The sequence below is a fragment of the Onychomys torridus genome, chromosome 3, assembly GCF_903995425.1.
Source record: "Onychomys torridus chromosome 3, mOncTor1.1, whole genome shotgun sequence".
Classification (NCBI taxonomy): Eukaryota; Metazoa; Chordata; class Mammalia; order Rodentia; family Cricetidae; genus Onychomys; species Onychomys torridus.
In genome coordinates this window covers 87,309,573-87,719,042 of record NC_050445.1, presented here as the reverse complement: position 1 = coordinate 87,719,042, position 409,470 = coordinate 87,309,573, and the positions used below count along the sequence as shown (strand labels likewise).

Here is a 409,470-nt window from a genome sequence, read left to right as displayed (position 1 = left end):
TTAGGTCACCTTTTATTTGGAATGCCACGTTGCCACCAAAGGTGCAATAACAATGTCAATCGTGACGTAAAGCCATCCAATGGAGCATTAAGTAATAATTTAAAATAACATTTGTGAAAAATTTCCAGGGTCTGAAAGAATGCTGTAGACAGATGTTAAATAGTAGGGAAAAAAAATCGAGAAATTAAGTTGCATGAACGAAGTCATAACAACAAGGAAATTTATAGGAAAAAAATGATCATTTATCCATGTGTTTTTTAATCAGTGGCTGCTTTGAATGGTTGACATTATGGGCAAACTGTTTTCTCAACTTCCCTGTGTTTATTTTTCTATACTATTACATAGGTTAAATTTTCCTTTACATATGCTATATGCTTGCTATGGCGCGTGTCCTCTATCTCCCCATTACAGGCTTATTTGTTGAACACTTTCCTCTAGCCATGGGTGATAGATTTCTGTGTCTGGCATCTACAGATTCTTGTGACAAATGAAAGAGATCTGAGAAAAAGCTAACTGGGATGGGGACACAGTCTGCCACTCAACAGCAGTTTAATGGCTAGCAAATCCTCAGCCTTGGTATTATTAGAGTTAGGTACCGCCTGAAGGAAGTGGCTATCTATATTTAAAAAAAAAAAACAAAAAAAAAACCTCTCAGACTATTAAAATAGAAAGATCTCACTCAGCTAGAAATAGGCCATTGACTCTGCCTGGCTAGGAGTGATACTGGTATCTCAGAAAGTTTGTTTATGACACAATACTCTTCAGATATTAAGGAAGGTGAGTAGTATGGTAATTATATACCAGTCAAAATTTATTAAATGTGAGCTTTGGGCTAAACCCTGTACTAATTATTGAGGACATAGGAAAAGTATGATCTAGGTTTGCTCATCAAGGAATTCACATGTACAGGCTACAGACCAAAACCAAATAGTCATGCTACCACATGAGACAGAGGATGAAGGGGGCAGATATAAGAATTGTGAGAGGTTAGAAAGGACCTGTATATTACCGAGAAATGCGGGAAAGTGTGTGGAATCTTCCCAGACAAAGAACCCTTGAGCTGAGTAGCAAATGGGTGTGGCCTTGGAGAAGGGGGAGCTATGCCAGGAAGAAGAGGGAGAAAAACAGCAATGTTGAGAGGCAGGAAACAGTGTGCAGCATGACCCAAAAAGCTGGGCAGAAAGCAGGAGGCAGAGGGAGGCAAGAAATGAGAACAGAGAGGGAGTGGGTCATGCAGATGCATATGAGCCTTAGGCAACCAACGAAAGAGAGAGACAGACAGACAGACAGAGACAGACAGAGAGACAGACAGAGAGACGGAGATTTTACTGGTTTAAATAGCTCTTTCATACATTTACATAAGTTTCTGCACAGTGTCTTTAATTTTGCTGCTTGTCTCACAAAGCCTAAAATACTAGTTGGTCTTTTAAGAAAGAAGTTTGCCCACCTTGAACTATATGTATCCTGAAGGTGATAGAGGACCACAGAGGAACATGTGTTTGGAATGAGCCTGGGAAATATGGCTGCAGTCATAGATGGCTGGGAAGGCTGTTCAGGAGAGAAATAAGAAGTATCTGCATTGAGGTAATGGTAGGAAGTTGGGGAGGATTCCTGTGGAAAGTCCTGAGATCAGATTTGGATGCTATCTTGGAAACGAGTAGGAATATGTGCATACAGAAGTCAGCCAGCTACTGTGTCTGGAAATCTAGAATGATCTGAAGAGGTATCTGCTTTATTGTCATCAAATACAGGAAATATGCAAGTGGGTGTGTTACTGTGGAGAGGGGCTGAGCTGGGTGTGTGTAGACAGTTTTCCTGTCCCAACCACCTTCTCTCAGCACGGCATGTCCACCTTGTTTCTCCCTGCTTCTGCTCATGACTCCTCACACTCTGCCCTTCTTTCTCCCAGAATTCTCAGTTTGGCTTTCCTACCTAACCTTATCCTGTTCAGCTATTGGCCAGTCAGCGTCTTTACTAACCAATGAGATTAATACATATTTACAGTGTACAGAAGGATTATTCCAATTAGACAAAAGGAGAAAATGCTGTGGAAAAATCCTATACATTGTGAAAATGTGCTGCTGTCATTGTTAATAAAAAGCTGATTGGCCAATAGCCAGGCAGGAATTATAGGTGGGACAACCAAACTAGGAGAATGATGGGGAGAAGCAGAGTCAGAGGAGACTCCAGACAGCTGCTGAGGAAGCAGGATGTGTAGAAAATGGGGTAACAAGCCATGAGCCATGTGGCAAAGCATAGATAAGAAATATGGATTAATTTAAATGTAAGAGTTAGGTAGTAACAAGCCTGAGCTATGGGCTGAGCATTAGTAATTAGTATTAAGTCTCTAATTATTTGAGAGCAGCTACCAGTTATTTGGGAGCAGGTGGTCTGGACAGGAAAACTCCACCTACAGGTATATCCTGGTTCTTGGTCTCTTATTCAAGGAATTGAAACAAAGGCTTATAGAGAGCAAAGAAAGTTTATTTTAAGCAAAGCAATAGGACAGATCAGAATACATTGGAGAAGAGCAGCAGTCCACATGAGTGAAGATACTTAAGGGCCACATTATTATTTAGGGTTTCCTTTTATGGCATTGAAGAGGAGGAGTTTAGCTGTTAAGGAGTGTAGAATAGCCAATAGTCTGTATTTTGATTGGTACATTAAGTCATATAATAATTTTTTTGCTGTACATGTCCCTTACCATGATGCATCTGATTTTCATCATATCCATGCCCAATTATGCATAAGGGCAAGATGGAAAAATAGGGAATTTTCCCTAAAACTTCACTTAAGGTCACAGTTTTGCCTCATTACATCTGTACTCCAAACTAGTTTGGGACAGATTAGCTTTTCCATTTGTCATACCTGGAAACATTGGGGATATATTTCAACAGACACTGTCCAAGTTTGGTTGCTGTCTGGAGGAGAAATTTATCCCTTTGTTCATAGAGAGGGGCTGTGACCATAGAACAATGCAGATGGAGGGTCCCAGGTTGCTAGATATGTTGTTGAGAGAGTGCGTAGCTCATGCAGGTGAAGGGGCAAGGCCATCCAGTGCATTATTAGAAGAGGATAGGCATAACCCAAGCTCAGAAGAGTCTCAGGTTGCTAAGTCACACCCTGTACTTGCCCACCTCAAAAGAGGTCATGTAGATTGAGTTTGTGTGGGAGAGATAAGAAAAGCAGAAGGAGAAGAGCAGAATCTTGAGGACCACAATATTTAAAGTTTTAAAACAGGGAGAAGAAATCACAAAGGAAACAGGAAATGGGTGGGCAGAGAGCTAGAAGAACCATGAATTTTCCAGAGAATCAAGAAGGAAAGGATGGTTAATATTGTTTGCTGTGGTGGCTGGCCTTGGTTGTCAACTTGACAGCATCTGGAATCAACTAAAACCTAAGCAGCTAGGCATGATGTGGTGGTTTGAAAGAAAATGTCCCCCATCGGGAGTGGCCATTAGGAGGTGTGGCCTTGGTGTAGGTGTGGCCTCATTGGATGAAGTGTGTCACCAGGGGGATTGGCTTTGAGGTCTCCTACATTCAAGTTACACCAAGTATAGACACAACCTCCTTCTGCTACCCGAGAATCAAGATGTAGAACTCTCAGCTCCTTCTCCAGCACCATGTCTGCCTGTACATTGCTATGCTTTCTGCCATGATGATAATGGACTCAACCTCTGAAACTGTAAGCTAGTCCCAATGAAATGTTTTCCTTTATAAGAGTTGCCATGATCATGGTGTCTTTCCACAATAATAGAAACCCTAACATGCCTTTGAGGGATGTTCTTGATTGGATTATTTGAGATCAAAAGACCCACCCTAAATCTGGACCACACTTTCTGGTGGCAGCCCATATAAAAGGACGTGGAAAAGGGAGAATTTGTCTTTTGTCTGCTTGCCCTAATTCTTGATGGCAAGTTCATCTATCCTGTTTCTAAAGCATTTCTTTGCTTTTATTAGGACCTGCTTCTTTGGGATTCCAATGTAGACTGAGAGAACCAGCAGCTTCCCTGGGACTCCAGTACTAGACTGAGACTGTTGAAACATCCAGTCAAGTGGACTCAACAATTACCAGAACTTTGCCTTTTCCATCAGGAGATAGTCATTGTTGCAATACTTGAGCCACAGCCTATAAGCTACTCTAAATAAACACGCGCACACACACACACACACACACACACACACACCACCACACACACAAATATTTACTAGATCCACGGGATCTGTCCATTTCTATTTGTAAGAAATATTCAAAGAATACCACAAAGAACATTCCAGTAATCTGGATTAGTGAGTGACTCGGTGGCCTGAATCATTATATTGGGATTAATGCTAAAATTATTTATCTTAGTAAATGTAATAAGTGCCTCAGACAAAGTAACATGTTTTATGTAAAGCACGATTTTTGAGATAATGCTACCTTAAAACTAAGAACTGAGTGTCATAAATAAGAAAGCTATACATAAGAAACTGTGTATTACCAGCAGTGAATTCTCTGAAGAAAACAAAGAGATAACAAAAATTAAGAATATAACAATGAAAACCAGGCATGCGGTGCATACTTATAATTCCCAGGCTGAGGAGGTAATAGATCCCCAGAGTTCATTGGCCAGGTGAGCCCAGCCTACATGGCAAGCTTCAAGTCTCTGAGAGACCTTGTCTCAAAAAAAGAAGGTGGATGGTGCCTGTCTTAGGGTTCCTATTGCTGTAATGAAACACCATGACCAAAAAATAATCTGGGGAGGAAAGGGTTTATTTGGCTTACACTTATAGATCATACATAGTCAATGATTGGAGGAAGTCAAAACAGGACCTCAAGCAGGGCTGGAACCTGGAGGCAAGAACTGAGGATATGGAGGGGAGTTGCTTATTGTTTTGCTTCCCTGGCTTGATCAACCTGCTTTCTTATAGAACCCAGGACGACCAGCCCAGGGATGGCATTACTCATCCAGAGTGAATCCTCCCTCATTGATCACTGAGAAAATCCCTTACAGCTGGATCTCATGGAGGCATTTCCTTAAATGAGGCTTCTTCCTCTGTGATATCTCTAGCTTGTGTCAAGTCGACACACAGAATGAGCTAGTACAGTGCCTGAGGAATGACACCTAGCATTGACCTCTGGTCTCCACAGGTCAAACACACACATGCACATGCATTCACACTCACATGAAGGCATATGTATGTGCACACACAGCACACACACACACACACACAGTATAATGGTAATCATATAATATTCAGAAATTAAGAAGTAGGTGGATTTTTTTTAACAGACTTTGTACAAAAATCTAATCTAGAAATAACCCAACCATCCCCTTGAGGACTTTTCTCCAGCCTCACAGTTCAAGAGAAATTGCTGCTTTTGTAGCACCAGGCAGAGGTAGGTGTACAGTTTCCATCCCAGGAGGTCCCTTGTCTCCTGAACCACAGAAATTCAGGGATGGGTATAGATGTAACTGTCTTGTTAAATAAGAAACACAGAGCCAGTTGCAGAGTTAAAAACCAAGAGGTCAGAGCAATAGCTGAGAGCCTTACCCTTCACTGCTTCTGCTGTCTTTCCTCTCCACAAGAGAGCTACTTCTGTGTGTCCTGTCTTTTTCATAGACTTTCTGATCTGATTTCTCATTGGTTGTAAACCCAGCCACATGACCTCCTCGTCACTGCCTGTCTGTACAGACCTCCAGGTCTTCTATGGTTGGTATTGAGATTAAAGGCGTGTGTCTGCCATGCTGGCTGTGTCCTTGAACACACAGAGATCTACCTAGCTCTGCCTCCCAAGTGCTGGGATTAAAGGCATGCACCATCACCACCCAGCTTCTGCTCTGGCTTGCTCTGACCCCAATATACAAATATACACATACAAATATACAAATAAAATCACATTTCAATACAAATAAAATATCACTATAGATGGGCCTGTGCTGTAGTTAGTCTTTGTCAACTTGACACAAGCCTAAATTAAGCATACCTTGGAAGAGGGAATCTCAATTGAGGAATAATCTCTACCAGAAAGGCCTATGGTCATACCTATTATGCATTTTCTTGATTAATAATTGATATGGGAGGGCCCAGCTCACTATGGACAGTGCCATCCATAGTCAGGTGGACCTGGGCTATGTAAGGAAGTTAACTGAGCAGGCCAGGAGAAGGAAGCCAGTAAGCAGTATTCCTTCATGGTTTCTGCTTCCATTTCTGCTTCCTGGTTCCTGCCTTGAGTTCTTGCCCTGACTTCTCTAAATGATGGACTGTGTTGTGTCAGTCTTTCTTTCTCAAGGGGATTTTGGTGAGTGTTTTATCATAGCAACAGAAAGCCAACCAGGACATTTTAGGACCCCAGTGCAAGCCAGAAAGAGCTAGATCTGGACCTTTCCTTGGCACTTGTAGTATAGAGAGAGGTTCTTTCTTTCCATCAGGAGTCTAAACTGGTAGGAAACGTTCAAGGAAGCCACTGGTGGCAGGCCTAGCTGCATCAGATGAAAGGTCCTAGAGAGAAAAGACAAATGGAGTTGAGAGAAAAACCAAAACAACAACAACACTGGCACTCTCCCCATGGGATCATCAGGTCATGCCAAAAGCAAGTCCAGGATGCTTTCACGGTAACAGCCCAAGAAAGTTCCCTTCTCCCTAAAGCTGCTCCTATTCCAAGTTTCTGTCCTTTGCAATTATCATCATCCACTGGCAGAGTAAGCTGGTGATCTTTGGGCATATAATGTAACCCGTGCTCAGGGAATCCAAAATTACAGAATTGTTATGTGTTCCAAAATGTGGTTATTAGTTTAGTCATGGCTTGTTCGGGTTAAAGCAGGAGAAATTTATTGCATGAAAATAAAAAGGAATTTGTTGAGTTGCTTGCAAAACTCAAGAACAGTAATGAAAGTCAGACCTGCAGCCTCTGGGACAGCAGTGGGTGCACCAGCTACTTTCCTGTTGCTGTGATAGAATACCACAACCAAGGCAGCTTATAGAAAGAAGGATGGGAGCTTACAGTTCCAGAGGTTTGAGAGTCCATCATCATGATGGGGGGGGGGGGTGGGGAGCAGTAGTCTTGGTGGTAGACAAAGTGGCTGGAGCAGCAAGCTGATGGCTCACACCTTAAACTGCGAGCAAGAAGCAGTCAAAGCCCACCTCTAGGACATCCTCCAACAAAACCATACCTCCTCAACCTCCCAAACAGTGCCATCAATTGGTGAACCAAAGGTTTAAATGCTCTAGACTACAGAGGACGCTGATATTCAAACTACAACAGTAAGTGTCCAAGTGTCTGTCTGTCTGTCTGTCTGTGTTCCTTGCAGGGTTCATAAGGCATCACTATTGTGCTGGTGTGTAGCTATTTCCTTCCTGGAGGGTAAAGGAAACCTCATAATACTAATGAAGTAAACAAAACATACCTGGCCTGTGGTGATATACTGTGTACCGCAATAAAGCTTGCCTGGGGATCAGAAGACAGAGCCGGCCACTGTATTATACACAGATGTCAGGCAGTGGTAGCACACACCTTTAATCCTAGCATTTGGGAGGCAGAGATTCATCCAGATCTCTGTGAGTTCAAGGCCACACTGGGAACAGAGTCAGGCATAGTGGCATACACCTTTAATCCCAGCACTAGGAAGGAAGTGACATGGTAAGGCGCAGGAAGGTATATAAGGTGTGAATAAACAGGAAGTTTACTTGAGGCTGAGAATTTCATAGAGGTAAGAATGTGGCTGGCTTGTTCCGTTTCTCTAATCTTTCAGCTTTCACCCCAATATCTGGCTCTGTGGTTTTTTTTTTTTTTTTAAATTAAGACTGTTTAGCAATTCATGTTATACAGGCCCATGAAGTGAATGCAGCTCCTGAGGAGCTCCAAGATTAATGATGCCTCTCCCTAAGCTATAAGCAACAACTATTCCTGGGTAGAAGAGATTCTGTGACCCTAGTTGCCCAGAGTTATTCAGGGAGCCCCAGGGATTATGAGTTGTCATCTGTACTGAGGCAGGTCTGTTGGTTATACAGCTGCTTTTGAGTCAGTCTTGTGTGTTCCCGTCAGTGACCCCACATCCATCTTCCTGTGAATAATCCCAGTAAACTCATTTTCCCCACACTGGGCTAGAATCATTCCCATGGTCTGTCATCAGTGCCCCATCTTGGCTGAACAGTCATTTCTTCACATCTCTTCAGGAAAAGTCACAGAGTGTGATCCATGAGCATCGAATCTTTCAGCAGTTCACTTAGTCTTAGAAAGAACCAAGCTCATGAGATTCCATCAATCACTGGCTAGCATTGCTGAGTTCATTGTCCGTGTCAGTAAGATTTCTGTTACTGTGAGAAAAGATCTGGGAAAATCAGCTTCAAAGTGGAAAGGTTCATTTTAGTTCAAGGTTTCGGAGGTTTCTCTCAGGCCTGTGGTAAGGCAGCAGTATCATGGTGAAATGGGATGGCAAAGGAAAGTGGCTGGCTCACTACAGCCAGGAAGATGTGGAGGGGAAGGAGGAAGAAGAACAGAAAGAGGGAGTGGCAGAGAAGGGGAGAGGAAGAAGAGAGGGGAGAGGAAAAGGGAGGAAGAGGAAAAAAAGGTGGAGGCAGGAGGGAGGAAGAGAGAGAGAGACAGAGGGAAAGACACAGAGAGGCAGACATACATACACACACACAGAGAGAGAGAGAGAGAGAGAGAGAGAGAGAGAGAGAGAGAGAGAGAGAGAGAGAGAGAGAATATGAGAATTGATATGATTGGTTCACCCTTGGGATGGTATTCATCTTAACAATCAGCTGTGGCCACGCGCTACCAGCACCTTTGTGTACTGTGCTGCATTAATAGGATCCATAATCACCCAGGAGACAAATCTCTGATCATGTCTGTGAGGAAATGTTGATATTGGGTTAACGGAGGTGGGAAGGACCCAACCTAACTATGAGTGGCACCAACCCATGGGCTGGAGTCCTGGACTGCAGAAGAGGAAAAGGGGAGCTGGGCAGTAGCATCTCTCTGTATTTACTGATTGTGAGTGCAATGGGCAAACACCTCCAGCTTCAGCACCACGATGGAATGTGCTCTTGAACTGTGCACCAAAATAAATGCTGCCTTCTTTCAGTTGCTTGAGCCAAGTGTTTTTGTAGTTTTGTTGCAGCAGTGAAGAACATGATTGGTCCCCAAACTTCTAAATCAGAACATGACCGTGAAAGCATGAAGTAGGACAAAATAGAAAACACTGGGGTTTCTACTTCAAGTTCTAGGCAAAGCAAACTGAGTAGTTTTTGGTGGTCCTGTCTCCAAGGAGCTCCAGACTCCATTTCACCATGCTGAAACTCTCCTTGAGAACATCAAGATGGAATGCCACCATGTCTCTGAGTTGTTCTCTGGAAAGGCTTGTTCTTAAAAATACAGGTGTATTAAAAGTGGTGGGTGAATATGCAGTTGTAAAATGTGACTTTGAAGTCAGATGCAGAGACTTTGAATCCCAACATCTCAATCATTTCTATCTTGTGGTGTTAGGTACACTCTCCAGATAGCCTTCCCTTGACATAAAACAGAAAACAGTGGACTGGTGGGAGGGCTCGGTGAGGAAGAAGGTTTACTGCATGAACATGAGGACCTGAATCTGGATCCCCAACAGCCACATAAAAAGCCAGCTGTGGCTTGTAATCCCAGTGCTATGTTGGGGTGAGGAGGAGACAGGCAAGCTGAGAAACAGCAAGCTGCAGGGACAGTGGAAGACCAGGTCTCCAGGGGATGAGGCAGAGAGTGATAGAGAGGGACACTTACATCTTCCTCTAGCTCCTAGAACTGCGCATACACACACACACACACACACACACACACACACACACACACACACACATACACACTTATCCATTACACACACATACACCAAAGCACACATACCCCCCACACATGGAAAGTACCTGGGTTACTGGATTGATGTAGAAATTAAATAAGGAGTTATATAAGAAGTACATTAGTACCCACGGTCCTCAGTAAGGGTTAGCTAGTAATATTAGTATTAGATTGTGACACACTATTATTATCTATGCCAAGGCAAGTTCACCCTTAATCTTAAAAAAGAAACTACCATAATGCTTCAAATAATCATATATATTGGGAAAAAATCTGTAGACATTGTTCTTGTTTTAAATCACATTGTGTGTGTGTGTGTGTGTGTGTGTGTGTGTGTGTGTGTGCGCGCGCGCGCGCGCGCGCGCGCGTGTGTGTACATGACGTTTGTGTTGAAGTCAATGGACAACTTGCAGGAGTCGGTCCTCTGCTTCTATGATGTGGATCTCAGGGACCAAACACAGGTCATCAGACTTGGAGGAAAGCAGCTTTACCTATTGACCCATCTTTCCATGCCCAACACCAAGTTTTAACCGGTAGAAACACTTGGGAGTCTTTTTACATTACCAATGCTTGAGGGGCCCTGCAGATCAAAAACATCAGAACCCCTCGGCCTATAGCCCTGCCATTTTCAAACCACAGTGGAAGATATAACAAAAGCTCATTAAGCATTTGTGGAACAAATGAGTGTGTGACCAACAAACAGAGAAAACAATAAGTGAGTGAAGACTACAATGAATTGAATGCCTCAATCTCAAATTGGAACAAAAAAATATTTGTTTGTCCTCTGAAATTTATATTTTAAAGGTAGATTTAAGGGCTGGAGAGATGACTCAGCAGTTAAAAACACCCACTGTTCTTGATGAAGACCTGAGTTTGGTTCCCAGCAACCACGTTGAGAGACTCACAGTTGCCTGTGTCTACAGCTCCAAGGTATCTGGTGTTCTCTTTTGGTTCCATGGAACTTGTACTCATATGTGTATACCTGCCCCCACACACAAAATTTAAAATTTAAATTTTACATTGCATATAAGAGCGGCATGTAGTGGTGCATACTTGTGATCTTAGCCTTCAGGAGGCTGCAGTCATGCCAGTCTGAGCTACCCTAATAAGACTGCATCGAGCAACAACAGTAAGTTTTAAACACAGACACAATACTTGAAGCAATAGCATGATATGCAGGGTTAGGATGGAGGCACTACAATAAAGCCCTGTGTTTCCTCATAACGTGTGTTTCCAGCATTGAGTCATTGCAGGAGAGCCAGTTGGTTGGAGAGAGCACATTGCCTCGTTGGTGTTAGTGGGATAAAACTGCCTTCTGAGGGAGGGCACAGGCATTTGCTTCCGTGATTGACGTGCTGCCCCCCTGGCTGGTGCTGTCTCTGCTCTGTGTTTGTTTCTTGGATTCTGGTGCTAGCAATCACACTGCAGACAGACGGCAACATCCAGACAACATTACTGCTTGAGCATTTCCTTCTCCTTCCTGACCAAGTGCTTAGTGCTTGTTGCCTTGCATGCAGGCCACTTCTTCTTTCAAGCATTGTGCCTACTAAATGCCACAAACTAAATAAAGATACCAGTAAGGGAAGAATTCAAGAGGAAAGAGCTTTATATAGATCCCTGGGCTCAGTTTAACCCATAAAAGGTGAGGCAGGAACATGTCCTCCCGTGGCTAATCAAAAGTCTGAATTGCAAAGTAATATTGATATGCACTTGCCAGGAGGCTAGAAGAGAATTAATATTTGAAGGGGTTAGCAGCACCTGAATTTCAGATCCTTAGGAAATATATAATGAATTAAAAGGATTCATAGATCAAATATGACACACCTACTGTAAGAAGGAAAAGGAAATGGATTTCATTTTTATTGAAGATAGCAGAGTAAGTTGGAAAGGTCTAGGAAGAGTAAGTAAGAAAGTAAGTTGGACCGATAAATAACCTTTTCAAATTATTCTATAGGTGAATAAGAAGGAAAGAGGAACATAAGGGTGTCAGAAAATAATGGGACCAAAAGAACCAGACATGCACATCAGATGTAACAGAGTCATGTCCATGGGGCCTTTCAGTAAAGAGTTTTAATATAAAACAATAAAGAAGATGGGATACAGTTGTTGGAAAACTCGCATGCATTTTTGTGTTGTGAGTGTATAAGTGTACATGTGTCTCTGTGTAGGGTACCTGTACATATGTGTGTAAAGGTCAGAGGTCAACCTTGGGTGTTGTTTCCCACCTTACTTTTTGAGACAGTCTCTTCCTGAGACTCGGTTCTCACCAATTAGTCTAGGCTGGCTGGCCAGTGAGTGCCAAGGACCTGCCTGTCTCCACCGCCCCATTGCTGGGTGAGCTCCACCATGCCCAGCTTTTTATGTGAGTGCTTACATAGTACTGGAGGAGGAAAGTAACCATCCATCAGGCCCAGCTATGAGCCCTGGGAGCTGAAAACCTGAATTCCAGTATGTTTGCCTTTCTTTTGGGATGAGATGATGGGCATAAATCTCTTTCTACGGTTTCTGGGGAAAAGGAGATAGTCGGGAACCCAGCCAATGTAATGTGTGCTAATATGACATCTGATGACCTAGTGGGATCATTTTATGGCAGCTGGGTGTCACTGGAGCCCCAAACATGGCTACCTTCTATGCCTTATTGTGCCGATGGCAGCTCCTTATGAAAAGAGTTTTTTAGCGCACCAGGAGCCTGCCAGTCTCCCTGGAGATGGCACTTCCCAGGAAACCGTCTTCTGAGAGCATGTTAGCAACACCTGCTGCTCCTCCTCGTAGACCCAGAGGCCTGTAAAATGTATGGGAAAAGCCACCATGGCAAACATGTCAGACGGAAGAACTGCTTTTGCTTATCTTTGCTCACCCTTGGCCAATATCCTGTCTGTTCAGGCTGTTGTAACAAAGTGACCAGATTGAGTGGCTTAAAGTGACAGAAGTTGACATCTTACAGTTCTGAAGGCTAGGACGTCCAAGATCAAGGCACAGTGTCTAATGAAAGTTGCTAATCACATCTTTTTAAACATATAACAGTCTTATTAATTTTTGAAAAATTCATGCACTATAAAATACAATTTATTTTGTTTGTTTGTTTGTTTTGGTTTTTTGAGACAGGGTTTCTCTGTGTAGCTTTGCACCTTTCCTAGAACTCACTTGGGTAGCCCAGGCTGGCCTCGAACTCATAGAGATCCACCTAGCTCTTCTTCCCGAGTGCTGGGATTAAAGGCATGCGCCGCCACCACCGCCCGGCATTTATTTTGAACATGTAAGATCTATCCCTGTCACCTGATCATTGGTCTCTTCAAATTTCATGTTCTCTCTCCCTCTTTTTATTTATTTATTTTTGTCTTTTTCCTTTTTATAGTTCAGCGATTCTGGTTTGTGCTGCCTGTATATTCAGGACTATAGGGCCATTCACTAGAGTCTAATTGATCTATTAGGCACTACACCCTTAAAAAACCCTGACTCTTCCCAACGCCTCAGAAGCCACCACAAAGACTTTTTAGCTATGCTCTTGCTTGAGGGAAAAAAAAATCTAGCTAACTCTCTGGAATATATGTCTGTCTTTATGTCTGTCTGCCTGTGTGTTCCTCCCTTCCTCCACCCCACCTCCCCACCTCTCTCTGTGCATGTTTCTGCATGTAATGCACATACGCCAGAATGAGTGATGCCATAGCACTCTGTGAAGCCCAGAGGACCACCTTCGGATGTTGCTCATCCTCCTTCTGCTCATGTGGGACAGAGGTCAGCCGTTGCATTTGCCAGGCTGTCTGGTCCATGTGCTTCTGGAGTGCCTCCTGTTTCTGCCTCCCTTCTCCCCGCAAGGATGCTCTAGGATGACAGATGCCTGCCCTACAGCACTTAGGTTTTACATGGGTCCTGATGATGTGAACTCAGGTTGTCAGGCTTGCATGGCAAATGCTCTTACTCACTGAGCCCTCTTCCTAGCCCTGGGGTGCCTTTTTTAAAGGATATGGATCACCCCCCAAGTCTTGCCTCCAATACCGTCACTAGGGTTGGGGGATAGGATTTTAACATAGGAATTTTAGAAAGGAAATAAATATGAGGAGTCTGAATTTTAGGCCATAACAACCTTGTAGTTCTCTGTAAAGGCCAGCCCTTGTCTTGCTAGCCTATGGTAATGTAAGCTCTGTTGATTGCAGACCCATGAGAAGGTATCAGAGGCAGCTTCAGTGGCAGCTTCTACCAGGCTTCCTCCATCTGGCTAGCCCCCAAGCCAGACCCCAGAGAGAAAGCAGGACCATGGGCCTGGAGCCTTGTGGTACTTTCATGATTGCCTCATGCTTGGCAACCTGCTCAGCAACAAAAGCTGTAGCTGAACTGTGGAGGCTGTTAAGAAATCCTGCCCCAAGAGGAAGTCTACAGATGATATCCGAATAATTAGATATTAAAAGTTTCAGACTTCACAATTATTAAACAGCTCAGGAAACCAATTAAGAGGGGTGAATAGATGCTGTCGGGCCAGCTAGAAGCTTAACTAGTCAATGAAGACTCTTGAAGAGCTATCTCCAGCACTGCAACTGGTCTAAGGACTGAGGTCCAGTATTGACCACTGACCCTCCTCAAGCCGGATGCGTGACTAAATACTTAGCTCTCGTCCATATGAAAACTCAGTGTAGCCAGGTTCATTTCCACACTTCATTCACAGTTAGGAACACTGCTCTTGGAAGGGCTTGTTACAATGACTTTTGTTATTAAGAAAACAGTAGGAGCCGAGTGTGGTGGCGCATGCCTTTAATTCCAGAACTCAGGAGGCAGAGGCAGGAGGATCTCTGTGAGTTCAAGACTATCCTGGTTTACAAAGTGAGTTCCAGGACAGACACAGTAGTTACACAGAGAAACACTATTTCAAAAAAAAAAAAAAAATCAATCAATCAATCAATCAATCAATCAGTCAAACAAACAAACAAAAAACCCAAAAGAAAAAAATAAATAGCACTTACCACAGTCAATAAGGGATAAATATTATTTTCTTCAAATAATGCATGCTTTTAGACCCGCTGGACTGAGTATGAATCTTGTTCCTGTTGCTGATGAGCTTAGATTGGTTTACTTTGTATGGGCATCTGTTTCCCTGTCTGTCAAATGGGGACAATCCCTATGTCAGACACTGGAGGGTTGCCAGGAAGAATAAGTGGATGTATACAAATTTTAATCATGTTGCGGTTAGCTCAGTGTTTGGCACACAGTCAATGGTAGCTATTTGTGATTACAATTATTTTTAATAATTAACATTAAGTTTTGTTTTTGGAGGGATCATCTTTGAAAGTCAGGGAATAAGAGAAAGACACATTCCCATTCAGCATGTCTCTTGAAAACCTTTTGGTCACCTGTATGTTGTTAGACTTCTGGAAGACAAGAACCAAGGACTAACTCTGTTGCTTTGTGCAATCTGCCTATGGTTTCTCGAGCCAAGCATGGAAGCTGGAGTCTAGGTTGAAGGAGAAAAGAGGTCAAGGAATAAACTGAAGGATTTTTTTCCTTGCTGTGCTGCAGATGGAACCCAGGCCTATGTGCATGCTAGGCAAGCCCTTCATCACTGAGACAGATCGCCAGCTCTGGATGGATTGATTATCCCTACTGCTCAAGCTCACATATTTGAGTGTTCAGCACCTGTGGTGTGTGATTTCACCATATCAAAGTTCTATCTTTATCCTTTCCAAAATTAAAATATAATACATCGTCTCTCTTCTTCCTCTAATATCTCTCATGTCTTCCCCTCCTTGCTCCCTCTCAAATCCATGGCCTCTTTTTTTTTTAAAAAAAAAAGTATGTAATTTATATATTTATGCATATGTGTATGGATAAATAGGTACAACTAAGTGCTTAGTGTTGTTTACGTGTATGTGATTTCAGGGCTAACCACTTGGGTATTACATAACCTATTAGAGGGATCTTCCTAGAAAAGACTAATTCTCCTGCTCTCAGCATTGCTTAGTTGTCTATAATTCTTTCTTTAGGGGCAGTGCCCCATGAGAATTTCACCTTCCATGTTAGCATGTCTATTGGTAGTGTTCTTTTATTGTGTATTTTTTTTGTTTGTTTTGGGGTGTGTGTGTGTGTGTGTGTGTGTGTGTGTGTGTGTGTGTGTTGTTGTTGTTGTTGTTGTTGTTGTTCTTATTGAGGTCTTCTTTAGGAAGTCATAATGTTGAGGTAGCATGGATGAAGCTTCCCTCTCATTTCTAAGAGATGGTCTCAGCAGATTTCTTGGTTCTCTCTTTTCATCTTCTCTACCGACCCTTTTCCAAGATGTTCCCTAAGCCTTAGGTGTAGGAGTTGTGCTGTAAATGAACCAATTCGGGCTGAGTATTTCATGGTCAGTTGGTTTCTGCATTTTGGCCAGTTGTGATTCTTTTGTAATAGTTTCCATCTGTTGCAGGAAGTTCCTTTGATGAGGAGTGAGAGTCACATTATTTGTGGGTATAAGAATAAGTATTTAGGAACTAATGACACTAGTACATTCTCTTCTGAGGTACATGATTTCACTGACCCCAGGTAGGCGGGTAAGTTTCCAATACCAGGTATGATTTCCCTGCTATTGATCAGGTGTTAACTCTAGTTTGACAGCTGTTAGTCACTGTCAGGATGTAAATGTGCTGGCTAGTTTCATGTCAACTTGATACAAGCTAGAGTTATCTGAAAAGAGGGAAACTCAATTGAGAAAATGCCTCTATGGAAATCCAGCTGTAAGGCATTTTCTTAATGAGTAATTGATGGGGGTGGACCCAACCTATTGTGAGCAGTGCTATCCTTGGACTGGGGTCCTGGGTTATATAAGAAAGCGGATTGAACAAGCTATAGGAAACAAGTCATAAACAGAACCCCTCCATGGCTCCTGCCTTCAGGTTCCTGCCCTGTTTGAATTCCTGTCCTGACTTCCTTCAGTGATGGACTACAATATGGAAGTGTGAGCCAAATAAGCCCTTTCATCCCCAACTTGCTTTTGGTCATGGTGTTTCATCATAGCAATAGTAACCCTAACTAGGACAGGGAGTGTCACTATTCCATTGTATCTAGTTCAGACTTAGAACATAGTCAATGATGATCTTGAACACTGATCACCTTTGGGTGCTAGGATTACAGGTACGTACCACTATATGCAGTTTACATGGCACTGGGAATCAAATTCAGGCCTTCCTGTATGCTGGGAAAGCACTATATCAACTGAGCTGTACTTCCAACACCTTGTTTCTTTGAATGTGGCCTCTGAACATTCAGTTGAGATGCTCACAGTCCCCTCAGGGAGTAGACTGCTTGGTATAGAAGGTTTACAAGTCAAGGAATATTGCCATTAATGGTTGTCTAAGGTGATTTTTTTTTTTTTTTTATGTATCCAAGTATTTTGGCTCCTTATATGTGCATGACAGATGCCCACAGAGGTCAGAAGAAGGTGTCAGATCCCTTGGAACTAGAATTATGAGTGGTTATGAGCCATAATGTGGGTACTGGGAACAGAACCCAGGTCCCAGGCAAAAGCAACAAGTGGGCGGAGCCATCTTGTTATAATTAATTGCTTTGCATCATTCCCAGTAACACCAAGTGATGAGTTTCCCAGTTTTGTAAAGCATCAGCCTACTTAACTATGTTGGTTCAGAGCTCAGCTTTGACAGCTCTACCAGCCCTGGCTGACATGAACTCCACCTCCATCACTTAATGTGCTTGGGAAATGCCTCTATCATTACCACTACAAGACACACTGGATCATTGCATCAGGCCACTGGCTACTTTGGTCCGTCAGCCCTAGAAACAGAAGGACAAGGCTTTGGGAAAGAAGGAAAGGCAGCAAGACAGATAAGATCCTCCCTCTGCACAGAAACAGCTTTGCAAACTGGAGGCCCAAGGACAATCTCTTTGGTTCATACAGGGTTAACATGGTTTTTTTTAATTGGCTGCCACCATTTAAATTCGAAGCTATAATTTTAAAGTTGGAGTTTAAAAAATTAAAAAATTCTGGCAAGCCTCAGACTGTGTTCCTGCAGTCTCATGGCCGTAGCTGAGATGAACTCCTAGTAGGCTAGTCTCCACTTTACTTCATTTCCCCATTCCCTAGAGCTTTGCTTTGCTATATTTATGTTATATGTTGGTACTTCAGGTACATCTGCATGTTACTGTGTATGCAACATGACTGTGTTATTTCATTGTTATAAACTTGTTATTCCTTCTATAGTAGAGAGAAAAATAAAATGTTCTCCATATCCAGATCTTGATACAAAGCAGGGAATCAAAATGACTACATGATTTGGCCCTTTAAAAACATCTTATACCCATTTCCCTTTCATTCATGTGATATTTGGCTGACAGACACTCAGGGGACAGTTCCAATTTTTAAAATAATGAAGCATTCCTGTACAGCTTGGTCCAAAGCCAATGTCCTCAGCTCCTTTATGTCTTCAAGTGCCCAACTAGCTCCAAATCTTCTCCTGCGACCCCAAAACTGAGGGTCAAAGTCTGGCCCTAGCAAAGGGCTCTTTAAGACCTCACCTTTGTGCTGGGTGGCCATAGATACATTCAACTGGTAAGTCGAGAGTAATCGTGAAGGAGGAATGTACTTGTCTCATTTCTACCTAAGATATGTCCTCTCTGGCAATATTCCATAGTGATGGTGAAATCCACAATATTTGGCTGATTTCAGTCCTCCAATCCCACAGGCAAGAGCTGCTGATCTTTATAGATAAAGAGGGGGGGATAAATTTGGGGGGGGGAGTGTCCCAGGAAGCAGTGTGGCAATATTTGAAGAGGGACGAGCCCTGTGAATGCTTGTTTATAGACCCTCAATTTAAATGCATGTTACTAGTTAGCCTCCAACCCTTCCAGTGATTTCAGTTCCCATCTCCTCCAGGTTATCATTCGTCTTGGTCTTCATGTGTAGGGGAATCATTAGGGCGCTGCTGTCCAGCTCTTAACTCTAGACTTGGCACCAGGGTAATTCTTAGTAATTCTTACTTAGCTTAACCCTCCCAAAGTCAGTGTTACTTACTCAGGGAACATTCTTGAAAGCTGATGAGGAGTCCCCCCAGTGCCATGTGCAAGGTCTTGCTTGCTGAACACACGTATTGTGTACCTCATTCCCTTCCAGTTCATAGTACAGTTCAGGGCACATGGTGGAAAGTCAATCATTATTTGCTGAGTGAACAAATACTTGAATGAATGGCTTTGAGTCCTTAAACTACATTGCCGCACTTCTGGACTATAAAGTAGCAGGAGTCATATGGGTCCCCAGATTCCTGTTTTTACCAGTGTCTGCTGCTCTCCTGCCAACCTTCTTGCAGAAAACCTCTTCAAAAGACAGGGCACATTCAAAAACCACAGTCCTTTTTCTGAATGGAAATCCAAGAGTTCCTGGAAGTTTCCATATATTATGCAGGAAGCTCAGGAAGAAGTCTGGGGTGTAGCTTCACTCTGAAGATTCTTGCAGAGTTCAGGCTAGAGCTAGTACTACACCTGAAGCAGCTTCAGTATCTAATTCCATCCCTTTCCCTGTCCCATTGCCCTTGTCTCTCAACAGCTTCTCTGTAGAGAACCTAAGTCTTGGATCTGGATCTCTGTCTGGAAGAATTCAACTTAAGAAAATCAACAGGTGAGCATTTGTAGCTGAGGCTAGAGCATGATTATCACATCTGTCTGCCCAGCAAGCTGCCTCGTGTTACAGCCTTATGGGGTCATACCTCGGGGGACATCACAGCCCTAAGAATACTGTGAACCCCAGTGATGCCACCTGACACCACTTACTTATTTTGTCACTTTTAGAATAAAAACACTGCACAAATATAGACCATTAAGAAATAAGAAAAGGCTATAGGAAATCAATTGCCTTTTCCTCTGAAGTCTCAGAGAAGGTTCCAACTCAGGAATTCCTTAATGATGAGGCTTCTGGTGGAACTTTGAAGAGCTATAATTGCACATTTTCTCCTAGGATCAAAATAAAGGACTTATTTTGAGAGGTCAATGATGGAGTCTTAATGCCTGGAGGCTTAATTGAAGAAACAATTGATTTACCCATTAATATTTTAACCTCCTTGAAAGATAAAGTAAAATCTAAGTTTGTTTTTAAAATACTCTGCTTTAATACTATGAGGTAAGTACACATTTGATTCAGTTGAGGTTGGTGATAAAAAGAATAGGCCTAGGTCTGGATTTAGGGTGGAGGGCTAAGTTAATAAAGTATTTGCTATTACAAGCCTGGAGACCTGAATTTAATCCCCAGGATCTATGTAAAAAATCCAGACTTGTTGATGTGCAAACATAATCCCAGCACTGAGGAGGCAGAGATAAGTGGATGCTTTTCGATCACATCTCAGGCCAGCCAGCTTAGCCTAAAGCTCTAGGCCAGTGAGAAACAGATCATGTCCCAAAAGAACGTGGATGTGGACAGCATTTCTGAGGAATGACAGCTGAGGTTGCCCTACTGCTTTCACAAGCATACATACACACATACACACACACACACACACACACACACACACACACACACACACACTCACTCCATGAATTAGGATTTCTCAATAGTGGCAATTTGGGCATTTTGGGCTGAGTTGTAGGAGATCTGTCACATGCATTGGAGAATGGTTAGAAGACTCTCTATCTCCCATTGTCCAAATTTCAGCAACACATCCCTGCTTGGACACTTGGGCAACTTAAAGTATATCCAGACATTGCCAAACACTTCACAGGGAAACAATTGCTCCTGAATGGAAGTCGATGATAACCCACAGAGCATGTAGGAGGACTGTGGCCAGGGGTCTGAAGTACAAGAGTCGGAGAGTGAAGATTCTTATCTCTGTCCTAAGAGCGTAATTATAAAAGTTCAGACATGTCTCCTGGATCCTGGAATTATTAATGGGACCTTCTAGAAATTGGCTTCTAAGTGATTAGTTAAAGTCTATTTCAAGACCACTTTGTGTGGTTTTACAGCATTCCCCCTTCATGTAAGAGGGCTTAACCAGGAAGCTCACGTACTTAAGAAGAATGTTTTAAAATGTGTGCCAGGATTTATCCTGAAAAATTAAAAAACTACTTGGAACTAGAAAAATAATCTAACTGCTGAGCTAATTAAACAGATTTTTCTCACACACACTGGGGCTTGTTTTGACAGATAAAACAAAGCAGAACAACCCCACCAGGTCAGAAGTGACTGTTTTAGTCCTTGGGAACTTGAAGAGATTAAAATAAAAATAAGAAGAGAATACACAGTCTTTACCATCCATGTCCTAATGGTTTCTCACTTGGAATTACATGTACTGAGGAAGAAAAACAGAGAGTGTAAACCTTTGGAATTCCTGGAGGAAGCCAGTTACGAAAACTTTGTGGGTAACTTCAAAGGCTAAAACCAAATCTGTGGTGATATATTGTGTACCCCAATAAAGCTTGCCAGAGGATCAGAGAATAGAGCCAGCCACTAGATTAGACATAGAGGCCAGACAGTGGTGGCACACACCCTTAATCATATCTCTCCAGAGGCAGAGGTCCTTCTGAATTTCTGTGAGTTCAAGGTCACACTGGAAACAGAGCCAGGCAGTGGTAGCACATGCTTTTAATTGAGTACTGGGAAGCACACACGCCTTTTATCCCAGGAAGTGAGGGCAGGGTGGAGAAAGGTATATAAGGCATGAGGAGACAGGAACTAAAGCAGTCCAGCTGAGACCCTTTTGGGTAAGGACTCAGAGGCTTTCAGTTTAAGGAAACAGGATCAGCTGAGGAGTTGGCAAGGTGAGGTTGGCTGTAGCTTGCTCCGCTTCTCTGATCTTTCAGCTTTTCTCCCTGATCTGGCTCTGGGTTTTTTATTAAAAGACCATCTAAGATTTGAACAACACAAATCTTTTTTTTTTTTTTTTTTTTTTTTTTGATTTTCAAGACAGGGTTTCTCTGTGTAGCCTTGGCTATCCTGACTGGGTGATGTCAACACACACTTTTAATTCCAGTACTTGAGAGGCAGAGGCAGAGGCAGGTGGATCTCTGTAAATTTGGGGCCAGCCTGGTCTACAGAGTGAGATCCAGGAAGCCAAATCATTTTAAAACTTGAATGTGGAGCATTATCACAGTCTCCAGCAGACAAGTATGAAGGACATGCACCACCTGTAAAGCAGTCTGTGGTGTCCCATGCACATAGCTCTTCAGTCTTTGGGTAAAATGCTCTATTTCACTAAATACATACAAACATGAGTCAGCAGGAACCCTGACTTCTTATTAAAAACTTCAGAAGACAAGTGAGGGACACATGTTCTTGCCTTATATAATTTTGATCCATTAAGTAGTATAATGAATAAATTAGGTCATCTTCTTTGCCACCAAAAATTAAAAAGGGGACAGATTTGTCCTTTGTCATAATTGCCACATAGTTGCCAAGGCCTAACAAGGGGTTCCTCTGACCTGTGCATAAAGGTTTCCTCTACCTTTGCTTCACACTAAGTGGACGTGAACATCTGCTTTCTTGTTGAAATCTGGTCTTCTCTCAAATAGATGGGAAATACACACTGTTACTATGCTTTTGACACCAAAAGCCACAGATGTGGCATCCCTTGCTTTCAACCAGGCTGCTGTGAAATTCTTTCTGTGCTCCTGTGATGGACAGTTGTGTTTCTGAATACTTGCATGATCTGTCATGCTTGGCCCTTTGCATTTGTGAATGACCCTTCTTGAATTCTGTTATGCATGGTTACCCGGTTAAATACCCATTTGTTTTGTTCCTAGTGAGGATGGGTCTATAGAACTCATCTGCTTGATTTTGGAACTGGCAAAGCCAGTAGCTAAGTGGGCTGCCTGGTGGTTGTAATTGTTCATGACCTTCAAATGTCAGGTTCTCATCATTACATTATTTTAAAGCTGAATGATGGGAAACAAACATTAAGCAAAGAATTTCGCAGATGGATGTGAAATTCTCTTCTCTTTGGAATAGGACTCCTGGACTATAGCAGCACTGTTGTTATTTTGAAATGGATAAATCTTTTTGTTGAGTGGCTCCCCTCTGCATCATTGCATGTGCTGCATCATTGTTTGTGCCAGGGAATCTCTGAGCTCTATTAGGTGATAACAGGAACGTCTGCACCCCTTCTCCTCAAGAGTGACCCCCCAAAGTGTCTGTAGAAATTGCCAAGTGCAGAAATTTAATGAAAATTAGACTCAGGAGTGTGCCAAGTGGACAGAGATCATAGCATCACCTGAGCATATGATCAGATGATTGGAAGAGGCCTGAATACTTAAGAAAGATTTCTCCAGAGCTATGATCTATGCCAAAGCCCTAATAATTCATGAGTAAACTAAGCAAAGACAGACTTTCATTATCTGAAGAAGTATCTAGTAAATCCCTACAAGGTGCTGATTTGGATGTTACAGCAGTAAATAAATGAACCAAACCAAACCACACCAGAAAACATATACTTTGAAGCTGCCCCTTTACTAAGGAAACACAATTAAAACCAGATAAACAAACAAGGTAGAGAATGTAGGGTTTTGTTCTCCTGGGGCAAGCATAGAAATTTATTCTCTGAAGAGCTGATTGTTTGGTTAGTCCTGGAATAAAGACAAAGAGGTAGCCTATGCCAAGAGCCTGGAAGAACTGAATGCCAGGTAGGGAAAGCCATGGTGCTGTGTACAAAAGTTACCTTAGGAAATAATGTAATAATTCTCAGACCCAAATCTTTGCATTCATGTGGAATCCTGGCCATAGCATTAACAACTAAAATGCAGAATTACTTAATGGCTCAGCAGCTGCTTGAATGACACTCGTTTCTGGAATTCATTTAGATCGAAGAGGACCTGCACCCACATCACCACCAATACAGCAGAAATCAGAGACACATTGTTAGTAGAGTGAATGTTGTCATCGTTTCCAGGATAGTTCACTTGCAATCATGTAGATGGAGCACTCTAGAAAAGCAGTCATTGGGTATGTCTTATGGCTGAAAGGAAAGACTCTTAAAATGTCATGGGCTATAAATCTACACCCTTTTGCTTGAAGATCAAATTTACCCATGAGATAAACAGCCTGCAATTCCTGTTAACAGCATCCACAAGATTGTTTTATAATGAGATAGGCAATTGACAAGATCATTTAAAAAGAAGTACTGTACAAACGTATCTAGGGGCTGTGCTTTCTAATAAAAAGGTTACTTTCCATGACAGACAATATTTAGCAAAGCACTCTCTCTGTATTTATTTTTATTCAAACAAAAGCAGTTTCCAAATTCTGTCTTCTCACACCCATGCTGAGAATTCAGAGGACTCAGAGGTCATGGCTACTAGAAAATTTTAGGCTGGAAATGTGAACTATCCTTGTACATTAACAAAGAAACTGCAGCTCAGAAATGTTGACTGCCTCATGGGTTTTCAAGATTGTGGAAGGGAGTGCTTCATGCTTTTCTTAATTGTCCCTGTTTCTGGCAACTTGTCACAGCAACAGACATTTAATACATTCTTCATTGTTTTATGGTTGGATTCACTTTCATTTAAAACTACAACACAAGATGCCATTTCCTTCAAGAAGTGTTGTGAAGAGGTGCAATTGAAGAAAGCCAATGGCAACTTTCAATATCACATGAAAACCCCTTTAGTTGGTATATACTCTCTGCACGGTACTAGGTTTTATGGGGACATTTTCACACAAGCATATGATGGACTGAGAGCCTATTCCCTGTGCCCCACCCCCAACTCACCTCTCCTTATTCCCTCCAGTCCCTAGGTTTGCTTCTAGTTTGATGCCACAGATACATACAATTTTATTTATCTACATAAAACCTAGGAGTCACACTTTCTTTCTGAGACTGACTTAATTCACAAAATAATCTCCAGTTTCATCCATTTTTCCACAAATGACATAATTTTGTTCTTCTTTATGACTGAATGACGCTCTATTGCGTACATATACCACTTTTTTCCAATCTTCATCCTTTTGAGGGATCTCAAAGCAAGAACTTTTAACCTTCCTATCATAAATATGTCATTTAAAACAATTTTCCATCCCAAAGTTTTTCAGTATACTCCACACAATGCCAGAAAGATCAAGGATCCTAGACCGAGGAGAAAGGAGAAAATGTTCTCTACATTGGTCCTAGATAATAAGAAAAATGGCCAGCTTAAAACTTATGGTCAATGTCTTCAGTAAAATTAGCTCCTTGTTTAAATGTTTTGAAATAAAATAATTAAGACCTTGAAAATGACCAACTGAAATGGACAAATAGAGTGTAGAATATCACCCAGTGAATAAAAATTAAACTAGATTCAGATCCATCACCTTGGAGAAACCTTTATAAGGCTGTTATTAAATGAAACACACAGGCTAAGGCACCTTAGGGATGGACTGACAGAAGCATGCATTTTCAAACTACAGATTGCTATACTAGGAACTATTCATAGATACATACATACACACACAATCCTGGGTAGATTCGAACAAACTCACGTTACTGGTTACTTGTGGAAAGTTGGAAAGAATAATATCGGGAATAGGAGACAAAGGGAACTTCAGCTTTCCTCTCATGTTTTACTTTGATTAAAAACAAAGAATAGCAGTCAGTCCTGAGTGGTAGCTGTGTGTGTTTGCTATAGAAAAACAAAACAACAACAACAAAAAAAAAAACTGTTTCTGAAGAAGAGAAAAGGACATTATCTCAGACGTATCATGGAGGTTTCCGGTTTCTAAAATCTCCTAGAGAAATCATCTCCAGGCTTTCTCAGAAGAATACAGGGTCCTGACAAATTCGCTGTGTGTTTTGTTTGCTTTGGCAGCACAAGCAAAGGACCTGCGAGGTTCTGCGTGGCTGAGCTCTTTACCACTGCTGACTCGAGGCATGTTCCTCTTGCCAGCATCCTCTTCTTACACCCTGCAGGGCAGTCAACACGCTACCTCTTCAATATTTTACTTTTCTCTAAAATTGGCCAGATGCAGCAAGCAAGAGGAAATGGAGGGAAACGGAGGTGCAGAAAGTTCTTGAAAGTACATGAACAGTAGTAGAACTGAACTAACCTCAACATTAGGAATGATTTAAAAGATCCCATGACGGAGATGCCATCCATTGTCAATCGCATGCTTCAGAGGCAATGAATATTGTCATTATTTTTTTTTAACAGTGCACAATGTTTGAAATCATGTAATTGGGAGTATCACTTAAATCTTAGCAAAAGAATAGAAGCTGATGTCTGTATTGGAAAAGCCCTAGGCTAGAAGTCAAGCAGCCATGCTTCAATTTCCTGTGATATGATTTTGTATTCTTCAGCAAATTATCTCCATGTTCTGAGCCTCATTTTCCCAGTTTTCCAAGGAAGAGTTTACCAGAGGTGAGCAGTCCAACTGAGGCCCTTGAGTCCTATCAGGAATGCTGATAGCTTTTGTTTGACTAATTATTTTTAAATGGCTTTAAATTAATTCCTAGCATGTAATAATCAGAGATTTTAAAAATAAAATCCCGAGTATGGCCTGCTACTGTTTTAATGAGGGTGGGGGTGCTGGTACTGGGTAGCAGGGGACCCTGTGGTCAGATTATGTGTTTCCCACTTTGTGGTTGTCTCCATTTGGTCATCCTGACCCTCTTGGTTTAGTTGTTTTGCTCGTTAGTGTGACAAAAATGACAGGCAGAGAACACCTTGACAGAGAATGGGTTTACCATGATGTGTGCACTTTGAGGAGCAACAGTCCACAGTGAAGGTGTGCTGGTGGGAACAGGAGGCTGCTGGCCACATTGCATCTGCAGTCAGGAAGCACAGAGTGAACAGGAAATAAGGCTAGGCTATGAAATCTCCCCAGGCCTCCTGGTGGCTCACTTCCTTTCTTGATGCTCCACTTTCTGAAGGTTCCACAACTTTCCAACACAGGGCCATTGCCTGGGGACCAAGCAAATTTTCAAACACACAGATCTCTAGGGGAATATTTCTAATTCAATCACAATACCTGGGCCCCATTTTTATTTAATGTACTTTGGGGTATGCCAACATGTACATCTGTATGAGGGTGTCAGATCCCCTGGGACTGGAGTTACAGACAGTTGTGAACTATTATGTGGGTGCTGGGCATTGAATCTGGGGTCCTTTGGAAGAGCAGCCAGTGCTCTGAACCCCTGAGCCATCTCTCCAGCCCATTCCCATTGATTTTTTTTTTTTTTTTGTCAAGTCCTAAGCATCTGGTTTAATCACCCTTGGACACAAAGGTCTCCCAAATCCTCCAGGTTTTATGGGACAAAGGGTGTTGGCATTAGTCAACAAGGCATCCCAAATGAAACAAGCCTAAAGGAAGATGTATCAAAGCCACCCACAGACTAGAAGGTCCCTTCCGGCCATGTTAGAAGTTGCAAGAAAACTATATCAAACTGATGAAACTTTTAAAGAACATACCCTCCTTTTCTTTTTCCATTATTGTCATTATTGTGCTACACTAATTATTGTGTTTACACTAATCATCTTACACAATGTAAAATAATGCAAGTGAAGTAAGTAATCATAAGAAACAGTGACAGCCAAGTTGGTAGAACTTCTGCTTTGCTTCATTTTTAAAGAAAACTGTAATTTTTTTTTCGATGAAATAACCCCAGAAGGAGATGCTGTGGATATCGCTCTGTGTAAATAAAGTTCTGATTGGCCAGTGGCCAGGCAGGAAGTATAGGCGCAACAAGAGAGAAGAGAATTCTGGGAAGTAGAAGGCTGGAGAGAGACACCGCCAGCCGCTACCATGAAAAGCAACATGTAAAGACACTGGTAAGCCACAAGCCATGTGGCAAAGTATAGACTAACAGAAATGGGTTAATTTAAGATAGAAGAAGTAGATAACAAGAAGCCTGCCACGGCCATACAGTTTCTAAACAATGTAAGTTTCTGTGTGCTTTCTTGGTTGGGTCTGAGCAACCGTGGGACTGGCGGGTAAGAGAGAATTGTCCTGACTGGGCCAGTTATAACATGAGATTCTTTCCTATACACCCCTAATCTTTGTTAGACTTTCCTTTCATGGCTTCTGTTGTTTACAATAATAAGGATTTCACAATTAATGACATAAGCCAGGACCCAAAGGAAAACCAACCTGTGATCTCGCTCCTATGTGGAATCTATACACATTGAGGGCTGAAGGCTAGCTCAGTGGTTGGGCATTTGAAAGCACTTGTAGAGTCCCAACTTTCAAGTCCAACACTAAAAGAGATGTTGAAAATAGAAAAGCTCATGTTGAGTCAGGTAGATGCTTCATGGGTAAAGGAGCTTGTTACCAAGCCTGATAGATCACCAGCGTTCAGTCCCAGGGACCCGGATGGTGAAAAGAGAGAACTGACTCCGACCAACTGTCCTCTGACCTCCACACACATAATGTGGCAACACACACACACACACACACACACACACACACACACATGTCCTGCCAAAGTAAATAAATGAATGTAATAACACTTTATGTCCTAGTGAGAGAGAGCGTAATGATGGTCACCAGCCACTAAGTTCCAACTAAATAGAATTTCAGGTAGTTGGGTATGGGTAGCAACCATGTATTATGTGTATTAACGTGCTGTAAATAAGAGAAGATTTTTAATGTTTCACAATATTAGAAACTATAACTGAATACACTCATTTTCCTGACTTGATCCTTACACATAATATTCATGTATTGAAACATCATTGTATGTCCCTAAGTATCACAATGATCATTTTTCAATTAAAAATAAAATTTAAAACATCCCCTTTTAGAACTAATAGGATGGTGTCAAACGGTGGCCTGGGTCTGGAATCTTCTCCCTAAATATGCTCAGGCATGCCTACCAATCCACATGCTTAGGTTAACATCTCCAAGTTCTAGCCATTAGTGAAAAACAAAACCTAATGACACCAACAAAATCCTGCCACACAGGCTAGAGCTGACACTAGCTGTAGCCCCTCCAGGGCAATGGGTCCTGCCAATGCTGTCCCTGAGTCACTTCCCCTAAACAGTCGGGTCGGGATATTTGGGATCAGGTATCATGGTGGCAGAATGGTAGAATAGTTGTCTATGGCTCGTGGAGTGTCCTTACCCTTTTGAGGGAAAGATGCTGCTGCCTGAGTACTCCGATGTAATATTTCATTAGATCTCTGCTCTGCTCTCAGGCTAGCCCATAAGGGGCTGGATTGCTGCACTGGCTGCTCTCCAAGGCATTTCAACCAGTTAAGTAGCAAAGGAGCATCATTAAAAAGCATTTTCGCATGTGAAGGGCATAGTGATAGGCCCTTAAAAGGCAGTTATATGTGCATTTCTGTGAGGTTCAAATTCAGTTGTACTACTTGCATAACGTGGAAGCAAGGGAGAGGAGCAGTCCCACGGCTCATGCCCACATTCACAGCTAAGCTGCAGCAATGGAGTCACACGAGACTGAACATTATGAAATTCCCAGTATTTGACTCTGGAAGGCAATTTCCCGGGATTGAACCTAATATCCACCCTGGTTTAAACAGCATTATTTAAGCTTTCATATTCTGTTTTAGTTTCAGGGCACCGTAGTTCATGAACTTAAACACCTATTGTGTGTTCATTCACATCACATCACAGACTCAAAAATTTGAAATAATATATTTATGCTATATTTGAGTGTAAAACCCAACAGCCTTGGAGACCTTATTGGAAAGAGAGGATTTGGTTTCATCTTGTTTTCATAATGTGAAAAGGCCCTGGGGTTGATGGAAAGATGACGTCATTATGACAGTAAACACCTTCCATAGAAGTAGCAAAGAAAGGGTTACCCTTTGTCAGTTACAATGCACATTTTGTGTCTTTGGGATGGAGAGTCTTCGTAGAACTCATATAGAAATGTATGATGTCATGATGCTTTTAAAGAAGGGACAAAGTGGCCTGGAATATATCTTTGGAAGGCCATGAGCCTCCTTAGCATTTGCTGCTATCTAAGGATTGTTTTAGAAAGAAAACACAGCCACTGGCTCTGAACCAGAGTAGCTCCAAGAACAGTTTCTGATGTGTCCAATGTCACTATGGTTCTATCTTAATTTTGAGACAGAATTTTACATTGTAGCTCAGGCTGGTCTTGAACGATATTTCTTCAGGGGCAGGATTATAGCTTTACTACCAAGACCGACCCAATATTTTATTTTTTAAGTTCTCTTGAGAACCCCCAAGCCAGTGGAGAGTTGCTTAGGCCATTACACTAATAACAGAAGTACCCCAAATGGTGGGGTTCGCAGGCGTGGTGCCTAAGTGGGGACACCATGCTGAGTCACAGAGACCTAGGAGCCAACCAAAGCTGAATTAATAGCTGACTAATCTGAGCACATCACATCTCCCTCCTGGTTCTGCCTCTTCCTCTGTCTCCTTGTCTAGAATGGGGACCATAGGAATGAATGCTTCCTAGGTTACATGATTCAGTGACCTCCCATCTATTCAAGGAACCCAAGTGTGGTTATCCTCGTTACACATAAATGGACACTTGCTCACTTGCAAACCTTTAGCTAGAAAACGTGAGAGCGTTATTATATGTTCTTTTATCCCAAATTTGAGTGATCAGCAGGAAATCTTTGGAAACTGCAAACTTGCTAAAATTAAAATCTTGCTGCAGGGATGGTATGACTTTCTTGTAACCTTGCCTTTCAATTTTTACATAAAGCAAACAAAAAAGAAAATCAAAGAAGCTTAATTGGTGTGGGTGAATAAGACACAGCCCATCAATAAAATATTTGGTTTATATATGTGTTTGTGCATATATTTTTAAAGTCTGAAGTGTATAGGTTAAAGGTTCTTATCTGGAGCAATGGACTTGTGCATACTTTTCCATTTCTATTATACATACTCTGTTGTATTCAAGTCAATACTATCTCTAAATGAGTGGCTGGAGAGATGCTCAGAGGCTGAGCACTGGCTGCTCTTCCAGAGGACTTCTGTTCAATTCCCAGCACCCACATGGCAGCTCACAACTGTCTGTAACTCCACTTCCAGGGGAGTTAATACCCTCTTGTGGCCTCTGTGAGCACTATGCACAAAAATGGTAAATAGATACACATACAAACAAAATGCCAATACATATAAATTAAAAAAAAAAAACTACCAATGAGCATGTATCTATCATTAATCCAAATAAATGAATACTTTTAAAATGTTCTAATTGGGTATTTATAGTATATGACCTTATTAACCCAGTAGCTAAATTTCATGTTACACATACCAAAACACTCCTTTATGCTGTGAAAACTAATGTAGGGCTGGAAATGAAGACAAGAAATTTCTGAAGAAAAAAATTCTTTTAATTGACTTATTGCAATGTTTTTCAATACTGCCCAACATGGAGTTATGTATTTACTGATTATATGAAAACTACAAGAGGTGTTAATTATTTTGTTTTGAAACACAAATATTATTTTTATTATCTACAGGTTGTCCCATTTCGATTATCTGACAATCCCTATTTAAAGTAGACACTTGCATATTTTATTGTTTGTATATTTGAAAACAAATACCATACATCCTTTAAGGATTTTGTTCCTCTTGAGTTTCCTCCCACGTTTTTATGACAGCATCTCCTAGAGAACAGACTAGTCAAAATGAAAGAGATGCTTCTTTATATCAAGACCCCTTAACAGAACCCCTTGATTTCCTTTACTCTGGGTATGCATACTGTTACTTTTCCTCACTCTGACCAAACCCGTGGCAGAAACAACGTAAGAGAGCAAAGATGAGCTCAGCTCACCATTTCAGACAGCCCGTTCTGTCATGGTGGGGAAGCCTTGGGTCAAGGCATAGCCACATTCATGGATTGCATCACCCCACCATAGGCCAGAAAGCAGAGAACTGGGGAACTAATCCAGGCTGCTACCTTCAAAGGCCCACCACCTCTAGCAACCTGTTTTCACCATCTAGGTCCCAACATCTAAAAGGTTCCTGATTTGCAAAATATCCACCTAGGAGAAAGCAAAGGCTCAAAACATTCGCTTGGGGGGGGGGGTGTATTTTCACACGGGTGTACCCATTGGACAGGCATTTGTGGACTGGTTTGCCAGATTTACAGATGGGTACCACCTCCTCCCAGGGGCTTGTTCTCAGGCTGGTCAGCTGACCTCTAGACCTTTCGTCCTTCCTCAGTAGAAGTCCAAAAATAGAGGTCCATAAACTCACTTGACACTGAATGTGCTCCCACTATGTGTTAGAAGCTGAAAACATCAGGTGTGGACCTGGTTGCAGGGGGCTTCCTTCTCTTCCCAGGGGTGGGTGGTAGGGAATGGGGGTGGGGGATGGTAGGGAGTGAGATGGTGCCAAGTGATCTGCTTACACAGCTCAGGTCTGAGAGGATGGATAAGTAATTACCACTCAACAAATGTTAGCTGCACATTCAGTATTTTCTATTTAATCGAAAGCAAACAGTCCATTCAGCACTAGAAGAAAATTTAATTAGAACTTACACCAGGCACGCATGATATCTATCACATGTCATGTCACCTCAACTGTCTGTCATTTCAGATCTTACTTTCTCTCTGCTTGCACCCCTTCCCATCAGCAACTGTACTACTTCAGGGCCAGGAAAACCAAGGTCCTCTCGCCCTTAAACTCTGTGGAGGACTGTGATCTGTTGAGAAGAAAGAGAGGAGAGGAAAAGCAGGAACAGAAGAAAGAAGCCAAGAAAGAGAGAGGAGGGTCAAACCCCAGAATTGCAGAAACATTAAATTAAATATTCACAAGTGGACTGTTCAACAAAACGCTATATAATTGTGTAGTTGAAGATAATTAGTTTTGTAATGGATTTACTTTGAAAAATGAATTAACAGCAATGAAGTGCGCGTGGGAGGGTTGCATTTAAGGAGCTTTGAGACACGCTTTCATCCAGCCCAGCCTTTCCAACTTTGGCGTTCTACCTGCCGATTCAATTGTATAAAACAGAGAAAATACCTTAGTAATGGGTGTTTCATGAATGGTCTTCTCCCTTTCTTCTCCCAACGACTGCATTAAGCTCAGCATCAGATGGGATTGCGACCTCTGCTCTGTCACTATTAGCTGTTTGGAGGGAATCTCTCTGAGCCTCCAAATAAAGCGCAACGCGGTACCCCTGACTTAGAGTGAATAAATGTCATGTCACAAATGTCTAGTGTGGGACAGTATCAGACACCCTTCCCCCTTTCTTCTTTCATGTAGAGCCATCAGATTGCAGGAGTCTTAGTCTAGTGATTTTTCCAGCCCCACGGAAGTCCTTAGGGACACCTTGCATTTCCTACCGTCTCCCTTTATTCTAAGGTCCTGGGGGTGCCTAAATCCGGGAAGTGCAATCGAGAGTCACACAGCTTTTCCAAGTCAGGGCTGTGCAGAGAGGCGAGCTCTCCCTCCTCTTCACTGCACCTCAAGACGGGCTTGCTCTGGGTGCCCGCTGCCTGTGCGCGCGCAGGCGGCCGGGCAAGCTGCAACCGCGGGGCCGAGCGCCCCCTCCCTGCTCCGCTCCCCCTCCTCCTCCCGATACAATGACTGGGCCGGAACAGCGCATCCGCCGAGCCTCATTGGCAGGGCCGCCCCGGCCCCCGGAGAGGCGACGGGCGACGGGCGGGGGCAGCGCAGACAGAGCGGTGGAGAGCCCCGGCTGACAGCGGCCAGAGGCTGGACCGAGGGACGCGGGGACACTCGGAAGGCGGCTCGGGGCTCCTCCGCGGAGTGTGGGGATCCTGGTGAGGACTCCGGGCCGGGGGATGCTGCAGGCTCTGGCTGCCAGGCTAGCTGCCGCAGAGTTGCACTGCGTGTCTCCGACGCTGAGCCCAAGCCTGGGCGGAGAGGAGGAGGACCGAGAGGAAGACAACCGCCGCGGGGGAAGGCGCCGCGCGCCGAGGAGTTGCGGGACTGGCGTGGAGCGGGTTCCCCGGGTCCCGCGCGGTGCGCAGCGCAGACAATAAAGTAGCCAGGCGACAGCCCCGCGCGTCAGAGGGAGGAGGCGGCTGAGCAGGTAGGTGGGTAACTGTCCCGGGGATGTCGGACCGCACTGTCACTGGAGGAGGGGGCCGAGGTTCACCTCGGGGCGGCAGAGTGCGCCCCCCGGCGCGACGCGCAGATTGGGGACCCTCAGAGAAGGTCCCCTACTCCTGCCACAGGAAGCCCCGCCCCAAGGCTCCGGGGCTGGTGCAGCCTGGACTGGAGTTTCTAGGCACTTGGCGCCGCGCTTTGGTGGCTCTAGTGGTGTGGTGACAGGAAGTTTGGCGGGTTCAAGGCTTTGATGCTAGTGAGGTTTGCGAAAGCGCCGCCTGGGACCATGAGCTTTTTGCTTTGGTGGGAGGTATGGAGAAGAACCGTTGAATCCCAGATCCCGTTGCCCGGAGATGCCCTCCAAAGGCAGTGGAAGAAGCAGAGGGGTCCCTGGCGTTAGCCGAGGGCATCTAGGGTTTGGCTTGGCTGCCCTTTGTAAATAGGCGTGTCACATCCTAGGCGTGCCTGTATTGGTGGTGCTGTGTGCCTGTGAACCGCTCCCTGTCAATTTTCTGGAGTATCTCACTTTTCATTTTTATCCTGAGAAAACATATTTCGCCCTAATTTGAGAAGTGCTATTTAGTTTGGACTAGAGGCCAAAGTCTCCCTATGCGTGGTGCTCTTAAAGATGCTCCTGATTAGAGCTGGGTGCCATTTACAAAGGGGTAGAGCTGGACTCCAGTCTTCCCCGGGTCTGAGAATTCAGTGGCAGGAGGAGGTCTCTAGCTCTCCTTTGTGTGGCCGCTTCCTTCCTTCCAGATGTGAGAGGGTTGGGCTGGGCGCTTCTGGGTGCGGTAATAATTATCCCGAACATTCCTGAGATCTGCTAGGACTTGTAAACATACCAGGGCCAACTCCTCTGAACTTTGCGGGCTGACTTGATGTGTTTGCTGGTACCCAGAGGGCCGCGACTGCAGGGTGGCCCCTTGGGGAAGGAAGACGCCAGGGTGCTGACAGCCACAGTCTCAGGAAAGCTGCATGATTCTTCAGGGTTAGCCCGAGCTTGCCCCAGAAATGCACCAGCCAACTTAGGGGATGTGTTAAAGATTACAGGGCAATCCCTGACATGCTGATTCTTGTCCCAAAGGAGGTGGATCTGAGGAACTTCCAAAGCCAGTGTCTGGAAGGGAAGAAAAACCTCTTCGCCTTACTTAACCCTCTCTAGCCGCCCTTTGATCTGTCACACGCAGCTCAGCGTGCTGAAAAGAACTGGGGAGAGCTGTGTCAGGCAGCCTGGCAGGCAGTTTGTAGGCTTCATGAATAGTCCAATAGTAAGGCAAACCCTAGAGGAATGTTAAGGACCATGCCATTAATGCTTACTAGCAACTCATCTAATTTCATGTTAGGCTTCCTTAGCAGAGCAGGGTCACTAGAAGGGACCCCAGTCATGTTCGGTTAATGATCATGAAGAACAAACAAACAAATCAACAATAGTCACCTTGCCTTTTCTTTCTCATAAATTTAAGTTGATATTTAAGAGTTGGTGGAGAATCAAGAGTTCCGTGTATTTTTGTTCCCAAGTTCAATATTGCAAAATAGCTAGCAGGTTATTCTGTAAACAACAGCAGGAATATGTGGGCACATGTCTTGGAGTGGTACATATATTTCTCAGAGGAGGTCAAGAAAAACTCGGGGCTTCTTGGAATAGAGAAGATTTGCCATTTCTTTGGGACATTGTGCATGCGTTAAACAAATGCTTTATTTGCTTATATTTGGTAGTGTGGGTGGAAAGTATTTGGATAAGTCAATGGTGGAAAATGAAGAAGTCTACCTATAACATACTCACAATGAGGTTTAATTTTCATCATTCACCAAGTTCTCAAAAGGTCAGGCTTCAAGGCATGCAAGTGTCTGCAAGTTCACAAGTTTCCATGTTAGCTACAGAAAAATTAAGGGTCCTCTTGTAGCACATATAGAATTACACTTGAGCCTAAGGAGTCTAGGAAAGTGTGGGGCGGAGCTAACTTCACAGCCAGTCCAGAGTGTGGGGCAGGGTGTAGGGAAGAGCTGCCTGGTCTCAGAAGAATTTATCAGTTCTAGTCTCTGTTTCTAGCAAAACTTGGGACTCCCCAGTGACCATTTGGTGGCACAGATTTAATTAAGGCTTTGCAATGCTTTTGCGGAAAGAGAAAGGAAAATTTGGTTGACAATACAAACAGGGTGCAGGGAAGGCAGTTAAAAATATCTGATTGTCATATCGAGTCTGCAATGATTTTCAGAATTGCACATCTTTGCACACATAAGTAAAGGCTTGGAGCTTACACTAGGAATGATGGCTTTCTCTTCCTCCACCTCCCCTTTCCTCTCTTCTTCTCTTGCTCCCACTAACAGTTTTATTTTGTCTTAGGTGATCTTTTGCTTGGTAGTGAATTCATTTCTAAATCCTTAGGCTTTCCTTCACCTTCTCTTCTATTTAACATGGGTCCTAGGCTATCAGAAAAATGTCTTAAGATGGTATTTTCATGTTACTAGATGCTTGATAAAAAAACATCTTGATAATTTGAGGGCCAAACTTATTTTCTTTTGTAAACTGCCTTCCTGAAATTATAATGTCATTAAAAAAAAGACAAAACCAAGTTCTTCCTTATGAACTCAATTTCTGAACCTTATCTCACAGGACAGTGTTTTTCAAAATGAAGGTCATAAACTCTATTTACTGGTCACAATATTAAAAGACTATATGATGAGACAAGAGACTGGCTCCATGAGAAGTTGGTAAGAGTTCTGTGGCTTTATGGAACTTTGAGTTGGATTTAGGGGGTGGGGTGATGTCTATATTTGAAGCTGCAGCATACCATGCCATTTCACTGTGAATTATTGTCAAAGTCTGAAATGCATTGCTGCAGAGAGTGTGTATCTACTAGTATTGTTTTTGCTAAGTGGGAAATACAGCTGTAAGTGGATTTGGGATACTTTATAGACATCACAAAGGCACTCTGTCTTTTCCTGTGTAGCGGTTTGTGTCATTAACAGGTCGGGGAGCACTTTGCTTAGAGATGAAAAAACAACTTGAAGATCTGGTTTCTTCTCAGTTTTTACAAGCCCTGCTTTTCTGTGTGTGTACTGGGTTCCTTTTTGTATGATAAGAAGACTGGATAGTATAGCTATTGCTGGTTTAGATGGATATGGTTTGATTATGTCCTTCAAAGCTTCATGGGCTGGAAGCCTGGTTCCAAGTGTGGCCATATGGAGAAGCAAAGGGCTTTGGTCATAGGGGAGTCAGCTTAGGAAGGGATTGGTGTAGTGTTTCTAGGACCTGGGTCAGTACCAGAGAGAGGTGGCTACTGAATCTCTCAGTCTTCCCACCTTACTGTGTTGTCTCTTTCCACCATAAACCCTCTAGCTGTAGGCTCAACAGAAGGGGTCACTTGGCACTGAACTTTTAGTCTAACAAACTGCAAGCTTTCTTTGTAAGGTTTCCAGAAAAAAAAAAAAATCAGTCTGGTTGACTTCTCTGGAGGAAGATCCTGTGAAAAATGACTTCTGGAGTAGAGAACTATGCAGACCATGTGACCTGTCACATGAATACAGTTGCTGGGGAAGAGAATTGTACACAGTCTGGGGCGGGTGTTTCAGCAAAGCACAAAGGGCCTAATGAAGACAACTGATTCCTGTTTCCTTTGATGTCCTGCATAATGGAAGTCGAGCTAAGCTGTATTCCCACAAATAGGTTATCAATATGGTTTTTCATGTGTATAAAGGAAACCCCACTCTGCCTCTGGACATGGTCAATATAGGGGCTTATGAGATCAAAATGTAGAGCAACTGAAATTGATAAGAAGCATGCTGCTTTCAATGGGACTCGAGGGAAGAAAGTAAATACATCAATTAAATATCCACAACACACCCAAGCCCCTCTTATCAGGGATGACCATGCTTGTTTCTACATGCATGGGCAGATCTTGGGAGGCATTTATTTTAAATCAGTTTTTTATTCTAATGTGATGTAAGTTACTTAAGTTGGTCTTGGAGGAGATTATTTTAGAGCGCACCCCTTTAACGACCAGGGACAACCGAATGCTCCATTGTGCAGCTCTTTAGCCCTGAGCTATGTGTTTGGGTCTGTGTTACTTTGTCCTTGGGGAATGCACTGCTTTTAATTGTCTCCTGTCACTTCCTATACAATTAGCCAGTGGGAAGAGAGCCCTAATTGTGCCTGGCTGTAAGGATAATGCTCACTCACAGCAGAGGGTCCTTAGAAGTAGGTTGATCATGCTGATTTGCCTTGGGTCAGTCCTGATTAATATCTGTGCCTCCAGTATGGATAGTAAATTGCATGGTCACCCCACCTAGGAGGCTATTTTGGAGGGCTATGATTAGAGTTTGTGTAATAGTTTAAATTATTTGATAAAGTATTCCTTCGACCAGGAAGAGCTAAATTATTATGCTAAAGGATGTATGGTCACATGACCAAGGAGAAAGGAAACCAAAGACATCATTATCAAAATGCTGTAGGAGTTCTGTACCAGGGATATAGTTTTCCTCCACCACCCCCACAAGGGACATTTGTCAATGCCCAAGAAATTTGTTGGTTATCACCATTGGGAACAATGCCAGTGGAATCTAGTGGGTATAGGACAGGGTTCTCAGAAAAGTCTACAATACACTGGACACCCTACACCAAAGAACTGCCCAGGCCCGATGCTGTGGCATGTGGATGTGGTTGGGTAACCCTCTGATGAGCGACATTGGAAGGACAGGAAAAATGTGGTGGTTGTTTTCAGTTGTCAGCTTGGAAGGATCTGGAATCACCTGGAGAGGAGTTCTCGGTAGGTAAGGGATTAGGTTGGCTAATGGCCTTTCTCTGAGGGATTTCCTTAATTAGATTAATTGAGGTGGGAAGACCCACCCTGGATGTAGGTAGCACCATTTCATTGAAAGGGCCCTGGGCTGAAGAAAAGGAGAGCCTGGGCTGTGCACTAGCCTTGTTCTCTGTTTCTTTGTTGTGATGAACTCTGTGTGACCCATGAGCCAGGAAGAAGGCCCTTTCTCCCTTAAGCTGTTGTTTGTCAGGAGTATTTGATAAGCAACAGAAAAGCAACTGAGATGGAAGGAAGGTGTTTGAGGCGAGAGGGTGATGCTATTTGGGTGTTCATTTCAAGATAATGATTAGGCTACATATTTGCACTCTTTTTTCTTTTTTTGTATGTGAAACATTTTTTTAGTTTTAAACACGATGTGTTCACCAGAACGGAAGGACCAAACTCCTGATGATATAACTGTAACGACTCCATAAATAACAGAACAAATGGTGGCAGTATCAACTCATGTTCAGCTACACTGAGAATCACTCAGCTACGGCCTTGAATTGTTCATTCCTTGTAGTTCTTACCCTCATTTTAGCCTGTTTTCTGTTACTATAGCAAAATACCTGAGGCTGCATATTATATAAGGAAAAGTTGACTCAGCTCAGAATTCTAGTGGTAAGAGCATTGTGTGGGCTTATGCTTATGATGACGGCCTCAGTGCGGACAGCAAATGCTTGTGCGTGTGTGAAGAGAGTATATGTAAAAAAGAAGTCACAAGGCCAGATAAGAAACTATGAAGGGAAAAATCCATCTTTTTTTTTTTTTTTTTTTTTTTTTTAATAGAAACTCATTCTTGCAAGAACATACTCCTTGAGGCCTTCCAAGCACCTTGACTCCAGGACCTAATTTCCTTTAGGCCCCATGTCTTAATAGTTTTTCCATTTCTCAGAACTGCCAGACTTCAAGCAATACTGCCAGCACATGAACCATTATGAGACACACCTAAGCCATATTCAAACCATGGACTCCTTGCTCTCCACTCCGTCTATGGCCAAGAAAGCCCATTCTGAGATTAGGACTGGACTTGAGTCACCCAGTGTTTATTGAGGAACCAGAGCCAAGGCTGCACTAGTGTTGTCTAGAGAAGTGGAGCCACTGTCAGCAAAGGTGGTTCTTGTGTCACGTGACCTTCTGGCGTACTACAACCAGCTCCCAAATCTAACTCTGTTGTTTACTAAACATGTGTTTTGAACAAGTGGCTCACCCTTCACGCCTCAGTTTCCTCCTCTGTAAGATGGAGGTGATCAGAGCTCCTGCTGTATCCAACTACTGTCAGGTTCAAATGATAAAATACTGCCTGATCTTGCTGGTGTTTGGAACCTATAGCACATTGACAATGGGGTGTAGCTCTGAGCTGGAAGGCTTGCCTAGTGTGTTTAAGGCCCTGATCCCAGTCTGGGCGGGGGTCAACAATGGTCAGAGGAGGGGTTTCAGCATCATCTGTCTGGAACACTGGCTTACAGTAACGTTCCTCTCTACAGAGTGAGCCTCCCACCTGGTGATGTCAGCAGCAGCCATGCAACCTCTACAGGTGCCCTGAGTCTGTTAAATGCTCCCACACAATGTTTCCTTCATCCCCACCAGTCCCAAAGTTACCTACACTTTACAGAGGTGGACATCAGGCCTGCAAAGCTCCAGGACTTGTTCATGATCACATAGCTAGTGAGTAACAGGTTTAAGGGTGGGTAAATGCTGCCACTTTGCTCCAAAAGACTCCCCCTTTTTGTTGTTCCAGCATTCATGGTGCAGGAGCCTGGCTATCTCTCCAGAGAAAGCTCACAACAGACCTACAATGTGTCGAGTACTTTCTCCTCCACTGTGTGGTCTGGCAGTAGGGGTGTGTAAAGGGCCACAAGTACTACTGCTAATACAACATCTGTAAGGAACAAGGACAAATATCCCTTTCTGTCTTGCTGAATAACCCTTTAGCAGAGTAGAGTTTTCAGCCATGCAATTTGACATGGGCAGTAAATATACAACCCTCCCAGATCAGCCCTAAATATTTGGCTGCAGTAAGGAGGCCCCTGGCTTTGAAACTCACCAAGCAGCCTAGACAGTTATTGGAAATAATTATGCCTCTGCCACAGCATGCGGCCCCATCACAGCCCTCCTGAATCAAAAGGCCTTTCTGGAAATACCAGCATCCATCTTCCAGCTGGTGCTTCCAACAGCCAACAGCGTCTGTGGGGGAGCAAACAATAGATGGGGCCAGGAACTGTTTTCAGCTTTTCCTGGTTGCACCTGACTGAGCCCAGCCCATCAATTCAGTCATTGCAAGGGAGCAGAAGGGGCCATATGTGACCAGAATGCCAGGCACCCACCGGCACAGAGTTGAAACAGCTAGCTCTGGTCCTGCTTTATCCAAGTTCAGTGCTGGAGCAGAATCCTGCTAGATGGGGGAGAGCTGGGGAGAAAAGAGGTGAGCTGTGGTCTAGGATTGGCAGCAGTTAGAGAATCAAGGCAGAGGATACAGTCTGATAGGAACGCACTTGCTTAGTGTGCTCAAAGCCCTGGGTTCTAGTCTCAGCAACACAAGAAATAGGAAAAAGCTGTTGGGAAAATCAGTAAGGCAAAGTTCCTATCCCACCATGGCAGCAAGGTGAGAGGAGGTGTCATAACTAGCTTTCTGAGTTTGTCCAACGGGTGGTGACTCCCACAGCCTGTAAGTCTGAATCAGGAATATGCACACCATTTTTTATAGCACCAAACTTTTGCAACTTTAACATTTTTTTTTAAAGTTCCCAGATAAATATTCCTTTAAAGGGCAAGTTTCTATAGTGTGACTATTTCAGTAAAATCACTTGCTGTCCAGGTCAAAACGGCATTTGCTGTAACTGGTTGTATCAAATAGCCTCTCTGTATTTAGATACATTTCAAAACAGGGGAGTGTAGCTTCTGAATACATCAGAAGACATAGGGGGCATCTGAGGCCATCACACATGCTCCAATTGGCTCCATTTAAATGTGTGAAGTAAAAACCAGGGTCCTGATAAACTAATGAAAGCCATGTGTCCCCGACTGGGAACACAGAACTTTGTCCCAGTGAGGCTGTAAGACTTAAATTGAGCACATACCACAGTTATTTGCTCTAACTGTGTTAAAGTAATTTAATTTGTATTTCGAAGAGCAAGGGAAAAAAAAACGCATGTTGTTTTAAATCTACCTCCATGGCCACAGTCTTGCCATCCCTTCCCCATCTGAAAGGGTTGGGCTCCAGTTTTCTGGAGGCCAAGGGTGACTCAGAAAAAGAGTAAGGCACTGTTTTTGTTTTGAATGATTTGGCTGCTGGAGACAGTTCTAATCATGAGTGCATCTCACTGTACTCTTCAGCTTCGTCTTCCTTGCAAACTCACACAGAAAAATACTCTGTGTAAATCTCAGAGAAAAGCTGCAAATATAGTCATGATAAGTGATAGTTTAAAAGTGACAGTTTGTCAGAAAGCACACATGAGCCTTGATTGATGCTTTTGCTATACAGTCTAAGAGAAGTACAAGTTTAACTTCCTTCAGACTGCACAGCGCATTTTTTTTCTGCCCTGTGTGCAGTTTCATTTCTATTACTGATGTCCAGGAATCAACAATACATTTCACCTAGGATGTTCTTTCCCAGGTGATTAAGACTCACCTCTTTGTAGTCACATTATCTTTTGCTTGAGCTGTCTCTAATAGCACATGCTTGTTTGGTTGGATTGTTTTCCCAACTGGACAATGTTAATGTGACTACATTTTCCCTGTACTTAGCTTTATCATGATAAAGATCACCCATGGTTCTTTGCTGTCATCCCGCTGGATGGTATGGGGCTGAATGCCTCTTCAAAACTAGCCAACGACTTGGAGCCACATGTGGCAGTGCACACACCTATTGTTCATTCAGGAGGCAGAGGCAAGTGGGTCAATGGGAGTTCCAGGCCAGCCTCTACTACATCTGGTACCTTGCCTCAAAGATAAGTAAATTAGAGGCAGGTGACGTATGTAGCTCAGTGTGTAGAGTGCTCAGCATGCACAAGGTGCTGGGTTGGATTTTCCAGCAACACATAAAATTAAGAGTGGTGGTGTGGGCCTGTAATCTCATCACCTGCAAGACAAATAGGAAGATCAGGCATTCAAAGCCATTCGCTGCTACCCAGTGTTATGTGACAAAACTTTTCCTGGGGAGATGCAACACACACATTTGTTCACTCCAGATAGGGATCCCATGACAGACCAAAGTATGAGTACCACCGAAGTCCAATGTTGTGCACCAGTGAGTTTTATTGGGATGACTTACAGGAATATGGATGAGGGATAACTTACAGGAGCAGAAGTGACTCAGAGACAGCTGTACCCCCAAAGTCCACCCCAGATGGGTGACAGCTCATGAAACTGGGGGCCTGGAGCACAGCGCACAGGCTGCAGGCAGCTCAATAGTTTGGACAGTGTCCTTTCCAAGTGACTCTGCTCTTAACCTCTTCCAGGCAGCTTGGCTGGTTTCTGCTTCTTCCAGGCAGCTGGTTTGGTCTTGCTCTTCTTTGCAAGTTTGCCTATCTAAGTGTTGTGTGACTATTTCCTCCAAGATTGGAATATTATATCCTGCAGGGAAGTTCCTAAGTTAAACAATTCAAGATAGCTTCGGAAGTTCCTGAAACTGACCAGTTTCTCTAGACTCCTTCCAGAGTAAGCAATAAAATCTCAGAGTTCTGATCAGGGGAAGGGGAGTCCAACTGCAAAGAAGACTCAGGCAATCCAAGCTTTGAAGAAGACATCTGTCTGGAAGAAGCAGAAACCAGCCAAGCTGCCTCAAAGAGATTTAGACCAACTGAAGCACCTGAAGAGGACGCTCTCCAACCTTTTGAGCTGCCCACAGTCTTTCAGTGTGCTCTGAATTCTCAGCTTTTGTGAGCTGTCACCCATGCTGAGGCAGACTTTCATGACACAGCTGTCTTTAAATCATTTCTGTTCCTATAAGGAAGCCCTGACCCATATTCCTGTAAGTAACTATAGAAATACTTTCTTCTTTTTCCTTTTTTTTTTAAATTAAGAGATTTTCTATTCATTTTACAATCTAACCACAGATTCCACTGTCCTCCATCCTCCCACCCCCAGCCTTCCCCACAACCCAATCCCCATTCCTATCTCCTTCAAGGCAAGGTCTCCCATGGGGAGTCAGCAGAGCCTGGTATATTCAGTTTAGGTAGGTCCCCTCCTCCCTGCATCAAGGCTGTGCAAAGTATCTTACCATAGGCACTAGGCTCCAAACAGCCGGCTCATGCACTAGGGACAGGCCTCAATCCCACTTCCTGGGGGCCCCCTAAACAGTTCAAGCTAAACAACTGTCTTGCTTATCTAGAGGGCCTAGTCCAGTACCATGGGGACCTCAGCTATTGGTCCACAGTTCATGTGTTTCCACTAGTTTGGCTAGTTGTCTCTTTTTCCAAACATGGTCTCAATATCTCTTGCTCATAGAATCCCTCCTCTCTCTCATTCATTGGACTCCTAGAGCTCCGCCTGGGACCCAGCCATGGATCTCTGCATCCGCTTCCATTAGTCACTGGATGAGGGTTCTATGATGACAGTTAGGGTATTCAGCCATCTGATCACCAGAGTAGGTTAGCTCAGGCACCCTCTTGACCATTGCCAGTAGTCTATGGTGGAGTCATCTTTGTGGATGCCTGGGAACCTCTAGCATTCTGCTTCTTCCTATTCCCATGGTGCCTTCATTTATCATGGTATCTCTTTCCTTGTTCTCCCACTCTGTTCCTGTTCCAGCTTGAACTTTCTGCTCCCCTAAGCTCTCATTCCCCCGACTCTTGCCCTCCATTACCGTCCCCTCCCCAGCCCCAGTTTGCTCATGTAGATCTCATCCATTTCTTGTCAGAACTGCCAGTCCACAAATAATAACACAGAGACTTATTATTTATTATGAAACCTTGACCTTAGCTTAGGCTTTTCCTCAACTAGCTCTTATAACTCAAATTAATCTGTCTCTATTAATCTACATTCTGCCACTTGGCTGGGTTACCTCTGCTCTGTACTATGTGCCTGACTTCTTCAGAGTCTCGCTTGCATCTCACAGCTCCCTGCTCTTTTCTTCTTGTGTGCCTTCTCTATGCAAATTTATGGCTTCTCTATGGCTAATTCTGGTCAGCTAGTCACTGGCTCTGACTCCTGATTCAAGATAAACTTTATTGACAGTCTGGAGTGTCATAATGTGATCAAAACATCCCACAACATTCCCCCCTTTTTTGTCTAAAAAAATAAAAAGGAAATGTTTCAGCTCTAACATAGTAAAACTATATAGAATAAGAAAAATTATCAGATAAAAATTACATTCACAATGGCCAGTCCATTTGTATTTGGCAAATTCAGAGAAATTACTTCATTATCTATTCTATCTTGGTGAGTCCAAAGTTTTATACCAAGTCATTTTGTATCATAACTTGTATTATCATCCTAAAATACCTTTTTAGACTGAAAAATGTCTTCCTAGATAAACAACTTAAACTTTTATGTTTCTCAACCTTATAAACTTTACATCTCTTATATAAGTTTCTTTTTTGAATTTGGTAACAAAGAAAACTGTAACTACTGAATCTTCAACCCCATCAAAGATCCAAGAAGAATATAATTACCTTAGTAAACAGGAAGTGCACAGCCAGCAACTTCCAAAACTAAGGAAATGACAGAAACAGCTGTCTGCCTGGACAGTCACCCAAAGTTCCTCTGCAAGTTTGGGGTATCCATCTTTGACCTACAGATCTGGAATATCTGACAGACTTTTCTGTGAAACAGGAATATTAAAGGATTGTCCTATTTTGTCTTGGTAAAGTTTAGCAGTCACCTTCTTTTGTGTCCTGCTTATTCAATTTGGATAACATACAGTCAGCAGTTGAGGCAAGGAAAGTTTCTTTTCCAATGACTATCTTTGCCACAATGAAAGCAAACTCCATATGAAGGTTTTTCAATGCCCATTATCCTTTTTTTTTTTTTTAAAAAAGTAAATTGATGCTACCAGGAACAGAAGTGACTCGCTGCCATGAAAAATCTTATGTTATTAGAACATCTTAAATGCCATATTCTGTAGGTCTCTGAAGTGTTTGAAGACCACCTATTTAAAATATTCTGTTTACCCTTGAAAACATACCTAACACTACTATAAATTTGATTATTATAGATGATTAATTACTAACCTACATTTCTAAATTATTCCAAATAGTTTATAATAATAACTTTTAAGGACTAAAAATTTACATTATGTTGTTAAATGAGCTGCATAGGTACAATAACTTAAACAAGAATAGAAATATACAGCCAGTATAACAAAAATAACCTTAAATTTGCATCATACAAAAATCCTTACTAATGTAAAATATTTGAGACTAGTAGCTTCTTTTTAGTTTAAAGTAGATTCAATAATATATCCTTTTATTCTATCATTCTTATAGCCCCTTTTTTTCTTTTTAGAAAGAGATCCTTGAATCTAACCTCCATTGCTTAGTTTCCTCCCTTACCATGACCAGTGACAATTTGCAACCAAGCCCCCCCCCCCCAAATGAAGATGACAAACATCCATAACCTATCAAACCACTGAAAAGTACCCACCTCCACCTGTTGCGAATGTGGGTATAATGTTCTTAAAATTATTTATTGTTGTATGGGGGCAATGGCATCTTTAGGGGACCTTCAGAAAATTGAGATAATGGTCAAGTCCTGGGGGACGTAGCTGTATTGTTTTTGTTTAGTCTCTATGTGATAGGAAAGTGTAAAGCTTATCTGAAGTCCTGGCTGGAGTAGTCTATGAGGCTGGATTATCTCAACTAGCAGCTTTGAAGTTGTTCTAGATGCAGAATTTTGGGGGAAACTGAAACAGAGGCATTCTGAGAGGCTTAATCATCTGGGCTACTTGTCTTCATTGGTGTCTGGTCTTTTTTTAAAATGAAAACATACAGACTTTTAAAGATATATATATATATATGCATTAATACGATTATAGAATGTGCAATGTGCACAAGTCAGCTAAAGATGATTTTTGTTCTATGTTTGAGCAGGTAAAAGGCGTCTGTTAACTTTATAAGTCTTGGTGGACTGTCAACCCTCTATCCATGCCATAATAATAAGTCACAAGGACTCTTAGCCAACAAGATTTATGTCTCATCGAGTCTCAGAACTGTTCCCATAGTAGAGGGATCAGCATATATATTACCTGTCTTGTAGTTTTTCTTGGTTTCTTCCTTCATGTCTATAGATATGATTTTCAGGAGGTCTCCTCTGGTCAAATCTAATCTTCATTAATTTTGAAGGAATACATAGCTTTCTGTTTCCTGTGGAAACAAAACCATAATCTCTTCCCCAACACAACGTATTTTCTGATTTCCACCCTAAAGTTTAGACATCCTTAAACTATATAGGCTGGTTTAATTCACTAGTTTTTTCCACAATCCAATATCTCTCAGCAGCTGCCATGTTTTGTTTATTAGCATTTAAAAAAATTCATAGTTAAAAAAGCACCATGCAGGACCCAGATGCCCTCTGTATTTCCTATCTTAAGTTCCTCTTTTAATTTACTTTAATCTTTATTTAAATACTTTATTATTTTTAAACCATTTTTTCTATGACTGCCTATACCCATTTTCTTTTCTTTCTTTGGCACCTAAGCACCTTTTAAAGCATATTGCACCTTTTTAGAGATAGTTCTCTGTCTGGACCTTGCTTTCCTGCTCATCTGCAGTGTTCTCTCACCACATGAGCCAAACCTGAGCTGAGCTGTTGCTGCCAAGTGACAGGGGCTGCAGGGTGACATGGGCGGCTGACTCTGCCCCACTCCGATCTGCAGGAGCCCAGTTTTATGCCCGCAGGCAACAGCTGGAAGCCACGCCTCCATATGCTGCCAGCCCTGGCCTACCTGAGAGACTGTGGGACCAAGAAGCCACGTCCAGCTTCTTTTTCAGAACTTTGCTTAGCTTTCTCAGGCCCTATGTCTGGATATTTGAGCCTCCACACTGGATGCCATCTGCAGTAGTACTTTCTCATTGGGACTGCCATCCCACAAATAATGACACCAAGACTATTATTAATTATGAAAGCTTGGCTTTAGCTTGGGCTTTTCCCTCAACTAGCTCTTATAACTCAAATTGACCTGTCCCTATTTATCTGCATTCTGCCATGGTGGCTCAGCTACCCCAGCTCTGTACTGTATGTCCAACTTCCTCAGAATGCCTCCTGGCTCTTTGTTCCTATGTGTCTTCTCTACCCAAATTGCTGGCTTTGCTATGTCTAATTCCAGTCAGCTAGTTATTGACTCTGCTCCCTGATTCCAGGTAAAATTTATTGACATTCTGGAGTGTCACAGTGTGATCAAAATACCCACAAAGAGATAAGTCCCCCAAAACTCACTGGTTTACCAAGTTGGACTTCGGTGGTATCTGTACTTTGATTTGTCATGGGTTCCCTGTCTAGGGTTAGTAGATGTGTATGTTGAATCTCCCTAGGAAACATTTTGTCACACAACACACAGTGAGTCTGAGGCCAGACTGAAATTCTTGAGACTCTGTCAACAAATATATAAACAGATTAAGAGATTTTGCTTCCCAGCACTAGTTACATAGACTAGTTAGCAAATGGCTGGCAGCTCATTTAGAAATTCATGCTTAGGATCTCAGCTAAGTGGTCCAACACCCTGGGAAATGAGCAGTGCTGCTCCTCCCCTTTCACCAGGGATAAGATGGAGGTGGAGCAGACAGAGCTAGGATTTGAGCCTGAAGCTGGGTCCCTAACTGCACAGCACCTCTTGCCGGGTTTTAACTTGAACCGGAGTCTCTCTTCTCTGCCCTTTGAGTACTCCTGATTGTCCTTTTGCTTTGAAAGCATTCGGTTCAGGTGAGGGGCTGGGATTAGATCTGTGCATCTTTGATGCGGCATTTTTGGCGTCTTTCTGCACAGATGGAGTTCTGCTGATTTCTGGGTTCCTAGACATCTTCTGCACAGTTGCAGTTTCTGAAAGTCTTAACTTGTGCATTTAGCTTTGGATCCTAGGGCTTTGGGAAGGATTTTAGAATTTCCTATGTTATGATTAAGTGACATATTTGAGAACCCTGCAATCAGAAGACTGCTTGGTGACTCTTTAATGCAGGAATTGAGAAACACTTTTTTTTTTTCCAAAGGGTGAGATCCATATGGCCAAAGTTGTAGTTACTTCTCAACTCTGTCTTTGCAGAGCTAGAGAGCCAGAGAATCAAATATGGGTGCAGAGGCAGGAGAGATGGCTTAGTCAGCAGGTACCTGCCTAGTAAGCATGAGAATCTGAGTTTCCCTCAGAACCTGTGAGTCCTAGTTAGGGTGTCTGCTGTGATAAAACACTATGGACCAAAATCAACTTGGGGAGGGAAAGGTTTATTTCAGCTTTATCACAGTTCTATAGCATATTCCATCACTGAGGAAAGTTAGAGCAGAAATCTGGAGGTAGGAGCTGACACAGAGGCCATGGAAAAATGGCTTACTGGTTTGCTCCTCATGATTTTTCTCAGCCTGCTTTCTTACACCTCCCCCAGAACTACCTACCCATGGGTAGATGGGTAGGCTGGCTCCTCCCTCATCAATAACTAATTCTTGCCAAAGGCCTATTTGCTGGGGCCATTTTCTCAACTGAGGTTTGTTCTTCCAAGTGACTCTAACTTGTGTCAAGTTGACAGGTCTTACCTCACTCCGTGGCCTTGGGAGTTGACAGATTTATTCTCACACTTCAATTCATGGTGGAGAAGAGATCTGAGAGAGGAGGCATGGGCTGGATTTTGTCCTGCATATACCTCAGAGTGTGATTACATACACCTCAACTATACAGGCCAGTTAGAGCAGCCTCTTAATCAGTGGGTTCATTAAACATGAGATGAACGAGACTATTGCACAGTAAACCTTTGTGTAAGTGTGCGTATATGGAGGTGCATGTGCACAATTGTTTGTGTGCATGTGTGTAGGTGTGTGTGTACATGTGTTTGTGTGCATGTGTGTAGGTGTGTGTATACATGTGTTTGTGTGCACATGGAGACCAGAGCATAATTTCTGGTGACATTCACCTTTCCTTTTCTTTCTTTCTTTCTTTCTTTCTTTCTTTCTTTCTTTCTTTCTTTCTTTCTTTCTTCCTTTCTTTTTTATAGACAGGGCCTCCCACTGGCATGGGGCTAGATTAGCCAGGCAGTGAGGCTCAGGGACCTCCTATCTCTGCCTTTTCCCAGCCCCAGGAAAGTTGAGGCCACCACATTGGCTTTATATGCAGGTTCTGGAGATGGAGTTCAGGGCCCTGAGCTTGAACAGCAAGCATTTTAGCAACTGGCCTCTCTCCCTGCCCCTCACAGTAAACTTTGCTTCTCTGTTTATTTATTTTTATTTTCTATGTGTGTGACATGTATGTGTTGTATATACTCAATGCAAGAGCAAGTGTGTGTGTGTGTGTGTGTGTGTGTGTGTGTGTGTGTGTGTGTGTTAGAGGCCCAGTGTCAGTGTTGGCTTGTGGCTCCAGATGGTAGAGGCCGGAAATTTAGGTGAGGTGTATTACTCTGCCATTGAGTGCCAGCATGTGAAATTCTCAGCTTGCAGCAGCACTTAGTGTCACAGCTCCAATTATGACACTCCTAGGCCTAAGGTGCCACATCCTTGCTTCTTACCAAGTAGCTGGGGTCGCAGTTCTTAGGGCTGGACCACTCCCTGGAACTCCACTAGTAACCAGAATTTGCAGTGTCCTATCTTTGGGTCTTCATAGCCTTCTCTGCGTGTCCACATCCTTTGTCCCCTCTGCTGCCTCTGCCCCCGTGTCTCTGTCCCCTCTTGCTAGAACTGCCTCTGTGCTGTTACTGGACTTGCTGCTGCTTCTTCTTCTCAGTGTTTACCACCTCAGCCTTCTCTGTTTGCAACAGAAATCAGAAGCAGGCAAAGAAAGGGCCATTCGGAAAAGCCTTTTATTGGTTCTAACTGTGTGACTGAGCTCAACCCCAGAGGTTAAGTCCTGGTGGACTCCACACAGAGGTGAGATGAACAGCCTGCTTATGCAGTTGGCAGAGGGCTGTGGAAAAGATGCTCCCACAAGTCATGGGGCTTCCCCGAGCCTTCAGGGAAGTCCATTCTCATTGGCATGGATGAAAATGGCTAATAGCATCCATTGAGTCTTGTAGTGATTTAAAAAAGAAAAGACTGGTGTAGCTGTTGGAGACATTCAGGCTGGGACAAAACCTTCTGAAGCCAGAATTGTGTTTTGGCAGCAAGTAGCTGTAGTTAAAATGTAGCTTCCCTTCCTTGCGGGGCTGGAGAGATGGCTCAGTGGATAAGAACACCCACTGCTCTTACAGAGGTCCTGAGTTCAATTCCCAGCACCCACATGGTGGCTCACAACCATCTGTAATGAGATCTGGTGCCCTCTTCTGGCCTGCACTCATACATGCTGTGTATATAATAAATAAATAAATCTTAAAAAAAAAAATGTAGCTTCCTCAAGGTATCCATGCAGTCAGTATTCAAAGCAGCCAGACTGCTTGATTCAAGATAGTCTGCCCTAACAACTGTCAGAAAAATCAAATTCCCCAACATCTCCAATCTCTTAACTCATTAAATGAAAAATAAATTTAAGTGGGATTCAGGATACTTAAAGAAAAGGCCTACCATTAGCATTAACAACTCTTTAACTGTGTTTAACAGTTCCTGATAGTGCTTACCTCCTCTCCTACTGCCCCAGGGAGACTTGGGTCTCTTTGATATGTCCTATAAAAAATAGTGCACACCTGTGATCATTGCACTTGGGGGGTGGAGGCAGGAGGATCCAAAGGAGTCCAAAGTTATTCTCAAGCACATAGTGAGTTGTAGGCCAGCTTGGGCTACATCTGTCTCAAAGTAACAGACAATTTTTTAAAAAAGGAATCAAAACCAAGCAACAACAAAAAATAATAGTAAACATACAATATAGTAAACACCTGAGACAGTAACAGGTGTTGTCATGATCCAATCTTAGGCATTGCACATAGGTATAAGGACTACCTTGGAATTACTGTGATTGGTTATCTCAGAATCACCACACACACAAGGATGCAGGATCATATCCCAGTATTTCACAGCATCACAACCCTTTCTGTGGTGAGAGTATTACATGAGGGCATTACATCATGGTATTCTGTCATTACATCATGGCATTCTGTCTTAGCGTTGATTAAGTGATGCTGTGTCACAAAATGTGACACCATGGAGCTTTGTTCCTTTATGTCCATGACTCCAGACAAAAGAAAATTTTCAGTTCTGTTAAAACCTCCAGGCTCATCTTCAGGCATGCTGTCCATCATTACCTGATTTGTTATTTTGTGTTTCTTGACTGACCGACACAGACAGGCATGCTCAGTTTTACAGCACTTTGCTTTATTGTACATTGGTGATGGTATTTTCATCATCAATGTTGAAGGCTTGGGCAACCCAGCACAGGGCATATTCCAAAATGCATGCTCACAGACTGTGGCTTGTTTGAGTAGTTGCTCAGGGTGTGTCAGTCTGTTTCAGCGATCTGTGGCCAGCAATCTTTGATGCCACTATTGTCATTATCTCATGGCGCTATAAATCATGTGGCTAGGGGACTGCAAACTTGACAGCCAAAAGGTCACCTCCTGGGTGCCTTGTGCTCTCTCTCGCCGGGTCTCCTTGCTCTCTGAGATGCAACAGTCTTTAGAGAATCCCAGTTAACAACCCAGCAGTGGCATCTTCAGGTATCCTCTTGGAATCAAAAGCTGAAGACATTGAGCTTAGTGAGAAAGCCATGTCAAAAGCTGAAAAAGAAGTTGGGTATGGTGGCTGGAGCTTATAACCCCACACTTTTGAGACTTAGGCAGGAGCACTGTCATGGCTTTGAGGCCAGCCTGGGCTACACAGTTCCAGGCCAGCCTAGGCTACATAGTTCCAAGCCAGCCTGGGCTCCTGGATGAGACCTTATTTCAAATAACAAACACAAGCAGAAAAGCCTAAAAGCTACATCTTTTGTACCAAAACAAACAAACAAACCAAAAAAACAAAAACAAAAAACAAAACAAAACAAAACAAAAAAACCAAAAACCAAACAAACAACAAAATCAGGTAGCCAAGCTGGAAAAACAAAGGAGAAGTTCTTGAGGGAAAAGGGTGTCTCCCATAAACACAAAAATGTAAGAGAGTAGATGTAAAGAGTACTGAGGAGATGGACCGGTGGTTTAGAGTGTACTGTTCTTGCAACCAGCCCCAGGGGATCCAACACAGCTTTTTGGCCTCCCCAGACACTGCCCAGGCACATCTGCAGCCAAAACATCCATACTGTTCATACATATTAAATAAATAAATCAACCCTGGGGTCACAAGAATGGAGGAGCTAGCCCTGACCCTCACCTGCTGCAGCACAGGAGAGAGCCCCCACCTGGACAGCATACTGGAGCTGCCACCATGGTCGGGGATGCAGGTGAGCCAGCCCTGGGGCTGTGAGAGCAACAGAGCTACCCCACCTCACTCCCCCTCCTCTGCCATGCTGGAGAATGGGTGAAGTAAAGATGCCCCCCCCACACCGCTCCGCCCCTTGCTACCTGTGGCAGGCATGAGAGCTGGCCCGGAAGTCACAGGAGAACGGGGCCTATACCCAGCCTGGGCAGCACACTAGCAGCTCTGACCCTATTGTTGATGTCACAGGTGAACCAGCCCTGAGGGCATGCAGGAGAGCAGGAGAGCTCTCTTCAAGCTCTGAAGAGCAAACCAGTAAGAGTCACTCCTCTCTGGCTTTTATTCCAGGCCCTGCCTCTAGGTTCTAGCCCCATCTTCCCTCAAAGACAGAATTGCAAACTGCAAAGTGAAATGGACCCTTTCCTCCCCAAGTTGCTTCTTGTCATGACATTTTATCACAGTGATATCCTGGATTAAGGCAATCCCTGAGAGGGTCTCAGCATCCCCTCCAACATGAAGAAGCGGATTCGTCATCTGTGTTCCTGGGTAAAACACATCATAGACATTTGTTCTGCCCAGGCCACCTGTCACCCTTCTGCTGGAGGTTCCTCTATTTTAAGTGACATTGTGTCTTCATTGGAGATGAATGTGTGGACATCTCTGGCCCCAAATTAGAAATGTGTGTCCTAGTTGAGTGAGGGAGAGTAAGATCCATGCCCTCACGGGGGGGGGGGGGGGGGGGATGGGGGGGGGGGTTGGAAATAGCATAGGTGTGAATGGTACCTAAATGTGGCACTTTCTGAGCACTGGAAACCAGACGTGTGGAGTACAGAGCACAGTGTGAAGGGGACATGGGAGTGAGGTCTATGCTGACTCTGTGCATCAGCCTAGGAGACGTGGACCCCGAGGGAAATATGTGAGGCCAACCAGAAGTTAGTGAGTAGACTACCTGTGCTGGAATCCAAGCTACCTTACTTAGACACATACAGGCGGGGAAAGCTTCTTGAGCCTCAGTTTTCCTTATCTGGAAAATGGAGATGAGACAGGAAGCAGGCCAAGTCTGTTTGATGGCTATGTTGTAGGAACAGTGCTAAAGACGTGAGAGATCATTTCACTTACAACTTTCCAGCCCCACAGGATGTGTAGAAATGGCTCCATTCTGTGGGCTAAAAAATTAGGCGCCAAATGTCTAGTGGTGTTTTCAGTTCTACTCATCTGGTAGTGAAATCTGGATTAATCTAACTCCATAGCCAGCATGTGCGTGTGTGTGTGTGTGTGTGCATGTGCGTGCATGTGTGCGTGCGTCCACCAGTAAGTTCTTCTCTTGACTGTGATGTCTTATTTGGGTTCAGAAGCACTGAAAGTGATCTCAAGCCATTTATTTGGGAGACCAGAAACACCACTAGTGAAGTTAGATGAGACGGAATGAAGGTAGCCCCCCAACCGCTGCATTCACACTTCGGGTTACCTACAAGTAAATTCCACCAAGGAAGCTGGGCAGGAGCAGAGAGCATGCACGTCAGCTTGCCCAACTGACCGCCGGGGCAGCTGAGTCAGCCACAGCAGGGTCTGCTACTGAGGATGACTTCTGGGAGGTGGAGCTTCCATTCTTGGTCCTGAACCTGTGTCCCGAGTTTGGCTAAGTATGACTCTAGCAACAAGAGAAAGTTCTTGGCGGGGAAATGCTAGGAAACAGAGGCGAAGAGTATGGGGACAGCACCAGCAGTTCTTACTGTGGTGGATCTAAGAATTACAGACCATGTGACAGTGGCAGGCTGGGAGCCACTACTCACAGGAGCTCTACTGCAGTAGATCTCGACCTGTGGGTTGCAACTCAACCCCCTGAGGTATCGAGTGACCCATTCACAGGGGTCGCCTAAGACCTAAGATGTTTACATTACGATTTGTAACAGTAGCAATATTACAGTTATGAGGTAGCAACGAAAATAATTTTATGATTGGGGTCACCACAGCACAAGGAATTAGATTAAAGGATCACAGCATCAGGAAGGTTGAGAACAGTTGCTGTACTGTGATTTTGCAGATATTTGAAAGACTTTTGAGAGCTTAATTTGGTCCCTTGCTGGACTCAGAATCGCTCACAGGTGAATGCCTGTCCAGGCCCTGCTGTGAGTTGCTGTCTGGGATGCTTTTCATACAGATCTACCCATCTCTTGGACCATCAAGACACATCATTATGGGATCTGGGTCTAGAGCAAGGAACTAGAGTGGATATGTTGGCACACCCTCAAGCTCCCTCTTCTCTATCTCAAAGCCCAAGGCCTAGCCATCCACTGTGCTGCAAGAAGGGAAATTCAGACAAGGTGTGAGCCTAGTCTGAACCAGAACAGGAAGGGTAAACACTGCATGTGTGGCATGATCAGCAGGAAGTTTTGTTTGCTTGTTTGGTTTTGAGAGATAGGATCTCAGGTAGCCCAGGTTAGACTCAGACTCACAATATAGCTTAAGATGGCCTTGGGTTCCTCCTCGTCCTCTTCCTCCACCTCATAAACGCCGGGGTTCTGGGCATGGTCTCTTGTGTTTTTGTTTTTCTCCCTAGTCCTGTTCCTCCATTTTGTTGTGAGCGAGAATGCACACTGTACCAGGCGGGCGGCCCCTCCCCCCTTCTGTGTGGTCCTAGCGCAGTTGTACTCACATCTTCTTAACCAAGAATCCCAGATTGCTCCTTCCCGTGGGATTCGATGTGAAAATGCATCACAAAATGTTTTGTCTGTGAATACCCATTCCCACTCCTTGAGGAGTGGCCCCACCCTTCACCTTTTATCTTGGCCTATGGCTCTGACATAGGGACCACATTTCCCAGACTTCCTTGTGTCATGCTATGTCACGAGGCTCCATTTAACATGAGGGAAAGTAACCTGTGCAGCCTCTGAGTGATTCCCTTTGAAAGGAAACCCCTTCCACCTGCTCCCACACCCCTCCTGACTCCTCTCTTCTCCTAAGCTGAACAAGGAAGTAGTCATGAGCCATCTTCTGGCAGAGGGATGTAGATGATAATCTAGCAGTTACAGAGCACCAAGGTGCAGGGACCTTGGTACTCCTGCCTTTGTGTGGAGCTGAGCTGGACCATGTAGCCCCTGGCTCCAACTATACTGACCTCCACACAGACTTGAAATGGATCTAATATAAACCATTCTATTCTCTCTTGCTCCTTGACAAAGCTAAGAGCCCTTGTTCTCATGAGCATGATGTCTGATTCGGCAACTGAGCCTTGGTTACTTCAGACTGATTAATACTCATTGTAGGTTGGAGAGGTGGCTCAGCAGTTAAGAGCACTCGCTATTCTTGCAAAGGACCCAGCATTAGTTCCCAGCACACACATAAAGCAGCTTACAACTACATGTATCTCCAGCTTCAGTCTGGCCTCCACTGGAACCTGCACTAATGTGCATAAATACAGTCAGACACACAGGCAGACACATAATTAAAATTCTTCTTAATTCTTAAAAAAGATGAGTGATCATTGGAATTAGGCTCAGAAGACAACTTTAAATCTATCTGCTGTGTGTTGCAAATGTGTACATGCTATGGTAGCCAGGTAGACATCAAAAGACAATTTTGTTAAGCTGATTCTCTCCCTCCACCTTTACCCGGCTTCTAGGGAGTGAACTCAGGTTATCAGGCTTGCATCACTGCGCAGTAAATGCCTTTATTCTTGAGCCATTCCCCTGGCTGAGAAGACCTGACTTTCAGCCTAGCTCTGCCACTTGCTAACTGACTATATAACTTCACCACATGCAGTAAGTCCCATACGATCCTTGTAAACTGGCTGCTGGTGGAAGATGCCCAATACAGTGCTTGACACCTGGTCTAAGGTCAGGGGAAGAAACAGTTGGTATTTCTATCACCATGAATTATTCCTCATGCTGAGTTGTTGCTGACCAAGTCAGCAGTATCAGCTACCTTAGTAATCAGCAGTATTAGACTAGAATCTGCTTCTCTGACATTTAGAATTAGCTTCGCTAGATCCTAGGAAGATTGGGTTGCCGTGGCAGGTGAGCAGGTGGACAGAATCCCTGTGGTCTTTCAGCGACTCTCTCACGCTTGGGGAAGTCTTTCCCTGCCTCAGCTAGTAGACACAGCACTATTAGGTGGAGTAAAGGTGATGCCTAGTGGGGCAGTAGACAGTCTCCCATGCCTGGTACCTCCTGATCCCCAACAGAGCCCTGCCCTGGGGAGGATTGTTGGCATGACTTGTGAGATGGATGGTGGTTGGTGAGAGCAGAACCTACGGTGTTCACTGTCATTACGTCTCCTGGCTTACCTGAAGCTACATCCTTACTGTGTGTGGCTAACACCCTGTCTGTCTGCAATCCAGTTCCAGCACTCTTAAGAATACAACTTCAGGCCTGGAGAGAAGGCTCAGCAGTTAAGAGCATTGGCTGCTCTTACAGAGGTCCTGAGTCCCATTCCCAGAAACCACGTGGTAGATCACAGCCACCTACAACAGGATTTGATGCCATCTTCTGGCATGCAGGTATACATGTAGAGCACTCATACATAAAATATAAATAAATAAAATAAACAACACAACTTCAGTTTTCTTCAAGGCTATATAAAGTGTCCTTGTCTTAAAAAATATTTCCCATCTTCTCATACTTCATAAATTTGGCTGTGACCAATTTGTGGCCATCAAGGTAAGACTTGAGAGAACATTTTTTTTTTTTTTTCTGGGAAATGACTTAGGTGGGAGTCATAGGATTGTGCCTTCCCAGGTTTCTCTTGCTACCTAGAACACAGGCAGGATGCTGACTTATAAGCGAATATCTGTGGTTTTTGAAGTCAGAGCCATAGGATCAGACCAGGACAGCAGAATAGATAATTGGTGGGTCCCGCTTCCTGCCAGGAGTCATTACCTTAAAATAACACCTTGGTAATGTTTAGACTTTGTGTGTGTGTGTGTGTGTGTGTGTGTGTGTGTGTGTGTGTGTGTGTGTACACCATGACATACATGTGGAGATCAGAGGATAACCTGCTGGGATTCAGACTTGGCAACAGACACCTTTACCTTCTGAGCCATCTCATCAGCAGAAGACCTTTCTGAAAATAATTTTGGCACTTATTTGCTTATTTATTTGTTTGTTTAGTGTGTGTGTGTGTGTGTGTGTGTGTGTGTGTGTGTGTGTGTGTGTTTTCTACAGCATATGTGTGGAGGTCAGAGGACAGCTTTGGGAAGTTGGTTCTGTCTTTCCGATGTGTGAGTTCCTAGGATTAAACTCAGGTCATCGGGCTGGTGGCATCCATATCCATAGAGTCATCTTGAAGGCCTTCACACTTGAGTGCTGCCTGGCTCCTCCCCCATCTTTCCCTCTTCCCATCCTTTTAACTTCTCATAGGTGAAATGAGTCTTAGTGTCGTTTCCTAGTGAACCTTGTAATAGCTCTCAAGGGTTAAAGCCCGGGGCTAAAGGATACTTGGCTACTTCTTCACCCCTTTGTGGGGCTGAGTTAATTTCTACAGCCTTCTTGTAACAGCCTGGAATCTGGCTTCACAGTCAAAGCATCATGATCCCACCATCTGTCATCTGGGCTTGTGGTCAGAAGTGCACAGTGCTGCACATTCTGGCATTTGACCATTCTTTGAGATTTTTTTTTTGCTATTATATGGTGTCTTTGAGTGATCAGAATGTTTTTCTAACATAGTCACATGTCTTGTTCTTTGCCTTCCTAAATATGCAGCTGAATTCCCAAGGCTTGCTCTGTCAGAGGAGAAATCCTTAGGAAAGGCCTTGGGAAAATCATCTTGGTACAAGCTGAGGTCTGCAGCCTCTTGGCCTTCACCACAAAGTGGATAATTTTAATTCTGTACTGGTTACCTAGCTGGCAATTCGCCCTAGGTCCATACTTCTTACTCTGAGCTGTGACCCAGGCTAGAAGTCTGCAATGTATCTGCCAAATCTCCTTCTAACTGACTTCTCACAGGGTCCACCTTGGGATGTGCTTTGAGGCAAGAGTGTTGAGAAGGGAAGAGGGACCCCTGCACCCCCACAAGCTTGAACCCCTCAACAGCAGCATGCTTCTGGAAGATACAGCTTAGAAACACAGCCTGAGTGGAAAGACTGACCCAGGCCCAGAGGACAGAGACATCTGGAGCTGAAGGAAGAGGGTCAGATCATGTAGACCAGTGTTTATCACACCCACTTCTTTTACTTCCTGGGTCCCACACAGCTGGATTACGTTGAGTAGCACCTCTTACTGAAGTTTGGAAGGTTGGAGGCAGAATGCTGTGTTCCAGGCAATGGAATGTGGTAAAAGGGTTATATGAGGTTTCTTGCTTGGTCCATCAAAGCTGCCTCACAGGGCTAGGAGACAGCTTATAGGACAAAGTGCTTTTCTAGAACGCTCGGGATCCTGAGTTCAATCCCAGAACCCACATAAAATAAATTGAGTGTGGGAGTGCACATTTCTTACCCTAGCACTAAGAATGAAGAGACAGGTGGATCCCTGGGCTCTGTCTCAAAAAAGAAAGTGGTCAGCATTTGAAGAATGACAGCCAAGTTGCCCACATGCATGTACACCTGCTCTCCCATGTGGACACACAGAAAGCTCTATCTAAAGCTGGGTGGCAGTGGCGCACGCCTTTAATCCCAGCACTCGGGAGGCAGAGCCAGGCAGATCTCTGTGAGTTCAAGGCCAACCCGGTCTACAGAGCAAGAGCCAGGACAGACACCAAAACTACACAGAGAAACCCTGTCTCAAAAACAAAAAACAAAAAAAAAGAAAAAGAAGAAAGAAAAGAAAGCTCTATCTATTTCCCCTTTCTCTACCCTCAACTTTCTCCTGAGTATAGAGCCCTGAGGACCAAGTATGTTCCTACCTGATGTGATCATCAACACCTTTGCTGGCCCTCTTTGAGCTCCTTAATCCCAGATATGTAAATGTAGAGCAACTATTGAAGGCACATTTGAGGTGCTGGCAGTATTTCCAGGGAAGAGTCATGGAAACCCAGCCGATGAAAATAAAAGCTAAAAAAGTCTTAGTAGTACTTACACTTTATCTAAAGTTCTTTTTCTCTGAATGAGGATGGCTTTATTGTTCTCTCTGCTAATAAAAAATTATAGAAGAAAATACCACATGAAGAAAGATGAAACATCTGTGAATTATCAAGATGAGATAGATTGCTTACTATTTTATATATGGTCTTCCTAAATTTTTTATTACATTTTATTTATTTGTGTGTGCTCGTGTGTGTGTGTGTGTGTGTGTGTGTGTGTGTGTGTGTGTGTGTGTGTGTGCATGTGAAGAACAACTTAGAAGAATCATGTCTCTTTTTCTGCCATGTTGGACATGGGGGTCAAATTCAAGTTGTCAGGCTTGGTAGCATTTGCTTTTTCCAGCTGAGCCGTCTTGCTGGCTTTTATGTGTAGACTTCTGAGCTGACTTCATTTCTAATTTTCGTTAAGCCATGGCTTTTGACACTATCATTTTGAGGTTATGAATTGGCTTGTAGCTAATGCTTTAAGGATTTTGATCTAATTACAAAGGTAGTTATTAGCATTACTATCATCAGTGTACTAAGTGTTTTATGGAAATGTAATTTAATCCTATAATGACTCTTGGAGTAAGCAAAAATCTTCTGCAAGAATATCCCAGAGAAAATGGAAATCTTTCAAAGGATAGCTATTTGCCAAACACTTTGGCAGGGCTCTGATTTGAAAGGAAGGAATAACCTTATTTTGAACCATCATATTCTCTTATACAGAGCATGATAGGCTACTTGCAGATGGTTCTGGAATGTGTCTGGTGTATGCAATGCAAACACCAATGCTTGAGGATATTGCTTTCTGCATCAACACAGGGCCTGCCCTTCTGTGACCCTGGAAGAAACCATTTTGTTATGGATCTGCTCCTCCATAATTTACCTGATTTGTAATTTCAGGGTTTCAGGCGTGAGGGTTCCACTAGAATTATGCTGGGTGCTCTGTGCAGTCAGATCATGATGCCCGCTGCCTCCTCTTCCAGCATGACTATAGGGCTTCTAGAGCCACTTAGCTCCTTTTAAGTAGCTTTTTACCCATTGGCTGGCAAATGGTCCAAGCTACATTTGAGTGCTCTTGAGCTTCTAACTATGGCATCCATTTTATGTTTTATGTCTGTTTCTAAGAGGAAGGATATTTCTGAGCAAGCACTTCCGTATCCCCAGGTTCAAGTGCTCCATTAGGATTCTTGAATGATGACCTGAGTGATCGCTAAGGCTGGAATCCTGCAAACTTAAATTCTGTCTTGCAAATCAACCGTGCGGTGTGTCTTCTTCAGCATGCACGGAAAAGCACAAACTGTGCTCTCACAGGTATGGTTTTTAGCTTAATTTCCAGTTTAACATTTAGACAAGGGGAACATTTGGACAAACCAACTTGAAAAGCTCTCTAACTGTAAGGATAGTGCAGTAGAGGCAGATCAAACCTTATTGCTGTAAGTATTTGAAAGGCTGAATCTATGTTTGCAAACTTTAATCACTGGTAAGAACCACAAGGCAGGTATCACAAATGCGTGGTCAAGGCCAAAAGGAAGCACGCAGAGGTGGAAGGGGCTAAGACAAACTGGAGAATGATGCCCCATCCAAATTACTACTCTTCAAAAAAAATTTTCTGATCAGACAAAACACACTGATTGTTACTTGTAGTTCAAGTAGTTCAAGACTATTACCAGTTAAACATTACCGTTTATTGGAATCAAAGATAGATGCAAGGCAGGAAAACATTAAGGTCTCACACCTTTGATTCTGAAACCAGTGTACCCTCAGTTCTCCTTCCTGGCATTTCAAGTTTGCCTCTCTATTTGTTCACTTTTTTTTTGGGGGGGGGGGCTCTGTCTCTCTCCATAAGCTCCATGAAGTCAAGAGCTGTGTCTGCCTTTCATGTGGCTGTAATCATCAGGGCTAGCTCACATGGAGCACAAAACCAGCCCTCAAAAAATCACTGAATGTATGAAGCAAGGACAGTGCTGTGTCTCGTCATCTGTTGACATGTGTTTCTCATCTCTGTGCCATCAGCTCGACATACAATAGTAATTAAGAGGCGTATATCTTGGATGAAATTGGTGATTATGGTCCACCACTATGGTTAGCCACAGGGAGGTGATTTCCATCGGGTGGGGCAACAGTCTAGAAATAGAAGTGATTGCTAGGCTGGGGAGATGCTTGGACATGATACAAATGAGCAAGGAGGCCCAGAAAGACAGAAAATACCAAGCTGTATGGACACTAATAAGATATGGTTAGTAATCTAGGTAAGGTGCTGGGATCTGGGGTGTCCTCCAAGGGCTAAAAATAGGGAATTCAGGAAGGGCTTATGTGTCTGCCTGTGGTAAGCCACCGATACTAGAACTAAAGCTGTTGGAGCTGAAAGCTGAGTTCATAGACATGGTGAAAAGGGATGTGGGGGAGAGAGTCATCAACAGCAAAACTGCTAAGAAAGCATCTATCTAGGCAGCCAGGGTTGTCTTATGATTTTAAAATTCCAGAGCAAGTGACAAGGTATAGACCTAGCCTTAACTTGTGGTTCAAAAGAATGTCCATGCTGGAGCCCAGGTCAAGCCCACACTGGTGCTGCTATCAGTTGTAACTGGGTTGGGAAGTCTTTCTCATGGAAACCAGGGGCTGAGGTTATCCTCCTCATTTATAAGGAGAAAACATACAAGTCTTGTGTTTGGTCCTGAGAATAGCCCTAGAAGGTTTCGTTTCCAGAGTGGGAGAACCTGGGTGGGTTAACGCTGTCACATGTCTCAGTGATCACTAGAGTCACAGAAAGGTCGTTCATCTACCTTAAGCAGGAAAGGGAATCTATTGGCCACAGTAACACAGCGTGCTCAGGCAGGAGCATGGCCTCCAGGCTAGGCTTGTTATGTGCCTCCCTGCCATGCTGCCCTCTGTGGTCAGCACCACTCTACTCTGTTAGAGGTGGGCTTTCTCTGAGAGAGTAGACACAGACTTATGGGTGTGTCCAACCCAACCCTAGGATACTATGAATGCAATCCAAAATAGTAAACTCACTTTAAAATTATTATGAGATAGAAAAAAATGGTTACTCAATTACATGGCTCTCAAGCATGAACTTTATAGATGAAGTCATGTCTCAATATGAAAAGGTTAGACATGCTGAAATGGGATTGGTAGTTTCATAGGTGTCTTTGCAGCCCAACTCTGCTCCTTTACCTAACAAATTGTTTATTTCCAAGATGAGCATTATCAGTAGCACTGACCTCCTAGATGGTTGCACGAATTAAATGAGAAAATGTATGTTAAGTACTTAGAATGGGGCTTGATGCCTGCAGAGTGTTCAGCTGTTATTGGCAGCCATATTAGGAGTGAGTGGTCCCACCAATTCTGCCATAGGCAGCATCTAGAGGAGAGCTCCCCCTAGTTCAGTCTGTGACAGAGATAGTATCCAAATGAGGGCCGGGACCTTGGATTCAACATAGAAAACAGAGAGACAAAACAGAGGTGCCTAGATGGCTTTGCCACTGAAACGTGCACCCCCCCTTCTGCTTGGAGAGTTACTCCTCCAGGGCCAATTCCCTGCAGTTCCCCTGGTTTCCTTTCTGTCTCTCCCAAAAAGAAATTTAGGGGGAAAAGGAGATTTTTTTTCAGCTCATAGTTCCAGGTGGGAGCCCATTGTAGAGAAAAGCCACAGTGGCGATACCTTGGAGAAGACTGTCACGTGACATCTAGAGTCAAGAGCAGAGAGAAATGAATGCATAGGCCAGGCTTACTTGCTTGTGCCCAACTTGATTTCTCCCTTCTTTTGAAGTTCAGGAGCCACCCCCGCTCCCCGGCCTGGTAATGGTAAGGGTCTCCAGAGGCTGGGCCTTCACAGGTCAATTAAATGTATTGACAGTCTCCCACTAGCATGCCCACAGGCCAGCTCAGAAGCCACTCAGTAGAAGGAGAGAATTGACTACTAACAGTTGTGCACACACATAACACACACAAACACACTCCACACACAAAATAAATTAGTAACTGTCTGCAGAGAATGAAATATACTTAAACTGAGGACTATTGTTTAATTTCTTGAAATTTACCAGTAACTCCCAGCACAGATTTCCCCAATTAAAGGCACACCCGAATCAGTATGCAGAGAATCTGTGGCATGGAAATCAACTCTGAAGGCTTAGTTTTCATTCTAGGTAGAAAATATTGTTGGCCTGACCTAAATAACTAAAACATTATTTGTAGTATTTTTCTGGGTTAGTCAGTAAATATTCATTTTCCACATTATCTTATTAGCTATTATTTGTAATAAAGACAAATTGGACTTAAAAGATTGGAGTTTAAAAAAACTGTTACAGATGGTGGCTTTGGTAAATGTTGTAAAAATGCCAGGAGCCCAAATCTGTTTCACTATGTATGCAAGTTACTATGAATGTTTTAAACCCAGTCCCTATTGAAACCATTCAGGCATTTTGAGGTTCTCCAGTACTTTTAAAGAAAAAGAGTTGATATTCTCGGTGTATGGATTTCCAGAGGGCCCATTTCTGGTCTAGGTATGACCGGAAGGGCACTGAACTATCCAGCTGTGTTGATGGGTTTAGGGATGGGCTGTTTACCTAAGCTTATCCAGTGGAGTTTTCAAAAATGCAGACTAAGATACAACCTGGGTCAGATAGGAGAATGCTCCTGAACGCAGCTGAAATGTGTACCACTCTAGAGGAAAGTGCCCTGATGAACTCCCTGTTACTTCCAGAGTCAACTGCCCTGAATAGGGTCCAAGGACACCTAACTGATATTGAACATTGCTTGCTGGCAAATGGCATGCTGGGGCAGCTCCCAAGGTGTTACTTTTAATATTGTATCTGTACCATTCCAGGAAACAGTGGCTGGGGAGAACATTGCCAAGAAAGTTCCCTGAGAAGTCTTTCAGCCTTGATATTTTCTCATATTATAAACCAAGTGAAAACAGAAAGATTCTGGGGAATTTAGGCCTTAAGTCAGGACTGAAGACGCCAGACTCTAAATGCTGTTGCCAAGTATACCTTGGGGACAAGAAGTGTTTGGCAACTTTGGCTACTGGGCAAAGGCTTCACTGTCTGAACTTGTTGTTTGGTCTTGAAAAGATGGTAAGGGCTATAACAAAAGGATATTTCTTAGACAGATAGATTTAAATGACCAATTTGAATAAACTGAGTTCTTTGTGTGTCTGACTGTGTGATGTGTGTGTGTGTGTGTGTGTGTGTGTGTGTGTGTAAGGGGTCAGAATACAAGAGTGCTAAGGAGACACTGGCTTTAGATATCTGTTCTAAGTACTGTAGCTGTCCCAGTATTTCTCTCTATTTCATTTCACAGCAAAGTGTTGCTCTTTTTGACTATCTAGTATGCAAGACAAAGCTATGTTATTACAAATAAACAGTTCAGTCCTCAGTTACTGTTTTAATGAGAAAATTTCAGATTGCAGAGCTTATTTTTACAGGTGAGGCTGGGAGGTCCAAGGATCTAGAAAACAGGGTCTGGCTCAGATCTTTTTGTGGTGTTGTTTCATGGTACAAGGTGGAAAATCAAAACACTATGAGAGAAGAGAAGAAGAGGAGGAGGAGGATGAATAGGAGAGGAGACAGGAGGAGAGAGGAAGAGGTGGAAGGAGAAGAAAAGATAGGGACACCTTTTTCTCTATTGGAACTGAGACTATAAAGCAGTGGTTCTCAGCCTATGGGTAGTGACCCCTTTGGGGTCCCAATGACCCTTTCACAGGAATCACCAAAGACCATTGGAAAGCACATATATTTACATTACAATTCATAACGGTAGTGAAATTACAGTTACAAAGTAGCAACTAAAATAATGTTATGGCTGGGGGTCACCACACCATGAGGAGCTGTATTAAAGGGTCACAGCATTAGGAAGGTTGAAAAACCACTGCTATAGAGGCTCATTGGCTTAACAAGACTATATAGCAGTTCCTGTGCTAAGGTAATTGGGATAAACTTGTATGATGCAGACCTGGCTGGGACATTCTCAGTGTTTGTAGTCTAAGCAGAGTAGAGGTGGTTGAATTTCATATTCAATTACAATTGCAAATGAATATATAATTACAGTAAGTAGAGCTAAGGAAAGTTCGAAAGAACCGTAACAACTGTTTAACAAAGACATTGAACCTTTGGGGGTGTTGGGGAGGTGTGTATGGTCACATGGTATTTTGAAAGGGTTACTTTGGACAAGGTTGGCATGAGCATTAGTAATGTGTATAGAGGAACAGAAATCTACTGATCAGGTCCCAGCAGGGAATTGATAATGGACTGATTTGAGAAATCCTTGGTAGGTAAGCTTAACTGAACTTGGTAAGGAACTGGATGAGCGGGTGAGGAGCCAGAGGACTGGAACTCTATATCAAAAATGAAATCTTGAAGCTTAAAAATCTTTAGCTAACTTCTAGGTTTATCCAAATTCAGCAACAACAAAAAAGCAACATGTATATGCCCAAGAATAAGTGAAATGAAGGCAGAGAAAACTAGAACTCAAGAAAATGTCCCATCACCAACCCTTGAGCACAATCCCCTGTCCACAAGAGTGTGAAGATCAGAGTGTAATATATTTGGTGCACAATTCATGGCCAACATTCTCACTAGCATGTAAAGTACAATATATACAACTTAAGGACACACTGTAAACATCTAGCCTTGAAGTAAGTCTAGCTGTGATATCAAAATGTTATGGAGTTTATGGTCGTCCCAGTGATCACCTCAAGTGCCCCTACTCATGAGAACTGTTGAAGAAGCCTGAGACATGCCAAGTAACAATGTGTGCTTCAGGGAATGGGCCTTATAGCTTAAGCAAGAAACACATGCATGACTTCTGCTGTATTTAGTTTTTGCTAAGTTTCAAATCAGAGAAATGCTTTAGGTAGGGATATAGTCATATAAGCGCTGCAGTATATAAATTTATAGTAGATTTTTATTGTGACCAAGAAGTAGATACTTCTTAGTATCTCTTGTGGAACAGAACACTATGGTGATAAATATTAAATAAGTCAGTATTAGACTTACATTATTAAAAGCTTGTACTGATACCCAGACATCTTTCAAGAAGTATCTATTGAGACTTCAAGGTGTGCTGAGAGGTGATGGCATGATCTGATGAACTTCCTGCCTTTAGGATGCTTGTACTCTATTTGGAAATGGAACTAAGGCAAGCGATGGGATGATGTCATTTAATATAGCCATGATGGTTGACTGTGATGGTCAAAGTCAACTTGGCCACTTTGAGAGATGCCTGAGGGCTGTGTGTGGTGTGTGTGTGTGTGTGTGTGTGTGTGTGTGTGTGTGTGTGTGTGTGTTGATCAGAGGATGACCTCAGGTGTTGGTTTTCATCTTCTACTTTGTTTGAGACAGTCTCTTTGTTGTTTTCTACTGCGTACGCCAGGCTATCTGGCCTTTGAGTGTCCAATGATTTTTCTAATTTCACCTCCCATGTCCTCAGAGAGACATAGGTGCTACTGTACCTGGCTTTTACATGGTATCTTATTACTTTTCTGTTGCTGAAAAGAGATACCATGACCAAGGCAACTTATAAAAGAAAGCATTTAGTTGAGAGCTTTCTTACAGTTTCAGAGGGTGAGTTCATGACTATCATGGCATGGAGCATGGCTACAGGCAGGCAGGCATGGAGCTGGAGCAGTAGCTGAGAGTTTACATCTTAATCTGAAAAGAGGCAGAAAGAGCAAGACTGGAACTGACATGGGCTTTTGAAACCTCAAATCCCACCCCCTAGTGACACACCTCCTTCAACAAGGCCACACCCCCTAATCCTTCCCAAAACACTTTCAGCAACTAGGGACCTAGTCTATAGGGGCCATTCCCATTCAGAACAGAACTCAGGTCATCCTTGCTGCTTATGCAGCAAGGGCTTTACTCACTAAGCCATTTGCCACCACACCCTGGGTTATTCTCAAAGCATACTTCAAGATATGTCTGAGGAGATGTTTCCAGAGAAGCTTGACATATGAAAACTGGGAAGCAGATCCATCCTGAATATGGGCAGCACCAGCTGATAAGCAGGGAGCCTGGAAGGATTAAAAAGGAAAAGAGACAGGCAGACAGACAGACAGTACAGGAGAACTCTCTTATTGCTCTTTGTTATCCTGACGGCTCTACTCTGCCATGCCCTCCTTACCCTGATGGACTGACATCCCTAACACCATTTAAACAAACCCTTCCTCTTGAGTTGCTCATGTGAAGTATTTCTTCATAACAACTTAAAAGGAACAAACACAACCACGAAGAAAGACCAGTTGATCAAAGAACTCCTTTATAAGGAGAAGATAGTTGAGCTGGAACAAGATTGATGAGAAGGGATTGTGAATGGGAAAAACATCCAGGAAAGGGAACAGAGGTGCAAATGTCCTGAGCCAGTTTGCTGGCTTCTCCAACAGAAGAAAGCTAGTATAAAAAAGGAAGGAAGGGAGGAAGGGAGGGAGGAGGGAGGGAGGGAGAAAGAGAGAGAGAGAGAGAGAGAGAGAGAGAGAGAGAGAGAGAGAGAGAAAGAAAGAAAGAAAGAAAGAAAGAAAGAAAGAAAGAAAGAAAAGAAAGCTAGTATATTTGAACTGCCTCAAGGCCAGAAAAGAAGGGGTACAGTTGAAGACCTACAGCTTTGACTCTTGAGGTATAGTGGAGTTTAGGGTTATTGTAAGGGTAGAAGGAAACCATTAAGCAGGACATTTTCTTGATGCCAACAATATTTCAGATCACTCTAGCTCCTTGGTGGAGCTGACAAGCTAGGCACACTGAGTTAAGGAAGACATCAGCAGAGAAAGCTGGGCGGGGGCGGGGGTTGGCAAGACAGATGAGTTGCAGCTGAGAAGCTTTGCTGGTAGACTAAATGTAGAGTGCTTAGATAAAACAGAATCGAGGCAACCTCTAGGTCTTCTACCAAAATATTGAAATACTGAAGCTGTGTAGGAAGGAGTCAACCCCAGTTCCTACAGTCTGTCTCTCATGAGAGGCAGACATCCTCCTGTCCTGCTGAACAGTTTTCCTTACTAAAGTGTTAGTTTATTGTTCTTTCTTGGGGAAACAGGGGATGGAGGGAAGGAGAGATGGAAAGACAGAGCTAGAGAGTGAGAAAGAGAGATAGAGACAGAGAGATACAAAGACAGACAGAGATAGACAAAGAAATCTAACATGAGTGATTGCCATGGTAGCATACATCTTAGCGTCGAGTCAATTAACGTAAGATTTTTTAAAAATGTATGTGCATGTGTGCCCAAGTATATATATGCATGTATGTCATGTGCAGATGTCCTTAGAGGTCAGAACAGGGTTTCAGATCCCCAGGATCTGGAGTTCCAGATGTTTGTGAGCCACCTCATGTGAGTGCTGGGAACTGAACCCAAGTCCTCTGCAAGAGCAGCAAATGCTGTAAACCATTGAGCTATTTCTCCAGCTCCCAAGTCCCTTGATTTAAGGAGGATGGGGAGACTAACAGGATTAGCTGTCTGGCCTTTTTGCCCACTGATAGCTTTAGTCTGCCACCTACTTCCTGGATCTGGCTTCCTGACTTGGCCAAGATTATGAGTCTATGCCCCAAAAGCACGTGGTAGAGATTGAGCTCCAAGAGAAGGGTCTTCTCTGAGGTCAAGGGTGCTAGAAGGTCCACAGAGACCACAAAATGGTAGGCTGACCCCTTTGGCTCCCTGCCTTCTGCAACCAGAGCAAGCCAAGCCCCAGAAGCCAGGGTTGGAGTTGGGTCACCACTGTGATCTGGATAGAGAGCACAGCAGGGTGTAGCTGGCGTACAGGCTGCTCCAAAGTTGGCTTCAGACAGGAGACGAATGTCAGGCATGTGGTTGATATTCCAAACGTGCATCTGGCAGAAGTCATATCAAGACTTAGGAAAATTGATCTTAGAACCTCAGCTGTTCTTGGCAGTGCAGACTCCTGGTTGAAGATCCATGGAGGATGGCTAAAGGTGTTTTTTCCATGTTGGGCGTGTCATCCACACTCCCAGAAATGTTACTGTCTTGTTTGGAGTTCAAGCAGAGTATCGTTCAGTATAAAAGCAGGCTCAGCACGGCTAGTTCAAAGAAGTGAATCAAAGAGGTGTGGGTGGGGTTCGGGGAGCTAACAGAAAGGGAAGAATCAACCAAGGCCAGCAATGATGGCAAGCTTTTAGCATCCGGAGGGCAAAGGGGACAAAGGAAGGAACAGAGCTTGCCTGTACCAGGTCACAGCTGAAACCACAGATTAGGCATCTCTGTCATGCTGAATCACACAGGAAAGAGTTTCTGCCAGGGACGTGGCCCACCAGTGGGAGAGAGCATGGAAAGTACGTTTATCCCTGTCCCAGGGATGTTGGCCCAGCGGTGGGAGAAAGCACGGAAGGGACATTCATCCCTTCTCCGGTCACCTCCCACGGGAAGGAGGGTGAGTCAGGAGCAGCAGGAAGAATCAGCAGCACAGGGGAGGTGATGGTCTCTAGTCAGAGGATTGGCATTGTTTCTAAAAGCACACACACACACCACACACTCAAGCATGAGTTAGTCCCCGCTAACTCCGTTCTCTGTCATATTATTCTGGAGGTGATGTTGTATATGCTGAAGGCATAGTGATGGTTTTGATTCTGTGTCCTCAGTGTGAAAAGGAGGCAGACAGCACAGAATTTGCCTATTTATGTATTGCCATGAGCTGCTTAATGTTGTTCCCATCAGTAACAGGCCGTAAATGATAGCAGTGGTCAGGTGACAGCGCCTGGGAATCCCACTGCCCTCTTAGTTTGCGTAAATATTCTCTGAGGTTTGCCTTGTCCTGGATCCTTGTCCTAAAACAACAAGTGACCAGATTTGTAAGGTAAGTGTGCTGTGAAGCACATGCCTGCTCTGATATACTGTATATGGAGAAGGTTTCGGGAGAATTTGTAAATCCATAGGCTCTTCCTTAGCCTTTTTAGAGGGTTATTGTGAGAATTAAATCTTTGTTTATAGAGCCCATAGAACAGTGCCTAACAAGATGCCCAACAAGGAAGAAGTGTGTGTGTGTGTATGTGTGTATGTGTGTGTGTGTGTGTGTGTGTGTGTGTGTGTGTGTACACCAACTCTATGTGTTTCCTGGAGTAAAGTGTCTTGTTACAACCAATTCACAGCACCCTGCCCAACTCTATTATTGGTCATTTATGACCCCCTCACCACCCGCTGCCTCATTTAAACCAACAATGAGATGAATGATTTTTATAGCAGCTTTATTGAGATACAATTCATACATCATAAGATTCATCTATATAAAATGTTACAGTTCACTGATCTTTAGTGTATTCTAAGCAGTGTAATTATCATCACCTGGTACTAGAACATTTTGTTATTCCAAAAAGAAGCCTGTAGCCATCATAGTTTGTCTGATACCCCCTCCCCAGCAAATCCAGACAACTTCCAGTGTGCATTCTGGGTCCATGTTTGTTCATCTTTCCTTTCTGGGTGTACCAGGTAAGCAGAATTCTGCAACATGTGGGCTTGTGTATCTGTCCTATTTCATTTACCACAAAAATAAAGGTCCACCCATTCTAGGGCACTCAGAATTTACTGTTGAGGATTCCGTAATACAGATTTTGGGATGGGGGTGGGGGAGGGGCAGGGTCTCTAGCCCAGGCTGGCCTCAAGCTCCCTATGTAGCTGAATATGCCCTTGAACTTCTAATCCTTCTGCTTCTACCTCCCAAGGGGGCTGGGATTGCAGGACACAGCCATCCATCCAGTTTATGTGGTGCTGAGGATTGAACCCAGGGCTTCCTGTATTGCTAAGGAAGCTCTCCAACAGCTGAACTACATCACCATCCCTGACTGCATTTTGCTTTTTCATCAGTGATGGATGTTTAGCTTGTCTCCAATATGTATGATCCTTATAATTTAGTCTTTGCTCACATCTAATTTACTTTCTTCAGATGCATTCCTAGACTTGAAATCCTAGGTCAAAGATTTCAGGCCTCAGAGTATATCACACGCCTCATCTAGTCTTTATCACCTGAAGAGTCCTTTGTCATGGCAGAGTCACTGCTGGACAGCCAATGAACCACCAAATCTTGTGTCCCTCCTCACAGCTGGAGATATTTGCAACAGAAACCTTCTGAATCACCACCCCTCAGGACTCATCCATTCTAATGGACAGTGACATGTGGAACAGAAACAAATGTGTATGCAGAAACTGTTTTCTAGTAACTGCCTAGAGTCTGGTGCTAGAGAAAATGCTCAGAGACTTCTAAGTGGCCAAGAGTCCCTGAATGGTCTCACTTTTTTTCTTTTAAAGACAGTCTCACTGTGTAGCTCTGGCTGGCCTATGTAGACCAAACTGACCTGGAACTCATTGAGAGTGCTGGGGTCAATGGTATGTACCAACAGGCCCTGTGTCCCTTTTTTGTTTGGTTGGTTGTTTGGATTTTAATGCATGTTTTCACTACCAACCTCTCCAAAATGGGTACTAACCATTCCACAAGAATCATTTCTCTTGATAGTGGAATTTTGACCCAAGTTTTCATGCACAGAGGATGCTAAGTATCATTAGGCTCTCAATCTGTGTATTTGCAAATGTGTTACGGATGAACTGACTTTTCCGACCTTAGAAATTTGAAGTTGAGGGTAAATACATTTTCCTCATGCTGTGGTTTTTAATCTGACAAAGCTATTAAACTCTTGTGGGGGACTCCTGGGTGCAGTCTCCTCACACTTTTTCTTTATTACATGAGAGGATCCTGTGGGGAAGGCAGCTGGTGGATGAACACAGTATCTGCGAGGCCTGGAGAGTGTTTACAAATAGCATGGTCTCTGCAGCAACCAATGAGCCATAGATAAGAGAGCTGTCTCCCTGACAGCTGCCTCGAATCTTTCCCAAGCCTGAAAAACATTCCTGGACCATGGTGATGAGGATGGCTGATTGTGCCTCCTTGCCCCTGACCTCTACTGGCCTTTCTGGTCACAGACAAGAGGTCTAACTGACATGCTCAGGAAGACCACCCACTGCTCCACCTGGCTCCCAGTGTCCTCAGTGCTGATGGAGCTTGCCTTGATCATTGCTACATCTTGAGAACATCAACATGTCAGGAACAAAATTTGGGGGTGTTTAATAAGTGTTCTTCCTTTCCTGCTCAACTTTCAGGAGGCACCGTGTAGACTGCATTCAGTTTTTTTTGTTTGTTTGGGCTGGGTTTTGTGCATGGGTGTGCATGCAGGTGCATTTAGTGGGGTGTGGGTGCACCTGTGTGGGAATGCGTGTGGAGGCTACAAGACAACCTTGTGTGTGGTTCCTTAGATGCTATCCACTTTGGTCTTTTATTCTTATTTACTTTGTTGGAGGTAGGGTCTCTTACTTGCCTAGAACCTATTGTGTAGGCTAGACAGACTGGGCAGTGAGTACCAGGAATCTGCCTGTTTGTATTGCCCCAGCCTGGGAATTACAAGCATGGACTCCCACATCTGTATATATATATATATTTTTTTTTAAATGTGGGTTCTAGGGCTCAAACTTGTGCTTACAAAACTTTACCAACAGCTGTCCCCTTAATCCTAGGGCATCTGGTTTTAAGCTTTGAACTTCACCATAGATGCTATCATGTCCATTTTAATGATGAGAAAGTTGAGACCCAGTTATGCTAAAAATGCAAAAATAATCTCTCATGAAATACAAACCCCTAAGGCTGGGACTATAGATCAATGGTAGATTGTTTGCCTACCACGACTGAGGCTATGGGTTCAATCCCCAGTGCTCCAGAAACTAAAAACAAAACAAACAAAGGACAAAAACACCAGACAGACTCATATGGATGCATTTAGAGAATGTGTCCATTTCTAAGAGCAAACGAAGGTGACTTTACTGCTGGGGACTCACATCTGAGCTAGGAACTGCATGCATGGTGATGGTCACGCCCTGTACAACAAAAGCTGCATGGCCCCACTTTGCAAGTTGGGCTCAAAGAAGCAAACAGCCTGCACCAGAAGAAAGGTAATTGATTTGGAAACTGGGGAAATGCTGGCTACACTTAGCTCCAAAGGATTCCTGCCTGTCCTTCTTAGAGACTCCAATATAGACATTGGCATTGTAAAACACATGTGGGATGCTATTTAGCATGTGAAAGGTCGATTTTTTAGTATCCACAACCAAAATGAATTGTGTAATAGTCATGCTTTTTTGGCTTAATTTAAAAAAATAGATGAGGTACAGATATGGTGAATTATTTGTTTATTTAGTAGAAAATATATCTCCCTCTAGCCTCTGCCACTGAGATTCTTTCTTAGGAAGTGAATGTAGATTTTAAGTTCTGAAATAATGTATGTCATTGCAGTCCTTGCATGTGATTATGTGTAAGTATACATGTACTTTCAGTTCTGAGGCTTTTATAAAGTGTTCTTGTTTTGTCGATATATAGTAAAAATCACACCATCACTGCCAAAAAAGCTGTACCACTTGTTTTAATATCTATGCACCATTGTGTGATATGGACATGTCAGGTCCATTTACTCAGTACTGTGCTGATGGTCTTTCAGAATATTCCTAGCCTTTTGCTACTATAAACAGAGCTGCAGTGGGGCCCATATGCATTTGTCTTTGTTACCATGGTGTGTCTTGTATGGGCACTTAGTGTAGAGCCTGGTGGGAGCTAGGGCTTAGTGGAAGAGTGCCTACTTCAAATGCACAAGGTGGGGGTACCCACCCCGTACTGTCACACAAGCAAAGCACAAACAAAGCCAGAGCAAAACAAAGGTCTAAGGATATAGTACGGCTCTATAAAGCCAGGGACAGCCCATGTGTATAGCCTGCTAACAACTATTTTTAAAAGTATTTATTTATTTCTAATGTGCATTGGTGTTTTGTTTTGCCTGAGGGAGGGTGTTGGGCCTCCTGGAACTGTAGTTATGGACAGTTGTTGGCTGCCATGTGGGTACTGGGAATTGAACCCTGGCTCTCTGGAAGAACAACTGGTGCTCTTAACTGCTCAGCCATCTCTCCAGTCCCTGCTAATGACTGTTTGAATCTAGAGAGAGAGGAAATCTGGGGAGCCCTAGACTGAAGTCCTGGCAAAACGTTATTAAACATTACCTAGAACAGTGAGGAAAAAAAGGTGTCTGTAATGTAAGATTTTTTTTTGAAGTCCCGTTTCTTGAAGGACATACGGACGTTCAGATGAATGATTACGTACACTCTCCTCCCTTTAATCAACTGGAACCGAAGGTGTGGAGCCTCTAGGAAGCATAGTCATCCAAGGCCTGTGGGTTCTTTAAGTCTTTCTACTCCCTCTCTCCTGTGCGTGATCTCTGGGCCTTGGGAAGGAGGTGCAGTAGAGTTTGTTTGCTTTTTATTCAATAAAACATGAAACCCTTCATTCCTCCCTAAGAAATAGATGTCTAGGTAAAACAAATGGTCAAGTGATAGGAATTAATCTTTCCATATTTTGGTAAAAAGCCTGGAAATTTTCCCTGAGAAGAGTGTCCAGCTGGGTCAATAATGTAGGCACAGGTATGTTTTTGCCTTTTCTGATGCTCCTTTGGTGTAATGGAGAGCAATATCTTACAGCCACCACAGAAGCTACCAATCTAACTCGGGTACTTTATATACAGCAGCTTTATGTATTAATAACCATCTCTAACGTGGGTACTGCTGTTATTCCCACCCCCACCCCTACCCTCTCCATTGGACACGGACCGAACAACGAAGTAAGTTCTTCCAGTGAAGAGTTAGAGAGCTAGAATTTGGAGCCATGGTTTAAAAACTGTGCCTAGATCTAGGTTGACTTCCTTCTCTAGACTCAGTTTGAAATCCTTTTTAAGCCATAAAACACACTCAGCCACTGAAGACAGGTTTTGTCCCATGTGGCTGCTCTGGACTGTCCATAACCTGTGTGTGCACGTGGTGGGGCTGGCGGGGGAAGACAGCCCCACCTCAAAGCTGTCTTCTCTCTCCGGGCCAGAAGCATAGTGATGAAGGAATGGGCAAAGGAAGGAAATCGGACTGTCTACTCACCTTTCCCGGGATAGTGTGGTGTCACCCGAAGTGACATCTAATCACAGCTCTGTGTCCTCCTTTGAGGCCAGTTTGGGATACGTGGCTCTGTCACCATGTGTCACTGCAAACATGAAACGGAATTTACATTTAGCTCTTTATATAGATATAAACCACCCCAAGACTTGTCTGTAATGTGTAGAAATGGCGTGCTTAGGGATGTCCATGGTGACATCCTATACTGACAAGTTCCTTAGTCTTTCTTGTGTCAAGAGGCTGGAGGTGAGCTTAGGTAAAGCCTAAATGGTAGGGCACCTAGACGCCTGTAAACAGGATCTGGACCAGCAACCCAGGCCTAATTTGAGTCTAGCCCGGTGGACATCTGATTACGTACACTTGCCCCAAGGCTCTGTAAGCTCCTTTTCCACTAGGACATCTCAGAAACCATAAATAAAGAGGGCTGTCACTGAGCAGAGACTGGTGCCAAGAAGAGTTAGATGCTCATATTCCTTCAGAGTAGAATCAGGATTGCCCGCCCCAGTTCACCTGCCAAGCTCATAGGAGGCAAGTGCCAAAACTGGGGTCCCATGCAGGACTTGCAGTCTCTCACTTCTGCATGCGGTCTCACCACGTGCTTTGCATCCTCAACATGCCAGATGCAGGAGACACAGATGAAAGGGAGCCTTGATTGCCAGGTTCCTCTCCTGCCAGGGGAGGATGTAATTGTAAGGATAAGAAGAGAGCCTGTGATCAGCTGATATCACACTTGCTCTTGGCAGAACTTTTGGGGACATGTGGGGGCAGAGCGGGGGAAGGGGAGGTAGTGGCTTAGCTGCAAGAGGCCTTCTGTAATCCCACATGTCCTCCTGTTGGAACAGGAGGACATTCCCGGTCCTAAATATTTAGTGGCCTCTGAGATACAAGGCTGGTCTTTGCTGTGCACGCTGCAGACAGACCAGTCACATTCCCTGCTGCCCCTGACCTTAATATTCAGTCCTCCAGGGAAGCTGGCTGGAGACTTTCGTGTCATCCAGGGCTTGGATCCGATGTCTCTCGTGGTGTAACAGGTAAATTATCATAGCCTCTGGACGCTTCTCTTATTGCCTGTTGTTTATCAATGCTATCAACCTCTCAGGTTTAAAAGAAACCAAACCTTAACTGAATGGCTTTCTGTTCATAGTGGTGCTCCTCTGGGGTCTTGTCTGTCTCTATTTCTGCCTCTATCTTTGTTCTTCTAGGGAAGAAACTCAAGAATGGATATGTAGCTTTGCATAAATACTTCTTTAATTCCACATAGGTGTCAAAGATGTCAAATGGGAATCAACCATTAGCACGCCTCAGCTTCTTTCATTAGCTTTTTCTACTGGGACAAGGTCTCATACAGTGCAGGCTGGCCTCACACTCACTGGCTAGCAGAGGATCTTTTACCTCCCAAGTGCTGGGATTATCGGTGTACATCCTAGCCTGTTTTATTCAGTGCTGGAGACTAAACCCATGGACTTTTAAAGGTTTCATTGAGATAAAACTTTGTACCCTAAAGCAAGCATCCTTTCACTGGCTCTTACATGCAGGGAAACAGTATTAGGTGAAGAAAAATATCTGTTTTCCTTATTTTTAGAAAACATATATTCTTCCTTTCTTTATTTCTTCCCCTCCTTCTCCCTCTCAAACTAATTGAATATTGAAGCTACCCAGGGCTCTGCAGCCCCTTTCAAAGAGCCTGCTATAAATCTTAGGGCAAGCTCCACACACAGTGAATTCTGCTGCTCTCCCCTTTGTCCAAGGGTTCCTCCTTTTGTCTGGGGGGGATGGGCTAACACTGGAGCTGTCTCATTGAGAAATAGACCAGCCCCGGGAGGCTCCTAGACACCCATTGTCTCAGCTCCTCTGTGACAGGCTCGGCTTAGATTCTCACTATTAGGATCGCCAGCTAGCCTTTGCACTTGCTCTTCTCCTTGAGACTGTCGCTTTTACGAAACAGTTTTCGTTGAGCTGGACTGGACTGTGGATGACTAGGAATGCTCTCCTGTAATCAAGTTCTTAAGAGGTTTCCAATGCCGATGGTAGAGCGGTTGAGGAAATTCTTACTTGTTCTTGGCATTGGTGTGTGTGTTGGGGGGGTGGGCGGGTAACGGGAGCAGAATTTTGAAGAAGAATTAGTACTATTTTGTCTGTGTATGATCCTGAGGATAGAACCCCGGGGTCTCACATGTGCTAGGCAAATGCTTTACCATGAAGCCACATCCTCAGCCCCAAGGTTCCCTATGTCCCCCACACTATCCCCAGGGAAGAAGCAATCCATTTGTTTGCGCTTTATTAACCTAAAAGAAATTTAGCCAACAACATCCCATTCCAGGCCTGGTGCTGTCAGAGCTATGACAGAGCTCCCATTCTCAGAAACTGTTCGCTGTGGTAAGGGAGACCAACAGGAGACCCATGTTGAAGCAAGAAAGCAGACACATTGCACAGATGTGAATCAGGGAATCAGTACCGAGGCTACCGGTAGACACTTACACACCACACGCAAACATGATGGGTGGTAGGTAGTGACTGAGGGCGGTGTGGGTGAAGGAATCCCAGATCCCCCTTCTGGGGTTGTACTTCAGTGGTGAAGAGCAGGCAGTGATGCCATGGAGGGGAGCTTTGCAGGGGCAGGAGCACCAAGGCAAATGCTTGGGAGGTCATCAGACTTGGCTGTGGGAAGCGGGAGTGTATGCTGCTCTGACAGGCAGGAGCCGCTCCGTGACACACAGAATCCAGGTGTGTCTGACAAAGGGGAGACCCACTGCAAAGGTCCACACAGGCTGTAACCAGTGCTGCAAACTGTAGGCAACACATGGTGCATGGATTTTTAAAGGTTTCATTGAGATAAAACTTGAGTATCACTTGTATCAGTTAATTTTCCTCGTGGCTGTGAGCAGAATAACTGACAAGAAGCAACTGAAGTAGGGGAGGGTTGTCTGGGCTCACAGTGTGAGGGGATACAGGCCGCCATGGCGGTGAAGGTGTGCCTGAGGAAGGGGGAAGGAAGTAGCTGGTTCCATTGCATCAGCAGTAAGAGAAGAGACGTAGGTGGAGCTCTAAACCTTATGATATGCACCCAGTGACCCATTTCCCTCAGAAAAGATCCACCTAAAGATTCCAGAACCTTCACAAACAGTGCTATACTCTGGGGACCAAGTGTTCAAACATACTCACCTCTTTGGGACATTTTATATTTAAACATCAATACTGTTCCATTTAAAGTGTCCCCCACTTGAAACACAGTTCAATGGCTTTCAGTATATGTATATGGTGACAGCTATCCCAATAAACCCGTTTTGAAATATAAGATTAATTTAACTGTCTGCTTCTTTAAAACATTGTCCTCAGATATTTGGACCAAACTCAAAAACTCATATCACTAGAGCCAGGTGTGGTGGCACATGCCTGTAATCCCAGCCTTCAAGAGAGTCCGAGGCATGAGGATCTTGAGTTCTAACAAATGAAAATTAGAGCAATTACCAACCACATGGGCTGGACACACACACTCGGCTAAATATAAGTCCTATGAGTTGCTACAAACTCCTCTCCTGATCTTGCACTTGGCTTTACATTTGCTTCACTGGGACTTGGTATTTTGAGCATGGGTACCAAGAGGTACTATGAAGCCTAAGATGGGTAAGCTGAGCATGTTAAATACTAGAGGAAGCTGTAATTTTTAAACACAGCACGTGAATCAGGGGAATTGGGAGAACCAGCCTCAAGTAAGTGTTGCAAAATTGGCCAGTCATGTTCAGGCAGAGTGTTGCCCATGATGTCTAGATAATTTCAATGTAAATGGTTGATGGGTCAGCATGTTTGGTGTCAGAGGCCTGTATTTCTGTCTCCAGTGAGGCATACTCAAGTTTGTGGTTAAAACAGGTCTTCTCATTTGTACATAATCATCTGAACCACCAAGTAGTGCCAGGTAATGCTTGCATACTTCCATTCAGAAACCATTGCTATTAAAAGAGTACAGGCTGAAATTCTGGTAATAGTCACTACCTTCCCTGTGATTTCTGCAGACCACAAGAGCAGGAAGTAAAGGCATGGTTTTCATGGAAGGGTTGGATTTTGCAAAAAGAGATAGCTTTATATCTTACCAATAAATAGCTTCGATGTTTGAACTATTGACAATAAATGGCTGCACCATATCCAGAAGCAAATGTCTACCCACTGAAAGATGTGAAATAAAAATGATTTCAAAATAAAATCACTTTAAAAAATGAAATATGAATTTGACCTACAAGGGTTTACCACATGGGCGGAGTTTGAATCATGGAAACAAATGGCTGAATGATCCAGAATATTTTCAGCACCTCCCAAATATCCTGTATTCTGAATAATTATGATATATGGATATTTCTTATCTTATTTATCTACTTGTCAGTTGATGGCCATTTGGGCTGCTTGCATGTTTTTCTTTCTTTTTCATGAGGAATGCTTCTGTGGTTTTTGTTCAGGTCTTCCTGTGGACCATATACTTTTTTCCTTCACTTGGTGGATGCATAGAAGTGGGGTTTCTGGGTCATGGGAAGCTGGAGGTTTAACATTTCAAATCCCTACTGAAGTGGTTTCCAGAGTCCTTCTAGCATCTTGCATTCACACCAGCAATGTGTGAAGGGTCTTGTTCTAGCCACATCCTTTCTAACTGCCTTTTTAGTGTTTCCATTCCAGTGCATTAAAATTGTCATCTTGGCCTGGTGTAATGATTTAGGCCTTTAATCCCAGCACTTGGGAGGCAGAGGCAGATTGATCTCTGTGAGTTCAAGGCTAACCTGGTCTACATAGTTCGGGGCCAACCAGGGCTAACTTGGTGAGACCTTCTCAAACAAAACAAAACAGGCTGTCATCTCACTGTGATTTGGGCTTATGTTTCCCTAAAAATGCTGAACCTCTTTTCATAATGCTTAGTAAATTTTATGTTTTATTTGAAAAAATACGTATTCCAATCACTTGATATATTTTATCCTTAAGGCTTAAGAGTACCTCAGCAGCCTGATTTGTAAATATTCCTCCAGGTTAGGTTATTTATTTGTTTGTTTGTTTATACATTCTTTATGGTGTCCTCCAAAGCCCAAAAGTTTTAAAGTTTGTGTGGAGTCTTATTTACATTTTTCTCTTTCACTGTTTAACCTTTTGATGTATTCTCCAAGGAACTGTTGCCTAACTCCAAGTCACAAAAATTTGCTATTGTGTTTTCTTCTAGGAGTTCTATATTGTTTCATTCTTAGGGTCAGGTCTGTAATGCACCATTTGTTGTTATTGTTGAACTGTGTAGCACAAGATGGGGAAGGGTCCCACTCTTAATTTTCATGTGCTTGTCCAGATTCTTCTTTCTTGTTGAACATTGCTGCTTTTTCAGGTGAATGTGTTTTTAGTTGACATCTTTCTGACGTGGTATAAAGCCTTGAGGATGCCCAACTCTGGGTGCCAGTAATTTTTAGACAATTAATGACCTTTATCTTAACTGTCCTTGGCAAGTCAGTATCTATTCTAAAGCTCTTTTCTCTTTCACTTTTACTATTTGTAAAACTATTTGTGATAGTTAAGGCTGGCTGTCAACTTGAATGGTCTAAAAAAAAATCACTCAGGAAGGGAATCTCAATGAGGAATTTTCCAGAGGGTCAGTGATCATGTCTGTGGAAGTTTATCTTGGCTACATTAATTGAGGTGGAAAGACCTGCCTACCCACTGTGAGTAGCACATCTGCTAGCAAGGGATCCTGGCCTTTGTACAGTAGAAAGAGAGAGCTGAGCATTAGTGTGTGTGAATTAATTTATCAACTGCTCTCAGCTCTTGACTGTGGACGTTGTGTGACTAGTTGCCATGTTCTTCCTGCTTTGATTTCTCTACAATAATGGACTGTAGTCTAGAACTGGGAGCCAAGTAAAGACTTTCTACCTTAAGTTCTTTGGTGTATTTCCTCACAGCAACCGGAAAAATCTAAGACACAATTAAAACATAAGATAGAGGGCTCGAGAAATGTCACCTGCTGCTCTTGCCAAGGACTAGGGTTTGGATCCCAGCACTCACATGGATCCTTACAGCTGTCTATAACTCTAGTTCCAGGGATCTAATGACCTCATCTGGCTTCTGGCTTCACATTGATTTTTCAGGCCTCCAAATCCTCATACCCCATGAGATGAAACACAGAGTTGTCAGCTTAGTATTTCAGATCTTCATCATGTTGCTCATTTGCTTATCAAGCCTTCTGTCTAACTTCAGGATAGGAAGGGTTGTTCTGGGTTTTGGTTTTTTGAGACAGGGTCTTCTGCAGCCCAGACCTTCCTTAAGCTCCTCATCATGCCTCTGTCTCCCAAGTGCTGGCATTATAGGGTATTCAGTACCATGCATGGGTCAAAACGAGTCTTCTAATGAACCAAGCAGTTCAGTGCTTCCTGAATATTCCTTGAGACGTCTTGCTTTACTTCCTGCCTACCCATGGCACACCACTCCCTCCCTCCCCCTACTCCTTATGCAAATCTTCTTCAGTTCCACATTAAGATTCTGCATAAATCCACTTAGGAGTGCATAGTTCAGGGCAAAGTTCTGAGTTCAAGTCTTGAGCCTTAATGATTGAGTCACCAGGCAAAGATGGGAAGGTAATAAACAAGTGAATCCAGTTTGCAGAAATGCGTTCTTTTGTCCACATAGTATTTTAAATGATTCCATTTTTAATTGCATTTATTTATTTAATGTATGTCTGTGTAGGTGTGTACTGTACACATGCTACTGCCTATGTTCAGAGATCAGAGAACAAATCTGAGGGATGTAGTAATGCTCTCCTTCAACCATATGGGAGTCAGGAATTGAACTCAGGTCATCAGGCTTGGCAGCAAGTGCTTTTACCCACTGCACCATCTCACTAGCCCTTAAATGATTTTAAAAATAGTTGCCGACAGTTAGACACCTAAAGTTTGATATTAATAACCAAACAAAGGAAGACAAAACATAAATTTCCAGCTAAGCTGCACAAGTTGAAGTCGGGTCTGTACCTCCACAGGGCAACTACACGGGCCTGGTCAACTGAGCACTCCCATCTCTCTAATGTGTGTGCAGGCATTACACCACTTCTGCCCAGTGCCTTGCCTCAGTCCTCCTCCTCCATGCACATTCCCCAGCTGGCCTCCTTGGGGTGTGACAGGCGGTCATACCGTAGCATCATGCAGGTACCTCCTGGTTGTCTTGAACCATGAAGTCACTATTGCTCTTCACTTGTTTGTGTCTTCAATCACCATTAAAATCAAAGTTCCCTACTATACCACCCTGGAGACCCCGTGTTTGCAACAAACTCAATGAGTGTGTCAAGACAATGTTCAGTTTCCTATCACTCAAAAAGTTTCAATATAATAATTTGTCAAGACCTGTTCCATGAGGAAGAAGAGATATTCACATGAAAAACAGGGCCAGGGAAATGAGGCATAAGTAACAAATATGGCTGCCATGATCATCTGCATAAAGGGAAAAAGACGGTTAACAGGAATGTTGCTTCCAGCAGATCCAATCTGTAAACAACTGAGCAGAAACCCCAGGGAGCGGTGGTCCTGTCCCATTACCCATGTGTTGGATAGAACTGGCTTTTGTTTTTAATTAGCTTATGTCAGTTGGGCAAAATAATGGGTTACATTGTGGTGTTTTCATAGGGGCTTTTATTTTAAAAATAAATAAATTTTCTCCCAAATAAAAATCATGCAGGGCCTCTGATAAGGTCATCCGATGGAAAGTAAGTCTTCCATATTATTTCTGTCGGTTTTAAAAATAACTGTATGGGTCCACGGTTGGTTAACATTTCTTGCTTTATATTTTTAGCAGTTGGCAAAGTGATCCATCATTCTTGTTCAACCAGCAGTTTCCAGGTTTCCAGTGTCATCTTCTCATGAAGTTTCCCAGCACAAAGTTTGGGGAAATGTCCCTTTGGTGACCCTTTCCCATCTTGGTCCATATTTTCCAGCATTTTTTTCCATGGATAGGAGGGAAGGCAATTCCACTACAATCCATGTTAAGCTTCCCACAATCAAATAAGACAGTTCTAATTCTACTATGTAGCTTTGTAGACCAAAGGTCTAAAGGTTTACTTACCTTAGGAATTATTCTAAAATGTGTGAAGCCAGGTGCGGTAGGTAGCACACACATGTAACCCTACTACTACAGCAGGATCAAGAATTCTAGGCTGGTTTGGGCTACTTAGTGACACACTGTCTCAAATAAGAGGCTTCAATTTGCCTCAGTCCTCAATGGCAGTTTACCTAGCATGTGTAGGGCATGCTCAGGGTGCATTAAGGGCTTTGGTTCTCAACACTCAAACATGAACAATAAACCCCTGAGTCTCTGGCGAAGGTCTCAGAATTTTTCCCACCCCAAAGACCTGACTGTCACTTTTGTACTGACATGGGTTCAGGACATGGGGGGGGGGGGTCTCCTTTTTGACCCAGGGACTTCCTAAGATAGCTTGCCTATGACATAGAGACCATCCTTTATCCTTTTAGTTACTGGTCCTACCACTCTTGCTGTCTTTCTTGAAATTTACTGCCTTGTCTAGAGTAAAACTAGTGTTTCAAGAGGTACCTTTCCATGTCTCCTATCAAAGGCAGCTTGACACATCCAGCTTGAAACTGAACACCCCTGGGCTGCTCACTACAGTGAGGCACACTGGTGTGTGTATTCTACCACTTGCCTGGAACTCTGCTTTCTCTCTGTATACCAGAGGGTAGAGCTGGTGTTAGATGGGTACTATGTTTGTAACAATATGGAGACCCTCTGAAAGCTATTCTTCAGGATTAAGAGAACACAACAGGGGTTGTTTTACACTGGAACACACTGTTATTTAGGGTCCTTGGGGAACTGCTTGAGGTTATCTCAGGCAGTGGCTCCATGTTTTGACAGTTGCTGGGCAAAAAGGATGCCTCTTGCCCTTTATGTCAGGAAATGCTGATGTTAAGCTTTTTTAGCTGGATGGGATAACATGTGCCTATGATCCATCCTATTACTTGGGAGATTGAGTCAAGAAGATCCCAAGTTCATGGCCAGCCTGGGATATACAGTATAAACATATATCAAGACAAACAAACATACAAATGAAAGCTTTGATGCTTATGTTCCTGATGGATGGAGCCATTCTGTAGTAAAGATGCTTCCAGAGGGAAAAAAAATCTCCACTGTGTGATGTTTGAAGAAACTCACATTTTCAAGAAAGACTTTAAAGCCATGTCCCACATCAGAATGCCTTAATTTTCCTGTCTGCCATCTTTACTGTCTCCCCTCCCTCCTCCCTCCTGTCTTTCTTTCTCTCCCTCTTTCTCCCCCGTCATACTCCCTACTAGTCATCTTCCCAGACTGTACCTGTGGGAGTATTTTGATCATTAAGGGCAGAGCAGACACACTCCAGATGTCTCCAGGGCTATGACCCACAATTCCCGGTTTACCCAGTTCTGTGATATTCTTAGTTAGGGCCACAGGGAAGCTCTCAGCAGTGACGCTTTCATGAGTGTTTATTTGTGTGTTTATCAGCTCCCTCACTCAGTCATTCTTTTGCGGTGTTGGGGATTGAACATGGCCCCTCACAAACGTGCCCCACGTGTTTTGTCACTGAGCCACACCTCCAGCCTCTTGAGAATGTGGTCATACTGCCTGCAGGATTTGCCCCCCACTCCCTCCCCACCACCGGACAAAGTGAACTAAAGTCTAAAACAATTGAACTTTGGCATTGCAGGAATGCCTTTGAGAAACCTGCATGCACAAAACAAAGGAGCGGGTGTTCCATGGTTTCAGAGGCCCAGGTGCTTTGGGGTTTGTTTATGGTTTTTATTTCTCCAAGCAAAGCTGGCTTCCAAAAGAATGCATTTATTTAGTTCATTGTGACTTTGTCACGGTTTTATTGAGGTGTGTGTGTGTGTGTGTGTGTGTGTGTGTGTGTGTGTGCATTTTGTTTGGCTGTTTTTGTTGTTGTTGTTGTTTGTTTGTTTGTTCTTTGAGACAGCATTTCATTTTTCCTGGCTGGCCTGGAATTCACTATCTGCTTCAGGCTGACCTTGAACTCATGGAGATCCACCTGCCTCTGCCTACTGAATGATTGGATTAGAAGTGTGCACCAGCAGGCCCATAGTCAGCATTTTAGGGAAGAAATTTGCTGTGAGAAATCTAAATTAATGCAGCTTTAACTTAATATCAAAATGGTCTTTATTATATCCCAACTCTGAATTTCACCCTCCAAATGTTAGACAGACAGTTTTCCCTTACCTCTGTGAAAAGTCCAAGAACAGTGTGAGGGATTTCCATGTCTGTTGTGTGGAAGACAGGAGAAGACACAGCAAAAAAGCAGAGGTCATATCTTAACCACTGCTGTTCTGTCCTGGCAGTTTATTCTTGGAGAAAAAGACTAACAGGGTTCCACCCAGCTTCCAACCCTTTGTGGGAGTATCCTTTGTCTTCTGTCTAGAATCATAGGCCCCGGAATCAGGGAGTGTAGCTCCCAATCTCAATTTGGAAGTTAGATCCCAAACCACCCTTGCTTCTTTAGAAGAATAATTATAGAGGTCATTGCCAAAAAAATGCAAGTTTCCAACACAAAGAAAGACCCTCTCCCACATTCAACAATGCAGCCACCACAATAAGACGTGTGGTCAATGGCACCCTCTACTCCCACTTCTTCATGCTGTGGCCAGTTGATCCACAGTAAGTCACTTTGAGACCTTCTCTTGAAACCGGACTAGTCACTTGAAGTCAGACTTGCAAATGGTGTCTTTACATGAAAAATCTTTTCCCAGTGACTAGCACTACTCAAATGTAAAGACACATTCTGGCGCCTCCCTGCAGACTCGGTCAGGAGTAGGCTGTAGGAAGAAACGTGCATCTTGATCAAACCCCAGACTTGCCTGTGAATGTAAATATGATTTCCATAATGGTCTGCATGATGGTGCCCTCTTGATGAAAGTGCAAGAAGTTGCCTTGGCTGAGCTGAGAAATTGTATTTGCTACTATAAATAATAAACTTGTTTTCTCCGAAAGCAACCTCTGTGGGGAATACTGATCAGAAATATTCCCATCATCTCCAAGTCTTTAATGTGTTTTGCAGCTGGGTATCTTGAGGGCATCTTTCAACAAACCTATGAACTAGATTTTCTGACTCTGTCCCATGGAGAACTGGGCTATATTGCTATTAATTTGAAGCATGTGCCACAATGAAGCAATTTGGAAAAATTGTAATTGAAACATGGTACTTGACCCTGAGGGAACCATGAAAAAAGAGATTGGCTTTGCTGGCTCCTCATGCATCATTTAGTACCTGCTGCCAACACATCCAAGTGTTGCTTAGACCTTGATAATATACATCCTTCATCCACAGCCAGGTCCACTGGCCTGTAGAATAGTGGGCCAGCCAGTTCTGTCCGTTCTTTGAGGCCGCCCTTATTTTTTATTTTTCCATAAGTTGGATTACTCTGATTAATAAGAATCCTGTGACATAGCAGCCCACGGTGGGATCTTGGTGAGTAGCCAGCAGACTATCACTAAAGCATCCTTGGGCTATGATGAAAAGACATTAGAAGTGAAGGGAGACTGGTAAACTTCAGTTGTTAATTTAACACTAACTAGACAATAAACTAGGCTAACAAGGTAGTATCAACTATTGAGACCCTTCCAGAACCTGCCCTGAAAAAAGTAGCTGACGCTATGACATGAGGCACTTACTTCTATGTAAGTTGATTTTGCTGAATCATTTGGAGGATCCTTAGGGACAATGGTTTAAAGTTTTGTTTACATTCTGAGTTGAACCAAATCAAGTTCCCCTCCGTGTTTCTCTTCCAGCTGGGGCTGCTCGTTATGTCCATATTTACTTTCCCTCTTTCCCCAAAGTATCAGAATTGGCAAATAGCTTCCCATTGTAACTACTGTATTCTGCAGCCTCCCTGCAGGCCACGGGACTAACTTCTGGCCAGTGAGGTGAGATATATATAATTCCCAGCTGGGTTTTGACCTTGAAGGGGCTGAGTGACCATGACCACAAATGTCCTTTTTAGTGTGGGAATGTGTGTGTGTACTTGGTGGGAGTGAGAACAGCTGTTTGTGGGCTGTTATGCTAAGGGTGGAGACAAAACTGGTGTGATGGCTGTGAAGCTTCTTTAGCCTATTTGGGCTTAGGCGTGCAACCCACACACCCACCTCTGATTGGTCTAAGCTGTTTCGTCTTAGAGTGATTTGTTACAGCATCCAATCCTGATTCTTCCTTGTGACCCCCCTCATTTTATTATTATTAATGTTTGCACATTTGTATACATGTGTGTGGATGCACATGCCATGGCGTGCAGGTAGAAAAGAGAGGACACCTTTGGGAAGTCAGTTCTCTCCTTTCACCTTCACATAGGTTCCACGGGACCACCCAGGTGGTGAGGCTTGTCCATCAACCTCTTGACCTGATGCGCCATCTCACCAGCCCTGTGATTCCTTAGTTTTTGAAATTCAGACCAAACAGCTGTTACATTCTGTGGCAATAAGAGAAAATACTTTCAGCAGGAGTGACAGATCCCTGGGATAAAACAGGCTGACACAAGGGAGCACATTGAGAGGGAGGGACAGGCAGGCAGGCCTTCTGGCTGCTTGACTCACGAAGGGCTCTGTTTCCCCTCTCTTATGCCATCCTCGGTATTAACTTCATTATGATCCCTATAGCTAATTTGGCCATTCTGGTCCTGAGCATCACATCTAGGGAGACGGGTCTTTTTTTGTGGTTGCCTCTTAGAAAACAGAAAATTGCCCAGAAGTTTCTCCCTTCACCCGTAATGTCCTGTTGCAACAGCCAATATATTATATAGTATTCTTGACTGTGTTAATGGCAAGGGGAATTAAATTACTGGCTTGCCTCTGGGCTTTTGATGGGGATCCATACCTTGGGCTGCAAGGGAGAAGAACTAAGAAGTTAACATCACCAGATACATCAGTTGAGGACATGAATCATAGTCAAGCCACCACAATGTCTTTTACGCAAGAAAACATTACAAAAGGGCCTGAAAAAAATTGTGAATGAAAAGGGCATATATTGTGGAGTTGCTTCAGAACAGTAGGAAATAGGAAGCTACATGCAGGTGTCATAGTGTTATCTGGCAACATGATACCCCTGGGAAGAGGGGAATCTCCTCCATCAAACTGGCCTGTGGGTGTGTCTGTGGGGCATCTTCTTAATTACTAATTGATGAAGGAGGGCCCAACTGACTCTGGGAGACACCATCCCTGAGGAAGTGGACCTGGGCTGCATAGGAAAGACAGCTAAGCAAGCCAGAAAGCAGCACTTAAAAAAAAAAAAAGGTGGGGGGGATCCTTGCTTCAGTTTCTACCTCTAAGTTCCTGCTGAGGCTTTCTTCAGCAATAAACCAAATAAACCCTTTTCGCCTCTAGTTACTTTTGGCCAGTGCTTCCTCACAGCAACCAAAAGCAAACTGTGACAGCAGGGTATGAACAAAACATAATGGTCCATGAACTGAACATTGGTTTTCTCCTCATTTTACATGGATTTGAAATTGTCTGTGTTTTTAAACAACTCTAAAGAGAAAAATAATTCAAATCAACAGAAGGAAAAGTAGGTGGAGGGGCTGGAGAGATGCTCAGTGGTTAAGAGCACTTGCTGTTCCTGCAGAGGACCTGGGTTTGGTTCCCAGCATCCACATGGCAGCTCACAACCATCTGCAACCCCAGTTCCAGAGAATCTTTTTCTGGCCTTTGAGAACACAAGTCACACATGCAGTACCCAGACATGCATGTGGGAAAAAGTATTCCCACACATAAAATAAAAATAAGTAAATGTTAGGTAGAGAACATTGGTCCTATTCATGTAAGTGTTGAGACCAGACAGCATGCCCCAGAGCAGTGGCTCTTTATCGGAAACTGCCCTGTGCTCAGAATGGCTTCGGCCCTTAGGGAATTTGTGGTATGGCTGGAACTTGTAGGCATAGGTTTGGGCCTGGATAACTGGTTTTCTTCACATTGCCTAACTAAGTGTGCAGATGCCTAGCGGGTTCTGGCTGCTTTGTTTCTTCATTGTCAGAGGGGAGCCAATACCTCCCCTGACCCTTTGGAGAATTTGCAACAGAAAATCCTGGGCTGTGATTCCGTACCAGAAGCAGCCCTGGCCAGGATCATGTGGTGCTTTTACAAGTGAATCATATTCCACTCCTGAAGATAGGAGGTGTGGACTGGGACAGAAAGGGATTCAGGCACCTTGGTGGTGATTATCATGTTGATTCCTCTTAAAAACCCAAGGCATATTCTTTCACTAACCTGTTTGATAGGACAAAAACCAAAAAACCCTGAGACTTGATGACGACACCCGATAGTGACTAATGGTGGACCTAGAACTGAAGCAGGGGAAGACCTTAAGACCATGTGCTCTGTCCCCACCCAGTGGCACGGCTCCACTGCGCCCAGGTCTCTGATACCCGAGTGTCCATGACTTACCACAGATAGTGAGACCTGCTATTGAACGACCATGTGACAGAGCAGGGACAAGCATGGCTATTTGGACTCAGAGGGGTTTGGGTCCAAAGCACACCATTTCAGGAACCAGCTCTCCAGAAGTCATTGGTAAGTTCAACTGAACTTCATTTCAGAGAGGCGGGAAGTTGAACTCAGGAACCAAAGTGGCCTGTCACCTTGGCAGGGCCAGAATACAGCTCCACCTCCCGCTGACCCAAGAGTCCATGCTCCCACATCCACCCGTGTCTCAGGGATGTATTAGAGGCCCCAGAGAGTTAGACAGGGATACACAAGCAAGGCCCTGGCCCCAGCTTTCACTTTGCTCAACGAAGCCAAGAATGTGTAATGAATGGCAGTCTCCATGATTTCTAACTGTTTTCTAAGAGTTCTCTGCTTTCTGTTTAAGCTTTGTTATGGAAGTTTAAACACATTTTTTAAAATGGCAAGACAGGTACAGTGATCACACCTGTGCCCAGACCAGCTGCAGCAGTTAACTCATGAACAACCGTGCTGTGTCCTCTTCTTATTGAGAATCACAGCTCAGTCACCATATCCTGTCATTTCAATCCTGAAGTATTTCAGCAAACATCTCTGAAAGATAGACTCTTCTCACAAAAGCAGTCTCAGACATATAAGGATGGAAGAAAAACTCAGTCAGTGTTAAACTTTAACATCTCTAGTACTATATGCATAAATTATTTATTCAAACAATATGTAGAAAGCATTATATATATATATATATATATATATATATATATATATATATAATGTAACAGATTCGTATTTTTCTGCATATTATTTGTGTGGTCAAACTGTTGACATTAGTCAATAGGTCTGTGAAGTCTCTTTCTATTTAGAAGTCTCTGTACCATTTGATTTTTCTCCTTGCAGTTTAGATATTCCTCCAGTATCTAAATTGGGTTGTTTGGCCTGAAGAATTTCTCACTGTCTGGATTTAGCTAATGCCATCCTCATGGTACAATTCCCTCTGTTCTGCCTGTTGAGTTTTGGTAAGTGGATCCAGGGGTTTGCTCAGACTCATATTCAACCTTCCTTTTGGAGACTAATTTGTATGGATGTTTTGTTGTTCTTTCAGGAGGCCCATTGAATGGGGCAGTTAGTCTGTGGTATCAGCAGACAGAGGTGGGACTATCATCTCCTTCATGGTTGCCAAATAGTGACGTTCTAGCTTCAGTTTTATCTTTCCTTCTTCTGTATTAACAGAAATGCTTCCGTGATGCATCTCAATATTTAAAATGTTTGCAAACTTGCTTATCGCTAGTTCCAGTCTCATGGGTTTTGTATGTGAGTGTACATGTATGTTTGCATGAGATATATGCTCATGTGTGCATGCAGGTGTACATGATGGCCAGAGGGCAACTTTGAGTGCCACCCTCAGGTGCCATTCGTCTTGTTTTTAGAGGCAGGGTCTCTCACTGGCTGGAATTCATCAAGTAGGTTAGTCTGGTCAGCCAGGGAGGCCAGGATCTGCAGGTCTCTGCCTCCCCAGTGCTGGGATTACAAGTACACCTGGTTTTGCTTGGGATTCTCTCACACATGGGCTCTGGGATTAGAACTCAGATCCTCATGCTTGCAAGGCAAGCACTTAGTGACAGCCTCCTAGTTCTGCATTTTGTATAAAAGAATGCCCCTTTCCAACTCTTGCCGGTGTAGCAATCAGTTTCTGGCCCCAGACATTCTTTGCGGAGGAGCACTGACCATGATGTGATCCTACCTACACTCACAGGCCAAGCCAGTGGGTTGCCAAGCCTTCCTCTGAATGGTCAGAAAACACATCTGCTCTCTAGCCGGAGAAGGTCTGGCCAGCGTGCTCTTTCCATTCCCATCCTAATGGGGACTGATGGGCAGAGACAATGACAAACAGATCTTAACATTACAACGAGGGGTGCCAGTCGTGGTGGTCTCTGCACGTAATCACTGCTCTTGGGAGGCTGAGGCAGAAGGATCATGAGTTTAAGCCAGGCCTGGGCTACCTATGGAGGCCATGACTCAAAATAAATAAATAAATGAATGAATGAATGAATGAATGAATGAATGAATAAACGAACGAACGAATGAATGAATGAATGAATAAATAAATAAATAAGTCAGTGAGTAAGTAAAATTACTCGGAGCCACAGCTGTAGTCAAATCAGCTAAGCATGTATCCAGTAACCCAGCCTTGGTTAGTGCCATAACCTCAGAATCTAAACAGTAGGGTCTAATTGTAGCAGTTGCCCCATAAATACTTTTGGGTGAGTGAGTAAAATAAATTTTTACATTTCCAAATGAATCAGTGAGGCTTTGCCTGTTTGCCATGTTCTCCCTCTTACTTCAGAGCCTGCCTCCTGTGCAGGCTGCTTGGGGTTTTCTGCAGTACCCCAAGTTTTTTCTCCTACGTGGAGCTCTAGTAGGAAGCGTTCCAAAGCTGCTCTCACAAAGCAGGTCGGTTATTTCTTTATGAGGAGAGCCCCCTCTGGACACATTCCCTTCCAACTCATGCTTCATTCATGAGCCAAAGTCATATTTGCTTCGGGGGCTTCCTCAGGATCGTGGCCACTACGTTTGTAGGAGGATTTCTGTTCGGATAAATGTAAGTAGAACACTTTGTGAAAGAGCCAAGAGTGAGGGGAGATGCTGTCACACTGAAAGCCCAGCCCCACCCCTTTCAGGGTTCTAGCTTCTTAGCTGTGGCCTGAAGGGCATCCTGACCCCAGACTCCTTATGGGAAGAAGTCACAGTTTAAAGGGTACTTACGTCTTGCCTCAGCTGTCATGCAAAGAAAAGCATTTTGGCAACGAACCTTAAAGACTAGTATTTGCCCTGTTGGGGGGGATCAGACCAGAAGTGGGAGAAATCCTTAAACTACATCTGGAGGGGCAAGGCCTACCCTAGGCTGTAAACAGCCCTTGGCCAAGGCGTGTGTGTCAGACTGTGATCTCACTTACGTGTTCTGGGTTAGGGAAAACTTAATGATGAAAGAAATTTGGTCTCCCTGGGTTGACAGGAGAGGGCGGAGTAGGAAGAGGCCCTTTGTGGACTGACGGTCCTATTCTAGATCTGAATACAGGAGTGGATGTCAGCCCCTGCCCAAATTTACTATATGCGACTTACGTTTCGTTTCAAAATAAAAATGGCAGTGCTGTCAGTTTGCTGTGACGTTGAATCCCTGGGAAGCAGGACAAAAGGTGAAGGACAGGGTGGTGATCAGGGAAGGCAAGGTGGTGACTACAGGCTTGTGGGTTATGTGTAAGGAAGCCCGCCATTACTTAGTGACAAGCTGATGGCATGGTGTCAGAGAGATACCTTAGAAGGTGGCTTTGTGAACTCAGTCTGCTTTGAGGAGGGAGGGTGGATCAGTACTCACCTGTCATTTCTTCAGAGGCCAGGAGGAGTCTCCCACCACAGGGACACCTGTTGGAGGCTAATTCTGAGGCCATGATGACCTACTTGGCTGTGCAGCTGTGGGAATTTTGCAAGACATTATTAGAGTTCCTCAGGCCAGAGGCAAAACCTGTGCTCAGATCCAGGGTGGAACACACCTGCCTCAGGTGTGGGCTCTGGCAGGGCTGTGCTGTGGCTAAGGGTAAACCTTGAAAAGCCAGAATGGCTTCGTCATAGTCTAGTCTGCACCACTCACTAGTTAAGCATCTCTGAGACAGTGACCTAACCTGTCTAAACCTCAGTCTGCCTAGATCTGACTGAGGGGACCCCTGGGGCCTTCCCTGGAGGAGGTTCTCTCTAGACAGTTCTCACGTGCACTACCAAACTCACTGGGCCTTCTGTCTAGCCACAGGAACAAGTGCCTTTTGAAGACAGAACAGGCCAGACACTCTTGAAGGAAGGCAAACAGACCCAGGAGGGAGCTTCATGACTGAAGGATCAACTATGGATAAGATTGCAGCTTCCTAGTCCATCTGTGGGAAGTACCAAGGTCTAGTCACACTATGTGTCAAGAGGGCTCCCCGTGCGGTTGGAACCCAGTCACTCTCAATGGCGACCTACATGGGAATGAATGCACCGTGTTGACGCTTCCTTCCCTTGCCTCAGCTCTTTAGTCGCCTACCTATGTTGTGGAGACTATGTTCCCAAACATACTTCCCCTTAACTCTTTGTGTCAGGGGAAAGCTAACCTAAGGGAATCACCTGTCACCCAGATATGGTGAGGGTTAATCGAGGTAATAGAGATAACGCCTAGGAGCAGTACATAGTCCTCAGGAAGTGTGAACTAAGTCAAGCAATCAGCTTGATTTTTCTATGCAGATCACCTGTGAGAAGGAAGATAGATGGCTGTCGCATTTATTATCCAAATGAGACATTTTAAGGATACCTTTGTGTGTGTTTAAGATATGTGTGCTTATGTGTGTATGTGAATGTGCACAAACACGGGCACATGTGAGCCATCTTGCAAACGTGGAGGTCAAAGACAACCTCAGGTGTCACTCACTCCTTGTCTGAAGCAGTCTTTTTATTGTTCACTGCGATGTTTTCCAGGCTGACTGGCCTGCTAGCTCCTGGAGACTCTCCCGTCTCCACCCCCCATCTCTCACTAGGAACACTGGGATTTTGAACACATGCTACCACTCCCAGCTTTGCATGGGTTCTGTGGTACCACATGCCACCATGCATGCCAATCACTCCACACAATGAACCATCTCCCCAGTTCCTAAATGAGAGTGCAGATAGACAATTTGTAAAAATTGTGGCTGTTCTGGAAAATCAGATTGTACTATAACCAACAGTTTGGGTTTTCAGAAGTACAGGCATCCTCTATACAAAGGAAGTCACAGCCCAAATACCATATAAAAACAACACAACAACCCTCAGTCTGCTTTAGAATTTTATATTTTTGCTTTCTCCTTTCTTTTAAGTATGTGTAAATGTGTGTGTTATATACCTCTGTGTGTGTGTGTGTATGTGTGTGTGTGTGTGTGTGTGTGTGTGTGTGTGTGTGTGTGTGTGTGTGTGTGTGTGTACACCAGAGGTCAGCCCTGGGTATCATTTCCTAGGCACTGTCTACCTTGTTTTATGAAACATGGTCTCTCTCTGGCCTGGAGTTTACCAAGGAAGCTGAGATGACTGACTAGCCAGACCCAAGGATCTGCCTTCCTCTTCCTCATCAACGTCGGGATGATAAGCATATGCCATTGTACCTAGCTTCTTGATGTCTGTTCTCAGGGCTGGAACTCAAGGTCTCATACTAGCAAACATTTTTAACCTAACAAACCATCTCCTTAGTTCCTGTATTCTCTCTTCTTAAGACGGAGTCTAGTCTGCATTGTGCTGTTTTATTTCTTGACAGAGATAGTACAAAAATTAAACTTTGTGACAGAGTGATGAAATTGTCACTTACAGGGAACAAACACGGGGCACCACACAGAGAGGTCCTTTAAAGTTAAACATGATGAAATACTACCTTAACTTTCTGTAGAGGGAAGAACCTGGATTTTAAGAGTAAACATTTTAGAAATCAAAAGATCACACCTCAAAGTGATTCTTTTCTAGGACTATTAGAGTAACTGTCTAGACCACACTGAGTTGGAGCAGTCATTTTGCACACTCTTTCCCAGGTAGACACAGAAGAGCCTAATCCATCCTCTAACCTGGTGGTCACTGGCCACAGACTTTTATGTATCCTAGGGAACTGATCCTTAGGCCGGGAGGCAGTCGAGGGTCTGGGGCAGCGGGCAGCTGACTGCGGTCCATCAGCACTCTGGCTGGTCCTGGCCCTCTCTATTTTGCACGACTGTCACAGCACTGGCAGCACAGTGACAGAGCAGAGTGTGAGTGGTTGTGACAGACAACACAGCCTACAAAGCTACAAAGGTCTCTGGGCGGTCATTGACAAAGTTTGCCAACATATGTAGGCCTGGAGGAAGCAGTTTCTAAAAGCTCGCTGGTAGATTCTGGTGTGTGCTCAGAGTTGGCAATGACAGAAGACAGTGTGTGTGTTCTGTTTACGTGAACAATAATCGAAGAGGCACCGAGGGGTAAGTGCTTTGCCCAGGGTTCCAAAGCCAAAGCTGCAATGGGAAATGTCGGGCCCTCTACCTCTCAGCCTCCTAGCACATCCCTCTCTTTCTGTAGTGATGACACTGGCTTCTGTGGAAACAGCCTCTCCACTTGACCAGCCTGGAGCCTGCTGACAGCAGTCAGTTTGCTGGCCAAGGGCATTTTATGATGAATAATACAGCAAGTTGGCTTGTCATCTGGCACCGTAAATCTCGGGTATGCCAGCACGTCTTCCCTTTGCCGTAGCACCATCTGGACATAAAACCGTGCGGAATTTCCAACAAATGGTGTTTGATGGACATGCATGATGGAAATCTCTACAGAGAAAGGCTAGAGGAGAGTGAAAGCATCCATATGTCTTGATAGAGGATCATGGACTCCCTTGTTTATCATTCTACAAATGTTTCCTGGTACATTCCTGTGAGCCAAGTACAAGGACAGGCACCAAGCATGTCCTCATGCACCCTATAATTTGATGAAGAAAGCAACAGTAAATGATGGTATCTATTAGATAACTAAATAGATGAGTTGATAGGAGAAGGATGGTTGTGACTGCCATGAGTTATTACAGATAGGTACAATATACAGTAACACATGCAGGCAACCATTACCAAGTGCCTGCTGTGCCCCAGGTGATCTTTTGCATGTTTTTCTTGTACTGACACATTTTATATCTGCAACAGGCCTGTGGAGGTCAGTGCTATTTTAATCTACACTTTACACAGGGGAAAATGAATTGGTTAATTGGCATGTCTTGTATCCCAGGAGTGAGAAGTAATAAAACCAGAGTTTAAATAGATAGGGAAGCACTCTGTGTGCGTGAGCTCTGAATTCTTGCATGCAACTAAATACACAACAAATATATTGGAAAAAAAATGACATCTGTGCTCTGTATGTGTATGGACTTTTGTTCTGGTCATCCTTCCTTGAACAATACATCACCAAACTGTATCTGTAGCAACAACACTACATGGAGTAATGAATAATCTAGAGAGGATCTGAAGAGGCAGAATCAAGTCAGGTTCAGTGATACATGCTTACACTTGGAGAGACTGGGGCAGAAGAATCACTTGAGCTAAGGCATTTCAGACCAGCTTAGCTAACACCATCAGAATGTGTCTAAATGAATAAGTGAGAAGTGTGTGTGGCCTACATGTAAAGACTATGCTATTTTTTTTTTAAATAATGCATTTAGCATCGGGCTTTGGTCTTACAAGTTCTAAGAACCAGTCCCTGGAGACACTGAAGGCCAACAGTGAAGAGTCTTGTGTTTCATGGTCCAGCAGGGGAAGTTGCTCTCACAACCTGTGTTTAAGCTGCCCTTCTCTCTCTCTCTCTCTCACAGTGACTGGCTCATGCACGCGCTTCACAAACACAGTGCTAAATTATGAATGAGTGAGTTAATTAAAACATGTATCCATCTACACCTATGTCTTCTTATGAATAATATCTGCTATAAAACAAACTGCATTGGGTCCTGCCTTACCTGTCCTCATCATTTTTCCTCTTCGAGTGTTTGAGCTAGCGCCAGCTAGCTCAAACACTGCCGTACCCTAACACAAAGATGAAATGCAATCGTTAAACTGAGCTCATTAAATCAGTTCAACGATTCTCAAGGAGAACCAGGGATCCATAATTTACTAAAATGTTTGAAGAATTAGTATGCAGTGAGAATAATAAAAATATGAAGCAAAACTTATACAGGATTGCTACAAGAAAAAGGGCCATCGATCACAAGCACAGAAGTGCCAAAGAAGGCTTTCTCGGGTGTCTTCTTGGCATGGATACACTGTGCAGACGTGTGCGTGCTAGAGAAGAAGTTAAGATCGGCTGAGCTGATTCGAAGTATGGAGAAGTGTCTGTGTGCCCTAAAGCTTTGAGAGTGTTATTCTTCATCTGTCCCTTCCGCTTTTTGGTTGAGACAGAGTCTCTCGTTGGCCTGAAACTTTGTGAAGCAGGCCACACAGTCTGGCCCACAAGCCTTCGGGGATCTGCCTTTCTCAGATGGGAACCTGGCTATTGCTGCAAGCCTGGGTCGCCAACAAGGGTGAGCTTTTTAGGTGGTTTCTGGGGACTGAACTCATGACCTCACATTTGCAAGGGGAGTGCTTTACTGACTGAGCCTAGCATCCTCAGGTTCTTCTGAAGCTACTCCAGGGAGAACAGGCAGGCAGGTGCTCTTCAAACCCATTTTACGGATATCCTTGTGAACCTGAGTCTTCTCAGTTTGAAAGGAGTTGTATGGCTTTAGTGCCACACTCCTTTCCAGACATCCAGAGTAGAAATCTGTCAAGCAGTGCCTCCGGTCATCACCATGTTTCTCTCGGGCATGTTTAAATGTTAATGGCAACTTTGGGCCTCTCAGTAATTAATACCCTGCAGGTAACCATGCATTTGTTCAGCTCTTGGGATGCTGAATACATGTGAGATGAAAGGGGAGACTATTCGCTGGCTGTACACTTTTTGAAGTTTTCGGAGCTCTTTTTTATCATTAATCAGCCCAGCAAATACCCACCTCCTTGTTCAACCTTCGTATATGGAAGGAACATCATATTCCTTCCTCACTGTTTAGCTGACTCTTAAGTGAGGGCCCGGGTTAAACGCTTTCCTTAATCCCAGTTGAGGTTAACCCTCCCTATGTTTGCCCACCTTCCCCCTGCTTTCCACAGACTAGCCTGCACAGTCACCGCAGGACACTGTGTGTTATCATCTTGTCCTCCTAATTTGCTCTTCGATACTCAGCGTGTGTGTGGCCTAGTGAAGACGTCCATTTAATAGTTGTAGAGTGAATAGTGTATCCTGCAGACCAGTGAGCTCTCTTGGATGTCATCCATGCCAGCGGTCTGGGATTCTGTCGTGTGAGGTGAACTGTCTTGATTTGACTTCTTAAGGGAAAAAAAAAAAAAGCCCGAAACAATGTGTTGGTACTGGAAGCTCATTTGGGAGGAGATTCCCCTAGCAGCGTGGCAGAGAGATGAAGAGAAAAGGAGAAAGGGAAAAGATGGTCTTCCACAGCGCTGGGCATCCTCTGTGCTAGGACTCCAAGGCCTACAGGCTGGACCACTTAGCCACTATTTCCCCACTCTTAAGTGATGCCCTGAGGATGCTACCTGCCCTAACCCATACTGGAGGCGGAGAAACCAAGAGACACTGGAGGTAGCTAAGACCGAAGTCAGGAGATATGAGCAAGTCACCCTCCCATAACAAATACCTCATAGAAATGAACTTATAGAGAGGAAGAAGTTACTTTGGCTCACCATTTAGAGGTTTGAGTTATAATTACTGGCTCCATTGCTTTGGACTAGTGGCAGGAAATCATGTCAAGAATGCATGGCAGAGGAATGTTATGCACCTTATGGCCAGGAAGCAAAAACGGGAAAAAGAAGGGGCCAGGGTCCCACTACCCTCTTCGAGAACACATCCCCAGTGACCAGAAGTCCTCCTGTTCAGCCCCACCTCGGGAAGGTTGTACACACCCTCCCCCACAGCACCACCCTGGGGAACAAACCTTTATCACGTGGGCTTTGGGGAGACACTCTTGACCCAAGCTGGAGCAAGAAAGCACTACACACGGGGGCTGCCAAAGCAGAAAACACCCACAAGGCACTTCCTGCCTCGCTAGACTTAGCAAGCTGTGCTTTGCAAGGAATTAAGTTGTGTGGGGGGAGGTTTATTTCCAACATGTTTTAATATATAAAGAAAAACACCCATCCTATCATTAAGGGATATGAAATAAGGGATGACGTGACTCCAGACTTTAACCCTGCCACCTTGGCCTTAGTGGACAGCGCAAAGAAACCACTCTGGGTTCTTGTGTTTGGTGTCTGGTCAAAGGCTGGCAGAGCCATCGCTGCTACCATTGTAGACTGGCACTTCCTTTGTTCTGCTCTTCTCTTCAATAGTACCTGGTTTCTTTGACGTGTTAGCACAAAAGTAAGGCGAGCTTAGGAACTCAGGAAGTACCTCCAAGATCTATAAAGTAAAATAAAATGAAAGCCATTCATAGATCCCTCACAAGATGCAGCCATGACACTCTTTGCATATTCCTTCTTAGCCCTTTATTTAGGCGGCTGTAAACCAGAGTCACCATATTCATACCCTTGGTAACATTTGTACTGACGGTGTACCTTTCTATTTGGTAAATATGAGAATGTCGCTCGCTTGCTTCCTTTGTTCTTTAATTAATGGTTTTGTAATATTAAGCCTAACTTCCTGTAATTATAAAAGTACTACATGGAGAAACATACATACCATCCTCACATGTATGTATGTGTGTGTGTGTGTGTATATATATATTTATATAATGTGTGCTTGTCTATGGTTATGTGTCCATGTAAATTTGATTACTCAGAAAGAATTTCCATCCTCTACCACTTCAGCCAACAACCTTTTTCTCTCAAGGGCCAGAGAGTGAGTATTTTCAGCTTTGGGCACCACACGGTCTCATGACCACTCAGCTCTGCTCTTGTGGTGAACAAGTTACCACAGACAATATGTAAGAAAATGATTATGCTTGTGTTCCAAAGGCTTTATTTAGCTAGCCCAGGGTCTGCAGTCTTCTGACCCTTGCCCTCAGTATGGACACCAGTAGCCATACTTCCAGAAATGCATGTGTTTTCCCCCAACAAAAATGGAATTATATTCTACATGCTGTGCCTCGCATAGTTAAGTATTTATTGGTGCCTGTGACGTGCCAGCTCATATGCAGTGGTGCAGACAATGGCGAAAGTGACAAATGAGGACCATGCTCTTGGGCGTTCACTGCAGAAGATTGCAATTAGTATAATGTGTGCTTGAAAGTAATGGGGTGGTAGCGAAGGAAAATAAGCATTCCAGTCTAGCTTAGCTTGTGTGACCAATCCTCTATTTATTGGCATTTAATTTCCCTAACTGTTTCTGAAGCAGATTCCATTCTCATAAATGTTCTTAGGCCTAAATCTTTACACACACACACACACACACACACACACACACACACACACACACACACACGAGCACTATCCTTTTCTTCTTAATATGAATTTCTTGCAGTAGCCAAGTCCCAAAACATACATATTATCTCAGTCGTTTGCTAGTCAACTGCTTCTAGAAAACTTAGGCAAACTTATATTTTCACCTAGCCTGCTCACTTTCCTTACCTCTTTTGTGCAAATACATTGACTTTGATAAATGGACAGAGTAAAAGTAAAGTGTCTCTAGTCTAAGTCGTGATACAGAAATGGTGAGGTAGAGACTCTTTGTGGGAGAAGGAACATGGTTTCTGAAGTTTTGTCTCTAGGGGCTTCCTGTGACTTGATCCCTAAATAACAGTTAGAAATAAATCTCACAAGTTCCTTAGAGGAGCCCACACCCGCTATTAACTGCCTTCATTGTGTGCCAGAGACTGGGAAACCCTTCATGTGCACAATCTGAGTGGAGCCTCAGAGGAAAAAGTAACCGATGTGAAGTGGCTCTGACTAAAGCCTGGAAACAAAATGGATCTGAGACGCTCCAAGACCAAGTCTGCAATCGAGTGCAGAAGCCTCAAGTGAGCAACCCTGCCAGCGGCTTGCTTTGGCTTGAGTGGTGTGGGTCAGCACCGTTGTAAGCTTATTGACTCAGAGACATTTAAAAACCTATGGGTGTTGCATGAAATCCATGGAAGGCTTCGGGGAAATTAAAATCCCTAGACACCCTGGAGTTCCGTTCTCACTTGTGGACATCTGGTTAGATCAGAGGGTAGCCCTTTCCTGGGAGGATGCTGGAGACCAGTCAGAAATCCTTCAGTGGTTGTTGTCGACAGCACAGGGAGCTGTGAGAAGGAAGCAGTGTTTGGCTGCACTGCTGATCCACTTCTCTCCTTTATTTGCTTGCCTTGGTTCGTGGCTCTGCTATTAGTCCCTGGGCATTAGGATGAGACTGGACATGGGTCCAGCCCAACACCATCATTCAGCACGGGACATCCTGGGTGTCATGGATTGAGTGCATAGCCCCTGTACCCACAGGAGCAAATTGGGAGGGTCCCTGAGGCATGAAAGCATGTGATGGGAGCATTTAACTAGGTGCTACAATGGAAGATCCTGCCTGAATAGCTTTTCAAAAGACTTAGACCTCTAAATGCCTCTTGCCAAGCCTACCTCCTCCCTGAGACACCTCAGCTGCCTGCATCTGCTGCAAACTCTCCCATCTGCAGGCTTCTGGAACTGTGTTGTCCAGGATACACAGCTACTGAGCATGTGAACTGTGGCTAGACCAAATTAGGAGATAGTACAAGTGTCAGTACATCCTGATTTCAAAGGCACACACACACAAAATAGAATCAAAATAATACCGCAGGAAAGGTAGTATACTGCTCAGATGTTAAAATAGTAATAGTCTGACTATATTGGTGTCTTAGTTAGGGTTTCTGTTGCTGTGATAAAAACACCGTGATCAAAAGGCAAGCTGGGGAAGAAAGGGTTTATTTGGCTTACACTTCAGCATTACTGTTCAGCATAGAAGGAAGTCAGAACAGGAATTCAAACAGAGCAGGATCCTGGAGGCAGGAGCTGACACAGAGGCCATGGAGGTGTGATGCCTACTGGCTTACTTCCCTTGGCTTGCTCGGCCTGCTTTTTTTTTTTTTTTTTTTTTTAATAGAACCCAGGGATGGCACCACCCACATGGATGGGGCCCTCCCTCATTGATCACTAATTGAGAAAATGCCTTACAGCTGGATCTCATGGAGGCATTTCCTCAACTGAGGCTCCTTCCTCTCTGATGACTCTAGCTTGTGTCAAGTTGACACACAGAACCAGCTAGTACACTTGGATTGTCTGTGTTTCATGTTTCTGCCTGTGGAATTGCATATTCACATGCATCTGCTTGTGTGTGGAGGCCAGAGGTCAATGCTGGGTGTCATTCCCTGGATGCTGTTCACTTTGTCTTTTGAGATAGGGTCTTTCTCTGGCTTGAGGCTCATCAAGTAGGCTAAGTTGACTGACCAGTCAGCCCCAGAAATCTGTCTGTCCCCACTCCCCCAGAACCAGGATTGTAAGTGCATGCCCAGTCTTTAAATGTGGGCATCAAACCCAGGTTCTTAGGCTTGCACAAGCACTTTCATGATTACGCTATCACTCCTGTCCAGGTTAAATAGTTTAATAAACTTACACCACATTTTTCTGTTTTCTTTGACTGGTGTGCCTACTACAAAGGTGCATGTTGTACACACTGTCATATATACATGTAGCTCATGTATTCTCAGGGTCTTGGACAGTTTTGCTGTGCCTCCCCATGGCTTTGACATCTCACTGCTGTAAATTCTCTGGGCATAAAGCAGAACTAATGTTTCCTCACTTCTGTCCCAACGTTGTCTGCCTGAGTGACCCCTTCTGTATCAGAGATCCATCATGTGTTTGATAATGATCCTTCCATTCACTTCACAAATACACAGCGAGCCTGACTTTGTGTTGGACTTGCCTGAGAACCTGGACTTCACCTCAAAGCTTGGCACAGCCAACAGAGAAGGCATGATTAGCTCTCCTTCACAGATAAGGAAACTGAGGTAGAAAGTTGAAGTGACTTGTTCAAGGTCACCCCCCAGGTGAGTGGCAGGAAACAGAATTTCAGCAGTCTTGTTTAGTGTCGAGTCATGTGGACTTTCTCCTTAAGTGTGCTAAAGCCATTTGTGAATCCTTCACCTCCACCCAGCTGCTCTCTAAATACTCTCTTTTATTGGTGTGTGAACACTTATTACAATGCTTAATAGTCCATCTTCCCCACTAGACATCAAGTGAGAACCGAGATTATTTCCCTCCTGATTTCTGGCATCCCCAGGCCTCACACATGCCTGGTGCCTGGCAAGCATTTAGTAATGGCTGCTTAGCACATGAAGAAATAAATGATCAGGCCACCGTTGTTATAAAAATTCATGCTGAATTCTATTTTCCTGCAGAGGATTAGAACAAATTACTACCATACTTGAAAGCCATTCCTCAACAACTGTGCTCTTATGAACATTCATTTTAGTTTTTATTTATTTGGAGCTCTGTTATACAAAGATATCCACTTATGCATGAGGCTAGGGAGGAAACCTCTGCCTCCCTCTTTGTCCCAGTTCAGCATACTATAATTTCCCAGACCATCATAACCAAGTAAGGCACCTGTCTTTTATCAAAGCAGGACACGTATCTTTCTAACAGCTGTGTGCTGGCTGTTGGCAGAGCTTTGGTACAAAGATGAGAGTTCTTTTTTCAAAAATTATTATGCCATAATTTATTCATTACAGAAGTGATCTGAATAGGTTGAAACATGCCAGGACCACCTAATGCTTACAAGACAGGAAACCATCCAGCCCACCAAAGAAGAAAAGACAGCCAGGCATGCAGAGAGGAATGCTGAACTACAACCCATAAAGAAAGGAGAATGGTTACTAACTCCAGCCTTGCCATGTCCTGTCTCTCCTGGAGTCCTCGTTACCATGAACTTTAGTAGATCATGGAGGCTAGCACATGGCTTGTGAATCCCTTGAATGTTGCCATCTTCCAGTGCAGACATGACTAATCGTTGTGGCTTCCGTGTGAACTGTCCACATAGGCTAACGTGCTGGTTCTATCTGGGAAGGTTGTGGGACCTTTCAGAGGTGAAGCTTTGATAAAAAGAAGTAGGTTCTGAGGATGAGCCTGAAGACTGTATAGTCTGGCATCACTTTCTTTCCACCTTTGCTTCCCAAGTGCAGATACAGTATGAAGAGCTGGCTCCCTGCTGCTGCTGCCAAGCCTTGTCTGCCATGATGGCATGTGTCTGTTCAAACCATAAGCTGGGATAAAGCCTTTCTCCCTTAAGTTGCTTTCGTCAAGGTATTGTCTCATAGCAACAGGTAAGGTAACGAATACATTAACCAATGATAGTTTCTTTTCCCACTAATCCAGGGTACATTGCCATCAATCATCCTGTGGCATAAAGCAGACTTTGACTTCAGTCACTGCCTGACTATTTGTCGGGCAGTAGTTCTCTCTGGAGTCTCAGGAACAGAGGTAGCAGTGGTTTATGGTGGTTTATTTAGGGTAGAAAAGGAAGAGATTACACTGGTATAGCTCGTCTACGCCAGAGCCTCCCCGCTTCACCTGCAAATCAATACCCTGGCCACAGTGATATCAACACTGAGATGGGCAGAAGCCGGGGAGGGATCCATTTCTGTGGCAGTATGAGGGGCCAGTGTTGGAATGTAGCTATGGCCTGGCCTAATTTTCCAAATTGGAGAGCTGTAGATTCAGCAAGAGAGTCTTTCTCAAATAAATAAATAAATAAATAAATAAATAAATAAATAAATAAATAAAGTAGAGAAATATTAAGACATCCATCATTAAGTTCTGGCCTTCACACGTATACACACACACACACACACACACACACACACACACACACACACACACGTATATACCATACACATGTACAGAAATAAAACTTCATCTGGGTGGTTAGCTCAGTGGTAGAGCACTTCTCTTAGTATGTAAGAAGCAGTGGATTTGATCCCCAGGACCTGAGAGAGAGAGAGAGAGAGAGAGAGAGAGAGAGAGAGAGAGAGAGAGAGGAAGAAAGAGAAAGAGAGAGGCTGAGAGACTAAGAGTAATTCTACAGCCTTTTCATCTGCTAGTAAAGTCCTTTAGTACAAATTTCAATAACAACTGTAACCTGGGCAGCCAACATCTCAGAATTTGAGGTTATGAGCCAAGATTAGCAGGCCAGCAAGCCACGGGACTTCTCCTTTCTCCACCTCCCCAGCACCGAGACTACAGGTATGCTCCACTGAGCTAGACTTTCTTCATGAGTGGTAAGACTCTGAACTCAGGTCTTCATGCTCAGGCAGCGAGAGATTTAGCAACCAAGCCACATCCCGAGCAGGGTGGAGCAGGATCTAGTACGATGCAGCTGTGAAGTGCTGCATTGTTTTTACCCCTTGCTCAAAAGAAAACTGTGACCTTCCGAGCCCCCTGCCTGCTGTGGTACCCAGGCAGTGGGGATGCTGGATCTCATACAGGTCCCCCAATCTGAGCATGCCTTGGCAAGTCAGTCTCCAGAAGGAGGTCATGTTAGCGTTTAGTGGATGTTGGCAGGACAAAGACACCTGGAGGAAATTCAGATAAGGGATTGTTTTAGTTACTTGTGTATCGCTGTGCTAAGGTGCCATGACCAAGGCAACTCCAAGAAGAACCAATTTATTGGGCGTACAGTTTCAGAGGGTGAGTCCACGAGCATCATGATGGGGAGCATGGTCCAGCAGACATGGTGTTGGATCAGTAGCTGAGAGCTCACATCTGATCCACCAGCAGGAGGTTGAGGGAGAGCTTACAGGGAGAGAGGTGGGCTTTTGAAATGTCAAAGTCCATCCCCGAGTGACACACCTTCTCCAACAAGGCCACGCCTCCTAATCCTTCCCAAACAGTTCCACCAAATGGGGACCAAGCATTCAAATGCATGAGTCCGTGGGGGCCAGTCTCATTCATACCACCCTATGATGGTGATGAGCTCTTTTTGTTTTTACTTTTTGTCACTCCCAAGATACTACAGTTCATCATCTAATATATATCAACTGAAAGTTGGTTTGTGGGGAATATTTTTATACAGTTAATAATGATTTTGTGTCACGTAAGAGTGCATAATGTTTTTTTAAGAGACTCTGAATATATACTTCATAAGACAAAATTTCTTGATTTTGACATATAAGTAACATATATTGTCATCAACTCTGGTCTGTCACACTTGTGAAATTATGTTCTTAATGGAGTATCCAACATCTGGTGAAGTAAATTTATGTTTTGATTTTAAGGGAAAATATATTTTTTAATATGCCCAGTAAGAAATTCCTAGAACAACCCAACCCCTATGGCTGCTAATCCAGAGCTGCATGCTGGGCAGTCACTACATGTCACGTGTCACAGTTGGTATGTCCTCACCAAGTTCATTCTCACAGCAGTGTCCAAGAAGTGGCTTGACCCTCCCATTTTACTGACAAGGGAACCGAGGCCAGAGAGGGTTAAGTAATTCCTGGAGCCTCCACATTATTAAGCATTAAAAAGTAGAATATGTTGATACATGTGACCCCAGAAATCACTCTCTCCTCATCCTCCTCCTCCAGCCCCCTGGGAAGTCAGCAAGTGGTTATCTCAGAGTCAGGACTGGACATCATTCAGCAATAGGTGACTTGTACTCATCTGAATGTTTTACAGGTTTCCACACTGTACCTACAACAGTGAAAACAGAAAAGAAAATGGAGGGAGGCTGAGAGTCAGACTTGGGGGCAGGTCTGGATCTTTTGAATTGATTGTAATTTCATATTGCTGGGTCTTCGCTTCTCTTTCTGTGAAACAGGACCATTGGACTGAATGGTCCCTCAGGACCCTTCTAGGTGGGCCACTGTTCACATTCATATCACTGAGGGCTTCTTTCTAAATGAACTCTTTGGCCTTTTCTTCCTCCTGGGAAGTGATGATAGAGATAAGTATCAAAAGCTCATGAGTTAATGTGATCTGAAAATCTGCACTGGGTCCTGTCTGAGTTCTCTGCTGCCTCTAAGGGCCCTGAGCATCTCAAAACAAACTCATTAGAACAGAGTTTTCTGTTAACTTCACAGGAGCCTCCCCTCTGGTGAGCTAACTTTAGTGGTCATGTTAAGTCTAAATTTAGTGATCTTGTTGGGTGGAGATGCTGAAGGGGATATTGGAAGTAAAATACTATCTTAGAACTTGGTTGCATTTATAGATCTTGAGAGGCCTTGGTGTGATAAAAGTCTGAGTTATGCAGTGCATTAGCAGAGTTATATAAAGCCTGTTGAATATTAATTTTGTAATGATTCACCTTACAATTTTATGAGGCTGGATATAAAAAGATTCTGTGACTAAATGAGCCCATGGTCTATAAAATGAAGCATAGGGGAGAGAGAGAGAGTAATTGGAAGTGAAGAGAGCCGAATCGTTTCCTTCTTTGCTGGGTTCAGCTAACTCAGCCCTAGCCCTTTCCTGCTAATCCAGCCTTTGACAGTTTTCTTTCTTTCTTTTTTTTTTCTTTCTTTCTTTCTTTCTTTCTTTCTTTCTTTCTTTCTTTCTTTCTTTCTTTCTTTCTTCCTTCCTTCCTTCCTTCCTTCTTTCCTTCCTTCCTTCCTTCCTTTCTTTTTGGTTTTTGAGACAAGGTTTCTCTGTGTAGTTTTGGTGTCTGTCCTGGATCTCACTCTGTAGACCAGGCTGGCCTCGAGCTCACAGAGATGCACCTGCCTCTGCCTCCTGAGTGCTGGGATTAAAGGCATGCACCACCACTACCAGGTGCCTTGACAGTTTCTTGGACCACTGTATGAGTGCATGCATCCGGACTTTGGTTTTCATGGGGGAGTGGTTCTAGGACTCCTGTGGATATCAAAATGTATAAGTGTTACATTCCTCCTATCAAATGGCAAAATATTTGTACATCTTCATGTTTACTTTAAACCATCTCTGGATTGTTTATAATTCACAATGCCATGTAACAGCTGTAGGATGATGATTATACTATGGTGTACATCTTAAGTTCCCAACATAGAAACAATACCAATGTAGTGCATGGAAATGATAATTACACAGATGTTCCTACTATAAGTTGTATATGTGTCTCAAATGGTCATACTATGCCCACAATGAGAACACATATTGTACTCTTTAAGAAATAAGAAACATGCCAGGTAGTGGTGGCACATGCCTTTAATCCCAGCACTTAGGAGGCAGAGGCAGAGGCAGAGGCAGGTGGATCTCTGTGATTTGGGGGCCAGCCTGATCTACAGAGCAAGATCCAGAGGACAACCAGGGCTGTTACACAGAGAAACCCTGTCTTGAGAAAACAGAGAGAGAGAGAGAGAGAGAGAGAGAGAGAGAGAGAGAGAGAGAGAAAGGAGGAAGGAAGGAAGGAAGGAAGGAAGGAAGGAAGGAAGGAAGGAAGGAAGGAAGGAAGGAAGGAAGAAGAAACAAGCTAGCATCATGGTGCATACCTGTAGACCCAGCACTTGAGAAGCTAGGAAGGAGGCTCACCAAGAGTTCCAGGCCAGCCTCGGCTATTGAGTGAGGCTTTGTCTAAAAATTAACCAACCAATCAATCAAATTATACTTGTAAAAAGGAGTCCAACTCATAAAAGAAATCAGACTCTATGATTCCATTAATGTGATTCTAAGCAAAATCCATTAACATCGTAAGAGAAAGCATATTACCCATTGCATGAGGAAAGAGGAAGGAAGAGGAGGCATGGGTGCAAAGGGACATGAAGGAAATTTCAAGGGTTAGAGATGTCATGTGTCTCCATTACAGTAGTGGGTACAGAAATATGAATCTGTATATTTATCAATGTTTGTTAGAACTTACACTTGGTCTATTTTATAATTTATTATACTAAAATAAATTTTATTTTTTAATTATTTGTTATTATATGTGTATATGATAGGGGCACCGTGACATGCATGTTAAGGGCAAAAGACAGCTTTAGGAATCTGTTCTCTCAACCTACCTTTATGTGGGTTCCTGGTGATGAAATTCAGATGGGCACACTTGTACAACAAGCCCTTTTGTCAACTAAATCATTTCTCTGACTCACATTTGAGGTTTCCCTTTTCTTTACATTTATTTATTTGATTGGTCTGGGAGTGTTTTGCTACAATATGCATGTAGAGGTCAGAGGACAATTTGTAGGAGCCAGTTCTTCCATCATGTAGGTCCCAGAGATTGAATTTGAGTCATCAGTGTTGGTGACAGATGCCTTTACCCACTGAGCCATCTCACCAGCTCACAGATTTGATCTTTTTTTAATGCTCTTTGCAATGTCTTTCTTATTGATTCATTCGCATTTCTGGAAGCTGGCCTTCTAAGATCTTGACTCTCAATCAAGTTTCTTGTATTTATTCATTTGAGGATCTTGGATCCTATAACCACAAATATAATACAAATATAGTCCTAGGTACAGCTCAGTGGAATAGCACTTATCTAGGATCGTGATACCTAGCGTTCAACCTCAAGTGTAATAATTACATAAGTAACTGACGCGATATTTATGTTTGGCCAACATCACAGAAGTGATGGATGTCCAAAAAGAGATTTATAAATCATGATACTATACAGAAAAATTGCTGTTATTGCTACTGTTTCACTCAGAGAGTTAGAGGGAAATTACCTCAACTTGGACTGATTTAATAATTCAATGACTTGATCCCCTTATTTGGGCTGTAAATGGGCTCCTCTCATACTGAATGCTTGACAACAGGATCCAAACGTATTTCCTCAACACCGAGAAGGTAAACCTCCATCTGCCCCACCATACACCGCTCACCCCACTCAGGCTCTCCACCCTCAGCTTCCAGGAGTGACAACCTGCACAGTTGCTCCCTCACATCATGCAGAGAATCATCTGAGTTTGTCACGAAGGTGGGAATTCATTTGACTCTTCTGCTTTTAGAGAAATGAGTTCTGTGTTAGAAAGTCTACCAGGTGGTGGGGTGGTAGGACAGTCATAGAGCTGTGTCTCTCCTGAAAGTGAGGAACTTGCCTTCCTGACTGGACACTGAGCTCTCACTCTGAATGGGAGAAGAATCACCTGTGTTGTTGGCTCCAGAATTAACCTAAAACAACACATGCATTCATTGGACGAGTGGCCATTCAGTATCTACTGCATGCTGTCTCCCGGGAAGGAGATGCCGTCATACATAGGACACGTAGCATCTATTGAGTTGAATTGGAATAGTGACGTGAGTCCACTAGGCAAAGATGGGGAGAAACAGGGGCCCAAGGAAAGGGAACTACAACTGTAAAGGTACTGTGGTACGAGGGCTTGGCCAAAAAGGAGGTCAGTGTTGGAGGGCATCAAGAGCAAAGATCTGCATGAAATGGGGCCGGGAGGCAGGTGGGAACAAAGATGGAGCTGAAAGTCAAGACTGAGTCAAATGAGAAGGCACTGAAAGGTTTTAAGCAGGAGAGAAATCATTAGATGCACCAGTACAGCTATCATGTGAAGAGAGAATTATCTTGAGTTGAGTGAGAAAGCAGGAAAGCTGGGAACGAGGGGGATGGCTGTCCTTGTGAAGGGCTTGCCACACAAGTGTGAGGACCTGAGTTGTGATTCTTAGCACTCATGTAAAAGGGCAGGCATGGCAGCATGTGCCTGTCATCCCAGAACTAGATGGGGAGCAGACATGGGCATAGGTGGGGCTTACTGGACAGCCAGTCTCAATGAATCAACCAGCTCCAGGTTCACTGAGAGATCCAGTCTAGATGAATCAACCAGCTCCAAGTTCACTGAGAGATCCAGTCTAGATGAATCAACCAGCTCCAGGTTCACTGAGAGATCCAGTCTAGATGAATCAACCAGCTCCAAGTTCACTGAGAGATCCAGTCTAGATGAATCAACCAGCTCCAGGGTAGAAAGTAATTGAGGACAACACTTGACAACCTTGGCCTCTGTGTGCATGCATAGACATGTGCGTGCATACACACACACACACACACACACACACACACACACACACAGAGGCTAATGGCACAGTCTAAGAAAAGACACCAGTGCTTGTACCGTGGTGATGGTATCAGAGGTTAAGAGATGTGAATGGGTAGAAGGGTGGATTACAGAGGGAGTGCTACTAGGGATGGATGAATGGCAGGTGAAGAAAAAGGGCAGGTAGGTTATCAGCAGCCAAGCATTTCCCGGGAGGTGACCTAGAGTAATTGGGTAGGGTCTGCACATCCTTTGTCAGCCCTAAGAACAGTGACTGGGCCACTCTGAAGGTCAGAAGAGCAGTGTTTATAAACATTTGAAAGGAACTCTACTTGTAAAGGCCTCTTCATTCCCCTCCCATGATTCTTCAGACCTGATAATAAGCAGGTCCTGGAAATGTCCCAGCCTTCTAACCACGGCCCAGTCTTCTTAGAGCATTTCCGGCTACACCAGCTCAGGGTGGCTCCAAGCCTTCTCTGCCTGCTACTGTTTATTGGCTGGGCTGCTTTTGAGCATCCTGCCGGCTGCACAGTGAGTGCTCTGAGGAGGTTCCTTTAGCCCTGCTAGCCTTTTTGGAAGATTGCCTGTTTTTGTTAATTACGGCTTAGAAATTACTTTGTCAATTATTTTGGAGCCCAGGAGTCTAAAAACTTACAGGGTGTTATTAAATATTTAAGAACTGCTTAATTTCTCCACGTGATAGGAGATTTTAGTTAAAATCTGATCCTTGGGCTGTTTACCGTCATGTGGAGTCATGGACCTGATTTTGCCCACTAAAATAGAAAAGTGTGTGTAGAGATGTTGTTGTTGGAGAGTAGTGATCTAAACCGAGAACAAAAGCAGCCATGGGCTGGGGATGCAGCTCAGTCGGCAGAATTCTTGCCTAGCATGCCTGAAGCCCATGGTTTGATTCCCCAGCACCATGTAAACCAAGTGTGGTGGTGCATGCCTATAATACCAGTCTTTGGGAGATAGAAGCAGGAGGATCAAAAGGTCATTGTTAAGTACCTTATGAACTCACACCCAGCCTCACTTTAGACTCTGCCACATACACACGGGCTCAGATGCATGCACCTGTGGAAAACAGAAGCAATCATCTCAGCCTATGAAAGTCTAGTTAAACTCAAACTCCTAAAACAATGAGGAGGGGAGCTTATTGAGGCATGACGGATGCCAGCCAGAAAGGACCATGTCTTGAAACAAGTCCCCATGGCGACAAGTAGCAAGACTAGAAGCCAGTTGAAAATAAATCTTTGAGACCTGAGTTCTCGGTAATGTTCCACTGAAAACTGGAAGAACGAAAGCATAAATCATCTGGTTGGACCAACATTGGCTATAGATAAGGGGGAGGGAAGATAAAGTGAAACAAGGAGGAGTTGGGAATGGGATGGATCATCAGGAGAAGCGGCTGTTGTTTCTGGAGTAGTGGGGTAATAAGTACGATGCTGTGGTACCCACACATATACAGGAACCTAGAATAGGATTCATTTGGCCAAGACCTGCTGAGCAATTCATGCCCTTATGTTTCCTCTCTCCCATGCTTGGCTCTTATAATTAAATGTAGGACATTAATATCTTGGTTGTCAACTTGATTACTTCTAGAATCCCTAGCAGACAAATCTGTGCATCACTATGAGGGCGGGTTAGAATAGGTTGAGGTGAGGAGACTCAGCCTGACTGTGGGCAGCTCCGTTCTATGGGCTGGAGTCCCAGACTGAATAAAAAGGAGGATGTGAGTTTAGTCCTGGTGTTCATTGCTCTCTGCTTCCTGAATACAGATGCAAAGTGACCAGATGCTTCATGCCTCTGCCTTGATGCCTTCTGAAAGTTACTTCTGAGGGATATTTTGTTACAACAATGAGATAAGGAATATAGATGCCTCCGAAAATTTTCTCTTACCAGAAACAATGAGAAATGTTACCTTTTAAAATATTTTTTCTCATTAAAAAAAAAAAAGCTAATCTTGGAAAAATTGGAAGGTCTAGAAGAAAAATTAGCCATAACCCAATTCCAAAGAAATCATGAAATGTTAAGATTTGCATAAAATCTTAGAGGGATAATGGACTTTTAGAATGATCTGTTTCAGAGGGATTTTTTTTTTAGCACAATTTACTAACAGTTCTAGTACCCAGTGTGTAGGTTTCCAGAGCAGTCAATTCTCCAACTCACTAGACACCACCAGGAGGACTCTGGTGCAGCCTGACTCAGCCCCATCCCACCACTGTCTCTGCTGCTAAACAGAGCTCACAGGCTAAGGACTTGGTCCTATTAGACACCAACCACAAGTCCAGGCACCTTGGACTTCTGAGAAACTTAACACAAAGCTGGACTTCTTTTGTTCCCTCCTCAGATCTAACAATTCGCTGCTGCAGCACTGTACTTACTGATACCTTTCATGCATGACAAAGATGTAAGGCCAGATAAAGGAGGACAATGGTGAAGTCCAGAATCCTAGAACAGTGGTTTCTGTTCCAGGAGTCTGGGACATGCCATTCCCCCTGAAAGTGAGTGTTACATCAACCCAGATGCCCCCCCCCCCAAACATTACTGTCTAAGAGTTTTATGGACATTTTACTGGGTAAGCAGGACTGAGTAAATCTTGGCCACTGGCGATTGAACTCAGATTCTAGCCTGCTTCCTGTCTCTGGAGGTCACAGGGTGTGGCCAGAAGCTCCAACCCTCTAATCACATAGTTGGTTCTCGGGGCATCTCTGCTGAAGCTGGCGGTAGGCATCTAGCCACCAGTGAACTCATTAGAATCAGCTCAGAAATGATGAAAAGGTGCCCATTTTGAGAAAGAAACGATGGTCCTCTTATTGTAGTCACTGCAAGTTCTAAAAAGTTTGGAAGCTCCGTGCCAGAAGCTTAGAAGGAAGACCAAACACAGATTAGAATTATGTCACAGCATCACTTGGCCTAGGTCCTCAGTTTGCATAGGAAGAAACCAAATCACTGAGAAGCACAGTGCAGACCTAGATCTCCCCACTGACCGCTTTGAGCCATTCTTGATTTGTTTGTGAGCCTTCATAGTTTCTTCAGCTTCTGTGGAGGCAGATGAGCCCTCTACACCCTCTTCTTAGCAAAGGGGACGAGACAGACCATGTCATTAAGTACACATGTAGCCTCATCTATTCCTTGGTGACGGGGAGGCTGTGTGGTTACAAATATGGGTGGCATTGACTGACCTTGACTCCAGTGAATCTGGAGTGATATACAGTAGTCTCTGAAAATTAAGGTCCCCAGGACCTCAATTGCACATTGGCAGCATCAGAGCCTGTAGGGATGGGGCTGACACTCCTCCTTCTTAACAGGTTTACATCTGTGGGGAAAAAAAAGCTTTTCCATTAAGATTATGCTTCTTATATTGAATTATTCAAGTTGTCTGATCTACCAATGAATAGAGAGATAGATTTGGGGTGGATATACAGATGTTTATAAAGGGCAAATAATTTCCAGCAATGAAAACTGGATGGAACTGAAAAATATTTTATTGAGTGAGGTGACCCAGGAAAGACAAATGCATCACGTTTTCTCTCATACATGGATTCTAGTTTCTGATTTTTATATATGTATATTTATGTTGAAGCAAGTGTGGGTAGAGATCGTGAAATTTGAAAAGGAGGTCATAAAAAGGGAAGAGACTCTAAGGAAGCAGATGGAGAGGCCAATAGGACATGTGATGTGGAATTGGTAGGAACAGGGCAGGAAAGATGGCTCAGTGGTTAAGAGCACTTGCAGGGGACCCAGGTTCTGCTCCCAGCACCCACAGGATGGCTCTGACTGCCTGCCTCTTCAACTTCAGGACTTCTGGTGCCCCCATCTGGTTTGCTTAGGCATGTAGGAACATGGTTTGTGTACATACATGCATGTGCACAAAATTAAAATAAGCAATTCTAAAAGAAAGAAAAGGGAAAAAAAGAAGGAAGGAAGGGAAGGAAGAAGGAGAGAGGGAGGAAGAGAAGAACAAAGGAAGGGAGGAAAGGAGAGAGAGGAAGGGAAGAAGGGAGGGAGGGAGGGAGGAGGGAAGAAGGGAGGGAGGGAGAGAGAGGGAGGAAAGGAGGGAGGGAGGGAGGAAGGAAGGAAAGGAAAAAGGGAGAAAGAAGGGAGGGAAGGAAGGAGGGAGGGAAGGAAGGGTAATACCAGAAGCAGACTGGTACCAGTGGGGAGGGTTCAGGGGCATGGGAAGGAGGCCCGGGAGTGGGAAGATCAACCAAAACCAAGCACATATGAAAATGCCGTAAGGAACCCCACTGCTTTGTAGACTAATTAAAATCTCTTTTACAATATTTTTTTAAGTTTTCAACAAGGAAACTATTAACAGCCATCTCTCAGGAGTAGAGTACAACTTTCACTATATTAACCACTTACACCCCAGGTGTGCTGAAGAGAAATGTCTTCAAAACCCCTTTTGTGGTGTGTCCACTGCTAAGCTTTTACTTTGAGAGACTATGGGTATCTGTACAACATTTCTTATTGGAGAAGACACCTGTGTGATAGACATAAGAGGACACAGAAGGAACAATCAGTGAAGGAAGATTGCTGTGAAACAGAATATTTGTTTAAATATGTAAAATGTGTTGCATTTGTTTCTGCTGCATTTGTTTCACTATGTAAAGATGTGCTGCTGTTTCACCTCGCCTGCCTAAGACATCTGATTGGTCTAATAAAAAGCTGAATGACTGGACAATAGCTAGGCAGTAGAAGGATAGGTGGGGCTGGTGGGCAGAGAGAGTAGGAGGAGGGATCTAGGCTCAAGGGAGAATGAAGGAGAAAGAGAGGGAGACACCAGGACCAGCCAACCAGGTAGTCACCAGACAGACAGACAAGGAGGAAGCAGGAAAGGAGGACACACAGAGTGAAAGAAAGATAAAAGCCCAAGGCAGAATGTAGATGAAGAGAAACAGGTTAAAATAAGTTATAAGAGCTGGCGGGACAAGCCTAAGTTAAGGCTGAGCATTCATAACTAATATTGAGTCTCCATGTCATGATTTGGGGGCTGGTGGTCTAAAAAAGCCTGCTGCAGAAGGTCATTTACTCACTTGTCTAACAATCATCTACTGCTTGACCATCTACTATGTGATGCTGTAAGTGTTGTGGACAATGGAAAGAATGTGACAATATGGTCCTTAGTCCTATAGAGCTCGGTCTTTACTGTGGGCAAATACCAATGTTCTGAGGAGATATTCAGTTGGTAACATGTTTGCCATGCAAGCCTGAGGACCCACATAAAAAAGCTGGGCATGGTTAGGTGTTCTTATAAGCCCAGCACTTGTAAGAAGTAGGGGACAGAGGCAGAGACAAGTGGATCCCTGTGGCTTACTTGACCAGCCAAACTAGAAGGTTCTAGGTAAAAGTGAGAGACTCTGTTTCCAAAAAAGAAAACAAAATAGATGCCATCCTGAAGCAAGATAACTGAGGTTTCTGCACTCATGTGACTACACACACACACACACACACACACACACACACACACACACACACCACACCACACATATGTTTACATACATAAGTGGTTTTTAAAAGTTAAAGAAGGTGGGGGAGGCTGGAGAGATGGCTCAGTGCTTAAAAGCACTTGCCTGCTCTTCCAAAGGTCCTGAGTTCAATTCCCAGCATCCACATGGTGGTTCACAACCATCAGTAGTGGGATCAGATTCCTTCTTATGGTGTGCATGAAGACAGAGCACTCATACATAAACTACACGAATAAATAAAACTTTTTAAAAAGTTAAAGAAGATAAATTCAAATGGGAAAATAGAGGAGGTGCACTATTGGGGGTGGTTGGACGGCTCTTATATGATGGTTAGGAATGATTTCTCTAAGACCAGATATCTGAGCTGAGGGGCACACACCAAGAACCAACCATACACCTAACTATAGAACTAATTTCTGAAAGAGGAAGCTACAAGGTCAAGAATCCCAAGGTAAAATTAGCTGGAGATGTTTAGTGTCCCTAAAGAAAACTGGTGTGGTTGAAGCTGAATGAATAACAGATGATATGATATAAAGTGTAAGACTAGCCAGGGCTAAGCCAGATCATCTAATGACCTCTACACACATGTGCTATATATGTGCCTGTACTCATAGACACACAGCACAGGTAAGGCGGGGGAGATGAACACACACAAAATTACCCCCTCCAAAAGCACATAGAATATATCGGAAGTGAAAAGGAGGGAAACCCAGGGTTTCAAAAGTAAATAGTGTTACTACAACTGATTTGCCACAAGAAAAACACAATCAGATTCCTAATTCACACTTCATGCAAAACCAAATTATGAGGTGGATCAAAAAGCTACACATAATGAAGAAAAAGGGTGAGAAAATAGAGGTTATCTTTATGATGTTAAGGTAGATTTTATTCATTAGGAATGTATCACTTAAGATTACACAGGTTTTACTATAATCAAAATATGTAACTTCCACATGGTATGATAGCATAAATTAAAAGCAAATGACAAACTGGTGGAAGACATTTGCAACCCCAGATCTCTAGCATAGGTCCCACCATCAGAGGGGAATTCAAACTACCCAGTGGAGTGGATGCTTTACTAGTTGATGCCTTCGTAGGTAGGGACATGAGCCGTAGAAATATGAACAAGTTTCTCACATCACTAATAAAATCAAATCCCCACAAGCTTAGAGCGCAGTGAGACAGCATTTTATACCCATCAGAGCAGCAGACGTCTGAAGCCTGACAGTGGCATTTGGCAAGGAGTGAAGGCAAACAGGCACTTCAGCTGTGGCACTTGGCACTGGAAAGCGAGCTGTCACCCCCTAATTAGACTCACAGATGCACACCCTCTGCAACACAAAGATCCCACTTCAAACTGGATGTCGTTTGAAGAGGAGCCTCTTGGTGCTTTGTGGGGGACAAGGTTGATTATTCCAAATACTTGTGTACTGTACACAGCTCAGCATCCCTGTGTTCCCATCCCAACGCAGGAAAGAACAAACCCAAATTTCCAAATACTCAGGGGAACTGAGGGACCCCGGGGAGAAATTCCTGCTCATATCCTCATAGTGCGGCCTCACGCTCAGACAATGTGAGCCCTACACAACCTCCACAGTCACACAGAGAACAATCCAAGATGCACTGGGTCCTAGCCTGCTTTCTGTTGCTGTGATGATAAACACTACAAACAACTTAGCTTTATAGACAATTGTGTTAGTTATGTTTCTATCACTGTGACAGAACACCATGACCAAGATAACTTATAAAATGCAGCATTGAATCGGGCTTACAGTTTCAGAGGATTATAACCCAGGGTGGCAGAACAAAGGTGTGGGGGTAGGAACAGCTAACAGTTCACATCTTCACCTGAAAACAGGAAGCAGAGAAAGCACACTGGGTATGGTGGGAGTCTTTGAGACCTCAGAGCCCTCCCCCAGTGACACACCTCCTAATCCTTCCCAAACAGTCTCACCAACTGGGGACCAAGCATCAAACATAGGAGTCTATGATGGCATATTTTTTCAAACCACTGCAGTAATATTCTGTCATCTAGGGGAGGCAAGGGAGGAACCTGGAGGCAGGAATTGAAGCAGAGACCACAGAGGGATGCTGCTTACTGGCTTGCTTCCTCTGCCTTCCTCAGCTACATTTCTTTTATAGCTCAGGCCCACTTTCCTAGGGATGGCATTGACCTCCTTGATCAATCAGCAACTAAGAAAACATGCCATTGGGCAGTGGTGGCACACGCCTTTAATCCCAGCACTCAGGAGGCAAAGGCAGGCTGATCTTTGAATTTGAGGCCAGCCTGGCCTACATAGTGAGTTCCAGGACAGCCAGGGCTATGCAGAGAAACCCTGTCTTGAAAAAAGAAAGAAAAGGAGGGAGGGAGACACACACACACACACACACACACACACACACACAGAGAGAGAGAGAGAGAGAGAGAGAGAGAGAGAGAGAGAGAGAGAGAGAGAGGTGCCACAGACATGCTGACAGCCAGTCTGGTGAAGGTATCTCCTCAATCACAGGCTTCCTTTTCCCCAGTATGTTAATCTGGTTTGAATCTCAAATGTAATCCACTGGCTCCGGTTCTAAGTGCTCGGTCTCCAGCTGGGGCACTGTTCGGATGTTGTAGAGCCTTCAGGGAGGAGGTGTGAGTGGTGGAAGTGGGTAACGGGTGCAGGCCTTGGAAGGTTACGCCTAGCCCCGGTTCCACCCCAAGCTTTCTGCTTCCTGTCTGTGCCGTGTGAAGAAGCCTGTGCCTTACACGCCTGCTACCCTGTAGTGCTGCTGTATCATGTCTGCTCTGCTGTGATAGACTGAGACCCTCTGAAACCACAAAGCAGCATAAATCCTCCACCCCTTAAGCTGCTTCTGCCTCATATGTTGTCCTGGGAACAGAAAGGTCACGAATACAATGTGCACTGCGGTGTCCATTATTTTGAGCAAAAATTGCACGTGAATGAGCACTACAGAGCAGTGAGGGATCCAGTGCTCTGTGGAGCAAAATGAAAATATCTAAAACAATAAAACTTTGAGTAAAATTTACAATATAATATGAAGCACTTTTAAAATGCTCAAACCCACAAAACCATAGAAAATACCTGCACACATAAATACATATTTATTTAATTCATGATACTGGTTGCCTGTGATATAGCTAAGGAGAAATTGGACTGGGGAAATCAATACAAGGACATTAAATTGTGTGTGGTTCTGTCTTTTTTAAAAGTAAAGATAGGATGTGAAATCGGTGTGAAAAGGAAACTTTAATTGCTTTGAGTGTGGCTCGTGGATGGGGTTTGTTGCTTTACATTGTGTTACTGTGTGTCACCCCTGGGGACTGCTACCTGCTCAGCAGGTAGGGCTGAGTCAATGGGAGAGGTGGAGGCTGTGCTGGACCTCCAGTGATGCTCCCTCTGTGCTTTAAACTCCCAAGAGCAGAGGCTAACCTTTGTGCTTCGTACTGACTGGTTTTGTGTATCAGAGAGAAAGGAGCTTCGTTGAGGAAATGCCTCCATGAGATCCAGCTGTAAGGCATTTTCTCAATTAGTGATCAATGGGGGAGGGCCCAGTCCATGGTGGGTGGTGCCATCCCTGGGCTGGTGCTCCTGGGTTCTATAAGAAAACAGGTTGAGCAAGCCATGGGAAGCAGGCCAGTAAGCAGCATGCCTCCATGGCCTCTGCATCTGCTCACACCTCCAGATTTCTGCCCTGCTTGAGTTCCTGTTCTGACTTCCTTCAGTGATGAACAGCAATGTGGAAGTGTGAGCCAAATAAACCCTTCCCTCCCCAACTTGCTTTATGGTCATGACATTTTTGTCCCAGCAATAGAAACCCTAACTAAGACATGCTCCATGCCTTCATCACCCCAAAGTCCTTCCTAGAATGACGCTTTTCCTTGAAGCTCTCCCTGCTTTCTGGGCTGTGAAGTTGTCATCTAAACAAGCCAGGCATTCAACTGTTAGGTTCTTCAGTAGAATGGCCCATTTCACTGATTCTGAGGAATGGGTCCTCACCCTCCTGCCCACTTTCAATCCTGTGATTTTTTTTTTTTTTTCTGAGCACTTTTCCTTTTGATGGTAAAATACATAGTGCTCAAGTTCCCATTTCAAAACGTACAGTTTCAATAGGGTAAATACATTTGCACCGTTCAAACTCCAACTGGCAGCCATGTTCAGAACTTTGGCATCATCTCAAACTAAAACTCTGTCCTCCCTTTCACTTCCATCCCTCGGTTCCTCACTTCCTGGTGTCTTCTGTTTTTTCTCTCTGACTCGGCGACGTTTGTCTTCTGTGTTTGGGCTCCTTTCATTTAGTGTAATGTTTATGCGACTCATCCCCATTTTTACCATGGGTCTGAGCTTCATTCTTTTCAGGCTTGAATAACCTTCCTCAGAAGGGTGTACTCATTTTGTTGATCCATCTGTCAATGGAGTTCTGAACTGTCTCCTGCTTTAGCTATGGGGAAAATGCAGCTACGGATATCAGTGTACAAATTTTTTTTTGAGGCGCCTGCCTGAAGGGGTCACTGAAGAACCATGTAGAAGGCTTATGACTCATCTTTTGAGGGTCTGCAAACTTGTTAACAGTGCGGCATCTACGTCCCCGTCAGTGCCATGCAGCAGTTCTGCGTTTTGCACACTGTTGTCAGTTCCTGTTGTTTCCTGTTTTTCATGGCCACTCAGATGGGTGTGAGGTAGTTCTTGACTATAGTTCGCTGTTTCCTTAATAATCAGCGCTAAGCATTGTACATGTGGTTTTGACCAGTTGAACACTCAGACTGAGTTCAGCATTTCCCCAGATGTGGTACACAGAACATAGGTCTTATTCATGGTTTCACTGGGGGTGGGGAACTGGGGAGGGAGACTCCCTGGCTATAGAAGTTAAGAAATGAAGCCAACATCAGTGGTTTCTTATCATATGTGTGTTTAGTGTCTGCACATTCAAGAGGCAGGTGTGAGATGGCAACCTTGATGTCCTGTGCTTTGGTCCCTCTCAGAAGTTTTTCCAAGCATTTTATGTGTAAAGTGATTCTGTTCATTAATGCTGTGCATCCTTTTATGCTGGCTGTTTACATGTGAAGCCAACTGTTTCATGTGGTGCTCAAAGAAAATGTTATCACTTGCAACTTTGAAGGCAAAGCTGGCCATGCTGAGGCTGATGTGGTGTGCTGGCCTCTGCCACCAGACTCTGCTCAAGGGATTTTTTCAGTGTTATATTTTATTGGGTAAAGTTTTATTTTATACTTACATGAAAACTATTGTTGACATGAGACACAATTTAAAATTTTACTTATGGGGCTAACAAGATATTTTAATGGGTAGAGGTACTTGCTCCCAAGACTGAGGACTTGAGTTCAGTCACCAGAATACACACACACACACACACACACACACACACACAAATAAATAAAGAAATAAATAAAATGTAATTTTATTTTAGAGCTGGAAAGATGGCTTAGCAGTTAAGAGTGCTGGCAGTTCTTCCAAATGATCTTGAGTTTAATTCTCAGAGTCCCAGCGGATGTGATGCCCTCTTCTCTCTGGCCTTTGCAAGCATCTTAGTTTTGATGTTCTAGAAAACACTATAACCAAAAGCAGCGTGAGGGAGTGAAGGATGTATTTCATCTTACAACTTTCAAGTCATACTCCATCACTGACAAGTCATGGCAGAAACTCCAAGATGTAACCTGGAGTCAAGCCACGAAGGGCTGCTGCTTACTTGCTTGCTCCTAATGGCTTGCTCAGCCTGCTTTCTTATACCATCCAGGACCATCTCACCAGGGGTGGGGCCCTCCTTCATCAATCATTAATCAAGACAATACTTGCCTATTGCGTGATATATGGAAACATTTCCCCAGTTAATACTCGTAACCAGATGAACCTAGCTTGTGACATAAAAATGAGCCGGCACAATGAATCTGTTAAGACAAGTCCTAATATAATCTGACTAATGTCCTTGTAAAAAGAGGAAGGGTAAACACAGAAAGAAACACCAGGGCTGCATACACAGAGGAAAGATCGTGCAAAGAAAGTGCAGGGCAGCCATCTGCAAGCCAAGAAAGGAGACCACATGCAAGTCACCCTGCCGTTGCCTTGATCTTGAACTTCCAGCCTTCAGAACCCCGAGGAGATAGCTTTTGTTCATTTAAGTGTGCAGGCTGCCTCATTTTGTTATGGCAGCCCTGGAAAAATAATGCTGCTGTTGACCCAAAGCCACTCAGCCTAACTCACTGAGAGCCAGGTCTTCTTGTCCCATTGTCAAGGACCTAATACCACAAGTGTCTTCAGCTGACTTCTAAGGATTAAGTTGTATGTTGTAATTACATTTACATGGTTGGTGTGTTCTCTGATCTTTGGCGTACCCCCCATTGATAGAATCACTATAAAATAGGTTCCTCTAGTGTTTGGATTAGTTACTTTCATGTCACCATGACTGAAATACCGAAAAGAACAATTTAAAGGAAGGACAGACTTACTGTTGGTTCCTGGTCCCAGAGGGTTCAATCTAAGGTTACTTGGCTCCACCCACTTGGGCAGAACACCATAACAGGAGAGCATGTGACAGAGGAGGTTCTCATCCCATAAGGGACAAGGAGCAGAGAAAGGAGGGCACTGGAGGCCTAGAGTTGCCTTCCAAGTCAGACCACAAGTGACGACTCCCTCCAGCTACATCCCATCTCCCAAAATTTACAGTTTCCCACAAGTGTGCCACCAGCTGGGACCAAGTGCTCAAAGCAGGAGCCTGCCGAAACCACAATGATGCGCTAAGTCTGTTTCCCCTCTCTTCTATTTAGATCATTCTAAATGCTTTCCACCCTGCTTCTATTCCTGGGCTCTGGGGTTTCCAAGCAGATGCCTATTTCCGTGGCTTATTGAGCAGCTCATCACAGACAGGAAGTTGGTGTGTACATGGGGAGTCATAGGACCTGTGAACTTATTGGCTGTATGCAACCTCAGACAGGGTATCTCGTTTTTCTGGCTCTGTTTCCTTGTTTTCAGGGTACATTAATGTGTGTGTTATTTTCAGAGTTCCTGGAAGCATTAGTGTCACCGTGAGTGATGGACATGGGGTGCTGCATGGCTCATGGTTGGTCCTCAATCAATGGTAGCTATTCTAGGTAATTGGGAAGGTTCTGTTTATTTCCCCCTTTCTGCCCTTGTGGTCTGAGTTTATTTAAGCAGTGTGATGTCTGCTTACCTATGAGATTTAACTAGTTTCTTATGCTTGGTGTATGCAACATGGCTTGGTATATCAGCACTAAATGGCTTGGCTGCTTACGGAGTTTTTGTTGCCTGGTGGAATACATCAAAGCCATGGCACAAGATGTAACTAAGCAGGAAGTGTGTAAGTGTTTTGAGGGTGATTGTGTTACCTCTTACATGTCTCATCTTGTTGACTCCCACTTATCTTATCTATAAAGGGGGCTTAGTCTAGAATATATCTCTATGTAATTTTTCTGAAACCAATAGTTTGCCCTAAAATTATGAGGGCCAATGAACAGAATCTTTATTCTCATCTTTGTAATGCTCAATGCCTCCTCTCATCACTACCCCCTCTAAACACCAGTTCTCACTATTTAAAGCCAATTGTATTGGCTTTGCTTCTTTGCTGACACAAGGTCTCACACTAGAGTCAAACAAGCCTAGACTTTCAACATAGCCTAGGCTAGCCTTGAGCTCCTGGAAATCCTCCTGTCTCAGCTTCCTGAGTACTGGGATTGCAAGTGGGGGCCACCATGGCTAGCTTTTGGCATTTTAATGTTTAGTTAAAATAACTAACACAAAAGCAGCCTTTATCAGCTTTGGAATAGTAAAGTCAATGAACTCATTCCTGAAACAACTTGGGATTTCCTTCTAGAAGGACGCTGGAAAATGTTGCTTGGTACTTCCCACTTGTACTGTGCTTTATCTGTAACTGATCTAAAATCTGTCATGGTTTAGACATGAGTGTCTTCTGAAAGGCTTGTGTGTTAAAGCTCTCAGTAGATGAGCTCTGGCTTCATCTGTGGATTCGTATATTAGTGAATAATTAAATGTGTTGCTCTATTGGAAGGTGGGGCAAATATTTGAAGATGGGACCAAGTTCGAAAGAAGAAGTCATGAGGGTGGGTCCTTGACGGTCTGAACCTCCCTCCTTCTCTCCCTCTGTCCTTCCTGTGATGGCCTCCTCTCCATCCATCCACATGTTCCTCCCACCATGATGTTCTAGTCTATCTCCTACCAATGGAGGAAGCCAAGCCAGGGCTAAAACTCCGAAACTGTGAACAAAGATCTCTTCCTTTGAAATCATTTAAGATCTTTGTCACACCCATAAGAAATTGACTGGCATGGTGTTGGCACGGGAAGACAGACTTGTTTTGTGACATCTGTGAGCAGAGCAGGGCAAAGGTGCTTGTAGGGAACCATGTTGAGTTCCTTCTGCCTCCTGCACCACCTTGACCCTTGTGCCCGTATCCAGAGGGGCTATTGAGGGGCAAGTGGGCGGGAAGCTGCCAAGGGGATAGGGAGACAAGCGTCTCATTCATCCACATGAGGGAACAATTAAAGCCACATCTGCTGTGTCTGCCCTTCTTGTCCAGTGTTTGTGCACTGCTCTGTGAAGCAGTTTGGCCACACAATTGACAAGGGGGGCGGTATGCTCACTAACTGAAGCCAAGTCTCCCAGGGAAAGCCATGTCATTTATAGGGAGTATGATAAATACATCTAAATGGTCTCAAGGCACAGTGCCCACACTAACGGTTAGTTTGGCAACATCTACAGCCAGCTTCATCCTTTCGAGTCGTCATCTGTTCAAAACTGGAGTCAAAGCTGCCATACTGGTTTCAGTAATCCTGAGACGTGAGTCTAAGGTGCTATTTATCCTGAGTTCTCGCTCCTACCCTGACAGCCCTGATTATATGGTGGGTAACTTGTTGCACTTCAGAATTTTCTCCTGTAAAGACCAGGCAAGCCTGATACCAGATGTCCGCTGACATGGAGGTCAAATTGCTGTCACATCTTCAGCTGTGAAGGAGAACGGCCCAGTTTCATCTGTGCCTTGCGAGATCTCTGTTCTAAATATCTAATTACATGAACTTCTAAAACTGTGATTAAACAGTAGCCAGCCAAGGGGGGGTTAGAAAGAAATGGGACTTGTCACTCACTTGAGATTGACGGTCCTTCCATGTGCTGCAGAAATGACTGAGCCTCTCTGCTCTGTGTTCCAGGCTTTGAGGAAAAACCCAGAAGAAAGAATGTGGGGAAGGAAAAGATGACATTGGCACAGGGCCGACAGAACCCAAGGATCCTTCCAGTGACAACAGACTGAGGACGAGAGAGAAGCTGCTGGTCAAAGGTGCGTGCTCAGTTCTGTGACTACCAAAGCCTTGAGTGTGTCGGTGAACACACTCAGAGGTGTTCAGTGGGGACAGAGTAAAGCTCACGCTACCATAACCATCCAAACGTCTGTGTTGCCATTGATGAGGATGAAGAATACATTTATCTTTCTGTAACCAGAATCTTTCCTATGTTCTGCCTGGCCTGTATGCAAATGACCAGTCAGAGGCTTAATATTAATTACAAAATGTTTAGCCTATGGCTCAGGCTTACTGTTAGCTAGCTATCACATCTTGAATTAATCCATTTCTATTAATCTATGTATAGACATGTGTCTCGTGCTTTACCTGTGTTCTATTACATCTTGCAGCCCTGGCAGCTTACAGCATCTCTTCTGACTCCACCCCTCTCCATCCCCATCTTCAGTTTGAATGTCCCACCTAACTTTTTCTGCCTCACATTCACATATTCACAGCATACAGAAAGACCATCCCACAGCACCCTTCCATGTTGATTAAAAGCAAAATGCCCCAAAGTTGACTGATAAACTCCCATTTTATAGAGGTTCTCTTCCCAGAGAGAAAAATAAACTAAAACTAAAGAATAAAAAAAATTAAATAGCAGCGGTTCTACACTTTAGACAAATTGTCTATAATATGTTGCTAAAATTCTGCACATGCATTCTACTTGTGAAGTTTTTTTCTTTAAAAATTTTGCCTGCATGCATGTCTATGCACCAAGTGCATGCCTGCTGCCCAAAGAGTCCAGAAGAGAGCATCAGAGTCCCTGGGACAAGAGTCCCCTGGGATAGTTGTAAGCTACCATGTGGGTGCTGGCAATCAAACCCAGGGCTCTGGAAGAGCAGTTGGTACTTTGTACCACTGAGCCATCTCTCTGGCCCCAAATTAATTTCTTTGTATTCACAGTTAAACACTTAACTAGCTCAGGACTGATGGACAGATGAACAAAGCTAATAGTTGATATTTAATGATTTTGTCTGTTCTTTGACAAATTCCTTCATGTGTATGTAACATACACAAGTGAATTTGATCATAGCAAATCCAAATCCCAATCCTCCTTTTCTCCTGATCCAACCCTTCCAACACAGCCCCTTCCACACTAATTTCTCCTTCCACACTAATTTCCTCTTGTTCTTTTTAAATAACTCAATGACTCCAACTAGTGCTGACATACACGCAGAGCCATGAAGCTACCACTAGAGCATGGGCAGCTTTCCAGGGACCACCCCTAAAGAAAATGGACTCTTCCTTCCTCAGCAGCCACCAGCTGCCAACAGCACTTCAGGCAGGGCTGGGCCTCAGGATCCTCTCCTCTACTCATGCTGGGAATATTGACTGGATTGTAACTGACTCATATTCTTTCTTCCCTCTTTTCCATGATTCTGTCCTTTTTCCCTATGTCTTAGGGTAGGATAGGGTTAATATAAATGGCCTGTTTAGGGCTAAACATTCAACAGTCACTTATTCTCAGCTCTTTACAGATAAGATATCAGAAAGTCTAAATGGTCACTGAGTCCTAGGTTTGGTATCTGAACTCTTCCCACAGAATTATCTGGAAAGGCATTAGGGACTATGTCCTGCTCAACGTCAGTCACTGGGGAAATAGAAACCATACCGTGGGCTGCTGGGATGGTTCAGGAGTAAGAGCACTTGCTGTACAAAATGAGGCCTGAGTTCAAATGCCCGTGTGTGTGTGTGTGTGTGTGTGTGTGTGTGTGTGTGTGTGTGTGTACCTTTAATCCCAGCACTGTGGAGGCAGAAAAAGGAGGACCCCTGAGATGTGCTGGTTGTTAGCCTAACTCAGTTTCAGTGAAAGGCCTGGTCTCTAGGGAATAAGGGGGGGAAGGCTAGGGCAGAGCGTCTGTGGTGGCTTGCATAAGAATGGCCCCCATCCAGAGGCTCACCAGGAAAGCTTGGTCACCAGGAGTGGCACTATTTGAAAGGATTAGCAGGAGTGGCCTTGTGGAATGAAGTGTGCCACTGGGGTGGGGGGCCGGCTTTGAGGTCTCAGAAGCCTAAGTCAGCCCCAGTCTCTCTCTCTTCCTGCTGCCTGCTGACCCGGATGTACTCTCAGCTACTTCTCCAGCACCAGGCCTACCTACATGTCATGGACTAAACCTCTGCAAGTGTAAGCTAGCCCAATCAGTGCTTTCTTTGAGAAGAGTTTCTCTGGTCCTGGTGTCTCTTTTTAGCAATAGAACAGAGAAGAGACTAAGACGGCGCCTCATGGCTGTCTCTGTTCCAGCTTCAGCATGTGCACATGCACTACACATTTACACACATACATCTGTACACACACCAAGTTTAAATGATAACAGCACCGAGCACCCACTCCATATGCATTAGAATGGCTGGTTGCTGTTTGAAAACTGCAGTAGAGAAGCAGTGTGTAGATGTAACCAGCTTGTTAAATAAGAAACACAGAATCAATTGCAGTTAAAAACCACAAGGTCAGAGCAAGAGCAGAAAACCTTACCCTTCACTGCTTCTGCTGTTCTTCCTCTCCACCAGAGACCTACTTCTGTGCGTCTTGTCTATTTAAAGACTTTCTGTTCTGTTTTCTCATTGGTTGCAAACCCAGCCACATGACCTCCTCGTCACTGCCTGTTTGTACAGACCTCCAGGTCATCTATGGTTGGTATTGAGATTAAAGGCGTGTGTCTGCCATGCTGGCTGTGTCCTTGAACACACAGAGATCCTCCTAGCTCCCAAGTGCTGGGATTAAAGGCATGCCCCACTACTGCTCAGCTTCTGCTCTGGCTTGCTCTGACCTCAAGGCAACTTTATTGACATACAAATAAAATCACATTTCAATACAAATAAAATATCACTATATAAGTACATTGTGCTGGCAAGGGTGTGGGGAAATCAGAATCTTGGCACACTATGGCAGGAATGTGAAATGGTGTGGACACTGGGGAACAGTGGAAGTCACGTGGCCATCTCTCAAAATACTTAACAGAACCAGTGCATCAACCAGAAGCTAACCTCCTGCTGTCTCCTTCACAACTCAGGCCAGAAGGGACCAGTGCTTTCTATCAATGCTTATGCCATCCCTTTCGTTATTGTTTTGACACGGAGTCTAGCTATACAGCACACTCTGGGCTAGAACTGACCACCTTCCTGCCTCAGACTCTGAGTGCTGGGATTACACTTGTGTGCTTCCACACCCGGCTCTTCGGAAATCTAGTTAACAATGACCAAAGGTGGAAACCCCCAAATAGGCTCAGCAGTAACTGAGTGGACAAACCACATCTAGAAACACAGTCAATGGAATATTATTCAGCCTTTGGAAGGCATGAAATTTTGATCCATGTTCCGTGGATGAACTTTTGAAGGCAGCATGCTCGGAGAAAAGCAGTTATGAGACAAGGGGCGCTGTGGGATTCCACTTCCCCGGGTGTCTGACGCAGTCCCAGGCAGAGACAAAGCAGTGGTGGTTTCTGGGAGCTGTGGAGGGACGCAGCTGAGAGCGACTGTTGAGAGCATGTCAGGTGTAAAGTTCCCGACTCCTGAGAGTTGTCCTCCAACTCACATGCACACCGAAAATAAAATAAAATGGATAGATGAGTAAAACGCAATTAAAAAGTAAGTGGCTTCAGTGACCATTTTTATTTGTATTGACTATGACTTTTTTAGATGCTGACAAAAAAATCCTTTTTCCAAGAAAACATGTCAATGGTTTAAAACGTCACCTTAATATTCATTGCCAAGATTGCTTAGTAATTTCGTGACCCTAAATAAAATGTGCAACATTTTGGTGTACTTTAGGTGGCGGGGAGGAGAGGAAGAGGCAGGGTCACACATGTATGTGCTGGTACATGTCAAAGCCAGGCATCATCTATGTTTTTTTTTTTAAGTATGTAAAGTGGACTTGGCCAAGTATTCTGTGCTGGGGAGTCCAAGCATGGATCACCATGCCTGGCTTTTTTGAAAGTGAATTGTGCTAGCTCATTGGTTAAGAGAGCACACTGTTCCAGAGGACTGAAGTGTGGCTTCTAGCACCCACATTGGGCAGCTCACAACTGCCTGTCACTCCAGCTCCAGCCTCTTTGTCCCCCTGCACTCACATGCACACACTGACATACACATACACTCTCACACACGTAACTTAAAAATAGGAGAGATGGCTCAGTGGCTAAGAGCTCTTGTTCTTGCAAAGGAACTGGGTTCGATTCCCAGGACCCCTGTGGTAGCTCACAACTATCTATAACTCTGGTTCTTGGGGATCCAATGCCCCCTTGCAACATCCATGGGCACCAGACACACACATGGTGCACAGAGATACATGTGAGCAAAACATGTGTATGCATAAAATTTAAAAATCTAAAAAAAATTAATAATAAAAACAAAGGCAGGTTCGGGTATCAAACTTAGATCCTTGTGTCTGAGAAGCAAGGCCCCTGGCAGCTGAGCTATTTCCTCAAACCCCGGACCTTGTTTTCCTTTGAAGTGATGCTTCCTACTCCCAAATTAGAAAAAGTAAAGAGAAGTCAGCAAGTTGCTTGCTAACTTCCAGTCCCCCGGTTAAGTACTTTACAAGTATTTGCTCAACAACACCTTTCTAGAACAGAGAGATGTTGTTATTTCCATACCATGGATGACCACACTGAGAACAGAGAGGCTGTGTAACACCCCCAAACTCACACAGCCAGGGAGAAGCAGAGCTGGTCCTGGGTGGAATGGCTCCAGAGCTGCTGACCTCCCAGCCACTGGGTCTTGAGGAGCTCTGAAAGCTCCAGAGGCAGGAAAGCATTGTACGAGGTGTGAGTGTTTCAAGTGTTCCTTCTTGGAGGCTTTATCTGGAGAGCTGGAAGGCCTCGAAGGGATCTGATTTTCTGCAGTACAGTCCTCACCTGAGGTCTATACACACTTGGTTTATAGCTGGAAGCAGACTCTTTAACATTCAGGCTTCTTACTAGCTACAGTCAGGATGCAGAACAAAGGAAGGCTGCTTACCGAAAACTTTTGGAGGCTTTGTCAGGGAGATTCGGTAAATGAAACATCCATGAAGACTCTTTCCATACTGAAGGGAAAACCAGGAGTGTGCATTCCTTCCTTCTTCCATGGCCTGCAGAACCAGAAGTCAAATGAACTGGGGTGTTAAAGGGAATTTAAGTTACTTTATGGCAAGAATGCTCAGACATTTAGAAAACATCGTGAATCACCAAGAAAAGGGTAGAATTTATACGATTACATAATATAAAGTTTTTCTTAGCTATTTTATCCTGAAGTCCTTCTTCCATGGAAAATCATGAGCGGGGCTAGCCACACTTTCTGGCAGGCTTTTTGAAGTAGGAATTTTCCAGATCCACCGCCAGGGGTCAGTCCTGCCCCATCCAGCGCCACCCGCGCCCTCTCCTATGCTTCCTGAACATTTACCAAATGCCACTCCCCACACCTGAGGCAGGCTGGCATTTCAAGAAGACTTTGCTCATGTTCAAGGGATGCATGAGGCAGGTATGAAAACGAGGAGCCACCTAAACAGCCGCATTTTCAGAGCCTCTGCCTCAAATCTGTGCTCCCCGGGGGTTCTCAGCCCCATTTCTCCTGGGGACATGGCCTTCTGTCATCCCAGGAGCGACTGTGGGCCCCCATGGCCCCTGAGGAGGAATCCCTCAGACCCTGTGAGAACCCCTACTCTTCCGGTTTAAGCTTCTGTTCCACTCTGAGGAAGCTGCTGGGAGCCATGGGTGGCGCTGGACCAGTGACCCAGGCCTGACTAGAGCTAATAAGCCTAAATGTGGGAGCATCCCTCCCTTCCCACATCAGGACAGACATCATCAATCTCCCACAGCACCCTTTGGTCACAGAATTCAAAAGGATCTCAGGATCCCTTCCTGACCCAGGCAGGCATTTTGAATCAAAAAGCTATTAGCACGACCAGAAAACTCTCTCCTTGAAGAAGGCTAGGATGTAGGTGATTTTATTGAATTTCTCTAACCTTCTACTGGACACCCCACAACCCCACCCCCCCACCCCTCCACACACACAGAAAAGTTGGCAAATATGGTGGCACATGCATGTAACCCCATCCCTGGGGAGGCTGACGTAGGAGGATCTTGAATTCAAGGTCATGTCTCAAGAAAATGGTGTTTCATTTTGATTTTTCTATTTCTGGCCCATGGTAAAGTGTGCGTCTCTGCAGCCTCAGCTTCTCTTTACTATAGCTTCCCCATGACGGCCCACAGGTACCACACCTCATTGAAACAGAGATGCTACTACATCCCAGCATCAGCCACAGGCCCAAACCTAGGCCACCCTGTGGCTTACCTTCTGATTCCAGATAATGTCATATGACACATGCCCATTTTAGTTAGTAAGTCCATGGGGTTAGCCAGTTCTGTGAACGAAGTGCTGAAAATATAGGGGTGTGTGTGTGTGTGTGTGTGTGTGTAATTTCAGCAAAATCTGTGTCAGCTTTGAGAAGCAGGATCTGCAGTGGTAGACTTTAAACCTAGTTAGTCTTATGTCTGTTGAATGCTGAGTACATATTTAGCATTACAGAAAAAGACACAAAATGGCATAGCCACTAAGCATGGCTTCTGTAGTGAGGTGGGGCTCTCTCTCCTTCACCTAATTGGTATTGGAGTCTCTGGTAACTTATACTTGCCACCTACATCGTATGGCTCATTTGTGTAGCCAATGCTGTACTGAGAATTACACCCCCTGCCACTGTGAGGACTGAATGGAGTTGGGAATTGGATAGTATAATTACAAGACATTTAAAGTACCTGTACATCCCAACAAAGCCACTATGAAAGATGAAGACAAAAGCAATCCACACGTGAGCTTGAATTCTGATTCCATCAGCTCTGAGATCTGACAGCCTAGGCCCTAGGTCAGTATTTAGTTCACAGTGGAGCATCGGGAGTAAACTTTCCCTTCATGGCCAGTGGGCTGCGCTGCAGGGACAGCACACTTCCAGAACTGGCTTTGGGTCAGTGTCACGGTTTACTTAGGAGAGTGAGAAAATAATGAGCAGCCATGTTCAACTTCTCTATTCATTCTCTAGATTTCCTGTGAAATTTCATGTCATCCACATTCTTATGACAGATGAATAGATTGACATTTGTTAAAGAGCTTCCCAGAAGTACTGGGGGAATTTATAGTGTGTGTGTGTGTGTGTGTGTGTGTGTGTGTGTGTGTGTGTGTGTGTGTGTATGCGTGGGGGCGGAGCATATTGGATACTGGGAAGAAAGCATTGTAGGAATCCTATAAAGAGGCACGAAGGACTGATGAGATGTCACTGTGCAAAACTGTGAAAACAGTGGATGCCGTGAAGGAGCAGTAGCGTGCCCCCATCCTCCAGTCTGCCCAAGTCTCCATCTGGCCATGTCGCAGGTGGGGGGTGGGAGATGCTGGACACAAAGGTGGGAATAAAAAGCTGTTACTTTCCAAGTCCTGATTGTTGAAGGATAAAGTCGACATCAAGCTCATCTATTTTCTGTGGCCTCTGTACAGTATGTGGTTCAGCATCTCACACCCATTCTTTTAGCTGTGCCTCGTGTTTGCAGCTTTGGAAAGAAACTCGTCGTTCCTCAGAAAATCTTAAATCTACCTCTTTACTCTGAAAGAAGCTACTGTGGTTTCATTATGAATATCCACACTGGGGTTGAAGGTAATTGACAAATAAGATATCTTATTTGTCTTTTTAAAGTTTATGTGCCTTCCAGAAGTCATTTGGTCTCTGACAAGAAAAAAAAAAAATGCACCTCATTTGTTCAATGCTCATTTTTTATTAGCAGTGAAATCAAGAGGTTTATCCTCCCATATATTTTCTGTTTATATGTCTTATGAAAATCGTCTCCTCCCATCCCTAGCCTAACCAAGGTGAGAAAGAAGAAATTAATTGGACTGAGGGTCAGGAAAAGTGTCTCCATAATGCCACCCAGGTAGTTAAGGCCAGGCTGAGTGTCCCTTCCCTGAATTGCTTGAGGACAGTGTGTTTTGGATTTTAGCTTTATTTTCTGTTTTGGAAAAACTGTACATACATAATGAAGTCTTTCCAATAAAACCCAAGTCTAAACATAGACTTTCTTTGTATCTCACGAAGTTCATATAGTATACATACAGCCTGGGGGTACAGCCTGGGAGTGGTTTTATACAGTGTTTAAATAATTCTGTATTGAGACAGTTTTGTGGTGCGGAATTTCCACTGCTGATGCTTAAACCAGTCTCATATTTTGGAATATTTTGCGTTTTATGTTTCCGGGGATGTTCAACCTGCAATACCAAATAATTGGACAATATGAACTCTCAGCTTCTGCTCTCTGTACTTAATGGGTGTTGTGACTGATAAACCTTTCTCCAAAGTCTCACTTCCTCGTGGAATCAGAGGATGGTTTCTTCTTTCTGCTGTCCTTGTCAGCCAGCCTGGCCATTGCTAAAGCCTGCAAGAGCGTCTTTGCAGTTCATGCAGATTCCCAACTAGGCGGCAGGTGGCGCTGCTGAGCAACACTGGTGCCCTCAGTAGTGTTTCCCGGCCTTGGTGCCCTAGCAGCTCAGCTTCCTCAGGTTTAAGATAAAGATCTATATTTCCTCCACCAGTGTGGGCAGCAAGAAAACCGTTTCAGTCTGTGTCTCACACTCAGCAGAAATGCTATCTTGGCGAGCTGTGGAAGTGTTTTTCCATGATCACGTATTTTCTTTATTGCCTGTCATAATGGAGTAAGTTCCCAATGACTCACTTTACCTATCCATCATTTCTCTCAGGGAATGCTCTGGAAAGCAGACCCCTTTCAGCAAGCTGCAAAGCTTATGTACCCCTTCTTAGGGGGGTTAAATGTAAAATTAAATTGAAATGCAGTCATTAAATGTTAAACACATCTTGACATAAACACTCAGGTTGATTTCTACAATGAATATTTCCATATAACTGATATTTTGTGCTATAAAGAAGGTCTCCAGTGGTGCTTATTCTATTAAGACAAAATATAAGCTCTATAGATGGATGTGGTTACTGTGATGTCAGGGATGTGGGGAGGATAAGCTACATTTATACCTGCAGTATGATATAAACAGATCTGTGCTTTCTGGGAGTGATACAGCCAAGGGAACTGTGGCATTTATGCAATTTGTACCCCCATTAGCAACTGAAGGGGTGCTGGGCTTAAGTTGAAGATAGTGATGATAAATGATGTCATTTCCTCTAACCCGTATTCTATTCTTGAATCCTCTCCAAGGATCCTTTGAGAGTCACGGATGTTCAGTTAAAATCCCATGGTCTCTGAGCTAGAGTGGGTACAGGTTGACTGCAGAGCAACATGGAGGAAGTCTCTGAGAGGATGAGACTGTTCCGTTTTAATTATGGTGATGGTTATTTGAGTGCATACATTTGTCAAAAACTTACAATCTGTACATTTGAAAAGGTGAATTCTGCTATATGTAAATTAAGCAGGAATTCTGATATATGTAAATTAAGCATTAAGTAAAAAGGAAAGAAAAAAAGTTACTACCCTCCTAGATTAAGGCACCTGTGGAGAGTTCATGCAGCAACAGAGGTAAGCAGGGAAACTTTGAAACAAGTACTGCTGTGCTCCAATTCTGCCCCCAATGCCTGTTTGCTGTGGGACCCAGAACAAGTTCACAGATGTCTCTGTGACACACTTTACTAGAAAATGCACATACATGGCCATGACTGCATTTACCTCAAACACTCGTTTGAGGATTAAATGGATTACATGTTTAAAGTGCTTACACTAATGAAAAAAAGGCAGGCATGTAGCAGGTATTATAAAAATATGTAATATTTAGAAGTTCTGGGGAAGGAGTCGGGGCTGTGATAAAGAGCACCAAAACAGATTGTTTCTGTAATCTCAGAAAGATTTCACCTGGCCAAGAGGAGTTAATTATTAACAAAAAAAAAAGGGGGGGTGAGTGTGTGCATTCCAAAACCAAACCAACTCACTGTGAACATTTTGCTAAATGAACTTGACCCCCCCCCCTTGGCTGAGCCCCAGTGCTCTCAGCTGCATCACCTCCCAGCATCCTTTTCCGTTTCCAAATAACTTCCCCTGGCCCACCCCACAGGACACATTTCCAGAAGATATCACTCATACGTTATGCAGTGTTTGCAAATTAAAATCATACTCAATAGCTAAGCAAAGTTCTCCTATCAAACCCAGGGTGGTCCATGCAATGAATACTTATGTTTCATTGACGCTCAATGCCATTGGGATGGTCCTCTATCTGTGTTAGCCATTTGGAGCAAGACGAAGTGCTCATCAGATCAGTTTCCACTGGGTTCCTGCTACTGTTGGGCTCAGTGTACTCTCCTATTTGGATAACAGTATACAGATTCACATAAAGTGAATTAATTCACTTAAGTGAAGTTTTGGTTGTTTGTTTTAATAGTTTTCTGTGCTATATTCTATATTCACAGCCCCTTTATGTGAGAGATCAGAACCATAGAATTACAGAAACATGCCATCATGAAATAATGCAAAATTTAAAGTAAAGTAATTTTAGCCTTGCTCATTAAACCTGAAGTGTAATTTGTAAGATAGAGGGGGTGGGTGGGACACACGGTATGTCTAGTGAGTCTTTTTTTAAGGTCATTCAAGTCTCATTATTTGAGATCATTTATTTTGGTTTGGTTGGGTTGGGTTTGGGGTTTGAGACAATTTCTCACTATGTAGCCTACATTTACCTTTACCAACATAGCCATCCCCCTGCCCTTGAGCATGGCTTTTTTGTTTTGTTTTCTCCTCTTTTCTCCAAGGACATCATGGCCTTCTACTCAGAAACTATTCTAAAACAAAATCATAGCCCAGATGGCTTGTAATCAAAAGAAATTTATGTGTTGTAGTCTGGAGGCTGGAACTTCAAGGTCAAGGCACCAGCTGATTGGGTGTCTGGCAAGGTCCCATATGTATATGGCATCCTCTAGTGCTGCCCTCTATTGGTGTTAAGTGGCAAGGCAGCTCTCCATGGCTGCCTTTAAGGGCACTACTTACTTTCACACAGGTCTGTTTTTAGGACCTAATTGGTGATTAGGTTTCAACATGAATGTTTTAAGGGGTGAGGGGCACAAGCACTTGGAGCATATCTGACTCTGCATATCAGCACTCTGTGGACCCATATAAATACCAGCAAAACCACCAACAAAAGGACAAAAGTGTGCAAATTATTCGTGAACTACAGGCAGTGCCCAGACTTTTGACATCAAGACATGATGTTGTGGTCTACAAATGTGTTGAGTTGCAATCACAGCTACCCCCATGGGACCCTTAAACCACAGGCTGGACATGTCTAAAGACCATGAGAAGGACACAAACACCAGGAAAGCCAAAGCCAGAAGTTCTTGTCATACCTCAGCTGGAAACACATGAGTCAGGAGACTCACATTTTTCTCTAATGTGCAAAAGTCACGAAGTGATTAGACAAGAGCCTCATGTGTTGATTTTAGTGTTAGAAGTGAATTTGAGAAAATAAGTAAAGTTCTGAATTCAGAGTCTATGAATAATGAGGATTGCCTATGTTGAGGAAAATCCTCACAGAAGGGCCTGTGGTGGGCCTTCCCTCCATCTATGATCAGTGTTGGCTAAGTGTAGAACTTAGATGGGAAATGTGGCCAGGGTGTCAAATTTGTGTACCCAAATTCCCCCTCCCCATCCGCAGCCCACCTGTCTCCATCAGAAAGCTCCCAGGGCAAACTCAGTGGCCAACAGGCCATGTCTGTGGGCCCAATCCAGCATACAGCTGTCTGCTTGGGATTATCTTAGAATCAGACAGGCTCTTCCACTTTTAAACATGGGTAGGGAATTAGGTAGCTATTCCTTTGACCTATGAAGATCATACAAAGCTCACATTTTGGTCCATGATAAAATTATACTAAAGCACAGTCATGCCTGCATGTTTTTATATTGTCAGTTGCTGCTTTTGTCAATAAGATGAGTAGTTACCACAAGAAACTTTTGATCCCATGAAGTTGGATATATTCACTATCTAGTGTGCATGTGCTATGTGTCAATCATCAAACAACGGTAGCTACTTTGCTGAATCTAAAGTCTATTTCATTTTGTCTTGATTTTGACTATTATCCTAGACATAATTTAGACCAGGGCTATGGAGAGAATTTTCTATGGCTCTCTGCCTTGTCTAGATCTGCTTTCTCCAATACTCCAATCCCTGATATGGGGGACTTGAGATGTGCCAGCAGCACTGAACATTTAATGTTTGTTCATTTTTAATTACACTGAAGTAGCCATATGTGACTCCTGGCTACCTGTGTAGATTTAAGATTACAAACTGGCCAAAGGTTGGGCTTGTTTCCAACATTTAAAGATAAGGTGATATGATGTAAAGGTCAGAATTCTGGATTCTTGTGGAAAACTAGAACATGTAGAAGTAGCATGTTTTGAGGGGCAAGCCATATTTTCCAGCTGCTCCTGTGCCCATCTATCAAATATGTTTATAGCCTGCTTCATCAGTGCCATCATCATCATCATCATCATCATCATCATCATCATCATCATCGTCATCATCAACATCATCTATTTTAGCCTTATACTAAGTCCAGAGACATTAAGGACCTCAGAAGTCATCCAGTAATCTCTCTCTCTCTCTCTCTCTCTCTCTCTCTCTCTCTCTCTCTCTCTCTGAGACAAGGTCTCAAGCAGTCCCAGCTGGCCTCAAATCTTCATGTAGATAAGGATAACCTTGAACTTCTGATCTGCCTGCCTCCACCTCCTGAGTTCTGAGATCATGGATGTGTCTAGTTTGTACTATGCTGGCCACTGATCCCTGGGTTTTCTGCGTGCTAGGCAAGTGCTCTACCAACCGAACTATACCCGTAGCCTGACATTCTGTAATTAACTGGCACATCGTAGGCTGGCACCAGAATCCAGGTCCTTGAAAGGATGCCTCCTCCCTGGAACCCTGACTGAAATCTCTGCAGTGCGGTGAGTGTGGCAGGGTACCACATAGCAGCTGAGTGTGTAGAGATGGGGACTGTGGCACCCCGGTATGTGGAGGTGAGGGACGGGTACCAGGTACCTGTTTGTGTCTTATCCATGCTCATGTGTCCTATCCTCTTCTCCTTCCCCATGGTGGGGGAGGTGAAAGGTTTGGGGGAGGCTGAAGTGTTTTCTTCCTCTCCAAGCTGACTCAGTGAGAGGCACAATGGGAGTGAGGGCATGGGAGGGGGAGAGTCCTGAACCTGTTTCCTTCTCTGGCTTCCTCTTTCATTGTTTGCCTCAGGAGCTGTCATGGCTGTCAATGCTGGGACTTGGCCCTCTGGTGGCTGCTCATAATCCCCCACATCTCTGCTCCCTGCACCTCCTGTGATGACTGAGATCCACATTCTCCACCCCCCACCACTCCCAGGCCTTTGGCATTTCTTCTAAACGTCCTAGCTAGTGAACTGCTGGGCCCAAATGAAAGCAGGCTACTTATTAAATCCCCAAGGGAAGCTAGCTTTGAAGTGGGCTTTCACAGAAGGGCAGTGACATTTTATTAGGGTAGCAAAGCACTCCCACACTCTGGTCTGGTTAGGGTTAATTCAGAAAGAGATCATCTGACTCAGTACTCTGGAAACTCAAAAACCTAGCTCTAGGTTTGAGTCCTGTTTGCCAGTTGCTGGGTCAGTGACCTGGGCAAAATCTGAGCCTGAATGTCCTCCAGTGTTGGTGTGCCTACTGCAGAAGGCTGTGGACAAAATGAATCTGGTAGTGATGGTGAAGGCAAATGCCACACACAGGAGCCTGCATTTACCACTTACGTCTTGGTTTTCTGACATGCGCAGTCTTGCCCCTCTTCCACCTGCGTATGAACATGGAGCCAGATTCATGCATCTCTAACATCTTTTGTGGAGGGTGACAGGTGAGTGACCTCTGCCTACTGAGTATCCATTTGGTCTCAGGTGAGGCTGCCCCCCCCACATGACGTCAAAGTTAGGCATGCAAGTCAGGTGTGACGGGCCAGAGCTAGTGAAGGTGGCCGAGGGACGTCTACAGGAATGACTAGGAGTCTCATTCCTTAGGAGTTGTTTGACAAGGCAGTTACCAGCCTGGACCCTTGAGTGACTCCTACAAGGGTCTGCCTGACAGTGACGTCAGCAGTGAGGAAGGGAGTCAGAGAAAGAGGGGAGAGGCGTCAGGCTAATGCCCAAACCGCTGAACATTTTAGCCCTTAGGCTTTCCCTGTTCCTCGTTGGATTCATTCATGGCTGCTTGGCCTGTTTGAGTTGGAATTTTATCCTTCAGTTGAAAGGCTTGGCTGAATCTCTCCCTTTTCCATTTCTCAATTCCCTCAACTCTGTCTCCCAGTATGCTTTGCACTAGTCTATTTCCTGACTAAGTCATCTCACTTTCACAGCCGACATTTTCTTCCCAGGATACTTTGCTGCCTGGGCATTTGCTGTACTTGACTTTTCACTTGGGTTGTCTGCCCTTATCTATGCTCTAGCTCAGATCTGAACAATAAACCCCTTGCAAAACAAGAACATCAATTTTCTATTGCCGCATAACCAATTACCGTAAATTTAACGGCTTACTCAGCACACACGGGAGGCTGTGGGTCAGGGCTCTCACATAGTTTAATTGGGCCCTTTGCCCAGGGTTTTGCCAAGCTGAAATTAAGGTGCAGGCTCTGGCTGTGATCTTTCAGAGGCCCAGACTCCTCCTTCATGCTCACTGGCTGATGGGAGAATACGGTTCACGGACAGAACCGTCAGCCCTCAGTCACATACAGCTGGTTCCACAACAGGGCTGTGTGCTTCTTCAAAAACAGCGGGACATCTTTCTCTCCCATCTGTCATGATGCTCTGATGGAGTAACCACTGAGGTGATGCTGTGGTGCCTTAGGTATATGGCATAAGGTGACCAGGGTCATGGTCTGTCCTTGTCATCTCCCTTAGTTTGAAGAACACTGCAAGCCCCAGCTGCACACAAGGGCGTGGATTACCCAGGGAGTGCACAACAGGGCCCCTGATGGAATTCTGCCATCACCTCTCACTGACCTGTCACCAAGATCTAAGCCCACTTCAGTAGTGACTCCCACTGGTTAGTAAAGTTGTCCTATATAAACAGAAGTGAGGGTGAGGGATGTGAATATATTTGGGGGTCCTAAAGATGACTGTAGTAGGCTGAGTAATGAATGGCCCCAAAAGTATAGAGTCCTCATTTCTGCAATCTGTAAATGTCGCCTTATATAATGAAGACTTGGCAGGGAGCATTAAATGAAGGTTCTTGAAATGGGGGGATTAGCCCAAATTATCTGGATGGACACTACATATCATCATATTTATTTCTATGAGAGACAGACTACAGACATATGTACAGATAGATAGTGAAGGTGATATGAAGACAGAGACGGAGAATTGAGTGATGTGTCTGCTGGTCAAGGAGTCCCAACAGTCACCAAAGCATGGACATGCAAGGACCAGAGCCTCAGTCCTTCTGGGCTGTGACTTCAGCCCAGTGACAGTGATGTGGACCCTCTGACTCTCAGAAACATGCAAAATCCACTGCTGCTGCCTCAAACCTCCCGTTCCGGGGTGGTTTGTTGTAGAACCCCTGACAAGAGCTCCAAGAGCCTTAGAACCCAGCTCGTATGTGAGGTGCTTGAGCTCAAGGACAGTTTGACTGGCCAGATACCAGTCTAACTTTTAAAATAATATTTCTCCCAACTAAGTCTCCGGAATGTATGTTCTGCAGCCTTGTGGATGCTGATTTAGAAATGACCCACTCACAAATCCCTGTGGACCACGCCAGTAGCTGACAGCCAACCCAAATGAGGCCCAACATGGTTTCATGTTAGCTGGAGAGATGGGGCACTCTATTCAGCAAAGGGGCCTTGTTTTCCTTGTACACCAGTAGCTGATCTTTCAGGGGAAATAAGGTGAATGTTACCCTGAACTGTTTTTGTCTTCCTCCATGAGCATCTCTACCTTTGAAGCCGGGGATCAAGCCCCAGCAATGTTCCCCACTAGGCAAATGCTCTAACATGGACTACAGCCCCCAGTCCATGTATTGACCATTTTGTTTGCTTGCTTGTTTGTCTTGAGACAGGCTCTCACTGTGTAGCACAGTTTGGTCCCAAACTTTTGATCTTTCTGAATCATTCTCCTGAGCACTAGAATTGCAGATGTAGGTCACCACCCTGGCTCATGTTACTGACTTTGCTTGGCTCTTACTGTGTCACACAGAAACTTTTGAGTATGTTTTCACTTCATAAACATGCAATGATGCCCATCAATGTGTCATGTGAGTGGAAACACATAGCGACTAATAGACAATATTTCCTGCTCTCAAAAATCTCTACAGAGTAAGTCAGGCAATGGTGGCACACATCTTTAATCCCAGCACTCGGGAGGCAGAGGCGGGCAGATCTCTGTGAGTTCGAGGCCAGCCTGGGCTACCAAGTGAGTTCCAGGGAAGGTGCAAAGCTACACAGAGAAACCCCGTCTCGGGGAAACAAAAATCTCTACAAACCCAAAAAAAAGAAGCAAAAATCAAATAGACATGAATAAACATGAGCTTGCAGACTGAGTTAAGTCAGGAGACAAAAAAAACAAACAAACAAAAAAACAAAAAAAAAAAAAAACAGTCATTCTAGAAGTTATTTAACACAAGCTATTGGTTGAGGCTGAATCATGAACAGTTTTCTCCCAGATGTGTCTTTTCAGCTGAGAGCTGATCATTAGGTCATTTCCAACCAAGAGAGGGAGAGGCCAGGGGTCTTTCACAGAGGCAACAGCACACAGGAGAGCCACGGCTTGCTGGTCACTGCATTGTAGAACTGGAAGGATGCCAGGAAGTGGGACCATAGGGACCAAACAGGTAGACTGAGCCTGGCCAGGGACACTGAACCTTGAAGCCAGGAACATCTTGTTGAAATGTTAACATCTTATTGTGTTTTTTTGGTTTTCAACAGAGTCTCTCTCTGAATCTGTAGCTCATTGTTTTGGCCAGATTGACTGGCTGATGAGTCCCCCAGGGTCTGTCTGTCTCTATCATCCAGCACTGTGGTTACAGATGTGTCTAACCACATCCAGCTTTTAATGTAGATCCTGGGAATCCAAACTCAAGTCCTCACGCTTGAGCAGAAAGCACTTTGCCCACTAGACCATCTTTCCATCCATTCAATATTCCCTTCTTCCCATAGGGCAGTGGTCAGCACCTTAGAAGGCTTTTTTGTTGTGCATTGTATTGTAAGTAGAAGCTATGTTAAACAGAAGGCTGCTAAACCCAATTTCTGCATGTGCACTGTCCCTCAGGCAGCACCTGTGATGGCATTAAAATATCACCCCTGAAATGTGCCACTGGCAGATCCAGCTTGCAGCACTGCCTACCCGTAGTGATAAGCAGGCCCTATTGATCCAAACCTGCCAACATGTGCTGTTACTACTGACTTTCCCGTTGGGCTTTCATTGAAGAAATACCTTCTAATTACGAGGAAGCACCATTTTCCCTGCTGATAGGAAGAACTGGCTGTTTTCTAAGACTGACAGTTCTTAGCTGCATGGTACCAATATGCTAAAGCGGGGAGAAAGCCTAGTTTTAGTGCAGCCTGGTTTTATACCTTCACCCACTAAGTATAGTTCAGATGGGCAGTCTTGTTCTTCAGGACATTCTCAGTTATGAGAGGCATGCATTGCTCCCATTTGACATATCCAGAACAGGTATTGTGTGTTTTGCACATATCTAAAGCAAAGCATCTCTTCCTTGTATCACCCTCTCCCCTGTGGAAACAGTGTATAAATGAAATCTAGCTGTAATGTTTGCTCATCTTGCTCTGAACATGGAAACACACTTCTTGAAAAACACAGTTTAAAAACCATTCCATGTGTATACCTCTCCCCCAGGCTAGCACTATCCTTCTGAAAAGAAACCAAACTTAATAATAAAAATTCAGTAATAAATGTCCCAACCCAGCCCAGAATGGAGAAATTCCAGAAGGTTCTAACTCCCCTGGGAGTTTAGCAACATTCACGTAACCAGAAGTTATTAGGCAGCTAGAAAGTTCCCTCCACCTCTTTTCTGAGCAGTTCAAACATTTTTCTTGCTTTTGCTGTTGCTTTCATATGCAGCTCCCGGCATACAAGGCACAGTTTTAATGTCTTCATCCTGCAGCTTCAGGGAAAGCCACACATCATTGGGATGCATGGCGAATCCATCACATTGTCTTGAGATAAATGAGCTAATCAAGTCCAACTCCACAGCAAGCCGGGAGAAGATGGGATGATGGGAGCTCTGGCTATTTCAAGTACTTTTGCATATTTATTCTGCTTTAGAATCTGAAGACATCTGGGGAAGTCTGGTCATGAAGGAGGACTTCAGTGACCTCCAACTGACTACAGCAGTGTAGTTCTGGAGAGGGACGACCAAGGAGAGAGGATCTGAGTACTAGGCACAAAGAATGCATGTTTAATTGCCTTCAAGCAGGAGATTCCATGTGAGGCTGGGAGATCTGACAGGAACGTCAAACTGCCTGAAGTCAAATCTGGCCTAAGTGACCTTGAATTGGTTTAACTTCCCTGTGCCATTGTTTCCTTAACTGTGACTTTGAGATGATCAAGACAATGTCTACACTATAGAGTCACGGGAGGAGGGGGCGGGGAGATGAGATTGTCACACTTAGTCCATTAGTACTCAGTAAATAATAATTACTCTTACCAGTTTTACTGAAGAGCGTATGTATTGCTATAGTCGGGTGTCTTTAATCTATCCTTCCACAAGTGACTATTTATTGCACCTCACATATGTCAATCACTGTGCACGGTATTAAGAGTATAGTAGTCGTCATGGGAACTACTGTAGCAGAGATATGAGTGGCAGTGGGATCGAAGAGGACACCATGTTAACACTGACCCACCATTGATGTTGATAACCTGTGAAACTTCCCATTGAAATTAGGGGATCTGGAAAGGATGTGGAACTTGTCACTGGCACCCTCTCAGTTCTCTTCTGTCACTTTTATCCACCCTTTCCCCCATTCAACCATGTTAACTCTTTCCTCCATTAAACCTTAAGTGATTGGCAAGACCAACTTCTAGTTCTGAATCTTAGATGACCAGAGAAAATTAACACATAGAAAGGTCTGAATCTACAGATACACCATTCATCACACTCCGGTCTTTTGTATTTCAAGAGAAACTCAGCCAAATAGATTCTCTTTAAGCATTAGAAGGAGGGAGGCCATTGAACCAGGGACTGTCCACTCCCGGCAGTCCACATTCCCCACCCTTATCTTATCTCTCTCCTGCTTCTGCTGAGTCTCACTAACTTTGGGGCTAGCAAGAGAGCAGGGATCCTAACAAGACACTACGTCTAGTGGTGAAATGTCAGGGACAACTTCTCCAAAGCCCAGGTGCCCCTTTCTTGTGGTGGCAGGTATCCTCAGCGCGTCTTTCCTTTGTTCTCATTTGAAAAGGTTGCTTAAATTTGCGTTTCCATCCTGTGAGCCAGTTAGCATGGGTTACAAGCCAGAGAGCTTGGACCTAGGGAAACCTTGTCTGATTCATATTATTGTCCTCCTCTCCCTCCTTCTCCTCCTCCTCTTCCTCTCTCCTTTCCTCTCCCTCTCTCTATCTCCTTCTGCTCCTCCCCCACTGTCTACCCATCTAAACAGTGAGGATGATAACAGTATGCACCTCTCAGAGATGATGAGTGCATCCGAGACTTAATGGATGAGAAGTGATGAACATGGTACTTGAGACATGGTCAACCCTGGTAAATGTTCATGGTCCCCATCACCTCTTCTACAGAAAAGTGCCACCTGCCCAACTAGATCATCAAGTGGGTAATATTTCTGATATATTTATGAATACTCCATCAGTTATTTATGAAGCTCTGGTTTAAAACATGAAAAATTTAAAATCCTTGAGTCAAGAGTTTGTTCTGATTTGATTTAGATAATTGCTGGAAAGCCTGGGCTTGGAAAGCTTTCCCTTTAAAACCAGAATGATGAAGCCTGTCCTAAGTTGGAATCCCAGTGTGAATTTTCTTACATCTGTGTTTCCCAATGGTTATCATATGTGCTGCAAATGTCTCACCCCTTTACTCCGGGGCTGTTGAAAGTCACCACAGGAAGGTGCAGGCTCAGTTTTGGAAGTAGAGACTTTCTTGTGCAGTCACAAAGTGTTCCAGAAGTCCCAAATCAGAAGATTTCTGATTCCCCTGACTAAGAAGGATCCAGACTGAAGGATCAGGCCTGAGGTGACTCACATCCTGTGGGATGAGAAGTCAGCTTAGGAAGCCATGCTGTCTCCTCCTCTCTGCCCCAGGTGGGACTGGTGTTGCTTAGACACGTTTATAATTACTCAGGTGCACCTTGCTGCAGGCTGAGGCCATGTGTGCCTTTCATGAGTTGGGTCCTCTTTGTAGAAGTGCTGGGGCAGTGAGAAGTTAAAGGAGTCATGAGTTAAACTTTCTCCAAACAAAAGCAGCTAACAGAGAATTCCCCAGGACAGTCGCACATGACTGGTGAGTATCACAAGTAGCCTAAGAATTAGAAGCTGCCAGAGAGAAAACCAGGAAATCAGAATAACTTGTCTGGTGGCTTTGGGTTTAAACTGGAGTTCTGGCAGTACTGAGCTGTTGCTGCCATGTGGCACCCCTGAGAGATAAATGACAGTGTCCCCTTGTCAATCAGGAGTGCTTTCTCCAGTTGTTACTCCAGGTTAGTCTGCAGGATTTGTGAGTTTAACCTAGATGATTGCTGGGGACCCTGGCTCCTATTCTAGAAGGTAGACTATATATAGGTTTTCAAACATTAGTGTTTTCCATTATAATTCTAAAACAAACAATAGCAACCAGTTGCTCTCTACCTTGCCCCCTTCCAGAACCTTGCAAGCATCACTCATTAAAAGAGGATGCCTCTAGAGTGGACCTGTGCTAGAATACTTACCCAGCATGTGTGATGCCCTGGCTTTCATTCCCAGCACTGCAAAAATAAGACAGTGTGTCTTGTGGTAAAACACCATGCTGTTTTGCTCCCCAGTGGCCATTTCTAGGCCCTAACCACTTTCTTTCTCTCTAGGATGTATGTTCAGCAGCCCACCCACAGGAGGAGCACTTTCCCAGAAGCTGCTGCCCCACAGGGTGTGTATAGTATACACACTTGGGCACTCTCTAACCATCCTATGCGACACACATTCCCATTGTCTAGAGAGCTGCACATTGCACTCACACACATTCATATTCTCCTAGATGCCACACAGTCACACCCTCACCTGCTCACCCACCCACTCCTTGACATAGGAATGACATGGGGGTTGCCTGGTTTTCAGAGCTGCTTTTAGAACTGAAAATTGGTTCACTTTGGTAGACAGTAAGTTGTCATAGACAGAGGGGAATGGTCAAGAGCAAATGTTGGGCTCAGAGAGGAAGGTGGGAAGGTGCCAAAATTGGGCTTTCGCCCTTCTGCTACAGATCCCAAGGGCAGCAAGCCAGGTTCTGTTCTGTGTCCTGGGAAACAGCAATTGTTTTCAGGAAATGTAATCTCTTTGAGGAAAAGGTGGAGTTTTGCTGGCACTGAGAGGAGCTACTGGGGATCTTGAAAGTGGAGGGATCCACAGTTTAAACTGGCTTCAACAGTAAGAGATGTTTACTGGCTCATAGAGCTGAGTTGCCTAAAGGGTCCTACTTCAGTCAAGATTTGTTCAGGAGGCTGACAATGTTCCCCATTCCCTTTGGTCTACATTTCCTGCAGGTGAGCTCAGTCATCAGACTGTCTTCCTTCATAACTGCAAACACACTATAGCAAGTTATTCCTATACCAGGAAGGGAGGGTCGATATATCCTTCTCCCATAATTCCAAGCAATAGGCCTCAGAGTCTCTCTGATGGGTTGGTTTATGTCCCAGGTCCACTCAGATGTTAACTGGTTTGTGTTAAGCATGATTCTTTCTGAGGAGGAAGAGAAGTGGCTGGGGTTGGGGGAGTATTGGGGAAATTATTAAGGCCACTCCACATAGTAAAAAGGGAGGTTTATTTTGTGGGGTAACTTACAAGTGAAGGGATAGGTAGGTTGCAGGCTCTAGGAAAGGTGTGGCACAGTCCGGCAGTGTTCTCTGGAGAACTTTGCTTTGTCTACCCCCAGCGTCCAGGGTCCAGGAACAAAGAGAGCCCACACATCTGGATTCTGGGTCTTTAGCATTCTCTCTCAGCCCTTGCCTTGTGGGCGTGACCGTTACCAAAGCCTCAGTGGGGGTTGGAACTTCCAGGTCAAAGCTGGAATGGCTACCCACTACATCTCCCCCTTTTGTCTAAATAAGAAGGTTCTAACCTAATACAAGACTATATACAAAGGGATGGTTATCAAATATTGTCCAGGAGTAATGAGGGATAATGATCTAGATAAGATGGAACTACAGTCAATGTGAACAATATCAAGCAAGAAACACATACTAAAATCTAGGGAAGTCTAGAGCATGGGTAAATGGCATGCTACAAAGATCATTTTAAAAGGTGTCTTATCCTAAAGAACCTGAATCTAATACTTAATATGTTTTATCTAAGATATTATATATATACTAAGTTGTAAGTATAACTGTTAGTCTTTAATCTCATCAAAGACCTGAGAAGGAATATAATGGTACCTGAGAAATGGAAGATGGATGTAAGCAACTTTCAGGACTCTTGCAAGAGTAGACAGAGACAGCTGGCAGCCTGGACAGTCACCTAATGTTTTCAGCATTGTTGGTGTATTTAAATTGGCTACAGGCCTAGTGTATATGACAGACCATTTTTAGAAGCAAGAATTTTGAAAAGCCATCTTACCCTGTCTTGGTACAGTTTAGAAGTCACTTTTGTGTGTGTGTCCTGCTTGTCCAGAAGGACAGTATTCGTATTGTCAGCAGTTGAGGCAAGGGCAGTTCTTTGTCTAATAGGCCATTTTGTGCCAAGAAAACAAACTTTTAAATGGAAATGTCTTAGAAGCCCAACATTCTCTCAGGATCAAATTGGTGCTGCCAGGAGGAATTGTGTCTCACATCAACAGAATTTTAAGTTATTTAAATGTCATATTTTTTAGGTCTATGAAGTGTTTGAAGATTACCTGTCCATCCGACCTATGTATCTGTAAATCTGGATAACCTAACTAATATAACTATAGAGATGACAAGCATAGGTGACTATAAATCTGTAAGTCTTATCTACTGAAATAACCTAAGGACTAAGGCTTCATGTAAACAAGGTAAAAAGTCTATAAGCAAATGAACAGTAAAGGATGATGAATTTAAAATTGTGACAATACACAAAATATTTATAACAGAGGTAGGAATGTATAGTATAATATGTAATATGACAATATCTTAAATATATATCAGTATATAGACTATCTTAAACAGAAGTAGAACATACATACAGTATGACAGATATAAATTTACATTTGTATCAATATACAAATATTTCCAATAAGAGTAAAAATATGTGTACATTATAACAAATATAGTTTTGTATTTGTATCACTATATAAATTATCTTAAATGGGAATATAAAAATGGTTTATATTTGTATCAACATATAAGAATTTATAACAGTGTAAATTATAGTGCAAATTATCTAAGGCTGTTATTTTACTAAATTTGTTTACTAGCGTATACAATAATCTACCATAATATCTTATATTTATTTATTCTATTTTTTGTGAGGTAATGTTGTTGGCCATATTACAAGAATTATTCAGGGGCTGGAGAGATGGCTCAGAGGTTAAGAGCACTGACTGCTCTTCCAGAGGTTCTGAGTTCAATTCCCAGCAACCACATGGTGGCTCACAACCATCTATAATAAGGTCTGGTGCCCTCTTCTGGTCATACATGCTGTATACATAATAAATAAATAAATCTTTTTTTAAAAAAAAGAATTATTCAAAATTTGTTAGTTGTTGTTGTTGTTGTTGTTGTTGTTGTTGTTGTTGTTTTGTGGAGTTAAGGAGCAAACCCAGGGCCTTGCGCTTGCTAGGCAAGCACTCTACCACTGAGCTAAACCCCCAACCCCTTGTTAGTCAGTTTTAAGATGTAAAATTATCAAGTAGTTTTACTTGAAATAAGACATTTGTTTGTCTAGCTTATCTTTCTGTGGTTTGGGGGGTGTAGTAGCACTTTTTAGCCAGCAGGAGGCGTTGGTATAGTGCCAAAGCAGGTCCTGTAGAATGCCTTGGCTGGCAGCAGAATGAGCACAGGCAATAGGCAGTTTTTTTGGTGACTCTCTGGAGCTTTAGGGCATGGAGAGTTTTAGGCCACTCTAAACCACTCTCTGCCTCTACAGACAATAGGTCTGCCATCAGGCACGACTCCAAGCGCCAGCTGGGGACAGTGTCATGTCTATTTTAACTAGGTGAAACTGTGGAAGCCTTGGGCTAGGGTGGGGAGCCAGCACTCAGGAAGCCTCACTCACAGTGGTTTTGCTGGTCTGGGCGCTAAATTTGCCATAGAGCTGAGACTGGATTAGCTCTTTTTGAAGAATGAAACCGTGTAGGTTTTTTCTGGTTTTATGGAGCTCTGTAGTTTTAAGTGCCCACTTGCCGGGGAGGAAGCTGAGGGCGGAAGCCACCCAGGCCTTTGGAATTTGCCCCACGTTGGGCGCCAGATATTGGGGAAATTATTAAGGCCACTCCACATAGTAAAAAGGGAGGTTTATTTTGTGGGGTAACTTACAAGTAAAGGGATAGGTAGGTTGCAGCCTCTGGGAAAGGTGTGGCACAGTCTGGCAGTGTTCTCTGGAGAACTTTGCTTGGTCTACCCCCAGCATCCAGGGTCCAGGAATCAAGAGAGCCCACACATCTGGTCCCTGGATCTTTAGCATCCTCCCTCAGCCCTGCCTTGTAGGGGTGACTGTTACTGAAGCCTCAATGGGGGTTAGAACTTCCAGGTCAAGGCTGGAATGGCTACCCACTACAGAGAAGGGGGAAAGTTGGGAGGAGGGACTGGGAGGAGAGGAGGGAGAGAGGGTGCTGCAGGCCTCAGAAATTCATCATAGGAATTCAGCTGACTAGGGCAAAGCTATTACCTGGAAGAGTTAAGAACTCTTCTAGAGGATAAAGCCAAGACTCAAGGAGTCTTGGTGATATTAGCTTTTAAATATATTAGCCAGTTCCTGCAATGATTTTCCTGTGTGCTATGGTAGCTTTCCCAATTAACTCTTTTTCTAAGAACTTTTAATAGTGTGGTTGATCATTCTTTGGGCACAATTTCCCCTATATTTGGGGTATTTGGATAACTTCCTCCAACTGTGTTGACAACTCATACAGTCAAGACCTTCTTTTCAGGCTTTTGTTCCTTTATTTTTTAGCATTAGTCTCAGAAGTCTGCCTTTCTGTAATTATTGTTATTAGCAAGTATTCAGCCAGGGCCATCTCCGGACAAAAGTATTTTATCAGAGATACCTCTCAAACATCCAAGGACAGACCACAGATAAGATAAGCATCCAGGCCACCTGCTAGTCTCCTGAATTAAGGTAAATATCCATACAGAGACAACCGCCAAGGCCAGGTGGATATTAGGTAGAAGCCTTGTTTCTTGTGCAAATTAAGCTTAAAACCCTCCTTTCTCCTATAGCCCAAGTGGTACGCTAGACTTCCCCTTTAACAACTCAGAAAAAAGGGGACTTTTACATACCAGGTACATCAAGCTGTGACACAGACTGCCTATCTACCCCTCCCACCCCTATCCCCACTGCCGCCACCAGGAAAATGGCACAACCAAGGTTAGGCTGAGACAGATATGGCTTCAAAGGAAGTAAAAGGCAGTTTTATTTTCACTCATGACTTAGTGACTTAGACTCTTCACATTTTAACTAACCACTTCTAAGAATATAGTTTGAGCACAAAAATCCCTTTTCTCAGATCTATTAACCGAATTTAGCCTTCAGTTGATTCTATTCCCCATTAGTCACTTCCCTTTGGGGTTGCTAATGACAGCTGACAATTACTGCTCTTTGGGTGGATCTTATCACTTCCTTTTGACCCTGTAAGAATTCAAGCCTGGTGACCTTGCCTTGGCCAGAGCGTTGCTGATTGCATGGGTATACAACTGAAAATGTCAGGGACTTCAAGGGGAACTAGAAGAACGAAAGGAAGATGAGGAAGATCAAGATGGGGCAGAACTAAGATGGGAGAATTAAGAAAGAACTTAGAAAGAACAGCAAAAAAGTGCAGAGAGAAATCGGGCAAGAAAGGAGCTAAGTACGACAGCAGAAAAGAAGCTGTGTACGGGAGAGCTGACTCAGAAGGATAAAGTAAACGGACTAAAGAATTTCGTGTATGCAGATTTATTCGAGGATCCCTCGGATTAATTAATTTGCTGCTGGTTGTGTCTCTTCTGGAACTCTGGGAAAAGACTATAGAGGGCCTGGACCCCCAGAATCTTTGCTAAGAGGGGAAACTGTGATCATCAGACTGGAAAAGACTGATCGATTAATTGAGTTTAAAGAATGATTCTTTCTGAAGTGGAGTTCAGGAGAGTGGAGACTGAGAACGAACACTGAGGTTTTCACACCAAGAAGGGAGGTGGATGCCACTGGCGACTAAGCTGCTCAGTGAGACCTGCAGCCATCTAAAAGGAGAACTCATTATTTTTCTCATGTCGTGAAAGGCTGATGGCACAGTGCAAAGCTCCTGCTCCCTGCCCATCACAGCTTCCCATGATGCGCGCGCGCGCGCGCGCGCGCGCGCACACACACACACACACACACACACACACACACACACACACACACCTGGGTCTGGTCTTATTGTCATCTCCATTTTTGTGGATTTTCGTTGGGAATTTCTCTACAGCCCAGTTGATTGCCTCTCCATCATGAGGAGAAGAGTTCAGACATCGGCCCCCAGGGAAAGGATCAAGCCAGAATTCACAGTAACCTACTTCGTCTTCCTGTTGTGGCTTCTGCTCCAAGAAGTGCTGAGAGCTAGCAGGGTGGGGGCAGTGGGAGCGGTGGGGGTGGTCGGGACACACGCTTTTAATCCCAGCACTCTAGAGGCAGAGGCAGGTGGATCTCTGTTAGTTGGGTCCAGCCTGGTCTGTTTCAGAACAACCAGGACTGTTACACAGAGAAACCCTATCTTGAAAAAAGAAAGAAAGAAAAAAGAAAGGAAAAAAAAAAAAAAGCTGAGCCAAAGCCAGGTCCCCGCAGAAGAAGCTAGAGTAGTGGATTAGTGATCATATGGGCCATTTACTGACAGTTCACCATTTCCCCTGGGCCATCTCTTTAGACACTGCATGTGTGTTCTTCATGAACAATCTTAGGTGGGGGAGGAGTTTTCCTCTCTATTTTACAGATAATAAGCCAGGGCCTTGATGGGGTGAAATAACTCCCTCAAGGTAATGAGGCAGAAAAAGACGAGAGTGGGATTTTAGCCTAGGCTTGCCAGAACTTGTATAGGAACCTGAGCTTCCCCAGGATGCGATAGGAGGCAGCCTTCCCATCATCTGCCTTTGCTCTTGGAGTCCTCCTATCCATGGCTCATTTATTGCCAGAACCCCACACAGCTAGCTCCTGGTCTCTCTCAGGACGGTGCCACTATTTTTCTACCTAATCAGACCTGCCTGTGCAGTGCAATAAACCCTGATTCTTTCAGAATTTCATTTCCCCATTTTGCACCATTTTTTTTTTTAATCCAAAACATACATTCTATTCCATCACAAGCCCTGCCCTGTCTTCACTGTTGAAGTCCCCAAGTGCTGTTGATTATATTGAATGTGTTCGTGGAGACAGTTTGCTTTTTAACAAGGGCCTTGTCTTGCTCAGTAGGGGAATGTTTCACACAAACAGGACAATGCCACCTGGAGCACTTGGCTCTTGAACCACTCTGGGAAAGCACAATGTCCTGTTTGCACATGGAGGTGGCCAGCAGGACATGAGCTGAAAGGAACATTCTAAGTCCCGGTACTGCATGGTTCTCTGTTACTTCAAAAGGAATGTTCCAGAGATGCTCTAGAACTACTTCCCAGGCAAAACTTTCTCCTCATTTCACCTTCTTGTTACTTCCTTGTTTTATCTCCTGCCCACGTGTCTCATAATCATGTTCAGCATCAGCCATGGCCTTTATGATACATGAGTGTTATTGGCACACAGCCATGTCCATCATATACGCGTTGTCTCCAGCAGCTTCCCCACCACAGTAGTAGTAGCCTGGCTACAGCTGAGATGATTTTCTTTCTAGAAAGTTCAAAATATTCTGGCCCTTTGAAGAAAAGTGAGGTGACCCCTGATCCAGGTCCATAGCTCCATAGATACTCATCCATGGACTCTGACTTCCTCACATCCTACTGTGGCCTGAAACACATCCTGATATTTGGAAAGAAAAAAAATCACCTCATTTGTGTTCACTTGCAAGGAAAAGAGGTAGATGGTCACCCTGCCTCCACTTGAGACCTAGGATAGACATGGCTGCCCTGCCACATACCCCAGCCCTTCTTCAGAGCAATGCCCTGGCAGCTGCCATTCAGAAATTAGCTGGAGCACTAGGGTAGAAAAATATTCTCTCTCCCCAGCCCAGGAGACATTATCAGATCAGAAAAGTCATGTCAGAGAACAATTACATTTAATGTAACCCATGGATGTCCTCTGGGCTACCCTGCCTCAGACAGCATTCCTTGTGAAGTCAAGTCGATAAAACTTAATTTACTCTCTGTTTCTTTGGTTCAACACCACACACAGTATATGTCATATAATTAAGGAATATGTTTTAAGAAAATTTCCTCCCCTTAAAAAAGGTAGGCTCATTACTGGGCAATACCCACACCATGAGAAACACCCAGAAACTAAGCTCCACTGAGAACATTCTAGAAACTCAGCTAACACTGACTTTATTCAATGGCTTCATTGTTAGAGCCCCTGGCTGTGTTTATGTTCTTTCTCTCATGCCAACTCTTACAGCTGTTTAGAAGCAAGCCCCTGTTGTTGACATGTGTAGGGTAAAGGCAAATGTGTGCTTCTTGCAAGGGCTAATCATCTTTGCGACGCCCATCTGCCACAAGCCAGGCTGTTCTCATCCTCTTTCGCTTCATAGACAGTTCAGAAATACCTCCAAACAACACACTCAATACAGGTGTAGGTGCTTGCTCTGAAACCTGCCATTCTTCCAGTCAGATAGGAGCTAGCTTGCATGGGCATGCACTAGCTGCTGTGAGGACCTGCCCCAGGCTGCATTTGTTGCCAGTAAGCGGCTGAGCAAGCTTCCTCTGAGGAGGAGGTGATAGGAAAGTTGTGAATGAGGAGGCGGCTTCACTTCACAGTTTCTGGTTTCTTTTTTCTTCCAAAGTAAGTATTTTACCAAGGAGATGGGGCAAGGCTATTTAAAGGACTGGGAGATCCTCGTCTCTTCCTAGCATTAGCAGTTCTATGGAGGACTGGGAGGAGCCAACAGCTCTCGGAAGGTTGGAGCTTGTGCAGTTTGGCATCCTGACAACCAAGTTGTAAACTGGACGGATGGGCTACAATCCAGTGTGGGGCTTTCCAAGAACTACTGTTCATCGAACCTGGAGCTGCAGAAGCCAAGCCAGAAAGACTGTGCATGTGCTGTTGGCCATTTAAAAACAGTAAGGCAGACTTGGCAGAAGGCTTCAGCTCTTGGCACCTTTGGCTCTTGGCTCCTTATGCCTTTTTGTGTTAAATTTATGCAAATTATGGTAAAAGTGCCCTCCCAGGTGATAGGGGTTAGGGGTCTTTTAAATAGTGTTTTAAGCTTTTGGATTCATGGGATCCCAATAAGATTAAGAAGATGATATGAGGGGAGAGAGAGAGAGAGAGAGAGAGAGAGAGAGAGAGAGAGAGAATGAATCAGTCCCATTGCAATGCTTCGGATCAGACTGAAGAGCTTAATAAGTATAATACCCAAGGTACCGAACAACCAAGTTATTGAAAATTGAAAAAAAAATATTATTTGAAGTCACATTCATTAAAAGACTGTTCCTATTAATATTCTGCATATGAGGCAGTACAATGTCACTAAAAGAGCAAGGTTTAAATTAAATCACTTTTGTGGGCTGCCAGGGCAGTAGAAGGCCTTTTACCTAGGCCAGAGAGCAAATCACCATGAGTTCACTCAAAGGAAGAAACAGCAGGAAACATGGTACTAGAATGAACAGGAGCTGGGCTATTCCCAGAGCAAGAATGTCATGGATTTGGGTGTTTCCTGACTTACCTGGGATATTCATTTGCTTCCAAAGTAATGGTCCTAAAAAGATGTTGCCTTTTTCGGCCACTAAGCACACCTTTACTTTCTTCTGGAAACAGGAAGTCTTTACTGGGACAAGTATTCCTTCCAGACTACTATCAAGCTGTACTTCAAGAAGCTAGCAATCATGACACCCACACTCCTGGGTTCTATAATGGCTCTTGCATCTGGGTTGGCCAGTCACTATACACATGCCTACTTCCTCACCTGGTCACAATGCTTTTGATGGTCAGTCAACACATCTCCCATGATTTAATTACTAGCTGGCAGAGAGGAGTTCTACTAATGGTAATAATGGTACCTATTTCGTAGTAGGATTCCTAGATTTTGTCCTTAATATTAAAGAAAATAATACTATAAGAACCTTCTAGATTAGAAAAACCTCTACTTTCTTATTTTAATTTTTCACAATTCTATTACTGGGCAGAAATATTAAATAAAAACAGTATTTGGAGCCTGGTAAGGTGGCCAAGGTAGTAAAGTGCCTATGCTATAAGGCTGAGTTCAAATCTCAGCACTAGTCAAAAAAAAAAAAAAAAAAAGCCAGGCATGGTGGCACTCACCTCTCAGTACGCTTGCACTGGATCTCTTATTTAGACCCCACGGTGGCACTCACCTCCCAGTACGCTTGCACTGGATCTCTTACTTAGACCCCACAGTGGCACTCACCTGTCAGTACACTTGCACTGGATCTCTTATTTAGACTCTTCAAGAAAACTCACAGGAGGCTTTTTGGGCTCCTTCCTCAGATAACTAGGAGATTTCCACTCTTGGAAGCCCACTTTCCTGTCTTAACAATCTGTCTGTTTCTAGTCCTTGCTAACTTAAAAGGCATGACTTTCTCTCCGTGTCTCCTCCTAGTGGCTTTGGGACCGTCATTTAACCTGTATTGTGTTTTTCTCTTAAATGCTAACAAAATTGTTCTCATGTTTAGACATACAGGAAGGACGTGAGTTATGAAAGAGGACATAAAGCTAATTGTTTTTGAGTCCTGATTCTGTTGTGGATCCTTTGGTCTTGGTGTTGGAAAAGTGAATAGACTATTCTCAATATTGAAGTGTAAAATTGAATATGAAGCTACAGCTTCCATGCCAAATGCCGATTCTAACTGTAATTCCACTGAGTTGTATAGAGCTTGAGTCTGGTGACTTTTGGTGTGTAATGGTTTTTATTCATTTGAATTTTTATTTAATGAAGTTTATAAAATGAAAAAATTAAATAAAAGAAAAAGGAAAGAAACATATTCCATGTAAAGGACTTGCCTCTGACTCTGGTTGAAATGAAACATGTTTAGACACATCCAGGGTCACGCAAGGAAGAGAGAAAGCAGATGAGCCACCCTCCTTCTCGGGCAGTGCATTTGAGCCTGTAGGTCCTTGTGCCTTTTTTTTTTTTTTTTAAGCAGACTTCCTTGGACACTCGTGGAAGGTTTCTGCACTCGAAACCCCGCCCTGCCTGCTTCTCATCCCTGCCAGGATCCAGGGACTACTTGACAGTACAGCAGGGGCATCAAGGGAGTCTGCGCCTCCACTTATCTCATGGAGAAGGGTTTCCTCCTTGAACCCTTGCACTTTGCTAGCAGCACGCTCTGTTAGAGTCTGTGCTACAATGACTCCCATGTGTTTACTGTTCATTGGCTTCCTTGGTTAATGAAGTAACTGCCCACTTAGACAGGCTTTTAAATGAAGACGATACTTCTTCGTTGTTGAAGACAGTGGGTTGGTTTAATGAACAGAGGATTCCAGGGCCAATACCTTATAACAAACTGACGCTCTTTCCTTCTTTCTTCGAAACAAGTTCTCACTATATAGTCAAAGCTCTGCCTGCTTCAGCCTCTGGAGGGCTGGGATTACAGATGAGGGCCACCATACCAGGATACATATGTTATTTTATAAGGAGTAATCACAAAAAGGGACTAAATCTCCATTTGGGGGCACCCATTTGAGGCTGATGAGTCTGTGCTGAATTCTTAAGTACTTCCATGGTCTAAGGTGTTTGTACAAATGAACCATATGGTGAGGATCTGGCGTTAGCCTCTGTGCTTTCTCCGTGTGAGTGTGCATCGAATCCCCAGGACCCTCTAAGCAATCAACCACTGTGCCCTTTGGGTGTTCCACAAGCAATGGACATATCCCTCTCCTCCATGCATTCTGTGTTTACATGGTCATTGCAATCCAGGACCTCAATGCTGTACATTCTTCACACCTCATAATCATCCTCTCCCGCCCCATGTGTGTGAGTGTGTAGGTGCTTATCTGTACGCAGGTACCTGTGGCCTGGGCACATGTGCATATGCACGTGCATGCATGTGGAAGCCAGAGGGCAATACCGGGTATCTTTTCTTAGGCTCTGCCCACCTTCACTTTTTTCTGACTTTCTTTCTCCCTCCCCCTCCTTTCCCCTCCCCTCTCCTTCCCTTTATTTTTTGAGACAAGATCTCACTGGCCTGGAGCTGACCAATTAGGCTGGCAGGCCCCAGGAATCCCCCTGTTTTCCCTTCTGAAGCATGGTGGAAATGAACATACATTGCTATGTTCAGAATTCTTATGTGAGTTCTGGAGTCTAAACTCAAGTTCTCAATTTACCAACTGAGCTATTTTCCCAGACCCCTTGGTTTTAGTCACTCTTCAATTTATTTTGTTTTTATTATTTATTTATTTATTATTATTATTTATTATTATATTTATATGCTTGGATCTCATTGGTTTCTTCCTGTTTGATTGCTGTTTGTCCTCTACAGCATTAATAATATCTGGAGATTAATTATGGTCCCTATTGTCTAGTTGCTTAGGTATTAGGGATCTGTGAGGCCTAGAGTTGATGGAATTTGGATATGTTTACTCCTTCATATGTGAATTATGCATCTACTATGTGTGGTGGTTTGTGCTAGGTTCTGGAATATAGTGATAAACTCTCACCTTTCACAAAGATTTCAAATCAAATGTAAAATACATAATTCAAGTTCCCCAAAAGTAACAGAGAATCCACACACCAGGTGATTCAGTTAATAAGTAAATATATCATCTTCAGGGTTTTTTATTTGATTTTATTTTTATTTTGTGGTTGAGGGTTTTGTCTGCATGTGTGTATGTGCACAGCTTGCATGCCTGGTGCCCAAAGAGACCAGAAGATGGCTTGGATTCCCTAGAATTGGAGTTAGAGACGGTTGTTAACCACCATGTGGGTGCTGGGAACTGAACCCAGGTCCTCTGGAAGGGAAACAAGTGCTCTTAACCACTGAGTCATCTTTTCAGGCCATCCCCACCTCACTGTTCATAGGAGATATATTATCTCAGGATGTCTAAATTAGCACAACTCATGTGCAGTTCTTAAAGTCTTCAAGTTGCTTTCTTGGTGATTGTCATGTTTAAGCAACCCCTCTGTATCAGCCCCATTCCCAATCTGGCAGTAAGATGTCTCCACCAGGTTCAAGCAAAGCTTCCAGAAGCCTTCTTAGTTTATTTTTTTTTCCCTTGGATTTTAGGGGCCCAAACTGGAGTCAAATTGCCTTCCTAAACAATCTTATCATGGCAAGGAGAGCAGGATTGTTATAACTATCCCAGGCTCCTGGTTGGGGTAGAAGAATAGATGTTGGGTAATCACTGATAGCCACATCAGGTGACAGAGATAAGGAATGGGAAATTCACTGTAGTGTGTTTGTGGTATGAAAAGACAGAAGTCCTTATGAAGTCCCAGAAGGATTTTCTATCTACAGGTGGCCATATTGAATCATTTCTTGTGAAAGACATATTCTTTTGAACTACACATAAAGCTTTCCGAAATCTGTAGAGACTACAGGTATTGGATCCCCTGTTCTCTGTGACTGTGTTTCCCCCACCACATCCATATACTTTCCTCAAAAGGGTCCTGAGAGGTGCCAAAAGAGATTCTGAAGAACTGGACATCAACACAAATCTTCCTAGAGCAATAGGGCTAATTGTGCATTTTAAGAAAGAAAATCAAGGATATATTACAAAGAAGTATTCAAAACTTCATAGGAATCTTTAAGATAAACAACAAGGTCAATTCAAAACATTGATTAAATTGCCTTAAGATATCTACCTGAACCATCACCTTTGCATGTAATTTACTTGATGGAATAGTTGAAAAGGTCCTGCCTCCATATATTTTCACTGCTGTAAAAAGAAATAAAATTAATCTGGATGCTCTCTTGACCAAATGACCATAGTTTAATGACTGTGGGATTTTGAAAACACTTTCTCGGCTAACCGTAATCTAATGTTTGTGTGGTTAAACCTTTTCATGTAATGCAGTGTCTATATACACCTATACTCTGCATCTGAAGTTCTTTATTCTTATTATTTTTCCTCTCTGAAACTATAGAGTAGTGTGCTTGGAAAGTGGCATTCAAAATGGAAGTGCAAACTGTCAGTAACTAACTGTTGATGTTCTCTGTACTTTCGTAGCTAATCAGGATATGGGCTTAGAAGTTCTATTTTAGAAACAAGGAACAAGAGCATCAGGAGCTGCCTCATCCTATCCTGCCCCTAGCATAACCTCTCCTAGGAATAGAAGTAGCATCTGCCTGTACCAGTTCACTGTAGAAAGGTGCTTTGGAGAACTAAGCCACTTAGGAGGGATAAATATACCTCAGATAATCCTTGGTGCTCCTGTCAAGACCACCCGGAATCAGGTCAAATTAAGATTACCATGGTTTAGACCTAGAATCTGGTCCGCCATCTTCTTTCTTACCTCCCAGTATCTCCATCTTACTGGAAATATCTCACGCTCGGCTGTGTCTGATCCCTGGGTCTCGACCACTTGTCCCAGTCATTTTTCTTGTTTTCAGCCAGTGATTGGGTCTACTCAGATACCAGCTTCAGGTTTTCTCATTCATGGAAAATGCTTCCAGACCTAAAGTTTAGTCACAAGCATTATGAGGATGCTGATTGTCTTGTGTGTATATATTGGTGCATGTTTGTGTGGGTATATATGGAGGGATGGTATACATGTATATGGGTATTCATGTATGTGGAGGTCAAGGACAAACACAGATGTCCTTCCTCAGGTTCTGTCCACCTTCCTTTTGAGATAGGGTCTCCTACTGGCTGCAAGTGAGCCTGAGGACCTGCTTAGAGTGCCCCAGACTCTGCTCTTTGAAAGAGTGTGTATGGGTGTTTTGCCTGCAGGTATGTCAGTACACCAAGTGTGTGCCTTGTGCCTGCAGAGGCCAGAAGAGGAGGTTGTCAGATCCCCTGGAACTGGAGTTACAGGAAGTTGTGAGCCGCCATGTGGGTGCTAGGAATTGAGCCTGGGTCCTCTGGAAGAGCATCCAATGCTCTTAACCATTGAGCCATCTCTCTAGTACCCAGTTGCTTTTTTTATTTTATTTTTTTAATGTGATTCCCAAGGATGGAGCTCAGGTCCTTGTGCTCGTAAAGCAAGCATTCCACTGACTGAGCCAGCATTCCAGTCTGTTTTGTTTTCATTTTAGTCAATTCTAGGTGCTCTCTTATAAGATGAATTGCTAAACGGTCTTAATAATAATAATAATAATAATAATAATAATAATAATAATAAATCCGGAACCAGATACTGGGATGAAAACTGAGCTGTAAGTTCTTACCGCTAGGAAATCCTCAGCCCAAGAGAGAGCTACTTCCTGTATACTCACGGCCAATATACTTTTCTGTGCCCTGCCATCTCACTTCCTCTTTCCACCCAGCTCTGTCTTCCTATCTGTCTGTACAGCCCTCCAGACCTCTATAGTTAACTAGTGCTGGGATTAAAGGCATGTGCCACCATGCCTGGCTCTGTTCCTAGTGTGACCCTGAACTCACAGAGATCAGGATGAATCTCTGCCTCCCGAATGCTAGGATTAAAGGTGTGTGCTACCGTTGCCTGACCTCTGTGTTTAATATAGTGGCTGGCTTTTTCCTCTGATCCCCAGATAAGCTTTATTGGGGTGCACAAATAAAATATAACCACATTCTTTTATTACAACCAACTTTTCAAAATGAAGAAAGTCTCTTTTGTTGTAGGGCCACAGACAGTGTTTACATTTCCATCCTCAGTTCACAGGCTTATTGCAGACCTCCAAGGAGCCAGATACTGTGCCGGGCACCAGAGTAGTGACAAACTACTACTGTCCCTGGGCTAATGGAGTTCATGCCAGAATCAAGCAGTGACAAAATGGATGAGTGTTATAACAGGGAAGATCGAGCTGCGGATGGAGTGCCCACCAGCTTAGATGGACCAACATGAAAACTGAGCCTTGAGAATAGATAGTTGTCTGGATGAAATTTTGGGTTGGAGGAGATGGTCCAGGTCTGAAAGAGGAGCAGTCACTGGGGTCCTGGGGGCAAAGCATTAGAAACCCAGGTGAGAACAGTGTCACCCTCTCTAGTGAGGCAGAGCATAGAATGGCAGCACGGAGGTCTGAATGAGAATGGCCCCCATCGGCTCATATGTTTAAATGTTTGGTCCCCAATTGGTGGAACTGTTTGGGGAGGATTAAAGGTGTGGCCTTGTTGGAGGAGGTGTGTCACTTTGAATTTCCAAAAGCCCACACCATTCCCAGTTAGCTCTCTCTGCCTTTTGCTTCTGGGTCATGATATGAATTCTCACATGTTCCTGCCGCCATGCCTTCACTCTGCCGTCATGGACTCTGGCCCTCTGCAACCAGAATCCCAATTGAACACTTTCTTTTATAAGACTCGGTCACGGTGCCTTGTCACAGCAATAGGAAAGTGACTAACCAAGGAACATTGGAGCAGCTTCAGATGTTACTAAGGGGCAGAGCCACTCCAGAGATCCAATTTTATTGCCTGGATTTTCAGACTTAAACCATCATTCCCCCAAAGAAGTGGGAACCTCAGTACAGACTGAATGGATGTAGAGATGTTAGGATCAAGACCACCTGAGTGCTCTGGGGTTGCCTGTTGGAGGAATTCTTGCTCTGAAGGACTCCAGGGTAAAGGAAATGAAAATGTGAGGCTTACCAAGGATGGGGGTACTCATTCACAGGCTTCTTGGAAGGTTGATGTCTTAAAGCTCCCACAGTGAAAGTTGGACCACCCTTAGTTCCTCGTTTGGGCGAATGACAAATTCAGTATGGACTGTTCACCCATTTGGCAATGGAGAGAACCAATTTCATTTTCTGTTCAGACAATTCGTGTGACTTGACATCCTGTCGGGTAGAAACAATTTAACAGTCCTGGCACGTCGGAGTCTTCTCTTGGAACTTACTTCTTCCAATTCTTTTCTTCCTTTAAATCCAATTTTACCAGATTGCCTCAAATGACTTCTTTTAAAAACACGTGAGTTTTGAAAATACTGACTTGCCCTTTTTTGCCATTGCATCATCCTTTACTTACTCCTGTAAAATAACCCTCCATACTCGTGCCATGAGGAGTGTGTCCATGTAGCATTCATTGGCTGTATCTGGAGGAGTATTCAAGAAACTAGGAATCACATACCTTTAGGGGAAAGAGACACTATCTAAATACTTGGGTATATATGTTTTGTGTGATTTAGATGAAGGGGATGTTTTCTCTCTTTGTTTGCATCTGTATGGGTTTTGTTGTTGTTTGCTTTTTAAGACAGGGTTTCACACACCCCAAACTAACCTCAATATGTAGCTGAGGCTGGTCTTGAACTCCTGATTCCACTGTTTCCACCTCCCAAATGCTGAGATTACAAGCAAAAACCACCACACCTGACTGGAATCTTTTGTCAGAGCTGTGAGTTCTGGCTTACCCACTGGAGTTCTGGTTACAGGCCAACCTCCACTTACATCAGCAGTGTGTTGGGCAGCAAACAATGTGAGCCATCTCATCTGGCAGCCCAGGAAATGAGGAGCTGAGGACCAAGGGTGTGATGGAAGCCTGTCCTGCACTCACTGACTAGCATTTTGTTTGATGGCGTGTGCACTTCAAAATTAGAAATTCTAAAGTGACATGTCCTGATACAGACAACCAGGGGAGGAAGCCCCGCCAACAAAATACAGGTTATCCAGTAAGCTCAACTCAGAAAGCACCACTGTTAATCATTCATACCAAGTAGTGTAACGCAGCCTTGGCCCAGGCACTGTGAATATAGAGGACCAGGAATTCAAAGTCATCCTTAGCTACACTATGAGTTTGAAGCCAGCCTGGACAACAAGGCTAACCTGAACAGCAGGAGAGCCTGCCACAGAAAAAGCAATAATAATTCACTGTATGTTCCTCCATCTTTTTAAGTTCCACAGCTATGTTCATGTACAGCATTTTCTTCCGTTTTTATTTTTACTTTTTCTTATAACGTATGTTCTTTATTCACATCAACAGAAAGTTTAATGCCTTGTTTTTCAGTTGCCGGCAGTAAGTTTATATGCTTCTTGCAGAATACTTGTAAATCCGGATAAGGTTGTGTCCTGTGTTTTTGCATTTTCTTTTAAGGTTCACATGTTTACAGTGTATGATTCAGCAGCTTCCTGTGTTATTTTAGTTCTGCAGACATAACCCAACGTCAAGACATTTCACTGTTCCGAGTAGAAACCCTGCGTCCACACACAGTCAGTTCCTAGTTCTTCTACTTCCCCTTCCAGCCTGAGCAACCACGAATCTACTTCCTGTCTACACTGATTGAGGCCTTTCACACAAATGGGTTGTGTGCTGTGGCTTTGTAATCAGCTTCTCTCACTCTGCAGAGTGGTTTTGAGATTTATCCATGGCATGAACTATATTTTATTTTATTCTTTTCTTAAAGCTCCCTGTTTCCTATTGATTATTTTTTTCTGTGGTGCTGGGAATTGAACGTAGGGCCTTACAAATACACACACACACACACACACACACACACACACACACACACACACACACACACATCTTAGCCTTTGGTGTTTCTGTGTTTCTTTGTTTTGTTTTTGAGACAGGGTCTCTCTCCTTAACCCTGGATACCCTGGAACTCATTATGTAGACCGGGCTGGTCTCAGATGCTCAGAAATTGGCCTGCCTTTGCCTCCTGAATGCTGGGGTTAAAGGCCTATGCCACCAGCCCTCGGTTTTTGAGACAGCTTATGCTGGCTTTGAACTTGTGATCTTTCTCCCCTCTCCTGAGTGCACTCTCATGTCCACCACCAGCTACTTAGTTACTATTGTTTGACTTTTCATCACATGCCATAAAATTCACACTCTTAAGGCTGCACTGTTTTTTGGTTTATTCAAGGTTATGCTGTGATTGCCACTGTGCAGTTCTAGACCCCTTTCATCACTCCCTAAAGAAATCCCTTATTCATTAGTGGTCATTTCTCATCCACCTCATCCATGTCCCAACTACTGCATGATCACTAACTTATTCTCCACTTCTAAGATATGTGTAGTTTTGTCATTTTGTTTATTTCCTTTTACCTAATATGAAGCTTTCAGTATAAGAAAACAGTAACATCTGTTGGTAACTTGTTCCTATTTATGGATGAATAATGCAGATATACCATATTCTGTACATCTCCTCATCAGGTATTAGACATGTGAGTTTTCCACTTTGGGGCTACTATAAACAATATCACTGTAAACGCATGTGTCCCAGTTTTTGTTGAGCATATATTTTCAATTCTCTTTGGTATATGCCTTATTCCTTTTCGTTGTTGAGAATATTCGGTTGGTTGGATGGGAGTGTACCATATTCTTGTGTGTGTGGTGCTGGGGATTGAACCCAAGGCCTTGTGAATACTAAGGCAAGGTCTCTACAGCTGTGCTTCATCCTCGGCCCTGTATTTTTAAAGTGTGTTCATCGTGTAGTACTTGGGAATTTTCTTCCCACTCTTCAGCTAATCTAAATACTGTTGCTACAAACCCTTGCACAGAATTTTTTTTTAATGCCTGCTTTACTTCTTGTGAAGTTCCTGCATCATATGTACTCTTGAAGAAATGCATCTTTTCCACAGTGGCCACAGAACACCCTATTCCTACTAACAGTACAGAAGGATGGCAGTTTCTCCAAATCTTTGCTAACATGTGTGTCTTAGCTAGGGTTTCTGTTGCAGTGATGAAACACTCTGATCCAAAGAAACTTCGGGGAGAAAGGGGTTTATTTTGCTTACACTTCTGTATCACAGTTCATCATCAGAGGCCGTTAAGGCAGGTACTTAAACAGGGAAGAAACCTGGAAGCAGGAACTCATGCAGAGGCTGTGGAGGGATACTGCTTACTGGCTTGGTACCTTGGCTTGCTTTTTTCTAGAACTCTGGATCACCAGCCTTGGGTTGGACTGCCTACAAAGGGCTGTACCCTCCCATATCACTAGCTAAGTAAATACCCTGCAGGCTCCTGCAGCCTGATCTTAGGGAGGCATTTTCTCAGTTGAGGTCTCCTCCTCGCAGATGACTCTAGCCTGTGTCAAGTTGACATAAAACCAGCCAGCACAGTTTGTCACTATTCATATTTCTTTATTTCTTCTTGTGGATTTGAAGCAGTCTGTTATTGTGGTTTTGATTTGCACTTCCCTGTTGACTAATGATGCTGTATCTCTTTCCGTGTGCTGATAAATTTTTGTTCTGTTCCATCTCTTAAAGAGGGGCATATTTTGTATTTGATTTCCTATTTTATTTTATTTTTTGAAACAGTATCTCATGTAAACCTGGCCTTAAAGTTGCTATGTAGCCAAGATGACCTGGAACCTCTGACCTTTTTTTTTTCTCTCAAGTGCTGAGATTAAAACACAAATAAGCACCTCCATACCCAGTTTCTAGAGTGTCAGAAAAGGAACTCTGGGGTCCATGTATTGTAGGTAAATGCTTTACTAGCCTAGCTACATTCCCAGCTGAAGGACATATTTTTAGAAAGCTCCACTTTGTGCCTTATTCAGGAAATAGTGTTCTAAATCAACCATAGTCCATCTTAGAAGGCAGCCCGCAGAGTCGGAGTCTCTGAAAAAGGGAGAGAGGATGACTAGGCAGCTGACGTCATCCGCCCAGACATACAAACCAACAGGGCATGACCCAAGATTATCTGTAACCTTACCAGACTGAGACACTAAGAGCCCATTCCTAGGTGTGGAAGTGTGCCTTCAGTGTCTTTGGCCTGCCCCTTCAAAACCGAAATCTAGCCTTGCTTTCCTGGTTGACTCAAAGCAGACTGTACCACTCTTCCCGTGCTCTCAACACTGCCACGGCTCTCTGCACACTCTTTCTCGACTGTACAGACTGGCCCCAGCCTGGAGGCCTGTGGCATGCTGGCTTTTTGCTCCTCCTTACAGACAATCCATTTCATAGTGAAGTACAGTGTGTTGTTACCTTCCACTGTGAAGTTAATTTTAGAATAGCAAAATACAAGAAATGCTTTTGTGTCTGTTTTGGGTTTGTTGTTGGTTTTTTTGTTTTGTTTTATTTTTTGATACTCAATTTGGCTTTGCTTTTGCTTGTACTGCCAAAGGCCAAATATTTGAAATTCCTAGCAATAATCATACCAAATTTTCCGTACTTTACTGGTGCTGGGAAAATGGTCTATTTTCAAGACCGATCACTCACATTTGTTTGAAGACTGAAATGGATTGGCCTTAAGCGCCCTGTTTTATTTTGGTTTGAAGTACTTTCGTAGCCTGACATTGGCCGATTTCTCCTTTTTACTTTCCTGTCTGTGCCCCGGGAGGGTAGGTTAGTAAGTCTTTTAAGAATCAAGAATTTGCATGAATGTGTTTTCTTCCCTTCTACCATTTCTTGTACCGATGTGACGGGCCACTGTGTCTCAAGGAACTTGTCCTCCATATACTATTCTGCTACTTCTCATCTTAGGCTTTTTTATTGTCATTGTTTTTATGGGACCCTGGTAAACCCAAAGGGCATGCTTTTTGTCACATTCAGTACCCAGAATAATAAAGTGCATTCGGGAGCCATCAAAACCTACTGGAGAATGACTTTTCATGTTTCCCCAACATTTATATTTGAAGCGTGGATCCCCATGCCATGGTGTGTAGAGGTGTGACCTTTGGGAGGAAGGAGGGTTGAAATGACGTCATGGAGATGGACCCTTATGGAGACAGGTGCCCCTAGATGGGGGTGAGAAGGTGAAGAAATCACCCTCTCTGCTGTCTGAGAATACAGTGAGGGTGCAGTCCCCCATAGACCAGGAGATGTCTCCTCCTTCAATGCCAAGTGAGCTGGCACCGTAATACCAGACTTCCCAGCCTCCACCATAATGAAAAGTAAATTCCACTGCTGAAGTCTCTCAGTATGAGCCTTTTGTCACAGCAGCCCAAACTAAGACATAACTTAAAATTTCAGTATGAGGCCAAAGAAAATTATAACTGATAAATACAAGAAGATACTTTTGTCTCCTGGAGCAGGAGTGAAAACTTAGCAGCTACATCATATAAGAATGATTTTATAAATGTGTTCCACTGATCTTTGGCAGCTATTCTAACCTCTCTAGATATCAGATTCATATCTATCAATTGGGATCAAAATGACCTTTTCTACATGATATTGGAAAATACCATGAAAATCAACTGCAAGTGTAGCTGAAGCCATCTGTATTTATTTAGGAGAAAAGCATGCTATAGAAGTCATTACAGTTTATTTTTGTCATTGTCGATGTAGATGTAAATGAGGTATAAACACAAGGTGACAGGTTATGGGGTGGGCAGTCAGTCACAAGACTGTCACCATTGCTTCTGTAAATGGGGTCAGCCCTTTCTGTCTGGTCCACACCAGTCTCCATAGAGCCAGCATCCCCTTCAGACACTTTCGCAGGTGCATCAATGAGGACTAAAACTGGACCTGGGAAGAATTTCCAGCATCTGCTCATGGGTTAATGAGAAAAATGGGAACAACCAGGAGCCTAGAACTGCCTTGTAATTCAGACAAGGAGGGCAGTGTCCCTCCTCACGCGTTTGAGTATGAAGAATACAACTTGATACACAGAAGGATGGAATTTTTAGGAGAAAGGGATTTTCCCTTCCCTCCTCTCTCTCCTTTCCCTCTCCTTCCTCTCTCTTCCTACATTTCTTCCTCCCCTCTTCCCTTCCCTTCCCTTCCCTTCCCTTCCTCCCTTCCCTTTCCTCCCTAGTCCTCTTCTTCCTGTTCTTCTAGGAATGGAATGATCTTGTCAAAGTGGAAGCTGAATTGCTGCCTTCATATGGGTTGTTATTTAGTTTACCCTGGTTTCAGGCTTTGGGGATGCCATTCATAGGCACAGAAGTCAACTAATCCCTCCTTCATCATTGGCTGTAGGCATAGGGGCAGGTTCCCTGCACCTGAGGACCTTCTACTGCCTGCTTACTTACTTCCTCTCCTGCTACTCAGGACAGGGCCGAGGAACTGGATGCTGCACAGGGAGAGGAGACAGAGAATGGGGAAGGGTGAAACAGCTAGCCTTTGGCTCTAGTGGGACTGAACATATCCCTGCTGGCCAGGTCTTCCAGCCTTTGGGGGTAAGAGCTAGAGCAGGGGGTGTGCAAGCCTCTGCACAAGAAACAGATACTGCACAGGGGGGTTCCCAGGGCTGGGATCTGGCTGTTTGTAAAGGACAACTTCTCCTACCAACCAACCTCTTCCTGCATTCTGTATGTATTATTTACTTTAATTTTTTGTGGTATTGAGGACTGAATCTAGAAGCCTTGCATGTGCTACACAAGTACTCCACCAGCCTCTATCTATACCTTCGTTTTCCTGTTTATTTTGAGGCCTGGTTTTAGTGTGTTTCCAAGGCTGGCCTTCAACTCACTGTGTGGCCCAAGCAGACCTTGAATTTACAGTCCTCATGCCCTAAGACACACCCACCCCAGTAGCTAGAATAAAAGGCAAGTACCACCAGGCGCAGCTCCTCTTCCTCCATTCTGCATGTTAGGTGTAGAAGAAGCAGAGGGACTCGTGGTTTAGTTATGGAGTCTTTCCTGGAACCTACCTCAAGCTCTTTCTTTGCACCCTGTGATTCTGCATACACACCCCTTATTCGGTTACCCTGGTCCCTCATCCTTAGTATCTCCTGGACCCTTGTTGTCTTTCTCCCTAAAATCCACAAATATAGAAGGTTATTGACCTCAGGACCTTGGTAATCACAACTCTCTGAAACTTGGATTTCACCTCCTTGGCTGTCGATAGCTCTTCCCTCCCTAGCCGTCAGATCTCAGCTTAAATGGTCTTTGCTCAGGGAGACATTCCTGACTCCCCTCCACCCCATCCCCCGGCATGATATGGCTCTTGTGATGCCCCTGTGGCAGTGCCTGCTCCTTTATGATCCTCATTCAAATGTCTGACAGTCTCATTCTCCTCCAAGGCCCTCTTAGACAGAGATGGTCTCAGTTCTCTCACTGTGTGTTCTGAGTGAGTTGCTTGGGTCTCTGATACAGATGATGGCTTTTGGCAAACGCAAGTTTGTATTTGCAGACTGGATGGACTGCTTTCTGTATTCACTGCTGAGACAGTCATTCAGTGTTCTTTCAGTCAACAGCTAGAGACTGCCTGCTCTGTGCCAGCCAGGATAATGGTGGATGGATAAGACTCTTCCCCAATGTCCATAGGTGGTTTCATGGGAGGACATAGCTGTCAGTTGTCCCAATAACATGTAGAATTTGTGGAAAGCTTTTTGGTGTTGCTGTTGTGATGACTGGGGCACTACTGTGATTTAGTGGGCAAAGCCCAAAATCACTCTTAGTTACTTTTCTGATTGCTGTTAGAGAATGTCATCTGGCAACAGGAGTATGGGGCACTTGTCACCTTATGTCTGCACTCAGAGTCAGAGAGCTGAAAGCTGACGGTCTACATAAGTCTGCAGTTATGAAACAGATGAATGCCAGTGCTCACATTTTCCTTTTGGTTAAGTCTGGGACCCTACCACAAGGAATGATGCTGTCCACATATAGGATGGATCTTCATGCTTAACCCAGTATAGAAAGTCTCTCAGAGATGTGCGCAGAGGCTTGTTTTCATGGCCATTCTAAATCTCATTTAATTGACAACCAAGATCAACTATCATAGTCACCAAACACCTTCCAGAAGATACGATGATCCTCACAGGAGAACTATACCAATCTCCCCTGCTGCTGGGTAGGGTGCTGTAGGGTTGCTCAAAGAGCAGGGAAAAGCAAACTGCAAGTGGCCTTGATCTGCCTTGTTTTCAGTGATACACCCTCACAACTACATGTCCCTGGAGAAGGATTAATACTTTACCTTGTGGTCAGCCTAGGAGGAAAAAAGTGTTTTAAATGCCAAAGAACTTGGCCCAGAGACATATGCCTGTAATCCCAGCACTCAGGAGGCTGAGGCCAAAGGATCCTGAGCACAAAGCCAGACTGGGTTACATGTTGCCTTAGTTACTGTTCTATTGTTGTAAGGAGACACCAGGACCCAAGCAACTTATAAAAGAAAGCATTTAACTGGGGGCTGGCTTACCATTTCAGATGGTCCATGAGCATCATGGCCAGGAGTGTGGCATCAGGCAGGCAGGCATGGTGCTGGAGCAGTAGCTGAGGGCTTACATCTTATCTGCAAGTAGTTGAGAGGGAGAGAGAGAGAGAGAGAGAGAGAGAGAGAGAGAGAGAGAGAGAGAGGCTGACTGAGAGACAGATTTTTGAAACCTCAAAGCCCACCCCAAGTGACATACCTCCTCCAACAAAGCCACGCCTCCTAAAAGCCTCACCTCCTAATCCTTCCCAAAACAGTTCCACCAACTTGGGACCAACCATTCAAATATATGAACCCATGAGAACCATTCTCATTCCAACCTCAACGCACAGTGAGTTCCAAGTGTTTCAAGCTAGATTAACTGCATCATGAGATATTGTCTCTAGAAATGAAAAAAAAAAGCCAAAGAAAAGCTGAACTCAAATAAAACAACTAAGCTAAAAGTAATGCAAGAAACTATCAATGGCTTATGATGAAAATTATGCCTTCCTTTCATGATATTTTTTTAAGAGAAAATGAAACTGTGGGAAACAGAATTCCAGTTCTTACTTTGAAGGCTTTGGGTTCCTTATACTTCTAGGGTGTAAAAGCTGAGCTGGAGTGATCGCTTCATTTCTTCTCCCACCAGCTCCTTAGGGAGGATGGTTCTGCATGGTAGAAGTCACAGGAGGGAAGAAGTGGAGTGTGGGGTTTAAGTGGACTTGGGGGTCCTTCAACCCCAGATCTGTGATGTTGGGTATTATCATATACACTGCAGCAGGCTGGGCAGTATCTCAGACCTCTATTAACTAGATGCCAGGAGCACTCCTTGGTTGTGACTACCAGAAACACATGCCAACATTGCACAGATTTAAGGTGGGGTGCAAAATGGTTCTTGTTTGGAAACCATTGAGCTGGACCTTGCTTGCATCCACCTTAAGCCTTGGGTCAGAAATCGATGGTTTTTCAGACCTTGACTTCAGGTATGCCGAGTACAGCAGAACAATGTCCATGGATGTTAGAAGGACTGTTATTTCAGTTTTCATCTTGCTCCTTAGAGATGGGTTCCCTCTGTGTACTGCAGGTGGGACTGGCACTTGCCATGTTGCCCAGGCTACTCTTAGATTTGAGCTCTTTCTGCCTCAGCCTCTCCAGTGCTGGGATTACATCATCGTGCTCAGCTCAGATGGACTCTAATGTGCAGTGGAAACCCTTGGGAGTCGTGTGAGAGCTGGCTGACTCTCCCTTTCTGGGGGTTGTGGAGTTTGTATCATCTTTCTGGAGCTCACCGTTGTTCCTCTTCCTGCCGAGTGTTTAAAGAAGAGCTGACAGAAGCCTCGGGGATAATGACAAATTTTCTTTGACGTCCAGAGCAGCACTCCCAGGTGTGTGAGTAATGCTGTCAGCCGTAGCATCCCCCTAACCCTCTGGAGAGAGCTACAGGAAATTACAGTGTGTTGCAGGGAGCTCTGATGCTGGCGAGAGGGGAAATCTGCTTCTTGAGTTAAAAGGGGGGACAAGACTGGTGTCGTTTAGCCCTTTCCCCATGGAAGATTACAGACTGCCTCCAAGGTGTGGGTCTGGGACCTGGTCTTTCCCTGTGGCTGATCAGCTAGGCTGCGCTTTTTCTCTGCAGCTAGCTACACACCTCTATTCAGCTGCCCCCACATCAGTTCCTGGAATGGAAGAGGAAGCAGCAATACCCGTGTTTGGTGGGAACGATGGCTTCTGTCTTACATCCACCTTTGAGTGTACTCTGTTTTGCAAGTCCATGGGAAAAGTCAGCTCTGGTGGGGAAGACTGAGCTTCTAAAGGCATCTTGAGAAGCTTGGAGCAGAGCATCAGAACTGCTCTTCGAAACAAGTCACCTCTGACCCTTACCCCTCAGCAAAGGAAAATGACCTACAGAATCATTTAAAAGTTATTTTCAAAGAAGCATATATGTGTGTACATGTCTTCATGTTTGTGTGGGTACATGTATGGATGCAGGCACATGTGTGCATGTATGTTCATGTGCGTGTAGAGGCCAGAGCTCTCTATCTGGGTTTTGTTGTTGTTGTTGGGTTTTGTTTGTTTGTTGTTTTGTTTTGAGACAGGGTCTGCCACTGACCTGGAGCTTCAGGATTAGGTTAGGCCAGCAAGTCCCAGGGTTGTAACCATCTCTGCTTCCCTAGCAATAAGATTATAAGCATAGACCATCATAGTCAGCTTTAAAAATGCATATTTGGGCACTGGAGAGATGGCTTGGTGGTTAAGAGCACTGGGTACTCTTCAAGAGGACCTGGATTCGAGTCCCAGCACCCACATGTGGCAGCTCACAATTGCAACTCCAGTTTCAGAGGATATGATGCCCTCTTCTGGCCTCCACAGGTATTGCATGCACAGGGTGCACAGACACACATGCAAAGTACTCACACACATAAACATTTTAATGTATATTTTACTTATTGTTTTATCTAAATCCAAGAAGTTCAGACAATTCCTTCTTTTAGTAGTGAGGGTGACTAGTTGTCTTGGGTGCTTGCCTTTTGTCAGCCACAGGTCTAAACACTTCCTGAAGAGTATTTTGACTTCATCTTCCCCAGACCCCACATAGTGGGTTCTGACAATGTCTCCATGTCATACCTGAGGACATTCAGACTTTGCTTGTTTAGTGGGTATTTTCGAGGTACTCAGGCTTTGAAGCCAGGTTTAGCTCCCATCCACCATTCTTCTCCTCCACAGGGTGACAATTTTCATGTGAATTGGAATCCCCTGAGGCCAGGTAAAAATTGAAACCACTAACCTTAGTATCCGTGGCCCCCAGTCCACAAGAGGCCTGAGCACTTACAACCTGAACAAGCCCCCAAGTGCTGCTGACTGGCTGGTCTGGCGAACCCTGTTATGTTCTGTGTCTCCTTTTCTGAAAGATTGTGCAGGCTTCCTGCAGGGGTAGGGGTGAGGCTGACAGCTCAGGGGTTCAAGTGCTTGTTGTGCAAGCCTGGGGACCTAAGTTCGGATCCTCAGCAACCAAGCAACAACTACCAGGTGAGCATGAGTGCCTGTAACCCCAGAACTGGGAGGTAGAGACAGGCAGATCCTGGGGGCACACTAGCCAGCTAATCTAGCCAAGAAGTGATCTTAAGTTCAGTGAGAGATCCTGTCTGGAAGAATAAGCTGGAGGGCCTGGGAATGTAACTCACTCAGCAGAATACCTATCCGCCAGCATACACAGGTTCTGGATTTAATCTCCAGTACTACATAAACTGGGTGTAGTGTTAGTGCCATCCTGTAATCTCAGCACTTGGGAGATACAGATCATCCTGACTACATAGCCTGACTCCAGAAGCCCCCATTGGAAGGAATAATAATGATGTAGACAAGTGATTGAAGAAGGTATCAACATTTCGACTTCTAGCCTCCACATGAGCAAGCATGGACACACATAAGCATGTACACATGAAAAAGAAAAGAAAAGAAGGATAGTTCTCTTAAGCATTAGCTTTGAAAGCTTGAGTGAAAACGTCCCAGGCTGCAATTGACTGCTGACATGAGACCTGATCAGTACCTGCCAAAGTGTCTTGAGAGCATCTTTTCTCAGAGGACAGTGTCACGAGACACTGGTAATTGACCTGTTGGGGGTGTTATTCTGGTATTCCCTAGGCTGCCTGACATTTCCGAGAACTGAATCAACTGCATCATTAAATGTGTGTGTGTGTGTGTGTGTGTGTGTGTGTGTGTGTGTGTGTGTATGTGTGTGTGTGTGTGTACCACAGTTTACTCTAACAGGCCATTTTTTGAAGTTCAGTAATTTCCCATCAGCAAGGTGACATTTCTTTTCCAAATTATGCTTGCTTCTTTTTATCCCAATTCAGTAAAACCTCCTATATCAGATTGTGTGTAAACACCATGACTATTATCCTGGTGAAGTACAGCCAGAATGTTAATAGGAATGAGCAGACAGGCGTTACTGCCAAGAAAGAGCAGCGGCTCCCAGAGCAGTTGTGTCTATGAATCCTACAGACCCCCAAGCAATTTTTTTTTCTTGGCTGTTAAAAGTTTTCCAATTACAGCCACTTTGAAACCAGCAAGGGTTTTTTGTTGTTGTTGTTGATGATGATGATGATTTGTTTTGTTTTGTTTGAGGAAAGATTTTTGTGTTGTTTTGAATGCTAGTGTTACACCTGAATTAAGATGCTAAGGGCACATTTAGAGCCTGAAATGAAGCTGATTGACTGACAGATAATCTGTCCTGAGGCCTCCAGAGCTAGTTTGGAAGAAAAGCTTAGGCATCTTACCTCCACAGCCACTTAATAGCCAAGATAATAGTGCAGGTCTGGATCCACAAATGAAATGTTCACCATGTCCAACAGGTAGATTCAGAGAAAGATACCTGAATATCTCTCCATCCTGAAACCTGGTGCAGTGGGGGTTTTTATTATTATTCTATTAGCATGTATGAATTATATATAATGGGCTTCTTGTGATATTTTCATGCCCATGAATAATGTAATTTGATCATCCTCATCACCCTCTTCTGACTCACTCCCTTTCCTGCTGGGCCCCTCTCTCCCCCCAGGTATCTCCATTAAACTCTCTTGTTTTTGTGTGTGGATATGTGATCCAGTGGATTTAATTGGGGTTGCTTCCAAGCTGCAGTGATCTTGCTCTGTGAAATGGGATAGGATTCTGGGGACTGCAATAGATGAACACTCTAAAGGAAAATACAGACGCAGGGTATGTGGGACTCTTTGGATTCCCTTTACAAATGCCTTAGACAATATCACTCCCTGTGGGAGACCTTTCAAAAGCATGAATCGTCCCATGGCTTCTTGAGCTGAGAAACAGTTTTTATCTTTCTATTTATCTACTTATTTCTTATTTACTTTTGAGTGACAAGCTCCCCATTCTGGTTTGTGAGGCCAGCTGTAGCTAGGCATGTCCTGAGGCTGAATAGTATACAAAGTGACCAGGGATCCTCTTCCCAACCTTCTGGTTCCCAGCGAGTCACAACTGGACTCTGTTTGCAGAGGATCAAAGATGCCTTGTTTTTCTTTTGAACCCACAACTGCACTGGCACTGGACTCACCGAGGTGTCAGGGGACTTGCTTTGCTTGTGGACACAGCAGGCTGGCATTTTCTTGGAGACCCTCAAGTTAGGAGCAAAGAGAGTCTGGAGGCACGCACATACTGTTCCTTGAGTCTCTTCATCTGGCTTCAGCAAAGCCAAGAAAACATGCACAATTCCCCCAGGGGTGAGATCTAAAGGGAGATGCTACTGGATTTTTTTTTTTTTCTTCCCTTTCCTTCTGCTTCTGTGGCTTTCCCAAAGGTATTTATCAGTGAGGTGGACAGAGCAAGATGCAAGGCAGAGAAACCTTATAGAATAGAATAAAGGGTGTGTGTGTATGTGTGTGTGTGTGTGTGTGTGTGTGTGTAGGTGTGTGTTGTGTGTGTGTGTGTGTGTGTGTGCAAGCGCGCTGAAATGCAGCTCCCCACTAGGCCTGCAAAGAGTTGCTGGGCTTTGCCAGCGGCCCTGTACCCTGGAGCAGCACTACCGGGAGTCCTCACCGGCCAGGGCTTCCCGCGCCCTGGGAGCGCCCAGGGCTGGCCTGGAGGAGCTTAGGAAGCTGGCGCTGCGGGCGGGCGGGCGGGGTGACACACAACCTCCCTCCGTGCCAGCCGCAGCCGTTGGCTGGCGGTCGCCCAATCCCGGGGCATGCCGCCCCAACCTGGCCGGGACAGACAGTGAAAGGCGAGTTTGGTGGCAGATCTGACCCCCAAGGCTTGTCAGCTGCAGCAGCGTGGCGAGCCCAGGATCTGGGACCCCAGGCTTGGAGGGAAAGCCGCGGCAATGGCTTCGGTGTTCATGTGCGGAGTGGAGGACTTGCTGTTCAGCGGCAGCCGCTTCGTGTGGAACTTGACCGTGTCCACGCTGCGGAGATGGTACACCGAGAGGCTGCGGGCTTGCCACCAGGTGCTGCGGACGTGGTGCGGGCTGCGGGATGTGTACCAGGTGAGCCGGTGAGCCCGCGCCCAGGGCCGTTGTGGGATGCCAGGCGCTCAGCCCAGAGCCGGTCCACCTGTATGATTTCATAACCTCACGCTTCTGATATCTTTGTTTTCAACTCCTAGCGAGTAGCTTGGTGCTTGGGTTAAATCCTCAGCGGCTCTAGCTAACAGTAGCCTGACATTTTTCCCCCTAGTTGGGCATGGGGGCACTGGGGAGTTACTCCCCCACACACACCAGCAGACATGTGTTACAAAGTGATGGAGGTACCTGCTGGCACCAGGAAAGGGGGCTGTGGCTTTGCAGCAGAACGTTTGCGGAAAGCGACTTAGGGGTTGAGAGGATTATTTCTATTTCATTTCGTGGGGGGTGGCCATTTCAGAGGCTCTGATTTCCCATTATTGCTTGCTGTCAGAGCATGTCTCGGTGAATTTGCCGTCTTCCATCTGATTTTATTGCACTTTTCCACAAGGCAGCCCCGGCTTGCAGAGACCAGCCAGGAAAAGCTGATTCTGGGCTGTGTGGACTGGCTTTGGGGAGGAAGCACAGCAAAATTTGAGCACTTTGTGGGAGGCTGACTGGCTAGGGAAGGGAAGGGTGGCTTGGCCAAGCGCTGGAATGCTTATGCTCGGATTTAATCTGTCACACAACACAGCCTCTTTATTGCTTTGCTGGTGAGGAGACCATTCATCCTCTCTGGGACTGCAACTTGCCTGGATTTTTGTAAACAGTAGTATATGGATTCAAAAGTCTTCTATTTTGATTATTAATACCTTTAAGATAAAATATAAAAAAATACATTGCTAAATTATGAAGATTTTTTAGCTGTGCTTGTTTCCTGGGTATAGAGTAGTTTCATTACAATTTTTTAGAACCTCTCACATGTAACCTGACCCTATTCCTAATAGGGCTGAAATATATCTGTCATAGTGTCTCCCTCATGTGACCAAGCTTTGATTTTGAAAAGTCATAGTCTTCCATCAACCAGATAGAATAAAGGCCAGCCAAGGACAGACTACAAGAGTTCTGAGGAATGAATGTTCCCTTTCCATCCTTGTTAAAAATATAAGGAACATTTTAACCTGTGGTTTCATGGCTCCTGGTTTGCCTAACAGGTCTGTGATATTATGCATTTTGAAATGGAACCAGGAGGGCACATTGAGAGTCCTGGAAGGCCACTGGGGCTTGAGAGCATTAGGGAACTGTAGATATTGCCCATCTGGCCACAAGAGACGACACCCCTGGCTTTTGGGAGCCAGATGTGTGTCTGTCTTGGGCCTTTTCTTTCTTGGGAAGTCCTTGCCCCATTTTGTTTATAGGCTAAGTCCCCGCTCCCTTGTGCAGCTTTGCCTTTTCTTTTTAATATCTGAGGAACTTTCAAAAAGAGAGCACAAATATTGTAGCCAACCAGACAGGCTCTGTGCCCCACTCACCATGGATTCAGAGGATTTGTGGCTTACTGCTAATGCTGTTACTGAACGATTTAGAAATGAGGGTTCCAAAAACCAGAGAGTCGTTGGCTTCTCTGGGAGATTGATCAATTGTTATTCTTTTTAACTTTGAAAATGTTTTGTGCGTATGGGCTCATGAGTGTGTTGGGCTCACACATGTGGCAGGCATGTAGTACATGTGTACATATGTGTGGCCAAAAATGTCACTCCTCAGCAATATCATCCACCTTAGTTTTGAGACAAAGTCTCTTATTGGCTTGGGGCTTGCCATCCAATATCCCAGATGGAGCCACAGACCTAATTGCTTGGCTGTTTTTAAAGATATTTGTTTGTTTATTCTGGGTGTGGAACCCAGGGCCTTGACTATTCTAGGTGAATGCTGTACTTCTGAGCTCCATCGCTAGCTTAGAAAAATCATTTTTCCAAACAAACAAACAAGCGGGGGGAAAAAAAATGCTTTTCAAATGCTGAGCAATAAAACAGTGGTGCAGACTTACATAGACTGAACAGAAGTAAAGAAAATGATTTCTACCCTCAGCCCCTGAGATAGCCAAAGGATGAATCCAAGCTCTTTCTGTGTGGGACCATGGGGAAATTAACTTTCCTATGCTTCCCTTCCATCCTCTGTAAAGTGAGGGATAGAACAGTACTAATTAAAGAGGTTAATAAGAGTTAATTGACATGTAGCATATTTAGCACACTGCCTAGAGCTTGGAAAGCATCCAGTAAATATTATCGGTTCTATCGTGTAGGATTTTTATGTTATTGTGGTTAGAGGCCTAACTCAGAACTAGCAACAGAGTGAAAAGAAGCAGCAGCGGCGGCATCTTATAGTTCTACTTGTCGAATAAACGTGAGGTGTGGTTTGATGAGGGCATGCTGCTTGTTTCCCAGCCTGGCTGTGTTCAGTTATGGGGCTTATCCTCATCAGCCTCCTTCCCTCCTGGCACCTGATAACTGTGGCAGTTCATTAGGTTTACATATCAACAGAGTCAGAAAGGAAGTGAATTTCTTATATCCACCTAACTATCAAAAGAGCCCTGTGTATCCTCTGGGCTGCTAATGTCTGGTCTGCCCACCCCAGTACTATGTACTACCATGATGCCATGCATTGATTGGCATGGGAAACAGGATCACTCTCCATTCATTCTCAGTGGCGTGATATGGCCCAAAAGGAGCAGAAATTATTTCAGGGAGAGATGTCAAATAAAAAAGCTCCCTCCTCGGGCTGTTGTGGAGCTCACTGGTAGAGCGCTTGCCTAGTGTGTGTGAGGCACTGGGTTCAGTTTTCAGTGTGTCAATAGTAATAATACGTAAGTAAATATTCAATATATGTTGGTAAAAGTGAAAAGGGGAGCCAGTGAACTGGCTCAGCAGGTAAAGGAGCTTGCCCCCAAGTCTGAGGACCTGATTTCAGTCCCCAGGATCCATCTGGCGGAAAGAGAGAGCAGACTCCTACAAGTTGCCCTCTGACCCCGACTCGTGCACATAGCACCCAGCCACATGCAAACACAATAAATAAGTGGCTTATTTTTTAATGACGATTGAGTGGATTGCCAAACAAAAACATCCACTAAAATAAAAGACTCTTTAAGGTGGTAATAATGAACAAAAGGGTTAAGAAACACCAGATTGCCTGATTGGAATATAAGGCAGTTTCTGAAACTGGGAATGAGGTGAGACCCACTGACCACATATTTGCCTGGGTTAGTCAGTGTCCAAAGAAGCTCTGACAAATACCCGAGAAAGCAGTTGAGTGGGGAGGATTTATTTTGGCTCAAGGTTTTGGTCTAGGGAGGTGGGCTGGTTCCATTCTTTCAGGCCTGTAGCAAGGCAAAAGCATCATAGTAGAAGACCATGGCAGGGGAAGGATGCCTGCAACATGGTAGCCAGGATATAGAAATATAGAAGGTGGCACCATGGAAAAGATGTGCCCTCCCAAGGCACGCTCCTGGTCACCCATTTCCTCTGATTGGGGCCTCTACCTTTTACAGACTCCATTTCAGTTATGAATCCATCCATGGTTTGATCCTTTGATTAGATCAGGGCTGTCCCCAAAGCTCTGCCAAAGGAAGGTATGATGAGGAAGGGTACAACATTTGATTAAAATGCAACCATGGGCTGGGCGGTGGCTCAAGGGCGAGAGAAAATGCTGTACAAGTATGAAGAGCTGAGTTCGACTACTCGAAACATATATAAGAAACTGGGCGTGACCGTTGTGCCTTCGGGTGATTGAGACAGGATTGCTGGGGCTTGCTGGCTGCAATGCTACTTCCAGGTTCAATGAGAGAGAGACCCTGTTTCGGGGAAATACGGAAGAAAATGATAGGGAAAGACGATTAAGTCCTCCTCTGGCCTTCCGGTATGCACATGGGTGCGCACATGTGAGCACACGCATACACACACACACACACACACACACACACACACACACACACACACACACTTTTCATGCAACCAGCTGTGCTACCCACATAATGAGAATCTCAAACTGATAGAAAGGGGTTACTCTTCAAGGTAAGCTCAAAGACGAAGACACAAATACCTTTTAAAGTGTTTTTGCTACGCTTGTCTGAATTGTATGTGGGGGCTCATGATGTATTGTATTGCTACCCCGGAATTCTGAACTCTAAACTGTGCAAAAGAATGTGCTACCATTCTGCCCCGTGCACTGCTATATGAACTGGTTGCACATCAGAATCACATGTGTTACTGAACCCACTTATTTTTATCATCTTGTTGGTTTTTTTAAGGTGTCAATTTTCTTGCTTCTAGTCTCAATAGTCTTGTTTGTGAAGAAACCTAATGCTGGATCACTCTAGAGAGAGAGACAAGGGTGGGGCGGGAGATATCCATTACCCGAAATATCTAGCAGGCCCCTAGGGTGTTTTGTTTATTCATATACGGCACTTGAAAGATGATCCTTCACCTATTCATAAAGCATTTGGCAGTGATATTGTTGCCTGGCTGGCAAGGCTGGGGAGGCATAATTTCTTTGGAATTGAACACTTCCTCCACTTCTAGATGTTGGAACAGCAAGTGATTTAATTTGCCAACAAACTATGAATAATGAAGGTATTTACTATAAGGCATTTTTGTAGTCATGGAACTAAATAAAAAACAGGAAGAGATGTTCCATGAGACCATTTGACAAAGACCCACTGTATAAGGGAAGACTTAAGTTTGATTCAGGTAGCAGTCTTGAGAACTCACCTTTAATTTAGGCAAAATTCTCAAAGCTCATTCTTCGGTTGCTTGCCTGTCCTGTTTGCACCTCTCCTGGATGGGACACATTGTAATCATTAATCACCTCACTCATGTGAGCTAGAAAGTGATGGGGGGATACTGTTGACAGAAGATGAACTCTTTTTGCTTTTGGGGAAGTGTGACATGCACTAACAAAGCCCTCAGTTTGTTACTTGGGTGTTAGATTTTCTCCTCCCCAGAGCCCCTAAGGTAGAATTTCCTACAAACCTTGAACGGAGTCATTGCCTCCAACAGGACGCAACTTGAACTAAATCTGGGGTATTTAAATGACTAGACGAGGCTGGATCAGCTCCTCTGGGACAGGCAGCTGGCACAGAGGAGAAGGCACAGTGTTCAGGACTTGAAGAGTCTGCAGGCTCCATTTGACCGAGCCTGACCTTGTACAAATTACTTCCCCTCTCTGAACCTCATTTCCTCTTGGGTAACAAGGAAGCGCTATGACTGCAGTATGGGATCGAGTGGGAAACTCACGAGATATATTCATAAAACACTTGACACTTCGCAGGTGTAAGAAAATGCTTAATAAAGGCCAGCTCTTGGCTATATAAAACCCTTTGAGCTCAGAGTGTCTGTGATGAAAGGTCACTGACAGTATTGCTATTGGTTTTATACCTGAGACAAGCTTATGGAAACTAAGTTCCCATTTTCAGTGGATAAGTGTTCATTAAGAAAGAAGGCAAGAATTCCTTCATGTATGGGTTAAATGTAGGGCATTTGAAGTGTTCTCTTCTGGTAGTCCCATGTTCTTCTAAGCCCATTCATAAATCTAGGAAGCCGTAGGCATCTTGTAGTCAGGTTTCTGAACTCATTTCTCTATGATGATCCACCGAGTGCTAATACTTGAGTTTTGTGTCTCCCTAGCTTGATGGGAAAAAAGCCACGTGTCCCCAAGACAATTCTGCACCAACCATTTGATGATATCTGCTGTTTTAAAGCCCAGATACTTTGCTTGCTTTGACCCTTTGTTTTACACTCCAGAAACTGGTCTGCCTCCTGTTTTTAATGAATAAAGTTTTATTGTCCCAGAGCCATGCTGTTACCCATCTGTGGCTGCTTTAATACGACAGGGTGGAACAGCTCTGTGTGGCTCAGCTGCTTAGAGTTAAATGGCTGGTATAACCCTGAAAAAAAAAATACCATCCCACCCCCCCTTTACAGAAAACCTTTGCCAGTCTCTGGAGTGTGAGGTAAGGAATGTTAAGGGAAGACAAGTCCACAATCCTATCACAGGAAAACAGAATTTGAAAGATTTTTCTCATCATCTCAGCCAAAGTGGCCTGGAGAATGGCTTACTGGGTAGAGTGCTTGCTCTGCAAGCATAAGGACCTGGGTTCGAAACCCCAGCACTCACAAAAAGCTGAGCATCAGAAGTCTCAGCTCATGGTCAGCCAGTCTAGCCAAAATAGTAAGGTTTAGTTCAGTGAGAGACCCTGTCTCAAGGAACTAAGGAACAGCAATGGAAGAAGACATTTAATGTCCTGCTCTGACCACATACAGGGATATGTGTTCTCCTTCTGCTCCCCCCCCCCACATACAGGCACTCCCACCCCCAATGCATACACAGTGCAAAAATTTAAGGTTGTAATTAAAAAATGTTCAAGGTAAGTGCTCAGCTCACTTTTACTCAGTTCTTTGTTTTTACAGTGTAATGACTGATATTACCAGTAATTCATTAATTTGCTTGTTCATGCACACCTAAGTAATTAACATCTGCTCACTTTGTTACCAGTTACTGCATCAAAGGTTAGCAGCAGGCATTTCCCCTGCCCTCCATGAACATAATGTTAAGAAGGGAGAATGCTAAGAAAATAACACTCTAGAAAAAAATGACTGACTTTCAGGGGACACTCAGAGAACATCTACCCACAGAGAGTAATCTGAAAGGCAGACAATAGGAGACTTCCTGGAGAAGGTGATTCCCGTGCTGGTCTTTGAAGGACAAGTAGAGTTCTGCAGGTGAGGGCAAACAGAAGGGCGTTCCAGGCACAGGAGATTGTAAAAGGATTTCTTCAAAGCCTGATGAGCAGAAACAGTGGCAGAGCAATCTGGACTGGGAGTAACACCTGCCCTCAAATGATCCTGTACTTTTGACATTTTTCTTCAGACGTTTAGGGAAGGGAGCTATTGACTATTCTTGGCAGTTCTGAGACTGGTAGATTTTGAGAGGGCAAAATATTAGATGCCAGAAGGGAAGGGGATCAAGAAGGTAGTGATGGCAATATTGGTGCATTACTCAGAGTAGAGTGAGTTCAAATCCCAGCATCCACATGACGGCTCCTAACTGTCAATAACCTCAGTGCCAGGGGATCCAATGTCCTCTTCTGACCTCTGTGGGCAATGCATACATGTGGTAGTGACAACAAACTGCCCAGAGTCATACAGAAATAACAATTTGGATTTCTCCACGCTATCTAGCCCATGACATGGCAGCCAGCACAGCTCATTACTATCTTTCAGGCCCATGGAATGCTCACAGTAATGTCAGTTACCAGCATAGAAAGTAAAGTGCTTTTTGGGGTCTAGAAATTAGGTGCCCAGCCTCCAAGGCACTTATGTTACTTCTCACAGATCATGGGTGAGAACAGGTCTACAACAGACCCAAGTCACCACACACAAGAACCAGGAACGCATACATACTGGTGCAAGGTGTTGTTTAGCGATCACACTGGGGTCAACAAGCAGAAAAGGTTATCTGTAGGCCTGTAAGAATTGTTCCTTGTAGAGGGGACTAGGAACAGAGCAGAGTTAGCAAAGAGAGAAGGTTAGTTACAATTCACAATCATTGACGCCACAACTGACCTCACAGGTAGCTCTGAAGCCAAGAGTTATCCCACGCTGGAACAGATCACTGGTTTTCCCCTCTTGGCCCGTTAGTCCCCCGTTGAAGGTGGCCCTTGAAAGCTGGGCTACCCTGGGAGGAGGCAGGTCTCTTTAAAGAAAGGACAATTTCCAGAGGGAGCTGAGAGCAGTCAGTTCACAGTGCTCCCAACAGCTGAGGAGGATCAGTCTGGCAATACTTCATAGCATCTTTTACAAATGCCTCCCAGCAGGTGCTGGACCCAGGCCGGAACTAAATCAGGGCCAGCAGGAAGGAAGTGCAAGGTGAAGACTACAGGAACAGGAAGATGCAGAATTCGGCTGTTAAAAGTTGCACAACCTTCAGAGTAGCCACTAGACTGCTACCTACCCTCTGCTGAAGAGACTGGGTAGCCATGGGATCGAGTACTAGTTACTACTAACTACTACTACTACTAACTACTGACTAGCAACAGGCAAGAGCCTCATTCATCCTCACCCTGAAAAGCAAAGTGACCTTTCCTTTTTTTTAGCCTATTACATAACATAAATATATTTTTCAGAGTCATATCATTTAAGGTCAAAGAGTTTAGTCTCACAGTCTTTAAAATACATTTGTGAACTTTTCATCTCACAGCTTGGCAAACACGAGGTTAAGAGCAGACTCTTCTGCCATTTCAAGCGAGTGTTTGTTTTTCTCTTTCCATCTTGCAGTTATAAAAAAAAGTCCTCGTTCACCCCCTGCTTAGGTTTACTCTGAACGTTATATTTTGGTGTCCTGACTGGTTGTTGTGGAAGAACTTGCATGTCTCAAATTAGGAATAAGATCTGTAGTTCTGAATCTTATAAGCAAGACCATATGACTTGAAGCATGAAAGAAGGCAAAAATTAAGCCTTTGTTGAAACAAAAAACACTGAAGGTTCATGTGCAATTCCATCAGCATCGTGTATGCAAAGGGACATGTGGTCATCTTGCAATAAACCCTGCTATGAAAGAAGCAGGTAAATATGGCAAGTTCTCCATTCTCATTCTCTCCTAATGTCCCAATCACTTTTAGTCAGTTGAATTTTGTGTTTGGGTTGAGTTTTTGATGAATAGCTGTTTTCTGTTTGATGGGTTCTTTTATTGAATCCTACCGTCTGAGTTTGACTATACTGCTAGGCATTAAACTCTGTGTGCTAGGCCTACATTTAGCTCTTCACACAAATGATATTGGCATTCAGTAAACAAGAAAAAAACAATTTTAAGGAGCCAGATGGTTGCACACACCTGGAATTGGAGCACTTGGGAGGCCGAGGCAGGAGAATTGTGAGGTTTTGTTTTGTTGTTGTTGTTGTTGTTGTTGTTGTTAAAGCAGCCTGGGCTACATAATGACTTCCTGTCCAAAAGAAAAAAGAAAAGGAAAAATTGTATAAAAATTTAAAAAGCATATTAATAGATGCTTGCAGCTCTCAATTTTAAGGAAGATTATTGATATTTTTCCAAGTCTGCTTCAAACATTTTTTTGTAGTGTAATAAAATCACCCAGAGTCAGCTGAAACCTCCTTTGTACCTGCCCCCTTTCCTGGAAATAATCACACCTAGGGAGTACAACAGCAGTAGAGTGCCTGCTCAGCATTCTCAGGGTCCTGGGTTCAATTCCCAGTGAAGAGAAAGCTTATGTCTATAATCCCAGCATTTAGGAAGCTAAGGCAGGAGGACCACAATCAGTTAAAGGTGAGTGGGTTACAGAATGAGAACTTATCTCCACAGAAAGAGTCTTACCCGGACATTGACAGGCAAATTTACAGGATAATAATGCTGCCCCATCTGCTTTTATCTATAAGTGATATATACTATTTATACCCAACTTATGTGTGTACGTGCATCATTCTTCTCCTGTATTTTTCTGTCAGCCCGTTTTTGGAATGCATCTCTAAGATCCATTAACCTTGCATTCCACTGATGAATATACCCATCTCTTGCTAAGGAACATCACATCCTTCCTGGTTTGTCAGTGTTCTAAAGAACTATAGTAAAAATAAGTGTGTTGGTTTCTTCATGACACAAGCAGGAGCTCCTCCGTGGTATGTGTGGAACACAAGTATCACTGCATACTCCTGCATGATGTGCCTTGTCTTTGGCTCATCCTGAAGATGTCAAGTGTCCATGTCACCAGCTTTATGACTGCATTAGCCAGTAGGGGACAATGCTCTAGAGGACTCAGCACAATGCCTCTGGCCACCAACTCACTTCTTCAGCTGTTGGAAGGTAAAGAACTTATTATGATCTGATTGTTCTAATCAGATCCATCAGTCTCTTATTTATCCACTCAGAATGAACTGGAAGAAAAGTTTGAAAATGATATCTAGAGATTCTGACTTCAAGAGTCCAAATTCTGGGCTTGGGATGATGGCTCAGTCAGTAAAGTGTGTCTTTGAAAGCCCAAAGAACTGGATTCAATCCCAGAACCCATGTTTTTTTTTTTTAAAAGCTTAAGTGTGGTGCCATGTGCTTATAATCCCAGCACTGGGAAGGTATAGACAAGTGGACCCCTGGGACTCACTGGCCAGCCGTCCTAGCCACTTGGTGAGTTATAAGCCAGTGAGAAACCTTCACTCAACAAACAAGGTGGACAGCACCTGAGGAAGGACAGCTGAGGTTGTCCTCTGGTGTTTATGTATGTATAGACACACACAGACACAGACACAGACACAGACACACACACACACACACACACACACACACACACACACACACACACACATGAACCCAAGTCCTAACTCAGTTGTTATTAGCCATATTGAGTTCTCTGAAGCTCAGTTTTTCTCTGCAGTAAATGTGGATACCAATAGTCTCTTTTCCCTGGAAGAGTTGTTTTTCTGAGATTATTGTAAGAATTTAATGTACTGCTAATTTAAAACATTGTTACTTTTATGTGGGTGAATAATTGGTGTTAGATGGAGGATAGCTGGAAGGGTGGATGAGTGCTTGGAAGTTGATGGGGGCTGACTGGCTGGACAATGGATAGATGATGGATGGATGGATGGATGGGTGGGTGGATGGGTGGATGAATAATAATAAATAGATGCATGTTGAATAATCGTCTTCATATAATCATGGCTCTCAATGTATAGTATAAACCTTATAGCTTCTAAAATATACAAGAGCCTTATCCCCCTTCCTCCCATCATCCCAAATGAAGAATTACAGTCTTTACCACCATGTGGGGAAGTGAGGACCACATCATTTGATGGCTCAGTTTTCAGTTAGGTTGCTCGAGTCCTGATTCTGATGTTGCCCTGTTTTATTCAGGGAAGGCTAAATGCTTACAACTTGTTGTTTTATTTTATCTCCAAACAAAGTTATAAGTCTATTTTTCCTAATCCTGAACCCCACTCCAAAAGACTATGAGCTCTAGATTCCAGTCTGTGACCATCCTGGCCCCTGTTGCTGGTCATCTTCTGGATAAATGGTCCAAGTTATAAACTTAGGATAGTTATAAACTATCCTAAGTATCACACTGCCCTTGGGTTGTGGCCAGCAAATATTTTTACAGAAATTAGTTTGACTCATTAAAATGCAATAAAATATTCATTACCTAAGTGATAACATGACCTTTATTTAAAAGGGAGGGCTATCAAGATGTCTCAGTGCTAAAGCACTTGCTGTATAAGCCTGGCGACCAGAGTTTGGTCCTTGGATCCTACATAAAGTAGGAAGGGATAGCTGACTCCCCTGCTGTTTTGGACTTTTCACCGGTATGATGGGAAGCCACTAAAAGAGGTTGAAGAGATGGTTTAGTCGATGATATGTTCGCCTTGCAAACACAAGGACCTGAGCTGGGACTCCAGAACCTACATTTAAACAAAACAGCAGCAGCAAGACAGGCATAGTATATGCACTCTGGTCCCAGCACTGGGGAGGCAGACACAGGCAGATCCCTGATGTTCACTGGCCAGCCAGCCTAGCCTACTTGGCAAGCCCTGGACCAATGAGAGACCCTGTCTCAACAAAATGAGATGGACAGTATCAGAAGAATAATAGCTGTTGTTTCCCGGCTTCCACATGTGCATGCAAATACACGTGTACCTGCACACAAATGAACACACACACACACACACACACACACACACACACACACACACAGGGATTATGTTTTCATTAATTCAGCAAACATTTGCCCAAGGCCCCTTATACTCCAACTCAAGTCTAAATTGTGGGAATACAGCAATAAACAGGAGAAAAGTGCCTGCCCTCTTGGAGCTTGCGTTCCGGTTGGTTGACTCTTTCTGACAGAATTCAGACTTGCATTTTGAGCTGCCTGCACTCCTTGAGTGATTTGCATCTTAAACTTGCTACCCACATCTCAAAACCTGATCCCTTCCCCCAAACCCACTCCCCTGCAGAATATGGCAGGTGGAAATGGGTCCTCCACAGTCCCACCACATACCTAACTGTCTCTACCTTCACACTGAACATCAATTCTCCCCATTGTCATCACCACTGCTCTGGGCCAGACCCCTTCCTGTCTTAGCTGGGCCCTTGCGGCACCTTCCTGATGGGCCTCTCTCCTGGCACCATCTTTCCCTTGAAGCCTGGTTTCAAACTTACCACCATAGAGACCATTCAATGTAGGTCAAAACAAGCCGCTGCCCTGTCCAGCCATTGTCTCAGCCACTTCAGGACAGAGTTGACTTTGCTATCACTGAAAGGACTTAAGCAGTGAGTGCCTTCCTGCGGCTCTTCCCAATTCCACCCAAGGCCCAGCCAACACATCCATCTCTAGGCCTTAACCCCTAATTCTGTCCCTCTGCCCCCCCCATGCTGTCTTGCTGTCCCCCAACACAACCTCCAAGCCTTCACCCTTTGTACTGTTCTCTTCTTGCGACCTCACTCCCCTCTCCTCCAGCAGTGTGCACCTCCTGAAGGTCCCTGTTTAGATGTCACCTGCCCAGAACACAACCCACTGTCACTCCCTTATCCACTGTGTTTTTCTCTATACCTATTAGTATCTCTGGCTTTATGAGTCTATTTGTTGATTGGCTCATCTATACCTTCCAGGCCAGATGTTAGTAAGAGGTAGCCAGGGACTTCACTGTGGTGTCCTCTGGAACAGTGGCTGGCACCCGGTGTGAACTCCAGAGGTACTTGTTGTCAGAGGCACACATGGGTGTGCTTGCTGTACACTTTGGTGGCTCTGGGGTGGAGCAGGTGGGAGCCCATTTGTGATTACCAGTACCAGCGCATGGTAGGATACAGCATTCCTACGACTCACCTGTTTGTATTCTGGAAAGCTTTGGAAGGCTCATACTAGAAGAACACCTTGTGACTTGATATTTGCATGTGTGATTATGCTTCTTCGTTATTGAAAATAATGGCTCAGTATAAGGTGCTAGAGAGCACATTTGTGGGGCTTCTCTGACGATCATTTCATGAGGGAAGTGTGTTAGGGGCAGAGTAGACAGGGAATCGGGGACACCCAAGGACCATTTGGAAACTCACCCTTGACCAGAATCCTCGGTGCCCACCCCAGGGTGGGAAGCCGGCAGCCCTGTAGCCCTCACCAGCTCTGAATGCCAAGTGATTGCCATTTCCTGCCAGGACCTGTGGTTGGGCTCTGGACGGTGTCCTGTCTTTCCTGATGGATGTTGATGGTTGTCTCAAAACATTTACTTTCTTTTCTTGTTATCTTTAACCATTTGCCAGGCATCACTTCTCCATTTCCCTCTCTCATTCTCACCCACTAATGTTAAGTGTGGGAGGAAGGGCCTGTTTTTATTTTATTTGTTTGGGTTCTTAGGAGTAAAAAGCAAAAGTGAGTCTCTCTCTCTCTCTGTCTCTCTCTCTCTCTCTCTCTCTCTCTCTGTCTCTCTCTCTCTCTCTCTCTCTCTGTCTCTCTCTGTCTCTCTCTCTCTCTGTCTCTCTCTGTCTCTCTGTCTCTCTGTCTCTCTCTCTCTCTCTCTCTCTCTCTCTCTCTCATTCTCTGGCCTTTATTGATGTTTCATTAAAAACTTGCTTTGCTTACCTCCTGGCTGTCTGCAGGTATTTTCCAGCTCTGCAAGCACAGACAGTATAAAGGAACTCCAACCCTGTTTAATTATTAGCCTCAAATAATGACAGAATCATAATCTCAGGAGCAAATGAAATGTTAGGTATTTTGCAAATACTTACTAAAGAGATGAATACTTTATTTTTTTTAATAAATAAGCTAACACCAGCGCCATACTACAGACTCTTAACCATGAGCTCCTTCTTCTGTAGGTTTTGTATATATTAAACTTTCAAGGCATTGATGCCAAATAGAGGTCTAGCCAAGCTCATAAGATTTGGCTGTTAAATTCTTTTTGGAAATATATGTTTTTAGTAAATGCATTTTCCTTGAATAAACTCCAGAAGCCAATTTTTGAGAGGCAATTTCTGGAGTCTGGACAATGTCCTTTTTCTCCTACTCAGTGCTGACTGTGTGAATTTTTCAAGCTCAGATGCTACAGTAGGTTGTAAATAATAGCAAAGGTTTGCCATACTATAACCTGAATTTTGTATTTTTTGAATAAATACTTGTATGTTGTCTTCCTTTCCTCTCTTTTTTTTTATATTTTTGTCTTACTCTCAGCCAATGGGAGATATTTAAATATATAAATAAATAAATCTTGCATGTCTATCATTGGTATACATGTGAAATAAGTATTGATCCATGTGTGTGTGTGTGTGTGTGTGTGTGTGTGTGTGTGTGTGTGTGCGCGCGCGCAGTTTGGTAGTCACTGCAACCCAGTACCCTACACAAACAACTTAAGGAAGGAAGGATTTGTTTTGGCTGACTACTCCAAGTCCATTACAGTAGGAGGTGTGGTAGACAGAACAGCTCACTTCATGGCAACCAGGAAACAGAGAGCATGCCTGAAATACCTGGGTTTCTCCCTTTTCCCTTTTGACCCTGGGCCTGCAGCCTCCAGGATGGTGCCACCTATATTTAGGGTTGCTCTTCTCCATTGAGTTAATCCCCTCTGGAATGCTCACCACACACACACACACACACACACACACACACACACACACACACACACACACTCAGAGCTATACCTCACCAATCTCCTAGATTCTTCTCCATGCAATAAAGCTGACTATCAAGATCAACCATCACATACATGTACCTATGTTACTGTCTTGAGTTTCCTCGGGGAGTAAAACCAAGAGCTGATGCCTTCCCTAAGCACAATGGTTGCCTTCTTATCCTTGGTCAACATCCCTTCCAAGCTTACGGTATAACTGAAACAGACTACCACCAATGTGGTTAGACTCCATTGGAGGTATATTCTTTAGAAAATGCATATAACGTTTACAGAAGTTCAGCAAATGAAAATTTGGTGAGTGGCATCTGTAACACAAATCTTAAAAGGTCTTATTAATTAAAAAAAAAAAAGAAAGAAAGAAACTTGGAGCCAGATATTGGGGTGAAAGCTAAAAGATCAGAGAACCAGAACAAGCCAGCCATGTTCTTCCCTCTACGAAATCCTCAGCCTCAAGAGAGAGACTTCCTGTTTACTCAAGCTTTATATACCTTTCTGTGCCCTGCCATCTTATTTCTTTCCTGTGCTGGGATTAAAGATGTGTGCCACCATGCCTGGCTCTGTTCCCAGGCCTTGAACTCACAGAGATCTGGATGAATCTCTGCCTCCCGAATGCTAGGATTAAAGGCATGTGCTACCACTGTCTGACCTCTATGTTTAATACAGTGCCTGGTGTAGTGGATAGCCATCCCAGCATTGGCCTGGAAGTTCCAATCCCCATTGAGGCTTCGGTAATGATCATGCCCACAAGGTGGGGCAGAGGGGGGAGCGGAAGACCGAGGATCAAGAGGAGGTCTCTCTCTTGGTTCTGGGACCTTGGACACTGGAGGTAGACCGAGCAGAGTTCTCCAGAGAACACTGCCGGACTGCGCTATACCTTTGCCAGACCCTGCAACCTACCCCTTCATTTGTAAGTTACCCCACAAAATAAACCTCCCTTTTAACTACATGGAGTGGCCTTAATAATTTCACTAATAGCCTGGCTTTATCCTCCTATCCTCAGCAAGCTTTATTGAGGGACACAGTATATCACCACAGACGTCCATGTCCACTGGTTAAAGAAGATCAGAGTGCATATAGGTGCTGAACTTCCTGCTGGCTTGGCTGATCCACTTGTTTGTGAACCTGGAACATAGTGGTGACTGGATATTAGGTGAAAAGGCAAAGAGCCATCTACTAAAAACCCAGTATGGCTGTTGTTCTTTGGCCCACCACTCTCTGAGGTCAAGATAGGTAGTCACAGGCCTGAGGGACCTGCAAGGAAAAAGAGAAGTAGCAGCATGGGACCCCACAGTGCCTTCCTGGACCACAGCAGCTTCGTTACTTGCAGGATTTGAGTGCCATCTATCTGTTTTAATGATGGACCTTTCAGTGGGATGAGTGTTACCTGTTTTCTTTAACATCTTGTGGAACCAAGGCTCATAGACAGTATGCTTTCAGCCCTGTGCCTCACTCCTTACTTCCCGTGTTACCCAGAGTACCTTGCTAACCCCTTGGAGACTAGTGTGCTCTTCCAATAAGCAGCTATGCAGTATCTCAAAATACTGTTGTTGAGTAAGGTGTGGAGGAATAAGCCTGTAACCCCAGTAGTGGAGAAGCTTAAATGGGAGGATCATGAGTTTGGGGTCACCCTGGACTACATGGTGAATTCCAGGCCAGCATGCAATACATAGTGAGACATAACCTCAAACGAAACAAGGGCTGGGGTGTATAATACAGTTATTTGACTAGCATACAGAAGCCCTTGGGTTTGACCCCCAGCACTCCCATACAAATGGAAGGATACATATGACTGCTTAGAGTAATGTCCTAAGAAGAACCCAAAGTTCTACCTTACTAAAATAAACAGCAAAAACAAAAGGGAAAGTATTCTGGAAATGAGATTCTCTCTTCTTCTCTCATATAGATTAAATTACCCAGAGTGATAATTAATGAAGATATTTTGAAGCAGGAAAAATATATTTATTCTGGTAAATTCTTACAATCTTTTTTGTAGGACGATTTAGTTGCATGCAATCAAAATGTAAGCTGTGTCCCCCTTGACATGACTTTGGGGAGGGAGATTTTATTGTTTCATTATTAGCAAACCAGTAAGTTAAGTGACAGTCCTCTTGTGTGATTAGTTTAAATGTCAACTTGATACAGTGTAGAAGTATTTGTGTCAATAAGGAGTTATCTAGAACAGTTTGGTTAACGGACATGCTTATGGGGGATTATCTTGATGACATTAATTGCGATAGGAAGAACTGCCCACTCTGGGCAGCACCATTCCCTAGGCAAGGGATTCTGCACTGTAGAAGAGTAGAGAAAGTGAGCCAAGCACAAATAAGCTTGTATGAGTTCACTGTTCTCTGCTTTTCACTCTGAATGTAATGAGATTAGCTGTTTCAAGTCCATGCCACCCTTTTGTCCATGCTGGGATGGACTCTAACCTGTAATTGTAAGCTGTAATAAATCCTTCCTTCTCTAAGTTGTATGAGTCAGGGTATTTTATTACAACAGGAATGAAACTAAGACACTCTGTAACATGACCTCACTAGGCTTAGGAAATTATCTGTGCTGTATTTTCAGGTAAAAAAGGAAGTATAAAACAATGTATGTGTATGTGTGTTCACACATGCATATGGATATGTATAAATATGTATGTTTATATAGGTATAGGTAATTGTAAGCCATGTACATTCATACATGTGAATGGCTAGGGTTAGAAATGTACATGCCAAATCAGTAATATTTTATACCCAAGCAGTATAAGTGAATGAAGGGAGGAATTTCCATTTTTTTTGCTTTCATAATTCTGAATTTTTTTATATTACAAGAGTGTGTACACTTTTTGTGAACCGTTCTTTTCAGAACATTTGATCCAAGCCAGGTGTGTTGGCATACATACCTCTAATTCCCAAACTCAGAAGGTACAGGAACAAAGACTTGTGAGTTCAAGGCTAACCTGAGCATTATCAGGGGCTCTGTCTCAACAAAACAGAAAACAAAGCAAAAGAAATCTATTTTCTCTAGACTCGTGTCTAGACTGTTTCTGGAACAGAGCTCTGACTTCACCTGGCTCTTCTCTCACAGAGTCAGCATGTAGTAATGCCAGTGTTTACATAGTGTGGCCACTTAATAATGACCAGTAGTCATTGTTGATTCCATTGCTGTGGAGCAGAAGGAATAGCTGTGCTCTTCTGAGAACCTTAGAATTTTCATTAAAATACTGTACATTCACCAACTGAACTGCTATATATAGACATGACTTAGAGGGTAAAATTTCTTTAGTGTATATGAACAAGATTTTCTAAACATACCATGACTCACATATTACATTATTACAACATGAATTTTAAAGCAATGAAACCACCCTATACATATTACCTGGAAGTCTACTGACTTGCTTACTAACACATCTTACATACAATGCTATCTTATTATCCCTCAAACTATTGTGTAATGAGTGCGCCACATTTCCATCAGTCACGTATTGATGGTTACTTATGTTGCTTCCAGGTTTTATCAAGGCAGTGCTATGATAAATATTCATATTCATGAGATGTTTGTGGTCAGATTTCTGTAAGATGATAGCTCGAAGCAGTACTGCTGGAAGGTTTCTGGTTTTCCAAAAAGACTGGACCAGTTTATACTGACACAAAGTGAATGAACCCTAGCCAGCAACTCTTGATTTACACCACTCTGCTAGCCAAAAGTGTGCATTTCTTATCTGTCTTCATTTTACCCCCTTTATTAGTAGAGCTTTCCGGCTGCCATGACTTTCTTAAGGGCCTGATTCTCGGAATGGTGGAACTATTCTTGCCTGAGAGCATTCAGGGAAGTGTATTCTGCATTTTATCATGGTATGTGTTGGTTTATATGTTTTCAGAGCCAAACCTGAGACTGGGTTTTAGTCTCTTAGAAAATGTTTGTCAAAATGAGTGGTATGGAATTTTGTTGTGTAGTTAAAGCAGGTTGGTATGGAGCACTGGTTGGTATGGAGCATGTCCAAGTGCATAGTGATACACCACACGGTTCCGTCACCATGCACGTAAATCTTAAGCTTTACAAAGAGCCTGGTTATTTCTTTGAGTCACTGTATTATATGGCTTCATACTCTGGATTCCCTAATTATTGTTTAGTACATTTCAGCAATTGGGGTCTATTCCACATATAAATTTCATTTAGATAAACCTGATAGAAATCACCAAAGCCTTTACTTATTTATTTAGTGTAAGCAAGAGAGGGGGCGTGGGCAGGAAGAGAAAACAGCACTGTGTCTTTTCTCTTTTACATCTTCATGCCCCAAGCCTTTGCTTATCAACCTTTTAAATTCATAGTTATTAAGTTAAATGTGATTTAGCCTGAGTTTGTCTCAGTGAAGTTTTTTTTGTTTTGTTTTGTTTTGTTTTGTTTGTTTGTTTGTTTTGCCACCAGCAACCATGGAACTTCCCCATGTCTCTGAGAGAGACAGCAGAATTGATCACTGGAGGGGTGGTTGAAGCTGCCAGGCTCCCTCCATCAAGTGATGGTGACATCATCCTGAGGTGGGGTGGGGACAGAGTGGTCTACACTACATCAGGAATGGATGTGACCATTGTAGGTATGGTGGCTACGCTAAAGACTCAGAAGACCCATAGCTCAGGCCCCCCAGAGCTTGTGAAGCTGTGGTTGAAGCTGATCATAGTGCCCCTACTCGTCTGCTAGTGATGGGATCAGAGTAAACATGTAGCCTAAGGCAGGCAAGGAAAAGCTCTCTGGTCAAAGAGGGTAGGGTGGAGTAGAGATCTCATGCCTGGAAGGGTGGCAGCCGTGTTGCAGTTACAAATGTCAACTTGCAGAAAACATGCTACAATAGAAAAGCAGAAGGAATTTGAGGCCTTCAATATACTGCTAATGGTAGAACTCTTCAACCGTGAAACTGTCTTAGCCCTGGATACTGAGATCAAAGATCTCTAGTAGTCAAGCAACTATTAGTTACTGTTCTCCTGGCTGTGGCCAAATCCCTGGCCAGAAGAAAGAGGGAGCACAGTCCATCGTGGTGGGAAGTCATGGAGGCAGGAGTGGAAGGGGCTGGTCACCTTGCAATGGATGATGCTGTTCAGCGCATGCTCTCCTTTTGCTAGAGTCTAGAACCCATGTTTAGGGTAAATCTTCCCACCTTGGTTAGTATACTCTAGATAATCCCTCACGTGGATGTCAGAGGCGTGTCTCCTGGGTGTCAAGTTCACAATCAGTATAAGCAAATTATAAATATAAACTGTCACAGAGATTTTTCCATTTGACTTCATTGGTGTTACTGCAGGAAAATTTTATGATCTAGTAGCCACTCGAGATTGGGACTTAGAATAGGGTCATGCATCCCTGGCAAGAATAAACGAGGCTCAAAATAGGAACCTCCTGAGAAACAAGATCAAAAACTGGGATGTGCCATGGAAAGGAAAGTGTTTAAGCTTGAAGATAGATGGATTGAAGCAGGAGGGGAACGCTGACAGCATTAATTAAGTCCTTTACATGGAAGAGTCCAGGGCACTTACATTGATGGCCATTGCTACTTCTTGGTTAGATGTTAGAGGGAGGGAGGAGATGCTTTAGGACAGTTCTGAGAGGCAGAAAGACCCCTGAGCTTGAGGTCCACTGAGAGCTAGAGCAGCCAGAGCTACACAGAGAAACTCTGTCTCAAGAAACAAAAACAAATGAACAAAAAAAATCTTTGTGCCTCAATTGTCTCGTTTGTAAAGTGGAGATAGTAATGAGAGTCTTGACTCAAAGGTATTGCAAGGTTTCTGCTAGGTAATCCTTCATTCAGTGTGGAGACTAGTCAGGGTCTGGTGCATATTAAGGTACCACCTAAGTGTTTGTTCTTCCTAATCTCTAGGTATCATTTAAACCTATACTCTTGAAACTAGCCACTCAGCAGTACAGTCTCTGCTACTCCACAGTTTGATATGACTATATTAAGGAAACCTAGAGCTGGTGAGAAGGCTCTGTTGGTAAAGGTGCTTGCTGCACAGGCCTGGCCACAGATTTCAATCCCCAGAGGCCACAGAGTGGAAGGAGAGAACTGACTTCTGAAGGTTGTCCTCTGAGCTCTACATACACACCACACACACTCACACAGCCATATACACATACATCACACACACACACACACACACACACACACACACACACACACACGGAGAGGGAGGGTGGCAGGGAGGGACAGAAAAAGAGAGAGCAATAACAATCATCTAAGAGAACACCTGTCTGAGAGTGGAGTGGCAGGCATGGAACCCCAGCGCTGAGAGGAAGGCTGAAGCAGGAGGATCACAAGTTTGAGAGCAGCCGGGGCTACACAGTGAGTTCCAGGACTCTAGGACACCGTGAGTTACACGGTAAGACTCTTCTCCAAAAACTGCCAAAAAAGAAGAAGGGGGGGGGAAGAGGAAGAAGAGAGGAGAAGGAGGAAGAGGAGGAAGATGAAGAGTGAGGGGAGACCCATCATACTATGTTCTGGTGAAAAGAAAGGAGAGCTAGCCCTCTCACAGCTTACTAGTGGCATGTAAAATGATGGAGAGGACAGCTGGGGGGAGGGGACTATTTGGCAGTTTCATAAAAAATTAAAGGCATATCTGCCTTATAATCTGTTTGCTCAACTCTTGCATATTTACTAATGAAAAGTAAATGTATGTGCATATGTCTGAGTGCACAACACACACACACACACACACACACACACACACGGTTCAGTGTGTGAAGCTGTGCTTAAAAGAACACATCTCTTATTTCAATTTACATCAAATTCTAGAACAGAAGAAACTTCTCTATGTTGCTATAAATCTGAAAAGTGTCTATAAAATTGTCAGGTGACTTTCTATAAGTGTTCTCTATCTTGGTAGCTGCTTATACCATGGAGGGAATACATAGGTATGTACATATGTCTTAGGTATAAATTCTAATTCAAATTTTTATTTTAGAGTGTGTGTGATGTGCAAGCACATGTATGTACAGATGCACAGAGGCCGGAGGAGGATGTTGAGTGTCCTCCTGTATCAGTTTCTGCCTTAGTTTTTTGAAACAGGGTCTCTTACCAGACTAAGAGCCAGGCTGGCGTTCTGAAAGCCCCAGCAGTCCCTCCCACCCACCCCCACCCCCAACCCCGCTTCACAGCACTGGAAGTGGTGGTGGATGTCTGAACTCACAGCAGTGCACTAGAAGTGGTGGTGGATGTCTGAACTCACAGCAGTCCTTAGCAGCTTGCTGCTCCACAATGAGATCCTGGGCCAGAAAAAAAGGGGGATGGTATAACTCAGGATCTTAAGAACTGGTAAGGAAGGTAAGGCACAAAGCTTCTCTATCCTGAGTGGGGGACACTCCTGGGTGACCAGTCATTCAGAGATATTGAACAGAGCATTATCTATTTGCAGATAGGTGAGGATCTGTCTTCAACAAGATATTCCAGTGAATAGGGCTGGCAGAATTAGAAAGCTGTCATGTTGCAATCCTTGATTAAATAAGTGACCTGGGTCATTAGTTTTCTACCATAACAGATAGAATGTCCTTCCAATGCAGGAACACACATTGGGCTGAGGGAGGGAAGGGGAGTGGGAAGGAAAAGAATCGGACGCGGTCAAACATGAGTATAATCCCAGAACTCTGGAGGCTGAGGCAGGAGGATTGTAAGTTTGACGCCAAGCTGTACCACGTAACGAGACCTTGACTGAAAAATAAACAAAACAAGAAAAAATACTCATCAACTGGAAATCTGAACTCTAACACTTTTGAAGATGTTGAGATTTTTTTTCCTTTTAGGTATCTGGGGCTATGTTCAAAAAGAATACCGTGGTCTTTTATGTTGAAATAGTTACAGATACCTGAAGTCTTAGATTTGGTTCAAAGTGACCCAGGGGACAGAAAGGAGGTGAGACTATAGATGAAGCAAGAGTGGCCAGATTAAAAAGTGGGTGCAGAAACCGGGTGGACACAGGGTGTGAAGCCAGTCTGCCACTGTGTGTGTGTGCCCCTGAAGTCTTCCTTCATACAAAGTTTCATTTTTAGGTAGGAGTAACTCTAACTTAAGGTCAGCCTGGTCTACATAGAGAAGACTCCCTGCGTCAGAAGTGGAAGTGGGAGGAGGAGGAGGAGGAGGAGGAGGAGGAGGGAGAGGAGGAAGAGCACATAGTTTTGTTTTCTTTTCAAAGGATTGATTGTAAATGGGCAGAGAAAGGGGAAACGAAACAACAGAGTCCACAGAAAGACAGGAAGGAAGTGGGATGGAAAGCCGCGTGGTCAGCCGCTTTCCTTGTGCGTTTTCTGCAGCAGACTCTCGGAAAGGTGCGGCTTAGGACTTTGGGCTCTGGATGCAGACTCTGTTTTCTTACCCCCAATGGAGAGGCTCCTGCACAGACTTCTCTGAGTCTTAGTTTCCTGTGCATTCACAAACATGTTCTTCAAAGGCCTTTTTGTCTTTAGTTTTCCGAACATGAGGAAGTTATTAAGTTTTGCAGAGTTTGTCCATCGCTTGAAAAGCCGCACGTGCCTTTGGCCTCGCTGAGACAGACATGAGAGCCCCACAACGCCTGCCCCTCTCCCTCAGTTTTTCACCTCCACCTTTCCATTTGCGGTTAAGAAAGGAGAGAATCCGCCCTGCACAGGAGACTTCCCTCTTTTTCTGCCTGGAGAACATGAGTAAGAGATTTTTCCATCGGAGCTGTTTTTCCTGGACACAGCGTACCCGACGGCCACAGCATGTGATCTCGGGGAGACCTTAAATAAACTTGCAGTGTTCCTTATCAGCCCCAGTTTTAGTAACTTATGAATTCACTTTCTGTAGTTGGTGGTTTTCCTTTTTAAACAGAAGTTCTTTTTTCATTCAGTAGCTTCTGAGAGCTTTCCAGGTACCTCCTCGTGTAGCCCTGGGACATAGCCGGCATGCCCTGGGCTGAGCTCAATCCTGTAGCAGCTGTCTCTCTCGGTCTCGCCCAGCGTTTTCCTTGTTCGGAGTGCTTGGCCCTCTCTACCATGGTTTCCGACTGTATTTGTGGATTTCTACCTTCATCTGAAAGTGTCTTGTGTATCACTTGCCTTTCTATTCCTTGCCGGTCCTGGATTTCTCCCCTGCTCACCCACTGGTCTCCACCACCCAGCACAATGCCAGGCAGAGAGCCACATCACCAATGTGGCCCTGTGCAAAAGGAAAACACCCATCTCCTTATTCAACAAACAAGGGCTGGAGATGTACTTCACAGGTAGAACATTTGCCCAGCATACTCACAGCCCTTAGTTTGACCCCCAAGCAACACAAAATAATAATAATAACAGTAGTATTAAGAAGCCAAACATTAAACCAGGCACAAGTTCCTTCTGAGCCTGGGATCTTGTGGGACCACAATGCCACCCTGAGCACCCATGATACCAGCTCTGGTGCCTACCACCTTATGAACATCCAAAGTAATAGTCCTTGTAATGAATGAAAACTTAGGAAGTACCATGAGGCACCTGAGTGTTGTGGTTACAGGCTGATTACAATGAAGGGCAGAAGACAGTGTGTGTGGAAGAGATGCTGGTCCCAGACAGACAATGAAGTATGATATCCAAGGGCCACTGCTCTCCTCCAGGGCCACAAAGTCCAACTGGCTGAGGGTTAGATGATGATGTTTTCCATGTTGATTTCCCTGTAGCACCCCTGTGTGTATTTGGTGCCTGAGCACATTTGAACTGAATCAAATTATGTCTAGAGGCTGAACTCTGAAAGGAAATAGTCTTTTCTTTACTGCAAAGCTCACTACACGTAGGAGTACAGCTTATCTCGTAGTTACCGCAGATGGCTTGGTGCTAGGTTAAGCTGTTGGTTTTGGAACGTGGGAACACATCGCCTGTGTTGGGGTTTGCAGTGTGTCTGACATTTGCCTGGCATGTGAAGTGTTTGGTGAATAATGAAAATGGTAGTTTAGTGATAATACAAAGACACTCTATAATTCTTCAAAGGTTCCCAGCACCCACATGGCAGCTCACATTTGTCTGTAACTTCAGTTTCAGGGAATTTGTTACCCTTTTCTGGCCTCTGAAGGCACTACACCCATGTGGTGTTCATACATAATGCAAGCAGATCACTCACACATATAAAATAAAAAATAATTCAATTTTCAGAAAAAAATGGGACACGATGTACACATTTTCCCCTAGCCTGTTATATGTGTTTTCCCTTATCTTGCTTCCAGGAGCAGGGAAAGTCCTCTTACACATGCCTGAGTTCACCAAGTAGGTGAGCCTACAACCACATCACAACGGATGTTTGATGGTCTTGTTTCACAGGTGCTCATCAGTTCACTTTCACAGGGCCTCTGCTGTGGATTGGACCTTAACCCCCTCAGTCTTCATGGGTCAGAAGCTTACTTCCCAAAACTCTGTGGTAATGGTACTTGGAGTTGGGGTTTTTGAGTTAGGATCAGATGAGGTCATAAGGGTGGAGAGTCCATGATGGCATTACCGATATTATGCAAAATGGAAGAGAAACCCAAGTCAGCAAGCTTGCTCTGTCTTTCTGTATGGATGATGTGGCAAGAAGACTTTTAACAGATGTCAATACCATACCCCAGGACATCCCAGCCCCCGGAACCATGAGATATAGCTTTAGTTTTGTAAATTACCTGTCTGCAGTATTTTTGTTATACCAACAGAAAATGAACTAAGACAGAGTTCTTAAGCAGGAACCCAGGTTAAGTCTGCCCCAGGGCTGGGTGCTTGTCGGGAAGCATTGGGAAGAACAGTCAAATCAGATAGAATGTGCTTTACCCATGCCTGCCCCTGGTCTCTGGATGCTACTTGTCTAGGAATGCTTCCAAACTGGTTACAGCATTCCTGTCTGCTAGCTTAATGCTGCAGGCATGGACTACTTCATTCTGAGCCTAGCCATATCTCCAGGCTTCCTCCATCTTTCCACCTAGAGTCTACCCAACCTTGTGTTGATAGCACCAAGATCCAGAGTCACAAGAAGCAATTGGTTAAGGGTGTCCAAGTCACACTGTCCTTTCTCTCACAATTGACATGTTACAGAGAATCTTTTCACCCACACGTAGAAGCAGAAATTACAGACTGAGTAACGGAAAAGTTCAGGGTAATGACTTTGGATACAGTCGCATCCAGTAATCTAGTCATGCAGAGCACATCGGTGAAACCTCCTTCTCCAATCCTGCTGCCTTTTAGGGTGTGTTCTGGTGGCTCTAGGCTGTCATTCCAGCTACTTTGTCATTGTAAACAATTATAGAATGCCTCTGGAATACTAAAGCCGGAGATGAGATATTAATCTAATACTTAAGATCATTCATAATCTGATTAATAATCTAAGGATTAGTAATAGTTACTGCTCTTTCTACAAATACAGTGCTGACAGTAAACCCAGGCCTTTGTGCGTGGCAAGCAAAGCTCTGCCCCTGGGCAGCACCACGTTTTCACCTTCATCCCCACTTCTGCAGATGTGTGTGGGCAGAAGTGCGTCCCTCCTTGAGTTATCTTCACAGTCCTAACAACAACATCTGCACTTGGGCTCAGGCTGACATCATTACATCTTCTTGACCTATAAATGCATGTATGTGGGTTCCACAGCAACTGGCTGTGTGCGGCCCCTTAAGAGTCCTTAAGCGACGTGTTTCTTCTAACTCCCAGCTCTTCTGGTTGTCAGAATGCAAACGCACAAATAATCGCTAAATCCAGAGTAAATTGTCACATTTTCTGCTGGTCACGTTGTGTCCCCTCTGTCTGCACCCAAACATGTTGCTGATTAAGTTGGCTTCTGGTGGAGTCTTTCCCACAGTCTATTGTCATTCAGAGTAAGTAAAACCTTTGAAAGCACATTGTGACGTTAAAACCATTCCTGCTCCTTGGCAGATAGATAAATTTGCAGCAGAGGAGGGAGGCAGCTCACCCTGCAGTACTGGGGCATCTGACACTTTCCAGGCATCAGATTCCCAGGGCCGGGCCTGCGCTATCTCCTCTAACGCCTCCAACACCCTTGTGAGACATGGATTTTTGTCCCCAGTCTACAAAGGAGGAAATGGGTTCCCACAAAGATCAAGTAGCATTCTCAAAGACAAACCACTACAGAACACCAAAGTTTGCTTTACTCTAGAACTTAAGCTTTTGCCCATAATGCCAGAAGGCTCTTATGTGTCAAATGGAAGAACCATGGTGCCATGTTATGAGCTCTTTCTCAACTGCCCTAAGAAAAATAAGTCAATTAATTACATTTCTGTGTATTTTTCTCATTTTTACCTTGGAGTAATATGTACTTTGAATATTCCCTACCCCGTGAGTAATTCCATTAGTAAATTATTCTCTAAAATGCAAATGATGTAATCAGCCCTCTGTGAGTCCACAGTTAGCCTGCCAAGATAGACACTCTGTGCCTGGCATCCCTGATGCTGACTGATGTTGATGCTTTCCCCATGGAACTCAGAGTTTATTTCTGAGTGCAAAAGCCATTGGCGTGAGATGTCTGTGAGAAGCAAAGTTTATTAAATACTCTATTCCATGTATTAAATTCCCAGGCTAACCCAGAATATGCACAGGATGGGGAGCCAGATTAGAATTTGAGTGGTACCAGCATAGACCATCTCTTGAGTAATTCTCAACCCCTCTTGGACATTGTGAATGAAGTTGAGAACCCAGCGCACAGTATGTCATCATATGTTTTAAGTGTGTAATGGAGAGAGGCTCCGGGTGGCCAAAAGAAATATCAGGCTCTCTAGCTGGATTTTCCCCTGTTGCCTTCCTGACTCATGTTGAAAGGCTTTTGTTTCTAATCAAAGCAACAAACAGTAAGGTCACTTCCTTGCGATTCTATGGCAGCGGAAGGTGTCAGGGGCTTTGGGTCCTCACTTCTCCCGGCTTGTAGTTGGAGGACACAGCACACACACCCCACAGCGCTGAATACATGTGTCCTGCGTCCTGCACCTTCTCGCCAGTCCCTTTAAATGAGCCTCGATCATGGATTGGAGGTAAGAGTAATCTCTCTGGACAGCAGACGGCAGACAGTGTCATCGGGCATCGTGAGCACTAGTGTGTCTTAGCAAAATTTTGGACAGATTTTACCATTACGTGGGGGAAGGTTCCTGCAAATGGAACATTTCAGAAACCAACTGTTAAGAAGCAGAACTAACAAAGCATGTTTGTCTTTTCATTTTTCAAGGAATTCCTCCTTCCTAACTCCTATTGAGTAAGGGCTGGAACAATACCGTAGCTGAGACACCTCTTAATGCGCGTCTTTTGGATGGTTTTCCGGTTTTGTGTAAAAATGCTCTCTTGGCTTCTTACACAGACTCAAAAGGCTGGTTTTCTGATTTTCTCTAGCACTTTAGTGATTGTTGAAGTGTGTCATTCCAGGTCACCGACAGCCTCACACACCTACTGTCTTTCTATTCTTTCTTTTCTGTTAATTATTTGGTAATTTGAAAGATTCGAGCTCCTTCACTTATCCTGGAAATAACTGTGGAAAGGATACCCGCACACAGCACAAAAATGCTCTTGATGTGTGATTGTTAATCACCTCATCAAGATGGGGTCCTTCCATTTCTGTCTGGTACTTGGCAGCAAAGGTCCTAGTGTCCTAGAACTCATTAGTGTCCTCTCTGAAAGGACCCTTTGATGTGTGTCCCTGCTCTGCCTAGGGAAAGCTGGAGGACTGAATTCTGCCCATTACTCTAGTTCACGGCAAAGCTTCTGTGTGAGTGGAATTCATCAGCTCACAGTAGACCTCGGAAATGCTGTTTTTGTGGATAGCTATCAATTAATTAATAAAACTCCTCTGATTTGTCAGAGGAAGTCCTACATCCTTATTAAAGGGAAGCTTTTTGCTCTTTCCCCTTGTAATGTGGTTATGGTAAACTCATTAAAGGCCAATGTCATGTGTTCATCTTTCTTCCCTGGTTGGTTGTTGGTGATGGGGGAAGGGAGGGAAACCTGGGTAGACTTCAGAAAAGAAAGGAAATTGTCTCATGCAGTGGAGTGCAAAGCTCTGGGGGGCAGGGAGGAAGTCTGTGGAGGAAGTAGATGGGATTGCATAAGAGGAGAGAAACCTTCAAGAAATAAATATATGACAATGGAGACTGCGATGGGACCTCCCACCATAATAGAAGACAATGGTTTGGCCTGAGAAGTGGGCCATCTGTTTCTAAATCAGTCCTACCTAAAGGTGCCTGATGTCTGAAAGAATGTGTTAGTTTTTGAAATGCAGCCCTGTGGTCTGGATTTGCAGAGTAGCATTGTAATGGCCCAGGGCTCATGTGGCATGATTCACACAAGAAATTCTCCTTGCAAAGTAAAGTCATCCTGCTCTGCAGTCCCTTTAAGAGGTCAGAAACTGTAACTCTTACCCAGAGCTATCACGAGTTGACCTTCCAGCCTCCATGCCTGAGCACATTCTGTTTTCCAGCATGCTCTTTACTAGCTTTCCTTCTGGAAGCTGGGGAAGGTGCTACCCTGGAAATATAGGATGAGCTGAAGGGTGCTATGCCCCATCCCACAGAGAGGCTGCTCAGTGACCAGCAGGATATGGAGAAGTAGGGAGAGAAACACCTCTAGTTGAGGAGACCTGTACCATGAAATGCTTAAGCTGGAGTAAGGCCTATAAATTACCTTGTCCAGTCTCCACATTCTATTACTGGGGATGAAGAAAACTGCCTCTCTTTCTCCCAGCAGCTATCAAATGCCATTAGCTCTCTGAGCTAGCAGTGGGATACCATGTCCATCTTCCATCCTCTGGCTGGGATTTGTGTATGGCTAGAGCTTCTGCAGACCTTGTGCCTGCTGTCACAATTGCTACGAGTGAATATGTATGGCTGCCCTGTCGTGTCTGGAAACACTGTTTCCTTGATATTATGGACCACCTTTGGCTCATACAACCTTCCCGCCTCCCAGCTCTTCCCAGCTCTTCCACAAAGATCTCTGAGACACTGAGTAGGCAAGAGGGTTAAAAAAATGCATGCTGCCAAGCTTGAAGAACTGAGTTTCTTCCCCAGGACCCACATGGTAGAAGAGCAGAACCAACTCCCACAAGTTGTCCTTGGACCTCTACCCAAGCATCCTGTCATGTCTATGTCCCCATGCTTAGACACAAATACACGTATTTACATACAAATACATAAATTTCAAAATAAAATAAAATAGAAAGAAGTGGAAGGGCTTTTTCAAAAGTTTGTGCCCCGTTGGGGCAGAGCACAATCTAGAACCCGGATCTCTGAATCCTAGATCTGGCAATGCCCACACTGGGTTTCAGGGAGATCTGGTCACTCTGCCCAGTGTCCGGTATCTGCCTACCATGTGGAAAAGTATCTTTTCACAGAAGCACCTTGGGATAGAAATTCAAGAGCAACATTCCAAATGAAGTCTTTGCACTAAGAGCAACTGCTGGCAGGAAACTGTGGGCTCGTACAGAAAAGTCCCCAAGAAACAGTCTCCAGTCACAGTGAGAAGTAGCATGAGGTAAATCTTAAATTGCTAAGAAACATGAGCTGGAGACATGGTTATGTCCAGGTAAGGTGTTTTCAGAGCATGCTCTTTTCCTCTCCACACTTCAGAGTTTTCCTTGCTGGGTTCAGAGCTGAGACTAAGACCAAGGCTCCCTCAGAAACTCTCCCTCTTGTTCCATACCATTTGATTTCCTTCCCTGTGACCCCTAGACATTGAAGCGATGTATATCTTTCTGCTTGCTTCCATCCCCTTTCTCCTTTCCTCCCCTCCCTTCCATCTCTCCTTTCTGTCTTCTTTTCCCACAAGCTTTGCTTATTACCTAGAAAGAAAATCAAGAGATGAGGATGTTCCAGGTTCCTCAGAGCCAGTGGCAGTATGTATGTGCGGAACCAAGACAGTCGAGCAAGGTTGGGGATGGAGACTTGCTGCAGCTGCTAACTGGAAGAAGACACTGAGGAGCCGTCTAGGAAGAAGTCAGAACATGTGGATTATGGGTGTAACTGTCCTATTCCAACAAGGCACTACTCCTTGGGTCAAATGTCTTTAAAAGTCAACATAGTGTAGTGATATGTACTCGTAACTCTAGCTACGTGGGAGGCAGATACAGGAGGGAGAGCCCTTGAGCCCAGAAGTTCACCGCCAGAGTGGGTGAGATAGTGAGGCTTTTTCCCCAAAACAAAACCACAAACAAAAGCATCTGACACTTGGCTAGAGCCAGTTCATCAGTTAAGAGCACTTACTGCTCTTTCAGAGGACCTGAGTTCAATTTCCAATACCTACAATTTAGCTTACAATTATCGATAACTCCAGTTCTAAGGGGATCTGACAGCCTCAATGGGCACTAGGCACACAAGTGATGCGCAGACATACATGCAGGCAAAACACCCATGCAATAAAATAAAATTAAGTAAAAAATAAAAACCACCCCATACCTATTTCCTGGGTATGTTCTACACCAGTACTATGTCAGACTTAAATTAATATAGGTGAGTTAAGTACAGTTAGAGAGCCATGCAAGCCTCCAGCAGTCAGCAAGGACAGACAGCCACTCACCCACCACTCTCTGCCACACACCCCATCTTTACTATTAGTTTGCTTACCACTCTCTTGGTGAATATCAAAGCCATTGAGTTGAGATAACTGCATAAGTTATCGTAATTATTATGATTCTGAAGTCAAAGAATTGAACGGACTTTTGCACCGACCACTGTATTTGAGTTGTAAGACTCATGTGTATATAGGTAGAAATCAAATCGGGTCAGTTCAGGCAAACAGGGACTCTCTGGTACATTCTGGTGTTGACATGTTCTGTCCCCCAAGAAACAGAGAGAAAGAAAGTGTTGAGTGTGTGCATTTAACACAGTCTTTATGTAAGCCCTGCTTTCCTAGTCACAGACGGTTGAGGGGGGAGAGCTGCCCACCCTCTGCCAGTAAAGATATGCCTAATAGGTAGGAGGTGGATACTGTTGCTTCATAGTATGCTTCTGTATCTACCCCAAATACAGTAAGTAAAGGCAATGGTGTTGTAAAAGTATATAGAGATTGCCAGGATTTTGAGTGTGTGGCAAATGGGTAGTTTTTCGGGGAATGTAGTGTTTCTATTCACATGAATAAGCATCAGTGGTTCCTTTGGACCCACTTGTGTATCTGTTGGCATCTTGTCCTTATCAGAGCATCTTTCAGCATTTGTCCTTTGGATACGTCAGACCTCTTGACCCTGTGGACATTCGTCTGGATTCACTAGGCAGAAATTCATAAATATAGGCAGAGAAGAGAGTTCTAGAATGTCTTTTGCAGACTTGGTGTTGGCTTGAGGGTAGACAGGGAGGTGTTTGCATTTCAAGGACATATTTTTCTGCTGACTTCTGGATCTGAACCCAAAACAAGTGGGATGAAAGTTCTAGAATGTTTTCCTGGAAAGAGTCTCCTCAATACATTTTGCTTCTGTTGTGGGAAATGGGGCCTTGCACACTCACTGCATTAGAATACTGTGAGAGGTTTCAGCCTGGGGTCTGCTGTCTTAGACAGACTGAATCTTCCTGAGAAAGGTAAGGTGCTTGGCCTCCATGTGTGATGCCTCTGAATTTGCTTGTCCTATCTAACAGAACACCTGAGAGTGGGTAACTTCTTTTAAAATGCAATAAACAGGAACTTTTTCTCACCATGCTGGAGGCTTAGAAGTCCAAATTCAAGGTGTCATCATTTAACCTTGCTGTTAGCATATGGGCTCCCTAGATGCATTTCTCCTTCTCCCAGACTTCAGATCATAACCCTCTGCAACTCCCGACTGGAGAGCTGGTAAGAAACAGCTGTGGCCTTGCAGCCCACCTCCATGTGACTACAGGGTACATTTATGTCTCAATGTCTGCCTGCCTCCATGCAGAACACAGGCGTGGCCAGGCTAGGTTGCATGGTGTGGAGTATGTCTTACCCCGTGAAAACCTGTAAGAGTCAGAAACCCCTTTTGTTCTCCAGAAATGAAGGGTCTGGCTCTCTCCCTCAGGACCCCCCTCACTCATGGCACTTACGTCCTCTGGCATTCTCCCACTTCAAGGCCCGATCATGGCTGTCCACAGGCTCTTTCTCTCTCTTAATAAAGCTCATTCTAGAGGGTAGCTTCCTGCAGCTCTGTTCAATGAACCTGCTGTTCTTGCTCTCTGACACTGGCGAGGGCCTCCTTACTGCATCCTCACATGGGAGAAGGCAGAAAACTAAACTGTCAAGCTAGCCTAACACTGCATGAAACCTCTTTTCATCCATCAGGGGAGGAATGGGCCTGAAACCTCATTACCATTAAGACCCATCGGTCAAGTTCTTCTACTGAGCCACACCTAGATGTTGCAGAGAGCACACTCACAGCATCCTCATGCCCCAGAAATGCAGTTTTATGGAATTCTAGCCTCTACCCTTATTTGAACGTGCTGAAATTGTGGTATCCTGGCATTGACCAGGGTTCTGCCCAAGGTGTCTTGGATCTGAGAGCAGGGCCTGCCACCTCCCTTCTGCAGCTGTTTATACTGCTCCTCTGAGAGGGGGAGTCATAGCTTTAGTAACAGCTGGGTCCAGAGGTAACAATGTCCTCTTGCTACATGGCCTTGTGCTGTGAGAGTCTGATCAGCCTAGTGGGATCTGAGGGCCATTGCTCTGCTCACCATGAGAACAGCCAGCAGCTTTAAGGGTTTACCTATAAATCTGTAGAGATTTTATAGGCATCTTTGTATTGGAGTCAGGGTAATAGAAGGTTGCTCAGGTAACTATGCCCATGTCAGATGCCCCTTGAGATGTAGGCACTCCACTTCATCCAACAAGGTCAAATGTGAATCATTTCTTGCTTTGCCTTATTCATTTCTTCCTCTTTTTAAAGCACTTTTTTAGATTTATTTATTTTATGTGTGTGAATTTTTGCCTACATGTGTGTAGCACATGTCTGTAGTGCCCACAGAGGTCAGAAGAAGGTCTTGGATCCCCTGAAGCTGGAATTACAAATGGTTATTAACCACCATGTGGGTGCTGGGAATTGAGCCTGGGTCTTCTGCAAGAGCAGCCAGTGCTCTTAACTACTGAGTTGTCTCTTCAGCCCCCTGCCCCGCCCTGATTTTCTTTTTGAAAGAAATAACTGATCATCTTGTGATATGCTTATTTCTTTTTTTATTTACTTATTTCTGAGTTGCATTTCACTGCATACCTCAGACTTTACTTGAATTTGCTGTGTATCTCAGGCTGTTCTCTAACTTGCCATCCTGCTTTAGCCTCCTCAAGTCTTATAATTAAAAACATGGGCCACCAAACCCAACTCTTTCAGTGTTTTATGTGACAAAAAATACCATGTTGCTTTTCCAGTTTTCATAAAATGAATGAACAAGTACATACTCTCCTTCCATGGGTATTTTAAGTAACTTCTTTTGCAAAGAGTATGCTGCATGCTCAACAGTGAAGAAGACTCATCTTGTCCTTGGAGGCAGATGGCCCATAGTGGAGGGCGTTGCTATTTCGTTACTACTGTAAAAAGTGCAGCAAACAGTATGGAGGGAACAGAAGGAACAACCCTACAGAGTGGGAGGTGTGGAGCCCTGAGCTGTCCCAGCACCTGTGTGTTTAAACCTCTATCATTCAGACCAGGAAACGAGACAACAAAGACATGAGGTCAGCTGTCCAGGGTGGTGACAGAAAGACAGTGGCTCTCAACCTGTGGCTTGTGACCTGGGGATGGGGGGGAAGGGTTTGAACGACTCTTTCACAAAGGTCACCTAAGACCATCAGAAAACACAGATCTTTACATTACAATTCATAACAGTAGCAAAACTACAGTTATGAAGTAGCAACGAAAATAATTGTATGCTTGGGGGTCACCACAACATGAGGAACTATATTAAAGGGTTGTAGCATTAGGAAGGTTGAGAACCACAGCATTAGTGTAAAGGCTAAGCTGGGTTTTGAACCCTTGCTGGTCTATCTTCACCCATAAACACTGCATAATAGTAACTATAAGAAAATGATAGTGTTTGCGGTGTGTGCATGTGCAGATATACTCCTGGAGGCCAGAGTTTGATGTCAGATGTCTTCTTCAATCTCCCTCCACCTTTTTCTTTTTGGGTATATGTGGTGTGTACACACAAGTTTATACGTGTAGGTGCACATGTATGTGAAGGTGCCCATGGATGTCTGTGTATGTGCTTGTGGAGAGCAGAGATTTACACAGGGGTCTTCCTCAATCACTGTCTTGCCTTATATAGTAAAGCAGGATCTTTCTAGTCGAACACAATCAGTCTAGCTAGCCAGCTTTCCCTGGGACTACCCTGCCTCCACTTCATGAGCACTGGAGTTACAAGTAGGCTACCATGCCCCCCCCCCAAATATAACTAGGCAGTCAGGATACAAGCTCAGATCCTCACCTTTGAATAGTGAGCACTTTAACCCAATGAGCCTCTACCCATCCTACCCCCATTTTTTTGAGACAGGGTCTCTTACAGAAACTGGAGATCACCAATTTGGTTAGATTGGCTATCCAGCAAACCCCAAGTGTCCTCCTCTCTTCTTCTCCCCAGCACTGGGATGATAGATGCATTGCCCCTGTGCCTGATTTTTATGTGGGTACAGGGAGTTTAAATTTAGGACCCCCATAACTGCAAGATCTTTATAACTGAACCATTTTCCAGAAAATAATTTTAATCTATGTGGTTAAAATATACTAACTAGACCGTCTCCAGCCCCATTTTCTGGAGATGGGAAGGAGGTGGAGTGCAGAAACCTAAAAGGAGGTATGTGTGGGGATAGCCCAGGGAATGAGGGAAAATGAGAATACAACAAGAGGGAAAGGATGAGATTGTGTAGGGCTGGATTCTGACTGAGGTCAACTCCAAAGCTAACTGTGATTTTCTCAAGAAGACCCTTCCACGCTTGCATGTGATCTGAAGACATGGAGAAGTGTTCTTCAGGGCTGGATGGGCCGTTTCAGATGAACGCAATGCATATATTGAGAGCAGCCAGCCAGGAAGTGTTTTATTTAATGTACTGCCCTGTCCCACCAATGTCCACCCCAAGACCATTGTATTCATTTTTGGGGGGCCTACGGAAGGGTGTTTCCTTAACGGTTCCTGAACCTTCATGCTCTTGTGGCCATTTCAGTCATTAATAATCATCTTGGCTGACAGTTAAGTCTGGGCACTGTGTTGGAGACTATGGACACCTTCTTTGCCTCTGTCTTCATCCATGTCAAATAAAGAAACCGACTTTCAGGAATCAGATGATTTACTCTGAGAATCTGCCCGATTGACCTGGCAGGAATGGAGATATTTTAAATAGAACCATGTGTGCCTCCCTTTGCCTATCAGATTACTGAGACAGTGGAGCCCAAGAAACTGGAATTCCCCAGGATTTCATGCCGGGAGATGGAAAGGTCTGGGAGTCGTGTGCCAGCCAGACAAGGAGTTTGTCTCCTGGAAAGAGGTTTCTTACTGTTTTGACAACTTGTCAGATCCCCTTGCAGGAGAGACTGGAGCTCGGGCAGTGGCAACGGCTGGACCACACCTTGGCCAGGACTGCTTGGCCATGCCTAGCTCTTAATCCAGTGGTTCTCAACCTTCCTGATGCTGTGACCCTTTAATACAGTTCCTTATGCTGTGGTGACCAACCATAAGATCATTCCCATTGATACTTCACAACTGTAATTTTGCTCCTGTTATGAATCATAATGTAAGTGTTTGATATGAAGGATATCTGATCTGTGATATGAAAGGATCATTTGACACCTCCCCCAAAGGGGTCACGACCCGCATGTTGAGAAACACTGCCTAGACCTCTGTTTAAGTCTAAATTTCGTCTTAGGACCCCAAAGATGGACTTGGGGGTCACTGGCTCTCGTTGTTTCTCCTCCCAGGTGGCCACACTGGATAAGTCTCATCTCTCTGCTTTTCACTGTTACTTAACTAACTTACTTGGCCTGATGAGGACCTAGTAACCATGACTTCTTTGCTCAGGGATGCCAGGGCCAGTCTGATTTTAACTAGTCTGGCACATTAGTCCTGGACAGCTGTGTGCCTGTTGCTTACCCCTATTCTGTCTTCCCTCCCCACGGAAAACATGTCTTACTTCACCAACATAACATCTCTCCGGAGTTAATGATGAAACTGACCCCTCCAACTTAGATTGTACATTAAGTTGCACCCTCTGGGCCCCGGCAGTTAAATCCCACAGCTGGAGCCTGGGGCACAAAAATGAGAGGGAACTGAATAGGACACCAGGTACCCTCCCCTGACCTGAAGCAGCCTTGTAAGCATGTTACAGAGTTACCAGAGTACGAAGATACTTAACGAGCTTGCTGGCTCACTGAATTGGTCGTGCTGACACAGAAGAAGGAGACTCTAAAAGAGAAGTGGGGGGAGGGTGCTTAAATTTAACAAGTAGAGGTTTGGGCAGAGAATTGAAGGCCAGAACGGAACAGTTTTAACATTTATCAGGTGCCTACCACGCACTTGGTATCTATGACTATGTAAATGGAGTTGACCATGAATGTGTGAGTCCCTCACTCGTGTTCATTCTAATTTGCTGAACAGCCTTATGGGGGTGTCACCACAACTTCCTTCCCCTCCTTTTTACCTTTGAATCCACCTGCTTTCCATCTCCATTACTAAGAGATGATTCACAGAGCCTACACGTCACCCAGCGTCATCCGGTGGTTCTTAGCAGTTTGCACACTCATTTGCAGATGAGAACTATGTGTAAAACTTCCTAGATTCTCTCTCTCTCTCTCTCTCTCTCTCTCTCTCTCTCTCTCTCTCCCCCCCCCCTCCCCCATCATTGCTCCACTCTCGGTCTCCTCTCACAGTAACCAGAGTCATCGTATAGAAATGTCCCCAGATTGCCTCCTCCATGCCTCAGAGCCTCCAGGGACTTTGCCCCACCTTTGTAATAAACCCCACAATCTTCTGTGGCCCATGGTGCAGTGAAGAACACTCCAGCCCAGTGGCTGCCAACTTCAGCATGGTGTGGAGTTAGCGCACCCAGGAAGCCTTGTGGAAACACAGGTTGCAGGTGCATCACACATAAAAACTCTGTCTCAGAAAAAAAAAAAAATGTCAATTTAGGGGTTGGGGATTTAGTTCAGTAGTAGAGTGCTTGCCTAGCAAGCGCAAGGCCCTGGGTTCAGTCCTCATCCTCAGCTGCGACAAAAAAAAAAAAAAAAAAAAAAAAGAATGGGCTGGAGAGATGGCTCAGAGGTTAAGAGCACTGACTGTTCTTCCAGAGGTCATGAGTTCAATTCCCAGCAACCACATGGTGGCTCACAACCATCTGTAATGAGATCTGGCGCCCTCTTCTGGCATGCAGGCAGAACGTTGTTTACATAATAAATAAATAAATCTTTAATAAAAAAAAAAAAAAGCACTTGCTGCCGAGCCTAGCAACCTGTGTTCCATGCTCAGGACCCACACAATAGAAGGACAGAACCCAGGCTGGAGAGATGGCTCGGTGGTTAAGAGCACTGACTGCTCTTCCAGAGGATCCAGGTTTGATTCCCAGCAACCACATGACAGCTCACAACTGTCTGTAACTCTAATTCCAGGGGCTCCAACACTGTCAGATATACATGCAGACAAAACACCACTGCACATAAAATAAAAAATAAATGTAAAAAAAAAGGAGAAAACTGACTCCTGAAAGTTGTCCTCTAACTTTGATACATGTGCCATAGCATAGGCATACACACACACACACACACACACACACACACACACACACTAATAGTATTATTATTAATAATAATAGTAGTAGTAGTAAAAAACATGAACAAATCCCTTCTTGTGGCAGAATCTTCCCTGTTCCAATTTGCTGCTGGGGCTCCTTCTACCTGTCTCGGGGGCTGTTATTAAAACTCTTTGGTACATTTATTTTCCTTGACTTCAGTATCATAAAAGGCTGAGCTACAGAGCCAGCCAGAGCCACCCTAGCAGGCCACTGTTGATTGCTGAAATCCTCCTAGGCAAGATCTACACTCACTTATTTGTTATTTTTTCCCAAGATCTCCCTTTTTAAACAGGTCTCACTATTAGCTCAGGCTGGCTCCAAACATGAGCTCCTCCTGCCTCTGGCTGAGGGCTGAGACTACGTGTGTGGACAGCTTCATACAACTTTGCATTCGTTTTACATTTTTAATTTCTACTCATTTAGAAGAAAGAGTAACTTCAGGTATTGGACATGAGTTTGCATAGATAAAACTGTATGTTTTTCTAGTTCTAACTTGGCCATGGATTGTTTTAATGGTGGATGCGTACATGAAATATATTTAGTATTTAGTATTTCAATACTAAAAGTGTAGAAGTTAATATGAGACTACACAGCTTCAGTTTTAAATGCTAATTTTAACTAGAGGTCAGTTCTTTAAGTTGTATAGTCTTTGGATATGGTTAATTTTAGCATGTGATGTTCTTATTTATGGCCAAGTTTTTATAGTATAGAAAAATAGTTTCCATGTGTGGACGCCTTCCCACTATAAGAAGACAGAAGGAACCATTGCATACCAGAGCTGGCTTATATTCTAATGTGCTTAAACTTTACTTTTTGGAGCATTTTTAATAAGGCTGCAGAATCTACAGGAATAATATGACACCCCGCACTCCCCACCCCCTACCCCCTCTAGCCCTGGAGCCAGGAGTCAGGACACTGTCTAGCTGTGGAACCATAAAGAGAAGTGATATCAAAGTGACCTCACCTGTGAAGTAGAATTATGACTCATAAAGTTCAAAAGAGGAAATAGTAATGGAAATATTTTGACCCAAATTATATCTTGGGGTCTTATGGGGCGGTAGTGGCGCATGCCTGTAATCCCAGCACTCGGGAGGCAGAGGCAGGTGGATCTCTGTGAGTTCGAGGCCAGCCTGGTCAACAAAATGAGTTCCCAGACAGCCTCCAAAGCTACAGAGAAACCCTGTCTCAAAAAAAACTAAAAAAAAAAAAAAAAAACAAACAAACAAATCTTGGGGTCTTGTTTCAAATGAAAACAAACACAAAACAAACAAATAAACAAACACAAAAAAGGTATGGTGGCATATGCCTATAATCCAGCACTTGGGAAGAGAAAACAGAAGATATTAAAGGCCATGGAGACTACGAGGCCAGCCTGGGCTACCTAAGACTCCATCTTAAAAAAAAAAAAAACAAGGAGCCAGGTGCAGTGTCCCATGCCTTTAATAGCAGCACTTGGCAGGCAGAGGCAGGAAGATCTACGAGTTAGAGGTCAGCTCAGTCTACATAGTAAGTTCCAGAACAACCAGAGCTATATATCGAGACCCTATCTCAGGAAGCGGGGTTGGGCAAGGTAAGAAGAGATGTAGCTTAGCAAGTTTATCTCAAGGAGCTATTTACTTCTTTCTTTCCTGGGCCTCAGGGGCCCAGTAGAATAGCCAGGCTCTCACCAGCCCATTGCCTTTGGAAGCATGTTAATATCACACAGGTAGTATAGACTAAAGCTGGGCTCTAACCCCAAGCATGTGCTTTTGACCCTCATGCTTTGTTGAGGTTTTTAAGCAAGGTCCCAGTGTATAGTTCCAGCTGCCCTGGAAGTCACTGTGTAGAACAGGCTGGCTTCGAACATGCAGCAGTCCTGCTGGGATTACAGGTATATACCACACCAGCTACTTCAGCTGCTACTAACGAAATGCTTACAATGAATGAAGCAAATGTCTATCCATTTTACAGCAGTTCCTCAGAGAGCGGGGTATAACTTGCTCAACATCACCAGCCAGGTTGCCGCAGGCCAGAATCAGACATCCCAGACACATATGGCTCCTAAGGAACTGCTCCTCCCCCTGCCCTGTCCTAAATGGCTAAAGCAACCCCTGGCTTATGTTTTCACCTGTCTCTAAACTACAGAACTGAGTGACTGCAGAGAGATTACATAATGTATTGCCTGCCTCCCAGAAGTATGAAAACCATCCCACACCCACATCCACACCCCAGTGGCCAGCCTTGTATCCCCATCCTCCCCTTACCCTACTTCAGAAAGCCACACTAAGGGGAACAAGTGTCAGAACAGGGCCCATGTCGGCCACAGGGGAAAATATTTGGTTCCCTGGATACAGACCTATGGGTAAGATTTCCTCTCCCAAGGCGCAGCCCTTCCAAGGGAGAGAAGTGAGAACAGTACAGAGCGGGAAGAGAAGTGGGGAGAAACTTGCCAACTAAACAGAAAGGCAGGGCTCCTGAGCGTGACACGTGCTCTGTTTTGCTGGTGAATGAGAAATCCTGACCGGTCCTGCAGCAGGCCATCAGCTGCCTTGGTTACCAGGGGAAAGATCCCAAGGGACAGAGGCAGCACAGTCATTTGGAACCTGACAGTTCCATAGCTAAGGAATCACACGAATACATTCAAGGTTTGGTTTTGTTTTGAGAAAAGGTCTCATGTAGCCAAGGCTGGCTTCAACTCCCTGTGTAGCTGAGGATGGCCTTAAATTTCTACATTGCTGGAAAAATAGGCATGTGGGGCCACACCTGGTTTATGCATTTCTGGGGCTCGGACCCAGGATTTTGTGCATGTTAGGCAAGAACTCTACCAACCAAATTACAATCCCAGACCCACAAAATTCCAAAGCAACAGGCAAAGGAAGCGTTGAGTGACTTGAACTATAGAAAGGGGTAAAATCTCAGAAATCAGGCTGGAGGTGGAAATGAAGCTCATTCATTTTCTTCATTCACTCATTCATTCATTCACCCATCTTGCACATGTTTTCTGGCACATGCAATGAGCTGGGTACCAGTTTAAGGGCTCAAAATACACCAATAATGAGAGGCACCTTTTCTTCATGGAACTTGTACTCAGGTGACTGAAGGATTGGAAAGTGGAGTGACGCAGCCTTTGACATGGGCGTGGGGACACATAGCACTGAGCCTGCCCACAGGTGCACTAAGTCGGTCTGCTGTTACGATGGCCTCTGTTTACCAAGATCTGTGCTCAGCATGTAGCCACCCTCTTGGCAGGTATTATTATCACCGTTTTATTTTTTTTTTTTTAATCCTTCAAAAGTTTAATTTTAGCAAGCCGTGGCTTGGACACAGCTGTGTACATCTGAGGTTTCTGGTCTTTAATCTCTACCACATGGTCTCACAGTGGCCTGAGCATCCCAAAGATGGGGGCAAGCATTGCTGTGTCCTCTATGTACTCCATGCTATTACCCAGGGCGGTGCTGATGGAGGCTTCACCGCTTGCCCTCTGGGTCAGGGGCAAGGATTGTAGCATTTCCCAATCTTTGTAATAGAGATCTCACTGAGCTGAAAAGAGTTGAACCATAGTCTGCCATTAAAGTGCATCGCTCCCCTCCAAGTTCAGTGAACATAAATGCCCTCAATAGCAGAGGTGGCTGTGAAATGTAGGAGACCGAGTAGTGGGGTGTTCCAGATGCCTTTGTCCTGAGCTGTGCATGTCACTGCCTTGATGTATGTACTTAAATAAAGTACAGTAGATATGTACTTTCATTTTAAAATACTGTTTGTGCCTAACAACCAGCTGGAAAATGGACATTGTGTTCTCAGGAGCTGCTTAACTGATCCCATCATATGTTGACTGATCCCATTACAGGTTCTCTTGCAAAAGATTTATTTGTTCTCCTCATCATTTGCCTACTACTTACCAAAAACAACAACAACAAAACCCACCTTTTTGTTGTTTTGTTTTGTTTTTAGGAAATGGCCACTCTCTTTTCCATAGTGTGGTCTTCTCCTAACCTGTGGCCTTCCAGTTCCTGTTTTGTTACATTTCACTAAAATGTAATCCCATGACAACCTCAGAAGGACTCTGCAGTCACACTTAAAAACAGCCTGCAGAAACTTCTCATGCCTGAGTGCTGGAAGCTTCTAGACTGAGAGGGATGTTTCTTCTGTGATGGTATAATGAGTCCTGCATCTTGAGATTCAAGTTTTTCTGGACTGGGACAGGAGCTCACTGGCAGGGCGCTTGCCCAGTGAGTGAAGGGTCCTGGGTTCCATCCCCAGTACAAGCAAGAAAGAAAAAAAATGGGGGAGAAAAAAAAAGACTTTTTTTCCTAAAAGCCCCAAATGAACTTTCCAATTTGGTAAACTTTTCTAAATCCTTTGCCCAAATATGACACGTCTACCATCTAGTTGGAGACAGGCCAGGACTCTGGCTCTATACAGTCCGTTTTTTATTCGTTGTGAGTTCCCTGACGATTTCTTCAGCCTCTGCTTGCACATGGATCACAAAGAACAGAGACAGATTGATAAACACCTACCAGAGGTTTGAACGGAGCTGAAGCAGAACAGAAACTGAGAGTGAACTCAAATGAAGGCTAAGGGGAGTTGGCTTCCATGGGGTGTGCTTCTGTCTAGGTCTGAAGTAGGTGATCTGTTTGCCCCACGGCGGCTTAGAGTCAGGCTGGCTGACACATCAGCCAGTCAACAGCATACCCCAGCATCATCACAAGTGTGGCCGTTCATGGAAAAGCCCTTCCCCTCAGCTGCACATGTCATCACTTTTTAAATTTTTGAAAGGCGCTCTGCCTCTGCCCCTTCCTATTGGCTGTTTTTCTCGGGAAAAGAGAAAACAGTTGGCAAAACTCAACAGTTTCCAGACCACAGGGTGTCTGCTACTTGCATAAGCCCAACGCCATAATTTCAAACCCTTTCTCCAACTCCACTGGGAACTTGCCTGGAAGCTAAGCTGTGCTACAGACCCTCCAGGGCGTGCCTTGGTTACACTTTTGTGACTTCCTGTCTGTAGTATTTGTGCCTCCTCAATGTTTCTTCTTTTTCTTTTCTTTTTTTTTTTCTCATTGATACTGCACCACCATGTCTAAAAATACAGCCTAACCACTGGTTTTCAAAAAAGATGAGCTGCAGAAATAACCTGAGCGACTTGGTGGCCATGAACTCCCGGCAGCCTCCTCTGGGTCTGTTGCAAGGTACTAGCTGCAGAAACACCGTCAAACCGTTTCTGGGGAGAATGTGGTTCTCACTGCACTTGCATCTATGAAGTGACAGCCCCGGCCATTTTCCTTTCTTGTCAACTGGTGAGCCTCTGGCCAAGTTGGCTCAGTCCTTCATTACCTGTTGGGACTTCAGGGAGTTATTCTCCCACACTTGGGGGTCCAGCTTTCTACCTGGTAAAGAGAAACCGCTGATTTCATGGAGTGCTTGCGAGAATACCGTAAACAAATCGTGTATAATCATACACAATGTGGGCAGGGCTGGGAGGGGGCTTGAGCCTGAGTTTGATCCCCCACAACACTGCAGAAAAAGCCAGAGCATGGTCGCACACGCCTTTAATCCCAGCACTCCAGAGGCAGGGCCAGGTGGATCTCTGTGAATTCAAGGCTAGCTTTGGTCTACTTAGTGAGTTCCAGGACTCCAGAACAGCCAGGACTAAACAGGGAGACCCTGTCAAATAAATAAATAAATAAATAAATAAATAAATAAATAAATAAAATTTTAAAAAGCCATGCATGGCAACCCTACTCATAATCCCAGTGCTAAGGTGACAGAGATGGGTGGCACCTTGGGACTTGATGGGTGGCACCTTGGGACTTGCTAGCCAGGCAGTCTAGCCTAATCTGGAAACTCCAAGGCAGTGAGACTCTCTCAAAAAAATCAAGGTGTACAGCTCCTGAGGAACAATGTTCGAGCTTATTCTTTGGGCTCCCTATGCACACACACATGGGCACATGCACTCACAAGCATGTGTGAATGTGCATACACACATTCAAAGAAGCAGGGTGTAAAAATCATGTATGCTTATATGATCCAAAAGTGGAAGTGAAATCATGTAAGGACCCAAGTGGACTAGTGGGAGTGGGGGGAGGGGACATGGGGGGAAATGGGCTCGTCTGGATGCCCTTATGAAACCCAGTACCATTTTTGAGTTTAAAAATACTCATTTTTTTTAATGAGGGGGACCTGGGAGGGGTAGAGAGAGGGGAAAACTATACTCAAAATATATTGTATGACAGTCTCAAAGAATAAATAGAAACATTCAATATGTGTACAAATGAGTGGGTAAATGACCCCACCTCATACAAACAGTCTAGGCGCGTGTATTAACTCCTTTTGTTGGTGGCGGTGGTGATGGTGGTGGTGAGAATTAAGGAACTCAGTCCCAGGAACAGTCTCACCACAGTCATACAAAGCCCCGGAGATGGACAACAGCTTTCCCTGGGGGGGGGGGGGGGGGCTGTAAATAGTGTGTTTGTGGTACTGGTGATTAAGCTCAGTGCCTCACACATGCTCAGCAAACACTCCACCCCTGAGCTATGCCCTCGTCCCTGAATGGTGGTTTTGAGTTAGTTATTTTTGAGTTAGTTATTGATTATGACGGGGAAGTAAGGAAGGAATTAATCCCAGATATTGGATTGCCGCCCTCTCCAGGGTTTGACAATTGGGTTGATTTTAAACTCGAAAATGACCATTTGGCATCTTAATAGTCCAAAAGAAACATTTGGGTGGGTGAAGGGGAATAAGCCACATAAGTGATCTAAGCTTTTAAGGTTAGCGGAATAGTCAACAAACTATGTCTTTGAACTCACTGCACTAGGGTAAAAGCCTGTGTCTTCCACTTTGCATGGTTATCTTCCGTTCCTTAGATATAGATTCTAGTTTCAACTGCTTACATACAAGAGGAAAAAAACTAAACAGGAAAGGCTGGAAGTCTACGGGTGGAGAATGTGCTTAACATGAGCATCGCCCTCCTGATTTTAATGCCCAGCATCAAAGAGAACAACAGAGAATTACAGGAAACCAGCCATGGTGGTACACACCTGGAATCCCAGTACTCAGAAGGCCGATGTCTGAGCTGCACAGTGAACTCCAGGCCAACCTAAGCTACAGAATAGGGCCCTACCTCAAACAACAAGTAAAAAATCAATCAATCAATCAAAAAGATAAATGCTTTTAAAGGTGAAATCTATTCTCTTCTGTTTTTTTTTTTAGTGTGTGTGTTTGTGTGTGTGTGTGTGTGTGTGTGTGTGTATGTGTGTGTGTGTAAGTGAAGGGGTGTGTGTGAAGGTCAGAGAACAACTTTTGAGAGCTGCTGGGACTGGGTTTTTCTTGCTATTTCTGTCTTTTAGCTACTTAGCCAGGTACTCAGGTTAGCTAGCCCAAGAACCTCCCAACAAGTCTGTCGGGATACAAGAGTTGCAGATATATCTATCTCTTCTGTGCATGAGCTGTATTCCCAGCCCATGAAGTTTTTTCCTTCTCATTCCCATTATACAGGGACAGAAACTGAGACTCAGAAAAGGCCAAGGTCTCAGGGTCTCAGATACTGCTAAGTCTGAAACAAAAATAAAAATAAAAATCCGAGCTTCCTGACTCCACATCCTGTCTGCACCTCCTGGTGACTCTCAGCTCCAAGCTGATGTGTCTTCTTTTCAGACAGCCTTATAATACCAGGCTACCATCTTGAAGGGGTTACCCCTTGTGAAAAATGCCCTCCCCAGGGACTGTCTTGCCCTAAGGAACCGGTGCTGGGGGTTTGGGGAGAGAGAACAGCTGTTCACAGAATCCAGAATCCAAACTTCTGGCCTGCCTTGTGGGCTCTTCTCGCCTCCCCACACCCTGCAGGCAGATCAGAGCTTGCAATTGAATGCTAAAGCCCAGAAAAGAGGTTAGCTTTCAGTCCCTGCCAGGGCCACTGGTCAGCAACAATGAACAAGGAAACCTTCTCTCCATCCATAGCCTCCTTTCTTGAGCCTCCTGGGTAAACTGAAAGTGAGCTCTAGCAGAGCCTTGAGCTCCGTTCAGGGCTTTATTTCAAGTCCCTACCCTCTCCTTTCTTCCGGTTTGTTTGTTTGTTTATTTATTTAGGTAGGTAGGTAGGTAGGTAGGTAGGTAGGTAGGTGTGTGTGTGTGTGTGTGTGTGTGTGTGTGTGTGTGCCAGGGCACACCTATGAAGGGCAGAGGACCACTTAGGTCTGTTCTCTCCATCCACCTTGTGAGTTCCAGGGATCAAACTCAGGCATCGGACTTGGCGATAAGCCCTGTGACCTGCTGAGCCTTCAGCCCTTTCCACGACCTGAAATTTTCTTACTGGTTTAATTGCTCATAGTTTCTCTCCTTATCTCTAAAGCATTTTTTTTCTCCAAAGGATCGACTCTGCCTAGGAGCAGACCTTTATTGATGTTTGGCGATGTATTTGGTGTCATAGTAGTGGGAGGCGTCCTCCGACATCTAGTGAACAGTGCTCAGTCACTCCACACCAGAGGAGCACCAAAACCTTCTGCGGCTGCAAATGGCCACACTATTGAGGCTGAGACCTCCAGCGCGAGCTCCATGGACAGTGCCCTTGTGGTCTCATCCACTGATCCCTGTTTGTACTAAGAGTGGTACTTTTTCTCAGACTGCTCTTGCTTGAGCAGGTGTATGAGCACATGATGGAGAGCCTGAATGTGTACAGGACTCAGTCACAAGCCAGGTACATGTGGACTCAGGCCCGGGATGTCACCCAGCTGACATGTGGTAGAGCCACTCACTCAGCATGGGTGAATTGCATCCCGCTGTGCAGTACAACCCAGGAGCAAACACAGGCAGTGACTTCAGGAGGTGCTCAGCCTGGCCATTGCTTATTGTTACATTTTCTTAAGACAGCAATTCTGTGGTTCAGTTTCTTCCCTTTTTCTGTCTGCTCTGACAAGATGTCTGATTTAGCCAAGGCTGTCCTTGAACTCTTAATCCTTCCGCCTCAGACTCCTGCGTTGTTGGGATCACAGCCATGCCCAGCCATGCCCAGCATTCAATTTTATCCTTAGCAAACTGAATTCTCAAGTTCTTTTTCCTCCCTCACCCATCGATTTTTCATCTTCTACTTTTTTGCTACCTGCCTTTCTTCCTAGCCCTCTGTCTCCTTTACCCTTACTTCTCCCAAGGGGCTTTCCAGGAGCCTGCGACTCCCACCTTATATTGCAGCAGGGTGACTAGCCCCTCTGGGACTCCACTCTGGCCTCTGTATAATCAGAGTAGTAATGCTTTCTACTTTCTGGGCTTGTTAGCAGCATACAGCAAGAGAGTACACATGTTGTGTGCCACCAAGTCTGAGCTCAATAGGAAGTACAGTTGCATGCTGGGAAGGCAGGCACTGTCTTGAGTGAACTAAAAGGGAGATCACAGCTGACTCTTCTGGAGACATCTGTGTCAGTGCAGGCCATTCTCGGGATGAGGGTGTCAATAGCTCACACTCAGTCACCACCCAGAGTTGATATAAAAGGGCCCTGTTCTGCTGGGGTTGACATCACCCGGGTGAAATATAAAACTCTATCCACTCAATAGGTCTCAGAGTAAGACTGTCCTAGATCATCCCCTCTCTCACCTCAGAGACGCTCGTCTGATGGGGAGTTTAACAGCTCACCTTGCTTTCTGAATGGAAGGCTTCTTTCCTGGTGTGTCAGGTTTTCTGGGCCAGGGTTTGGGAGCTGCTTGGGACAGCCTCTCTTTAGATCATGCGCTGTCAATGTCAAGCAGCACTTCTCAACCTGTGGGTTGTGACCCCGCAGGAGAGTCGACCAACTTTCACAGAGGTCCCCTAAAGACCACTGGGAAACACAGATATTTACATTATGATTCATACCAGTAGCACAGTTACAGTTATAAAGCAGCAACAAAAGTAATTTTATGGTTGGGGGCCACCACGGCATGAGGAACTGTATTAAAGGGTTGCTGCTTGAGGAAGGTTGAGAATCACCTATGTAAATGTTTATGAATATCTTTTAGCATCTAGATTCAATTCATTCACTAGGAAGATCTGTACAGGTGCCATGACACTCACGTGGAGATCACAGGACAGCCTTACCTCAACTTCCACTTTGTTCTAAAACAGGGTCGCCTTCGGTTCACTACTTTAAAAAAAAAAACAAAACATAATTCTTTATTGGTTCTTTGGAATTTTCATGTCATATACCCCAATCCTGCTTACCTCCCAGCCCCTCCATATCTGTCCTTCAACCCTGTAGTGTGCTCCCCAAAACAAGTTAATTAAAAATAAAACCAAAGGAACAAACCAACAAACAAACCCCACACCTCCTTCCTCCATCGTTCCCACACCTCTGCATTCATCCTAGTGGCATCAGAAGCTGCAGTGTGTTAGACAGTATACCCCTTTTGTCCAATCAGCCCCTCCTGAAAAATGTTCATTGCAGTGAGTCATGTGTCTGGTTCATGGGGCCACATAGATGGCTCAGAGGTTAAGAGCACTGGCTGCTCTTCCAGAGATGCTAAATTCAATTCCCAGCAACCACATAGTGGCTCACAACCACCTGTAATGAGGTCTGGTGCCCTCTTCTGGCCTGCAGGTGTATATGTGAGCAGAACACTGTATGTATAATGTTCACTACTTACACCAGGCCAGCAAGCCTCCAGGGAGTCTTCTGTGTCCAACTCCCACCTCTCTTTAGGAACACTAGGATTACAGATGTGTGTTTAATGCACACTGACAGGTGATCTGGGGATCCTTATTCAGGTCTCCAGACTTGCAGGGGTTTCTCAGAAGCATGTTACTCCCAGCCTTCACTCAGAAGCTTTGGGAGACCCCAGTCTCACTCAGCTAGTTGTCTGACTGTCTGTCTTTTGCCACTAGATCTTCAGTTTCACAGACAGACAGACAACTAGCTGAGTGACAAACTGAAGGTCTTAGGCACACAGAACAGCATGGTAGAGTAAAGGAAGCTCCACTTTGGAGGAGACAAGGAAGGCCTCTCTGAGAAGGTGACAGACATCTGATCTCGGGTCTGAAGGAGGTGAAGGAACCGGAAGATGGATTGAATTGGGGGGAGGCATTCCAGGCAGAGGGAACAGCATGTGTGAAGTCCCCAGAGTAGGACTGAGGCTTTATTTGAAGGGAGGAAAGGAGGCCAGTGTGGCTGTGCTGAACTAGAAGTGAGCCACGAAACAGAAAGAAGGAGCCCTGTGTTACTTGCTCTTCTTGTCACAGAACACCTCACAAAGACAGCTTAAGGACAGACAGGCTTGTCTGGCTCACAGTTCAATCCATCATGGCAGCAGCGAGACACGGCAGCAAGAGCCCAAGGCTGCTGGTCACATTGCACTGATAGTCGGAAATGAGAGAGATGGGGAAGGGGGGGGAGAGAGAGCAAGGGAGGAGAGGGGGGAGAGGGAGAGAGAGGGGGAGAGGGGAGGGGGGGAGAGGGGGGGAGGGGAAGGGGAGGGAGAGAGGGGGGGGGGGGAGGGGGGAGAGAGGGGAGGGGAGAGAGAGGGGGAGGAGAGGGGGGGAGGGGGGAGAGAGGAGAGGGGGGACAGAGAGGGGACAGAGGGGAGGGGGAGAGAGAGAGGGGAGGGGAGAGAGAGGAGTGGAGGGGGGAGAGAGAGAGTGGAGGGGGAGAGAGAGAGTGGAAGGGGAGAGAGAGAGGGAGGGGAGAGAGAAGAGGGGAGAGAGGAGAGAAGAGGAGAGAGGGCCGAGGAGGGAGGGGGAAAGAGAAGGGGGGAGGGGGGGGAGAGAGAGGGGGAGAGAAGAAAGGGGGGACAGAGAGGAGAGGGGGGAGAGAGGAGAGGGGGGAGAAAGGAGAGGGGGGAAAGAGAGGGGAGAGAGAGGAGGGGGAGAGAGAGGGGGAGAGAGAGAGGGGAGGGGGAGAGAGGGGGGACAGAGAGGGGGAGAGAGGGGGGACAGAGAGGAGAGAGAGGGGAGGGGGGACAGAGAGGAGAGGGGGAAAGAGGAGAGAGAGAGAGGGGAGGGGGAGAGAGAGAGGGGAGGGGGAAGGTTGGAGCTCAGCTCACATTTCTAAAAAACTTTTGCTGATTCTTTGTATATTTCACATCATGCATCCCAATCCCACTTATCCCCAACCCCCCTCACATCTACCCTTTGCCCTTGCAACCCCCTCCCAATCAAAACCAAATTTAAAAGAAAAAACAAAAACAAAACAATGAAACAAAACAAAAACCAAAAAAGCAGAGGAGACGAACCTTGTGGAGGCTGTAGTGTGGTCTGTCGAGTCACACAATTTACCCTTTTGTCCGTTCGTTTTTACTTGCAAGTGTTCATTGCCATGAGTCACTGGTCTGGCTCGAGGCCTCTGGCTTCTGCTACTCCACTGATAATGGGCCCTCGCTAGGGCTGTCTCTTGGATATCCTGTTGTTGGCCTGTGTCATGGAGATCCTGCTGATTTGGATCTGAAGGGTCGTCGTCCTCTTCACAGTCCTGCTCCAACAGTTCATAGATGAGGTGGATGTTGGGGTGGGCCAGCTCCTAGCCCTAGTTCTGGGCCTGGGTGGATCAGCCTGCCAGCTTTCACTCATCATCACCACCCAGATGAGCTCTCCAGCACTGCCTCAGCTAGCTTACCCAACGCAGCCTGCTGTAATGAATGAAGACATTTCCCCTGTTCTCTGGTCCTCAGATCACACTCACACCAGCAAGGCCGGTTCTAATGTTTAGCCCAAGCAAAGTGCAGGGCCCTCTCTCCCGATTGCTGTAGGGGGCATATGAGAGTCAGTCTGCTCTCATACCCTCAGGGCTGGCTCACCTGTGCCTTTGACAACAGGAACAGCTCCACTGTGCTTCCCTGCCAGGGCGCAGGGCCTGCTTTCTTGTGTGCTGCAGCTGGTGAGGGGCAGGGCTAGTTCTCTCTTGGGACCCCGGGGCCAGCTCTCTCACCTGCCACAGGTAGTGATGGGTGAGGAGGGGGGGCATCTTTCTCTCACCCACGCCACCACAAGGCAGAAGGGTGGGGGAGGGTCAGCTCTGCTGTTCTCATGCCCTCACCTCATCTCCAACCACAGGGTCAGCTCTAGTGTGCTGCCCAGGTGGGGCACATGCCTGTGGTAATGGGTGGGGCCATCTTTCCCAAGTGCAGGGGGCCAGCTCTCCTACCGCAGTCTCCTAGAAGGGGCAGGGCCAGCTACCCCAAGGCCAGTGAAGAGCCTGCTTACTCAGCACAGTGTGGTCCCCATAACCCCCTGTGCTAACCACAGGCTACAGACATCGTCACAGACCCCAAGATCACTTTCTTTTTTATTCAGTCTGGAACCTCAGCCCATGAGATATTGTCACCAACATTTAAGACATGTCTTCCAACCCTAGGAGACTCATCTAGGCTCCTTCACAGGCATGCCCAGAGGTCTGGTCCTAGGTGCTTGTAGAACCTGCTGACAAGATCAGCCATCATAGGCCTGTGCTTTTCAGCACAAGTGAAGAGTTAGTTTCCGGGTGTATTGTGTGGGAAGAGATTGGACATCTCTAAATAGAAAAGCAGAGAGGTCCAGTCTTCATTTAGAAGGTATCGCTCCTATGGCCATATCCTCACAATGATAGAATCATTGCCCAGCTGCATGGGAACTATTGACCTGGTCAGAGAGCTGACCTGGGATTCATCCAGATGGCAGGTCAGACTTCAGCTGGGTCACACCATCCAAAGCCCTGAGCAGTCATTTTGAGGAGGCCAGGTCTCTTCTGCTGAGTCTCAGGAAAAGTTAGTAGGGAACCGGAAGAAAGAGGGGGAACAAGACGCTTGCTATTTCCTTGTCAAGTGTTTGTGTTTCTGTGTTCCGAGCACCAGCTAAAGCAAAACCAAAGTTAGCTAGGAGTTTTCATAGTTGTTATTTCCTGTTCAGTCTTAGACCCCCGATACTCTAAGTGGGTCCCTTCTGCCTGTGTGGGATTGTTACCACCCAGCCCTCTTCTCACCTCCTCAGTCAGGAGGTGAGTGTTCCCGTGTAGACCCGACCCTCACCATGTGCAGTGGCATCTGGGCCCTGGAAGCAGAGGTCAAGCCTGTAGCAGACTCTCACTTCCCTGTAAGTCTTCCCCACATGACAACTGACCCACTAGACAAAGCATTTCCACCCGCTACCAGCACTTGCCAGTGGAGGACCCGCTCTTATCAGCAGGAAAGCAAACGCAGCGCAGCCCAAGGTGGGAGTTCTAACACCGCACGCACGCACCATTCTAACCTCTGGATACCTGGAGTTGGGTGGGGAAGAGGTGGGGGAAAGTGAATCGTCTGGGTGGGTGCTGCACAAGGGTCTCCAGAGAGATGGCATTTGAATATATATAGTGTGTGTGTGATTTTCCTGGAGAAGTTGCTACTCTTAGCTGTCATTGACAGGAAGAGGTAAAATTCTGAAACTATTCCCATGGTCTCTGTGGAGCTCACAAGTGATTCTGAATTTAGATATATAATTAAGGAATTCCACGTTCTTGTGTCGAATGTGGAGAGCCCTGGTGGAAATTAGAAAATCCAGCATTTTTGAGAGTCATGTTTTAAAAATAAGTGAGACATTTACATAAATGACCTGTTGACATAATGTTTGTTTGAACTAGATGGCTTTTTTTAAAGCCGGGTTACTTTACATACCTCAATTAGGCTCTGACCCGGGAGGCAGAGTTCAGAGTCTCGTTTCCAGGTCTGGCATTAATGACTTGTGTAGCTTTGGGTGAATCTAACCTTATTTCCCCTATCGCAAACCAATGGCTGTTAATAGATGCTCTCCCTACTCTATTGGTCAACTCCGTGGTTCTAAGTCTTCCTGTGGAGGTATTTTCACCTTAGACGTGACTGAGTTTCCCTGACTACTTCATGGTGCTCTTTCCATTTCTACCTGCTTGAGTAATCCTTTGGTAGTGGTCTTCACAGGCAGCCGTTCCCATGTTCACCAGTGTCTGCCGGATGCAGGACCATGTGCAGTGCTGTGTGACTAAGAGTTGGGGTCCTCAGCTGAGCTCTTGTTCCATTGTTTATGAGTCTTGTGAATCATGGGGCTTTGCCTTCAGTTTCCCTCATGATGTTGGAGCGCACTTGCCTCAGGGACAGTGGGTGCCTGTGAGCAGTGCCGTTAGTTTGCCATTAAAGTGCCCTGGTTATACAGATGTGCTGGAGGTGAACAGGAACCCATGGTCCTTTCTCTTCCTTTATTTCTATCAGCTCTGCACAATTTTTCTGTCACATGCTTTTTAACTGGCTTGCTAACTTACCCCGCCATAGATCTTCTCTAAAATGAGTATGTATAAGATTACAGAAGAGTTTACCTGTTTACACGAATAGAGTATGCCCTGGTGTTGACTGCTACCTTGACACAGCCTAAAAGCATCTGTGAGAAAAGTCTCAGTTGAGGAACTGCCTTTACCAGGTTGGTCTGTAGACACGTCTATGATGTGTTGTCTGGAGAGCTAATTGCTCTAGGAGAATCCAGTCCACTGTGGTTCCCCTGGCCCATGGCTTTGGATAGAGCATCATGGTAGTGGGAGGCTGTGCTGGAGAAGCTTCTTTGCCTCATGAAAGCTAGGGGGCAGAGCAAAGGGCACATACAGGAAGGGGACAAGACAAGACCCAGCCTACAAGAACACTCCACTAGCACCTCTCTCCTCCAAGTAGGCTGCATCTGGTCTTTTAGCACCTCCAAACACTGCTATTACATGAATTCGTCAAAGGATTATTCCGTTCATCGAGTCAGAGTCCTTATGATCGAATGGTCTCTGGAAACATCCTTACTGATATTGGTGAAATTATTAAGGCCACTCCATGTAGTTAAAAGGGAGGTTTATTTTGTGGGGTAACTTACAAGTGAAGGGATAGGTAACAGGGTCTGGGAAAGGTGTGGCGCAGTCTGGCGGTGTTCTCTGGAGAACTCTGCTCGGTCTACCTCCAGTGTTCAGGGTCCAGGAACCAAGAGAGTGAGCGCATCTGGATCTCGGGTCTTCAGGGTCCTCTCTCGGCCCCGCCTTGTAGGCGTGACAGTTACTGAAGCCTCAATGGGGGTTGGAACTTCCACATCAAGGGTTCTGCCTCCTATCTTCCCGTCCCTAAAATGACAAGAGCAGACTTCTGTGCCCAGCTCTTTCCAGCAGGTGTGGGAAATCTCAACTGAAGCTCTCACACTTGCTAGGCAAGTGCTTTGCCAACTGAGCCTTCTACTCTCCAGGCCCTGGGTTTCCGTAATTAGCCAACACAAATTGTTGCCAAAGGCCAGACTCCAAAATGACGGCCCCCACAGTCTCCTCATCCTCTCAGGTGTGCCGTGGTGAGATGTTGAGGAGTAACCCTCAGGGAGACTGACATACGGAACGAACGGAGAGCGGCAGGCACTCCCCTGCATGGTGTGGTGAGAGATGATGAGGCCCGTGAAGGAGGGCAGGGCGAGAGCACACACTAGTATGTGTCTGTACTCTGAGCATCCTGTTCAGTATTCCCTGAATCCCTTCCTCTGCAGGATGGTGCTTCTGAGGGGATGTCATAGGGTTGATTTGATTGTCACTAGGAACAGAAAGGCCTGCCCTTGTCATTTACTTACGTTGGAGGTTGAAAAGTGAGAGATGTATTTGTTCATCAAAACAATGCTTATGAATAGATTTTAGCTGACAACAGAAACTAAGAGACACCATAACATTCAAATTGCAAGGGAGAGCTTCTTTGACAAGGGGAAGATTTGGGAACACAGGGTTTGATTTCCTCCATGGCAGTCTTTGACAATGCAGGGCACAGTATTGCGGTTTCTGGTTCACCCAAGTGTATGACCTGCAGGGAGTCATGTCAGATAAGTGAACAAACCTTGATTCAATAAAATTCCATGGCACCAGAATATATATCCTAGTACTGATGAAGGTCCTGCTGAGCACAGGGGAATTGCTCACAGGGATTAACCTGGATCATCAATGCAGACAGATTAGTAAATGTTTACTGGTATTGCCCACTTCTGGATAAGTCTGTGTGTAGTGGGTAGTCATTCCAGCTTTGATGTGGAAGTTCCAACCCACATGTGTGTCTTACTTGAGGAAGTAGAATTCAGTGTGGATAGGTTAGTAAGTGTCTATTGGTGTTGTGCACTTCTGGATAAGTCTGTGATCCACCGAGGAAGGAAACAGATCATTCTGAGACTCTCCGCAGCTTCGTAGAACCCAGACACGAGTTAACACACACCAGGAGAGGCATGAAAACCACCTGGAAAGACATTAGAGACTGACAGTGATTTCCAAACTTTCCCCTCAGCCCACCTGATTGCTCATGCCTCCTTCAGCTACCTGCAGGATTTTCTCCGCACACAGCAGTAACCCCACAGCAGCCAAGGTTCCAGATCCAGTTCCAGATTCCTTGGACTGAAGTTCTGACAGCCCCAGCTTGGGGCAGGTGGCCGTGGTTAGTTCAGTCAACTAAGATCAAGTTGTGTGTCACTACAAAGTGTGAAACATCAAAAAGACATTCATTGTTTAGTAGTCTAGAGTAATGCAGGGCTTGGGAGTTGGAGACAGAAAGATCAGCCTGAAGTCATCTTTGGCTACATAGGAACCAGAAGCCAGCCTGGGCTACAGGAGACTCAGTCTCATAATACTACCAATAATAATAATAATAATAATAATAATAATAATAATATGTGTTGAGAAAAAAAAAGTGTCGCTTGGTAGGAGGAAGGCCCAAAACAAATTGACATAGCAAGTGGATCCTTTGTTTGCTTGCTTGTTTGTTTGTTTGTTTGTTTGAGGGGGCTGTTTGTTTTTGAGACAGGATTTCTCTGTATAGCTCTGGCTATCCTAGAATTCACTATATAGACCAGGCTGGCCTTGAACTCACAGAGATCTGCCTGCCTCTGCTTCCTGAGTGCTGGGATTAAAGGTGTATGCCAATAGACACATTTTTAAAAGAGAGAAAAAAATGTAATTTGGATTATGGGCAACCTAGTGACTTGAAATATTGTGTGAGTTGTGACATTTTCTTTAATGGACTCTGTGTGTGTGTGTGTGTGTGTGTGTGTGTGTGTGTGTGTGTGTGTGTGTGTCTGTGTGTGTGTCTGTGTGTGTGTCTGTGTGTGTTTTCAAGAATTGTTTTACTTTCTGTAGGACACGCATCAAGTTAGTTCTAGGGTAGTGTTGCAAAAGTAAAATGATTTAAACCAACATATTTCTTCATCCATCCCACTCCCTCCCCCAATACAGATAACTTGAAAACAGATGATGGTGTTTGTTTGTCTGTCTGTCTGTCCCCTCTGTTTCTAATTGTTTCTGGGGTTTTATTTTATCATGTTAAGTTGTGTTTTCAGTTTAGTGCATTTTTGTTTTGTTTTGTTTTTGATATAAGGTCTCAAATTGGCTGTGTAGCCCAGGCTGTCTTTGAACTCCTGGGGTTTCTCCTGCTTCAGCCTCCTGAGTACTGTTAATATTACAACCATTCATCACTATGCCTGTGACTCAAGGCCTTGACCATGTTAGTCAAATCAGCCACTGGGCTCTACCTGATTACCTTGTTCACATTTTGACTTGGTTCTTTACTTTCCTGGGTAATTTTGAATGAATTATCCTAAAGTTTTGTAGCGGTGATGGGGGCGCTACCACCACCCACTCACCATGTCCAAGCAAGGGGCTGTGGATCAAAACACAGAGACAAGAGGCAGCAGGTCATTCGCCTCAGCAGAATGCTGGATGACATTTATTGAAGGAGGGAGGAGGCCTTAAATACAGGCTTACAGCACAATGGGAAAACCCAGGAGGGCAGAAGTTTGCTACCAATGTTCTACATTCTTGCATCTAAGCTGTTAACATCCAATATGCAGGATACACAAACACGGAACCTCCCGTAATCATTCAGGAAGGTGGAAACTGGCAGGGGATTAGCTTATCGAGGATATCAAGGTCTGCAAGCAAGGCAACAGCTACCCAAAACAGGGGCCAGGGACCTACAGAGTTTGTGTGTCAATTTCCTAGCATATAAAATGAGGATATTGTCATCTATTGCTATTTGCAGACCTTTAGCAGATAGGTGGTTGAAGCAGGTTCTCTTATATCCCAGGCTGGTCTCAAACTCTTACTGAGTCAAGGCTGGCCTTGAACTTCCGATTCTCCTGCTGCTGTCTTCCCAGTGCTGAGATCACAAGCATGTGCCACCATACCCAGTGTGTGAGGTACTGGTAAGCATACCCAGGGCTTCATGCATGCTAGGCAAACACTCTCGACTCTCAGCTGCATCTCCAGCTCCTTTGGAGGATCTCTAATGAGACCATATCATAACATGCATGCCCAGCTCAGTGACCAGAACTAGCAGCCCATCCATTTAGCCACCCTAGATGTGTATTTGGCCTTGCCGTTGCCTAGCTGAGAGAGTAATCTGTGACCACAAACTAAGCAAAGCTTGTCCACTCACCTCTTATCACCAGTTCTTTGGTTTCTTTGGGCCATGTGTCAATAACCCCATGGTCTGACCTGTTAAGCTGGTTCACTGGTGCTTAAAACAGAGTTCAATCAAAACTCTGAGTGCAGAAAATATTTTTTTGCATTGAAAACAGGTTGCTTATACCCACCCCTGAGCCTCTGTTGCTTCATCTATTCAATATGAATAATAATAGTCATCCTGGAACGCACCATTATAGCTCATAGGTAATGTATATAAGATGCCTAGGGCAATGTGTTGTTCAGTAAGGGAGTCTATCTTTTTTTTTTTTTTTTTTTTTTTTGAGATAGGATCTCACTATGTTTCTCAGGCTGGTCTCAAACTCCTGCACTCTAGTTATCTGCTCATCTATATCTAGGTGTAGCTAGAACCTCAAGCATGTACCACTAAACTCATTTTTATTAATTAATTTATTTGTTTTGAGCTTTTGAAGTAATGTTTCATGTAGCTCAGGATGGTCTTAAATTCATTATGTAGCCAGGACTGATCTCGAACACCTGATTCTCCTGCCTCCACTTCCCAAGCAGTGGGATTACAGGTGTGCACCATCACATCCAACTCAATTTTTCCCTTCAATTGGGTTCACAGATGTCTGAATTTTGAACAGTATCTTAAAGGGAAAAAATGTCCCAGCTTCTCAAATGTGAGCCAACAAGTCCATGTTTGTGGCCAAAATTAGACATACAGACTTCGCCGAGCTGTTGCTCTTATCAAGAAGATGCTGGGGACAGCCTAGATATCTCTCAGAAGGAGCATTGTTAGCAATAAACGGTCCTATGTCACAGAACAGTGAAACAAAATAAATCCCTATGGGGAAATTTTCCAAGAAATATCAGTGAAAAACACCAAAGGCAAAGCCATGAGTACAGGTTGGTCACATTTGAATTGAAAGTTTATGTGAGTGTGATACACGTACACACATATGCATTACATGGATGGATGGTTTCACACACAAAAATAGTGAGTGCTTCATTTGGATAAGTCTGTGTAACAAAACTATACACACACACACACACATATATAATATATGTTTTTGTTTTATTGGGGGGGTTGTTTATTTAGGGTTTCTCTGTGTTTCCTTGGCTATCCTAGAACTCGATTCATAGACCATAGACCTTGAATCCAGAGAGATCTACCTGCTTCTGCCTCCTGATCGCTGGGATTAATGGCATGCACCACCACTGTCCAGCAGTAACATAACAATATTAAATATATTTAATAAAAATATAAATATAGAAGTATAAGCCGGGGCTAGGAATGTTGCTTAGTGGTAGAGCATATGCCTATCCTATGTGAGGTTCTGAGTTCAGTCTCAGCACTGCACCAAGAGACGGGGAGAAAAGCATAGATAAAGTGGGAGCAACTTATCTATGGGTACTTCCATCTGTAATCCCACTGCCCAGGATGCTTACTTAGGCTGTGAGGTTTCAAGTTTGGGGCCTAGACTATACAGCAAGACCCTGTCTCAAAAAGAAAGAAAATATCTGTAAATGTTCACATCAAAATTGTACATAAAGGTGGCCTTCAAGATGCCCCTCAAAGGGACAGGATGGTGACATCTACAGATGGGATGGTTTAGAGTGTGAGTTTATCAAGGGAAAGGTGGGTGGTTTACAACTGGCATTTCCCAGCACTGCAGTTTTAATTTTTTTTTTTTAAATTACATATTGAAAACTGATATGTCAAACTGTCAACCGTACATCTCAACTGCTAACTATAGATGGTGATCTATTAAAAGGGGCAAAGAGTTCAAAAGTTGAGGCCTTTGCATTTGAACTTCAGTCTCACGCTTTCCTCCTTGTATTGTGTAAGTTTTGCATTTACAAGAGTGCAGCCTTGATGAACAGTGTTTCCATTGGTGAAATGTCACCATGACTCAAGGAAACATTTGCTTTCTTCTGGGAGACCTGCTTCTCTACACTTGACCTTGTGCCCTGTGTGAACTTGGCCTACTATATGGGCATTAGTTGTGTTATTGTTAGTCTTGTTCCCCTCATACATTAAGTGGTCTTCACTTTTCATCTTTTTCTTACTTTAAAGTCATGTGACTGCTCCCAGGCACGCCAACCCTTTGACACTGTGACATGCCATTGTCATCCCCAAAGTCTGCATTCAGGAACTGCATAGTCTAGTTATTTTTTTAAAATTCTCATAATGTCTCAAGTAAGTGTGACTTGTGTTGGGCCTCTTTCAAAGCTGTCCTTAGCCTTACTCAGGTACAGACTGCAGTTCAGTCACACCCAAAAGCCCGCTGTAAGTCTGCTTCTGAGAGACCCACTGATGAGCTCACTGGAACATGGCGCATATATACGATTACACGAGTCTGCAGTGTGCCGACAGACCAGGCTCTGACATCATATCTCTCAAATCTTTTTGTCCCCACAGATGACAGAAGGCAGGCACTGTCAGGTGCACCTGCTGGATGACAGGAGACTGGAGCTGCTGGTTCAGGTAGGCATTGGGTCCTCAGGGGTACCCACTCCCTGCCCTCTTTGGAGCATGGTGGCCCGTGTCCAGGCTGCTCACCTAACTGTGCCTAGAACCCAATGCTTTAAAGTGACTGAAGGGGGAAGAGGTGGCTCTGAGGTCAGCAAACTTGGTCTGCTCATGAGTTATTGTAGCTTGGTCTTCCTGAAAGACTAAGTCTTCCTGAGTCAAGCTGGTTATGGATGAGTGGAAGCTCTTTGTAAAATGTGATGCTATGTGAGTTTTATCCACTTTTCTTGTTGACGATTTTCTTTCTATTTGCCCAACACCCTGGACCAAAGTTTTAAAAAACCTGTTGAATTCCTGTTGATATGGCTAGCCTAGATGCCTCTTAAAGACCAAACCTACTTTACCTTCTCGTTGAGCCTTGTCCTTTACCCACTGCACCCACACTGCAATTAAAATAAATAGGACAGGAGCTGGAGAGATGGTTCAGTGGGTCAGAGTACTTGCTGCCCTTGTAGAAGATCCAGGTTCGATTCCCAGCATCCACATGGTGGCTCACAACCCCCCAAAACTCCAGTTCTGACCTCCACAGGTGCCAAGCATGTGGCAGTGTTCAAGCATACATGTAGAAAAAACAACACACACAAGGTAAAATGAGTAAGTCATTTGAAAGAATTAGAGGACTAGCATGCAGCACAGTAGTTTTACCAACTTTAAATCCAGGTTTCTACCTACTTTTCTCCTTCCTGCCCCTTCTCTCCTATCCTGTCGTCTTTCTCCTCCCTTTCTTCCTGGCTTCCTTTCCTTGTCCCTCCCTCCCCATTTCATCTCCTCCAACAGCAGCATCCAGACTTCAGACCATCACCACATAGTCCTGACTGTTAGGCTCAGGGTTCCAAAAGGAGCCATTCAGGCTGCTGCCCAGTGGTAACCCCGCTTCCCCAGTCCCTGCAAGACCAACATCAGCCATCAGTTGGATGCTCTGGCAGATTCCAAACCACACTTCTTCTCTCCAAGCCCATAGTGTCCCCAAAGCTCGTAGATAGTTCCTTCTCGAACTGGGTTCTCAGAACTTAGTGGTAACAACGGCGTGAAGAATGGTTAAGAAATCCCACAAGCAAGCAAAGGCTGCTTTTGATGGTTGGGGGGGCAAATGTGATAGCAATGGGAGAGGCAGGCAAACAAACGGCTACTGATCAGATTTGTGTTTTAACAGCCCAAGCTTTTATCACGAGAGCTGCTGGACCTTGTGGCATCGCATTTCAACCTGAAAGAGAAGGAGTACTTTGGAATAACGTTTATAGATGACACGTGAGTGTTCTGGTTTTTTATGTCTTTGCCTTTTGCTTGCCCAGTGCACTTGCTGATTCTCATGGTTAGCAGCAAGGGAGAAAGTAGTTGTATCCTGTTTAGCTGTAAGTGTCTCAGTATGGATTTTTTTTTTCCAACAAGTCATAAAGGAAGAAGAAAAGGAACACGAAGTACTTAAAAGTCTTGCAAATATCGCCAGGTATGGTGGCAAATGCCTGTCATCTCAGCACTAGGAAGTAGAGGCAGGATGAAGAGTGTAAGTTCTAGACCACCTGGTCTACAGAATGAGCTCCAGGCAAGCCAGGGCTGTGAAGCAGGATAATGAAAAAACAAAAACAAAAACCTCAGAATGTGTTTATAAATGTGTTAATGAGTTTGAGTCTATGTGACTGGTCTTTGAATGGGTGGTCATGTTCCCCCACTCACTCATATGTCAGAGATGGAAACACTAGGTTGTCATTCACATGAGGATCGTGAAGCTAGTTTAATGTTTTGGTGTGGTGAAGCTAGTTTAATGTTTTGGTGTTAATCGTTAGGAAGTTTAAAGCCCAATTTGTGACTGGCTTTAAAGATATATACAGTTGAGTACGGAATTAGCTTTTACCACGCTCTAAGTCTCTTTCATGTTGTCCTGGAAGTTGTTTGTTTATTGTCCATCTATTTCCATTCTTTATGTTAACAAGTTGTGTGTGGGGTGGGGGGACGATACAACACAACACGACTGTTTTATGTCAACCTAATTTGTCTATATTATATGTGGTCTGATATGTTATGAGAGGAATCCTTCCCTTTTCTGAAGACATTTTCCAAAGAGTTCAAGAAAATGTGTTCCAGACACAAAATATGCTGGCCAACCACCACGTTCTTTCCATAACTCTCTCAATGTAAGTGGTTTTTCAGTTGTTCAGTGAAACCAGGAAGAAAATAACCTCAAGAATGAGTTAGTTTGTGTTTAACACCTTGTACCCACTAATGATTTCTCACTCAGGGCCTTCACAAAGTCTAAACAAAACCCTCAACTCAGGCTGCTAAAACCTAGATATTTGTTTAGAGATGTACAACCCTCCTCCCACACACCCCCCCCCAAAAAAAAACTTATAGCAGACTCAGAATGTTTTCTGAAGATGATTCACCCAAAGAGGGGGAGGGGGGCACACACGCAGTGGGCATCACCCTCATACTCTTGATTCACCCAATAGCTGGTGGAGAGGCGGTTGATCATCTGCCCTCTGCTGGATAAAGGAGGAAATGCATGTGTCCATTTTCCACAATACTAGCCAGAAAGCCACAGCAGTTCACAAGAATCAGTGGGTAAATGGCCACACAGGCAGAACCTGTGTGTGAATGAAAGTATATAAGACCTATGGTCACAAATACATCATAACTGAATGATATGCTATGAACTGTAATTTCTACGAGCACTGTCATTTAGAAGGAGATCATATCAAGATGAAGCTAAAGGCCTGAAAACTGGCGCCATGCTTTTGTTTCGCAAATGTTTGCTGAGTGGCTACCAGATGGTATTCTAGGTGCTGGGGAATCATCTTTGAGCAACACAGTTAAGATTCCCTGCTTGCAAGGGTTAAAATTGCAGTGCTTGTGGTCTAGTTTAGCAAGCAAAGAGTTGATGAGAAGATACCAGAGACTATAAGCTCACTGAGATCGTATGAAGGCCATATGGGGGAAAGCTGGAGGGCAGTTCTAGACAGAGTGGGCCAGGATGGTGTCTGGAAGACAGCATGCACGGAACACCAAGAACCGGCTCTGCCAACAAAAAAGTCTAAAGATGGAGCCCAGTTTTACTTTTGTGTTTTGTTTTAATATGATGTTTGTTTGTTTGAGGTGGAGCCTCAGGTAGTCCAAGCTGGCCTTGAACTCCCGACCCTACTGCCTCTACCTCCGTGTTGGGGTTATAGGTATGTGCCACCATGCTTGACTTGGTTTAGTTTTTAAGAAAGGCAGGGAAAGCCATGGTAGCCAGATTGCAGAAAGCAGGCAGGAAAAGGTCCAAGATTAGAGCTAAGTGTGAGATGGTGGAAATACCCAGAATCCTGTAGCTGTGTGATAGGACAGCACTATTGGATATTGCTGACACTCAGGCTCCACATCTATCACCTGCACAGAACTATGGTCCTTATATGGCAAATACCATATGAGGGGCCCAGAATAGGATGCTGGCATTCTGTATTTCAGGCATATTGAGTAAGACATTTGAGTCCAGAGCACAGGCACACATGCAAGAAAAGCCTTTCAGGGCCCTGGAATGCTGTCACAGAATTCTCTCTAGAACTGGGCCAGGCACACAGAATCCACAGAGGGATAAGGAGGTGGCAGTCTAGGCAAGCATTACTTGAAACAAACATACCGTGCTCTTGCTCAGTGTGAAGACACCAGCCTGAGGGTGGGTTCAGAGGTGAGCAGCAAAGGACAAGATCACAGGTGAGCCCTATGACTCACAGAGAGAGATGGCAGTGCCCAGGATTTAGTCAGCATTGGAAAGAAGGGAAGCCCCAAGCACAGTGCCTTGCCCAGACATTCTAACTTGCTTCAGAAAGAAAAGGAAAAGATCTGAGCATAGTGCTGCGTACCCATAATCCCAGCACCCAGAAGGTGTCCCACAAACTCTAGGCCAACCTAGGCCATATAGAAAACGCTATCTAGAAAGAAAAGGGCTGAGGAGAAGGCTCGCTGGGTAAGAACGTTTGCTGCACAGTCATGAGGACCTGAATTCTAATCCCTAGGATAGGATCCATGTAAAAAACTGGGTGTGGCCACATGCATCTGTAACTCTAGCACTGTGTAAGGAAGAGGAAGCTGATTGCTAGGACTTACTGACTGCCAGCCTAACTCCTGATTCAATAGCAACCCCACCACAGGGAGTAAGAGAGAAAGTTATAGAGTGAGACACCCACTGCTCTCTTCTGGCCTCTGCATAGTCATGTACAAAACACACAAACATGTGCAACACACACACACACACACACACACACACACACACATCAAAAAGAGAGGTGGGACAGCATGAATGACTTCCTTGGAGGACTTAGGCCACCATCTTTCTTGTCTACCATGGCATTTGTGGGATCCCTTCCATTACACTTCTGCCACAGAAGTCAAACCTTACAGCCTTCCCAGGAAGCTGGTATGCCCCAACTCCCCTACAGGTAACAAATGCCAGGCGGTGGTGGCACACACCTTTAATCCCAGCACTCGGGAGGCAGAGCCAGGTGGATCTCTGTGAGTTCGAGGCCAGCCTGGGCTACTAAGTGAGTTCCAGGAAAGGCACAAAGCTACACAGAGAAAGAGAAACCCTGTCTCGAAAAACTAAAAAAAAAAAAAAGAAAGAAAGAAAGGAAAGAAAGAAAGAAAGAACAGACAACACCTGATGTCTGAATTACAGCCAGCTGGGGAGGTGTCTTCTGTCTCCATCTGTGTTTATTCCCAGGAGTATGAGTTTGTCTTTTCTGGGAGAAGGAAGGTCTTGGCCATTTCCACCTTTCTGAGGAACAGGTCTGGAAACATGTTTATGTCCAAGGGTGTTTCTTCAGAAAGTCTTGGTCACAAACCTAGTTCTTTGTCTAGTAAATATTTTTGGAAGGTTTTTTTCCCCCCTCAGCACACTCCTCCGTGAAACCACCAAGTCGATCCCTCCCCGGGCACTGGCTGAGTTGCCTTTTCCAGCCCTGGTGCCACATCAGCCTTGAGGCTGTGGCAAACTCAACAGAGGAAGGCAAAGCTGAAACTAGCTACTATCTTTACCCCAGCTCATGGAGCCAAAAGAAAAACGGGAAAATAGACCGCAGTTACGTAAGGAAGGCAGCAATTCCTGACAGAGAGGGATGGAATTCCTGAGGCTGCACTTGCTGAGGCGTCCCAGCTCTGTGTGCAGGATGGTCTTCCACCTCTAGAGGGCAGTCTCAGCCCTCCTTCCCCACAAGGGGCCCTTCTTTAGCCATCCCTTCACCCATTTTGAAGAACTTTGCTGAGTGACCTTTGCTGATGCAGAAATAACAAAGAGACTTTACAACAGTTGCTTTGGATCTCTGTCCTTTCTGGTGGGCCTGAAACAATGGGACTTCCAGGGCACAGACTCTAGACCAAATAGAACCTGTGGCTTACAGTTATGAGTGCTTATCTTTGGTTTTTATTTTGTTTTATTTCGTTGTTGTTTGTTTGTTTGTTTGTTTTTAATTAATTAGATCTCATCATTATTGATGAAAAATTTAAAAACAGCAAGATGCAAATATTAAATGAACCTTATTATATCTTAGTATTTAGACATAGGTAATTTTCTTTCTTATTTTTCAGAAATTTTACTCTGAAATGAAATGAGAATGGCCTGACTACATGTAGAGGTCAAGGCCAGTTTTCCCAACACGGGGAGGCCAATCTCAATTATAGACAACAGAAATCTGCTTTCTAGGGCCAGAGTTAGAGCTTCAAGTTAGAGCTCTTGCCTAGTGTGGACAAAGATTCAATTCCCATGTTTTCAATTATGCCGCATTGTCTCTATAGCGAAAGAATAAAGGACATATGCACCTGTGATGGTGTGCTGCACACTCAGGAGGAGGAGACAGGAAGACTGCAGTGCCAGGCCAGGCTGGCTTCACAGGGAGAGTCTCTCCCAAAAGAAAAAAATGGGGAAGAGAAGGGAAGAGACGGACAGGAAGAGGAAATGGGAAGGGAAGAGGGGAGGAAGAGGTGGAAAGGAAGAGGAGATGGAAGGGGAAGAGGGAGGAGGAGGACAGGAAGAGGAAATGGAGAGGAGAGGGGGAGAACAGGAAGAGGAAATGGAAGGGGAAGAGGGGAGGGGAGGACAGGAAGAGGAAATGGAAAGGGAAGAGGAGAGGAAAAGGAGGAATTGTCAGTAGAGACTGAGGGACTTGGAGGCCAGCATGGGCTTTGATGTTTGACCACAGGTGCATTGATGGACAGCCTTGACCCTTCTGCCAAAAGCCAGGGGAATGACCCTAAGGGATGGGACAGATGTGTTTCACGAATTCCCAAGTAATGCAGGTTTTATCTGGCCTGATGGCCATAAGTCCTTCTATAGTCCAGCTTGAGCTTATTTCTAGACACACGGACTACCTGAGACCCAAGAGTTGACAAAAAGTATTTGCTCAATAAAGAGTGGCTGTTATCATTTATACTGTTGCTATTTGTACCCACTTTTCCTATCTGCTTGTTTCTAATTTTTAAAGAAGGTTAGGTGTATGCATGTTTTGCCTGCATGTATGTATGTGTGCCGTGTACATAGAGTGCCCATGGAGTACAGAAGAAGGCACTAGAATTCCCAGAACTGGAATCACAGATGATTGGTTATGAGCCACCATGTGGGTGCTGGGAACTGAACCCCAGGTCTTCTGTAAAAGCAGGCAATGTATTTTTCTGCTGAGCCATCTCTCCAGCCCCCTTTTTTATCTACTTATATTGGAATTTCCTTTAATTATTTATTCAAGGACCAAAATAGGCTGGAAAATGTTTTCTAGCTCATAACAGATTTTGCTGGAATTCAACATCCTCTTCCCAGCACCAGAAGCATGTTCTGAAACTGGATTTAGTGTAAGCATGTTGGAGCAGGCTTTAAGATGGATGGGGCCAGTTGAACAGCCTTGGAAATCATGTAAACAAACCACAGAGTGTCAAGCCAGAGAGGTCAAGGTCTTGAGAGAACTGTTTATACCTGTGAACTGGTGAGGCTCTGAAGTAAACAAATATTTAAACATCTGTAAGTCATGTGTCCACAGAAATAGCTCCAGAGAGTGCTGACCTGTGTGTGCACTGAAAATCGGCAGTGTTGTACCTGACTGGAATCTCCTTCCTTTTTCACTAAAATATGTCACATTTAACCTTTTATACAAATTTAAAGATCAATTTAGTGTTGTCCAGTGTCTTAACCTCCCAAAGCATTATCCAATTATTTATTCTCTCAGTTTTTCTTAAATATGTGCATGCAATATATATGAATTTCCATTGGTTAAGCTGGGCATTCCATTGGGCAAGCTGGGCATGGTAGAGCAAACCTGGGCTATAGCAAGGTTCTGTGTCTATAAACAAAAGGCAGTATAGGTAATATATTATACCTACTGTTATTCTCTTTATTAAAATTCTAAATTTATTTTTATTTATCTTATTTGAAACAAGGTCTCACTGAATAATCCTAGCAGGCTCAGTCTTGTATAGACCAAGCTAGCCTCTAACTCACAGAGATCCATTTGCTCCTACTCCTTCCCCGAGTGCTTGGATTAAAGGCATGTATCACCATGCCTAGAAATATTGCTGTTTTGGGGGTTTTTTGTTTTTTTGTTTGTTTGTTTGTTTGTTGTTTTGTTTTGGTTTGGTTTTGGTTTTAGGGGTTTTTGAGACAGGATTTCTCTGTGTAGCTTTTTGCTCCTTTCCTGGATCTCACTTTGTAGTTCCAGGCTGGCCTTGAACTCACACAGATCCTCCTGCCTCTGCCTCCTGAGTGCTGGGATTAAAGGTGTGTGCCCCTGGCTGCCTCTGCTGTTTTTTAATTTAAGGTTTTTGTTTGGTTGGTTGGTTGGTGGGTGGGTGGGTGGGTGGGTAGATTGGTTGTTTGGTTCGTTGGTTCTTTTTTTAAGAAAGTATTCTCTGTGTAACAGCTCTGGCTGTTCTGGAACTTACTTTGTAGACCAGTCTGCCCTTGAACTCAGAGATCTGCCTGCCTCTACCTCCCAAGTGCTAATTCTATGAAATTCTTCCAAGCAGTCTCTCCAGCTTGTTTTATGACTGCATTGTATTTCTCTGCACAGATTTATATTATTATGTTAACAATATCCTATAAATATTTGTGTTATTTCCAGGCTTTGGGCTATCAAAGTGAATGATTTGTATACATAGGTCATTTTTCAAATGTGCAAGTTCCTCTTGATAAGCTCTTCCAGTTGGAAATGCTAGCTCGGAAGTAGACAGGTTCAGTAAAATTGCTGAAGTGGCCTCACAGCCCGTAGTGTCCCATTTGGAATGTGAGCATGATTGTTTCCAGGCAGCTTTGCCAGCACTGTACATTGCTGATCTTTCCATGCCATCCTTTGCCTTTGCTTCTTCTCGCAGGGGTCAAGAGAACTGGCTGCAGCTAGACCACAGAGTTCTGGAACACGATTTGCCTAAGAAGCCTGGCCCAGCTATTCTGCATTTTGCTGTCAGGTATGTGTGGGCACACCCAGCATTTACCTCCTTTTTTGTTTATCTTATTTTTATTTTTCAACATTTCTAGTCATCAGAGACAGTGGATAAAAAGAGAAAAGACCCCATGAGAACATGACCATGTGAAGGAGATTGTCTACTGTCTTGGTCTCGGTTGCCATAGATACAGTATAGAGTTGTTTTCTTTGAAGATAAAGGAGGGAAGCATCTTGCTTTATTCCTCAAGATTCTTAGATTAAATATAAGGCTGAGTAACCTAAGAGATGTATTTTAATATTTAAGCCTTTTTTTTTATTCAATAAACTGTTATGATTCTCCAAATCTGAATCTGGCAAACATTTGCTGTTATACTTTATGTTGGGATAATGTGTTCTAGAGATGTGGAAACATTTGTGTTTTATACAATTCTACAGCTGAAATCACAGTTACAATGCCAAACAAATGCCCAGAGAAAGAATTACCCTCACAGCTCAGAGACCCGAATGGTTTTGTGCAGGGGACAGACAAGGATAACTCTCACAGCCCTTCCTTGACATGTTCTGTGAGCTCTGTTTGGAGAAATCCTTTCACAAGATCCCCAAACTGATACATTTAACCAAATCAGGGATTCTCAGAGCTGGCCCAGGAAAATATTTTAGCATTAACTACTACCAATCTAAGAGAAGTAGAATGCTTAAGACTAATCTTCTTGCCCTCTCCATAGCTTCAGATACAAAACATTACCACTGGAGCCCAAAGTCCCTCCTGAAGCAGCCCTGCCCCCACCTTCAATCTGATGAACAGCTCTACAACAAATTTGTATTGCCAGTTCATAGAGCTGATTCAGATGCCTCAGCCAGGAAAAGCACTTGCTGCCAAGGGTGACAGCCCGGGCTGGATAACTGGGACCTCCCCGTGGATAAAGAACACCTACTCCAACAGTTGTCCCTGACATCACTCCACATGCAGGCACAAACACACAAAAGAAATAAGTATAAACATCATTTTGGGGGCTGGAGAGATGGCTCAGAGGTTAAGAGCACCGGCTGCTCTTCCAGAGGTCCTGAGTTCAATTCCCAACAACCACATGGTGCTTCACAACCATCTGTAGTGAGATCTGGCGCCCTCTTCTGTATACATAATAAATAAAATAAATCTTTAAAAATCATTTTCAGCTAATTCAACCAGAATAATAGTCTAAGATCAAGTTTAATTTTAATGATGAAAGACGTGTCTCATTTTATACTATGATACAGGGGCCCCACCCCCACTCCTCTTCTACCCTGTCTTGGTTCCCCTCCTGTTCCCCTCCCCCTCCCTTCTTTCCCTGCTTTTCCTCCTCCTTACTATAACGTTGAGGCAAAGTAAGTTAGAATGAAATTTTACAAATACTATTGTTTGCTTACTTCATCTGCTCCACGAAATTCAGAAGCACAAAGATACTGACTGTATCTTACCCCTGTTTAAAATTGTGGTTCTTCCATGAATTAGCTACTGAGAGTTGCTGAGCCTTAGCTTGCACATAATGTGTTCATAGCCCTGAGAAGGGGAGGGGCTTGTTGGTGGTGGTGTTCATTTTCTCAATTTTTGATTCTCGGGGCTGGAGAGATGGCTCAGTAGTTAAGAGCACTGGCTGCTTTTCCAGAGGACCTGAGTTTGATTCCTAGCACCCACATCATGGCTTCAAACCATCCATAACTCCAGTTCCAGAGGATTTGATACCCTCTTCTGGCCTCCATGATACATGTGCAAGCAAAACACATAAAATTACATTTTTGGCTGGGTGGTGGTGGTGCACTCCTTTAATCCCACCCAGCACTCGGGAGGCAGAGGCAGGCAGATCTCTGTGAGTTTGAGGCCAGCCTAGGCTATAGAGCAAGTTTCAGGACAGGCACCAACGCTACACAGAGAAACCTTGTCTAGAAAAAACAATTTAAAAAATTACATTTTAGATTCTGAGATCTGCATTGGATTTTTTTTTTCCCTGCCCTTAACCCTATTTGTTATTGGGTGGTTTTTAATGGTGCTGGGGATTGAATCCAGGGTCTTGCCCATCCTAGGTCTATGCTCCACCACTGAGCTCCCAACCCCTCAGAACATCTATTAATGCCCAAGAAGGGGGGCACATACAGATGACTTATTTAAGTGTAAATAATAGCTGGAGAATTCCCATGGATCCTAAAGAAAACCTGGAGTTTACTGAAACCCAGTGATGTGAGGCTGGTGTGCCCAGAAACAGAGGAAAAGGAGGTACAGATGGAGGCAAGGAGAGAGCCACCTGTTAGTGGCTGAGCAGGGGTCAGAACAGTGAAGGGAAAATGGCTAGCTGCAAATGAGGTGTCTGTCCATTCAGAATGAAGTCATCACTGTGAACATGTCAAACTCAGACAACACAGAATGAGCTGTTCCTCTCCACCAGCCTTCAACCTCCAGCTCTCCTCTTAGCCTCCTACCTTAGAGGACGGGTTGTGTAGTGGCTTACTGTTTATATCTTACTAAGGAGAGAGAAAGTTCTGTTTCTTTAGTCTTACATACTTCAGCTATCCAGCCTCCTGCAAGCATGAGCTGTTCCTGGCTCTGTTAAAATCCGGCACCATCAGCACCTTCTACATTAATCTTTGGGCGCATGTGCCATGTTCCTGCTGTGTCACAGCTCAGCCAAAGCATTGTGTCTTTGGAGAATCTTAACGAGTATCATTTATTTAGTGACCACATTTGTGTGCCTGTTCTTTGACAGCTGCTGTGGTCTAGCGTGTGTCTGAAAATTCCAGAGCCCAGACGCCGCGCCGCCTCCCCTTCCCGGCTGTCTTTCACAAGGCCACGCTATCTTTTCCAGCAGGTTCCTGGGATTCCACAGCAGTTGCTGCTGGCTTGTTCCTGGGGCTTCAGCCCCTACTTAGCACGTTATCTCAAATGTCCTGTAACCACTTGGTGTCCACTTTCTCCTCTCTGCTAGCATATTTGAGACCCTTATCAGGGCTTTAATGGTTCATGTACTGCAGCCTCCCAACAAGACAGTGATATCATCATAGCCTTTATTATTCCAATCAAGTAGTTGTTGTTACTATGGTTAAAGAAATGGTAATACAGGGTAGAACTCTTTGAATCCTGAATGGACTTCACGGAGGTCACAGAATGGAGACCCCTAGTGCAGGGACAGCTAGGGAATGGCTTTTATCACACACACTTGTTTGTCAGAGGGTCTCACACCTCCAATTAGAGGACACGGAATTGTTAGTGACATTTCTGTCTGAGGAAAGAACCCATTAGGTTACCTGTGTTGACTAGAGAATGCAACCAGGGGATTCAAACTAGAATTACAAAAAAAAAAAAATTAAATAAAAAAGCCTAAGTATGATGATGCTCACTTGTAATCCCAGCTCCAGTGAGGCTTGTGTGGATCCCTGGGGCTTGCTGGCCAGCCAGCTGAGCCTGCTTAGTGAGCTCCAGATAGTGAGAGACTCTGTCTTGGCTCTGGATTGGGGACGGGGGGTATTACACACAAACACACACATACACACATACACACATACACACACACATACACACACACACACACACATACACAGTCACACAAGTGCAATCAAAGGTATTATTTGATTGATTTGATCTTTACACTATAACAATATCTGAAATTTCGGGGGCCCTTGATGCATGGACACTGGGTAATGTGCTGGGGTACAGGTATAGGGACCCTCATGCATAGACACCAGAAAATGTGCTAGAAGAGCACAGAAGCCCCTCATGTGCGGATACCAGGTGATATGCTGGGGTACAGAGTACAGGGACTCCTCATGCATAGAGAGCACCACCCCTCCATGGATGTCAGTGACATACCGGGATACAGAACACAGGGGCCCCTCATACAGGGACATCAGGTGATAGCGTAGTGTACAGCATACAGGGGCCCTTCATACTTGGCCATCTAGGTAATGAGTTAGCATGAAGTCAGAAAGGATCCCCTCTGGTGGCCACACATGGCCAGGATGCATATCACTGTTATTCTTAATGCAAACAATTGGAAATACCCAAATACTGACTCCAGAGATAGGGCAAGTAAGTTCTGTCATCTTACAGCAAGCTGTAAGGAGGTGAGAGCATGTGCTTCCAGAGGGAGAACTGGGGTCCAGCATATTTATATCGGGAAAAATTGTCAAACGGTGCACTAACTCTCCCCTTTAGAACCAAAGCTTCCACCTCACCCTCACCTTCCGGCCTGGGTTCTGCCTATGTGTCGTGGAAGATGGTTCTGCTGCTGAGCCCCTCTCTCTGTTCTCCCCCTGTGAATCACAACTTCATTAAGTCTCTGTTTTCAGGGAGGTCCTCATCTGCCTTGTCTCCTGGGCGCCTGCGTGATAAGGCAGGTTGTGTCTGAACAAAGCATGTATTTATGAGGGATGCTAATAGCTTCTTGAGAGAAGCTCAGCCTTTCCTTGTTAAGTTGGTACTTTTTAGATATATTTAAGGGTGGGGGAACCATCTGGAAGGAACTACACTGAGCCTCAAAGAAACATTTCTCATTTCCTTCTTTTTATTCGTTATTTATTGTTTCTGCTCTGGAGAGACAACCATGCATAAGGAAACATCTCTGCCATCTTCATCTGAAAGAGGACGGCCATTCCTTAGTCTCTTGCCGTGCCCAATCATTTGCAGTTACCCTGGGTCTGGTCATGTGCTGATGCTGGCGTCGCAGTGATAAATGGTGGTGATAGAATCCTGCTCTCACAGCCATTGGGGGAACATTGACACTAAAAAAGTGAGTGTGTAGGGTATTTTATGGAAGAGATTCTGGAAAAGGAAAATGCTTTCAAGATGGAGAGCAGGAAGTATTAGTGAAGCCAGGGCTGCTGTGTTAGAGTGGTCCAAGACTTCTAACCATAGAAGCTGTTATCAGCAAAGACCTGGAGATGAGTCAAGGAGGTATCAGATCTCTGGGGAGGTTCACACCAGGCCAGGAGACTAGCAAGTAATCAGGCCAGGCAGTGGGAGCATACCTGGTAGGGAGCTGTGTGTCTGGAGAGAACCCAAAGGAGGGAGTGGGATAGAAGGCGGGCAGCATGGAGTTCAGGGGCAAAGCACTGGGCTTGTGGGGTTTAAGAGAGTAATCGGAAAGTCTCTGTAACAGACTCACTGTGGCTGCGTGTTGAGTGGAATTGGGGGGTGGGGCTGGGCGGAGCTGAGGTAGGAAGGGGTTGTGAAGATGGGGGGGGGGAGTGAGAGAGGAGGGGCATAACTGCATCCCACGCTCCAGTAGCTTGGAGGTCTCGTGAGAACGCAAGAGAAAGCAGAGGATGTAAACCGACCTTACAAAACCGTGTGCAAATATGAAAACAGTCTTCTTTTTAGCTTTGTGTTTATGGAGGGAGAGAGGGAGAGGGAGGGAGACAGAGGGAGGGAGGGAGAGGGAGGGAGAGAGGGGGAGGGAGGGAGGGGGAGGGAGGGAGGGAGGGAGGGAGGGAGGGAGAGGGAGGGAGAGGGAGACGGAGGGAGGAAGGGAGACAGAGGGAGGGAGGGAGAGAGAGGGAGGGAGGGAGGGAGGGAGGGGGAGGAAGGGAGGGAGGGGGAGGGAGGGAGGAAGGAAGGAAGGAAGGAAGGAAGGAAGGAAGGAAGGAAGGAAGGAAGGGAGAGAAGAAACACTGTATGCTTTTGCTGAGGAGCTGCTTCTTTCCTGTAATGTAACAAGCCCTGTAGTAGGCAACAGGCTAAACACTGAACATGAGTTGTCACATTTATTCCTGACCTGGACATGGCACCCCTGCCAATGGGAAAGTAAGCGAATCTCTGCCTTATTATACCCTGACGACGCAGGAAGCCACTCTGACACAGAATGCTTCCCCATAGAGGAGGGAGGGAAAAAAAATCAAAGGAGAATCACACAGCATTTTGTTTATGATTTCAGCATTAACATTTGCACCTCCCATTTACAAAATCTCCATGATGTATGTTAAATGTTTGTATAAGGGCCATCAAGTTTGCTCGGCCTGCTGCTGAGCCTAAGTTTAATTCCAAAGATCCATGTGGCTGAAGGAGAGAATGGATACTCACAAATTATCCTCTGGCATGTGTGTGCATGTGCACACACACTAAATAAATAAGTTTTTGAAATTTTGGAACAAAATTTGAAAAAATCCGCATATGACCCATTTGTGAATGGGCCAGTATAATTTATGAATGTGGCCCACCTCCAGGCGAGTGCAATCTCCCTCAGACTTCTGGGGACTTCTCCCAGATGGGTTGCTGCTATCCTACAACTGTAAATTATCTTTGGCAAACATGCCTTTTTGGTAATGGAGCCCAGATGTGAACATTGGAAAAGCTGATAGTGAATGAGCTATTACAAGCTTGATTTAAACGGGAGTGCAGGGACTTGCCTGACCTCACTGGAAAGACTCCTAATCCCTCAGGGGAGGGCAGTGGGGCTGGTGCAGGCTGGTACCACCCTGATCCACCCACTGGGACCTCAGTACCTTTCACAGGCCTTATCCCCTGAACAGCTCTTAGGTTCTTCATTCCTTTTTTATGGGTCTTTTTTTTTTCTTCTTTCTGTTCCTCCCCATACTTGCTCTACCCCAGATTATACATGTCCTCTCTGTGGCACCCCAAAGCATTGTTGGGGACACTCAGGACTGAACTTGGAGGAGAATTCTGTTAGGAAATATGAGGGAAAACTGCTACCATCTTGTCTGAAATGTTGGGAACAAGGAGCCTTTGAAAGCCTCCTGCATACTACATGCTTTGCCATTATCCTCTGGCCTGCCTTTGGAAGTTAGACCTCTGGAATGAGATGAGCAAGGACACACATCCTCTAATGCCAGCATTCAGGAGGCCAAAGAAAGAGAATCTTGAGTTCAAGGCCAGTCTAAGCCACACAGCAAGACCTTGTCCCAGAAATAAAGAACAAGGAATGAGTTCTACTTTAGGGAACATCATGACTATAACAGGGGCCTTGTCACTCTGCTAGATATTAAAAAATATATATGTGCCTTATTTATTTGTAGACTGCAGTGAAGAGAGATTGTTGATGGGGAGAGATGCTTCAGGCAAATTCTAGGTGAAAAAAAAATCACAAACTAGAATATGCAACATGAAAGTACTTTTGAAAAATATATGAACACATTGACAAAGAGTTTCAGGGGCTGGAGAGATGACTCAGCAGTCCAGAGCACTGGCTGCTCTTTCAGAGGACTGGGGTTCAATTCCCAGCAACCACATGGTAGTGAACAACTATCTGAAACTCCGGTTCCAGGACATCTGGCATCCTCACACAGACATATATGGAGGCAAAACACCAATCCACACGAAGCAAAAATAAATAAATCATTTAAAAAGAAAAAGGAGTTTCAGATGCTAGCAGGGGTTAAATTTCAGAGTAGAGTGACTCTGGTGATGAATTCTTGACATCTCTGTATGTTCTTCCTGCAATGGACAGCAGTAAATCACTTGAACAAGTTGTTTTTTAATTCAAGTGCAGAGAGTAAGCAAAAGACTCTCTACCATGGCTCTGACAAGACAGCATGAATTATCTCATAGCCACTGAGGAGGAGGTGAGTACAACAGGTCATGGGGAAAACCACCTTTTTAAAGAGGAATGTGATTTAAAAGTCCAAAGGAGTAACAGAGTCTTCCCTCCCTGCTCAGCAGAGGGTAGGCAGGCTGTGAACCTTTCTTTGGCCCTGAAGTCAATCCCTTCTGGATTCAGAACATCTCAGAACATCCCAGAACCTGGGAGTAGCTATGAGTCATTTAATGTCAATCGTGACCCTGTCAGTGGCCAGACCAATTCTGAACTTCCAGGCGGTGTGTGTCAGTTTCCACTTGTGAAGTTACATCGTCCTAATTCAAGTTCAAGAAAGACACCAAATCTCCTGAACTCATTCCAGTTCAGATTCAAGTTTCTTACAGATTTACATTTGTGCGCCTTGATCAATTAGCAGGCTGTTTCTGCCTACAGTAGCCAGCTTTAAAAAAACAAAAACACAAGCCGCAAATGAATACCTGCTCGCGTCTCTCTCTCTCTCTCTCTCTCTCTCTCTCTCTCTCTCTCTCTCTCTCTCTCTCTCTGTGTGTGTGTGTGTCTCGGGCCAATGAAGAAAGAAGAATTAGGGTGCCATTAAAAAAAAAATTAGTATTTTGAAGGGTAAGAGAAACTTTAGAATAAAAAGGTAGAAAGCTGGGCCCGGTGGTATAACTGAGCAAACAAAGATACTTGACCTGAAAGTCTGGTGAGCTAAGTTGAAACCCCAGAACCCATGTCAAAGTGGAAGGAGAGAACCAAGTCTACAAAATTGTTCTCTAACCACTACATGCACACTGCGGTAGCCTGAGCACAACACACACACACACACACACACACACACACACACACACACACACACACACACACACGAATAGCAAAGATAATAAACTTTGCAAGTTAAATGTGTGCTCTTTCAGGCAGGGTTTCTCAAGAGCTGTTAGTTGGGGCCTGATTGTCTTTGGCTGGCTGTAAAATGCTGAGAGGCATGCCTGGCCTCATCCATGGCTGCCAACACCCCAGCCTCAAGGTCTCCTCATCAAAACTCACCCTCCACGTCATTCAGGCCCCCACCTGGACAGCAGGCTTTCCCACCATTCTCGTTCCTAGGCCAGCTTCCTCACTCCCCAGCCGTGTAGCTTTGGTGCAACTGAAAACCAAACAGGTACTGCTGATCTGGCATGAGGGGCTGTCAGATCATCACAGGATAATGATGATGGAGGCTCGAAACACGTGTTAGGCGCTTGTTTTAAACCACAGCATCTGTCTCCATGTGCTGAGGAGGTAAAACAGCCATCAGGTGATATACAGCCTCTCACTGTGGAGGATTTGAGCCTGTCCAGCTCAGGGCTGACCCAGTCCCCTCTGTGTGGGGTAGAACATTTGTTACTCACCACCCCCAGCTATCCTCTCGCTGCCAGACATGCCTTCCTGCTCCTCTTCCCAGACCCTTGCAAAACTTTAGCCTCTATTTGCCCTCAGGAGGTTAAGAGTGCCCTGCTTTGAAGAGACAAGCATTTAATAAACAGTCCCTAGGGATGCTCACTCCTGTCCCTAGCAGGTCACAGCAAGGTCCTCACACTCCTCACACAAGGTCACCAGCCTTTCTAGAAGGCTTGGAAAACTCAGTTTCCTTTGAGGAGAAGAGCCAGAGGGCAGGCCCCTCCAGGCTCAGCTCCTGTCCTGTCTGACTCCCAGTCCATCTGGAAATGCAGGAAGGAGGAAGAGGAGGAGGTGCAGAGGAGGAGAAGCCAAGAGTGCTTCTCTTGGGAATTTTCCAAGGCTGCTTTCCTCACAGAGATGAGAGGCAACACACTGGACTCCCTTCTGTACTAGGACTACATAACAGTGGAGAGAAAGATGCACTTGGAGACCAAGACAGGCATTTAAATTACAACTCAGCCTTCAGCTTGCATGGCGGAGGAGCCTTGGCTGCAACTGAAGGTCATTACAAGCCATAAACAGGGATCGATCACCTTGCTCAGGGTGTGGATTAGGATCTAGTGAGCCTTCTGAGGCATGTGACTACAGTGAGTTCTGTCTATCTGTCCTCTCTGTCTCTCTCTTGCATGTCTGTATTCATCTATGTAGGTGCCTGTGGGTAAGTGGGTACACCTGTATGTGTAACTGGTAATTGAAGCTAGAAGACAAGTACTCTGCTGCATGGGCTGTCTCCCCAGCCAGAAGTAAGTTTTTAGAATGATCTGCAGCAACCCCGAGAAACTAGAGTGGGGCGTGTTGATCTGGCTCCACCTCTTACCACTCATCAACTCAGTATTGTGCAGAATACAGAGTGACTGAGTGACTCTTGCCCACTTTACCCCTTTAGAGGATTGTCACTCAAGCACAGCCAAGACCTTAGTAAAGAAAGTTCTGCTCACGAGGAGAACAGAAGTCATGGCTGACCAGGCAGCCACTTGTTGAGCAGGATTTTCCCATCCTGTCCCCCATGGGGAACCAGCCTTAAGGCAGAGGGTAACCAATTTAGAATCCACCTAGGCTACATAGTAAGCTCAGGGGCAGCCTGGGCTACATGCTTTATCAGCCCCCGGCATGTACGCTCTGCCACATAACATATGCCACCCACTACATTTGGTCCATGTCAGATGTCATAGAGGTCTGAAAGGGAAGAGAGACCCTGAGAGTCAGACTGATGACCTGAACTCTGGAGACAGACTTATGTAGACTTTGAGATACAGACAAGTATCCACCTGGCTCCACAGCATTGCTATGACCACTGTAGATAAATACTACGACACAAAAATGGTGGCTGCCCAAACATCAGTGACCATTCAAAGGAGACACCACCCAAACAACTCCTGTGTGTGTGTGTGTGTGTGTGTGTGTGTGTGTGTGTGTGTGTGGTGTATGTGTACACGTGTACATGCGCACAAGTGTGTATGTGTACATATGTGCGTTTGGAGGTCAGAAGTCGTTCCTCAGGTGATATCCATCTTGGTTTTTGAGACAGGGTGTCAATGGCCTGGAGATCGCTGAGTGGCTAGGCTTCTGGCTAGCAAGCCCCAGGAATCCACCTGTCTGAAATGAGTGCCACCACACCCAGCTTTTTTACATGGGCCCCAGGGCTTAAACTCGGGTCCTCCTGCTTACAGGGCAAGCATTTTACCTACTGAGCCATCTTTCCACTTGCTGTTCTTTTCCATATGCCGTCTTGCTATCTGACTGAAAGGTCATCTCCCTCCAACTACCAGCTGTCTTTCCATGGCATTGAGATGTCATGTTCTAGAATCCCTTATGAATGATTAGGTGAACTGTGAGGAGTGGGAACACGTTGGGGAAGGGGCAGGAAAAGTAAGGACTGGAGCTTCCCCAAGCAAATGTCCTGCCCAAGAAATTACCCTTTATCATGTTTGTGGTTTGTTTCCAGAGAGACGCCTGCCTATTCAAAGAGCCTGGGTTGGTTCTGAAGCTGAATGTTTAGACTGACCCTCAGAGTCATAGAATCCTGGTGAAATTCCTTATAGTAAACTCCCAGAAAAGAAACACTGTCTTTTGCAAAAAGGGCTGAAGCAATAGGTATTGTGTCCATTAGTGAGTCTAGAGAGTCATCATTCTTGAAGACCATCTGTACTTTCCATATGCCCCTTATACCTGAAGTTGTCACAAGGATCCCCTGGACAGGATGGTAGACTCAGAGAGCTGGTAACTGGATGCCTTGGCAGAAGCACTAACCAGGGAAGAACGTTAGAGGTTAGTGAGAAATAGGATAGGGGCTTGTTTGCTGGAACTAGGATTCAGTCAGGGGCCTGGGCATCTGAGATGAGCCCAGTGTCTGGTATGGAGGGATCTGTTCACAGCTGAAAGAGCTCCAGATCGATCTGGTGCTGGGCCACCAGCAATGTGGGTCCTTCAGTTCTCAAAGCCTGGCACAAGAACTGTTTGGGTTGATATGTCCTCTGCCTGGAATGACCTTCCTGCCACTGTCACCTGCTGACCTCATACATTCTTTAAGACTGGGCTCAAATGCCCCCTATCCTGTGGCACTTAGGTGATGGATTTCATGCTGGCAGCACGCTCCCTTTTATTTATCAGTTGAATTAATTGTATCCCTCTTGTAGGCTCCCATGATGCTGTGTTCATAGTGTATTTCATTGAGATTATTACGGTAGGAAAGAATTATATCACATTTGTTTGGAACATCAACTAGGAAGTCTACTCAACTCAGTTTGAATCGTGGCTCCACCACTTCCTAGCTCTGTGGCCAAGAGAGGAAAGCATGGCATCTCTGTTCTTCAGCCTTCTCATTTGCAGGATGGATTCAGGATTTGCTTCCTACTGTATCTACTTTTCCTGATGAGGGGGAAAAAAAGATGTCTGTTGAATAACACTGTATCTTGCTGCTAGTACTTAATTAGATTCTTTGGTTGCCAAAAAATGGGTTCCAACTGCAACTAACTTAGAAAGAAAAACCACTGCAGGAAAATGAATCCAATGAGCCTCAGAGGGGACAGGGTTTTGGTGACTCTGGAGAGAGGAATGCGTTAGGACGCTACCAACAGGACAAGAAAGATCCAGGCGCTTTTCCTGTAGGTCATTCTACCAGTGCTAAAGTCCACAGTGAAAGCATTGGCCTCGTCTGGCCTGGGTCACATGCCTGCATATTGGAGTGTACTCTCCTGTCCTCCCAGGGTAGTCCTCTGCTCAGCCTCACCCATTTATATCGAGCCATTAGCCTTCTGGCTTTACGTATGTGATTCCCACTGCCAATCGATGCGGTGCTATTGATTCAGACACAGAATTTAAGTAGAAAGTGCTGGAGACTGAGGGAAAATCTGAATGAGAATTGGATTTTAAATAGAGTGAAGGAATTATTATGAACTTGTTAGTGTGACAATCCATTGCACTTACGGCTTTAGTACGATTCTATTCTATAAGAGGTCCTCACTGAAATAGTTCAGAGAGGCAATAGCCCTGCATAATAGTAATCCAGCACGTTCTGTTGTAGCTTTGTATGCTGCCTTTCCTTTATGATGTGTGCTCTTTGAAGGAAAGCCTGTTCATCTCCAGGCCTTTATATGACAATGGTGTGATATAGTTGAACAGTTTGAGCTCAACGGGTTATCCCTCAGTCGTCGATTCTATAGACAGATCTGAACATTTGGATTTGGCATTTACTTTCTCTAATTCTCTTCAACCTGAAAATGGAGATAAAATGATGTGGAGAATTCTTGCACAGTGTCTGGCTCATAGAGGGCTCTAGATAAATGGTTACTACTGTTATCACCAATACTGTCATTATTGTCCCTAATGCCCCCATCATCTTTCTCAATGTCTGGTGCCAGTCAAGTAGTCAATGTTTGATAAACGAATAATTTCTAGTTCTATATAAAGTCATGTACACCCATGATTAGTTTGATTGACTGATGGTCTGTTGACAATGAATGAACTATACTCATTGCTGTACTCTCAACAATTTACAAGATGAACTTTTTGGACAGCAGATATCTATTAAGTACAGAGTGGGGGTTTAAAAGGTAAAGGGGGAATAGAAGCATAGAATCTTGGGGTGGAGGACAGGCTTGGGGTTCTAATGGTATGACCTGGGGACTATTGGCTAGGAGATCTGGACAGCTCCAACATTATACATTAGCCTACAGGTGCTGGCTCTGCTCTTGTGAAGGCACAGAGCAAACATGCGTTCATACATGTTAATGCACCACTGATCACACTAGTCTTGTTTCTCTTTGTGTTTATTAACATAACTGAGATGGCTGCCATTACTGAGGGCTTAGCTTCCGGTTACAAATGCTGGCTCAGCACCTCAGAAAGATAGCCCCAAAGAGGATCTGGTTGTCAGCATTCTCGGCAGAGTCAAAGGAGCCCAAGTCAGACCTACCCTGTCCTCTAGCAGAGCTCTCAAGCCCCAAGAATGCATCTGTGAAAGGATGCAAGCAGATCTGAGATTGTGACTGTTACATAGAAGAAGGCATGGGAACCCTGAGCACACCTCAGCACAAAAGCAGGAGCCCAGTCAACAGCCAGGATCCTGACGCTGCCCTTCAGTCTCTTACTGGAAACCTGCTTGGGTTATCTCCATAGATAGAATCAGAGATTTAAAAAAAAAATACAAAGGAGCCTGGTGTGGTGGCGCAAGCAACCCTTGTTCTCAGTCTCCAGAGGCAGAGGCAGGCAGATCTCTGTGAGTTCGAGCCAGCATGGCCTACATAGCAAGTTGCAAGCCAACCAGGGATTCACAGTGAGACCCAGTTTCAAAACAAAACAAACAAACAGAAAAAAGGAAAGTGACGAAGAAAACAAATGATCACAACCACCTGGCTGCATGAGATTAGAGACAGAGCTGTTCATCTCAGCCTCACAGAAGCAGCCAGCCTCTGGCAGGCCTCTCCCTGATAGCCACCGCCACAATGACTGGGCTACCCTCTTTAACTCCTGCCGTTTCCTCTCCTGTCCACGCCCCTTCCCACTGCCTGTGGATTCCCTTTTCTGCCTCTCTGGCTTCCTATGAGGCTTTCCTATCCGGCCTCTCCACTCTGCCCGTCTTCATACAATGAGAAGGCTCTGCTGGGTAGGCAGCACTCTCTCTTCCTCAGAGCTGTGAACAGGATAAGACAAACCAAAGCAACAAGAGAACACCCGGAATATCACGGATGTTGTCTCGGTGAAGGTCAAATTCCACAACTGTTTATCACACTGTCCAAAGAAGGCTCTGTTTAACTATAGTGTTTTATCTCCTGGATTTATTCTTTTGCTCAGCAGAATCTTGTGTCGTCTTGATCTTCAGATATAGTTCAAATTCCATCACACCCTTCAAGCCTGTTTAATTAAGTAAGGTTTGGCTGAGCCTCAATGACTAGGATTTACTGGAGTTCCTACTGTATGTGAGCACATCATTTGTTATGTGTCACAATCACAGGAGAGCCAGCCCTCCTAGACAAGTGTCAGTGGCTTCACTTTATACATAAGGATCTAGTTAGATAAATCATATAACGTCATTCTTGTTATACAGCAGTGGTTTTCAACCTGTGGGTCATGACCCCTTTGAGGGTCAAATGACCCTTTCACAGGGGTCACCTAAGACTATCTCCATACCAAATATCTACGTTACAATTCATAACAGTAGCCAGATTACAGTTATGAAGTAGCAATGAAAATATTTTTTTATGGTTGGGGATCACCACCAACATGAGGAACTGTATTAAAGGGTCCCAGCATTAGGAAGGTTGAGAACTACAACTACATAGGAATTCAGTGAGGACAGGAGAGAGATTTTCTTATCAATTGTAAGATTTTTTTTAAACATTTTACACTTAGTATCTAATTTCAACTTTCCAAAATTAAAAGTGCAATCATGACACCTACCTTAAAGACACAATGAATAACTTGCTCAAGCCATACACATAATAAACAACTGAGGTGACATTCTAGGTTTTTCTTTCTCAAAAGCCGTTTTCCTATAAACCCCTCATTTCCTTTTTTGCCTTCATACTTCTCAAAACCCAAGCCTCCCTAGTCTTCATTAATCTCACTTAGCAGTGAGCTAAACCCTTTTAAGTAAAAATATCCCAGATTTATTCTTCTCCTGGAGCCTCCCCTTGACAAGTCAACACACAGAGGTGGCATTTTCCAAACCATCTTAACATTTCTGTGATGAATTCTTTTACAGCCTTTTCGACTGCATTCCTGGTTCACATATTTCATTAACAATGAGGAAAAACAGAGACGAATGCCCAAACCCCATCATGGCTTTGCACGCCTGAGGATACTCATCCCCCCTCCCATGGCCCTCTTGTGTTTTGATTCTCACTGATTTGAGAGCAAGTACCTTTTGAGGATCCGAGCTGTGTGTGTTGTCCTAGGAGAGCGGATCTCTTGTGTATTATTCAACAACAAGTTTCGAGAGCTCAGAAAATGAAGAGACTCGGATTTGTCTGAACTCAGCACTGCATGCCCGGTCCTCTCCGGCCAGCTTCAGCACCATGTGATGGTGGAAACTGGCCGACATGCTGACACACTGACACACTCAGCTTCTCTCCCTTCCCACCTCAAAGCTGTCAGCGCTCCCCTGATGAAAAAGGATCTTCGACTCTGTAGGCTCACAGACTGGACAAGGAAAATCTTAGAGCGGCCATGAGGACTGAGGCCCTGAAACCCCTGATTTGCATGAGAAAAGACCAATACTAAGGGCTATGGGGAGCTTGGCTTCAAGCCAAGGGAAACTCTATCTCCTCATAGAAAGGGAAGGAACAGGGCCTGGAGGCCTCACTCACCCCAACTCTGAGAACCAATGGGCCAGCAGCATGCCTTGAGGTTCAGATATGCCCTGCCTGCTCAGTAGGTCACTGATGCATTTAGCTCTGGGCTCTACCTGAGCTCTGTGCTGAAGATGTCTGAGGCTTTCTAAGCTCCCAGCACATGGGTCAGAGAATGAGCCACACAGAGTATTTGCAGGTGGACCCGTGTTGTCTCCCATCCTCACAGTCATGTTCTGTAGGCAATTCCATCTGTAGGTATGTGTGTGAGCACTGAGGTGGTGTGCAGGTCAAAACAAGAGCAGAGCCATGGGGCTCCTTAACATTGTCTCTGAGGAAATGAAATCATACTAAGAGAAGGAAGTTAAGTCTGAAGAAACAAAGCCCTGTACTGTCTTTCAGGTTCTACATCGAGAGCATATCCTTTCTAAAGGATAAGAACACGGTGGAACTGTTTTTCCTGAACGCAAAGGCCTGTGTACACAAGGTAAGGCACTTGTTTGTGCTCCTCATGGACTATTTCCCCAGCAAGGTCTTGCCTGCCTTTTCATATCCAAACTAAAGAAAGAATACAGTCTCTCTCTGCAAACCCAACCCACCCACCCCTCCCCTGCTCACCCCTCCCCAACCCCTCTTCAGATGCTGAATGGTGGGATGATGGCCACACCTCCACTCAGTTGCTGCTTCAAAGGTAGCTGAGGCTCCACAAGGAATGACCAAGAAAGACAGAAAGATGGGTCCAGTAGATTGTGGGAAGCTTCTTCTACCCTCCAGTCCCTAATACCTCTCCCACCTTAGCTCCAAAGAAGGAACTGGCAGCTGAGCACCAGGGTGCTTTCCCCAGGTCAGTTCCCTTTACACATGGACCAGCGGGAATGGGGATGGTTTTTGTTTATTTTATGTCTATCAATCAAGGACAGGTTGCTTTTATAAAATTCAGTAAATATGTATTTTGTGGGGGTTGGAGATGGGGGTGATGATCCAGGTTAATGTTGCAGCCAAGTGAACCGCCTATACAGAGTTTGGTTTGCTTTGCTTTACTTCACTTTATATGGTGTGGGTATGAGCCTGGGGGGTTGGTTGGTTGGGTTTTGAGGCAGTCCTGCTATGCAGCTCAGGCTCCTTTTCTTTTTTTACTTTTATTTATTTGTATGTGTGTGTTGAGGTGCAGGGTTGCACATGCCACCACACACATATGGAGGTCAGAAGCAACTTTCAGGAGAGGAGTCTGTTCTCACCATTTTTACATGAATCCCAGATAAAAGTCAAGGTTCTCAGACTATCCTGAGCCATCTCACTGGCCCTCATAAACTGGTGTATTTATTCTGTTTACATATGCTATGATTAATTACAGAAGTGGATGTAATTCTGTCACCTTCCTATTATTTTTACTTTCTTCTGACTTCTTTTGATTTGTGTGTGTGTGTGATGTCTGTATCTGTACATGTGTGAGTGACAGTTCATGCCTGCCATAGCACATGTGCTAACATCAGAGGACATCCTTGGGTACTGATCCTCACCTTCTACCTTGTTGAAGACCATGTTCACCAGGCTAGCCCACCCTTTAGGGTCTACCTTCCATGGCATATAAGCTCTGGAATTACACACACAACTGTGCCTGGCTTTTTGTGAGTTCTGAGGATCAGTGCTTGCATGTCAAGGGATTCACAGTCTCCCCAGACTTTGATTGAGTGTTTTACAATTTTATTTTACCTCCTTTGTTGGATTCGCGCTGAATCTTGTTTTGCTATTTTCATGATTGCTTTAGAGTTTACAGTGTACACCTCACACATATGTGAGGCCCTCCGATCTCTTCATGTAGGTGGTTTCCATCTCGCCTCCCTTTGGGCTGCTATATGCTAGGAACATTGCTACTTCGCGTGAACTTTTGATCACCTTCGAAAGATATGAAAACGCTATGAAACATACTTATCAGTGCAGCCCCCATTTCTGTTTGTCTTCATTCTTTTCTGCCTGATTTCATTTTTCTTCTACCTGAAATACATTGGATAACATTCTCTATAGTGTGAGAATCTGCTGGTGACTTATTCTCTTAGCTTCTTTCTGAAAGTGCTGGCCTTTGTCTTTGGGGTTGTTTGTTTGGTTGGTTGTTTTTTTGTTGTTTTGTTTTGTTTTGTTTTGCTTTTTTGAGACAAGGTTTCTTTTTGTAGCCCTAGCTGTCCAGGAACTCATTCCAGACCAGGCTGGCCTCCAACTCACAGAGATCTGCTGCCCCTGCCTGCCCAGAACTGGGATGAAAGGCGTGAGCCAGCGTCCCACCCCTGCCCCCCCACCCCACCCCCACCCCACCCCCACCCCACCCCCACCCCACCCCCGGTCTGTCTTCAGTTTTTGAAAGATAGTTCATTGGATATAAAATTGTATGTTGGCAGTTTTTTCACTTCTATGGAGATAGTGATTGATTTGGATTTTGCTTGGGTCGCTGCTGGGTAGTGGGCTGTCAAACCAGTCTCTGGGACTCAATGTATGGTCTGCATTTTTTCTCTTGCTGCTTTTCTGTGTTTCCACTTTGAGCAGTTTGATTATAACAAGATGGTGATATATTGTGTTCCCCAATATATTGTGCACCCTAATAAACTTATTTGGGGTCAGAGAACAGAACAGCCACTAGATTAGACATAGAGGCCAGACAGTGGTGGCACATGCCTTTAATCCTAGCATTCCGGCCAGTTCAAGGCCACACTAGGAACAGAGCCAGGCATAGTGGCACACACCCTTAATCCCAGCACTTGAGATCTCATGTCTTTGCTTGGGAAGGACACAGGCCTTTAATCCCAGGAAGTGATGGCAGGAAGCAGAAAGGTATAGAAGGCGTGAGGACTGGGAACTAGAGGCTTTTAAGCTTTTAGGCTTTTAGCAGCAGTTCAGCTGAGATCCCTTCTGGGTGAGGACTCAGAGGTTTTCAGTCTAAGGATTCATGGAAACAGAATTGCCGAGGAGTCAGTAATGTGAGGTTGACTGTGGCTTTTTCTGCTTCTCTGAACTTTCAGAATTCACCCCAATATCTATCTGGCTCTGGGTTTTTGTTAATAAGACTGTTTAGCAATTTGTGCTACATAACAATACCTTTTTTAGTGTGTCTAATGACTTAAGTGTCTTGGGTTTTTAGGTTTATTGTTTATATTATTTTTATTATTTATATTTATAAAGGGACGTATGGGGAGGTAAAGTCTTTGTGTGTGTTTAGGTGTATGTTGGTCATATGTATGCTGGTGCTAGTACATGTGTGTGCATGTGCAGATGGAGATCAGAGGTCAACCTTGGGTGTCTTTCCTCAGGAACCTCACCTTGTATTTTGAGATAGTTTCTCATTAGGACCTAGAACTCACCAATTTGGCTGAGCTGGGTGACCAATAATCTCCTTGTGACCTTTTTTATGTGACTCCAAATATCTAGGTGTATAAAATAGGTATAGAGATTATTTATAACAAATCATATAGAATTTTATTTTAAAACAATTCTTTGGTATACACATATTTTACCATTTTTTAAAAGATTAAAGTGAATTTGCATATTAATGAGATGGATGTGTTTGTTCATTTTTACATACAGAATTCACTCTTAGCTGAGTATTAGACACTACACTGCAGGATATAACGAATCTTGAACATTTTTCATGGTTGATTAATATTTGATTTTATAATTGTCAATACTGAGAACAATGTTTCATGCAACTATGAAATGCAAATGACAGAAATGTGTTTAGAGCTATTTGAGAAATTATTGGAAGTTTGGTCCTAATCCCAAGTAGAAATCCACTGAACTACTTTTTATGAAACTCAAGCTAACAACTCATATAGTAATTTTTAAAATCAAGTGTTCTAATACAATACAATTAAAAGATACACGAATTTGATACTTACGCGCCAAGGAATCATGGTAGAAAAATATTAGAAGTCTTCATTCTCCGTAATAAAGTCATTACTCTTCTGTAAGAGGAGACCAGTTTGTACATACAGTAAAAACACTGCAGTTCCCACACTCCGTTGTTAACCATGGGTTATCCAGTTTCAGACAGTTAGCAGGCATGTTGTTATGTAAGGTGTGCGCAGGGCGAAGTATGCATGTCATGTGTTCAGAACCGAGCCTGCAGTGATGTGGAGTGATGCCACACAGACAAGCACCGACCGAAACACATGATGTGATCAGGCTTCGGTTGTGGCACATGCAGAAAACTTTTACTGTTGCCAGAATTTTTTTTCAAACCACACATTCAGTCACGTTACCCCATATGGCAGTGTGGCCACAATCTCAGGAGCTGGTTTTAGGCCATTAGAATTGACTCTGAGGGCCAGGCGGTGGTGGCACACACCTTTAATCCCAGCACTCGGGAGGCAGAGCCAGGTGGATCTCTGTGAGTTCGAGGACAGCCTGGTCTACAGAATGAGATTCAGGACAGCCTGGGCTACACAGACAAACCCTGTCTTGAAAAGGAAAAAAGGAGGAGGAGGAGGAGGAAGAGGAGGAAGAGGAGGAGGAGAAAAGAAGAAGAAGGAGGAGGAGTTTGGTTGGGTGTTTTGTTGTTTGTTTTGGTTATGTGTGCATGCAGGGTTGTGGGGGGGGGCCGTGTGTGTGTGTGTGTGTGTGTGTGTGTGTGTGTGTGTGTGTGTGTCTGTGTGTGTGTGTGTCTGTGTGTCTGTGATCTTACATAGTTTCTGTTACTGCATCCTTAGTTCCACCCTTCTATTGGAACCTAACCTTCATGAATCACAGCTGGTGTGTTCGAATGTTTATTGTTAGAAGGATTTTTTAGAAACATGTTTTACAGGTTAGTAGGTTGACTACTTAACTTTGGACTGAATAAAATGTAATTATAATAACTATTTTCATATCCTTGGCTGTTTAGTCTAATTTATGCCTCAGTTCTGGGTGGCTTCAATTGATTTCATTTTCAGGCCATGTTTTGCCAGCCCGGTGATATGTGATTGCGTGCTAAATGTTCATATCTTTAAATGTTTTTTACTTTATTTTTAATTATATGTATATGGTGATCTGCCTGATGTGGGTGTGGGAATGGAACCTGGGTCCTCTGCAAGAGCAGCCAGTGCTCTTGACTGCTGAGTCATCCCTCCAATACCCTTGATGCCTTTTTGAATGTGACTTGCTTTTGTCTACTCCTAACTACCCTTTGCTTTAGTTTCCAGATAGAGTTTAGTTGTCAGGATACAGTTTGGGGTTTTTTCCAGGCTTGCTTTTAAGATTTGGTAGTTGGGCCCAGAGCAGAACTCACTATACTGTAAACCAGCCATTCCCCATTGCTGAGGCCAGACTTCACTGGGTCAGCTTCCCAGTGCCCCAGGAATGACAAGCACCCTTTCCAATCCCATATGAGGACCAACCACTGTTTCCTTCCACGGTTCCCAACTTGGGGTAATCCTTCATGTGGAGTGGTTGGGAGTCTGCTCAGGACCCACAGGACCCCTCTCTCCCTATCTGCAAGCGCCCCGCCCCCTCCTCTGGCCCTCTGTTCTGCAAATTCTTTTCATTTTAGTTCTTCCATCTTCCATGTCCAACTCCTCACCTCAAAGTGTCTGCTGTGTTCCCTGTATTCATAGTCTGGAGGCCTCCGCAGTAAGGACAACTTGAGACTTTACTTGTTCAAGGTTCATTGTTCTTGTTGCTGGCTGCTCAGTGTTTTGAAAACTGTTGAGGTTGTTTGTTTGTTTGTGTTGTGGGGTTGGGTGGGATTTTTCAGATAAGAGACACATTGTCCAATCTTGACTGGAAGCTGAAGTATCCCAAGCAGAATCTTCGGTTGGCGCTATGGAAAAACGCAAATGTTCCCACACCAAAATTTAACTATAGCTCTTTCTTTTGAGGTTCAGGTTTCCCCAGGCATTGACTGGTGAGTCAACACTAATACCCAAATGCAGCATTTATTGAGTTGAGAAAGTATCCTGGTCATCCTCCTGTGTAGATGAACACAGGATGTGTGATGTCTCCCCTGCCGAGCTGGCAGTGCTCCAACAAAATGGCTTTTTCCATTGTTTGTTTGCTCTGTTGTTAATGCAAACAAAAAGGAAGAGAAAATTTTAAAGCCTACAGTTTTAAACTCATGGTGTTTTTCTTGCTGCTTAATATACTAAATTCTGCTTGTCTTGAAGAGTAACGCAAAGCAGGACCCTTTTCCTCTCATCCCATCATCCTCTGTGGGTTGCAAATGTTCCTGTCTCAATGGGACTTTTCTCATGTCTTTCCAGAGAAGTCAGAATACTTATTATTGTTTTAGAAATAGGACCTCACTATATATAGCCCAGACTCATCTCAAACTGACAGAAATCCACCTGCCTCAGTCTCCTAAATGCTGGAATTACAAGCCTGTGTCACCATGCCCAGATAGACTTCTATAGTTTTTAATAAAAAGTAATATTGACTATTATATATGTATGTGTGTGAGGTTATTGTTCAGTTAATTCTTTTTTAAATCAAGTGATAGGAATTTAGAGTGAATATTTTCTATCTAACTAGTATGCAAGCCCATGCCAGTCAAAAGAGAAGTTACAGAATCAGGTGAATGTTCACAGAACAGAACAGCTGTCTGTCCATCCAGTTTTAAGTAATTTCTTACAGTGTCTGTCTGATTGTTTAAGGACATTTGACATAAGGACTATCAACCGAACCATGGCTGTAGAATAAATAAGTTTTATGGACACATAGCTTGAGCTGTGGATCATGTGTAGGTGGATTTATTTATTGGCAAAACTGAGTCAGTAGTATTGACGGCTCTTGTGAGTTGGGGCTCACTGCTAAGAGTGAATAGGCTTCCCTCCACAGTGTGTAGGACAAGATGTGCTCAGTCACTCTTACCACCCCCACACAATTCTTCATCTTCGCCAGAGAGCTTCCCTTCTCTTGTTATTTTTTCCTTCCCCAGAGGAGAGAATGAGCCAGCAGAGAGAGCTCTGATTTGCAAATACAAAGCCACACTGTTGACATAGTTCATTATAAGAAATATAACTGTAAGATTTAATACAGTAGCCAGAGCTCTGCATGCTGATATAAAAATTGGTTTATAGTCACCAGATTCAGCTTCAGTAATATGTCATTTGAAATGCTGGGTAGCTTCCAGTGGTTTTGTAAATATCATTGCCCATATGCATTGTGAATATGCCATTGGTGACCTTAAGCTGTGTTGAAAGAAATACCTCATTTCTGACTCTGAGTATCCAGGAGAGTCTGGAGAAGAGATAAAGATTTTTCATTTTTGTTTGCCACAAAGCATATCACATGTGCACAATTGAACACACCTTGGGCATTCAGTGACTGCTCGTAACTGTTCATTAAGTAAATATGAAGAGTCGAGAGCCAACATTTCTTACTTCCTAAGCAGTCAAGAAATAGCAAAGGTGGCCAGATGGGGTGGCCTGTTACCATAGTACTTGGGACATGGATGCAGGAGGCTCAAGAGTTCAAGACCAGTCTCTGATCCATACTGAGTTCAAGGCTGGCCTGGGCTACATGAAACTCTATCTCAGAAAAGATATAAACAAAAACAGAACTTTCCAGAGGGGAAAAAAATACATGGCAGTGTCTAGGCATTTACCGTAATTACACCTTATAGGGATTATTGATAACATTTAGCTGTGCTGTGTTCAACTTTAATTATAGTCATCGTGAAAGGATGAATGAAATTAATTCTGCTCTTACCTTCTTTGAAGAAGCTTCTTTGAGTAGTAGGCAGCCGTTAATTGTTGAGTCACATAGCTAACTGATCAAAGTGCTGAGATTAAGTGACTATTGATGCTCAACTCTAAATGGGACATCTGAATCAACTACAAGAAAGCTCTGAGAACACCACAGAAGAGGGGCAGAGGGAATGCAGGAGCTGGAGGATGGGGGAGAGCTGTGAAATGCTGCCTTCTGGACATGGCCCTGGCGCTCATGAACTCCTGCAGCTGTGGTCACTTAAGTAAGGGGAGGCCTCGGTCAACAGCCCCAGTAGGCAGCACTGATTGGACTTGGTGGGTTTCGGAAAAGAAAGGAAAAGGTCTTGAAGATAGGAGAGAGGTGTGTTGAAGAACGTCCAGGGAAAAGAAAGGGGTAGTTGCCGGGCAGTGGTGGCGCACGCCTGTAATCCCAGCACTCGGGAGACAGAGGCAGGAGGATCTCTGTGAGTTCAAGGCCAGCCTGGGCTACAGAGCGAGATCCAGGACAGGCTCCAAAGCTACACAAACCCTGTCTCAAAAAGAAAGAAAGAAAGAAAGAAAGAAAGAAAGAAAGAAAGAAAGAAAGAAAGAAAGAAAGAAAGAAAGAAAGAAAGAAAGGCATAGTTGAGGGTGGATATGATCTAGATACATTTTATACATATGTACAATTGCCAAAGAATAAGTCTTCATCTTTCCCTTCCCCCGCTTCTTCTCCTCCTCATTCTCCTCCTCCTCCTCTTCCTTCTCCTCCTCCTTCTTCCTTTTGAGGCAAGGTCTTACTATATAGCCCTGACTAACCTGGAATTTACTATGTAAATTCCTTTAATTCACAGAGATCTACCTGCCTCTGCAGGGAATAAAGGCATGCACCACTACTCCCAGCACTAAAGTTCCTGTTAAAAAAGATTAATGATAATAGTTTTATAGAGAGAACATTTCATGTTCAGTATAATTTTTTTTAATCAACTGCCCTTGGAATTTTCCCTAATATTTCAGGTGTCAATTAAGGATCGGTTGTCACCTTATAGAAAACTGGTCGTGGGCTTAGGATAAGTAGCTCAGTTGATTGAGTGCTTAGGTAGCATGCCCATGGCTCTGGGTTCAATACCCTGCACTGTAGAAACCAGGTCTGGGAGAACAGAAATGTAATTGCCACACTAGGGAAGTGGAGGCAGGAGGATCAGAATCTCAAGGTCATGCTCAGCTATGTAGTGAGTTTCAGAATAATTTAGGATACCTGAGACCCTCTCTAAAAACAAAATCAAGATGAACTATTGATTGTTTGAGACAAGGTCTAATTATGTAGCCCAGGCTGGCCTCCAATTTACAATCCTGCCACAGCCTCCCAAGTGGTAGTGTGTACCAGCATAGTCAGAAGAAAGAAAGTTCTTGAAGCATTGGTGTGCAAACCAAATTCAGTCACAGCTGGACCTGAGGATGTGGGAGAGCATTCTCCTGGTAGGCATTTGTTTGGAGCCTTTGTGTGCTATATTGGTTTATAGCTCTTTTTCTCTAGAGATACGCAGAAGTCTTCTTAATTTTTCTTCTAGTATTTTAAATTCCAATTTAAAACTCAAAAAAAAAAATTAAATGTTTTTCCCCTGGAAAAAAAAAAAGAAAGAAAATCTACCCTGGTAGTGGCTTCGACAAAGCCCCACTTCCTGTGCGGCCATTCCATTAGATGACACAGATGATAGCATGCCTTTGTTTGCAGTATGGGAAACTATGCAAATCATAGTATGTTTTGACCTTGACCTTGACCTGTTTTCTAACGTGAAGATTCAGTGTGAGGGCTACCTTGGGCCTGTGTGGTTTAAAATGGTATTTAACCTGCCCACAGAGAACTCTCTCGGGACAGCATGGTGAGGTTACGGTTTTGTCATCATGTGGCCTGTGACTACTTCAATCCGATTTACATCAAATATTCATTATCAAACAGGGGGTGGGAGGAGAGTGTTCCGATTCATGCCTTCAATTCCTGTACCAGGGAGGCAGAGGCAGGCAGAGCCCTGTGAGTTCAAGGATAACCCAGTCCACACAGCAAGTTCCAGGCCGGCCAGGGCTACATCATGAGCCCCTACCCCACCTCCACCACACTAAAAAGAAAAATATTTATTTTTGTTTATTTGTGTTTATATGATATGTGTATGTATGTGTTCATGTGTAAAGGCACACATGACTGAGGTGAGGTCTCATGTTGTTCATGACTGCACTGTTTCTGCCTAGTCTGCTGGAACTTCTGGGGGATTCTGCGTCCGTCTCCCATCTCACCATAGGAGTGTTGTGATTACACTCTCATCACCAGGTCTGGTTATGCATGTGTTCTATGGTCATCAGGTTCGTACTGACATTTCTTTAGCTGCTGTACCATCATCTCCCTGGCTCCCCAAAATTCTCGTTATTAACGAGTAGGCTCATGCCTTCCTGCCCCTCTCCAGCCACAGACTGGGGATGTGGAGGGAGTGAAAATTCAGCTCTGTGAGCAAGGTTTTCAGTGGACCTTCTGCACACCGAAGTGGAAAGGCCCTTGGGCTCTGGGCGTGTCCAACCTGTAGAATGTATAATGTGTTAAATGAGTCCAGGATAGACACAGGAGTCTAGAAATGGCCCTTTTAAATCTGTTCCTCGGGTTTACTCAGTGGGCTTGCTTTGAGATTTCACTTTAAGAATAAGTGAACTCCTTAGAGTAGATATGGTGGCTCACACCTATAATCCCAGCACTTGAGAGACTGAGGTACTGGGTAGAAGGATCAACGTGGGTTGGTACAGGCTGAGTCTAGGCTACAGAGTGAGTTCCAGTTCAGCTTGGGACAGAGTGAGACCTTGACTTAGAAATCAAATAAGAATGTATAGAGTTCCTGATGGGAATGTGAAAAATAAGCAAAGAGCCTCTTCGGTGCTTAGAATGGTGGGTGTTCAGAGCATGACATTGAATTTGATTTCCACAGGAGCTCCTGAAGGAGCCGTTGGATGCAGAAGACACAGATCAGACTTTAATGTCATGGGACTCGTAAGCGAGAAAAAGGTCCTTAGAGTTAGGCCCATGGCAGACCTTAAAAGTGTCTTTTGCTTGTCACAGGTTTGTTTCAGTCACTGTGTTCAATCACTGTTCTTGGGAAATCAAACTGTCTTTAGTAATTTAGGTCTCCGGGGTATTGTCCCCACTGCTTACAGAGTAGAGCACATTGTAGCAGCCACTACGTAGAGAACAGGTGTGATTCAGTCTGCACTTTCTGTCTGTATTCACTTTTCTAGTTCTCACGCTGCCCCCATTAGGTAAGCTCTCTTACTGTTCCCAGATTATTTGAGGGGATACCAAGGTACAGAAGTAATGTAGTGTACACAGTGTCACATAGTTAGTGGTTGTGAAGTAAGAAGCCAGAATCTGTACATTTAGCCGCTCCACATGCGCTTCTTTGTTTCATTTAATATTAGTGTATGTGTGTGTGGGGGGGGAGGTAGATGTATGTGTGGGGTGTGGTGGGTGTGCCAACAGTGTATGTGTGGAAAACAGAGGACAACTTTAGGAGTTGCTTCTCTCCTTCTACTGTGGGTTCCAGGGATTGAACTCAGGATGTAAGGTTTGCATGGCAAGTGCCTTTACCTGATGAACCATCTCGCCAGCCCATACCCTGCCTCTCGATGGAGAATTACCTGCCTCATGAGAGTCACATGGCATCCATCCCTTAATTCCAAACTTTGTAGATGACGATGTTCTTAGCCCAGGGAGGTCCATGAGATATCTCTCTACATTACATTCAGGATGGCTCCCATGGGCAGGACTTAGGGACAAAGTTCCCTCCTCTGAGAGACCTTTCAGAAGTCCATTAGCCCTTGCATTGAACAGAGCCAGGCCCCCTCTATGTCATCATTCCAGTGGGATCCCTTGAACCTGTTCAGCTTCCCCAGTGAGAGCACACCTAGCACACCTCACCTTTGAAAACAGCTGCCTGTGCCAGCTGGGGATGGTATGGAAATCCTGAAACCTTCATGGAGGAGCTGTGGGAGTTGCCAGTATGCCAGCTGTGGTCCATACTGAGAAACCAAAGGAAACAGGACTGGATGTCCTCCCCAGGTTGTGAGGCCTGAACGCTTTCTTTACCACGTCTGAAATGCAGTGATCTGTCAGAACTTATCTCAAGCACTCCTTTATGATAATCAGTGAGCTGAACTCAGGCTTGGCAAATTACGATATATTGGCTGTCTTCTCTCTTCTCTCTTTTTGTGTGCATGAAATCATGGTTAGTATCCACTGAGCCTCCTACCTTCTCCCTCTGTAAATCAGTGATCTTCTGGGGAAAACAGACAAAAATAAGAACAAGCAAGCCCATGGGTTGTTCTCTGGTAGTAGTGGCTTCCAGCCAAAGAATCAAGAGGACAGCGAGCTGCTATAGTTCGTGTTGTTGAATAGATCCTGGACACCCAGGCGTTAAAGCTTTGTCCCCAGGATGCCACAATTGAGAAGTAGTGGAAACTAAGTGTGACATCTAATGGGAAGCTCTTAGGTCATTGGAGGCATGTTATTGATTGGGATGTAAGACCCCAGAAACCTCATCTCTTACTTTGCTTCCTGGCCAAGAAGTGATTGGTTGGGGTCTGTCACACTGTTTTCCTTCACTGTGCGGCCTCATTGGTGGTTCAACCATTTGTGGCCTGAAGCATCCAAAACCATGAGCTGAAATAAGCCTTTTCTATGTATGTATGTATGTATGTATGTATGTATGTATGTATGTATGTATGTGTCTATCTATCTGTCTGTCTGTCTGTCTGTCTACCTACCTATCTACCTGTTCATCCATCTATGTTTGTGTGTGTGTGTGTGCTTGTAGAGTCCAGAAGTCAAACATGGGTGTCATTCCTCTGCCGTCCATCTTCCTTGGTTTTTGAGACAGGGTCTCTCAGTGGCCTTGGGTTTACTGAGTAGGCCAGGCCAGCTGACTAGTGAGCCTCTGGAATCTCTCTCTGCCTCCCCAGTGCTAGTAGGTACATGTCATCACACCCCGCTTTATTTATGTGAATGCTGGGGGCTGACCTTGGATCTTCACACTTGTACTTTTGATCAGCAAACATTGTATTCATTGAGCTATCTCCCAGCCCCTTTTCTCCTTGGAGTTGAATTTTAGTGTGGTGATGGAAAACTAACACACGGCTCTGTTCTGCTAAAAGCTTATCAAGTATCAGGCACTGGTTTCTCACAGTCCATGGGGATGTACTAATGACTGCTTTAACAAATGAGGAAGTGGAGGCATGAATAGAGGAAATAATTTGATAAATATCAAATGGAGTGATCAGAGCTAGGGAGACTGACTCCAGAAACCATATTATTTATCTTTCAGTTTTCTTTCTAGTAAAACAATTACTGTACTCTACTAATGACTAGGGCCTCTGATAAACATTGACTTATGATTCCTGTAGCTATTACTTCTTGCAGCCTAAAAAACACTGTCTTCAGTGGGCTTTGTTCATGTGCATGTCTTTAAGACATAGCTTTTTTTTTTTTTTTTTTTTTGGTTTTTTGAGACACAGTTTCTCTGTAGCTTTGGAGCCTGTCCTGGAACTCGCTTTGTAGACCAGGCTGGCCTCAAACTCACAGAGATCCACCTGCCTCTGCCTCCCCAGTGCTGGGATTCCAGGCGTGCGCCACCACAACCCAGCATATCATTTCCTTCTAATTCCAGGGATCTTGCAGAAACTGGACATGTCTGTGATCCCCAGATAGTGCTTATTACTTTCTCCTTGAATAATGTAAAAAAGACATTCAAGACATTTATTTTAGTTCTGCAATATAGAAATAGGATGGTTGTAATTAACACATGCGTGTACACACACACACACACACACACACACACACACACACACACACACATTGTACTTCAAATAAACAGCTAAAAAGAAAAAAAGCAAAACCCTATCTGGGGGCAGTGAGAAGTACCAGCAGATAAAAGTGCTTGCTTCACAAGCCTGGTGACCTGAGTTCAGTCCCTGGAACCCACATAAAGGTGGGATGAAAGAACTGAATCTGCAATTACCCTCTGGCCTCTCAAATGTGCCCTGGCACACATTCCACAGACACACTAGCTTTTAAACTCTGTTTCCTAAGGGCTTGGGAGGTAGATCAGCAGTAGAGTACTTACATAGAGTACCTAAGAATGTGGGATCAGATTCCCAACACAAAAGTTTTTCAGGCCAATGTGAGTTTAAGACTGAGTGTTGGCCTTGGTGGCACACAGCTGTGATCCTGGCACTTGGAGGTAGAGGCAGGAGGCTCACAAGTAATTGTAGCCAATCTCACTAACATAGTGAGACCTTTTCTCAAAAAAGACACTGGGACTTGGGGAGATGGCTGGCAGGATAAGGGCACCTGAACGGGTGGATGGCGGCTCTAGTGGCTAGCACTAGATACTGTGGTGGCAGAAGAATCACGAGCCATGGTTACCTTTTTAGAGCTTTATTAGGAGAAGGAGAGAGAGAGAGAGAGAGAGAGAGAGAGAGAGAGAGAGAGAGAGAGAGAAAGCGAGGTCAAGTCCACTTTTAGGCTGGGATGCAGTCGCAAGCTGATGTTGCAAGCTGATGATGTACAGAATGTTTACAGCACCTGCTGCCAAACTTGAGGACATCAGTTCTGTCCCCTGGACCCACATGGTGAAAGAAGAGACTCCTGTTAGATGCCCTCTGACATGCCTACATGTACCCACACATACAACACACACAACAAATAAATGTAGTAAAAACAAATTTAAAGACACTCTGCATTATACCATTTTCATGAGAATGCCACAGATAAAACCTAGGTGTGTTCCGATTATTTCTTGTTACTGTTTTCAGGGTGTTTGTTTGTTTGTTTGTTTGTTTATTTATTTATTTATTTATTTTTAATTGACATACAAAGTGCTGGCTTCATTGTGGCATTTTCATGCATGTGTGTCATTATATCTTGTTCTTATTTGTCCCCTTTCCTCACCACTGGGCCCTACCATATTTTTTTTTTCCTTTAAATGAAGCATCTTTGAAGTCGGTAAGAGACACTGAGCTAGGGGCCATGCCATTCAGTACCTCCTGTCCCATAGTAGGGCGAGATAGTCTGTCAACATAGAGGACACAGTGGCCCAGCCGGTCAGGCCTCCTGGATAGCACTGCACACCCCTTGCTTTCCTAATAACTGCTCACCTCTCTGTACTTTAAATAAATGTGCAAATGCAGGTGAGCCAAACATTAGTAACCCAATTAAATAAATGAGTCCCTGCAAGGACAAACAACGCTGTTTATTTTTGTCTTTCCTCTTACACCATTTCTTGACCCAGACTTCATATGGTATGCTCTTTCATTAGCAGACCTGAGAAGCCTGGCCCTGGCATCCCAGCCTCACTTTCACCACACTCAGGGTGATAGTGTGTTGCACAATGTCCCCAGAATCTCAATGCCATTTGCATTGAAGCGTGTGAATCTGGAGGCCTCTAAGCTCTCTTAAGAGCCTGGCTGTTTTCGGAAAGTCACCTGGCCACTGCAGTAACATGAGGAATCCATCTTTCCAGGGCTGACTGAGTCTATGCAACAGTGGGCTTTATTAAAAAACAAAGTAAGCTGAGCATGGTGAGACAAATATTTTAACCCCTGTATTCAGAAGGCAGAGACAGACAAATCTCTGAGTTCGAGGCCAGCCTGGTCTACAGAGCAAGTTCCAGAACAGCCAAGATAATAGAGAAAGACCCTGTGTCGAAAAAACAACAACAACAAAAACCAAACCAACCCAACAAATTCCTTCTCAAAAAGACACTATATTTACTTGGATTTTGAAATAAGGTCTCACTGTGTAGCCCAGGCTGGCCTTCGACTTCTGCTCTTCCTGCCTCAACCTCCCCAGCATTAGGATGACAATAGTGGGAAGCCATGCCCAGTTTCAGCATGAATTTTTTAAATAATTAAGAATGTCTTCCAATTACTGCATCTAATAGTGAGAGACTAGAAACTGCATAAATGTATTCCAACATGAATTAGTTAAACAAATAACAAGCCACCCACATGATAGGGTGTTAACTATACAGACAAGAATATTTGAGTTCTCCTTAACTCACATGAAAATAAGTGTAAATGCTGTTAGACTTTAAATGAATAAATTAAAAGCTATAGAATAGTGAGTACAGTATAGTTAGACTTAACTGAACTGTTTACTTACCTACATAAAAATGCATCATAGGAAATAGAAGATGTGCAGCATCGTACGCACCTTTATTAATGCTGGGAGAGTTAGGGAGGAAGCTTCAGTTTTCACATTATAATCAACACATCTCCTGTACTTAATTTTACAATCCCAACTGGCTTTTCTAGCTATTTAAACAGATTAGTGTGTGTGTGTGTATGTGTGTGTGTGTGCAAGAGAGAGTGTGTGTATGTGTTCCTGTGTAGGTACATGTGTATTCATGTGCTTGTGTACCTGTGTGTGTGCAGAGGCCAGAGGTTAAGTCAAGAATACTCCTCAATCACTCTCTGCCTTTTGGGGGTGAGGGGAGCGTCTTTCACTGAATTTAGATTGGCTGGTCACTGAACCCCAAAGATCCTCCTGTCTCCACCTCCTCAGCTCCAGATTTATAGGCATGCATTACTACATCCAGCTTTCTCCCCTTCTCCTTTTATGTGTGCCAAGGCTCCAACTCAGGTCCTCATGCTTGCATGGTAAGCGCTTTACCAAATGAGTCATTCTCCCAGCCCTGGACTTAGGTTTAAATCAGGAAGGTAGATACAAACTCGGGATAGCCATGAAACGTGTTCATGTGTATCAAGAGAATACAAAGATTTTGCTGACTGCTTTCTGTCCAAAAACATATACTCACCCTTCTTTCTAGCCAAACTCAATGAAAGTTGAGATTTCTATCTGAATGATCCAGAGAAGCGAAAGATCCACTGTGAAAATACAACTGCCATTGCTTTATCCCTGTTGTCAAATATATCAGCTGTGTGGTGGGCTGGTAGAGTTTGAACCCTAGCCTCAGACAACCTGGCTTCAGCAACATGGCCTTGGCACTAATATGGTCAAGCCATTTACATTTTAAGCCTCTGTCATTGGCGATAGAGAGGGCATAGTAACTGTTTCTTCCCGGATGGATAAGTTAGTATGTATGTGAAACACACAGAAGTATCTAGCACAGACACTGCGTTGCTGTGTGTATGGTTGCTGTTGTTCCTGGAGTGGTCCCTCTCTTCCCTCCCAGTATCAGCAGCTGGACCAGTATTTGCATGTACTGGTTTTGCTTATATGTACATACCTGTGAAGTTCATAAACCAGGCCTAGTAATTAATCATAAACTAATATAGTTATAAAATATGCTGTAGTAAAAGTCATGTGGGTGTGGTCTGTGTGAAAGCCTCTGATAGCTAAAATGGCAACTCAGTGACTTATATGTGGGGTAGCGTTTACAATATGGACCCACTTAGACAAAGGGCAGTCAGGCCCCAGGCAAAACCATATAAGATTTCCTTCTGCATCTCATTAAAACACGCAATTTAAAGCTGTGAATTATTTTTACCATTCTGCATTTAAGTTCCTCAGACTGTGACTGCCTGTGATCACTGAGACCCCGGAAAGCAGGCCCTCAGATAAAAGACAGTGTCTCTACTGTTGCCTACTAAAGCCCCTCAACAGGCTGTGCATGCCCTCATTCATCACCTGCAGCTTCCTGCCACGCTCTTCGGTCTTCTGTGAGGCACACTAGGCTAGACCACACCACTTTTGACATGTTTATCTACTTACTGTCTTGCTTATTTTCCTATCTCTACCTGTCCTCTGTTACCATCTAAAGTTCTTGATTGGGTTCATTTTCTCTGTCAGTTAAAGAATTAAGAAGTGGGAAAATTCTTGAGCAGGGTTGCACAAGGGAAAAATCTCAGACAGAATCAGCCCGTGTAGAAGGGCTTTTATTAGGGGTGAGGAAACACACACAGCAAGGCACACAGGAAAGACCTCTACAAAGCCAGTGAGGCCTCAAAAGCTCCAAATCCAGTCTCTCCTCAAGGGCTGTTGTTTTGAAGTTTCTTTGAGGGGAGTTCTTTCGTAATTTTGGGCTGGCCAGCTTGAACAAAGATGGGTTATCTAATAGTCCCACAAGTTTGCTGTAAACATATCCCGATCCAGTCCCGAGTATGGCAGGCCGGTCCATTACTAGGGGGACTTATTGGCAGGAGTAAACGCCAGCCAGGCCTTTGCTTTAAACTACCAGGCTTTTGTCTCAGGTCAGGAGGTTGGGGAAGAAGCTGCCATCTTGGAAGTTCAGCGTCTGTACTATCTAGTCATGGTCCCTCTCCTTGTCTAACTCCTAGTGCCTAACTTCCACTGCATGCCTTCCTCTGCCTGGCTTTCTCTCTTGCACATTTTCACTCACTGTGCCCCTCTGCTCCAGAGTCCTGACCTGGAAGCAGTTTCTCCCCTTTCCTCTCCACCACTACCATCACTTCCTCCAGAGCATTCTTTGCTTCTGACTCCAGAAGACAACTCTCTCCTCCCAGCATCCACCTGTGGTGATATATTGTGTCCCCCAATATATTGTGTACCCTAATAAAACTTATTGGGGGGGGGAGTCAGAAAACAGAATAGCCACTAGATTAGACATAGAGACCACATGGTGGTGGCACACACCTTTAATCCTAGCATTCCGGAGGCAGATCTGTGTGGATTTCTGTGAGTTCAAGGCCACATGGGGAAACAGAGCCAGGCATGATGGCACACACCTTTAATCCCTAATGTCTTTGCTTGGGAAAGACACATGCCTTTATTCCCAGGAAGTGATATGGTAGGACACAGAAAGGTATATAAAGCCTGAGGAAACAGGATCTCATATTCTTAAGGCGTGAGGACCAGGAACTAGAGGCTTTTAGAAGCAGTTCAGTTGAGCTTTCCGTCTGAGGAAACAAGATCAGCTGAGGAATGGGCAAGGTGAGGTTTGCTGTGGCTTGTTCTGTCTCTCTGGTCTTTCAGAATTTACCCCAATATCTAGCTCATTTGTTTTTTGTTTTGTTTTGTTTTCTAATTAATAAGAACGTTTAGCAATTCATCTTACATCCATGCCTCCCCCAACACATTAACTCTTCTGCTGGTTTTTATTACGGCATTTTAGTCAGTGTCTATCGGGTCGTGTGTGTTTATGGGGGACTGTATGACATTTTAGTGCACGTGTACCATCTATAACAGTTAGATCAGGATAAGTGGCCTTCATCTCAGCCCTACACTGCTTATGGTAAGGACACTTTAAGATCCCTTTAAGAGCTACCGTGAAGTAGTCAACTACTTTTTCCCAGCCGTAGTTACCCTCCTGTGCTACCCAGCAGACGTCAGTGGTCTTACCAGTCTGCATCCCTCAGCCATCCTTTCTCCATCCTTGCTGCCCCTTCTCTGCTGACAGCTGTTCTACCTCTGTGCTCACCCATTTCTGCAATACACTTATTATTATTATTATTATTATTATTATTATTATTATTATTGTGTTATTATTGGTAGTGGCAGCAGCCGTGGTGGTGGCAGCGGCGGCGGCAGCTGTAGTGGCAATGGTGGTACTAGGGCTTTACCTTGGGTACATTCTAGGCAAATGCTCCACTACTGAGCTATGCCCCCAGGCCCTCTTAATCCACTTTTGAGGTCCAGTTTCATCGTAATCTCCCTGCTGCTGGTGTTTAGACAAACATCTGTAACAGGCCCTCAGTAATTATATATCAAGTGAACAAAATGGATGTAATTTATATGGTAAGATAAATGGATCAGACTGCAAAATGGGCCTGCGAAAGGATCAAGTCAAACTGAAAAGCAATTCTGAGTAGCAACCATAAAATTAGTCATTTTCAACCTTCAATCTTACTTCAATTTCACTACCAAACAGGAGCCTATTGTTTCTAAATTCAATTTTCCAGAGTGGATACTGTGGTGGAAACCTTGAAATCCAATTTAGTGAAGCTCTAGGAAGACAATTTCAGTCGTGTGTGATGGGGTGGGGCCAGGTCTCCATGTGTCTGCCTTGCCTCCTGACAGTGGCACTCACTGGTGAGCATCTTTGGAGACATTTGGGAGAACTACAAAACCAGCCACAGGGCTCTTGGAGCTAGGTGTGGTTCTCTATGCAAAGGAGCCATCCACCTCTGATTGCTCTAGGACAGACAGGTGTTGAGCATATACGAAGAGAGAGTCCGTCCACTAAGTATGGAGCCTCATTTTAGCCAAATCTTCCAAAATGTTCTCCGCACTGACTATCAGCTCAACTGACTGTAATTGGCTTCCCTTTTTCTTGTCATAAGGCCCAGAGTTACCACAGCACACAGCAACTCAGGGATGGAAAGGAAAACAGAAAAAATGAGTCTCCCAAAAGTCAATGACTTTGGGTATGTCAGTGTGTGCCTTTAATGCAGGCACTCATGATGGGCTGCAGACCCTATCTCTGGGGGTTAAAGGGGAATATTTGAATATTTAGTACAGGTTTGTTCATGGCTGGGAGGCTTTCTTTTAGTACATGATCACAGAAAGACTGTTACTATCCTAACTGATGGTGCTTTAAGAAAACGGACTTAAGCTAGGATGCTGGCACAGTGGGTAAAGTACTCGCTGCACAAGCGTGAGAACATGAGTTCAGATCCCTTGAACCCTCGAAAAACTAGATGCAGTAGCTCGTGTCTCATTGTCACTCCTAAGGGGAATGGGGGGCAGAGATGGAACCTCATGTCAGATAAGTGAATGAGAGACCCTGTCTGGAAAAAAGGTAAAAGGTAAGGGCCAAACCTGTGATTGTCCTTTGACCTCCATACATGCACCATGATACACACCATGACATGTTCAACTCCATACACACACACACACACATACACACACACACACACACACACACACACACACACACACACACACTGAAAGTAAGAAAAGAAGGAAGGAAGAGAGAAAGAATCAGGCATGGTGGCTCACTCCTGTACCACTAGCACTTGGAAGGTGGAAGCCAGAGGATCAAGGCTTCAAGGTCACCCTATCAGTCTACATAGTAATTGCAAGGCCTGGGTTGCTTGACACCCAGTCACAAACAAACAAAAACCAAAAGTGAGAGAGGGGTTAGCGTCTACATTACTTAACTGAACACGAAGCACGCTCCTTTCTACCCAGTCCATGACTGTCAGAGGCACACTTGTGGTTCTTGTCATGAGGTTACTCCCCAGAACTCTGAATAGTACAAAGCCCCCGCTGGAGTTGAGCATTTGACATTTGAGAATGTTTACCAATGTGAATTCATTTTCATGTGCTTCGTTCTCAACTCATTTTAAGATTAAGAAGTCATTGAAAGGTGCAGTAGCAGCAACCGAATCTGGCAGGCAGGACAGTGGGGTGTGTACTCCTAACACCCAGCCATCTAAACACCCATGTTTACCAAGTGAGGTCCTAAACCAAACATCAGAGCTGGTTTGAAGACCAGCCAGTCCATGCAGAACAAAGAAATCTAATGCTGTGTTCTGAAGGACTGTGGGAAGATCTGTAATAAATACTTCACCTTTCCCTGTTTCATGTGGGTTTGTGGGGTTTCCCTGTCTGTTCGTCTGGCATGGACACTGTGCTTATTTCCAATGCTGTATTCAGATGCCTGTTCCCTCTGGCAGCCGCAAGTATAGGGATGAGTTCTCACAAGAGGAGCATGTTTGACACCTGGCATGAGTACCATAGTCCTTGGGGCCTTTTCCCTGTACTGTCATTTTGTATGGTGGAAGGAAATGCAATTGTTCCCTCTTTGCAAAGACAAAAACCCAAAGCCCAGAATTGTGAAAGGGCATGGCCATAAAGCAGAAGACAAAATGCCCCCCAGCAACTAGCCAGCTTTTTTTAAAAAAACAGATGTTGAATTACTTGTCCATTGGTATATTGCTGGCCCAAGTAGGAACTCAAATATTTGCTGAACAAATTGGGAAGAAACTCTCAAAATCCATTTGGGAAGACCTATGTTTCATGATAGTGTGATTAAGTAAGAACTATTATAAAACATTTATACTCCATACTGGTACTTTGGGGATACCATCATCTCAGAAATGGGCTATAAGAATTGTATGACAGCCAGCTATGGTGGCACATGCCTTTAAAGCCCAGCACATGGAAGGCAGGGCCGAGCAGATTACTGTGAGTTTGAGGCCACCCTAGTCTACACAGAGTTCTAGGTTCTCTTTCTTTGCCCATCTATCCTGACAACCTATCCGTCTGACCTCTCTGTGTGGTGTTTTTGTTTGTTGGTTTGCTTTGGGGTTTTTGTTTTACTTTGGTTTTGGTTTTTCGAGACTCTGTCTCTCTAGACTGGCCCAAAATTATTGACGCCCCTGCCTCAGTCTCTCAAGGGCTGGGATTACTGTAAAGGGCTACCATCCCTGGCTCTGTCCTCTGTTGTTTGAAGCTATTCTGGAAGTGGATGTGATCTGCCAATCTGCAACACTTCAGAAGCTTGGGAGCCCTGGTTTGGGGACTGTGAGGGTTCCCAGTCTGTTTTTCAGAAACTGAATCAGAGATATCCATGTCATAATTAAGTAGGCAAAGTGAAGGCTATCTCATGGGGGCAGATTACAATGCAGATTCATTAATAAATCAAAGTATTCTTGTCAGGAAAACACATTTAATTGGCTTCATATGGCATAACTAAATTTGCAAAGAGCGTGTAATAATTCCTACCTTAGAAAAGTAGGATTTTCCCCTGAAGTCAGGAATTCCTGGGTGGATACCAGCCAAGATGGGTTTTCACTCCCTGGAAAAATGGAACATACCTTGGCTTCAATCATGACATGGGGGAGGTGGGTGGAGTGGGGTTTGGATTATGTAACCGTGAATCCCAGCTTCACCATTGGCAGCAGGTGACTCTGAGCCACAGTGTACCTCCTTATCATTCTGAACTTTCTCCCTCACCTGTGAAGCAGGCCTGAGACCATAGCTCTTCACAGGCTGATCCTGAGGAGCCAGCAGATCAGCATGTAGGAAAAGTTCTCAGCGTGGGCAGGAAGTACTAGGTGATGGTTTCTTTCTTTCTTTTTTCCTTTAAAAAAAAATTTATGTGTGTGTTTGTTTGCATGTATACCTGTGCGCTATGGGCATGCAGTGCCCATGGAGGGCAGAAGAGGCAATCTGAGCTCCTGGAACTAAAGAGGGTGTGGGCAACCATGTGGATGCTGGTAATTGAACCTGGGTCCTCCAGAAGAGTAGCCTTAACCTCCTGTAACTGCTGAACCATCTCTCCAGCCCCAAGTCAAGGTGTATTGTTTCTGTTGTCAACAGCACTCTGAATGTCATAACATGTCCTCATGAATTAGCAGTACCTGCACATATACAACCAACCACAATTAAGATACTGTTAGTTATGTTTTTTGATAAAATGACTGACAAAAGCAGTTTAAGGGAGGAAGGGATTATTTTGGCTCACAGTTTGAAGATAATCAGTCAGTCATGGGAGGAAAGCATGGTGACAGGAGCGTGCCTCACTTTCTCCTTTTCATTTAGTCAGGACTCCAACTCATGGAATGTGGTCTGTGCTGTTCGGATAGATGGTTGGGTGTGTGGATGAGTGGGTAGGTGGGTGGATGGATGGATGGATGGATGGATGGATGGATGGATGGATGGATGGGTGGATGGATGGATGGGTGGATGGTTGGATGGAGTGCCTCTCTGATTCAGGCACAGTAGTCCTGAAAACAAAAGTTATCTTTGTATATTTACTTTTGTAAAAACATCCAGTTAGACAGGGCAGTAACTTTAGCAGAGAACATTCTTCACTCAAAGGCTTAGTTTTAACATCAGGACCATAACTTTCTCCTGATTCATTCCTTTCTCCCTGTAATCATCTCTGATTATCTTGTAAGCACCTTGCACTTTTTTATTTAAATGACTAGTTTTCTGTCAGAATGCTCTCCTACTACAAATTCAAATTGTCGTTGTAAATTGGTGCTGGGCTGTGTTTAAGCAATTAGAAGGCAATAATTAAAGCCTGCTGTGTATGTAATCTTACATGTGTAAGGGTGAGGACAGAAGCTGGGCACCTGGTTCTCACTGTTTCATAATGGTTATTTGTCTCTTCCTCAGTTGTCTCCGCTTGGGTATCAGATGTGGGTGCCTTAGAAGCTGCATGCTTATTAGCAGTACCTGACCTATTTAGGCTCCTGGTCTTTCTTGCATGCATAACTAACTATTTGGCTGAGCTCACCACGCCTCCAATTTCCAGAGCCGACTCATAAACATTCACTCCCTTGCTTTGAAAATGTGTTGGCACAAGAGTTTATAAAGAAGGTTCAGATTTGGTGGAATGGTGAGCCAGTCTAACCTTTGACTGGGTGATAGCTTTCACTACCAGAAATACAGTGGGATTCTGTCCTCAGGTTGGAGGGTGCTATTGAGAATAAAAGCAGAAGAAAAGGGAACACACAGTCTGCTGACACTGTGCATTGGGTGGGACACTGTCATCAAAAGTTTAACTTTGGGCTGGAGAGATGGCTCAAAGGTTCAGAGTATGTACTGCTCTTGCAGAGGACCTGGGGACCATATCAAGCAGCTCACAGCTGCCTGTGTTTCCAGCTCCAGAGGATCTCACACCTCCAGCCCCTCCAGCAGTTGTGCTCATGTGCACGCAGCTGCATACAAACACACATACACACACACAGACTTAAAATAAAATCTATTAAAAAAAAAGTTTAGCTTTAAAAAAAATTGAGGGGTGGAAGTGATTAACTATGTTGTAACGGAAAAGTAAAACAATAATAATAAAGTAAAAGAAAACACTGGCGGGAGTCTGGGGAGATGGCTCAGTCAATAAATTGCCTGCTACGCGAGCCTGAGGACCTGCGTTCCACTCCTATAACACATGTGTAAAATATATATCCTGGCCTGGTGATACATGTGTGTAATCTCAGTGCTGGGGAAGTGGAGACAGGAGGATCCTTGGGGCGCTTTATCGGCCAACCTAGTAATTGGCTAGCTTTGGCTTCCCCCGCCCCCTCCCCATGAGAGACACTGCCTTTAAAAAAACAAGGTGGCAGCAATCCTGAGGAAGAAAATTCCTGAGGTTGACCTCTGGATTCCACAGGCACATTCACATATGCACACACCTAAATATATGTGTATACACACACACAAAAAAAAAAATACAGAGAAATTTATTCAAAAATACTTACCTTGCCAGTATCTCTTGGGTGCTGGGAACTGCCTCAGTGATGGGTATGCAGTATTGAGTGAAGCAAACATCTTTTAATGGGACAACCCACAGTTCCTAACTTGAGTGTGTGATCCACTCTCCTGGCTCAGATCTCTCTCTGGTTCCAATGTTTTAACTGTTTTTATTCTTCTGTTTTCTGACCCAAGGTCCCATCTAGGATCACACACTGTCCTTATTCTACAGTCCCTTCTACACCCAAGCACTGGGGTCCAGTCTTTCTGTGGCTTTTTCTGTGCTAGTACATTTGAAGAGAACAGGCAGATTGCCTTGGAAAACGTCTCTCCACTGTTTGTTTAACTCTGGAGTTTCAAACACATACCAGGCTGGGTGTGTCTCCAAATCATCTGAAACAGGGTGAAAGCATAGAAACCCGCACCCCACCCTCCTTCAATGAGCCTGGCCCATGCATCCTTTCCCAGATCCCCAAGTTTTCTGCTACATCCCCATGATTGAGGACCACAGGCCTGGTAATGTCCCCACTGTAGGGATACTACAGAAATGCTGTTGTGTCCTTCAGGATGTCTCACAGGAGGCAAACAGTACCAGTACATCTCACTTAGAATTGAACTGGTGTCTGCTGGGCTTCTCTACCATGAAACCACCTTGTTCCTTTATAATAAAGACATTGCCTGGAGTTGATATTTGGAGACTGACTGTTTGTCCCCTTTCCTCACTGTCCTGGCCAACCATCTTGCATTGCCAGGGTGGCCTTTCCCCAGGCAGTTAATAATGTAATCACCTTCAATGGAGATTTTGAATTTGGACACCTCCAACCTTCATCTAAAGAGCAACTTTTCCTTCTTCTCCATCTTTACCATTTCAAATATTTTTAAGTGATCTACATGGGCTCATGGGCTCCTCTTTATTCAGTCTGTTGCTATCTAGTCCTGTCATTCATTTCGATGCTCACATCCCTCCCCCTGGGGCTAATGGAATTCCCTCTAGTTGGACACAAGTTGGATCTTGTGTCCCCTTTGGTTTGTCCCATCACGTGCTCACTATTTGTTTGGCTTTATTTTTTGAAAAAGGGTCTACCTATGTAGACCAGGCTGAACATTAACTCCTGACTCTCTTACCTCTGTCTCTGGTCTCCCAAGATCTGGGATGACAGACCTGTTGCCACCCCCTGCCAGTCTGCATCCTTTGCACACTTCCTTACTTTCTGAAACAGAGTAGGACAATCCCAGGATGGCCTTGTATTTTCATTGCCATGACTTTGGAATCAGCCATTTTTCCTCTCAGTGGAGAATAGGATCTTGTTTCTTTTAAGTAAATTGGAATCTCATTCCAAGAACAGACTTTCAAGTCCTCTGTCTGCCTTCAACTGAAAGTAAACTTTACTCACTAGTCAGGGCTGTCCCTGGGGGGAAACATGGTCCACTTTACCCTTCTTTCTCATGTCTATTGCCAAAGTTCATCTGCATTATTTTAGAGTTGACAGCAGGGCCCTAATTCACATGCCCTCCCCTCCTTCTTCCCCCTCCCCTTCCTCTCTTCCTCCCTCCCCATCCCTATCTCCACTGTGATCAAGTTTCTGAGACGCTGTCTGCAGATACTTTGGTCATGATGCTCGTGTCTTTGCAATTAGGGCACACACCCTAGAACCTCCACTCCGGTTTTCTTGTGATACATTTGACTTCTTCAGATTATCATTCTGTCATTCTTTTTTTCGTCCTCCACAGTCCATGAAGTATGCAGGCCAGTCGCTCTTGTGTTCTTACTGCACAGGAAGCCAAGGCGGCTAGAAGAGTAAATGTCTTTTCGGAATCCGACATTTCTCTGTATCTTGTCTCCAGACTGTGTGAAGAGAACCGCTGCTCACACACACACTACAATGTTCATAGGTGTACCCTGGTTAATATCCTCACAGTTCAAAAGAGGAGTTTTTTTACTCCACGTTAAAGATTAAGCAAAGCAAGTGTACAATGAATCCACAAATACAAGAAGCACTCCTTATTAAAAGCAGACTCTATACCCTCATCACCTCAGTGTTCTTCTGCACATATTCTACAAATATTACTGAACACCTACTGTATACCAGGGGGCAGGGAGTAGATCCTGGGTCCTGAAGAATGCAGTTGCCAAAATAGCTAAAATTCCATGTCCTTAATGGCGCATGAGGTGTGTAACGTATCAGAAGGTGTACATGGTTGCCACATACAGTGTGCGGGTAAAGATGGAGAATGGTGTAACTATTGGAGAAAATGGAGAGAAGACTGAGAATTTTGCTTGTTTTGTGACTTTATATTGAAGTATCAGTACAAAGAGCAGAATGCATAGAACCTATGTGCATAGCTCGGTGAAAATCCACAAGTAGGACATGATAGTGTAACCAGTACCAATGTCAAAGTAGAAGACCATAATGGCCACTAAGAAGCCCCTGGTGTGTCCCATCTCAGTTTTTAATCTCTTCCCAACTCAACCTGTTAACCAAAGTTTTAGCTAATCCTGTCCTCTGCAGGGCAGGAGTCACTCAGATGCTTTCTCGGAATGTCTAGCTCCTTGAATTCTGTCACTGAGATTCATCAGATCCTTGTATATAGTTGCTGCCCACAGCTTATTCACGTCCACTCTGCACAAGAGTACACAATATCACTATGCCATAGTTTATCCACTGGTGGGTGTCTGGGAGCTTGCACCCTGGCTGTTATCAATATCACTTCCATGAAGATGCTAATGACCGTTTTGTAGTGGGCACACATACCTATGTCTGTGACCTGTGTCCCTAGGATGATTATATATTATGTACCTAGACCATAAGGCATATAATGTGTGTTAAATTTTAGTTGACCTTGCCCAAAAGTTGGTCTAAGCCCAACTTACAGTCACCCAGCAGTCACAGAGGACTGCAGTGTATTCAGCACACAATGAACTCAGGTACATACTGTTTAATGCAAAGAACTGCACCCAGGTATAACTGGAGACAGCATTACCACCTGCCTCAAGACGGAAGTCAAGTGACAAATGTGACACCATTATCTCTGTTAAAGCATCATGTTCGGGACGTGTTCCTAGCACTGCTTAACTACTAACAATGGTCACCAGACAAAAGGATAGAAAAGAGCCTCTGATCAAGGAAAGTATCAAATATGAAGTATTGATCCTAGCCTACAATTCCTAGCACAGACTCTGCTTACAATCATTACTGAGCAGTTTCTGGAGAAGCACACTGTGGTTTCAAACTGGAAGACAAATAGGGTACTTTTTTTTTAATTTGACAAGATTATTTTCAAATTAACAAAAAAGATAGAGAATAATGCCAAGGATTAATAGGGAAAAAACAATGCATTTATCTTACCAGAATTACAATGAACATTGAGTCAATTTTAAGAATAACAGAATTGGACAAAGTATCCCAGAATAAAGTAGGTAACATAGAAAGAAATGTAATTTCATGGGAAACTTGAGGTGACATTTGGTGCATGACTATTTGGAGGCAGGAGGATCAGGAGTTTAAGATTCCTTGGCTATATAGGAAGTTGGAGGGCATCAATTTCACTAAGTTTTCTAGATTGTTAAGTGAAATTGATGTTTATTTCCTCTGGTAGTTTGAATGTTACTGTCCCCCATAAGCCTGTAGGAAATGGCACTATTAGAAGGTGTGGCTTTGTTGGAGTAGTTATGGCCTTATTGGAGGAAGTGCATCACTGTGGGGGTGGGCTTTGAAGTCTCATATGCCTAAACCACGCCCAGTGACACAGTTCACTTCCTTTTGCCTGTGGATCAAGATGTAGAACTCTCAGCTCCCTCTCTGGCACCATGTCTACCTGCTGCACTCTGCCATGTCCAACCATGACGACAATAGACTAAACCTCTGAAACTATAAGCCTCCCTAATTAAGTGTTTTCTTTTGTAAGAGTTGTCATGGTGTCTCTTAAAAGCAATAGAAAACCTAACTACGACATTCCCATTTTCAGATGAGGAACTGAGGTTTAGAAAAAGTAAGTCACCAAAAGTAAGTAAGAGGGAGATAGGTTCTAATACAATCTGACATCACAGGCCAGAGGAGGAGCAGGTCCAAATTGAAGAGATGGAAGGACGCAGTGCATACCCAGCTGACCACTGGGGTGTACACAGCACTGGAACTTCACAGCTTCTCAAACAGAAAGGGAACTTAGTGTCAAGGCCAATAGAATGCAATGATAAAGGTTTACATAGGTGAGTGGTCACATCTGCAGCATTACCTCACACTTCTCTACTTAGTGGGGCTAGAGGTGTGACTTAGTGGCAGAGTACTTGCCAGACATGCACAAGACCCTAGAGATCCAGCACCACTAAATAAATAAATAAATAATTTCTTAGTTACCAAAAGTATTTCACTAATTTAATGTCATGTATAAAAAGATATACGTTTCCCTAAGATGAAAATGTTAGTGAGTATGTCTGATAGCCAATGTTGGTGAAGATTCCCTAGGTGACACACATGTGTGACAATGCACCTAGCTGTCTGGACATGATGGCACATATCTGTAATCCCAGAATTTGAGAGACTAAAGCAGGGTAATCACAAATCAAGATCCTGTCTCTACAAAACAAAACCCCAAACAGAAATGAGCAAAAGCCATCAGCCTGTGCCCTGGGGTTGGTTCATTTTGTTATATCTGTCTCAATTGTCAAACTCACATAGAGTAAGTGATGAAATTGGAGTTATCTTTAATAAGACAACTTATTTGGCCAATATAAAGCAGTCAGTTCACAAATATGAGCTTAGTTTCTCTTAAGAGCCAAAGCAAGATAGTATTCAGGCCAGTGCGTAGCTCACCATGGACAGCCATTAAGATTTCAACAAAGCAGGAAGGAACATAGGCAACCTGGGTACTAAGGCTTGGAAACTTCTCTCATGGGTCCTCAAAAAGAGCTAGTATATGATGTAATCAACAATGTCCTCAATAACCACCTGGGGTTATTAAAATAATGACTTCTGAGTGTTGCAGCATCGTATTTCAACTGAAGCCAGTGGAGTAATGCTGAAACACAGTTTCCCCCAAAAGCTGTTTTATCTAGGATAACCCTTAGGGCTCAATCATGTAGGTTTCTGGTGACTCTGGATTATCTGAGGAATAAAACATTGAAATCTGGAGCAACAGTCCTTAACTAGGGTTAGTTTTGTCTCCTAGGTGGTCCTCTGGCAGTGTGTAGAGACAATTTTAACTGTCACAGCTTAAGGAAGGATGTTGTCCATATCCAGTAAGTAGACCAGATGCTGCTCAGTGTCCTAGATGGGACAGTGCTCAGAGGAGTCAGATGCTCCACGCTTGTAATCTAGAGTAGAGCTCTTAAACTTTTTCTGTCTATGACACCTTTTTGCCCAAGAACGTTTTACTTGACCCAGGGCATATAAAATAACTTCACACATCATACATTAACATACATTTATTTTAAAGCAATTCTTTGGTATTATGAGTAATTTTACCATTTATTAAGGATGAAAGCAAATTTGCATACTAATGAGATAGATATATTTGTTTGTTTTACATGAAAAAATTAAATCTTGGCTGACTGAGTATTTGGCTGACTGACATTTTGATTTTATAATCCCCAGTGCTGAGAATGGGGATTTACACAAATTTACATAAGTATGCTTGGGGTCAGTTTGGAAACTGTTGGAATTTCTGACCTAATCTCAAGCCCAAATTCACTGAATGATTTTTTTTAATAAGTGCAATGCAGATCAGCAACTCAAAGAGCAATTTTTACAGTGTTTCTTTTTTTCTTTAAAATAAATGTGTGTGTGTTGTATTATGTGTGTTCCACATGTACAATGAGTGCGGCATTCTCTTCTTTGCTGTATGGTTCCCCAGAAGAAACTCAGATTGTCAGACTTGGTGGCAGATATCTTTACCCACAGCCAGCTAGCTTTCCTGCCCCTTTCCTTTTCTGTTTCCAGATGAGGTCTTTAGGACAGGCTAGCAGACTTGTAGTGTTAGAGCATAAAATGAGAATGCAAAGCGGACCTGGCATTGAAGCCTTTCAGGGCTGTCCTGGCTTCAGCTCACCAGTGACATCTCTTCTCTTCCATTATCATTGGTGTCAGAGTGCTTAATCCAGAAAGACTCCTGAGACAATGTCATGTTGAGAACCCAGTATTCCCAGCATTCCTCCCCATCCTCTGGCTCACTCACCCCTCATCCATGACCAAGCATCAGTTTTTAAAATAAAACATCTTCCCCCAATGCAATTCATAGATATACCTATTTGATAATTACACCCTCAAGAAGGATAGTAGGGAAATATTAGAAGTCTTTGTTTTCTGTAATTAAGCCATTATGTTTGTATAAGAGCAGAAAATTTGACCTATTCAGTAGTTTATAATATCCAGTCATCTCTGGTCTGAGCTGAGGTATTTCAGTGTTTGTTGGTGTCACATGGTTTGTGTTGTGTAGTCCCAAGGCGTCAGTCAAGTCCTGTGATCCTGTGATTCAAAGCAAGGCAGTACTGACACAAACACCTCAGATTCATTACACGTTTGAGTTGAATTATGTTTTAGTCATTGTGCTTTCAGAAACTTCCATCATCGCCGAATTTTTCATCACCCCCATTTTCCTTTGCACATCCCCATAGGACAGCAAACAGCTGACAGTTTAAGGTGCTGTGGTCCAGACGAATGAGTGAACAATGTATCACAAGGAGGAAATATTGGCTCGTGTTCTCAGAGGCTGTAGGCAGATGTGGTCGTAGAAGGCCTGACCTGCTATAAGCACAGTAAACTCTAGTAAGCTGGAACTAGCACGTTGCCTAGGGAGAATCACTCTGTAATGAAATCGGGTTTGTCTATCCTACCAGTCTGGCTTTGTGGATAACAGCACGCTCCTCTCTGAGTTGGCAGTTTCTCTGTGTTCATGTGTTTTCGGGAAAAACTGAGAAATCTCCAGGGAGCAGCGTGCATGTATCTGCTTGTGTCTTTTGTCACATCTGTTCACTACAGTTGGCTGTCTTAGGGACAAAGCACACTGAGAGCATCCTACCTAGCATCTGCGTCACCATTGCTAGCCGTGTCCGAGTTCCAACCAGACTGGGAAGTCAGCCCCACTCAGCAGGGGAAATGACTGAGTACCAGTGTGAAGAAGGCTCTTTCTGTGTGTGGCCATTCGTCTCATCTGGGTCATATCTTCCCAGCTTTGACTCTAGTGACAGAAAGCTTTCTTCCCTGGGTTCTAATTTTTAAAAGCCCTGAAAAGGTATCTGGACCAGTTTCCATCACTTGCCCCCAGTAGTGATGATGGCATTTCCAGTACATCCAAAAGAGCGAGAAGTAATTTCCAAAGGAGTATTACTTGTCGGGCAAGACAGAAGGAAATCTACCAATCCAGGAAAATGGAACTGTCTTTTTCTTTTAAACAAGCTTTAAAATTTTACTATGAGATAATTTCAAACTTGTAAGAGAGCTAGAAGGACAGCACAAAGCATAAAGTATATGTTTACTAAACCATAATTTTTTAATGGTGTGCAGCATCCACATTTACACCTTCGCCATGCCCTGTACACAGTTTTAGTTGAACCACTCAAGAGTAAGCTATAAATAGTAACGGTTAACCCTTAAGAATGCCACTGTATATTTCTCACGATCAGGGGCAAATCTTACATAGTTATGTTACTGTGAGCCAACTTAGAACATTTGGACCCATACTGGTGCCTAGTATACAGTCCATCGTTCCACCCTCCTCACCTTCCCCCTTGATCCAGGATAACACCTTTCATTCAGTCGTTATGACCCTGTGGTCTCCATCACTCGGACATTCAGTGTAGTGGCATAAGTGTAGGCAGGATGTTTTCTAGGATATCCTTCAGCTTGCTTGTGTTTCATGAATAGTCCCTCACTATTCAATCTAGTGATTTTGTTTGTTTGTTTGTTTGTCTTTTGAGACAGGGTCTCTCTCTACATAGCCCTGGCTGTCTGGGAACTCACTATGTAGATTAAGCTGGCCTCAAATTCACAGAGATCTGCCCTCCTCTGCCTCCTGAGCGCTGGGATTAAAGGTGTAATTTATTTTTGACAGGAATTCTACATCATGGTATACTGAAGACAGCTTGGATTAGCGCCTGAGAACCAATTCTCACATAACTTTTAAACCCCAAGTTCTGTGAAGTTATATTGGTCACTTGCAGGAGGCCATGATGGGAACATATTACCTCAGAGAAATCAGCTAACACTGTAGCTGGGAGCTTCTCCTAACCCTTGGGTTGCAGTTGTAAGATACCTACACTTAGTGGCACAGCACACGTGTGTGTGTGTGTGTGTGTGTGTGTGTGTGTGTGTGTGTGTGTGTGTGTGTGTGTGTTTGTGCATGCTAAGTGTACAGCATCAGAAGGTGCATGCTATTTTTCTCTCCTGATGTCGGCATTCTTGCCACCAGATAAAATCTATCTGGTTCTCCCCATATTCCCCTTTGTACTTGATGAGTGATGTATGAAGAGATAATATTCACATCACCCCTGTGAGGATGTACTGATCCTATCCTGTTTCTAATTGAACCTTCATTTCATTAATTGAAGATTATTATGTAGTTCAGTGGTAGAGTACTTACCTAGTGTGCATAAGGCTCAAGTTTCATGCCCAGAACCACAAATACAAGATCATTAACAACAAAATATATTAGTTTCCAAATCTATTAGTATTGTAATAGTTTAAAACTTTAACTTTCTCTCTCATTTTGGCATTTATTTTCTTATTTATTTGGCAGCACTAAGGTCAAAACCCAGGCCTCATAGACAAATGTTCTACCATTGATCTGCAGCCTCAGCTTCTTGTACATTTTTTGTTGATTTTTACAACTTGTTTTAAAATGTAAACTTATTCTTAAAATAGATAATTGGCAAAAGATTTGGAAGCATACTGACCTACCCCGACAGTTTGTCAGAATACAACAGATTGCTATAGTGTAGAATATGTTTCCGTGAAATACAACATCCATCTAGGATGAACAGAATGAGTCCTCAGACATAACTTCCTGTTCTACTATAGAAAGTGTGCTTGCTGATAACATGTAGTTTCATTGTCAATGGAGATGACATACTGAGTCATTTTCCATGGTCTTGCCTGAGCCCACTTTTTACCCAAAGCATGCCTTTGGAAGATGGCTAAAGATTTGGTAATGAAATTGTAGGTTAGCTGTAATAGAATGGGAACAGAATAGGGGGAAGAACACAGGACAGGATGTCTGGAGCCACAACCTACAAGGAGATTGGATGTACAGTGCATCTCCCTGATCTTCAGGGCTGACTAAACCCATTGGGTCCTGTTTCACTCAGTTCCCTCTCTGGTCCTAGGACTTTTTTCTTTTTTTCAGTTCACTTAATTGGGGACCTAGAATTCACCTCATTAGCATGGGGAGAGGTGCAAGGTGGACATGACCTGGTGGTTGAACTGCTTACACAGTTCCAAAGCACCAGGCTGCTGTCTCAGCTTACCTTTGGGTGTTTAGCCCCATCATCTGGCTCCTGTCTCCAGCTCTTTGTTTGTTGCTGGTAGTCATGGAAACCCACTGAAGGATGTCCTCACCTTTCTCTGTAAGGAGCTCCCTCTCTCAAGTGTTAGCTTGCCCTGTATCCGATTACCTCTGTTGCCATGGTTGGAGATAAAAGAACTCTTCTGCCCTGGGCAGTCTATAGTTTTAAAACAGTGTTGCTACTCCAGGCATGTGGCTACTTCAGTCTTAATTGACTTTTGCCAAATGGAAGTGCCAAGGCCTGGACGAATGGGCTGTTCTTGATGGATGCATTGTTTAATGAGCTCCATGAATAAGTCAAGTGAGAGTGATCAGTATTAGGGCTCATAATGGTTTGCCTCAGATATCTAGAACAGGTATATGTATAGGTTATATGTAAGGCGAAGTAGAGAACAAGAATTATAAAACAAAGTGGGGCTCTTGCCAAACTGTGTGTTGAAGACATTCCTCCACCTGTCCTTCCTCTCCCCCTCCAAAAATGGATTTGGACTCCTTTTGCTAAGAAAGGCGGCGGGTGCGCTGGTGTTTGCAGCCTGCACATGGTGCTGTCTGAGCCTGGTACTCTCTCTCCATGCTTCAGTTCCTCCTTTCATCATTTTTAATATTTAATGACCCTTCCGAGGTAGGGAATTACTTGGCAGCTCCCTCAGGGATATCTGCTTTAGGTATCTATCTTTTTTTTTTTTATCTGTCTGCTGAACTTCCATTTGCTAAATCAAAAAGGTGGTGTCTAGAATGGTTTTCAGATGACTCATCTAAGGTGTTGATGAGGCAAATGGAGTCCGTGGGAATCCAGGGAGTTGGCAGAACTTTTCGACTTCTTTTATTCATCCTTAGTTTTTGTGATACTCCGAATAGTACACCTTTTCTCGTCCCTCAACTGTTGAGTTCTGGCCTATTTTCAAGCTCGGCCATTTGTTGTTGTCTTCTGCTCCTTCTCCAGGAGTCTCATTGTGTTCAAATTTAAGGAATTTGACCTTCCTAGAATGTAATCTAATCAACACCCACCTCACCTGGCAGATTAACCACTCATCATCTCTCCCATTAGAAGGCCAGTGTCTTGCTGGGAACACAGAGAGCCATTGATTCCTGAGCTCAGGCTAGCTTCTCTTTGATTTTATAATCAGTTCCTAGAGATTGTAGGCGAGCTTTGAATTCCTAGGCTTGGGGTCTGGGAGCTCTTGAAACAAGCCTTTGAAGCAGATCTTCTGCCTTAGGTTTGAGAAGGGAGGACCCAACTGGGCGTTGATGGGGGAATGAAGTTGTTTTCATGTTCTAATATAAGGAAATATCACTGCTAGTGTAACACCCTGGGGTTTTTCCTTTTTCTCTTCTTTGTTTTTGTCTTTAGTGTTTTAATGGGGGGTGGGGTTGTGTCAGGACAACTGTAGGGAGCTGGTTCTCTCCTTACCCTCCTGAGTCTCAGGGCTGGATCTCAGATCACCAGGCCTGCTTCCCTACATCCTGATTCATCTCACGGGTTCTGCTTTCCTTGTCGATTCATTCTATGGCTTCTATAAGAATTATTATTAGTTTGTTTTCTGTTTGAGAACTCTACACAAGTTCATGCTAATAGACAACCTTAATCTTTCCAGAAACCCTCACCGACGGTAGTGCCCCCTGTAAGCCTCCTATTGTACAATGACTTAACACTGTTTAGTGACCTCAGTGATGGGTTTGGATAACTAACAATTGCTACAGTTCGGGTTCTACAGATAAAAGGGAGGAAGAAAGAGCACCAGGCAGTTTCTAGGCCTTTAAACATAGTGCACTTTCAAGTGCTGAGGACTCTGTACTTAACTGGGAAGGCCTTGGGTGCATTATTTCTGTACATGCTAATCCTTACAAGCTCATATACCACCACCCTGACACCACAACTTTAAATTTGAAGTTCCTCTATTCCAGCTTACTGTTGTAAGACCACATGGTACAGTACTGCCATTTACACACACCACACATTTAAAGGTGTGAAGGCGCAGGGAATATTGTTCACCCATGCTTAAACATGACTCCTAACAAAATCACTCCTGTTAATCAAGCCCCAGAACCCCAGCTTTCCCTGGGATCTTGGAGAAAGAAGAAAGAAAAGGATGGAAAAGTGATGAATTTGAGATCATCAAACATTCAGAACAACAGAACTGCAGACATCTTCCATTTGCTGTTACTGCTGTTTAAGATTTCTCATTCTAGCAAGGATGGAACAAATACTAACTCAATAGTCTGTTACTGACAACAAAGTGAAATTATGCCTTAATAATGTTTGCATCATGTGTATGCTGCAGTAACCATGCTGTGACTTGGAGAGGGGAAATTATGTCAGGAAAACCCACCAAAAATTAATAATAATACAGAAAAATCTGCAAAGGTTAAATGAATTTACAGAGATTAAAAAATATTCGGAGGGTAAAATAAAAATAAAAAATATTCAAATATTTCCACTTAAAAAATTGTCTAAATTTTTAGCCTGCAAGTTATTTGTATTTTCTAAGTAAAATTTCCCTACCCAGTGAACACACACACACACACACACACTCTCTCTCTCTCTCTCTCTCTCTCTCTCTCTCTCTCTCTCTCTCTCTCTCTCTCCTCCCAGCCCTCCTTGAGGTCTCTCTGCTCACCCCCCTCTCTCGAAATGGTATGCTCTGCATTTGATCGTAAACTGGAGGTGCCAAGCTGTGACAGCTTCTTCAGCTCCACGGCCATTTGCTCCAGCCCAGGGTAGGCATGTGTTCAGTGATGCTCTCCTCTTCCACCTGCAGGGGCAAATTGAAGTAGACAGTGAAACCATCTTCAAGTTGGCAGCCCTGGTGTTGCAGGTAAGAATTCACTCACCACTTCTAACCAGCTCCCTTTTGTTTCTTGGTGTCTAGCTTAACTGCCTGCAACTCTGAAACTTTTGCCAGGCCAGATCCCGATGGATTTTCAAACCACTAAACGGTTTATCAATGAAAGCTGTGACCTGCTGAATTCTGTTTTCAGATCATTTGCATGAACTAGCATGTGATAATGTTTCTCAGAGACACGAAGAAGTTTAGACCGCACCAAAGGAAAAGAGTTCAGCCTGTATTCCTGGAAAAAGGACTCCCAGTTACTTGAACTTGGAAGGCAACAGTTGTTAGAACAGCTGTAATTTTCATTTAAATTTAGCAACTTTTGTACACGTTTTCTTGAGGCTGTGTAAAGAACCCTTTAATTCTAAAAGGTGCTGGGAGTCGAAAAGCAAAGTCAGTTCCTGTACTTGTTTAAAAAGTAAAGAGAAAGCAAATAATGTGTGTTGATTTACCTGGGTCATAGTCTAAAAAGTGCATCCTGTTTAAAAAATCTGGCACTGCAATGTAAGTGTATTTATCCTGTGGTCTTAGCAATGCAGCAGAGAAATAATTATCTGTGCTTCATATATACATATGAAGAATATATATATGTAATATACATAGAAGTCACTTCTGTTAATGGTAAGACACATCTCATGTATACTTGTATTTTCTTATCAATAGTGACCACGTGGGTAGTGCTTCTTAAGTACCTTTCTTAACAAGAAGCTCTGGACTTTGTAAGAGGGAAAATAATCAAGAATAAATCATTCATTGAGCTTAGCATAAACACATATTGATCATGTCTTTATTTTTATTTCAGGAAAGCAAGGGAGATTATACCAGGTAATGGTTCCTTTTCAGATCTTACTATGTAGACCGAGGTTCCCCAGTTGTGGAATGAGTTATTTTAAATAATAATGGATGCAAAATGAAAAGAGAGGGGATTGAGACTAGAGCCTCAGATCTCCCCTTCCTTCACATAGAGACCTATTCTTTTGGTGAATGACTTGAAAAATGAAACTTTCTCACAATTTTTAAGGCAGAGTGACAGAAAATTATAATCAGAAGCCCTCCAAAGTTCTAGTAGTGTACCACATCATTATTGAGATGAAGAAATCCATGAAAAGCCTTGCTAAATCGTGCTCTTTTTTTTAAGTATATAATGATGCTGTGTGTAAGGGGTTCTAACGTATGCAGACACAGATTAAATCCATCAGCTGCTTAGTTAAGGGATTAATAGGGGCTTTCTTTTGCAGCTGCCCTGAAGGGGCCTCACCCTTCATACACTTGACCTAGCTGTTGTATTGTTGCCACACAGACACTGGGGCTAAGTTCCTCGCTGGCCACATCAGCAGAGATTGTTTGTGTGAATTCACCCTCGCCGGTGTAGTGGTCCTAGGTAGAAAATCGGACATTGTCAAAGCTGGAGGGGAGCCTCTGATGGGAAGCAGTGCCCAGGTCAATGACCCACTGAAAGCCTGGTCTCTGCCACGCTAGCATTCCACTTCTGTAAACTTCACCCAGAGATTATTTACAGATCGCCTGGTACTCATTCCCAGCCAAATCTTTGAATAACGTGCTCAGTAATGGACTGATAAAATAATGCCTTCCAAGCTTGATGGCTTCCCATCCTTAAGGAATAATCCACTCTCCTGAGTGATAGAGTAGGGGTTTCCACTTAACACCCTGTCATTCAGTTACTCACCACTCCCTCTCATTGAGAGCATTTGACATGTGTGTGGATGGATGTGTATATGTACGTTTATGTGTATTGTTGTATATTCATTATACATGTGGACTGATCCCACAGCATTTCACAGCACTAAATCCCCCTCATCTTGTCTTTATACTCCTATTTCTAACCCTATTCATCTCCTCAATCTCTCCTACTTTCATATATTCATATACCCATACATGTCTATTACTTTGTGTATCCATAAAGTCTGTGGTTGTATAGGGCAGTCATGAAGTCAGTTTATGATGGCTTAGGCTCTGTCATGTGGATCATTTAGTCTCCCTTCCCCATTCCTGAGTCTGTGAGATCTGAGCAGATGTTAGACGCCCTAAGCCTCAGTTTTCTCAGGAATCAAGGGCAGCCTAGCCTATAGGAGTGAAGGACAGCTTAACCTGTAGGAGTGAAGGGCAGCCTAGCCTATAGGACTGTTGTGAATGAAATTTGGGGAGGTCGCTGGGGCAATATCTACAGTGGTCAGCTGTTACAGTGGTTACTGTCCCCTTAATTGCGTCAAAATTCTGTGTGGTGTCATGGCTACTTCTGAGAAGAGTTGTGGCATAAAGGTGGGTCCCTGAAAGCTGTAACAATGTGTTCAGGGACAAAAAGGGAAAGATTTGTCTCACCAACTTTCCTTGGTGAGAGCCAAGGACCTGACACCGAAGGAGGCTGCCAGGGACTCACCTGGAGGGATGTGGACATTTCAGCCTCGGATGGCACAGTTGTTCTAGCTGACTTAGCTCTGACCAAGTCTTACCCAGTCCTTCCTTATGTCCAGCTGGTTTCTAGCAGTTTCCTTGAAGAGCCCTAGGCTGAAGATATGCCATGCACTGTCTTAAAATTATCTGCCTCTGTCGAACAGCAGAGAGAACAGGGAACCAAGGCTTGTACAAAGTCAGTGTCACCCCAAATGAGCCTCTGTTTCCTCATCTGTAAGTTGGGGGCTAGAGGAAGTTGGTGGTGTGGAAGAACTATAAACGACAAAGGCATTCATTGTTGATAGCAAAAGCGAAAGAATAAGAAGCCCCAGCAGCTGTCACTGAAGGTGACAATGGTCCAGAATCCATTACCACCCAGGCCTGTCTAATCTCCTCCCGGTGGGCAGTGCATGGTCTTCTGCCAGACATTTTTATAGAACTAATAATGTAGAAAAATCAGGCAAAATAAAGTACGACCAGTGAATGTCATCATGGTTAGCGCAAAGACTATAAGAGGCAAACGGACTCTGCCATGGACTGCCTGTGTAATCTAGAAAAAAAATTACCTACCTCTCTGAGTCTTGGTTTCCTGGTGTGAAAATGGGACTTCTAATCATCGTAAATAGGCTGTAGGTAGGTGGGAGGACTGAATTCCTATTTGTGAGATGCCTAGAGCCGTTCCTGTGGTCATTGCTTTAATATCCCATCGGAATTTGGCTGTTGCTTGCTGGTCCTGTTTCTGTTGTTAGAAAGCTTCTCGTGTGGCTTAAGCTTGCCTGAAACTCACTGTATAGCCATAGATGACCTTGACCTTCTGATCCTCCTGTCTCCCCTTCTCCATTGCTGGGATTGCAGGCATGGCCATCGTATCTGCCTAGTTCATCAAACTGATGGACAGATGTACCATTCCCCTGTTACATCTGTGAGTTGTCGCTTAGATTTTAGGCGCTGTGAACAATGCTGGGGGGGGGGGGACATCTGTGTATGTCTGAAACTGACATTATTTGTGTTTTTTGAAAAAACTTCAAACTTTACTCCTTTTCTTTTCTTTTTACGTTCGTGTTTTTATAGGGGGATATCACAGCTCACATGTTGTCATCAAGCTTGGTGACATTCATGCTTGAACAATTTCCCCCCTTGGTTACTAGCTCTCAGGCATCCAGAGAAGTCCCTTTCCCATGGGAAACAGGCATTTTTATAACACCACCATAAATTGGGAATATTCCCTTCCCATTTGAAGGTAGGTGTTAAGCATACCCTTGTTCTGACCCCTGCAGTGAGGTGAAAATTGAAGTCGCTCATTCTCCACTCACAAACCGAAGCATCCCACCACTTAGTTACTGGGTATTGCTAAGCTTTCAGGATCTTGAAAACTGAACCAAACAAAACCCCATTTGCCTTTACAAACTCACTTGTGGCTGGCAGCTCAGAAAGATAAAGCCTGGCTGGATCAGCTTGCAGGAATTCTTCCTTTGTTTGCCTGTGTTGTGTTACCAAAGCACTTGCTATCTTTACAGTGTAAGGACTGACTTAGAAATCCAGAGCTGTCAGCTATTTAAAGCAAATGGAAGTCAGCACCCCACTCCTAATGAACTCTGAGAGCAGGATTTCCCACTGTTTGTGATCAGGTTAACTTAAGTACTTACTCTAAAGGATCCCTGGCAGGAAGCGGAAATAAGAAGGGTGGTGGTGCATGTTATTTTTAAAGGCATTCTGAAAGAGGAGTTTGAGCAAAGCCTGTTTGGAGGCAAAATAACGTGGGGAATAGAAGGAAGAAGAGGTGTGCGGTGCGGAGAAGTGGCTGGCATGCCAGGTTGGTTAGGGTGTTGGTATGCAGCGGGAAACGAAGGTTTCGGAGGTAAACAACGGTGACCACCGGCTCTTTATGTCAGTTTAAGGAAGCAACAGCAACAGATCGCAGAGGTCAGGAGCTGTTCTGAGGGCCTGAGTGAGCCAAGAGGTATTAGTGATGCTCCAGAGCTTTGGAATCTAACCATTTGGTTTCAAGTCACTTGATGGATATGTTAGCTGCCCTTTCTGAAACTCAGTTTGTCTTAATATTGAATATGTAACAGCAGCCTGCTGCGGCTGCTTTATTATTACCTCCACCCTCCTTTGCAGCCCGATGAAAATGGCATTATTGCTGTCCCACTTTACAGATAAGGGACACCAAGCTTTGGAGTCCTGGACAAGTCAACTGTGTTGCAGGTTTCCTTGAATCTCAAAGAAAACACAAACTTACCAGCAGAGTAAAGATGGAAACTGACACTGAAACTGACAGAACTGAACACATCTGTCTTATCTGGGACAGGACTTTAATGAATCAATATGACCTTATGGCGGCTAGAGAGATGGCTCAGTGGTTATTAAGCACTTGCTGCTCTTCCAGAGGACCTGGGTTCTATTCTCAGCACCCACATGGCCGCTAACAACAGTTTGTAACTCAGGTCCCAGGTGATCTAACACCCTCTCTGGCTTCCATGGGTATTGCAGTCATGTGGTATACAGACATCCTCGCAGGCAAAACACCCATATGTGTAAAATAAAATCTTCCCCCTCAAACTTTTTAAAATAAGACTTTATGGTGAATGGAAAGAAATTCAGCATATCCACACACAGACAGGAGTGTGTTTCTTCATTTGTGTTCTTCATGATGGTTGCTTAAAGTTAAACCTAGGGGCTGGATGGAGATGTCCCACTTTGGGAACATGCAAGAAGCCCTGTGTTCAGTCCCCAGAACTGAATAAAACTGGCCTGTTGGTGCATTCTTGGGAGGTAGAAGCAGGAGGTCAGAAGTTCAAGATCATCCTGGGCTACATGGTTAATTTGAGGCCAGCATGGGCTACATGAGACCCTGGCTCAAACAAATGAAAGTCAAACCAAGTTTCCCATTTTTTCTCCAAGTTTTCAGTCTACTCATATACACTGAGTTCTCCAAGAAGGGCCACACTAGCAGTGTTTAATGTCTGAGCAGCATGCTGACCAGTGTGCTGTGGGCTTCATATCACTAGCCACAGCCCTGTGGGCCATCAGGGGCTTTGGGTTTTACAGTTTATGCATTCTGTACCTCAAAATAAACTTAAACATCTGAGGGATGAGATTCAAAGACAACAGAAGCCTGAGTAGGTCAATCCTATTCTCTTGACCTATGGAGACTCTCTCCAGGAAAGTGGACCGGGCCAGGGCACTCACAACAACTATGTGAGCCTGGAGTGAAGCTCAGTATGGTGTTGACAGTAGCTGTCCCAGACATTGACCAGTCAATCTTCCTTACCAATATAGAGTGGTGGACAGGAACGATCTATAGTCCTCAGAAACAAGCCATCCCTGGAACTAAGGGTGGCATGGTAAGGAAGGCATCTTGTATTCCTGCTGGTACATGTCTGCATGTCTTTTTTTTTTTTTTTTAAATATATTTATTTATTAAAATTTTTTTCATTTTACATATCAACCCCAGTTTCCCCTCCCTCCTCTTCTCCTGCCTCCTCACCTCTCTCCCACTCTAACCCCATCCACTCCTCAGAGTGGGTAAGGCCTCCCATGGTGGTCAACAAAGTCTGGCATACCAAGTTGAAGGAGAGCCTAGCCCCTCCCCATTGTATCAAGGCTGAGCAAGGTATCCCACTGCAGGAGAATGGGCTCCAAAAAGTCAGTTCATGATTCTGGGATAAGTCCTGGTCCTGCTGCCAGGGACCCCACAAACAGATCGAGCCACACAACTGTCACCCACATTCAGCGGGCCTAGTTCAGTCCCATGCAGGTTCCCGGGCTGTCTTCTTCTTCTTCTTCTTCTTCTTCTTCTTCTTCTTCTTCTTCTTCTTCTTCTTCTTCTTCTTCTTCTTCAATGCCCAATGCCATTTATTGAAGGAGGAGGTCTTAAATACAGGCTTACAGCACAATGGGGAACCCCGGAGGGCAGAAGTTTGCTTCTGATGTTTTTTTTTTTTTTTTTTTTTTTTGGTGGGGGGGCTGAGGATCGAACCCCAGGCCTTGTGCTTGCTAGGCAAGTGCTCTGACTTTGAGCTAAGTCCCCACCCCCGTTCTTGATGTTTTACAATCTTGCATCTAAGCTGTTAATGCCCAATATGCTGGATACACAGACATGTCTGCATGTCTTTTGGTGTGGTTCTGGAAACACGGAGTCATAGCAGGAGGTGTAACATAACCCAGTACAGTCCGTGTGCCGATGTGGCTACCACAGCTAATCCACCTGTCACCGGTGCGATCTGGATGGGCCGCGTCACCCAAGGCAGGAGGAAGTGACAAGGCTCCCAGGCCTCAGGTTGACTGTCCGTAATCTTGATTTCTCTCGTAGAAGGTTCCAGATTCCAACTTTCCGTTCTTTTGGAGAAAGGAGCACTTGTGTAAACTCTTATTCTCCTGCCTCCCGTTTCCCAGCTCTGGATTTTAAAAATACAGCTCAGCCCTGTTACTGGCATTCACCATGTGCAGCCAATCTCTGAAACTTCATCATTATACACATTGAAATTTCGTAACTATTAAATAAGTAGCTCTCCAAAGCCCCTGTTGACTGGTTCCTCCTACTCTTACCAATATGATGAGAGCTAAAATATTTTTATTTAAAGTATTTACAGACTTTTGTGTTAACCTGCTTTTCAGCCTAAAACAGTTCTTAAAGATTTTATTTTTCCTGCTGGCTCTTAAGAGTTGACAGTTCAAAGCAGACATGATAAGCGTCCTCAGCAAGGGGGATAATGATTAGGGAAATCTCTCATCACATTTTCATTCTTAATCAAAATTCTTTAGATTTTTTTTAAAAAAAGTTGAGAGTTGGTCCTAATCAAGCCTGCAACATTACAAGTTTGGCCACAGAGGGAAAGGCAATGACAAAGGAGGCGTTCTAGCTGACTGGCAGAGCTTTCTAGAACACTAGCAGATGTCCTGTGTTAGCACGAGTCTTTGATAGAGGGTTGAGAGAGGAAGAGTGTGGCACCAGGAAACGTTTGTGACTGTGATGTTGAAAGAGGAATGTCCAGGTCACACTTCATCTCCCACCAATTCTCAAACTGCTTCCAACACAGAAAGGGCAGGTCACTTGTAATTTCCTTCCCACCCCCTTGTAGTTTACTACAGACCTTTAGGGTTACCAGACTTAGCAGACAGAAACCCAGAAGGTCAAGTTCAATTGGAGTGTCGTTACACTAACAAATAATGTTTTCAGTATGGCTGTCCAAAGTATCTGTTCTGGCAACTCTAACTAGATTTTTTACTGAGCATTCTCCTCAATGACAATAATAATTCCCAGGCCAATAAGACAATGGTAAAGGCACTTGCCATCAAAGTGATGATAATCCTGAGTTTAATCCCTGGGACCCAAGTAGTGGAAGGAGAGAACTGACTCCTGCAAGTTGTCTTCTGACCTCCACACCCTTGCCGTGGCAGGTGTGCCCCCAAAGACACAAAATAAAGACATGAATGTAACGTAAGACTAAGCATAATGATGATGGTTCACCTACCAGCCTGCTCTGAAGGTGAGGCTAGAATGAAGTGTTTGCTAGGGGTCTTATCTGGAGCACTGTGACAGGGGATGAGGGCAAACATTTACTGAGCTCAAGCTGGTGCCATCCTAACATCTATTACAATATTCTCCAGAGCAGCATGAACATGTCACCATCCCTCCTTTTGAAGAGAATTTGGAAGCTGTGGCATGGTGACACATGCCTGAACCCCAGTACTCAAAAGGCAGAGATAGGAGGATCGCTATGAGTTCAATGCCAGCCTGATCTACATAGTGAATTCTGGGCTATCCAGGGCTGAAAAGTGATATTTTTGTCAATAATAATAATAATAATAATAATAATAATAATAATTTGGAAACTTGGGCTTACAAAGGTTAATTTACTTTAAACGGTGTAAGGCTGGCAGGTTCAGCACCATGTCTGTCTTCATGATGTGATACTTCCTGCCATGATGATAATGGACTAAATTTTTAACTGTAAGCCAGCCAGCCTCAATTAAATGTTTTCCTTTATAAGAGTTGTCATGGTGTCTCTTCACAGCAATAAAAAACCTTAACTAAGACACTAGGCAAGCACTCTACCAACTGAGCCTCATCCCTAGCCCTAAATCCAGTTCTAAATCCCAAACTTTATTGGCGCAAGTAACAGGTGTTAAAGCTGGCAGGTTGGTCTTTTGGTCTTTTTCAAGGTATCCCTTAGTTGCTTTTGAGTCTGTGCTGGTGGAACAGGGGTGACCTTGAGGAATGCACCTCAAGCCTCAGTTTACTCATCAGCAAATTAGGAACAGCACCTACACCTTGGGTTGGTATAAGACCAAATACGTTCACATAAACACAATGCTGAGTATTCCTTGAGGAAGTGCGTGCCCAGGGTTGGAATCCTTTAGAGCGGATGATTGGACTTTTCTTTTTTAATTGTTCTGTGGAGGCAGAGATGAGAGATCCTAGGAAGCTGGAGACCAGAGGCAGCCTAAGAATAAATGCTCACACCTGAAGCCCCATGAAGGGGTTTTTCTTGTGCAGATAAACAGGGAACCTAGCTTCAGCAGAGGTGCACACAGGTCTACTTAATGCTTACTCGCTCTACACTCTGCAAATAGCTACAACCTGATTTAGCTTAACGTGTGACCCGGAAATGATTACAAGGGGATGGGGAGAGAACTCCAAGAACTGTGAAACTCTACAATTTAGGAGGGTAGGAGGGACCCCTTCTGTCCAGTCACTGGACTTTTCCCAGCCCCTCCCGGCCTCATCTTCCCCTCTTTGGAGCTCTCTGCTCCTCTTCCTACCTGGTGGCTGAGCTCCAAGTCTCCAAGATCAAACTCTTTGATCTCAAACCTGTTACTAGTTACCACCCGCCCTTGGTAAACATTGAAACATGACCAGGCCTCTTTCCTATCTGTCAACTCAGGACCTGGACTAGTGAGTTCTGTTCACTTACCTGGCTGATTGGAACTGCTCTTTAGGTTTTTTGGCCCATACAGGTACAAGATGAAGGTAGTGCATTATCTTAGCTGATGTAAAATTGACTCAAATCTATAAGCAGTTTTTTAAAACTGGATACAATAAATAATCAGAAATGGTGCCAGGTTGTGGTGGCGCAAGGCCTTCAACCCCAGCACTAGGAAGGCACAAGCAGGCAGATCTCTGTGAGTTCAAGGCTGGCCTAGTCTACATAGTTAGTACATTCCAGGATAGCCAGGGCTATGTAAGGAGCTCCTGTCTCAAAAACTAAACAAACAAAATGGCATTAGGATCTGGGAATGAAGCTTAGTGTTATAATGCAGCCTGTGGCACACAAGGTCCTGGGCTCTGTTCCTGGTTGGGGTGAGGGGAAGGGAAGGGTCCTATATTTTCAGGCTAAGGATAGAGCTCAGTTGGTAGAGTGATGACCTAGCATCCTTGAAGCTCTGGGTTCTCTTCCCTAGCACCCCATAAACTGGATCTGGTGACATAGGCCTGTAATCCCAATACCTGGGAGGTAGAGACAAGAAGTTGAGAAGTTCAAGGTCATCCTTGGCTATGTAGACAGTTGTCTGTCCTTGTTTAGGACTGACTTCGAATGAACTTGCTTCCTATAGTCTTCATCCTATCCCAGGCCTAGGTTCCCAGAACGGAAACAGAGATAGGTCATGGGGGAGGACCATTACCATACGTGCTTTTGATATGTGTCAGTATAAAAGCTGGGCATCAGGGATATTTTGTGTGGTCTGATGACCTTCTGTGAGAAGTCTGGCTTTTGGACTTGGCTGAATTTACACTGTTTTAAGATCACACTGAAGATAGCCATGACCTGGCATTGTCGTATATTTAAAACATTTTTCAAAAAAACTGAATTTGGAGCTGGGCATAATTATACATGCATGTAATCCTAGCACTTGGGAGGTGGAAGCAGGAGGATCAAGAATTCAAGGCCAGCCTCAGCTACATGGCAGGTTCTAGGCCAGTCTGGCTGGGCTGCCCTACCCCTTCTCCCCCCCCCCCCAAAAAAAAAGGAGGCAAAAATTGACTGAATTTGGTGTATTTTGATACTAAAAGACATGCAATCTGTAGTTTGGTTTGATTTGGTTCAAGAAATGCTGAGTGAGAGAAGGTAAGACATTAAGTCATGTTAACTATATTCAAATCCTTCATGCAGGTTATCCAGTTTAAGTTAATCCTGCTTAATCTAGTTTTAAAAGCAGGCTGTCACCACCCAAGAAACACACATTCTGATGGAATTCAACCAGGGCCACCAGAATGAGGAAATCTGAGGCCTTGTGCTAAAAGAGATCTGCCTTCCCCTTGCCAATGCTGTCCCTTCCTGGTTTTCTGTCCCCTCCTTGAGGACCCTGGGAGGTGGCAGCAAGTGGCTGAGCATGTGCATGGAATTACAGTTGCATCGTCCTTATTGCGAGTTTGTTACTTCACCTCTTAAGTTTCAGTGTTCCTATCTGTGAAGTGGGGATGATAATGTTCACAGCACAACCTCAGACCAAGGGTTTGATCCAAGCTTTGCCACCCTGTGACTATGGGCTGCTGTCCTCTAGGACTGCCTTAGGAGACTGAGTGATGCCATCTTGCTGTGTCCCTGTTAGGTCACCCAGAACTTCCCAAAACTGCCTTCCTGTGGTGGGCACTTAAAAGCCTGGGTCAGCCCTCCTGGCCACTTCTCTCACTTCAGATAGTGTTTCCTGACACTGCCCATATAACCTGTTTTGTGTTGTGTTTCTTCTACGGCACCGTCTCCTAACCCACTCGATAGGTACAGATTGCCGGCCTTTGTGATTTAGCAAGTCTTGAATGGAGCCTGAGGACCTGAATTATTTTTTCATTTGAGACAGAGTCCCACATAAGTCAGCTAAGGCCCTGACTCACCTTGTAGCCAAAATGGCTTTGAACTTTTGATTTTCCTGTCTCTGTCTCCAAAGTTGTAGCATGAATCTTAAAAGGTCTTATTAATACAATCAAACCCAGGAGCCAGATATTGGGGTGAATGCTGGAAGATCAGAGAAGCAGAACAAGCCACAGCTACCTCACCTTGCTAATTCCTCAGATGATCCTGTTTCCTCAGACTGGAAGCTTCTCAGTCCTCATCCTGAGTGGATCTCAGCTGAACTGCTGCTCAAAAGCCTAAAAGCTTAATCAGCTTAGTTCCTGGTCCTCATGCCTTATATACTTTCTGTTTCCTGCCTTCACTTCCTAGGATTAAAGGCATGAGTCACCATGCCTGGCTGTTTTCAGTGTGGCTTTGAACTCACAGAGATCCAGATGGATCTCTGACTCCCAAGTGATAGGATTAAAGGTGTATGTGCCATCATTTCTGGCCTCTATATCTAGTGGCTGTTCTGTTCTCTAACCCCAGATAAGTTTATTAGGGCATACAATATTTTGGGGAACACAATACCACCACACAAAGTGTTGAGATTGCAGGTGTGTACCACAACATCTGGTTCATGCAATGTTGGGAATGGAACCCAGGGCCTCATGCATGCTAGACAAGCCTTCTTCCAACTGAGCCGTATCTCCATACCCAGAACCTGAAATTATGATAGGTCAGAGATGCTTTTTGACTGACGACTGGGTTATGTCCTGATAAAACTACAGTAAGTTAAAAATACGAGTCTGGGCTGGAAAGATGTTATGAATACCTTTCTGTTCTAGCAGAGGATCAGGTTTGGCTCCCAGCACCCATGTCATATTTTACAACCATCCATAACGCCAATGCCAGGGGATCCAAAGCCCTTTTCTGCATTTCTCAGTCACCAGGCAAACACGTAGTGCACAAACAGACAAAACCCTCATACATGTAAAATAAAAATATCGAAATCTTTTTAAAAAGTAAAAATACTTCTCAAAATTTTTGGTTTTTGTTTTTCTGAGACAGGCTCTCACTATGTAGTATGTGCTGGCCTTGATCTTATAATCCTCCTGTCCCAGCTTCCAGAGTACTGGTATTTCAGGAATATGCTACTCCATTATAATTGCCCCTAACCTTCTGAGAGTCATAGGCTAGCAACCCGGTACTGGTTGTTTACTGGGCTCCACAGCTGACTAGGACCCACAGCTTGCCACTGCTGCCCAGCAGCATGAGACAGGATCTGACCTAGCCAGGGAAAAGGTCAACATTGAACATCTAAATCATGCTTTCACACCATGCAAAATTGAAAACTTGCGAGTTCGCCTTGTGTCAGGGATTGTGTATTTGTGTGTTTGGCAAATTTACCACCCTTTTCTCTAGGAACTAGTAAATGGATATATCTGAGAAGGTCTGGGGATGAGGCTCAGTTGATAGAGTGATTGCCTGGCATCTGCAAAATCTAGGCTTGATTTCTGAACTGCTGAAACAGGCTGAGGTGGGCCATGCCTGTCATGCTGGGAATGAGAGGAGAGAGAGAGAGAGAGAGAGAGAGAGAGAGAGAGAGAGAGAGAGAGAGGAAAAGTCAAGTCTAAATGATGCAGGATGATAAGCTAAATTTACTACTGAAAAGAAATGGGAATTTATTTATTTACTTATCTTGCGGGCTGGGAACCAAGCCCAAGGCCTCATACATGCTAGACAAGCATCCGAACCCTGGGCCACATCCTCACCCATGACACAGGATTTTATACGAGGGGCAGCATTCTGTCTGCCCAAGAGGAAACGCGTTCAACCCCTGGGTGTGCATCCACACCTGCCTAGCAATCGAGGAAACTGTGTCTCTAAGGAGTAGCCAATATCCTTGTAATAATCACCCCATTTCTGTATGGTGTTATCCTTACACACTGGCTCCAGTGAGGACAGTGTTTGGATTGGCCTCTGCTGCACCTGTTGGCCAGACATGAAAGTAGACTTTTCTAACTGTCAGGGTCATTAAACCTCTCCCGTTTCTTTATGAGAGGTGCAAACGTGGTAGGGGTTGCATAGGGTTTTCACACATACAGAGAAGAAGGGGACCCCTCAGCACATCATCTGCAAGGCCATGCCAAGGCCTGGAAGGCATTAGGTACCAGTTCCATTCTCCAGCAGAACATCTTTGATTGTGTGGAACACAAGGTTAAGTAGAATTCCCAGGTGGATGACTCCACTCCATCCTTGGAGGCCTGCTTGCAACCCTCAGACTAGAGTGTTTACACACACACACTTGTGTGTGTGTGTGTGTGTGTGTGTGTGTGTGTGTGTGTGTGTTCCTTTAGATAAGGTCTAGCTCATGCTGGCTTAGAATTTAGAATCCTCCTGTCTCAGGTTCCCAAGTTCTGGGATTCTAGTCATGTGTCCTCATAGGAAGCTCAACCAGGTAATTTAACTGTAGTTTTTTTTACATCCTCATATACATTTTGAATTATGTTTAGGTGTCAGTGTCAAAAGAGGTTCATTCCCAAGTGAACTTTTTTAAAGGATTCATTGTTTTTTTATTTATCTGTATATGTGTATTTGTATGTGTTTTTTATGTCTGTGTATGTGTACTTGCCCTAGAGTTCATATGTGAGTGTGGTATCTGTCCACAGGATCCAGAAGAGGGTACTGGATCCCTCTAGCTGGAGTTACAGGTGTGAGCCACATGCTGGGAACTGAACTCTGGTCCTCTAGAAGAGCAGGAATCCTTCTGAATCACTGAGCCATCTCACCAGCCCCTCAGATTAACTTTGGAAGCGTTACTTCTTTGTTACATGATGGTTCTGCAGGCATTTCTGCTTGGTCCCTGAATTTAAACTTGTACCTTTTTATGCACCTTGGCTTTGGGTTTCAAGGGCTATGGCACTGATAAAATAAAATGGGGGGGCCTGGGCTTTGCTTTGTTTTGTTTTCTATTTTATTTTATTTGTGGGGGACAGGGTTTCTTGTGTCCTGGGATGGCTTCATGGACTACACCACTCGGGCTAACCTTGAACTTCTATGCCTCCTGCTTCTGCTGTGGGTCTCATGTGCCATGCTAGAGGCTGAGCCCTGGACTTCATGCATGTTAGGCAAGCACTCTACCAAATGAGCTATGTGCCCAGCCCTGTTTTGTTTTGTTTTCAACTGCCCTGGAAAGCCCAGTTTCCCCCACACCAAGCACAAACAGCAATGATTGTTTTGTGCTAACAAGTGCAGTGTGCTAATTGCCGGCACTCCCTTCCAGGCCAGCCTCTGATGGCAGGTGGCTGATCTTGACTGTGAGCAAGCTTGCAGTTTGCCACAAGCAGGTGCTCACAGTTGCTGGGGTGGCTTTTTCCTACACACCACACGAGTACTTCAGCACACGCAGAGGGTGGCTTTGGTTTTCCCAGCCTTGTGGCTTCCTTGAAAAGGACTGGGGATGTCACATTCCAATCGGGGCTTTCTGGGGTCAATGAGGAAAAAGCATACAGCTCAGGAAAAGAAGCTGGGAGTTTGCAGAGAAATCATCACTTGAATGATGGCTTCACTGGAGTCAGAACAGCTCCCTTCGGGATACAGAAAGAGAATGCTGGAATGCCTAAGGGCAGGACTCAGATTGGTCAACCAAATAAAATGTAAGCCTGTCCTTAAAAAATTTTTTAAATCACATTTTATTTATTTTATGTACACGTTTATGGGTACATAGAACATATGCCACATTACACTTGTGGAGATCAGAGGAAAGCTTCCTGGAGTTCTCCACCTTATAGGTCCAGGCATCAAACTCAGATCATCAGGGTTGGCAGCAGGTCCGTTTGCCAGCTGAGGCATCTTGTTGACCTGCCAGCCTGTTCTTTCAACTCCCCTGAAATGACATAGAAAAAAACCTGTTGGTGTGATCACTGAGAAACAAGGAGTGTAGCTCTTTGGGCTTTCTGTCTGACCGGGACCTTGAGAAAGCAGTGCCTCATGACAGTTCTGGTCAAGTGCATCTGTGTAATCACATATCCATCGCCATCAGGGTCAGGAATGTCCCTGCTGGATTTATTGCTAGTGAAAGGCAGAGACATCCCCAGGAGGTCTCCTCACCTCCCCAGCTGTTCTCAAGCCCTCTGCCTGCACTCGGAGGTTGATCCAGGTTCATATAAACAGTGCTGCCTGGACAGCCATAAGGAGGGGCCTTCTGTTGTGCAGCCAGCTCTAGCTGTCCCTGCAAGCTCCATGGCTTCACTGGGTTCCAGGCTCCCAGGCAAAGTCCCCAGGAGGGTGAGCAAATAATGACCCAGCCACTGTGGTGCACTCAAATGTGAAATCCTGTTTGGTCCCAAATTCTGAACACGATCGGAATTAACCCTCTGGAGTAATGTTCCATTGCTGGATTCGCTTCTTGTTCTGTGGGGTCCCCGCCCCCTCTGGCTTGTCTATTGCGGCACTCCCGTTATAAATGGTAGCTCACCCTTTAGCAGCCCTTCATCCACTTGCTGGTCATGTTTGATAGGATTTGTGGTGAATTATTACACTAAAGAGAATGTCAAAGGCACAGGCTGTATACAGAACAAATTAGAAATAGCACATACACAAAACCACAGCCCCTAGGACTCTCTCTCACCATCACCATTATGCCTCACACCCTGCCCCCATCCCATGCCAATACAGTGCCATGTCTGTTCTCAGAGGCATTCACATTCTGTCAGGTTTCAATTTTGCTTACTTTGGACCTTCTGTATATGGAATTATAAAATTGTTTTGAGACAAGGTCTCAGTATATAGTCCAGGCTGGCCTTGAACTTAGAATCTTCCTGTGACAACCTCTCAAGTGTTGGGATTACAGGAATTTACCACTGTACCAGGCTGTGGGGTTTATTTGCCCAGTATCAATCAGGTTCATCCATGTTATATGTGGCTAAAGTGTATTTTCTTTGCAATTTCATCATGTCTGCTATTAGGAGATGTTGGGGAGGGGTTGTTTTGTTTTGTTTTTGAGATAGGGTCTCCTGTTTCCTGGATGGCTGGAAACTTATTGTATAACTGAGATGACTTTGAACTTCTGACATTCCTTGCTTCTACCACTAGCATCTGAGGACTACAGGCATGTGCTATCACCCCCATATTTTGGAATGTCAACAACTAAACCCAGGATTCACATGTGCTAGGCAAGCATTGTACTGAGTTACATTCTCAGCCCATATTATTGGATATTTGCATTGATTTCTTCCTTTTCCTTTCATTTTTGTCTTACTGTAAACAGTGCGGCTGTTAACCTCACTCGAGTGTGTATGTTTCTAGGTATGCAAATTTCAAAACATTCTTACTGATTTACCCTCACACTCGCCTGGATCAGAGCTCTCTTTGACTTTTATCTAGGGATAATTTACATAGAATTAGAGTTTCAAAACTCTGATTGTCTGGCATCTATCAGAAGTTCACAGAAGGTGCAATTTGCTTTGACCCAGAATTCTAAAGTTGTTGAATATTTTCTTCTATGCCTTGGCCATTTGGGTTCTCCTTTGCTGCAGCTTGTTGAAGGGCTGGCCTTGTTTATCTGCCAGTCTGTCTGCCTCGGTCCTCCTTTGAGCCTTCCATGGGCTTTTTTTGTTGTTGTGAATGTTAAATGTCGAAGCTCAGCATGCCTCTGTATCAGCAATGACTCTCTGGAAGTGTCCTGTGCTAAGTAAGTCTGTATAGGAAAGTAGGGTCACATGGTTAAAGAGTGTTTTGCACAGCACACCAGATTTAAAACTTGTAAAAGGAGACCTTCGGGATGTAAACGAACAAGTCTGTGTTCTCTCCCGGGAGTGTGTGTGTTCCTTAAGGGTCCTGATTGTATGCTTGTAGAAATACTTACCTGTCTCCTTCATCCATACACTACTAGTAATTTACACTGGTAATTAATTATTTTAAACTGGAAGCCAAGTTAAGTTGAGAACACACACACACACACACACACACACACACACACACACACACACTTTCAGTGAGAGACTGCAGATTAACAATAGTAGTTTGCTGCTGTGTTTGATATGGACAGTTGAGTTAAATTCTGGTATTTTATATAAAACTCTGCAGAGTTGAACTTTTTTTGTTTGTTTACTTACTTGTTTGTTTTTAAACACAATTGCCAGGCAACATTCCTACCTATTTATCAAAAATTAGCTCTCTGAGTTTTGCAAAATGAGATTGCTTTTCCCCAGTACCCAATCTCCCTTTCATATGACTAGAACTTTGGGGCTGCACATGATGAAAAGCACACATCCATCCCCGCTTGCCTCATGCACACCGTTAAACAGTGGTCAACTGGATTAATTAGGGAAGGAAGTGGATTTCAGCTTCTGCCGTGGGAGAGAATGGGTACTTCTTCACTCTTTATCATGACGAGGTGATGCCCCGAATTGGGCCATGTGAGTCTGGCCACACCTCAGGGATGACAAGGTAGCCAGAGAAGAAACTGAAATCCTTAGACCAAATAGACCGAAATCCTCCATGTATGTCCAGGTCTAACTTTATGGAAAGAAAAGTCAGCAAAAAGTGAGCTACAATTTCCCCTTAGACATGTGATCAGCATTGCCAGAGAATTATTTAATAAATTACATGACATGTTCTATTCCTTAGCAGTCTCAGGTAATTTTGCCAAGTGTAAGTTAATGTATTTTGTATGTATGTATGTGTGCATGTATGTGAACATAGAGGCCAGAGGTCACCCTCAGTATCACTCTCCAGAAACTACCCACCATGTTGTTTGGAGACAGGTTCTCCCTGGCCTGGAGCACACCAAATAGACAAGGTTGGCTGGCCAGGGAGCCCCGAGGGTCTGCCTGTCTCCACCTTCCCAGCACTAGGATTGCAAACATGTACTGCTGTGTCCAACTTTGTTATGTGGGTTCTGGGGATCACACTCGGGTTCTCCTGTCTGCACAACAAACTCTTTACCAGTTAAACTATTTCTCAAGCCCAGTGTGTTTTAAGCAAGTTTAAGGCTACTAGGCCAAGATGGTTTTCTGGTATATTAGGTGTAGTAAGTACAATCTTGAGTTTTGAGATTTTCAACTTACGGTGGGTTCACATTATCTTCTTCTTGAGGTTCCCCTTTTCCCATGCTCCAGTGTCTCCTGCTGTTTGTCTTGCCATTTCGGGGTTAGCTTTTTGGAGAAGTCCCATGGTGCATCCTAGGCTTGCCTCAAGCTCATGATCCTCCTGCTTCAGCCTTCAAGTGCTGGTGTTACAGGCACACCCAACCCCACACCACACCCAACACCTGCTTGATTTTCTAACACCCACCTTTTTGTGTGGCTCACATTACGCGTTTGCCTCCCATGTTTATAGTTGGAAGGACATGAGAAAATGAAGCCTTTGTGTGTAAAAGATATGCTTCAAAGAGCAGTAAGATAGAATTCTCAGAATTCTTTTCTTTCCTGTGTTTTTATTATTTAAGACCAGGTCTTACTGTAGGCCTAGGCTGGTCTGGCCTGGAAATTGCTGTGTAATTTAGGCTGGCCTCAAACTTGGGAACCTGCTCAGTGTCAGCCTTCCTAGTGTGTGTGTGTCATCGTACCTGAAATCTGTGGTGGCAGCACTTCCTCTTTCTCCTCCTCCTCCTCCTCTTCCTCCTCCTCCTCTTCCTCCACCTCTTTGCTTCATTTTCTCAGTTTCTTTTGATACTGTTGCTTGTTTTGCTTCATTTTATTTTGAGGCAGCATCTTATGTAGCCTAGGCTGGCCTTGAACTCACTTTGTACCTCCTGCCACTAGCTCCCAAGTTGGGAGGACAGTTGTTTTCTAGTGATCCCAGTGGCCTCACATACACATTAGGCAGGTACTCTGTCCCTGAGCTATGGACCCAGCAACCTCAGATTTTTTTTGTAATGTTCTAATTCAGGATTTGTTAAGTTTGGCTCTATTAACAATGGAACGAGGCAGTTCTTTGCAGGTGGGGGCTATGTTGTGCCCTGTAGTAAAGCATTCTAGCCTCTAGCCAAAACATACCAAAACAACTTCTTTCTTAATTGTTACTATTAAGAAGGATGCTGTGCGCTCATCACCTGAAGGGCAAAATCACCCCAATTGAAAAACCACTAATCTAGCACATACCTTTAATCCCAGCACTTGAGAGGCAAAGATAGATGGATCTCTGAGTTTGTGGCCAACCTGGTCTACAGAGCGAACTCCAGGACAGCCAGGGCTGCATAGACAAACCCTATCTTGAGAAAAGAAAACCACTAATCTAAGGAGATCTCTTTCTTCTTTTTGTTCTTAATGAACTATATTTTTAAGAGCTTTAAACTTAAAGGAAAACTGAGCAATAAGTGCAGAGTTCCTATATAGCTCATCTCCTTCCAATCTATCACTGCTCCTAATAGTCATATCTTGCAGTAGTATGGTGCATTTGTTATAAAAGTCCATAGACAAGTGTTATATAGTTCTACAGGTCTTGACAAATGCATAGTGTCATGTATGCTCTTTTACAGCACCATATAAATAAAATCACTGCCTTAAACACCTCCATCCTCCACCCTCCACCCCTATAATCCATTTCTGCTTTGAAGCAGAGTGGGGTATGGGTGCCCATGAGGTTCCAAGACCTCCTTTCCCTTTCTGCTAAAATCTGGAGACACTCAAGTCCCTTATAGACAGTAGTCTGGTATCTGCATGTAACCCACACACATTCCTGTTTGAATCACGTCTCAATGAATTATGCTCACTATAATGAAACTGCTATGTAGGTCATGGTTGCTCTATTGTTTATACCATAATGACCAGGAAAAATCAGTCTGTGTTTGGCACAGACTCAGTCAGTTATTAATATTTTCAATCTGTAGTTGGTTGAGTCCATGGGTACGAAGCCTCTGCTTGTGGACAACTCATAGTTGGCTCCTCTCTTTAAAAAAAAAAAGCTATATTATATTTTTAACTTATATGTTTATCTGTGTGTCTGTGTGAGCTATGCATATGTGAGTGCTTGAGTGCTGTGTTTGTGGAGTTCAGAAGAGGGTGTTGGGTCCCCTGGAGCTGGGATTTCAGATGGTTGTAAGTTACCCAAGAGGGATGCTGGGACCCAAGCCTGGGCCCTCTGTAAGAGCAATGTATGTTCTTAATGGGTGGATCATCTTTTCATCTCCAGCTGGCTTCTCTTTAAACTAGCTAGAACACCTTGAAATAAACCCCACAGAGCTTTCCTGTTAATGTGTCTGTATTAGTTGTCCCTCCATGGTTGATTAGTACAGAAGAAGGCTCTTCGTGCATGAATATTCATTGTTTAGAATGATAGCTCGCAATTAACCTTTGGAAATTTATTGATTTATTCAACCAGCCTTTCTAGACAAATAACACCCACATTTTACAATGAAGGAGGATAGTATAAATATCACATCTTATGACTGGGATGGATTCTAGCAGACTAGAATAAAAACCTTTCTTGGGAAATCTTGGCAGAATGACATCTTCAAGACCAAAATTCATCTTTGAAAACTCTTACACAGGCAGTATTTATCATTTGAAACACATAGCTGTTTCTCTGGATAGGCACTAGACACAGAATGAGCTTGTGTTTGGCAGTCAGTCATTCATTGATTGCTTAAGTGCCAGAAAAACCTCAGTGTTTAACATGTTTGCATTTGGGGGTAGGGGAGAACAGGACGGGACACATAGGACCAAAACTATCTTAAAGAGCCAGAGCTTCGAGTGTCCATTAGTACTTACTCTCGTCGGTGAACTTGTTGGATAGAACGGTGGATACAAGGCCTCCCTTGCTTCTCCCACTCCTGCTCTTTCCTCTTCTGTCTTGACTGTATTTTTTTAACTCTTTGGAAATTATTTCTTGTTTATTTTATGTGTATGAGTGTTTTACCTGATTTTATGTACGTGCATCACATGAGCGCAATGCCTGCTGCCTTCAAAATTCAGAAAGTGGGTCAGATTCCCTGTAACTAAAATTAATGGATAGCTATGAGCCTCCCTCCACATGCATGCTGCAAATTGAACCCAGGTCCTCTACAAGAACAAGTGCTCTTAACCACTGAGCCATCTCTCCAGCCCCATGCATTTTTATAACTTAAAAGTCAATGCATCATATGAAAGTTCTCCGTGTTAAGCACACATTTTATGCTTATTGTCAAGCAAAGAAGTAAATTTATGAGAAATAATAACTTCCAGTCTACTGAAATCTTCATTGCCACAGAATTAACTGTAAAACAAAGCTCTCCTAGATGCTAATCCTGAAACATGGGTTCTGGAAACATGCCTTGTGGTTCACCTGGATCTGAAATTTATCAGTATCCAGGGGTTGCTGGCGATGAGTAACAGCAAAATGTACTGTCCTATTCCAGTGTGCTGGCTCCTGCCTGATATCACAGTATTCAGGTCAGAGACTGGAGGATCATGAACTTGAGAGGCCAGCCTAGGCTACATAGCAATACCCTGGCATCCAAAATCATGAGAGAGAGAGAGACAGAGAGAGAGACAGAGAGAGACAGAGACAGAGAGAGAGACAGAGAGAGACAGAGAGACAGAGAGAGACAGAGAGACAGAGACACAGAGAGAGAGACAGAGAGACAGAGAGAGACAGAGAGACAGAGAGAGACAGAGAGACAGAGACACAGAGAGAGACAGAGAGACAGAGAGAGACAGAGAGAGACAGAGAGACAGAGAGAGAGAGAGAGAGAGAGAGAGAGAGAGAGAGAGAGAGAGAGAGAGAATGAGAGAATGTCTGTCAAAGGGCTTTGAAGGATGAATCCTGAAAGTATTAAGAAAATAAATATTAGTCCTAGGAGTTGACAGTTGACCTTTAATATGAATAAGTTGAATTGTAGTCTATTTTGATTTTCTGGAAGTACAAACCAGTTTTCCAAGATTGTCAGATTGATTAAACCCTGCCGCTCAGATTCCAAGTGAGTGGAGAGAATTATTCTTACGTAAGAATAGGAGCCAAATGACTTTTTGTTTCCCCTTCAGGTAGGCCCCACCCTCTTCTTAGGAAAACACATGGAGAGTGTGTCCAGACTGCTTCACCTTCCTCTGCATAGAAATCTGGCAATGAAATTGTTAACGCAGACATAGCTGTCCTTCGGGGGGGTTTTTTTTTCCCTGTCACCCTCCGAAATGCAATGGGCCAAGTCAGCCATGTTTGGAAAGTTCGTCTCTGTAGAAATCTCTAGAATGGATAAAACCAGAAAACAAAGGGGAAGCTTTTCAACTAAGTAATAGGCGTGAGCAATATCTAATACTAAACGGTAGGTGTAAGCCGCACAGATTGAGTGGAGGCCATGTTTTGATCACCAGTTTCTTGCTCTTTTCCTTTCTTCTTTTTCTTTGGATCCCTCTCATAATGTGGATATGCACTTGGTCTGTGAGGGCTAGATGAATAATTTGAAAGAAAATTCACCCCAGGTCCAATCTGAGTCCAATGTGTGCTCCTCCACAAGCAGGTTCTCAGGCTTCATTATTATGGGTAGTGTGATGATTTTAATGAGATGTCCCCCATAGTCCAGGCATTTGAATACTGGGTCCCCAGATGGTGGCTGTTTGAAGAGGCTTGAAAGATGTGGCCTTACTGAAGGAAGTCTGTCACTGAGGGAGAGCATTGAGGTTTCAAAAGACTCTCCCTATTTTGTGTTGGCTCTCTGCTTCCTGCATTCAGTTCCAGATGTGAGCACTCTGCTTCAGCTGCCACATCTGCTGCTTGCTACCATGCTTCCCTGCCATCATGGTGATGGGCTTTTATGCCTCTGGAACTGTGAGCTCAAAGTAAACCCTTCCTTCTATAAGTTGTCTTGATCATGGTGTTTTGTCACAGCCACAGAAAAGTTGCTAATACAGGAAGATAATGTGAAAACGTCTAAATGATAAGTTTCAAAACTTGCCAGTGTGTGTGTGTGTGTGTGTGTGTGTGTGTGTGTGTGTATTAGTTATTCCATTGCTGTGACCAAATACCAGACAAGAATAACTTAAGAAGGAAAAGGGGGGCTGGAGAGATGACTCTGAGGTTAAGAGCACTGGCTACTCTTCCAAAGGTCCTGAGTTCAATTCCCAGCTACCACATTGTAGCTGGAGATTTTCTGTGTCCACCCTGCTCCTGTAGCCACTCAGACCAAGTAAACACACAGAGACTTATATTACTTATAAACTGTATGGTCATGGCAGGCTTCTTGCTATCTGTTCTTATATCTTATATTAACCCATTTCTATTAATCTATAAGTTGCCACGAGGCTTTTGGCTTACGGGTACTTTTACATCTTGCTCCCTCTGTGTCTGGCTGGCGACTTCTGACTCAGCCTTCTTATTCCCAGAATTCTCCTCTCTACGTATCCTGCCTATACTATACTTCCTGCCTGGCTACTGGCCAATCAGAGTTTTATTGATCAACCAAATCAGAGCAACACATATTTACAGCATACAGAAAAACATTCCCATCACCACATGGTAGTTCACAACCATCTATAACAAGATTTGATGCCCTCTCCTAGCATTCAGGCAGAACACTGTAGACATAATAAATAAACCAATCTTTAAAAAAAAAAAAAGATGGGAAAGGATTATTTTGACTCGCAGTTTGAGGATGCAGTCCATCATGGTGGAGGTCATGGCAGCAAAGTCTTGACATCGTGAGGCAGCTGGTTGCATTGTACCCATAGTCAGGAAGCAAAGAGAGGTGAATAACGGTGATCAGTTGGCATTTTCCCCTTTATCAATCCATGATGTCATCCCATGGGATGGTGCCACCCACATTCAGCGTAGGCTCTTGCTCCTCATTTAAACCTTCTTGGAAATCTCCTGATCTACACACCCAGAAGTGTGTCTCCATGGTGGTCCTCAAACTTACTCAGTTTGACAGACAAGATTAGCCATCACAGGTTGTGAGGGGTTGTGCCTTTGACAGGTTAAGAATGCAACCTAGGACATCCTAGGAGAGTGCCTTGGGAAGACAGCTGGGAATCAGGGTTAGAACACAGTGGTTAGGAACCTGGCCTTCAGAGCCAAACAGACAAGCTTCTACATGTCTCCTCCTCACAGTAGCCATGAACAGTTAGCACATGAGTCAGTATCCCTGAACCTCACAGCTTTACCAGGAAAACATGGAGACTAATAATGCCTTCTGCATGGGAAAATTGGTATCCAGCTTACCATGAGGAAAATAATGTCCTTAAATGTACTACATGGTGCCTGGTACTTAGCCTTTCAACAAACTCTAGCTAGTGGAAAGAGAGGAAGATATGGGAGTTGGGGAGAGGAAGAGTTAGCATGACTCTGTGTGGAGAACACTAGGGCTCTTGGGGTTGGAGCCACTGCTGTGGGATGTTCTGTATGTCAAATGTGTTGCTCTGATTGATTAAAATAAATAAAATGCTGTTTGGCCAATGGCCAGGCAGGAAGTATAGGCGGTACAAAAGAGAAGAGAATTCTGGGAGGTGGAAAGAAGGCGGGGAAGGGGGGGGCACGACACGACACAGCCAGCCGCCACCATGACAAGAAAGATGTAAGGTACTGGTAAGCCACAAGCCATGTAGCAACTTATAGACTAACAGAAATGGGTTAATTTAAGATAAAAGAAGATAACAAGAAGCCTGCCCCAGCCATACAGTTTATAAGTAATCAAAGCGTCTGAGTGATGATTTTATACGTGGGTTATGGGACTGCGGGGGCTTGGTAGCACCTGGAGAGAAGATCCACCTTTCCATGTATGTTTCCAAGGAGCTAATAGACCTTCTAGAACCATGTTTACTCCTTCCTTGAATTCTCAGGGCAGCTAGAGAATCTGTTCTCTCATAAAGCACATGGCCAACTCTCACTAGCTTGTACTCCAAAGACCACACCTTTCTCTTGACTACTTGAATTTGTCCACTTTATATAGAATTTGTAAACATTATAATTTATATAGAATGTCTGAACTATATATAATTGCATTTTAGTTTACTGTGGGTGATATGAGGGGTCTCGTGAGTTCATCAGAAGCATGTTTTCCCATCCTCTTATATTACAGAGATTTCTGCAGAAACTAACTTTGCAAAGCTGGTTGACTTGGTCCATTGTATTTCAGGGTGGTAGAGAAACCTGTGACAGAAGAGTGACAGCGATGTGTGTGTAGACTATTTGATTGTAGGATGCCCATATTGAAGAACTTGTAGACATTCTATCGATGGTTCAATGGTGACTGGTGTTCCAACATGCTGAATATTAGGAACTGCTAGAGTTGATTATGGTGATGCTCCCAGAACACAGAAAGGCGGGCAATGGAATATGAGTAATACCATGTAAAAGGAAAATATAAACTATGTGCAATCCCATTCATCCTATGTAATAAAATTGATGTTCACAGAAAGTATTGGAGGCTTGAAAGTATATGTGATTGTCTCATTTGAGGGTGGGCTCTGGTGAGTGACAGAGACCAAGGTCCTATAGTAACTATTTGGATCTCTTCATTAGGAGAACATGACTGGATATCTCTTCAGGTGACATTCTGATATCACTGCATTGTGTTTCTTCCTAGTGATGAGAATGCCAAGAAAGATTTGAAGACACTGCCAGTCTTTCCAACCAAAACCCTCCAGGAACATCCATCACTCGCTTACTGGTAAGCCAGGACAGCCCCAAGCTGAAGTCATGGCCTGCACTGAGCACTGGGTACTTGGCAGGAAATTCAAAAGAATCATCTTTTTCTTTCAAATTACTTGTATTCCTTGTAAATGTAGTCTCTGTGGTTTCAGCCTCCAAACTGTGAAGATGACTTTACTTTGCACACACAAAAAATACTAAAGATGACAAAACATTCTATTTGGAAAGCTTTAAACATGTTTTCCAAATATGCGGGGGAAATTAGATACAAAGCCCACATTGCATTCTGACTCTGGGACCTTCTGAAGAAGTCACTGATAAATGAAAGTTTCTTTAATTAAAAAAAAAAAAAAAAAAGGTGGAGGGTGGGAAAGGAGGTGATGATTGGTCTCGGAGAAATGCCTATAGTCTCACAGGTACGTACGCCTGGGTGTGACTGAAGAGCTACCTGAGCTGTAGGGTGAAGTTGGGTCTGAGGAAGGCTGAAACTTCAGCATAGTCTCTCCTCTTACAGGATAAAACTAGACTTTTCTTTACAGCACTGTGTCCAAAGTGGTGTTAAGAATAATATTTCAAATGGTGTTTAGACTCAAAGCAGGATTAATTTTCTTAAAAACTCTTTTTTTTTTCTTTTTTAAGAACAAGCCAGTCTCGTATAGCCCAGGCTGCCTGAAACTCTTTATGTAGCTAAGGATGACCTTGAACTTCTGGTTTTTCTGCCTCCACCTCCCAAATGCTGTGATTACAGGTGTGGGCCACCATGCCTGCTTTCTGTGGTCCTGGGGATTGTGCATTCAAGTCAAGAGCTCTACCAACAGAAATCCATCTCTTTTTAATCGACAACGAAAGAATAGTTTTCAGGCTCAAAATTACCTCAATAATGTTCTCCACCTAGTATTTAGTATTTGTGCTTTATATCTAGTACGATACATCTAGAATATTAGTCTTTCTATTTGAGAATCATCTTGTTTCCTTTCCTAGTAAATGACATTTTAAAGATATAAATATGAATTATGTAGCTATATTAAAAGTCAAAGATCATAATGGAAGTAGTCACATGCTGAGCTCGTAAACAAGAGTCCTACAGAAACAGCAGAGGATGCCAGTCTGGCTCCCAAACAAGCATGTTCCTCTCAGATTTTCAGTGGCTACCTGAGGACAGAGAGATGGAATCCGGGTGTCAGAGAGTCACACGTCACCTTGCTTATTTCTCTGTTTTGCAGTGAAGACAGAGTGATTGAGCATTATTTGAAAATCAAAGGTCTGACTCGGGGTCAAGCAGTGGTCCAGTAAGTATTATTTTTTTCTTCTTGCCTAGACAAAGTTTTACAGAAAACATCTTGGTGATTCCATACGTGAGTGTTACGGTTCTCATGCTTCCCAGTGTGGGTCAGAGAAGGAAGTGTTGGCCACCTAGGGAATGGTGGTGATGTTAGCAAGAACTGAGCATAGGTAAGGTGACTTAGCTTTAGAGTTCGAGCACAATGGTGCCAAGTCTTCCAGCACTTTCAAAGAGAAGGCAGAAATTGTCTGTGACTTGACTTTGGATGGAACTCAGGATACACTTGCTGTGTTGGAGTTCTGCTTCTTCTGCCAAAAGTAGACCATAGTCATTACTCAGAGACAGACACACAGACAAACAGACAGACAGACAGATGATTGATAGATAGATCTATAGATGATAGATAGATAGATAGATAGATAGATAGATAGATAGATAGATAGATAGATAGATAGATGATAGTCTCCTGTAGACAGGCTGACCCTTAGCTCACTAAGTAGCTAAGGAGAGCTTTGAATCCCAGCTCCACTTGCCTCCCCATTACTGGGACTCTAAGTGCTACCACACCCAGTTTCTGCCATATTCTTTGACTGTATAGAGTTACCACTGATTTATTAAGAGCTCTTCACTTGATACAATAAACTTCTAAGATTTTAAAAGGCAATCTGCTTAGTTCATGACTGTTCCAGTAACTGGAGAGTAACCCTTAGGGCTGTAACTTTAAGATAAAGAATAGAACTGTTGAGGGCAGCATAGGTCATTTGAGAAGTGAGATGAAGACCCAGGTCACTTGTCCTGTGGAGACATCCCGAGGATGACACTGAGATGAATATTTATATTCATCCTCTCTCCCCTCTCCCTCAATGCTGATTTCTGAGGGGTTTTGGTGCTTTGAGACAGGGTCTTATGACTGGCCTAGAACCTCCTGAGTGCTGAAGCTACAGTCATGTGCCACCACACCTGGCTTAAAAGTTGATTCTTACTGTTTGTGTATTAAGTGTTTGCCTTAAAAAAATATTTGCAGTATAGGGCTGGAGAGATGACTCAACAGTTAAGAAAACTGGCTGCTCTGCCAGAGGTCCTGAATTCAGTTCCCAACATTCATATAGTGGCTCACAACCTTCTATAACTGAGGATTCTAATGTCCTCTTCTTGTGTACATATGTACATGAAGAAAAAAATACCATATGCATAATACGCAAAAATAGGCCAGGTGTGGTGGCACTTGCTTTTTATCACAACACGCTGGGTTCTAGGCCAGCCTGGTCTATGGAACAAGGTTCAGGATAAAGCAGGGGGGAAAAGGTGCATGAATAAATAAATCTTTTTTTAAAAAATTTACAATCTGGGTGTTTTGATGCAATCTGTAAGTTGTACAAAACCTTCGCTGTATTTGTTTTGTTAGAAAGCCCCTGGCACTTAGAAAAGGTACAAACCATATTACTCCCAACAGTGGTTTATTATTCTATTTCTGCTTGAGTCAACGATCTTAGTCATGGCTAAAGGAGAAAAGGAGAAGCCAATTGTGTTTCCTGAAATCAGTTTCCCCCAAAAGGCCCTTTGGCCGTGTTAATTAACTTACGTCCATTTTCTTTAGGTACATGAAAATAGTAGAAGCCCTACCTACCTATGGAGTCCATTATTATGCAGTGAAGGTAAGTGCTTCTCATGTTCCAGAGCTTTCCACAGTACTCACCAAGGCACTCAACAGCACCGGCTGTCTAAAACAGCATTTAAATGTGTATGTGAACTGTGTCTAGAATTGCAGTGTTTTGTTTTTTGAGACAGTGTTTCTCTGTGTAGCCTTGGCTGTTCTGGAACTTGCTCTGTAGACCAGGATGGCCTCGAAATCATAGAGATCCAAGTGCTAGGATTAAAGGCATGCACCACCACCACCTGGCTTTAATTACCTTTTGAAAGATTTTTTTTTTATTTTATTTTTCTGTGTGTGAGTGTTTGCCTGCCTATATGTCTGTGCACTACATGCATGCAGTGCCCATAGAGGTCAGAAGAAAGCCTCAGATTGCCTGGAACCTGAGTAACAGAGAGTTGTAAGTGAGTGCCTGGAACTGAACCCTGGTCCTATGGAAGACCAGCCAGTGCTCTTAACTATTAAACCATCTCTCCAGACCCCAAATTTCAGCATTTTAAGTAGAATTGTTTTCATAAATGTTTTGTTTATTAATATTTTTCAGCAAATTATAAAGCACATTGTCTTTGTAAAATGCTACACTCAGGTGCTTTCCCAGACGTATTCTCTCTTAGTTCATTCTCATTCTCTTCTCTCTCTCCTCCTGCCCCCTTGCATGCTGGGTATTGAACTTAGGACCCGGAGCATGCTAAATTCATAATGCAGACCTTCCCCTGCAGTTCTAGGTCACTCTCCATCTACCCATAGTGATTTTGGTTTTGGTTATTTGCCTCTCCAATGCTCCCAGCTCTTTATCTGCTCCCTTCTCCCAGTGACAATCATGCCAGTCTTCAATGTTTCTGCAAACCTCTGTGGGAAATGCTGAAAGTTTTGCAAAATTTGCAGTATCACATCCTCATCAGTGTGCTTTGTCCTCTTACATTGGTAAGCAGGAAGAAGCTAGCTAAGAAATATTTTGATGATAAAAGATGAATGGAGTTTTGTTTAAGAGAAGCATAATGTTATAACTGATTAGCTCTTCAGTGAGTTTTAATGTCATGACAATATTGACATCTTTACCATTGCAGATGTCGGGAAATCAGATAATATACACTTTCCTATTGAGGACACCTGTGCTAAAAATGTATATTAATTTAATCTTAATTCTCGCTGATTATGCTTTGAGTGAACACATGCCTAAGCCTATATTTTTCTATCCCTCTGTCAATACATTCCTTTCATTGGAAAAACCCAATAAAAAATGTAGAAGCACATTGTACTTATAATAGAATATCACTTATATCCACTCCTCACATGTATCTCAGACTGATTATTCATGCTGGGAGTTGTCCATCTCCCCGAAAGGTATTCTCGCGTCTCCCTGTTCATTGTTGATTGTGCTCTGAGCACTGGGCTTTAGAGTCTCTGTCTTCCTCCTGGTAATCCCTGGGAAACTCTCCAGCCTTTATAGCTGCTTGTTGGCTAAGGGAACAAGGAGTCTTTTTAAAATCGTAACTAACTTCATGCTGGATTAGTTCTTGGTTGAATTACATTTTTTCATCCTCTCCAACAATTTAATCAAAGCAGTAATGCTTCATTCTTTTGGATGATAATAACAGTATTGGCTTTTGTGTGTGTGTATTAGTTGAAGAGACATTAAGAAAATATTTCAACAAGTTACATTTCTCAGTAAGGTTCTATTTACCAAGGCATATTTATTTTGGCTTGTTGGCACTTGTTAAGGAAAGAAATTGATAAACAGTGCTTCCCCTGTAGAAGACTTTCCAGATCTTGGGTCTCATGTTTTTATTTTTTGTTTTGTTTTCTACTTTTTAGGATAAGCAGGGACTGCCATGGTGGCTTGGGATCAGCTACAAAGGAATCGGCCAGTATGATCTACAGGACAAGGTGAAACCTCGAAAAGTAAGTGGGAACCACTCAGACGCTCAGAGGAACCTTGAATGTTCTATAACCCACAGCATCACTTTCGGGATTGCCTTGAACAAACTCGGGCAGTAAACTGTGCTAAATGAAGCTGGTACAGAAGCTACTAGTGTTAAATATAACTTGTAAAAAGTAACTCACTTGTGCATGGTCTACACAGTTCCATAATGAGCCATCTTTTCATCTGTTTGTTGAAACAGGTTCTCATGTGGCATTAACTGATCCTTCTTCCTCCACCTCCCAAGTGCTAGGATTGAATGCTGTCTGTTCTGAGGCCGTGACCTAAACTACACACTAAGGTTCACCTACCAAGCTAACCACAACTTGGTTCACAGCCCCCACGCTTTTGTTTAATCCAAAGTTTTTGTGGCGATTATTTCTCAGTGAATGGTTATAAGCAATCTTTCTGCAATTGCAGCTATTTTTGCTGGTCTTTGTTTTCACATTCTTTTATAACAAACATCTGCTTTCTGTAGAGGAAAAAAAAGGAATTAATGAGTTAAAGGACCAGAATCTATCAGATTCAGGTTTTCCAAAGCTAAATAAGTTACTATTTATCATTATATGCTTGTAATCCTAGTATTTGAGAGGCAGAGATAAGAGAATCAGAAGTTAAGGTCCTGTTCTATGTTGTGAGTTGGAGGCCAGCTTGGGCTACAGGAAACTCTGTCTCCAAAAAAAAGCTGCTATGGCAGGGCAGTGGTGGCACACGCCTTTAATCCCAGCACTCGGGAGGCAGAGCCAGGTGGATCTCTGTGAGTTCAAGGCCAGCCTGATCTACAAAGTGAGATCCAGGAAAGGTGCAAAGCTACACAGAGAAACCCTGTCTCAAAAACAACAACAACAAAAAGCTGCTATAAAGCTGCACTTTCACCTCTAGTATAAGTGCACAACATGTACATTGTCACCGCTGATGAATCTGTAGAGCTCACCATCCAGTGTCTATTGGTCGGTCTCCTTACGTACAGTGAGATAAAGACCTGCTCACACTCTCTGGGTGAGAATTGCTACCCTCCCTATGCTCTGCTGCCACCCCTGAAGGCTGTAGGAGTGAAATGGTGGCCTCTTAATAACAAACCATGGTCAGCCTACCTGCCTTATCTCAAGCCAGCAGCACAGCCTAAGACAACTCCTGTCTGTTGGCTGTATTCTTCATAAAGCAACCCTGGAAACAGACTACACATTGTGTGTGTCTTCTGAGGCTCCTTCTCTCCTCAATCAATGCTTGCAATCACCTTAAGTTATGAAAATTGAGCACTCTTCTTGACCCTGTTGCATGGTTGGGACATTAACATAGATAATACGATGGGTGGCATTGGGCAGACCATGGCTCCCCTTTCCATGCTCATCCAGCTCTGCTGGGCCAGAACTTGCTGGGCACCCAGGCTGCTTATTAGAGAACTATTAGCAAAAGCAATAAAGCATCATTCAACCACTGTATCCTCCTGTACAACCAGCTTGTAGTTTCTGTCAGCTCTGCGAGCGACATCCATTGGATAAGGAATACTGTGTATTAGTTTCCGTTTTTGTAATGCTGGGGATCCAATCCGGGGCCTTGCGAAAGCCAGGCACTCACTACACCCCTGGTCCTCTTGCCACTTTTGAAAGCTGTCTACTGTTCCTTTGTGTGGATATACATAATCTTTTTTTAGCAGATTCTCTCTCGTGATCCTCCTGTCCACCCTCCACCCAATCCTGGGATTACAGGTGTGAGCCACCACACCTAACTAACAACTAATTCTCTTTGATGGACATTACAGTTTCCATTGTGGGCGGGCAGAGAGGTCAGGGTACAGAGCATAATAAAGAGTCCCAGCCAAGCTGTTGCTTGTCATGTTTTCTTAAGGCACAGCTCACCCGTGTTACTATGTTTTTGCTGATTCGTCTGTCCTGAATTTTACCTTTTTAATAAAGAACACACAGGACTCTTGCTGGGTTTTACTAAACTTGTGTGCAAAATAGAACTTAAGCCAACTCACACGGCAACTTATAATCAACTAGCATGGCTTGATAAGTACGAAGTTCTCACAACATGGAAATGTTTCTTTTAAATAAATAAATAAATAAATAAATAAATAAATAAATAAATAAATAAAAACAAATGAGCTCAGCATTCCTCCTCTGCAACCCCTCCCGCTCGGGGTCCTTTCTCCCTTTTCCTGTGATACATCTGTGTTCCCACTGCACAAAGAAACAAAAACAAGCAATCAGATTTTCTCCCCAAGTAATGGTGAGTCAGATCTGCACAGCAAAGGCTGAGCTTCATTTCCTCTCCAGGGCGTGTGACTCACCGGCCTCCCCTCACATTCACAGCTTCATAAAAATCGGTACATACTGCTTCACGCTGATCACAATCAGGCCTGCTTGTTCATCCCAGAGTCTAGACAAGGGTCAGCAGCCACTTCCTTTTATCAATTTGCAGTTTTCCTCTTTCGTTGTCAAGATCTGTCACACTCTATTCTGACAGGACGTTAGAGCTCTCTTCTGGTTCTGTGGCTTCCTCGCCCTCCACTTCTCCATCACTTCAGGTGTCCAGGCTGCACTGTGCCTTGTTCCCTGCTTCCTTTTGTTAAAAATCTGGTGGTGGGTCTTGCTTCTGTGGACTGATTGCTTTCTGTTACCTACTGATTTGAGCTGGGGACAGCAGTGTGCCCTTGCAAGGCTCTCTTCTGGCCAGCTTGCCCACGTTAAAAGAACATATAATTTAAAGGGTTGTGAGCACGGACACAAAAGAAGGCTCATGCTGCCGCATCTGGCCATGCAGCAGATTCTCCAATGGCCAGGAAAGAATCGAGGTCATGCTAACAAATGAATGGAACACAGGGTGTCGGGCCAGCCTCAAGATGCTGGGCCTCCCGAGCCATGTGCCTATCTTGTTGATGTAAAAACAAACCAGGAGGGAGATGGACCAAGGATCAGAGACGGATGCCAAAAGGCTGGTTTTCAAAGGGGTTGTTCAAGGCCTGTATAGATGATGTCTGTTAATTATTGCCTCTAAATGTTAGGGACTGTGTTTGTTTTACTACCAGGGCACTAGCAAGCTCTCTTTGTTTATTCTAGCATTGGTTTTTTTGTCAATCTCCTGGCTGAGGGGCAACAAGTGGTTTCTATCAGTGAAACACCATGATGGAGGCCAAGAGTTGGGGAGACATTCTAGACCCTGACCCTGATGTCTATTCTCTGTGTGATTCTGATTCTATGTATGAATTTGTGTGTGTGTGTGTGTGTGTGTGTGTGTGTGTATTTTGCCATGCTGAGGATCCAAGCTAGAGCCTCAGGCAAGCTAAGCAAGCACTGTACCACTGAACTATATGTCCACTGAACTATGTGTCCACTGAACTATGTGTACAAGCCTTATCTGCTGTGGGGCACAGTTTTCATCTTTCTTTAGAAGTGTCTTCCTTATCTGCACAACCATAATCACACAAACTTCATAGGGAGGGTGTGAGAACTAAATGTGATTATATTCTGTCCCATGCCTAATAAGCATATATCACTAGGTAACTGCTAATCATTCCTTGGGAGTGAGGAAGACAGACAAATAAAGAGAATAATCGGGAAATATTTTTGAGTTACTGACAGAGAAGGCCCCAACATTGCTACAAAGCAGCCGTGGTATAGTAGGAGTCCCTATATTCAGATACTTGTAAACCCTTCTCTCCCTGGTTCATTACCCATAATGCATGAAGATGTGCTATATATGAAAAGAAAAATAATGAATTAATGACTTTACCACAGAGTCTCCTGCATCCCAGGCTGGCCTTGAACTTCCTGTGTAGCTAAGAAATTTTGAATTTCTGATCCTTCTGCCTCCAACTTTCCAGTGTTGGGATTACACATATGTACCATCATACCCAGCTTACGCGGTCCTGGGGTTCAAATCAGAGAGTTTCATGCACACTAGGCAAGTACCCTACCAGCTGAACTACATCTCCAGCCTCTCTTTATGGTTTTTTGTTTGTTTGTTTGTTTGTTTGTTTAGCATTTTGAGAAGGGATAATGCCTTTCACAAGGATCTAGACAGTGCATCAGTGAGTGAATAAGGCGTTAGTGTGCATGTCATGACTGAACTCTAACCCTACAGCAAGGACTTCACCTGGGAAAACAGGGCCTGTAGGAGAGCAGAGATGCAAAGCTGGCATGGCATTGCTATTCAAGGCACTTCATCAGGATGGTTTTTCAAGGCATCATCTAGACCATCCTGATGAAGTGCCTTTCAAGATTAACATCTTTTTACATTGTAGCACGATAAGAGAGCCTGTGGTGAGCACCATCACTAAGCCTTCAGTTAGCTGATTTTTTTTTAACTGTTGGAATTCCTTTGTGCCTGGAGGCATATGTGTTAAGTAATAAGCATAAAGGCCTTCTGTTCCATTGTCATAGCAGTCCTAGGCTCGTTCCCTTACTTTAAGGCACCACCTTGATTATTATTCTAATCACAGGCATCTTGACTATCTCACCTTCTCCTTGCTCTTCCCACCACCACTAGCTTGTCACCATGGTCCATCACATAGAAGGTCCTTCCATCCCAGAGCAGGTTAAGTTAGGAGAGTGGGAGAGTGTGTGCTGTCCAATCTCACTTTCTACATCAATACAACACACTGTCTGGTGTGGAAGAGAAACACTGGATTGCAAAATGTGGTCAGGAGACCAGTCCATCCTGTTTGGAAAGTGTGTCATTAAGCTTTAGCCACACCAATAATCAATCTGATTGTTAGAACCTGCAGAGCCAGTGGGAGGTGACCGCCAATCCTATAACACGGGTTTGAAATAACCAGTTCTGCGTTCCCACTGACCAGCTGGCTGACTTGGAACCACCACTTAACCTCTCTGTGCCCTCCTTTTCTCATCTATCTAGTTTAAAGAATCCTGTCTGCACTCTTACCTCAGAGTGCTGTAGGCACCCAATGGGCTAAAGGAATGTGTTCAGAGGGGATGCATCCCCCTCCACACCACACTTGCTGTGTAGTATGACATCTCTCTTCACCTCTATGCTTAAGCACAGTTAGGGTCTCTAATTCTATGGTGAGAACTTTCCAAGCATCTGCTGAGTATTGTCAAAGAAGGTGAAAGGCATTCCGGAGCAAGCCATTTGTCCTTCAGGAAGCCCCCATCTCATTGCAAGGAAGGCTGGGAAGAATTGTCTGGATGCCAGAAAGCCATGGCCAAAACTATAACTCAAATTGTTTTGTGACCAAAGAGAAATGTCAGAATATAGTCTGGAGGAGGTAAGCTGTGGCCACTAAACTATTTGTTTCTCCAAAAAAAAAAAAAAAATATTCTAGAGAGATGGTTGGTGAGAAACAAGTAAGCAAAGAAATCAGATAATTGTAAACTGAATTGTCTCTGATAGGAACTGATAGGCTGGAGGGACAGTCATGGGATGGGAAGAGACATCTGGAATGTTCAGGGAAGGCCTCCCTGAAGAAAGTGACATTTAAACTGAGACCGGAATGGTGAGATTCTTGCAAAGTATATGGTGGCTTCTCAGAAGGAGGGAAGATAAACCTTTAAAGGAGACCACTAACCACACCTTCCAGAACAAGAGGATTCCTTGTGTAGGAATGGCGGGTGTTCTCTGAAGAGGAAATGGCTCTGCAGAGGGGGAACCACCACATACCCACTGGCTCAGTGGGCAGGATGCTTGCCTCACATGCATGAGGTCCTAAGTTTGATGGAGCACTCCTCAGATCCAAACACTCAGGATGCAGAGGCATGAAGATCAGAAATTCAAAGTCATCCTCAGCTTCAGAGCAAATTTGAAGTCAGACTGAGAAACAGTGAGTCCCTGTCAGAGAGGTGGGGTGGAGGGAGAGGAAGAAACAGAGAAGGAGAGAGAGCATTCTTGATCATCTGTGGCAACACCCGGGAACAGCATGGTGCCAGGTCTGGTTGTCGGACACGCGTGTGCAATGTGCCTCTAATGCAACTTCTAACAGGAAGGGAGCCCTGGGTAGTTAGAGACCTGCCACAGGAGACTCTTGGGTGAGATGATACCATTTCAGACATTTGGTTTTTATATGACACCTTTTTAAATAACCCAGAACTTTTTCATCTAAATTTATTTGCAAATAACCAATGTATTTAATTGATTGCATATAAGGTGTGACATTTTATGTACATATGGCTATGAGATCATACCTAAAGAAAGTAATTTTCAGACTCTGAGCATGTTCTGTTGGGATCTCTCTCTCTCTCTCTCTCTCTCTCTCTCTCTCTCTCTCTCTCTCTCCCTCATGGTTTTTTTAAGACAGGATTTCTCTCTATAACAACAGCCCTGGCTGTTCTGGAACTTGCTTTGTAGTCCAGGCTAGCCTTGAACTCACAGGGATCCCCCTGCCTCTGCCTTCCAAGTATTGGGATTAAAGGCGTGCACCACCACTGCCTGGCCTGTTGGAAAGTATCATCTGTTATGAAAGTATTTTTCCCATAGCTGATGCTCTTAGCAGGACCTCTTTGGTCTGATCAAGTATTGTAAGTCCCTCTACCAGGTAACATTTATATTTAGAAAAGTACCTGAACAATTATTTTGATCCTAAAAGTATTATCTAATTGAAAGAAACAGAACTCAGAAACTTACTATTTTATAGAAAAAAATCTAAAGCATCTTATTTACATATTCTAGCTCTCAGAGCCTAGATATAGAGCAATATAGCCCTATAACCCAGCGTTCTCGACTCCAGTTGGATTACTGTTTCCTTTGGGGTATGGGACTGTCCTGTGCATAGTGGGACAGAGCACAGCGTCTGTGCTGTGTCCTGGCAGCATCCTCCCCTCCCATGTGATCCTAGCCAAGTCTCCTCTCATCACCAAAGGGCCTGGAGGTAAGGTGGAGGTGGGGAATAGTGCATTTATCGTGAGCTGCAAACCACTAGTAAGTAAAGTTGAGGGGTATGCCAGTTACAGGGGGCATCTGTAATCCCAGCACTTGGGAAGCTGAGGTGGAGGGATTAACATTAAGATTAGCCTGGTCTGTGAAATCAAACCCCATTGTGAGAAAGGACTTGGTCCTGTTCCACAAATGGCTACCACAGTTGCCTGCTGCTGTGGATGTCGCTCTGTATAAATAAAATGCTGATTGTCCAGTAGCCAGGCAGGAAGTGTAGGTGGGACAAGGAGAGAAGAGAATCCTGGGAAGTGGAAGGCAAAGACAGAGAGATACAGCCAGCCGCTGCCATGACAAGATGTAAGGTACTGATAAGCCACGAGCCACGTGGCAAAATATAGATGAATAGAAATGGGCTAAATATACGAGTAAGAGCTAGACAATGGGAGGCCTGAGCTAATGGCCAAGCAGTTTAAATAATATGAATGTCTGTGTGTTTATTTTATACGTGGGTTGTTGGACTAACAGGGCTTGGCGGGGGCTGGAGAGAAGCTCTCCAGCTACAGCCTCCCCTGTTCTTTTTCATCTGAAGTGTAAATACTACTCTTTTCCTCCCTTCTCTCCTCCTCCTGTTAAAAATACAAATGTCCCCATAGATTCCTCCCTGACTGAAAAAGAAAGTGATGTGCTATGATGCTATGCTGGGAGTTTGGAGCCTGACTCTGGTTGTACGTAAATCCTGGATCCATCCCTGATGACTGAGTGATTTGGCCAGGTAGTGGCACCTCTGTGAGCCTTCATTTTCTCCTGGATGGGGTTCAGTTTAAGATGGAGCGTCCACATCTGGCTCTTGGGAAGACTCTGTGCACATGGTCTGCAGTACTCCAGAAGGCATTAGCAGCATCTTCACCCACCAGGTGTAACCTTTATCATGAAACCCAGCAAGTTCATGATGCCCAGCTTGCTTTGTTTCACACCACACAGGAGGAATCACCCTATCCCCCTATCTGAGTGACTCATTGTTTGATGTACCTTGGCTGTGACTAGCCTGAATTTAGTCATTTCCATGTGAATTTGCAGTTAAATGATTAACCTGCAGTACAATGAGCAATGAAATGTCCGAACTCCTGTGACATCTTTGCCTGCCCTACCTTACTGTCAGACCCAGGTGGTGCTTCCCTGCAGTTTGCTATGATTTAAAAGAGAACTAGATCCTTTCTGTCCAAGTCCTGCCCCCTCCCCTGGGGCGGGGGAGGTCTTAGGACCCTCAAGCAAAACTCCCTGCCCTAGGCAGCCAGCTCTCCAGCATTCCTCTGCATGCTGGGGCACATTCCTTCTTCCTGGCTACTCCAGACGGAAGGGAACTTGCTGCTCAGTCTGCCTGGGGGGGCAAGCTGACACCCCACCCCTTTGTCCCTCTACTCATCGGTGACCACCGGGTACAGGATAGAGGAACAGATTTCTTCCCTTTAGGATGCATCAGGAAACCACCCAAGAGATCCACACAGCCAGCCCAGTGGCCAGCCCAGTGTAGTCATAGACAGTGAGACTCTCAGAACTGGAGGCCAGATGGTACAGCTATGTCAACAGAACAACTGAGCTGTTTCCTCTGTGGAGAGACAGAGGTGGAGCCAGATAGCGATTGCTAGCTCTGTTTCTGCTCTTAAGTGGCTGTCGTCCATTTAGTAACAATTAGCCAAGTGCAGAGCAAGCCCTTCACCACACATTAGCTCAACCACTCACTGATGTATATTCCAAGCCAGGCTCTGGGCCAAGTACCCTGTAAACATAAAGTTATATTTGGATAACCTTTGGAGGCAGGCATTATTGGCCCATTTAACAGAAAAGAAAACTGAGGCTTAAGAAAGTTAAGTACCTTGCTGATCAGCACAGCTCCAAGTAATGGATCCAATTGCAAACCTAGACAGGCTGATATAGTTCCTGTGTGTGCATGCCATGAGGGATGGGACCTGCTCACTGTTCATCAAGTGAAAAACCAGGCGTTGGTGGTACTCGCCTTTAATCCCAGCACTCGGGAGACAGAGCCAGGCAGAACGTTGTGAGTTCAAGGCCAGCCTGGTCTACAGAGCGAGATCCAGGACAGGCACCAAAAGCTACACAGAGAAACCCTGTCCCAAAAAACCAAATAAATAAATAAATAATAAACAAGTGAAGAGCCTTACCCATAAAAGGTGCTTAAAACATACTGTTGAACTGGGCTTGGTACCTCACGCCTTTAATCCCAGCACTCGGATTTAATCCCAGCCAGGTGGATCTCTGTGAGTTCAATGCCAGTCTGGTCTGCATAGTGAGATCCAGGTTAGCCAGACCTATGACTAACAACAATAGCAACAAAATACGGCCATTGAGAAGGAATGAGTCAAAAATCTACTGGTATACATCAGACCTGCTTTCTAAAAGTCCTTCAGGACCTCACCCTTTTAAAATATCAATCCATTTTGTTTGGGTTTTTATATTTTATTTATCTATTTATGTATGTTTTGTTTGCATGTATGTCTGTGTAGCACATGTGTGCCTGTCAGAAGAGGGCACCAAGTCACCTGGAACTGGAGTTACAGGCAGTTGTGATCTGTCCTCTGGGTGCTAGGAACTGAACTACTGTCCTCTGGAAGAGTAGCCAGGGCAGAACCACATCTCCATCCCCATTCAGAACCTTTGTAAGAGGTGGAGACGTGGCAGCAGTGATCTCCTCTAGTTTTTCAAATGTGTATAAATGAGTGGGGCCTAACTAAGTAGTGACTATGGATTTCCACAAAATGCCTTAGATATTTAAGATACTTCTTTCTTTGAATAACGTATCATATTGTGGCAAATTTTTCCCCTAAAGCCTTCAGCTTCCTTTGTGTCTAAACAGGAGAGAACTTCATGTGCATACAGAACTTTACACAAGTTCATTTTCAAAAGAGTGTTTGATGCCACCATGCTTTTCTACCTCAGTGCTTAAATTCTTGGTTCTCCCTTGTTTGAAGACAGATGATTAATGACTTTGAGATATGTCTTCCTATTGTGATTTCTTGATTATATCTTCATTGACATTATTTATGTTCCCACACTCCTTTCCCTGATTTATCTATTTATTTACTTTTGCAATATCAAAGTAATCCAAGATTGCTGTCTGCTACCTATTAGGATCTGCTTCCTTCTGTTGATTCCAAAGGGGACAACTAATCCTTGTAAATGAGTCTAGAGTAGAGAGACATCTGCAAGACCTAATTAATAGTCTTATTTTCATCCTTCAGCTATTTCCCTTATCCAACCAGCAGCATCAGTTCTAAAAACAACAGATTCTCAGACGCATGGCTTCTAATACGTGCACATTGCCAATGAACACTGATTTAAGACAAACGTGGCCTTTCCACAGCCTGAACCCCACTGCAAGCAAATCCCCTTCCTTCCTGTCTTCCTCTTTCTTTAAAGTCTTCACGATTAAGAGTTTGACTTGAGTCGCTTTTTTTCTGTTTTAGTAGGAAAATTACGAGTATGTTTCTGCACACGCATGCATGCACGCATAGTGTTTCACTCTCTTAACTCACAGGGTACTTCCTCTACCGTGCCCGACACCATGCCATGCCTGTCAGCTCTCCAAGCAGTAGTGAATCTGAAGTGTACAGTTGCTTCCATTCTGCCTCCTTTGAGCCTGAATCTTCTCAAGTTCAGAATCCCCTTGGCACCTTCTGTATTTCTCAGAGATAAAGAGTCTTTCTATGTGTTTCACAGGCTATTTCTCTAAGAAAATTTAAAACCAGTCAGGTTGCCTGGGACATTTCCCTAACCAATTCTCCATTCCCTTTTCCCTTGGTCTGAAATCTCCCCAAGGTTTTGACTGGAGGGAGCCTCTGGTTTATTCTTTACACACTGGAGCAAGAGCAGAGCCCTGGCACCCTAGTTGAAATCCATAGTTGGTATACTGTCTCTTAGATCTGACACATTTGTACACCCTTAAAGGGCATTCAACAGGGTGTTTCTTTCACCTCCTCCCTCGGTTGGCACTTTCAGAACCTCATCCTATCCACCCCACCCCATCCCCACCTCCTGCCCAAAGCAAGCACTCAGAAACATTAAAAAAGTGCAATAGAAGAATTATCATACATCAAGAAAAGAAAGAAGCTGGGCGGTGGTGGCGAACGCCTTTAATCCCAGCACTCGGAAGGCCGAGGCAGGCAGATCTTTGTGAGTTCTAGCCCAGCATGGTGTACAGAGCGAGATCCAGGAAAGACACAAAGCTACACATAAAAACCCTGTCTCAGAAAAACAAGCAAACAAACAAACAAAAAATGTCAATTTAGGGGTTGGGAATTTAGTTCAGTAGTAGAGTGCTTGTCTAGCAAGCATAAGGCCCTGGGTTCAGTCCTCAGCTCTGGAAAAAAGAAGAAGAAGAAGAAGGAGAAGGAGAAGGAGAAGGAGAAGGAGAAGGAGAAGGAGAAGGAGAAGGAGAAGGAGAAGGAGAAGACGAAGACGAAGACGAAGACGAAGAAGAAGAAGAAGAAGAAGAAGAAGAAGAAGAAGAAGAAGAAGAAGAAGAAGAAGAAGAAGAAGAAGAAAGAAAGATCTATCAAACAAAACAATCTTACATCTAGCCACTGGCTAGATCCAGCACAGGTACAATAAAAAGTGTTTGTAGCACCTGTAAACATTGATAGGATCACACTGATAGTCCCATGGAATTTCTAAAGAATCCCCCAGATGAGTGAGATCCGGGCTCTGAACAGATGGGCTGGCGTCCCTTTTGTCAGCTTCCTCAGAATTTTGAGAAATAAGTATTACTTTAATAAATTTGAAGACTGGTTTTGAAAAAAATATGAGAACTCAGGCAAAACCACATACGCAGACCTTGACTAATAATTCTGTCAGTTTAACTTCAAGCTGAACTTTCTTGTCCCACTGACTCCCTGTACATGCCACCTAGAGTCCACCACGGTTAGTTAGCTCAGTTTGTGTTCTTCCAGGCCACTTTGACACGGCTCCAGGAGAGTATGTATCTAAAAGCAGCTTTTGTATAAACTTTCAAAATTCCTTCTCCCCCAAACCTTGCCTGTCTCCCCTAACTTCTTTTACAAATCCGGCTGCTGTGTAATTATTTCTGATTCTCTGTTAATAAGTCGAAGCCCTCCACTTTTTAAGTAGGGTTTCTCCTTGCTGGGCGCCAGCTTGCTCCCTGTTCTGGACGGGCTGAATGGAGTCAGCCTAGCATTTCCCATTTGTAAGTGAGAAGAGGGGGGAGGTGGCCGCTCAGAGATCAAGTTTCAAGTGGAGCCCTGGTTTTCTGTGTGTGGGAATGGACAGCAAAGGAAAACACAGCCTGGCTGCCTCTGACTCTTCCTGTCGAACCTGTTCCCGTGCCAGTGAGTAGACCTGGGTAAAAAGGTTTTCCTCAAACAGCCTGGGGTGAAATTCATGCCTGGATTCAAAGTCGGCTCACCTCCCAGGAAGTACCGTGGGAGTCCAGGCTGCCCCATTTTAGAACACTTTTCTGAGAAAATCTCCCAGAGAGAACCTGGCTCCCCGATCCCTACGGGGAAAGAGTGTGCTTGGGGAGGTGTCCCTCGGCAGAGTGGCTGATGTCAGTGGTGTGTCAACCGTGGGAGGCTCTGTTTGTGAAACCGAGTTACACCTAAGTGTCTTATGAAACTCATTCAGAAGGCACCGGAGCTGCCATCGGGGTAGGGAGGCAGACAGGATCCTGGGGCTTTCTCTCACGTTTCTGGCCCCTTTGCGGGAACGTCTGGATTGAAGGAAATGACAACCTCAGCTCCACAGACACCTTAGGACATTGGTATGTAGCTTTATGTGTTTACTAATTCTGTGAAACTGGTGAATGGGGCAATTGCAGACAGCTGCGTGTACCTGGTGCATGCTGGTCTGCTGTGCTGTTGGGGTGGAAGGTCCGTTCTGAACACTCTGTCCCCATACAGCCCTACAGCTCAGCCCATTCTTCCTGCAGCCCGTGTTCGTGAAAAGCTTCTGTTCTTCAGGAAATGTGTTTGCTGACTGTGTGCTGCACAGCAGTGTTTCTCAATTACATAGACGACCAGTTGTGTACTTGGAGCATCGTGTTACTTTGGGGGCAGACCCTAATGGGTTGAGGCTAGAGGAGAGGACCACCCAGTCCAAGATGAGAGCTTGTAAAGCCTGCATCGGTCGGAGACTTAATGAAGTGGTTGAAAAATACAGCCAGGCATGCTCACTCCTATCAATATGCAGTTTTGTCAAATTATTTGGTCTTGAATACACATTTCCAACACAATTTCTTTCTCCAGCCAAATGGCAAATCACTCCCGAGTCCAGTGTCAGAAAGACAGCTGGACAAAGGCAGAGGTTGGGAACTCTGAACACACCTGGAAGCTCTTAATTTAAGAAAGCCACAGAATCAGCCCTCACCCCCACCGGAGCCCTGACTGGATTCCTGGCACTCAGCCTGTGTCACTTAGGGGGATTTAGGGCTGGGTGAGAAACTGCTTCGCAGAGACTCACCTCAACCTGGGAATCTCTTTTACTTTCACTTTGCATGCCTTTGAAATGTTATCTCTGATTTGGTTAGAAACATCCCCTCTAGTAGCTTTCCATTTAACTCTGAAGTCTCCATCCTTAAGCCGAAGGTCTGTGCTTACAGTAATCGATGCAAGTTTCCTGTCATACACTTGAGTCAGAGGAAAAACTGAATGTGTGTTCTGCGGGTGCTCCGTTTTGTTGTTCAAGGAAGATTTCCTGGGGAGGTGGCGTTTACTATGTAACCCTGTCAGAAGAAAGAATAAAATGGTTTCAGGTTATAGTTGATCTGTAAAAAGTTGATAAGTCAATAGTTTGTGCTTGACCTCATCCGTGTGTCTCCGGGAACCTGCAATCATTTGGTTAAGAGACTTAGTAAAGACAAGAGTAATGAAATGTGCATGGTTTTCTTACTTTCTTTTAGTTATTTCAATGGAAGCAGCTGGAGAATTTGTATTTCCGTGAGAAGAAATTTGCTGTGGAGGTGCACGACCCACGCAGGTAAAGAGAAGAGTTTTGCATGGGATGCTGGGAATGTGTGTACACAGCTTTTTGTATTTGCTTTTTGTTTCTCTTGGAAATTTACCTCCTAGTGGAATCACTGAGGTCAAAGAGTAACTGTGCTTAACCTTTAGGGCAACTGTCAGGCGCTTCCAAAGCACTGGCTGCTTTACATCTCTACCAGCGACATGTGGGGTCCCAGTTTCTGTACATTCTCTCTAGCACTCATTTGTGTGTGTGTGTGTGTGTGTGTGTGTGTGCGCGTGTGTGTGTGTGTGTGTGTGTGTGTGTGATTTTTAAATATAATATTTATTAATTTTTTTAGAACTTCATCTACATACATACAATATGTTTTGATTCCAATTTCATATGCTTCTTTTTTTTTTAAACCTACTGAGTCCAATGTATGCTGCCCATGGATCTGGGCCAACCACTGGAGATGGTCGGTGTGCCAAGATCTGGGGGGGCGGGGGGGGGGATGTTTTAAAGCTACCTTGGTAGTGTGAACTAGCTAGCTGTGGGTGTTTGTATTTCATTTTCCTTTGGGACTAACCATGGCCAGGGCCTCTTTGCAGGGGTTTATCGGCCGTTTAACTTGTTAGGAGAATTATCTATTCTGGTGCTTTGCTCATTTTTGAGTGTTCCTGGGTCCTGGAAAAAGGAAAACAACTCAGTGGTCAAATATACGCATGAATGGAGATCAGGATGTAGGTTCTCTGAGCAAGAAGAAGCACCTTTCAGAAGTTACTCTTTAAACCTAGGTAGTGCTTCGAGGTCCGAGGGATGGGAGGAAAGCACTGTGACAAAAAGATGACCAAGGAGATTAACCAGTTCCTACAAAGGACATTAGAGCATTCTCCACCCCCCCCCCCCCCCCCCCCCCCCCCCCAAGCTCCATGCCCTTCTGCCCTCTGCCCTCTGCCTTCCCCATCCGGCTCCCTCCTCCCTGTGGTTGTCTGTCTCTCTCCCTCTCCTGCCTTTTCCTGCTTTGGCTCTCTTCCTCACCTGCCTTTCCTCTTTTTCCCTGGTGCACAAGCAGCAGCCTGGGCCGTTGTGGGGCTTGCACGTTTCCAGCCAGTATCATCAAGTTCATCTTGCAGTCTGAGTCTCCTCCCTAGGTCGGAGGTGTTCCCTCTTCGCCCTGGGCAGGTGCTGTTTCCGCAGGCAGGCCGTGTGACATCTGTAAATGACCGCTCTTATCATCTGCCACTCGCTCGCGGTAGCCCCGCTTCTCTGTGGTTTCTAACTAGATGTTTCTCTACAGCTTCTCATTTGACTAACTCCTTATCCAGCTTTGAGTGTGTGAGAGTTTAGACAGCGATTACTTGGGGCTGACTGGTTTGGTTATAAAAGGACGACGTCAGAACCTCAGCCCCTGTCACGCTAAGTCTGTGTAGCAGAAGGACAGTGAAGGAAGGTGCCCTGTGACGACATTGTCTGCTAGGTACACGCCATGTGCTGCTGGCCCGGGGATATCTAACTCATGGTTTTCTTCACATTTTAGGATTTCGGTGTCTAGAAGAACCTTTGGACAGAGCGGCCTGTTTGTGCAAACCTGGTATGCAAACTCTTCTCTCATCAAGTCCATCTGGGTAATGGCCATTAGCCAGCATCAGTTCTACCTGGACCGGAAGCAGAGTAAAGTAAGTAACCGAAAGTGTTGCTTTGGGGACAAAGTCCAGTCCTTTTCCTTTCTGTTCTAAAATGACTTTTCCCAGAAAACATATAAGAAGAAAATGTTTTAAGCTTTGCTACCAACTGTCTTGTTTTTTTTCATGTATTTAAAAGATGAGCAATGTATATAGCTGCTTTAAAAGCTGTGAGGTTTGGCATGCATGTGCTCGTACAGTGGGGACATTGCTGATGATTATGTTTAAAGATAGTGATTGAATCCTGCATGCTTACTGAGACTCCCATGTACAAAAATAAAGTTTTCTCTTGTTTCTAAAGTGCCAGTTGAAAGGTTTAAATTGCCCTGTGTTGACATTTTTTATTACATAGTGACCTAATCATTGCATTGATTTAAAATGTGATTGTATTCATTGCATTTCAATGTTATTTACTTCATAGGCAAAAATTCCTTCAGCCAGAAGTTTAGACGATATCGCAATGGATTTAACAGAGACTGGAACACAGAGGGTCTCCAAACTGGTAACCTTGGAAGCAAAAAGTCAGTTTATCATGGCAAGCAATGGCAGCCTGATATCCTCAGGTATTTCCTGTTCAAGAAAGTATGAGCCATCTTCTCTCTCTCTCTCTCTCTCTCTCTCTCTCTTTCCTTTGGTTTTTCAAGGCAAGATTTCTCTGTGTAGTTTTGGTGCCTGTCCTGGATCTCGCTCTGTAGCCCAGGCTGGCCTCGAACTCACAGAGATCCACCTGGCTCTGCCTCCTAAGTGCTGGGATTAAAGGCGTGTGCCATCACTCTTTTCTCTCTTTTTATTTCTTTCTCTCTTCTCTCTCTTGTTTTTTTCCCCTTTTCTGTTTGTTATAAATCATTTCCAAATGCATCTTGTTGAGGAAAAAATTTTTTAGCAAAATGCAACAGTATACAACAGCTTCAAATAACATTTTAAACTTTATTTATTTTGAGATAAGGGCTCACTGTATAGCACTGGCTGGCCTCAAACTCACAGAGATCTGCCTGCTTCTGCCCCATGATGCACCGCCATCCCCAGCCTTTCACTATTTTTAAAGAATATGAAGTTAGATTGTAGGTAGTCAGGCTGTATAAACAGCACGAGATGCGAAGATACTCAGTACCCAAGGCTGTCTTGAAAGATGTTTGCTCTCTGCTAGGCTTTCATGCCACTAATTCTCCACAGAATATATAATTCTATACAAACACAATTGCAAGTTCATAAACTATAATCATTGAGCCTTTCCTTTGTGGAAATTCTGGAGTCTCTTATCACTAAGTCTGTGTAGTTTCACTAAGTTAACTCACCTAAGCCCCTCTCAGCTGGTAGAGCCTGAAGCAGCAGGGGTGAGGTGGGGGGGGGTGAGGTGGGGGGAGGGGTTCCTTTGCATAGAGCAGTCCATTGCCTTGCTTGCTTACCTCCTAAAGAAATATTGAGTGGGACCAGCTCAGGGATCATCCTCCCTTTACTCTTAGAAAAGAAAAAAAAAAAAAAATGTAGTTTCTCTTTGTGTGTGCCTGGACCACAAAGCATTCATTCTATGGGGTCTTCCAAAATGATTGAGCCACAAGTGCAGAAGACGTTTTCTTACCAGGCTCTTCCTGATGCCCAGAAGCAAGTGAAATGCTTCCCAGTTTCCTTTCATTATGTTCAGAAACAAGGAGAAAAGAAAGAAAGCCAGCATCGGGGGCCAGCTTTGCCCCCGCAGCCCTTTGTCCCTCAGCGAGGAAGGAAGCAGGGCCTGTGTGAACCTCCCTGCCCTGCCCCCACTCCAGGTTCTCAGGACTCAGAAGGCATGGAGGAACAGAAGCGAGAGAAAATCCTCGAACTCAAGAAGAAGGAGAAACTGTTGCAAGAAAAGCTCCTGAAGAAAGTTGAGGAGCTGAAGAAGATCTGTCTTCGTGAGGCCGTGAGTGGCCTTGGCCTCTCTGGGCACTTAGGCTGGGTGGCTGGTAGCCTGGGTCCCTTGTGAACTCTCGACCCTGTCCTGTTTCACAGGAACTCACGGGCAGAATGCCAAAGGAGTATCCATTGAGCGTCGGCGAGAAGCCCCCTCAGGTCAGGAGGCGAGTGGGAACCACGTTCAAGTTGGACGACAACTTCCTGCCTACTGAGGAGGTACAAGCCTAGCACAGAGCCATCCTGTGCACAGACAGGAGAGCTGCCAGTTTCCTCCATCTGCACCTTCCAATCCAAGTCAGCGCTGTAGATTTTCCTCCAAGCCATGGACATAGTAGAGTAGACCAAGCTGTACTGTTTCTTTCAGGCACACGCTGAGCCAAACTGATTTTATTTCTTGCTATTTTGTTCCCCGTGTCACAGAGAGCATTAGATGGGCCCTGTGTGTAAGTTATAAACAGTATCACAGAAATTAAGATGGAATTTCAACTTCAGACCCTTTCACTCACAGCCAAGTAGCCTTCATCCAATGGTTTCATCAGCCCAAAGTTCCAGTGCATCAGTAAAGTGCAAACATTGTGGAACTCCCCTCTGGAGGGTGGTGTAGTAGGGATCAAATGAGATAACACATATACAGCATTCAGTATAATTAAGTGAAAAGATTCGATGGCCAACAGAGTGTGTGCTTTCCCGATTGCATATCACATGCAATCATGCCATTAGGACCCACCCCATGGTTCTTGCAGGGATTTAAGTGTCTCCGACTCTGTTCGGGATAGAGTCAAGTTTTGCTCTTTGCTGAGTGCCTGCCTGGGCACTCCGCTCTGACACAAACAGCTCACGGTGTGTCACTTAATCTTCAGCACGCTCTTATAAAGCAGTTACAAACCCAGAAAAACCAAAGCATTAAAAGATTATTTGTGAGGAGCATATTCAGTCATGCAACCAGGGACAACCAGAAAGAGCAGTCAGAAGCCAAATGACGTGTCTCTAAAGCTCCCCGTGTAAATGTAACATTCTGCATGTGTGAGTCACAGGTTAGCATCTCTTTTTGAAAACTGGTCCTGAGCCAGCCAAGTGAATGAATGCAACGTCATTTTCCTCCTTAAAAAGGAAAAGAGGTGAAGTTAGGGTGGGTGAGAGATGTCTTCTCTCGGATGGTGTCTGAGGATGCCTTTGTTATTTAAACTTGGAAGACTTCGTTTCCAAAGGGCATATTAGTCAAGAACATACAGGAACCTTTCATTGTTATCAAGAAATAATGTGAGAGAGTGACTGTGCGCGTCTGTAAAAATAAAGCAGTGTCATTGTCTAAATGCAGGATCCGGCTTTGCAAGAACTGGAGAGCAATTTCCTGATACAGCAAAAGCTGGTTGAAGCGGCAAAGAAACTTGCCAGTGAGCCAGACCTTTGTAAAACCGTGAAGAAAAAACGGAAGCAAGATTACACAGATGCCGTGAAAAGGCTACAGGAGATTGAAAATGCCATAAACGAATACCGCATCCGGTGTGGAAAGAAACCCAGCCAGAAAGCTGCAGTTACTCTACCGGGTTAGTAAGTGGAAGCTGTCAGCAGGCCCTGGACCCAGTTCTGCTGGGATGCAGCATTCCTTCACTTGTTCACTTGGTGAAAGGCAGAATGGCAGCATGGACAGCAACTGTCCCAGGGTAAAAATGGTTGAGGTTTTGGTGTCAAAGGCATGTGAACTTGATGTTCAATGGCAGGCTCATTCCTGCAGTTCTATAAGACAGGTCTCAGACTTTCAGGATGAAGGCTTACAGGGCTGCTGCCCATGATAAAACAGACTGCTCTGTAACTGGACCGCTGTGACTGCCCCAGGGACCTTTCCTGATGCAGGCTGTTAAGAATGCTGAGCTGTAGACAGTAGTTTCTGGGAAGTATTTGAATGTGGCAGACCCTGCATTTTCTTAGAGACACAATCTTGAGTGTGTGTAGATAGAGGTCTAATTATCCCATTTCAGGAGAGTATTTACATGGTAAATGGTAAATGATAACATGGAATGCAACAAGATGAGAGATAAGATTATAACCACAAGGTAATCCTGACTTTTGTATAAACCTGCACACAGGATGACTGATTGGGAACTATTTTGAAATGCTAACAGCCATAGAGTTTCAAGCATGCTGATTCTATTCTCTTTCCCAAGATTCTTGACATCATATATCTATGAAGTTCATATTCAGAGGAAAAAAGGGAGAAGTCTTTATTACGTTACTTTAGAGTCTAATTAACTTTATGCACATATTAATGTGGTTTTTAGACAAAATCATGATTGAAATGTGATGGTATTTCTTTAAATCCAAGCCTTTCCCCAACTTTATGTGTTAACACCTGAGAAACTGAGGCCATTCCAACACTGGATGAATGTTGTAATCATAACTGGTAGTACCTTACATCTTCACTGGAATATGAAATAATTATATATTTTTCTGTTTGATAAGCTGTGGTAACTGGGTTTCGAATAGACCAAGCTTAGAGCCTATGTTTCACAAAGCTGAGAGATGACTTTCGGGAAGTGAATATCCAGACATTAACACACAAATGTTAGCCCACTACAGCTGGAGAATTTAAATGTGCGATCCAGTTGGTTAAATGGTGGTTACATTCTTTGCCTCCAGACATGGGTGATTAACAGTGTGCTTAATGTTCATGGCCATTTGTCACAGCCAACTCACCCTCAAGCTGTGCTAGACCCAAATGTTCTTGTTGGTGGCTGACATTTGGGCAGCAGATGGTGCCATTGGTTGAGCATATATTGGATAGATGGTTTTTTTAAGTGTACCCGACAGCTGACGGCTCTGGCACCTCGCCTTCAAGTTTCGCTGTGTGTCTAATTAAGAGAGAGTCCACCTGGCTTTGATAAAGAATAGCATTTGAGTCTGAATGAAGACAGTTCCTCCATAATGGCTTTAAAGCTTACATGGAGGCGTTATATTTGGTTAGAACCTTCCACCAAAACAGTTGACACAGAATATGGAATGATTTGCAATATATATATATATATATATATATATATATATATATATATATATATATATATATCAACATATCAGAGATATTTCTTTTTACCAAATGGGTAACAGAAATGCTCAGAGCACTATGGCTGTCATTTCCAATCAGACAGCCAAGTATGGATAATAAAATTAGTTGGTATTTTTTTAAAGATTTACTTGTTTGTTTGTTTGTTTGTTTGATGTATGAGTGCTTTATCTGCATGTACAATTTTATGCCAGAAGAGGGCATCAGATCCCACTGTGAGCCACCATGTGGTGGCTGGGAATTGAACTCAGGACCCCTGGAAGAGCAGCCAGTGCTCTTAACTGCTGAACCATCTCTCCAGCCCATATAGTTGGTATTTATCTAGCATTTGTTGTGTGCCTGGAGCTGGCTAAGGTCTTCGCCTCACTAGTCAATCAAATGGCTCATCTCAGCACTATGCAATAGGCCCTGTTATTATCCCCATTGCAGAGCAAAGCCAACTTGCCCAAGCTCCTGAAAATGATAAATGACAAAAATGACATTTAAACTCAAGTCTTCTAATTCAGTGATTCTTTATTTTGTGTCCCTGTCCCTCCCCCGACCCCGGAGCTGAGGACCAAGCCCAGGGCCTTGCGCTTGCTAGGCAAGTGCACTACCACTGAGCTAAATCCCCAACCCCTTCAGTGATTCTTAAGTAGGGACAATTTTGGCCTCCATACCACACCCTAGAAATATTTGATGATATTTGCAGGCATTTTGGGTTGTCAAAATTGAGGGTAAGAGTGCTGCTTCAGGTTAGTAAATAGACATAGTTTCTATTATGCACAAGGCAGCTCCCTAGAACAAATATAGAATGCAGTTTCCTTTCAATGCATAAAAAACATTGCAAACCAGCTTAAGACCCAAACTCTGTAGATATGAGTCCTATTCTAAGTGATACAGTCAGGAGCTGAAGATGTAGCTCAGTTGGTATTGCCCAGCATACATGAATATGGGGTTTAGTCCCCAGTACCACATGAAAACAGGCATTGTGGTATATGCCCCGTAATCCTAGCACTTGGGACACAGAAGCATCATTAGTTATGTAGAGAGTTCAGGAGCAGCCTGGGCTTCTATATAAGACTGTGTCTCCAGAGAGAGAAAGAGAAGAGAGAAGAGATAGAGAAAGTAATGGAGAAGGAAAACGAAATATAATCTGCCCTTCCATCCTCAGATTCCACATCTGTAGATACAGCCAGCCTCAGGTCAAAATATTTGGGGGAAAATTGTCTTTGTACTAAGCACATATTTGATAAAACTACAATATAGCAACTATTTATACAACATTCATACCATATTAGTAATAAAGACAGTATTCACAGTATCCAAGGGAACTTGGGACACCCTCAGATTTGTTGGGGAGACCAGAAAGCAGTCTCCTCTGGATACCGAGGAATGACTAATCCATTATAACATCTGCACAATAGGTCAGATGTTTTTACCTCCAGTAGAACGAAAGTAATTCCAACAACAACTAATTATTCTTAATGCACTGTAATTGCTTACATTTATCTAAATGAAAATAAAATGCACTCCATTGAAAATTGCTTCACTGAACTCATTCTAATTGTATAAATGCACAATTATACTAAAGATGGCTATTTTTATTCACAGAAGACATAATTCCATCAGAAAGTAGTTCTTTGTCTGACACCACCACCTATGATGATCGTAAGTGACTTCCTTTTTATTTAAAAATATTAGGTACTCTGAAATGTGAAGGCCATTTTTTAAAACACTTATTTTTATTTATTCGTGCGTGCATGCGTGCGTGTGCGTTTGTATGTGTAGACCACGTGTGGGGGTACTCAAAGAGTTGGAGTTAGAGGCCATTTTGTAAGACTTTCTGACATGGTGCTAGGAACTGAACTCGGGTCATCTGGAAGAACTCTTAACAGCTGAGCCTTGTCTCCCACCCCTAAGGAAATTTTTAATTTAATTAAACGTGGGTATAGGATGCAGCTTAGCCGGTAGAATGCCTAACATGCATGATGCTCTAGGTTTGATCACCAAGACCAAATTGATGCAGGCATGAGACTGCATACCTATTGTCCCAGTACTTGGAAGGTAGAGGCAAGACCAAAGTTCAAGTCTTTCCTTTGCTACATAATGAGTTCTAACCATAAGATTATGTAACGAAGAGTTTAGAAAAAAAAAGGAAAGTCTACCCGTCCCTCTTTGGGGAAAGGTAGAATAAACTAACTTTATTTATACAAATGATTGAGGAGAGAGGTCTATAATTGTCATCTTCACAGCATATTAAAACAGGACCACCCAATCAGAAATTTATAGCACAAGTAAGTCTGTCTGTCTGATATTAAAGTCCTTTTATTTTTTTTTAACTTTGTAAAAAACTAGAGACTCAGAACTGTGTTAGCCACACAGTCCTTCCCCTAACACTTTCCAGTGGTGATGTTTTACATATCTGGAATCCAGCATCAAACCAGGAAATTATAGTGTACACTTTGCATATCATTGCTTTCTGGAGAAGTGGGAATTGATTTTATTTTACTTAGGAAGAAAGGCACATTTTATGGGTTTGATTTCCTATCATTTTTGCCATTTCCTATAAGTAAATAATGTGTGTTAGAGTGGCCAATATTAGTTCAGTGTGTTTTGGGATGTAATGTGTTTCATATCAAGGGACTGAGTACTTCCTTGTAATCCTCTACACGGAATCAGTTGATTGGCTTTCTATCTGATGTGATTTGAAGAATTCCAAAGCCACTGCCCTGCCCCAGCCTCCACTGCTGCTTCTCTGAACTTGGTGGTCAATAAAGTAAAATCTCACAACTCCAGGATCCTTACTTTGAGCTGTAATCCGACACACTAGTTATTCATTTTTTGAAAGTGTATAAGTTGGTGGTGAGCATACCATGTCTACAACAACATAGCCCAAACCCCTAGGATAAGCCTGTGACCTCAGAGGTCTTTAAAGGGGAGCCAAAACCTCTTTTTAACCCCCTTCTTTTTAGACAGGGTCTCACTAGCTAACTCTGGCTTGTCTGGAACTCACTATATAGACTAGGCTAGCCCCAAACTCATAGAAATCCTCATGCCTCTACCTCCCCAGTGCTGGGCTTAAAGGCATGCACCACCACACCTGGCAAATTGCAGATTTTCTCTAATAAAAGTTTTTGAACGTGGCACTGTCACCCACTGCACCTGAGTGATTTTCCCACCTACTCACAGTGGTCACTATACACTGAGAAGAACTGGTTCAGATCTCAGTATTTCTTTTTTCCTAACATACTAATTATAAAACTTAACTTTACAAAATGTATGCGTTCCTACTACATATTTTTACAAATATAGTCTTGAGAAGAACTGTTGTTCATCTGATCTGTTGATTTCTTTGTGAAAGACTGACAAGCTATTCATTTACTAATTTGCTCATCTTGATTCATTTGCTTTTTGACTCCCTTTAGCCAATGACTCCTTCACTCTTGCTGGGCAGCGACCAAGTTCAGTACCTCATTCTCCAAGAATTCTACCCCCCAAGTCTCTTGGTATTGAGCGAATCCACTTCAGAAAATCCTCCATCAATGACCAGTTCATGGACACCAGGCAGTCCAGGTAAGCAGTCCTCATCTTCAGGTTGATGCCTTGAAACGAAGAATTGTCATCTCGAAAATAGTGACCCATTTTCCTTTCTCATTACTTATCCTTCCAGACAATGTTCTATTAGGAAACTGAGGCAGGGACACTAACCCAGAGGCTTGTGGTAGAAAGTGAGCAGAAGTGTTCTTAAGAGAGCTTTTGAAAAAGCTCTTGGCTCTTTCCTTGGTATCAAAGTCTATGTGATTTAGATCTAGTTGCAAGGACTTTAATGATCAAGATTGGGGATGATGTTAGCTTGAAATAAGCAACTTATAAAAAAGCTTGTGACTTCAAAAGGTTTGAGGCCATGATTACCTGACCCCTTCCTTTTGGGTCTGTGGTTAGGGGAGCACCGTGGTAGGGAGTACGTGGTAAAACAGAGTACTCACCTTGGGGGGTAACTGAATCAGAGAGAGACAGGAAGTAGCTGATTCCAGATTCCCCTCCCAGGGGACACACCCCCCCCATGGCCTAACTTCATCCCATTTGTCACCCCCGGCATCCCCCCCCCAAGTTTCCATCACTTTCTAGTAACCTCACAAGTTACAAGCCAAGCTTTCAACCCATGCATCTTTGGGAGACTTTCAGGTCAAATTCTGTCAGGCCTAGGATTCCATCGTTTAATTTTATAGCTTTGGTGCTAAAGAAACTATCAATCCATGGACTGTTTAAATAAATTGTCATAAAGCCACATGGTAGAATGATTGTGAAGTCACTAAAATTACACTGTAGAGTCCTGAATAGTGACTTAGCCTCTAAGTATAACATCAAGAGGCTAAGGAGGCATTACTACAAGTTTGAGGCTAGCCTGAAGGCTAGCCCAGGCTACCAAGAGAGATCCTGTCCTCAAAACCAAAACTAAACAAATTAATGAATTAGTTAACAGTAAAATAAAAAGTATAAACAAAAATTAAATAATATGAAAATTTTATATGCAACTTCAATTTTTTAAGTAAGTATTGAAAATACAAAGTAAGGTCTCTTTTTGTTAAAAAAAAATGTAGGTATTTGTGTATATATACACACACACTTAGGAAAACATATGAAAAAAATTTATAATGTGTGTGTGATCTCACCTTATGGATACCCAAATCTTTACTTTTGTATTTCTGAGCTATAATGCACTTTGCTTACATTCACAGGAAGTAGACAGTTCTTTGGGAAGTTTCCTTCTGGGCAGTAGGGAGCTGGTACCAGAATCTGTGTGTGCTGATCATGTGCTGCGGCACCCGTGTTATGCCTTCCCCTTAGACAGTTATGTTCTTAGAATTCTGGGAAGTAGAAAAACATAATTTAAAGATGATACACTTTAGTCGAGTACCAGTGGATAACAGCCCATGGGCTACATCGACGCAGCCACCATGAGCTGAGTCTTTAAGAAATTATTTTCAAGAAATTGGAGGGAATAGGTCAAAAGTGGTAGTTGGTGATGTTTGAAAAGTACATTAAGTTCTGTTGGAACCCAGCCACGCCCATTCTTTTCTACACTGTGTATGTGTCAAAATCTTAACTGTTTACAACTAGAGGTGAAAGGAGGGCTTGCTGAGCCCCACTGTAGTTTACTCTCAGTCAGACCACGTGTGCTTCTGCTAAAAATCATCCAGGACCCTCAGGATGCTCACCTCTAGAGACGCTCCTTCTGTCTTCTTCCATGCTCTCTTTCCATTACCTTCCAGTAAGTTTCGTGTCGATGTGGAACAAGTTTGCCAGGAGTATCAGGAGACTCATCGTTTCTTCAATTCCTCTTCATTGCAGAGAAATGCTGTCCACCCACAGCAGCCCTTACAAAACACTAGAGAGGCGGCCGCAAGGAGGACGGAGCATGCCCACCACGCCTGTCTTGACGCGCAATGCCTACAGCAGCAGCCACCTGGAGTAAGGGCCACCTTTCTACCACTTCAGCTCCGTCAGTTTGGGCTCGAGTGTTTGTCTTGCTTTTGCTGTGTTTTTAAATCCTTCAAAGTAACTTTCTACTTCTTGGTGTCCCCGACTCATTCTAGCCCATTTCCTGCTAACTTAAAATTTCTAATTTGTGAGTAAACACTGTGTCCTTGATCCTCCAGGTATATATGGGATTTTCAGTACTTTAATTTCCCCGACTGGATATTACCACTCATCATTCCTTGGCAAGGATGAGAACCATTGCAGTGGAGATTTGAAGTATTAGCAGGGTTTTGTACTAAGTGTTTTTATCTTCTTTTATTTCTTAAAGATATTTATTTAGCAACACCATTTCATATAATATAGTCCAGGTTGACCTTGAACTCACTATGTAGCCAAGAATGATCTTGAATTCCTCACCCTCCTGCTTCCACCACCTCAGCACTGGATTATAGACGTACACACCTGGCTTATGTGGTGCCAAGGTCCAAACCCAGGGCTTTGTACATTCCAGTTGAGCACTACCAGCTGAGCTCTATCCTCAGCCCTGTAACTCTTTACCCATGCTATTTGAGTTAGTGCCCATAGCAAGCATATGAAGTGGATATTAGGCACCATTTCCAACTCATTTTTACAAACACAGAAGCAAAACTGAGAGAAGTTAAGTATCTTGCCCTAACTCTTACAGCTGATGAATAGCCAGCCATGCCATGGCTCTGCACCGGTGCCCAGGCTCCACTCCACCTTGCCTTTCTTCTCTTCTTATGTAACCTAACACTATGTGAGAGGAGCCTCCAAAGACCTGTTGGAGGGCATCTTCCAGCAGCTTTAATTCAGGCTGCATATCCTTATACATACATATACATACATGGCTAGCTTCAAGGAAGGATTTGGCTTACACAATAACAGAACCTGATTCCTCCCTTATAAAAGATCATGATAAGAACTTATATGTGATATGAACAGGTAGACTCTGTTGTGTAGTCAAACTTGGGAACCTGCAAAGTCCAATTGAATTCAGAAGTGATGAATCCATTCAGCATTTTCCTTTCTTTGTGTGGCACGTGTTCCTCTACATGCATGTATGTGGGTGCTCATTTGCATGACTGTACATGTATATGGAGACCAGAGGTCAATCACTTTCTCAATCACTCTCCACCTTTTTTTTTTTTTTTCTGAGACAGGGTTTCTCTGTGTAGCAGCCCCCCAGCTGTCCTGGAACTCACCCTGTAAACCAGGCAGGCCTTGAACTCACAGAGATCTATCTGGCTCTGGCTCTGCCTCCTGAGTGCTTAGATTAAAGGTGTGCACCACCACTGCCCCACTACCTTGCTTTTTTATGATGAGGTCTCCCATTAAACCTTAAGCTCACCAGTTTGACTAGATGCAAGCTTCAGGGATCTGCCTGTCACCACCTCCCTAGTACTGAGATTACAGGAACTGTGTGTGTGTCTTCTTTACATGGGTGCTGCAGTATTGAACTCAAGTTTCCATGCTCACACAGCGAGCACTCTACGACGGAGCCATCCCTGCAGCCCTCACTCAGCCTAGTGTTCTGTTCTCTTCTTTGGGTCGCCTATGGCACTCATCTCCCCTTCTCTTCCTTCAGACCCGACCCCTCGTCTCAGCACTTCCGCCAGCGGAGCGGAAGCCTGGAGTCCCAGTCCCACCTGCTCTCTGAGATGGACAGTGACAAGCCATTTTTCACCCTTTCCAAGTCCCAAAGAAGCAGCAGCACTGAGATCCTCGATGATGGGTCTTCCTACACCAGCCAGTCAAGCTCCGAGTATTACTGTGTGACGCCTGCTTCTGGCCCTTACTATACCACCCAGACTCTGGACACCCGCGCCCGGGGTAGGAGAAGGTCCAAGAAACAGAATGTTTCTACTTCCAATTCAGGAAGCATGCCCAACCTGGCACAAAAGGATACTTTGAGGAACGGTGTCTACGCAAAGGGTCAGGAGCCACCTCCTTCTGGTTACTATATCACCGGATATGCACCATACGCCGAGTGTGACCTCTATTACAGTGGTGGCTATGTCTATGAGAATGACACTGAAGGACAGTACAGTGTCAATCCTTCTTACCGATCCTCTGCTCACTATGGATATGAACGCCAGAGGGACTACAGCAGGTCTTTCCATGAAGATGAGGTAGACCGCGTGCCCCATAACCCTTACGCAACTCTCCGGCTGCCAAGGAAGGCTGCCGTGAAATCTGAGCACATCACCAAAAACATCCACAAAGCCTTAGTTGCTGAGCACCTGCGTGGCTGGTACCAGAGGGCTTCTGGGCAAAAGGATCAGGGGCACAGCCCACAGACTAGCTTTGACTCAGACAGGGGATCACAGAGGTGCCTGGGATTTCCTGGGCTGCAGGTGCCCTGTTCTCCGAGCAGTCGAGCGTCTTCCTACTCTTCAGGTAAGATGTCTGGGGAAGCACATCACCCCTGGGGCTACCATATGTCATACTCCCAAACCACTCCTGCCCAGGGTCATGAAATTAGTCCCCAAGGTCATTAAGAGTGGTAGCCATTCAGTAGAGCCATAGTACGAACTGCCAACTTGGATAGTACTCGGCAGCTTCCACAGAGCACAAGAGTCTGATGAAGCCATTTGTAGAATCAAGTCTAGGAAACAGATGCTGAGAACCTGGTCTATGCTGTCCCATGTTGGTGCTTTTACAGCTTTGTGTCGTCTGGGTCTTAGTTGATAACCACATCTCTTCAATGTAGTCTCGCCATTGGAGTTTGACATTTTGAAAGAGTAAAGAAACACATGAGCTGAGCAGAAGGCATTAAGGAGCATGCATCCTTCCCACTGGCCACCAAGATGTGATCAATTCAAAGATTGAATATTCGTGTACCTGCCTGCATAAGGCTTACAGTAATTCTGATAGACGCTGGTATTTGTTAAGAATTTTTCTACATACTTTTTTTTTTTTATCTTATCTCAGTATGTACTATACTCTACTGAATTGCTAATTTAAGGAATTTGAGGGCCTGGGTACTTGCCTGGAGTGCTTGAAAATCTGATTCCATGTCCATCATTATCACCAAAGACCCTAGGAATTTGTGTAGATAATTTTCGATCATCAAAAGTATTCCCTTTCTAACCTTTATATGGGGTTTGGCTACTCCCTCTGCTCACCTTTGCAGAGCACCTGCTGCACACCCTAACCTGCTCTAAGTAGAGAAGGAGGAGTAGAGGAGAGGTCTGCCTGCTACAGAGCTCAGAACTGGAGCAATGTCTGTCCTCCATGAGTTCAGGGTCTAGTCAGCAGCTGAAGGAATGTATAAAAATTAAGTAAGCTTCGGATTTGAAGAAATGAATGGACTCACAAAAATCTGGGTCCTGAGTTTTGCTGCTTCTCTTAAACATATGTGGGGATGTCCAAGCCTGTGGAACAGTTAGGGTGAACTGTACTTTTAAGAATCCTAAGTTTGTTGACAAAAGACATTGCCATGGAGACTTGTATTTGGGTTCCATTTTGTTCCTATTTCTAGGACTTTGGACTTCTGCTAGGACTATCCCACCTATGACTACATCTAACACCTGAAAGAGGCTCCTCTGGGTATCTCTCATGGTTTATAGCTTTGACCTAGAGGATGCCTTGCCTTGCTCTTAAAGTTCAGGGTGAAGCACGAAAAGCTCTCACAGATCACACCTGGGCATAAGAATAAAAGCAAACAAGGGGTCTGGAAATTCCTGTGCATGGCTTTTGGTGCCCAGGGCTAGGGGAACACCCAGGGAAAAACAGGTGTCATTCAAAACCCTGTCTTGGCTGTTGGCTTTGTATCTAGGGCAAGGGTGAAAACAGAGTTCATACTTCCTGGTTCCGACCTGGTGTCAGCTCTGCTGACTCCGCCACCAAGAGCACTCCTCCTCCTCCTCCTCCTCCTCCTCCTCCTCCTCCTCCTAACCCCCCTTGGCAGTTTAAGATAGGATCTTACGGTGTGTCCTGGGCTGACGTCAAACTCACAGGGCCTCCTCCCTACCACACCTGGCTGAGAGCATCCTTTATAAAGAATTAAATGGATGAAACCAAGGCTCCCTGAAATCCCTTCTGGAATGTTCTTCGTTCCTGCCCCGTTTTATAGCTTTGGAGTTAGATGTCTACAGGCACGCATCATTCACACGGACAGCTGCATTTCCTGTTTCTGGTTAGTCAGATTTTGTACCACCTGAAGGCCTCGTGGTGACTCAGTTTCAGGAGTGACGGCAGCCGCCTTTCCTTGGCAGCTCCCTGTGCCAGGGTGCTCTCCCTTGTAATAGGAGCAGCAGCAGTGCTGTAGGGTGGGTGCTGTGGTTGGGTTTGTTATTGTTCTCATTTTATGATTAAGGTGACCTGGTTTGGAGAGTTTGAATGACTCTCCCAATCCTCGAGGCTGGCAAATAAGAAAGTAGGGCTTCTGTCCCAGCTCCAACAGTATAACCCTAAGGCCTCAGAACCTTTACTTAGTGCTCAGTCTTGGAAACCCACTGTGGGACCCTGCATCTGTTAGTGAAAATGATGTGGCATTATGGTCACAAATGCATTTTGAAGTGTGTCTAGTCTGTGGTGATTGCAAGTGGCTTGTGGGTGTGGAAAGAGGTCAGCAGCCAGGAACAGAACATGGAGAGCAGGAAGAACCATACCCAGGGCTGTCTGTGGGAGACTTGGACATATGCACAGGGCCAGTGTGCCACTTGTGTAGCCAAGGCGGGCAGCAGGACTGGTTTTACAGAGAGGATGGTGAAAGCTAGTGATGAACCTTCAATCAGGCTCTGCTTCAAAATCATGCCCTTGTCCGCTTCTGGTTCCACCCTTTTGCAAAAGTAGTCTCTTCCTCCTTTGGCTAGGTTCTCTCCCCAGCACCATTGCTTTTGATTCTACAACTGTGAATGTCCTGTCTTGCCAGTAGCCAATATTGCCCTTTGCAGTCAGGTCTCAACAAGTCACTGGCTGAATATAGATGATCTGATAGCCAGAGCCCGGGTGGCAAGATTCTCTCCCTTCATGAGAATCCCCCTCCCCCTTTTTTTCTGGGCTACTTAAAAACATGTGTAATTGAAAATGTTTTGTCCTTCCTTTGGACTACTATTAATAATAATATTTATCATGTTGTTAGTCCTTTATTTTACACTAGGTTAAAGATGTTCATAATTACCTTTAGTCTTGGTGGTATAACCACAGAATATATATGTCATTATCCTTTCTACACATAAGGAAACTGAACTTTGAAAAGGATAAGCTATTTGCCCGAGGTCACTCAGCTACTAAGCCAACCAATTGAATTGACTGCAAATTCTGGCACAAATAGGGGTCTATTTTGGTGGTAGAGCAAAGGCAAGGCCTAGACTGGTCCCCAGCACCGGCAAATACAGAACCAAACCTGGGCCTTTCACCTCTCTATTGTACACCCACCTGACTGTGAAGCACCTTGAGCAGATTTCGCTTGAAACATTCCAACTAATGTGCTCTCTTCCCGTTCTCATTTCTAGTGTCTTCTACAAATGCTCCTGGGAACTGGAGGACCCAGTTAACCGTGGGGCTGTCTGAATACGAAAATCCAGTGCATTCTCCCTACACCAGCTACTATGGCAGCATCTACAATCCTTTACCTTCTCCCAGCAGGTGAGGAAGCATGACCAGACTCTAGGAGCTTGCTCTTCTTCTAAGGATACCTGGCTCCTACACTAAAATCCCAGTGGGAAGCTATGTAACATGGGATTTGGTCAGCAAGAGCCTACAGGCCAAACCCAACTGCCACCTCATTCAATAAATAATATTTCATTGGAAAATGGCCATGCACACTATTCTCCATGTTAGCTGCATCTGTGCTCACACTCTGCAGACAAAGCTAAATGGCCTTGACAAACAGCATGTGGCCAGCAAAGCCAAAACTACAACTGGACATTTCAAGTTTTCAGAGCTCCATCTAGCTCATCCAAATTCAGCTCTGTCTTTACAGCTGTAGGCATTAAAGTCTTGGGCCACAGATGGGCTTTTTTTTTTCTCCTTCCATTTTAAAGGTGTATTTAAAACTATATTGTGGATAATGTCCACTTAAGTCTTCTCCGGAAAAGAGAAAAACTGCAGGAAAAATACCTCTCCCCCAGTAAAGCTCTTTGTATCAAAGTCCAGCCAGCAGTTGGTCAGTTAGATTTCACCACTTGCTGTCTTTCTGTGTTTGTGAACACAGGGTGAACACAGCCAGCTGCTCTGTTTGCCTTTTAAAGTAGCTCTTTGTAAACAGTAAAGGGAATGCACAACACAGTTCGGCAGAGTGGGACTCTAAAAACTCCCCAGCCTCTCCCCAAATGACCCTGAAACTCCCCTGGCACAGATGATAGGCAGGTGGGTAGGGCAAATGATTATCGCACCATCTCAGGCCTATTAAAATGCATCAAACAGATTAGAATAAAACTTAACAAGTGCCCTCCCCCCAAAATCACAGACTTAGAATTACATGGTTTCCAGCCCTTCTGCAGAGGAGGAATTAGCTTCATTCCTTCCTCTTACCCCAACAGTCCACACCCACAGGGCCGTGAAGACAAGCATTTTCTGGGTTCTTTTTGGGTGTTGTTGAAAATTTAATCTTGATGTTTAAATCCCATTGCTGTTCCGGTGAAAGAAACTTAGAAGGACTCCAGCTTGTACAGTGTCCGTGCTAGCAAACTGAGCAGGTTAGCAGCTCCCTGCAGAGCCAGCCAGTCGGTGTTCTAGGCTAATTGGAAGAATTTGGTGCCCCAATCCTTGTTTTTCTTGCCCGCATTCCACCAGAGTTTTTCTTGGCTTGAAATATGAAGCCAATTGTCTCAACTCAACAAAGGGCCTGCTCAAAATAGACTTGGTGAAACCGTACTTCACAGGATGTTAGAGGGCTGGGACTTGGATAAAATGATGCTCTAAAATGAGTTTGTCGCCGTAACCAAAACGTGCGGCCCCAAGTCTGAGCTGAACCCTTTCAACACAGTTCTCGTCCCTTCGGCTAATAGATTTGCAAATACTTCTTGTGTGTGAACAGCACTCTCCTCTCTGCTGAGTCAGTGCACAAGATGTTTCTCATATCATGAACGCTGCTTTCACTGAATCCAGGAACCGCTAAACATTCTGAGAAGAAAATCTATTTTTACCAAGTCTGCCTACGTATTTCAGTCAGACCAAGATGGCTGACTAGAGAAGTCTGGGGTCAGAGGGGACATAGTGTACAGGAAATTGGAAGTTATTTAAAGCTCCATTGTGGTGTGGGTGGATATGCACACTCACAGGCACTCCTTGTGGAGAACACATGAAAAGTAACGAAGGACTAGAAGAGAAAACAATGGAGCCATGATCCCACCAACCAGAGACAGTGCTACTAACATTTGACACATTTCTCCACAGCCCTCTGTCCATTGAACACGAGCATAAGATGCAGTAAATACAGTTTTGCATCTTATATTGTGTATGAAATTATACATCTCATTTAAAAAATATAATATCTTAAAAATTTAATCCTATATTGTTAAACTTTTTGTTGTTTGTTTGTTTTGATTTTTCAAGACAGGGTTTCTCTGTGTCGCCCTGGCTGTCCTGGAACTTACCATGTAGACCAGGCTGGCCTTGAACTCAGAGATTGCCTATCTCTGCCTCTCAAGTGCTAGGATTAAAGGTGTACACCACCTTTTATATGGCTATAATTAAACATTTAAACCTTCCATATATAACTAATTATTAAATACATGATGCTTTATCTAAAAGCTCCATAGTTGTTGAACAACTTTATGACGCTTTTTATTAGTAGTGATTTTAAAGTATCCTGTGGGATGTGTTTGTCTGCAACTCAGACCACCTCCTCAGGATTCATCCCCAAAGTAGGGTTAATACTCAAAACTGCCAAGTGTGGTCTTCAAGTTCCTGTTTTCCAGAAGAACAGGCAACATTGAAGCCCCAGAGATTACAGAAGTACATACCTGTCCTATGTAGGATTTTAAAAACTATGATATAAATCTGATCATTTTAATTTAACTTACTAACAAGGCAAATACAACAATAATCATTCATAAAACTTCAGAAATCTGCCTTAAGATTGCATGGTGCATTTTTATGGAAAGAGGTTTTTAAAGCTGCCATGGTAGTTCATGCTCTTGGAGGTGAAGGCAGGAGGGTTACTGCAAACTTGTAGGCAGCCTGGGCTACATAATGATTTTAAGGTCAGTCTAGGCTATAAAGTAAGACCTTGTCTCAAAAAACAAAGCAAACCAACCAACAAAAAGCATGATTTTTTAAAGAGACAGAATACACATACATGTGAAAATGTTATAATGAACCCTATTCGGTACAATTAATGCATTAGTTATGCTAACAAAAATAAGAGACACAAGAAATTTTACGATGCAGAAGAAAACTCTAGATTGTCCACACCAAAGTCTAAAAACACTCAGCAACATATGGGTGGGTTTATTTTTTTCTAATAAGCTGTCTTGTTATTTATAGAAAGCTAGGAGTTTTTATTGGCAGCTTTTCCCCAGTACGGTTTGGTAAACTTGGCATTGGTGAACTCCCCAAAGCAGACAGGCGGAAGTCTCTTGCACTAGGGGTGTCTCAGAAAGGCAGGTTTGTGCTTTCCTGCTTCAGTTTTGAGGTGAACTTTTGTCTCTCACTTCCTGTTTTCCTCTGCCTTTTCTCTTCCTGTCTAACTTTCCCATCACTAGGCACAACCGAGGCCCTCTGTCGCAGAGGGTGGCTGGGACTCCTCCTCCCGGAGTGAGATCAGTGTTAAGCACTGTCTTGCTCAGTGTAGCCAGTGGGAGTAAGTATGGCGCTCTGCCTGCACAGCAGGATTTTTGCCCTCCTTGGCTGCAGTGTGAGGTTGTGAAATCTGACTTTGCTTTGACACTTCCTGAAAACACTAAAAAAAAAAAAAAAAAAAAAAAAAAAAAAAAAAAAACTGAATTTACATAGTATCTAGTTCCAAAGCTCTCTTTCCAAAGGTTTTTGTTTTGTTTTGTTTTGTTTGACTCGGCTTTACTAAAAGAGTTTGGAATTGAAAACAAAAGTCTACTAACTCTCTAACCTCTGTTGACCTACTGTTAAAGGATGCAGTTTGCTTAACTAAACCGTTTGTAGCATAAGCTGTGCTTGGATGAATACACCATCCAAATATGTCTTTTTCTTTTTTATTTTTCTGGCAGCGTTCAGACCAAAATGCCTATATGATGTCATTTCCTGGGTCACTGGCAATTTATATTTGGCCTGCAAACCCTCAGGATATGATGAATATCCCAGGGTATCCCTGATAACTTTAAGTATTTTTCTTGTCCCTGAGAAAAACATGAAATTCATTCTCTTAATTTGAAAAGTTGTCAAAATGTGCCTCTTTAAAGAGTTAAAATATGATTCGTTAACAAATTAAGAAGCAAGCATGTGTCCAAAGATTCACTTTTTCCTACCATCAATAAGGGAACGAGCTGTACTGCTTTCAAAGGGCATTCAAAACAATAGAAAAGAGTGAGTGCTGGGAGAAGATTGTGAAATTACACACCAAGCCAGGCAGTGTCAAATGGGGCAATAAACTATAACCCATAATATTTTCTGCTGCAAAGGATACACTGGTATTTCTTCCCGACAAATGCCTTTAAGTTAACATGTAACTTAATACCTTCTGGACCCTAATCAACAGTAAATGAAAGTTAAACAAAGGTAGAATTCTCCTTCCTGGGAGTTAGCAATCTTTTACGTGCCTGTTGGACAATGCTCTACTGTGCTGGGAAAACAATATACACTCTTTGCCTCCTGTCCTAGGTTCTGGAAATTTTTTCTTAACAATGCTTCCTTCTAACCTGTTGGACTGTTTGTATTGAGGGAGCAAAATTGATTCGCATAGTAACTTTCCTGGTTCCCTCTACCAGACAGTACGCAGAGACCACTCCGCTGGATGGTACAGATGGAAGCCAGTTGGAAGACAACCTGGAGAGCAGCGAGCAGAGACTCTTTTGGCACGAAGACTCCAAGCCTGGAACATTAGTCTGAATGCAGTTGAACCTCCTGACCAAGCACTGCGCATTCTCACACTAGTGTGCCTTGCAGAGTGTGTTCGTTTTCTAGAAGGCTTTAGAAACTAAAGGCCTCCGAGGGGGAAGAGAAGACTTAAGTGAATCACACACTAAGCCCCACAAAGCCCTGGGTGAGGACTTGCCTTTCAAACCCTAGGCACTAACCCATCACTAAGTCTGATCCTATTGTGGGATTCTTGTCAAGAGAGTCAACATGACGCCTTGACCCACAGCGAGCTCTTCTGAAGGGAACAATCGTCAAAGGCAAGCCTTTGAAACTGGGGGCGTGTTCAGGGAGTTTGTCTCATTGGAAAGGAGGATAGGACATTGCAGAGCACAGTTCAGAATGCTGAGAGAGGGAACCCAGAAGTTCCTGAGTTGTGGCTCACCGTTACAAGGTTTGAACTCTTGAGCTGACAGAAAACACCCTGTTTCTACAAAATACATGACAATTTAGACAGTATTGGAAACTTACTTGAAGAGAAGTTAGATTTTCATGAAGTTCTGAATGAATGTAAATGTAATGTTTTTCATAAGCACCATAATACGGATTCTAGTCATTCTGATTGCTGTAGCATCCTGTACCATAACTGGATGGTAGACAGCTAGAGGAATTAACTGGCCACCTCTGCTCAGAGAACGTTCTTAAGGTACATATCACTAATCCCTATTGTGCTTCCCAACACTGACTTCTCTCAGACTGGTGACTCTCCACCTTGCCTGTCTTTTGAAATGGTAGGCTTGAGGTGGAAAGTTCGTGGAACCACGATCTGAGAAAGGGTTTCGAGATGATGACAGAAAGGACCCAGAGGACAAAGCCAACTCGTATCATCGTAGACGAATCGTGTGCCTTAAAGTGGAGAACAGTAGAGAGTTAAAGCTATGCTCTGAACTCTAGAAGCAAATCTGAGTCACCCAGTGACCAGACAAGATGGGCATGAAAGAATTTCCTCCAAGCTGCAGGAGATTGAATCACGAGGCTTCCACTACCTCCCAACCCCTCTGGAGGAGCTCATCATTGGCTGTTTGCAGGATTTGGAATGCTTGTAGGCAGGCTTGATCTCTGTCTCTGTATTCAGCTTCGGAATCCCACACAAGGTGCTCCTCTTCCCTCCTTTTATACGAGTTTCTTGTCCATATTGTGAATAGAGACATTTCTCAACAGCTTTTCTGGGATGTTTTTCTACTTGTATTCCAAAGCATGTAATATATACATAAAAATGATTTGTTAAACCGGTCCTTAGTCATTTGTATCATTAGAAATGAAGTTTGAGGAAAATTTTTTGGAAAAAAAATGACACAAGTTGGAAAAAAATAATAACTTATTTCTTTTTGCATATTTGTATAGCCTTCTGGAATTAGAAACAGCCTTTTGCATATACTTTCACTGTTTTGACTTTTTGAGACCTATTATTTTTTTACATAGGTCAATAAACTGAAAGTGTGCTACTGAACATGTGTTCGAGTGCTTGCATTTATGTTTAGGGTGCACAAGACACAGTTTGAGGTGCCCCATTTCAAGACGGACCTCAGACAAGATACAAATTCATTTACTATTATGATGTTTTGTTGATTCCAAGATAAACTTTTTAAATATATACATACACCAAGAAATAGGGATCCTATCTTCATCGTGTCTTAGTGGAATTGACTGTGGTTGGTTTTTTTTTTTTCTTTTTCTTCCTTCCTTCCTTTCTTTCTTTCTTCCTTTCTTTCTTTCTTTCTGATACCTAAAATATTGTTTAATTCTGTTGTTTCAATGTGCACACACTACCCAGATCTCTCCCACTGCAGTAGACCCTAGTCCACTGCCTTATAATCAGGCGCTTTGGAATTGATCAAGTTTGGTAGTTAATTGTTTCTCTGAGAACGACTGATGAGAATTTTTAGGTTTTAGGTTTGAAAACACTAATTGATTGATAATGAATAATTTATCTTCAAAACAAGCCTTTTACATTGAAGAAAACATTTCAGTCTCTGTCTTCTTATCCTGTTCATTGGAGAGAGCTGGGATGGAAATGAAATCTCAGGAAAACTCAAGTGAATGTTTCTGTGCATGTAGACTATGAAAATCCCCCTTTCCTGCTCAAAAGACAATGTGCTCAGAATCAGAAATACAGCCTTCAAAGAGAAAAAGAGGACCAGACTTCTACAGAGAAGTTTCCACACTAGAAGTGCAGTGGCTCTGCCATAGGATCACATCTGCTTTTTGTAGAAATTGCTCACTCAAAAGCAAAAAGTGATCAAGGCAAATTTTCAACATGTAAACATTGTCTTTTTTTTTTTTTTTTTTAACAAAACTAATCTGTAATCACAGAAAGCATTTGAAACAGAGGTAGCATAGGTAATCATGTCCTGCAAGCCTTCCTCAACAAAATGCAATTATTAATTTACTAGTTCAGAATTCTTTTGACAGAATGCAACTGTTAATTTGTTTATTAGTTTGGAATTCTTTTTCCTTTCTTGCTTTCTTTTTTGTTTTGTTTTGTTTTGTTTGTTGTTTCATTTGTTTTGTTTGTTTGTTTTCAAGATGGATTTTTCTGTGTAACAGCTCTGGCTGTCTTGGAACTTATTTTGTAGACCAAGCTTGCCTTGAACTCGCATAGGTCTGACTGCTTCTGCCTCTGAAGTACTGGGATTAAAGACATGCACCACCACTGCCTGGCTTCTTTTTCTTTCTTTCTTTTTTTTTTTCTGAGATAGGGTTTCTCTGTGTAGCTTTGTGCCTTTCCTGGATCTCGCTCTGTAGACCAGGCTGGCCTTGAACTCACAGAGATCCGCCTGCCTCTGCCTCCCGAGTGCTGGAATTAAAGGCGTGTGCCACTACCGCCCGGAGGCTTCTTTTTATTTTAAGAAAAAAAAAATAGATTGATTTATTATGTACATAGTGTTTTCCTTGCACATATGCCTGCATGACAGAAGAGGGTGTCAGATCTCAATAAAGATGGTTGTGAGCCACCACGTGGTTGGTGGGAATTGAACTCAGGACCTCTGGAGAGCAGTGAGTGCTCTTAACCCACTGCGCAGTCTCTCTAGACCCCATGAAAAAATTTTTTTAATTTTGTGTACATGTGAGTCTGCATACATGTATGTGCACAAGTATGTAGATGCCCACAGAGGACAGAAGGTCCACAAGGTGTCAGATCCCCAGGAGCTGGAGTCACAAGTGGTGGTGAGCCCACCCAGTGTACATGCTGAATGTGAACTCAGATCCTATGGAAGAGTAGCAAAGCACTCTGTGGTGGTTCAGGTGACAAATGTCCCCCATAGGTGCGTTTATTTGAATACTTGCTCCCCTGTTGGTGGTACTATTGGGGGAAATTATGGGACCTTTAGGAGGCAGAGACTAACTGCAGGAAGTTGAGTGATTGGAAGAAGGACTCCCAGCCCCTCCCTGCTGCCTCTAGAACTCACAGCCTCTCTCTACCTCCTCTACTGCCTCTCTTTGCTACCTACGTGTGGATGAAAAGGTAACCAACCAGTTTCCTGCTTCTGATGGTGGGAAGGCATGGCATGCCGTAAATCCTATAGATTTGTAAGGTGAAATAAACTGAATTGATATGAGAAAATTACTAGTTGATTAATAGAGATCCGGATGTACACTGGTGTGTATTGTTAACTTCAACAGATAACAAACTACTCCATCCCCAGGTACCCAGGTGCATGCCTATAGTCCCCGCAGCTGCAGGGGCTTTGGCAGAGGACTCCTTTAGCCCAGGAGACCAGCCTGGGGGAAATGATGAGACTTTGTCTCAAAAACAAACAAAAACCTCCTCGGTCAAGTCATTGTCTGAATCCTGACTCCATTCCTATGCACTGGAGTTTTCAGACTGTACCCTGAGTAGCACTGACCTGGAGGTAAACATCCGCCAAGAAGCTTCATCCATGCCTCTTGATGAGGTAAGTCGTTCACCATCCTTTATAATCTCAAAGTGCAGGGAGATGCATCCCATTTCCAGAGAGAAAAAAGCACTTTCAGACACAGACAAACCCTGTAGGTAACAAAACACTTGCCTCACCTTTCAGCTCAGTGTGCCAGAGAGGGCTGGAGATGGATGTCAGACTACTTACCTAGCATGAACAGTCTTAGATCCCATCCCCAGGAGGGCATAAACTAGGTGTGGTAGGGGACATGCAAGATCCCTGTACTTGGGAAGTAGAGGCAGGAGGAACAGGAAGGAATCATGGTCATCTTTAACCTCACAGTGAGCCTGAGGCCAACTTGATCAAGACCTTGTCTCAAAAAAACAAAAAAACAAAAACAAATAAATACAAATAAAATTTGGAAGCTCCCTGTCTCCTCTGTTTTAACCCTACCATCCCTCCTCTGGACTCCCCTAGGTCTTTGCTTCTGTTCTGCGTTCCTTCCAGCCCCAGTCATGAGCCTAAAGATAGAAAGAGGGATGTGGGAAGGGACCTAGCTGGACATCAGCCAGGCTGACGTGCATAAGAGCTTGGTGTGCATTCAATTTAGTTCTCTCGCCAGGCTGGGGAGGTGCACTGAGTATCTCCATGTTATAACGAAGGACCTGAGCCATGGAGAAAATCAAGACATACATCCATGTCCTAAGCTACTGAAAGTTAAGTGCTCCTAACGCAAGAAGCCAAAATGGACCCAAGCCTGAAATGTCTTCAAAAAGACTTTTTGTTTTATTTTGTGTGCATGCGTGTATGTCTGAATCTGTGTATGTATACCACATGTATACAGGTGCCTTTGGAGACTAGAAGAGGACATCAGTTCCTGAAATTGCAGTTACAGGTTTTCGTCACTACCCCCATGTGGTTGCTGGGAACTAAAACCAGGTCTCTGTAAGAGCAGCAAGTGCACTTAGCCACTAAGCCGTTTCTCCAGAACCTTTTTGAGCATCAACCTGAAGCCACAAGTAAAACATTCCAGACCATGGATCTTCGCTTTATATTCAAAAATAATGAAAATGTGGTATGGCATTTTATTTAGGTATCCAGCATAGTGACTTGTGCCTACAATCCCAGCCCCTAGGACACTAAAGCAAGAAGATTGCAAATTGAAGGCCAACCTAGGTTATGTAGTGAGACCCTGCTTTCAAAAAAGAAGGGGGAAAAAAAAGGAAAGGAAAAGAAAACATACTTGGGCTAGAAAAATTTTCAACAGATTGGTGAAAATTGTGTGCTACATTCTAAGGCTGGCTCTCATAATTAATACACTTAATTTGCATTTGCCAATGACAAAAAGCACAGTCAGACCTGTGCGCAAGCACGAGTCATGATAACCTATAACTAGGATGTCACCAAATCTCAGCTGGCTTCTCACTAGTCTTAGTTATCAATGGCTGAATGAGCTCACCCATGGACCAAATCCACTTCTTAAATGGTTCCAGCTAATGAAGTCTCTTGCTCCAGTGCATACATACTTCTTATAAGCACCCATAAGCAAAATGAACTGAGTATTGATTAGTAGCTCTGAAACTGCATATTGATCCTTCCCATTTTGATGATTCAGGGCAGTGTAGTGATATGAAATATGGTATGCTCTTTATGGAGTTGCTGAGAATCCACCCGGGAAGTCAGCTCTGTGTGTCTGGGCACTCACAAAGAAGGAGATTAGGCTCCAAGCAGAATCTTAGTGCACCCCCAAAACATCCTTAAAACACCCTCACCCTCACCCTCTTCATGAAGTCAGTTAGAGTTGGACTTCCTGGCAGGAGAAATGGAAGACAAGTGGGCGACCTGCTTTGGTGGTGCTTACCTGGTGCAGCCCTTAACATGCAAACACACTCAGTGTCACTCCATTCCTCTGCTTTCAAGTACCAGCAGCCTTGACAAGAACAGTGACCTGGGACTGGGAGGAGAGGAGGAGCTGACCCAATTTGGGATTTTCAGATCATTTTCTCCAATGCTGATCATTCACAAAAGCACTCAAGGCTGAAGAGGTCTGTGAGCATCAATTATGGCTGTGTTGGCTCCTGTGGAGTTTTGGGGAAGGATGTGGGTGAATGTTAGATTCACCCAGCAATTGGGAAATATGATTGATGTCATAAGATATTGTTTTAACTAGACAAAGATGTGTTACATTTGTCTATGCTGCATTGGTTTAATTATGAAAAGATGTGTTGCATTTGTTTCACCTTGCCTGCCTAAGGCACCTGATTGGTCTAATAAAAAGCTGAATGGGGGTTGGGGATTTAGCTCAGTGGTAGAGCGCTTGCCTAGCAAGCACAAGGCCTGGGGTTCAATCCTCAGCTAAAAAAAAAAAAAAGCTGAATGGCCAATAGCTAAGCAGGAGAGAGATAAATGGGGCTGGCATGCAGAGAGAATAAATAAGAGAAATTAGGCTGGAGAGAAGAAATGAGAGAAGAAAGAGGAGAGAACATAGGAGACACCCAGGGCCAGAAGCCATGAGAAGCAGTAAAAGTAAGATATACAGAAGTAAGAAAAGTAAAAAGCCCAAGTATCCCATCTTGACTGTACGTGGTGATCTTTGAGAAACCCTAGGCTGTGTACCTAGGGGCAGGTGTTACATCTGGGTGCTGTGTTCCACATCTTAAAACAGAGAGGAAAGAAAGGTAGACAATGGCTGTTAATGAGAGTCAGGCAAAATTATGTGTGATTCAGGGAAGAAAAATGGGCACCCAACAACTCACTCATGTGCCAACTGCAAATCTGTAAGTCACAGACCCAGGCAATTGGATAGAACAGGCTTTTTTCCCAAAGGCTTCAGTCTCATGAGGAAGAAGCATAACTGTCTGAATGACTTGATATGACTGTTAATTCTATGAAGACCAAGGGTGATGAGACACAATAAAGTGGGGCACAGATGCTACCTGAGATGAGCCGGGACACATCGGGTCCCTTTGAGAAGATGCTGCTGCATGGGGTCTTTCCCCAGAGTTGGGAAGCAACATCTTAGAAACTAAAGGAATGTGAGGCTAGCCTGGCTAATGCTGAAGACATCTGGGTCATAGGAAGATAGGACCATGAAGAGAGTGGCTGAGAAAGGTGGCCAAGCCTTTGGTTCCATGACCACTAGAATTTCAGAGCCTCATGTGTTTGATGCCTCATCTTGCGCTTTGTAATGACCGTGGTACTATTCAGAAAGCAGCCAGTGACAGAGCAACTGCTCTAAATGGAAACCAATGCAAAAGAAAAGGGGAAAGAAGGAAGGAAGAGAAGAAAAGGCCAAAGAAGAAGGAAGTGGAAGGGCCACAGGGCAGCTCAGCAGGGTGAAAATCACAATCAATGGTCAGGGAGAAAAGTACAGTCCTAGCAGCCAACAAGGAGTGGTTTATAAGACTCAGATGTTGTCCATCAAGGTGCAATTTGAGAGATTCTTGATGAAGGGTCAGGTAACAGCCAGTGCACTGGAATTATCTTTGCAAATAATGTGGAAAAAGATGAGCTGCATCATTTTCAACTTGTACCCCAAAGGCTTCTCTTGCAGGGAAGGAGCCTCACATCATCCCGTGCCTCTCTTTCTCGATACACACACACACACACACACACACACACACACACACACACACAGAGAGCCATGGACACAGACACACATGGAGGAACACGCATGTTCCCTAGTCACGAACCCATTCTCTAGCTTGTCCTTTCCTCATTTTCAAGAGATACAGGCATCCTCAAAAGATCAAAAGGTGGGAAATAGCAAAGATCTCATCAGGAATCCCAGGAGCTCCAGGCTGGGAGAGACACCCCAGCTACCCTTCAATTACTGGAGAAGCCTTTCAGGGAGTTGGTGGTGTCTGGACAGACACCACCATCTTCATAAACTAGTGGTTAAGGATATGGGCTTTGAAGTCTTGGAGACAGACTATCAGGCTTGGAGTCTAGCCCAGCCTCACTGCTTGTTGGTTAGTCCCCTGGGCCTCAGTTTACTCCTTGGCACAGGACTCCCAAGGGTACTGCATGGGTTGTACAGTGTAATGCGTGCAACTTACACAGCACAGCATGTATGTTTTTCCGAAAATACCCTCTGGAAAAGCAGCAGGAGATGTCCCATAGTAAACATGATCTAGAAAGCTGAGGCTTTTATCTGTGTGTGTGTGTGTGTGTGTGTGTGTGTGTGTGTGTGTGTGTGTGTGTGTGTTACTGTGTGGATGGGGGCATGTGCATGTCATGGTACACTTGCCACAATGCCTATGGGGATACCAGAGGACAGCCTCTGGTCTTGTGTGAGACTGAGGCCCTTGATTTCTCAGCACTGTCTGTTTATGCTGTGTTAGACACCCGTGAACTTCTGGGGAATCTGCTGTCTTGCTGTAGGACCACTGGGTTCCAGATGTGCAGCTCATCAGTCAGCTTTCTGTGGCTTTTCAGGATCCAAACTGAGGTCCTCGTTGTTAGGAGGCAATTGCTTTAACCAATGTGTCACCTCCCCAGCCCCAAAGCTGAGGTTTTTAAGGATTTAGGGTGCATTAATTTAGCCACTAAAATGGCAATGTGGAAATAATCATTACAGCTGAGGGTTGATTCATGTCCCGGACTCCTAGAATTTTTTTCCTTATTTAATCATCACAGCAAAGTCACTGCTATTCATTCCAAACCAAAGCTCAAGGAAGTTAAAGTCCTTTGCCCCGGTGTGTAGATAGGAAGCACTCAAGGGTGGATTCCAGTTACCACAGTAGAAGAGCAAGCCTTTGTGAGGCTGTGAGTTCCGGTAGCTCAGAGTCCACCAAGCAGGAAGGCTGCACCAGAGTAAGGTGAGTCAGGTGTTTTCCACCCTCCTCCTGCCTCTGCGGTCTTTGAGGCCAGGGCAAAGTATACCTGTGACAGCTCCAGAGTGAATGCCACCTTGAATCAGCCGCCCAGGCACCTCCCCAGCTCATGCTGGGTCAGGCCATGCCAGTTGGCCCAAAGACAAGTCCCTGCTCTTTCTCCGTACATAAGAAAGCAAACAGGCAGGGGAGTGGGGCAGCAAGATTTAGCAAAAACTACAAGAGGCTAGTTAAATTTGGAAAATAGTTCTAAGTGCCAATTTTTTTAGAATCTATTTTTCAGAGCCTTTGAAGGCATCCTGGGATAAAAAAAATCAACCAAAGCTTAGGAGAAAACCATTCAGTGCCAGTAGAGGAAATGTCCTGTCGATCTGGGATTCTAGGTGAAGGAAAAAGGAAGACATGGCCCCTCCCAGGTGTGGTTGAGGAGGAGCCGGTAAGGTAGATATGAGGGAGAGAACAGCCAGAGGCATCTGGAAGGGTCCAGACTGAACTGGGGGAAGGGAGGAGCAAGCAGACCAAGAGCAGAACCAGGAGTTAGGAGATCAAAAGGGCGTGTAGCCAAAATGGCTGAATTATATAGCGACCAGAGTCTGGGGGAAGGGAAGCACAGCCCCTAAGTTGGAGAGGCTTAGGGTGGGGGGCGGGGTGGGAGGACCCACAGGTATTGAGTGAAGGCTGGGAGAGCTAGCCAGCATCTGGTTTGATATATTAATAAGCAGAGTGTTAGCCAAGTGTCCCGGGTTTCTTTGAGACCTAACACCGGGCAAACCTAATTGTCAAGGCCTCTGCCCAGGGGCAGCTGGGACAGTACCGCACTGGAGCGAGACATGTGCAGTGAGGAAGCACACACAGATGGTGTCTGCTTTCCCATGGCGGAGAAGGTGCCCGGCTCAGTGTGAGCCCTTCATCTGAACAGAAGAACCTTTTAGGTTAGGCCAAGTTTCTTCTGTGCGTTCAGCTGTGCCTAGTCTTTCCGAATGTACAATATTGGTTAAGAAGGACACCTAGAGGCCTTCCTGGCTTACTGCAGGCAGGAGTTCCTAGCTGCCCTGGACTGAATTCAGACTTTTCAATACTGTAGGAACAGGTGCTTTGGACTACAGGTGGAGGAAGAAAACAAACAAACAAACAAGCAAATAAACAAAACCCCAGTTCCCACTTTCTAATTCCCAAAGCTTGTGATTACTAGCTGTGTTCTTGGGGAAGTTGTTTCTGTGTTTAAAATAATCTCTTTTATGAGGTAGAAGCAACCATAATTGTAAAGATTCAATAACATTGAGGGGCTTAGAATGTAGCAATGGCCAGTTCCTGGAACAAAGTAAGCCAGGTTTTGTTATTGACTCTAATGGGACTCTGCAAGGAAGAGGGTTGATAACATTTAACAGTTTAAATTTAAATAACAATAAGATAAAACTCAAATATTAACAACGTTTAATAGTCACTGAATGCCAAGGCAAAGACTGATGTAATGTAAGGTATTTTCTCAGGTGAAAAAAAAATCAAAAAGCCTAGCTGGCAAGATTTTTTTTAACACAATCTTTTATGAAATCACAATTCATACATACACACACACACACACACACACACACACACACACACACACAAATTCTATGATTAAAAAAACAATTTTAAATACAGGATTGAGATGACTGGTATGACTGGATTTTCCTTTGTCTCAGACACCAAAAGGCTTGGCCATGTATGGGGCTGTGCCAGCACATAACAAAGAGGGCTGAATGTCTTCTGTGCCCATTTTATATACAAAAGTGAGAGTCCAGGATAAGTGCTCAGACACACTGACAAAAAGAAGATCCCATAATCAAGGACAGTGTGGAAATCATTCACAATGGAGAAGCCTAGGGCAAGAGATCTTTTAAAGGATGGTCACGGTGCTGCGAGAAACCCAGGGCCTCATACATGCTGGGCTAGCGCTGCTACACTGAGAGGCTTGCCAACTGGTCGTGTTTTTAACTCTTTTTGCCTTTTCATATATATGGGGGAGGGCTGGCAAAGAGAGAGAGAGAGAGAAGAAAGAAGGAGACAGAGTCTCACATGGCCCAAGCTGGCCTCCAACTTAATATGTAGCAGAGAATGACCTCGAATTTATGATCTTCCTGCTTTTATCTCCTACCTGAGTGCTGGGATTACAAGTGCATACCACCAGGTTTGATTTACTTGATTTTCCTGGGAACAGAACCCAGGGCTTTGCACATGCTGGGCAGGCACTCCCCTCAACTGAGCTACAGCCCCCAACTACTTGTTGGCAAAGTGATTTGAGCTTTGGTGTTTTCAACCCTAGGCTGTACTTTTACTGACTGTGTGGTAGTTCACTGGTGGTGTGTTTAAGAAATAAAAACAAAGAATACACAGTTAAGTTTGAATCTGAAGCAAACAAAGATGAATCTAGAGTGTGCATCCATGTCCCATGTGTGTCCTGTTTTGTTGGACAATGCCATACTGTGCCCCATCACCCAGACAACTTGACAATTTAGTAAATAGAGCTATGATTTCAAAACGGTCTGGATTTCTGGAGTCAGGACTCTGGTTTCTGTGCTCTACACAGATCAGTAAATGGCTTTACTAGAGTAACAGGAAAAGCCATTGAAAACCTGCTCAGTATTTTAGGTTTCCCAGCAGGGGCACAGGCTGAGCCTCCACTGGTGTCACCAAAGCCCCTTTGCGGTCCTTGCATAGATTCTTAAGTGCAGGATAAGCTCTGAGTGTTCTCTGTAGCCTGCCCACCCTGCAAATGAATTTGTTATGGTTTAATCCCCGCCTACAGGCAATATAAATTACTTCCTTGGCAGAGCAACAACTGACCTCCAACAATCTACTTCCATTTACAGTGCAGTGCAAATAATTGTGAACGTGTGAACTGGGGGCTTTAAAAATACCTGGATTCACACTGCCCACTTGGTGCAGAAACATCAGTCAGTTCCATCTCCTTAGAGCTCAGTAAACTGAATATGTTGTGAGCAGTTATTTCTTCTAATAATGCAGCTGTGTTTAGATGCAGATGGAGATGTCTCTAGGTTCGCCTCTGTGTGAGCCACCATTGGAGGGTTTGAGGCATGCTTTTTTTTTTTTTTTTAATTACAGGAGTGAAACATTAGGACCCTTTCAACTCCTAATTGAGAGCCTTCTGACCTAGGGAAGTTTTCCAGGTCCCTCCCAAATAAACAAATCCTCCCCAGAGCACTAACTGCCTCTTTATACAACCGCAAACCTCAGAATTACTGTAGGGTGTGTGTGTGTGTGTGTGTGTGTGTGTGTGTGTGTGTGTGTGTATCCCTGACCAGACTCTTCCTCCATTAGGTTGTGTGCTTTTAGATATCAGGTACCTTCCTGGGCATAGTGGTACATACCTGTCATCCTAATATTCAAAAGGCTGGGTACCACAATGCAAGGCTTTGTCCTAAATAGGAGGGTAGGAAGGGGATTCAGTCAGTGAAATACTTAGCATTCAGGCACAAGAAGACATTACTTAGATCCCCAGCAGTGGGGCATAGGGGCACGTGCTTTTGATCCCACTGCTTGGGAGGCAGAGAAACTGGATGTCTAGGGCCTTGGTGGCCAGCCAGCCTAGCCTACCTGGTGAGTTTCAGGCCTGTGAGAGACCTTGTTTCCAAAAGAAGGTGGATAGCACCTGAGGAATGATAACTGAGGATGTCCTCTGACTTACACACACACACACACACACACACACACACACACACACACACACACACACACACACACACACACACAGGCATACATGCACAAAGAAAAGAAATCAAGGGCCGTGTTTTATTTGTTTTTAAAAAAATATTTATTTATTCTTATTTTATGCATATTGGTGCTATTTCTGCATGTGTATCTGTATGAGGGTGTCAGATCTCCTAAAACTGAACCCTAGTCCTTTGGAAGAGCAGCCTTTGGAAGAACTGCTGAGCTATCTCTCCAGCACCCTGTTTTATTTCAATATATGCTTCACTTAGACTCTGAAGCTGTATCATTGTCCATGTATTGATTCCCCAGAACCCACATTAAAATAAACAAATAAAATAAATAAATAGATAGATAGATAGCAGGGCAACATAGCATGCACTTGTACTTCTAGAGCTGGGGAGGCATGGGGAACTTCACTGCACACACACATTGTTAGGAGTTATGTAAACACAGATGAGTCAATGGAGTAATGTGAGCAACAGAAACCTATTGCCTGGCTATTTGGGCATCTAGGATACAGTCTCTGTCCTGGCCAGTGCCTCCTGAAGGCGGTGAAGAAGAGCCAGTTCCACATTTCTCTCTCTAGTAGCTGGTGTCTTCAAAAGAGGTCTTGTTTGACCCTGTATTTGTGCAGGCCCCACCCTGGCCTATGCCTTCATTTTCTCTGGGCATTTACTCAGCCCGTCTCTGTGGCCACTCCCCTCCCCACTTTTTATAAAGACCAATTGTGTGGGTCTAGGACCCACCCTAACAACCTCAAAATTTTAACCTCCAGGTGAGGTCACATCCTGAGATTCTAGGGGTTAGGTATTCAAAAGAATTCTTCTGGGGGACACATTTCAAGGAAGAGGAAAAAGAGGCATCCAAATCCAAAGGTCAACTTTCTGAGCTTCTGAAATGAGATATAAAACTGTGAACAAAGACAAACACGAAGAAGGAAGATGGCCACATGAGGAGGGATGCAGGCCACAGAGCCCGTATGCCAATGATCACGGGAAGTGACCAGAAACCAGGAGAATGACACAAAGCAGGGACTTCCTTTGAGCTTCTAGAAAGTACCAATCCTTGGGGTTGGGGATTTAGCTCAGTGGTAGAGCGCTTGCCTAGCAAGCACAAGACCCTGGGTTTGGTCCTCAGCTCTGGAAAAAAAGAAATGAAGGAAGGAAGGGGAGGAGGGAGGGAGGAAGGGCCAATCCGAACAAATCCTGGACTTCAGACTTCTTGTCTCCTAAATGCTGAGACAGTCAAGTTCTGTTCTATTTTGTTTTAGTTTTTTAAAAACTATAGAGTAACGGGGTTGGTTTTAAAACAATAACAGCGTAACAGCATCAGCTACTTAGCAAACATTCTTGCAGGAAAGGTTTTGCGAGGTCAATTCTCATTTGAAATTCCCTGAATCATGATACTAAAAGGAGCTGAATGATATCTGCATGTTGAGTTCTGGAAAAGGAGCAATTATGTTGCTTTGTTTTGTGCCTGCCCTGTCCACTCTGATTTCAGATTTCCCAGCTCACAGGAGCTCTCTGAGGGACAGACACCAGCACAATTTGAAGGTTTGGGTTTGGTTTGTTTGTTTATTTTATCTTTTCCTCCTCTCTCTCTCTCTCTCTCTCTCTCTCTCTCTCTCTCTTAAATGTCAGCATGTTACAATGCTAAAGGTTCTCAAATATCTTTTTCTTTAAGACACAGGGTCTCACTGTGTAATACTGGCTAGCCTGGGACACAATATATAGAGCAGGCTGGTCTCAACTCACAGGTATCTGCCTGATTCTGCTTCCTGAGTGGCAGAATTAAAGGAGAGCACCACCATTCCTGGTTCAGATATCCTGCATGCATAGCACACACTCCAACTCTAGAATCCTTGATGAACAGGAAATATATATTATATATTAATATATATAGTTTCTATGAGGTAACCGCTAAGCCAACAGGGCTGGAGCTTGGTGATGCCAGAGTAGTGCTACACTTTCAGAGAACCCAGCCTCCATTCCCAGCACCTGCCCTCTTCTGGACTCCTCGGCCACTGCATACATATGGTACATGTACATAGATGCCTGCAAAAACACTCACATAAAATAAAAGTAAATTATTACTGAATACCTATAATGTGTTGGTAGTCAGAATGCCATAGTCTCCAACTCAGGGTCTACTCCACAAGAGTTTGTAGTCCAGTATTAGGACTAGGCCAGATTGATAGGTTGTAGTAGTACAGGCCTATAGGGTCTAGGAAATTTGCTCAAACCAGTTGCCATGGCATGTACATAACATACTTCCTTATGAGCCATCCTATAGTCTACCTGAGGGCCTCGCAACAGGCACTGTCACAATGCCACCAGATTGGGACATAGCTTGGGTACTGGGAGGAGGGTTTACAAGGTCTTTCCCATTTGCTATTTGCCTTCAACTGACTCCCAGGGTCTGTGTCATTGACTCTGTGCCTTCTCACCCCCTCCTCCAAGGGAGCCATTAGGACCCACCAATATCAAGTAAATATAAAACAGTACAAAATGATGTGCCCTGGACCTAATTCATATGATGGTTAATACTTATTGTCAACTTGACAGGATCTATAGTTACCTAGAGGCAAATTTCTAGGATTGTCTATGAGGGGTTTCTTAATTGGATTAAGTGAGGTGGGAACATCTACCCTAAATGTGCATGGCACCATTCTGTGAGCTAAGACAGAATAACAGGGGAGAGGAAGCTGAGCATCAGCCTTCATCTCTCTCTCTTCCTGACTGAATGCAAAGGCCTGCTGACTCACACTCTTGTTCCTGTGCCATCTGTGGTGGTTTAGATGAGAATGGTCCACATATGCTCATATATTTGAATGTGTGGTCTATAATGGTTGGAATTGTTTGGGAAGCATTAGGAGGTGTGGCCATGTTGGAGGAGGTATCACTGTGGGGTGAACTACAAAGCTTCAACAGCCATTCCCAATTATCTCTCTCTCTGCCTCCAGTTTTCCATTAAGGTGTTAGTTCAGCTACTGTTCCAGTGCCATGCCTGCTTGCCTGCCTGCCACCTTGCTCCCTGTCATGATGGTTACAGACTCACTCTCTGAAACTGTAAGTAAGCCCCCAATTAAATGCTTTCTTTTATAAATTGCCTTGGGCACAGCAATGGAAAAATAAAACACCTTCCCTACCTGATGGACTGTGCCCTTGAATTGTAAGCCAAAACAAGCCTTGCCTTAAGATGTGTTTGTCATAGCAATGAGAAGAGTCTTTAAAATAATAAGGAACTGGGTGTGGGTACCATCTAAGCTACTGCTCAGACTGGAGTCCAGGTAGACTTTCTGGAAGAAATGACTTCTGTGTATGTTTTCATGCAAATTCAATATTGCTACATCTTCTCAAAGAAAGAATGTTGTATTTGAGTTGACATACAAGCTGGTGATCCTAGCTACTAGAGAGGCTGAAGCGGAAGATGCCAAGTGCACGATAAATGGCGCTGGTCGCAGCACTGGTTACCTGGAAAGGTCACGGTCACGACAGAACCCAGTGTTAATTTTTAGAGCTTTATTAGGAGGGAAAGGGCAAGGAGGAGAAAGAGGAGAGCCAAGCCTGGAGAGAGAGAAAGATGGTGGGGTAGGGAGGGAGCAGAGCAGAACAGGGAACAGAGAGAGAGCATGGGGTCTGCAGGTTTTTTAAGGCATGTACACAGTCGCCAGCGCCCCCTGATGACATAAGACACAAGACTCTGAGCTGCACATGTGCAGGAGTGAGGGCAGGCTCCTAACACCAAGTTCTCAGCCTGCCTGGCTACTGGCTACCCAGTGAGTTCAAGGCACTCCCACGTAAATTATTCAACGCTGCTGTAGACCCAGTACAGGCATGACATCCTTAGTTTGATCCCTGGATCCCATGTGGAATGAGAACTGACTTCCTGAAAGCTGTTCTCTGAGCTCTACACACATGCTAAAGTATGCACACACCCCTACAATACATCTCTCTCTCTCTCTCTCTCTCTCTCTCTCTCTCTCTCTCTCTCTCTCTCTCACACACACACACACACACACACACACACACACACACACACACACATACACACACACACACACACACATAGACACACACACATGCACAGAATAATAAAAATTAAAATAAAAAAGACTGTCTCAATATAAAAAAAAATAAAAGCAGAGTTTAGGGTACAGCTCAGTGGTGTAGTACTTATCTGGTATATGTGAGAGCTAAGGTTCAAGCCTTTGTACTGAAATTAAACAACAAAAAGATAATTGCTCTTTTTGGCCTCTTTCTTTGGCCAAGTATTGGGGAATACTGGTGGTACCTGTCCAAGAACAGTCAGCAGAGAGCAGTCTGTGGTATTAACATTGTAGTCTACTTGCCAATTACAGGGTTTCCTCCCCAGCCCAATGGTTATAGGCTGTCCTTCCTCTAATGGGTCTTTTATCTTCTGCTATCAAGTGTATCACATTAAAATAATTATAACTTTCCTAAAATCACAAGCAAAGAATGCCTTACAGGGGGAGGTTTGTACAAATTGCTTGTTTATCCTTCTTAATTTGGAGGGGAAGCTGAAGGAAGAGAGTTCTTGAAATAAGACAATAAGTGAAAGTTGGGAAACAGAAAAAGATTCACATGTATGTGAAGTCCCTTGGAGCTGTCCCTAAGATGGCATACAAATAACTGAAAACAGGTGGTTCCTGTACTGGCGGGTCACATGCTATCCTGAGAGGTATAGTGACTCGGGAGTCATTTCACCAGTGAACACAATGGTGGTAAGAACTGCTAGTGACTCGGGAGTCATTTTTCTAATAAACACAACGATGGTAGGAGCTGCAATAAGTAAGCCTGCAGTTAGGTTCCACTTGCAGTACTGCATTTCATCCTCACAGCATGTGGTGAGGTAGGTACCATCATGACTCCTGTTTGGCAGATACATAAGCAGATGCTTATTGGGTTTCACACTGGAGGTCATCTTTCAACTGGGAACAGGGACAAAGATTTGTTGCTGTGAGAAGTAGACAGTGAATATGTAAATACACAGTACCCAACAGCGCTGTGATCTAGGCTTACTGGTTCTTTTCTTTGGGAACAATGCCATTGGGCCACTTTAGAAATGAGCCCAATCACTAATGAGCCCCCTTTGGTAACGAATATCCTTTGGCTAAAGTCCCATTTGGAAGAGCTTCATGGAATTCACGTTGTTAATAAACTTAAATTTCTGGTTTCAGTTAATGCAAGCAACTTGATAACCACATTGTAATTGGTAGATTTAGATGCATAAATGAGATGCATGAAGACTATCATAGTAGCTGTAAAGGTCCAGTGGACTCCTCAGACGCTGCTGGCTTGACATTAACAGTTGGGCTGGCATAGTCTCAACAGAGGAATAAGGTTTTTGCTGGATGTGTACCAGGAATCTCAAGGGATATGCACATCTTTAGCCCAGTGTCTCTGTTGGGGCAGTATCACAAGTTACCATGGAGTAGACTAGCAAGGTAATCAGACTCTGGAGGAGAAAGAAAATAGCTTCAAACTTGGAGGCCCCAGATTCTGATCAACAATATATTTTTAACAACTAGAACCATGGCTTCCAGCAAGCTCTCTGCCTTCCATCATTCATTAGGAACATACCCATTGATGGGGCAACTGTTATTCCCTGTTTTTACATGATCTGTGCCCAAGAGTATATGTGTATATCAATTTCAAACATGAACCAATGAGCATGCTCTGACATGGGCTGTTCTTGAATGAAAAATAAAGCCAAATTTGTATGTGTCTCAATCTTATGGGGATGGGAGCAGGGATAAGACGGCTGATACAAAATCACTCAGGGAGAATGTCTGTATGACTGCACGCAGTAAATGTCTCTACTTATGTTTAACTTTAGTAGACAGGTAAATGGTTGTTCTTTGGTACACAATGCTATTAACCTCCAATCCATAGTTCCATAACTGGTCTGAAACAAACACTGCTTTCCTAAGCACAGATTCTAAAGTCCCTTGTGAGGCCCCAGGCCTCTGTGGCTCCTGGCATTCTTCACTACCACTCTGGTGATGAAAATGTTCAGTGTATAAATCTAAGAGGGAATAGCATGTGGTGGGTTCTACTCTAAGACACGTGGTAAGGGGAGTGTTACATGCACACACATACATACACACAGAGAAAGAGAAGAGAGAGAGAAGAGAAGAGAAGAGAAGAGAGAGAGAGAGAGAGAGAGAGAGAGAGAGAGAGAGAGAGAGAGAGAGAGAGAGAGTATGTGAGTCCTAATCTCTCTGTAACTGGGTGCCTACTTGGGAAATTCTTGCTACCTCTCAGCATTTCCTCCAGAAGTCTTTTTCTTTGCTATGAAGGGTGATCTTCTATATTGCAGAATATTTAGCCCCATCTCTGGCCTCAACCTCTGGATACCAACAATACTCCTTCTCCATTTTTAATAACCAGAAATGTACCTCATCGCTGCCAATGTCTTCTGAAGGGGCAACATCTCCCACACCCCCTTTAAGGGGAGAACCTCTAGTCTAACAGGAAGCATTGCTAGTCAAACTAGAGATGACGTGACCTTCATGATGACAGTCTGACCTCCTCTTGGCCTTTTCATTCATGGGCTGGGCACTGTTAAGAACTCTTAACCTAGGCTCTTTTTAATGCCTCTTAGGTCCCATGGGTCAGAAGACACTGTTTAGCCTTCTGGAATCCAATCCCATGTTTATTCTTATTAGTCTGTAAAGTGGTTAATTCTCTCTCTCTCTCCCTCCCTCTCTCTCTCTCTCTCTCTCTCTCTCTCTCTCTCTCTCTCTCTCTCGGTCCCAGCTTCTGGATCTGTAAAATGGCAATAAACATAGCATTCACTGTTGGAGCTGTAGATTGTCCTGTATTCAGTATTTGCATCCCCTTCCTTCTACACTAAAAACTCCTAATTTTGAATTGTAACACACCCAGGTTAGAATTGCCAAAATTAGAAATAAAAATCCAGGATGCCCAGTTAAATCTTATTTTAAATAAGTGCTAACTAATGCGTTTTTTAAAAAATAAAAGTATATCCCATTTTCTGTAGATTATCTGGAAGTCAAGTTTATTCACTGACCCAGCTCAGTGAATACCCTTCCATCCATAGGCCCCATCTGCCTCTAAAGCAGTGCTCAATGACAGAGTCTAGATGGCATAAAGCGAAGTGTCTGGGGACTATGGATGTTTTCCTGATTGAGCAGGGACAGACTCAGAAGAACTTAGGTATTGCTCTGGGCCTGCCCTTCTTGCTGCTGGCCTGTGAGGATGGTGCCCTGAGTTAGAGAGGCCATCATCCTTGCCTGAGTGAAGACCCAGACTTATTGTCCAGACAGGAATGAAGACATCCATTCCAGAGGGAAATGTGTACCCTCCCTGTGGCTTTCCGATTATTAAAACGAAGGACCCCAAAACATGGGAATTTCACAGCAAGAAAAGGGGTTCATCTCTCAGAAAGCTTTTACGAAGCTCTGACACACTCTCAGAGACTGGAGTCAGGCAACGACTCCTTCAGTACCTCATCTTGGCAAGACGGTTTGCTTATTCCCGCCTCTTGCCTTCTCTTTAAATCTAAATCTCACTGTGGGAACCCTGAGCACAGACCTGAGGGGTCACTGGACTTCTTCCTCTTCCCATTGTGGCCACATTGAATACACCTTCTTCCTCTGCTTACCACTCTTATCATTGGCTTAACTGTTCCATGTGAGGCAGGTGGCAGGTGACTTTAAGGACTCTGGTAGCCAGTAGGAGGTGTCAGACCAATGGCCTCCCTCCTGAGCAGCTTCATTCAGCTTGTCCTTCGGTGGAAATCTAAATGACAATGTCAGTCTTTTCTTTTTCTTCCTTTTTTTTTTCTGTTTTGTTTTGTTTTGCCACCTGCTTGCCGGCTCACTTCAGCTTTATCTTGTGCCCCGGTGTTAAGTCCACATCTCCTGTCCCCAGAGGAGGGTGCCATTTATAGATCACATCAAAGGACCAGCGCCCTGTGAACTCCAGAAGGGCTCTGTGCAGGGGAGACACCGCAAGGAAATGAATGAAAAAGCAAGAATTCTGGGAAGATATTCTGCAACTCCCCCCCCCCCCCCCCCCTGCCTAGCTGAGGCACACAACAGCCTTCATTTACCCCAAGCTAACCCCACTGACCTGTCCTGAAACAACAGCTCCATGTCTGGGACCCCATCTCCTTGGACACCCACTTCCAATACCTCAGGTCTGGAGAGAGGTGGGAACCTCTCTAGGCATCGGCCTCACCTCTGCCCTGGGTGGGGTGGGGAGTTCTGCTTTGCTGCTTACTCACACAATCTTTTTCTTTCTTTTTGTAAAAAGCTGTGTTTATTTAGCAGTATGTGTGTTCACAAACATAACTGTGAGACCAGACATAAATGTGAAGGTCAGAAATAACCGGCGGGAGTCAGTTCTCTCCATCCACCACACGGGTCCAGGGGATGAATCCCGGGTCATCAAGCACTGACTGAGTTAACCTGCAGAGCCATCTCACTAGCTCCGAACACACAGTTGCTAATAAATAAGCTTCTTCAAAGGCATTTTGGGATGGTGATGAATGATATGGTGACATCAGATGCCAGTGTGCTAGTAGTCCTAAGGGGGGAGGTAGAGTCCGTCCGTGAGCACTGCTTGGGCTTGACATGCCCTCTCCATCTGCTCCATCTTCTGCCTCTCCTTCCTCCATCTCTACCCCCCCCCCCCCCACCACACACACACCCTTTCTCTCTTTCTCTGCTTTCAAGGTACAGATTCTGCAGAATAAACTGGCATTTGACATTGCTCTTTTTGTTATTGATCCTGCCACATGTCCTCTATGGGTCAGAATCTTGTAAAGGGAAAGGTGTGAATACTACCTTAAAGCCCAAACAGTAATTGCAACAGATTAAAAATCTTTTTTAATTATTTCAGTTGTGACTGAATACTGGTTTTTATCTTGGAAAGCAGTTTGATTGGTAGTGGCTGGTTGGTATGAGGCTCTGTAGGGGGATGTGCCTCTCGGTTAGAGATCCGGGATTGATTAGAGATGTCTGCCATCCACATGACAAAGGAGAGTGGTGTTTGTTATCCCAGATCTGTAACATAAGCCTCACTAGTAGTTGTCATTTTCTGCTGGGTCATGCCCTGAGATGGCCTTGGCTGGCTGTTTGGATACCTTGGTAGCAACTGAGTAGTTTTGCTATTTACTTACCTTGCCTAATGTGCAAGAATTAATTTTGCACTATTGAAAGTTGTATTTTAATTTAAATCACTAAATAAGTGAACAGATTAAATGCCTGTCTCCAAGCTCTTACAAGAAGTGTAAGCTTTAATATTTATTCTGTTGCCAAGAAAGATGGAAAAATCTAACAGGATAAATTCAAGAGCTAAATCTACACCCAATCAAAGTATGCTCCTGATTTCCTTATTTTTGTTTTTTTCCCCATGAAGCTTTGGGATGCCATATCTCTTCATCTTAGGAACATACACTTTGAAAGACATCAGAAGGCCATGATCACTGAAACCATACATGCCACAACGTAGGGAAAAGCCTCAAGAACTGCATAGTGGCAACAGTAATGGAATCATTTGCCTGCCCGCCTTGAAAGCATCAACCACACCCAATGCCCCTCACAGATGCCCTTATTTTTATTTTATGTGCATTGGTGTTTTGCCTGCATGTATGTCTGTGTGAGGGTGTCAGATCTTGGAGTTACAGACAGCTGTTAGCTGCCATGTGGGTGCTGAGAATTGAACCTGGGTCCTCTGGAAGGTGCTCTTAACCACTGAGCCATCTCTCCAGCCCCCCACAGATACCCTCCTTGTTGATGGTGGGCCATTATTATAGAGACGCCACCTGATTCACTGTAGTCCTCAGATTGCATTTCAGTGAACTGCATTTGGACAGAGATCATTTATTTTTTTCAATTTTAAAAACCACCATCATATCTATAAGTATTTTTTTTCTCAAATGATACTAGTTTGTATTACATGGAAGTACTTGGTTAAGCAAAGACCAGGAATGTTGGCAACCCAATGCAGTAATCAACAGTTAAATCAACCACCAAGAGATTTAATAAATACAATATTAGAAATAAAACCAACGGGGTGAAATTTCATTGGAAGCACTCAGTGTGTGATACTTTCATTCATTTAAAAATAGAACCCAGGAGGTATGTGAAGTGTTTAAGGAATGACATTTGTCACAGGGTCAGACTGACTTAAAATAACAGTGGTGGTGGCACAAGTGTGTGTACATTTGTAGTCGTAAGCTACTTAGGAGTTTTGTGGTTGTTGGGGCTTTGTGGATGGTCTAAATGTCCAAATTCTGAGGAGGGGATGTTCAAATGGGAAATTCTGAAGATAGCTGAAGCTCTCCTGCTTGAAAGCTCTGAGTTAATGCTGCTCATTGGCTAGGCCTTCAGAACCAGGGCAAAACTGACTCTTCATTTCTGCTTGGCTGTAGCATTTTCTCTCTCCAGGCTGTAGTTTTATCTAGACTGGTAAGAAAGAGCACACAAGGTGAATTGTGACTTTTGCAGGACAAGAACCAGCTACAGTGTGGTTGGCTATTTTGGACTTTGATTTGTTATTTTTGGTTCAGGTTGTTCCAAAGATGCCATACAACCTCCAATGGCCTTGCTGTGTAAGCTGACACTCTGGTGGCTGCGTACAATTGCAAAGTGATGACATCCATGTCCTGACTGAGTGGGAGGTAAACTTCCTCTGTGTACACACTACTCTGTAGAAACTGATGAGAAGGCCAATTCCAGACTTCAGTACAGAAGAAGACATATAAGTAGTGGTTTTCTCAGTGTTTCTAACAACTGCAAACTCATCCCATGATTTTATCATATATATCTCATGCTTCTTCTGAGCCGCTTAGGCAACTCATCTTTCATTGCACCCACATATGTGATTATGTTTTGCATGTACTGAACCTTGAAAATGTAGAATGAATGGATCTGGTCCTTGTCTGTATAAAACTTCCTGGTCCTTGGAATATTGGCAAATCTTTTGGCATAAAGACCATACCCACCATGTACATTTTTACTAATAGTTACCACTTATCTATTTGAATTTCACCTCTCCTTTTTACTCAGTGAAAGTGGGAACATGTATTTAAAACAAAACAAAACAACAACAACAACAACAGAAAAAAACTACCATTCAAAAAACCACTGGCAATACTCTCTCCAGTAGCCTTCCCAGCCTGTGGTTAGGCTATAAGAAGGAAACAATTAGGATTCACAACAAATTCTTAGTTAATGTTGCACATAAAAAATGAAGCTGGGTGGTGGTGGCGCATGCCTTTAATCCCAGCACTCGGGAGGCAGAGCCAGGTGGATCTCTGTGAGTTCGAGGCCAGCATGGGCTACCAAGTGAGTTCCAGGAAAGGTGCAAAGCTACACAGAGAAACCCTGTCTCAAAAAAACCAAAAAAAAACTTAAAAATAAATAAATAAATAAATAAATAAATAAATAAATAAATAAGTGCACACAAAAATCTCCAGCCTCTGGCAGATGTCACAGCACTGGGAGAAGAAAACAGAACCATGAAACAGAACTAGCACCAGATGAAATAGAGTTAATGAGAGCATTCCTTACACCTACGCTGCAGTACACGAAATCCTGCTCTATTAGAAAAAGCACAGGCTGCTGATGGGCCACAAAGGAAATGCTAATGCAGGGGAAGAACAGATGAGGCTTCCTGAGAAGCTGATAGTGAAGCTGGGAAAGCAGGACACAGACAATATGGTCCTGTCCAAAATTGTCTGCCATCACAGAGGTCAGGGCAGACAATGTTACAGGACACAGGAAGAACTCAGAATCCCTAACCCTGAAACAGTGCAGGCTGAGGAGCAAATGTGCATTTGAATAGACATTCTCAGTTGGCTCCAGTAGTGGCATCAAAGTTTGTGACCTGGGGCTGGAGAGATGGCTCAGAGGTTAAGAGCACTGGCTGCTCTTCCAGAGGTCCTGAGTTCAATTCCCAGCACCCACATGGAGGCTCACAACCATCTGTAATGAGATCTGGCGCCATCTTCTGGCCTGCAGTCATACATGCTGTATACATAATAAATAAATAAATAAATAAATAAATAAATAAATAAATCAATCTAAAAAAAAAAAAAGTTTGTGACCCTTTTTGACTCCCCAGATGGGAAAATACAATGGGAGAGTTGGAGTCACCCAGGAGAACATAGTTTATTGGGGTGTTGTTTATTTGTTTGTTAGGGGAGCTGTTTTGTTTTGTGATGGTCTGAGTGAGAATGGCTTCCATATGCTCATTTGTTTGGATATTTGATCCCCAGGGGGTGGAACCGATCAGGAAGGATTAGGAGGTGTGGCCTTTTTAGAGGAGGTTTATCACTGGTGGCAAACTTGAGGTTCAAAAGACTGGTGTGATTCCTGGTGTACTCTTTCTGCCTCTTGCTTTCGGATCCAAATGTGAGCGCTCAGCTGTTCCTGCCGCCATGCAATTGCTCTGCCATCACAGACTCTGACCCTCTGAAACCAGAAGCCCATTGAAATGCTTTCTCTTTTAAGTTTCCTTGGTCATGATGTTCTGGGTTTTTTTGAAACAGGGTCTTGCTAAGTTACTGAAGCAATCCTCTTTCTTCAGCCTCCCAAGTGAAATGAGACAACTACAGTGTGCCATCAGCCCCTGCTGAGAACATAGTTCATGAGACACTGCCCCATTTTGCTTTCCTTTATTTTTAAAATGTATTTAATGTGCATTAGTATTTTGCCTGCATGTATATCTGTGCACCACATACTTGCCTGGTATCCACAGAGGCCAGAAAAGAGCATCAGACTCCCTGGAACTGGAGTTACAGATAATTGTGAGTTACCATATCGGTGCTAGGAATCACCTGGGTCCCCTGGAAGAGCAACCAATGATCTTAACCATTGAGCCATCTCTCCAGGCCAATGAGACAGACTTTAGACAGACTTTCAATGTTGACCAAGTGGTTTTTCCACTACCCATTGGGTGCCTCTGCTTTGTATTAGCTGACAAAAACTAAGCAGACATCTAAATGAATGGTCCACCAAACTAGCATCCACTACACAGATGTCTGAATGCCAGCATCCTGGCATCCACAAGTAGGTGGAAAACAGAAGGAATAAGATGGAAATGGCAGCTCCCGGCAATCTCAAGAAAATGTGATTTTATCATTCAACTGGACCTTTCATCACAGTACTACAAACTTATTAGAATACTTAAACATCACAGCCAAGCGTCAACTTGAACTTGAATTGGGAGGAAATCACTGGGCGTTATTAATTTTGTTTGGTTTTGAGATGGGGTCTCACTATGTAGCCCTGACTGGTCTGAAACTTGAAGAGATCAACCTGCCTCTGCCTCCCAAGTGCTGGGATTATTTTACTTGGGTATTACTTTGTCATTTCATTAACTAGTGTTGATGTCTTTGGCCACTTAATATGCCATGAAAACCTTTTCTTCTACAAACAATCAATAATGTGACTGTAAGCTTAGCACACGTGCAGAAAGCATGATTCCCAACGCACTCACAAAGCAACATTAGGACACCAGGTTTTTACAACCAGAAAGGCTTGATTCTATATGGTCAGCAGACAAGGAGGTCAGCTCTCCAAACTCACCTGTGCACCCTAGTCTGTCGGCATCAGGGAGAGAGAGAGAGAGAGAGAGAGAGAGAGAGAGAGAGAGAGAGAGAGAGAGAGGTGCTCCTGCTGATTGAATGGCACAAGGGGAGTCTGGTGCTCTTTTGTGCAGGTGGTGGGCATGACTCTTTGCAGGTCACATGCTCTTGGAGAACTTGGATATTGTAGCTTCTAACATTATCAGCTGAATGAGCAAGCTTCCTTTGCACATGTCCATTTTTGGACAGCCAGTTCTGACTTGCTTGAATACCTTAGAGGCTTTTCCTGAAAGATATCCTAAAACCCTTTGTTATATAATAGCCTAATTTAACTATTGTCTTTTTTCCCCCAATCTGCAACCTCTCAGTCTCCTAACAATAGTGGCCCCATAATTCTCAAAGTACCATCCTTTTCCCAATTGGAGGGACATTTGTGAGTAGACAGCCAGATACCCATTCACTGAAATTTGAATTAGAAACTGTACTTTTTGAACATGTTCCTCAGCTTCTGTGTATGAAAGACAGTGTCTGGTGTGGCCCATGCTGGCATTGAACTCACAGTGTGACCAGAGATGACCTTGAACTGTGGATCCTCCTGCTTCCATTTCCTGAGTGCTAGGGTTACTGGGGGCTGAGATTATACTCAGGGCTTCCTGCATGCCAGGCAAGCATTCTACATCCTCAGCCCAAGGGCGTTGAAAAACACAGGTCACTCTGAGTCCCTCTAAGCCCTTTGTAATGGCTTCCAGCTGTGTTTAGAATAAATAGCCTACACAGTTTTACACCATCTGCTTTCTACCCTGTCTCTTATCACCCTCACCCTCCTTCATGACTTTCCCCCAACCCCCCACTCACACACCTGGGAAAGAGCAGTAAGATGGGGGAAAGAGAGACATGAATAGTTATCAAAGGAAGCTACCAATTATTCCAGCAATCCACTGACGCTCCATAAATGGAAAGGTAGGACCACTCATTCATTAATTCACTTATTCAACTGTTTTGAATATCTGTCCTAGGGATAACAAGGTGAATGAGGCAGTGTATCTTGCAGTTTGAGAGAGTGTGACAGAATCCACCTGGGATAAAAAGGCAAATCTCAAAAAGACATTGCTAAAATTATTTGACAGAAGGCAGAACTATCAGCTTAGTGACTCGCTGAAGGGGCAGAAGGGCATGCATTTAAAAACTGTGTTGTCCAATGGCTGAAGATTAAGTCATACATAAGTCTACAAAATGGTCATATAAATTTGTAAAAACCCATTTCTGGATAAGTGTTTTCCTTCAAAATCATAGAACTCATACCCAGTCATTTAAAAATGGTCAATTATGAAAGGCTTTTTTTCTTTGGTAAGAGTTGATCCAGTTTTGAAAGTGAGACCCTGACAAATTTGGAAGTACAGGCCTGAAACGAAGTGCTCTTGAGAGGTTAGGGTAGGAGGGCCTCTATAATCTGAAGGCAGCATTGTGTGTGCCACTTCCAGGGCAGCTGCGGCTATGTCCTGAGACTCTACCTCAGAAAACAAAAAGAAGAGAAAAGAAAAAGAGAGGAGAGAGGGAGATAAAATCCTTGGACTTCCAGATGACACCATGGGAGGGAGGACTGGGGCTATCATGATTAATTATATCATCAGAAGTTGGATCATCCCCAACAAAGACAGCCGTAGTTTCTGCACGGAGAGAATGAACTACATGATGGGAAGGACCGGAAACAATATTAACAGAAAAAACTCAAACAGCCTTTAAAAGGGAGCTTGGAGGAATCCTAGCACACACTGAGGGGGATCATCTGATAACTTGTTATTTCCAACTTTTTCCTGTCCACACTTCATTTTCTATTTTTTAATAATGAATATGCATGGGTATACTTAAAACTTATTTTAAAGACAGAAAGCAAACAGGCTTGTTTCTAGTGACCGACCATATTTTTCAGTCACATCTTTGGAAAAGGACCAAAAGGGAGTTCTGCTGTACTTAGTAAAGTGTGATAAAATTCTTGAGACACCACCTACAGTTCCTAGTTGCTTTTCTAAGGTCTCTGGTTACTTTGGCCTTTTCTCCAGTGTCTCTATTGCTTCTTGAGTAACGACCTGTGCGATCTAACTTCTCCTTGCATTTCAATTAACTGAAGTGCTCATACCTTGTATAGGTATACACATAGCCTGCTTTTTTTAACCTTCATATTTTATTTAAAACATCACTGACATATTGATATATAATTTGCACTGAGCAAAATGCCCATGTCTTATGTACACTCATAGATTATTTTTTGCAAATGCATTCACATATGTTACCAACACCCCAGTTGAGATATAGCAGTCACCCCAGAACACTCCTGCTGCCCACTTTTCAGTCAATCCCACCTTCTGTAAACACTTACGCTTAGCTCAATCTCCATGGGTGACCTAGGATGTGACCCTCATAAAAATAGAATCTTTCTACATATGTTCTTTTTATCTGGCTTTTTCCATTCAACTTAATGCTCTTGGAATATGGAGGTGTTGCTGTGAACATTGGACATGATTGCTATTGCAGCCTGAGAGACCAGCTCCCAAAACTGCTCCAGGGTAATGAAAAGAAATGCCAGCAGAGTAGGAATAATTCTTTTTTTTTTTTTTTTGGTAGGTTTTTTTTTTGTTTTTTTGTTTTTGTTTTTGTTTTGTTTTTGTTTTTGTTTTTGTTTTTTTTAGGTTTTTTGAGACAGAGTTTCTCTGTGTAGCTTTGCACCTTTCCTGGATCTTGGTTGGTAGACCAGGCTGGGTTCAAACTCACAAAGATCCTCCTGCCTCTGCCTCCCGAGTGCTGGGATTAAAGACGTGCGCCACGATCGCCCAGGAATAATTCTTATCTATCTGGGGGAATAAGGTTCATGCATGTGCTGAGTGTCATTTGCTTTATTTCTCTCCAGCTCTATTCCATCAGCTCTTTGATTTACACAGCTTCTATATACATTCAATGGAAATTTTTAGACCATAAAAAAATGGTTACTTTTGAGGGTCACATTGTATTCCTTGAGTAAACGACAAGGAGCAGAGTCATTCTGAAAACATGCATGAAGCAAATCTGTGAGCCTTCTGATTAGTGGCACAGCTATGATTGTGACGGAGGATTTGGCTACATTGCTATCTCCTAAGGAAATAACCTATAAAGGGTTACAAGGAAGAAAGGATAAATTATTAAGAAGTCTAAGGAAGAAATGTGAAAATTATGCACTACTCTATATTTTTTTAGTGTAACTAACAATATTTCATGATTAACAAACATAAGTGTCAGTTTCTCCCAGGCTAGGATTGTTTATGTTGAAAGACAGAGTGCTGTTCAGATGGGAAAATGCAGAATGCTGTTGGTCTGGCTGGGAGTGGGTAACCATGGCAATGGTCCCCTGTCAGGCAGGCTCCCTGGTCTGTAGGCTGTAAAGCAAAGGTAGAGGCATGGAGCTCTGCACTTCCCAACAAGCAGTGACATTGAAAGTGTCCCAGACCTAAAAATATATTCCCCTATCCTTCATGCAACACCAGATCATAAGGCAACTTGTAACACTTTATTCAAGGCAATGAAATTAGATTATCCTCTGCAGCCCTGGCTAATTGTAAAAACTTTTCCTGTGGTTCAGTGTATGTAAACCTGTTTCTCTTCGGACTTGGTTAATTAATTAATTGCTATTCTGTCACTCTTATAAATTTCAAGATCTAAACAATAAACAGTTAGTTGGCTGAACCCTCAGTCTTGTATATAAAACTGAGATTAGGAGTTCGTGCATAGAGTTAATTGCTGAGGGATTTTGCAGGGAGTTATCTTATGTTATCAGCCAGACTTTTTAGCAAGTGAGAAACTGGCACCAAAGTTGCTTTATGCCTGACCTTGGTTCAACAATCAGACACCTGAGAACTCTGTTCTTGTGCTTTATCCATGAAAGTTTAACTTACAAGGCAGTCAGTCTAGTTTAAATTTGCTCTGAGGTTTTAAATCAGCTAATTGTATGTAGCTTGTCTTGTAGGCCTGAGCTGGTGATATAAAACAGGCTTGTAGTTTCTCACAGTTTTCATGGAACAAAGGCCTGGCCACAAAAGTATACTTTGTTCACCAAAATTACACAATGTAAGAAGAAATAATCTTTCTTGTCACAAGCTGTTTCAGGTCATGATGCAGATACAACAGATAGCAACTAATAATTCAGATGTCAATCCACCAGATGAATAATTCTCTGATGGAGGAGAACCCCATTCAAGCAAGACTCACAGGACCACTCACTCTGAAAACTGTTGCTTCCATCTGTGATTTCACATTTACAAAAAAAAAAAAAAAAAAAAACAGCTGTGGAATCTCCTTATTACCATGCATTTTCATGTGATATGTACATGTAATCTTGTGATTACATCTCAATATTATGGGCATATCTATCTATGGATGGTCAGGAAGATGACTTCTCATTAAGTTGTATAATTTCGATATATAGAATATATACTAAAATATGCTTCTTAACTAGATCTATTATTCCACAAGGACTGTAAGACCACTAAACTTTGCTTGGCAAAATGGCCCTTCAGGTTCCTGCTTCACAGAGGAAACTGCCAGATATTCTACAGGACACAGAGAGAAATGACTGAGAGACTCTAGCCCTGTAGGCTAAAGATAGATGTCCCAACTTTACAAAGAAACTAATGTCCAGGCTGCCAGCTGTCTCTGTCTACCCTGCAAGACTCCCCAAAAGTTGCTTGCATCCTTCTTCCATTTCTCAGGTAGTATTATATTCTTCTGAGGTCTTTGATGTAGTTAAAGACTAGAGAGAGTTATAATTTTCCTTAGTTATGATAAAAGATAAGTTAGATATAAAACCTTAGACTCACAAATATAAGATAGATAAGGTATCTTCTTTAATTTTGACAAATAGACTAGTTATTATAAATAGACTAGATAGTATAACTGTAATTCTTGCTTGATAATTGTTTTGTTATCTGTAATTTTACTATGTGAAAGTTAAAACCTTCCTTTTTGAAAAAAAAAAGAAAAGGGAAGTGCTGTGGGATGTTCTGTATGTCAAATGTGTTGCTCTGATTGGTTAATAAATAAAACACTGATTGGCTAGTAGCCAGGCAGGAAGTATAGGTAGGACAAGCAGAAAAAAGAATTCTGGGAAGTGGAAGGCTGAGGCAGAAAGACACTGCCAGCTACTGCCATGACAAGCGAGATATAACATACCGGTAAGCCACGAGCCATGTGGCAACTTATAGATTAATAGAAATAGGTTAATTTAAGATAGAAGAACTAGATAGCAAGAAGCCTGCCATGGTCATACAGTTTGTAAGCAATATAAGTCTCTGTGTGTTTACTTGGTTGGGTCTGAGCAGCTGTGGGACTGGCGGGTAAGAGAGATTTGTCCTGACTGTGGGCCAGGCAAGAAAACTCTAACTACAAAGAGAAAACTCTAGCTATAGTCTTGCTCCTGAAAAGCATTCTCTTAACAACCCTGGAAGTAAGTATTACACTTTGTGTCAATCCATAGACATAATTGTGCCCAATAAGTGAAAAACAGACTACCAGTGTGGGAAGAATCCCATAGCTGTTTGAGGAAGAATTGTGGTAGCACACAAGAAAATTACAGACAAAAGCAGATAGCATTCATAGTAGCCTATGGCCTTATAGCCTTGTTTGACAAGTTCCTCCATTAGAGAGTAGGCTGACATTATGAATATCAGTTGTCATCTGCTGCATATTCTTATGGCCTCTGGCAGTTCCACCTTTTCCATTTAATAAATGCAGTATGTGAATTTCTCTCTAGGAAATGCATAATGTGAATAATTAAAAGTCTGAAGATGACTAGAAGAATGATAAGTAATATTGTAATGATTCTGAAATTAATAAGAAGACTCTATAAAGTCTTATAAAGAATTATATTGAACAAAAATTTTGTAATTAGTGGGTAAAGTAATTAGTTATCTCTATAGCAGAGGATATCTGTAGCTAGAATAGCTAATCTGAGAATGAAGAGTAACAACAAATACCAGTTGTCATCTGCTATATATGGCCTCTGGCAGTTTGCATTACTGAGCAGTCTTTTTTTTTTTTTTTTTTTTTTTTTTTATTCCTAGAGTAGGATTTCTTTATCCATGTTTCTGTTGGTGGACTTCAAAATATAAAACAAAGCAGGGTCTCATGGATCCCAGGCTGGTCTCAAACTCCATATGTAGACAAGGAAGACTTTGAACCTGGGATCCGCCTGTTCCTGTCTTCCAAGCACTGAGATTACAGGCCTGTGTGACCATATCCAGTTCCTGTGGTTCTAAGGATTGATCCCTAAGACTTTGGCAGGCTAGGCCAACATTCTACCAACAAAGCCACGTCTGTAGCCCTTTTTGCTGAATCTTTCTGGAATAAGCACTCTGACACCAATGAGAGTGGAAGAGAAGAGATGTCACTGGTGGACCGCAGCCAGGACAGCTCCTGAGAAGCTTTGATGCCAGGTCTAATCTGTATTCTCATTTTATACTCTAAAACCACAAGGGCAGGCAAGCAAGTGAGATCTCACAAGAGGGTACATGGCAGTCAGCAGGTTGTTAAGGGCAATGACCTATTGTCTCAGAAACCCTCCAGGTCATTCTGTTTCAGAGAACAGGTGAGGTCATGCTTGGCAAAGAGAGTTCAAGTAGTGCTTTGTGTAAATCACTACATAAATTAACACAATTATCCAGTAGTTGGTATTTTCTACCTTACTCTACTCTACCATATTGTAGACTTAATACTATGTGTGGTTGGTTGTTTTTTCACTCTTTGGTTCTTTGGGGGTCCCACCACCCAGCTCCCAAATTAATCACACAGAGTTCTATTCTTTCATATGAATGCCCAGCCTTGGCTTGGCTTGTTTCTAGCCAGCTTTTCTTAATGTAAATTATCCTGTCTATCTTTTGACTTTGGGCTTTTATGTTTCTCTATTCCTGTATACCTTTCTTTACTTCTTACTCTGTGGCTTGCTGTGTAGCTGGGTGGCTGGCCCCTGATGTCCTCCTCCTTCTCTCATTCTTCAATTTCATTCCTCCCTTCCCATATTTCCCCTCATATTTATTCTCTCTGCCTGACAGCCCTGCCTATTCTTTCTCTTGCCTGGCTATTGGCTGTTCAGCTCCTTATTGAACCAATCAGGTGTTTTAGACAGGCAAAATAACACAGCCTCACAGAGTTAAACAAATGCAAACATCAAAGAATTTAAAATATCTTTGCATCATTAAACAAATATTCCACAGCATTAACAAATGTAACACATCTTAAAATAATATTCTATAAAAAATATGAATTGTTTTAATTTTTAAAAAAGTACTTTTTCCCATCAAGCCATTTCCCTAACTCCTTATTTTTAATGAGTTTTTATTTAGTGAAATGATCCAGAAAAAAGAAGTTCCCATGATAAACACAGGTAGACAGAAGGTTATACAGCAAACACTAGTAAATAGCAAATCCTCATATTTGGTTACCCGCTTTCTTCCTTTCTTTTTTTTCCTTTTCTTCTCTTTCTTTCTTTCTTTTTTTTTTTTTTTTTTTTTAAGATGAAGCCTCACTATGTCTGGTGAAAGAAATGGCCTCCGAAGGGAGTGGCACTATTAGGAGATGTGACTTTGTTGGAGTAGGTATGGCCTTGTTGGAGGAAGTGTGTCACTGTGGAGGTAGGCTTTAAGGTCTCTTATATTCAAGCTATTCCCAGGGTGGCACAGTCTCTTTCTACTGCCTGTGAATCAAGATGTAGAACTCTCAGCTCCTTCTCAAGTACCATGTCTGCCTGCGTGCTGCCATGCTTCTCATCATGATGATAATGGACTAAACCTTTGAAACTTTATGCCAGCCCCAGTTAAATGTTTTCCTTTATAAGAGTTGCTGTGGTCATGGTGTCTCTTCACAGCATTAGAAACCCTAAGACACTATGAGACACTAACTGATCTGAAACTCACATAGACCAGGCTGGCCTCAAACTCACAGAGAACCACTTGTCTTTGCCTGCTGAGTGTTGGGATTACTGAGAACTGCCACCATGCCATCTGTTTCAAATACTTTTTATTTTGCACATACATACATACATACCACAACACACCACACACACACACACACACACACACACACACACACACACACACACACATTATTTCAGACATAGTCTTTCTATGTAGCCTTGACTGTCATGGAACTAATACGTAGATCAGACAGGTTGGCCTCAAATTCACAGTCAACTGCTCAGCTGGCTCTAATATTTTTAATTTTAAAAAGTCAGGCATGGTGGCACACACCTTTAATCCCAGCACTCAGAAAGCAGAGGCAGGTGGATCTGTAGTGCAAATCCTAATTGGCCTTAATAATAAAAAACCCAGAGCCAGATATCAGGGTAAATGCTAAAAGATCAGAGAGACAAAGGAGCCAGCCAGCCATAGCCACCTCTTACCTCACCAACTCCTCAGGCTAAAAGGGCTGAGCTCCTGTCTCCACTCCACCTTATCACTTCTTCTCTTGGCCCAACCATATCACTTCCTGTTTCCTCCTCTCAAGTGCTGGGATTAAAGGTGTGTGCCACAACTGCCTGGCCTCTATGGTTAACTAGTGGCTAGCTCCACACTCTGATCTCCTGGAAAGCTTTATTTGTTAGCACACAAGCAAAATATCACCACATGGATCTCTGAGTTTGAGGCCAGCCTGGGCTACAGAGTGAATTCTAGGACAGCCAAAGCTGTTATATAGAGAGACCCTGTCTTGAAAAACCACACACATACAAAAAAAGGATAACACAAATTTGTCATCATATAATGTTTAAATTACAGTTCAGTAGTGTGAATGTAGTACTATCTACTTCTATAGAATGGCAACTCCAGGCACTTCAAAGACCTACAGAATATGGCATCTAAAATGTTTTAAAAACTTAGACCTTCTGGACAGTGAGACATGTCTGCTCCTGGCAGCACCGATTTACTTCAAAAAGAAAGATGGGTGTCAAAGACACTCCATATGGAGTTTATCTTCTTCTTGGCAAAAATAGCCATTTGGGCAAGAAACTGTTCTTGCATGGACTGCTTGACAAAATGTATCAACTGGACATGCAGGACCCATAGGGAGGTGACCACTGAACTTTGTAAGGCAAAATGGTCCTTCAGGTTCCTGCTTCACAGAGGAAGCTGCCAGACATTCTACAGGACACAGAGAAAAGTGACAGAGAGACGCTAAGCCTGTGGGCTAAAGATGGATGCCTCAACATTGCAAAGGAACTTTGGATGACTGTCCAGGCAGACAGCTGTCTCTGTGTTTTTGGAAATTGCTTACAGTGTTCTTCCTGTTTACTTAAGTAATATTGTGTCCTTCTGGAGTCTTTGATGTAGTTAAAGACTAGATAGTTATAATTATAATTTTCCTTGGTTATGATAAAAGATGAATTAGATATAAAACTTTAGACTCACAAATATAGAATAGATGAAAAAATACTTTCTTTAATTTTACAAAATTCAAATAGACTAGATATTGTAACTGTAATTCTTGCTTGATAACTGTTCTATTATGTGTAATTTTACTATGTTAAATTTAAAACCTTCCTTTTAAATAGAAAGAAAAGGGGAAATGATGGGTGATGTTGCTCTGTATGTTGTGAATGTGTAGCTCTGATTGGTTGATTAAAAAAAAAATGCTGATTGGGCAGTAGCCAGGCAGGAAGTATAGGTAGAATAAACAGAAAAGGAGAATTCTGGGAACAGAAAGCTGAGTAAGGAGACACCACTCTGCCATCCAGGGAGCAGCATGTAATGGCATACAGGTAAAGCCACAGCACACAGGTAAAGCCATGGAACACATGGCAACATATAGATTAACAAAAATGGGCTGAGTTGAAGTATAAGAGCTAGTCAGTGGTAGGCCTAAGCTAATGGCCAAGCAGTTTTAATTAATATAAACCTCTATGTGTTTAGTTGGGTCTGAACAGCCGTGGGACCACGCAGCCACCAGGCAGGAACACAGAACAACTTTCAGGTTGGAGATTTAGCTCAGTGAGGTTGGGGATTTAGCTCAGTGGTAGAGCGCTTGCCTTGCAAGCCCAAGGCCCTGGGTTCGATCCTCAGCTCAAAAACAAAAAACAAAAAAAACAAAAACAAAAAACAAAAAAAACAAAACAAACAAACAAAAAAAAAAAAAACTTCAGCTACACCTGGCAGAGATGGAATCTTCTCTTCTTTTGTCTCTGGCTAATGTCCCATGCTGTCCACAAGTTCCCCCTGCCCCCCATGCTGTTGTCTGTGCCTGGACTCCTTCCTTTTAGAGGTAGAATCAAGTTCTTCTGTGTTCACATGTAGATAGCAGGTCATGCTCACCCATTTATTCACAGACAGACTCCTGGTTGGCTCTTGTGAATAACGATTTACAAACATGGGTGCCCATCTTTGAGACCCTGCTTCCAAATCTTTTGGATGTATTACCAGAGGCAGGACTGTTAGGGGCATATGTTAACTTTATCTTAAATGATACCATTTTCCATAGTACATGATTGGCTACACAGTCCCACTAACAGTGCTCAATTCTTTTTCTTTCTTTAAAAAGTAATTACGTGTATGGGTGTTTTGCCTTCATGTATTTCTGTGTACCCTGTGTGTGCAGTGCCTGTGGAGGCCAGAAGAGGGCGTTGGATCTCTGGGATCTAGAGTGGCCCTGTTAATGCTAGAAATGGAATCTAGGTCATCTCAATGAGCAGCCAGTTTCCTTAACCATTAAGCCATCTCTCCAGTCCTCAAATATATATTTTTTTAAAGGAGTCATTTATTGAAGTTAAGAGTTGACCATACAGGTATGCATTCAATCCCAGCTTTTAGAAGGCAGAAGCAGGTGGCTCTATGTGAGTTTAAGGTCCAGCCTGGTCTACATAGAATTCCAGCACAGCCTGGGCTACATAGAGAGACCCCAGTCTCAAAAACCAACAAACGACAACAGTAAAGAGTTGATGGCCAGCCTGGTGTGATGACACATACATGTAATCCCATCATTTGTGAGGCTGAGGCAGGAGAATCACAAAGTTGAAACAAGGCAAGACTCTATGGGTGTAGAGGGAGAGGAAGGAGAGAAGAAGAAAAAGATGAAGAAAGAAAAGAGAGAGGGAGAGAGAGGGGGAATGTCTTGTCTCCACCTCTAAGTATTTATTTATGTTTTACTTTATGTGCATTGGTATTTTGCCATGGACATCAGGTCCCCTGGAACTGGAATTACAGACAGTTGTGAACCGCCATGTGGTTGCTGGGAATTGAACCCAGGTCCTCTGGAAGAACAGTTAAAGATCCTAACCACTGAGCCATCAGCTCTAGCCCCTTAAGTATTTATTTAAAGAGCAAACCAAAGGAACTTGTGCTTACTCACAACCTAGTCAGAATCTCATCCACCTGTTAGCAGCAACAGAGGATCCCATGATGCTCTAGGTCATCTGTGTCACAAACATTTGAATCAGCTTAAGGTTTTTTTGTTTTGTTTTGGTTTGGTTTGGTTTGGTTTTTGTTTTGGTCATAAAACTGAATCTGCGGGCTGGAGAGATGGCTCAGAGGTTAAGAACACTGACTGCTCTTCCAGAGGACCTGAGTTCAATTCCCAGCAACCACATGGTGGCTCACAACCAACTGTATTGAAATCTGGTGCCCTCTTCTGGCCTTCAGGGACACATGCAGGCAGAACACAGTATACATAATAAATAAATAAATCTTAAAAAAAACAAAACCAAAACCAAAACTGTATCTGCATCAGCAAAATATTCAAATAACTTTGAAATGTGTAAGAAGAAAACATAGAGCTGGGCGTGGTAGTGCACGCCTTTCACCCCAGTACTCAGGAGGCAGTGACATGTGGATCTCTGGGTATAAGGCTAGCCTGGCCTATAGAGTGAGTTCCAGGTGAACCAAAGATACACAGAGAAACCCTATCTCAGAAAACCAAACCAAACAACAACAACAAAACCCATAAAGATTACAGCTTCCCTCTGAAGTAGTCTGTGAGACTCTTACTGTGCTGTGTGCAACATACATATATGTGAGTAGGGGTCGTGTTTATACTTTTATTTTTGTGATGGAGTATTTCATTTGATAAAAGGACTTTTTCTTGTTATATTTTGTTTATTTAATGAGTGCATGGGTGCACACAAGAATACTGTGGCACAAATGTAGAGGTCAGAAAATAATTTGAAGAAATCAGCATTCTTTGAAATTGACGCTGCAAAAAAAATTTTCTTTTTTCTTTTTCTTTTTGTTGTTTGTTTGCTTGTTTTGTTTTGTCTTTCCAAACAGGGTTTCTCTGTGTAGCCTTGGTTGTCCTAAAACTTGCTCTGTAGACCAGGCTGACTTCTAATTCTGAGATCCACCTACCTCAGCCTCCCAAGTGCTAGGATTAAAGGTGTGAACACCTCCACGGAGCACAAAACATTTTCTAAAGGTTATTGCTAGTCTGTTGATAAGAATTATTTAGATGATATATTACATACATAATATATATTATAAGATGATATATAATATCATTATCATAATAAACCATATTCAGAGGCAAAAGCTTTTAGAAGCCATCAATCCAAACCATATTGCTATGGAAATTTAACTTTTTGGAGGAGAAATCTGAAGAGCTTCTTAGAATTCCATGTTTTCCAGACCAGTGTGATCCAAGAATAATTTGTCATAGCCAATGTTTTGATATCCCCAACAGGTGTGTGATGATTTGTATGAAATAATAAAGCAGGGCTGGAGAGATGATTCAGTCAGTAAGTACTTTGTATATAGGTGTGAGGCCCTGAGAGTGACCCCTGGAGCCCCTGAGAGCAACAACCAAAGCCAGGCATGGTGATGCACACATATAATCCCAGCACTTATTGGGGATGATGGAGTCAGGAAGATTCCTAGGGCTCCCTGGACAGCCAGCCTAGCCTAGTCGGCAAACTTTAGGCCAATAAGAAACCCTGTTGCAGAAGACAACAAACAAAAACCAACGTGGATGGCATCTGAGGAAGGACACCAGAGGTTGACTCCTGTCTTCAATGCACACAGGCACACACATGCCCAGGCGCATATGCAATAGCAGTGTAATCACTTTTGGTGCTGCGTGATTTCAGCCCTGGTTATTAAATGCATTTGAACTGGACACATGATAGAAAGCAACAGAAGACTAGCTGTTACGACTTCTGAAGTACATCTGTAATCCCAGCACTCTGCAGGCTGAAGCAGGAAGGAGCATTACAAGCTAGAGAGCAAGCCAGGCTACATAAGGAGATTTCCCCCACCTTTTTTTCCCCTCTGGTAGCTACCTAAATGTCTGTGGTTCTTTCAAGGTTGTGGGGCAGGGGGGATTTGACACATATAAAAAGCACTTGTCACAGGCTTCGTCGTGGTAAGTACTTGATAAAGTTTAGCAGAATAGCAAGATCAACAGCAGTCACAGCAGCAGGACCTTTACATTAACAGTGGCAGTGGCAGCGGCAGCTGTCTGTAGCGTCCATGGCTGCAGTGCAGGTCACAGTGGCGGGTCTGTAGAGTCAGTCTCCATTAGTTGCCTTAATGGGATTGCCATAGTATTCTCACTCACCTTTGGAATGAAACCAAAACTGGAACAATTTAATTTAAACGATCTTTTAATTTTATATTTATTTTTATCTTATGTGCACGAGTGTTTTGCCTGTCTGTATGTCTGTGTACAATGTACATAGCCGGTGCCAGAGAAGGTTGGAATAGGTCATTGGACCCCCTGGAACTAGAGTATGGATGGTTGTGAGCTGCCATGTAGGTGCTGGGAACCAAGCCTGGGTCCTCCGCAAATGCAACAAGCGCTCTTAATTGTTGAACCCTCCCTCCAGCTCCAATTTAATTTTTAAAAAGTTAACTGGTTTATAAAATGGGGTAAAAAGATGACTACCCCCCTTGTAACTGAATTGGATCTGGTGAAAGTAAGGCAGGCTGGGTATCGGGCCTTAGAGAAGCGTTTGCCTCGTGTTTTTCAGAGCCCATTCTGAGGGATTGCACCATGGGTCAGGGACGTTTGAGCAGAGACCTAGGCATTTGCATGACATTCATGAAATCTTCAGGCAATTTGATGCCAACGGACAGAGCCTTGGAGATCCAAACAAAATTGCACAAGAGAATAACATACCACAAACAGGCCAGGGCTGATTTATTTAGTACCACTTGGAAGCCATTCGAAAGCTGTGTCCATTTTTAACCAGAGGATGTAACTGAAGTAAGAGCTGGCTTATCTACCATCTTCACAACGAGGATCAGTGTAGAATGAAAAAGTTAAAAAAGTAAACAGACCCAGGAAAGATGTGCTGCCTTCCCTGGCCATCTGTACTTCCCATACATTACTAAGACGTATACATCTTTGTACACATATTACATATGTGTTTTAGAGATAATAACATGGAAAAGCGTTTTTAGTTTCAATTTTGAACAGTATTTGTTAGATATTGGGCACAGCTAATAGATAATGTCCATTAAGTTACTGTGGATTATGTCACTTAGGCTTTACCCAAATGTCCTACAAAGAATAGTGTGTGTATGTGTGTGTGTGTGTGTGTGTGTGTGTGTGTGTGTGTGTGTATGTGTGTGTGTAACTTTTTGACATTGAGACTCCATGTTGTCATGTATAAGCTCATACTTGAGAACTGCATAATTGAGTTAGGAAAAAAATTACAGAACGATGCATGTTTTAGGGAACTCTACTTTTGTGTCAGGCTCCTCTCACACTAGCCTGTGGGTGTGTAGGCTGTGGGTGTGTAGGCTGTGGGGCTGTAGACTAGACAAACCTGGAAGGGACTGGTTGACCAGGGACGGGCAATGACATTTCTGTGGGACAGATGCTCAGTTCTAGAGAAGGACTGGAGAGAAATGCATTTGGAAAGGAGAGTACCTCAGTGAAAGCTGAAAACAAAGAAATAAAGGTTGCTCCACCCAGAAAGGCCAGGGTGGTGGTGGTGGCAAGTTAGGAACTCTAAACTTTGACACAGCGAAGGGTTCTCCCAATCCTGGAACTCTCAAGTTGGCTGTGGTTGGCCCAGTGTGCCTCAGGGATTGATGGGAATCACAGAAGAATAGAGCAGCAGAGTCCAGATCTTTTTGTTGTTGTTGTTGAAATTTTTTTATTAAGAATTTTTTATTCATTTTACATACCAATCACAGATCCCCCTCTTCCCTCCTCCCACCCCTCACCCCCCATTCCCTCCTACAACAAGGTAAGGCCTTCCATGGGGAGTCAGCAGAGCCTGGTGCATTCAGTTGAGGCAGGTCCAAGACCCTCCCCCTGCATCAAGGCTGTACAGGGTGTCCCACTACAGGTAATGGGCTCCAAAAAGCCAGCTCATGCACCAGGGATGAATCCTGATCCTACTGCCAGGGGGCACCTTAAGCAGATTAAGCTGCACGACTGTCTCACTTATGCAGAGGGCCTAGTCCAGTCCCATGGAGGCTCCACAGGTGTTGGTCTAGGATTCATGAGTGCCCTCTAGTCTGGTTTGACTGTCTCTTGACTGTCTCTGTGTTTTCCCATCCTGATCTTGATGCCCCTTGCTTCCTTGCTCATAGAATACTTCTCTCTCTTCGCCTGGCAGAGTCCAGATCTTGAAGGACCCTAGGACCACAGGAATCCTCTATGGGGACTTGAGCAAGAGAGTGGCAGGGGACTCGTAAACTGTAAGTTCACACACACACACACACACACACACACACACACACACACACACACACACTTACAAGCTTCAGGTTGATCAAAAGCCAGGAATCTTATAACCTCCCATTACTGGAGAGAGAGAGAAAGAGAGAGAGAGAGATCATCACATTTCAAAATACACAAGTGTTTCCTGCGGAGTGCCATTCTTTGTTATGGAACATTTGTTTACATTGTAAAGATGTTACCTTCTGATTGGTTTAATAAAGAACTGAGTGGTCAATAGCTAGGCAGGAGACATAGGTGGGACTTCTGGGCAGGGAGAGAGGAAGAGGAATGTAGGTACTCCAGAGAAGCCAGGACACACAGAACAAGTCAAAGGTACACAAAGAAAGAAAGAAAGGTGAAAAGCCACGTGGTAGGACATAGATTAAAAAATATGGGTTAATTTAAGTGATAAGAGCTAGTCAGGAACAAGCCTAAGCTATATGCCAAGCTTTCACAATTAATATAAGCCTCCTCCATGTCACTATTTGGGAGCTGGCTGCTGGGACAGAGAAAGACTCCTTACAGTTCTTGCTTCTGTTCCTCTAATGGTGTGCTTCCCTTCAGCCCCCAGAGCCAAGTGTCTCTCTCTTGTACAGCTTTACTCAGGCCTTTTTCAAGTAAACTTATATATATGTTTTATCTTTCCAGACAAATGAAGATTATGATTATTAATCTCTTACAGAAGTAAGTCACCAGGTATTTAACCTTTTTTTCCCCTATGTATTTGAAAACAGACTATCTGAGGTGTAGGGAACAGATAGCAATTGGTTCTCTTTGGCGTGGTTTTTCCTCCCTTGCTCCATTATTCCCGTTCCCTGCTCCTCTCTGCCAAACTCCTACTCTTCTCCCCAACCCCTTCCTCAATCTCTCCCCCTTGGCCTCCTCTTTCATTAAAAGTAGATGTGCTCCTCCTCTGCGGCAGGCGAGGTGGGGTGGGGGGCTGGGGCATAGAGCAAAATGCTGCCATCACTAAAGATCAGAGATCTAGAAGGAAACACTGTGGAGTTTTTAAAGCTTTATTTGTGGCTGACACAGCAAAAGGCCTGAGACACACACACACACACACACACACACACACACCCCGACTTCCAAATGCTGACATTCCTTCGTTATTAAGGGCTATCTGAAGACATCTGCTCATCTGTTGTTTTTATTCTTGCCTATCCTCTAACTCATCCAATGTGCTTTCGAAGCAGTAGCCAAAGTAGCCTTCTGAAAGCATAAGCTACAAGTACACTCCATGAGAAACCCTCTGCTGGTTCCCAATGATGCTGAAAAGGAACAACTTAGTCCTGGACATAAACACACACCCTGCCTGGCCCTGCCTGGCCCTGCCTGGCCCTGCCTTCCTCCCTGCCCCCAAATCCTCCCTTCCCCACAGTGGCCAGTCATTTGAGGCTTAGGTAACTTCCTAGATTCTAGGACCTAGAATGTTCCGAGAATTTACCCGCCAGAAAGACTTTGCACACACATGCCCCGTGCTCTTCACAGGTCTGTGCTTGTCTCTCAGACCTCCCTTCCTGGATGCCATCATTCTTCACCGCTGTTCTCTAACATACAGAATCCATCTTCCTCTAGCATTTACTGCAATCAAAAATGATTGACATTGTCTCTTTCTTTAGAACCTGACTTTCTCTGTCTTGATCACTCCCACATTTCCAGGTACCTAACAGTGCAGGGCACAAAACAGGCCCTCAGCAAACACTCTGACAAGCTGGTCGAGCCTGGCCCACCTGTCAGATGAGCAGCTTGCCTTGGGATACCCACACCCAGGATAGTGTCAGTCATTTCTGGTTGCGTTGAAGTCTGAGAGATGAGCGCAGACCAGTGAAAAGCAGTGGGAACAGCATGTGCAAAGTCTTGGAGGCAGGTAAAATCTCGGAATGTTCTGGATTTACTCATTAGAATCACCAGAGAATGTTAACAAAAAAAGCA

The 409,470-nt window shown here is 43.9% G+C and overlaps 1 protein-coding gene across 5 annotated transcripts; it reads left to right on the top strand.

Moving 5' to 3' along the window:
- The first annotated feature begins 33,221 nt into the window (after window positions 1-33,221).
- On the top strand, window positions 33,222-367,326 carry Frmd4b (FERM domain containing 4B). Of its 5 annotated transcripts, XM_036181353.1 has the most exons (24): window positions 33,222-33,678; window positions 126,443-126,570; window positions 237,977-238,042; window positions 239,241-239,335; window positions 246,410-246,502; window positions 262,628-262,712; window positions 299,284-299,340; window positions 300,158-300,180; window positions 325,042-325,125; window positions 326,330-326,395; window positions 327,986-328,043; window positions 329,855-329,941; window positions 343,720-343,796; window positions 345,301-345,439; window positions 345,867-346,008; window positions 347,209-347,342; window positions 347,432-347,551; window positions 348,654-348,882; window positions 351,987-352,043; window positions 353,801-353,948; window positions 355,728-355,847; window positions 357,463-358,274; window positions 361,337-361,469; window positions 365,729-367,326. In XM_036181353.1, the coding sequence occupies exons 3-24, from the start codon at window positions 237,977-237,979 to the stop codon at window positions 365,847-365,849; spliced, it is 2,946 nt and encodes a 981-aa protein (XP_036037246.1). In that variant the 5' UTR covers window positions 33,222-33,678; window positions 126,443-126,570; the 3' UTR covers window positions 365,850-367,326. The 5 variants fall into 5 exon arrangements, with proteins under 5 accessions (XP_036037246.1, XP_036037249.1, XP_036037244.1 ...); XM_036181356.1 differs by lacking the exons at window positions 33,222-33,678; window positions 126,443-126,570 and adding an exon at window positions 146,292-146,313; XM_036181351.1 differs by lacking the exons at window positions 33,222-33,678; window positions 126,443-126,570 and adding an exon at window positions 177,667-178,010.
- Window positions 367,327-409,470: the final 42,144 nt, after the last annotated feature.

What these genes read in the sequence shown, in the direction of transcription:
- Frmd4b (XM_036181351.1), top strand. Translation starts at nt 177,849, where the DNA reads ATGGCTTCGGTGTTCATGTGCGGAGTGGAGGACTTGCTGTTCAGCGGC. An exon ending in CAAAGGCCTGTGTACACAAG is followed by an intron (nt 262,713 to 299,283) that starts GTAAGGCACTTG and finishes TTCCACCTGCAG; the next exon opens with GGGCAAATTGAAGTAGACAG. An exon ending in ACTTCCTGCCTACTGAGGAG is followed by an intron (nt 347,552 to 348,653) that starts GTACAAGCCTAG and finishes GTCTAAATGCAG; the next exon opens with GATCCGGCTTTGCAAGAACT.